The following is a 552,601-nucleotide window of genomic DNA, read 5'->3' as shown; positions in this document are numbered from 1 at the left end:
CCGCCCTGGCAGGGCCCGAGACAAGAGGCAGCAGGCGAAGCCGCGCTCCTGCCGGGCAGTTTTGGGGACAGCAGCCTGCCCCCCCCCGGGGGGGGTTCGTAGCCGATGAATGAACGGTGATTTCCGGCTGAACATCAGGAAAAACTTCCTGTGAGAGCAATACGGCAATGGAACCCATTACCCAGGGAGGCGGTGGGCTCTCCCACACTGGAGGCGTGCAAGACGGGGCTGGACAGCCGCCTGTCGGGGATGCTCTGACTCGGACCCCTGCATTGAGCAGGGGGCTGGACTCGATGGCCTTGTAGGCCCCTTCCAGCCCTAAGATTCTAATGAAGGCACAGCGACAGCTGGCGCACCCCCCATCCGGGTGCGTTGGCCCTTCCGGGTGTGCTAAGCCTTTGGGGGATCTCTGGGGGGCCCTGCAGCCTCACAAAACAATGTCAAGACCCAGGCGCTTAATGTAGCTGCGTTTGGGCAGTGGTGGGTTTACCAAAAGCAAAAGGCAGCAGCAGAGATGGGAGGTCATGATCTTTCTGACTCAAGGCTTGTTAATATTTTTTTTCTGAGTTCATAAACATTTAACCCTGATAGCGCATGCAAATAAAGTGCCTTTCTGTTTTGGCACGCCCACTGAGGATGTGCGTGGGCCCACAACACATAGCTGGCTAGGGCTGCAATGTCCAGCATATATGTGGGTGGGTGGATGGGTGTATAAAAGCAATGTTGGCCACCTGTTAATTTTACACTTACAGGTGCAGTTCCTCACAAGGTGGTCAAGGTTATCCACCCCACTTTTGGCGGCGTGGTAATGTGCAACTATATCTGGCTTTTTGGACTCCCCACGCACCATGTCCTGATGCATTGAGGAGAGGGGAATGACAGCTTTCTGTTTTTGGAGAACATAGGGTACCAAAGTAGAGTTATGGTCAAAACCAAACAGTGATGACAGTGGTTCCCTGCATGGATGTGGCTGCATCTTTGGTGGGATGTAGGCTTTATTCCTTCTCACTGTGCTTACATAAGTTAAGTCTTTGATGATCAGTGCTTCAGCGAGTTCAATACTTGTGAAGAAATTGTCCCCCACCATATTTCTCCCGGTGTGGAAATACAGTTCCACAAGTTTTGTCACCACATTGAACCCAAGCTGGGTTTCCTGTGGTACTCCTGGCTGCCTGCCCAGGTACACATCTCTTCTGAGAGGATAGGATGTCCCAGCATTGCAGCAGCACCACCACAGCTTTATACCATATTTCCCTGGTTTGCTTTGCATGCATTGTTTGAATGGACATTGCTCCCTGAACACCAGCTGCTTGTCAACAGTGAGGTCTGTCCCTGGTATGTACCACTTGAGTAGCTGCTCCACAAACGTGGTCCAAATATCCTGAAAGGCAGCAAGCTTGTCAGTAGCTCTACAAGTCTGTCTTGTTGCCTTATTATCAAACCTCATGAACTTTCTGATGTTACAAAATGTTCTAAGGGTCATAGTTGCTCTGAAGAAGGTACCTCCCAAAGTTCAATCCCAAAGTTCTTCCAAGGCTTCATGATGTCCACAGTACACCCCTGCCAGAAGCAATAGTCCAGTGTACACCTTCATCTTGGTGCTTCCACTGATGCATTTTGGCAGGGTTTCTCTCATTTCATTCTCTAGTGACACACTCCACCTCTCTGTTTGTGTCACAGATTAAGAGGCTAAGAATGGGCTATGTGCAAAGTAGCTCAAAGGTTTCTGAAGCAGTGTCTTTTCTGGCACTCCTCTTTGGCCCTGGATGTTCATATACAATGTCTCTGGCTTCTCTTCAGTGAACTGGCTGTGGAGTTGAGTGCCAGGCCCTCCCATTCCTGCCTTACAAGGTGCCTGCATCACCATCTGGTTCACCTTGGACAGGATCCGGTGACCATGATGCCAATCCACTTCGTCCACTTCTTCTTAGTGCATCTGTTTTGTTCTCTGTTGCTAGTCATGGTCACTGACCTTCTCCACTGGAGACTGATCTTTCCTGCAGCAGATTACAATCAGCATAACAATGGATTTTAAATTACAGTTTCTCAGTGTCTGGGTGAGGGAGGGGTTTGCTCCTCTTCCTGGCACCCAAAACAGTCTAAGAACACATGTAGTTTAATCAAAAGGGCACGGGACATTTTGTGTCCCTATACATTACATTGTGTGGGGTGCCAAAAGCACCCCAATGGCAAAAATGCATAGATTTTGTGGGATGTTTTATGTCCCAGGCATGTTTTGGTTTAAAGAAATAAAACTGTAAAAGGCAGGTGGCTGAAATTTGGGGAGATTGTTTACTACCATGCAAGTGACAGAAGGACTAGATTGTAGGTCTATGTGTGTATAAATTAAACAACACAATGTGAGCTGGGGGGAAGGAAAGTCTTCCATTATACAGGATGAGGGTTAAGAGCTAGAGTGGGTTGTTGTGATGTATATAGCTTTAAAAGATCCTGCCATTTTTAGCTCTTGCAGGAAGCCCGGGTGGAACCTCTCCCCATCTCTCTTAGTGTAGGCCTTGGAGCTGAGACAGTGTGCCACGCAGCTCCTGGTATTTTCTTATGTGTTGTAATAATAAATAACCCTGTTGTGTACGTACCTGCATCTATTGTGCATTGCCTGCAGAGCACAGCCTAGGCGTGGACCACAGGCTGAGCAGGTTCTCCCCACACCCCAATATTAATCATAACTTTCACTGTGGTTAAGGGGTGAAGAGAGTCAGGGAAAGAGCTGAGGGTTTCAGCTGCAGGTGGAAAGATACTTGCCAGGCACAAGGTGTACCCATTGAGAAACAACAGAGGGATAGACCTGGAATACAAATTTCTCAGAGTCTGGTCTATCTATCTTAGTAAACCTGGTACCGAGGCATGGTCAGTGCTCAGTCACCAGATGTACCAGAAATGGTAGGCCTGTTCTCTGACACTATCAGGGCTTTTTTTAAAAGTTGCAACCATACACAAAATACGCAGTTCCAGGAAAAATGCAATTCCAAAAGTACATTGCTGCAGTTTAAAAACTCAAGCCATGCAGAAGTTCTGTTGTTAGCTGATGTAAAAGGGGGCTGATAAAAATGTGAGAGTAGTCCAGGCTCCTTTAGAACCCTAAACTCTGATCAAGCATACTCACTTCTCCTGTCACTGCTAAAGACATTCCCACAGACTCCACTACTACTCTCTGCAGCTGCCTTCCCCAACCTGGTGCCCTTCAGATGTTTGGACTTCAGTTTCCATCAGCCCCAGCCAACATGGCCAATGGTCATGAATGCTGGGAGCTGCAGTCCAAAACATCTGGAAGCTGCTACATTGGGGAAGACTGCTCTAGAGTGTTCACCAGTGTTTCCAAGATGAAGGAAATAATTCTAAGACAAGTCATGTGAAGTTGTCAGTAAGGGAAAATATCCAACATGACATTTTTAAGGCTGTGTTTGTGCATTTCATTTTTTGGTTTTATTCTCTCTCTCACTCCAAATAAAGTTTTGTTGGAGTTCATGAGGCTTCTTAAATATAACACTCTTCTACATTAGTGCTGCTCAGTTCTCAAGATCTACTACTCTGTGTAGGCTTCTAAATGCCATGGAATGTGATGCTAAGCAACAAGGTGCACACACAAGAGAAATGCACAGGTGTGTTGTAGCGACTTGTAGCATGCATGTGAATTATAACCACAAATTGCTGTGTAGCTTTGCCCCCCTGAAATAATTCCTGCGGACACCCATGCCCCCTTTCCCCACACTCAGCTTTCTTTAGAGCAAAAAGCCCACCCCCTTGAGAGACAGAAGCACATGTGGATGGGAAATAAGCAAAGATTAGTATAAGAAGCGTTGGTGCAAACCCTTCCCTGGAATTCATTCTTGTACCAGCTGCATCAGTACAGCTTTCTCCTTTTTCTTTCTTCTCCTCTTTGTGGTCTGCCTCTACTAGATTTTGAGCTTGGGGACAAGCTTGGCCTCCTTTTAACTTTTGTACAGCACCTTGTATTTAAGTGTGATAGAGATAAAACATCTGTGTGGATCGACGTGTCTTCCAGCATGGGGTTGGGACAGATATCCTTTTGTCTGGGCCTTGACCATGGTTATAGCACCAGGCTGCTTCACAACTGATGTGATGCCAATTTCTCAGTGTATGGAGAAACAAAATGTGAGGTGTGAGTGCTCAGACCGTGGGGCAATGTGGGTTGGCACTAAACGCTCATCGGGTTGTTCCACTGTCTACAAGTCAAGGCAGCCCATTATTTTATGCTTTTAATTGTTGTGAACTGCCCAGAGAGCTTCAGCTATTAGTCAGTATAGAAATGTAATAAAATAAATACATTTCACAGTAAACTAAGGCCAGGCATGCTCTAGAGAGAGGGGAGGACCATGGCTCAGTGGTAGACCACATGCTTTGTATGCAGGAAGTCCCAGGGTTCAATCCTTGGCCTCTCCAGGTAGGGCTGGAAAAACTCCGCCGCAGGAGATTGATGGAATCCAATGGGTTTCTGAATGCTTTGGGGAATTTTCCAGTGGAGAGAGCTGGTGATCCAGCCGAGGCCCTAGCCTCACTGTGGAACAATAAGATGCAGAGGGCCATCTACTTGATTGCACCTGAGTAGGGATGTCAGAGAATTTCGCCACGAATCTCGGGGAGGCCGAATGCCAGCGCATTCAGCCCCCCAAAATCGGTGGTGAAACGGTCTGCCGCCCCCCCCCCCCCCGGGACAGGACTTACCTTGGGCGAATCTCCCTGGCGGCGGTGGCTCCGGTGGCGGTTCAGCGGCGGTTCAGCAGTGGTGGCCGGTCTTCCGACCGGCTGCCGCCGCCACCATTTCCAGTAAAAAAAAAAACGTGATAGGCTACGTAAAGATTTACGTAGCCTATCATGGCTAGATTTTTAAAAAATGCCATGATAGGCTATGTAAATGTTTACGTAGCCTATCACGGCTGAGTAAAACAAACCGCGCATACGCAAATGGCGGCCATAGCCCATGGGCGCCGCCATTTGCATACATGTGGTTTTTTGTTTTTACTCCGCCGTGATAGGCTACGTAAACATTTACGTAGCCTATCACGGCTTACTGCAGGGACGCAAACGGCGGCGGCTACGGCTGCCGCCATTTGCAGACCCGGCCGGCCAGGATTCGCGGCAGGAGGGGCGCCTCCCCCCCAGCCAGAATTTCGGGGGGGAGGGACAGGGCACCTCCCCCCCAGCCAGAATTACGGGGGGAGAGGGACGGGACGCCTCCCCCACACCTCGAATCACATTTCGTCAAAAGGTAAGTGACTTTCGTACATCCCTACACCTGAGTGCCCTCCAGGCACTGTGGAGCCTGTTCTGCCCCCTGGTATACTGGGGAGCTGCGATCAATGGAACAGACGACGTCGGCTAGAGCACAAAGGATGCAAAAATTGAAGTGAAGATGACAAAGCACACTCTAGAGCACATAATCGTGCCTATTGCATGGCAGTGCGGGCACCAAAGAAGGCTTATTTTGCTGCCTCCATTGTGTCCTCGAGTAGCCATCCAGCGGAGCTCTTCTGGGTGGTCTGGGGGCTGTTAACACCTAACCCAGTAAATGGGCCCTTGCCCCGTCGAGGACCCACTGTGACATCTTTGCATTGCACTTCGAGGACAAAATCACTTGTCTCTGCAGTGAACTTCATGCTGCGATTAGTGCAGTTCCAGTTGAGGTGTCTGATGCCACCATCTGCCTGATTTTGTGGGATCAGTTCCAGTTGTGGCCTAATGATGTGGACATAGTGCTTACCGCAGTGCGACAGGCCATGGGCCCTCTTGATCCCTGCCCTTTCTGGCTAATAAAAGCTAGCTGAGGAGGTATGACTGGGTGGGTCCAGGGAGTGATAAATGCTTCTTCACAGGATGGGGTGGTCCCTGCTGCCCTTAAGGAGGCAGTAATGTGACCACTCCTGAAGAAGCCCACTCTGGACCCAACAGTATTAGACAACTACCACCCAGCCACAAATAGCCCTTTTTTAGGGAAGGTACTTGAGAGGAGCAATTGTAGGCACTCTTGGAGAATACTGATTATCTATTACCCATTCCAGTCTGGGTTTTGATCTGGTTATCGGACTGAATCAGCCTTGGTCACCCTAGTGGATGACCTTTATCAAGAGAGGGATAGGGGGAGCGCAACCATGTTCTGCTCCATCTCTCATCGGCTTGTGATACCATCACCTCCTGGATCAACTCCATGGGATGGGTAGCAGAGGCATTGTGCCAGGTCTGATTTCAGAGAGTAATATTGGGTGACTTTTTCTTGGTCCCTTGGCAATTGAGCTATGGGGTTCCGCAGGGTACCATCTTGTCCCCAGTGTTATTTAACACCTATATGAAGCCGCTGGGAGCAGTCATCAAGGGATTTGGAGGTAAATGCCATCAGTGTCCTGATGATATGCTGCTCTATCTCCCTGTGACATCTGAATCAGGAGAAGCTGTGCAAGTCCTGGACCAATGCCTGAACTCAGTAATGGGCTGGATGAAGACCAATAAACTGAAACTGAATCCTGGCAAGACAGAAGCCCTGTGGGTGAGTGGTTCCCGAGTCCAGGATAGGCTCATTGCCTGTTCTGGAAGGGGTTGCACACCCCCTGAAAGATGAGGTTCATAGTCTGGGGGTACTCCTAGATCCATCATTGTCGCTGGAGGCCCAAGTGGCCATAGCAGCTTGGCGTGCCTTTTCAGAGTACAACTCCTTTGCTGAGGGAACTGCACTGGCTGCCTATTCGCTACCGGGCCAGGTTTAGTGTATTAGTACCAGTGCACAAAGCCATATACAACTTGGGACCAGGATACCTGAGAGAGTGCCTCCTTCCTTACCAACCTGCCCAGTCACTGACATCTTCAGAGGGCATGTTCCTGGTGGTTCGACATGGACCCATGGCCTGGTTGGAGTCTACCTGGAAAAGAGCCTTCAGTGTGGTGGCCCTCTTCCTTTGAAACTCTCTGCCTTTGGAGGTCACACAAGTGCCAACGTTGTTTCCTTCTGGTGCCTCCTGAAGACACTGTTATTTCAAGAGGCTTTTCTTGAGTGACCAAGTGCAGTTTATTAAATTCGGCCTTATTGGATCTTGTCTTTTAAAAAATGTTGTAACGGTTTTAACATGGTGTTTTATTCTTTTATCTGTTGTTCACTGCTCCAATTTTTTTTAATGTGGAGTATATAAATATTGTAAATAAATAAAAATATTAGAGTGCAAATTTTGTTTTTTTCTTTTCACATGAAAATCCGTGCATAATTTCTTGCGTATTTTTCAAATGCACGCATCAATTGTGCGCATCTTTGAAATGTATGCATTCTTCTCCCCTTGATTAAAGCATATTTGTGCACATTTTTCAAAAGTACACATTTTTTCATGTGCAAAGTATGAATGGTGTTGAATGCATTTTGTTTGGTCCATGAATCACATTGCAAGCTCAGAAATGTACAGACTTCGACCCCAGATTGCATCCAAGTCCATGTTCAGTCTGGAAGGTGTGAACTGAACTGATCAAAACTGAACTGAAATGAATTTCTCATTCATCCCTAACCGCTGCTAGTCAGTGTGGGCAAAAGTGGGTTCAATGGGCCAGTGGTGTGACTCGGTGTAAGGCAGCTTCCTATGTTCATATGAATATCCTTCAAACTCAATCTGATTGGGGAGGAAGATTGGTTTTTAAACACAACAAATCTGCGGGAATCTCAGGTGAGGTTGATATGTGGTATATTTCTTTCTTGGAGCTGCAGTGGTTACTCCTGCCTGAGACACACCAATGACAAAGATATACAGTATTCAAAGATGGAACACTTTGTTCAAAGACGGTTGATGAGACCAAGCAAGTAAATGGAGATTCAACAGCAGAAGGGAGAGCACGGGATGATTAGTACAACGGTAGCGGGTGGGGAGTGCTTCCTCCTCTTCCTCCTCCCCAGGCTCTTCAGCGACCTTCAGATACAAAAAATGTCTTCTGCAGAGCAAATCATCCTACTTCAGAACAGAACAACATGTTGCCTGTTGACGGTTAGCTTGTAATTGATCCCTAAAAGGTAACACATGAGTATTACCCTGCTTGGCTTGCTGAGTGTATCAGATGGCGACACTAGGGGCTAATCTAGAATTACTGAATTCTGGATGATCACTGAATTGCATACATAAATTTCCTTATTTAAACCTCAGCATCTCCAGTTAAAAGACTCTCAGCAGGATATCTGCCTGACCCAGAGAGCAGCTGCCAGCTAGGGCGAGCAGTAGAGAACTTGGTGGGCCAACAGTCTGGCTTACTATTAGGCGGCAGCTTCATCTGCTCCCTCCTCCTCCTCCTTACTTATTTTATTTATTTATTTATTTATTTATTTCTATACCGCCCAATAGCCGAAGCTCTCTGGGCGGTTCACAAAAACTAAAACCAAACAACACACAATAAAACAATTTAAAATATATAGAACATTAAAACCACTTTCAGTTTTTTTAAGGAAATAATGAGTCTGGGTTCATCACTAGAACCCTTCACAGAAGTGGCTTGCAGATACTTACAGTATATTCTGGAGAAGAAATAGAATCCATTGGTTCGGGAGAAGAAATAGAATCCATTGGTTCGGGAGAAGAAATAGAATCCATTGGTTCGGGAGATACTTTCCCCCCAATCAGTCTTCCAAGCCAGTTCCTACAAAACAGAGAGGTCAGTGGGCCTTCTGTCTGCATTCAGGCAAGAGACGGACATTGGAGGAATCTTCTTGCCTTGGTTTTATATTAAAAGGCTAGAAGATGTTAAATGTCTGGAAATAATGAAGCCATGGGGGGGAAATGTTTTTTTATTCCTCTCTGTAAGATACTCAGCATAGTTATTTCTTTCATTACTTATTAAAATTATTGATCTAAAGTATATTTTACTAATAGACATTTATGCTCAATTTCCCGACGTGTGTGTGAGTAAAGTCACCAGTGTGCATTCTTGACAGTAAATGTGCATTGACAGTTTGGTTTTTGTTCTATAGAGTCCAGTGTTTCTAATGCTGTAGCAGTAATTTAATGTGGTTCTAGTCTATTCAGACAATAATCACACATTTACTAACTGAGTTTACTTTTAAAAGTTTTAAACTACAATGATAATTTCATGAGCAAACTAGGTCACACACATAATAACCTTAGGAACAGCAAGGCTGCTCTATGTTTCTAAAGCAGCCCTCCCTATCCTGGTGCCTTTCTGATATTTTGGGCTACAGTGCCCAGCATTCCTGACCATTGGCCATGCTGCCTGAGGCTGATGGGATCTGAAGTCCAAAACATCTGGAGGGTACCTGGTTGGGGAGGGCTGTCTTAAATCAACAAAACATCTTTAGATCTGTAAAGAGCACTAAAAAATAAGTATTGCTTCTTTTTCAATTTTTCCCAAAATTTCTGTTTTTTCCCGGGGGGAGGGTCTTTTCCTTGACCTCAAAATTTCCGGAAATTTTACTTCTCTAGTTAAGGAGCACAGCAAACTTCACTTGCTCATGTTTGACCTCTAGGTCGCTTGAGGAAAAGAACAGTGGCAGGCAGATGAGCTTCAGAATAAGCAGCAAGGAAACAGCTTTATCACATGGAGTGAGAATGAAGGAGAGTTTACTTACCAAGTAGGTAGATACTTCTTAAGCACTATAGTAAGAGTCAGTAAAAGCAAAGCTACCCCAATAATAGAACCTAGCATTAAGGTTTTTTTATATTCTGGAAGAAAAAAGAAAGGACAGATTGCTTGACATGTTCAGGACCCCATGTGAAGTACACCCAGTCACTAGCTCACATGCAAGTTCCAGACTGGAGGCCCCTCACGTTAGCTCAGAACCCCATACTACATACAGCAGTGGCCTTGGGTCAGCTATGAGCTGCTTCACACTGCATTGTGTTTACTCCAAGTACACTAGTGTTGACTGCATGAGACAGACAGACAGAGCCTGAAGGCCACCCATACATTCCCCACACACTCAAGACATTTTGAAACGTGTACAGGCTGAACAGATGGCAGGGGAAGCAGAGTCATGACCACTGCTGCTGACCCAGGGTGGGCATGATCCTATTCCTCTCCCACATGTTCAGCCTACACATGTTTCAAACATGTTTAAAGGGCTTCAGTGGACAGCAAGCATCAGAAAGCTCCCTGATGCATGTCACTTTGTGTTTAGGAATCAGCACCTGCATTTCATTATTTACACATTTCCCATGGGGAAGCAGGAAACTTTGGAGATACCTGTGACTTCCTCTTCTCCTCAGAGGTAGTCAGGCTGGGGAAGATCCCTGTGTAAAGCCAGGAAGGCCGCCTCTTGCTGTCCCAGTACAGCAGTGTCCAAGCCTCCAGTCCCTGCAGGAATCTGCATTGCAAGGATCAGAGCCCTCTTGGCTGGTCCTCCATCCCTTCTTTTAGTGAATAACTCAAGAAAAGATGTATGCTCAGGTGGCAGGGAGGGCCCTATCCCTGCTAACGTGTGCTGCAGTAATGACCAAGGCCTCCTCAGTCATTACTGGGCCTGCAGGCTTCGGTGAGATAGGTAGGGTTTATTTTGGACTGGGTCTGGACCTTTAGAGTCTACAGTTTGATCCAAAATGAGTCAGCAGGTGGTGGACTCAAGTCCAGGAGTCTTGATCTTAAGACCAACTGCATAACTGCTAACTTCCCAGTGGTGAGAAATAATAGACTATTTGATACGAAGAGCCTCCAAAGCACATGGCCACGGAAGTGGAATGAGAAACAAAACATAGAACAATCTGAGATTTTCTGATAACTCACTCATTTTTTCCGGAGGGGGGCCACTGTCAATACTTCCTCCAAATCCCCTGCTACTGCAGGAGGGAGGGGCCCATCCATAAGTGCAATGGCAGTTTTTGTTACTATTACACACCTGAAATAAATCAAGTGTATGAGCAGTAAATAAATGCATGAATTTATCCCCTAGATTTTTTCCATGATACAATCACTTTATTATCTTCCTTTCATAAGTTCTGCCTGATCTGGGTTAATATAATGTTATTTAGTCTTTGTGTTAAGATCCTAGCTAGTATCTTATAATCCTGATTTGATGTATTTCAAGAAGCTGTCTGTGTATAGCCCCTTTCTTTTAGTTCTGGAAGGGCAGCATTTGGCCAATATCTAGATCCTGCCTACGCACTCATCTGTGGATTAAACTCACTGGGCCCTTGAGTTTTCCTGAGTCGGTGAATCATAGACACTGCAGACCAATGTGGGTATACAGGCAGAGGGGTGAAGTATTAAAATGCTGGGCTATGACAACAGGGAAATGGTTAGGGCCATTTGTCAGAAGGAGCATTCCTGATCCTACCAATATTAGTGTAGCTCAGGAAATCAAAACCCTGTGACTAATTTCAAGAACCACATCGGAGATGCCAGAATAAGGCCTAAGAGGGAACATAGCCTGGTCTTTACAGGTAGAGCACTCACTCTCTGGAACTCCATGCTTAGGGAGCTCCAGGTGGCCACATCTTCCTCCCTCCATGCATTTCACCACCAGCTAATACTCAATTTGATTACTCAGAGTTTGTTGAGCTCTGTTAACTTTTAAAACAAACAAATGAATAACAATCCCACTGTGGTCAACAGAGTTTACTCCCAAGTAAGTGGGAATATGATTGCAGCCTTAGGCTGTTAATTGGTCTTAGCTGCTTAGAATCACTTGAATTTTTTAAATTTTATTTACCATATTTTATAGTACTTTTCTATTAAAATATCTTAAGTGGTTTATAAGTTCAACATGCAACAACAGTCAGACATGGGAAAACAATTTAAAAGCCAGCATCAGCAAAAAGCAGTCTAAAATAATATGTTTTAGTGTGTTTAACCCCAGTTTTTACTTTTCTGTTAGTATTTATGCATGTGTTTTTTTTTCATAGCTTTGAGCAGAGCATCTGCAGAAACTGGTAGGCAACTGAGAAATGCCACACACAAACAAAGAAACCTTCCATTAACCCATACTGGCCTGGAAAGTTAACATCTTTACTACTTACCCCCTGGTTGTTACATTTTGAGAAATCACAATCATAATTCAGAATGTTCAGGTCAACACATGTTCTATTTACGCATATCTAGAAATAGGATGCATAAATATGTTAATTAAGTAATACACGGACAACAGGAAAGCTTGAATTCTGATAACTTATTTTATCTATTTACAGTTCAATCCTATGCTTGTCTAAAGTGAGTTCCATTGAGTTTAATGGGACTTACTCCCAGGCAAATGTGTATAGGATTGCGGCCTTAAAGTATTTATATACCACCTTTATTAAATCACAGGGCAGTGTACAAAATGCATTAAAATAATTAAAATAAAAGATAAAAAGAACAACAAAGAAAATCTACCAAACTAGGTATTAAAATGAAAGAAGTTTTCAACAGGTGTCTAAACATTGCCTAAACTTATAAGACACACAGACATCCAGAAAATACTCCTAGCCAAGCAGGTGCTTGCTGAAACAGATCCACAGAATGACTCTTTGTTGTACTCTTTCTCTTTTTAAATTTCTAACTTTTAAATTATCTTTAACCAGTTTACAAATCATGAACTATCTTTATAATATAGGATAGCAGGAAAAGACAACATACACAAACATCTGTTTAACAAACCATAACTAAGTGCAGTGGTCACTGCAATCTCAAAAAGTTATAAATAAAAGTGGGTCTAGGCAATTTTAAGGCAATGGCTATATCAGACATATCGAAGAGGCCTAGCTTAAAAGGCTGTCTGAACCAAAGTTTGCTTTTGACGCATTACTGGCAGGAAGCTTGACCAAAGGAAAACAACATTATGAGAAAATGTCTTGCTCAGTAAGGTTCATGTCCCAGAGTAGTCAAAACCACATAGAAATTTCTATAGAACTGTAAAAGTAAAAGTAAAACGTCATCGAGGGGGTTGGACTCTATGGTCTTGTAGTAGGCCCCTTCCAACTCTACTATTCTATGATTCTCCAATCAAATATGAAGAGGTGGGATTAAAAGAGTACAATCAAAGCAATCACACCACATAACATCTTCAAGTGTCACATTATAAAAGTAAAAGAAAGATACTGGGTGGGGTTGCTCCCCAATTGTTAGAAAAAGAGACTCCACAACCAGTTGGTGCCTCAGTCACGTAAGAGCCCAAGTGGCGGGAAAAATGTAGGCGGAGCAAAAAGGGAACCATACTGACGCGCTCATGACTAACGGCTTGGTAAACTGATGTACTGACTGTTTATTGGCTATTGGATTGGTAAGCTGATGTACTGACTGTTTCATTGGTTACTGGCAAGAACAATAGAAGTGATAAGGTATAAAAGGCTCTTGCACACGTGCCTCGGGGTCCAGACTGCTCTGCACCCGTTTTGCAAAACGATCAATAAAATAGTGTTGGATCCACTGCTGCCTGCCTGGCATCCTTTTCTTCCAACCGAAAGCAAGAACTTTTTATCTAACAATTTGGTGCCGTGACTCGGATCCTGCTTCGGGGTGCGTCCCCTTCGCGCTGAGCCGAGGGGCCGCGGAGGAGGAGTGGCCACAGGCCGTTGTTTTACACTGCCTTCTCCTCACGTCGGCGGCAGCGAAGGCGCTTGGGGACCAACGCCAGAGGGAGAGGGAGACGTGATCACTCCTTTTTGGCACTGGCAGTGGATCAATAGGCAGCTGGACGCAGCTGCGGGCGGGACAGAGGAGGCCTTGGGGTAAGTGAAACAGCTTACTTTAGGGGATACATGCGGGACGGTGGTACATTTGTGATTGTGTGAGACGCCTATGGGCGAAGCGAGTGAGGAGCCCCGATCTGCATTTCCCTATCCCGGCGACGGGCTGGGTCAGAGGAGGGCGAAGCGCAAGATTTGTTGAGTGAAATCCCACCATCATGGGCGGGTCCCAATCCAGGCCCACGGAAGAGTCCCATACGCCCTTGGAGTGTTGTTTGCACAACTGGTCACATTTTAAGCAAGATTATGGAACTAAGATGACGAAGGATCGACTTGTCCTTCTTTGTGCCCGGGAATGGCCGGTATTAGAACCCAAATGGCCACCCGAGGGGTCTTTTGACCCATCCCTGGTATCTGCTGTGCATATAATAGTAACACAGAGGGGAAGTTGAGATCAGTTCCCCTATATTGATTCATGGGCAACTTGCGTACCCCTCGGCGGCAGGCCAGCCCCGTGGGTAGTTAAATGTATGTCCTTGGCCCTCCCTGTGATAACTGAGAAAAAATTGATGAGGAAGGGAACACCTAGGGTGGTAGCTACGGCCCCCAAGGATCCATTGCTTCCTCCTCCCTACGGGACGGCTGTCGCGGGGGGACCATGCCCGCCCCAGCCTCCATTTCCTCCAAGGGAGCCTGCCCAAGAGTTGCAACTGTTAAAAATTCCCGAGATTGGGGCTATGACTGAGTTCAAGGACACTCTCCAAGATCGTTTGGACGCCCTCGAGAAAAATTTCAAAGAGATGAAGGGTGCTTGGGGGCCTCAAACCCAGGAAAAGCTGCCTGATAAAGAAGGGGAAACCAAAGGAGGGCCTAATTACAATTTATGAAAGGACTCTCAACCATCAGTAAAATTGACCTTCCTTATTAGAGTGGTCCCCGATCCTACTGCCCAACACCCTCAGGGGACAATGTTTGTTTACGTCCCCTTTACGACGTCTGATCTGTACAACTGGAAACAGTTCAATCCTCCCTTTGAGGAGGACCCTGGTCCACTGTTGTCCTTAATGGAAAATGTGAGGCTTACACACAATCCTACCTGGGATGACACACAGACGTTGTTAAACACTTGCTTCCTTAGTCAGAAACCGACTATTCTTGCGGGGGCGCGAACTAGATTTAGAGAGGAGAACCCCCAGGCGACTGAAGAGCGGATGGCAGAGGTTTTGCCCATTGGGAGGCCTGACTGGGGAGTGGCCACGGCAGCGCAAAGGCAATTACATGCTGAATACTTTCAGCTTGTTTTGGCGAGCATGAAACAGGCCGCTCGAAGGGCCCCCAATCTGCAAAAGGTCTTGACGTTAAAACAGGACAAAAGCGAACCCCCCGCCGTCTTCCTCCAAAGGCTGAGAGAAGCCTTTGCTAAATATACTGACATTGACCTGAATAACCCAAATAACCTACGAATTCTCACAACGCAGTTTGTAGGAAATAGCTGCCAAGATATCAGAAAGAAGTTACAAAAAGTCGAAGGAGGACTGGCGGCTGATTTGGGAGTCATGGTTGAGGTAGCCCAGAAGGTCTATGAAAGACGAGAGGAGGAGGAAGAAAAAGAAAAAGATAAGAGGCAGGCAAAACTCCTTGCTGCTATTCTCAAGCCAGAGCAAGGAGGGACTAAGAAGGGTGGAAAGGGGAACAGAAAAGGACCTCCCTTAGGAAAGGATCAGTGCGCTTTTTGTAAAAAGACTGGGCACTGGAAGCAAGACTGTGAAGCCCTAAAACAGAAAGAGAAAGAAAGCAGGGGGGAAGAACAAAGAGTGTTGTATGAACAAGAAAGAGATTAGGACAGACCGGGGCCCGGCCCCCTCTTGGCTGTCTCCGAGGCAAGACGGGACCCCATGGTCAAAATTAAAGTTGGGGGCCGCTCCTATGATGCCCTTGTGGACACAGGGGTTGCCTTGTCCATACTCCCCCTTAACAAGCCACCAACGGGAAGTGGGGGAACTACCACCATAATGGGGGTCGAGGGAAGGGCAACGCGAGTGCCCCTTTCTCGTCCTTTGTTTACCAAAATTGGAAAAACACACCTAGAACACGCGTTTGTCTGTACCCCCTCCTGTCCGGTGGCATTGTTAGGGAGGGACTTATTGACTAAGCTCCAAATTGAGATCACTTTCACCCCGATGGAAGAATGGAAGTACGACTCCCCAAGCAACAGAGCAGCAACTATCAAATGGCCCTTTTTAAAGCCATAGAGGAACCCACCTCAGAGGCAAATGAAGACTGGTGCTTAATAGAAAACAGAGTCAACCCACTGGTTTGGGCCGGGGTTGGAGGGGCCTCTCGTGCCAAATCGGCAGCACCGTACAAAATTCCTCTCAAGGAAGGGGCGAAACCAGTTCATATGAAACAATATCCCCTTTCCCGCCAAGGGAAGCTGGGTCTACAACCAGTGATAACGAAGCTCCGAGAGGAAGGTCGGCTCATTGAGATAATGTCCCCCTACAACATGCCCATTCTTCGCTGTGGCAAAAGGGGGGGGCAAAGGGTTTTGCCTTGTGCAAGACCTCCGTCTCATTAACCAGCAAATCGAGGCCCCCCCACCCTGTGGTCCCTAACCCACACACCCTTCTCGTAAGAATTCCAGAAGATCATGCATGGTTCACTGTCATAGACCTAAAAGACGCTTTCTTTAGTATCCCACTCCACCCTGATTCGAGGCCTTTGTTCGCCTTTGAGTGGGAAAGCCTAGAGAGTGAGTTGAAGGTTCAATTAACATGGACAGTGATCCCTCAGGGGCTCAATCTTTTACCAGTCGTTTTTGGCCAGCAACTTCAAAGGGACCTCGAGCCTTGGGTCCATCAGCACCTTGAGGTGCATCTCCTCCAGTATTGTGACGACCTTCTGATCTCAGCCAAGGCTAAGGATATGTGCCTAAATGGAACAATTTCCCTCCTTAATCATCTAGCAGAGGGGGGCTATAAAGTGTCAAGGGAGAAGGTGCAGCTAGTCCGACCAACTGTAAAATTCCTAGGTTACCACTTAGCCAAGGGGACCCGAAGCTTGGGATCAGAAAGAGTCAAAGTCATTCGTGACACCCCTGTCCGTACGTCCCCCCATGAGCTAAGGGCCTACCTGGGATTGACTGGATTCTGTCGGCTATGGATAGCCGACTATGGGGAAATAGCATGGCCACTATATGAGGCTCTGCAGAAGGATAAATTAGACAAATGGAAATGGACTAAAGAAATGAATAAGTCTTTCCTCAGCCTTAAAGCTGCCCTTGTGTCACCACCGGCCCTCGCCATGCCAAATCCCAGTCGACCGTTTAGACTCTACGTGCATGAGAATAAGGGCGTAGCCTCGGGAGTACTCTGCCAACGGATGGGCCATTCCTGGAGGCCAGTGGGCTACTACTTCAAAGTCCTTGTTGTTGTAGCACGAGGATGGCCGAGCTGCTTGAGAGCGGTAGCAGCGACAGCCTTGATCTGCACTGAAGCTGAAAAAATGACAATGGGAGGGATCATCGAGGTCTGGGTGCCATATGGGGTGCCGCAAATCCTAGGGTCAGGGGGAGGAAGCAAATTCCTCAACCCACCTCAGCACTCCCGATATGAAATAGGCTTGCTAACGAACGAAAGCCTCACTTTCAAAGCCTGCTCTAGCTTCAACATCGCCACCCTGTTACCGGCAATACAGGCCACACATAGGCCGGGGCTCCCAGATCATGATTGTCTTGAAGTACTAGACTTGGACACCAAGGGTCGGCCAGATCTTGAAGATGAACCGTTAGAGGGAGCCGAAGATTTGTTTGTGGACGGGTCCAGTTATATGTTAGACGGGAAGCGTTACACAGGGGCGGCTGTCGTCACCCAAAGCAAGAGTGTCCATGAAGAACGACTGCCTCCTCATTTCTCCGCCCAATCCGCTGAACTGGTGGCCCTGACAAGAGCTTTGCAGGCAGGCAAAGGAAGGCGGGTAAATATTTACACTGACAGTAAGAATGCTTTTGCCGTTGTGCACGCTCACGGACAGTTATGGAAAGAGAGGGGATTCCTTACAGCAAATGGATCCCCAGTTACCAATGGCGGCTTAATCGTGGACCTCTTAGATGCCCTCCAGTTACCCTTACAAGTGGCAGTTATCCACATCCGAGCCCATGGAAAGGAAAAAGAGGAAAAGTGGAAGCAAGGAAATCAAAGAGCTGATGAGGCCGCAAAGAGAGCAGCCAGGGAAGGAATCCAAGGAACATTCCTTGTCTTACCCAGAAGGGGAGAGCGCCCCACATACTCCCCCCCCGAGTTGCAAATGGCACAAGAACACAAAGTGAGTCCCCGCGACGATGGATGGATCCAGATGACGGATGGAAGACTGCTTCTCCCGCAGACCCTGCAGGGAGCTATCCTGGAACAAGTGCATCATTCCCTTGGACACCCTGGGGCATCAGCCATGATTGACTATTGCAAGAGGCTATTTGTCTCTCCTGGCCTAACTGTACGCGCCCATCGACTAGCCGCAACCTGCGAGGTCTGCCAGAAAACTAACTCCCCCAGGGCACCCCCTCCACCAAAAGGAGGTCGACCATGGGCGTACTATCCCTTCCAGAGGGTACAGATTGATTTTGCTGAAATGCCACCGTGTAGGGGTTACAGGTATTTGCTTGTAATAGTGTGTCAAATGATGGGGTGGGTAGAAGCGTTCCCATGCAGAAACTGTCAAGCAAAAACTGTAGTTGCTAAGTTGTTACAGGAGGTGATGCCCTGGTTCTCCTTGCCTGAAGTTATAGAATCCGACCAGGGCTCACATTTCACTTCAGCTGTTACGCAAGGGTTGGCACGAGCTCTGGGGGTAGAGTGGCACTTACACTGCCCCTGGAGACCCCAGGCGAGTGGGCAAGTTGAAAGAACCAATCGGAGTCTCAAGGAGACTCTAATCAAGCTCCAGCAAGGGGTAAGACTCACTTGGGTTGAGGCTCTGCCAATAGCTTTGACAAAGCTTCGAAAAATGCCAAGAAAAGACATAAAGCTGTCCCCCTTTGAGCTAATGTTTGGATTCCCACCTCGGGTACACTGCGGAAGGAGGGAGGAGGTCAAGTGGGAGATGGGAGATCAAATGTTAAGGGGCCAGTTGACTTCTCTACAGTCTGTTCTTTCACAGCTACGAGCCTACTCTGTCCCATTCCAGAGATTGCCACTGGATGCTCCCATCCATCTCTTCCAACCGGGAGATGAAGTACTGCTGAAAAAGTGGAATAAAGAAGCTTTAAAGGAAGGGTGGGAAGGACCCTACCTAGTGGGACCAACCAGCCATTCACGTATAAAGCTTGTAGGTTCTAGCAAATGGACACACTGCAGCCGGTTGAAGCCATTTAGACGACCCCTGCCTCCTCCTGTCACCCGGAGAGAACAGGAGGACACCCCACCGGAAGCTGCCAGGGACACAGGCGAAGAAGCCATCCAGGAGCCACAATCGCCTCTTGTTTATAAATCTCAGCACCTAGGAAAGGCCAGGATCTGACTCAATCGGGCTTGATAACATAACCACTATTGTTAAAATGAAGTGGCTGTGGATCCTGGTGTTGCTCTCCTGTATAACAGCCGGGGCACCAGAACCAGGGAGTGTGAGGACTATTCCTCAATGGGGGCTAGGTGAGTGGAGTCCATCGCGGGTTCACCAAACCGTCAATCAGCTAATACGGAAGGCAAAAGAAAAAGAAGGTAATCTAATCCCCATCAAAAGGGACCCTCGACCACCTGCATCTCCCAAACCACCTTTGGTGCAAATTCCTGAGATGGAGAAACGTCCCTGGAAAGCCAGGCTAGGGATCTCAATAACAGAAGAAATTGATAATGTGTGGTTAGAATGGGTAAAGTATACCGCCAAGTCCTTAAATAAGTCTGACTGTTTTGCTTGTGCTGCAGGAAGATCGGTAGCGAGAGTGATGCCTTTTCCTCTGGGATGGGATACTCCCTCCCTCCTCACCTGTGTGATCCGCTTGTTCCAACACCCTGACGCGTGGGGAGAAGAGGAGTGCCAGACTCTCAATAAGCTATACCCTCCTCTCAAATTAAAAAATTGCGTTAGACCCTCCATAGTTTTTTTGCAACAAAGAAACCATACTGGATACATACACCGGGACCTTACAGGGATGGGGGAGCAGTTGGGGAACCTGACAAGCAAAATAAAATGTGTTAATTCCACCCGCTTTAGGAATAACTCCCTTCCAATCCCACGGGCTGATCTCTGGTGGTACTGTGGGGGTCTAGAGTTATATGAAGTGTTGCCCTCCAATTGGTCCGGGGCTTGTGGATTAGTCCAATTGGCGGTCCCCTTTTCAATTGCATATCATCCAGTAGAAGGAACTAGCCAACCCCGACGGAAGCGGTCGGTAACCCCTTTTGATGATCAAATATACATTGACTCTATAGGGGTGCCACGGGGAGTACCAGATGAATTCAAAGGGAGGAATCAAATCGCTGCAGGATTTGAATCTACCTTGTTTTGGTGGGTAACAATTAACAAAAATGTAGATTGGATCAATTACATTTATTATAATCAACAAAGGTTTATAAACTACACCCGTGATGCTGTAAAGGGATTGGCTGAGCAGCTAGATGCCACTAGCCAGATGGCCTGGGAAAATCGGCGTGTCCTTGATATGATGTTAGCAGAAAAAGGAGGGGTATGTGTTATGCTAGGTGGGCGATGTTGCACCTTCATCCCTAACAACACTGCTCCAGACAGCACAGTAACAAGGGCCTTGTGGGGCCTCACCGCCTTATCCGAGGAGTTAGCCGAGAATTCAGGAATTAACAACCCCGTGACCGCCTGGTTAGAAAGATGGTTTGGAAAATGGAAACACCTAGTGGCCTCGATCCTTATCTCGCTTGCAATAATGGCCGGAGTCTTAGTATTATTTGGTTGTTGCATTATCCCCTGTGTCAGAGGCTTATCCCAGCGATTAATTGAAACCGCTCTGTCAAAACAGATGCTCTTGCTTTATTGTACCAATAAAGAGACTCCGTTTTAAACGCTTTAAGACATGAGTAAAGACTTAAAGGGGGGAATTGTTAGAAAAAGAGACTCCATAACCGGTTGGTGCCTCAGTCACATAAGAGCCCAAGTGGCGGGAAAAATGTAGGCGGAGCAAAAAGGGAACCATACTGACGCGCTCATGACTAATGGCTTGGTAAACTGATGTACTGACTGTTTATTGGCTATTGGATTGGTAAGCTGATATACTGACTGTTTCATTGGTTACTGGCAAGAACAATAGAAGTGATAAGGTATAAAAGGCTCTTGCACATGTGCCTCGGGGTCCAGACTGCTCTGCACCCATTTTGCAAAACGATCAATAAAATAGTGTTGGATCCACTGCTGCCTGCCTGGCATCCTTTTCTTCCAACCGAAAGCAAGAACTTTTTATCTAACACCCTGTTAGCAGAAAGCTGTGTTGGCACTTTGTCTTGTTCTCTTTTCCTATTTTTCCACAGGATAAGTGGTGTGTACATGTAAGTGATAAATTGTCTTTCTCATTAATAAGAAAGAAAATTGTGCTCCATCTATCCAGTTGTTACTTGTGGTTCACTACTTTCCAATGCCAAAAGCAAGCCTTATCCTAAGACCTTAAGCTAGATATATCAGATGGGATGTACAAACCCTAGGATAGCTTCTTAAGTGGACAAGAATAATCTAATTACATTTTAAATTGTTGACTAACTGGGCAAGGGATCCATCTAGACAGTTATTTTGATTTTATTAGGCCTTGGATTCAGCTTAATCCTATCCCTGAACATTCCTGTTAGACATTCATGTAGCATTTTTCAAAATCAACAAATCTGGATTTTTGACAGCCCAAAAGTGCTAAGGAGTTCCAACTACATGGGACACCCACTTCAGGATCATCAGCAGGAGAACTCCAGTTGACCATAATTCCAGTCACTGGGATCTCTAAAATTATCAGATCCAAAATGGCTCAGGACTTGTTCCTTCTGTCTACATTGGAGGTTTTCTCTGAAGTTGCTGTGGCTTAAAGTCATTAGGGACACATGTTGTTGTTGTTGTTGTTCAGTCGTTAAGTCGTGTCTGACTCTTTGTAACCCCTTGGACCATAGCACGCCAGGCCTTCCTGTCCTGCGCTCTCTCCCGGAGTTTGCTCAGGTTCATATTCATTGCATCAGTGATGCTATCCAGCCATCTCATCCTCTACCGTCCCCTTCTCCTTTTGCCTTCAATCTTTCCCAGCATCAGGGTCTTTTCCAGGGAGTCTTCCCTTTGCATTGGGTGGCCAAAATATTTGAGCTTCAGCGTCAGTCTCTGTCCTTCCAATGAGCACTCAGGGTTGATTTCCTTTAGGATTGACTGATTTGACCTCCTTGCAGTCCAGGGGACTCGTCAGAGTCTTCTCCAGCACCACAGTTCGAAAGCATCAATTCTTCGGCGCTCAGCATTCCTTATAGTCCAGCTCTCACAGCCATACGTTGCTACTGGGAAAACCATAGCTTTGATTAGACGGACCTTTGTCGGCAAGGTGATGTCTCTGCTTCTTACTATGCTGTCTAGGTTGGCCATAGCTTTCCTTCCAAGGAGCAAGCGTCTTTTAATTGCATGGCTACAGTCACCGTCTGCGGTGATCTTGGAGCCCAAGAAAGTAAAATCTGTCACTGCTTCCATTTCTTCCCCTTCTATATGCCAGGAAGTGATGGGGCCAGATGCCATGATCTTCGTTTTTTTTAATGTTGAGCTTCAAACCAGCTTTTGCACTCTCCACTTTCACCCTCAACAAGAGGCTCTTTAGATCCTCTTCACTTTCTGCCATTAGGGTGGTATTGTCTGCGTATCTGAGGTTGTTGATAATTCTCCCGGCAATCTTAATTCCAATCTGTGATTCATCCAACCTGGTGTTTCTCATGATGTACTCTGCATATAAGTTAAATAAGCAGGGCGACAATATACAGCCTTGTCATACTCCTTTCCCAATTTTGAACCACTCGGTTGTTCCATGTCCGGTTCTTACTGTTGCTTCTTGACCCTCGTACAGGTTTCTCAGGAGACAGAAACTCCTGAGAAACTCCTGAGAAAGGTGGTCTGGTACTCCCATCTCTTTAAGAATTTGCCACAGTTTGTTGTGATCTACACAATCAAAGGCTTTAGAGTAGTCAATGAAGCAGAAATTGACGTTTTTCTGGAATTCTCTTGCTTTCTCCATGATCCAGCAAATGTTGGCGATTTGATCTCTAGTTCCTCTGCCTCTTCGAAACCCAGCTTGTACTTCCGGTAGTTCTCAGTTCACATGCTGCTGAAGCCTAGCTTGTAGGATTTTGAGCATCACCTTGCTGGCATGTGAAATGAGCGCAATTCTGCGGTAGTTTGAACACTCTTTGGCATTGCCCTTCTTTGGAACTGGAATATAAACTGACCTTTTCCAGTCTTGTGGCCACTGTTGAATGTTCCAAATTTGTTGGCATATTGAGTGCAGCACTTTAACAGCATCACCTTTTAGGATTTTCAATAGCTCAGCTGGAAGACTGTCATCTCTGCTAGCTTTGTTGTTACTAATGCTTCCTAAGGCCCACTTCACTCTCTAGGATGTCCAGCTCAAGTTCAGTGACCGCACTGTCATGGCTATCAGGGACATTAAGATCATTCCTGTACAGTTCTTCTGTGTATTTTTTCCACCTCTTCTTAATCTCATCTGCTTCTGTTAGGTCCCTGCCTTCTTTGTCCTTTATCATGCCCGTCTTTGCACAAAACGTTCCCTTGAGATCTCCAATTTTCTTGAAGAGATTTCTATTGTTTTCCTCCATTTCTTTGCATTGTTGATTTAAGAAGGCCTTATAGAATCATAGAATCATAGAATAGTAGGGTTGGAAGGGGCCTACAAGGCCATCGAGTCCAACCCCCTGCTCAATGCAGGAATCCAAGTCAGAGCATCCCTGACAAATGGCTGTCCAGCCTCGTCTTGAAGGCCTCCAGTGTGGGAGAGCCCACCACCTCCCCAGGTAATTGGTTCCATTGCCGTATTGCTCTGACACTCAGGAAGTTTTTCCTGATGTTCAGTCGGAATCTGGCTTCCTGTAACTTGAGCCCATTATTCCGTGTCCTGCACTCTGGGATGATCAAGAAGAGATCCTGGCCTTCTTCTCTGTGACAACCTTTCAAGTACTTGAAGAGTGCTATCATATCTCCCCTCAGTCTTCTCTTCTCAAGGCTAAACATGCCCAGTTCTTTCAGTCTCTCTTCATAGGGCTTTGTTTCCAGTCCCCTGATCATCTTTGTTGCCCTCCTTTGAACCCTCTCCAGCTTGTCTGCATCCTTCTTAAAGTGTGGTGCCCAGAACTGGACACAGTACTCCAGATGAGGCCTAACCAGTGCTGAGTAGAGGGGAACTAGTACTTCCCGGGATTTGGAAGTGATGCTTCTATGAATGCAGCCCAAAATAGCATTTGCCTTTTTTGCAGCCACATCACATTGTTGGCTCATATTCAGCTTGTGATCGACAACAATTCCAAGATCCTTCTCGCTCGTAGTGTGGTTGAGCCACGTATCCCCCATCTTGTAACTGTGCATTTGGTTTCTTTTTCCTAGGTGCAGAACTTGGCATTTGTCCCTATTAAATGCCATTCTGTTGTTTTCTGCCCAGCACTCCAGTCTATCCAGATCACTTTGAATTTTGTTTCTGTCTTCCAAAGTATTAGCTATCCCTCCCAATTTTGTGTCATCTGCAAATTTGATCAGCATTCCCTGCACCTCCTCCTCCAAGTCATTAATAAAAATATTGAAGAGTACTGGGCCCAGGACTGAGCCCTGCGGTACCCCACTCGTTACCTCTCCCCAGCTTGAGAAGGTCCCATTGATAAGCACTCTTTGAGTCCGATTCTGTAGCCAACTGTGGATCCACATGATCGTTGTTTCATCTAGCCCACTTCGAGCTAGTTTGCTCATCAGGATATCATGGGGCACTTTGTCGAAAGCTTTGCTGAAGTCGAGGTATATGATGTCTACAGCATTCCCACGGTCTACAAGGGAGGTGACTTGATCAAAAAATGAGATCAGATTTGTCTGGCAGGACTTGTTTTTGACAAATCCATGTTGGCTTCGAGTAATCACGGCATTGTTGTCAAGGTGCTTCCAGATGGATTGCTTTATGATCTGCTCCAGAATTTTCCCAGGGATTGATGTCAGACTGACTGGTCTGTAGTTCCCAGGTTCCTCCTTTTTACCCTTTTTGAAGATAGGGACAATGTTAGCCCTCCTCCAGTCATCTGGCACTTCCCCGGTCCTCCATGATTTCTCAAAGAGAATAGACAGCGGTTCTGAGAGTTCTTCTGCCAGTTCCTTTATGACTCTAGGATGCAGTTCATCTGGCCCTGGAGATTTGAACTCATTCAAAGTAATGAGGTGTTCCTTGACCATATGCCTGTCGATCTCAAGCTGCAATCCTGCCCCTTCAGCCTGTACTTCGCCTTTGCCAGGGGGGTCATAGACCCTCTTTTGGGAGAAGACTGAGCCAAAGTAGGAATTGAGCACCTCTGCCTTTTCTTTGTCCTCTGTTATCATTTTGCCATCCTTATTTAATAGCTGAACAACCATTTCTTTCCTCTGCCTTTTACTATGCACGTAGCTGAAGAAAGCCTTTTTGTTGTTTTTAGCATCCCTCGCTAACCTCACCTCGTTCTCCGTTTTAGCCTTCCTGACGCCATCCCTGCAATTCTGTGCTACCTGCCTGTACTCTTCCTTTGTTACTTGGCCTTCTTTCCACTTCCTATATGTGTCCTTTTTTGTTTTCAGGTCATCCCTAAGCTTTTTGTGAAGCCACATTGGCTTCTTCTGTTGTCTTCCACCTTTTCTTCTTGTTGGAATTGCTTGTGATTGTGCCTTGAGAATTTCCTTTTTTCAAAGTTCCCACCCATCTTGGACTCCTTTTCTCGCTAGCATTGCTTGCCATGGGACCTTACTGATCATTGTTCTGAGTTTATTAAAATCAGCTTTCCTAAAATCCAGGGTACGCGTTTGAGTACACTCGGCTTTTGCTTCCCTTAGAACCAAGAACTCAAGTACAACATGGTCGCTTTCCCCCAGAGTTCCTGTAACTGCTACTTTCTCCACTAAGTCATCTCTGTTGGTTAGGATCAAGTCAAGGATAGCCGATCCTCTAGTTCCTTCCTCTACTTTCTGTAGGAGGAAGTTATCCGCCACACAAGTCAGGAATTTCCTGGAGGGGCCATGTTTTGCAGAATTTGTCTCCCAACAAATATCGGGGAAATTGAAGTCCCCCATTACTACTACATCATGCTTCCTTAAAACATTGGCTATTTGCTTTTCAAAAGTTTCATCCTTGTCTTCTCCTTGATTGGGTGGCCGGTAGTAGACTCCGACCACCAGGTTCCTTTTATTCTTTGCTCCATTTATTTCAACCCAGATGCTCTCGATGGGGCTACCAAGCTCCTCCTCCTGTATTTCTGTGCAGAGATATGTATTTTTCACATACAGTGCAACCCCGCCTCCCTTTCTGTTCCTCCTGTTCTTTTTGAACAAGTTATATCCTTCAACTGCTGTATTCCAGTCATGAGAGTCATCCCACCAAGTCTCAGTTATACCTATCAAGTCATAATTTCCCTCCTGTATTAAGAGTTCAAGTTCGTTCTGTTTGTTTCCCATACTCTGGGCATTAGTATATAGACATCGAAGACCATGTGCTTCATAGTCTGGCTTTCTTCCTACCTGTGTCTGAAGACTATTATTGGACGCTATCAGAGCTGTTCTCTCCATTGCAGTGCATGCGCCTACGTCCATTGTTACCCCCAACATTACATCTCCCTTCCCCGTAGGATTCAGTTTAAAGCCCTCCTGATGAAGTTCTTCATGCTGTGGCCAAACACATTCTTCCCATCCTTTGTGAGGTGCAACCCATCCCTAGCCAACAGCCCATCTTCCAGGAAGTATAGCCCGTGGTCCCAGAATCCAAATCTCTCTCGTCGGCACCACCTTTGTAGCCAGTCATTCACCCGGAGTATTTTTCGTTCCCTTTCTATCCCTCTTCTAACTACTGGAAGGATGGATGAGAAAACTATCTGGGCCCCAAAGTTCTTGAGTTTCCTTCCCAAAGCTTCAAAGTCTGACGTGATCTCTTCGTAGCTCCGCTTGGCGGTATCATTTGTTCCCACATGGATGAGAAGAAAGGGATACCTGTCAGTGGGCTTTATGAGTGCAGGCAACCTTTCAGTCACGTCTCTAATCTGTCCTCCCGGCAGACAACATACCTGGCGAGTCCACGTGTCCTCGCGACATACTTGGGTCTCGATCCCACGCAGCAAGGAGTCTCCCACTACTACCACTCTTCTCTTCTTCTTCTTGTAGGCCTGGGTTTCATCGCCTCTGTTTGACTGACCTTCAGCCTCTTGCTCACTCTCATGCAGGTTCCCCTGTGATTCTTCCTCTGCAGGCTGTCCTCCAGTCTCATCTGCAAGTACCTGGAATCGGTTCCACAGCTCCACCGCTTCCACTGGTGCAGAGTGTCGTCTAGTTCTTCTTCTCCTAACTGTCACCGTTTTCCAAGGAGTATCCTCTACTCCATTTTTCTTCACCTCAGCATTTCCCACTGCCTCATCTTGCTGTTGCTCTTCAAGCTTCTGGTCTGCCCTTTGCTGCTGTAGTTCCCCCATTCTGTCCAAGAACTCTTCGTGTTCTCTTATTCCCCGGAGGGTTGACAGTCGCCGCTCCAGTCCACTTACTTTTTCCTCCAGCAGCGTGATCAACTTGCACTTGTTGCAGGTGTAGGCCATGTTGTTCTCAGGCAAGAAAACAAACATTGCACACACCTTGCAGGTCACCACCACTGGAGAGTCTTGTCCTTCCATAGCCTCTTTTCCCTTTTTGTGTCTAGCTTTGTGATTGTTCTAGACTAGCCTGTGCCTGCTCCTCTACTCAGTAGAGGTTAAAAGCAGAGTCCCACTGGTGTGGAAGTGTGTGTTACAAGACAAATAAATGAAAAAAAGTTAGTAAAAAAAATAAAAAATAAAAAATAAAAAAAATAAAAAAAAATGTAAAAAAAAATGTTAAAAAAAAATGCCTTCTTGTCTCTCCTTGCTATTCTCTGGAAATCTGCATTCAGTTGGGTATATCTTCCCCTTTCTCCCTTGCTTTTCGCTTCCCTTCTTTCCTCAGCTACTTGGAAAGCCTCAACAGACAGCCACTTGGCTTTCTTGCATTTCTTTTTCTTTGGGATGGATTGAGTTGCTGCCTCCTGAACACTGTTACGGACCTCCGTCCATAGTTCCTCAGGTACTCTGTCTATCAGGTCTAATCCCTTAAATCTATTCCTCGCCTCCACTGTATATTCATAAGGGATATGATTTAGGTCATACCTGAATGGTTTAGTGGTTTTCCCGACGTTCTTCAATTTAAGCTGAAATTTTGCGATAAGCAGCTCATGATCTGAGCCACAGTCAGCTCCAGGTCTTGTTTTTACTGACTGTATAGAGCTTCTCCATCTTTGGCTGCAAAGGACATAATCAATCTGATTTCGATATTGACCATCTGGTGATGTCCATGTGTAGAGTCGCCTCTTGTGCTGTTGGAAAAGAGTGTTTGCTATGATCAGCGTGTTCTCTTGGCAAAACTCTATTAGCCTTTGTTCTGCTTCATTTTGTACACCAAGGCCATGCTTGCCTGTTATCCCAGTGATTTCTTGACTTCCTACTTTAGCATTCCAATCCCCTATACTGAAAAGGACATCTTTGTTTAGTGTTAGTTCTAGAAGGTGTTGTAGGTCTTCATAGAACCGCTCAACCTCAGCTTCTTCGGCCTCAGTGGTTGGGGCATAGACTTGAATTACTGTGATGTTGAATGGTTTGCCTTGGATTCGTATTGAGATCATTCTATCGTTTTTGAGATTGTACTCCAGTACTGCTGTGCCCACCCTTTTGTTGACTATGAGTGCTACTCCATTTCTTCTAAGGGATTCTTGCTCACAGTAGTAGATATAATGGTCACCTGAATTAAATTCGCCCATGCTTGTCCATTTTAGTTCGCTGATTCCCAAGATGTCGATGTTCAATCTTGCCATCTCATGTTTGACCACCTCTAGCTTGCCTTGATTCATTGATCTTACATTCCAGGTTCCTAAACAATATTGTTCTTTATAGCATTGGACTTTCTTTTCACCACCAGAGACATCCACAGCTGAGTGTCCTTTCGGCTCTGGCCCAGCCGCTTCACTCTTTCTGGTGCTACTTGGAAATTCCCTCTGCTCTTCCCCAGTACAGTAGTATATTGTCCACCTTCTGACCTGAGGGGCTCATCTTCCGGCATCATCTCTTTTAGCCTTGTGATACGTTCCATGGGGTTTTCTTGGCAAGAATACTGGAGTGGGTTGCCATTTCCTTTTCCAGTTGACCACATTTTGTCAGAACTCTCCGCCTTGACCCATCCGTCTTGGGTGGCCCTGCACGGCATAGCTTATGGCTTCACTGAGTTACGCAAGCCCCTTCGCCACAACAAGGTAGTGATCCATGAAGGGGAGGGACACATGACTTCATGGCTAATCCACAGCCAACCAGCTGCATCCCTCTTGAAAAGCTGCATTTTCTGAAAATCCTTTTACTCTGTATTTTTTACTTAAAGTGGCTCCCAGGCAGTTCCCCTGCAGTATGCCCTGTTCCGCCACATTAAATCCTGGGTGTGCCTCTGTGATGTGGCTGTGACCTGTCAGTGAGGTGGTCAAGGAGTGGGGCCGCTCCTTCCCACCCACACACACATTCCCTCTTTTCCCCCATTTGCAGTAAGGCTGCTTTCACAATTGGTAGCCTCCTTTTCCCATTCATAATATCAGGAGCCCTGTTTCATTCACAATATCGGAGTAGCCAGTTTATATATAATGCACAATAAAGAAAACACAGCAGAAGGAGAAAGGGCAGCCAGCCACTATTTCGCAGTGGCGATACATCTGCAACTTTGCAGTCGCACCTACAACTAAGGAATACAGAGAGGGGGGAGGAGAAAGGGCAGCCAGCACAGCAAGGGAGCATGGACAGGGCTGGAAACAAGCCTCCCTAATGACAGGATGGTGCTGGGTCGCCCCTTCAGAGTAACGCAGCAGTTTGCTTTTTCCATTCACAGATATCAGCCTCTGATTCATTCATGTCTCCCCTTCAGTACAGTCCCCTCTGTGTGTGATTTTCCTGTGTGTTTGTGGGGAGAAGGAGGAGGTGGCTTGGTCCATCGGGAACTAAATTGGGGAAGTGGAAGCAGCACCAGCAGTAGCCCCCACTGCTGACTCCAGCGCACTAGCACAGGGAGGCAATTCCAGCCCTTTCCCTCCATGAAGGATCTAGGTACCTCCTGTCTGCCCACCTGCCAGTCTGTCACTGGGCTTCCATACTGCTGGTTCAGTCAGTGGATGCGAGGGGGTGAGGTGTAGGGAAAACCATCCGACATTACTCCTCTCTTCCATTAAACTTCCCTGAGCAGCGGAGCATGGAGGGGACGGTAGCAGGCCGCTCTCACTGGCTAAGCAGCATCTATTGGGTGGATGACACTCACTTCTACTAGTGGGACTCAGCCCATTCAACTGCAAAGTAAGGTGGATTAAAGTGCAGTTTAACCTGTGAAAAGCAGGTTCTGTTTACTCCACATTTTTGGCTTTGTGTGCTCTTGATGAACCAAAGCTGATTTCATGAAAATTTGCATTAAACATGAAAGCGCTTCACATTTGTTCCCATATAGATCTGGCCCAGTTCACAGATCTATTCTTTATTTATTAATTACATTTCTATACTGCCCATTCGCTGAAGCTTTCTGGGTAGTTTACAAGAAAATGCTTAAAACCATAAAATACAATAACATCATAAAACAGAATATAAAAACAGAATAAAACCAAAATAGTAACCAAGATAAAAGCCAGCAGCAGTGCAAAGATCTAAAAGTGCACTAACAGAATTTTTTTAAACTGAAGGGATAAAAAGCCTTGGAAAATAAAAAGGTCTTCATCTGGTGCCGAAAAGACCACAATGTAGGGACCAGGCAAGCCCCTCTGGGGCTCATTCCAGAACTGGGGTGCCACCATTGAAAAGGCCCTCTCCTTAGTAGCCACCCACCTCATGTCATTCAGGTGGAGCACTTGGAGAAGGGCCTTTGAGGATGATCTAAGCATCCTTATGATGTTACCTTGTCAACACCACATGGCGATCCATCTTTTACTGCTCCAACATCATATACATCATTCTCTTTCTGAAATTCTGTACCCCAACAAAAGTCATCATCCATAGGAGTCTGAAGTATGGCTTGTCCAGTTGAAATTCTTGGTACTCTTTTAACATCAATGCACTGGATCCTTCCACAAAAGACATCTCTGAAAGAAAAGCAAGATGGAAAAAGAAAAACATACAGCTCCTTCTTCAGTTGAAGATCACCACTGGATGCCTCAAGGTTTCCCTCACAGCCAGCTTCCATATAATTTGTTAATCACATTATGGGCAGAGAATGGTAGCCAGTGACTGTGTGGACCTTTATCCGAAGCTCTTTTGTACCACACTGGTTCTGTAGTAGTAGGTTGGGGTTCTGTGAATTTGAAGTCTGTTCTACAAGGACAGTAGATGAGAGAAAGGAGAAGCATAATATGCTGTATATCAGGGGTGGGCAACTGGTGGCCCTCCAGATGTTTCGGCCTACAACTCCCATCATCCCTCACCATTGGCTATGCTGGCTAGGGCTGATGGGAACTGTTGGTCAAAACATTTGGAGGGCCACAAGTTCCTGACCCCTGTGTATGTGAAAGAAGCATCACACTTGCACCTGAGTCCAGTATGAAAGAGGGAGCAGATCCTGAGAAAGTAGATGGAATAAACCCCATCATTAAAATCTGCTATAGAAGACTTAATCATACCATTTAAGTGAGAGTGTGGTGTAGTGGCAGGCAAGCATATTGAATATGGAGTGGGGAGAACTGTGTTCAAATCCCCATCCAGCCCGGAAGCTCACTGGGTAATGCTGGCTGAGACTACTGATGCTCCTAAAGTGGCTGTCCCATGTAGCTGGATCTCCTTACCAGACCTGAGTTAAAATGGGAAAAGGCCATTTATCTGGCCCTGAGCCCTTTGGAGGAAAAATGGGTTACAAATGGGAATGGGAATAACAACACTAAAAAGGGAACCAGTGAGGATCTGGGGTGTGTGAAGGGTTGAAAACCCAAAGGAAAACAAACAAGAAGGGAGAGAAAGGGTTGTTGTTAGAATGCACTTAGCTTGTCCACCCAAATGATGTGTTTCAACATGGATTCTTCTTGAACGCCGCAATTTAAGTATCACTCCCAGTGTGTACAGTTTTGGCCACTGCACCTCAAAAAGGATAGTGTAGAGCTGGACAAAGTGCAGAAAATGATACAGGAAATTGGACACCTTCCCACAGACATAACTTACTCTTCTTTGCATTTCTTGTATCCAAGCTGATTCTTTCCACAGTTGCCAGTCCGATCTCCACGCATGTTCACTTCCTTGTAGCAACTCAGTGGAGCAGGGTTTGCACCTGCAAATTGAAGAGAAAGATGGGGGCGGGTGGGGGGAGAATAGGAAGGAGGGAAACATGGCATCTGTCAAGAACACAGAAGGTATGTTTACAAAAAAGATAAGAAGGAAGGGCCCACCATGTGAAGCACAGTTGAAGTTAGTCAAACAGCAAACTTCAATATTGGCCTTGTTCCTTTCACATCTTGACTACGAGATAAAATGCAGTTAGTTCTCATTTGCACAGCTAGAGTTCTTAGCCTGTGTCTTGCAACTTGGAGAGGAGACCATCAGCAGGCGGTGGCACTATCAACGGTAAGAGCAGGAGTGGTGGCAGCAGGTGGAAGCCACAGGTACGACTGGTTTTTTTTACATCAATCCCTGGTGCTTGTCCACTATGGGAATTTACCAGCCAGTTACCAACCAGCACATCAGGACCATCAAGAGGAACGTTTAGAACATCTAACATCGAGCTTAATAATGAATACCTCTGGAGAGTTTATGGACTTAATTATATATGGATGGTGATTATGAGCTGGCTGGTTGTGATTATTCGAGTGGCTGGTTGGCTGAGAGATTCTGGGGGAGGTTTTTAGTCATGTTTGAATTCTCAACAAATTAGGAATATTTTGGGGGACTGGGTTAGAAATTTTTACTGGGCCCAGTATGTGTAGGAGAAAGAGGGGTCTGGATGGGTGCAGGGAGGCAGAGGTGCCACCATACATGTGGTCATGAGTAGAGGGTATAATGGGGGCAGGGGGGGGAAGAGAACGTGGCAACTGAAGGGAAGGCAATTTTGACATCTACGTGCTATTTCCCCTTCCAGTTTGTCCTCCAGCCTAAATAGCACTGGTGACTTTACTGCAGTCCCCTTAAGTCTCACAGGGCTGCTACTGAATTCCAGTTCTGCTAGGGACAGGTAGATGTCATTTCCAATCTGATTCTGGAGTGGGCCAACCTGATGCGTATAACAGAAACCTGGCTGGATCAAGAGGGAGATGTGAGCCTCTCCCAGTTATGTCCACCAGAGTATAAGGTGCACCATCAAGGGGTAGCCATAGTCCATAAGGACTCCCATCTCCCTGGTGGGATACCCTTTCCAACAGTTAGCCAGTTTGAGTGTCTGGTGATGGGTAACAGAGACAGGAGTGGGACTCCACTAGTGAATGGTCCATCATGCCGCCTATCAGCTTCCCTGCCTGAGCTGGTGGAAGTGGTCTTGGGGGCTTCAACATTCACATTGAAGTTACCTGGACTCAGGATTTCATGGCTGCCATGGCAACCATAGGCCTGTCTTAAATTATATCTCGCCCAAGAAAGGTGGCAGATCACTTAGAGGATCTGGTTTTCTGTAGTGGAGATGGGGAAGGGGATCTGTGAGTGGGGGAGCCAAGTAAGACTCTGTTGTCATGGACTTATCACTGTCTGATCAGATTTGGACTGCAGGCTTAAAGGACTGGCAGATTCACATGGGAAGAGACACCTCTCTGCAGGGGTGGGGGACCAGTTTCAATGGCCCACTGCCAGACTTATGGTTCTGGAAGGTTTACAGATGTCTCTGGGGGATTTTTCAGTAGATTTGGCCAGTGGTCCTATCAGACCCTAGTCAACCGCTGGAATCAGGAGATGGTTTGGGCTGTTGATATGATCACTTCCAATTTTTTTTTCCTTTAAAAACAATCTGCTTGTGGCTGCTTTGGCTGGTAATGATTTTTTTTTTCATATTTAAAAATCTGCTTGTGTTTTACTTTTTAATGTTTTTTTTTTCCTTTTAAAAATCTGCGTGTTATTTGCCTGGTTAATTCAAACCATTATGTAAAATTTACCTATAAGCCCTTGCTACCATGTATGCAGTTGTCTCTGTCTTCCCTTGTCCAAACTTTCCCAGCCCCTAAATTCTGTCCTAAGCTTGGGACTTAACTACCTGAAGAACTTCCTTAGATGTGAACCTGCCAGTCCTTTAGAATCAGCTGGTCCACTGCTGTGTGTGCAATTCCCTTCAGAGCCACCATTGGTCGAAGTATGCGAGAGGGCTTCCTCGGTGGCATGTCGAGCTCCTTGCCCCAATAGGTTAGGTCCTCTTCCTCTTTATCTGTGTTCTGCCAGCAAGTGAAGACGTTTCTCTTTAAACAAGCATTGGACTCTGTGGTTGCTTAAATTTACTGATTGATAATGCTGTTTTTGTGGTTTTGTTGCTGCTTTAAGCTTGTTAATATGTTTTAATAATTACATTGTTTTTATATATTGTAAGCCACTTTGAATGGCTCCTTGTTTGGAGGGGGAAAGTCGGGTGAAAATTTCTTAAATAAATAAATAATCCACTCCCTTCCTGCCAGTGGTACATGGCCCCTTCTGTCCCTAGACTCTTGTCATGATGCTCATTTTGTCTACTCCTTCCTTCTGCTCAGGCCTCTGCTTCACCCTCTCATTGCTTTCTCTCAGGTCCTCGATTTCATCCTACTGCTTAATCTTTCCCACTTCTTTCAGTCTCCCTGATATCTGCCGTTTTTGAACTGAGCTTTCCAGACAACAACCTTACTGCCCACTAAACATACTCTTTCCTTTTCCTGCCTTTAGTACACAACTCCCATCTCATGGCCTTGTGTGAAGGGCCTCTCCTACCTAAAATAATTTTCAACTTCCTCACAGAAATTGTACCATTTGCCAAAGTCCTACTGGGGCAATTTCCTCCATGCAGTTAGAATAATTTGTGAACATGCTATAACATCACGGCATCTCAGCCAATAGCTGAAAGAGGAAGGGAAGTATCAGACATTTATTGATTTGCACATGAAAAGGCAAGATTAGTAAGAAGCATTTTTGCTAATGGGAAGCGCTTGAAATGGAGTATAAGTTTGCTAAAGAGATCCTAATTGATATGGCCTTCCTCCTCCCTAGGAAAAGTCCCAAATCCTTGGTCTCAGGAGACACATCTAGGAACTGGCCAGTTTCTGAAGGATCTGGCAAGCTACCAAGTACTTTTTTTTGTCATAAATAATGTCAGTCTTGCCTTTGCCAAAGAGATCTCTGCAGTGTTGGTGAAGGTCAAGGCATTTCCCTAAATAACAGTTGTTCCTGGTACCACATGGCATCCCATCTTGTTTATACACATTTGGTGGGCAATCGGCAGAACCTCCAGTACAGTACTCAGGGAGATCACACTCAGTAGCAGCTTCCCTGCATACAGTTCCTTCATTTGCTATCTGTTGGAAACAATAACACAAGCCTCTAGTTGTGGTCGTTTTCATGAACTTTAGCACAGTGGGTGGAGGGGTATATCTTTTATTTAAATTATTAATCTGCCTACATGCAAATGGCTGTGGCTGAGTAACACCACATGGAAATATTCATATAACAATCAATGAAATAAAGAAAATATATAACAAAGGTTAATGTTGCCAACAGCTTTAGCTGGCCATGAAAAGCCCATCAAGGGGAGAATATTTAGCTTCCTTCACACATTATTTGTGTGAAGGGGCAACACAGATAGAAAAGGGCTAGGGGGCCATACCTCTGGCCTTGTCCCAGCTGATGTGTTGTTCCAGGACCTAAGCATTTTTTTTTTTTTGAGGCCCATTACACACTTGTAATACAGAACCTCTCCCAGACACATACCCATCCCAGACATACAATCTCATGAGTCATGAAAGAAAATTTTCTATTTTAATTCTGAAATTACATCTACATTTCTGACATTACACTGGGGCTTTTCTACAATCCCCCCAAATACACCCACTGTCTTCATCTTCTTTCCTATTTTTGTTTAACATAATATCCAGCCTGATGTCAACTCCTAGAATGCTTGCTGATCATTTTGTAACTTTTTGGGTGGTCCAAATCAAGGTGTTATCCTGTTGATGTTTTGGGGTTTTAAAAAATTCTAATGGACCATGAGAAGAAAGTTAGAAAAATTACACCCACCAACAAAATCTGGCATTGTTTTTGCTACCTTCCACATTTCTTCGAAAGTCAGGATGCCAGACAGAACATATTTTTGATGGATAGAATCTGTTGTATTTTTAGGCCACAAGCCTGGATCTTTGCAAAAACAGAAAAAAGATAGTGTAGCTCTACTCTCTCCTGCTTTTTGTAAACCTTCTGAATGTGGTGGTACTAATGGTGATATTACCCAGCTATCTTTTGAAAGCATTAGACTTGAGTTGCATAATGCATCTCGCAGCTTTTTCCATCATCGGTTACCACAAACACAGTATACTGAAATCATTTTCATCTTGTTTTTGTTCATTTTCTTCCCTGTTTAGTGCATTGCCTGAGCAAGACTACAGAAAGGCCTTGTCTGTTTTGAAAAACTAAGGGATGGATTGGTGTCCCGTAGCTTCTTTTGGTTCTTTTTGTTTAACCTCCTTACATTTCTGGATGCCTGATTTGTATTTATAGCCATATATAGCATATCTCTGTGTGAACCCACAAATCCTGCCAGGAACACAGGCTTTTGCTGTCAGTGGAATCAGTGACCCTAATTATTCTGCTGCTTTGTCCCTCCCACTAACTGTTCTTCCCTCCTCTATGCACAAGGAACTTTGGGACTGGTAGTTCTTGGGAAAATATGTCACAAAGGGAAGCGCAAATCTCGCTGTCTCTCAGACTACAAGTCTCAGTTTAACTACACAAGCAGACTCCTTCTGTTCTAGATAAAGGTCAGCAACTTCCTGCTCAGAATGTTACTGTTCTGGTCTTGCACTACTTCTCATTGGCTCCAACAAATTGCACAAGATCTGGATAACAGGTGCATAGATACAGGGAAATATCATTCCATAAGGTATGGTGAGGATTTCATCATCTACTTTTCATTTTTTTAAATGTCTGCTTTTCATAAAAGCACCAAATCTACATCATTTCAAGACATTGGTGTATGCTCAATTGGCTGCATGTGCCTCAATAACTAAAAAAGTTCACTATGCATTAATCCACAATTTCTGTAAGTTTGGTGCTTCTATGAAAAAGTGCGTGAATGTTATAAAAAGCTGAGCTATGCCACTGAACTAAAAAGAGCTCTGGTACACATACAAAATAACACATACAAAATAACTATCTATTCACCTCCATCAAACGTTTTGGTGCCTGAAGCAGAAAAGCCAGTGTCCCTGTCCCCTCCCGCCCCATTATAAAAAAATGACAAATTAATTGGTCATTGACTGCCCTTTAATGGTACCTCAGAATTGTGCATCAGGAAATTGGGTCCCTTTCACACATTTTTCTTTTGTGTATTTTTGAGAATTTAATATCTTATATTTTCCCTTGTTTCACTCAGTTTGGGGAGGAAGGAGCATTTGGAAGGTGTGCAGACATAAGAGGCTAGGGACAGTGGATAGGCAGAACACGGGGTCAACCTGGGGTTAGAGTTTTGATCACCACCACTTGCTGGGGGGTAAGGGGGTCACCAACTAACTCTCACTGGGATGAAGTTGCAATCTGCCAGTATCAGTTTCCCATCTGTACAATGGGAACAATAATGTCCTATATGTAAAGATACCTGGACACAAAATGTTAATTATGCCATATGAAAAACGCTACATGAATGTTTAATACAAATAATCTAGGTGGAGATCAAAGGCATCATGACATTAAAATAACTGTATCTATACGAGGAGTTTGCCTTGATTCCACTTGATTCATTTAGGTAGTAACTGTCTGAACTTCAAGCACAAAGCATAAGACAGAACAATGGCACCTGCAATTATCTTACCTTACAATTTTTACAGCAGAGTCCATAAAGACAGTCAGTGCCTGGTTTCAATGTACAATCCTTTTGGCAACAGCCATTACTTTGGCACACCTGTCAGTGAAGATCAAAGTCTGATTAACAGCCGTTAGGGCCTTGGGTCTAAAGCACTCTTAGATGGCACCACCCTAACCCTACACCACTCCCCAGTGCTGTTCCCAAACTCCATCAGGTCAATGACCTCTTCACTGAATGGGCCTCTGTGGGCTTGCACAGAAGGAACAACAACAAAAACAGTTTGCCCTTTACATAGTCATACATCTACCCTCTTCCTTCTCAGCACCATCTCTGTGTGTGTGTGTGTGTGTGTGTGTGTGTGTCTAGTTAAAGTAATTTATTGAAATCTGCTGTAGCTGAGCCACAAAAAATGCTTTTCCATTATCTTCGAAGAACAACATTCTGCCTGATGATGAATTCTGTGTTAACTAAAAAACATGTATAGCATCATTCCCAGGGGCATTCGTAGATACATTTTCAAAACATGTGGCACCCATGCTGCCAAGTGCACAGCTAAGCCATAGCATGGCTTTTTATTTTAAAGTGTTAAAAAATTAACCCCTTGGTTCACCTCATCTTTACTGTAAGTGCACTAGGTACCCACCCACCCAAACTTCCCTTCCAAATGGCTGCCCCTCCCTCCCAATCTTCAAGACAGCTTTCACCCCTCATGACCCCCACTCCTCAAATGGAGCAAAAAAAGAGTGCTGGTCCCTTTAAGTGGAGATACTGGTAACCGAATCTGAGTCTTTGCTCTATTGCTGAACCACAGTCCCTCCCAGAAGGCAGGACCCACCTTAATTAAATCCACAGTCCTCACCCCCTGCCTCACAGGAAAGAACATAGGACATGCAAGGAAACATAAGATTTTTCTTTTATTCCAGACATGCAAAAGTAGCATCCATGTTCCTTGGGGGGGAAATCATTTTCCTCTCTCCTTTCTATCTAATCATATGCATTAATTTGATCAAGGTATTCTACATTCTTCTGATCCAGTTTTCAATTGCTCTATCACTTGATTTCCATTTAAATGTTAGCTCTAGTAGAAAGAATTATATTAGTTATTAATTCTTGAATCTGTTTATTTAGAAGTTTTTTTATACATACGCTAAAAGTATGATCAGAAAGTCTTTTGGAAAACCACAACCTATCAAATCTTTAATTATTCTAACAACTTCTTTCCAATAAAGTCCTTAACTTTATTGCAACTCCACCACAAATGTAAATCAGTTGGGTGTGGCTGTCACACTTCTAGAAATCATTTTGAGCTGTGTGCATTTTCTTTAATTTTGAAACTCATTGGACCACTTTGCCCATACAGTCCCAGCTTGCTAAACTGTTAGCAGATGGAATGGGCAACAGGACCACACACTCCCTCCTCTCCTCCCTTGGTGCTTATGTCCAGATTGAATTAAACCATAGTTGTCTGTTTCATCTGAAATAAGGAACTGTGGATTAATGTTATAAGAACATAGGAAGAGCTATGCTGAATTAGACCAAAGGTCTACCTAGTCCAGCATTCTGCTCACACAGTGGCCAAACCAATGCCTGTGAGAAGCCCACAAGTGGGACATGAGTGCAACAGCCTTTTTCTGCTTGTGTTCCCCAGCAACTGGGATACCAAGGTATATTGCCTCCAGCAGTGGAGGTAATATGTAGTCATTATGACTAGTAGCCATTAATAGCTTTATCCTTCATGAATTTGTCTGATCCTCCTTTAAAGCTGTCCAAGTTGGCAGCTATCGCTACATCTTGTGATAGTGAATTCCATCATGTTAACTATGCACTGTGTGAAGAATAATCTATCCTGAATCTCCCATGATTCAGATTCATGGGATGAGCCCAGGTTCTAGTATCATGGGAGAGGCCTATCTACCCTCTCCACACTGATGTCAGTTTTTAAACCAACAATTTGAAGTTGATTTAAGATCCTGATTAGTAAACTGACATTAAACCACAGCCTCTTATTTTGGATGTAATGACCAACTGTGGTTTCATTAAATCAGGATATACGTTCCAAGAAAGGGAGGAGGTGAGGTGAGGGCCAAGGAGGGAGCATGTGATCCTATCACTTATTCTTGGATGCTAAATTTTTGATTAGCAAGCTGAAAATTATATTTTGTTTCATTTTCATTTTATGTATTGAGTTTTTATACCACTCAATAGCTGTAGCTCTCTGGGCAGTTTACAGACATTAAAAACCTTAAAAATACAGTATTATACATAGTATAAAAACTGTTTACATACAAACATATAAACAGACAACACACACACAAACACATATATAAGCAATTTTAAACGATCAACAATAACAAAATCCAGGACCTGTATGTTCAAACCAGGCCATTGAGACTGAGAACTTGAGATCTGGAGTAGATAAATAAGAATGTAAGCACAGCCAAAGGCCCTTTTTTCTTTATCAAAATGCCCCAAATGCTTTAGTCTTCTTTTCTGGTTAAAGGGAGGAGCACAGGCATGCCAGCTGAGGGTAAATTTACACAATTCAGGACTCACGTGTGCTGTTTATATTCCACTCAGGCCTTTTGCAGTTTGTAGGGTGCCTGAGACAACCCTGGAGAGTTGCTGCCAGTCAGAGTAGACAATACTGGGCTAGATGAACAGTCTGACCTGAGATAAGGGAGCTTCTTATGTCCCCTTCTTGGAGTGTATTCCCAGGATTTGGGAATTTAAAATGAGAATTAAACTGGAGAAATGCAGCAGGACGTCAACATGTAATTCAAGTTTAATCTAGGAGAGTGATTAAGTTGCTAACCAAACAGGACATAAGAAGAGTGTCAGGACAGACTAAAATGTGAGGAAACCTCCTGGTCCTCAAGGCAATAAACAGTAGTACCCTCGTATAAAATGAGTTGGCCTGAACACACAAGCTCTAACCTCATCCCTACCGCAGTCACACTCTTCACTGCCTTCCAGCACACCATTTCCACAGGTCTTCATCTCAAATACATCCTTAGGTAAATTCAGAAAACAGTTTTTCCCTTGGTTGGCTAAGAATTCGTAATAAGCATTTTTGCTGCAATTACTCAATCTGTGACACTCTCTGCAACACAATAAATAGAAGAAACCATTAAAGAGGACATCTTTTTATATTGACCTGGTTTCCAGGACATGACAACCCACAGTGGGTTGGCAGTTTTGAGTGGCTTGTCATGATGTTCTAACTTGGCCCAGTGGCTTCTGCATAGTTTGTTAACCATGCACAAGCCACCCTGAGAACCCATAGCTTGTTGCTGGGTTGTTTGGGGTGGCTTGTTTTCAGTGTGGTTTGTTGTGACGTATAAACCCGGCACGATGGCTTGTGCATGGCTTGTGCCAAAAAGCTGCAGAGTCACTTCGCAAGAGCAGCAGAAAACCCGACCGCTCTACTGGCTACCTCACGATCTTGCTAGCCCCACATCAGGCTGACAACACGTGTTTCTGTTTGCTGCTCAATCTATGTGAACGGGAGAATTGTGCAAATCGTGCATGACTGGCCATGACATTTGTGCAAATTTCCTAAATTGCAGACTGTTTTTTAAAAACTAAGCATTAGTTAATGCGAATTTGCACAAATCTCTCCAAAAGTGAAAAAAAGGTTTAAAAGGGCAAATCCTGCTGCCCCCCAACAGCATTTTCACACTTTAGCCTACATACAACTAAATTTGCATATAATTCCAGAGAGTTTTTTAAAAAAAAGACACCTGACATTTGGTGAAACCCAGACGGAATGGATTTAACAAAATTTTACTGTTCTAAAAAAAATTGTGCTGCAAAGGACACTGGGATATGTGCCGGGAGTAGGCAGGAGGACCAAAAGGGAAACAAACCATAGGAAACTGAGGAGCGCCTGTTCGTCTGACAGCAGCAGCATGGTTTAGTGATAAATTAAACAAGCTACCATGTTTCAGGGTGGCTTTTTATGATGTGAAAACTCCCCCTTTGTGTGTGCATGCATGATAACTACCAACTGGTTTGCAGCACACACTGACTGCAGTCAGTGTTTGCCAAAGACAATGATCATTTTCTGAGTTTTGTTATGGGATGAAATATAGAAATAATTATGAGAAAAATCCACCAGTAACATCCCCCATATAGGGTATCCCCTTCTTTCCGCCCCACCCCATATTTAAATATTAATCAAATTAATAGTTAAGAAATCAAGCCTAGACTATCAACACCATGTTTACTCAGGAGTACAGTTTACAATGTTTAATGGAGCTTAGTCCTAGGTGATAAATGAGTATGCAGAGAACTGCAGCCTAACCAAAATGGAGGGGGGGAATCATCCCCAAAACAAGCAATGATTAGTTTTCTACTAAAGAACTGTATGGAAGAACTAATTGTTATATTAACCAAGCTGATAATAATTCAGCTTCTCCACATCGACGATTAATAAGAACAAAATCACAGCTACAATAACCAAAACACACATACAAAGGAGGAGGTTGAATATATGCAGATAACTTTGTCTAATAAAAAGCAAAATTCTAATGACATCAACAGATGGTTAGATGCACACCATCTCCTGTGAACCAAGGATCTCAGTGAGGCTTTCCACATGGCCTACAACAGCCTTTTAAATCCTTGGTCCTGAAGGAAAAACAAATGTTCTCCTGAACACCAAAGTCAGAGTGGAACTGCACATTATGAGGGAAACACAAGAAGTTCCTGTTCCCCTGATAATGGCAACAGGTCTGGGGCAGGGGATTTGTGGGAGAGAACCAGCAGGTGGGAAGGCATGCGTAACCATTACCCTGCGTGCTGCCTGCTTATTCTCCCTGAACCCAGAATATGCCCACCTGTGGGGAGAAATAATCTGGGCAGATTTGCAGAGGATAATTGGTGGGTGTGGGAAGAGTTTAGCATGCTCTGCTGATCCTCCCCCATAAGTGCCCCCCACACCTTTTCCCATTTACCAACAGGACTGTGTTCACAAAACATATTTGTCAATATCGTGTGTAGTTCCACACATACTGCACCTTCTGAAAGCCATCAACGATATGCTCTGAGGAACAGTTTTACAACCCTGGGGACACAGGAGAGAGCAGTTTGGAAGAGGAAGACAGAGAGTTCTTGAGTTAGCTGAAGGCTAGGAGCCTGTTAGGGGTGTCAGCCCTCTTTCTGAGAATCTCCTCTGGGGTGGCAGATCTGATGCCTTGTAGGAGTTCCTGCTGTTTGCCTTCACTTATGTTGTACTTGTATATAATCACAAATCAAGCCGATATTAAAACACACCCTAAGTCTCTAGTACCCTTGCATCCAAAAGAAATCAAACCTGGGTACTACTGCCACAGAACTTTTCAGCAGTCGGGAAATGGAAAGTGTTCAATAGCATGTAGGTCAGGTTGGGCACACTGAATTGATCTAGTAATTTAAAAAAAACAGGCCTAGTGATTTTGCAGCAAAATAAATTTTCCTACTAGTCCTTCTCCATCTTCAGCCCTACATTTTAAAGAACTGGCATGACAAAACAAAAGGTAAGTTTGGCTCTAGTCCCATACACACTTATTCAGAAGTAAGCTCAACTGAAATCAATGGGTCTTATTTCCAGTAAACATGTTTATGGTTCAGGCTGACCAGAGCTGTAAGCAAAAACTTTATCAATATTTATCTCTTCCTTAAAGAGTCAAAACACCAATGGTTAAAAATACATTTGCACTACTCACACAACAGCTGAATACATGATGCAATGGCCAGGCTTTGAGGTGCAGTTGCAATCGCACATCCTGCCTCTTTGTCCCAGAGGGTCATCATGGGCAAATCCAATGACATGGCCCAGCTGATGTGCAGCAGATACACCATCATTTGTTAAAGAGGCTGAAGCCTGTGAAGAAGAGACAGAAAGGGAGTTAAGGCCAAAAGAAATGAAAGCATTCTTAGAATATAGCAATTGTGATTGTGTGAGGCAGGGGGAGAGATGGGGCACGGACTCCCCCCGCCTCACACCTCGAGCATCCAATGATTCCATAAGCAAAAAGCCAATTTTTGCTTAAGGAATCAACATTTTATTCGTTCATTCATTTAATTTCTATACCGCCCAATAGCCGAAGCTCTCTGAGAAACTCACAAAATCAGCCAGATTTTCCTAACACCATACTTTGAGAGGTTTGTTCCACTTTCCAATCTGCTCTATCCTATTGCTGAGGCTCAGTGGTTTCCAACACTAAGAAGCGTAACAAAAAAATCTGAAATAATATTGTTATATCATTTCACATCAAAAACAGTCATTGGGAAAAATATTTTGCTAGTGGACCAAACTAAATATTACATGGAGATGAATGAATGGATGGATGGATGGATGGGTGAAATAGTAAGGCTGTTATAGTGAGGCTGCCTTGATAACCTATGCCAGGAACTAGAAGGGGGAAGTTGTCCCTGTTGGTGTTTGAGGTCAGTAATTGGCTGGATGTGAACTAACAAATTTGGTCCAGACAAAATGGAAGTGGTTTTGGTCACTAGGAAAGCCTGTATGGGATGGGGTAATATTCCCTCCCCCTTCATGGATCACTGTCTTCTTGTGGCAAAGGGGCTTGCGTAACTCAGTGAAGCCATAAGCTATGCCGTGCAGGGCCACCCAAGAAAGACAGGTCATGGCAGAGAGTTCTGACAAAATGTGGTCCCCTAGAGAAGGAAATGGCAACGCACTCCAGTATCCTTGCCAAGAAAACCCCATGGAACGTATCACAAGGCTAAAAGAGATGACGCCGGAAGACGAGACCCTCAGGTCGGAAGGTGTCCAATATACTACTGAGGAAGAGCAGAGGGTATTTCCAAGTAGTGCCAGAAAGAGTGAAGCGGCTGGGCCAAAGCCGAAAGGACACTCAGCTGTGGATGTGTCTGGTGGTGAAAAGAAAATCCGATGCTGTAAAGAACAATATTGTTTAGGAACCTGGAATGTCAGATCAATGAATCAAGGTAAGCTAGAGGTGGTCAAACATGAGATGGCAAGATTGAACATTGACATCTTGGGAATCAGCGAACTCAAATGGACAGGCATGGGCGAATTTAATTCAGGTGACCATCATATCTACTACTGTGGGCAAGAATCCCTTAGAAGAAATGGAGTAGCACTCATAGTCAACAAAAGGGTGGGAAAAGCAGTACTGGGGTACAATCTTAAAAACGATAGAATGATCTCAGTACGAATCCAAGGCAAACCATTCAACATCACAGTAATTCAAGTCTATGCCCCAACCACTGAGGCCGAAGAAGCTGAGGTTGAGCGGTTCTATGAAGACCTACAACACCTTCTAGAACTAACACTAAACAAAGATGTCCTCTTCATCATAGGGGATTGGAATGTTAAAGTAGGAAGTCAAGAAATCACCGGGATAACAGGCAGGCATGGCCTTGGTGCACAAAATGAAGCAGGACAAAGGCTAATAGAGTTTTGCCAGGAGAACACGCTGATCATAGCAAACACTCATTTCCAACAGCACAAGAGGCGACTCTACACATGGACATCACCAGATGGTCAATATCGAAATCAGATTTATTATGTCCTTTGCAGTCAAAGATGGAGAAGCTCCATACAGTCAGTAAAAACAAGACCTGGAGCTGACTGTGGCTCGGATCATGAGCTTCTTATCGCGAAATTTTGGCTTAAATTGAAGAACGTAGGGAAAACCACTAAACCATTCAGGTATGACCTAAATCATATCCCTTATGAATATACAGTGGAGGTGAGGAATAGATTTCAGGGATTAGACCTGATAGACAGAGTGCCTGAGGAACTATGGATGGAGGTCCATAACATTGTTCAGCAGGCAGCAACTCAATCCATCCCAAAGAAAAAGAAATGCAAGAAAGCCAAGTGGCTGTCTGATGAGGCTTTACAAGTAGCTGAAGAAAGAAGGGAAGTGAAAAGCAAGGGAGAAAGGGGAAGATATATCCAACTGAATGGAGAGTTCCAGAGAATAGCAAGGAGAGACAAGAAGGCCTTCTTAAATCAACAATGCAAAGAAATCGAGGAAAACAACAGAATGGGAAAGACTAGAGATCTCTTCAAGAAAATTGGAGATCTCAAGGGAACGTTTTGTGCAAAAACGGGGCATGATAAAGGACAAAGAAGGCAGGGACCTAATAGAAGCAGATGAGATTAAGAAGAGGTGGAAAGAATACACAGAAGAACTATACAGAAGAAAGATCTGAATGTCCCTGATAGCCATGATAGTGCGGTCACTGAACTTGAGCCGGACATCCTCGAGAGTGAAGTCAAGTGGGCCTTAGGAAGCATTAGTAACAACAAAGCTAGCAGAGATGACAGTCTTCCAGCTGAGCTACTGAAAATCCTAAAAGATGATGCTGTTAAAGTGCTGCACTCAATATGCCAACAAATTTGGAACACTCAACAGTGGCCACAAGACTGGAAAAGGTCAGTTTACTTTCCAGTTCCAAAGAAGGGCATTGCCAAAGCGTGTTCAAACTACCGCACAATTGCGCTCATTTCACATGCTAGCAAGGTGATGCTCAAAATCCTACAAGCTAGGCTTCAGCAGTATGCGAACCGAGAACTACCGGAAGTACAAGCTGGGTTTCGAAGAGGCAGAGGAACTAGAGATCAAATCGCCAACGTTTGCTGGATCATGGAGAAAGCAAGAGAATTCCAGAAAAACGTCTATTTCTGCTTCATTGACTACGCTAAAGCCTTTGATTGTGTGGATCACAACAAACTGTGGCAAATTCTTAAAGAGATGGGAGTACCAGACCACCTTACCTGTCTCCTGAGAAACCTGTACGAGGGTCAAGAAGCAACAGTAAGAACCAGACATGGAACAACCGAGTGGTTCAAAACTGGGAAAGGAGTACAAGGCTGCATATTGTCACCCTGCTTATTTAACTTATATGCAGAGTACATCATGAGAAACGCCGGGTTGGATGAATCACAGGTCGGAATTAAGATTGCTGGGAGAATTATCAACAACCTCCGATATGCAGATGATACCACCCTAATGGCAGAAAGCGAAGAGGATCTCAAGAGCCTCTTGTTGAGGGTGAAAGAGGAGAGTGCAAAAGCTGGTTTGAAACTCAACATTAAAAAAACAAAGATCATGGAATCTGGCCCCATCACTTCCTGGCATATAGAAGGGGAAGAAATGGAAGCAGTGACAGATTTTACTTTCTTGGGCTCCAAGATCACTGCAGATGGTGACTGTAGCCATGAAATTAAAAGACACTTGCTCCTTGGGAGGAAAGCTATGGCCAACCTAGACAGCATAGTAAGAAGCAGAGACATCACCTTGCCGACAAAGGTCCGTCTAATCAAAGCTATGGTTTTCCCAGTAGTAATGTATGGCTGTGAGAGCTGGACTCTAAGGAAGGCTGAGCGCCGAAGAATTGATGCTTTCGAACTGTGGTGCTGGAGAAGACTCTTACGAGTCCCCTGGACTGCAAGGAGGTCAAATCAGTCAATCCTAAAGGAAATCAACCCTGAGTGCTCATTGGAAGGACAGATACTGAAGCTGAAGCTCCAATATTTTGGCCACCTAATGCGAAGAGAAAACTCTCTGGAAAAGACCCTGATGCTGGGAAAGACTGAAGGCAAAAGGAGAAGGGGACGACAGAGGATGAGATGGCTAGATAGCATCACCGATGCAATGAATATGAACCTGAGCACACTCCGGGAGAGAGCGCAGGACAGGAAGGCCTGGCGTGCTATGGTCCATGGGGTCACGAAGAGTCGGACACGACTGAACGACTGAACAACAACAACAAATATTCCCTCTGAAGAATCTGGTCACAGCTGGACAGTCCTCCTGGACCTGACATTACTCATGGATGGACAGGTATTGGATGTGGCCTAGGGCACCCTTCCACAGCTTTAGCTAGTGTTGTCATGGTTTTGGGATTCTGAAAAATAGTTGGCGTAGTGTTCCCAAAATGGCTGAGAATAGCTACTGAAAGTAGTGCTAACCCACCTTCAACCAAGGGAGAAAGAATATCTGGTTTTAAAATGATAAGCAGCAGGCAATTGGAAATAGTTCATGAAAATCTAAAGACCTGGATAAAAATATTAATTCTGTTAGGGAAGACACAAAGCCATTTATGTTCATGAGGTGTTCTGGGTAACATGTATAACCAGCTGGAGCCATTACAAAGAATGTTGGGTTGTAAAACTCTATTGTGCAATGTCGAAAGGTTTACTTAAAGTTCTGTTTATCAGTTAATTATAAATACACTGTGTAAAGAAAAGGTTAATAAACTAAAAAATGTATATATTGTATTTTTGTATATTTTAACAATATTTTGTATATTTTGTATAGTTTGTATTTTTAATGTTTTAACCTTTGTAAAACCACCCAGAGAGCTTCAGCTATGGGGCAGTATAGAAATGTAATTGATGATGATGGTGATGATAATAATCCTTTAAAGATGGCAGTTAAGACCTGTCCTGTCTTATCTAGAAAAATAAATGCATAAATTTATGTAGGAGATATCTATGTACAAGCCTCCTTCCTTTTATTTTAATCTCATGGGAAAGTTTCTGAATCATGAAATAGTTTTCAAATGGGAGCCCTCATATATGGGACAGTTAAATTATGTTAAAGATGACTTCAACATGATGTAATTTTAAGGAGTTATATAAAAATGTGATGACCAGTGAAAGATACCGCTCTACTATCTGAAATCTCTTGTGATGTGAACCTGTCATCTGGAACAGCCTTATATAGTTTAGTTGGGGTAAGGTGTAGAAAAGCTCGCCTATTAAACTATTGACATTTGTAACACGAAATGTTAAAGAAATATTATTTCTTATCTTGAGCTATTTCATATTTTGATGTTTGTTTTATTGGAAAAAGTTTATAATAAAAGTGAGAAATGGATTCAGAGATTTATTCATACTAATTCTTTGTAACAAAACCTGAACAGAACCTTCTAAAAGCGATCTAGGCATACACTTTTGAGTGTTTTCATCAGCTTAGGTGACCAATCAACTGGCTTTCTAAATACTGGAACTATAAACTGGTAACACTAACAACGATGCATTCATACCAGTGTACTAGCGGTGCCCTTTCCTGGAAAAGCCAGATCAGGCCACTCACCCATTCCTCCGACACATCCTATTTAGTGTACTGCAATGCACTTGTATGTAGGGCACCTTTAAAAAATGTTTGGAAGCAGCAGCTGCTGCAGAATGTTGCTACCAGGCTGCTGGTGAGGGCCTGCTATTTAGAGCATGTGACTCTGTTTTGTGATCTCCATTGGCTCCTGGTTTGTTTCCAAGCCCAATTCAAGGTGGTGGTTATCACCTTTAATGGTTTGGGTCTCGGATACTAAAGGGCCCACTTGCTCTTGCATGATCCTGCCCGCCCTTGGAGATCTGCTGGGAGGCTTTGCTCCATGTCCCATGTCTATCTGAAGTGCAACTGGTAAGTATGTGGGTGGGGTAGAGCCTTTTGTATTGTGCTGCCAGAATCTGAAGCTCCTTTCCCCCACATCCTGGAGGCAGCTTGTCTTGCCCGGTCTCTTCCAATCTTTCGTGGATAGGTGAAGAATGCCTTGTTTAGGCAGGACTTCCGTTTGAATTGATGTTTTGGTACCTGGTGAATGGTTAGTTGGCTTAATGCTCGCCTATAAAATATGTGAATTAAGGAGCCACTGAGTGGCATAGCCACGCTGTGGGTGCTTAGTGCTATGCTACTTACTTTGATGGAAGAAACTGAGACATTATTGTAAATGCAAAAATGGCCTCCCTGTGACTTTGTAAAGGAATCATCCTCACCCGTGATCCTACAATACAGAAGATGACAAACATTAATGGCACAACTCTGTCCTTAAAATTATACTGGTGTGGTGGGGGAGAATCCCATTGGCTTCCTTTCAAGGTCTAGACAGGACAAGAGTAGATGGAGATATGTTCTAGTCCTGTATGCTCTACTGGAAAGGTGCATACAATTCCTGACACCATTTTATCTTTCAACAGATGAACCCTCCTGTGAAAGAATCAAAAGGAATATCATACAGGCATAATGGGGTGGGGTGGGGTGGGGTGGAGGTGTTGTGCTGAACACAAACTATGCAGTCGAGTTTCCCGCATTTGGGGAAATCACAGGGGTCAGCACACCCGGAGTGCAATGGATTAGCCTCACCCTGGGTAATTGAGAAATGGGCATTATCCATTGAAACCTTAATGATCATCCAGTTACAGGCTGTTCCATCTAGAAACCATTGGGCAAGGTCACTGCTGTGCCTCTTAATATCTTGCCACAGGCATCCAGATATTGCTCATAAAGGTGACTGTGGTTTCCCACCTAGACTACAGCAGCAGCAGTGGCACTGGCCAGTGGAAAAACAGCTGTTCCCCAATAGGCATAGATTGATTGATTGTGTAACCCACTTTTCTACCAAATAATAGTCAAGGTGGTTGATCCATGAGGATGGACAGCCCCCACCCCCGAGTCCCTTTTTCTTATGAAGGTTATTTATTTACAAAGATGCTTTAGTTACAATTTCTGCTTCCTACAGTAGAGACCAGACTTACTGAAATCCCTTCCAACACTATTATGCTATAAAGGCCAGGTTTTGGATACATGAAACACCTTGGATTGCTCCAGTGTGAACACACCAAGATCACACAGAGGAACAGAAGGGGCCCAGCATTTCATCATTTTAGAAAAGGTATGATGTTAATAGCAGCAGTAGGTGAGAACAGAGAAATCAAACACTTTCAGCAAAAAAATGAAAGAGTCACACGTGAATAAAGAGGCATGGTCAAAATGGGTCTGATGCTGAAGCTCAGAAGTAGCATAGTTGTGAAATGCTTCCAAACTATTATCAAGCATATAATTAATTATTAGGTTATCTTGCTGTGTCCACAACTCCATTCCTGTCAAAACAACGTGAAGGCCTATGTCGTCATATATCTGAAAACAAAAACAAAAAAATCTACTTATAAAATATAGCAATTAGTGTTTATAATATTATATATTTATTAATATAATACTTGTACACACGCTGATCTTACAGGGTGAGGACTGCAAATAGATATTGCTCATGAAGGTGATGGTGGTTTTCCACCTAGTCTACAGTAGCAGCAGTGGCACTGGCCAGAGGAGAAGCAGCTGTTCCCCAGTGGGCATAAAGTGACTGTACGTGCTTTGACTATTGGGCAATACAGAAATGTAATAAATGAGAAGTGAATGAAATAATACATGCATGAAGCACTTTGAACACTTGAAAGTGTGATAAAATTGTTAATTATTAATGATTCCCATCATTATCATTATTACACATACTCATTTGCGGGCAGGGCATTGAAAGTTCTTCATATTTTTGCTCTCTCTTTCAAGGGGCTACATGAATACACACGCAATACAGCAGACAGGTTCTTCTCCTGGGAAGTAAAGCTACGCCCATCTGCACCCCAGTTCTCTGAGTGGCTGAAAACTCCAGGGATGCAGGCGTTCTTTACCCACATTTGGTTTCCTTAGAATAAGATAACCTTTTAAAAAATAAAAAGCAAACCTTCTTTTGAAAAAGGGCAAAATTCGGTGGGCATGGACTTTGTGTGTGATTGCTAGTGACCAATAGGTACCTGGAATGCAATCTTGTAGTGATAATTAACCACCTGCACTTCAGATTTGAAGGACTGAAGTAACAATTTACTTGAGTGAGGTGACAAGTCAGAACACAAGTCATGGTGTTCATTGCCATGGGACTGGCAATGAACACCATGAAGAATAGAGATTGCTCTTAGGTCGGGGATTAGGAACCTTCGGCCCATGAGCCATATGCAGCCTGTGGGAGGTCCCCGCAAAGCCTTGCCCTTCTCTTTTGGGGGAGGGTATCACTGCTGGGGAGGGGAGGGTATCACTGCTGGGGAGGGAAGGGTTTCCCTCCCCAACCCTGCAACACCCCCCTGAAAACACCTATCTCCCACTGCATTTAGGCTTTTAAAAAGTTTTTTTTAAGAGATCAGAGGTAAGGGATTCCCCTCCTCTGTTCCATGCTGCAAGTGAGGCTTTCAAAAAGCCTCCATGACAAATGAGGCTTTTTAAAGCCTAGTTGCATCATAGGAGGCACTGATGGGGAGGGAAAGGCTAACCCTCCCCCACCCCGTGACATCCCCATCACCCCTCCCATTGTATTTAGGCTTTTTTAGAAGCCTCAGTTTCCACCAATGGAGGCTTTAAAAAACTTGATTGCAGTGGGAGAGGGGTGGTGTGTGTGCATGTGTGTATGAGGTGTGTGTGTGTGTGTGTGTGTGTGTGAGTGAGAGAGAGAGAGAGAGAGAGAGAGAGAGAGAGAGAGAATATGGGGTCTGGGCAATCATGTTGGAGCCAAATGCCAGCAGTGGGGTGGCCTCACCCACTCTGGTGGGACAATGTGACCCAGAAAGGTTGTTTGGGGAGCTGCAGAAGGAAGAAGGTGAGAAACAGTCAACTGGCTGGGAAAAGAGGAATGGAAAGCTCCTGAAGCTGGTAGGGCCCTGTCAGTTGCTACATCCCTATTGCCATTGTTGTTACATCCTTGTTACTATTGCTGTGCTATGTAAGTGATCACTATTTAGGAATCGAGGAAGCTGCCTTATTCCAGGTCAGACCATGGGCCCGTCCATTGGCTTCTCTGACTGCAGCAAGTCTCCAGGCTTTGAGTCTTTCCCAGACCTACTTGGAGATGCTGGGGATTGAACCGGGGACCTTCTCCATGCAAAGCCTGTGCTCTGCCACTGAGTAGTGCTCTCTCTTCAGACCAAACTGGCTTGGTCTGCCACTGGCAGACAACTCTCCAAAATCCTTTCCTTAGGTGCTGTTAAGTACTTCCATAATTTGTGGACCTAATATAAGTTGGAGCTTAGGAAAATGAACTTTGGCAACCATAGCCAAAGTGGAAATTGGGTAACATAACCTAACTCTAAACATGCATTTCCGTCTATTTCCTGTTTATGCCTTTGTGAAGAACCTAAGCTGCATCTTTTAAAAGTTTGGTCAAAAGACTCTGTTTTGACCCGAGCTTCATTTCAAAACAGCCACTCACTCAGACTTGTGTGCTTGTAGTCACAGCTCTCCCCTGCATAAATTGGTAGTCTGTCTCCTGGCAGACCAGCGAATCATGGAGAAAGCAAGAGAATTCCAGAAAAGCGTCTATTTCTGCTTCATTGACTATGCTAAAGCCTTTGATTGTGTGAATCACAACAAACTCTGGCAAATTCCCAAAACCATGACAACACTAGCTAAAGCTGTGCAAGGGTGCCCTAGGCCACATCCAATACCTGTCCATCCATGAGTAATGTCAGGTCCAGGAGGACTGTCCAGCTGTGACCAGATTCTTCAGAGGGAATATTTGTTGTTGTTGTTGTTGTTCAGGATTCTGAAAAATAGTTGGCGTAGTGTTCCCAAAATGGCTGAGAATTTTGAACCACTCGGTTGTTCCATGTCTGGTTCTTACTGTTGCTTCTTGACCCTCGTACAGGTTTCTCAGGAGACAGGTAAGGTGGTCTGGTACTCCCATCTCTTTAAGAGTTGGGAAAGGAGTATGACAAGGCTGCATATTGTCACCCTGCTTATTTAACTTATATGCAGAGTACATCATGAGAAACGCCGGGTTGGATGAATCACAGGTCGGAATTAAGATTGCTGGGAGAATTATCAACAACCTCCGATATGCAGATGATACCACCCTAATGGCAGAAAGCGAAGAGGATCTAAAGAGCCTCTTGTTGAGGGTGAAAGTGGAGAGTGCAAAAGCTGGTTTGAAACTCCACATTAAAAAAACGAAGATCATGGCATCTGGCCCCATCACTTCCTGGCATATAGAAGGGGAAGAAATGGAAGCAGTGACAGATTTTACTTTCTTGGGCTCCAAGATCACCGCAGACCGTGACTGTAGCCATGAAATTAAAAGACACTTGCTCCTTGGGAGGAAAACTATGGCAAATCTAGACAGCATAGGAAGAAGCAGAGACATCACCTTGCCGACAAATGTCCGTCTAATCAAAGCTATGGTTTTCCCAGTAGTAATGTATGGTTGTGAGAGCTGGACTCTAAGGAAGGCTGAGCACCGAAGAATTGATGCTTTCGAACTGTGGTGCTGGAGAAGACTCTTACGAGTCCCCTGGACTGCAAGGAGGTCAAATCAATCCATCCTAAAGGAAATCAACCCTGAGTGCTCATTGGAAGGACAGATACTGAAGCTGAAGCTCAAATATTTTGGCCAGCTAATGCAAAGAGAAAACTCTCTGGAAAAGACCCTGATGCTGGGAAAGACTGAAGGCAAAAGGAGAAGGGGACGGCAGAGGATGAGATGGCTAGATAGTATCACCGATGCAATGAATATGAACTTGAGCACACTCCGGGAGAGAGCGCAGGACAGGAAGGCCTGGCGTGCTATGGTCCATGGGGTCACGAAGAGTTGGACACAACTGAACGACTGAACAACAAATGCGAAGAGAAAAGTCACTGGAAAAGACCCTGATGCTGGGAAAGACTGAAGGCAAAAGGAGAAGGGGGCGGCAGAGGATGAGATGGCTAGATAGCATCACCGATGCAATGAATATGAACTTGAGCACACTCCAGGAGGGAGTGGAGGACAGGAAGGCCTGGCGTGCTATGGTCCATGGGGTCATGAAGATTCGGACACGACTTAACGACTGAACAACAACAACTTCTGGCAGACACCTCTCCAAATCCTGCTCTTTGTTCTCCTATGGGCTGACCAGTTCATAATGGCTGAGGAAGTTTTGCCTCTTTCCCTTGATTGCCCAGTGCCATTGTCTGCATTCCTGGAGCTTCCAAGTATAATGCTCCGATGCTTCATAATAAAATAAGCCTATTCCCGATCTCCATTCTTTCAAGGATATCTGGTTTTGGTATAACAGCAATGGGACTTGTTCTGTTAGTGAGTTTTCTCCTTAGAGAGAAACCTCAAGGGTGACTTATGGCCAGGTAAGTTCTTTTGTTCCTCTGGAATAGGGATGCCTCAGAAGACTATAGGAAGATGAAGCCCTCACTTTCCTTTCTCCTCTATATGCCAGGTATGTCTGAACCCCCTTTTTGCCATTTAAGGATGGGTTGATCTTCTTTTTCAACTAAGAACGGAGGCTTCCTACTAGCCACACCAACACCAGGGCCCAATCTACATGGGAACAGAATGAGAAGCGCTTTCTGGCTATATCCAGATTTTAATGAAATTGCTTTGGTTCATCAGTGGCATATGAAGCAAGAAAAGCAGAGTATACACTACCTAAAACCCACTCTCCCAGATGAACTGGAGGAGGAGGACTATGTACGCCGCCTTGGGTTCCTTAAGGTGGAAAAAAGGCGGGATAGAAATGTAATAAATAAATAAATAAATAAACTTCATCCACCATTGGGATGTTGTGAATTGAAACAGGCTACAATCTGTGCATGAGTGAAGCGGCTACTGTGCTATTGTGGATGCTTGAAACAATACTGTTTCAATACTTCGATACTGTGACTGGGAAGAAGAGGCAAGATATTGTGAGAGGGAAAGCAGCCCTACTGTGAACGGGGAAAAACAGGGAATGGGCGAGGGGAAGGGGGGCTGCCCCACCCCTTGGCCAGGTCACAGCCAGGTCACAGAATCAGGCATGCTGAGGATTTAATGCAGGGAGACAGGGTACACTGCAGCAGAACTGCGCTGGAGCTGCGTTTAAGAAAAAAGACTCACGAAAAGGACTTTCCGAAAATGCACCTTTTCCAGAGGGAAGCTGCGGGGCTGCTGCAAATTGGTGACAGCGTCATCTGTTGTGAACGGCCCTGATGTGCTGTTGCCCTGCACTAAATCGGCTGTGTAGATTGGGCCCAGACAGTATTAAGCTAGAAACGTGTAGATATCTTTTAAAAGCCTGTAATCCCTGCCTTGTTGTGGCGAAAGGGCTTGCGTAACTCAGTGAAGCTATGCCGTGCAGGGCCACCCAATACAGACAGGTCATGGCAGAGAGTTCTGACAAAATGTGGTCCACTGGAGAAGGAAATGGCAACCTACTCCAGTATTCTTGCCAAGAAAACCCCATGGAACGTATCACAAGGCTAAAAGAGATGACGCCGGAAGATGAGCCCCTCAGGTTGGAAGGTGGCCAATATACTACTGGGGAAGAGCAGAGGGTATTTCCAAGTAGTGCCAGAAAGAATGAAGCGGCTTGGCCAAAGCTGAAAGGACACTCAGCTGTGGATGTGTCTGGTGGTGAAAAGAAAGTCCGATGCTGTAAAGAACAATATTGCTTAGGAACCTGGAATGTAAGATCAGTGAATCAAGGTAAGCTGGAGGTGGTCAAACATGAAATGGCAAGATTGAACATCGACATCTTGGGAATCAGCAAACTAAAATGGACAAGCATGGGCGAATTTAATTCAGGTGACCATCATATCTACTACTGTGGGCAAGAATCCCTTAGAAGAAATGGAGTAGCACTCATAGTCAACAAAAGGGTGGGAAAAGCAGTACTGGGGTACAATGTCAAAAATGACAGAATGATCTCAGTACGAATCCAAGGCAAACCATTCAACATCACAGTAATTCAAGTCTATGCCCCAACCACTGAGGCTGAAGAAGCTGAGGTTGAGCGGTTCTATGAAGACCTACAACACCTTCTAGAACTAACACCAAAAAAAGATGTCCTTTTCATCATAGGGGACAGGAATGCTAAAGTAGGAAGTCAAGAAATCACCGGGATAACAGGCAAGCATGGCCTTGGTGTACAAATGAAGCAGGACAAAGGCTAATAGAGTTTTGCTAAGAGAACACGCTGATCATAGCAAACACTCTTTTCCAACAGCACAAGAGGCGACTCTACACATGGACATCACCAGATGGTCAATATTGAAATCAGATTGATTATGTACTTCACAGCCAAAGATGGAGAAGCTCCATACAGTCAGTAAAAACAAGACCTGGAGCTGACTGTGGCTCAGATCATGAGCTTCCTATTGCAAAATTTCGGCTTAAATTGAAGAATGTAGGGAAAACCACTAAACCATTCAGGTATGACCTAAATCATATCCCTTATGAATATACAGTGGAGGTGAGGAATAGATTTCAGGGATTAGACCTGATAGACAGGGTGCCTCAGGAACTATGGACAGAGGTCCGTAACATTGTTCAGGAGGCAGCAACTCAATCCATCCCAAAGAAAAAGAAATGCAAGAAAGCCAAGTGGCTGTCTGATGAGGCTTTACAAGTAGCTGAGGAAAGAAGGGAAGCGAAAAGCAAGGGAGATAGGGGAAGATATATCCAACTGAATGCAGAGTTCCAGAGAATAGCAAGGAGAGACAAGAAGGCCTTCTTAAATGACCAATGCAAAGAAATCGAGGAAAACAATAGAATGGGAAAGACTAGAGAGCTTTTCAAGGAAATCGGAGATCTCAAGGGAATGTTTTGTGCAAAGACGGGCATGAATGATAAAGGACAAAGAAGGCAGGGACCTAACAGAAGCAGATGAGATTAAGAAGAGGTGGAAAGAATACACAGAAGAACTATACAGGAAAGATCTGAATGTCCTTGACAGCCATGATAGTGCGGTCACTGAACTTGAGCCGGACATCCTAGAGAGTGAAGTCAAGTGGGCCTTAGGAAATATTACTAACAACAAAGCTAGTGGAGATGACAGTATTCCAGCTGAGCTATTGAAAATCCTAAAAGATGATGCTGTTAAAGTGCTGCACTCAATATGCCAACAAATTTGGAACACTCAACAATGGCCACAAGACTGGAAAAGGTCAGTTTACTTTCCAGTTCCAAAGAAGGGCAATGCCAAAGAGTGTTCAAACTACCACACAATTGCGCTCATTTCACATGATAGCAAGGTGATGCTCAAAATCCTACAAGCTAGGCTCCAGCAGCATGTGAACCGAGAACTACCGGAAGTACAAGCTGGGTTTCGAAGAGGCAGAGGAACTAGAGATCAAATCGCCAAGATTCGCTGGATCATGGAGAAAGCAAGAGAATTCCTGAAAAACGTCTATTTCTGCTTCATTGACTACGCTAAAGCCTTTGATTGTATGGATCACAACAAACTGTGGCAAATTCTTAAACAGATGGGAGTACCAGACCACCTTACCTGTCTCCTGAGAAACCTGTACAAGGGTCAAGAAGCAACAGTAAGAAACCGGACATGAAACAACCAATTGGTTCAAAATTGGGAAAGGAGTACGACAAGGCTGTATATTGTCGCCCTGCTTATTTAATTTATATGCAGAGTACATCATGAGAAATGCCGGGTTGGATAAACCACAAGTTGGAATTAAGATTGCCGGGAGAATTATCAACAACCTCAAGATACGCAGATGATACCACCCTAATGGCAGAAAGCGAAGAGGATCTAAAGAGCCTCTTGTTGAGGGTGAAAGTGGAGAGTGCAAAAGCTGGTTTGAAACTCCACATTAAAAAAACGAAGATCATGGCATCTGGCCCCATCACTTCCTGGCATATAGAAGGGAAAGAAATGGAAGCAGTGACAGATTTTTTTTTCTTGGGCTCCAAGATCACCGCAGACCGTGACTGTAGCCATGAAATTAAAAGACACTTGCTCCTTGGGACAAAGGCTATGGCATACCTAGACAGCATAGGAAGAAGCAGAGACATCACCTTGCCGACAAAGGTCCGTCTAATCAAAGCTATGGCTTTCCCAGTAGTAACGTATGGCTGTGAGAGCTGGACTCTAAGGAATGCTGAGCGCCGAAGAATTGATGCTTTCGAACTGTGGTGCTGGAGAAGACTCTTACGACTCCCCTGGACTGCAAGGAGGTCAAATCAGTCCATCCTAAAGGAAATCAACCCTGACTGCTCACTGGAAGGACAGATACTGAAGCTGAAGCTCAAATATTTTGGCCACCTAATGTGAAGAGAAAATTCTCTGGAAAAGACCCTGATGCTGGGAAAGACTGAAGGCAAAAGGAGGAGGGGACGGCAGAGGATGAGATGGCTAGATAGCATCACCGATGCAATGAACATGAACTTCAGCACGCTCCGGGAGGGAGCGGAGGACAGGAAGGCCTGGCGTGCTATGGTCCATGGGGTCACAAAGTCGGACACGACTAAACGACTGAACAACAACAACAACAATCCCCAATTCCCTTTAATACATGTTTTACTTCTGCTATTTCTGTCTGTGCTTTGAGCTCATTATGCAGTCAAATTTTATTAATGATACCACAAGGTGACATTATCAGGAGGTTTCAACTAGGGCTGTGCACAGACCCCCTGCTTCACTTCGGATGCCACTCCAGACCTTCCGAAGCGGCCTGGCTTCGCTTCAGACTGATTCGGACCCCATCTGCTTTGACTTGGATCCAAATCCAAAGTGAAATTTGGACATCCGAATCACTCATTGTGGGTGTTTTCCCAGAGACTTGCATGGGAAAAAACAAACAGCCATAACTTTTTCAGTTTTCATGATAAATGCATGAAATTTGAGGAACTCTGAGCCCCCTGGAGGGCATCCAACCTGCCAAATCTCAGACAATTTGGCCCTGTAGTTTTTGTGCTAAGCACCAGTGAAATTTAATTTTTTCAAGGAAATCTCTCAAAGCAGAGAACTATAACTTTTCACTGGTTGCACAGAAGTGAATGAAAGCTGGGGAGAATATTTATTTATTTATTTATTAAATTTATTAATCACTCATCTGGCTGGTCACCCAGCCACTCTGGGCGATGTACAAGCATATAATAAAACAGTTTAAAACAATAATATTCTACAATAAACACATTTTCTAAAATACCCTAACCCACCCCAAATGCCTGCCTGAACAACCACGTTTTTAATGCACAGCGGAAGCCGACCAGGCTCTGGACCACTTGGAACAGCTCCCCTGGAGGGCATCCCATCTGCCAAATTTCAGACAGTTTAGCCCACAGTGATTTTTGTGCTAGGCACAGAAAAAGTGTGATGTTCTCAGGAACTCCAACCAGAATTTATAAAGGGATAATCAAGTTAGGTGTTGAAGCAGTGAGGAGGTCATTATCCCTAAACTGTGCTGTAGTTTTCTTTGAAGTGCAAACAGTACTACTTTCCTATTCACAGTCAATAATCTCAGGGTCTCTTTGGCTTAGGGATGTGAGAGCCCACCCCCATCTGGGTTCTCCGGATGCCCACCCAGCCCCCGCTTGCCAGTCCCTGAACTGTGCTTGACCCCCTCCCCTGCCTGGAGAGTGGCCCGCAACTTGCCCAGGCCCATCCGCTGGGTATCCTCTTCCGCCGCGATCACCATGTTTTTAAAAAACATGGCAGTCACAAGTCTATGTGCACATGGACTTATACATGAAAAGCACTTTGAATCGCCCAGGCAGGAGGAGGAGGAGGTGTGATGCACACCCCAGCGCTAGCCATCTCCTCCTTGCAAGCAGGGGACGGCTAGCGGCCAGGGTGCCAGCCAAGGCCAAGTCTGTACTGTTCCCAGCCGCTTGCAGAGGCGCCAAGCAAGGACTCCAGTCAAGCCCTTATTCTTTATGCACACAAGGGCTTGACTGCCGAGTCCTCAGCGCAGCCAGCCCCCAGCGCTCTTGTCCTGGCTTACTCTAGAGGAGGCCAGGGCAAGAGTGCTGAGGGGCCGTCATCACCCTACTTCCTCACACTGGCAGTCAAAGGCTCAGCCCTGGGAAGAGGGGCCTCAGCAACCAGCCCCCAGCACTCTCGCCCTGGCCTACACTAGAGGTGGCCAGGGTGAGAGCTCTGGGGTGCAGCCAAGGCCCTTCTTCCTCACACTGGTTGTCAAGGGCAAGGCACGGGAAAGAAAGGCCTCGGCACAGCCAGGGCTAGCGTAGCTGGGATGAGGGAAGGAGAGAGGTGAGTTCCTGTCTCCTCCTCCAATCCTGGTCCAGCTACATGTGTGGGCAGCAGTTTGTCAGGAGGAGGAAAGTGAGAGGGGCTTCCCTCTTGTCTCCCTCCTCCCATCAAGCCGCTAGCTTCACAGGAGCTGGGATGGGAGGGGAGAAAGGATCACCCCCCCACACCCCAAGCCATGCTCCCGCAGCAACTTTTTTAAAAAATTGAATCTTGCGCACAATGGCCAGCTGGAAATTGCTGGCCATTGTGCGTAAGATTTATGAAAAATAGGACGTTGCCATTTGCGACTTGGCTGGGGGCACTCACGGGTGGCACTGTAATCCTCAACAGCTCAATGGGTGGGGGCTTGGTGAGCTGAGTCCAGGGAGCCAAGAAGGGGGGAGTTCGTCGGACTACACCCCCTGGATGGATGCTGGTGACACCCCTACTTTGGCTGAATTGCCTGGGAAAACACTGGCTGGTAAGCAGGAAGCATACAAAGACAGCAACTCTGCCAGGTGGACACATTGACCTGAACGAAGAGCAATGACAGTTGTCTGCTGGACTGACAGAGGCAGGAAGCAATACAGCAACCCTGCCAGGAGGGCACAGTAGCACCTCGCCCACCTCTGCCCCTGCCAAGACCCTGAAGATGCCTCATAGTGGGCTTGTTTGCTTTGCAACATACAGTGTAGTATTATATTATTTAAATAATAGCTGTTAATGTGTGTAGTGGTTTGCCCACTGTTTTTGGAAATGTGGACTGTGTGTAGCCGTTTGACACACACTGCTTGCTCACACAGCACAAACACGCGCACGCACGCATGTGCACACACACATACACATGAGCAAAAGAAAAGCAAACACTGAACTACAAGCAAGGTGGTGGTGGTGGTGGGGAACTAATGATAATCCTAACAGAAGAGAAAGGGTTTTTTAAATTAAAAAAAAATTAGGGAAAAGAGATAAAAAATGGGAAGGGAAGGAAGGAATACAGGAATTGAGAAGGGTGGTGGTGGAGGGGAGCCAAGAACAAGGAAAGGAAAGTTCTATCTATCTATCTATCAATCAAAAATCTAGACAGAATCAAAGGAAGGGCAAACTCATGGTTGAAAGAGAACTGAAAAAGGTGGGGGGAGATAAGCAACTACAGTGAAAATTTCTGGATTGTTAAATGAACAAGCAAGAATGAACAGTAAACCTATTACAGAAGGGTGAGGTGGGGAGACACTAACACAGCTGTCATAGCACGCGCTTTCTTCTCAGCTTTATTCTGCCAAATGAGAGTGGGAAGGGTTAATTTCCTTCCTGTTGTCCTTCCGCAGAATAGGACTGGAGCTGAGAGAGAAATGCCATGGAGCTTCCCTCTCAGCTCCCATCCCATCCTGCCACCACCACCGCCACCACCATCACTGCACACAATGGCAGCTTGTCAGGGCAGTGGGAGGCTGCTCAATTATCAGGCAGCTCACGCAATGGATCGTGCACCCCACTTTGGAGACCACTGATCTAGCTTCTAGTCCTGCTGGAGGAAAATTCTGAGAGTGCCTTGGACTGCAAGAAGAACAAACCAGTCCATACTCCAGGAAATAAAGCCAGACTGCTCACTTGAGGGAAGGATATTAAAGGCAAAACTGAAGTACTGTGGCCACATAATGAGAAGACAGGATACCCTGGCAAAGATGCTGACGCTAGGGAAAGTGGAAGACCAAAGGAAGAGGGGCCGACCAAGGGCAAGATGGATGGATGATATTCTGGAGGTGACAGATTCGACCTTGGGGGAGCTGGGGGTGGTGACGGCCGACAGGAAGCTCTGGCGTGGGCTGGTCCATGAAGTCACGAAGAGTCGGAAGCGACTGACCGAATAAACAACAATAACACCACCTCTCTCACAAGGAGCAAACAGAGGCTGACTCACAGCAAAGCTCACTCCCTCTTTCTCCTCCTCCTCCTCCTCCTCTGCCTTCTCTCCCCTCTCCCCCTTCGTCTTCTGCCCCTCCCACCAGCCAGCTCTCTCAAACTGATACATTTAGTGTCTCTGCCTCCTCTCCCCTTCCCCCCTCCTCCCCCTCCACCTGATCTTTCACAAGTTGATACAGTTTGGAGACAGCCTGTTTGGGCTGCTCAGAAAGCATAAGAATAGCTCCGAATACATGAGGCAGACCGTGGCGCCTCGTAGGTGACCTATGTCGCTTCGGGGCACCTCAGTGCTGTTCTGATCTGCCTCATATCACGCCGAAGCACCTCTGAATCAGCCCGCTTCAACTCATTATTTGGGCTTTGGACCGAAGCAGTGCACAGCCCTAGTTTCAACCCCTTGCTTTAAAGAGGGCTCCTTTTTAAGTGTCTGAAGATGGGGCTTATGTTGGAGTCCTTTCTTAATGGGGTCCTGATACCCTGAATTATCAGGTGGCGACAGTGGCTGAAATGTAGAGAGATGGGGGGGTGCTTTCGTGGGTCCCTGAACCCTTCTTTTGACCTAGGATCTCCATACCCCTCTTTCCCTCTTTCCTCATGAACAAAATTTAACATGTGAGGCAGGCAGTCCACATAGAGGCCCATATGCCCAGATATCTGATGTGTGAGATTCTTCCGCTTCAAAAAAAGCAGACAGGAACAAAATGTGCCAAGTCTGAGTTATAAATCTACAGCCCTCCATACGGAGCATCCATCTCATCTTACATTATGTGTACAGAGAAGGCGGCAGAGGGATGCATGCCCAGTCATCTGCCATGTGAGTCAGAACATTACTAGTTAAGTGTATGTAGTATCAGGTCATAGTCTTTATCTCTGCTGCAGAAGGAAGCAGGCCTTTACCCAATCTTGCTCCTGTGCCTAGGGCAGCATATTTCTACAAGCCTACAACGACAACCATAATAATGGCTTGGATCCAAAGATCTTCTTTGGCTGAGGGAAGAGACTTGTGCTAGCCCAATGGAATTTTTGGATGACCCCATTGCATCTGGAATTCCCCCTCAGTTTCAAAAGCAGCTTGCTAGGTGACCCTGCAGAGAGAGGGTGTGTTGCTGTTGCAGAAAACAAGGCTAAATTGTTCCTGCCTAATGTCAGTTAGCTGTGTCAGGTGGTGAATTTAATGTGGCACCGGACTGCATGCTAACTCTCCACTGCCCTTACTAGCACCCTTCCAAAAGGAAGGACGGAAAGAGCAGGAAGCCTCAGAAGAATGCTCTTGCATATCTAGGACCAGCCTAAATGTTACATGTACATGCCTGGGATTTGTTATTTATTCATGTGTATAAAAGATGCATATACTGCCTTTTGATCAAATGACCCTCAAGATGGTTTACATCCATTTCAATAATAAGCTCACAACCAATCTCCAAACACACACAACTCACCAGCAGCCTTTTGCCCACTTGCCAATGGACAGGGCCAGAGGGGACTCTGCAGACCCAGGACAAATAGCAGTTGGCGAGAGAGGGGGAAGGAGCAAGCGCCCTGTAGCTGCTTCTTCTCTGGCCAATGGATGGGGCCACGTTGGTCTTCCCCTTGCTGTGATGTCCTTCAGGAAGGGGGGCAACCTCCTTCCCAATGGCCCTTGGTCCCCTAGCCAATGAATGGGGCCAGAGTGATCTTCCCTTCAGCACTGACAGGGTGTGTGTTTTTTAAAGGAAAAACAGCCTTGGGAGGCTAAAATTCAAAGTGGAGGACGGTGGGGCTGTGCAACCCTTCCCCACCACCCATCTTTCCTACTCAAAACCCCTCTTCTAAGCTGCTTTTGCCCCTGTAGGGTACCAGGTATTTACAAGAATAAATATGCATCTGGAACCTTGTGGAGGAGGGAAGCTGCTGGAGGAATTGAAGCCAAAATACACCCAGTGAGGTAAGGATTAAGAACTCTGATCCCCACCCTCCACATGTCCTCTCAAATTGCAGGTTCCTAAGATTGCCTGCCTGCCTGCCTGCCTGCCTGCCTGCCTGCCTTTCTTTCTTTCTTTCTTTCTTTCTTTCTTTCTTTCTTTCTTTCTTTCTTTCAAAGCCCCACACATCAGGCTTAATGACATGAATTTGCATGTACTATGTACTTCGTCCTGTAGACTGTTAACTAAGAAGGTAGTTTCCACCCCAGGGCACAGAATACTAGTCAAAATAGTTCCTATAACATACTTACGTGGTGAAGGACAGATAGAATTTGAAGCACTGCCAGTATCACTCGAGTTACATTACGCCTTTCCCGCTGATACTAAAAGAAACAAAGGAGGACCAGTTTATGCAGCAGCTGTAAAGAGTATTAGGTAGTTTCATAGCACACATATCCACCTTTCCAGACAAGATATTATTGGCACAAAGTACCAACTTGTTGAATGTGCCCCAGACATCTTTCCAGGGCATACTTCTGTTGTGGGTATGGCACTTTTTCCTGACATGGGATGTACTATATTTGTATCAGGGAAATGTCAGTTCTTCTCTAAGAAATGGCATCTGTTGCTTTTTGCAACTGACAGAGTGGAAAGCAGTTGCACAAATCTCAGAAACAGCTCCTGAATACTCTCTGTGATGTGAATGGTGATAAGCAACACTCTCATGTCTCACAGGAGTTACACATCATTTGTATGAATGGGTCCATTTTATGTACTGTCCACACTTAGCTGAATTGGCTAAGTTCTCTTGCACTGGCATGGCTAGTGACTTGGGCAGGGAGTGGAGAGAGCACAGAGAGAATCCAGCCAGGAGAGACTGATGCCCCCCGACTCAATCGTCTTAAATACTGTTGAAACAATTGGTACAGCAAACATTCCAGGGAGCAGCTGTTTCTCCATAAAGTGTGGCTATCAAGACAAGTAATCAGATTCTCTCCACACAATATATTAACTTTTGTAACCAACAACTCAATGAGGAGAATTATTTGTACTCCAACCTGAAGATTTCTCCTTCTTAAGCAAACTACTAAATAGTTGAGCATACAAGCATATACATATGTAACTATTAGAACTAGCACAAAGAGTGCAGGCGTCATAACTTACCATAGAGTTGTCGCAAACAGCAAAATACTCTAGGTATCTGGATGGTGCATTAGTTCCAGGAAACTCTGTCTAAAATAAAATGTAGACAACTCAGGTCTTGAAAAAAACACACCCAAAGGAAGTAATGTAGAGCTGCAGACATTTTACCACTGTGCAGGTACAGCATGGGGCTGACATATAGGAAATGGAAGATGCAATTAGCAAATATGATAGACCTAATGTTGGTTCCAACCAAGTTATGTTCACCAGGAAAGCAGCAGAACTGGCAGGTTTGAAATCATACCATAGCATTGGCTGTGTGTATCTCACAGATGTGTCATCTGGCATCTATCACAGAACTGAGCAAACACAACTTTTATTTGGGGTAGGGAAGTCTCTAGTTTTCATGGTGACATGTGTATGAAACCCTGGGATTATGCTGGATGTATTTGTGAAGGCTTCACAGAAAAGCAGAGCACTGGCCAGGATCTAGGGATTCAGATTCTAGGCAGGGACCATACCTTGGTGGTAGAGCACCTGCTTTGAAGGCAGAATGTCCCTGGCATCTCTAGGTAGGGCTGGAAGAAACTCCTGTTTGAAACCCTGGAGAGCCAGTGCCAGTCAGTGTAGACAGTGTTGAGCTAGATGGAACAATGGTGTGATAAGGCAGCTTCCTACATTCCTGTCCCAACTGCTAATATTCACCTGGGCCTTGCACAGATGATTGCAAATCTATCTATCTATCTATCTATCTATCTATCTATCTATCTATCTATCTATCTATCTATCATCTATCATCTATCTATCATCTCCCAATTTCCATACCCCTTTCTCCCTCTGTAATTCCTGGCCCTTGTTCAAAATAAATATATGCAGATATATGCCTAATCTGTATTTGTATCAACAGTGCTATATAAATAACCATTTTTGGACAGAATAGAGCATCTGAGATTGTAGTGCTTCATCATTTGGGCTCCTTGCCCATAGGATTGGAGTTTAGTCAGGCTGCCAGTTGAGGCTTCCTTGCTATAGAAACTGGTTTTCTTGGTACAAAGGACACACAAACCCTGCTCACACACCCACCAGGAAAATATATACAGTAGGGCCCTGAGGATTACAGCCTTGTTGACGCACGCCTTCTGGAAGGAATCTTGGTCTATAAAATAGTCTGGGTCTGCACCTCTTGTGGCTGCATCAAGAGCAAGAGGGAAGCTATGGTGTGCAACTGAAAAGAGAAATGGGCAAGTGCTTTGGCATGTCAACACAGAACTTAAGCTCTTGCAGCCTCTCACACTGTGGTCACTGGTGGATCCCCTGGCTCAGAACTAGGGATGCAATAATTAGCCATCATTTACAGTTCTCAGGGCAGAAGCTGCATATTCACAGCTACACCGGTGTCTTGAATAAAGCAGCAAGTTTCTAATCAGTTATCACAGATCTAGGGAGAAAATAAACAGCCAGTCATTTGTTGTGCAATAAAGCCAATCGCAAAGAACAGTGGCTGATGAGCAGTAGACCGCCCAGGACCATATGAAATAACCAGTTAGGCATTACTATAGTGGAGACAACAATAAGCAATAGCAAGGGAGTTAGCATTTGGAACGGAGAACAATGTTGCATAAAGCCTGGCTATGATGTAGGGATGGACAGATCTGTCAGTTTTGCTTTCTCATACATTCAATTTTTAAAAAAATCTCAAGTACTTTCCATCCCAAACATTTGTCAGTTTTGGTTAATTCTTATCAAAAACTGAATAAAACAGAATTGTCATTCATCTACACTGGCCAAATTCAACAGGTACAGCTATTCCCATGGAAAGAACCATGATGTACCTGCCTGCCATACAGCTGCTAAAGATGATGAGCCCGACAGAAAAAAGAGATGGCATCCCTCATTCAGCACCAAAACATAGCTGAACACACAGGGACTCAAGCCCAGACTTTTAAGAGCTAGGCACACACAGCCCTGGGCCTGGATGAACAGATTTGTCGATTTTGGTTTCTCCCACAGTCAGTTTTTTAAAATCTAAAGTTCTTTCCATCCAGATATGATGAAATACACAATTTTTGGCAATATCTTAGCAAAAACGAGCTGAAACAAATTCTCACCCATTCCTACTATGATACACTCGTACTAAGGTGTAAATTAACAAACAACCACCCAGAAACTCCTGTCTTTGCGAAAATTACATAGCGCTTTTGCTGATAAACATCTCACTTAAGTAATGTTCCTATTCAGTAGGGCAGAAAAACAGACAGAAATAATACAGATGATTTCACACATCCCCATTCAGCATCTCAGTGCATGCTCCGGATCACATTGGCCAGAAAAAGGGGCACAATGTACCCATGGTGTGTTATGGATAAGTCTTCTCCCTCATGGATGTCTAAATGTTGGTGAATGGCTCTTAGGCTTGACACCCCACACTCCCAGTGTGTATAGACTATCCATAGAATCCTCAGGTTTAGTGAACAAATGTTGATTTTAAGAGAAAATAGGAAATTATGAATTGAAATAACTCTGATTCCCTTTGATTCTAGCAGATGCATTCACTCTGATATATGCTGTAGCTTTTCACCTAGTGCCTCATTCACTTCTTTCCTCTTAGCTATCCCTTTATTTTTTAACATAGGATTGTGCTCTACAGTTCCTGGACAGCATCCCAGGAACCACAGGATTGATTGGAAAACCCCTATGAGATCTTGGTCAGAGGTCTGACCTCAGAGGGATGTTCCCCAATACTAGAGCATCCCTTCTGGCTCTGCCCAGCCAATGCAGAGGTTTTAATGGTGGCTCCCTCTACAAGCCCCTTCATGGATCACTGCCTTGTTGTGGTGAAGGGGCTTGCGTAATTCAGTGAAGCCATAAGCTATGCCGTGCAGGGCCACCCAAGACGGACAGGTCATGGCAGAGAGTTCTGACAAAATGTGGTCCACTGGAGAAGGAAATGGCAACCCACTCCAGTATTCTTGCCAAGAAAACCCCATGGAATGTATCACAAGGCTAAAAGAGATGACGCCGGAAGATGAGCCCCTCAGGTCGGAAGGTGGCCAATATACTACTGAGGAAGAGCAGAGGGAATTTCCAAGTAGTGCCAGAAAGAGTGAAGCGGCTGGGCCAAAGCCGAAAGGACACTCAGCTGTGGATGTGTTTGGTGGTGAAAAGGAGATCCGATGCTGTAAAGAACAATATTGTTTAGGAACCTGGAATGTAAGATCAGTGAATCAAGGTAAGCTGGAGGTGGTCAAACATGAAATGGCATGATTGAACATCAATATCTTGGGAATCGGCGAACTAAGATGGACAAGCATGGGCGAATTTAATTCAGGTGACCATTATATCTACTACTGTGGGCAAGAATCCCTTAGAAGAAATGGAGTAGCACTCATAGTCAACAAAAGGGTGGGAAAAGCAGTACTGGGGTACAATGTCAAAAACGGCAGAATGATCTCAGTACGAATCCAAGGCAAACCATTCAACATCACAGTAATTCAAGTCTATGCCCCAACCACTGAGGCCGAAGAAGCTGAGGTTGAGCGGTTCTATGAAGACCTACAACACCTTCTAGAACTAACTAACACCAAAAAAAGATGTCCTCTTCATCATAGGGGACTGGAATGCTAAAGTAGGAAATCAAGAAATCACCGGGATAACAGGCAAGCATGGCCTTGGTGTACAAATGAAGCAGGACAAAGGCTAATAGAGTTTTGCCAAGAGAACACGCTGATCATAGCAAACACTCTTTTCCAACAGCACAAGAGGCGACTCTACACATGGACATCACCAGATGGTCAATAGTGAAATCAGATTGATTATGTACTTCACAGCCAAAGATGGAGAAGCTCCATACAGTCAGTCAAAACAAGACCTGGAGCTGACTGTGGCTCAGATCATGAGCTTCCTATTGCAAAATTTCGGCTTAAATTGAAGAATGTAGGGAAAACCACTAAACCATTCAGGTATGACCTAAATCATATCCCTTATGAATATACAGTGGAGGTGATGAATAGATTTAAGGGATTAGACCTGATAGACAGGGTGCCTCAGGAACTATGGACAGAGGTCCGTAACATTGTTCAGGAGGCAGCAACTCAATCCATCCCAAAGAAAAAGAAATGCAAGAAAGCCATGTGGCTGTCTGATGAGGCTTTACAAGTAGCTGAGGAAAGAAGGGAAGCGAAAAGCAAGGGAGAAAGGGGAAGATATATCCAACTGAATGCAGAGTTCCAGAGAATAGCAAGGAGAGACAAGAAGGCCTTCTTAAATGACCAATGCAAAGAAATCGAGGAAAACAATAGAATGGGAAAGACTAGAGATCTTTTCAAGGAAATCGGAGATCTCAAGAGAATGTTTTGTGCAAAGACGAGCATGAATGATAAAGGACAAAGAAGGCAGGGACCTCACAGAAGCAGATGAGATTAAGAAGAGGTGGAAAGAATACACAGAAGAACTATACAGGAAAGATCTGAATGTCCTTGACAGCCATGATAGTGCGGTCACTGAACTTGAGCCGGACATCCTAGAGAGTGAAGTCAAGTGGGCCTTAGGAAGTATTACTAACAACAAAGCTAGTGGAGATGACCGTATTCCAGCTGAGCTATTTAAAATCCTAAAAGATGATGCTGTTAAAGTGCTGCACTCAATATGCCAACAAATTTGGAACACTCAACAGTGGCCACAAGACTGGAAAAGGTCAGTTTACTTTCCAGTTCCAAAGAAGGGCGATGCCAAAGAGTGTTCAAACTACCACACAATTGCGCTTATTTCACATGCCAGCAAGGTGATGCTCAAAATCCTACAAGCTAGGCAGCATGTGAACTGAGAACTACCGGAAGTACAAGCTGGGTTTCGAAGAGGCAGAGGAACTAGAGATCAAATCGCCAAGATTCGCTGGATCATGGAGAAAGCAAGAGAATTCCAGAAAAACGTCTATTTCTGCTTCATTGACTACGCTAAAGCCTTTGATTGTGTGGATCACAACAAACTGTGGCAAATTCTTAAAGAGATGGGAGTACCAGACCACCTTACCTGTCTCCTGAGAAACCTGTACAAGGGTCAAGAAGCAACAGTAAGAAACCGGACATGAAACAACCAATTAGTTCAAAATAGTCCTGGGAGGACTATTGGGCAACTCAGGGGGTCGGGGAGGTGCCACCATAACTGTGGTCACAGGCAGGGGGAGGTATGGCGTTGGGGGATTAACAGGCCAGCTGAGGAGAAGAGGGGCTAGACACCTTACAGCTGTCCCCTCTTCTGGTTCTTCCCCCAACCTGATGGTTCCTGGCAGCCTTACCAGTCTGCCCTCGGGTCTGGTGGTGCTGCTGCTGAATGCCAGGTCAGCCCAAAATAAAATCTCCCTCATCCATGATTTGATTGTGGATGAGGGGGCTGACCTGGCATGTATTACTGAGACCTGGGTGGGGGAACTGGGAGGGGTCACTCTCTCCCAGCTGTGCCCTCCTGGGTACTCGGTGCAGCACCAACACCGACTTGAGGGTCGGGGAGGGGGGGTTACCATGGTCTATAGGAATTCAATCTCCCTCTCCAGGCTTCCTGCTCATTCGAGTGCAGATCTTGAGTGTTTGTACCTTGTGTTGGGTACCCAGGACAGATTAGGGATTCTGTTGGTGTACCGCCCACCCCGCTGCCCATCAGACTCCCTGCCTGAGCTGACGGAGGTGGTCTCAGACTTGGTGTTGAGGACCCCTAGGATGATGGTCCTGGGGGAGCTCAACTTCCATGCCGAGGCCGCTGTATCCGGGGCGGCTCAGGACTTCATGGCCGCCATGACAACCATGGGGCTGTCCCAACATGTCATCGGCCCAACGCATGTAAAAGGACACACGCTTGATCTGGTTTTCTCGACTGGGCAGGAGGATGGTGATCTGAAAGTGGAGGAATTAACATCTGTCCCTTTGTCATGGTCAGATCACTTCCTGCTGAGGTTTAGACTCCTGGCGGCCTTTCCCCTCTGCAAGGGTGGGGGACTTATTAAAATGGTCCGCCCCCGGAGATTAATGGATTCCGATGGATTCCAGAGGGCTCTGGGGGATTTTCCTGCTGGTATGGCTGGTGCTCCTGTCGAAGCCCAGGTCGCTCTGTGGAATGCAGAGATGACTCGGGCGGTTGACACGATCGCGCCCAAGTGCCCTCTCCCTCTGAGCAGAGCCCGGCCAGCTCCTTGGTATACACCTGAGCTGAGGGCAATGAAGCAAGAGGGGAGATGGCTAGAACGCAGGTGGAGGAAAACTCGTGCTGAGTCTGACTGAACACAGGTAAGAGCCCACTATCGAGCCTACTCTGTGGCGATGAGGGTGGCAAAGAGACAGTTCTTTTCCACCAGCATTGCATCTTCTCAGTGTTGTCCAGCGGAGCTTTTCCGAGTGGTGCGCGGCCTGTTACATTCTGGGCCAGGGAGAGAGACGGTGGTACCCTCGGTAGCACGCTGTGACAAGTTTGCACAGCACTTTGAGGATAAAGTCGCTCAGATTCGTCATGAATTGGACACCGCCATTAATGCAGTTCCATTGGTAGAGGCGTTCAGAGCACCGTCTGGCCCAATTTTATTGGATGAGCTTCAGTTACTGAGGCCTGAGGATGCGGACAAGGCGCTTGGCCAAGTCCGATCGACCACTTGTGTGCTTGACCCTTGCCCTTCATGGCTTATTAAATCAAACAAGGAGGGGTTGTCCGGCTGGGTCCAGGAGGTTGTAAATTCCTCCTTGAGAGAGGGAGTGGTGCCTGCCGCTTTAAAAGAGGCAGTAATTAGACCACTCCTGAAAAAGCCCAACCTGGACCCAGAGGATGTTAACAATTATAGGCCAGTGGCCAACATCCCCTTCCTGGGCAAGGTGCTTGAGCGGGTGGTTGTAGGACAGCTCCAGGCACTGTTGAATGAAACGGATTATCTAGATCCATTTCAATTGGGCTTCAGGCCTGGTTTTGGAATGGAAACTGCCTTGGTCGCCCTGTGGGATGACCTCTGCCGAGAGAGGGACAGGGGGAATGCGACCCTGTTGATTCTCCTGGACCTCTCAGCGGCTTTCGATACTATCGACCATGGTATCCTTCTAGATAGGTTGTCTGGGTTAGGAGTTGGAGGCACTGCACTACAGTGGTTTCGCTCCTACTTGGATGGCCGATTCCAGAAGGTGGTGCTGGGGGATTATTGCTCTGTGCCATGGCAATTGTGCCATGGGGTTCCACAGGGCTCTATTTTATCCCCCATGCTGTTTAACATCTACATGAAACCGCTGGGGGAGGTTATCCGGAGGTGTGGGCTGAGGTGCCATCAATATGCAGATGACACCCAGCTCTACCTCTCTTTCTCATCAAAACCAGGTGAGGCAGTGGCTGTTCTGAATCAGTGCCTGGGCACGGTAATGGACTGGATGAGGGCCAATAAACTGAAACTCAATCCAGACAAGATGGAGGTACTGTTAGTGGGTGGTTCGTCTGCCTGGCTAGGTGATATTCAACCTGTTCTGGAGGGGATTGCACTCCCCCTAAAGGATCAGGTTCGTAGTTTGGGGGTGCTCTTGGATCCAGAACTGTCACTTGAGGCACAGGTGAACTCAGTGGCACGGAGCACTTTTTATCAGCTTGGGCTGGTATACCAGCTACACCCATATCTGGACAGACAGAGCCTAGCTACAGTGATCCATGCTCTGATAACTTCTCGTCTGGATTACTGCAATGCGTTATACTTGGGGCTGCCTTCGAAAACGGTCCGGAAACTTCAGCTGGTCCAAAATAGGGCAGCAAGATTGTTAACAGGGACTGGCCTGCGAGCTCATATTACGCCAGTACTTTTCCAGCTGCACTGGCTGCCAGTCCATTTCCGGGCCCGATTCAAAGTGCTGGTGTTAACATTCAAAGCCCTTAATGGCTTGGGGCCAGGCTACCTGAAGGATCGCCTCCTCCCATATGTGCCTGCCCGGACCGTAAGATCATCATCAGCGGCCCTTCTCCGTGAGCCCCTGCCAAAGGAAGTGAGGTGGGTGGCTACTAGGAGGAGGGCTTTTTCTGCTGTGGCACCCCAGCTCTGGAATGAGCTCCCTGGTGAGGTTTGCCTGGCGCCTACATTGTATTCCTTTTGGCGCCAGGTGAAGACCTTTTTATTTTCCCAGGCATTTTAGCATTTTAGCTTTCTAAATTTTTATCTTTGCTGTTTTAAATCTGTATTTTAAATTCCTGCACTGCTGCTAGGTTTTATTGTAGTTGTATTGTTATATTGTGGTTTTAATGTTCTATATATTTTAAATTGTTTTATTGTGTGTTGTTTGGTTTTAATTTCTGTGAACCGCCCAGAGAGCTTCGGCTATTGGGCGGTATAGAAATGAAATAAATAAATAAATAAATTTGGGAAAGGAGTACGACAAGGCTGTATATTGTCACCCTGCTTATTTAACTTATATGCATCATGAGAAACGTCGGGTTGGATGAATCACAGGTCAGAATTAAGATTGCTGGGAGAATTATCAACAACCTCAGATACGCAGACGATACCACCCTAATGACAGAAAGCGAAGAGGAGCTAAAGAGCCTCTTGTTGAGGGTGAAAGTGGAGAGTGCAAAAGCTGGTTTGAAACTCAACGTTAAAAAAAACTAAGATCAAGGCATCTGGCCCCATCACTTCCTGGCATATAGAAGGGGAAGAAATGGAAGCAGTGACAGATTTTACTTTCTTGGGCTCCAAGATCACCACAGACGGTGACTGTAGCCATGAAATTAAAAGACACTTGCTCCTTGGGAGGAAAGCTATGGCAAACCTAGACAGCATAGTAAGAAGCAGAGACATCACCTTGCCGACAAAGATCCATATAGTCAAAGCTATGGTTTTCCCAGTAGTAACGTATGGCTGTGAGAGCTGGACTATAAGGAAGGCTGAGCGCAGAAGAATCGATGCTTTCGAACTGTGGTGCTGGAGAAGACTCTGACGAGTCCCCTGGACTGCAAGGAGGTCAAATCAATCAATCCTAAAGGAAATCAACCCTGACTGCTCATTGGAAGGACAGAGACTGAAACTCAAATATTTTGGTCACCTAATGCGAAGAGAAAACTCACTGGAAAAGACCCTGATGCTGGGAAAGATTGAAGGCAAAAGGAGAAGGGGATGGCAGAGGATGAGATGGCTAGATAGCATCACCGATGCAATGAATATGAAGTTGAGCACGCTCCTGGAGGGAGCGGAGGACAAGAAGGCCTGGCGTGCTATGGTCCATGGGGTCACAAAGAGTCGGACACGACTTAACGACTGAACAACAACAACACAACCCTCTACGAGGTTGTAACATGCAGAATGGGGGAAACTCGCATATTGGGGGTGTGGCCATGGGTCTGAAGGATCCACAGTCCTCTCAGCCCCTGAGCATGACCCCAGCACAGATGGCTCATCTAACTGATTTTCCCTTTTGGAGGGAAAAAGAGGCAAAATAATGCCTTCCGCTGTTCTGGCAGGTCTTTGGACAAAATGGAGCCTCTCTGAGATTGGCGCGCCCTGTCTTTTGGGCACTGTTAGTGTTTTTAAAGTCAAGAAGAAGCACGACTAAAAGTGCTCAGCTGCGTAACTATTTTTATTCCTCTCTTGAAAGGATTAAGACAGAACAATATCTTAAATTACTAAATTAACAATAAGCAAGAAACATATTTTTGTAGCTCAAAGAGACTCATGAAGTTAAAGTAAGTTAAGCTGAAACTAAGAACTGGTGCCTTTGCTTTTTTCCTCCTCCCTTCCCAATCCCTTTGCATGTTGTATTGTGTCTTTTAAATTGTAAATCTGAGGGCATCTCATTACTAATCTTTGTCAGCCATTCTGGGAGCCTGTTTTGGCTTAAGAGTGTGGTAAAAATGCTGTAAATAAATAAATAGCATGAGAAGTAAAACTAAATAGCGAAAGAAGTAAACTAAAGAAAAAAGAAAAAGATTATAACCCCAAATTTAAATAATCCAAACAGCAAAGTTAGCCTTCTTGGCCCAAAGAAAAATGCCAAAATCCATATCATAATGGGTGACCAGCCAGATGGGCGATTAATAAATTTAATAAATAAAAAAAAAATCATAATGCCTTTATCAGGCCAACGCAAAGGTCACAAAATACTATGCAAGTTTGGGATTCTACACTGGAGGAAGATGACCTTATGCAACCCTCCTTGAAATAACGTTTTAATTTGTAGTGTGCATTGACTTGTCTCTGTAGGGAACTATGAACTACGTTTTGTGTTTGCTGCACTTTTATACTTTGCTCAAATCATTCTAAGTAAATTAGTTCTTAAGGAAACCGTTAAAATTTTAATGCCCACAGGAAATACAGATGTACTTTATTTACAGGTAATTCTCACATATCCTGGTTAACATAAGGAACAATTTGCTTAGCTACTGGGGTGTGAAAACTGATCTATAAGAAGGAACTATGATGTAAAACTTACACTATGGTCTGTGGATGGCATGCTGGCATTTACAGTTGTTCTCAGTTCTGTCTCATCACTTGCCAGCTGATCGTGATTTTCAACAATTCCCTTACATGGTTCATGTTGTTCTGGATCCTTGCGATAAATAAGGTGTTGAAATGTAGGGGAATTCTCCACAGGTTGTATTTCATACTTTAAACTTCCAATCTGTACATATCCCCTGAAAATTTTCAACAGGATTTAGGTGCAGTTATATAAGCTATAGAAGGGATTACTATGTGAACAGAATCTATTTAAGAAAGTTTCCTAAATAAACAACATAGTGTTGTTCCCAGGGGCATTCTTGGGGGGAAAATGGTCATTCCTATGAGCCATTCTTTTCCCCCCAAAAGTGCCCCCTGGGAACACCACTAGGTCATGACATAGCATTGTTCCCAGGGGCATAAAGAATGTGGCATTGCTGGGAGCTGCCAGAGCCCCACTTGAAGCAGTGGCAAGGCTTTTTGAGGTGGGGTTAGAAAAAGAAGAACCTTGTGTCACCTGAACTTTAATGACATCCTGACCCCATGTTTAAAATTTGTATTAATCGAAATATTAATACAATCTTGAGAGAAATGTTTGTTCCAGCACTAATTAGTACATGGTACCAGGGATGCTGTTGGAAAGTTGTGCCATTGGTGTTATCTTTGCTCATGTTTTGTTTTTTTGGTTTTGTCTGGTGCTTTTGTGCTCTGCCGTAGCGGTGGCTACCATGTCAGGACCACCAAAACATCCTGCCTGTACATCTACATGTATTTTCAAACATGCTTTATATATATATCATATGGTGTAGCATAGCGGCTAAGAGATTAAGGGTGCGAACCTATGCATGTCTAAGACAGAAATAAGTCCTACAACTCCCAGCATTCATAGAATAGTAGGGTTGGAAGGGGCCTACAAGACCATTGAGTCCAACCCCCTGCTCAATGCAGAAATCCAAGTCAGAGCATTCCCGACAGATGGCTGTCCAGCCTCGTCTTGAACGCCTCCAGTGTGGGAGAGCCCACAACCTCCCTAGGGAATTGGTGCCATTGTCATATTGCTCTAACAGTTGGGAATTTATTTATTTATTTTATTGGTCACCCAGCCACTCTGGGCAATGTACAGCATATAATAAAACAGTTTAAGACAATAAAATTCTACAATAAAAACGTTTTCTAAAATACCCTAACCCACTCCAAATGCCTGCCTGAACAGCCATGTTTTTAATGCACAGCGGAAGCTCATTAAAAAGGGGGCATGGCGGAGTTCCCTAGGGAGGGAGTTCCACAGAGTGGGGGCCACCACAGAAAAGGCCCTCTCCCTCGTCCCCACCAGTCTAGCTGTCCTGGCTGATGGGACAGAGAGAAGGAAGTTTTTCCTGATGTTCAGCCGGAATCTGGCTTCCTGTAACTTGAGCCCATGATTCCATGCCCTGCACTCTGGGATGATTGAGAAGAGATCCTGGCCTTCCTCTCTGTGACAACCTTTCAAGTCCTTGAAGAGCGCTATCCTATCTCCATGCTACCTGGAGGATACTGGGAGCTGTAGAACTTATTTCTGTCTAAACATTCATAGGATTGCACCCCAAGTTGCAAATCAGGAAGTCCCTGGTTCAAACATCACCCCTGCTATGAACTCACTAGGTGGCCTTAGACAAGCCGCTGTCTCACTGCAATATGGGGGATAATAATGTCGACTGATTCATCTTACAGGGTTGTTTAGGCATTACAACTAGATAATACATGTGAAGCACTTTTAACATTTGAAAGCACTTTTCAATTAGGAAATATTACTTATTGTTATTCAGGGTGGTGATGATGGTAATACAGTTCAGTGAGCATTCTGTAAAAGTGGCAAAAGATAAGCAAAGCAAGCACAGAACAGCACACGCCTATTCCTAGCTGGAGAGTAAATTGTGTGTGACTGTGATCCTCATCACAGCATTAATGAGGAAAGCACTTGTAGCCTTTATTAATTTTCAGTTGCCCATGATTTCTTAATTACTCATTTATGTGTGTTAAGGTTGTACACATCAATTCTTGGTCGGAATCCGAGCACAAATAGACCTTGAGGGGAGGGGGAAACTCAAAGCGCGTCTGCCAATCTTGCGATCTCTTTCCCAAGCTGAACACAGCTCACCTATCAGCCCATCAGAGTATGATTTACCCTTGTTTTCTACTGCCTGCCCAGCACTGAAAAATACCTAGTGGATGAGCAGTGCATTACAAGATGTACAGGCTTGACATTAAGAAGAGCTGAAGGGGCAGAACCCTTCCGTTATCTTAAGACCCAGATCAGCAGCCTCTTTTCAAACCATCGATCATAGCACATAGCCATTACCAAAGCCCAATGCAGGTAGAGAGGACAACGTCAGAGTCTGGGGCCTCTTCCACATATCCAGTATAATAGCAATCGACCTGCAAGGTTCAAAAACGCTGCATCATAATAGATTAGAACAAAACCAATTAGGACATAGCAGATACAACCAAACTAGCCATAAGTAGGTCAAGGTTAGGAATGTTTGCTAACCTGCACAAATCAAGGTTCGTAATTGAGAAGTTGATCAAGGATAAGAGTGATGCAGGTGGAGTGGAACTTATTATGAAGGAAATGCCTGACAAGGCTACAGAGAGATGACAGAGAAGTAAAGGACTCTGATGGGCTGTGCCACAAGAGCTTGCTGCTCTTTTAAATGAACACAAGGAGGACCCAGTTTAGCATCAGATGGGGGGGGGTAAGGCATTTTCTTCATGGGGCAGTTAACAAGAGGCTGATGCAGCGTATACATGTGCAGCAGGGGGCTGCCTGCCACATCCATGGCTCTTGAAGTTACAAAGTCCCACTGAGCAGTTGAGGTTACACTGTGTAGACCCACACAGAAAACTGGGTGTTACTCTCGTAATTCCTTTAGGAGGAGTGAGAGTGGCCTGAATCAGTCTCCCTCCCTCTCCCTCCCTCTCATCTGATAATAAGCAGATTAACAGGAGTGCGGGCAATGATCCAACTGGGGCTATAACTGCACAACCCTTAGCTGCAGGATGGTGTCTTGTAGAGTCAGGAGGAACTAGGCTTGCAGGGAGCCCTTCTAGCTAGGAACATCATCACACAAAGTCCTGCTGTCTCTGATGTGGTACCCTTTATTGGATGCAGGCATTATGTTTAAATATTGGCTAAGACAAATGAGTATGAGACTGCTTCATCCTTTAACCATCCTCACTTAAACAGGCCAAGGAGACATGAAAATATTTAAGGGACATTAACTAAAATGATTGGTACCAGGTCAGAATTGCTAATTCTAACCTGGGAAAGATTGAAGGCAAAAGGAGAAGGGGACGGCAGAGGATGAGATGGCTAGATAGCATCACGGATGCAATGAATATGAACTTGAGCACGCTCCGGGAGAGAGCGCAGGACAGGAAGGCCTGGCGTGCTATGGTCCATGGGGTCACGAAGAGTCGGACACGACTGAACAACAACAACAAAGCCTGATAGCAGGGCCTGTGTCTTATACTGATTGATTATTTATTTAAAACATTTGTATCTCACCCTATATCATTAAGATCTTGGGGCGGAGTGCAGATACAATCAATGTAAACAGTATAAACTAATGAATAATTTAAACAGCTAAAAGCATATTAAACCATTAAACAAGCTTATACCAATTAGAAAATCTAAACATTTATGTTCAGTACCCAATCTAGCTCTGCCAGCAGCATTGGTCATTGCATTTTAAATTAATTGCTGCAAACTGCTTTGGGAGACAACTTTTGTCTAAAAAAGAAAGAATGGACAAACAGGGCATCAGGAAAAGCAGTTAATTTACATTTGATCAACAAGAAGTTCATTTACATGCATCAAACCCTCACAAAGTCCTCAGTCTCTTACTGAGCACAGAAGATTTTTTTTTAAATGGCTGCTTAGCTCATCTTTGTACTGTATTATGACAGCTATCAGTTAAACATTATACAGGTAGATTTAAAACCAGCATTAACCATACGTTCAGCCAGGTCCTGAGTATTCAACTCCAGTTTTCAAAAACACAAGGCCAGACAATAAAGCTGTCAATTTTTATAAACTATATCCTTCTGAAGATATGACTAAAATGTACCTTAATATATGGATGATCTTCTTGCCGGTTTCCTTTAAAATCAAAAGTGTAAATAGGCATATTCCGAAATAGAAAGGATCTGCATGTAAAAATTCATCATTAGAAATGCGGGACGTACTTGCTATCTAAGTGCTGCCTTTTGAATCGACAGCTGATTACTAACCATGCTCCGCTTCTATTTATAATTTGAATGAAAATGTCTATGTTGACATTTTACTTTCACCTGCTGGAGAATTAACTCTGCTACTGCTGCATGTGCATGAAGTTGAAAGGACACAAACCACAAGATCATAGGATCATAGAATAGTAGGGTTGGAGGGGGCCTATAAGACCATCGAGTCCAACCCCCTGCTCAATGCAGGAATCCAAGTCAAAGTATCCCTGACAGATGGCTGTCCAGCTTCATCTGGAATGCCTCTGGTGTGGGAGAGCCCACTACCTCTCTAGGTAGTTGGTTCCATTGGTTCCATTGTCATATTGCTCTAATTAGATTATACAGCTAATGTATAATCCAATCCTAAAATAATTAATTTGGAAGCAATCCTAACCTATTCTAAAGAACTCATTTTCAAGATAATCATGCTTACAATTGTAGCCATCTGTAAATTCATTAATTATGGAGGCACACTAAATTGTGCCACCATACAATTCCAATAATCACCCTAAAACAAAATACCAGTATATTGTAATAGACATCTAAATTGGAGGCTTCTTAATTCATTGTGTATGTGTGTGTATTCCTTTTATTCACACTTAAAGAATAGGACTCCTCCCCTTGCCTGATCAAAGCCAGAACTGCTTGGGAAAAAGCAACCACTTACTTCTGATGAAGGTGAACAATCCTGTTTACTCCTTCAATTCTCATGAGATAAGACACCTCTCTCTAAACAAGTAAAGTGAAAAATATAATTACTTAAAATGTGGACCAATTCATCCCTTTGATTTCACATAACAAGTCTGTACTTGTCTACTCCATATGTGTTCACAGTATTTCTTCTGTTCTTTTGCTTCCTCTCTCTGTTTTTTTTTTTAAGAAGTCCATTTCCACTTTGGGTTTGTTCGTTTTTAAAGCAGGTTAAGGCTGCAATCCTATGCCAACTTACCTGGGAGTAACTGAACTCAATGAAACTTACTTCTGAGTAAACACATATCGGATTGCACTGTTATCCGCAGATTTCAGGAATGTACTGGTTGCCCCATCCACCAATCAACCCAACCACTCCTCCTCCTCCTCCTTCTCATTGTTTTCCAGGTGGTCCATGTGTATTATTTATTTAGGCAATTTATAGCCCACTTTTCAGTCAAAAAGTTTCACAAAGCAGGGTACAATTACAAAATTAATAACATAAATAAAACCATAAAACTGCCAGGGGATAGGATGAAACCTGGAGCTGGTGCTAAAATAATAAAACAAAACGAATAATAAAAAGCCTGCCTGAAATAGAAGGCCAACTGCCTGTTTAAAAGGAGCTACCTCTTGGACCTGTTAAAGGGCCACCACCAGAATTGAATCCTCTCTATGCCACCTGTCTTGCCCCCTACCCCGCCCAAACTGGTGGTTGGGTGAGCAACTTTGTACCTATCCTCCTGCAGAAAGATGTTGTGTAGGATATTCTGCTTGTGAAATGTTTTGGGGCTGGATAGGAATTTCCCTCTCACTTCCATCTTGGCCTATGGCAGCCTTCCCCAACTTCAGTTCTTCCAGATATTTTGGACTACAACTCCCATCAGCCCCACCAGCATGACCAATGGTCAGGATTCAGAGGAGTTGCAGTCCAGCACATCTGAAGGGATCTATATTGAGGAAGGCTGGCCTAGGGTCCAAGAGTTTTTTTTCCTCACCCATGCCACACTGGCCAGGGTAGGAGGAATTACATTATTAATAGAATATTAATTAATGCATGTAGGCAGGTGCAGTGCAAGCAAAATTACCTTAGTCTGGAAACCATCTTGCAGTCCAAACATTTTTGGTACAATAACTTCAGAGTAATGGTATTCTGAAGCTCCCATAAAGCCTAGAAAGAAAAGGATTTTTTAAAAAAATGTAAAATGTGTGCCCAGACACATGCAATAAATGAGAGCCAGAGAGCGGCATGGCAGATGGTGCTTTAGCGGTCACCCTAAGCATTCCTGTCCCTATGTAGTCAGGATCTCTGGGCTACCTAGTTGCCACTTCTCAGTCTTAGCCCAGCCCATGCTTAATTGGAAATAAGCACCACTGAGGTCAGTAGGGCTTACTGTCAGGTAAATGTGCCCAGCGCTAAGCATATCTACTTAGCAGTAGGCCCAACTAGTTTTGACCGGATTAGTCCCAAGTAAGCATGTATAAGAGTGCAGCCCAATCCACTGCATGTTTACTCAGAAGAAACACCCACTGTTTCCAATGGAGCTTCCTCCCAGTTACGAATGCATAGGCTTGTCACCTTACTCCCAGTTTGGTGTCAACTGCTCATCTGTAAAATGGGCAGAGAATCTATGTTGGAGATTTGCTGAGAGACAGAATAAGAAAGAAGTGGATCACTATATATTAAGCATACGATAACAATGATTCATTGCTTCAAGACCTGAGTTCGCAAATTTCAGACACGCAAACCCCAAGGATGATCATAGAATAGTAGAGTTGAAGTGGAGTAATTTTGCTGGCAAGTGCTCTATGTCTCCCTTGTGCCATTTGTTCAAGCTGTTTTTCTCCCCTGGGTATGTTTGAACCACAACATGCTCCTGTGTGGACAGAAAGTAGACCTGGGCCGCCAGGTAGTCTAGTGCATTTGTATCTTGAGACACAAGGGAAGGCGCCGAGGCTCAAACCCTGTCAGGAGGCTCTCCTTCTTGACCCCAGAAGGTTATTTGGGCGTGAGGGAAAGGCACTCTGCAGATGCTCGGGGCATTTTCTGGTTTGTTACCGCACATGCCCCAGGGCTGAGTGCTGGCATGAAATCCGATTCTAGAAACAAGCACCAACCCTGAAGCTCTTTACCCGCTCCCTGCATCCGGCACAACCCCAAGCGCTTGGGGGACCTCTGTCCCCCCTTTTTACACACCCAGGCTGAGGAGGAGGAGAAGCAGGGCCCCAGAGCCAGACATCCCCCACTCGCAGCATGGAAAAGGGTAGCAAGGCCCCGACAGACGGCCCCCCTCAGCCATTTCCCGCCAACAGGGCCGGCCCCACCTCAGAGCTCCAACTGCCACTTCCTTCTAATTCTACCAGCTCCACTGCCACTCAAGCCACAGCCGGGACTTGAATGGTTCCCTCAGCCTTGAGCCCCGCCTCTTTGTAAGGGTTTCTCCTATTGTACTTTTAGGGCGCAGTCCTATGCATGTTTAGACAGAAAAAGAGTCCTACAATTCCCAGCATGCCCCAGTCAGCCATGCTGGGTGGAGAATGCTGGGAGTTGTAGGACTCGTTTCTGTCCAAACATGCATAGGATTGCGTCCTTAGTAGCATAACTCCATTAAGCAAGTGACTGGCTGGGGAATGCTGGAAGTTGTAGGACGTTTTTTCTGTCAAACCATGTGTGGGATTGTGCCCTTAAAGATTCAAATGCCCAAAAATGCTCTTTGGGGTGATTACCACATCCTTGGAGCGCAACCCTGCTGCCCTCTCCTGCCGTGTGTAGACAGGACGGACTGCCTTTGTTTTGCACCGATTCATTAAAATGACCGAAAAGGGGTTTGCTAAAGGAAATCTACCACGTGTAGATTCCCAAATGATAGCATCATTCTCTGCTGGCAGTGAAGATTACATAGGGGTGGAGATGAGGGGAGTGAAGACTGCAAGAACTGGTTCTATAACTCAAATGTACCTCTGTCCCAAATGGCCCTCTTATATGGCATGCCAATTTAGGAGGAAAATATTATTTTATTTCTCTCCCCTTTAAAAAAAGGAGTGACTGTGTGGCGAAGGGAAGGGGAGCGAACAGTGGCAGGTCAATGGCAACCATTTTCTCTGTAGCTCTGGAAACTGCTGAGAAGGGCTTCTGTCAGGGCTGGTTACATCCCCCCCCCCCCAAAAAAAAAAAAAAAGTCTTGGAAAATAAAAGAAAATGTCTTGGAAAATAAAACCATTATACCTGAACGGTGTAACTCATGCTTCTGAGGTAGATTAGGCCTGTTCCCCACATAGGCCTCGTCTCTCAGCAGAGGCCTAATCTACCTCATGTATTTTCAACGCATTTCTCCTCCCCTTGGGGTGGGGGGTGGATTTCACCCTTGTGTCTTTGGCCCTGGAAATGGCTGAGGAGGTTCTTCTGCCAGGCCTGGTGAAATCTGCCCCCACCCCGCCCCAGAAAGGAAAATGTCTTGAAAATAAAGGGCCACCATTATACTTGAACGGTGTAACTCATGTGTCTGAGGTAGACTAGGCCTGTTCCCCGATAGGCCTTGTCTCTTAGCAGTAGTAGTGGACTTCAGCTGTATGACAGCCAGAACTTCAGCAGGTGCAGTTCCGACCTCCAAATGCTGGGGCAGGGGTGGACTCTGCCTACTGAGTTGCTGCCTGTCCCTCAGGGTTTCTACCAGTTCTACCAGCTGAGTCGGCCACTCAAAATACAATCCCCTTCCGTGCTGTAAAGCACCTATTGCTATACTCTTCACCCCTTCATACTTTAAACCGCATCTCCAGATCTTAGCCTCACCCGCTCTAAACGCGCGCGCTCTCGCGCTCTCATTTCATTTTTAAAAGCTTGCTTTGCTCTAGGAGAGAGGAGCAACAGCAGAGCCTGCAGAGCCTCAGGAAGACCTGGAGCCTGGCCAGGGGAAGGATGTGTCCACCCCACCGCATCCCAGGCAGCAGGGCGGGGAGAGACCCTGAAGAGAGCCACAGGTGGTGCTCTGGAGAGACAGCAGTGGGGTGGGAGGATGGACCGAGGGTCCGACTCCATCTGTACAGGACCGGCGGCTTCACGCAGTCCCTTAAATTCACTCCCCCCCCCCCGGTTCACTCACGGGGCTGCAGTGCCTTTGGGTGGCCAGGTTGGGGTACTACAGAACAGCATGCGAACATTCTCTGTGCGTACAGGTGCTTCATCCTTCGGGCATTCGTGGGGTCAGGTTTTTGTTTCTGTTTTCAAACGGGGCTGATTCACCCACTACCGTCCTAATGAGGGAACGTGTGTATTTAAAATCCCACTTTCGTGTGTGTGTGTTTGAATAGTGGAGCTGGTTGTGTTGTTCAGTTCTGTTCTGCTGTTATCTGTTGTATTTTATAAATACTGCAAGCCACTTTGAGAACTCTAGTAGAACAGTGGGATAAATAAATAATAAATAAATGGAGCAGACAACCGTCCACCACTGCATAAGAAGCTGCCTTATTGTACTGAGACAGACCATTGGTCTATCTATCCCAGTATCGGGTTGGATCCAGATTTTGGCGCATGCAGCTGGGCTGGCAGAAGCAGACTTCCCTGACCCTCCTCCCCATCACAGCAGCTCCAGCTCCCTGAAAATGCTACATAGAGGGACAGGGGATGCCGCCAAATGGGGTGAGCTGTGGTGCGTGTGTGTGTGAGAATCCCCCCAAATTTGGTGAAGGCACCTTTCATGAAAGCAGCCCCTCCATCAACGGGACACAGAGCCTGCATCCCACGCACTGTCTACACTGGCTGGCAATCGCTCCCCACGATTTCAGTCAGGAGATGCCGGGGACTGAACCTGGGACTTTCTGCATCAAAGCAGGGGCTCCACCGCCGAACACTTAAGACACAGGAAGATACAAAGCTGCCTTCTCCCGAGTGAGACCACTGGTCTATCTAGCCCAGTATTGTCAGCGTCAGCTCTGACTGGCGGTGGCTCTCTAGGGCTTCGGACAGGGGCTTTTCTAGCTTTTTTCAGTTTTTCCATGAGTTTTTGCCCGAAGAGACCAGAGGTCGAGCCTGGGACCTTCTCTGCATACAATACAAAGAGGTGCTTGACCATTGAGCTATGGCCCCTCCCCTGAGGCAGACCAGACTGGGGAGGCTTTTGAAAGTGGCTTACCTTTCCTTGCCCTATGCTCGCAGGTAGGGTTGTCAACTTTTGAACAGCTTCCGTAGCTGTCCCTTTAACACCAGTTTCATCTGAAATATTGAGCAGCTTCTCCGGCTGAGCTCTTCATACCAGACACAGTAGCAGGGAAAGGTATTTCTGTCCCCACCCCCCACCCCAGTTGCAACACTACTTCTGGAGGAGAAGGCCCAGTCCTCCGCGGAAGTAGCAGCAGAGCAGGTCCTGGTATTGTTTAAAACTTTGGCCCTGAGAAATGCTCCAAACGCATGTGACACAGTTTTGCTACTAAAGCTCAGGAGGTCTGCCTGTGTAAACTGCCTGGGAACCAGATGCCCACTGCGTTGAGATTTCTGGAGGAAGCCTGGCACACAAGCAGGGTTACCCGTCTCTAGATTTGATCTGGAGTGTCAGGGGCTGCTGTGACAAGGAATACCTTTGCCTAGTTTTGCCACCGGCACCCGGTTCCTGGAAAGGGCAGGTCAGACCATAGTGATACATGCCTTGGTTACATGTGGCTTAAATTTCTGCAGCACCCTCACAGCATAGGCTGGCCCTTGAAAAGTGTTTTGTTGGTGCAGAATTCAGCAGCCAGGCTGCTCTGAGGAGTGCGCTCTGTAGCTCACATTATGCCAGCCATATGTCAACTGCGCTGGCTTCCAGTTGGTTCCTAGGCTCACTTTAAGATGCTGGTACTTCCCTATAAAGCCCTAAATGGCTTAGGGCCAAGATATCCGAAAGGCTGCCACCTCCTGTACAAAATGAGTGCTTTGAATGGGGCCTGTTTATTTTATTCATTGCTGGTAAAGAAATGAGTCGCAGATGAGTTCCAAATGCTACACATTCATTTGTTGTGCATTTGTTAATAATTTCAAACCATTTAGTTTCCCCCAGTAGCCTGAATAGATTAGACTTAGATTGCCAGGCCAGGTGGGGTGAGAGAGACCAGGGAGAGGGAAATATAGGTTATCAGTTGTCCAACCCAAACACATCTTAGCAAAAGTGACCAACGTTCTGATAGGTCTTTCCACATAGTACCTTCTAATCACAGTGGCAAGGAAAAGGACTTGTGGAAGTCAGGAAGCTGTAAAGGAGCTATTACGTTCTGGGCCTCAGAGTAGTAAGGGGACATTTTTAGCAACCTGTTGAGTCAAGTTTGCAAAACATTTTGCTGAGAAAATCGCTTGTATCCATTCTGACCTGGGTTCCACACTGAGAGCAGGCTCTGGCGTGGTGACTGAGGCAGCAACTTGTCCAGTTTTGATGCATGAGCGTTATCCTGCTCAGCCTGAGGATCTGAACAAGTAGCTTGGAGAAGTGAGACCAAACACTTCTTTGCTGGGCCCTTGTTCATCCTGGTTAGTAAAAGCTGCCAGAGGGGGACTGGACAGTTGGGTGGTTAAGGAGGGAAATGCTTTCTTGGGGGAGGGCTGTGTCCTAATTCTATTAAAGAAAGTTGTGGTAAGGGCATTTTTAAAAAAAGAATAAATAATTGAATCCCACCATCCTAGATAATTATTGGCTAGTCTCCAAGATTCCTTTTCTGGGCAAGGTCCTAGAGTGAGTGGGGGCAATTCAACTCCAGGCTTCCTTGAATGAAACTGATTATTTAGATCCTTTCCAATCTGAGTTCAGAATGGGTTTGGGGACTGAAACAGCCCTTGGCCACTTTGGTGGATGACCTACACCAGGAACTAGACAGGGGGAGTGTGTCCCTGTTGTTTCTTCTGGACCTCTCAGTAGAATTCAATACCATTGATCATGGTATCCTTCTGGGGTGGTGGGACTCGGAGGCACTGTGTTGCAGTGGTTCTGATCTTACCTGGCTGAGCACTCTCAGAAGGTGGTACTGGGGGACTGCCCCATGGCCCCTAGCTTATGGGGTCCCTCGGGGCTGTATCTTATCCCGTATGCTGTTTAACACCACATGAAGTTGCTGGGAGAGGTCATCCAGAGTTTTGGGGTTGGGTCTCCTCACTATGCTTATGATACCCGGCTGTCTTTATCAACTGATGCCAAGGAGGAAGTCCTGAATCATTGTGTGGATGCAGTGATAGATTGGATGTAGGCTAGCAAGCTGAGGTTCAGTCCATACAAGAAGACAGAGGTACCGTTGGTCAATAGGAAAGCTAAACTATAACTGGAGGTGCAGCCTGTTCGGGGAGGCGCTCCCGGTGAAGGAGCGAGTTCACAGCTTGGGGTGCGGCTGGATCTGGCATTGCTTTAGGAGGGTCAGGTAGCTGCAGTGGCCTGGAGCGCCTCTGCCCAGGTCCGACTGGCCAGTTATGTCCCTTCCTGGAGAAGGCAGATCTGGCCACAGAGAGCCATGCCTGAGTCGCCTCCTGCTTATATTACTGTAATGCGCTGTACATAGGGCTGTCCTTGAAGAGGGTTCGGAAGCTGCAGTTAGTGCAAAATGCAATGGCCAGATTGCTTCTGGCATGCATTTTATTCACCATATTACACTGGTCTTGTATCAACAGCACTGGCTGCCAATCAGTTTCTGGGCACAATTCAAGATGCCAGTACTTACCTATAAAGCCCTTAATGGCTTGGGGTCAGGATATCTGAAAGAATGCCTCGTCTCATATGAACTTGCCTGTAGTTTAAGATATTCTTGGATGCCCTTCTGCATGTCCTACCACCAAGAGACATTAGGTTGGCGGGAACATGGGATAGGGCCTGTAAGTCACCCTGCGGACCCTGTTTGGGCTGAAATGCAACTCATAAATTTACAAATAAAAATAATAAATGAAAGTCTATGAAAAGGGAGGCAAAGGCCTGCAACAGTTCTTTCTCTTGCGCTTGCATGTTCCTCCTTTGGCCTGTTCTCTGTGCAAAAACCAGTTCTCAATCAGTCATCTCTTACAGTTCCATTAGATATTTTCAGTCTGGTCCACATTGGGTTTAATTGCCTTAGCCTCTCCCTTGTGCTAGGTTAGTTGTAGTTTGTAGATATATTAATTGGTAGTCTGATCTCTACTAAGCTGTGTGCCTTTTTACATTGCCCATAAGGTGGGGAATTTCCTCTCCCATCTTTCTGGCATGTGGCAGGTCCAATCCCTAAAATGGGTGGCAGAATACCTGAAACCTTCATGCCAGTTAGGTGGAAAACACAAAAGTTAAAGCAACAGAAGGGCAGCTAGGTCTCCCATTAAAATAATGTGACATTAAAAGGAACAGGAATTCCAAAAATGATTGAAAATAACAAAAATAAAATGTGTGTCAGGATTGGGCCCAGGCGCCCTGATTTGGTTTCTGACTCAGATTCGGAGTTGGAGGCAGAGCTAGAAGAAGCCCAGCTGGGACAGGGAGCGGGGGAGGAAACCCCCTAAGACCATCCAGGAGTCAGTGAAGAACTTTCCCAGGGGCTTATCGACCCGCGGGGACCTGGTCTCTGTCGGAGGGGGAGGAAGGTCCGGCATGGACAGATGCCAGAGCCTGGCGCCGAGTTAAGCGGGCGGAGCGGTGAGGAGGTGGCAGGCGTTCCGCCAGAGTGGCGTCCCATCAGAAGGTGAGCCGAGACCCGAGAGGCAACAGCCGAAAGGCAACAGCCCATCTCTTCTCACCTAAAGCGACTACAAAGGCTGGGCGCTGCCCTCTGGGCCTAATTCATAGAACAGAGCTTTCGTTAAGAGAACGTAGTTCTCTTAACGAAAGCTCTGTTCTATGAATTAGGCCCAGAGGGCAGTGCCCAGCCTTTGTAGTCGCTTTGGGTGAGAAGAGATGCTGTTAATTGAATAGAGACCTTGTGGACTGTAAAGCGAGTCTCTGTTCCTTCTCTACTCTGTGGGAGGGCTTGGGATCCCTGACAATGTGGTTTTCACCAGGGCCAGCGCTGACGTTACACGGAGCGAGGCAGCCACTTCAGGCCACAGGTACAGGCGGTAGAGAGCAGAGCCACAGTATTGCAGGACAGAGCGGTGTGCGCCAAGCAGCCCCCCCCCCCCCCGGCTGCCGCCCTCAGCTGCGGTGGAGGACGCTGTCCTGTGGACGGTGTTGAAGTGAGATTGAGCTGCAAGGCCTGTTCGCTTCTGTTCGTGAAGCAGGGGTGGGGCGTCGGGGAACCATCTTGTCCTTTGCCTCTGGCAGAAAAATGACTTGGCTGAGCCCTGGTTTTAACAGAATGAATAATTAAATACATGAAGTTTTAATTATGAAAATGAATGGGATAATTAAACAAAAACACATTCTTGCATGCACCTATTCAATTGGATTGTCAGCTTGTAATGTGGGCTACCCAGGCCCCCAGGCCCAACACTGTTAAAACCAGAGACTTTGAAGGTCTTCATATGAAATTTATTAGGAAAAGAAAATCCTCATTTTGCCCCTTTACAGCTATTCAAGGGAGGAAAAGGGGGCACCAAAACCCCCAAACCAGAAGGAATCAACTATCATAAGAAAAGTCAGGAAAGTTTGAAAAGTGTTTTTCACACGCACACAGAGTGTATATCCCTACTGACCAGACTCTCTCAAACAGTATCTACACGGGGGGCGGGGGGGGGGGATGTGTGTGTGTGTGTGTGTGTGTGTGTGACACACTCACAGAAACACACACAGACGAAAGGGTGACAACATACACACCCACATTAAAACCAGTAAGGACATGGCCACAGCAGGGGGAACATCTGTGTTGCAGGATAGCGCATTGTTCCCCCTAAATATTTTTTTACAGGGTAGCTATGCAGCAAGATTTGGCTGTTAGCATAGACGTTCCTGTCCCTTGGGGGAATGACGGGGGTGGTTGTTCTATTAGACGTGTGACTCTTGTGTGGTTTTTGGGAGCCCTTGCTTTGTTGAGTGAGAGAGAAGTGATACTGAATAGACCCGTTTTCCTAAATATAGAAACTGGCAGTGATGAAGGGAAACCATCAATGCAAACGCCATCCTAGGCCAAGCAATGACATCTCAGCAATTTTTTTACGAAGTGGGAGTTGCCCATGGGGGATGCAGGTGGGAAATGTGAGTGGAAACAAATTTGAATCCAAATCCAAATTTGTGCCTGACATTGCAAATGTAAAATTCATGAGGTACAAACTGAAATTGAAACTTTGAATTTCCCAGGTTCAGCGAGAAGACTGTGGTCCTCCAGCAAATGTTAATTCATTTATTTAAAAGTATTTCTTGGCTGCCTTTAAGGGTGGAACCCTCCCATACCAAGCTTAGTCAGGGGATATAAATGGGCAGAGCTCAAATATTAGATGAAGGATGCGGATTTTGAAATTCAAAATGTCCAGAGTTTCAAACATGATGAACTTGAATTGGACAATTTGGCAAAGGTGGAGGAGACCCCACTATTTCATACTGCAAAAATTAGGGCTGGGCCCCCAAATTCTCCAGTTTTGATATACATTTTGAAAGTAGCTCATTGATACAACCTTACAAATTATCAGGAAAAAAGTTCTTCTTGCCCAGTAGTTGCACCAGGTTGCATCTAGACTGAAGTCATAGCTAGACTAGACCCACTGAAATCAGTGGGGCTTAAGTTAGTAGTGAGTAAGGGAGCAATCCTATGCATGTTTAGACAGAAAAAGTCATTTCACACACAGCATTCCCCAGCCAGCATGGCTGGCTGGAGAATGCTGGGAGCTGTAGGATTCTTTTCTGTGTAAACATGCATAAAATTGCATCCTAAGTTGGATGTGGGTCTATTTCATGACTACATCTGGATCCAACCCAATGTTTCTATGCTATTTAGCACCTTTTTATTCCCCTGACAGCTTCTCGTCCTTTGCTACATGATTTGCCACCTCATCTGCTAACACCACTGCTTAATCTTATTGGCCAAGGTGACCCACTTGATTTTGTTTGCAAGCATCCATTACATCATCAGATTGGATGCAGCATCACGCTGTGATCAGCTAAAATCATGTGGATTGCCACAGTCTATAGGTAGTGTGGGCAAATGAGAAGAAGGGAAAAGGCCCAGAGAAATACAGCCTCTTCGAAACAATGTGAATACATTCACGGCACATGCAAAAAAAGAAAAAAAAAGAAAACTAATCAGAAAATATGGGGAAGTGCTGTTCAATGCCTACAAAAACTATCATGAAGCGAGGTAAGTTTCAGCTGAGCCCTAGTCAAAGCAGATGTTTAAAAAATATGTCACATATAGTTTGAAAAACTCACTTTTGGCGCGCGCGCACACACACAAATAACCAAATTGGTTTTCAGGCACAACATCAGCACAGTTAATGTTTCCAACTATTAATTTTTCTGTTCTTGTGATCTGGTCCAGAAATGGAGACCTGAGCAAGAAAGCAACAACCCTCCAACACATTTAAGAGGGAAGAAAAAAAATGGAATTGCCCTTCTCTAGTTTTGCTGTTTGACAGAATATACTTCTGGATTTGCTCCCCATCTTTAGAAGTTCAGCCCAGTCTCCCATGTGGCTTCCCAAATGGCCATTGCATGAGTACACCTTCAGCAGCACCAGGAATACAAATGACCCCCACTTTTTTACCCTAGTGTCCTGATCCCAGACCTCCCAGATACACATAGGGGTTGGGATATGTGCAGAGATTGTCACATAAGCAAGAGTACCGCAGTCACTCCAATGCTGAAAGATGCCTTCCCCACTATGGAGACATCCCTTCTCACGCCCCGCACCGGGGCACACTGGGGCTGCCCCACAGTCTCTCAACAAGTGGCTTTGGAGCTCATCTCCTCCATAAGCCTTGTTAAAGCGTTTGGCAGGTTGTTCCTCTCCATTAGAATCATCAAGTCCCATGAAATCACTATCGTGTGTGGATCAGCCCAAGTTTACAGAGACAGTGAACCACATTCTTGAGCCGCCGTTCAGCAAAGAGTTGAGGAATAATATATCACTAAGAAGTATTTCTGGGAGCTATCGCACATCTTGGGATCAGAAAGCTTTTCCAGATAAAACAAAGTGGCAGCAATCAGAGAAAAGTTTTCCTTAGCCCTCATTTGTTGGCTTCTTTCTCTTTCCCAGTTCATGGCTTTTGCTCCGCTCCTGTCTCACCACCAGCGCCTCTTTGAGGGCTTTCAGAAGAAGGAAAGAAGTTTGTGTCTCTGTTACAGAGCTGCCATCAGCTAACATGCTCTTGGCAAGTAGATTTGCAGACTTATTCAAAGGGTTGCAGGGCATGCAACTCTCAGAAGGCAACTCCAAAAAGGTAAGGCAAACGCAGGCAGGGTTCCATCTGATGAAGTGGACTATAGTCCACAACTGCTTCTGCCATTCATCGGACTTTAATGTGCCACAAGAATCTTTGTTGTTTTCGCTTCAACAGACTAACATAGCTGCCCCTCTGGAAATGGTTTCCATTAGCAGAATGATTTTCAGAATCTCCTGTTTTGCCTTGTAGATACACTGTAATGACTGAGAAAAAAGTATTTATATATAAAAAAACCTCAGCAGCCCAGTGATTAAAATAAAAAAGTAACTGCTCCAGTGCTCATATCCCTAAGGATACAATGCTAAAAACCAGGAATAAATACTGCTTCAGTGCCCAAATCCATTAAGTTACAATGTTAAAAACAAGGAGTAAATACAGAACAGATTATAAATCAGATTTCGATTACAGACTAAGAGCCTACACATTATATCGATCATGTCAATTGAAACCACATGTAACCAGCGCTGACTGCTGAAAATTCTGAAGGCTTCCCTGGAGAAAGGTAGTGAAAACTGTAGAGCCTCTGGCCACCTTTCTCAGTTTCTCAGCCCATTGGTTATCTCAGCTTATCTTTCTTTCTGCACTAATTGCCTTGCTCATCTTCCAAACTCCAAGGGAAATGAGCTGCTAAGAGAGAAGGATAAGATAAGCTGATATAAAGAATGGATGGAGAAAGGTGGCTAGAGTCTCTCCTGTACTTTACAGCCTTCTGTGCCTGTCTCCGGGAAAGCCTTCAAAATTTTCGGAGTCAAGGACTGGTGGCTATGTGGCGACTTTTGTTTTGGCAAGATGGGTTGGAGGACATGTGAGTTGGATCAAACTGAAGATGGGAAGGTTCCTATATTAGCTCAGTTCTGCACCAACTCATGTCTATGTACAGAGGCCTCATTTATTTATTTATTTATTTCATTTCTATACCGCCCAATAGCCGAAGCTCTCTGGGCAGTTTTTTTACCAGTCTCATCTTTTTATCCTTACCCCTGTTTTTCAAGAACCTTAAAAGCACCTGTTCAATTTTCAATAGCCACATAAATATACTTTTGCGTTATCCAGGTCTGCATGATGATACTTTGTGCATTTAGAAATGTGCACAATTTTTCTACTCATGCAAAAAACCATACCCACAATTTCCTAGTGTGAGTGATATCACACCCGGAGGGAAAAAAAAACTATTGTTTCTCTGTGGTGAAGATGGCCCTCTGTGGCTTCTACTGTGTGATTTTACATCACAGAAATGGGACAGCATCTGCCTACCTTACTGTTCTTACAAATTAAAAAGTAGAGTAAAAAAATCCAGCTTTGGGGTGGCTGGGGTGTTCTTAGTATTACTCGTAATGTAGTATTCCATCACACAGCAGCTAAGACTTCTTGTGCACTACCCATAATCCGTAAAAGTGATCTGTATTGGATATGTGACCGAGCCACAGAACTGCCACAGCAGATGGGTTATGGTGCCTACATTGTTCCTTTTTATGTAGGTACATTCTGTCTGACAACAGCTCCTCCCATGACTCACATAGCTGCTGGTGCAAAGACGACCTAGAACCCACAGAGAAGCTATCCAACCATGTTCTTGCTCCTGGTTGTAGTAAAAATGTAACCTAAAAGCCATTGTATGTGTCTTAAGCAGCACATAGTACTGTAAGAGCTGCGCATGCCTGGAATGAGCAGACAGTAACCCTAAGATAAGGTTGCTAAGCAAACCGCTGGCAACCAATCAAAAGTAACACGCTGGCTGAGGAATGCAAGCTAAGTGATAAAACTGTAGCGCGGAGGTTGCCCAGGGTCGACTCTGCTTTGAGCGTGAGCTCCTTTGTCGAACTGTTTGCAAACAATAAAATCGAGTTGGACCCAGCCTGAAGTTGACTCTCCTCTTTGGGGCAAATTGGACTAGCCTCCAGGGGGCGAAACTAGCATTTTGTGCAACATGGTCATCTTGGAAAGGGTGTTGAACTTCCCTTAAGCTTGGCTGCTATAACATTTTCCAATGGATGGCCTTCATTTGCAGAGCACCCACTTTGGTTGGAGGCAACCGACAACCCCAATGGCTTGGCTGGGCTGAGCTTGCGCCTGAGCCGGTAGGATGAAAGCTGGAGGTGGAGGTTCCAATGGCAGCTTCAAAAAGGCATGGGAAATGCTCAGAACTGGAAGTGACCTGTTAAGTAATCTTATCCAATTTCTGGCCCTAGGTAAGGAAAGTCCGTGCGGTGCAGCGGCTCACAGAGCTTAAGATTCGGATCAGGGAGTCAGTGCTGAACGCCAAGTGCCTAAACATCAAATGCCTGGGAGCCGTTTTGAATTATGCCATTAGAAATGGCAAGGAGATGCATTCTACAAGGGCTAGCCATTTCAGGTGGGAATTTCACTTCTATCTCATTCCCATTCTTTCCTCTTAATTTGTTGTTGTTCAGTCGTTCAGTCGTGTCCGACTCTTCGTGACCCCATGGACCATAGCACGCCAGGCCTTCCTGTCCTGCGCTCTCTCCCGGAGCGTGCTCAAGTTCATATTCATTGCATCCGTGATGCTATCTAGCCATCTCATCCTCTGCCGTCCCCTTCTCCTTTTGCCTTCAGTCTTTCCCAGCATCAGGGTCTTTTCCAGGGAGTTTTCTCTTCGCATTAGGTGGCCAAAATATTGGAGCTTCAGCTTCATTATCTGTCCTTCCAATGAGCAGTCAAGGTTGATTTCCTTTAGGATGGACTGATTTGACCTCCTTGCAGTCCAGGGGACTCGTAAGAGTCTTCTCCAGCACCACAGTTCGAAAGCATCAATTCTTCGGCGCTCAGCCTTCCTTACAGTCCAGCTCTCACAGCCATACATTACTACTGGGAAAACCATAGCTTTGATTAGACGGACCTTTGTCGGCAAGGTGATGTCTCTGCTTCTTACTATGCTGTCTAGGTTGGCCATAGCTTTCCTCCCAAGGAGCAAGCGTCTTTTAATTTCATGGCTACAGTCACCGTCTGCGGTGATCTTGGAGCCCAAGAAAGTAAAATCTGTCACTGCTTCCATTTCTTCCCCTTCTATATGCCAGGAAGTGATAGGGCCAGATGACATGATCTTAGTTTTTTTAATGTTGAGTTTCAAACCAGCTTTTGCACTCTCCTCTTTCACCCTCAACAAGAGGCTCTTGAGATCCTCTTCGCTTTCTGCCATTAGGGTAGTATCGTCTGCATATCGGAGGTTGTTGATAATTCTCCCAGCAATCTTAATTCCGACCTCTGATTCATCCAACCCGGCATTTCTCATGATGTACTCTGCATATAAGTTAAATAAGCAGGGTGACAATATGCAGCCTTGTCGTACTCCTTTCCCAATTTTGAACCAATCGGTTGTTCCATGTCTGGTTCTTACTGTTGCTTCTTGACCCTCGTACAGGTTTCTCAGGAGACAGGTAAGGTGGTCTGGTACTCCCATCACTTTAAGAATTTGCCACAGTTTGTTGTGATCCACACAATCAAAGGCTTTAGCGTAGTCAATGAAGCAGAAATAGACGTTTTTCTGGAATTCTCTTGCTTTCTCCATGATGCAGCGAATCTTGGCGATTTGATCTCTAGTTCCTCTGCCTCTTCGAAACCCAGCTTGTACTTCCGGTGGTTCTCGGTTCGCATACTGCTGAAGCCTTGCTTGTAGGATTTTGAGCATCACCTTGCTGGCATGTGAAATGAGCGCAATTGTGCGGTAGTTTGAACACTCTTTGGCGTTGCCCTTCTTTGGAATTGGAATGTAAACTGACCTTTTCCAGTCTTGTGGCCACTGTTGAGTGTTCCAGATTTGTTGGCATATTGAATGCAGCACTTTAACAGCATCATCTTTTAGGATTTTAAATAGCTCGGCTGGAATACTGTCATCTCCGCTAGCTTTGTTGTTACTAATGCTTCCTAAGGCCCACTTGACTTCACTCTCTAGGATGTCTGGCTCAAGTTCAGTGACCGCACTATCATGGCTACCAGGGACATTCAGATCTTTCCTGTATAGTTCTTCTGTGTATTCTTGCCACCTCTTCTTAATCTCATCTGCTTCTGTTAGGTCCCTGCCTTCTTTGTCCTTTATCATGCCCGTCTTTGCACAAAACGTTCCCTTGAGATCTCCAATTTTCTTGAAGAGATCTCTAGTCTTTCCCATTCTGTTGTTTTCCTCGATTTCTTTGCATTGTTCATTTAAGAAGGCCTTCTTGTCTCTCCTTGCTATTCTCTGAAACTCTGCATTCAGTTGGATATATCTTCCCCTTTCTCCTTTGCTTTTCGCTTCCCTTCTTTCCTCAGCTACTTGTAAAGCCTCATCAGACAGCCACTTGGCTTTCTTGCATTTCTTTTTCTTTGGGATGGATTTCGTTGCTGCCTCCTGAACAATGTTACGGACCTCCGTCCATAGTTCCTCAGGCACTCTGTCTATCAGGTCTAATCCCTGAAATCTATTCCTCACCTCCACTGTATATTCATCAGGGATATGATTTAGGTCATACCTGAAAGGTTTAGTGGTTTAATACACAATCTCTATTTTAAAGTCAAGTCTTCTAAAATCCTTGCAAGGAAACAATTTGTCAAAGTTTGCTGACGTTTGTGCCAGCTTTGGCTTTAGTCCTCTTCTTCCTCTCAATTTAGAACATCAAACTTGGGCTTACTTTAACATGTAGAACATAGCCTGGGTGAAAACTGTTCGACTTGGGCTGTAGGTCTCCCAGTGTCTGGAGTTTGGGTGCTGCATTATTGGCAGTCGAGATCATGAACTTTCCTGAGGAACAAGAGAATCCAGGGATGTTGCCCCATACAATAGTCAGAGAAACCCCCTATATTAGATAGCCAAGTCTAGTGTCTTACAAAGGCATTGTATAGTCTCCACAAGGAAGTATCATCTTGAATTCTCAGCTGATAACTGTTCAAAAGGAGAAAAAAGTGAGACCAAACTCAGTTAATAAGCCTGCACCACCCACAAAATCACAGCACCAGAGGCAGTGAAAAAAAATCATCCTTCCTCAACCTGGCGCTCGCCAGATGTATTGGCATCCCCCCAGCAAGCATGTAGTCCAACACATCTGGAGGGCACCAGGTTGGAGAAGGCTGGAATAAGTAGTCATTCCTTATGCTTCTCAGTGGCAGAGCAGGGAGCTAAGCTCACATGGAAATACTGCTGAGAAATGAAAATCCTGAACCCCAGCAACAGACTAAAGAGAACACAAGCTAATCTGCACAGGAGGATGACATTCAATGGAAAGACAACTGAGACTAAAGAGGTGACTTTGTGCATCAGTGACAGAGCTGAACTAAAGAGGTCTTTGATTCTGTGGAAAGCATCAAGAAGTCATAGGAAAAGCCACGGAGATCCACAATATATCAGCCCTCAAGTTGTTCTGTCATTTGGTCATTGTCTCACTGGGGCTGTAAGAATAGTCCTCATCCAAAGACTAAACAGTCTCTTCCTTCTGTTTCTTCTGGACAGCCCAACCCCATCCCCAAAACTGAGTATAAGTGAGTGAGAAACGATTAAAGACTGTGTGTGGCACACCAGTGACTCTGTTGGGGCGCACTGTCAGGCCTGTCCCCAAGTGCCCATTGGCTTACTGACCATATAACACCTTGTGAAAAGACCCAAGGGTGATGAAGCAAATCGCCAAAGGACGATCTAAAGAGGAACTATGGGGATAATGGTATTGGGACAGTGTCCAAGGTAGGATCAACGCTGAGATAAGCTACGCTATTACAAAACATCACCACATAATCACATATGGAGAGCTTTGAAAGGGGTACAACAAATTCATGGAGGACAAGGCTATCAATGGCTATTAGTCACGATGAGTATATATTATCTCCAGTATCAGGGGCAGTAATGCCTCTCTATGTCAACTGCTGGGGAACATGGGCAGGAGGGGGCTGTTGTGCTCATGTCCTGCTTGTGAGCTTCTCATTTGGGCATCTGGCTGGCCACTGTGTGAACAGAATGCTGGACTAGGGAGGCCTTTGGGCTGATCCAGCACAGTTCTGTTCTTACAATAGAAAAATATCTATGAAGCCACTGGAGCAAAGCAAGTTTTGCCCAAGCAAAGGAGTCATCCCCAGAAAGGCCCCCGGCCTTAATTCAGCCTCTGCGCAAGAGGGAGAGGATGCTGCGCTTGCTTCATGTGCATCACCTTGAACGTCGCTGGCTCTGTGCAGCAGCTAATGGACGTGTGGTCCCCAGCAGCCAAGATGGCGGCCAACGGTACGAGCACTACGCTCCTCTCTGGCAAAGTGCTCTCACCCCTTGTGTCATCATTTTATGGTGCTGCAACCATGAAAGGGTGGCAGTTGGGATTACAAATCACAGAATCGCACACTGTCCTCTCAGCCAAGGCATGCTGGGACCTGTAGTCTCAAGGGTTGCTGTAATGAACAGCATACTTCTCTGCATGGCTTCAGCCCACCTGTGGCTGACCTGATATAATTTTTTTGGTGTGATTTTTAAAGGACAGTTACATCTAGGACCTTTCAAGAGGCTCCTGTGTTCAATCCCTCTTAATTTTAGTGTGGCTTGTAGAGGAGGCAACCTCCCAGGGTTTGTTCCCAGTACTGGATATTGGTCAGATGAATCAACAACGCATTTTAAAATTAATAATTGTCCTACTTGTCTCAGGTTTGCTTACTCCATCCTAGTAAATTTTTTACTTTCACCACAACCTGTTGGCTGATGTTTCCTGCCCGTAAGGACTGAAGCCACCCTGATGAAGGATGTTAATTCTGACTATACATACCATACTCGCAGTGGAGCTTGTGATATCGGGAAACTCTGAAATGTCTGGGGTGGGTTTTTCAGACACCAGATCCACTCTGGATTAGATCCCAACCATTCACAATATGGTACAAAAAGGCGTTGGAACATCAGACTTTGTGTAACTCACTGGGACTAGAATTAAGCTTGATTAAGGCCCAATCCAAAATACCTTTCCAGAGATCAAGAATTTGCCCAGGACATTAATCTATTAACTCCAAATTTGTAGAATGGACTAGGGAGGAGGGGAATTCTGCCCATCAGTGGTCAATAGTTTGGGCATCGTACATTCCCCACATAAAAGACTCCTAGGCCGACTCCAACCAGTGGCTCAACAAGCCCAAAGTCTGTGTCAGGGACCAGAGCAAGGTGTTTCAGTGGGAGAGTGGGAAGGAACTGAAAGCTGCAGTACAGTGAACTGTGTTTTCGCTGGAAGTGGGACCACTTCTTCTCTGCTTACAGTTAGCCAGTGACCACCTGGCTGGTTTGGTTCAGACTGGAGAAGGAAAACTGTAAGAGAAGATCCTTCAGTTCTGACCCCCACCCATGCAGAGCGCATTCTCTAAGCATCCATTTTTCTTAACATGAAAACAGAGGCCCGGACCTTGTGTCAGCTAATGCACATCTCACCTGGCTATCAAAGATGGCTTTGTCTGACCAGATGTGAAGGCTGGCGGTGCAGTGTGTGGGCCAAAAGGTGCCGGGGGCAATGAGTGGAGGGCTGTGCATTCATTAAACTCAACAGCGCAAGGAAGCAATGAAAGACTGCAAGCTGGCAGAGTTCTGGTGTTAATTGGCAAAGCCTGTCCATGAAATGGTGACAGGGGCAGCGTGGAGGGTGGGTTGGGTTGTGGGGCGGGGGAGTGGGCTGCGGGGATGGAAGAAACTGCTGCAGCGGGTAGAGCTCATTGTATAAATAAGAACCATTTGTTTGTTTGTTTGTTTCCAAAATCAGCCCCATCCTTTCCCTGGAGGGAAAGGTTACAAAGTTGCACTTGTGTGTGTCCGGTCCATGCCAAGCGGGGAGGCGGGATGTCATTCCAGCTCCGCCTCCATGTGCCCCTCTTCTAAGTCCAGGCACCCATTCATTCTGACACCATTGTTGTCGCCCATTGTCTGCAGGTCGTATTCCTCGTCCAGGAAGTCCAGGGAGTTGTTGCTGGGGAGGCCCCTGATGGTGAACTTGTGCGACACTTTGGTCCAATGTTCCCGGTTGCTGGCCACCCTCTCGTACAGCTCAGACGACTTGGGGAAGAGGTCCTGGAGCAACCTGTAGGGCAAGGAAGACAGAGAAGGGAGGTCCAGCACCAGCCAATGAAGTTGGCTGTGCCAATGAAGAATCAAACATCTCCCTGCCCTAAAGCACTGAGATAGCTGCTCGCTTTAGATGGCTTTCAGAGGAGATGAAGTGAAGTCTGTCAAGGGCTACTAGTCCTGGTGGCTCAACGTAGCCTCCTATTTAAGAGGCAACATACCCCTAAACATCAGTTGCTGGAGAACAAGAAGAGAGGGGTATTGCCCTCACACCCTGCTCATGGCCTTCTCGTGGCCATCCCACCCCCTGCCCCCAAGGGGATCCAGATCTGGCGTGAAGCTCAGAACTTACTTGTAGATAGGCATAGCAATGTGCTCCATGAAGCTGATCTGCAGCTCAGGGATGTAGGCTTTCTCCCGGTCCATCATCTCCATTGGCCGGTTGCCCATGGCTTTCTCCTGCAGAGATTGGGCAACTGGATTGTGCAAGTCTATAAATACCCAGCTGAGCTCCCTTGCCTCCCCTTCAGTGCAACAAGCTGGGGAATATCACCCCCCCCACTCAATTCTGTATGCTGGGAAACAGCATCCTCCCAAATTCAACCCAGGGCCAGGGATGACTCTCAATTGTCTTTATTATTGCAGTGTTTCCACGTGATGTTGGAATACAGAAGGGCTCTTGAGAACACATCTCCACTTGTTGAGACTGTAACTCAGCGTACTTTCTACTCTACCTGGGATCGTTAAACTGGTGACATCAGGGATTGCTGAACCCAGGAACGTCTGCCACTGAGCCCCCCCCCCCCAATGCTTCTTCTATGCCTTTGCATTTCTCCTTGGGGTTCCCTCTGAGTCCCAAATCCCACCCATTTAATTCACATACTGAAATGTGAAGTTTGTATTCATTTATTAGATGTATGTGGTGCCTTTCTGCCACCAAAGGGCCCTCAAAGGGGCTCACATAAATGTTGAGGTAAAAAACACTATAAAATGATGGTAAGAATCCAGGATAAAATAGCAGGTAGCAAAACATAGAGCCTCAAACCCGCTGGAGTCAGTAGTGGTTAGGATTCATACCATATGCACGCTTACCTGGGAGAAAGTCCCACTGAAGGCCATGGGACTTACTTCTGAGTTGACATGCATAGGATTGTGCTGCAAATCCCATTGAAATCCTGTGGAATGTTGGCTACAAGGGAACTTAATCTTGATTAATTTTAGCTGGATTGGGGCCAGTGCTTTTCAATTCTTTCTAACAGTGCACATCCATACATGCCTACTCAGAAGTAAGTCTTAGTGGGTTCAATGGGGCTTACTCCCAGACAAATGGGTATCGCTGCCTGAAATTAATCATCTACCTACCTATTAAATAGTACTCAAGGCAAGATCCAAAACTAATTTAAAAGTCATATCTGCAACCAGATGAAAAAGGACTTCATCCCAAACTTGAAGGAGGGAGTTGGATGGAAAAAAAAGTTATCCCAGCACAACTGTGCTCCCACTAGCTATCTTTTTAAATTTAATTTATTAAAAGTTTACATGTTGCTCTCTAACCAAAGTTCTCTGAGCAGTTGACACAATCCCAAATTCTGAAAATAACTTCACAGAAGATGACAAACTCTTGCTCACACCAGAGACAACCTGGTGTTGTCCAGGGTTAATTCAAGAGAGTTTGCTTCCCCAAGCTGTTGCAAGGCAAAATGAGAAAGGTGTGCCCAAGTGGAGAAGTCACTGAGGTTAGTAATTCCCTGTTTTGGAATACAAATCTCAGAAACTCAACAAGCCTCCAGTTGCAAGCATTAGGACCAAGAGGCCTTCCCTGGCTCAGATTGTAATCCAAGCCAGAGAAGAAATCTTCCTTCCTTCCTATCCACCCCCCACCCACCTGGTGCCTGCTGGAGCAAAAGAGATAGTAGCAAGGAAGGAAGTTTTTTAAGCACTCTCCATCCCACCTTGATACCTTGAATAATGTCTTGCAGCATCCCACGTACTATGGAATCTGGGAAATGCAGTTTGCTGAGGGCATCTGATACCCTTTGAATGTGAAGCACTCTAGAAACAGCCTCTGCCAGGGAGGACTCCCAGCCACTGCTACCCATGGGAATGGGCAACAGTGGCTTGGGGCAAGGAGATCAAGGGGGTGGGGAGGTGCATGGGCACTACTGTGCCACTACCACAGGAGTGCTGTCTTGTCTTCTTACATACCAGATCTCCCTGGGAGAAGAACTCCTTGTAGATCAACTCCTGCAAAGCAAAGGTCATTGATTAGACATGTTTCATGGAATTGTCGTCTCTCCAACCTGTGGTTGGGGACCACATTTCTGACTACTCAGGCAACTCAACATCACTGAGCTATGGCTAAATCTCCCAAAATATGAGCCTGTCTTACACGGAGTCAGATTTTTGCCTATCTAATCCATAAACTGTCAACTCCAGAGGCAGGCAACCTGATGCCCTCCAGATGTTTTAGGCTACAACAGCCATAAACACCAACCAGCGTGGCCAGTGGTTGGGGATTACGGGAGTTGTCCAAAACACCAAAGTCTCAGGCAGAGGTCTTTCCTAGCCCTGCCACCCAAGATCCTTCTGAAGAGGAGATGTCAGGAATTGAACTCAGAATCTTCTTCATGCAACGCATGTGCTTACACAATTAATTCCAATTTCAGTGTTTTAAACTATCATAAACTATCATGCCATCCCATTCAGGTTGTGTAAGGAATAGTTCTGAGCGTGTGGAGATAGTTAGCAGCTCAGACTCAGATCGGGAACAGCCAGAACTGGGGGAGGTCTCCCTAGTGAGTGCAGATATGGATAGGCATTCTTCTCGGGAGCTTGGCTCGCAGATGGCTCGACCTGAAGCCCCCCTTCCTCCCCCATGAGAACCCAGGTCTCGGAGGAGGAGGAGAGTGCGGGCTGTGACCCGAAGGATGCTAGAGTCCGGCGCAGAGCAAGGCGGGGAAAGTTGGAGGTGGAGCTCAGACGTTCTGCCTGGTTGGCTATGCATGAGGGCCTACGTAGGGGGACACAGCTGTGAGGGAGGGGCACTCTCCGCTAAGTGATTCTGGCCGGCAAGTTCTTGTCCAAACTGCCGGCAACGTCTCTGATTCCCACTTGGCTCCTCTGTGATATTCGTAACTGTGCGGAGTGGCTGTTTCCCTTTGTAGCCTGAGAGGCTCCGAGGATTTGCATTTGTAAGGAACCTGGTAGCTAACTAATAAAGTAGCCTGAAGCCTGGTGCCTTGGAGTGTGTGACTGCGGAGAGGACCAAGGGACTTGACAGCTTGCTACTTTCCCCCTCCTGGCAGCGATTCAATGGGTGAAGAGATTCTCGGCACAGAGGTGCAGGGAAGGGAAGAGCTTCTCCCATTTAACGTCTGCTGCCCATGCAGCAATTAAGGGCCCATGCAGCTGTAAGTGGGATTTGTTTTGGGTTGTGCTCTCTTTCCTTCTCTCTTTAAAAAGTCTGGAATCATGACTTGCAGCATAATCACAGCTGAGGTGCACTCTAAGCCAGGCTACCCCCATAATCACGAGGACAGGCCAGCAAGCACAATCTGTGGAAGTGCCTTATCTCAGCACAGGTCTGGAATTTTACTGGTGGCCAAGCAACAGGGGTCTCTCAAGGGAGAACACGCTACCCACAGGGACTGGAAATGAACAGCCTCCAGTTATCTGGCAAACTGGGCAAAGGCGTCATCTGCACACAAACACCTGGCAGGCCAAGGGGCAAGGGAGCTTCCAAGGGGACGTGTTGGCCCTTGACAGCGGAGAAGAGGAATGGGCTCTCCAGAAGGCCTTACTCTTCCAAGGAGGGAATGGTCTGGAAGAGTCCTCTAGAACAGACCCACTGCATGAGCTGCACAGGCGATTTTGGGCAGGCGAGAAGGGTCTGCCTGCCTCAGCCCCTCTTTACTCACCGCGATCTTGCGGGTGGTTTTCCAGCCTTTTGTCTGGTCTGAGAGGTCACACGAGGTCATGAGAAGGCACAGCAGGAGGCTGTGGTGATGCTTGTTCTTGGGGTCGTAGCCAACTTGGAAGAAGAGGGACAGAAGGGGGAGGAGGAGGTTTCACTTGGGGCTAAGCTTTGATTGCAGGGCAGCTGCAGGGGCACAACTGTAACACTACAAAGAACACTACAAGAACCCCCCCCCCCCAACACACACACACACACACACACACACACCAAGACGTGAGGTATGGAAAAGTGAGAAGTTCATTCAGGCCCTTCCATTCTGGCCAGGGTGCATGACTGCATGTGGCAGGTTCCCCACATTTGTTATGGGGAATCTATATAAATGCTGTCAATAAATAAGTAAACATTTATTTTTTAAAGTGTGTGCACTTATAGCTTTTGTACAGAGTGGAGACTCTCATCCACAGCACTGGGGAATTGGCAATGCCCTTCACATCTGACTGCCCTGCAAGAGCTGACCAGGACACAGATGGATAGACGGATGTCCCGTCCGTTACCTTCCGCCATTTTCTGGAGGTCTTTGAAGATCCTTAAATGGTGAGCGAGATCAGTGGCCAGGATAACGTCCCGCATCAAATCCAGCATCCTTTGGTAATCCTACATTGGGCCAATAAAGATCCGCTTTACTATCCTACACCTTGAGGATATCAGCTGGCCTGGAGAAATGACATGACTCACTGGTCTGCCAAAGAGCCATGGAGAAGACCACCGCCAGCCTTTCTGAGATCCCTCCATCCGATTGGCCAGTTATCCAGCCATCATAATGAGTTGCCAAAAACAGCTGGCTTGAACCACCAACGCTTCTCACTAAGAATCCTTGGGCACTGCTGCCCTTCTCAGACGCACCTTCCGGGAGAAATGATCGAAGATATTGCAGCCATGGGTGTTCAGGATGGCGATCGCCTGAGCAAAATGGTGTCTCTAGGCGGAGAAAACAAGAACAGCAATGAGGGGAGGAGAGTGTGTGTGTTAGCTCCAGCGATCTGCAACAGGAGTTATGGGCACTGGAAAACCATCACGCTACATGTGTTTCCTGCATAGGACACCTATCAAGCTTGCAAGTGCTACTGATGTTGCACAAGCGTTGGTTTCCACTAGTGCAAGGTAAATAGTGCTAGCAGCCAGACACCTTTGGATCCTTCCCCTTGCGTTTTTTTAATCCTTCTCAGCTGACAGGACACGCAGCTCTGGTCATAATCCTTTGGTTCCAGATGTAAACATAGGTAAACATAGGCCTTGCCCTGACACCAGAAATTAGCACGTGTCAGTGACTGGGGGAAGGGATTGTGGGGAGAAAGGGAGCCAGGGAAAACAGAGGCTTGGAATCACAGAATCATAGAGCTGGGAGGGGCCATTCAGGTCACCAAGTCCAACCCCCGGTCAGTGCAGGAATCCAGCCCCGAGCCTCCCTGCCAGATGGCTGCCCAGTCTCTGCTTGAAGACCTCCAGCGACGGACAGCCACCCCTCCCAAGGTGGTGACTTCCACTCTCTGGCTGCTCTGACTCCTGTTCTGGTAGGATATTTTCCCTGATATTCAACTGAAATCTGCCTTCCTGTAACTTAAGCCCGTTATTTCATGTCTGACAGTCTTGGATGACAGAGAACAGGTTGCGTCCCTCTTCTGAGTGACAACCCTGTAGGTACTTGAAGAGTGACATCATATCCCACCCCTCTGCTCAAGGCTAAGCATGCTGAGTTCCTTCAATCTGTCCTTGTAGGACTTAGTTGCTAGTCCCCTGATCATCTTTGTTCATAGAATCATAGAAGAGTAGGGTTGGAAGGGGCCAGAAGACCATCTAGTCCAACCCACTGCTCAATGCAGGTATCCAAGTCAGAGCATCCACGACAGATGGCTGTCCAGCTTCATCTTGAATGCCTCCAATGTGGGAGAGCCCACCACCTTCTCTGAACTCATTCCAATTTATCTGAATCCTTCTTAAAGTGTGGTGCCCCAAACTGGACACAGTGTTCGAGCTGAGGTCTGACTGGTGCAGAGCAGAGTGGAACTATTACTTCCCATGCTTTAGAAATGACTTTCAACTACATTTGCCTTTTTTGCAGCCACATTACATTTGCCACATTTTGCAGCCGACTCATATTCATAGAATCATAGACTAATAGGGTTGGAAGGGGCCTACAAGACCATCGAGTCCAACCCCCATTGACTACAACTGCAAGATTCTTTTCACACATACTAGTATTGCCTAACCAGGCTAGGGATGGCAGAGAATTCCGCCACGGACTCCAATGAGGCCAGATTCTAAAGAATCCAGACCCCTGGAGTCCACTGAGGAACGGACCACTCACCTCTGCCACCCCACAAAGTTTGCACCGGCCAGATCCTACCTGCCGCCCGCCAGGTCCAGGTCTGTCCACTCACTTGGCTGATGGCTGGTGCCAGTGTGCAGATGCAAATGGCGTCCGGCGTAGCAGACGCCATCTGCGTCCCTGCTCCTTACCATGATAGGCTACGTAAATCTTTATGTAGCCTATCATGGCAAAGAGCAGGGACGCAAATAGCATCCGCTATGCCATTTGCATCCCTGCTATTTCCCGTGATAGGCTATGTAAATCTTTACGTAGCCTATTGTGCGAAGGGACAGGGATGCAAATGGCATAGCGGACGCTATTTGCGTCCCTGTTCTTTGCCGTGATAGGCTACATAAAGATTTATGTAGCCTATCATGGTAAGGAGCAGGGACGCAGATGGCGTCCGCTACGCCAGACGCCATTTGCGTCCGCAGACTGGCAGCAGACGGAGCTGGCTGGCAGCTCCGCGGACTTGCTGCAGAGTGAAGCCGGCCAGGGAGGATTCCGGGGACGGGAATGGATTGCCTCCCCCCCCCGCAGACGCCTCAGCAGACTCGGTGAGTGGGGTTCGTACACCCCTAACCCAGGCTATGGAAAAATGACATCCATACTCCCCCGGCCATAAACCCACAGCTTTCCTCCTCCTCTGCACTGCAAATGGAGGTGGGTGGACAGACTCTTGGGATCTGCAGAGCACTGTGTCCTCTCTAAACTCTCACCTCAGTTATACTCTGCCCCCTTTATTCCTTCCCTTCCTCCCACCTCCATGTGAAGGGCCAATGAACCTGCTCAGCTGTTGGTTTTTTACCTCCATAACGGAGCCTTCTGAGCTGTATAGGGCAGCCAGGACTGATTTCTGAAAGACAGAATTAAGAGACATTATGACTGCAAGGCACAGAAGCCACATGAAGGGCCGGGGTGTGGCAAGGATGAAGACGGACTGGGCTTCAACATGTGCTGGCTAAGGAGAGGCCCTGGGGGCTGGGAGGAAGGGGACGGGGGAGAGGATTTTTGGTGTTGGAGCAAGGTTGGCCTGGATAGCAGATGACCTCCACTTCCTCCTCTTGGCAAGCGCCCCTTCCCTGCCTGCTTTGCAAGGATGGGGAAAGCCATCTCAGAAGTGACTTGGTCTGTGCAGTGCTTAGTTTGTGAAATAAGCTGTTCAAAAGCTCAAGTGACACCTTCTTGCCATGGAAGGTCCACCCCCTAATCCCAGATGCCATCTAAGGGCTGGTTCTTGTGTCACCCACACAGTTTGGCCTCATGGCACATGAGCAACACTGGAAATGCTGAGACCACGTGGGACAAGAGAGTGATGCCATTCCATCCCACATCAGCACCACCTCCCCACCTCTCCTGAGGAGCAAGGATGCTGGTGAGGGAAGAAACCCGGTGCAAGAAAAGATTTTCCAAGACATGCAGGAAATGGTAACACAAAACAGCTCTTAACCAATAACCACATAAGCAGCAGCAAGCTTGTTGCATGGGGAAGATAGGAATCAGCCCTCAGCAATAACAACAACAACAACAACAGCAACAACAACACACTGCACAGCCTCAGATGTGCCGCTTATGATTAAAACTGAAATATAGTTTCCTTGTGATAAGTCCCTTGGTGTGGGGATTTGCTCCTGCCAGATCTTGCTCCCTGCTCCCCTTAAAAAACTCCTAATATACACTTTTAAACATTCTTCATGTGCTTTTAGACCGCTTTCCCTCAACCTGGTGCCCTTCAGATGTGCCAGAGTTCAACTCCCATAATCCCCAGCCAGTGTGGCCATTGTCTGGGGATTATGGGAATTGTAGTCTAACACATCTAGAGGTCACTAGGTTGGCGAAGGCTGTTTTAGAAGATCCACATTTGGAGTCCTTCTGTAGAGTATTTGCCTCCTTCTTAAATGGGTCTATTGTAGCTTGCAAAGCAAATGGAGAAGCAGCTGGCAAAAGGGTGCTATAGAAATATGTGATGGTCTGCTACAACATGAGACCCCAACCCCTCCCTCCCTCCCTCCCTCCCTCCCTCGCTTTGTCGAGGATGGGTTCCTTCAAGCCATACCGAAGCCACCTGGAAAGAGTTATTGGTGCCCCGGTGGTCCAGGTCGTGGCACATGCAGGAGATGAACAGGGCAAAGATTTCGATGTCTCTGTTAAGAGAAAAACACACACAACCACATATGAATGCAGAAGTATCTGATGTGCCGGGAATGCCTCCATGTGACCAGGGATGTGTGTGTGTGTGGGGGGGCACATTCCTTGTGCGCATGAGCTTACCAATGGGGGGGGAAGTGCTTGCTAACTAGGGGGAGAGGGATTGGTCAAGGTGGCTGTTCAGTCGCTTTCCGATCTGTGCTCTGTATGATTCAGTCTTGGAGGCTCATCACGGATGAACACCACTTGAAATTCAGGACAGAAGCCAATTCTCAGTGCTGTCTCCCTGACATGTGACTTCTCTATGTGTATGATGTCCCCCGCTCCCCGGGAAGCATGAAAGGACTGCTTCCCCCCACCCCGCATCGCAAGTACTAAACACTGTGGTTTGACTCATTGTTGGGAAAATGCAACTGAAGCTAGAATCTGGATTCTCAATTTATTGTCCAGAAAAGCCAACAGTAAGGAAAGGTGGTTTTTGCTGTGATAAGTGACATGGCCACATAAAGCCAGCCGGAGGGAGGAGCGGGGCTTCTTGGGGCAGAGGCCAAGCTCAGTCTGTAGGAGTGAGGCTGCATCTGGAATGTGCTGAATTGGTCTTATGGGCCCACTGGGGAAGGAGGGATGTCAGAGAATTTCTCCACGAATCTCAGGGAGGCTGAATGCCAGCGCATTTGGCCCCCCGAAATTGGTGGAGAAACGGTCTGCCCCCCCCCCCCCCCGGGATGGGACTTACCTTGCTCGAATGTTCCTGGCGGCGGCGGCGGCAGCAGCGGTTGCTGCCGCCATCATTTCCAAGTAAAAAAAAACCAAAAACCAACAAACATGATAGGCTATGTAAAGATTTACGTAGCCTATCATGGCTAGATTTTTAAAAAACACCATGATAGGCTACGTACATCCTTACTTAGCCTATCACGGCTGACTTTGGGGGAAAAAAAAAAGCGCGTACTAAAAGCGCGTACTAAAAGCCCATGGGCGCTGCCATTTGCGTTCCTTATTTTGGCACGTGTAGTCTGCGTAAACATTTACGTAGACTACGGCGAAAATAAGGGGAACGCAAATAGCGTTGCCTTATTTTCACTGTAGTCTACGTAAATGTTTACGTAGACTACATGTGCCAAAATAAGGAACACAAATGGTGGCGCCCATGGGCACCGCCATTTGCGTACGCGCTTTTTTTTCTTTTTCTTTTAAGTCAGCCGTGATAGGCTACGTAAACATTTACGTAGGCTATCACGGCTGACTGCAGGGACACAAATGGCGGCAGCTACGGCCGCCACCATTTGTGTCCCGGCAGGAGATGAGGTTTCGCGGCCGAAGGGACGGGGCGCCTCCTCCCCGGCCAGAATTTCGGTGGGGAGGGACGGGGCGCCTCCCCCCCAGGCCAGAATTTTGGGGGGAGGGACGGAGCGCCTCCCCCCCACCGCAAAGCAAGCTTTGGGATCAAGTAAGGGACTTTCTAGACTTTTGGCTTTCTAGACTTTTAGCTTTGCTGTTTTAAATCTGTATTTTAAATTCCTGCAGTGCTGCTAGGTTTTATTGTGGTTGTATTGTTATATTGTGCTTTTAATGTTCTATATATTTTATATTGTTTTATTGTGTGCCGTTTGGTTTTAATTTTTGTGAACTGTCCAGGGAGCTTCGGCTATTGGGCAATATAGAAATGAAATGACTGAATAAATAAATGAATAACATTTGTAACCCTCCTATATTTTCCCACCACCATCTTTTTTCTTACCAGATGGAATCCATTAAGGTGGAAAAGACGGAGTAGCTGTCCAAGGCCTTCTCGTTCATAGCACGAGGGGTGCTTCTAGATTAGGCTTTTATGGCGTCACCGCCCTGCCTCATTCATGGAATTTTATGGGGGTGTCCAGATGATGCCCTCTTCCACTCATAACCCTCTCCTGTTTTTCCACTGCTTCTTCTGCCATTTCTCTCACCACAGAAAACCCATTAAGGAAGAAGATATGGAACAGATGCACAAGGCCTTCCAATGGTCTAGGACCCCTCCATCTAGAAGCACCACTAGGAGCTCTTTGTTTGGAGGCACCCACAGTGGAAAGCTGGTCTTCCTATTTGTAACTGAAGTGGCTGTGCACAGCACTGATTGGCCAGCACTTGTGACAATCAGCCACAAAGCCACCTCCTGCCACACACCCCAGCAGTTGTTCAAGGTTTTGTTTTGTTTTGAAAAAGCACTGAACAATGTTGTATCAGATAAACATACAAGAAGCTTTTTTGTGTGTGTAAAGGGTAGACATCCTACCAAAAGCATGGGGGCATATGTCAAAGAGGAAGTGGGCCACTGAAGGAATGAAGTTGGAAGGAAACCATGCCGAACTATGGATGGCAATGGATGGATTCAGAGTAAACAATATGTGTGTCATTGGAGGAGCTAAGATGGAGGGAAACTGAAATCACACTGACCTCTGATTGTAGAAAAGTAGGTGTATTTCTATGCAGAGATTTGGGGCATCTCTACACCTGCAATTTATCGCACCTTCACGATTGGCCAATCACGGAAGTTTGCAGGTCCATTACACGACGTCGTAATCCTCCATTATTTTCCCGCCATTTCCCCCTGCCTATCCTGTGTTATCCCCTGTTGGAAAAACGCTCTGTGTGTGCGGCTGTGGGCAATTGCTTTGGTTTGTTGGGGCGTGGTCATGATGATGATGGCAGAGACATGGGGTGGTGGGCGTGTCGCCTGCCGGATTGCTGCCACACCGGCTTGAACCGCGTTGGCTTGCCGCCATGCGGCAACGCATTGACGTTTGCTCCCGACTTCGGCTGCTCGCTCCACAACACAGAATGGCTGGCATGCCAGCAGTTTGCTGGGAAGCCGGTGCCTGTGGTGGCGGGGTTTGGGCAGTTTGCCGGAGGTTGATGACCCTAGGGATGTACGGAAGTCACTTACCTTGAACAAAATTTGATTTGTGGTGGGGGGGAGCTGCTCCGTCCCTCCCCCCGAAATTCTGGCAGGGGGGGAGGTGCTCCATCCCTCCCCCCCGAACTTCTGGCCGGGGGGAGGTGCTCCGTCCCTCCACCCCCAAATCCTGGCCAGCCGGGCTGCAAATGGCGGCGGCGGCCGCCATTTACATCCCTGCAGTCAGCCGTGATAGGCTACGTAAATGTTTACGTAGCCTATCACGGCTGAGTTAAAAAAAACACAAAAAACCGCGCGTACACAAATGGCGGTGCCCAGGGGCGCCGCCATTTGCGTTCCTTATTTTGGCACGTCTAGTGTATGTAGACTATGTAGACTATGGCGAAAATAAGGGGAACGCAAATAGCGTAGACGCTACGCTATTTGCGTTCCCCTTATTTTCACTGTAGTCTACGTAAATCTTTATGTAGACTACCCGTGCCCAAATAAGGAACGCAAATGGCGGCGCCCATGGGCGCCGCCATTTGCATACGCGCTTTTTTTTTTTCTTTCAAAGTCAGCCGTGATAGGCTATGTAAAGATTTACGTAGCCTATCATGGCTGACTTTGAAAATCTAGCCATGATAGGCTACGCAAATCGTTACGTAGCCTATCACTTTTTTTTTTTAACAATTTACTTTTTTATTTCGTGGCTGGGGAGTCAGGGTGCCTCCCCCCCACCAAGAATTTCAGGGGAAGAAACGGAGTGTCTCCCCCCCCCCACCAAAAACAGCTGCGGGACCAGGTAAGGGACTTTCGTCCATTCTTAGAATTTCGCAATGCCCTCAGTGTGTGTAATGGCTTTTTCTGGAAAAGTAGCCACACCACGAAAAGGTAAGGAACAGAATATAATGAGATTAAAATAACTGTGTAAAGGAGCCAGATCTAATCCCGCGATGAAACCAGATGGAGAAAGCCCCAGTATTAATGCGGATTTCTCCACCCATGTGATGAAGCCCTTAGGCAGACATTTTGTTTTGCTTTCCAACAGATCCCCGCACAGCAGGATAAACAATGTCTGCCAAAGAGAGAGAATCTCCTTTGCCAGCCTGATCCCCCAAGTGATGCAAATATACTGCCAGAACCCCCCTTCTTGTGTTCTGGGCCTGATCTCTGGCATGAACTGAGCCCCAGAGGAGAGCAAAGCAATATCCACCTACTCCAGGTAATTGACCAGCTCCAGATTTTTGTAGAGCAGGTAGCAGAAGTGGGAGACAGAGAAGGCGTGCGTCCAGTTGTGGTAGGGAGGGTCCCTGTATCCCTTTTTCACCATCAGGCAGAACCTAGGAGAAAAACAAAACAATAACAGCGACCCCTTGGTTAGGATGATGCTGGTTAACTCTCTGTACCCAAAACCTGAAAGGGGTGAGGAGCAAAACCATCCATGAATCATTTCTTTACAAATTAATATTTAACAGTGTTTAATGTTTTTAATGTTTAATATTGTAGTATTTTGATACTTGTAATGTTGTATTATATTATTTATTGGTTATTTTGTTGTTGTTTGGTTTTATGATTGTAAAGTCCCCTAAGGGCATTTGCTGGTTGGGCGGTACCCAAATCTAATAAATAAATAAATAAATAATACATATATGCATTTTAAATTGCTCTTTCTGAATAACTGAGTTGGTGCTTGGCAAATAAAAGGGTCAACTTTAAAAAAGGTCCAGATAGCCAACATGGTGACAGGAATCTTATTATGGCAAGATGTGGTTGGGGTTCAACTATCATGAGCCCCAGCCAATGGTCAGGGATGATGGGAGTTGTAGTCCATCAACATCTGGAGGACCACAGGTTTCCCAGCACTGCCCTAGCCCCAATCCAAGACTCTAACCACTACACCAGACTGCCTCTGCCACCCATGTAACAAACACATCGTAAATGCAGAGACAATGTCCTGTTTCAGGATATATCAGAGAGATCTGTGGCTCCTCCTTCTTTGGGCCTGGGGCTCAGTTCTTCTGCTGAGGGCTTGCTGATGTTAAGCCTGCTGTGTGTCAGGGAGAGGACAACCCAACCCACAATTTTGTATGTGTGTCTGTGGAAGGGAGGGAGAAAGAGGCTGTCTTGGAATCATACCTGACAAGCGTTTGGCGGTCAATTTTGTAGCTGCTGATGAAGTTCATGTCTTGCAACATGCTCAGAATGGCCTGCAGGGTGGGGGGGGAAAGAGAGAGAGAGAGAGGTTTTATCAACAGCTGCCACTAGACATGATGGCTGCATGGACCCTCCACATTCAGAGGCAGTGGGCCAACGAATTGGCTTCCTAGAGGCATCTGGTTGGCTGCTGTGGGAAGCAAGATGCTGGTATTCGTGGGCCTTTGGTTAGATCTGGCAAGACACTTCTTACATTCTTATCATCATGCTCAATGTCTGTTGCAAGCCTGAGGTGGGGTTTCCACTACTGGGATCATCCCTGGCTTAACAGATGGGCCTGGACATCCTTTCTGAATGATAGAAAGCAGAAGGGGATATGAATGAGCTCATGTGGCAGGGAAGCTTGCCACCTGCTGCAGACTGGAGGACGGGGAGGAGGCTCACCATAGATGTGTCATCCTCAGGAAGAGAACGCGGCGTGTATGTGAATTTGGCAAAGTCGGAGTCGATGGCTGAAACTGGCGTGATTCCTTCATCGAGAAGCTTGGTGTATTCATCGTCAGACACCTGGAAGAAAAAGCGGCGCTCAAGTTCTAAAAGGAGAAATGGTTAAGGGCTCTTGGGTGTGGCCTGAGTACTCCCAGCAGCTGAGTGGGCGGGAAGCTTCAGTCTGTTTCCCACCTCCCAGCTGAGCAGAGCAGAGCAGAGCAAGCTGCTCCAGCTGGTCCAGGGACTACAGAAGCAGGCAAGCTCCCAGAGAGCGAGCGAGCAGAGCGAGCAAACAGAGCGAGCGCACAGGGGGAGCAAACAGGAGTTGGCCAGGGGAGTTGCAGTGGTTGAAGAGACAAAGGAGACAAAGGAGACAGAGGCTAAGAGGTAAGTGGGCTGCAGGAAGCCCAGGGCGCTGCCCTTTATCCTTCTGACTGGCTGTGAGCTCACCAGGTGCTTCTGAGAGCTCCAACTGAATTGGGGGTGTGTGGCCTGAGTACTCCCAGCAGCTGAGTGGGCGGGAAGTAAGGGAGCACGAAAGTCACTTACCTGGTCTCGCAGCTTGCTTCGCGGTGGGGGGGAGGCGCTTCGCTGCTCCCCCCGAAGTTCAGGCCAGCAGGGGGAAGCTTCCCTCCTCGCCCGGATGAAATTCAGGCCGGGGGGGGAGGCTTCCCGCCTCGCCCGGCTGAAATTCAGGCCGGGGAGAAGCGCCCTGTCTCCCCGGCCGCAAACTTCAAAAGAAAAAAACAACAACAAAACGCCCCTGTGATAGGCTACGTAACGATTAACGTAGCCTATCACGGCTAGATTTGCAAAGTCAGCCGTGATAGGCTACGTTAATCGTCACGTAGCCTATCACGGGTGACTTTGGGAAAAAAAAAAAGCGCGTATGCAAATGGCAGCCCCCATAGGGAGCCGCCATTCGCGTTCCTTATTTGGTCCCTGTAGTCTACGTAAAGATTTACGTAGACTACAGCGAAAATAAGGGCAACGCTATTTGCGTTGTCCTTATTTTCGCCATAGTCTACGTAAATCTTTACGTAGACTACAGGGACCAAATAAGGAACACAAATGGCGGCTCCCTATGGGGGCTGCCATTAGCCGTACGCGCTTTTTTTTTTTTTTTAAAGTCACCCGTGATAGGCTACGTGACGATTAACGTAGCCTATCACGGCTGACTTTGCAAATCTAGCCGTGATAGGCTACGTTAATCGTTACGCAGCCTATCACAGGGGCGTTTTTTTTTTTTTAAACTTTGCTTGTAATGGCGGTGGCGGCAGCCGGTCAAAAGACCGGCTGCCGCCCCCGCCCCTGACGAAGACCTGCCGAACCGCCGCCGGGACCCGCTGCCGGGAGGGACATTCGTGAAAGGTAAGTCCCATCCTGGGGGGGGGGGCGGGGGGACGGAGAATTTCTCACCGAACAACCTTCGGAGGATCGAATGCGTTGGCGCTCGGCCCCCCAAAGTTTCGGGGAGAAATTCTCCCCCATCCCTAGCGGGAAGCTTCGGTCTATTCCCTGCCTCCCAGCTGAGCAGAGCAGAGCAGAGCAAGCTGCTCCAGCTGGTCCAGGGACTACAGAAGCAGGCAAGCTCCCAGAGAGTGAGCGAACAGAGCGAGTGGACAGGGGGAGCAAACAGGAGTTGGCCAGGGGAGTTCAGCAGGGGAGGTCAAGGGGGAGGCCCCTAACATTTTTTTTCATTTTTTCATTTTATTTTTAACTAACTTTTTTCCATTTATTTGTCTTGTAACACACACTTTCACACCAGTGGGACTCTGCTTTTAACCTCTACTGAGTAGAGGAGCAGGCACAGGCTAGTCTAGAACCATCACAAAGCTAGACACAAAAAGGGAAAAGAGGCTATGGAAGGACAGGACTCTCCAGTGGTAGTGACCTGCAAGGTGTGTGCAATGTTTGTTTTCTTGCCTGAGAACAACATGGCCTCCACCTGCAACAACTGCAAGTTGATCACGCTGCTGGAAGAAAAAGTAAGTGGACTGGAGCGGCGACTGTCAACCCTCCAGGGAATAAGAGAACACGAAGAGTTCTTGGACAGAATGGGGGAACTACAGCAGCAAAGGGAAGACCAGACGCTTGAAGAGCAACAGCAAGATGAGGCAGTGGGAAATCCTGAGGTAAAGAAAAATGGAGTAGAGGATACTCCTTGGAAAAGGGTGTCAGTTAGGAGAAGAAGAACTAGACGCCACTCTGCACCAGTGGAAGCAGTGGAGCTGTGGAACCGATTCCAGGTACTTGCGGATGAGACTGGAGGACAGTGTGCACAGGAAGAATTACAGGGGAACCTGCATGAGAGTGAGCAAGAGGCTGAAGGTCAGTCAAACAGAGGCGATGAAATCCAGGCCTACAACAACAAGAAGAGAAGAGTGGTAGTAGTGGGAGACTCCTTGCTGCGTGGGATCGAGACCCAAGTATGTCGCGAAGACCCGTGGACTCGCCAGGTATGTTGTCTCCCAGGGGGACGAATTAGAGACGTGACTGAAAGGTTGCCTGCACTCATAAAGCCCACGGACAGGTATCCCTTTCTTCTCATCCATGTGGGAACAAATGATACCGCCAAGCGGAGCTACGAAGAAATCACATCTGAAGCTCTGGGAAGGAAACTCCAGAACTTTGGGGCCCAGATAATTTTCTCATCCATCCTTTCAGTAGTTAGAAGAGGGATAGAAAGGGAACGAAAAGTACTCCGGGTGAATGACTGGCTATGAAGGTGGTGCCAACGAGAGAGATTTGGATTCTGGGACCACAGCCTATACTTCCTGGAAAATGGGCTGTTGGCTAGGGAGAGGTTGCACCTCACGATGGGAAGAATGTGTTTGGCCACAGCACGAAGAACTTCATCAGGAGAGCTTTAAACTGAATCCTATGGGGAAGGGAGATGTAATGTTGGGGGTAACAATGGATGTAGGCGCATGCACTGCAACGGAGAGAACAGCTCTGATAGCACCCAATAATAGTCTTCAGACACATGTAGGAAGAAAGCCAGACTATGAAGCACATGGTCTTCGATGTCTATATACTAATGCCCAGAGTATGGGAAACAAACAGAATGAACTTGAACTCTTAATACAGGAGGGAAATTATTGATTGATTGATTGATTGATTGCATTTATACCCCGCCTTTTTTCCTCTTGCAAGGAACCCAAGGTGGCTTACATTATCCTCCTCCTCTCCATTTTATCCTCACAACAACAACCCTGTGAGGTGGGTTGGGCTGAGAGTCTGTGACTGGCCCAAAGTCACCCAGTGAGCTTCCATGGCCGAGTGGGGACTAGAACCCGGATCTCCCAGCTCCTAGTCCAACACTCTTGCCACTACACCACACTGGCTCTTATGACTTATTATGACTTGATAGGTGTAACTGAGACTTGGTGGGATGACTCTCATGACTGGAATACAGCAATTGAAGGATATAACTTGTTCAAAAAGAACAGGAGGAACAGAAAGGGAGGTGGGTTGCACTGTATGTGAAAAATACATATCTCTGCACAGAAATACAGGAGGAGGAGCTTGGTAGCCCCATCGAGAGCATCTGGATCAAAATAAATGGAGCAAAGAATAAAAGGAACCTGGTGGTCGGAGTCTACTACAGGCCACCCAACCAAGGAGAAGACGAGGATGAAACTTTTGGAAAGCAAATAGCCAATGTTTTAAGGAAGCATGATGTAGTAGTAATGGGGGACTTCAATTTCCCCGATATTTGTTGGGAGACAAATGCTGCAAAACATGGCCCCTCCAGGAAATTCCTGACTTGTGTGGCGGATAACTTCCTCCTACAGAAAGTAGAGGAAGGATCTAGAGGATCGGCTACCCTTGACTTGATCCTAACCAACAGAGATGACTTAGTGGATAAAGTAGCAGTTACAGGAACTCTGGGGGAAAGCGACCATGTTGTACTTGAGTTCTTGGTTCTAAGGGAAGCAAAAGCCGAATGTAGTCAAATGCATACCCTGGATTTTAGGAAAGCTGATTTTAATAAACTCAGAACAATGATCAGTAAGGTCCCATGGCAAGCGACGCTAACGAGAAAAGGAGTCCAAGATGGGTGGGAGCTTTTAAAAAAGGAAATTCTCAAGGCACAATCACAAACAATTCCAACAAGAAGAAAAGGTGGAAGACAACAGAAGAAGCCAATGTGGCTTCACAAAAAGCTTAGGGATGACCTGAAAACAAAAAAGGACACATATAGAAAGTGGAAAGAAGGCCAAGGAACAAAGGAAGAGTACAGGCAGATAGCACAGAATTGCAGAGATGGCGTCAGGAAGTCTAAAGCTGAGAACGAGCTGAGGTTAGCGAGGGATGCTAAAAACAACAAAAAAGCTTTCTTCAGCTACATGCATAGTAAAAGGCAGAGGAAAGAAATGGTGGTTCAGCTATTAAATAAGGATGGCAAAACGATAACAGATGACAAAGAAAAGGCAGAGGTGCTCAATTCCTACTTTGGCTCAGTCTTCTCCCAACAGAGGGTCTATGACCCCCCTGGCAAAGGCAAAGTACAGGCTGAAGGGGCAGGATTGCAGCCTGAGATCGATAGGCATATGGTCAAGGAACACCTAATTACTTTGAATGAGTTCAAATCTCCAGGGCCAGATGAACTGCATCCTAGAGTCATAAAGGAACTGGCAGAAGAACTCTCAGCACTGCTGTCTATTCTCTTTGAGCAGTCATGGAGGATGGGGGAAGTGCCAGATGACTGGAGGAGGGCTAATGTTGTCCCTATCTTCAAAAAGGGTAAAAAGGAGGAACCTGGGAACTACAGATCAGTCAGTCTGACATCAATCCCTGGGAAAATTCTGGAGCAGATGATAAAGGAAGCACCTTGACAACAAAGCCGTGATTACTCAAAGCCAACATGGATTTGTCAAAAACAAAATGGATTTGTAAATAAGATTTGCCAGACGAATCTGATCTCATTTTTTGATCAAATAACCTCCCCTGTACACCGTGGGAATGCTGTAGACATCATATACCTCGACTTCAGCAAAGCTTTCGACAAAGTGCCCCATGATATCCTGATGAGCAAACTAGCTCAAAGTGGGCTAGAGGAAACAACGATCCGGTGGATCCATAGTTGGTTACAGAATCAGACTCAAAGACTGCTTATCAGTGGGACCTTCTCCAACTGGGGAGAGGTAACAAGTGGGGTACTGCAGGGCTCAGGCCTGGGCCCAGTGCTGTTCCACATTTTATTAATGACTTGGAGGAGGAGGTGCAGGGAATGCTGATCAAATTTGCAGATGACACAAAATTGGGCGGGATAGCTAATACTTTGGAAGACAGAAACAAAATTCAAAGTGATCCGGATAGACTGGAGCGCTGGGCAGAAAACAAGAGAATGACATTTAATAGGGATAAATGCCAAGTTCTGCACCTAGGAAAAAGAAACCAAATGCACAGTTACAAGATGGGGGATACGTGGCTTAACAACACTAGAAGCGAGAAAGATCTTGGAATTGTTGTCGATCACAAGCTGAATATGAGCCAACCATGTGATGTGGCTGCAAAAAAGGCAAATGCTATTTTGGGTTGCATTAATAGAAGCATAGCTTCCAAATCCCGGGAAGTACTAGTTCCCCTCCACTCAGCACTGGTTAGGCCTCATCTGGAGTACTGTGTCCAGTTCTGGGCACCACACTTTAAGAAGGATGCAGACAAACTGGAGAGGGTTCAGAGGAGGGCAACAAAGATGATCAGAGGACTGAAAACAAAGCCCTATGAAGAGAGACTGAAAGAACTGGGCATGTTTAGCCTTGAGAAGAGAAGACTGAGGGGAGATGTGATAGCGCTCTTCAAGTACTTGAAAGGTTGTCACAGAGAAGAAGGCCAGGATCTCTTCTTGATCATCCCAGAGTGCAGGACACGGAATAATGGGCTCAAGTTACAGGAAGCCAGATTCCGGCTGAACATCAGGAAAAACCTCCTGACTGTTAGAGCAATACGACAATGGGATCAATTCCCTAGGGAGGCGGTGGGCTCTCCCACACTGGAGGCGTTCAAGACGAGGCTGGACAGCCATCTGTCAGGGATGCTCGGACTTGGATTCCTGCATTGAGCAGGGGGTTGGACTCAATGGCCTTGTGAGCGCCTTCCAATCCTACTATTCTATGATTCTATGATTCTTCTTGACTAAGTTGGCCAGTTAGTTGGGACATGGGAAGCACCAGCCGTCCAGACCGACCCGCAAATGGGCCTTTTCCCAGCTTTAAAACTGAACTGTCAGTACTGTCCGTGTCACTGCAGTTAGTACGTTGATTGCTTATCCACACATAAACAGAGATGTACTTATTAGCATACAAGTGATGCAGGCACCTCATATCTATCCTTCCATGCCCAAACATGGAGTGCGGCACATCAGGATGCACAGAAGGGGGACACAGTTAGCATTCATCTTTCTGGAATGGCCCACACCCTCCTTACCTTCATATGGTACATCATCATCTCATTGGCCAGGTGGCTCCGGTACTGGGCCTCACGGACCTTCTTATAGAGCAGAGACTGGAGCAAAGAAAACCAGGACTTAGTCACCCTAGGGCATGGACAAGTTTCTGAATCAAATTTCATGTAGCATTGGCTACATGACCTCTTCCCCCATCCCTGGAAAGGATCTGGACTGATACGATATATGCATGGCCCTGGGAAGCTGCTCAGCTCTACCCAAAGAAGATGCAACAGCCAGGAAAAAAGGAAAAAAGAAAGATGCTTACATGGGCAATGCTGATGCCGCAGTAGATGGAGAATGCGGTGGCCAGGTCCTCATCAAACTTGCTGAACCAAGGCCCATTGATTTTGTTGACCAACTCAGCCACTCCAATGACCTCTAGAAGAAGCAGAGAGAAGGACAATGACTGGGGCGCTGTGTTGGTTTGGAGGAGGAAGGAGCACACTCAACTGCTGACAAGAGCCAGTTCCATTGCACCAGAAATATCCCCTCTACAGAGGACAGGAGGCTGGGACTGCACGATCTCTTTCCGCTTCCAATGATATGATTCTCATAAGCCATAACCTGTTGGCTCTATGTGAGCTGCCCCCCCACCCCCAAATCATCAGGGCCCACACATGACTGGTTGGCCAAATACTTCTGGCACCTCTTATTTTTATTTATTATTTATTACATTTTTATATTTTTTATATCTTGTGCATCCTGGAAAACTGAACTGGGATGCTGAGAGGTGTGACTAAAGCACAATGTGGAACCATACCCTCCCTCCCTCCCTCCCTCCCCTCCGCCACTCTGCCATGCCTCCTTGTGACCAAATTTACTTGCAGTTTGGTGAGACAGTAGCCCTCTTCAAATGTTACTCGCATGAAGGGGCAAAGCGTGTTGCAAGGGGTTGCCGGTTGTGTGTGTGTCGTACCTTGGCCTCTGCCCCCAACATTGCACAGCTCCTCCCAGCCCCAGCCCCAAGCTGACCACATGTTGGGGGAAGTTCTGAACAGGTTTCCTCACTGGGGGGAGTCACAGACTGTCAAGGTCTGCAGACAGCTGCCCCATGTGGTGAGCCACTGAACTGTGGGCGGCAGCTTCTCAGTGGAGACCCTTCCAGCCTTGGACTGACTCCGTCCACCCTGGCAGGTCGCTGGACTCTCCTGAAGAGGAAGGAGTATAAGAGGGCAGAGCCCCGATTGAGCAACAAGGTCTTCCTGAGGTTGGGGTACCCCTGTATCCCTGGCCCTGAGCGCTGGCTTGCTCCTCAATCCTGCCTCCTGGTTTGTCCTTACCGACTTACTCTTTGGTCCTAACTGCTGGATTGTCTCCTGGTTACTGGCTCCTGGCTCACTTCAGACTTTGGCCAAGATCTGACTGGGGGCTGGGAAGGTATTCCCACAGCAAGAAAGCCCTGGGTGGCAGGCAAGGGTCCAAGCCAGAAGAAGAGGATGCAAGGGATGGGTTCAGGTTCAAGCAGCAAATGACAGAGGCGGCAGCAGCATCTGCCTCCTCAAGGGGGCAGCAGGGGCCACACATTCCCAGCAGCTGACCTGGGAGGCTGGGAGCACCAGCACAGCACTCAAAACCCCCTCCCAACCAGGAGCGGAGGAGACCACGGCCGGCTCAAGAAAAAAGGAAGAACCGTGAGCGAGGGCCTGCTCACGAGTGTGAGATGGAAGAGGACACGGCTGTGGCTTGGAGAGGGCAGGAGTGAAGCATCTTCTGAGCTTCCCTTGGAGGCCACGTGGTGGCGACTAGGAGGGGGAGGAGCACAGATGATAGCCAATTGCCTCTTCTTTTGTGCCCTCCCCTCGGGCAACACGTAGGGACAGTTTGGAAGGGTCCCATGCATCCCTGCATGGGGAGGGGCATGATGTAGCAGCCCCCTCCCCCTGCCCCTCACCCTGGTTCTCGTCCTTGATGGGGAAGCAGAGGATGTTTCTGGTGTGGAACCCAGTGCTGTCATCCACCCCGCGGTAGAAGAGCGGGTGGGAATAGGCATCCTTGATGTTGAGGATTTTCCCCGTCGTTGCCACATGACCCGCTATGCCCTGGTCTGCTGGAATCCGGATTTCGTAGCTCTGCGTCCAAGGGAGGAGCACACACAAGTACATCAGTCACTCCACATGTCTAGGGATGGCTGCATCTGTCAGTTTGGGCTTTGCTCAGTTTCCCATCTTTCCATTCTCATGTTTGGTCTATCCCAAACAATGAAATTATTTATTAATGTAATTATAATACTTGTATACCACTAGATATAATAAAATTTCCAAGCAGGTGACATGCTAAAATATTAACACCAGTATTAAAATATTCAATAAACCATTTCAGGTACAATAAAAATAAGTAAATAAATGCTTAACAATGAAAATAACAACAGCAACAGAAATGGAGCAGCATCACGCTATCAATTACAAGCCAGGGAAAGCTTGTGTAAACAGTACGTTAAAAAGTTTGCATTAAAATTTGTATGCATTTTTGTGGACATTTCTCCTAATACATGCATTTTTATGCAATTTTGAATAATATGCTCATTTTTTGCAAGACATTTTCCTGATGCATGCAAACACACATTTTTGTGTGGATTTTCTCCTAATATACACATTTTTTGTATACAATTTTTAAATGGAAAACTGCATTGCAAAATTCGGAGAAGTGGGCATTTGTGAAGGATAACTGAGTTTCAGTTTGCATATTGGTTCAATAGTGTGAAATTCGGTAAGTTCACATTAAAATGAGAGCTCAGCAAATTTCTCCCCATATGGTCTATCCTGCTGCCAGCCATATTGAACGTGGATGATGGATATATAGGAAGCTGCTTCCTTCCTGCCAAGTAAGTCTGTCTACTGGTCCATCTAGAGCAGTATTGCCCGTGATGACTGGCAGCAGAAGCTCTCCAGAGCCTCAGAGGGCAGAGAAGGATTTTCCCATCAACTGGTCACCATATCTCTGTTTGAACTGGAGACGCCAGACACGGAGCATGCGGGGCACGTGCCCTACCACTGGGTGATGGCATCTTCCATAAGAGTAGAAGAGAGAGACTGTATCTGGTATTCCCCACCGCATCCCTTCAGTGTTTCCAGTCTCTTTCCTGTGGCTCTTACCTCATCATCCACCACACCCCCATCAAAAACTTTGGCCACCAGTTCATGGCTGATTCTATCCAGGAGGAACACTGAGCATCTGCAAGAGAATGCCCCCCCCAAAAAAGGATGAGAAGGGCTTCTTCAGTAAGCCAAACAGAGAACAATGGGCAGCCATGCATCTCTTAACCAGGGAAGCAGCACCCCTCCCCACAGCCCTTTGCACGATGCCTGATTTCTAAAGTGAGAGGTGCCACGGCTAAAGTCTGCCGATAAAACCACACCTTCCAACCCAGAAGCCAGTCCTGAGATAGATGCACGGAAAGGTATGTTGTGGCTTCTCAGAAGTAAGGGACGTGCACTCTGCACATGCTCAAAAGCACTCTTCTTCACTAGCATTAGGCTTATGAAGAACTATGGACAACAGGCATGAAGGGACGCCTAGGAGACGGCGACCTGACCCCTCCTGGCCTCGGTGCGCCAGCTCAGCGGCTTCACTGAGAGGCTGCAGCACAGCAGGGCTCTCCCTCCAGTCCTAACGTTCTGCGCTGGTGCCATTGTCCTGATACGAGCAAGCGCTGACTGGACTCGGGTCAAGCCTCAGCTCACAGCAGGCGCAGCGCCAACAGCAGCATGGCATGGACAAATGGAGGCAGGGCAGGGAGGAATCTCTCCCCCACTTCCCCTCGTCCGACCATCCATTCCAGGGGTGCTGTCCAAACCACACATTCCCACTCGCCCTGGGCTGGGCCTCCGGCAACCTCTCTCGGCTGTCAGGAGTGAGGGACGGAGGGCCCAGGAGCAGAGGGGATGCTGCTCAGAGGACCCGATGGAAGCCACATGGCAGGGCTGCTGCAAGGACGTGGTGCTGCCACCGCTGCGGCCCAGCAGTGAAGGCTGAGGCCAGGCTTTCCCCTCCTGGTGCCCTCTGGATGTGCTGGACTACCGCTCCCAGAATCTCCCAGCCAGCACAGCCTGGCAGTAGAGGAAGACGGAGTCAGACCCTTGGTCCATCTTGCTAGGAACTGTCGACACTGGCTGGCAGCAAGGGCTCCCCGGGTTTCAGGCAGGAGTCTTTCCCTGTCTCATTCAGAGATGCTGCTGGGGATGGAACCTGGGCCCCCTGCATGCCAAGCATGTGCTCTGCCCCCTTGCCCATGTGGCGCATGCACTTTGACCCTGCACCTGTGAGGAGGCCAACAGTGGAGCCCAGTGGACCAACTACGGCTTTGATTTGCGCCGCCCCCCCACATGATTCTGCGGGGGTGCCGTTTCACAGCGCCTGAACTGCGGAAACCAGACTTCCCACCACCACCACAGCTGTAGCTCTGGGTACCTTGGGGGGCCTTGGTGATGGGGACAAGGCCCACAGAGCCACGGAATGGGAGAAACCTCTGCTTCCAAATGGTGGCTCAACTGTTTCCCATTGGGAGGGCTGAGATTTCTTGGCATGTAATAAGTGGCATCTAATCAGTGTAATTAATACCATTCATTAGAAAGTCATCTAATAAATGCATGTATCATCAATAAACAAATATTCATTAGAAAGGAATTCTTTCTTTCTCTCTAGGCATCTCATGCCTCTGGATTCTGAAGTCAGGGAAAAGACAGGCAGATGGGTGCTGTGGTGAGCAGACCTCGGCCAAGGATGCTGGATCTGGTCCTTCCTAATCTCTGGGCCCAGAGTGTACCCTGAGGTGACCCTGGGGTGACCCTGGCTGCCTCAAGACTTCCTACAGATTTTGGGGTGTTGGACAACAGAGAGAAGCGTCACTGTTTCTATGGACGACTCCATCTCAGATCCAGCTCTTCGGGTTTTGCTTGTGTTCTGGTTTTCCCCCTGATGCCCTTTTCTGTGCTGCAACGTATCTGTTCTCTCAAACACCAAGGGATGAGAACTTTGCTTTTTCATGGGATTCTTTTTGCTTGCAGCGCTTTTACAATGGGTTCACTTTTTCTACACCGAATTCCCCACAGACGCTTCGGACAGCTCGTATTAATCTTTGTTACTTCTTTGTTACTTCTCCCTTATCAGAACTGTTCCTTCCTATGGATTTTTACACAGAGCTACTTTTCCTGGGCTGGATGTTTGGATAGCTTTGGGTAGATTTAGTTTCCCTTCATTTCTCCTTTTATTTCCTTTTAGTTTATTCCTCAGTGAGGCTCAGACTTCATCATTTTTATTTTTAAACATTCTCCTCAATTTTCACTTGGAGTAATTTTCCTGAATCCCACATGCTGGGTCACACAAGCATCTTCCCAGATGCTTTGCTGTGGAATAGGTAGGCATCATTTACTCCTTTCCCTTCCTTAACCTTTCGGCTTATCTGAAGATTGACAAACTATACATGGGGAGCACAGCCAGCTATGTTATGAGCATCAGTTATGGCCTTGAGTGTCTCTACCGCTGAATATGTGGCACCAGTATGGAACGCATCAGCACATGTAAAGCAAGTAGATATTGATGTGAATGAGGCAATGCGCATAGTGATGGGATGCCTCAAATTGACGCCCGTCAATAAACTATATTCTCTTGTTGGCATTGCCGCACCTAAGATGAGAAGGGAAGCAGAAGCAGATACCGAAAGAACTAAACAAGAGATTGATTCTTGTCACCCTTTGAGCGGATATATTCCCCAAATTCGTCAACTTAGATCTAGAAAGAGTTTTATGTCAAGAATATCCTAGAGGGGGCCAAAGAACAGAATCGAATAAGTAAATGGAGGAATGAGATTACCAACTTGAGTATTTTAATGAAGGAAGAAATGGCCGCTGGAAATACTCTCCCTTATATAGTTTGGGGGACAATGAACAGGAAGAGGGTAGGGGTACCAAGGTGTAAAACAAATTTATTTAAGTGGGGGCTGTTGGCTGACGACAATATATTATGTGAATGTGGAGAAATCCGAGACCCAGCGCATCTGATGGTGTGTCGATTACTGCCGGAGTCTTGTACTGTTGACGATCTGCAGCAAGCTAATGACAAAGCTGTGGTGGTGGCTACATTTTGGCAGAGCAAAGTTTGATCTGGATACAAAATATATAAAAATACCTTTCGGCTACACTGCTATAAAGCTGGGAACACAGCAAGCCATCCGTAGCTAGTGGGATTTAGGTGGAGCTCAAGTAAACAATAGTTCAATTACTGCTAATTTTGTTTGCTGTAATTATTGCATGCAATAACTATTTCACCTTTTGCTTTAATACGGCTCATTTCATACCATGTTCCCCTCCCCAGCAGAGTTCAGAAAGAATTTCACTGCCATTAATTTCGCAAGTTGTAGTCTTTGCATGCAACAGAGCTACTCCACCTTGTGAAGCAAGTTCCCATTTTATTTCCCTCTGTAATTACTGTCTGTTTTTTCACATTCTGCTTAAGCCTTGTATGCATGCAATATTTCCTTTATGTTCCATTTATGTAAAATGTGCTTCTATTTTTCTTTGGATATGCCTAGTGTATAACGTTTCCATCTCTCATAAGTGGGAATGAACTGACTGCTTTTTTATTGAGAATTTGAATAATTTTTTAGAAAGTTGATTTACTTTAAAACTGGCTGTGGCCCTTCCCGGCCCACCACCTACTGGGCACTGGGTTTTCCAGCAGCCAGGAGGCATGGGGCCTGCTCCTCCAGCCACTACTCCACAGTTGCAGCTGGGGGAGCCGTGGCATGTACAGCCAAACCCAAGCCACTGGGTGTCCTTGATGGCAGGAACTCCAGCTGGGTCTCCTCCTCTCAGTCAGATCGCTGTTTGGATGTTTCCTGAGCTGCGAACCTCTTCCTCTGCTTCCCCTCTGTCCGTTGGGTTCCCTCAGGGACCTGATCTTGGGTCTCTGCTCCTCTCCTTCCACACACTGTCCCTGGGCGACCTCATCCAACCCCATGCGCACACACGCTGCCTAGCTCCCCCCTTCTCCCTAGACCAAAATGTCCCTTTCAGTGTGATCCCACAGCTCCAACTGCCTCTCTGGCATTTCTGCGGAGGTTCTCACTTTCCCACCCAAGCCCTCCTCTCCCCATGTGCTTTCCTTACCCTTTAATAATGTGTTAGCACCTTCCTTGTTTGATCTTTGGCGCCTCTCTCCTTTGTTCCCCATTTACCAGGGATGTGGGACCTCTGCAGCCTCCTTTGGGTCCTCCTGGGGGTGGGGCTTGGTTTTCCAGCCCCGCCCCCTGGAGGGATCCATGCTGCTACCTTAGATCAGAGACAGCAATGACGGGACGTCCCGGTGACGGGAGACACGGCTGCTGCTGGGAGGGGCGGGTGCTCTTCCCAGCCTGGCCGAATTCCCTCCTGCAGAGGACCCAGCGGGGTGTAATTTGATGCCATCAAAGGGTGATCCTGGGAGTCCTGCACCCCTGCCATATAGTGATTATGGGAGCTGTAGTCCAACACACCTGGAGGGCACCAGGTTTGGGAAGTGTGCCTAGCTGGTTTCTACAAACTCTCCCCACATTCTGAGTAGCTTTTTGACCATGGCAGGGAATTCCGTGCTGTGGTGGGACAAGGGAAGTCCTACGTCAGCCTGAGTCTGCATGTTTAAATTAAGAGGCTATTTCTCCCCACCCTTGGTGTGGCCTTTCTTTGCTCTAAATATTCTGGCCCATCGAAAGAACCACCCGGGAGACGTTTTTTGGCCGGAGGGTTCGGCGTCCTGAGCTTGCGTGCTGTGGGAGCAGGTGGCACCCAAGAGACCCGCGCCTTTGGTAATGTGCTCGGCAGGAGACTCACATTTCGGCATTGCTGAGATTCCGCGCTTCCGTGATGATCTCTTGCAGCAGCACCGACACATCGTCTGCGCGGGTGAGAAGCAGCCAGGTAGAAAACCCAAAGGACAAAGTTGTGGTGATGTTATTTTATTTTAAAATAAGTCGAAAGAGGGGCTTAGGGTGGCGTACACAGAAATAAAATACTCGACACCTTAAAGACAGCATCACATGGAAAGGCATAAAAACTATTTCAGCCAGCTTAAAATAAAAGATATAAACTAAAACTGTCTGGGCAAATAAAAAGGGTATAACCTCCTCTGAAGATCTTAGCGCAGGGGCTGGTTGCTAAGAGAGGAGGCGTTCCTGCAGGTATCACATCTGGCTGAATATTTACATTAAATTTCTCACCCATCCTCTTCCTTAGGCTCAGCAAAGGATAGTATTGTTTATTATTATCATTTATATGGTCTTATTTGCTAAAAAGCCACCAAGGAGGTGTACAACAATTTCAACAATAAAACCATAACAATAACGAACAAGAACCTAAAAAAACAGCAAAGCATTAAAACACGAAAACTGTATAATTTAAAGGGATAAATTAGAAAGTTGTGTCTTTGCACCCCTTCTAAATTCCAAGCAAGTGGGGGCCAATTGTAGTTCTTGAGGGAGCGCACTCCACAGTTTGGCACAGGAGACAGCCTTTTCAGGCGTGCTCTGCGAACGGGCCTCTCCGAGCTGTGGTGGTCTCAAATGGGCCTTCCCTGCAGACGTTATCTGCAGATAACATGTCAGACTCTGGCAAATCTTCAGGTGAAGAGAGTTCTAGAGCTGAGGGGGCAAAGGCAGCAAATTTCTGCACCACCATCCCGGTCTTGATAGGACATGTTCCTGGTCAATCATAAAAGATGGTGGTGGAACTCTCAGGCATTCTGGCCTCAGGCCCTTTCGGATTTAGTCATGGAAACTATTTTGCCATTATTCCCATTTTACAGATGGGGCTTGAGGCAGAGAGCGAGTGGCTTGCCCAGGTGACACAACCTTTCAGATTCAAGTCCAACTTTCTGCCTGCCAGATCACAGTGGCTCTCAGGAGGGGCCTTGAGCCAAAAATAACCCTGTGCCCACATTGCGTCACATAAAGGCCTGTGCAATCCCTCTCCACCCCTCACCACCGCACCAACGTGGCCACAAATGAATTCAGGACACTTACCCAGGTGTGTGAAGAGATTCTTGGCCACTTGCAAAAGAGCCTATTTGGTGGGGGGGGGGGTGTAGTGGAAGGAAATGAAATTAATCTCTCTATTTAATACTGAATTTAATTGAATGCAATCCCCCCTCCCTACCACACCAGGAATGACCCTAGGATGTCAGTGTGCAGCTAGGAAGCACAAATATTAGAGCGTTTAAAAAACATTGCAGAAAAACGTTTTCTTCTCCCTCCTGGGCAAAAATATATAAATTCAGAAATGCAGAAACTAACAGAAATAAATGCAGCCTAGGCTCAAGTAACACTTCATCTGGGAGTTATATAACTCCCAAGCAGTGATGTGGGGCACCAAGTTTTCCCAGTGCTTTATTTTTTCGTGGAAATTTTTCTATTTCGTAAGTTCATTCATTACAATGGATGGATGCCAATTGCAAATACAGCATTAGGCAGGCTTGGCCATTTCAGAGTTGTAATTAATGCTTTTCAGGTGATTATCGCTAGCAAGTACGGGGGAGAGAAGTCATCTGTGTCACCGCAATACATCCCTGTCTCGGTGTGCAATGGAACTAATAAGTCGCGACAGTGGATGGGAAGGTGCCCCAGCGCCCTCCGTGGAAGGGAGCTGAGCTCTGCTGAAAGAGACGGGCGGTTGTCAGCATGTCCGGCACACATCTTTGGCTTGCTAAAATTAAGGAGTGCAGCCTTCCTCGAGCTGGCTCCCTCCAGATGTGTTGGGCTACAAGTTCCAGCATGCCCAGCCAGCCACGCAGACTGAAGGAGGCTGGGAATTGGAGTCCAACATCTCTGGAAGGCACCAGGTTGGGGAAAACTGAGTTAGTGTGTTAAGAGTTTTCAGTACCTTTATTTCTTTCTTACATTTAAACAATGCAGGGGCAGTACACACTATTGTTTCTACATTTTTACAAGTATTCTGAAAAAAAGTCTACATAATACAGCCTTTAAATCACATTAAGTGGGCTTTAATTGTTCTCTTCAAATATTTCAGGTTGAATACCTATGGTGCATTGGGACAAAAAATCAACACAGGGTACCTTTTTAGCTTTGTTATTTATTTTACTTGTATTTGGTAAGCATGCTATATTAGATCACTCTCTAGTGATTTTCTGATGCAAACTGAAAATTTTCTGATGCATATAACCCTATGCAAATTAGCCAATTCAAAATTTTGTAGAAAACCCAGTTCACTGCTCCCAAGTGAGTAAGTATATAGATATACATGTAGAAAAGGACAACCAAAATGATCAAGGGGCTGGAGCAATTCCCCTATGATGAAGAAAGGTTACAACGTCTGGGGCTCTTGAACTTAGAAAAAGGTGATGAGAAGGGATATGGTAGAGGCGTATACAATTATGCAAGGTGGAGAAAGCATATAGGGAGACATTTTTCTTCCTCGCTCATAATCCTAGAACCCAGTGGGGTCCTCCCATGAAGCTGACTGGTGGGAGATTCAGGACAGATAAAAGGGAGGGCTTCTACACACAGCACAATCAAAATTATGGCAATCGCTACTGCAAGATGTAGTGATGGCCACCAATTTGGATGGCTTTCAAAGGGGACTGGACAAATTCACGCAGGAGAAGGCTATCGACAGCTACTAGTCCTGATGGCAATATGCTACCTCCAGTGTCAGAGCCAATATGCCTACGTGCACCATTTGCTGGGGAACATGGGCAGCCGAGTGCTGTTGCATTCATGCCCCGCTTGAGTTTCCCGTGGGCAGCTGTGTGAACAGAATGCTGGACCGGATGGACCATCCGGCATGGTTCGTCTTATCTTATACCTACACCTTCACTTAAGATATACATTCACGCTGGATGTCCTGCATCGAGCAGGGGGCTGGACTAGGTGCTCTATGGCAAGGCCTCCTCCAGAACTATAATTCCATATCTAATCTGATCATCTGATCATCAGGAGCACTGCAGCTTCTCCTGATGGAACACCACAGTGGTGGGAGAAGCTGCACTTTCTGGGATTCTCCCTTTAAAGACACAAGCAAAGGCACGGGGCCGTGGGGAGCTCCAGCCTTACACTAGGTCAGGCCACTGGTCTGTCTAGCCCAGGCATCATCTGGAGGGAAGGGCTGGAGCTCCGTGGCAGAGCCCCTGCTTTGCATGCAGAAGGCCCCAGGTTTAACCCCCGGCATCTCCAGGTAGGGCAAACCTGCCCGGAGAGCCGTTGCTACCAATCAGTGCAGACAATACTGGGGTAGACGGACCAATGCTCTGACCCAGGGTAGGCAGCTTCCTTTGTTCCCAGGTTCCTCTGTGCCACCCTGGCAACAGCTCTCCTAGTAGCCTCCAAGCGGGCGCAGGCGCTGCACCACAGAGCTTCCCAGAAGCAGAACGCTTCCCTTTCCACGCCACATCAGTCTCCATGTGCATTGGCCATAAACTGGCCCCAGGGAGTCGCTTTGCTGCTTTGATCAGGAACCCGGGTGCCACAAGAGGGCGCCCCATGCACGCAGCTGGCACAGAAGCACTCTCCACGCTAGCAGAGTGCGGGAGCCGTGGTGGAGAGCACCAGCAGGCTGTCCGCGGCCCGGGTGCAGCTGCCCCCAAACCGGAACCCCCAAACAGCAGAGCTCAGCACGCATCCCTGTTAAGTCCAGGGAAGATCCCCAAGCCTCTCCAGGCCAGGTTTACTGCAAAGGGGTCCAAAGGAACGGTGACCTTTGGGCACCCAGGTGCTCTGCTTCTCCCAGGACCCCTGTTTTTTTTTGGGGGGGGGTCTGCTCTGCTCTTCCGCATGCATTCAGCTGCCTCCACCACACCCTGTCTGTCTGCTTAAGAACACAAGAGCAGATACTGGCGGATGCCCGCGTCCTTTTAAATTACACCCGAGATGTGGGGATTAACCATGGACAGCAAGAGTGGATACCAAGAGTCCGTACAGTTGCAAAGATACTCATGCCTCAGCCTTGGAAGGATGAGCACCCCCCGCCCCACCACCACTCAGTGGACTGAGGATCTTGCTGCTCTTGCATGTCGGAACGTGTCTCCTAGAGCCACCCATCTCGTACGGAAGCTTACTAGACAGATGGTCTCCTTATATTAACGTATATATTTGAAATATATACGGAGGCTGGGGGATGTTGACCTGGTGTTGAATGGGGTACAGCTACCCTTGAAAGACCAGGTCCGCAGCCTGGGGGTCATTTTGGACTCCCAGCTGTCCATGGAGGCTCAGGTGTCAGCTGTGAGCCGGACAGCGCTGTATCAACTCCATCTGATACGGCGGCTGCGCCCCTTCCTTCCCGACCATCTGCTCCCATCGGTAGTACATGCCCTGGTCTCCTCTCGTTTAGACTACTGTAATGCGCTCCACGTGGGGTTACCCTTGAAGACGGTTCGGAAACTGCAGCTGGTACAGAACGCGGCGGCTCGCCTGATTAAAGGCAGCCGCCGGCGAGATCACATCACTCCAGTGCTGAAGGAGTTGCACTGGTTACCAGTTGTTTTCCGGGCCAAATTCAAGGTGTTGGTTTTGACCTTTAAAACCCTATATGGTTCCGGCCCAGCCTATCTTAAGGAGCGCCTCCAGCAACACCAGACAGGCCGCTTAACAAGATCAGCCTCGGATGGCCTTCTCTCTGTCCCATCAGCCAGGACAGCTAGACTGGTGGGGACGAGGGAGAGGGCCTTCTCTGTGGTGGCCCCCACTCTGTGGAACTCCCTCCCTAGGGAACTCCGTCATGCCCCCTCTTTAATGAGCTTCCGTCGTGCATTAAAAACATGGTTGTTCAGGCAGGCATTTGGGGTGGGTTAGGGTATTTTTTTTAAAAAAATTTTATGGTAAAATTTTATTGTTTTAAATTGTTTATGGTGGGTTGTACATCGCCCAGAGTGGCTGGGTGACCAGTCAGATGGGCGATTAATAAATGTAATAAATAAATAAATAAATAAATGGAATTGTTAAATCCTTCCCCCCTTTTTCTTTTCTTTTTCAATTTCTCCCTTTTCTGCATTGTTGTTGCTGTAATTGCCGTGTTTGCAAATAAAAAAATTAAAAAGAAAAGAAAGGAGAACACAAGGACAGCCCTGCTGAATCAGGGCAGAGATCCAGCCTGTCCAGCAAACTGTTTCCCACTCGTGGTCAGACAGCCACTCGTATTTAGAGGTAGACTACATCTACACTTGGAGGTTCTATTTAGCTATTGTGGCTAGTAGCCATCGATAAACCTCCCCTCCTCCACAGATTTCTTTAGGGCACAATCCTGTGCATATTGCGGCATAAAGAAATCCTACAGGTCCCAGTATTCCCCAGCCAGTATGGGGGGGGGGGCGGTGGTTAGGGCGCCCAGGGCAGGGAGCCTTGCATGACAATCCAACATGGCAAAATCCTAAACAGAGAACCATGGTTACCATTGGCTGGCAGCCAAATAATGGAGATAAATAGGATTAAAGTTCTTAAGGGCACAATCCTATGCATGCTGAGACAGAAAAAGGTCCCACAACTCCCAGCACTTAGAATCATAAAATAGTAGGGTTGGAAGGGGCCTACAAGTCCATCGAGTCCAACCCCCTGCTCAGTGCAGGAATCCAAGTCAGAGCATCCCTGACAGATGGCTGTCCAGCCTCGTCTTGAACGCCTCCAGTGTGGGAGAGCCCACTGCCTCCCTAGGGAATTGGTTCCATTGTCGTATTGCTCTAACAGTCAGGAGGTTTTTCCTGATGTTCAGCCAGAATCTGGCTTCCTGTCACTTGAGCCCATGATTCCGTGTCCTGCACTCTGGGATGATCGAGAAGAGAGCCTGGCCTTCCTCCCTGTGACAACCTTTCAAGTACTTGAAGAGCGCTATCCTATCTCCCCTCAGTCTTCTCTTCTCAAGGCTAAACATGCCCAGTTCTTTCAGTCTCTCCTCATAGGGCTTTGTTTGCAGTCCCCTGATCATCCTTGTTGCCCTCCTCTGAACCCTCTCCAGTTTGTCTGCATCCTTCTGAAAGTGTGGCGCCCAGAACTGGACACAGTACTCCAGATGAGGCTTAACCAGTGCTGAGTAGAGGGGAACTAGAACTTCCTGGGATTTGGAAGCTATGCTTCTATTAATGCAACACAAAATGGCATTTGCCTTTTTTGCAGCCACATCACATTGTTGGCTCATATTCAGCTTGTGATTGACAACAATACCAAGATCCTTCTCGCTTGTAGTGTTGTTGAGCCACGTATCCCCCATCTTGTAACCGTGCATTTGGTTTCTTTTTCCTAGGTGCAGAACTTGGCATTTATCCCTATTAAACTGCATTCTGTTGTTTTCTGCCCAGCACTCCAGCCTATCAAGATCACTTTGAATGTTGTTTCTGTCTTCCAGGGTATTAGCTATCCCACCCAATTTGGTGTCATCTGCAAATTGGATCAGCATTCCCTGCACCTCCTCCTCCAAGTCATTCATAAAAATGTGGAAGAGCCCTGGGCCCGGGACTGAGCCCTGCGGTACCGCGCTCGTTACCTCTCCCCAGGTTGAGAAGGTCCCATTGATAAGCACTCTTTGAGTCCGATTCTGCAGCCAACTTGACAGTGCCATCCCACACATGTCTTCTCAGAAATAAGTCCCAATGAGTTCAGTGGGCTTACCTGAGGGAAGTGGGTATCGGAGTGCAGCCCCAGAGGATTGTGTCTTTCTGACAACATGAAAAGGGTACTGAGGGAAGTGCCTGGAATACGTTAGCAGAGGCAGAGCCCCGCAGCGCCCTCCAGCCTCCTGCATTGGCCGTGCTGCGGCTTCCGTGGCAGAGGCCTCTGGGCTCTTCCCTTCCAGGCGCCAGGCCGCTTCCCCGGCTTGCAATGCCAGCGGGCTGCCTGGCTCCAGCTCCTGCACTTTCCTTTCATGGTGTCACCTGGCTGGTGCTGATAGGCTACAGCTCTCTTTGACGGTGCCGTCCCGCTGGGTCAGCGGAGGGACCGCTCTGACCCTGCGCTGCTTCTTTTCAGAGCCTCACAAAACCCAGTGAAAACTGGAGCTGAGCCGAACATTCATGCGTTCCGCTCGAAATTTGCACATTTGGTGAGGGAGCTTCTGGCAGCTTATGCACGTCTCCCTCTGAGCTGACAGGAGTGTCCGGGTTAGACCAAAAATGGATGAACTTTCAGGGGGGCAGTTGAAGCACATCCCGAAAAGAAAACAGTGGCTTTTTATGAACAACAAGACTAAGACCGGGTTTGCACGATCACGGCAGGGGAAATAAGCCACGGTGGCTCATTTCCCCTGCCACACGAGCTGGTCGCGTGCCGGTGGAATTTGCTTAATTGCCCTCATCAGCGTGGGTTGCCTTGTCCTGCGAACCTGGGTGGCGTGGCTCATTGCAGCGGGCAGAACCCCGCAAAGGGGCCATGGGCTTTTGTTGGGTTGCGGCCCACTCCCAGCAAGCCATGCCACCCAGGTGGACATGGCACACCACGCCACAGTAAGTTGGGCACCCACAGGCACCATGCAAAACTGGCCTCTGAGGGTGCCTGGCACAGCACCACAGCCCCTGTGGCTAAATTACGTCATGGTGAGCTGTCATATCATGCGGACCGGCCCCATGACTACTGTTTCAGGTAGTACGGGGATGAAATCCCTCCCCCACAAGACAGCCCAATTCACAGGCAGTGGAAGGGAGGATTTTAGTTATTTTGGGCGACTAGTGAATATAGCACCATTCTAAGTGGCATCCTCAGAAAAACAAAATGGGGGCCACCAGCGGAAGAGCACTGGCGAATATGGCCCCCGCCGCCAGAAATCACCACCTGCACCTTGATAATGCAAAAGAGGAAGACAGTTTCACCTCCTCTTTCACTCCCCCCGCCCCACATTACAGCTAAAAGTTTGGGGTTTTGAACTTATGGCCCAGGTTCAATTTTAGCCCAGCTCTTTCCCTCTCTCTTGAAAAAGTACTCTCTCACTCAAGAAGCCACATGTCTGAGCCCTGTCTTTCCAAAAAATATATATTGGTTTTATGCCACTTTACAAATCTTGGCTGTCCCCAAAGAATGCTGGGAATTACAGTATAAGGAAGTGTTGAAGTGTATAAAATAAATGCTGAAGTGAAAGAAAAGGACTCAGACATATTTTTGAAGTCTGTGCAATTCCCTTTGCGTAAAGGTTGTTCATTCTGACAGAGAATCTAACAATCCTGGATTATGGAGGGTTTTATCCCCTCCAGAGTTGTGTCATTGAGCTTGCAGATACATCTCTGTTCAGAAGTGGTCCCAAGTCATGGCCACGTCAGGGCCAGAGATGGCTAGATTACTGCCCCCCGCGGAACTACACCTCCATTAAACCGGCTGAAGCGTGCTGTGTGGTCGGCTGCGGGATGTATGGCTTCTGCTCCCCCCTTCCAGGGCTCCCACAGAGAGGCGAGAGGCAAGGGGCTGTGCAGGTGCGTGTGCGGGCGTGTCCCTTACCTGGCACTCGCACTTGAGCTTCTGCTCCTTCTGAAAGGCGAGAGTGCTGGTCAGCACCGTGGAGGTGTAGCAGAAGCAGTGCTGGATCTTGTGCTCGTCCGCTTCTGTGTAGCTGCAGGAGGCAGAGAAGACAGGCGGAGCAACCCATCAATCCTGGCCCGTGCCACTGGAGGTTCCTTTGGCCCCCGCTTTCGCGACCTCCCACAGTCCACTGAAGACTTTTTTTTTAATCCCAGCAGACTTTTGGCCCGCCAGGTGGGGTGTTTTAAAGGCGCTTGAGTGGACTGATCTGTATGGCGCAGCCTCTCCCAACCTGGCAGCCTATTTATTTATTTAATTGCATTTATATCCCGCCTTTTTTCCTGTTGCAAGGAACCAAGGCGGCTTACATGATCCTCCTCCTCTCCATTTTATCCTGACAACAACCCTGTGCGGTAGGTCGGGCTGAGAGTCTGCGACTGGCCCAAAGTCACCCAGTGAGCTTCCATGGCTGAGTGGGGACTAGAACCCGGATCGCTGGGCTCCCAGTCCAACACTCTCGCCACTACACCACACTGGCTCTCTCAAGCCTACATCCCAATGCTTGTCCCGCAGTTGAATTCAGTCAAATACTACATAATGCTGCATTTCATTGATCAAATACAGTCAAATGCCACACCCCGCTGTTGGTCAGCCATTGAATATAGTCAAAAACTAAGAACTATGCTACGTCAGCTCTCTAGTTGGGCCAAGTATGGAAATAAATACCCTAGAACGACAAATGTAGGTTTCAGGTATTCAGCAGCAATATTCACATATTACTTGTGCATAGGCCACTGACATGGTGAATCAGGACCATGCTGCTGGCCTCACCCCCAGTGCCACATCCCTACGCTACTGGCCCCGCTGCCTGGAATATCGCGTCCCATGCAAGACCCACCCTCCCATATCTGCACGCTGAGTGGGCTTGTCTGCAAAGGAGCCCCTCCATGGGTGCAGCTGCTTGTGTGTACGGCAGGGGTGCCAGAATTGATTCCTGCGGGTCAAATCCTGCCCACTGTCTGGTGTTTTCCCACCTTTTGCAGGGTTTCCCCTAATCCAAAAGGTTGAAATGCCTCTCCCGAGGCTCAGTTGCTGGCAGTTAGAGCTTGAAGCGGAAATGCGCTGGTGTTTTGGGGACTTTGGCCTCTCCTCTTTTGCCTTGAGCCCTGCCCACTGCTGGCATGTGGCCCCTGAGAGCTTCTCTGAAATGGAATGCGGCCCGTGGGTGGGTAGAAACATGGCGCTCCTGGCGTGGGGGCTCCACATGAACGGGATGCCTGCGCCATAGCCTGTCCCAGTCATGTGGCGCTTCTGCGCATGGCAGATCCTCACAGCAGGAGCGTCTTTGCAGATGTCCATGCCCAGCACAGCGCAGGCGCCGGGATGAGCTGGGGACACGACACTGGGGAAGGGGGAGGGGTGTGGCTCCACTCCTGCTTCACCTCGGACTGCCCTGCATGGCAGCAACATCTGAAAGTGGCTAGCGGACACCCAGCAGGTGCTCAGATGCCCAGAGGCTGCCCAGAGGATGCCCAAAAGGGTGGGGAGGAGAAATCTCACGAGAGTTTTGGGGCAACACATTTGTTCCAGCTCCCCTCTGGCCAGAAGCAGGCCTCCAACTCACCTCTCTCCCCCGAGCTTGTTGAAGGCGCAGGCCAAAGCCACCACCTGGGAAGTGGCCCTGCTGACGACGGGGACGCAAAGCATGGCCGTCACCTCAAAGCCCAGCATGCTGTTCAGCTGCTTGTGCTCTTCCTGGCGGGGAAAAGGACAGAGTGCTTGAGTGAGAGGAGCATTGCAAGACACCCTCTTGGGTCGAGGCTGTACCATGCAGGACTGCAGGTGGGGGTTGGTTTACCTGACAGAATGCTCTGCAGTACAAAACATTTTTTGCATACAGAAATCTAGACTGTCAGGGCAAAGGATTCTTGACCAGCCTTCTCCCTGACACACTACTATTCTACATTCAGGATTTTTTTCCCCCCTCACAGTGGAGCATTTTATTTATCCATTTAGGAAATTTCTACTCCGGTCCTTCAGTGCTCTCAGGGAACCTAACATGAGGCATTTAAAAATACAATTTTAAAAAAAGTTACAATAAAACAGACTAAGCAACAGGATGAAAAAAGAGAGAGGCAGACGAAAAATACATTAACTGATTTTTAAATGTTTTATTTGCTCAAATATTTTGGCCATCTAATGCGAAGAGAAAACTCTCTGGAAAAGACCCTGATGCTGGGAAAGACTGAAGGCAAAAGGAGAAGGGGACGGCAGAGGATGAGATGGCTAGATAGCATCACCGACGCAATGAACATGGACTTGAGCATGCTCTGGGAGAGAGTGGAGGACAGGAAGGCCTGGCGTGCTATGGTCCACGGGGTCACGAAGAGTCGGACACGACTGAACAACTGAACAACAACAACAAATGTTTTATTTAAACTACTTATATGCCACTTGATATCGTAAGATCTCTAGGTGGTTTACATAAGAAATACATAAAATACGATATAAAGGCCAATATAAAAATGATATAAAATAATAAATTAACTCGTGTCTTAAAGGCCTGGGGAAACTAAAAGGTATTTTCTCTGGTGCTGAAAAGATAACAAAGTGGTCGGAGCCTCCCTACAGGAGAGTACTCCAAAGGGACCATGGCCAAGAAGGCCCAGCTGCCAGTCTCCACTTGTTCAGGAAGTATCTGTTGGAAGAGACGGTCCTTCAGGTCTTATGCTGTACAGGGCTCTGAAGGTAAAGGTATGCCATCATGTGAGCCCACATCTACAGTCTAAAATCTTACAGCCCAAGCACAGGTTTTCTGCCTCCGCAACAGCTAGGCGTGTCCCGTGGGGTAGCTGGAGGACTGTGCAACCCACCCACTTCGCATGTGGGCTTTGCCGCTCTGAAGGCTGGTTTGGGGCCAGTGCACTTGACCGGCCCACGCATGGTGCCCCCTTTATCTTTTTGGTACTTCGGTCAGCCATTCCCTCCCATGCAACAAACGTGTCATCTCAGGCATCACAATTCATCCAGGCTAAATAGATTGCTTGGATGGGGGAAAAAACATCTAACCAAAAGCACCCTGGAGAAACTCGTATCCAGCTTCTTTTTCTTTTTTTAAGTCTCCAAGAAAAGGGAAGCTTGCTCTTTGGAGTTGCTGAATTGCTCTGAGGAAATTCTTTCCAGTTAGGGCTACAAACTTTCCTCAGAGCATTAATCAGCTAAAGCCTGGGATGATTACAATGTGCCTTCCTGCCAATCAGTTGGTGAAGCTGCGGGGTAAGGAATCACTTGCTGCTTTACTGAGGCTATCAGGGTTCAGGAATGTTCCTGCAATATGAGGAGGGACAAAGAAAATACTAAAAGGCTTCCTTCTAAGAGCAAGTAATAGCTTTTGTGTGTTAAATTCTAAGAGCATTTCTACACATGGCTTTTATTGCACGCTCATGATTGGCCACTCATGGAAGTTTGCGAGTCCTTTACATGACGTTGTCAACCTCCAGAGCATCTCTTGCACTTTTTAAGCTTAATCCCCCTTTAAAAAAGATCAGAGATAAGATGAAATAAAATTTAGCCTGAAATATCGGCAGCCACTAGATGGTGCTGTTTCATTGAACACTATAGAGCACTGCGGAGAAAGGAAGTTTTCAGTCCCCAAGCACACGCTCGCTGTCTAATGAGCCCATCCTGATCCCAGGGAGAAAACAGAAGCAAACGCCGCGGTAAGGCTGTGGGATTTTTCCTCAATGTAGAGACACCCTAAGTGATCTCATGTTTTCTCCAGTATCTCAACAGGATATCCCTACTGAGGTTTTGGTAACACGCACATTTATTTGGATGTTATCAATTAATTAATGGAACAGTTTAAAAGTGACGAATCAACTAAAATGTCTCCCATCAGGGAGCATCCCTACTCATCATGTTCCAAATTTCCTTCTCCAGAGCTTAGAGTTGGGCTGAAGCATCTGACTTAAAACATTCTTGTGGGATGGGGATAAAGCAGTTCTCAGAAAGTTGTAAAAATTCAAAATTTTTTATAGTTTTCCTCCCCATTATTCAAGACAAAGGCACCAAAGGGTTTTGTCTTCCTGCCTTTCTTAAACACACACACACAGGCCCCTTTGCCATGAAGCTGCAGTCAAAGCAGCCCAGTGGCATTCCTGTTTGCTGAAGGATGGTCCAGTGGGAACAAAACTACGTTATGACATAGCACAGACCTTGGGGCATTCTTGCACAGGGATGGGGTGGGCACGCAGTGTCTCCCCACTGGCCCCAAGGAAAATCAATTTCTGATAACCTTACCAGATGTCACTAGAATGTGAAGATGCCCCCACCCCCAAGCTGAAGAACTGCTTCTGCTCCCCTTTCTGTCAACTTTTATTATTTATTTATCATAGAATGTATAAACTGCTCCACATTGAGAGATATCAGAGAGATGAACAACAAATGAAAAGATAATTTTTTAAAAAATGAGATAAAAGCAAGTACATCAGTAAAACAGTGGCTGTAATTTAATCACCAATCAGGAAATGTGTGCCTGATAAGAAAAGAATCTTAGCGGCGCAATACATGTCTACTCAGAAGTAAGACCCCTTGACTTCAATGGGGCTTACTCCTGGGTAAGTGGGTCTAGGACTGCAGCCTCGAAGTATCTGAGCATGGTCAGCACCTCTGTATTCGGTCCTCTTGTCTCTAGGCCAAAGATGCTCAGCTCCATCAAGATTTGCCTTCTAGATCCTCCTCTGGATCCTTTCCAGCTCCTTCCCTCCTCTCCTTCACGTCCAGACCTGTCTGCAGTGCTCCAGAGGTGGCCAGAGTTATCCTGAGACCCAAGGTTATCCAATGGCAGAGCTTCATGCTCACAAAGAAACTTGACTGGCCACCTGGGAGTGCTTAAGAAGGCCACATTGCCTTAAAATCCTCTCCCACTGGCTGAGTGTGGGACAAAACCGCACCGCTTCCCTAACAGGGATTCGCCCAGCATAAGCATCATATCTTATGATGGCCTACAGGGCCATCGAGTCCTTGAGACTCGATGGCCTTGTAGGCCCCTTCCAACCCTACTATCCTATGATTCTTGTTCAGCCTTTTCTGCCCGAATGAAGAGCCCTTAGCGCCCAGCATGTCCTCCATGGGCTCCATCGCACGGGTGGAGAATTCCACATCGATGCTGGTTCTTTCCCCACCCAGCATCGTTGCCGGACTGGGTCGTTCTCTTCAGATGGCTCTCCCCATCGTGTTATTTTCGTCTCTGTCCTTCTCACGGGGGTGGCGATGCCGCTTGGGGGGTAGCGATAATTCCTCCCTGGTTCCTGCCCCTTCCCCTCCCCTTGCACATTACTGGTGGATGGGGACTGACACGCTGTACGGCTGCAACCCTCAGCACACTTGCTTGGGAGCAAGCCCCACTGAACTTAATGGGGTGCTCTGAATCAACAGAGGACGCTGGCTCTGAGCTTGGTGGGGTGGCGGATCAGATCTGTCTCCCTTCGTTGCAGGCAGGCATTTTACCCTCTTCTCCCTCCAATCAAGAAATGTGCTCAAGCATTTACATGGCAGGCACATGGTTTGAGAGCAATGCCCTTCTTTGGCACCGTCTGGTGCTGCTGTTGCTGAGCAAGTGGCGCACTGCACTGCAGCCAGGAATTGGGCAGTTTGGCAGGGGGCCACCTTGAAGCAAAGGGGGAAATCGCGGGTGGGTTGGGCGCAAATCTTTCCTTCCTCAGCAAGATTGAGTGGAGGCAGAAGTCGCCCTCAAACCGTGCGCCTTCCCCTCCTTGCAAGGAAGGGAGAGAGCACGAGCCCTCGCGCCTGTCAAATCTGCTCCGTCCCCTTCTCAGTGCCTTCGTCATCCTGCCGCTCCCCCAACAACTGAAAACAAAGGCCCACAGCCGGTTTCTTCCACTATTGGAGAATTTCACAGGGAGGTCATGGCGCTCCTGTTCCATGGGCTGGAAAAAATACCACATTTTTTGCATTTGGGGAAAACACGGGATAGGCTGGAGGAAATGGCGGGAGACAACCTGGAGGGTAACGGCGTCATCTAAAGAGCCCGCAAACATCCGTGACAGAGCCATCTTAACAGCAGGACAAAAGCTCCACGTGAAGAAGCCCCATGTCTACTCCCTTTGTCATGTTCTTTGCTGGATTAACCCGGAGACTTGGTTATGCTGTTGCTTGGCTAAACGCACAGAGGCATGGCAGGTCTGGGCAAGGCCGGATGCCTTTAGGCAAGGGGAGCAAGGTCTCAAATGCTTCGCCTCCCTGTGACTCTGGAGCGTGGACCTCAACCTCTAACGTGAAACTGCCCCACCCAACTCTCCGGGACAAGAAAGCGTGCTCTTAACCCCCTCCTTCCCGCTGTGCTTATGGTCAGGCACTCCCACTCTAGGCATTAGAGCAGGAGTGCCTGACAATACAAAACCAGTTGGTATCCATGGCTGCTAGTCATGAGGGCTGTATATAAGAGGCAATGTGCCTCTGGACACCCGTTGCTGGGGAACACGGGTAGGAGGGTGCTGCTGTGCTCCTGCCCTGCTTGTGGGCTTCCCACTGGGGCAGCCGCCTGGCCCCTGAGTGAACTGGACGTGGGCCTTGTGGTTGATCCAGCAGGCAGGCTCTGCAGTCAGCCACAGAGGGAGACGCCGGTGCATCAAGCGACTCGCTGCCCCCGCGACGGAATGCTCTCATTTCCCATTACTTGGACAGCCAGAAACGTATTTAGCTTCCCTTCCCTTCTGCTCTCCCTCCTGGCCTGTTTGCAGATTCAAGCACGGATGACGGATTACCCCAGAGCCCTGGAAAAATAGCGTGGCGAGGCTCCTCGGCACACTGGGTTTCTAGGCCAGCTCTGTGGGCTGGGGCCAGATGGGGCGCGACTGAAGCACAGAGGAACCAAGGCTCTGCCCTGCCCTGCCCTGCCCTGCCCTGCCCTGCCCACCCAGCCCAGCCAGTGTTCTTTATCACTGGTGGCTGCTGGTGCCCCAAGCCCAGCTACCGTATTGCTTGATGGCACCGTCATCAGTTGAAGCATCTCTCGGCCACCGTGAGCACTAGATTTCACTAGGCAGGAAAGAAAGGATGCCAGGATGCTCAGAGGGCCGTGCATGCCACTTGGGCACCAAAGTCCACGTGAAATGCCATTACAGCAACTAGCTGCACCTGGAGGGAGAAAAAAGGACCACAGAGTGCTGGGCTGGGGGGGGGGGGGGTTCTCCTAAACTATCAGCCTAAGAGTGCTGTGGCAGGAAGGTAACTAATGCTCTCCTGCCCTGCTTTTTCTTCTTCTTGGCAACACGACCAAGGGCGAATCTAGGTGACTACTGATAGGTGAAATTCACCCAGGTTCACAATCTAATAGGCAAAGGAAGACTTAATTCAGCTTTTCGATACTGAAAATATCCATTACTGGGCTAATTTCTTGCCTTCATAAGCAAATACCTATAACTGACAAAGCTTTATCCAAAGGCCTTTACAGGTGTACCTTTTGTTTCTGTTGTTCAGGCATGCACAGTTTTGCAAATGGAATCTCATAGGTAAAATAATATTTCTCTGTCTAATTGGGGCAACTCATTTTATCTCCTTTTCCATCCATTTGCATTTACGTCACTTTCAAATTGCCATCGTAATGCAGACTAATTTGCCCAATAAAAGTATTCCGGAAGGATCTGCCTTCCTTTCCAGACAAAGAGGCCAATATAAGAGTGCCCGCTCTAAGTGCTGCTGTGTAAACAGTCCGAGGCCAAAGACTAACGCAAACTTCGCTGCCTTTCCAGCTCCTTCCAAGAGGAGGCAGCAATGGTGACCCTGTGGATACGCTGCTCGTTCCTGTGACATGCGGGACACATGCAGGGACACATGGAGTCAGAGTCCACTCCACTGATGGACCTACCAGGCTGATGTCTTGCAGCGTGATTGATTTCTTCTCCTCTACAACCTTTCCCAGATGCCCAACTGTTAACTGTGGGAAGAAAAGAGAGAGGCATTGGGAAGGATGGCCAAGCAAAGGGGGAAAGATTTCAGCACTTGGAAATAAGCTCTGTTGACATCTGTTACACACCACATGAGCAGAAACACCACTATGCAGCTGTGTTAAGCAGCCCAGAAGAATCACTGCTCCCTGGCCATGTATTTGCAGCCAGCAAAGTTGATTAAAATCCCAACTGCACGTAGTAGCATAAACTCAGAGGGTGTGGGAAGTCCATAGCTGACGCATGCTGATGGCGTCAACTACCAGGTGGCGAGAGGGTGCCAAGTGGCAACTAACCCATGACCTTGGGCAAAAGCTCCTAGCCTTAATTCTGAGGAATCCCATGTAGAATTATAGAAGTCCTAGTTGTCCAATGATTACACTGTCCGCAAGAGATTGTGGAGCAGAGACGGTCTTCACTTCACCTATCTAGGGCCAAATGAGACATTACTCTCAACATACAGTGGCCCCTGAACACAGCAGACACATATCTGGCTCGCCCTCCCCGGCCTCGAGGAGATCTCCCCTCATGCCACGATGTCACAGTGCTTGGCAGGGAAATGAGGAAAGTGAAGACCTCACCATTAGCAGTGTGGTGGAGCCGGGGCTACCAGGGATGCAGCACCGGCACTTTTTTCTCAGCAGGGCCGCTGACCTCCTGGGCCACCCCACTCAGAACTTCCTGTTCCCTCTGAGATTAGCGGTAATCCTTGCTGCAGCTGAGGGTGCAATGAATTTTCCGAGCAACGATAAATTGTTCCCTGCTGTAGTGCAAAGTATTTTGGCAAAGTGTTTTGCACAGCACTCCTTCATTTCAGTGGGGCTTGCGCGCAGTGTTTTGCGGACATTTGACCTTGAATGGGCATTTAAGACCCATTAGCATAACAAAAGACCATTTCCTGGGGGGAGGTGAAAACGAGGACAACTGGTTTGCCAATACGGATAAACACAGCTTCCAGCATTTTTGGACTCCCCTTGGGGACGTGGCATCTTTGGGGATTGGTGTGATGAGCGCCTGCGTTTCAAAATGTACCACTATACCACTGACCATCATATGAGTAAGCTCCACTAGACATTTCAGAGGAAAGGCCAAACACATGGCTGCCATTTGCAGTGGCAACTGCACATACAGGGGGGCTGCCTGTTTGGCCTGTCGTGTTCTGGGGAGTGGGGCTCTCTCACTGGCCCTTCATTGCTAATAAGGTTCAGGAAGGATAGCTGGCCAGTGCTGTTTTGCGCCTGAAGTGTAGCGGCCGCTGATGCATCTCCTCCCCGAGGGGTCCCTGCTGCAATGGGGCCGGCCGCCCAAAAGGATGCGGCATCGAGGTTAACGACTCCATGGCTGGATGGACACGGTGGCGTTCCGCCCGAGCGCAGCTGCAGTTGGCATTCACTCAGCATCCCGCAACATCCTTATCGTCGTGCTGTGCGGAACCACACTGCAGCCTTCTGAGCACGGCTGCATATTTCAGCCAGAGGAGATAATGTACTGTACATAAATCAAGGAGACAGACACTCGGGAGCTCTCGACAAAGTCTTGTGCACAAACATCACTTAACCTTCTCGCCTTCGCCGATTTGCATGCCATTATCTACTCGTGCGATCTGCAGGTGTGAATTGATCGCTCTCTCTATTAAGCCATCCAGAAGAAGCTTCGCAATGGCTGTGTACTGGGATGGGAGATGATCCAGCCCCACTGTGTGCTCTTGTGCAGTGCCCACTCATTTCAGTGGGGCTTGCGCAAGCGGGCCTCCTGCTGGATGATTCCCCCAGAGCCTGTGTCTAATGATGCCTCCAGAGCCTTCGGGTATCTCTTTCTGGTTTTTGTCCTGGATTCCTCTTGTTCTGTAGCTTCTGTACTGTTAGATAGCAGCGGTATCGGAAAAGCAGCCCAGAGAGAGACCTCAGAAAGTTGCTATCCAGCCATCACACCCACGGGCTTCTTGTGCCTGGGATGGTCTCCATTTCCAGGTCCAAAGTGAATCTGCTGCCCTCTTTTAAAGGGAATAGAGGAAAGGGGGCTTTGGAGATGGCTGGTGGGAGGGAAGGTAAGCTGGGAATTTTTCTCCAGGTTGGAACAGGAAAAGTATTTTTTGAAACCTTTCAAATTGCTATTAGGTAAAAAATAGCATCCAAATGTTCCATCTGAGTCATCTGAAATAATGTATTTATTTAATATATTTCTAAATCGCCTCTCCACTCAGTGCGTGAGGTGATTTATAATAAAACTGTAAAAACAAAAAAATGCAACAATTCCAAATAAAACAAAATGCAAACAATCCTGATAAAGCACATGCATGGCAACAAAGCTGCTTTTGGAAGGGCAAACTTCTGAAGTCGAAGAGCAGCATGAATCAGTAAAAGCTTGATGGAAGAGTGGAGTTTTGACTGGCCATCTAAAGGCCAACAAGGGGGAAGCCACACTAACCTTCTTGGGAAGGGAATTCCACAACCAGGCCACTGCCAAACAAGCCCTAAACACCCCCCTCCCCCCCTCTCCAACTGACTGCAGCCTTAGCCAAAGTCTAAACCATCCTTCCTCAACCTGGTGCCCTTCAGATGTGTTCTAGTCCAACCCCTTGGTCCACTGGTCCCTCTAGCCCAGTATTGTCGACACTGACTGGCAGCAGTGGCTCTCCAGGGTTTCAGGCAGGAGTTTTTCCAGCCTTACCTGGAGATGCTGCCGGGGACTGAACCTGGGATCTTGTGCATGCAAAGCAGGGGCTGTACCACTGAGCAATGGCCCCTCTCATCGTGAGAGTCCCCATAGCTACGCTTCCAAGGAGAGTCCGGAAATGCAGGCAGCTGTGCTGATCCATCTTTCTCTCTCTCTTTTAAGCTCTATGTCTTTTGTAAAGCAAATAATTCATAATTACCCATCAAGACCAAGCCACCCCCAAATACTCTGCACTCAAGAGAGCTGGCTCGCAACAATATATTGCTGCTGGGAAAATCCATTTCCTCCCAGCTACAGTGAGAGATACAGCTACACTCAGAAGGAAGAGGGAAGTCTGAGTGGGGTGGCAGATGACATCAACATCCCGCTAATCAAAAAGTCCGGGCACTTCAACCCTGCCAGTCCTGGCTCCACTGTGCCACTGCTTGCATTGGGGTAGTGCCATTTTGGCTACATTAATGATGTTACTCACACCCGAACATCAGAAACGGACGGAATGATTTGACAACTCACAGGGAAGCTGATCTCCTCCTCCAGCACTTTATCTCCAACAACCTGCAAGAAACAAGAACTGGGCAAGTAATGGAAAGAAACAGAAGGCATCAAGGGATGTCCATCTTCACAGAAGCAGAGGCATGGCGGCATTTGAAACCCTTGCCTTGATGCAAAAGCATCCACTGGTTGTTTATTAAAGCTTGCTTGCAGCCTGTCACATCACTGAAAGCTTGGCTGGGAGTTGCAATAATTTAAAACAATCTATGTAAAATAGGTAGACTAAATACAGATTGTATACCCAGGAATAATGCTCGAAGTAAACCTCTCCCCAGGGAGTTTGACCCAGCCATCGAATGCAGTTTGACAGCACGTTCCTCGGCATTTTACTCTGCAGAAAGTCCCACTGAGTTCTGGGGGTCACTACCAAGTAAACATGCGTGGGATTGCAGCCCAAAGCCTATGAATCATTGAACAATATTATCTGTAGGCTTCAACCCTATGCACAATTACCACTGAACTCAATAGGTAAGGAGCTGGGGTGTATGTGACAAGTAGGATTACACAATAATTACAATAAAGGGTTACTTGGCTTTTCACTAGGGCCACTCACATGGCAGAGGGACCACGCTTATTATGGCAGCAAAGGAGTGTTGAAAATGTTGACAAGTGATTTCCCCATTCGGTTGTTAGGTCTTGTTGGTCTTTGTAAAAATAAAAAAACATTTATTTTAACAGGGCAGCCAAAGAACAACAAAGCTCTTTCGATGAAGCTTTACAATTCTACACTTGTGGGGCAGCCACTGAGAATTTATCTCCATTTGCAAAAATAGGCCACCCTTGGATATGCTTAAAAGTTATGATTGATCACAGGGCCGAAGGCACAATGTCCCTAATGCCACATCAAGAAGACCGCCCTCCTGTTTTCCTCCAAGTTGGTTACTGCAAGGAACTATCACTCCTGACAGCTGATTTACAATCTAACATAGATCAGGATTCCCAGTTCTCCCCAAAGCATCCAGTGAAGGTGTGGGCAAAAATCTATCCTGTGTCATACTTTAACTACTCTGATGGCAAGTATGTTGGGGTGATAAATGGGAAAGCAATTGTGTGTTAACTAGCGATCCTGGAAACACAGCGCCTGGAAGACTGATTGCATGAATAAAGCCTGGCGACAGAGATAGAGGTGACTGCTCAGAAATTAGGAATTCATTTACAATTTCTTGATAGGATGGACATACCACCTTTCCACAAATGTCACCAAGGTGGAGTGCGACAATTTAAATAAAAACAGTAATTCCTAAAAACATAAACACAATAAAACCATATTAAAACATTAAAGCCACTATTTACACTTTAAAAGACCAAATTAAAGAGATGTGTCAAAGCTCCTTTCCGAAAAGCCAAGACAGGTAGACTTGTAAACTTTATGCACAGGGAAAATAATAGAGAATAGAGACTCCTTTTGAGCTGAAAGCATTCAGATTTGTGCGTGTGTGCATATGTGTGGGGGAACTCACCTGACAGAAAAGCTGGTGGTTATCCTCTGACACCAACAGAAGGCAGCAACATGGCGACTGGGTCTCCTGTTTCAGCTGCAAGAGAGAAATACAGGTAAATATGCAAACGGAGAGAGTTGAACGGTTTCCAGCGTGAAGAGTGCAGAGGCCAATAGAATGTCACCAGACAGCCTCACATAAGCAGGCCTTCTCGGTAGCGGCAACCTAACCCTCTGGAGCACCATTCCACTCATTGTTTGAGAGGCAGAAACTGTGGGGAGCTTTAAATGCCTCTTGAAGAAGTATCTGCTTACACAGCAGATACTTTTCCTGACTTGTAAACGGACTGTTTTGGACAGCTCTGTTTTATGACTGCCTTTGTTGTAGTGTTTTCAATAATTTATTATTTTATATTGTTTTTACACTGTTTTTATGTAGTTTTTTATACTGTGAAGTGCTTAGAGATCTCAGGATATTAAGCAGTATAAAAGTAGTATGAATAAATTAATAACAAAAAAAAAGGAGGCAAAGGGTGGGACAGGCAAGTTTGGGAATATTACTCCTCCTTTGGAGTAATATTACTGTTCTTTCACACACCTTTATAGGACCAGGTGAAATCCTATTGGCCCCTCGTGTCCCCTGTCCCCTGCTGAGATTGCAAGCTGAGCACAGAAAAAGCAAGTAAGTAAATAAGGTTTTTTTTCGGGGTGGTGGTGGTGGTGGTTGCAGGCACTATCAGAGAATTTTTAGTTGTCTCAAAGGCCTTAAATCAAGGATTCTTCCAGAACTATAAAAACAACTGCCTGAAGATTTATCTGATTTTAATTGCTGGCTTATTTCGATCTCTTATGCAATGAATGTAGGAACTCTGTACCCCCCCCCCCCCAAGCTGGCTGAGTCAGTGCTGCTCAGGAAAGTGTAAAGGGCTGCAACATTTTATGATACTTTTTAAAAGGAAGATGTGAACACTTTACATCGGCAGATGGCAGGGATGTGTTCCTGAACGCAGGGCGCTCCTGTCCTGCTTGTTGCTTTTACAGCATCTTATTTCCTAAACTTGGAAGACAACCAAGACCAGCTGTTGACAAACACTCTCTTGTCAACATTATTGCAGCAGATTTTAAGAAGTATTTTAAAAAAATGATTGGTCACATTAGAGAAATAAAAGGAAGTCGAGCTTTGAAGCTGGAGATGCTGAGACTGAATCCTCTCTAACAAGTACTTCATTTCTTAAGCCAGGTTTCACATACGCCCCTTAAAGCGCCTTTTAGCCTCTCCCGCACTGCTGGTGCACAAGCCTGAAAGACTGAAATGCAGTTTGAAATGCACCGCGTGCCAGGCGTTAAATTAGGCCTGAGAGGAAAGTGGACTTTGGCTTGAAGGGGTGTGTGTGCGTGAAGCGGGGTGGGATGTGCTTATTTGTTTTGCTTTCAGGTCTTAAACCCCCCCCCCCATCTCCACCAGCTTTGCGGCAGCAGCAGGGGTCCTCTCAGGCTAACAGACCACTATCTCCCTCTTGCCTCCCTCTTGAGATGTAACATTCCAAGGAGAATTGTGGGTTAAAAAGATGGCAGCTGCCACAGAATACAAGCCCCTACCACCCCCCTCCTGAAAATATTACAAATGGTTTTATATAAAAATATGGCTTCATGTTGTATGTTATTCTTTTTGTTTTTGCAATCTGCTCAGCGAATGGCTGTTACTGGGTGGATTAAAAATATAATAAACAAAACAATAAAGAAACAGGCTTGGGCGGGGGGCTTGGAGGAAGGTGCATCAACAATCGCAGTTCAACCTTCCTGGGCCTTTTCGGGTCAGATTCCACCTGAAGCCCATTTTTAGTCCTCCACCTTCCATGTCTTGTACAGTCTTGGGAGACACTTTTAACTTCTCCTCCCTGGAAATAGGGTGTCTTTAGTCCCTATTAATGGTCACGGTTCCCTTACCTCAGCCTTCACCAGGTTGGGGAAGGCTGCCTTACCTGATTCCTCCTCATTTTCTATTGCCGTGGGCATCTGGCTGTGGCACAGCCATTCCAATCGCTATTCCTTGCTCCCTGGTCTCCAGTAAAACTGACTTGGTCAGGTGAAAGTCTTGGCTGTTTTGCCAGTGGTCCCCTCCCACCCCCGCCATCCCCTGAAAACAGGCATGGATGCACACTCCAATCTTAGACAAAAACTGGGCAGACACCTGTGCAATTGACAAGGTTTTCCTCCAGACCGTATACATTTTTACCAGATTCCAGGGGCACTTTTTATCCTATTGCTTCATGTCTGTTTCTTTAGTTTTTTCAAAGAAGAGGCCAACGGTGAGAAGGAGAGATCTAAAGGGGTATGGATGAAGGAAGACAGATGGGGCTACAAGATGAACACGTCTCTGCAAGGCTTTTCCTAAATGCACCACTGCCAACTGTTCATCCGCCCCCTCATCTGCCAGAGGAACAAGGGCATTTGCACTGCCCCATAGCAGGTGGGGGTGGAGGGTGGACAATGGCTATGCGGGAGCTGTTGGGTATGTCCTCCTTTGCAACTGTGGGGTTGTGGAAGAGGCAGGATTCTTCTCTGGGCTGCAGTTTGGCTGAAACGAAGAACTGGTGCCTGACTTTTGTTTTTTTCCTCTTCCCTCCCAATCCCTTTTCCTTTTGTGCTGCGTCTTTTTTATTGTAAGCCTGAGGGCAGGGACTGGCTTAGTCTTAAACTCTGTAACCACTTTAGGAGCCTTTTTCAGCTGAAGAGTGAGGTGAAAACGTTGTTTCCCCCAGTTCCCTGCCTTGTCTATCCAACAAGCCAAAGGTTGACTAAGTCCCTCCTCTTCCTCTGTCGGTGTTGTTTTCTAGAATGTAAGCCCTGTCTACTCTGGGGGCCAGAAGAATGCTTGTCTCTGTTGCACTTTGTAGTGATGGCTTTCTGTTTCATTGCAACTTCTCTGGATGTTATCTTTGTTGCATGTAAGCCTTCTTGGAATGAAGCTGCAGTAGCATAAAAAAACAGAAGGCACGCCCCTTGGGGCAAGGACTTGCCATTCTTTCTAAAGTACCATGTGCGTGTTTAGCGCTACATAAAGGGACACCATCATCTCCATGCCTCATGTACAGCCTATCAACAACTCAATTGCACCACAGCTAATGTTGTGGGTGACTCATCCCGCAGTTTTGTTCCCTCGCAGGTTTGTAGCTGACCAAGCCAGAACATTCAGGGCTGCCCCCCGCCTGGCTGGCCGCTGCAGGTATTCACTGGGGTGAGCATCACACATCTCCGAATCCGGCAGTGAGCCAGGACTCATGCAGGGACGGAGGAGGGGGCGCGTGGGGAGAAGGGAGGAATGGATTTCCAGCCACAGGGCGCACAGCTTACGCACAGCCATGATCTGCCCCACTGATGTCAGCGGAGGCAGGAAAGGCGGTGAGGGCAGAGCAGAAAAGACACGCAGGTGCGGAGAGCAGTGGCGCTCAGGATACTCACGTAATTAATGACTTTGAGCTGGAGCGAGGCGGCATCCGCGTCATACAGCTCCCCTGCAAAGTGACAGATGAGAAGGTGGGAGTTGCTGCCGTCCCAGGTGGGAACGGTTGCCAGCTTAGGCAGGTTTGAAAGGGTGGTTGACAAACCCACGGAGGAAAAGGCTATGGAGGGCTATTAGCCCCAGCAGCTAGGCAGAAACCCCATCTTCAGCTAGCCATGGTGAAGATCCAGGCCTGAAGGGCCATGGACGGGACGGGATGGGCCTTTGGTCTAAGCAGGCAGCGCTCCGCTTTGTGCTCCTAATCTAGGGATCTCCGAGACTTCAGGACACCCTCACAAAACTACTCTTCCCAAGATTCCTTGGGGCAAGCGACATTGTGTGTATCCATCCATGCCCTGCTCCTCAGCCTAGCAGCTTCCCAGAGCAGCAGTACAACTTTTCAAACGATAGCAAATAAAAAAAATAATTGCAATATTTCAGATCTGGAGAATCTCCTTCTCCTCTGTTTCTTTCCCCACAATGGCCCCAATCTAGAGAAGCTTGAGGAATTGCACCGGTCGTTGATTTCCTTCCAAAACAATCAGCGCTCCCGTTCAAAATCGCTAGTTTGTGCCGTGTTCGTGGGGGGAAACTGTGGGATGCGAATAAGGCTGCTTGTCCCAGCATATCCGAGAGGGAAGGGGTCCCCCGCCCTCCTTACGGCAGGAGTGCTGCTGCTGCTCTCCCCTGGTGAGTGATTAAGTGTGCAACCCCATGCATGTTTAAGCAGAAAACGCCCTACATGCATGCCCAGCATGCCCCAGCCAGCATGTTGGCTGGGGCATGCTGGGCCTTGTAGGACCTTTTTCTGTCTAAACATGTAAAGGGTTGCACCTTGTAAGGATGTGGGAGGGGGAGGGGTGGTGGTTAGTGAAGTCAGAGGGGCTTGGAAACGAGCTTCATTTTTTTTTTTAATGCCTTGGTTCATTTCTGAGCCAATTTGATGTGTGTGTGTGGGGGAGCCTGTTCACCCCTAGTGTGGACACTCATCCCATGTTTACCTCCACTAAACAGGGTTGGCAGGTTCTTGTACTGTTTCAAAAACTTCGACAACTCATTTGATTAGCGATGACAGTGGGACGAAAGTAATACACATCTACACTCGGGATGGGCAACCTTTTCTCTGTCGAGGACTGCATTCCTTCGTGGGTAATCTGCCGGGGGCTGCAGGTCAGTAGTGGGTGAGCCCATAGACAAAAGTGAGGGGGCCGCCCCCCTCTCTCTCTCTTTGTGCCACCCCCTTTCCTCTCTCTCCCTCTTCCTTCCCACACAGCAGGCTGCCGGGGAAGGGGCAGATCACTCTTGCCAGAGGTCTACACTGGTCGCACGCGGAGCCCTTTTGACATCGTGCGGAGGACGTGACGTTAGGCCGAGGGGCGCAGGTTCTCCGCCTCTGGTCTACAATGCCTGGGTCTGGGTGACTGTCTCTCCATCCTGCAGAGCGTCCTGCTGCCCAGCCCCAGCCTTACCACACAGCCGGAGGATCTTGCCGTCCAAGTCGCTGTAGCTGCTCTTGGGAGCCCGGTCTGTTCTGGCCGGGGAGTTCTGCGATGAGCTGGTGGGCAGGCTGACCCGTGGCTGCAGCTTCTGCAGAGTCTGGATGCGCTTGTAGGACACCAGGATCTGCAAGAGTCACGTTTGCGAACAGGCGAGGGACACAGATTCAGCGAAGAGCCCTGACAGGTCCGTGGGGGTGAAGAGGGTTCATGACCCCGTGGCAGGCTCATCGCGTGCATGGAGGAGGTCGGGGGGGGGGCAAATGCCATCACTTAACTCTGCACTGTGTGAAGAAAAGCTTCCTTTGATCTCTCCTGAATTTCCCAACATGAAGCTTCACTGGATGAGCCCACTGGGCACAAGCAGTACAAGAGAAGGAGAAAAAGTTCTCTCTTCCAATTTCTCCACACCATGCACAACTTTGTAGATCTCTCTCATGTCCCTCCCTCCCGCCCCATCTTACTTGCCTTTTTTTCTAAGCTAAACAGCTCCAAACATTGTAACCTTTTCCTATAGGAGAGTTGCTCCAGCCCCTTGATCATTTTGGTTGCTCTTTTCTAGACCTTTTTCAGCTCTATTATTGATTGATTGATTTCTTTCATTTATATCCTGCCTTTTTTCCTCTTGCAAGGAACTCAAGGCGGCTTACATTATCCTCCTCCTCTCCATTTTATTCTCACAACAACAACATTTGCAGATGACACCAAATTGGGCAGGATAGCTAATACTTTGGAAGACAGAAACAAAATTCAAAGTGATCTGGATAGACTGGAGCGCTGGGCAGAAAATAACAGAATGACATTTAATAGGGATAAATGCCAAGTTCTGCACCTAGGAAAAAGAAACCAAATGCACACTTACAAGATGGGGGATACGTGGCTCAGCAACACTACAAGCGAGAAGGATCTTGGAATTGTTGTCCATCACAAGCTGAAGATGAGCCAACAACATGATGTGGTTGCAAAAAAGGCAAATGCTATTTTGGGATGCATTAATAGAAGCATAGCTTCCAAATCCCGGGAAGTACTCGTTCCCCTCTACTCAGCACTGGTTAGGCCTCATCTGGAGTACTGTGTCCAGTTCTGGGCACCACACTTTCAGAAGGATGCAGACAAACTGGAGAGGGTTCAGAGGAGGGCAACAAGGATGATCAGGGGACTGAAAACAAAGCCCTATGAGGAGAGACAGAAAGAACTGGGCATGTTTAGCCTTGAGAAGAGAAGACTGAGGGGAGATATGATAGCATGGGCTCAAGTGACAGGAAGCCAGATTCTCGCTAAACATCAGAAAAAACCTCCTGACTGTTAGAGCAAGACGACAGTGGAGCCAATCCCCTAGGAAGGCGGTGGGCTCTCTCACACTGGAGGCATTCAAGATGAGGCTGGACAGCCATCTGTCAGGGATGCTCTGACTTGGATTCCTGCATTGAGCAGGGGGTTGGACTCGATGGCCTTGTAGGCCCCTTCCAACCCTACTATTCTATGATTCTATGATTCTAACCCTGTGAGGTGGGTTGGGCTGAGAGTCTGCAACTGGCCCAAAGTCACCCAGTGAGCTTCCATGGCTAAGTGGAGACTAGAACCCGGATCTCCCGACTCCCAGTCCAGCACTCTCGCCACTACACCACACTGGCTCTCTACAATACCCTTTTTGAGGTGTCCGACTCCGTACGAAGCAGCTCCTTATACTGACTTTGCACATGCTCAGATACAGCCTTTCCTTTCTTATTTATTCTTATCTTCATTGTTGCTTCGCATATTCTGGGCTAAGATCCCAGGGCTTAGCTTTGGTGAGCCTCTGGCCAAGTGAAGCCCTCCGCCTCTGCCATAAATGAACGTGGTACCAGGGGGCAGCAAAGCGGCTATCGGATCCTCACTTCCATAAAACAGTCACGAGAGTGAATTTCACTGCAGGGCTGATGCAAGGGAGAACAGGATATGATGGGAAGGCGGTTTTCATATGCAGGTATTACACACACATACACACACACACACCAAATGGTTAATTCACCATCGGTTATGATGACGACCTTGAGGGCTCAGTTCTTTTCAAAATCCTGCTCAGCAGCAAGGCCAGTGGAGAAGGCCACAAAATCATCGCCCAGAGTGGCTGGGTGACCAGCCAGGTGGGCAATTAATAAATTTAATAAAATAAATAAATAAAATGGGGTGCTGGTGTGCTGAGAGCAGGGATCCACACTTCTGCTCAAAAGATCTTCTGCTGACCCAGACTGAGAGCGAATGTCCGGCAGTTCAGCTTGTGCGAAATGCAGCAGCTAGACTGCTGACCGGAACATCTCGCCAATATCATATAACACCCATCTTAAAGGAATTGCACTGGCTGCCAGTAGGGTTCTGGTCAGAATTCAAGGTCCTGGAGATGACATTTAAAGCCCTAAGCAGCTTGGGACCTCGATATTTGAGGGAACGCCTCTCCCTATAGATGCCTGCCTGAGGACTGAGATCTGTTGGAGGGGCCCTCCTCTGTGTCCCACCAGTGCGAGACATATACTATGGTGGGATGTGGGAGAGGGCCTTCTCTGCTGTGGCACCCTGGTTGTGGAATGCCCTCCCCTTGGAGGCCCAATTGGCGCAGACACTGGTTTCATTTTGGCACCAAGTTAAAAAATGGCTTTTTACCAAAGCCTTTGAGGGCTAAATGCATTCCCCCAAAGTTGCACACTGTTTTAACAGTTTCATTGTTTTAGATTTAAATTGGTATTACCTTGTTTAATGGTTTAATACGTTTTTAGCTGTTTAAATTATTTATTGTTTTATACTGTTATTGGATTTTATCTGTACTTCGCCCTGAGATCTTAGTGATATAGGGCAGGATAAAAATGTTTTAAATAAATAATAATAAATAAATAAATGACTTCTTTGGACAATGGATCTTTAACCTGTGGAACTCTTGGCCACAGTAAATCATGAGAGCCAGTGGCACCAATGGCTTCTGCGGGGAGGAGTGAGAATTAAAGTACACAGGAGATGTACATTCATGGCTACAAAGCATGAAGTCAGAAGCACAGCCCCCACTTTTGGGGACAGAATAGATCTGGCTGCCTGGTGCTGCTGACTAGGGGGGACATATCTAGCATGTGGCATTTTCTGGCTGCTGTCAAAAGACGGGAAGCTGAACTAGACAGATAATTGGACAGAGCCCTTTTGTATTCAAGTTGAACAGGAGGCACTTTAGAAATCAGAGAAAGTCAACTGTGCTGTAATGGAAGGAGCATGGTATGCCTGAGGGGAAAGAGGAAGGGGAAAGTGAAGAAAAGCACAAACACGTAGGCTGAAGACGGGCTGCCACGCTTCGTCCGACTTTTTATGGGGCATCCACACAACGCCATCATCCAGTCTTTGCCATCCTGCATTTTCCCTGTGGTTCTTCTGCCTTTTCCCAGACCGCAGAAAGTCCAATGATTTTCATGAAAATGGAGGAGTTGAGCAATCTCTGCAGGGGTAGATGCCTTTAGCGCGGATTTTCCAACTTTTACAAAGGGTGGCGTTTTGACGTGGACGGCGATGCCTTGGAAAAGTGAACTCAGCACACATTCATGGTAACTTTGGGGTAGCTGCCATTTTATGACCTGTTTGGGTCCTTTCAAAATCTATCCTTTAATATCACTAAACCATTTTCTAGCTAGAATTAAAAAATAAAAATAAACAGAGGTATAGTGCCATAGCACCCTCATGCTATAACGCTACCCTTTTAAAAACTGGGGCTCTTTCAGTGGAGACCGATGGCTCCAATGTCAGTGGGGCGGTGAATCCGCTCCGGGTTTCAGTCCGAACCAGTCAGAACTCACCTTGGAGAGCTCCTTTAGAATTCTGACTGGTTCAGACTGAAATCTGGAGCGGATTCACCGCCCCACTGACATCAGAGTCACCTGCCTCCACTCAGCTATTTGTTTCCAGACCTGAAGCGGTCAGTGACTCAAACAGCCCAAACAGAGCTTCTTCCCAGCATCCCTGAGTAGCACATCCATGTGGCTGAGGTCAGGAGGCAGAGTCGAGCTTTCCAGCATATGGCGATTTAGGCGGGCTTGAGTCCTGGCCTCTCTGATGCCATAAATGGAGCGCTGGTGCCTTTCTGTGCGGCACGTTCGTCTGTAGCGATGAGCAGCAAGGAAAGCAAACGGCCCGTGGCTGCGTGGCAGGTGGCTTCCTAATGGCTACAGTACCCGCAACACACATGCAGAGGAAGAGCAAGTGCAGCTTCAGAAGCTTCCAGCTTCTTGCCAGCGTCCCACTGGCTCCGCCTGGCTGTGTTGGTGTTGGCTTGCAACACTCCTGCACGGGTCTCTCTGTGTCAGGCACACAGCTGTTTTGGTGTCCCGCTCTTGGCTGATTAAACCAGAAAGGAGTTCTCAGATCCAAAAGGCAATTTGGGGTATGGAGGTTGGAGAAAGGCAGGCAGGGAGGCAGGCAGGAAGAAACCAGGGACGGGAGAATGGAAGGGTTTTACTGTTTCAAAGCATCAATTATTGCATTGGGCAGGCTGATGCTCTATATATTAGTTGCAGGGCAGAGCAAGGAAGAGGATATCAGAATTTTGGAATATGAAATCAATATGGATTTTCATGGGGGCTCTTTAAACTAGGGATGTATGTTTCATACATTTGTTTCAGCCCATTTTTGATCAGGATTTATCCAGACTGAACATGGATTTGGACTCAATCTACAGTCAAAGTCCATACATTTCTGAGACTGCAATGTGATTCGTGGACAAAAGAAATAAAGAAAAGTGTTTGACAGCATGCGTACATTTGAAAAATGTACCATGTTTTTCATGGTAACCAAAAGTTACCATGAAAGAATGGGAGAACTATGTGTACATTTCAAAGATGTAAACAATGGATCCATATGTTTGGAAAAATATGCACAAAAAGACACACAAATTTTCATGCAAAAAGTCCCCCCCCCCCGATTGCTGATATGGACATGAGATGATGGAATGAGCCCAATGTGGAAGTGGAGAGCTTCAGTGAACTCAAGTTTTGCTTGTATGCACATCCCTACTTTAAATCAGGTGCCCATGGAAGATAGGAAGATCAACAGCTACTGGTTATGATGGAGAGGCGGCTGGTCTGATCTAGCTTCAGGGCTCTTTTTCTGTTCGAAGGGTGATGATCTCCTGCACTCCTCTGTTCATCAATGGGGGAACTGCTTTGAGGAGAGGGTGGTGTGTGTGGGTAAAGCTGATAGTCTTGTGGCCACACACCCTTGCTAGCTGATAGTCTTGTGGCCGCACACACGCCATATATGGGCTCTGTCATTGGAATGCTCTCCCCCAGGGAGGCTTCCCTGATACCTCCCCTTATGTCCTGTTCTCAAAGGCAAAGACGTTTCAAAATTTTCTAGGCAAAGACTTTTAAAAATTTTCACAGGCCTTTTAAAACCTCAGCTGGGCCCAGTTTCATTCTATGGTTTTAATGGTCTGCATTTCAACATTTTGTCATTCTGTGCTGATACATATTCATTGTACTGATTGGTACTGATTGTGTCTTATGCTGATTGTTTATTATACAGATGCGAATTTAACTGTTTGTAAGTAGCCCTGAAAGCAATTGCTGATAAGGTGGGGTATAATTTTTAGAGTAAAATAAATATACATATATCCTCTTACCTCTAGACTAGCAACTGGGGGCTGAAGAGTAACCCCCAGGAGGTGTTGTTTCTGGCTGAACCTACAGTACTCTTTAACAGACAAGGCATTCACACACACACACGCACACACACGGATGTATGAGAAATTTATTTCAGTTGTTTTTGACCAGGATTTACTTCATTCGCACCTCTCAGGCCGAACATGGACTCGAATACGAGCTGTGGCCAAAGTCCATACACTTCCGAGCTGGCAGTGTGATTCGCAGCCCCTCCCCCCTTGTGTTCAATAGCATGCGTGCATTTGAAAACTGTACATGAAAAAATGTCTAGTTTTGAAAAGTGTGCACAGATGTGCTTTAATCAAGGAGAGAAGAATATGTACATTTGAAATATGCACACAATTGATGCGTACATTTGGAAAAATGCGCACAAAAATATGCAAGGATTTTCATGCGAGGAGAAACGAAAATCACAATCTGGTATGGACATTAGATGGAACAAGCTTCAAAACAGAATATGGAGAACTTTGTCCAGCTTGGGTTTTGCTTGTATGCACATACCTACACACACACGCACGCAGGCGCGCATCTCAGTCCCCAATCTAAATCCAGGAGGATTCAGTTGCAGGTAAGGATCTTGAGTAAACCCATGGGCTTGCAAACAGTTGTTGAAGATCCAATAGAAACAAGAAAGAAAAGGCAGCAACGCCTTGCATGAAATGTGGGCAGTGAAGCCAGTTGCACGGAACGGGGAAGTCAGACCAGCTGGAAGTGCGATTGCTAGCTGGTCTTTGCTTGGAACGAGGACCACGAGGAGCGCTGGGGAGACCGGATGCATGTGCAGGGGCAGGGCCGGCAGCAGCAGAGCAAGAACCATATGCGCTGCTATGTGAGCAGCTAAGAGCAATACTGCTAGGAACCAAACTACCCTGTGAATGAACATTTCTGCAAATCCAGCCCTCACAAAAGGGCCACATTGTATGCGAACACAGAGATCTCTCTTCATACTCCCACACACGGGGGGAGGGAGATGGGATGCGACACAGTCATCAGAGATGGGGTAAGAGCCCCGCCGTACCCACAGGCGGTCTACGTGTCAAAAAGAACCAAGCCGTGCGTGCCTGTACTCACGTGCTTCTCCAGTGTGCGCAAGTGGAGCTCATCGGATTCACAGAGCTGGCTGCAGTGCACCTGAGGGGGGCAAGGAGATCTGCTCAGAGGGGCCCTCCACACAGCGCTCCCCAGGCTCCAGAGGACTGCGGCGAAATTCCAAAGCCCCTTCCAAGTGGAGGGAATTCTTCCCCATGGTGAACAACAACAGTAATGAAATAGGGGCTGCTGCCAGGAGTGCCACGGCACACACTGTCTTCTGTTCCACGACCGAAGAAAGGCAGGATATAAAATGCACTTATACTATTATCATACTATATTTATTTTATATTCTTCTACCAAAAGGACCAGAGTGACATATGGCATAATAATTAATAATGGGGTTAAGTTATAGGAAGTCAGATTTTGGTTGAACATTAGGAAAAACTTCCAAAGCATCAGAGCAGTCAGACTATGAACCCCACTGCCTAGGGAGGTGGTGGGCTCTCTGTCGCCGGACGTCTTCAAGCAGAGACTGGACAGCTGTCTGTCAGGGATGCTTTAAACTAGATTCTGCACTGAGCAGGGGGGTGGGCTCCATGGCCTCAATAGCCCCTTCCAACTCTAGGATTCTATGAAACCATATAACCTAAACACTAAAGATGCAAATACAACAAACAATTTCTAAAAGCAATAGCAAAACACAACAAACACTGAAAACAAAGTAGAACACACGTCTAGAGTAAAAGATGTTGGCTTGGATCCAGAATTGTTGTCCTGACAGCAGAAGGCTGCTGCTGGGGGCACGGGACTTTCCTGTCCTTTCCTCTCCACTGCAGTCTCCCCCCCCCACCACCATGCACCCTCCAAAGTTGTTCCAGAGGGTTGGGGGACCCTCTGGAGGTGATCTGGAGGGCACACGGGGGGCTGCAGTGGCAGTGGTGTGGGGGGGTAGGTGGAGAGGCAAGGATGCAGAAGCCCAGTGGTATCCTTCCGCTGGTGGAACAATGATTTTGGATCCAACCCATTATATATTAAAAGCAGCAAAAGCAAAGCTAGGTGTTGCACATTAAACGCTTGTCAAAATAAACGCGTCTTCAATTTCTGGGTAAAGATACTCAAAGAAGGAGACGGGCTAATTTCAACCAGGAGGGCACTCTGGAGTTGTGGCACCACCACGCTGAGGGGCCTGCCTCTTGTGCTTGCTGGCCCCAGGAGCAAGGCCTCTGGCATGGAGTGTAATCCCCGGGCTGGGCGGACCTGCCGGGCAGCATGCTGTGCTGGGGGTCACCTGGCCCTCAGCCATTTGGGACTTTAAAGGCCAGAGGTGAACATATCCGGACTTTGCTGCACAGACACTGAATCTGGTGTTCCGCACAAGTCAGGATGGCATCGATCTGTGGGTGGGGGGACCTTCACTGGTTTCATTGTCATGGACAGATCTTTACCTGCTCAGGTTTGGGCTGCTGGTGACACACCTGATATTCTACACGTGAGTGGGGGAACCGTTCAGTTGGCCTGCCCCTGAGGGCTTATGGATCCAAATGGATTCCTCACGCCTCTTGGAAATTTCCCTACTGACATATCTAGCAGATCTGACACAGATCTGACTTCTGGAATAGTGAGGAGCTCTGTTGGCCTCCGGACTCAATTGCAAGCGCTGGCCTGAATGGATGGACAACTCTGTCAAGTTGGATTTTGCTCATTTTCTTATTTTTCCAAAGCTACGTTCCTTCTGTCCTATTTCCACATCAGTCTGCAATATTTTTTCAAGCACACAGAAATATTCATATGTATTTTCCTGTGCATTCCTCAAAATGTACACATTTTTCGAATGGCATGCCTTTTTTGCCCCTGCTTTTCCCTAAGATAAAGTGCACACTTCTCTGTAACACACACACATTTTTGTACACATTTTTTTGATGCATGAGCTTTGGCTGCAATCTTCAGAAAAGTGTGGATATCTAACTGTGTTCTGGTTCATGTGTGCAGGTTTGGGTAGTATGAATTTGGTAAATTCGCATAAAAATGTGAACTGGGCGAATTTCGCCCTTATCCATGGAGGCCATGAAGTCCTGAGCTGTTCCCAACAAGGGGACCTCAGTATGGCTGTTAAAATCCCACTAGACTAGAAGTTGTGGGGTTCCCTTCATGCCTGCAACATTGCGTAACTGGGCCCTTTACGGCCGCCAGTTATGCAACATTTCTTACCCAGGAGCGCCTAGCTGCCATAGTTGCACAGAACGGCGGTTTGCTAGGAGGACAGGGCTGGTGCTGGGCATGCACCGAGCAGGTCCATGAGTCCCCGCAGTTCGGCGAGTAGGGTCCGGGAGGGCAGGCAAGTGGGAGTCTGTCAGACTCCACCCACCCTGCCTCCCGTGGTCCCTCGCAACATCCCTAATCACAAGGAGATCAGCTCACAACCTCACTCACCTTTGCTATGCCACAACTCAGTCCACCCTGGCAGCTTGCCACTGCCGACTCTCGTGGCAGGATGGAGGTCTCTGTATGAACCCAGAAACAGGATGCAATGACATCACTCTGTTGCCTGATGCCCCAAAGGCCTCTGTGGGTGGAATGAGGCTTGGAGCAGCCCCGAAACCTTCTGAAACGTTCTGGGCGTGTCAATGAATAACCATTGAGCCCCGGTTCCATTCTGGAGCTAATTCTGCCCAGCTGGAACCATAAATCTGGTTAGAAATTCAGCTGGGGCTGAACTCTGCGTTATCGCTTGGTGGTTCTGGCCCACATGCTGACTTTTATTTAACCTTCCGTCTTTTCAGCTCTCTTTCCCCCATTTTAAACACACTGGTCTGTAATGTTTCTGTCAGCAGGTGCCGCTGTTCAGCAGCGCCTTGTGTCAAAGCACACCGCATTTCATTTTTGAGAAAACAGTGGGAACTAGCTGGTCTCCTATTCGTTCCCTGTGGTTAGGAGGGAGAAAATATAATTACATTTTTCTTGGTCCAGATTACCCACATCTTGCACCAATGTGCAGCCACAAGGAGAAGTCGGAAATGAACAGCCTGGCGAGAGACCTGATGGGGGGAAGGGGTCTATTTCTGAGCGTGAAAGTTAGGAGGCATTTTTCTTTGCCCCCATGTGAGTTTCACAGACCCACATGGGCTGATATAGGTAAGGGAAACAAAGCCACATATTGTGCTAACTAAACAGTCACTTTGCAATACCCTCCTTCACTTGATTCTGAAGAACCCTGCTCGTTCTTCACAGACCTCTCACTCTGATACGAGGCAGGCCGCCACCGCAGCGTTTACTGGTTCATATGCTTACACCCTCCTCTCTTCTCCAGGCATTGGGAAGCTTTTAGGCTCCTTCGGATGAGACAGCCACAGAGATGTACATGTCTGCAGCATCTAGTGCTGGTCCAAACGGGCAACAGGGCAAAATTCTGGCCTGGATTTGGAAGAGAGGGTGATGGAAATGGCCCTCCTCTCTTGCTTTTGTGGGGTTGTTGTTGTTGTTGTTCAGTCGTTCAGTCGTGTCCGACTCTTCGTGACCCCATGGACCATAGCACGCCAGGCCTTCCTGTCCTGCGCTCTCTCCCGGAGCTTTTGTGGGGTGGGGGCTGCCAAATACCCCCCCCCCTAATGATCGGTGGAGGCTGGTGGCTCTGGTGACAGTGGGGCAGTGAATCCCCTCCATGTTTCAGTCAGAACCAGTCAGAACTCTAAAGGAGCTAGCCAAGGTGTGGACTGGCTAGCTCCTTCAGAGTTCTGACTGGTTTGGACTGAAACCCAGAGGGGATTCACTGCCCCACTGACACCAGAGCCACCCAGCCTCCACTGCCCATGATACTATGTCATGACTGAGTGTTGTTCCGCAGCAGTCTGGTGAGTTTAAAATTGCAAATGGCAGCAGCAGGGAGACAGGAGGAGTGCGAGAGGGTTTTGCACTCCTTGCCCTCAACCTTCCCCCAGACAGCCAAAATGCCCCCTGCTTTGTGGCCTGGGAAAGGGGCATGAAAGGGGCAGGGGATGTTTTTGCTCAGCAGTAGTAATATTAACTGCAGTAGTCATTTACCCATCAGCAAGCAGTGTGCAAGTGGAGGCAAACATTAGGCAGGGCTGCAGCAAGCCTCAGGCGCCAAAGCGACATCTTGTGCACAGCGCTGCGAGGTACATTTGGAAGTGCTGGCACTCATCCTGACAGTCCCCGGAGCCCCGCCCCCAAGGAGAGAGTTCAAACATGCGGGCAGCGGTGCTGGATCCGTATCAACAAACCCGTTCTCCCAGTTTTCATCTCCACTGGGAGCAGGTCTTTTGTAAAGTGAATCGTTCTGAATGGCCCATTCCAGACCAAGCCACCTCAAAATACTTTGCATGAAAACAGGGAACAATATATGGTTGCTGGGAAAATCCCCCCCCCCCGCCCGCTAGTGTGAGGATAGCAGCTAACCTCAGAGGGAAGAGGAAAGCCCGTATATGTGTGTGTGTGTGTGTTTATTTAAATTTATTTATTGCATTTATATCCCACCTTTCATTCATCATGGAACTCAAGGTGGCTACATGCGGCTCCCAGGTAGTCTCCCCTCCAAGCACCAACCAGACCCAGATCTGCTGAGCTTCAGCAAGGTGGCTCCTCACCTGCCTTCAGACCACGCCTGGGACCTGATGTTGCAGATGACATCAGTGCCCTTGCTAATCGGAAAGTCCTGGTGCGGCCTCCCTGCGGGCCCTGGTTCCACTACACCAGCTGTTTGTGCTGCTCCCTAAGGGTGTCCCCAAGTTCTGTCTAAGTCTAGAGAGAAACTCTCCACTCAGTGTGTTCTCTCTCTCTCTCTCTCTCTCTCACACACACACACACACACTCTGTCTACAGAGTGTTGGTGCTGCAGATGACTTGCCCATTGAAGAACCACCCCCATGGTGCTTCCTTGGTCAAATCCCTGACTACTGTGAGGTGGCAATTTAGGCAAAACCAGAGTGACAGGCCCATTCACAGGGATCAGATGCCACAATCTGGGGGGATCTTCATGACAATGGAAGGAGAAGCGCACTAGAGTATTACCCGGATTTTCATGGAATTGGCTTTGCTCTGTCAGGGAGACACGAAGCAAGATAAGCCGCACCTTTAATATCTGGTTTTCAGAGGTCACACAGTGCTTGAAAGGAACATACTTCTGGGTGGGGTGCAGGGAGTAGAACTAAATGTCATCAAACTGGCAGGGGCTGCTCAACCAATGAGAGAGGCTTGTTCCCCCCCCCCCATCCAGGCTCCCCCTTGCTACTACATTATTATGAATGGAGAGCAACTACATGTGCAGATTTCCCTGAAGAAACCAAAATCCCTGGTTCTCGAGAGCAGCATCTGATGGCTCCCCTTCAGAGCTTCCCCCCACCCCAATTTTGCCCCATTCCAGCACTCTGCCCTGGAGTTACTGCTTCCAACCTCCTTTTCTCCCTTTCTCCTTCTCCCTGCTCACAATGAGAAGCTCCTGTAAACCTGAAAAATCATTACTGCGATAAAGCAGAAAAGGGACTTTACATAACAACAGAGAAATGACTTGAAACTACAGAACATCAAAGAAGCACAGCATCACAACAGTGATTTAAGAGAGCATCAGAAAAGCAAAAGAGCGCTTTAGGGTGAGTTACTAAAGTTACCCCTTTAACCCTTTCACTGCAGGGGAGCGAGATTTATTTCTTATTTCTGAGTAAACATGCACAGAAGGGGGGATATGTTAAATATTACAAGCAGGCTTCCTAAGGTGAATTAGTTTCCCTCAACTGCGGTAATGTGAGGGGTCCCTGCTCCTGGGGATTTTCTCAGTGGGAAAACTATTTCCACTGGGAAAACAAGAGGGAATGGGGCATCCCCCACCCCTGCCCACATCACTGCCAGGTCACAGAGGCACACCCAGGATTTAATGTGTGTGTGTGTGGGGGGGGGACATGGCACACCGTGGTAAAACCACCAGGGAACTGCTTCCAGTAAAAAAGTTGGAATAAAAGGAGTTTCAAAAAATGCGGCTTTTCAAGGGGGAAGCGGCTGGTTGGCAGTGGACTGGTGACGACGCCATCTGTCGTGAAGAATTCAGACGGCTCTGACTTCACACCACATTGCTCATGAAGACAGTTTCCAGGTCAATGTGCATCCTCAATGTGATGGGAAAGCATGGATGTCTCTCCTCTGAACTGAGTGCAAGTTCATTTGCTCTTGGCACAGCCCCAGAATGCTCTCAGACACCTTAGTAGCCTGTCGTGGCCAATTAGCCGATAAGTCTGCATCTCCTTGGCTAGTCTATAGAGGACCTCACTTTGCAGCATCTCTGTCAGGGTTGGATCGGAGCCCAGAGAGCCACAAAGCAGTTCTGATTCTGAGGAAGAGATAGAAACTGCGGGAGAGGAACCCGTGCGCTGTTCAGAGGAGCAGCCAGGGGGAAAGCCCCTCCCGGTACACATTCCTGAGAGTGACAGTGACCCTGCCAGGGAGAGGGAGGTGCAACAGCAGTTTCGGGACGCTAGGTGCCGGCGCACCGTCAAGCGCAAGATGGCGGGCGCTGAGAAGAGGCGCTTTGCCCACTTGGCGTGACGGCAACAGCGGCACCCCGATGCCCCACGGGAAAAGGGTGGACTCTCTCCTCCTAACCCATAAGTACAGAGGTTTCCTGCCTTCCCCTCCAAACGGAGATTAACTGATTCCTAAGGTTAGAAGCCCCAAGTAGGCAGCTCTCTTAAGTCTCACTCGTAGGATCAAGCAATTAGCATCTGTAAGCATCATTAGGTTGAATGGGAATAATGCCTTGGAAAAGAGCCCTATTGTCTGTGTGTTGATTCTGGCTACCTGAGGATTTCAGAAGGCAGCAGGGCGACCTCTCAACAGCCTCCAGGCCAAATCCCCCAGAACACTCAGCCATTTGGTGTTGTGGGGCCCTGAAATGAGCGACTTCTCTCTCTTCCTCTCTCTCTCCCTCTCTCTCAATGCTAACTTCTTGCTTAGTTCTACTTAGTGAGTGACCTCTGCCTCCTGTGTGAGACAAGCATCCATCAGCAAAGACACAGACACACACATACATACACACACACAGAGAGAGAGAGAGAGAGAGAGAGAGAGAGAGAGAGAGAGAGAGATGAGCGGGAGAAAGCTGGAATGATAACTACTGCCAACAGGAGATAAGGTTAATGAGATCTGGTGCAGAGCAGGGAGGGAGGACTCACCAGGATCCCAAAGCCCTTGTCTCAAGGTCTCTCTATGCCCAGGAAAAGCTCCCAGCAGCCACTGCACCAAGTCGGTTCTGGCTGATGACGGAGAGCCCAAACAACATGGCAGGCCAGACAGCGGCTGTGGTGCGTTGGCCAACAGCAGCGCAGTGTGGTGGCTCAAATCTCACTTTGGCCCCAAACTGACTGGGCAGACAGGCGCCTCCCTCAGCCTCTTACGCTCTGCTCTGTAACGTGCGCATCACAACATGGCGCTACTTTACTGGGCTGAAGTAAGTAGGGATTTTGTGTCGTCATCATCAAAAATAATAATTTTATCCAACTTTTCTGTTAACCAAAATCATGTATTAAAAGGACAAAATACAACTCAATATAAAATCAACAACATTAAAAACAGTATGAAATACTGGAACGGCAGCCCTGAAATACAGACAAAGCAATAATTTAAAAGCAGCAGACCATGAAAGATATCTTACAGCAGTAGATCAATTAAAGGTTCAGTGCTTGTTGGAATAAAAAAAGAAAGAAAAAGTCTTCAGAAGTTGCCTGACTCCGGATCTCCACTGGGAGAGTATTTCACAATGTTGGCATCACCACCAAAAAGGCCTTGACTCCTGATTTCATGTACTGACAGGATGCTGAGCAAAAGAATGTTGTGACCTTTTCACATGCAAAGGATGTGGTTTACCACTGAGTGAGGGGCTCCCTTGCCTCCCATACTCCGCATATTGGACTGCAACTCCCATCGTCCCAGCAGGCCAATTACTGGGGATGATGGGAGTTGTAGTCAGACACACCTGCAGGGCATCAGGTTGGGGGAACACTGCAGTAAACCACTGTGCAGGCGGACAGCATAGCCATTAGACTAATAAGCATTTGATACTGGGGATACAGTGGTCCAAAACGAATGGCTCTGGAACAAGGCAGCTCATTTTCCCATTCATCCCCACGTGCGTGCATGCACAGCTACCCACACATGAAGAAATTCCTGTACGGATCTCCACCCACCCCCAGGCCTGAGTGCGAGAGGCTGGATCGCTCTCTTAATCGAGCGCTTTTCAGATCAAGAGGAGCTGGATGTGCGCTAGAAATAAGTGAAAGCATATCTGAATTAGGTTTATTACCATTCTTATCTTTGTTTTCCTACAAACATGTACATTGTATCCAGGGAAGGCTGCGTGTACTTTGCACACATTGTATTATTTGCATTTATTTTTAAAATTTCTGTCCTGGCACGTTCCCTAGGCTGAAGCATAGAAAGCATTTTAAAATATGTAAATTAAAACATTAAAAACCACACAGATTACAATAAAAATGCTCCCCGAGTGATCCTGGCGACCAGAAGTGCCGGGTTCTGTTTCTCCGCTGCTTTCCGATCGCACTGCTTCGCTTAAAAGGGCCCCCTGTCATCAATCTGCAATTAATTAGCACTCTCTTCTCACCGGCCGCGCTGAGGCAGCCCCAGCGTCTGGCTGAGCCAGCCCGCCCAGGCGAGAATGAGCGGCGCACAGGAGCCAGCCGAGGCCTCTAGCCTGCGGTTCTGACAGAGAAGCCGGCACAGGGTTGCCCAGTCCAAGAACGGGAAGGAGGCAGCAAGCAGCTCGGGAGAAAATGAGTCCGACTTTTCCCTAGATCTCCCACAGACGACAGCAACCAACTGCTGGAAAAAGATGCCCCCCATTCTGACCCACAACAAGCCCCCCGTCTCTAGGCCCCCAGCAGTTTCCTGCCTGCCCCACCATAAGGTGCCAAAGAGGGTCTGACCCAGCCCTTCAGCAGCCACCAGACCCCAGTGGCCCTCCGCCTGTGCCACCAGCACTGGGGCCTCAGAAGGCCAGGCTGACTAGGCCGTGGGAAAAGGATACCCTCTAAGCCAGGGGTGGGCAGAAGGGAGATCTCCAGATGTTTTGGACCTCAACTCCCAGAAGCCCCTGCCAGTATTGGCAATGGTCAGGAATGCTGGGAGCTGAAGTCCAAAACATCTGGAGATCTACATTCTGCCCACCCCTGCAATTGCTGCCTGAAGAGGGTCAGCTGACCTCCCAGCTTAAAGACTGTCAGCTGACCCTCCTAGCCAATCAGGACACACCAGCCCCTATAAAGATCTTGCAGCCAGGCTAGCTTATCAGTCTGAGGAAGTTGGCCTGTGAGGACTCTGCCTGCTCTCCTAGTGCCTGCCTGCAGCCACACATCTGCTTCTGGCCCCCCAAGGCCTCTCTTGCTGCCTTGGAGTTCAGCCTTCTGCCTGGCTCTGCACTTGCCTCAGCCCTTTGCTCCTTGTCTGCCTGACCTCTAGTATGCCTGTGACCATGTCTGTCAAACTGGACCCCGACTGCAGCCCAACTCTGGGCCCCTGTTTCCCTCAGACTCACCCACCTTTCCCCTCAGGTCCCACTTCTGAGACCATTGCTTCCTCCCATGTTCTTCCTTCAGCTCCGCGGCCTCCTGAAGCACCTACCCCTCGGCTCTCTTGCCTCTCCGGCCCTCTTTGCCAGTCAGGTGCATAGCTCCCAGAGTCCCTGGCACAAGCACAGCATCCGTCCTGGTCCTATCCAAAGCCTTGCCCAGGGATGCCAACATTATGTGACTGACTCTCACCCCCCATCAGCTAGAATATTCACAAACAATCCATGACTATGGATGGGCCCATCAGTAACGTCCATTTCTGCAGACTTCCTCCTTTTCCCACCTCCATGCCAGTGCCATGAGGATGATGTGGGTTTTTTTACGGGGAAAAATCTGTACGATTTCCCCCCAGCGTATTTTAAAACATTGCTATGCATCGTTCTGCATGTCCCCCATTGACTAAAGCCCTCTTCAGGCGTTGGTCTGAACGTATGAGGGCTTGAGGGTCGAGGCTGTGCACTCTGGCCTGACCCCTACGTCCCTGGGTGCATCTGCCCTACACCCCTCATTTCAGCCCCTGCCATGTTGGATCGGCAAGGTCTGAAAGCGAGTTCCACTCAGTGGAGGCCGGTGCCTCCGATGTCAGTGGGGTGGTAAATCTGCTCTGGGTTTAGTTAGAACTCTAAGGGAGCTACCCAAGGTGTGGACTGGCTAGCTCCTTCGGAGTTCTGACTGCTTCGGGCTGAAACCCGGAGGGGATTCGCTACCCCACTGACATTGGAGCCACCAGCCTCCACTGGTTGTGCACTCGCTCACTGGAACACAAGTCGTACTCTCAGCACGGCTGGCGACGCTGTGCAAGCTGGCTCCTCCATCGCCACCGCGTTCCGCCCTGGCCACCAACGCAGGCTTGCGGAGCGCCTGACAGCAGCGGGCAGGGACGATGCATGTGCACGTGTGTGCATACGAGGGCGCAGGGTCTGGGCGGTCAAGCTGGAGCTGCATGCCTGCAGTGAGGTGGCCAGGGTGGAACGAGGTGGCGATGGAGGAGCCGGCCTGCACAGCGTCGCCAGCCGCGCTGAGAGTACGACTTGCGTTCCAGTGAGCGAGAGCACTTTGGGCAGGACCCCCCCCCCCCGCTGCTCTCAGGCAGCCCTGCTGCTGGGCTTGCCCAGAAACAATTCAAACAAGGTCATCTGTCAGGGATGCTCTGACCTGGACTCCTGCATTGAGCAGGGGGTTGGACTCGATGGCCTTGTAGGCCCCTTCCAAGCCTGTGATTCTATGACTCTATGATTCTATGATTATAAGGTCTGAGCCAACCCGGAAACCTGTCTGAACAACCCGACCCCGATGGCGTTGGGCTCTCCTTGCCAGAGATCTTCAGACAGAGGCTGGATTGGCTTCGTCTCTTGGTGATGCTCCAGCCCTGGATGTCCTGCATCAAGCCGGGAGTTGGATGGCTTGCAAGACCGCCATGTGTACCCGTTGTTGGAAAGTCGGGATAGAAATTTAGAAATACATAAGACAACAAACTAAAAGTAAAGCACCCCCCCCACACACACACACACACAACTCTGTGACTCTGTGATCTATGGCAGCCTCCGTAACTGGGACCTCTGGTTGTCTTTGAGATGCACAGAGCACATCATGTCTCCAACTGCGGAGCAACAGCATCGTTCCATTGACTTAACAGGCACAGAAAGCCGCCTATCCCAAGTCAGCCCATTGGTCCATCTAGCGCCCAATTGGCAGCCGCTCCCCAGGGTTCCAATCCCTGAGGGGTCTTTCCCTGCTGCCGGATCCTTTCTGGTGCTGGGGATTGAACCAGGGCCCTTCTGTGCACAGACCAAATGCTCTGCCAGGGAGCCAGGGCCCCTCCCCTAAAGCATGTGCTCCTTTGCTGTTGAACACCTCCTGGGATGTCACATCTGCGATCTTTACGTGCCACATAGAAGCAGGCAAACATGGGGACGGGTAAGCAACAGACATGGCACGCAGGTATGCGCTGTGCACAGGGCCCCATCTCCAGGTGGCTGGCAGGAAAGGTCAGCGCCATTTAATCATCTTAATACCATTTTAATAAGCACTGGTGTGGATCTTGCAGCCCTTGCACGATAGCGTCACTCGCTAATCCACTTAAGCACTTATCTTCCTCGCTGCTTAGACGGCGCCGTGCTCCCCCCAGCACCATCACTATGACCTTTCCGGGCCATGCTGAAATTAGCTGCGCAGCTGCCGGGCTTCGTTAACCTTGCCTTTCACCTCACTGTGTCTGGGAAGAGGTTGTGCTAGCAAAAGTTTCGAAGAAATCCCATGCCAACTTGGCCTCTGTCTCCCACAAGCTTAATGAGGCAGCTTAATTGGCACACTGATACTTGCCATGTCAGAGTAACAGGGAGCACGTGTGGCAACCCCTTGGCCTTGTCCGACACACACTGCCGAGTCAGCGCACCACCACCAAACCATCAAGCGACACATTCATTCATGAACTTGTGCGTTTGACTGTTCCCAGCATTTATATGCTGCCTTTCAGAGAAAAGCCCTCCCACGGCTCACGTAATGAAGCTGTTGTTGTTGTTGTTGTTGTTAATAATAATAATAATACTGATTAGACACCTTTCTCAGAAAAAAGACTTAAGGCAACATACAACAGCAATTATAACAAACAAAGACTTTAAAACCATTTTAAACAGCTAAAACAATTAACAGTAACATAACAAATCCTGATAAATTGACTGAATTAAGAAGCCCAGCGTATGTCATCAAATGCCCAGGAGTAGAGGCAAGTCTTAAGGTGGTGCCAAAAAGATGACAATGTGGCCACCAGTGGAGGCTGGTGGCTCCGATGTCAGTGGGGCGGTGCATCTGCTCCGGGCTTCATACCTTGGGTAACTCCTTTAGAGTTCTGACTGGTTCTGACTGAAACCCAGAGCACATTCACTGCCTCACTGACATTGGAGCCACCAGCCTCCACTGGTTGGCACCAGGCAAACTTTACGTCTTAATGAAAGACATAAAACACAACTAAAACAAATTCAGTACAATTAAAAAAACAAAAAGTGGCAGTCTAAAAACACTACATAGCACTGCAATTCAGCAAAAAACACAGAGATTAAAACTCTAAATCAGCAATAGTTTTTTCAGACAATCTAGTGCTCTACCCAGCACCTTCATTAAAAGCAGATGGAAACACAAGGGTTTAAAGGCTAAGAAAGATGGGACCAGGCAGAAGTCCCTTGGGAGGGATTTCCACCAATAGGGGGCCACCACCAAAAAGGCTCCATCACCAGGACTCAGCACTCTGATGTACCTTGATAGCAGGCCTATTCTCTTACGGCATGGGCAGTTTAGTGTAGGCGTAGGCATTCCTTCAGATAACCTGGTCCCATACTGTTGGGGCTTTAAATGGCAATACCAGCATTTTAAATTGGGCCGAGAAACAAACTGGCAGCCAATGCAACTGATACAACATATGAAGAATATGTTCGAAATGCCTGGCCCGACCAGCATCCACGCAGCCGCATTCTGTTCTGTACCAGTTAATGTTTCTGAACCATCTCTGAAGGAACGCCCACACAGCGTGTCATCGCAATAGTCGGGGCTGGATGTCACCAGAGCATGCACAGTAGAGACACGCTCTGCGGTCTCTAGGCAGTGTCCCAGCTGGCAAAACAGCCCAAGCTGGCCAAAGGGCCCCTGCTCCAGAGACAGCACCGCCTCTGGCAGGACTCCCAAGGGCAAGGGCAGCCCCGTTCAAAGCCACTCGCTCGCAACCCTCCCTGATGATCAGCTGAATCCCCAGCGCGCAGCACCTCGGTCGCACCTGGATGGAGCTTCAGCTTATTTGCCCTCCTCCGTTCCTGCATTCCCTATTGTCTGTGGTGCCCAGTACCCAGGATGCTGCCATGCACCTGGCACAGAATGAAGCTCCGCTAGGAGGCCTCCCTGTTGCGCCAGGGGCTTTGGGGCTGGAAAGGGAAGGAAGCGTGGCTGTGCTGCGGAGGCCTCGGTGGGAAGAGCCAGGCGCAAGCTTCTAAGCCAGGGGTGCACAGCCTTTTTGGCCCGAGGGGCCACACTGGGTGTTGCTGGGGTGGCAGGGGTTGCACAGGAGTGCACACATGCATGCACACCCATTTGTGTACATACATGCCTACTCATGTGTGCACATACATGATACACACATATGTATCTAGATGTACATGTAGATGTATATGTACATACATATACATGTATGTATACATATATATGCATACTCCTGTATGTGTACTGATTTGCACACTCATGTATGCAAACTCACTTATGCATACATGTATACATATGTACTGTATATGTATACGTACATATGTATACATATATATGCACATTCCTGTATCCACACTCCTGTATGCACATTCATTTGCACACATACATGCACACTCATTCATGCACACATGGACTCATTCACACACGCTCATTCACACACATACACACTTGGGTCACCGGGGGGGGGGAGGTTGCAGCCCTCTCCCTACCCTAACCACCTTGACTGGGTCGTTGCTTTACCGCTGCTATTAGCAGGGATTGCGCCAGCACCCTGCACTGCCAGTCTGCTGCGGGGGGGTGGGGGGTTTGCCAGCGGTGGAAGCTGGGGGTCTTGGGCAGCTGCCAGACAGGGCTTGGGGGGTGCTTATGACACCCCTGCTCTAAGACATCCAGGCTACGAAGGAGAACTTTTACTAAGCATCCACGTTATGAGTCTGTGAGAAATCAGTAGGTTCATCTCATCTTTTTCGGCACAATGGTTTTATCCCCTCCGCTTCAGCTCCTGTTCACAGCCTTCTATTCCCAACTACTCACTTACCAGGATGACACAAACCACGGTCCCAGCATCCTGGTCCGCCAGCGGGATTATTAATACTGCAAAACAAAGAGAACTCCATGAGGCTGCGGGCTTAGCAATGGGGGGAATGGGGATGGCGCACAGCAGCGGAAACTGAAGGACCTGGCTCATGGTAGTAGAAATGGTGAGGCTGGAGCGCCCTGGAGATCGGGGCTGAGCACTGAGCAATTCATGAGCCGAGCCTGGTGGGCGCATGGACTTGCTCGGTTCCGATGGTCAACTACTTTGATTCTCGCCCTCCTCTTCACATTTCCCAAGGACAGCTTGGAGAACTGGGGGGAGGCAGCTGGAGACAGGAACACACCGCTGGGGCAGGACCAGGGCTGGCGCTGGCCCTCCCGTGAAGCAGAGTTAATCACCTGCCTCAGGCAGCAGAGTGGGAGGAGCGGCAAATGGTGCAGGTGATCTCCTAGGACACCCCTCCCACAATAACTGGCTGTGAAGAAGGTGCCCCTCAGAGCCAGGCATTTAGGCCTGGCCAGCCCTCTGACAAGACTCTCCTTCTCTGGCTCACCTTTCCCTCCCCGTGCCCCTCCCTTGATGTCTCTAGAATGGCTTTAAGACAGGAGAAACGAGGCGCTGACGAGTAAAAGGAGAGGGGGGACTTCTCTGGCATGCGCACACTTCTCTCTCCCTCTCCATTGCCACACCCTTCGCCACAAACATACGCAGTCATTTCGGGTAGTGTGGATGGGGGAGGGAAAGCTAGAGGTGGGGATCTCATCGTGATGGGGTACATTGCATTATTATGGCCTGCAGCAAAACTCCCAGCCATAGATACTTCTTTTCAGTTCCTTTTCAGTTTCTGTCCAATGTTTCTCTAGCAATAAACAGCCTGTTCGTCTGCAAATAGAAGTGTGTGTGTGTGTGTGTGTGTGTGTGTGTACAAAAATAGAGGTGCAGGTAACAGTGGTTACACAAGGAACTTTGTGAGGCAAAGAGGGGGGGATTGCCTGATTGCACCCCCCCACACACACAAACACACAGTCAAAGTAACCTGGTGGAAAAGACAGTTGCTGACCAGAGATGCAGGCTTGGATCCTAAGATATGTTAACTTAAGGAAGGTCATGGAAGGGACGTGACCCCTCCTCTCCCCCTGCCCCCGGCAGTCACCTACACTCCCTCTGAAAAGGCCTCTCCAGAGGGTTGGGGGGGACCTGATCAAAGTGGGGTGGGGTGTGTGGGAGGGGCCTGCCGGTAGAGAGAAAAAATTCAGTCAAAGTTGTGCACACCCCTTGCGGTGATGCCTCCCACTCCCAGCAGCCCCCCCTCACATTGTTCAGGAGGGCCCTCCAACCCACTGAGGAGGCTTTCTGGGGCTGCAGATGGCACAGGAAGCTTCCATAAAATGAACGTCCTTCTTGAGTCCTTTGAGAACCAAGCCGCTGCCTTGATGGAGGGGTCTGCAGAGAGGAGCAGCGGGGCAGGCAGCTCCCTGCCCGCCCCGCCCCGCCCCCCGCCCCGCCCGTCGTCTCCTCCCCAGGCTGCTTTTACCTTGCTTATCTGGGGCCAGCGGTGCGGCCAGGCCGGCCATGGGCTTGCCCTGCAGCTCAGCCAGCAGCAGCCCGCTGCAGTCCACCCGTCTCTGCTTGAGGATGGCATCTCTGAAAGGACAAAAAGAGAGAGCTGAGGTGGAGGGTGAAGGAGAGCCAGCCTGAGAGTAAGCTGAAAATCCAGTGTGTGCAGAATGCGGAGGGACATTTGTGGGTTTCTGCTTATTAGGAGAAACATTCAAGGAATTCTGAAGAAAGAAAGAAAGAAAGAAAGAAAGGAAGGAAGGAAGGAAGGAAGGAAGGAAGAAAGAAAGAAAGAAAGAAAGAAAGAAAGAAAGAAAGAAAGAAAGAAAGAAAAGAGTTTTGATGGGATGAGTGGAATGTCTCGGGGGGCTCCTCCAGTGGCCAGGTGTCTTCTTTGGCAGAGTACAGTCCCCTCTTTGAAGGGCTGCCCTGTCCAACTCCAGCATGGAGATGATGAACCCGAAGGGCGGTTGCCCCTCCACGGTTCGCCCCCGGGCAGCAGGCACGCCGCTGGCCCCCTGCTCACACTCTTCCGCACCAGACTGAGACTGACGGCTTTTCTGTTTAGATGGTCATAGGTGTTTCCAAATTTGCATCTATACACATCAAATCAGATATGCAAATACTAAGCACAGGAGGGCTACAAACGGAAGATGCCGGCATCTGCCCAGCCCCCAGGAAGTTGGAACATCTGGTGAGCGAGGCGGGGATGGCAGGAGAAAAGCCTCATCTGGAAGCACCTTTTGTCTGCTTGGTGTCCATAGAACATCAGAAAGAGCCTTGTATGCCAGGTTAGACTATCAGTCCATTCAGCCCAGTGCTGTCGACTCAAGCTTCGCGGCAAGATTTTAATTTATCTACTGCATAATTTTGTCTCTTGGCTCTTCTCAGGTTTTTTTTTTCTGCTTGTATTTTAATTTTTTTATGCACTCATTTTATTGCTTTTTTTCTAAAACAGTATTGTTTATTGTCCTTTTATTATGTTTTTTTATAAGCTGCCTTGATCCTCTCCTTTGCTGGAGGTGGAAATAAAGGATAAATAAACAAACCTGAATAAATACATAAACACTCCGTCTGTCAGCAGCTCTTGAGGGTCTCAGTCAGGAAGAGGCCTTCAGCATCACCTCCTATTTGTGTTTATGTTTTTGGCTGTGATAGAAATATTTACGTAGCCTATCACGGCAAAAGACAGGGGCACAAATGGAGGCCATGTGCACCCGTTTTTTTGCCGTGATAGGCTACGTAAATATTTATATAGCCTATCACGGCAAAAAAACAGGAACGCAAATGGCGGCGGCTATGGAGTAGCCGTATTTACATAGCCTATCACGGCCTCCACAGGGACGCAAATGGCATCCCTGCGTTAGCCACAATAGGCTACATAAGTATTTACGTAGCCTATCACGGCCTAAATGGGGAAGCAAATGGTGGCCACAGACGTGGCCGCCATTTGCAAAGCCGCGCAAACGGCACCAGGTAAGTGCTCCGTTTCGCGCGCCTTTTGCGGGGTGGTGGGGCGGGGGGCTTCGTTCCGCCACGGATTTCGGGGGGCCGAATGCACTGGCATTTGGCCTCACTGAGATCCATTGCAGAATTCTCTGACATCCCTAGCTCTGAACTGGAAAGATGCAGGGCCCTGATAGCATAAGGCTTTTGGATAACACTGAGTTTGTGGTTATATCCTTGACATTCCTTCTCAACATCTGTAGTTTTCCAGAGATACCAGCAGCCTCCTGGTTGTCTCTTAAAGACTTGCAGAATTTCACATTATTTGTTTATTTAAAATTATTTTTATATTGCCTTTTGAGTTTAGAGGAGGTCACACACACATACAGGCACACGCACAGGCACATTTACTTTGCTGTTCAACAAAAAAGAAAGACTCCCAGAGTGGCTTAGAAAGAACAGTAATAAGGCAATCCCTGTCCTCAGGCTGGCTTACAATATAAAAGCCATAAGAAGATAAGAGCCCTGCTTCATCAGACCAAGAGTCCATCTAGTCCAGTACTCTGTTCACACACTCGCCAACCAGCTGTCGGCCAGGAACCCACAAGCAGGACTCGAGTGCATCAGCACCCTCCCACCCATGTTCCCCAGCAACTGATGTACATCGGCTCACCGCCTCTGGTACGGGAGGTAGCACATAGCCATCAGGACTAGTAGCCATTGATTGTCTTCTCCTCCAGGAATTTGTCTAACCCCCTTTTAGGAAAGGGAAATGTATTGGGCCAGAGGAGGAAAAAAGCAATCTCAAGCACTCAGAAAACAAGACAGCAAAGCTCAGGAGTGATCTAACCAACAAAAATTGCCAACATGAATGTGACACAGTGACACTGTGATTTATCCTGACCTTTAGGGACCAAACTGGGCATAAAGCCAGGAAAGAAATGACAGAAAGGATAGCTGTATGCCTTTACACCTGTGTACATACTTGGACATGCATCCACATACAGTAAGAAACACATATGTGGTGTCAGAACACACGCAAGAGGGTCAAGGAAGGAGCCATTCCTTAGAGCTTCGGCTGTTGTGTAGTATAGAAATGTAAAAAATAAGAGCTGCAGCTTTGGGGCGGTATAGAAATGTAATAAATCACTCAGGATCAGGATCCCCGGTGAACGAGGCAGGAAGCCGTCCTGTGGTTTTGGCCCAGTAACAGTTTATTATCTGTGCTCTGGGCAAGACAGAGGGCCTGTTCACAAGTCACACTAACCCATAGTGGGGGATAAGCCATACAGAGTAGGTTGTTTTGCAAGCAACCTACTGTGCTCTTAGCAGATGATCAGGCAAACAAGTGATACGGTGTGGTTTATCCGCCCCACGCAGCCCTCCTCCTCCTGTGGTCCTCCTGCTCACCCAGCCAGGTATCCCAGCTTCCTTTGCTGTGGAAACCATATCCTGCTGTCCCTTGTGCTGCCTTTCCAAGCCTTTGCTGGGTCCCATATCTCCACCCGTGTGCAAAAAAAAGGGGTGGGGGCCGCCAGCTCCTTGAAACTTTGCAGGATGGCGACAAAATTTAACATACAGGTTCCCCTTGTGTGGAGCCACCACCACAGACAGTACAGGACAGACGTGTGCCTTTGCTTTTCCAAGGGAAAGTGAGGATTTAACCACAGGTGAAACAATCTGTTTGCTCCCCTTCCCTTCTCATTCCTACCCCCTCGTCCCCAATTCTTATTCCTTACCTGCCATCCCAATTTCCAAGCCTTTGCTGGCTCCTCCCTCACCAGCAGCACACCAACAACACGAAATAAAAAAGAAACTTCTTATTAGTATATGAAGCAGCTTATTTGGCTTGCTTAATACTGCCTAGAATCTACCCATGGGAACATTCTACCAAAGCACGCACGGGGTGCATGTGTGTGTGTCAGCTCCTTGAAACTTTGCAAAAATTGGACAGAATTTAACGTACAGGTTCCCCTTATGGGGAGTCACCACATCTACTACTGGATAATTGCACGACTTTGCTTTTTCAAGGAAAAGTGAGGATTTAACCACAAGTGAAACCGTTTGGGAACCATGCTTGGGCGGGGAGATGATTTGGAGTCGGAGACAGAACTGAATGTGGCAGGAAAACAATTCTGTTCAAAGTCGCTATGCCGATTAGACATGCGTGCAAGAAAAAGCAACGTTGCAGCTTTGAAGAACGCATCACCAAAGGTGGGGATAAGGGAGAGGCGGGCGGCAAAGAGGATGATGTGCCGGCAGTAGCACAATCCGTTGCTAGGCGGATCTTGGGAACAGAGATGGCTCAGGGGATCTGTGCGGTGGCAGCGTTTTCGCCTGCTCTTGCCGAGCAGCTCTGTAGGTGATCTCTGTAACCCATGCTGGCGCAACAGATGACACGCTAACCCAATAGAGGTAAAATAACCCTTATTGCAGACTGTAGGTTCCCAGGGTGGCTTATTTGGGGAAACAACCCACTGTAGGTGGGAAAAGAGCTCACAGACAATACGGTAAGCCATCGTGGGTTGTTCCAGAAAACAACCCATCGTGGGTCAGCGTGTCATGCGAACCCAGTGAAGGTGTCCTGACCAGATACCTGTGCTTTGTGGCACAGAAAAGTAGCTCCAGTTTTCCAGGAGCTAAAAGCAAAAACTTAAAATACAGCTTTGAGGAATGAAGCCTTACAGAAAGCCAACCCTCGTTTTGCTTGCTCGTCATACGCATGTGCTGACTTATCCTCAGGCGAGCTATGGGGCTGGGTGTCCCAAGAGCACTGGAGAAGGCCCTGAATCTAGGGGTGCTTCCAGGGGTACTGGGGCTCCGAGTGCTATCAGTGACAAGACCTGTGCAGCGATCCCATCTTCTCTTTCTTAATGGATTTTCTGCAATAAGAGAAAGGATGGAAGAAGTGGGAGTGTTGCAAGGGAAAGATGACAGAATCTGCCCCCCCCCCCCGACTGAGCCAGGGCAGTGGTGCCACAAAAGCCTAGCCTGGAACCTTTCCAGGACAAACCAGTCAGTGTCATTTTTGCATGTCTTCTTCAAAAGACCATTCCATCCCATTTTGACAATAAGCCGCAATTTTGTAAAAAAAAAAGGCAATCTGCATAAATATGTGTATTTAAACAGGTATTTCTAAAGATATTTGCTCTCAAAATGTGCATTTAAGAATGCATTTTGATACTTCTTTGTGCCAAGAACTGTGCCAGAAGAACATTTGGGATGAAATGTGTGAAAACTCGTGGGTAACTGAAATTCTGAGCCACACGTTAGCCTGCGATGTGCAGGTGAGATTAGTTTGTATCGGAATCTGCAGAGATCAGATTCCTCTCGTATTCAAAGAGGTCGGCCAGGGAGGTCCCACTGGAGTGGCCTCACTCAGCTCTGGCTGTTGTCAGCTCCCTCTCAGGAGGTGTGGCACTCAGAGCACAGGAAGCTCCTTGATACTTAAAGCAACTGAAGCCCTAAATGTTCGGGGACCTGGACATCCGTAAACCATTCCCTGTGTTCTTTCGCTAGGTGACGTGCGGAGGGTGGGGATGCGAGACCAGGCTTTTTCTGACCCAGTGGTACCCAGGCTGTGGAATCCTTTGGCCTGTGAGAGTCAGATGATTCCTATTTTGTGTGCAATGGAGTGAGCAGCTTCAAGACACTCTGGTTCAGGAAAATGTCTGTTGAGTCGATCTAACTGAGGTTAAGCTTTGGCTGCTGGACATTGTTCTGCTCTTGTCGCTATGCTGCCTGTTTCTATAGTGCTTTATTATTTTATGATATCCCATATCCATGGGATATGGATGCTTTGATAAATAAATACATCAGGGTGGATGAGCCACAACTGGACTGTCAGGTCAGGCAATGGATCCTTACGCACTCCAAGAGTGCAAAATAGAATTTGCGATAGGGCCGAGGTAAAACCCTTCCCCGTCGCCTCCCCATTCAAAGGGAGAAAAATGGGAGGGGAGTTCAGTGATTTTTCAGGGATGGGGGCTGAACTTAACTCCCAAGTACGTTTGTGCCTCTCATATGAACGTAAAGGGAGCCCCGCTGGATCAGAACAAGGGTCCCTCTAGTCCAGGTTCCTGTTCACACAGTGGCCAGCCAGCTGTCGACCAGGAAACCACAAGCAGGACATGAGCACAGCAGCACCCTCCCACCCATGCTCCCCAGCAACTGGTGTAGATAGGCTCACTGCCTCCGATACTGGAGCTACCTTATAGCCACCAGGACCACTAGCCACTGATAGCCTTCTCCTCCATGAATTTGTCCAATCCCCTTTTAAAGCCACCCAAACTGGTGGCCATCACAACATCTTGGGGTAGCGAATTCCATAGTTTAACTCTGCGCTGTGTGAAGTAGCACCACCAGCCACCATTTCCACCAATTGGGGCACTTCCCGTAGGCTTCTCCTGCGGGTGAGTTATGCGGTGAGGCAGCATTGCTCATGGTGGCATGGACCAGGGGTGGGGGAGGGGAACATTGGCTGCCCAAAAGAGCCCCACTGTCCTTGCTGCTGTGCGAAAAAGGCAGTAATAAGGGGAACGTGATGGGTAGATTTTTAGAACTGGTTTGTTGATGTGGATCAGCACAGCTGCCTGCAGTTTTGGACTCTCCTGGGGTGGGTGTGGCTATGGGGACTGTCAGGATGAGTGCCTGCACTTCCAAATGGGCCACTATGTCACTGCTTACAACCCCCCCCACAATTCCTCATCGCTGGGCATCCCAAATTCTGCTTAGACTCCCCCCCACTACTCTCTGGCTCCCTGCATTTGCAAATGACCCCCCTTCCCTTTCTTGGAACCCCTTCATGGCCGACACGAGCCAGTGCCACCACACTGTTGCTTTTCAACGTATTTGTTTTAATAACTGGAACTTTTCATCTGTTTTAACCTACAAATTTTAATTTTAACCCTACAAATGTGTGTTGTTAACACTTTTGGATACATGCCTTAATCAAAGTCTCTGAATGTATGTTTTGATTCTTCTCAACGCAGTAATCCTTGGTTAAGAAACGGTGACTTTAATCTTCAACTCCCCTTAATCCTTGAGGTGCCAATTTCCAGGCACTCAGCACTCTGTCTTAAAGATGCCTACATGTGTCAGGGTTGTGTGTGAGAACAGCACACTCTTGCATGTAACCTGGACACTTGGTAAAAATACCCACCGGCCCCTCCTGCAGCCCCCACCAGCCCTGCTCCTAAAATAAAATAAAAAACAAATGGAAAACAAAAATTTCCAATGCTCTGTAGTAGGGATGTCAGAGAGATCCGCAATGGAAACAAATGAGTTCAGATTTCTATGAATCCAACCCATGGATTCCACAGCAAACCACCTTTTCCTGAGTCACTTGGATTCGGTGGACTTGCAGACCAGAATTTTGTACTTTACAGATTTTACCCATAGAAAACTTTAGTTGCAGAAAAATACGTAAAATAAAAAAAAATTGGCTGTAAATGTACATTTCCCCCATAGGCGAAAGCATGAAAATGTGTATTTTGGGGGGAAACTGCACCGGGGGGGGGGGGTACTCATTTTGCAAGCACAAATTTGTGCAAATGCGAATTTGTGCAAATTCAGGACATTGGAAAAGTCTGATTCTGTCAAAGAGTAGACAATGGAACAAAAGGCACCTGACAATCTGCGAAATGCAGATGGCATAGACTTTATGGAATCCATACATCCATACTCTGTACATACATATATAAATTTTGGGCTCGTGCAGCAGACTGTGCCCACAGGGTAGGAAGTCCAGAGAAGGGGACAAATTGACCTCTTGAAGTTGCCTACCTCTGATCTCACCTGTCCCGGATCTCTTTTGAAATAAATTCACTGTTAGCTGCTGCCTCTTCTCCTGCGTGCTCTCCCTCCCTCCAGCGAGCAGAACAGCTTGTGATGTGTTTTTTTCCTTCCTGCCTTGTCAGGATTACTGCCAAAGCCTCCTTGGCATTTTGAGGGATTTGATATTAAGCCAGTAAAGCTACCAGCAAAATCCAGCTCCCCCCGCCCCATTCTCCTTTTGGGAAATGAGATTTCCAGATGAGTCACAACAAGTCCCCTAAAAGAAGAACTGGAAAGCTGGAAAAGAAGCCCAGACTCATCTAGTCCAAGCGGTGTGGCACAAAGGTGGGAAAATGCAATGCATCTCTTCCTACTGGGCAGCCAACACAATCCAGACCACAGGATGTGTTATGAGCAGGGAGCAGGTGCAGAAAGGGAGCTCCTACATGGTGAGTAGCTCCAGCGAGCTCTAGCAAGCAAGCCAAGCCACATCCCACAGGGGAGGCCAAACATGAGACAGGAAGAAAGAAAGGGCTGAAGGAGTCGGCAGAGGAAGGGGGCTGTGAGAGGCACAGAGATAAGAGCAGAATGACTCAGTGTTACTGCTGCATGAGGAGGCAAAGAGTGGCGGCTGGGAGAGCCTGGGAGTTGTAGTCCAATCCATCTGGACGTCACCAGGCCGAGGAAGGTTGGAATAGGGCAAGACAGGTAGAGAAGAGATGCCGTGGGCCCGACTTGCAGTCTATAAAGGGCCAGGTACAATGATGGCACCATATAAGGAAATGAATGCTGCTTCCGTGCCAGCTCTTCCCTTTGGAATGGCCCTCCTCCGCCCATTCCCTCTTTACAGAGCACCCACAGGACACCATTGTTAGCTTCCTACATTCCAGTGTCTTCCAGTGTTTTTTTCAGACATGACTTGCAGTGGTTTAGGGGCGATAAAATCACAATGGTGGCAGTAGCCTTCCCAAGGCGGACTTCAACGTGCAATGAAGGCATTTCAGGACTCCTTGAAATTGAACAGTGCTGGAATGAAGTATTTGGCCCAGACTTTGGGGGGTATTTTAGTGGGGGTGGGGCAAAAACACCCCTCCCCCAGTTGGATTAATCTTCGGTGTGTGTGTGTGTGTGTGTGTGTGTGTGAAATCTCAGGACGTTCAGGTGGGAATGGACTATCCTTTAAAGGCAAGGGGTTGCATCCAATGTGAGTCTAATTTGCATCCCATTCATTTCACTGGGTCTGCTCTAAGTAGGACTAACATTGGATAAACCCAGGCTTGCTGAGGGTTGTTTTTTTTAACAGAAAAGAGGCTTTGCCACTGCTTTCAGCCCTCAGCAGCCCAGCGGTACTGTTTATGTGATTTAGGACTATGGATATTCAAGCAAGCAAACCTCGAGCTTGCCAGTGTTCTCCAAATTCCATCTTGACGCTCGTTCTGTCTCGTGTCTGTATCAGGTTGTGCTCTTACCTGGAAATTTGTGGATATTTTCCCAAACATTCACATCAGTTGTGCACATCTGTGAAATGTACGCATTCTTCTCTCATTGATGAAAGCATGTTTGTGCACATTTCTCCAATGTATGCGTGCTGCCGAACACACGTGTACGTTTGCAGAGGGCAGACCACGAATCACACTGCAGGCTCGGAAATGTACGGACTTTGAACGCAGATTGTGTCTGAGTCCGTGTTCAGTCCGGAAGGTGTGAACTGGATAAATCATGATCAAAAACAAATGGAAACTATTTCCTAACACATCCCTGTTTAGCAGTGGAGGCTTGGATAGGACCTATCCGAGGTGTGAAGCTCCTTTAGAGTCCTGACCAAAACTGGAGTGAATCCACCTCCCCACTGACATCAGGGCCACCAGCCTCTGCTGCTTTTTAGGACAGAAGGCACCATGGGAAGAGCACTGCCTTGTCATTCAACATCATTCTGCAGAATGAGTCTCTTCTGAGGGACCATTTTCCTCTTCCTCCCTCTCTGAGACCCCCCTTCTCCATGACGGCTGAGGAGACGTCTCCCTGGGAGTGGAGACAGCTCCTCCGTCACATCCTTGACGGCCTTGTACAGACCTCTCTTCCACTCTCAGCTTTTCCAGGTCAGCTACTTTGGCCTCAAGGGAAGAGACGTGTTCCCTGAGAGCCAGGAGCTCACAGCATCGGGCACACGCCCAAGCACATGCCACACTCTGTGCAATACACTGGAGAGCCCCCACACCCTTGCTGGTGTTCTACCTCCATAGCTACCTTGTTGTTTGTTGGTGTTCACTCAGTGAGGTAGGAATTGGGATTTCTGAAGATGTAAAAGGAGAGAGGGTAGACTCCCAGGCCTCCTCCCCCGATGCTCAAGATCGCACTTTCCCTTAACGTTTCAGCAGCTGTGGGCTCTCCCTCATGCTCACCAAACTGGGCTCAGATAATGACTGGGGATTAAAGGGAGGATGCAGTTACAATCCCTCTGCAAATACAGCGCTCCGACCCACTATAAGCCTGGCTCAGTCTGTACTTTTCTAGGCTTACACTATAGTTTTCAAAATTGAACAGAAAACTGAAGTTGAACTGAGATCTACACCTAAACTTTAGCTTATATGTGGCACTGAAAGCCGAAAAATGAGTTGACAGTGAGCTTGAACTGGAAACTACCCTTTTTTGTTTACAAGCAGACTTTCCCACTTGCTAGGTCTTTGTCTGTGTAGAAGAGGGGTGGGCACCTTCGGAGGGTCTGGGGACTAATTGTTGTCCCCTGGGCCCCATGGGGGCCACAGCTCCGCCACTGAATTGCCACCAGAAAATTGTGATTTGCCATTAAAAGAAGACACGGCTCCCTGCATGCCTTGTTTCAAAGGGGAAGTACGGCAGTCGTTGTGCCACCAAAGTCTAGTGGTAATGGCAGCAGCAGCTCTTTGGGGGTAGCAGGGGATGCAAAGCAGGCTGGGGGGCTCACATGCAGCCTGCATGTTGCCCACCCCGCTGGTGAATTATACATTTACCACACGTACAGTTGCCATTAGTATAGTTTTCTGGTTGATGCTGAATTCAGCCACTCAAGGTTTCATTGCTAGAGCAGAGCTGAAAACCTGATTTTCGTACAGGATTTCCCCGCCTCAGGGTCAGCTTCTGAGCTGTAAGTTTCTACAGTATTACTGCCTGGGATTTAGCTCTTTCTTGTGCCCTTGCTTCAGCTGATGCTTAACAAATTAAATGATGGGTGGTACTTCCCCCCTGCTGGAAAAGGTGCTTAACTCGCCAGGCTACTTGTTTCCCTTGACACTTTGTCTCTAGGGCTGCGATGCTGCCTCAGCTGTGGCCTTCCCCCTTGTGCGCCAAGAGCAACGCCAGGTCCAGGAGGCCTTCCCGACTGTGCCCTTGTGCTCCTTTGAAAGCCATTTAAGTGAGTGGCCGTCACCGCATCCTGTGGCAGGAGGTTCCATAAATCAGTTGCACAGGCTGTGTGAAGAGGGACTTCCTTTTAGAATCATAGAATCATAGAATAGTAGGGTTGGAAGGGGCCTACAAGGCCATCGAGTCCAACCCCCTGCTCAATGCAGGAATCCAAGTCAGAGCATCCCTGACAAATGGCTGTCCAGCCTCGTCTTGAAGGCCTCCAGTGTGGGAGAGCCCACCACCTCCCCAGGTAATTGGTTCCATTGCCGTATTGCTCTGACACTCAGGAAGTTTTTCCTGATGTTCAGTCGGAATCTGGCTTCCTGTAACTTGAGCCCATTATTCCGTGTCCTGCACTCTGGGATAATCAAGAAGAGATCCTGGCCTTCTTCTCTGTGACAACCTTTCAAGTACTTGAAGAGCGCTATCATATCTCCCCTCAGTCTTCTCTTCTCAAGGCTAAACATGCCCAGTTCTTTCAGTCTCTCTTCATAGGGCTTTGTTTCCAGTCCCCTGATCATCTTTGTTGCCCTCCTTTGAACCCTCTCCAGCTTGTCTGCATCCTTCTTAAAGTGTGGTGCCCAGAACTGGACACAGTACTCCAGATGAGGCCTAACCAGTGCTGAGTAGAGGGGAACTAGTACTTCCCGGGATTTGGAAGCGATGCTTCTATGAATGCAGCCCAAAATAGCATTTGCCTTTTTTGCAGCCACATCACATTGTTGGCTCATATTCAGCTTGTGATCGACGACCATTCCAAGATCCTTCTCGCTCGTAGTGTGGTTGAGCCACGTATCCCCCATCTTGTAACTGTGCATTTGGTTTCTTTTTCCTAGGTGCAGAACTTGGCATTTGTCCCTATTAAATGCCATTCTGTTGTTTTCTGCCCAGCACTCCAGTCTATCCAGATCACTTTGAATTTTGTTTCTGTCTTCCAAAGTATTAGCTATCCCTCCCAATTTTGTGTCATCTGCAAATTTGATCAGCATTCCCTGCACCTCCTCCTCCAAGTCATTAATAAAAATATTGAAGAGCACTGGGCCCAGGACTGAGCCCTGCGGTACCCCACTCGTTACCTCTCCCCAGCTTGAGAAGGTCCCATTGATAAGCACTCTTTGAGTCCGATTCTGTAGCCAACTGTGGATCCACATGATCGTTGTTTCATCTAGCCCACTTCGAGCTAGTTTGCTCATCAGGATATCATGGGGCACTTTGTCGAAAGCTTTGCTGAAGTCGAGGTATATGATGTCTACAGCATTCCCACGGTCTACAAGGGAGGTGACTTGATCAAAAAATGAGATCAGATTTGTCTGGCAGGACTTGTTTTTGACAAATCCATGTTGGCTTCGAGTAATCACTGCATTGTTGTCAAGGTGCTTCCAGATGGATTGCTTTATGATCTGCTCCAGAATTTTCCCAGGGATTGATGTCAGACTGACTGGTCTGTAGTTCCCAGGTTCCTCCTTTTTACCCTTTTTGAAGATAGGGACAACGTTAGCCCTCCTCCAGTCATCTGGCACTTCCCCGGTCCTCCATGATTTCTCAAAGAGAATAGACAGCGGTTCTGAGAGCTCTTCTGCCAGTTCCTTTATGACTCTAGGATGCAGTTCATCTGGCCCTGGAGATTTGAACTCATTCAAAGTAATGAGGTGTTCCTTGACCATATGCCTGTCGATCTCAAGCTGCAATCCTGCCCCTTCAGCCTGTACTTCGCCTTTGCCAGGGGGGTCATAGACCCTCTTTTGGGAGAAGACTGAGCCAAAGTAGGAATTGAGCACCTCTGCCTTTTCTTTGTCATCTGTTATCATTTTGCCATCCTTATTTAATAGCTGAACAACCATTTCTTTCCTCTGCCTTTTACTATGCACGTAGCTGAAGAAAGCCTTTTTGTTGTTTTTAGCATCCCTCGCTAACCTCACCTCGTTCTCCGCTTTAGCCTTCCTGACGCCATCCCTGCAATTCTGTGCTACCTGCCTGTACTCTTCCTTTGTTACTTGGCCTTCTTTCCACTTCCTATATGTGTCCTTTTTTGTTTTCAGGTCATCCCTAAGCTTTTTGTGAAGCCACATTGGCTTCTTCTGTTGTCTTCCACCTTTTCTTCTTGTTGGAATTGTTTGTGATTGTGCCTTGAGAATTTCCTTTTTTAAAAGTTCCCACCCATCTTGGACTCCTTTTCTCGCTAGCATTGCTTGCCATGGGACCTTACTGATCATTGTTCTGAGTTTATTAAAATCAGCTTTCCTAAAATCCAGGGTACGCGTTTGAGTACACTCGGCTTTTGCTTCCCTTAGAACCAAGAACTCAAGTACAACATGGTCGCTTTCCCCCAGAGTTCCTGTAACTGCTACTTTATCCACTAAGTCATCTCTGTTGGTTAGGATCAAGTCAAGGATAGCCGATCCTCTAGTTCCTTCCTCTACTTTCTGTAGGAGGAAGTTATCCGCCACACAAGTCAGGAATTTCCTGGAGGGGCCATGTTTTGCAGAATTTGTCTCCCAACAAATATCGGGGAAATTGAAGTCCCCCATTACTACTACATCATGCTTCCTTAAAACATTGGCTATTTGCTTTTCAAAAGTTTCATCCTTGGCTTCTCCTTGATTGGGTGGCCGGTAGTAGACTCCGACCACCAGGTTCCTTTTATTCTTTGCTCCATTTATTTCAACCCAGATGCTCTCGATGGGGCTACCAAGCTCCTCCTCCTGTATTTCTGTGCAGAGATATGTATTTTTCACATACAGTGCAACCCCGCCTCCCTTTCTGTTCCTCCTGTTCTTTTTGAACAAGTTATATCCTTCAACTGCTGTATTCCAGTCATGAGAGTCATCCCACCAAGTCTCAGTTATACCTATCAAGTCATAATTTCCCTCCTGTATTAAGAGTTCAAGTTCGTTCTGTTTGTTTCCCATACTCTGGGCATTAGTATATAGACATCGAAGACCATGTGCTTCATAGTCTGGCTTTCTTCCTACATGTGTCTGAAGACTATTATTGGGCGCTATCAGCGCTGTTCTCTCCATTGCAGTGCATGCGCCTACGTCCATTGTTACCCCCAACATTACATCTCCCTTCCCCGTAGGATTCAGTTTAAAGCCCTCCTGATGAAGTTCTTCATGCTGTGGCCAAACACATTCTTCCCAGCCTTTGTGAGGTGCAACCCATCCCTAGCCAACAGCCCATCTTCCAGGAAGTATAGCCCGTGGTCCCAGAATCCAAATCTCTCTCGTCGGCACCACCTTCGTAGCCAGTCATTCACCCGGAGTATTTTTCGTTCCCTTTCTATCCCTCTTCTAACTACTGGAAGGATGGATGAGAAAACTATCTGGGCCCCAAAGTTCTTGAGTTTCCTTCCCAAAGCTTCAAAGTCTGACGTGATCTCTTCGTAGCTCCGCTTGGCGGTATCATTTGTTCCCACATGGATGAGAAGAAAGGGATACCTGTCAGTGGGCTTTATGAGTGCAGGCAACCTTTCAGTCACGTCTCTAATCTGTCCTCCCGGGAGACAACATACCTGGCGAGTCCACGGGTCTTCGCGACATACTTGGGTCTCGATCCCACGCAGCAAGGAGTCTCCCACTACTACCACTCTTCTCTTCTTCTTCTTGTAGGCCTGGGTTTCATCGCCTCTGTTTGACTGACCTTCAGCCTCTTGCTCACTCTCATGCAGGTTCCCCTGTGATTCTTCCTCTGCAGGCTGTCCTCCAGTCTCATCTGCAAGTACCTGGAATCGGTTCCACAGCTCCACCGCTTCCACTGGTGCAGAGTGGCGTCTAGTTCTTCTTCTCCTAACTGTCACCGTTTTCCAAGGAGTATCCTCTACTCCATTTTTCTTCACCTCAGCATTTCCCACTGCCTCATCTTGCTGTTGCTCTTCAAGCTTCTGGTCTGCCCTTTGCTGCTGTAGTTCCCCCATTCTGTCCAAGAACTCTTCGTGTTCTCTTATTCCCCGGAGGGTTGACAGTCGCCGCTCCAGTCCACTTACTTTTTCCTCCAGCAGCGTGATCAACTTGCACTTGTTGCAGGTGTAGGCCATGTTGTTCTCAGGCAAGAAAACAAACATTGCACACACCTTGCAGGTCACCACCACTGGAGAGTCTTGTCCTTCCATAGCCTCTTCTCCCTTTTTGTGTCTAGCTTTGTGATTGTTCTAGACTAGCCTGTGCCTGCTCCTCTACTCAGTAGAGGTTAAAAGCAGAGTCCCACTGGTGTGGAAGTGTGTGTTACAAGACAAATAAATGAAAAAAAGTTAGTAAAAAAAAATAAAAAAAAATGTTAGGGGCCTCCCCCTTGACCTCCCCTGCCGAACTCCCCTGGCCAACTCCTGTTTGCTCCCCCTGTTCGCTCGCTCTCTGGGAGCTTGCCTGCTTCTGTAGTCCCTGGACCAGCTGGAGCAGCTTGCTCTGCTCTGCTCTGCTCAGCTGGGAGGCGGGAAACAGACTGAAGCTTCCCGCCCAGTCAGCTGCTGGGAGTACTCAGGCCACACCCCTCCAATTCAGTTGGAGCTCTCAGAAGCTCCTGGTGAGCTCACAGCCAGTCAGAAGGATAAAGGGCAGCGCCCTGGGCTTCCTGCAACCCACTTACCTCTTAGCCTCTGTCTCCTTTGTCTCCTTTGTCTCTTCAACCACTGCAACTCCCCTGGCCAACTCCTGTTTGCTCCCCCTGTTCGCTCGCTCTGTTCGCTCGCTCTCTGGGAGCTTGCCTGCTTCTGTAGTCCCTGGACCAGCTGGAGCAGCTTGCTCTGCTCTGCTCTGCTCAGCTGGGAGGCGGGAAACAGACTGAAGCTTCCCGCCCAGTCAGCTGCTGGGAGTACTCAGGCCACACCCCTCCAATTCAGTTGGAGCTCTCAGAAGCTCCTGGTGAGCTCACAGCCAGTCAGAAGGATAAAGGGCAGCGCCCTGGGCTTCCTGCAACCCACTTACCTCTTATCCTCTGTCTCCTTTGTCTCCTTTGTCTCTTCAACCACTGCAACTCCCCTGGCCAACTCCTGTTTGCTCCCCCTGTTCGCTCGCTCTGTTCGCTCGCTCTCTGGGAGCTTGCCTGCTTCTGTAGTCCCTGGACCAGCTGGAGCAGCTTGCTCTGCTCTGCTCTGCTCAGCTGGGAGGCGGGAAACAGACTGAAGCTTCCTGCCCAGTCAGCTGCTGGGAGTACTCAGGCCACACCCCTCCAATTCAGTTGGAGCTCTCAGAAGCTCCTGGTGAGCTCACAGCCAGTCAGAAGGATAAAGGGCAGCGCCCTGGGCTTCCTGCAACCCACTTACCTCTTAGCCTCTGTCTCCTTTGTCTCCTTTGTCTCTTCAACCACTGCAACTCCCCTGGCCAACTCCTGTTTGCTCCCCCTGTTCGCTCGCTCTGTTCGCTCGCTCTCTGGGAGCTTGCCTGCTTCTGTAGTCCCTGGACCAGCTGGAGCAGCTTGTCTGTCCTGAGTCTCCTACCAATAACCAGTTTAACTAGATGTCCCTGGTTTCTAGTATTATGAGAGAGGGAGAAAAACGGCTCTCTGTCCTCTTCCTCCACACCATGCATCCTTTTATAAACCTGTCATGGTGACCCCAAAGTCACCTTTTTTTCTTGTGCCAATCGAGTTCTCTTATTCATTGGATGACTCAAAGCTCCATTTCCCATCCTTGTGGTGCTTTAAATTACAAGCGCTACTACCACGTGCTAGACGGAAGAGGGACAGACCATGTCCAAAGATACAGCCCCAATGGGCCCAAGGGGTTGGCCAAAGGATTGGGGTGTCAGGTGTGTTTCTGGGAGAGAGAGTCCTAAGGCACCACAGCCTTAAATAGTGCGAAGGTTGAGGGCCAGGGGGGCTATGAAAAGAAGGGAGGAAAGACCTCTTCTTAGGGTAAACAGAGGACACTGGCATCAGGGGTGTCAAACCAGCCTCTTGCCATTCGTCAGCGATGGAGAACGGTAGCAAGGCTGGAGAAAAGATGAGTTTACAGCTCTCTAGGTCATTAAGCAGGAACCCAGAGGCCCTGGCAGTGATGGATATCGCTGCCTGACATCTATTCAAACATCATTATTCACAATTGCTGTGAGAGGAAGCCCATTAGTGATGGCGCATCTTGAGGTGCACCGCACCTAAGGCACCATTAGTCACAGGGCTGCTTTGCAAGATGGAAACATATTCTGATCTGAAGAGGTTGCTAGGCTGGCCGGCTGGCCTTCTTCCTTGCAGCTCTTGCTTACCAACAAGTTTTCTGCCCAGATGGGCAACATCCCCTTATTCTGCTTGCCACAGAGAGCAGACCAGCCCACCACTTGATCTGCCTCTTCATGTAGTTACTTTGCCTGTTCATCTGCTGCTCAATGGCATTGGCAACACATGAGGCTGATGTCCTCCTAACCCTGTACACCTGGCTGGTGGGGTTGAGGAGGCCAACAGCAGCGTGTTTCTTCATTGTTGTTGTTGTTCAGTCGTTCAGTCGTGTCCGACTCTTCGTGACCCCATGGACCATAGCACGCCAGGCCTTCCTGTCCTGCGCTCTCTCCCAGAGTGTGCTGAAGTTCACATTCATTGCACTGGTGATGCTATCTAGCTATCTCATCCTCTGCTGCCCCCTTCTCCCTTTGCCTTCAATCTTTCCCAGCATCAGGGTCTTTTCCAGGGAGTTTTCTCTTCGCATTAGGTGGCCAAAATATTTGAGCTTCAGCTTCAGTATCTGTCCTTCCAGTGAGCAGTCAGGGTTGATTTCCTTTAGGACTGACTGATTTGACCTCCTTGCAGTCCAGGGGACTCATAAGAGTCTTCTCCAGCACCACAGTTCGAAAGCATCAATTCTTCAGCGCTCAGCCTTCCTTATAGTCCAGCTCTCACAGCCATACATTACTACTGGGAAAACCATAGCTTTGATTAGACGGACCTTTGTCGGCAAGGTGATGTCTCTGCTTCTTACTGTGCTGTCTAGGTTTGCCATAGCTTTCCTCCCAAGGAGCAAGCGTCTTTTAATTTCATGGCTACAGTCACTGTCTGTGGTGATCTTGGAGCCCAAGAAAGTAAAATCTGTCACCGCTTCCATTTCTTCCCCTTCTATATGCCAGGAAGTGATGGGGCCAGATGCCATGATCTCAGTTTTTTTTAATGTTGAGCTTCAAACCAGCTTTTGCACTCTCCACTTTCACACTCAACAAGGGGCTCTTTAGATCTTCTTCGCTTTCTGCCATTAGGGTGGTATCGTCTGTGTATCTGAGGTTGTTGATAATTCTCCCGGCAATCTTAATTCCGACCTCTGATTCATCCAACCCGGCGTTTCTCATGATGTACTCTGAATATAAGTTAAATAAGCAGGGTGACAATATACAGCCTTGTCGTACTCCTTTCCCAATTTTGAACCAATCGGTTGTTCCATGTCCGGTTCTTACTGTTGCTTCTTGACCCTCGTACAGGTTTCTCAGGAGACAGGTAAGGTGGTCTGGTACTCCCATCACTTTAAGAATTTGCCACAGTTTGTTGTGATCCACACAATCAAAGGCTTTAGTGTAGTCAACGAAGCAGAAATAGACGTTTTTCTGGAATTCTCTTGCTTTCTCCATGATCCAGCGAATGTTGGCGATTTGATCCCTAGTTCCTCTGCCTCTTTGGAACCCAGCTTGTACTTCCGGTAGTTCTCGGTTCACATACTGCTGAAGCCTAGCTTGTAGGATTTTGAGCATCACCTTGCTGGCATGTGAACTCAGCGCAATTGTATGGCAGTTTGAACACTCTTTGGCATTGCCCTTCTTTGGAATTGGAATGTAAACTGACCTTTTCCAGTCTTGTGGCCACTGTTGAGTGTTCCAAATTTGTTGGCATATTGAGTGCAGCACTTTAACAGCATCATCTTTTAGGATCTTAAATAGCTCAGCTGAAATACTGTCATCTTCGCTAGCTTTGTTCTTAGTCATGCTTCCTAAGGCCCACTTGACTTCACTCTCGAGGATGTCTGGCTCAAGTTCAGTGACCGCACTATCATGGCTATCAGGGACATTCAGATCTTTCCTGTATAGTACTTCTGTGTATTCTTTCCACCTCTTCTTAATCTCATCTGCTTCTGTTAGGTCCCTGCCTTCTTTGTCCTTTATCATGCCCGTCTTTGCACAAAATGTTCCCTTGAGATCTCCAATTTTCTTGAAGAGATCTCTAGTCTTTCCCATTCTGTTGTTTTCCTCGATTTCTTTGCATTGTTCATTTAAGAAGGCCTTCTTGTCTCTCCTTGCTATTCTCTGGAAATCTGCATTCAGTTGGATATATCTTCCCCTTACTCCTTTCCTTTTTGCTTCCCTTCCTTCCTCAGCTACTTGTAAAGCCTCCTCAGACAGCCACTTTGCTTTCTTGCATGTCTTTTTCTTTGGGATGGATTGAGTTGCTGCCTCCTGAACAATGTTACGGACCTCCGTCCATAGTTCCTCAGGCACTCTGTCTATCAGGTCTAATCCCTGAAATCTATTCCTCACCTCCACTGTATATTCATAAGGGATATGATTGAGGTCATACCTGAATGGTTTAGTGGTTTTCCCTACGTTCTTCAATTTAAGCCGAAATTTTGCAATAAGAAGCTCATGATCTGAGCCACAGTCAGCTCCAGGTCTTGTTTTTACTGACTGTATGGAGCTTCTCCATCTTTGGCTGCAAAGGACATAATCAATCTGATTTCAGTATTGACCATCTGGTGATGTCCATGTGTAGAGTCGCCTCTTGTGCTGTTGGAAAAGTGTGTTTGCTATGATTAGCGTGTTCTCTTGGCAAAACTCTATTAGCCTTTGTCCTGCTTCATTTTGTACACCAAGGCCATGTTTGCCTGTTATCCTGGTGATTTCTTGACTTCCTACTTTAGCATTCCAATCCCCTATGATGAAAAGGACATCTTTTTTTGGTGTTAGTTCTAGAAGGTGTTGTAAGTCTTCATAGAACCGCTCAACCTCAGCTTCTTCGGCCTCAGTGGTTGGGGCGTAGACTTGAATTACTGTGATGTTGAATGGTTTGCCTTGGATTCGTACTGAGATCATTCTATCATTTTTGAGATTGTACCCCAGTACCGCTTTTCCCACCCTTTTGTTGACTATGAATGCTACTCCATTTCTTCTAAGGGATTCTTGCCCACAGTAGTAGATATAATGGTCACCTGAATTAAATTCGCCCATGCTTGTCCATTTTAGTTCGCTGATTCCCAAGATGTCGATGTTCAATCTTGCCATCTCATGTTTGACCACCTCCAGCTTACCTTGATTCATTGATCTTACATTCCAGGTTCCTAAACAATATTGTTCTTTACAGCATCAGACTTTCTTTTCACCACCAGACACATCCACAGCTGAGTGTCGTTTCGGCTTTGGCCCAGCCACTTCACTCTTTCTGGTGCTACTTGGAAATTCCCTCTGCTCTTCCCCAGTACAGTAGTATATTGGACACCTTCCGACCTGAGGGGCTCATCTTCCGGCGTCATCTCTTTTAGCCTTGTGATACATTCCATGGGGTTTTCTTGGCAAGAATACTGGAGTGGGTTGCCATTTCCTTCTCCAGTGGACCACATTTTGTCAGAACTCTCCGCCATGACCTGTCCGTCTTGGGTGGCCCTGCGCGGCATAGCTTATGGCTCCACTGAGTTACGCAAGCCCCTTCGCCACAACAAGGCAGTGATCCATGAAGGGGGTGTTTCTTCATTGATGGGTCTCAAACAGTGGGTGGTTTGGGGAATGGGGGGCGGCGGCATTCAGATCAGCAAAATAAGCTTTGCAAAGCAAAATGCTGCTAGATCCAGCAGAGCTTGTTATGAGAGCTCCTGTGCAGGTTAACTGCAGGACATTCGATAGTGCACAGGTAAGAGCTCCAAGTCAAAGCCAGAACTCTCCACAAGTTCACACAGATCAGTATAGTAAGCTGTGGGTAAGAGGCAAATTTCAGGTCAGGTTAATGTCAGAGTGGTGCACAGTGTGACATGGGAAAAGGCATAGATCTACATCTCAAACTTTTGAAATGGCAATGTCAACTGCTGGGGCTTTGGAGGTACATTTAGGAATTTAATCTAAATCAGTGTGCCAAATGGAAGAACATTTAGAGTGTAATATGCATTTCTACCCAGAAGTAAGTCCCTTTGAGTTCAACTGGGCTTACTCCCAGGACGTGGCCTTACTCTAGCATTTCCCACCCTCACATGCAAGACTTAGACTAGTCCAACCTTTCCCAACCTCTAGGTGCCCTCCAGATGTGCTGGAACTGCAGCTGGAAGTGATGGGAGTTGCAATCAAGCTCACCTGTAGTGCACCAGGGTGGGGAAAGCTGCACGAGAATAAGGGTGTTCTCAGCAGAGAGGCGGCATGCTTTGTCCTTCCCGAACCAAAGAACTCGCCTCCTAACAGTCTCATCTCAGGCATATGGAAGGGGGAAGAAGAAAGGTCTATCAGCTTTCCTTGACATGGTGCAGGTAAGCCAGTGTGGCAACTGAGAGATGTTTTATGAAGGGAAATAGCACTGGCCATAAATCAAAGTGTAGCTGGAGATCAAAAGCACGGCATGTCTTGGGTTTGGAGAAAATATCACGCTTCATGCAGATACGGTCCGCCAGAGGAGATGTCTATTTCTGTGCCCAGCTGCTATCGGCATGCCCTTGCTGGGTTTCCATTCTGCATTCCCTTTCTGCATCTTGGAGGCACAGCAGGCACTGGTCTCCGCATTTACTCACTCCGAAACACAATTTCCAGCTCCCATGACCAGTTGTCATCAGGGACAGGGGCCTTGAAAACCTCCACCAAAACAAAACTCTGAGTAGATCTAGCTACCACTGGGAAGGCACACAACCCCAGTGTGCGCGCCTCAGAGCCTTGACTCAGCTGCAATCCCCCAACACGTGAGCACAGGTATTTTAGGGACATGCGTCTGTCATGCACACTTTACGCGTTTGCTACTAGCAACATTTGCAGGACACAGTGGCACTTGGATCAGATTAGGGGCGCAATCCTATGCATGTTTAGACAGAAAAAAACATGCTGGGAGTTGTAGGATTTTTTTCTGTCTAAACATGCACTGTTGTTGTTCAGTCGTTCAGTCGTGTCCGACTCTTGGTGACCCCATGGACCATAGCACGCCAGGCCTTCCTGTCCTGCGCTCTCTCCCGGAGCGTGCTCATGTTCATATTCATTGCATCGGTGATGCTATCTAGCCATCTCATCCTCTGCCGTCCCCCTCTCCTTTTGCCTTCAGTCTTTCCCAGCATCAGGGTCTTTTCCAGGGAGTTTTCTCTTCGCATTAGGTGGCCAAAATATTTGAGCTTCAGCTTCACTGCTACTATAAAACAACATTTCTATACCACCCAATAGCCAAAGCTCTCTGGGTGATTTACAAAAATTAAAAACATTAAAAATACAATATACAGAGATTAAAAATCATCTACATACAAACACATGGACAGACAACATACACAAAAGAAAAATATATCTAAAACAACTTCAAACAAACAATCTCAAAAGCAAACAACCATAACCATAAGACATTCCAGGATCGATTAAAACTTATCATATGTTGCCGAATGCCTGGGAGAAAAGAAAGGTCTTAACCTGGCACCGAAAAGATAACAATTTTGGCAACCAGGAGGGCCTTGTCAGGGAGATCATTCCATAATTTGGGGGCCACCACTGAGATGGCCCTCTCCCTTGTCACCATCTTCCAAGCTTCCCTCAATGTAGGCAGCCGGAGGAGGGCCTTAGATGTTGAGCGTAGTGTAAGGGTAGGTTTGTGTCAGGAGAGGTGCTCTGTCAGGTATTGTGGTCCCGAGCTTTGTAAGGCTTTATAGGCTAAAAACAGCACCTTGAATCAGGCTCGGAAGCATACAGGCAGCCAGGCAAGCAGGCCACAGTCGGTCTTATATGTTTGGACCTTCTGGTCCCTGTTATCAGTCTGGCCGCTGCATTTTGCACAAGCTGCAGCTTCTGAACCATCTTCAAAGGCAGCTCTATGTAGAGTGCATTGCAGTAATCTAACTTGGAGGTTACCAGAGCATAGACAACTGAAGCCTGGCTATCCCTGTCCAGACAGGGGCATAGTTGGGCCACCAACCCAAGTTGGTAGAAGGCACTCCATGCCACTGAGGCCACCTGAGCCTCAAGTGACAAAGATGGCGCCAGGACCCCCAAGCTACGAACCTGCTCCTTCTGGAGGAGTGCAACCCCATCCAGAACAGGCTGAGCACCTGTTCTGGATATTTAGCCTCCGAGTGCATGGTGTATTGCACAGTCTCTCAACTGATGCGGAATCTGGAGAGCCCCAGCTTTCGTCTTTTCCTTTAAAATCAAAGTATGCCTCCAGCCCTCATGGATGCCGGGATGGACTTACAAACCTACAGTCCCTGTCTGTCAAAGATCCCGCTGCCAAGAGGACAGAGTGTTGGTGCTGTGCATCCTTGGTCTACACCTTGAGGAGGGAGCCTCCCCACATCCCAAATGGGTTTTGCTTCAACCTGACATCTGCTGGCAACAAAGTTGGAATGACAAATTATGGGGCCCCCTACTAGAGAACTGATGGATCAATGGGCAATCTTGTGGCCGCCAATTCAAGGAAACAGCCAATTCAAGGGCCAGGAGTTAAGAAGTAGAGAACCCTGTAACAGAAAAGGAAGGGGCAGTATAATTGGCTAATTGTAAGGGTGCTAGCAAGAGAAACAGGTGCTCTACCCAAAGAGATGTGCTTCTGAATGAATATATATTGGGATCAGGCCCCTGGGCATGAGCTTTGTGGGCTCAGTATGGGAGATTGTGTGTGTGTGTATTTATTTCATTTCTATACCGCCCAATAGCTGAAGCTCTCTTTTTTTTCCACAAAAATTAAAACCACAAAGTACAACATAAAACAGGCTATAGGGCTGTATTAGGTGCCATGTCAAACCATTGTTTCAGTTCTGCTTGCACCTGATTGTGAAAGAACAACACCTCAAGTGGCATGCAAGGGCCATAGTGTGGAAAGCAGCCTGAGAACAAGAAACTATTGTGTCCCCTTCCGACTGGTTTATGGGCAAGGAAATTGGGCGTCATATCATTGCCTATGACAAATCTTGATAAAATAGTTAAGAGCAGACATCACACTGACAACAAAGTTCGCATAGTTAAAGCAATGGTATTCCCCATAGTAACCTATGGCTGTGAGAGCTGGACCATAAGGAAGGCTGAGCGAAGGAAGATAGATGCTTTTGAACTGTGGTGCTGGATCTGGAGGAAAATTCTGAGAGTGCCTTGGACTGCAAGAAGATCAAACCAGTCCATACTCCAGGAAATCAAGCCAGTCTGCTCACTTGAGGGAATGATATTAAAGGCAAAACTGAAGTACTTTGGCCACATATTGAGAAGACAGGACACCCTGGAGAAGATGCTGATGCTAGGGAAAGTGTAAGGCCAAAGGAAGAGGGGCCGACCAAGGGTAAGGTGGATGGATGATATTCTGGAGGTAACGGACTCGACCTTGGGGGAGCCGGGGGTGGCGACGGCCGACAGGAAGCTCTGGCACGGGCTGTCCATGAAGTCACGAAGAGTCGGAAGCAACTGACCGAATAAACAGTTGGCTAATAAGAATTTATGCTTTCGAACTGTGGTGCTGGAGAAGACTCTTACGAGTCCCCTGGACTGCAAGGAGGTCAAATCAGTCCATACTAAAGGAAATCAACCCTGAGTGCTCATTGGAAGGACAGAGACTGAAGCTGAAGCTCCAATATTTTGGCCACCTAATGCGAAGAGAAAACTCTCTGGAAAAGACCCTGATGCTGGGAAAGACTGAAGGCAAAAGGAGAAGGGGACGGCAGAGGATGAGATGGCTAGATAGCATCACCGATGCAATGAATATGAACTTGAGCACACTCCAGGAGAGAGCGCAGGACAGGAAGGCCTGGCGTGCTATGGTCCATGGGGTCACGAAGAGTTGGACACGACTGAACGACTGAACAACAACAAATGTGTGGCAACTCCTCTGTCCTAAAATTCCTTTGAGTGGTAGGGCATGGACAGCTACACAAAAGCAATGTCCAATCTCTGAACGTCAGAAGCAGCCCTCAGTCTCCGGGACCCAGTGCTGGGATTCACTCCAGATCCAGAATCAGGGATGCCGGGGTATGTGCTGGTGCTGAACACTGATGGGCGCATCCAGGTGTGCATAGTTTGAGTGGCAACTCTCCTGTGGAAGCATGCTCACCGGGGTTAGGTGAGACGGCCCATCTCCAATTAAAAGAATGGGGGCAACCCATTTTTTTCACTGCGTGCAGCTGAAGAGGGCTATGCGCAGCACCGATTGGCTGGCTCCCTGTGAAGTCACAAGGCCGCTTCCTCCTCCTTCTGTGGATCAGGTTTTTCAGAGTTTTAAAAAACGGTTGTCCCCCCCGCGCCACTGAAAAAGTTAAATGGAGTGAAGTCCACCCACTGTGCTTTCTGATGCTTGTTTTGTAATGATTGAAAAGGAGGAGACAATACACTGAATTAGTGTCTGATTAGTACACCTGTCATTGGCATTCCAATCATGGGCGAAAGCCTTCTCATCCCGCTGGGGAAATAGGCACTGCGACTTTGGGGAGCTCGGGTACATACTTTAGATGAGCGTTTCTATGAAAGGGAAACAAAAGCCCCAGTTGCCAGCCACAAATGCTCAGATCTCATTCATCAACTCTCAACATGTTCAGACAATGGGCCGCAAAGTCATGGAGTTCCTGTTCCTCAAAAGCGAATACATTTTGTGTTTCTTTTATTTACATTTCAAATGCTTGATCCTCTAGAGCATGCCATGAGCTTGTTGTTTTTTTAAAGAAAGTTTTTTATTATTCAGAACTGGAAGCTGAGGTTTTCATTACTTCAGCAGGTGGGCGTTTTTTGTTTTTTTTCCAAAACTCCTCTAACAAAACCATGTTGGCAATTAAATAATCACAAAAAATTGGCAATAGGAAGCTGTTTGTATCTAGTTCCCTCAAGGACAGATTTTTCAATTGACAGGAGGGACAGTTGCCCAGTATGTTGACCACTGGAGGATAGCGAACAGGTATGATATCCCTCTACTTCCCTATCAGGACCAGCCAAACATGAGAATTTATATTTTATTTATTACTCTCGCCTTTTCCTCCATGGAGCCCAAGGTGGCATACATGATCCTCCTCTTCTCCATGATCTTCACAACAACCCTGTGCGGTGGGTTAGGCTGAGAGTCAGTGACTGGCCCAAAGTTACCCAGTGAGCTTCATGGCCAAGTGGGGACTTGAACCCGGGTCTCCCCAACCCAGTCCAACACTCTAACCCTGGGTTAGGCAACCTTTGGGGCACGGGCCCATTTGGCAATTGGAGAAACTGTCCTGGCCACCACCAGAAAATGTCTGCCAGGGGAGGCATGGCAAAGGACCAGTATGCTGCCCAAAAGACTGGGGTGGGGTCTGAGCTCTGGCACAGTAAAAACTCCTTTGAGCCCACATTTTTGAGCACCAACGGAAACTTATCTCGCAGCTGCTGGTGAGAAAATGTGTTATTTAAAAAATGTGGGAGGGTCAGGACACCCTGACAGGTGCGAAGAAAGGTGTCCATGGACACCATGTTGCCTACCCCTGCTCTAACCACTACACCACACAGACATGACCTCCCGCTCCATCTCAGTGGATCATGCGGTCAGCCCCGAGGGTACTGGCCACTATCATGGATGACACCAACCTCAGCAGTCTGCAAAGGGACCTGCTCCCCCACCTCCAGAGCCTCCCCCACCAGGGGCCCAGGAGCAGTGACAGCAGTGAGTGTGAGCCCAAGCCCTCCAAACCAGGGCCCAACGGATACCGTGGGATCCAGAGGTGGGGCGGCACAACGAGACCAGCCAGAAAAGCCTTCGATGGCTGGCGCTGGCGCAGCACCTCACCCTGCTCAGCCCCTGTTCCTGGTGGTTCCACATGGACCCATGGCCCAGCTGGAGTCCACCAGCAAAAGAGCCTTCATGTGGTGGCCCCCTTCCTGCGGAACTCCCTGTCTTTGGAGGTCAGGCAGGCGCCAGCACTGTGCTGCTTCCGGCGCCTCCTGAAGTCATTGTTATTTCGGGAAGCCTTCCTTAAGTGACCAGCCACGGTTTATGAAATTCGGCCTTATCGGAACTTGTTTCTTTTAAAAATCTTTTAATTGTTTTAACATGGTGTTTTATTCTTTTATCCTTGCTGTTCACCACTCTGAAATCTTCTGATGTGGAGCGGTATATAAATATTGTAAACAAACAAACACCCCATTATCCGGGCCTTCTGGGCTGGACGCTGGGGGCTGGACAGCTCCTCCACTGCTTCGGCAGCCTCTCCCTGCTGGACAGCTCCCTGGCCTTCCGGGCACCATGAGACCCTAGATCAGGCCGCAGTGCTGGTGGGCGCAGGGCAGCAGCTCGGTTTCCCTCAAGAGCACCTTGCTATGCTGGGATGAAAGGGGCGGGGAAGGAAGTTTGGCTTGGCAGCCTTGGGGGGGGGGGTCCCAATTCCCTAAGGCAAATCCACACCTTGCCAGCTTAGAGAGAGACTCTGCCATCTGTACTGGCCTTGGAGAGGGAAGGACTGAAGGCCTCCCCTGAGAGCCAAAACCAGCGCCAGGGCCTGGGGAGTCTTTCCAATTACACTCGCCATCTTCTAGGGATGGCCAGATCGATTCATTTTCTTTTCTCTCAGTTAGTCATTTTTTCTAATCTTAAAACTGATTCATCTTGAACTTTGAGAATTTATCCTGTCTTAAGTGGATCATGAACTTTGAGAGTTTTTGCACATTTTTCCTAAGACATACAGTTTCATATGCATTTTTGCTCAACTTATCCCCCCCCCCCAATTGCAAGTAATTTTCCTTAAATAATGCATTATTTTCCCTAATTGATGCATTCTTGTACGCATTTTTTGATTGGAAGATTCCACTGCAAAACTCGGAGAAGTGCAGGTTTTGAAGGAGAACTGGGTTTCGGTTCGCACAGCGGTTCAAAAACACAACATGTGGCACGTTTGCATTACAATGGGAAAGGAACTCATTCCTCCTGCAACATCTCCTCTCTTCCCTCCTTGCTCCTACTAGGAGCAGCTTTTCTTACTGCTGTTGCCTCACCCTCTTCTCCAGCTCCAGCCTCTCCCTGTTTGCTGTGGTGGTGGCTGCTTCCCCTGAGCAGATCGGTGGGCTCTCCTGTTCAGGATGGCATGAGAAAACTGCCATGGGCGTGGCGGAGGGAAGCACCTGTACCCTCAGAGGGAAGGCCCTGCCTGAGCACATGGGAAAGGGCCCTGAGCCCACACAGTACTGTAGCCCACTAGAAGAGAGTGTCCGTGGAGGCTGGTGACTCCGATGTCAGTGGGGTGGTGCATCGGCTCGGGATTTCAGTCAGAGCTACCTTGGAGAGCTCCTTTAGAGTTCTGACTGAAACCCAGAGAGGATGTACCGCCCCACTGACATCGGAGCCCCAGCCTCCACTGCTAGCGACCAGTCTCAACTTTCCTATTCTTAGGCAAGTTTTCTGCATGTATCATGGCTTCTCCATTCTAGGGGGTTCTTGGATGAAATATATTACCTAGACGCATTTCATTCTGGCTTCAGGTATGATCTGGGGGCTGAGACACCTTTGGTGTCCTTGCTGAGAACAGGACAGCGGGTGTACATTCCTATGGGTTCCTCTGGACCGCTCAGCAGCTTTCAGTACCACTGAAAATGGTTTCCTTTGAGATCTCCTGGTGGGCATGGGATTAGGGGGAACAGCCTTGTGATGGTTCTTGTCCTATAAGGGGGCCCCTGGGATCATGCTACCCAGTCATGTGAGACCTCTACTGACTAGCAATCTGCTTCTGGGCACAACTCAAAGTGTTGGTGATTACCTTAAAAGCCCTAAATGGCTTTTGCCCAGGACACTGGAGGGACTGCCTCCTCCCATACTATCCTGCGCACTCCCAAAGATCAGGAGGAGAAAACTTCTCTGTCCACTGAGGTGGAGTGTATGGGCCCCAGGAGCATAGCCAAGTCATTTATAGTGTTAGCAGGGCCTAGAGATCCATAATGCTTGCTTAAGTTCATTATTGGTGCAATTCCCATGCTTTTTGTTGTTTATTTGGTCAGTCGCTTCCGACTCTTCGTGACTTCATGGACCAGCCCACACCAGAGCTTCCTGTCAGCCGTCGCCACCCCCAGCTCCCCCAAGGTCGAGTCCATCACCTCCAGAATATCATCCATCCATCTTGCCCTTGGTCAACCCCTCTTCCTTTTGCCTTCCACTTTCCCTAGCATCAGCATCTTCTCCAGGGTATCCTGTCTTCTCAATATGTGGCCAAAGTACTTCAGTTTTGCCTTTAATATCCTTCCCTCAAGTGAGCAGTCTGGCTTTATTTCCTGGAGTATGAACTGGTTTGATCTTCTTGCAGTCCCAGGCACTCTCAGAATTTTCCTCCAGCACCACAGTTCAAAAGCATCTATCTTCCTTCGCTCAGCCTTCTTTATGGTCCAGCTCTCGCAGGCATAGGTTACTACGGGGAATACCATTGCTTTCACTATGCGGACCTTTGTTGTCAGTGTGATGTCTCTGCTCTTCACTATTTTAACAAGATTTGCCATTGCTGTCCTCCCAAGAAATAAACGTCTTCTGATTTCTTGGCTGCAGTCAGCATGTGCAGTAATCTTTGCGCCTAGAAAGACAAAGTCTGTCATTCCCTCTATTTGCCAGTTATCAATCAAGCTGGTTGCCATAATCTTGGGTTTTTTGAGGTTGAACTGCAACCCAGCTTTTGCACTTTCTTCTTTCACCTTCGTCATGAGGTTCCTCAGCTCCTCCTCGCTTTCAGCCATCCAAGTGGTATCATCTGCATATCGGAGATGGTTAATGTTTCTTCCAGCGATTTTAACTCCAGCCTTGGCTTCATCAAGCCCAGCACGTCGCATGATGTGTTCTGTGTACAGGTTAAATAAGTAGGGTGAGAGTATACAACCCTGCCGTACTCCTTTCCCAATCTTAAACCAGTCCGTTGTTCTGCGGTCTGTTCTTACCGTTGCTACTTGGTTGTTATATAGATTCCTCAGGAGGCAGACAAGATGACTTGGTATCCCCATACCACCAAGAACTTGCCACAATTTGCGATGATCCACACAGTCAAAGGCTTTAGAATAGTCAATAAAACAGAAATAGATGTTTTTCTGAAACTCCCTGGCTTTCTCCATTATCCAGTGGATATTGGCAATATTTGGTCTCTAGTTCCTCTGCCTTTTCGAAACCCAGCTTGTACATGTGGCAATTCTTGTTCCATTAATTGCTGGAGTCTACCCTGCAAGATCTTGAGCATTACCTTACTGGCATGTGAAATAAGTGCCACTGTTCAATAGTTTGAACATTCTTTGGTGCTTCCCTTTTTTGGTATGGGGATATAAGTTGATTCTTTCCAATCTGGTGGCCATTCTTGTGTTTTCCAAATTCGCTGGCATATGGCATGCATCACCTTGACAGCATCATCTTGCAAGATTTTAAACAGTTCAGCTGGGATACCATCATCTCCTGCTGCCTTGTTATTAGCAATGCTTCTTAAGGCCCATTCAACCTCACTCTTCAGGATGTCTGGCTCTAGCTCACTGACCACACCGTCAAATCTATCCCCGATATGATTATCCTTCCTGTACAGATCTTCCGTATATTCTTGCCACCTTTTCTTGATCTCTTCTGCTTCTGTTAGGTCCTTGCCATCTTTGTTTTTGATCATACCCATTTTTGCCTGGAATTTACCTCCGATGTTTCTAATTTTCTGGAAGAGGTCTCTTGTCCTTCCTATTCTATTATCTTCTTCCACTTCTGCGCATTGCTTGTTTAAAAATAATTCCTTATCTCTTCTGGCTAACCTCTGGAATGTTGCATTTAATTGGGCATATCTCCCCCGATCACTGTTGCCTTTTGCTTTCCTTCTTTCTTGGGCTGCTTCCAGCGTCTCAGAAGACAGCCATCTTGCCTTCTTGATTTTCTTTTTCTTGGGGACGTTTTTTGTTGCCGCCTCCTGAACAATGTTGCGAACTTCTGTCCATAGTTCTTCCGGGACCCTATCTACTAAATCTAGTCCCTTAAATCTATTCTTCACCTCCACTGCATATTCATGAGGAATATTCGTGAGCTCATATCTAACTGATCTGTGGGTCTTCCCTATTCTCTTTAGTCTGATTCTAAATTGTGCAATAAGAAGTTCGTGATCTGAACTACAATCAGCTCCAGGTCTTGTTTTCACCGACTGCATAGATGTCCGCCACCTTTGGCTACAAAGGATGTAGTCAATCTGATTTCGGTGTCGACCGTCTGGTGAAGTCCATATATAAAGTCGTCTCTTAGGTTGTTGGAAGAGCGTGTTTGTTATGCACAGTGAGTTGTCTTGGCAAAATTCTATCAGCCTATGTCCTGCGTCATTTTGTTCTCCCAGACCATGCTTGCCTGTAATTCCAGGTGTCGTTTGACTACCCACCTTAGCATTCCAGTCTCCTGTAATGAAAATAACATCTTTTTTGGGTGTACTATCCAGCAGCAGGTGCTGCAGATCCTCATAGAACTGATCTACTTCTGCTTCTTCAGCATCTGTGGTTGGGGCATATATTTGGATCACTGTGATGTTAAATGGCTTACCCTGAATTTGAATTGAGATCATTCTGTCATTTTTTGGATTGTATCCAAGCACTGCTTTAGCCACTTTATTATTAATTATGAAGGCTACTCCATTTCTTCTGTGGTCCTCTTGTCCACAGTAGTAGATCTGGTGGCCATTTGATGTGAAGTGGCCCATTCCAGTCCATTTCAGTTCACTGACACCCAAAATGTCTATATTTAATCTTGACATCTCCCCAATAACCACATCCAATTTGCCCTGGCTCATAGATCTTACATTCCAGGTTCCTATGGTGTGTTGATCTTTAGAACAACGGATTCGTCGTTCACCACCAGCACCATCGGTTGCTAGCCGTCCTTTTGGCTTTGAGCTAGCTGCGTGATCACATCCGGGGCTAGTTGAACTTATCCTCTGTTCCTCCCCAGTAGCATTTTGACCATCTTCTGACCTGGGAGTCCCATCTTCCGATGGTATACCGACATATCTCTGGTTGTCCTGATCCATTTAGTTTTCATGGCAAGAATACTGGGGTGGGTTGCCGTTTCCTTCCCCAGGGATCGTATTTAGTCTGACCTCTCTGCCATGACCTTCCCGTCTTGGGTGTCCCTTCACGGTTTAGCTCATGACGTCATTGAGGTGCTCAAGCTCCAGCACCACGACAAGGTAACGATCTCCTTTGCTGGAGATTCCCATGCTAGTAAGCCTCTGAGCATGTGCAGATGAGTCAAAAGGCCGACAACAGCCTTCTCAGAACATTCCTTGCTAATGAGGAGAAGGTCTTATCACTGATGAGCCTGAGAAGCAGACTTTGTTTACCTTAAAGCTGCAGGTGGCTGTGCTGAGAACCAGGTGCTGTTGGTTGATGCTGAGAATGAACGCTCGGGGCACGTGCTGTTGAAACACTGCTTATTGCTAACCTGCAGAGTATAAAACCCATTGTACCCACTGGCTCGGGGTTCAGAGAAGCTGTCTGATCCATCCACTGGGTACGCCTGTGTGCTGTAAGTTACCCAATAAAGTACTCATTGTAAGTAAACCTTTGAGTCTGATATCTCACTATCTTGGCACCTCTAAATTAAGAGTGTGAAGCCTACGGCCGGGGCAACACATGGAGGCACAGTCAATGACAACCAGAGACAGGGCCTTTTCAGTGGCTGCACCAATGTTTTGGAACACCTTGGCCCATGAAGCATGGATGACCCTCTCTGTGGCTGTCTTTCAGTGATTGGCAAATAGCTTTGGCCACAAGCTATTCTCTGTCATGCAAGTCTGTAAGACATGAAATAAAGGGCTTAAGTTACAGGAAGGTAGATTTCGGTTGAACATCTGGAAAAGCTTCCTAATGGTCAGAGCAGTCAGACAAGGGAACCAACTGCCTAGGGAGGTGGAGGGGTCTCTGTTGCTGGAGGAATTCAAGCAGACATGGTTTAAACTGGATTGCTGCACTGAGCAAGGGGTTGGACATGATGGCCTAATGGCTCCTTCCAACTCTAGGATTCTATGATTGGAGAAATGCAATCAGTCAATACATATTCTTCTTCCTCCAGGTTTTTGTCTGCTAAGTTTTTGTTGTTTAATGTAAAGGTCATGTTTTATCTGTGGTTTCTGCTTCTGTTGTATTTTCAGTGTATTTTGATTATACTTTATTGCAGGAGTGCATAATTAAAACTAATTATCATTTCACAATTTGTTTCACTTCACAAATCATCCAAACTAGCCCTCTTTGCAACCCTGAACATGAATGCATTTTTTTCTAAAAACGTTTGCACATCCCCGAACTTGCAGTCACCTTGGAAAAATTTCTCTTTTTTGAAAAATGTGCACTTTAAAATGGGCATCCCCCCCCACTCTGAAAATACATATTTCCACACTTTAGCCAATGGGGGAGAAGTGTGCACTTTTGAAAAATGTGCACAGAAATGTGCCGTTGTCCCATTCAAAATGCACACTTTTCCTAGTTGAATGAACTGAAAAAGAAGTCACATATGCGAACAGGAGTGAGCCAAGCTGACCTCTGAAGTGAAGTTTGAGGAATTTCGGTGCATTTGAACACATTTATTTATTTATTTATTTATTTATTTCATTTCTATACCGCCCAATAGCCGAAGCTCTCTTCCGGTTCTCACGCCCCTCTGCACATTCTATGGCCCATGGGGCACATTTGGCCCCCAGACATGTATTATGGATCCTCCATGCTTGCCCACACCACTGCTACTGAATCCCCCCTGCTCCTGCTCCTGACTGGCCTTGCTGCTTCCATGCTGCTAGAGGGGATGGACAAGCAGCTCAGCTGGCCAGGTCACCAGGCAGAGGGGGAAGAGCCCAAGGCCCCCCTCCTTCGCCTGGCGACCTCAGCGACAGCTGGTATGGCTGCTTCTGGAAGCAGCACCGCCTGCCGGGGTTGTCGGGAGGGGAGGGCGCCCCTGCATGACCTTGCAGTAGCCAGAATGGCTGCTTCCCCATCACCGCTTCCCCATCAACGTGTCTACCTGGATACTGGGAAGGTACCTGGGGGAGGCATGGTGTCAGGAGTGCCCTAGCTGCCTCTTGCAGTCCCCACCAATAGCCAACTCAGGACACAGACGACGAGGATTCTTTCCGATACTTTATTCCTTTATGACTCTTTCAGATACTAATCACTAGCGACAAAGCAAGGAACAGCACTGGGGAAAGATAGCAGAGTAGCTTAAGCTTCAGGTAAGGCAGTTGGTCCCCATTTGAAGGAGAACCACGGGAAGACCCTGAACTTATGGGCTAGGGAGAGATCCTCCCTCTTTCCCTTGGGTCCTCGGGATGTGACTGTTGTTTGCGCGCCAAATGAGCGCTATGCCTCCTTTCCGCGCCCTCCAGCTGTTGTCGCTCCCTGTGCCTGCGCCAAGCGTCCAGCAAGTCCCCCTCCAGCGCTCTCTCACTGCCAGGGTCACTATCTATCTCAGGAATGCTGGCAGGAGGAATCTTTGCAGCTGCTGTGCCTGTGAGGGATGAGCTGGCTCCTCTCCCACGGATTGCTGTTCCTCCTCAGAATCAGAACTGCTCTGGGGCTCTATTGGCTCAGTTTCCACTCTGACACACGGGGAGCACTGAGCACAGGTGCAGGGTAAGAATGGGAAGCCCACGGAGACATGTGGAAAGCCTTGCCTCCCTTTGTCGACTCCCTGTGCCGCTTCTGAGCTTTTGTCTTCCTCCCGGAGCCAGTTTCACAGGCACGCGCCGCATTTCCCACCCCAGCCAATTAATCCTCCAAGATGCTTCACCTGCCAAGCAGCGTCTGCTGTGAGTTCCAGGCACACAGTCATCCAAAGCGGGACACACTGGGCCCACTGAGAGATCCAGACCAACTGCTGTTGTTCTGTAGTGCCACTTGCGGCCCGTTGTAATAAATGGACTCAGTCTGCCGGCACAGATGGTGGTGTACTGAGAAACGAAGTTTTGTGGTTTTCAACAAAGTTTACATTTCTGCCTCAATTCAAAGAAGTTTTGTTTTTTTTTTAAATCCCCCTTCACATTTCTGAGTGATGCAGATCTGAGAGACGCAGCAAACAAGCCACAGCCCAGCCCACGCCTTTCGGGGGATGGAGAGCTCTACAACTACCATTTTGAGCAACAACCAGAGAGGAGGAAATTGATTCTTTGAGGCATGAAACAGCTGTGTCAGCACCTGGCTGGCACACGAGCCACCTCTGGGGAGGAGGGAGCCCTTCACATTTGTCCAGTGACCAGAGGATGCCATCCCAACTGGCCATGCCGGGCCTGTGAACGTCAGAGGAGCCTGGCTGCTGGATCAGACCAAAGGTCCATTCCCACAGTGACTCACCAGATGCTTGCCCTGTGGTTTATCTACAGCAGAGGTTTTGAACCTCTCTCAGAATGCTGGGACCCAAAGGGGTCACCCCATGAAGCTGATTGGTGGAAGGTTCAGGACAGATCAAAGGACTTCACATAGCACAGAGTCAAACTATGGAACTCACTACCACAGGATGTAGTGATGGCCAGCCATTTGGAATTTGGCCCCGTGCAGGAATTTGGCCTTTGCCCGAGAGGGTTTAATGTGGGGAGGGGCACACACACAAGCCCCACCCCCAGTGTCCCCACCCCCTTGGTGCTTGGCCTTCCCGTGTTGAGGGGGAAGGTCTGAAGGGGGCCTCAGGAGAAGCTCCCTATCAGGGCTGCCTATCTCATGGAGGATCCTACACACAGTCTAGCATGCGGAAGCCGCTTAAGTCTCCCTGCTCAGTGCCAGAAGCTCAAGGACAGAGGGGGTGGGACAAAGGGGGCTTGTGTGTTGGCCCAGGTCTCCTCCCCCTCTTTTACCCCACATGTGAGCAGGCTCAGTGCCTGCAACCCAGGGCTCCTCCTCCGAAGTGGTCTCCCCTGAACTCAAGATCGACCAGAGTCTGTTGTTGCAACAGGCCACATAACGAGGATGCAACACACGGACCAGACACTACAACAAACCCAAACGCCAGCTGTGTCCCCACACCTGCTCTGGAAACACCTAACAATGACCCCCCCCATAACATTAGGGGCTCATCTTCCAATGTGGCATATTCCACCTTCTGCCAGCAATGCCCCCCTGCATTCTACACAGGGCAAACAGGACAGTCTTTACAGAAAAGAATAAATGGGTGCAAATCTGACATCAGAAATGGTAATATCCAGAAATCAGTAGGAGCGCATTTTAGGCTTGCAGGGCACGCTGTCACAGATCTTACAGTGGCCATTGTGGAGCAAAGTAACTTCGAAGGGAGGTCAGAGAAAGAGAGACTGAGCTGAGAGGAGAATTCATCAACACTGAGAGGAGAATCACCAGAGGCTTGAATCAGGATAAAGGATTTTTATCACAATACATGTTTTAATTAGCTTACTGAGTGGCCGCTTGTTTGTGGTAACAGCAACAACTGCACTGCGAATAACCTCTGTTAATAATTTGATGGTCGTTTCTTGCATTTAATTTCCTTCTGACTTCACTATTTATAATTCTTTCCCACCCTCACCACATGTAAACCTGACACTCTCCATAATACTCCATGCATCAGATGAAGTGGGCTGTAGTCCTTGAAAGCATCTGCCTAAGTAGTTGGTCTTTAAGGGGCCACAAGACTTTTCAATGTTTTTGCTGCAACAGATGCCTCTGGAATTTGTTACAAATTTATAAGGTGGTGTTGGCCAAGCTACTCTCTCTCAGGGAAGGGGGAAATTATTTGTAGAGCAGTACTGGGGGATCAGTACACCTCAGGGCCTGATGCCTTGCTCAAAAAGGAGCAGAGTTAACAAACTCCCAAATCTCATTTGGCTTCTTTAGCTTTTAATGAATTTGCAGTAAGACAGCAGCAGGCAAGGAGCTGAGGTTTCCCACTGCTATGGAGGATCGGCTGCTCCTAAAGTATCTTTTGTTCAGAGATCTGTAACTTTTCAAGCCATAATTGCAAACTACTGGAGTCCCAGGGAGCAACGTTAAATGCAAAAGACACTGCGCTAATGAAACATTAACAGGAATGGCGGTGACTTGAAAATAGCACCTTCCAAAGAGAAAGAGGGCAAAGTAGCAAACTTAAAAGGATTGCAATTAAGAGATTAGAGAAAGTAGCTCACTTGATTTTTCTTCCCCAACAGGGAAGCTCCATAGCTAGTCTTTTCGGGACTGGCGTTTCACAGCAATGGTCTTAGCTTGGCAGCGAATAAACATTGTGCATAGTCTTTGAATGCATGCTGTCAGGGCACCTTTCACCAGATTTTGATTTGGAGAAATTAAAAAAGAAACAAAAAAAGAAATTAGGTCACGACTCCATTTTTCTGCAATTCTAGTGTGTCCTGTCTAGCTCAGGGGAGCCGATCAGAAGCAGTTGTACTTACAAGAAGAGTGGGGCAGAGTCAAGTCTGATAAAGCAGAGTCGAGTCTTGCTATGTAGGATGACCAGCAAGGTCAGACCAGGCAGGGTCTGACTCACTCAGACTCACTCAGTTCACTCAGGAAGAGGTGTTGTCTCAGCAACATGCCGATGTCTTCTGAGACTTTATGAAGGCTTACCGACCTGGGCCTGCTATTAACCTTAGCCCTGCTTAAAGGGCCATTGCTTGATTCTGCAGCTGCTGGCTCCTCCAGGATGGGGTGGTGAGGTCTCCATTGGGGGTGGGGAGGCCCTCATAGTTTGATAAAGCCATGCCCCCTGGCCTGGACGGTCCCGGGGTAAAAGACAGTGGCTCACCGGATGATGTCTTCTCCAGCTTGGAGTCATCCTCTGAGCCAAAGAGGGGTCAAGGCCAGACAACATGACATTATGGATGATAGTGAAAAGCAGTGGACTGGTAAACAAAACTAATCTGTTGCCACTTCCCCCATTTTTAACTTCATGGTGGTTTAATATAAATAATAATTGCCTATATCATGCCCCATTCTTTCCCTTTCTTGAGAAATGCTACTGTGATGGATTGTATCAAGTAGTTGTGAGAGTGGAAGGCAGCTCAATCTCTCTCTTCATCTCCTCCTCCTGCACCCCCAAACCCTATCCAGTGGGTCAGGGCCCCCTCTAAACAGTGGGGATAATGTAATATGGAGCAGCAGTGCAGGGGGGGGAAGGCACCCCAAACCAGGAATAGGGATGTTGCTCCAGTAGGAGTTCCACTGGTACAAGATTCCTCTGACAGATTTCAGATGATTCCTCCCACTGCACAATACAACCCATCAGTAATTCACTCACTCACTCACTCACTCACTCCTCACTCACTCACTATATTTCTATACCACCCCATAGCTGAAGCTCACTGGGCAGTTCACAAAAATTAAAAATAATTGAAAAACATTAAGTGTTTAAAAAACCATTCACACAAGGACACAAAACAGATAGCACACACAACAACATATATCCAAATCAATTTAAAACAGATAGAAACAATCAAAGAGACTCCTTATATGCTGCCAAATGCCTGCGAGAAGAGGGCAGTTTTAACTTGGCGACGACAAGATGACAATGTTGGTGCCAGGTTGGCCTCTGTGGGGAGATCATTCCATAAATGTGGGGCCACCACTGAGAGGGTCATCTCCCTTGTTGTCACCCTCCAAGCCTCCCTCTGAGGAGGCACCCGGATGACGGCCTTGCAGGCAGAGCATGGTGAATGGGTTGGTTCATGCTGGAAGAGGAGCTCCATCAGGCACTGTGGTCTTGAGCCATGGAAGGCTTTATAGGTCAAAACCAGTACCTTGAATCGATCTGTAAAATGTACAGGTAGCCAGTGCAATCAGGCCAGAATCAGAATATTATATGTTCAGACTGTCTCGTCCCTGTTATCAGTCTGGCCGCTGCATTTTGCACAAGCTGCAGCTTCTGAACCATCTTCAAAGGCAGCTCTATGTAGAGTGCATTGCAGGAATCTAACTTGGAGGTTACCACAGCATAGACAGCTGAAGCCAGGCTATCCCTGTCCAGACAGGGGCATAGCTGGGCTGCCAACTGAAGTTGGTAGAAGACATTCCGTGCCACTGAGGCTACTTAAGCCTCAAATGACAAAGATGGCTCCAGGAGGACCCCCAAGCTACGAACCTGCTCCTTCTGGAGGAGTGCAACCCCATCCAGAACAGGTTGAGCACCCTCCATCTGGTCGGGAGAACCGCCCACTAACAGCATCTCAGTCTTGTCTGGATTGAGCTTCAGTTTATTAGCCCTCATCCAGTCCATTGTTACAGGCAGGCACCGATTCAGCACATCCACAGCCTCACCTGAAGAAGATGAAAAGGAGAAATAGAGCTGCGTGTCATCAGCATACTGATGACAATGCACCCCAAAACTCCGGATAACCGCACTCAGCGGTTTCATGTAGATGTTGAGCAGCATGGGGGACAGAACTGACCCCTGTGGGACCCCATCCTGGAGAATCCACGAGGACGAGCAGTGTTCCCCAAGCACCACCTTCTGGAGCCGGCCCTCCAAGTAGGAGCGAAACCACTGCAATGCAGTGCCTCCTACTCCCAGCTCAGACAATTGTCCCACAAGGACACCGTGGTCGATGGTATCGAAAGCCGCCGAGAGATCAAGGAGAACCAACAAGGTCACGCTCCCCCTGTCTCTCTCCCAACATAGGTCATCATACAGGGCGACCAAGACTGTTTCCATGCCCAAACCTGTTCTGAACCCCATCCGAAATGGATCCAGACAATCGGTCTCACCCAAGAGCGTCTGGAACTGGTTGGCAACCACCCACTCAAGAACCTTGCCCAGGAAAGGAACATTTGCCCCTGGCCTAAAATTAAGATTTTCTGGGTCCAGGGGAAGTTTCTTCAGGAGGGGTCTCAGCACCGCCTCTTGAGGCAGCATGGGACCACTCCCTCTCATAAGGAGGCATTAATCACCTCCCAGGCCAGCCAGCTGTTCCCTCTGCACCAGTTTTTATAAGCCAGGAGGAGCAAGGATCCAGTATGGAAGTGGCTGCACAAATCTCAGGAATACTGCTAGCTTGAGTTGCTGACATCAAAATGATATATTCAGTCAGGGTATCCTAATTCAAGGATTCTGACAAAGTTTTCAGGACCTTGTTTGATGCTACTCAGCTTAAAAACTACATTTCCAAATATGCCCGGTTCTTTCTTCTGTGATTTCAAGCTTAGGACTACCAAGGTAGCAAAAAAGAAAACTAAGTCAACAAAGACTGGAGGAAATTTAACAAATATGTTATTTAAAAATTGGTAACACCCTGCAGTCCATTGCACACTTATTGGGAGTAAACCCCATTGAACACAGCAGGACTTACTTTTGAGTAAATGTGCTTAAGGCTGCACTGTTAGTAAGAACAGTTCCCACAAAGTCTCACTCAAGCCAGTGATGATGACTCAGTTTCTCTTGTTAGAGATGAACATGACAGGGCGGGGGGGGGGGGGGAGAATAATAAAATGAAGCTAGGAGGCTGCTCCCACATACACCAGTGGCCAGGATAAGGCCAGCTGGTAAATGTCAGAAGCTGTCGGCTTCAAATGGCAGGTCACCCCACCCCTTCAATAAATATTACATTCTCGGCCTTGGTCATAATATCCTGCAGCAGAGACCTTTGCAGGAGAGTTCCCTCCTGCAAGGAGCGGCAGCAAAGGGGAGGTGAGCTTTAAAATGCCCCTGCAGGATAAGTTTAGTAACAGATCAAATAGACCAGAGGATCAGCAAATCTGAGCCTTTGGGAAGGATGGCAGCCGCCCCGCCCCAAACTGACAACCCTGAGGGGGAAGCGATGGGTGAAGATGGAGTGACAACAAGACCAGCCCAGTGGAGACTGGTGGCTCCGATGTCAGTGGGGCAGTGATTCCAGTTCAGGTTTCAGTCAGAACCAGTGAGAACTCTAAAGGAGCTTCACACCTTGGAGAGCTCCTTTAGAGTTCTGACTGAAACCCAGAGTGGGTTCATTGCCCCACTGACTTCGGAGCCACCAGCCTCCACTGGACGAACTAGCAGACCACAGAGAGGTGGGTTCCCTGGTCTTTGGCGCCCCCCCCCCTTACTCCAGCCTTCCCCAACCCCAGGCCATGCTGGCTGGGGAGTTGTCGCCTAACACATCTGGAGGACACCAGGTTGGAGGAAGCTGCCTTACTTCCTCCTCAAAGTCTCTCTCTCTCAAACTCAGCGCTGCGACCAGATAAGTGTCCTGCTTGGCCCCTTCTGCCCCGTGAGAAGGAGCCCCCGCTCTGCCAGGCGGGATTCTCAAAACACAGAGATTACAGTGAAGCCACCGCTTTGGTAGCCCCACAGTGTGGCTTTGTTTTTGATGAAAGCAGGAAAAGAACAAGCACCCCCAGGGTACGAAGGGAAGCGTGTGACGCAAACCGCCGAGTCACTGGTCTGGGCTGCCTTGTTTTTTCATGACAGTCTCCGTTTCCAATTTGTCTCCAGTTCCGTTTGATGTGTTTTGTGGATGCAATTAACAGCGGCTCACCATGCGGCTAAATGAGATGAAATACGCCTTGGTGGACCACGGTCATGGGTGGGGATGTGGGCGGGGGGAAGAGTTGGAAGGAATGAAACGAATCACCCCAGTTGATTTTTAAAGAAAAAAAACCCAAACCTTTGAAGTTGACCCAAACCGCTATTTATTACATTTGCATTCCCTTGCCTCCTCACGCAGCAGCCTCATCCCACATGCTAAAAAACAGACCGCATTGGAACACCAGCCTATTGTATGCTCCTGCCCACATGCCGGGCCCCGGCTTGTGCATATCTGAAGTTCCTCTGACAGTAATTCAGAGACAGCCTTGCCTTCTCCTCCCCCTTTCTGCTCAAGTGACAGAAACAAATTGAATCTTGCTCTCTTTTTAATTTGTTGCCATTATTCCCAACATGTGCTTATTGTTAATGTGGCACCGAACTGGGGCTGCCGCGTTGCCGAGGAAGTAATTAGCTGCTTTCCTGATCACCCACAGCAAGCAGCAATTACCCCAGGGTGAGTAACCGAGCGGCAGAGCCTCCTCCCACCTCCTGCGGCTACCGCAACACTCTTCGCACCTTGGCTAGCTCCTTTAGAGTTCTGCCTGGTTCAGGCTGAAACCCGGAGCAGATCACCACCCCACTGACATCACAGCCACCAGCCTCCAATGATTGAGAGTCAGAACCCCCTGCCGATACACCGCAAATCACCAGTGGATCCCATTCTGCCCAGCCCTGCTCTCATGCGCTTCATGGCTGCTGTGCGCAACTGACAGTTTGCCCACAGGAAAAATGTGACGTCAATTCAGCAGCTCCTCCTCTGGCAAAACATCCGCGGAATTGCGAGGGGAGCCAAGGGAGCTTCAGCGGGACTGCCAAAGCGTCTCAGGAGGCTTCCCACTTCTGCACTATGTGCTTTATTAGGTTTTAGTTAAGGATGAAAGAGGCAGAGGCGGAGGCACCCGCTGCTGCGATGCTGACACGGCGCTCTTTCGGGGTCACAGGGGAAAGCACGGCCTTGGCCGGAAAGAAGGTGTCAGGAGCTGTGTGATGGGCTGCTGAATGGCCGTGGGATTGATTTGCCCCCCTCTGCTGCTGTCTCCGCTTCCCCCTTCTACTCGTGCTTTAATGAGGAACATACAGTGGAATTATCTTTCCACTTGCGAAAGTGCTGACTGCCCCGCTCCCTGGATCAGATAGCTTTATCCCCCATGAACTTGTCCAATCTCCTTTTAACGCCATATGAATTGCCATCATGCTGCTAGGGTTTACCATACAATTAAAAAACACAAGGCAGATGCTGCTTAAACTTGGACCCAGCTCTAAGTTTAAGGAGCATCTTGCCTTTTTCAGCCATAAGAACGTAAGAAGAACCCTGCTGGATTGGACCAAGGACTTGTGGGAAGCCCCATGACACAGGCCAATATCCCTGTCTCCTGCTGTCGACCCCCAGCAACTGGAATTTGGGAGCTGCCTCTGATCCTGGAGATGCTGTAGCATATAGCCACCCTGGGTAGTAGTCACTGATTGTCCACCATGAATAGCCTATTTTACCCCAGTTGGGGGCCACTGTGACATCTTGCGGCTGTGAATTCTGCCGTTTCAACTCTGCGCTGTGGGCAGAAGCCCTCCCTTTGATCTATCCTGAATCTCCCACCATTCAGCTTCATGGGGCGACTCCACCAGATTATGAGAAAGGGAGAAATACGTCCCCCGATCCATCTTTTCTGCATGACCTTTGGCTTATCCCCTTAATCTAACCTTGCTCAACCTGACGCCTTCCAGATGTGTCGGACTGCAACTCCCATCATTCCCAGGCAGCATGACACATCTGTAGGGCACGAGGTTGAGCAAGGCTGACGTAATTATTCTTCCCAGCTGCAGCCGAGCATTAAGCCTGATGGTTCCATTAGCATCACCAACACCCCTGCGCCACTTTCTCTCCCAGGTACTCAAGCACGCCTGCAGAACTCCGCAGGCTTCCTTCCCTCCGCACCCTGGCCTCTCCTGCTGCTGTCTGTTTGAGATGGGCAGTGCCTTTGGGGCAGGGCCCGGCCTCTGTTTACCTCTGGAAGCCTGCCCACTGATGTGCTGCATGAATCCATCCTCCTAATAACCGGAGTGCCTCATCTGTCCCCCGAAGCGCAGGCCCGTTCTCTGGGTTTGCGGCTACTCAGCTTTAACCTGCCAGCAAGTCTGGGAGAGGTGCCAGTTGCCAGCAGCAGATGAATGCCCTCACCAGGCTGTTTACGGCCCCTGGCTGTTATCTACTGCAAACAAGTCAGCGGCAGGCAGACAAATGGCTCTGTGGAGTCTGCGCTGCCTCAGCGGCAGAGAGGAAGGCCTCCGAGGCTGGCCAGGGCTTCCCTCGTGCCTCAGGGGGCCGCTCTTCAGCTCCTTGGGCATATCCCTTCCGCGCGCTACTCACTCAGGGAATGTGCTGCCCCAGGGCAGGCAAGAGGCTGAGTGGAGAGGAGAGAGTGCAGGAAGCCAGGCGGTGTGGGCCTGACATCGTGGAACTCCCTTGCAGTTGACATTTGCCTGGCCCCGCCAGTCCTGGCATTCAAGAGGGCCTTAAGCCCAGAAGGCCGCCCCCCCCACTGCATTCCCTCGAGTGGATGGGGTGACCTAAAGGCATTTTTTCTTGCCCACCTTATGGAGACACAGCCTGCTCCTCCTGTTGTAGAGCATACATCGCTTTGCGAGGGCTTAGCACTGGTAACAGACGGACAAACCGTTGAAATAAACACACACCGGCGGGGGAGGGGCCTCTTTGGGTCCAGGGGCCAAATGGCCACAGCAGGCCAGAGGATGCAAGGGACGGTGACCCCTCCCCCTCCCATGATGTCATCTGGCCCCACCCACTCCCCCCCTTTTCTCCATGCCTCTCTCTGCATGGAGGAAGGGACTGGCCGGACTTGCAGGACCCTGTTCTGCAAGGGCCGGCTGAGTCCAGGGGAGCCATGGGAAGGCCCACGGGAAGGGCCAGCGGTGCCCCGAGGGAGGGTGAGGGGCACACAGGGGAATCCCCTTCTTATCTGCAGTCAGAGTGAATAGGGCCCATTTACAGCGCCAGGCCACAGCTGCAGGCAGCTGGCGTGCTCCACAGCCCGGGCACGTGTGGGTTTTTTAAACAGCCACGTGGCCTTCGCTTGCACAGCCACCACCACTCCCATGGCAAATGTTTGTTCACAGCACGCTTCTTGTGCCCAAGTGCCTTTTATAGCTTGGCACACACTGGAGCAGGATGCAGTTTTATAGCCCCCTTTTCATTTTAAGGTCTGTTTGCTCACAGGCCATTTAGCATTTTTCTGGTGTCAATAGCCCAGGCTGTGGGGCAGGGCGGGGGAGAGCGAGCTGCCTGGGGAGGCGCTCATCGAGGAGCTTCCGTCTCAACGGGGGAGGAGGTTAAGGCAAGGCTGTTTTCCCTACTCTTTCTTCCACGTCAACCCTCCCCAAACTGGTGCTTGCCAGATGTGTTGCGCTACAACTCCCACCATCCCCAGCCAGCATGGCCAATAATTACGGGAGCTGGAGTCCAACACATCTGGAGATCACCAAGTTGGGGAAGACTAGGTTGTTCCCTGGCTTTCACCATTCCTGTCTATGAAGCAGGGTCCATGTTGAAGCCACTTCCCCCATTTCATGGTTTCCCCCCCACAAATATCAAAGCTGGTCTCCCATTTGGGCAGGTTTGGGCCCTCTTCTAAACACCTTAGGGTTGCCCCTTCAGTGCTATCATTCTAGGTGACATTTGTCCTGATTCTTCCTTGTCTTCACTTGCCCACACTGCCTTGGAGTGCTGTTGGCTGGGGTGACCCGCATGATCTTTGTTGATCCTACATGTGAGGTGGTAATGTCATAGATGTAAAAAAAGATCAAATGTTTTGCCTCAGCCAATAGGATTAAGTTAGGGATGGGAAAACATGCGAAGTTAGGGCGTGTTGGCATTCTCCATATTCTTCCTTGAATTCAGTTCACCGCGTTTGCATTTGGCTCGTTTATATATATTCTTTAAAGTAGCAAAATGCACATTTTCAACTCCCATTTTGAGAAATGCATCCCCCTCCCAGCCGCAGCTAAAAAGGGAAAATGAGGGTTTTGGTGGGAAATGCTCATGTGTGCATTGTCAGAAGTGTGCACTCGTCTAAGTGTGCACTTCTGAACACAGATGCATTGGGAAAATGCGAACACTTCCTGTGAATTGCCTTCCTGCTTGCATTCGCATTTGGCGTTGCAAATGGGACATGTTTGCATGATTCGCGGATAGGAATGAAATCCTCATATAGGCTACAGCTTTAGAGTCAGCAGCAACGGAGGCAGAAGAGGCCATGAAGGCTGACAGTTGAGATGGAGAAAGAAACAGCACAGAGAATAAGGTAGCGGCCAGGTGAACAAGGTGGGTATCAAATGGCAATGAAACAACAGAAACACCTGGAAAAATGCCTGTTTTTGGGGGGTCACTTCTTCAGCTAATATCACATGCGCTACTCTTGAAGTGAATATCAAAACCAGAGAACATCTGGCATAGCCCCATACAATGAAGGTCGGGGTTTAACCCTTTTCTAGATTAAAGATATAATAGAGAGCGTTGGCTTTTGGGTGGTATAGAAACATAATAAATGAAATAAAATAATATATCTCCTTCCGATTCCACCTGTCGTGACTGAGCAGGGCATCTTAACAGACTTCATCTTGTCCCAGGGCAATCGGGGTGAAAAACCTGCTCCGTGCCAGTCTTGGGTTTGACAAATGGTTTTGTGCACGTCACATGCACGTCCGGCCACTGGCTGGTTCTGGCAAGCTGATGCAAAGGGCAGTAAAAGCTCATACTGAATATTTAAACAGAGAACAAGTGCTTTTTTATAGGGGAAATCATTGAAGTGAAAACACTCTATAGGGCCAGATGGGACCCAGTGGTGAGGCAGTGAACGTACCGGCGTTCCTCAAATCATAACTTAGATAGGAAGTTATTATGCAGAGTGGGCAAGGATGCAACCCAGGGTGAAAGAGGGAAAATTCATCCCGGAGATCTACCTCAGGCTAAATTCCTATTGTAATGACTGTTAAGTGACCATCTGTAGATTACTCTATTGTTTCCTAATCATCTTTGCCCTCTGCTGTTTTGGGTTTTAAATTGTGGTTCCTGATATGACAGCCAAAGAGATGCCCCCGCATTTGCCCCTTGAGAAGGGGGTGGTGAATTGGAGGCCGCTGTTTTGGCTCACCCCTGTGAAGGTTGGAAGATGTTTGTTCAATGGCCCATGATGCTGGTGGCTACTAGCAGCCACACCCCACATGCAAGTTCCAGAAGAGGTGGAGAGAGGCAAGGCAGCCCACAGGGGAGACACAGATCTGAGTTTGGCAACAGGCTGAAGCGAGAGGCCTTCAGGGTCTCCCAGTGAATGCTGTCCACTCCTGGGGGAAATGGCTAGTTCTGACTGCCTGGGGGCCTGTCTGCTCCTCCCCAGCTGGCATCAGGGCTGGCATCATCAGGCACTCATTAACATGGGACACAACTAAGGGGGACGTTCTCCTGCACCAGCCTCAGTGAAAGGCCTGGATCTGAAATTAATTTCAAAGGCTCCTGCACAACAGAACAGCCTGCTGGACTGTGTCCTCATCCCCGCAAGGCATGATTATTATTTTAGTGCTGAGCTGGAAGGTCTCAGCAAAGAACCTTTGGCGTCAATTTGGAGGGGAGAAATGGGCCCCAAAACTGGGGGTGATTTTTTGGGGGGTGGGGCTTGGGAGAATATTATCAGGCAGCTTTCTCCGTCCTGGTGCCCTCCAGGTGTGTTGGGCTACAACTCCCAGCAGCCCCCAGTCAGCCAAGCTGGCTGGAGAGCCACCGGAGTGCCTTGGAAGCATCGAGCAAATGAACGGAGATTATACCATTAGGCAGGGTCAATGGCGTTTCAGCAGTGTTATCATGTGCCCAGCCTTTTGCTTCCGCCCCAGTGCAGAAAGCCAAAAGAGTGTGAAAACCCCACAGGCAGAGCTGCTGCAGGAACCAGGCCCACCATGGGATCTGCAATGACACTTGTGGAGCGGTCGTTGGTTTTCCCCATAATTGGCCTGTTAACATCGGCAAGTTAATTTGCAACCTGGAGACTGGCAGCCAAAAATACAGCAGGCAGATTTGGAATTCATCCAGTTCCTTCGCATCCCCCCACCTCCTCCTCCTCCCCCCCCCCCAACAACAGTACAAAGTCATACACTCCCTCACCCTCATGGCAATACGCTTCAATGAAGAACGTTGGAAGGTTCTCTGCTGAGACCTTCCAGCTCAGCACTAAAATAACTGAAATATGTGACGGAAAGGTTGCATGTGACTGAAAGGTTGCCTGCACTCATAAAGCCCACTGACAGGTATCCCTTTCTTTTCATCCATGTGGGAACAAATGATACCACCAAGCAGAGCTACGAGGTAGTCACGCCAGACTTTGAAGCTTTGGGAAGGAAACTCAAGAACTTTGGGGCCCAGATAGTTTTCTCATCCATCCTTCCAGTAGCTAGAAGAGGGAAAGAAAGGGAACGAAAAATACTCCGGGTGAATGACTGGCTATGAAGGTGGTGCCGACGAGAGAGATTTGGATTCTGGGACCACAGCCTATACTTCCTGGGAGATGGGCTGTTGGCAAGGGACGGGTTGCACCTCACAAAGGCTGGGAAGAATGCATTTGGCCACAGCATGAAGAACTTCATCAGAAGGGATTTAAACTGAATCCTACGGGGAAGGGAGATGTGATGTTGGGGGTAACAATGGACGTAGGCACATGCACTGCAACGGAGAGAACAGCTCTGATAGCGCCCAATAATAGTATTCAGACACATGTAGGAAGAAAGCCAGACTATGAAGCACATGGTCTTCGATGTCTATATACTAATGCCCAGAGTATGGGAAACAAACAGAACAAACTTGAACTCTTGATACAAGAGGGAAATTATGACCTGATAGGTATAACTGAGACTTCGTGGGATGACTCTCATGACTGGAATACAGCAATTGAAGGATTAAGGATGGCGGAGAATTTCACCACAGATTTCAGTGAGGCCGAATGCACTGGCATTAGGCCCCCCGAAATCCGTGGTGGAACGGCCTGCCCCCCCGCCCCCCAGGGGATCCCCCGCAGAACGAGACTTACCTGGGGCGGATGTTCCGGATGGTGGCGGCTCCAGTGGCCATTTGTGTACGCGCGTTTTGTTTTTTTTTTAATCAGCCGTGATAGGCTAGGTAAACATTTACGTAGCCTATCACGGCTGACTGCAGGGACGCAAAGGGCGGCGGCTACAGCCACCGCCCTTTGCGTCCCTGCTAGCCAGCGGCCGGATGTCCGGCTGCTGGCAGAGCCAGCCGGCGGCTCCGCAGAATCCCTGCGGAGCGGAGCCGGCCAGCCAGGATTCGGAGGGGGGGAGGGACGGAGCGCCACCCCCCAGCATCAGCATAATCTGCGAACAGGTAAGTGACTTTTGTACATCCCTAACTATAAGGAAGGCTGAGCGCTGAAGAATTGATGCTTTCCAACTGTGGTGCTGGAGAAGACTCTTACGAGTCCCCTGGACTTCAAGGAGGTCAAATCAGTCCATCCTAAAGGAAAGCAACCCTGAGTGCTCCTTGGAAGGACAGATACTGAAGCTGAAGTTCAAATATTTTGGCCACCTAATGCAAAGAGAAAACTCCCTGGAAAAGACCCTGACTTTGGGAAAGACTGAAGGCAAAAGGAGAAGGGGACAGCAGAGGATGAGATGGCTAGATAGCATCACTGACGCAATGAATATGGACTCGAGCACGCTCCGGGAGACAGCGCAGGACAGGAAGGCCTGGCGTGCTATGGTCCATGGGGTCATGAAGAGTCGGACATGACTGAACAACAACAACAAAATATTTACGTAGGCTAAAACAGCAAATCAAAAAGGAACGCTAATAGCGCCCACTACGCTATTTGCATTCCCCTTTTTTTCCCGCCCTTTTATCTTACGTAAATATTTACGTAAGATAAGTTGGTGAAAAATAGGCCATGCAAATGGCGGCCACCGTAGCCGCTGCCATTTGCGTACGCCGGGATTTTTTTTTATACATTAGCTGTGATAGGCTACGTAAATTCTTACGTAGCCTATCATGGCTGACTAGCTGGATGCAAATGGCAGCGGCTACGGTGGCCGCCATTTGCGTCCGCACCAGGCTGTCCGTAGACAGAAATCCGACTGCGGACGGCCCTGGCCGGCTGCTCTGCAGCCTGGCCGCGGAGCGGAGCCAGCCATTGAGGATTCCGGATGGGAGGCATCAGGAAGGCTGAAGCTGAGAACGAGCTGAGGTTAGTGAGGGAGGCTAAAAACAACAAAAAGGCTTTCTTCAGCTACGTGCATAGTAAAAGGCAGAGGAAAGAAATGGTGGTTCAGCTATTAAATAAAGATGGAAAAATGATAACAGATGACAAAGAAAAGGCAGAGGTGCTCAATTCCTACATTGGCTCAGTCTTCTCCCAAAAGACGGTCTATGACCCCCCTGGCAAAGGTGAAGTACAGGCTGAAGGGGCAGGATTGCAGCTTGAGATCGACAGGCATATGGGCAAGGAACACCTAATTACTTTGAATGAGTTCAAATCTCCAGGGCCAGATGAACTGCAGCCTAAAGTCATAAAGGAACTGGCAGAAGAACTCTCAGAACCGCTGTCTATTCTCTCTGAGAAATCATGGAGGACGGGGGAAGTGCCAGATGACTGGAGGAGGGCTAATGTCCCTATCTTCAAAAAGGGCAAAAAGGAGGAACCTGGGAACTACAGACCAGTCAGTCTGACATCAATCCCTGGGAAAATTCTGGAGCAGATCATAAAGCAATCCATCTGGAAGCACCTTGAAAACAATGCCGTGATTACTCGAAGCCAACATGGATTTGTCAAGAACAAGTCCTGCCAGATAAATCTGATCTCATTTTTGGATCAAGTAACCTCCCTTGTGGACCGTGGGAATGCTGTAGACATCATATACCTCGACTTCAGCAAAGCTTTCTACAAAGTGCCCCATGATATCCTGATGAGCAAACTAGCTCAAAGGGGGCTAGATGAAACAATGATCCGGTGGATCCACAGTTGGCTACAGAATCGGACTCAAAGAGTGCTTATCAATGGGACCTTCTCCAACTGGGGAGAGGTAACGAGTGGGGTACCGCAGGGCTCAGTTCTGGGCCCAGTGCTCTTCCACATTTTTATGAATGACTTGGAGGAGGAGGTGCAGGGAATGCTGATCAAATTTGCAGATGACACAAAATTGGGCGGGATAGCTAATACCCTGGAAGACAGAAACAGAATTCAAAGTGATCTGGATAGACTGGAGCGCTGGGCAGAAAACAACAGAATGACATTTAATAGGGATAAATGCCAAGTTCTGCACCTAGGAAAAAGGAACGAAAGGCACAGTTACAAGATGGGCGATATGTGGTTCAACAACACTACAAGTGAGAAGGATCTTGGAATTGTTGTAGATCACAAGCTGAATATGAGCCAACAATGTGATGTGGCTGCAAAAAAGTAGTGATGTCAGAGAATTCCACGACAGATCTCAGTGAGGCTGAATGCCAGTGCATTCGGCCCCCTGAAATCCTTCGTGGAGCGAAGCCCCCGCCCCCCCACCCCACGAAAGGCACGCGAGATGAAGTCCCCCGCCGCCCCCACCCTACGAAAGGGACGCAAAACGGAGCACTTACCTGCTCCCATCCGCACTGCTTTGTGAATGGCGGCCGTCCTGCGGCCGCCATTTGCTTCCTCCTCTTCAAGCCGTGATAGGCTACGTAAATTCTTACGTAGCCTATCACGGCTAACGCACGGACGCCATTTGCGTTCCCCTTATTTTCGCCGTATTCTACGTAAATGATTACGTAGACTAGACGTGCCAAAATAAGGAACGCAAATGGCGGCGCCCATGGGCGCCGCCATTTGTGTACACGCGTTTGTTTGTTTGTTTTTAACTCAGCCGTCACAGGCTACATAAACATTTACATAGCTTATCACGGTATTTTTTAAAAATCTAGCCATGATAGGCTACGTAAATCTTTATGTAGCCTATCATGTTTTGTTGTTGTTGTTGTTGTTTTTTTACTGGAAATGGCAGTGGCGGCAGCCGGTCGGAAGACCGGCCGCCACAGCTGCTGCCGCCGAACCGCCGCTGAACCGCCGCCAGAGCCGCTGCCACCAGGAGGAGTCGCCCAAGGTAAGTCCCGTCCCGGGGGGGGAGGCGTGGGGGGGAAGACCGTTTTGCCACCAATTTCGGGGGGCCGAATGCGCTGGCATTCGGTCTCCCCAAGATTCGTGGCGAAATTCTCTGACATCCCTAGGCTCAATACAGGGACGCAAATGGCAGCGGCTACGACAGCCTCCATTTGCATCGCTGGAGGGCTCCCCAGCGGTCGGATGTCCGGCTGCGGGCAGATGGAGCCGGCCGGCGGCTCCGCAGCTTGGCCGGGCAGGATTCCAGGGGGAGGGACAGAGCGCCTCCCCCCCTGTCGAGGATTCCGGGGGGAGGGACTGAGCGCCTCTCCCCCACCGCGGATGCCCCTCAGCGGAGCAAGGTACGGGATTTGTACATCCCTACAAAAAAGGCAAATGCTATTTTGGGCTGCATTAATAGAAGCATAGCTTCCAAACCCCAGGAAGTACTCGTTCCCCTCTACTCAGCTCTGGTTAGGCCTCATCTGGAGTACTGTGTCCAGTTCTGGGCACCACACTTTAAGAAGGATGCAGAGAAACTGGAGAGGGTTCAGAGGAGGGCAACGAAGATGATCAGGGGACTGAAAACAAAGCTCTCTGAAGAGAGACTGAAAGAACTGGGCATGTTTAGCCTTGAGAAGAGAAGACCGAGGGGAGACATGATAGCGCTCTTCAAGTCCTTGAAAGGTTGTCCCAAACAGAAAGGCCAGGATCTCTTCTCAATCATCCCAGAGTGCAGGACATGGAATAATGGGCTCAAGTGACAGGAAGCCAGATTCCGGCTGAACATCAGGAAAAATTTCCTGACTGTTAGAGCAATACGACAATGGAACCAATTACCTGGGGAGGTGGTGGGCTCTCCCACACTGGAGGCGTTCAAGAGGAGGCTGGACAGCCATCTATCGGGGATGCTCTGACTTGGATTCCTGCATTGAGCAGGGGGTTGGACTCGATGGCCTTGTAGGCCCCTTCCAACCCTACTATTCTATGATTCTTTTCTAAGACAGATGTCCTGTTTTTAGGGTAAGGGAGCTGGCTTGGAAACACACCAGCACATTCAATGCACATGTATGTCTCCTCACGAGGAGGATCCAAACGGGTTCTGCAAGCTGGCTGCAAAACCTTGACTGTGAAGGACTAGTGAAGGCCTGTGAGCTGGCAGGTACCCATGATGTCACCAAGACACCTTCTACACAGCAGTGTTGTAGCATACACATTAAAAAGTGCAGGGTCCCTTCATGACAGCCACAGCCACGCCCCCTTCTAAGATTACGCAACCTAGTAAGATAAACAACCTTCAACCTGGATCCAAAAACAGTGCAGCTGAGAGTAAGGCAGAGGTATTTGAACTGGACATCTGAGAAAAAATGCAGGGGTGTTAAAATCTTTTTCACCCACTCACTCACTCACTCACTCACTCACTCACTCACTCACAAACATTTTAGGTTTTCAAAATATGATAGTCTATGGAAGCTTCGCCCTCACTCGGGGGCAGGGAAGGGGAGGAGACGGCCCCAAGAGCCTGGCCCACAGCGGTGGGCTGAGAGTGGGAGGAACCTGGCTCTTAGAAAAGCCCCAGGTCTTCGTCCCTCTGAGACCCCCACCACTACACCCCTGCTTCTACATGCCAATCCCTGCAGCCGTTCTGCAATCATTTTTCAATGTTTCCATTTTTTAAATTGTGAAGGATAGGAATGGTTAGACAGACATGAGGTACTATATTTTTTTTTAAATCACAGGCAGTCACCATAAAGGCTGTGTGCGTGTGTACAACCTCCTGCTTTCTTGGTTGAAGAGAGAATTGGCTGCTTTGGAAGTTATCACAACTGAGAAAAATCAGCTCCAATTTCTCTGGGAGAAAATAAGCGCTCACTGTGGATGGCTTGGCTTGCTTATTCAAGTCTTCTGGAGAAATTTGCAGCAGGGCACAATTTTACAGACACACTGTGATCCAGTTTGTTTGTGCTAGCTGATTTTGGAGATGGGGATGGGGCTCAGTTGGGCTGGATGCCGTGGGTTCCTTTTAATCCTAACCTGTGATTCTGCATAAATCTATGCAGGTTGCTGGCTCGCTGAAGCCAACTGGGGAACAAACAAACCTATGATTCTGAGAGGGAATAAGCCAGCAAGAGGAGGACCAGGTGGAAAGGAGGACAGGGTCCCTGCATGGCAAGCAGCACCAGCTGAAACGGATAGGAACATGGGAAGCTGCCTTACACTGGCTCAGGCCCTTGGTCCATCTAAACCAGTAGCATTGACAGCGACTGGCAGCAAGGGCTCTTCAGGATTTCAGGCAGTTTTTCCTGCTCTACCTGGAGAAGCTGGGGATCGAACTTGGGACCTTGTGCACGCAAAGCAGGGGCTCCACCACTCAGCTATCGTCCCTCCTCCACATCCCCTCGTCTACACAGCTATTAAAGCTGCGGGAGCCTGGCTGCCCTCTTTTGCATCTGGCCATCCTAGACCGCCGCAAACAGGTTGAAATTATTTGTATTGGCGTGGCAACCTTTTTGTACTATATTAAAAGACAGGGCATAATTGGAACGTTCCAGCTGAAGCGCTCTCTTTTTCGGTCAATAAAGCAATACTGCACCCTTCCTTAAAGTGCAATTATTTCAACACTGGTATGAAGTAGTAATACTGCTGTTATATGTTTGTAACCAGATCTCCCTCCCTCCCTCCCTCCCTCCACAATGAATGATGCTTACCTGAGCCTTCCCTCCTGCGGCAACTCATGGGGTGGGTCATTGCATGTCAGCCGAGCTTCCCCATCGAGGAGGTAGACATACACTCTTTCCTGTGGGGTAAAGAGTACAAATTTAAGTGATCCCCTGAAACTGCCACGGCAAGCACCAGGTATAAGCATTTGAGCATTCATTTGTTTTTAAAATTAGTATTAGTTTTAACACTATTTCTAGCTTTCAGTGTTATGGTGTTCCATTTTGATTTTTTGTCAGCTTTGGTTGTGGGGAAGTTGGAGAAGGAATCCAAAGTATTTTCATATGGGAGGCAAAAATTATACAATTTTCAGAAGCCGGTGCCACTTACATGAGAAGTGGCAGCAACATGCCTTTTTAAAAAAGGTTTTGCAGCTGCTTCAAGCGGCTGTACTTGGTGGTCAGCCAGGCAGCCACATTCTCCCGTAATGCTGCCTTTTGAATAACCACTTAGTCATTCCAAATCTGGCCTTATGGGAGAACATGGCGGCCTAGCTCACCACCACATACAGCTGCTCCTAATCATTGGAAGGATCCATGAAAATATCCATGTAAAAGACAGACAAGTTTTTTCTTTAAAGACACTGCTGCCACCGCCTTCAGATGTCTGTGTGGATGTCTCATCCCTAACACACATCCATGTAAATGCATGCAAAGAAACCCTAAGGCTGCAATCGTGCACACACTTAAGACCAAACAGGTGTTATTTTACATCTGCGTCTAGCAGCAACATCGTTTTCATTTTTACTCTAGAGTAGGGGCAGGGCCCCAAATTCAGATTGGGACTTCAGCATAGGGAACGGGGGGCTTTTAAGGACCAGACTGGACCCCTTGTCCCTACTTTAGCATGGAAATGAACAAGAGATGTGGCGGCTAGACACAGATTTAAAATAATGTCTGTTTAGGCCCTTACCTGGGAGTAAGTTCCACTGAATTCAATGGGTCTTACTTCTGAGTAGATATTATAGGATTACATTGTAAGCTACCATGCAGCTTAGGCTGCATTCCTAGGCTGGCCAGTGCAAACCAGTGAAACTTGAGTTCGCTGAAGTTCTCTGAATTCCATCATGAACATCGTTCCAATTCAAGTCTGTATCAGATTGCAAGCTTTGTTTTTTCTTTTCGCATGAAAATCCGTGTGCATTTTCATGCATATTTTTCCAAATGCACGCATCAGCTGTGCACATCTTTGAAATATACACATTCTTCACCCATTGAGTAAAGTGTATTTGTGCTCATTTTTCAAAGTATGCATATTTCATGTACATTTTTCAGATGGACACCTGCTGTGGAATGCATTTCTTTCATCTGTGAATCACACTGCAAACTCAGAAAAGTATGGATTTCAACCGCAGATTGCATCCAAGTCTGTGTTGTGTCTGAAAGGTGCAAACTAGGTAAATCCTGATCAAAAACAAACTGAAATGAAATTCTCATACATCCCTAGGCCAGATGCAAAAGAGTACAGTGTCTTCTGAACCATTAATAGGCATGTAGAAGAGAGAATTTCAGCAGCTGTAGCTTGTTATGCAATATTCCCTTCAACACAACTATTAAAAGTGCATGAGTCTTGCTATATTTTTCACTGCTACTCTAATGACTTCACACATGCAGATACACATGCTGCAACTGCGGAACTAGGTTTTGACCTGTTGATTGCATAATGTAGCACAACTACATTTTCCAAGTAGGTCTTTGACTAAAAGAAGACAAAAACAGCTTCTTTTAATCCATAGAAGGCAAGCCACAGCCGGGGAAACCAATACAGCAGAATACAGATGGAACTGCATATAATAGCAAAGCTGTGATATCGAAATCACAGCCTCGATTTTGCCCAACCAAGAAGGAACAGCTGTGTCAAAGTTCGCAAGTTGGGAGTTAATCAGCAGACACCTGCTCCAGGTGCCTCCAGTTGGTGAGAAATAATAAAAACTTTCCCTATGAGACATTCCAGGGAATGAGCAAAATGGAGCAAGTGAAATTACCTATATCTAAAAAAGAAGATAGATGCTTTTGAACTGTGGTGCTGGAGGAAAATTCTGAGAGTGCCTGGGACTGCAAGAAGATCAAACCAGTCCATACTCCAGGAAATAAAGCCAGACTGCTCACTTGAGGGAATAATATTACAGGCAAAACTGAAGTACTTCGGCCACATAATGAGAAGACAGGATACCCTGGAGAAGATGCTGATGCTAGGGAAAGAGGAGGGCAAAAGGAAGAGGGGCCGACCAAGGGCAAGATGGATGGATGAGATTCTGGAGGTGATGGGCTCGACCTTGGGGGAGCTGGGGGTGGTGACGGCTCTGGCATGGGCTGGTCCATGAAGTCACGAAGAGTTGGAAGCGACTGACCGAATAAACAACAACAACAACAAAAGAAGATCTTAAACATTCAGTTATATTTAGCCATGTAAATTCCCCAAGGGGAAAAAGGGAATGTGCCCACAACATTCCAGAAGGTCAGTATTTCAATGGATAGATTTTAGTTATACATTATCATATATAGCAGCCCCTTTCCCCAACCCGGTGCTCACCAGATGTGTTGGACTACCACTCCCATCACCACAGTCAGCATGACCATTAGCAGTGACAGCTAGTGTAGCTCAACACCTCTGGAGGATGCAGGTGGGGGAAGGCTGGGATGTACTCAAACTAATTTGCACCCCTCCCTGCTTGCACAGCTGGAGCCAAACCCCCAGCAGAGCTGGCAGGGGCATTATGGGAGTTGTAGTCCAACACATCTGGAGGGCACCAGGTTGGGGAAGGCTGGCTTAGAATGTTGCGAGACTGAATGGAGGAAATTCATAGAATCGCACAATAGTAGGGTTGGAAGGGGCCTACAAGGCCATCGAGTCCAACCCCCTGCTCAATGCAGGAATCCAAGTCAGAGCATCCCTGACAGATGGCTGTCTAGCCTCGTCTTGAACGCCTCCAGGGTGGGAGACCCACCACCTCCCTAGGGGATTGGTTCCACTGTCGTATTGCTCTAACAGTCAGGAGGTTTCTCCTGATATTCATCTGGAATCTGGCTTCCTGTCACTTGAGCCCATTCTTCTGTGTCCTGCACTCTGGGAAGAGAAGAGATCCTGGCCTTCCTCTCTGGGACAACCTTTCAAGGACTTGAAGAGCGCTATCAGATCTCCCCTCAGTCTTCTCTTCTCAAGGCTAAACATGCCCAGTTCTTTCTGTCTCTCCTCATAGGACTTTGTTTCCAGTCCCCTGATCATCCTTGTTGCCCTCCTCTGAACCCTCTCCAGCTGGTCTGCTTCCTTCTGAACGTGTGGTGCCCAGAACTGGACACAGTACTCCAGATGAGGCCTAACCAGTGCTCAGCGGAGGGGGACTAGTACTTCCTGGGATTTGGAAGCTATGCTTCTATCAATGCAGCCCAAAATTGTCAGGCTGGTGTGTGGGGAGGGGTGTGTGTGTGGGGAAAGTTTGGAGTAGTTTGAAATGGAAGGAGGAGGGAGGAGAGATGCAAATAGATCCATAAAAAGTATAGAATGTACCTTCTTATTGTCTGGGTAGACCTTTTCCAGGTTTACACTGAAAATTTGTTTGAAAATACCTCCAGGGACAGAAATGAGAGCTGCCCATAGAAATCAATGGAGAAAGCCAAGTGTGTCCAACTCAAAACTCTCCCTCAAAAACAACAATCCCAAATGGATGGAAAGAACCCAAACAGCCCAATGTAGACTGATCAGTGGGCATGAAATGCTGATTGTCTTCGGGAGGGAAAGGGGGTGGGGAAGGAAAGTGTGTGTGTGTGTGTGAGAGAGAGAGAGAGTGAGAGAGAGAGAGAGAGAGAGAGAGAAAATGGGCCCCCACTTCTATTCTAATGTACAAATAATTATTAATGGAAGCTAAACATTTTTAGCAGCCTCCTTCCCTTCCCTAAATCTTTGTTGTTGTTGTTCAGTCGTTCAGTCGTGTCCGACTCTTCGTGACCCCATGGACCATAGCACGCCAGGCCTTCCTGTCCTGCACTCTCTCCCGGAGCGTGCTCAAGTTCATATTCATTGCATCCGTGATGCTATCTAGCCATCTCATCCTCTGCCGTCCCCTTCTCCTTTTGCCTTCAGTCTTTCCCAGCATCAGGGTCTTTTCCAGGGAGTTTTCTCTTCGCATTAGGTGGCCAAAATATTGGAGCTTCAGCTTCATTATCTGTCCTTCCAATGAGCACTCAGGGTTGATTTCCTTTAGGATGGACTGATTTGACCTCCTTGCAGTCCAGGGGACTCGTAAGAGTCTTCTCCAGCACCACAGTTCGAAAGCATCAATTCTTCGGCGCTCAGCCTTCCTTATAGTCCAGCTCTCGCAGCCATACATTACTACTGGGAAAAACATAGCTTTGATTAGACGGACCTTTGTCGGCAAGGTGATGTCTCTGCTTCTTACTATGCTGTCTAGGTTGGCCATAGCTTTCCTCCCAAGGAGCAAGCGTCTTTTAATTTCATGGCTACAGTCACCATCTGCGGTGACCTTGGAGCCCAAGAAAGTAAAATCTGTCACTGCTTCCATTTCTTCCCCTTCTATATGCCAGGAAGTGATAGGGCCAGATGACATGATCTTAGTTTTTTTAATGTTGAGTTTCAAACCAGCTTTTGCACTCTCCTCTTTCACCCTCAACAAGAGGCTCTTGAGATCCTCTTCGCTTTCTGCCATTAGGGTGGTATCGTCTGCATATCGGAGGTTGTTGATAATTCTCCCGGCAATCTTAATTCCGACCTCTGATTCATCCAACCCGGCATTTCTCATGATGTACTCTGCATATAAGTTAAATAAGCAGGGTGACAATATGCAGCCTTGTCGTACTCCTTTCCCAATTTTGAACCAATCGGTTGTTCCATCTCTGGTTCTTACTGTTGCTTCTTGACCCTCGTACAGGTTTCTCAGGAGACAGGTAAGGTGGTCTGGTACTCCCATCACTTTAAGAATTTGCCACAGTTTGTTGTAATCCACACAATCAAAGGCTTTAGCGTAGTCAATGAAGCAGAAATAGACGTTTTTCTGGAATTCTCTTGCTTTCTCCATGATCCAGCGAATGTTGGCGATTTGATCTCTAGTTCCTCTGCCTCTTCGAAACCCAGCTTGTACTTCCGGTAGTTCTCGGTTCGCATACTGCTGAAGCCTAGCTTGTAGGATTTTGAGCATCACCTTGCTGGCATGTGAAATGAGCGCAATTGTGCGGTAGTTTGAACACTCTTTGGTGTTGCCCTTCTTTGGAATTGGAATGTAAACTGACCTTTTCCAGTCTTGTGGCCACTGTTGAGTGTTCCAGATTTGTTGGCATATTGAATGCAGCACTTTAACAGCATCATCTTTTAGGATTTTAAATAGCTCGGCTGGAATACTGTCATCTCCGCTAGCTTTGTTGTTGCTAATGCTTCCTAAGGCTCACTTGACTTCACTCTCGAGGATGTCCGGCTCAAGTTCAGTGACCGCACTATCATGGCTATCAGGGACATTCAGATCTTTCCTGTATAGTTCTTCTGTGTATTCGTGCCACCTCTTCTTAATCTCATCTGCTTCTGTTAGGTCCCTGCCTTCTTTGTCCTTGATCATGCCCGTCTTTGCACAAAACGTTCCCTTGAGATCTCCAATTTTCTTGAAGAGATCTCTAGTCTTTCCCATTCTGTTGTTTTCCTCGATTTCTTTGCATTGTTCATTTAAGAAGGCCTTCTTGTCTCTCCTTGCTATTCTCTGGAACTCTGCATTCAGTTGGGTATATCTTCCCCTTTCTCCCTTGCTTTTCGCTTCCCTTCTTTCGTGAGCTACTTGTAAAGCCTCATCAGACAGCCACTTGGCTTTCTTGCATTTCTTTTTCTTTGGGACGGATTTTGTTGCTGCCTCCTGAACAATGTTACGGACCTCCGTCCATAGTTCCTCAGGCACTCTGTCTATCAGGTCTAATCCCTGAAATCTATTCCTCACCTCCACTGTATATTCATCAGGGATATGATTTAGGTCATACCTGAACGGTTTAATGGTTTTCCCGACGTTCTTCAATTTAAGCCGAAATTTTGCAAGAAGCAGCTCATGATCTGAGCCACAGTCAGCTCCAGGTCTTGTTTTTACTGACTGTATGGAGCTTCTCCATCTTTGGCTGCAAAGGACATAATCAATCTGATTTCGATATTGACCATCTGGTGATGTCCATGTGTAGAGTCGCCTCTTGTGCTGTTGGAAAAGAGTGTTTGCTATGATCAGCATGTTCTCTTGGCAAAACTCTATTAGCTTTTGTCCTGCTTCATTTTGTACACCAAGGCCATGCCTGCCTGTTATCCCGGTGATTTCTTGACTTCCTACTTTAGCATTCCAATCCCCTATGATGAAGAGGACATCTTTTTTTGGTGTTAGTTCTAGAAGGTGTTGTAGGTCTTCATCGAACCGATGAACCTCAGCTTCTTCGGCCTCAGTGGTTGGGGCATAGACTTGAATTACTGTGATGTTGAATGGTTTGCCTTGGATTCGTACTGAGATCATTCTATCATTTTTAAGATTGTACCCCAATACTGCTTTTCCCACCCTTTTGTTGACTATGAGTGCTACTCCATTTCTTCTAAGGGATTCTTGCCCACAGTAGTAGATATGATGGTCACCTGAATTAAATTCGCCCATGCCTGTCCATTTGAGTTCGCTGATTCCCAAGATGTCGATGTTCAATCTTGCCATCTCATGTTTGACCACCTCCAGCTTACCTTGATTCATTGATCTGACATTCCAGGTTCCTAAACAATATTGTTCTTTACAGCATCGGATTTTCTTTTCACCGCCAGACACATCCACAGCTGAGTGTCCTTTCGGCTTTGGCCCAGCCGCTTCACTCTTTCTGGTGCTACTTGGAAATACCCTCTGCTCTTCCCCAGTAGCATATTGGACACCTTCCGACCTGAGGGGCTCATCTTCCGGCGTCATATCTTTTAGCCTTGTGGTACGTTCCATGGGGTTTTCTTGGCAAGAATACTGGAGTGGGTTGCCATTTCCTTCTCCAGTGGACCACATTTTGTCAGAACTCTCTGCCATGACCTGTCCGTCTTGGGTGGCCCTGCACGGCATAGCTTATGTCTTCACTGAGTTACGCAAGCCCCTTCGCCACAACAAGGCAGTGATCCATGAAGGGGAGTGATCCATGAAGGGGCCCTAAATCTTACCAAAGGTTGCAGCCTTAGTCTTCACATCTGTTGGCTGGCTCTCTCATGGCGGGGGGGGGGGGATCTCTGCACATATACAGAAGCCCTATGGTTGTTTATTAAGTCACATGCTCAGCAGGTGACAGAAGCTGGAGGCCAGTCTGAGTATTAGAGCTAGGATTGGAATCAGCTCAGAAACAGCAAAAAGTCAAGAAAAACCTCTGATTGAGGATTGGCAAAGGCAAATCGGGAATACTCAGTGATTATACTTCTTAGGCATTTGGTAAGATTTAGGGCCCCTTCATGGATCGCTAAATCTTACCAAATGCCTAAGAAGTATAATCACTGAGTATTCCCGATTTGCCTTTGCCAATCCTCAATCAGAGGTTTTTCTTGACTTTTTGCTGTTTCTGAGCTGAAACTCAGTGATTATACTTCTGATAGTGATCCATGATAGTGATCCATGAAGGGGCCCTAAATCTTACCAAATGCCTAAGAAGTATAATCACTGAGTATTCCCGGTTTGCCTTTGCCAATCCTCAATCAGAGGTTTTTCTTGACTTTTTGATGTTTCTGAGCTGATTCCAATCCTAGCTCTAATACTCAGACTGGCCTCCAGCTTCTGTCACCTGCTGAGCATGTGACTTAATAAACAACCATAGGGCTTCTGTATATGTGCAGAGATTCCCCCCCCCCCGCCATGAGAGAGCCAGCCAACAGATGTGAACACTAAGGCTGCAACCTTATAAACACGCTTGGCCTACACACACCTGGAACGACTGCCTGGTAGGGCAGGCCTTTCTGGCTGACTTGGGGACCTGGCAGGCATCATTTTGGAAATTCAGCTCTGCTGGGTGTCGCATAAAGATTTTGCATGGGCCGAGGGCTTCACTGATAGACCCTGCAGCTCAGAGCCTAGCTGGAGGAGCTGGCTGCAGTTCCTGGGATGAGCGGCACACACGCATGGCTTCCAGGTTCAATTAACTCCAATTCAGACATTCACTCGAGCCTATTACGTGTGTTGGCGATGCTGGCAAAGCAGCTCAGAACACTCCAGGCCATTCCCTCTGCTGCACAGCTAGGAGAGGCGGCAGACTCTGGTGGACCATGGACACGGCAGCGCCCAGCCGCCCCCACACCCAGCCATCCGGAATGAACTCTAAGCTTCCTGTGTGCCTTCCCGGTCAGCTGACATCTTAACCTCCCAGAATGGCTTAATGTTATCTGGCAGCTAATTATCTCCTAGCGTCTCCAGCACTAACGAGATTCACAATTAAACCTCCTCCACCGTGGCTTAGCTGGATGGGCGGCTGCTACTGCTTCCTTGGGTGGCTGCTATGCAGGCCAATTTATTATTGTTATTATTTTAAAAAGCTCATGTGATCTGATTCTTTTCTTCCGAGAAACAGCATTCTCCCAGAAATAGCTGTGGGTGTGGCCAGAGGATGTCAGGTACCGAAGAAGCGAGCCCTGCCATCTCTCTCACATATTATCAGAAGCACGCCGCGGCCACCAAAGAGACATTTCATTCTCCCTCTCCTTCCACAACATTTAGGACATAGGTAACTGGGGCCAGGCTCTCTCTGTCTAGACAAAGGGGTAGCTGGTGTCTGAGCTGAAGCTGATCAAAGGTGCTTCAAGCCACAGAGAGCATTTGAGCCTCTGCTAACAACGCTGGATCAATCAGTACCCTCACATTGCAAACCTGATCCTTTAGTGAATGTTAAACAGCATGGGGGACAGGGTAGGACCCCAAAAGTATAATGGCCAAGGAGTATAAAGTGTAACTGCCCCAGCACTGTCTTCTGGAAGTGGTCATCTAAGTAGGAACAGAACCACAATGCAAGCAGCGCCTCTCACACCGAGTTCAGATAGCCTGTCCAAGGAGATGCCATGGTGGATGGTATCAAAAGCCACCGAGAGGTCCAACAGAATCAGCACATTAACACTCCCCACCTCTCTCTTGGCAAATATCATCTGTTTACCAATTGGTAGTTTGCCACAGTGGAGATGTAACCATTCGGTAAGCTGACTGCCCATACTGTCCTGCGACAAGGTCAGCAGAATCTCAACCCTCCCCTACAGCTGATGAGAGATGGAAAGGCCAATGCCCACTCCCGCACATCTCACCATGCTTCTTGCTCAGGTAAAACTACTTAAGAATTTGAACAGAGAGAAGGGGGTGGGGGGAGAGAGTTCTGACTCATGGTATTTCTGTGGAGGATTCTAGTCTGTCATTTACCTCTCACCAGCACTGGAGGCTCTCTTGGGAAAATAACCCCCAAACTAGCCACATAGGGGCAAAGCTGGCAAGACCTCAGCTAGAGCTGCCCTCTAATTTCACCTGAAGTGAAGTTTTGAGGCAAATCTGGAGATTCCATATGCACCAGATATCTCACCCAAGCAAGATGTGAAAAATGTGTGGAATTTCAAAGTGTGTGTGTAGCGGCCTTCTCCAACCTGGCACCCTCCAGATGTGTTGGACTACAGCTCCCATCATCCTCCAGCCAGCTATAATCCACCCCCCTGGAGGGTGCCAAGTTGGGTGGGGCTAGTGTAGAGCGTTCATAATACCACCAAATTTCTTCGCTGCATTCCACATTTCCCTAGCAATGTTCACCATGAGACCAAAGATCTCTGGAAACAGTAGGACGGGCTGGGTCAGTTCATGCCTTCACTATCCATGAAGACTCAATCCATGGGGCAGAACTGAACCTTCAGATCAACAAATGGAGAACAGAGGTGTGGACAAGTGGTCTGATGGACTTTGGTTCGATCCAGCATGGCTCTGCTTCTTACAATTAAAACAACCCCACTTCCACACTGCACACATTGAGCCTATATGGATATTGAAGGTGTGAACGAGGCTTGTGCGTGTAGATGACTGTTTACCCATTAGTGGTTCAACACGGTGTGCATGTAACCACTGGCTATCCATATTGTCCTGCCATGAGATGAACAGAAGCATGCACCTGTTGTGAAATCTGGAGAAGCAGACAAGGGGTGCTGAGGGCCAAAAGGAGGGTCAAAAGAAGGGGAGAGAGAGAAAAAATTAACGCATAAGATTCTCCTTGTCATGTCCTCCAGCATCTGTTCCCCCTCTAAGTCAGAGAAGACTCAGAGTGGGAGGAGGCTTCATCGAGTACCACATCATCTGCTACTGTGGGGCCAGAGGACATGGCTTTACCAGACTCTTCACTCAGAGGACATCCTTCTGAAGGAGGCCTCACTGTCTCCACATTGCAGGAGCCAGTGGCCCTTTAAGAAGTGCACAGCTCCTCAAAGTGGGCAGAGTTAACAGCAAGCTCAGGCCTGCCAGCCTTCAGAATGTTTCAGAAGTCCTCTGCATGTTGCTGAGACAACAGGTCTTCTTGAGTAAGTTCCAGCCTGTACCTGCCACAGTGCCTTGCTATCCTGCATAGCAGGACTTGACTCTGCCTTGTCCTTCTAGTACTTGCTTCAGATTGGCTCCCCTGGAAGCTTTGAGCTGAGCAGGACAGGGTACTTTTCACCACATGGTGGTACCAGAGAGATGAACAGTTGACCAAGTGGTAATGTGTCCACCATGACAACATCTTGCTTCATAAATGGCTTCACTCAAATTTGACAAACCTTCGGAATCGGATACTGGCTGACGTTTACACTTATCCTGACAGCAGCACAGTTGCCCCTCTCCCCACCCACAATGATGCCTCTCCTCCCCGAAGGTCTTCTTTTCTAAGCTTAAGAAAGAAGGCCCTTTTTAAATCAAAGGAATGGCTGAAGATGGTGTTAAAAATCCCACTCAAGGCAAAAGAGAAGCAGAGCGGGGACAGCCCATGTCAGGCCCAGAATCCTCATGTGGAGAGACACAGATAATGAGGAGCTCCGATCTCGCTGAAAAGGTGAAGATGATCTTGTCCTCATCTCAGGAGGTGGCGGTGTAGCACCTGATTGCCTGAAGTGTCTGGGGGAGGCTAATAACGAGGGAGTGCTCCACTCGATGTCCTTCGGAGACTTGACACCAAACTCATCTCCCAAATTCTGCTCCAACGACATTCTGCCACAAATGACAGGGAAAACATGCCACCAAGGCGTGCCAGAGGGAGCAGCTGCTACCGTCGCTTTTGCTTTTTCATTCCTGCTCTGAGCTACATTAGCCACTGATGCTGAGGAAACCAGACACTGAGATGGCCGACCGATATGGAGTTGATGCGATGGCATTATGTGCACAAGCCTGTGTGTGTGTGTGATAGTGTGTCTTGAGTTTCTGTTAGACCCATTGCTAATAGCTTTTACTCAAGGTCTGGTGGTAAATCCTGCAGGCGCTCGTCATGGAAGTCCTGACAGCCATGCCCCAAAAGAGAGTCTAAAATTGCAGGCAGCTTGTTGGTCCACATCAACAAACCAGTTCTCCCAGTTTTCATCTCCACCAGGATCAAGTCTTCTATAAAGCTCTTTCGTCTTAACTGACCATTCAAGAGCAGCCCATCCCCAAATACTTTGCATTACAACAGGGATAGCTCACAAGTATATAGGGTTGCTGAGAGAATTCTTTCATTTCAAAAGTAGCACATTTGATGCAGCTGAACAAATTACCAAAATGCAAAATAATTCACCTCCCCGAACGTCTGCATTGCTTCTATGATGGTTGGCTCCCTGGCTACTTCTTCTTGGCAGCGTTTCCCACTGAATCCAATTGATGGTGGCGACTGCGCAATTTTGTCGATGATGTCAGGACGCTAGCTACGTCTGATATGACGTACATGAAGTCATGGTGGGTCACCACAGCCAATAGGGTTTGATACCCATGTGGGCAAGAAAAGCAGAGGACAGCACTAGAGGCTGGTGCCAACTTTGGCTGGTAGGGCAGAGGGTAGACCACCAGAGCCAAGGGGTCACCAGACGCGGATCCACCTCCTTCTGCTTGGCTGCACAACCCCCTCCCTTGCAAGGTCTGAGCACACTCAGGGCTGGGTGCATGTGGCCTCTTGAATTTCTCCACTCTGTTTGCAGGAACAGAAATTTCTCCGAATTTCTCCAGGGTGAGAGACGTTCTCAGAGGCTTCTCCCAGGCAGGGCTCGACCATTGGCAGGGGTTGTGATGCAGTGTCTTTGTTTTTTCCGTGAGGGTTGGGTGGGGGGTGGGGGGTGGGGTTGCCGCCACCGCCGCAAGTGGCAACAGCATCAACTGTGCTGGCAAGCTGGCCCCCACCTTGCATCCACCACAATGCAGGCATGGGGGGGCCGTGTTGCGTGCGTCTACGTCCAGGGAAGAGGTGGAGCTGGTGCTGAGCCAAAATCTGTCCTCCAATTTCCTGAAAGTGTTCTTCCGCCAAGAAAGAGGTTTCCATTGTTCTGCCTCGTTCTCAGAGTGCTTTACAATTCATTTCAGTGGTGCTTTTGCTTACCTAACCTCTTCGAGGTGGCTGAGGGTTCTGTGTGCATGATTTCTTTCTACTACACGCCTCTCCGTTGCTCTGCAGCCCCCAGCCCTCCCTGGCTGCCTGAGCTTCCTGAGCTGAAAAAGCCCTATGGGAGGAATTATCTCATGGCGTCATGATGTAAGCCTTATTCCATAATGTCAAAAGACGCACGTCAGCACATCAGCTATGGTCTTATTGCAACCCTCCAAATTCTTCCATGATGCAAACCCTACCAAATGCAACTTTTGCTCAGATTTTGCTCATGACCCAACATCAGATTTCCCAATAAAAGTAAAGTACTGGATACTTCAGTTTCAGCTGCAAATTCACATACAGGCAGCATATTTTCACAGGTGAGGCTTATTGATGATTTGGTACTTCAATCGATCTATACATGAACGTAAACCACATATTAACTGGATTTCCCTCTTAGGCAGCCAGGGTGGGAGATGCCTGTTTAAATCCCAAAGGAAATGCCTGATCCTTGCAGACTGCAAGGAGTGCTTCATGACTTGTTGGAAGACAGGCAGGGATCCTTCCATCTCCTTCATAACACGAACAGTTCATCCCACATTTGGAAGAGCCACTTGACCCCCTCCCCCCCATAATGTCACTGCAAGTGATCATTAAAAAGAACTCTTTGTGGAATAGGCTTCAACCTCCAGTGGAGAAGCAAAGAACAAATGCAAACAGAAACATGCTACAGTGTTTGTTTTATTCACTGGTCCGCTTCATCAGAGACAAAATAAATTGCAGAGCTTTCCCAGCTCTTTGCTTGGGGGAGAGGGGAGGAAGCAAAGGAGATGCTCGCTATTTCAAAAGGGAAGCGGCTGGTTAGTTCAAGAAGGGAAAATAGCCCACTTGTGTCACTGTCTTTCTGCTGCCACCAATACACTTGCTTCCCTTTCTAACCCTTTTCTTGCGGGAGGGGCGTAGCGGGAGGCAGGACATCTCCCATCCAACCTACCCTGCACTACCTAGGCAGCCGACAACAGAGAGGAAAATCCAGTCTGGAGTCCAAACCCCCCAGGGCTGAAACCCACCTCTGCGGCTCCGTGGTGCTGAGCCACACCTGGGCGGAGGGAAGAAGCCACCACTGAGCAAGCAAAGCAGACGCCCACACAGAGGAAGACACTGCTGCGGAGCTCAGCTGCCCGCCTCCGTGCCTGCTGCCCCTGCCAGACAGGCTCCCCCGGGAGCTGTGGGGTGAGCTGGGCTCGTGTGGCTGCTGTGTGGCTCGCTCAACCTCCACAGCACCCCTTCAGCGCAACAGAGGAGGGCGGGCGGGCGGGAGGCCCTCCCAGGGGCTCCTCTTGCTTCCAGCCAGGGAGCATGAGCAAACAGATTGGGGCTTGAGAGGACTGCTGGATGGGACACCCCCAGTGGGGGAACGCTCTGAACATGCCCAGGAATCCCGCAGGAATCCCCGCAGCTGGCTATCAGCAACATGAGAGGGAGGGAGCAGAAAACCAGGTGTGCTGCCACTCGGCTTTAATCCCCTCCCCCCACTCAACGGATCAAGGTCTGGACGGGAGCTAGGGAGGTGGTTTGCTGCCCCCCTCACCCCCACCGCTTGGCCACGCCTGGGGGAAAGTGAGGGCGAAGAAGAACCAGGGAAATGGCACAGAGAAGGACAGCACGGAAGCAAGGTAGATGAGGTTGGGGAAAGGGACAACAACTGTCGAAAACTGGCGACCCTTTTTGAGCACCAAACACAAAAAGTCATTTACATCTTTGGGTTGTCCATCGCAGGGAAAACCAGCCCTGTGGGGCTCACGGATCCCCGTGATGGACTCACCTCTGCCTGCACAGGTGGGCTGAGTTGTGGAAAGTTCCCGAAACTTGGGAACTTTACCAAGTTTTTTTGCACAAAATGTTGGCCGGCAGCAGTGGCAAGAGACTCTGCGGACTTTACCCACCACCATTTTTGCGCAAAAAAGCCTTGCCACTGTGCACAACTGGCTCCTTCTCCCCCTCCCAGGACCTGGGAAGGGGAGAAGGAGCCAGTTGCATATGGCGGCAGGGTCGCTGTGCGCAAATTGGAGGAGGAGAGGGGAGCAACGTTGCCCTCTCATCCTCCATTTTGCATGCAGCGGTGTGGCTAGGGGCCCAACTCTTTTGTTCGCCCTCCCTCCCGCTCCTGGGAGGGAGAACAAAGGACTTGTGCACAGCGCCCCCACTGTGTGTGCCATGGAGGCCAACTGGGGAGCAGCACTTCCCTCTTCGCCTCCTCCTGTCCCACTTCTGCCACCACGGTAGCTGGGAGGTAGAAGGAGGGGGAGCGCCACTTTCCTCTCCTCCTCCTGTGCTGCTACCATGGCAGCGGAAGCATGACAGCAGGGGCAGGAGGAGGCATGTGAGGGGCTCCCCGCTCGCCCCCACCCTGCTGTCGTGCCACCGGAAAATCCACCAGCTGGCCTGACTTGGCAAGGGCTGAGTTGAGCCAGCTGGCGGATGGTTGGGTTGGAGCCCGGGGGCTGAGCCAGCGTAAGCTCGCTGAGATCCACCCCCCAACAGATTCCTCTGCCATTCCTATGTCACCCAGCTCTACATTCCACTGCTCCCCCCGCCTATCATTCCAGCCTGGTCTAGTTACCACTAGAAAAGCGCTAAAAGGCCTATGCACAAATGGACCTTAACACAAAGAGGGCTGCAGATGCAACAATTGCAGAATACTGCAGGGAACGCGTGCTGTGCTTTGCAAGACTCACAAAAATGGACAGAGTACAAGGCAAAATGTTTTGACTCAGCTAGAAAGAAATGCCATGTGTTTCAATTGGATTTACTTTGGAGCAAGCACGCGCTGGATGGCGGCCCTATGACGTTTACAGGTAAGGCTGGATTTTTATTTGGCGAATCATCCGGCTGTCGATCAATTATGTTTGAATACACTTCCGTATAGGTAGATGATTTTTTAAAAGGCTACTGACAGAAGTACAGCTGAGTCCAAAAAACAAATGCTACCAAACATAGTTTGAAGGGAAGCCCCTCTTTTATTTTCTCACTCTGTGTTATTAGAGCCAATCACCAGAGCCAAAGTGTCTCAAGCACGGGCCTCCTACTCTCAGCCCAACAATTAAAATTGGCCCCATCAACCTCCCATTGATTAATGTGCCAGATAAATTAATCAAAGCTGGCAGCCAGCGTTACAATTTGGGATGGGAGAGAAAGTCTAAGTCATTCAGTTCACATTTTCATGCAAGTTTACCTAATTTTGCACCACTCCGTGAACCAAAACTTTGTTATCCTTTACAAAATTTGCACTTCTCTGAATTGCGCAGTGGAGTTCTCCAATCAAAAATGCTTACAAAAATGCCGATATTAGTGAAAATTATAATAAAAAATACATTCCCAAATGCATTATATAAAAAACAGTCTTTGCAAAAAATGTGAAAATCAGGCAAAAATGCATGTACTAGGAAAAATGTGCACAAAAATGGCTATGAATTTTCATGCAACCGTTTTCTTTTTAATTCTCAAAGCTTGGGGTAAAGTTTTAAAAATTGCAAACCGGTGCAGAAATGGGAAGAAATGAACTTAAGGTTGGAAAAATGAGAAACTGAGAGGAACCGAAACTGACAGATTCATCGACCTCTAGTTAAAATGCAACTCTAGTTAAAATGCAACTCAGTCTACAGTCAAAGGAACAAGAGCAGTCATCTGGCTACCGGCAACTGTTCAGATCATTCAAATGGTGCAGAATGCCATGCCGCCCTCTGCTCAGGAGCAGGCTGCTGGGCACACAGCAACCAGCGTTCCAGCATCTACACTGGTTTGGCCCAGTCCATGGTGCTGCTTTTGACTTGTTGAGCTCTATAAGATTTAGGTATGACATACTGGCTTAGAGACAGCTTGTATTCAGTATGATTAACTGTGTGTTTGGCAGTGACTCAACTAGCTTTCCACTGCAAACATTGGCCCTGGTAGACATTTTCTTCTTTCCGCCCCTCTGATTTTACACCCATGGGCAATGGCCATCATTGCACGCTTCCCTACCCACTTCTCTTGGGGCGGATGACGTCGCTGTTCCAGACACAGGGCCTGCTGGAAGTGGCAAAATGTAGAGGCACTGAATCCGGAGAGGACAAGTCATGGCAGTCAAGTGAGAGGCAGACCCATTACCTCCAGATAATGTCGGAAATAATGCACAGTGTCGCCGCTGAGTGATTTGATGTTATGGTGCCACGGAAACATGCCCGTTTTGTTCCGCATCAGCTGCTCCTGATATTCCAGGCCATGATTTGTCTAAATCATCCCTGCCAGACAAATGATGGGTTCCGTAGTCTCTTCCCAGGCAGAGCAGTTCCTGCAAATTGCTTGCTCACCACCCATGAGTAACATCAATTATAAAGCCGCATTTAATTTGGCCGGGGAAACATTCTCTTTGCTGGAGAGGAGCAGCGAAGCTGAGAGAGGAGCTGTTTAGGCAGGGTCAGAGGAGCGCAGCAAAGCTGATGCCACGTTTTAGGGGTAGGCAGGGGGCGGTGGATGCTGCTTGAACATCGGCAGTCTAAGGAAGGCAGCACAGGGGGCGAGGAGTCCAGCCGATGGCTCAGGAGATATTGTGCTGGGGGCCCATGAGCCCGACCCCAAGCAACCGGCCAGTTTCAGACACAGGGCGGGAGAAGCCAGGGGGAACAGAAGGCCAGTGGCGCCAGGCCCTCCCTCCTGCAGCTCTCTGCTTGTGTCCTGGCTTGATCTGGCTGGTCTGCTCAGTAGCCGCCTTTCTGATGAACCCTTTAATCTGTTTATCATTTTAGCTGGTGTTTATCTCATTCCTTCTAAAACAATTGTCTCTCCCAACCAGTCACAAATGGCTCTCCTGGCAGTTAACGATCGATACCTTCTAACGTTCTAAACAAGAAAGAAAACATGCAAACAGACTTCACAGTCGTGGAAAAGACCAACGGGGAACCAGACCATGGCATCCTTGAAGCACCAAGTGCCACCTATAGCATTCAACGCCTTTCAGAACAAGAGCCCTGGTGCCATTCCTTTCCTTGCTACGATCGACAGGAGACCCTGGTGAGCACCACAGAAATGCTACAGGAAGGGCGAATAACAGTGGGTTACACAAATGGTGGGATGAACATTTGAACCAGCCTAGAGCCACAGTAGGCAAATCAGTGGGCTCCAGATGGTTTGGACTGCAGCTCCCAGAATCCCTGAACTTTGGCAGTGCTGTCTGGGGCTGATGGGAGTTGCAGTCCAAACCATCCAAAGGACACCAGGTTGCCTGCTCCAGAGACCAGAAGATCTGTGTTCTTCTGTCAGTCCGTGTTCAGCCACTGGCTCCTTGGGCAGCATTAAGAAAGCTGTTTTCCGACGGCCTCCATTCCCTATCTATAAAATGAGGACTGTTACCCACTTGGAGGAAAGAACAAGGGGAGGGTTGTGCACCTTTACGCACCCAGAGAGCTTTATAAATCATCACATTTTCTAGCAAAATAATAAAACAACAGCATACCTGTGTGTGTGTCTGGGTCTGTGTGTGCTCCTCTGTTTGGAATGCCTTCTTGGCACACCTGTGTAGTGCCAACTCCCTTCCTTCAAATGACCTCCTCAAACTCCAGGTTAAGAACAGAAGAAGAGCCATGCTGGAGCAGACAAAAGATCCATCTCATCCAGCAAGATGCTCACACACTGGCCAGCCAGCTGCCCACGGTAAACCCTCAAGCAGGACATGAGTGCAAAAGCACCCTCCCGCCCAGGTTCCCCAGCAACTGGTGTACATAGGCTCAATGGGTCTGAGACTGGAGGTAGCACAGAGCCATCAGGACTAGTCACCATTGATAGCCTTCTCCTCCTCCAGGAGTTTGTCCAGTCCCCTTTTAAAGCCATCCAAATGGTGGCCATCACTATTTCTCATGGAAGTGAATTCCATTGCTGAACTCTGTGCTGTGCGAAGAAGCCCTTCCTTTGATCTGTCCTGAATTTCCCACCCGTCAGCTTCATGGGAGGGCCCCTTTGGGCACTGGTATTGTGGGACAGGGAGAGAAATGCCTCCATATCCACTTGCTCCACACCAGGCATAATTTTGTGCATCTTTCCTGCAAATAGGGCTGTATGGCAAGTTCGGTTCTGTTTGTTTTTGATCAGGATTTATCCAGTTCGCACCTTCTGAACCGAACACGGACCTGGACATAATCTGTGGTCGACGTCCGTACATTTCTGAGCTTGCAGTGTGATCCGCGGATCAAAAAACAACATGCATTCAACAACATGCGTTCCTTTAAAAGATGTGCATGAAAAAATGTGTCCTTTTGAAAAATGCGCACAAATACACTTAATGGGTGAAGAACGTGTACACTTCAAAGATGCCCACAATTGATGTGTACATTTGGAAAAAAAATGCACATATGGATGGATCTTCCCAAAAAGAAAAAAACAAAGCTCAGTTGGAACAAGCTTTGAGATGGAATTAAAAGAACTTCTGTGAGCTCAGGTTTTGCTGGTTCATACATTCCTGGCTGCAAAGCCTTTAACACAGCCCCGTATCCCTTATTTTGGCAAACTAGCTCAAAGTGGACTAGATGAAACAACTCTCAGTTGGATCCACAGTTGGCTGCAGAATTGGACTCAAAGAGTGCTTATCAATGGGATCTTCTCAAGATCCTGGGAAGAGGTAATGAGTGGGGTACCGCAGGGCTCAGTCCTGGGCCCAGTACTCTTCCACATTTTTATGAATGACTTGGAGGAGGAGGTACAGGGAATCCTTATCAAATTTGCAGAGGACACAAACTTGGGTGGGATAGCTAATACCCTGGAAGACAGAAACAAAATTCAAAGGGATCTTGATAGGCTGGAGTGCTGGGCAGAAAACAACAGAATGACATTTAATAGGGATAAATGCCACGTTCTGCACCTAGGAAAAAGAAACCAAATGCACACTTACAAGATGGGGGATACTTGGCTCAACAACACTACAAGCGAGAAGGATCTTGGAATTGTTGTCGATCACAAGCTGAATAGGAGCCCACAATGTGATGTAGCTGCAAAAAGGCAAATGCTATTTTGAGCTGCATTCATAGATGCATAGCTTCCAAATCCCGGGAAGTACTAGTTCCCCTCTACTCAGCACTGGTTAGGCCTCATCTGGATTACTGTGTCCAGTTCTGGGCACCACACTTTAAGAAGGATGCAGACAAACTGGAGAGGGTTCAGAGGAGGGCAACAAAGATGATCAGGGGACTGGAAACAAAGCCCTATGAGGAGAGACTGAAGGAACTGGGCATGTTTAGCTTGGAAAAGAGAAGACTGAGGGGAGACATGATAGCGCTCTTCAAGTACTTGAAAGGTTATGACCCAACTATAATAAGCCAGAGTATACGTAACCGCATTAGGTCCCATTCATTCACCTTGTTTCCCCTGCTTTTCCATACCCTTTGTTCTCCCGCCACTGCCAGACTTTAGACTGTAAGCTCTTTGGGTGCAGGGATCCATTATTCTGTGATGCATCATTTACAATGATGGTGCTGTATTAACAGTAACAGAACATGAAATACACACAGACACTGCCTTCCCCAACCAACCTCTTGTGGCGAGGTATAATTATCAAAACCTGCACTCTTCTTGCCAGAAGCTTTATCCAGCCTGTTCATAAAACCCAGTAATTAACAAGACTGAGAGGCACGATCGTGCTCTTGGAAGAGAACAGATTGTACCCTGAGTGTCCTTTATTTTTCTTTGCTTGGCCTTGGAGACAGTTTTATTTCTCCGGCTGAGCTGGTGATAGCGGCAGCCCGCTTCCCAAGAACCTGAGGATGGCAGCGGCAACATCCACCAGGAACTACTCTGGTACAGCATCAGTCGTAGCTAAAGGCTGCGCTATAAATCAGGTCCAGATCTCCCCGCACCTGCGAACCCACCCTAGGACCCTAGGTGGCTTCAGACGTGCCATTACTATTAGCTTGGCCTCCATCCCCCATCTGCAATGCGGAGATAACAGCGGCCTACCGCAAGGGATCTCCAAGATAATATAGGTGAAGAGTTCCGAACACTCAAAATTGCTGTACATAAATACCAAGTATTATTATTTCATAGGTGTTCTCGACCAACCTCCGTGCATTTCCGGGCCTGCGCATGAATTTCTGGTGGAGATTCCCCCCGCCCCGAAGATGGAAAAGCCTTAACGACGCTCATCAGCAGGAGGGGGAGGAGAGGGTTTGTGGACGGAAGCAACCTGTCGTGACCAGGCCGGCAACAGGGCTGTGCACCGCTTCGGCCTGAACCCAGAAGCCAACTGGGGTGACGTGAGCTGAAGCAGTCTGGTTCCGGAGCAGGTTGGGAGAGGCCTGAAGCGGCCCAAAGCGCTTTGGAGCAGTCCAACCCGCCCAGCCGTGTGAGGCCCCTGCTCCTTACCTAGTCCTGTGGGGAATGTCCGGCACTGTTGCCGCCTTGGAGGGAGTCACCATGGCAACTCTTCTTCTTCTGGTAAATATTGCGGCCGTCAGGGGCCCATCTACACAGTATTACAGGCAGAAATGGGCCGTGTACAACTGTAACATTACGTAGATGGGCCCTTTTATGGCTGCAATCTACACACCATTTACTTACCACAAGAAGAAGAGTTGCCATTCTAAAAGAAAATGGTTACCCCCTCCAAGATGGCCATGGCTGTGGGTGCTCCCCACGGGCCCAGGCAAGGAGGAGCGGGGGACCTGTGCGGCTGGGTGACGGTGGGGCTCGCGCGGCTGGACAGGGGATGGGCGTGAGCACAGGGCTCACACAACTGCGTGGGGTGTGTGAGTGTGTGCATTGGCGGGGGTGTGTGTGTTCCTGCACAGCCCTACTGGCAACACCCAGAAGTTCACCGGAAGCCATGCTTTGGAAACCTGGAGTCCACAGTTTGGGCCCTGTCCCTGCCCTGGGCAATCCCACCCTCTCTCAGCCTAAGCTCATCCTGCATCTGCAGCTTAGGGATGATAATACCGCTCCCACCTTACAGGGTCATTGTAAGGATTACAGGAAGATAATGCTTTGAAGACCCTGACATGCTACATTAAGCACTGCAATTCTTATTAAGGACTTCTGGACTGCGATGGTTCAATGAGGGCAATGACTCCCAATCCATTGGAGGTGTAGCTGCTTCCTCTGAGCTATTGATTTATTTGGAAGCTGACACGGACTGTTGCTCAATTTCACGCTCAATGAGGCTCATGGCGGAGGAGGATCTTGTTCTCCTCCCAGATGAGGGATGGACAGAGTGGTGCAGCACGAATGTCCCAGTTGGGACAGGGACATCCCAGGGAAGATGTTATGCATGCAGGAAACGGGCAATCTGGGGTGACACGCATGACCAGATGTGCTTGGTTGGAATGGAGTCCATTCGGTGTAATTGAAGCAAAATTCCCCATTGCTTGGGCCTAGTTCTCCTTAGTGAGGGGCAAGGATGTATCCGTCTGCATTTCATGGATTGTCAGGTGCCTTTCGTTCCGTCGTCCACTCATTAACACAATCGGATTTTTTCCAATTTCCTGAACTCGTGCAAATTTGCACTTGCGAAGATGTGCAAATCCCTCCACGTGAAAATCCCTCCAAAAACGTGCATGGTCATGCTATGGGCCTATGGGGGAAATGCACATTTTTGGCCAGTGGGTTTTTTTTATTTTACATATTTTTCTACGACTACATTTGCATAAAATTCAGAAAGTTAAAGAAAAACAGGCCGTTAAGTCCACAGAATCTGTATGACTTGGGAAAAGCGGGTCCGTTGCAGCGTTCACGGGTTGGGTTCATGGAAATCCAAACTCGTTTGGTTCCACTGTGGATTTCTCTGGCATCCCTAGGCAGGGTCCACCTGGTCTGTGTTCTTTTACTTTGGACCTCAGGAGGAGCTCACAACAATGCCCGCTCTTCCAAACAAAATGTTCCCTGCACTTCGGACGCCTGGGCACCAGGGAGACGGCAGAGCTGGAACCCTCCACGCTGAACACCTCAGTGAGAACTGAGGCCTCGGCATGTGACATCAGTTCTGTTGGTTGCGCAAACTGCCATGCTAGATCAGAGCCATGATCCATTCAAGCAGAAATGTCAAGTTCCAGATGGGGCAGAACCATTTTTGGAACAGACCTCAGAACCTGCATGCACTCCCGGGTCTTTGAGATCTCTTCAGAAGACTGTGGATGCAAGGCAAGGGCCATCACATTGGAGGTGTTCTTGGCCTGTGGAAAGTGGCCATTCCTGGCAACACAACATCCCTGGGTCATGCATTTTGCAGGCTAATCCTTGTGCAGGGAGGGGCCGTGGCTCAGCGGCAGAGCCCCTGTGTGGCATACGGAAGGTCCCCAGTTCAGCACCCCCACCAGCATCTCCAGGTAGGGCTGGGAAAACTCTTGCCTGAAACCTTGGAGAGCGCTTGCTGCCAGTCAGTGTCGACAATACTGGGCTAGAGGGACCAAGGGTCTAACTCGGTCCCAACTGAGCAGAGCAGAGAGGAGGAAGCTGCTCCAGCTGGTCCAGGGACTACAGAAGCAAGCAAGCTCCCAGAGAGCGAGTGACCAGAGTGAGCGAACAGGAGTTGGCCAGGGGAGTTGCAGTGGTAGAAGAGACAAAGAGACAGAGGCAAAGAGGTAAGTGGGCTGCAGGAAGCCCAGGGGGCTGCCCTTTATCCTTCTGAGTGGCTGTGAGCTCACCAGGTGCTCCTGAGAGCTCCAATTGAATTGGGGGGGGGCTGAGTACTCCCAGCAGCTGACTGGGCGGGAAGGTTCAGTCTGTTTCCTGCCTCCCAGCTGAGCAGAGCAGAGGAAGCTGCTCCAGCTGGCCCAGGGACTACAGAAGCAAGCAAGCGACCAGAGAGCGAGCGATTGGAGCGAGCAAACAGGGGGAGTAAACAGGAGTTCACCAGAGGAGTTTGGCAGGGGAGGTCAAGGGGGAGGCCCCTAACATTTAATGTTTATATATATATATATTTGTTTTAATTTATTTTTCTTGTAACACACACTTCCATACCAGTGGGGCTCTGCTTTTAACCTCTAGTGAGTAGAGGACAGGCAAAGGCTAGTCTAGAACAATCAGAAAGCTAGACACAAAAAGGGAAAAGAGGCTATGGAAGGACAAGACTCTCCAGTGGTGGTGACCTGCAAGGTGTGTGCAATGTTTGTTTTCTTGCCTGAGAGCAACATGGCCTACACCTCCAACAAATGCAAGTTGATCACGCTGCTGGAAGAAAAAGTAAGAGGAGTGGAGTGGTGGCTCTCAACCCTCCAAGGAGTAAGAGAACATGAAGAGTTCTTGGACAGGATGGGGGAACTACAGCAGCAAAGGGAAGACCAGAAGCTTGAAGAGCAACAGCAAGCTGAGGCAGAAGTGGGAAATGCTGAGGTGAGGAAAAATGCAGTAGAGGATACTCCTTGGAAAAGGGTGACAGTTAAGAGAAGAACTAGATGCCACTCTGCACCAGTGGATAGGGATGTATGAAACGACTTACTTCTTTCATTTTGTGACATCTGTGGTGGCGGGGAAGCGCTCCGTCTCTCCCCCTGAAATCCTCTCTGGCCAGCTCCGCTCTGCGGCAACTCTGCGGAGCCGCCGGCCGGGGCCACCCGCAGCAACATCCGGCCGCTGCTGGGCTGCGCAGGGACGCAAATGACGGCCGCCGTAGCCGCCGCCATTTGCGTCCCTTTTTTCGCTCTGATAGGCTACGTAAATATTTACGTAGCCTATCACAGCGAAAAAAGGGGAACACAAATGGCGGTGGTATGGTGGCCGCCATTTGCGTTCTTTTCTCTTTTTTTTGCCGTGATAGGCTACATAAATATTTACATAGCCTATCATGGCCTCCGCAGGGACGCAAATGGCATAAGTATTTATTTAAATACATAAGTATTTACATAGCCTATCACAGAAAAATCGTGAAGCGTTTGCAAAGCAGCGTGAACAGCACCAGATAGGTGCTCCGTTTCGCGCGCCTTTCGCAGGGTGGTGGTGGGGGGCTATGTTCTGCCACGGATTTCGGGGGGCCGAATGCACTGGCATTCGGCCTCACTGAGATTTCTGGTGGAATTCTCTGCCATCCCTACCAGTGGAAGCAGCGGAGTTATGGAACTGATTCCAGGTACTTGAGGATGAGGACAGCCTGCAGAGGAAGAATTACAGGGGACCCCACAGGAGAACGAGCAAGAGGCTGAAGGTCAGTCACGCAGAGGCAATGAAACCAAGGCCTACAACAACAAGAAGAGAAGAGTGGTAGTAGTGGGAGACTCCTTGCTGCGTGGGACTGAAACCCAAGTATGTCGCGAAGACCCGTGGACTCGCCAGGTATGTTGTCTCCCAGGAGGACGGATTAGAGATGAGACTGAAAGGTTGCCTGCACTCATAAAGCCCACTGACAGGTATCCCTTTCTTCTCATCCATGTGGGAACAAATGATACTGCCAAGCGGAGCTACGAAGAGATCATGTCAGACTTTGAAGCTCTGGGAAGGAAACTCCAGAACTTTGGGGCCCAGATAGTTTTCTCATCCATCCTTCCAGTAGTTAGAAGAGGGATAGAAACGGAACGAAAAATACTCCGGGTGAATGACTGGCTACGAAGGTGGTGCCGACGAGAGAGATTTGGATTCTGGGACCACGACCTATACTTCCTGGGAGATGGGCTGTTGGCAAGGGATGGGTTGCACCTCACAAAGGATGGGAAGAATGTGTTTGGCCACAGCATGAAGAACTTCATCAGAAGGGCTTTAAACTGAATCCTACGGGGAAGGGAGATGTAAAGTTGGGGGTAACAATGGACGAAGGCTCAAGCACCACAACAGAGAGAACAGCCCTAATAGTGCCCAATAATAGTCTTCAGACACATGTAGGAAGAAAGCCAGACTATGAAGCACATGGTCTTCGATGTCCATATACTAATGCCCAGAGTATGGGAAACAAACAGAACGAAATTGAGCTCTTAATACAGGAAGGTAATTATGACTTGATAGGTGTAACTGAGACTTGGTGGGATGACTCTCATGACTGGAATACAGCAATTGATAACTTGTTCAAAAAGAACAGGGGGAACAGAAAGGGAGGTGGGGTTGCACTATATGTAAAAAATACATACCTCGGCACAGAAATACAGGAGGATGAGCTTGGTAGCTCCATCGAGAGTATCTGGGTTAAAATAAATGGAGAATTAAAGGAACATGGTGGCCGGAGTCTACTACTGGCCACCCAATCAAGGAGAAGACAAGGATGAAACTTTTGAAAAGCAAATAGCCAATGTTTCAAGGAAGCATGATGTAGTAGTAATGGGGGGCTTCAATTTCCCCAATATTTGTTGGGAGACAAATGCTGCAAAACATGGCCCCTCCAGGAAATTTCTGACTTGTGTGGTGGATAACTTCCTCCTACAGAAAGTAGAGGAAGGAACAAGAGGACTGGATATCCTTGACTTGATCCTAACCAACAGAGATGACTTAGTGGGTAAAGTAGCAGTTACAGGAACTCTGGGGGAAAGCGACCATGTTGTACTTGAGTTCTTGGTTCTAAGGGAAGCAAAAGCTGAGTGTAGTCAAACGTGTACAGTGGATTTTAGGAAAGCTGATTTTAATAAACTCAGAACAATGATCAGTAAGGTCCCATGGCAAGCGACGCTAACGAGAAAAGGAGTCCAAGATGGGTGGGAGCTTTTAAAAAAGGAAATTCTCAGGGCACAATTACAAACCATTCCAACAAGAAAAGAAAGGTGGAAGACAACAGAAGAAGCCAATGTGGCTTCACAAAAAGCTTAGAGATTACCTGAAAACAAAAAAGGACACACATAGGAAGTGGAAAGAAGGCCAAGCAACAAAGGAAGAGTACAGGCAGGTAGCACAGAATTGCAGGGATGGTGTCAGGAAGGCTAAAGCTGAGAACGAGCTGAGGCTAGCGAGGGATGCTAAAAGCAACAAAAAGGCTTTCTTCAGCTACGTGCATAGTAAAAGACGGAGGAAAGAAAGGGTGGTTCAGCTATTAAATAAGGATGGCAAAACGATAACAGATGACAAAGACAAGGCAGAAGTGCTCAATTCCTACTTTGGCTCAGTCTTCTCCCCAAAGAGGGTCTATGACCCCCTCTGGCAAAGGCGAAGCACAGGCTGAAGGGGCAGGATTGCAGCTTGAGATCAATAGGCATATGGGCAAGGAACACCTAATTACTTTGAATGAGTTCAAATCTCATTGAATGAGTTCAAATCAGATGAACTGCATCCTAGAGTAATAAAGGAACTGGCAGAAGAACTCTCAGAGCCACTGTCTATTCTCTTTGAGAAATCTTGGAGGACGGGTGAAGTGCCAAATGACTGGAGGAGGGCTAATGTTGCCCCTATATTCAAAAAGGGCAAAAAGGAGGAACCTGGGAACTACAGACCAGTCAGTCTGACATCAATCCCTGGGAAAATTCTGGAGCAGATGATAAAGCAATCCATCTGGAAGCACCTTGAAAACAATGCAGTGATTACTTGAAGCCAACATGGATTTGTGAAGAACAAATCCTGCCAGACGAATCTGATCTCATTTTTGGATCAGGTAACCTCCCTTGTGGACTGTGGGAATGCTGTGGACATAATATAACTCGACTTCAGCAAAGCTTTCAACCAAGTGCCCCATGATACCCTGAGGAGCAAACTAGCTGAAAGTGGGCTAGATGAAACAACGCTCCCATGCATCCACAGTTGGCTACAGAATTGGACTCAAAGAGTGCTTATCAATGGGATCTTCTCAAAATGGGGCGAGGTAACAAGCGGGGTACCGCAGGGCTCAGTCCTGGATCCAGCACTCTTCAACATTTTTATGAATGACTTGGAGGAGGAGGTGCAGGGAATGCTGATCAAATTTGCAGAGGACACAAAATTGGGCGGGATAGCTAATACCCTGGAAGACAGAAACAAAATTCAAAGTGATCTTGATAGACTGGAGCGCTGGGCAGAAAACAACAGAATGCAGTTTAATAGGGATAAATGCCAAGTTCTGCACCTCGGAAAAAGAAACCAAATGCACAGTTACAAGATGGGGGATACCTGGCTCAACAACACTACAAGCAAAAAGGATCTTGGAAATGTGGTAGATCACAAGCTGAACATGAGCCAACAATGTGATGTGGCTGCAAAAAAGGCAAATGCTAGTTTGGGCTGCATTAAGAGAAGCATAGCTTCCAAATCCCGGGAAGTACTAGTTCCCCTTTACTCAGCACTGGTTAGGCCTCGTGTGGAGTACTGTGTCCAGTTCTGGGCACCACACTTTAAGAAGGATGCAGACAAACTGGAGAGGGTTCAGAGGAGGGCAACAAAGCTGATCAGAGGACTGGAAACAAAGCCCTATGAAGAGAGACTGAAAGAACTGGGCATGTTTAGCCTTGAGAAGAGAGGACTGAGGGGAGATAGGATAGCGCTCCTCAAGGACTTGAAAGGTTGTCACAGAGAGGAAGACCAGGATCTCTTCTCGATCATCCCAGAGTGCAGGACACGGAATAATGGGCTCAAGTTACAGGAAGCCAGATTCCGACTGAACATCAGGAAAAACTTCCTGAGTGTCAGAGCAATACGGCAATGGAACCAATTACCTGGGGAGGTGGTGGGCTCTCCCACACTGGAGGTGTTCAAGACGAGGCTGGACAGCCATCTGTCAGGGATGCTCTGACCTGGATTCCTGCATTGAGCAGGGGGTTGGACGCGATGGCCTTGTAGGCCCCTTCCAACCCTACTATTCTATGACTGTATGATTCTATGACCTATATTCAAAACCATAAGGACTGGAATCTTACTTTATTTTTAGGAGAATAACTGTAGCTCAGGGGTAGAGCACATGTCTTCACAGAATCATAGAATCATAGAATAGTAGGATTGGAAGGGGCCTACAAGGCCATCGAGTCCAACCCCCTGCTCAATGCAGGAATCCAAGTCAGAGCATCCCTGACAGATGGCTGTCTAGCCTCGTCTTGAATGCCTCCAGTGTGGGAGAGCCCACCTCCCCCCCCAGGTCTTGCGTGCTGAAGGTCCCAGGTAAGGATGGACGGACACACATCTGTCCGGGGACACCAGTCGGTCACCAAGCCACTGCCACTGCTGCCCATGCCCACCCGCTCACTGCATCACACAAGCACCCAGACAGCTTGGTGAGCGGCCGGCAAGTGCTGCGGGGCCACCCACTCCTTCCCCAAGCTGCCATGGTTATACAGAATTACACCTGCAATGTTGGCAGACGGCCCCGTTACAGACACAATCTATGCAGCATTAGTTTTCCTCAAAGACCCAAGACGCCATTTTGCGTAACAATGGCAGCTCAGGGAAAGAGTGGGTGGCCAATCCCTGTTCGCACACCACATGTCAGGCGATGAACTGCTCTGATAAGTGCTCCATGGTCCACAAATGGGAGTCCGGGGGGGCCGAGTGTGTGTGTGGGGGGTCCACTGGACTCCACCCCCGTATCAGGCAGTCACGACATCCCTAGTCCCAGTTTCAGTCACCAGCTTCTCCAGGTAGGGCTGGAAAAACTTCTGCTTGAAACCCTGGAGAGCTGCTAGTCAGTATCAACAGTACTGGGGTAGATGGACCTAGGGTCGGACTCAGTCTAAGGCAGGTTCCAATGTATTTCTTTGTGTCATTTTTACACTGTGCTCTAAATAATGAGCATTAGGGATGGGAGAACAAGCAATGTCTGAACTCCATTTTCCACCGTGGTGCTCGTCTCGCCTTGTTCCCGCTCCCAAACGTATCTTCTTTTGTCTGAACAGGAAAAGTTTACACTTTCAAACACCAAGAACACACAGTTTTGCAAGAACACACCCCAAATGCACATCCCCCCCCTTAGGCTAAAGCATGAAAATGCAGGTTTTGGGGGGTAATGCACATTTTCGGTAGTGTGCACATGCTCAAATGCGCACTTTCTAGTACAAACACAAGCTTGGGAAATTACAAAAATTTCTGAGGATTACCCTCCTTATGTTTGGGGTTGTGAACATAGGGATGGCTGGACGCCCCCCAGCTCGGGACCTCCGGGCATCCACCCAGCTGCTGATGCAGCTTGCATGCCCCCAGGCCCATGCCCAAGGCCCCCCCCCCCCGCTCACTGGGCTGCCCATTCATGTAGGGATGGTGTGTGCACCCACTAGAGTCCGGGAATCCGGTGGGAATCCGGAGGCCCGCAATCCCAAGCCATACCCGCCAAGCCCCCTGCCCTACTCAAGCTCCCCCCACGCTCGCTGAGCCACCCACACTCACCTATGCTAGATTACAGAAGTAAAGGGGTCATTTACACCTGTACTCTTACATATATTGGCCATTCCCAGCATCATTTTGCATAAGATCAGATGTGCACATTTTCACGATGGCCATTTTCTTTTGCAAAATGGCGATCGCAGAGCTCGCTGGATGGGCCCGGGGTGAGTGTGGCTGGCTCAGCGAGCATGGGGGGAGCTTGAGCGGGGCAGGGCACTTGGCGGGCACGGCTCGTGGCTGTGGGTGGGGTGTCCACTGGATTCCCAGACTCTAGTGGGTGCCCACACCATCCCTATGTGAATGGGACATGTTTGCATGATTTATGAGCAGGAACAAAATTCTTGTACATCCCTAATTAGGATGAGAAGTGAATAGATATTCTGTCTCCCTTTCAAACAGCATCAACTGTCTGTGAATTTTACTTATTTATTCATGTATTTATATTTATAGAATGCCTTCCAACAGATGCTCTCTAGGCATTTTACAAAATGACATTTAATTTCACACACACACACACACACATTACAATAAAAAAATTCATATAGAGCAAGAGCAATGCAAGCACAATCAGCAGCAGAAGACATTTCTAAAGAGCTCTGCTACCAAGATTTTGGTGGAACCAAAACATCTTTACCTGTCTCTGGAAAGACAAAAATGAAGAGGAAGAATGGGCCTCCCAGGGGAAAGCACTCCAAAGTTCTGGGGCTATCACAGAAAAGGCCCTGCTTCATGTGGATGCTAATTTAGCTTCCAGAAGAGATGATGCTCTTTCCAGGGCTCTCTTGCTTATCTCAAAGCCTGGAGTGGTTGTGGAATCACAGAGGAGTAGACCCTACCTAAGATAAAATCATCGTCATGATCTGATTGACTCTTTTGTCCTCCTCCTTCTCCAACATACCTGTTTGCAGTTGTTTGAAAAAATGCCCACTTTCCACTTGTTTGCATGGATTTGGATTTCATAGTTGCTCTTTTGGATTAGCTGGTACAGACTGGACAGATCAGTTGGGCCCAGATGGTGCCAAGGAAAGCTGGCAAGAGGAGGCCAGTGTCTATGTCAGCACTGACCACTTTGGTAGGATTTTGATGGGGGTGAGACAAACCCCTATTATTTTTGGCAAGGCTAGGGAGTCTCTAACATCTGCCCACTGTCACCTTGCTTTGTGTACCCCCTTTCTCCCAATTTTCATGGCAATCCACATGCTGTGGGGAGGGGAATTTGCAAAACTGGGCATAACCAGATGCACTTCCTTGGAGGTTTATTACATGCTTTTAAACCATTCCATTTCCCCCTCTCCACATCAGTGCTATGCTCCATCTTCTCTCTTATTCCTTTCCAAATCCTCTCTAATGAAGAGTTCTGCAGTCATGTATACTGGAGGAGGTGCGATGGATGGACACTTAGGTTGATGATACAGGTCCTTGTTCCAGCACCACCTCAGCCTCTGCAAGCTGGAGCCTTCCAGAGGGTTTGGACTACAAGTCCCACCACCCCCAACCATTCCCCATGCTGGCTGGGGATGATGGGAGTTGTTGTCCACCCATCTGAAGGGCACCAGGTTGGGAGAGGCTGAAACAGAGGGCCAGAAGAGTCGTCAGGAGGCTGTTAACCTTGTTAACCCACAGGGGCAGGGTCAATTCAAGCGCAGCTGTGTGCAGTAGAGAAAAGATGTCCGCTTTATCATTTGCCTTTCTCCAGCACTGAAAACATGCACACACCAGCCAGTTCCCACCAAAAGGACGCTGCAGTCAAAGACGTTGTGTGGGTGTTTGCAGCGCCTGCTGTTTCGCAGCCCCAAACTCTCTTGCGTCCAGCTCCCATGGCGGGGTTTGGGCAGACCTCCCCCCTCCTGCTCGCAGGTATGTGGGGACCTGTCGAGCTTCCTTAGTGGTGAGGGGAATTGTTCCCATATGCCTGCACACACACCCCTGGCTGCCTGCGTGGCTTCAACTGCAGTTGCGGGACTGCTTTGATCACATCTGCTCTGGATTTGGGCAGTGGGGGCTTCCCAACTGACCACCACTTTACTTGCAGCCTGCCTCTGGGCCTGATCCATACCGCTGCTCAGAAAGGAGGGCAAGGCACTCAGAGGCTGCTGCTACTGCTTTTCCTTGCTCCAGTCACAGGTTGCGTAGTGGGAGAGGGCAAGTGAAGAGAGGCAGCAAGAGTGAGGAGGAGGGGGGGGCAGCAGGCTCTGGGAGTCAGCAGTGGGCCCCCTCGCTGGGGCACGGGCCTCAGCAGTGCCCAGCAATGCCAGCCCCTCAGGCTGGCGCCGGCTATGACAGACAGCCAGCTTGTGTGTGCGGTAGCTGATAAGGATGCTGTTAACGTTGCCAGCCACACAGCTTTGCCTTTCAATGGATCCTCAAGAACGTAAGAACAGCCCTGAGGCTGGATCAGACCAAGGGTCCTTCTAGTCCAGCAATTCTGTTCACACAGTAGCCCACCAGTTGTCGACCGGGGACCCACAAGCAGGGCATGAGTGCAACAGCACCCTCCCACCCAGGTTCCCCCGCAACTGGTGTGCATAGGCTCACTGCCTCTGGTGCTGGAGGTAGCACATAGTTATCAGGACTAGTAGCTACTGTTCTTTGGAATCAGTCCTTCTTATTTATGTATTTAGGTATGTATTTGCTTACTTGCCACCTTTCAGGGCCACAACCTCACAAAGTGCCATACACAAAAGAAAGATGCATAGCGATGCATTAGAGGCATATCAAATTGGTATGACTTCTATTTCTGTTTTCATCTCTTTGTCCATACTTGAGTGACCAGGTCCGTGACCTGGTCCTGGCGGTGCTGGAGCAGAGGCCTGGCGGGTCATCTTGCATCACTGCTGGCACCTGGGGCTCGTTCACACATGGCAGCGCAAATCACATGATTTCTCATCCCTTAGTGGCTCACAGATGAACATGTGAGCTGACTTCAAGTTCAAACACAGCATGTCTCCTTGAGGAGGTAATCAAGTGATAAGGGGGGCATTCATAACCAAGTGGTAAGGATCTGTTATTCAGTCTGCAGTGATGGACCCCTGACACTTAAAAATCACCATCTGATGCAGCAGCCATCAAGTGATGAATGGCTGTAACCATCATGTGGCAAGTGCAAGCCAGCCCTGTGATACTGTAGCATGTGCAGCCATCCTTTTGTCAGCGCCATGAGCATTTTCGTTTCAGCACCAAGTCTATACAAAGCAGCAGATGTTACATCTTGAGTCGTCATGTGGTGCACTGGCAGATTAATAGGCAGGCCAGTCTGGCTGCCTTTGCACAGATGCTTGCTGTACCTGAGTTGAGTACCTCTCCTTTTCATTTCTGGCGCACAGATGCTGCTCAACAAGCAATAACTACTGAGCACAGCTGCTAGACCAAAAGACAGGAAGGAGGCAAGCCATTCACATCATTGCCACAGACCTTGCTGCTCAAGTAATGGACAACGCGCTGAAAGCAGAAAACAGTCCTAGGCTCCCCTCACTGAACTCTGGCCTCGAGGCCTTTCATGATTAGAGTTGCAAGCTGGAATTGAATGACAGGTGTAATTAACTGTACTAAACTTTCATTGTGATTTCTTAAAAGCAAGGGCAACAACAACAACACATCAGACTGGAGACAGACGACGGTAGTTTCAGGGAGTTCAAAGTGGGCTTGAAAGAGGGATCGCTGCCTATGGGGCATACTTGCACCCCACTTTTGCCTTGTGGTCACAGAGGTTTGGCACAGAGGACCGCAGAAGCCATCAAGTTACACAAATAAACACAAGATGGCTGGCCTGCCGCAGCTTCCAGATTTGACGAAAATCCTACAGTGACATTTCCTGTATGTAAACCAAGACCGAGAGAACAGGTGGTTTTTGAAAACAAAAGACAATACACACATCTTGGAGAGAAACCATCAGCATCCTCGGAAGGGAGGCTGCAATGTGTGCATTTTTGAAAATGGAGTTACTAACATGAATTAATTGGTTAAGGGCCAGACTGAAAGATCCTTAATTATTAGCTGGCAAAGCCCTAGTACAGAGTCATTATTATTAATTATTTCTACATCAAGTTCCCGGAAAGTGAGCTGGAGCATTAAAGCGACGTCTGTCAAATAGAGGGATGGACTCTGCAAAGATTTACCATGGAGATGGGAAGGGGAACTTAATAATATTAACAACAACAACAACATTTACATAGTGCTTTCAGGTTTTCAAAGCACTTCACATGCAATATCTGGTTGTAATCCTTACAATAGCCTGCGAAGTAAGCCAGTATTATTATCCTCTGTAATGCAGCTGGAAAGACTGCGGCTGAGAGCAGCTTGCCTAAGGCCACATAGTGAATTAGCAGCCAAGGTTAGATTCGAACTGGGGACTTCTGGATTCATAGTTTGGTCTCTTATAGGACTGTACGAGGGAAGTTGGCCATGGAAGGAGGGAGTCAGGAGCAGCTGCAGGACACAAGGCTTGGGTTTACCCAATGTTCTCTAACTAGGAATGGGGGGGGGATTTTTTTCAGTTCACATTTTAATGCGACCTTACCTAATTTCACGATTTTGAAACACCATATGAACCAAACCTCAGTTATTCTTTAAAATTCACACTTCTCCGAATTTCACAGTGGAGTCCTCCAATCAAAACCATACATACAGGAATGCATATACTAGAGGAAATAATGTATAAAAAATGGTATCAGGAAAACTGCTTGCAAAAAATGTGTATATTATCCAAAAATGCATACAAAATGCATGCATAAGGAGGAGAAGTGCGGACACGAATGCTTATGAATTTTCCTGTAAACTTTTAAAATAAAAATTCTCCAGGTTCAGGATAAACCGAACTTAAGACTGGAAAAATGAGAAACTGAGAGAAGCCGAAACTGACAAATTCCTCCATCCCTCTCTGTAACATGCTGCAGTCTGGATTGCGCAGGCTGACCTGCAGAGGTGTGTGGTTGGTGTAGGAACACCAGGGCTTTAACACACAACCTTTGTCCGGTCCCCAATTAACAGGGCAAGGTTCTGTGAAGAACTGGCAAGTGCAGTCCTGTCTGGCAGGAATGCTCCCAGAACTAGGACTCCCCGGGCTGAAGACTGCAGTGGGCTGCTCCTGGGAAGAGGAGGCCTTGTTTAATTCTGGCCCTGAAGATGGGCAGGCCCTGACAAGTTGTGGCATGAGGCCAGCCTTGAGCTCTGTGTGCTCTCTGGAAATGTGTATACTCAGCAGTGGCATAGTGGTGAATTTTGAAGAGCAGGCACCCATCATGACAGTCCTCGTAGCCACACCCCAAGAAAAATCCCCAAATACAGGCACCTGGGTTGATCCAGATCAACAGACCAGTGTTTGCAGTTTTCATCTCCACCAGCAGCAGGTCTTTTGTAAAGTCGGGCCTTAATCACCCGTTCAAAACCAAGCCAGCCCAGTACTTTGCATTACAACAAGGAGAGTTTGCTGCATTGTTGCTGGGAAGATCTATATCCCCACCCAAGCTATAGCGAAGATTGCAGAGAAGCTCAGCGGGAACAGGGAAGGCCAGCAGGGGCTTGCAGATGATGTCATCATCCCCGCTAACCAGAAAGTCCTGGCTCTTCAACCCGGCGAGCCCTGGCTCCGCTATGCCACTGATGCCCAGGCAGCCACTGAGCCCTCTCAAGCCACAGCAGGGGGGTGTGAGGCAGCATGAGACCTCTGTCCTGGCCCACTGGCCTTCTGCCCTTGCCCACTCAGCGGAGCAGAATCTCTTGCCCGCTGCCCTTCACAACCCAGTGTCCAGCTTCCAACGCCATGCTCTGGTCTCCGGGAGCTGTGCCAGAGAGCGCACCTTCCAGGTCTAGACGGAGCAGGCACAGGCACTCACAGCTTCCCATCCACATCAGGCCTTGGCAGGGGCTTGGCCTTGCGAATCTGTCAGCCCCTCCCTGCTCTGTGCACCTCCTCTATAAACCCAGCACAATGGCAGAGAGAGCAGCCACCGCCGTTACCTTTTCGGAAGCCACCAGAGTGGTTCTGCTTCCTTCCCAGTGCGGCAAACAAGACTCTCTCAAAGATGCAGTTTGGGGACAAAAGACGACGGATCTTTCTGATCGCGGCTTGTCGAAAAGAATTTAATTAAAATACATGCGCCCCCTCCCCTCACAAAGCTCCCTTGTCTGTGGATGCTCAGCAAAAATTGCAGTGCATAAAAAAAGATTCCCGTGCTTTGCCTGGCTGTGGAACTAGGGAAAGAACAAAGCCCTCCTTACAGCCGTGTGCGTGTGTGCGTGTGCGGGGCACGTGCACACATGTGACATGAGAGAGAATTCGTCCTTTCCATTATGCTGATAAGCAACACATAAAACAGCAATAGGACAGAATATGGCTTGCCTCGGGCCTATGAATAGATCCAAAGATAGAATGTAAGTTCGTCTTCATACTCGGGGTCTGTGGGCCCTTCCACGCATTACACAGATACACAGGAACATGCGAAGTCAGAGCACGGGTCCATCTAGCTCTGCATTTCCTATGCTTGGCGGCCACACCTCTTCAGGGCTGCAGAGAGGAGCCTTTCCTAGCCCTCCCTGGAGATGCCAGGGATGGAACCTGGGATGTGGGATCTAGGTTTGCCACTGACTGTATTCCCTGCCGGGAGCTGCGGCCAAACACAGTCCCAATGCACCATCCCTATTAGGTAAAACGTGAGCTTGTCCATGTTCTCCAAATTCCAGCTCGAACCTTGTTCTGACTCGCATTGATATCGGCTTGTGAGTTTGTTTGCTTTCCTTTTGCATGAACATTTGTGCATATTTTCCTGCACAATTTTTTTTTCAAATGTACACATCGGTTGTGCACATTTTTGGAATGTATGCATTTCTTCCTCACTGCGTAAAGTATGTTTGTGCACATTGTTTTAAAGTATGCATTTTTCAAACACATTTTTCGTCGTTGTTCCGAGAATTGCATCACAAGCTTGACAAAGTACGGAGTTAGACTGCAGATTGCATTTGGGTCCATGTTCATTCCGGAAGTTGCAAAACCAGTAAAATCTGGTCAAAAACAAACTGAAACAAAGGTCTCGTATATCCCTAGTAGCTGCCTGATACGTACATTTGCTGCATAGTACCTTTCATTTTTAGGTATATATCTTGGGGTCCAATGAGATGTGAAATGGTATCTTGTTTCTCTTTCCCCCAATGCTGGTGTTCTTGTTCTTGTATTTAAATGAAAAGCAGCCTTGCAAGTCTTGATTAGGAAGGTGCTCTTTAACCCTTCCTGCTTGTCTGCTAAAAAGGCTCCAGGAAAAGGGGTGGTGGTGGAATTACTTCCACTGTATCGCTTGGGTTGAGTCAGGTAAATCTATTTGCTTTGCAGGGGCAAATGGAGTGAGAAAGATTGCAAATGGGGCTTTGATTTGGAAAACTTCGGTTGAAGTCTCACCTATTTATTCTCAGGGAAGGATAATAGTTTAGTGACTGAGCATATCCTTTATACTAGGCAAAAGCTCCCAGCTCCAATCCCTGACTTCTTATATACGTTAGTCATCATCATTCAGACTCAGTTTCCCATCTATAAAACAAGAATGACAACAGCCTACCTTAGAAGCTTGCTGTAAGATAATAAAATAAACATGGTACAGTAAGGACCGCAGCTGAGAGCATACCCTTGGTAGGCAGCCATTCCAGTGGTCTGACTTGGGATGGCAGGTTCCGATTTTCCTAGGACCTTGCAAATCTGTGTTGCTGTCAAAGTCTTCGCTGCAGATATCACACTCCGTAGAACACTGATTAGCAATTGGGGGCCCTTGGACCAAACCTGGACCCACGAGAGGTCGCGACTCGTTGCTGAACTAGAGGCAAGTCATTGCCACGAGGCACGGTGATGACCGACTTAGAGGGCTTAAGAAAACGGTTTAGCACCTGGTGCCTCCAGATATGTCGGACTAGAACTCCCATTGGCATTACCCCCAGCCAGCATGGCCTATGGTCATGCTGGCTGGGGATGATGGGCGTTGTAGTACAACACATTTGGAGGGCATCAGATTGGGGGGGGCTGCTTTAGGCAAATTCACAGGGGCAGAGAGGCCTATCAACAGCTATTAGCTGTGACAGCTAAATGGAACCTTCAGTTTTAGTGGCAGGATACCTGTGAAGACTAGAGGCAAGACTGGAGGAGTGTTCCCTGAGGACATTGCCCTGGCCACTACTGGAAACAGGATGCTGGGTAAGAGTGTGCTAAAGTTTTGAACAACATGGCTGGCAGCTATGTTCAGTCCCTGAACGTCCTGATCCCCCTCTGGGCCACACGAGTTCACTCCCTTCCCTACTGCTATGGCATGACTCACACAACAGCTTGGGCTGCCCTCCTCTCCAAGAAGGGCACTGCAGGGGACAACATTTTGTGCAGGTAAGTCCCCAACCAGTGCGGGTAACAGACCAAGTTCTGCCTGCCCGCGCTTGCTTCTGCAGGAGCGCATGACTGAGATTAAGCACTGACAGACTCTCTGAAGGGGCGGGGGGGCGTGCAGGAGGTGTTATTATTACCCCACGGCATTAATGCTGTAATGCTGGGAGATTAGGAACACAATAGCGCAGAAAAAAAGGTGTGGATTTAGCATTGTTAGTTGCCACACTGTGGGGGGGGGGGGGAAGGGAGGGAGTGCGAAGGCGATTAGCAAATGTCAGAAAGAATGATTTCATGTTCTTAAACGGCTAACAGCGCATCAAAGCACCATGCCCACCAGGCAGAGAGGGACAGGAAGGGATTTAAATGGTACAACACACACACACACACACACACACCAGCTCTCCTGGAAGCTTTCAAGGTGACCTTTGTTTTTCTGTTATCTGAACCCAGTGGAGGCTGGTGGCGCCGATTTCGATGGGGCTGTGAATCCATTCTGGGTTTCAGTCAGAACCATCCAGAGCACTAAAGGGGTTATCCAAAGTGCTGAACCCTATCCCCAAATGGTTTTAGTACCTTGGATAGTTCCTTTAGAGTTCTGGCTGGTTCTGATTAAAATCCAGAATGGATTCACAGCCCCACTGAAATTGGAGCCACCAGCCTCCACTGTCTGGGTCTATGAGGAGAGAATATGGATGAGGGAAACTGCCTTAAGCTGGGGTCAGACTATCAGCCCAACAAGCCTCGTGTTTTCTACTCTGCAAGGTCTTGGGTGGAGGATCTTTCCCTTGTCTGCTACCTAAGACACTTACCAGAGATGTTGGGGCTTGAACCAGGAATCTTCTGAATATAGAGCATGTGCCCACCCCTGAGCTATGTGTCTCCCTGCTGCCCCCCCCCCGCCGCATGTACTCAGATCCATCAGAAGATGGCATCTATGTCTTGCTGCGATATATGTCTTTATCCATAGCCCAGCTCTTTCCCCATTCATTCAGGGTGAACAATACAACCAGAAGATGATAAAATGCCCCATTACAATTCTAATTCATTACGTTAATGGTAGAGTGACTATTATAACCCAGCCCGACTGGCTCAAATGTGGCTCTTAAAATGCACCTCATATAGAAGTGGAAACCCATTGGCTTCATGATTACACACCGATTGCTAGATGAATGCCACACTTCAGAAGGGAACGGATGCAGTTCATTTGCAGAGCCCCGCTTTGCATGCATAAGGTCCCATGTTCGATCCCCAGCATCTCCAGGTAGGGCTAGGAAGGGCTCCTGCCTGAACTTGGACAGCCATGGCTGCCAGTCAGTGCTGACAGTACTGCACTAAGTGAACCAATGGTTTGAATCAGTACAAGGCAGCTTATTATGTTCCAGAAGCGACCATCTACACACTTTTGCTTACACACAGATTATATCTGTGTGCAAAAATGTCATCCATGAAGTGGCCCTTACAATGCATTTCAAAGAGACTCAGATCTCTAGTGAACTTCGAAGTGGACTGAATTTCACAACCAGGAGCAGTTTTTCCTGTACGGGGTGGGGTGGGGTCAGAGTGTCCAAACGCAGTATTACCCACAACTCCTGCTCATAGCAGCCAGTGCTGTGCCGAAAATTTCTCCCACATTTTTTTTTACCATTCTCGTTCAATTTGATAGAAGAGAAATTGCTTACGAAAAGAAATTCAAAGGAAAAGAAATGTCAGAGAAATTCTCATGGATTGGATTTGGGGTTCTTGTCCTTACTTTACTTATGAGATGGTCATGGAGTGTGTGTGACTGTCCTGTCTGTCATGGTACAGTCATCTCTGTGGCAGCCTGGAGCCTCCTCGGCTTCCCGTACTTCAATCAAAGCCATCTTGAGGAAGACATCATGAGGCAATTCCTCCCATGGGTTTTTTTCAGTCCAGGAAGGGCAGGTGGCCTGGGAGGCATTGTAGAGCAATGGAAAGACGTGTGACAGAGAGAGAAAAACACACTCAGCAACCTCGGCCACCTCGCAGTGATTAGACAAGCTCAAAAATACCAGCAAAAGAAATTAAAAATTCTGCCTCAGAAAAGTGGAAGCCTCCACACAGTTGAAGCTGTTGCCACTTGCAGGAGCACTGCAATAAACCAAAAACCCTTAGGAAAAAAGAAAGAAGCTGTGCAAAACCCCCTGCCAACAGTGAGCCCTATCTCTGAGAAACCGTTGGAGAATTTCTCCTTCCCTGGGAGAAATTTGGTGAAATTGTCCCCCCAATTTCTCTGCCCACAAATATGCTGGAGAACGTTGAGAGGCCCTTTGCACACAGCTCTAGTAGCAGCGGCTGGTGCACCGTGCACCAGCTCCCACACTCACTTTCCCCTCTCTGTGCAGGCAGCCCAGCAACTCTGCGTTGGCTGGCTGGGCTAAGTGCACACACACACATGTCCACTGCACATGTGCTGAACATTTCCCTGAGAAGGCCAGGGGAAGGACATTCAGGAAAGGCTTTCTGGCAGGGTGTCCTGGCCTACCACTCTGTCAGAAACCCATTTGGGGGCATTAGGGGAGAGGCTGACCCAATCAGGCCCCTGACCTAATCAGGATCACCCGCCTTTTCACGCGAGAGCAGAGGCATCCATAGCCAATGCATTTTAAAACGAAAAGAAAAGCTCCACAACGTGGCTGCGCAGAGAGCCTAATGAATGGCCTCCTCTTCCACTTACTTCCAGTTTCTTGGAGTCGGCCAGCGTAACCTGGGAGAGAGCAGCGCGAAAGCACCTGAGAGCATCAAGCTTTCTTCCTCTGCTTGTTTACATTTAATGTGAGGACAGAGGGTGCGAATAAGAGGAGAACAGTGTGTGTTTCTGCGTGTGTGTTTCTGCGGATGTCTTGACTGACGGACTGCTCCGTGGGCACCCAGAGCGGCCACAGCAGCTGGCACAATAATGCAGCGTGTTGCTTTGCTCTTGGTTCTGCGGTGGGGTGCGAGGGATCCTTGCTATTTTTTTACATGTTTACATTTTTGTAGAAATCATTAAAGAACTTCTTTTTTTGTAACTGGCAGCACAGCCTGAGTGGGAGCAATCATGAGCTGGGATCTGTCCTTGCCTTATTTTCAATTTATATTCATTTTCCCCAAAACATTTTCTTCATTCCCCCCCCTAAATTGCCTTTTCTTTGTCGAGTAGAAAAACCTTGTTTAAAAGGACTGATTTTCTCCCCCACCAACCTCAAGTTTTCCACTTTCTGTGGTGTTGGTTGCCTCTTGATTTGAAAGAAAAAAGAAGACCGCTTTTCTTTATTTCCATGTTGTTGTCATCGTTGCTGTTGCCTTTGCTGTTGTCATCAATATCATCATCATGGAATCATAGAATCACAGAATAGTAGGGTTGGAAGGGTCCCACAAGGCCATCTAGTCCAACCCCCTGCTCAATGCAGGAATCCAAGTCAGAGCATCCCCGACAGATGGCTGTCCAGCCTCGTCTTGAAGGCCTCCAGTGTGGGAGAGCCCACCGCCTCCCTGGGTCATTGGTTCCATTGTCGTATTGCTGTAACAGGCAGGAGGTTTTTCCTGATGTTCAGCCGGAATCCGGCTTCCTGTAATCATCATCTTGGATAAACGAGCACTGCAGTGCGCTCAACAGTGCAGGTACTGTGGTGATACAAACCCTAACACAGAAATCAGCCTGGGGCGGGGGGGGTGGATTCCTGCCTGGAGCTGGTGGATCCTTGCCCACACTGTTCTGCAGTCATGAGCTTGAAGTGGATTGATTTAGTTTCCATCACTATGCACTGTGGGCTGGTCTTGGAACAGAATCATGTTGCTCCAAAGGACTGCTTTTTTGGGGTTGTGTGAATCGCCAACATCATCATCAGTACACTCAGAAGGGTGGGTTTGGGATTCTGCCAGAACTTGCTGCCCATGCTAACTCCTGAGTAATCCAGTCCTTCTTCAAAGTAGACACACACAAGCTGAATTTTTGTACCGTGCTGCTTCTCACTGTTACTCCTGAGTAGACACGCAGAAGGCTGGTTTCAGGAAAGTGTTGTGGTGGTGGGCATGCAAAGGAGCAGAGTGTGAATGCTCTCTGAACTTGCCGCTAGGTTCCAAAGTCTGCTTTTCTGTGGAGCTCTGAGAATATCATTATGCTTATGAATCAACCAATATGCAGGTGATGCAATGCGCATGATACAGCGGCTCCAAAACAAAACAAAACAACAACCAGTAGCACATCCAGTTTATAAATGTATAGATTTTTTTAAAAACTATTATTATGGTTATTATCCCACCCTCTGCACTCTCAGCTTTGCAAGCATGCTGTCTCAGTATCCCCTTTTACAATGGACCTTAAAGTCACTTGAGTCTATGTGCAATGGGAGTTCTTGGTGGAACAGGAGAATGTGGCTGTGTGGATTCACCACCACCACCACCACCACTTTGCACTCATGATCTTAACATTCATATGCCCCAGTTTTCCTTTTTGTGCTATGGGCTGCTGGGGATTCAAAAGGCTATTCTGCCTCTGGTGGTCAAAAGTGCTGTTACAAAAGTGCTCTCAGCTCAGGGTATTAGAGCAGCTGGATCCAACCTAAGGCCCCTCTATGCCGGCACTCTGGCCTCTCCAGGGTTTTTGCTGTCAAACCTGGTGAACTCAGCTGTGCCTCAGCAGTCAGGATGCAGCTCAGATGCTGAGCCAGCAGTGGAAGAGACTTCTGTGGTCGGATTGCTACCCGCTTTATAAACAAAAGCCCTGTGCAGATATTCACCTGGGCATACAGCTGAATGTGGCAGGGGGAAGTCAACTTCATGACTGCTGAACCCCCAGCCACCACACCTTCAACATCTCATTCCACAGGGGCTTACATGTGTACACCCATTCTTTTCCAGGATATGGATGGAACATATGGAGACTGTGCACATTCTGGTGTGTGCACGTAAGGCCCCTGTGCAAATCAGACTGTAAACATGTGAAGGTCAAAGGCCAGAGGGTGCAATCCAATCCAGTCCCAATCCCCTGCCCCTGGTCCCACATGTTTATCTGTATGCTTAGCCACATGTCTGAATCTGGCCAGCGCTTTTAAAAGCTGCATAGCAGGCAGGAATCAACAGGTGAAACTTGACATACCAGGAAAAGCTGCACACACTGAATTGCTAGGTGTTTTCCAGAATGGTGGTGTTATGTAACACTTGTTAAATTCAAACTGGCTTTTGGTGGCCGGGGATAAGTTGGTGATGTGTTGTTTCGACCCCCTGCAGCTCCATAACTTGGAGTTTTACAACCCGCCTGTTGCTACCCATCATGAGTCTTCGGGATAAATCAGTTCGGTAACCCCAGGATCAGAGTTTTTCTGCTTTGTTCCCATGCTAGGCTTAGTGCAAACTGCATTACAGACTAGAGCCCCCATGAATTTGGGGTTACTTGCTGAAGCAAGATCATGGAAAGCAGCCATGGTCTGGAGTGTAAGACTGCTTAATGTTTTGCCTGGGCTCCCCCCAAATCTATTCAGAGTGCAACCCCACGTGTGGTTAGGCAGAAGAAAGTCCTGCAACTCCCATGCAAACGCACCCTTTTTATTTAATTTATATCCTGCCTTTCCAGGGGGGTGGCAGGAATGGCACTCAAGGCAACTAACAATAAAATCCAAATTAAAAACAACATTTTAATTAAAACATAACTTTAAAGGAAATACATTAAAACACAATTAAAAACACAACCGTAAAAGAAATAAACAGCACCAACCAATTAAACCCCCCTTCAGCAGTAGACCAGCTAATATGCCAAAGTCCTGCCTAGATACAAATGCCTTTGCCCGCCAGCAAAAGGACAGCCGAGTTCTTCTCATTCCAGACTGTCATCGTTTTAGAATTGTAAAGTCCTGAGCCTGAAAGGGCAGGATCGAAGTCTCGGCGAGTGGCCCTGCTGTGTAGCACCATGCCCAGCTGTCCACCGCCCCTAATTTGGGTGTACCTGTGGTCCCTCCTCTCAGAGTTTTTTACTGTACTGCCAGCCCTGAGCCACGTGGAGAGAGGTGCTCATAAATCTTACTGAATACATGGGGGGGGGGGCCTTTCACTGAGGACCCTTTGGCGCATCTTGCTCCTGCTTTGGGAGTGCTCGGGGTGGGGGTGGGGGGGTGAGGAGAAGAGCCTGAAGAACTCCACAGTGGTTTTTCCACGGCCAAGTAATGCACTTTCACAGTTGACTGTGTCATCGTGACCAGACAGACTTAGTAGTACATTTTCAAGTATGGTTGTGCCATGAAAAGTCAGGGTACAAAACTGACAGGAAGGAGGGAAGGCAGACCATCTGTGTGCAATGGAGGGCAGGACTGCAGGTGCCCGCCCCCCGCCTGCGGGTGGGAAACGTGCTTCCTGCCACCCGGGGTGTCAAGTCCCTTGGTCCTCTCCGTTCGCAGTCACACGCTCCAAGGCACCAGGCTTCAGGCTACTTTACTAGCTAGCTACCAGGTTCCTTGCAAATGCAAATCCTCGGAGACTCTCAGGCTACAAAGGGAAACAGCCACTCCGCACAGTTACGCATATCACAGAGGAGCCAAGCGGGAATCGGAGACGTTGCCGGCAGTTTGGACAAGAACTTGCCGGCCAGAATCGCTTAGCGGGGAGTGCCCCTCCCTCACAGCTGTGTCCCCCTACGTAGGCCCTCACGCATAGCCAACCGGGCAGAACGTCTGAGCTCCGCCTCCAATTTTCCCCGCCTCGCTCTGCGCCGGACTCTAGCATCCTTCAGGTCACAGCCCGCACTCTCCTCCTCCTCCTCCTCCGAGACCTGGGTTCTCATGGGGGAGGAAGGGGGGCTTCAGGTCGAGCCATCTGCAAGCCAAGCTCCTGAGAAGAACGCCTATCCATATCTGCACTCACTAGGGAGGAGACCTCCCCCGGTTCTGGCTGTTCCCGATCTGAATCTGAGCTGCTAACTATCTCCACACGCTCAGAACCATTCCTGTCACCTGGGGGCTCTGGTGCAGCTTCGGTTCCTTTCCGAGGGGACGGTTGCATGCTTTCTCTTGGTCTCTTCCGCCCTGGCCAAAACAATCCAAATGATCTCCAAGGCAGCAATTTTGAGAGGGAGTAAGGGTTAGTGGGAAGGTGGAAATCACTGGTGTTGCCACCTAGGCCAAGAGTGGACAACCTCTTTCAGCCCGAGGGCCACATGCGGCTTTGGAGGAGCTCTCAATTCCAGTGGTGGGTGGGGCCAAAGGCAGAAGGAGCAGGGCCAGAACCACAAAACATTTCCAGTCTGTTCTAGCTTCAGGATCTGACACCAATCGCTCAGCCTGAGCAGGGGCGTTTCCACCTTTTAGAATGGGGGGAAAAAAGGCAAAAGCTAGGAAACCACCAACCACTCCATGGACCACTGGCAGTCAGGGGAAAGACGGTGGGGCCAGGGGAAGGGAGCACAGATGCCCGGGGTGCCCCACAGGGCCGACCGCAACTCCTGGCCTGAGGCTCCCCTTCCTTGATCCTCGCAGCAGGCTGGCATGCGGAGGATTTGCCCCTCGGCGCTGGGTGGGCTCACTGCACGGCGCATCCCTTTGCCAGCTCTTAGCAGACATGTCTTTACAATGTGCTAATTAGCTCAGAAAGGGCCAGAGCTGCCACGCCAAAGTGTTTTGTTTTGATCTAGCGAGCGGGACCCTTGGACCTGAAGTCTCCCTGAAGAGTTGCTGGATCAAAGCTGAAGGATATTTACAGTGCTGTGGCAGCTTTGTGAATAACTTATGCACCGTTCAATAGGTCAGATCTACGGCTGGGCCATCAGGCCTTGCAGGAGATGTCAAGCTCAGAAACAACAAAGAACAGCATTTTGCTGTTTGGCCTCACAGCACGGCCATAAGAAGCATGTAATGACTTGAGGAATGCCAGTATTAAAATGCATGACTTAGCTTTACTTTCATTGTGGCTGAAGAGCCAGGCTGTCAATCAATCAAGGTATGCTAGTCCATTCATCATCTGACTTTTAATATACTTATCACCAAGACTTCAACAGAAGTATCTTTTTGAGATATCGAAGGAAACATAATTACTTACAATTTCATAAACAAAAGCTAGCACTCATTGTTTGAAGGAAAAGCAATCTTTCATATTTCCCTTTTTGTTACCTACTGCAGAAACACACCAGCACCAAAATACTCTCCCAAAACATGCACACCCTTAACTAGCAGCCCACCTGAATAAAACTGGCCCCACTAGTTAATCAAGACACATTTTTAGTTGATTAAGTTGCAACTCTTGAGGAGAGGAGGGAGAGGGGGGAGGAGGGGCAGAGGAACAGGAGGAGTAGCTGGGGAGCGCATGCTTGGTTTCAGGGAAGTTCTCTCCCAGTTTCAGTTCTGCACATTCTCATCTAGAAGGGTCTGAGGTAGCAAGGCTCAAAGGAAGGTTCCCTGTCTGAATCCTAGAAGAGCTGCTGCCCATCACCACAGACAACACTGGACTAGGTAGACTAGGGGTGAGGAAACTCAGCTCCTTCAGCTGTGGTTGGACTCTTAGTCCCCCATCAGTCCCAGCCGCATGGCCAGTGGTCATGGCGGATGGGAGTTGTAGGCCAGCAACATCCAGACAGCCACAGGTTCCCCACCCCTAAACCAACAATTTGACTCGGTATAAGGCAGCCTTCAGTGCTCTCGCCAAACTTCAGGGTTCAATTTTCCAAAGTCGGGGTTATGAGTATCTTTCGCGTTGGGTCCTTCCCACCTTCACCCTCCCCACCCAAACAAATCATCTGGAAGGGAGAGGAAACTACCTGTCCTCTCTAACTACACCCCCCGCCGCCCCGCTAAAGAAATGGCCATTACTTACCACTTTGGGGAGCACGGAAGCAATGGCATCTTTGATGACTTCCCGGAGGCTGGAGGTGTCAATTACGGAGCCCAGGCTCAGCAAGGCATCCTGGGAGGGAAAGGAGCAAGAACATAAGAACATGGGAACAGCCTTGCAGAAGTAAAGATCCATCCAGTCCAGTATCCTGTTAAACAAGGTGTGCGGGTGTGTGTGTTCGGTGTGTGTGTATGTGTTTGTGTTTGTGCTTCAGCAATAGTCCTTTTCCCCTTGAATTGCCAACCGTTGTTCGTACGTTTTTCTCAGAGTTTCCAGATAACATCAATATGTCTCTATTAATGTTTTTTTTTTTTTTAACAATTTAAAATGTTCAGTATTTTTAGGGCCCCTGCAGCTTTCAATGAATCGCTGCCTCTTTGGGGGGCCACTTACAAAACAACAAAAAAGAGGAAATGGATCACCAGAAAGGAGGACAAAAGAAGATACCAATTTGCGTAACATTTGCATATGCTACTGTATATGTATAGATGCAGATTTAGAAATAATGATTATAATTTAAATGGAAGTATTGTACATCTCACCATAGTGTGGAAGGCTGTGACAAGGTGACCTCTGTGCCTGCCTGCCTCAGGGGCTAACTGGTAACGGGCAACAGTTCTTATGGTTCATTATCTTTAAACTGGGCTTGGAGTGGACAGCCCATCAAATAGAGGATGCCTTCAAACAGATATGAGACAATTCTACTATGGCAGGGCAAAAAATGTTTTATATATTTTATATTGATTTATCGTGTGCTCTTTGGTTTTCATTTTTGTGAACCGCCCAGAGAGCTTTGGCTATTGGGTAGTACAGAAATGAAATGAAATGAAATTGAATGAATGAATGAATGAAAACAGAGGACAGTCCTCTAGCAGCCCTTCAAATAAAGGGCTACCCATGGTGAAAAAGACGGCACCTGGTAAAAAGAAGCCATCCTCCTGCCACTGTGAAAGATCAGTCTGTTTTATTGCTTCCTGTATTTAAAAAATGTGTGTGTGCGGTTTGTTTATATGCTTGTATGCAAACTGTTTTTATATTATGTAGAATGTTAAGAACATCAGAACAGCCCTGAAGCTGGATCACACCAAGGGTCCATGTAATCCAGCATTCTGTTCACACAGTCACCAACCAGCTGTCGACCAAGAACCCACAAGCAGGACATGAGTGCAACAGTACCCTCCCGCCCATGTTCCCCACCAACTGTGTACATAGGCTCAGTGCCTCTAGAGCCATCAGGACTAGTAGCCATCGATAGCCTCCTCCTCCAGGAATTTGTCCAATCCCCTTTCAAAGCCATCCAATTTGGTGGCCGTCACTACATCCTGTGGAAGTGAATTCCATAGTTTAACTCTGCGCTGTGTGAAGGACTTCCTATTTGTATTTTTAAGGTTTTTACCCTTGAACAGTCTCTTCACGGATTGTTCTGGGTCAGTCATTCACAGCCCCTGACTTTAATTACTCATTTATTCTCATTATTTTAATTTGTTGGCTTTATTTTTATTTTTTCTATTTTAGCTATTTAAATCATAATCATAATCCGTAAAGAATACCCTACCACCACTGCTGCAGGAACAGAGACTGACACAGGCCAATCCTTAGAGATAAAGGGCAGTATCCAACAGTGCTATTCTGCAAACTTGCATAGTGCTAGAGGAGCTCCACCAAATCTTCCCATTGCACAAGCAGTTGTGCAAGCAGAACGCGCAAAAATAACTTTAGTTGGATCCTCCTCTTGTGCATCGTTCAGAACGTACTTTCTATTACTGCAACTTAATTTGCACTAGTGGAATGACACCGTTGGATACTGCCCAAAGAATATAAGAAGTGCCATGCTGGATTGGACCAAAGTGCCAGTAAGCCCAGCATTCTGTTTTCCATAATGGCCAGCTAGAAACTTCTGGGAGCTCCAAAGCAGGGAGTAATGGTGGTCCGCCCAAATCGGAGGTACACTGTCTCTGAAGATGGAGGCTTGATTTAGCTGTCACGTCCAAGCCTTTACAAAGTGGGTAACATGTGGCCCACCAAGGTGTTGTTGGATTCCAACTCTCATCACACCAGTAAGCACAACCCATGGTCAGGGATGATGGGAGTTGTAGTCCAACATTTGGAGGTCTCCCAGGTTCCCCAACCCCCAGGTTCCCCAGGTTCCCCAACAGTTAGGAGCAGAAGAACTAGACGCCACTCTGCACCAGTGGAAGCAGTGGAGCTATGGAACTGTTTCCAGGTACTTGAGGATGAGACTGGAGGACAGCCTGCAGAGGAAGAATTACAGGGGACCCCGCAGGAGAGCAAGCAAGAGGCTGAAGGTCAGTCAAGCAGAGGCGATGAAACCCAGACCAACAACAACAAGAAGAGAAGAGTAGTAGTTGTGGAAGACTCCTTGCTGCATGGGATTGAAGCCCAAGAATGTCGCAAAAACCCATGGACTCGCCAGGTATGCTGTCTCCCGGGACGGTGGATTAGAGACGTGACTGAAGGGTTGCCTACACCCATAAAACCCACTGACAGATATCCCTTTCTTCTCATCCATGTGGGAACAAATGATACCACCAAGCAGAGCTACAAAGAAATCCCATCAGACTTTGAAGCTTCGGGAAGGAAACTCAAGAACTTTGGGGCTCAGATAGTTTTCTCATCCATCCTTCCAGTAGTTAGAAGCGGGATAGAAAGCGAAAGGAAAATACTCCAGGTGAATGACTGGCTACGAAGGTGGTGCCAGCGTGAGAGATTTGGATTCTGGGACCACGGGGTATACTTCCTGGAAGATGGGCTGTTGGCAAGGGATGAGTTGCACCTCACAAGGGCTGGGAAGAATGCATTTGGTCACAGCATGAAGAACTTTATCAGGAGGGCTTTAAACTGAATCCTACGAGGAGGGAGACCTAAAGTGGGGGTAACAATGGACGAAGGCTCATGCACCGCAACAGAGAGAACAGCTCTGATAGCGCCCAATAATAGACTTCAGAAACATGTAGGAAGAAAGCCAGACCATGAAGCACATGGTCTTCGATGTCTATATAGTAATGCCCAGAGTATGGGAAACAAACAGAACGAACTTGAACTCTTAATACAAGAGGGAAATTATGACTTGATAGGTGTAACTGAGACTTGGTGGAATGACTCGCATGACTGAAATAGAGCAATTGAAGGATATAACTTGTTCAAAAAGAACAGGAGGAATAGAAAGGGAGGTGGCGTTGCACTGTATGTGAAAAATACATATCTCTGCACAGAAATACAGGAGGAGGAGCTTGGTAGCCCCATCGAGAGCATCTGGGTTGAAATAAATGGAGCAAAGAATAAAAGGAACCTGGTGGTCGGAGTCTACTACCGGCCACCCAATCAAGGAGAAGACGAGGATGAAACTTTTGAAAAGCAAATAGCCAGTGTTTCAAGGAAGCATGATGTAGTAGTAATGGGGGGCTTCAATTTCCCCAATATTTGTTGGGAGACAAATTCTGCAAAACATGGTCCATCCCGGAAATTCCTGACTTGTGTGGAGGATAACTTCCTCCTACAGAAAGTAGAGGAAGGAACTAGAGGATTGGATATCCTTGACTTGATACTAACCAACAGGGATGACTTAGTGGGTATAATAGCAGTTACAGGAATTCTGGGGGAAAGCGTCCATGTTATACTTGAGTTCATGGTTCTAAGGGAAGCAAAAGCTGAGTGTAGCCAAACCCGTACCCTGGATATTAGGAAAGCTGATTATAATAAACTCAGAACAACGATAAGTAAGGTCCCATGGCAAGCACACCTCGACTTCAGCAAAGCTTTCGACAAAGTGCCCCATGAGAATCTGATGAGCAAACTAGCTCAAAGTGGGCTAGATGAAAAAAACGATCTGGTGGATCCACAGTTGGGTACAGAATTGGACTCAAAGAATGCTTATAAATGGGACCTTCTCAACCTGGGGAGAAGCAATGAGTGGGGTACCACAGGGCTCACTCCTGGGCCCAGTGTGCTTCCACATTTTTATGAATGACTTGGAGGAGGAGGTGCAGGGAATGCTGATCAAATTTGCAGATGACACGAAATTGGGTGGGATAGCTAATACCCTGGAAGACAGAAACAAAATTCAAAGTGATCTTGATAGACTGGAGCGCGCTGGGCAAAATGACATTTAATAGGGATAAATGCCAAGTTTTGCACCTAGGAAAAAGAAACCAAAGGCACAGTTACAAGATGGGGGATACCTGGCTCAACAAGACTACAAGTGAGAAGGATCTTGAAATTGTGGTAGATCACAAGCTGAAGATGAGCCAACAATGTGATGTGGCTGCAAAAAAGGCAACTGCTCTTTTGGGCTGCATTAATAGAAGCACAGCTTCCAAATCCCGGGAAGTACTAGTTCCCCTCTACTCAGCACTGGTTAGGCCTCATCTGGAGTACTGTGTCCAGTTCTGGGCACTGCACTAAGAAGGATGCAGAGCAGCTGGAGAGGGTTCAGAGGAGGGCAACAAAGCTGATCAGGGGACTGGAAACAAAGCCCTATGAAGAGAGACTGAAAGAAGTGGGCATGTTTAGCCCAGAGAAGAGAAGACTGAGGGGAGATAGGATAGTGCTCTTCAAGGACTTGAAAGGTTGTCAAAGAGAGGAAGGCCAGGATCATCCCAGAGTGCAGAACATGGAATAATGGGAGGTGGTGGGCTCTCCCACACTGGAGGCATTCAAGAAGAGGCTGGACAGCCATCTGTCAGGGATGCTCTGACTTAGATTCCTGCATTGAGCAGGGGTTTGGACTCGATGGTCTTATAGGCCCCTTCCAAGCCTACTATTCTATGATTCTGTGGACCCTGCTTTAAATAAACCAAGCCAGCCCATCAACAATATCTTGCAGGGGTGAATTTCAGAAATTGTATGAAGTATTTTGGGGTGTGCCCAAATTTATTTATTTGAAATTTTTCTGGGCCACCTGTAAGGACAAACGCTCCCTCCTCCCCAACAAGGCAACTTAGATAATAAAATCTCACACCATAATAAAACTGCAAACATTAATACCATCAATAAACACCAGCAACAATAACAAACATCCAGCTCAGGAAGTACAATAATCCAACTCACAATTGCAGCTAAAAACCAAGAATAGTTCAATAAACACCATCAAGGAAAGGCTAAGAAAAGAGACGGGTCTTCCATGTTTTCCTACAAGCTTGTAGTGATGTGGCTGGATGGGTCCCAGATGGCAACCCATTCGAGAGGTGTGGGGGCCACTGCACAGAAAAGGCCCTCTCCCTTGCACTTGCGAAACTAATGGCCCTCGAGGCAGACAAGTCAGAGGGGCCTCCGTTGCTGACCTTAAAGTGTTGGCAGACTGACATGGGTGGAGGTGGTTCTTCAAGTAACTTGCTCTCCCATCATTTAAGGATGCAACTTATGTTCTTACGGTGGCCACCCAATGCCCCTGGGAAGCCCACAAGTTGGGCCAGGGGCCAGTTGCCCGCTTTTGCTCTGGCTCCTGGAAGCTGCTCTTCAGAGACATCGCTCCGCATTTTAATGCTATCAGAATACTTGACCAGCATTTGACTGGTCGGTTGACTAAGGGCGCCATTCTATGCATGTTTGGACAGAAAAAAGTCCTACAGCTCCCAGCATTCCCCAGCCAGCAAAGCTGGGAGTTGTGGGTCTTTTTTCTGCCTAAACATGCCCAGAGTTGCACCCTAAGATTTTAAAGCCTTGTAGGTTAAATCCAGAATTTCAACCTGGGCTTGGCAAAGTGCTGGTACCCAGTGCAGCGGGAGCACTAGGTGCTACGTGATCTGAGCACCTCGCCCTACAGCACGCGGCAGGCACGCTCTGCACCAGCGGAACTTTCTGGACAGTCTTTAAAGGCAGCGCCATGCAGCTTTAAAGGATTCCTGCACTGAGCAGGGGCTGGGACTCGACAGTCCTGTGGGCCCCTTCCAGCCCTACTATGCCATGATTCTACGCATGTACCACAGTCCAGCCTGTATGGCACCAGTGCATGGATAACTGAGGCAATGGGTGACCCTGAGTTCGGAGAATTATAGGAGAGGGAGACAATTTTGACCCTTCTGACTGCAACCGCCTTCCAAAGGCACTGCAAGTATTTTCTTTGGGGAAGGATAATCTTTCCTAAAGCTCTGATGGATTACCCACTCAAGCCAGAATAACAGCTGAAATTTGTTCTTGGATTGTGGGGAAGGTGGATTTCTCTAGCAAGCCTCCCTTGTGAGTATCCCAGAGGTGTGCAGACCCAGGAAACATAGGATCTGAAATTTCTGGAACCTCAAATAATTTGTCTTGGAACATCCCCCCCCGCACCCCCCCCCCCAATGTTCAGGACCTGAAAATGTCAGTGGTTTTGAATTGTGAATCCCAATGCAGAAACAAAACAAAACAAAAAACACCCAGTTGCACATGATATTTATTAAGTTTCATTTCTTCTCTATTTCCCCTGCTCCTTTCTGGTTTAAGTTTCATTTCTTCTCTATTTCCCCTGCTCCTTTCTGGTTTCCTTCTCTATTTCCCCTGCTCCTTTCTGGTTTATTAGTGGCATCTGCAGGGAGATAGGACGCTGCCTTATACTGAATCACACCCTTGGTCCATCTAGCCCAGTATCATCGACACTGACCAGCAGCAGCTCTCCGGGGTTTCAGGCAGGGTTCTTTCCCAGCCTTAACTGGAGATGTTGGAATTTGAACCTGGGACCTTCTGCATGCAAAGCGTGTGCTTTTGTTTTATTATCTCTCCCCCTCTGCAGCATCTTGGATGTTAGTAGAGGCTATTGGCATTTCAGCGATAGCAAGCGTGATTGATGTTGCTGCAGCTTTTCTGGGTCTTTCCCAATGATCATTTAAAGGTCTGCGAGTCCATAATTCTTGCTGTCCTGATTAGCATCTGTCAGAGATGAACAGGCAGACAGGTGGGTTCACAGACGCTCGGGCAAGGCTGTGATGCCAGCCCAGAAATGCCAGTGTTAGAAATCATAAGGAAGAGACAGAGTACTGAACCCTTACTTCCTGGCTTTTGTTCGTTTGCCATTTTAAACAACAAAGAGTCTTGTGGCACGTTAAAACCTAACAAATGTATTATGGCATAATGTTTTTGTGGACTAGAGTCCACTTCAACAGATGCTCTTGTCAGAATACACCTGTTAGGCTTCAAGTGCCACAAGAACTTGATATTTTTGCTGCAACAGACTAACATGGCTGTTGTTCTGGAAATGGCTTTTAAAAGCTTCAACGTTTACTCAGAGGCAAGGCCCCTGAACTCACTGAGCCTTGCTCTCCATTCAGCAGGCCTAGGATCACAACAGCCACTCTCTGGGCAAACCCAGTGTGACATTGCGCAACCAGCCTGCTTAAATTGGCCGCTTTTATTTTGAAGAAAAATATTGGGTCCCCCAACCTGGGATGTGCTCTAGATCTGGGCTGGAGCCCTGTGGGAGTTCTCTACTGAAATTTGCCCTCTCCCTCCCTGGCTGCTGATTGCCCCCAGAGGTGCTGTTTGCAGCTGCAGAGCCCAACCCTACGTACATTTACGCAGAAACCACCCCACCACAGTTGCTAACCTGGCTTCTCAGGCACTCTCTGAACATCAGATCCGCAAATCACCAGGCTTGCCCACCACAAGAACTTTGGTGCGTGGTAAACTTGGACAGGGCCAAACTCTTGCAGAGCTTCTCTTACGCTGCAGAGCCCAGTCTTATGCCTGTTTTCACCCAAGTAAAGCCAGCCAACACAGTTACTATTTCAGGGCATTCCTGGGATACCCAGGGGCAGGTCTGCGTTTCCTGTGCATATTGGCTTGCTCACCTCCACCTCCTCACCTACTTATCTTTCACTCTCTTTGCTGCTGCTGCTAGGAGTCACTGTTTAGCTAGTGAGAGACTGGAAGAGGCTGACCCAGAGAATGCATTGCAGGCTTTCTTACCAGGGGACTGTACCTACTTCAATAGCCTTCTCATGATGCCTGTACCTATAGAATGGGTTTTTTAAGGGTTGGGACAAATTAATGGCAGACAGGGTTATCAATGGCTGTTAAGTCATGGTAGCTAAATGGAGCCCCCATAATCAGAAGAAGCCTAGCTCTATACCAGATGCTGAAGACAAAGAACAAGTGAGGGCTGTTGCTCGCATGCCCTGCTCGTGGGCTTCATGCAAGCTAAAGGGTAAAGGGTTATAAAATCATTTACTGGGTGTGTGACATAAATACCTTTCAAGAGGCTTTCAGTAAAAATGGCAGTATGGCAGTCACGATGGGCATGGATGCGCTGTGTGTGCGCTTGTGTTTGGGTGTGGGAGCTGGACTGGATTCAGCCCAGGACATGTGAAGTTATATTAGCTACCTTTCAGCACATGTAAAATGCATGTTTCTCATGAGCAAGAAACCTCACAATTCTGGGATTAGGGGAAATAGCTTCCATGGCTGTTTGCACAATTTTGAGACCCAGGACCTCCCCTTTTGGAAATGAGGCATTTTGGAAATGGGGGCTGAGCACCAGCAGTTAAAGGGATAGATGTTGGTGCTCTCTGGAACAAGCCTGCTGCATTCAGCATTGGATGAGTGCATCACCAGGCTGACACAGGGCTACTCTGGATTATAGGGGTGTAATGTGTAGCCAAGCTCTAAATGTCACATCCCCAGCAGCCCCCGTGGCACACATTCCTTGACAGCCCCATGCTTTGTTCACAAGCACACACCCCTCAAATTTTCTCCAACTACTTGGGTTCAGGAGTGGGCGAGCTGGGTGGCTGCCCGGGTAATGAGCAGAGGGGGCCGCCAAGCCAGGCTCAGTGGCTGCGTGGAATGTACCATCTGCAGTGAGCGCGGGTGGCAAAAAGGAAGTGTCTGTGACCTTTCTTTCCAGGTTCTGCAGGTTGTTTGGGTGCTAACTACAAAAATGACCTTCCTTCACTTAGCTTTAAAGTCTTTTCTTTTTCAATGTCCACTTTGCCGTCATTTGCACTAGGTAAAAATCAGTGGAACGCAGCTTCACTTTGAGGCGACACTACAGTGCTACACTAGAAGCACTATATAAATAATAACAACATAGAGCTGTAAGCCATAAGACGTCAGCTGGATACCTTTTTTAGTTATAACTTTCCTCTATTATTTTAAAGATAAAAAGAATGGATATTCTAAAATAAAGCACGCTTACCAAAAGATAAAGACTGCTACAAAGCCAAACCAAATGTTAAGTAAAACCTGTGGCAGTTCTGCTGTGTGGCACCATGCGCTGCCTGCCGCTGCTCAGGATGCGGCTGTTGGGACTCTGGCTTGTGCAAATTGTAGCACAGTGGCTGAGAGGTCAGGGTTCTGAGCCATGTCATTCTTGATGGACATCACACCTGCGCCAGGCCCCATAAATCCTCTGGGTGTCCCTCCAAAACTCACTACCGGGTGGTGTGGGGGCACCAAAGGCCCTCCTCGCCCAGGGTGCTATTTATCTTGGGGCCGGCCCTGCTTGGGTTGCTTCTGCAGGGGGTCTGGCTCAGACCCTGTGCTAGAACTGTCTGCACCATCATTCTCAACTACTGCAGGGGAAAGTGCAGTGAACCAATGCATCTTCCAGCAGGAATTTATCACCAGGATACCCCTGGTTAGCAAAGCCCCCAGGGGTAAGAGGCACATCCAGCAACAGTTCTCACAGTAAACCCGTGTGAACAAACCCCTTTTGTGTTGCAAATTGCACCTGGTTTCAGCTCTACACACTTCTGATTTTATGATGAAACTGAGAATTCAGAATATTTTTGAAGCATCCAAATTGTCAGGGAGGAAAAACACAAGAGCACAAAATTCTGGGCTTTCATCACAAAAGCAACCCAGAGGTCTCCGTTCCCAGACTCCCTGGTTTGCATGAAAAGAAGGAAAAAGAAAGACCTCCTTGATAACAAGTCCACGGGGGATCATGAGATGGGTGTGCTCTCCGGCACAGCTCATTTTATTTATGAAAGCCCTGGCAACAAAGCAAGTCATCCTGTGTGAGAGCAGCAGAGATAGGTCAAAGCGCCAGCGGCCCTGGCAAGGCTCACACACCTAACGTTGCTTCAGCCCGACTGCTCGAGCCACAAACCAGAAATCACATGCTATCGGACACGACTTATCCGGGTTTCTAAGAGCAAAGCGGGTGTGGCTGTGGCCATCAACACAGTGCAAAGGCATCAGCGAGCCTGCCACAGCCCCTGAAGCTCACCCACACCCTGCAGGCATCAGGGGTCTTTGAAGCTGGGACTCTGGGAGCGGGGCCCCAGTGTCGTACCCTCTGTGCCACTGAGGTAGGTTGCTAGAAGACAGAGCTGTTGGGCTGCTCTCTGTCCTGCCACAGCGCCGTCACCGCAGATGGCCACAGCAGCTGCTGCAGCAGAGGTCAAGTGACACACAGAGCCAATCGGGCCCCGCTGGGACATACAAACGCTGCCACTGCTGGGCTCGCTCCGCAGTTTGTTGCTCCGGTACAGACCAAGCTTCTCTTGGATTCCCAAGCCTGCTTGACTCCAGGCAACCTGCCCTGCCACTGGAACAAGGGTGCTGTCCCTCTTTCAGCCAGAGGGCCACATTCCATTTTAGAGAAGCTCTCAGGGGCTGAAGGTGAAAGATGTGGGGGCTAACACAGAAGAAACCTGGAATATTTCAGCGTGAAGCCCTTCCTGGCAGTAACTCTGCCTCAGGGGGGAGGCATTTCACCCACGGAACACTTTACCAATTGACCTGAGACAGGCCCCCCCAGTTCTGAAGCTCAGATGTCTTCTTAAAGCTCATCTCTTCACACAGGCTAAGAATACAAGAACCTAAGAGGAGCCCTGCTGGATCAGACCAAGGGTCCATCTAGTCCAGCATTCTGTTCACACAGAGGCCAACCAGCTGTTGACCCACAAGCAGGGCCTGAGCACAACAGCACCCTGCCGTCCACGTTCTCCAGCAACTGGTGTACAGAGGCTCACTGCCTCTGGTACTGGAGGCTTTCCCTGAAGTGTGACTCAGCCAGGAATATGTTGCACACAGCTAGGTGCAGTTTTATTCCTGATTAATTTGTATCATGTTGTGTTTATTGTTATATTTATTTATTTTTATGTCATTGTATTTTATGGTCACTGCTTTGATACCTTTGTAGAAAGCAGTGTATAAATTTGAATGATAAATAAATAAATAAATAATAAAATTTCAGCCGTTCAGAATGGGAGAAAAACCGCCACAAATCAGGAAATCACTGGGGGTATGGGGAAAGGAGGTGGAGCCAGAGAAGGGGTGTGGCCAATGCCATGTGGCCAGTACCAGAGGATTGGACCGGAACCCCAGGTAAGCTGGATTTGGTTCACGAACCTGAGCTGCGACAGCCATGCACTAGACTATCAAAAGAGCTTTCCAGATCAGACCAAAACCCTATAGCTCAGCTCTCCTCCATGTACATTTCAGGTAGACATGGGGTGAGGGTGAAAGCAGGACACCTTTGAGACAAGCAGGGGACAGATTTTGCCAACGCAACCGGCAAAGGGTGCAAACTGCTTTCAGTTCCCTGAAACCTGATCGTTGCCGTCTCTTTATGTCAGAAAGTGAAAATGCTAACTGCCATCAGAGAGAGAGAGAGAGAGAGAGAGATTGAGAGAGTATACCAACTGGAACATGTTCCATACACAAAGTAGAGGGCATGGGCCGGGGGCGGGGCTCCCACTGCTGCTGGAGAGGGCACTCTGTTACGTCTGTCCTTGTGCCCCGACCTTTTGTCTCGGCGTAGAGCGGTTGTTTGTTTGTTCCCCAGCTGTGATTGATGTGCTATTGTGCCCTCCAAAAATGTCACCGCGGGAGCACGGCTAGATCTGCTCTGCCGGCAGATTAAAGCCATCGCCTGCAGCCAACGTGCCCATCACTGCTGGGGATTGGTACAGATTGTTAAGAAACAGCGATACGCAGCACCAACACCTGCATCAGGTTGCCTTGCATCAGGGTGGCTGTTTGCATCAGAGTACCCTTACCCAGGCCTGAGCGAGCCCAGCACAGATTGTGTAAACAGCAACATCAGTTATCCTGGGATAACAACCACTGCTCTCAATTCCATCTAATTACATGAGACTCAAAAGAAGATATAAGTAAATACCCTATAAATACCCAGCCTTCCCCAACCTGGCACAATTAATGTGTTGGACTACAACTGCCATCATCCCACCATGGGATGATGGGAGTTGTAGTCCAACACATCTGGAGGGTGTCAGGTTGAGGAAGGCTGCCTTATACTGAGGTTGCTTCTATACTAGCCCTTCTCTCCAGAATCGCTATCCTTTGTGCTACTGAGGCTTTAAAGGGCTACTGTGCCTTTAGTTAAAAGTATCCTGCCATGCCATTTAACTGTAACCACATAGGACGTGCAGCACAATTGTTGCAGTGTATCCTCACCTCCTAACAAAAGTGCTCCAGTTCAAGGTTCCAGCCAGCCAGGGTTGCCCTCCTTCAGGGTACTACATTTCACCACACCCTCCCCTGCTTTTCCACTTTTTCCCTCAACATTTTGTGGCTGCTGAGCATGTACAGTCTTCATTGGGTTGGGGTTTTTTTTGGGGGGGTGCTTAGTTGTTAAAAAAAGGTTTGTTGTATTTTTGCAGACCTTTGGGCTCCACAAAGAATGCCAATATCTCGCTTTTGCTTTTCAGTGGCCTCATTTTGGCTCCAATCCTGTGGGTGTTTACCACCTGGGTTTACTATTAGATGGAGTGATGAAAGATAAAAATGTGAAGAAACCCGTAATTAAAGCCCCCCACCACCACCCTCCCCATATCAGAAGCAGACCAATACAATACAAAATGCCCATTAAATAGATCTGTGTATTATTTTGACTTGACAATGAACTGTTTTTCTCCTGCTCTCGCAATACTACAACTCAATGGGGTCATCCAATAAAGCTGAACGGTGGGAGATTCAGGATGGATAAAAGGAAGTCCTTTTTCACATGGTGCATAATTATACCATGGAATTGGCTACCACAAGATGTGGGGATGGCCCCAACTTGGTTGGCTTTAACTAAAGGGGGATTGGACATATTCATGGAAAATAAGAAGACTATCTATGGCTACCAGTAGGGGTGGACAGATTTTGTTAAATCCATCCCATCTGTGCTTCATGGATTGTCAGGCATGTTTCGTTCTGTTGTCCACCCATTGACGGAATCGGGTTGTTTTTTACCAGCATTTTGTTCTTCTTGTAATAACTCACATTAGGGATGTTGGAGAAGTCTGTCCAGGGGGTGGAGTTTGCCAAGCTTTCAGCAGCTCAGCCCCCCAGACTTTGGCTTGTCTCCCACAAGCTGGCCCAACTCGATTGCATTGAATTGGCCTAACTTGCGGGTTTTCCGTTTCTTTTTCCATAAATAGCAACTAATTATGCAAGTTACAGCCAAAACTTGGGCAAATGACGCAAATTGCCCCTGCAATTTGTGCAATTTGCTATGTACGGGGAGGGGGCTGAGAAAAGTTCCTGGATTTTGGAAAAAACCCATATCTCAGCTCGCAAATGCAAGCTGAACAGGGGGGAATGGGGAAATCCGGCAAGCCCCCAAAGGGCCGGATTTCCCTGTGATGGCCGTCCTTAATTCACATTAGTGCTAATGCACACTCATGCTAATTCACATTAACTGCTGTGCATTAGTGCATTTGCACAAGTTTGCACTGACACGAATTAGTGCAAATCTAAAAAAATGAAAAACTAGTCTGCAAGTCCAAGAGATCCGCCTGCAGAAAAGCTGGTCCACGCCTGCAGGTTGGATTCAAAGAAATCTGAACTCATTTGAATCCATTGTGGATTTCTCTGACATCCCTAGTTACTAGTCATGATGGCTACATGTTACCTCCTGTACTATCTGAGGCAGTTTCTGGGGAACACGAGCAGGAGGGTGCTATGGCATTCTTGTCCTGCCTGTGGGCTTCCCATTGGGTGTGTGGCTGACCACTGTGGGGAACAGGATGCTGTACTAGACAGGCCTTTGGTCAGATCCACCAGAGGTCTTCTGATCTTCAAGCCAGGGGCCTTAATGCACAGTTTGACTGTGGGGGGGCAGAGCTCACACAAACAGCCAGGCTGTTGGAGAAAGGAGTCTGGCTCCGTTTCACTCCCTTACCAACTCTGCCAGCCAGTCTGTTTATCTGATTTTGCTCCCTGCACTGAAATGAACGGGGCTTCCAAAAGATCCTGTCAGTTTTATGAAGATCTCATTATGCACGTGCGGAGGGAGCGGCGGGGCAGGGGAGTTACAATCTGCTGGTAAAATTCAAAATGTGAAGCTGCTTTTTAGATTCAGCCTTACCCAAGGGTCTTAAAAAAATTAACAGTTGCCTTAAGCTGAGTGCGCTGTGAATGCAGCCCCTCAGGCTTTTCTTGAAAAAGTGAATGGTTTCAGATGCAGTCTACCTCAGAAATAGAGGCGCTTCTTCCCACAAGCAAATGGACACCTGTGATATTTGACAGAGCCGTCTCGTACACCCCGATTCTCAGCAGGTAGCCCACAGATCAGTTCTGACTCACTGCAACCCTCTTCGTTGCCCCTGAAGTGTTGGCCACTTCCTTCTCTCAGGGGCTTCACACCACTTGCTCCTGGTTATCATTACTCTTAATGATCTTGCACATGTGTGTGCATGGACAGTTAAAAAGAAAGACTACTGAATGTGTACGAACATGGTGACCACTCTTACAAGATGATGCAGCAGAGAGAAGGAGATGGCTGGGCCACAATCTATGCACCATTTACTTACTGTATGAAGAAGAGTCACCATTTTAAAAGAAAATCACAACGCCCTCCAAGACAGTGATGTCTATGAGTGCTCCCCACGGGTCCAGGAAAGGAGGATCAGGGGGCTCACGTGGCTGGGCGGGAGGGGATGCAGGTGTGGGGCTTGCAGGTCTGGGTAGGTGCGGGGTGGTGGTGTCTCAGCAGCCTGGATCTCACTTTGGATCCGGAGGCTGAAGCGGGTTGGCCTGGATCTGGATCAGCCTGCGGCAGGTCGGGGCCGACTCAGAAGCTTCGAATCTGCCTATGGGGTAGACCAGGGGGTCCCTGAACAGCCCTAATAATGACAACGATAGCATCCCAGGGCTAAGCAAAATATTCTTGGGCATGGGTGGGGGGCAGGGGGAGCAGAATTCTCCAGTGGGGGGCGGGGGCTGAAAAAAGTTCTCAGAAATTATCTTCTGAGAAATTTTGGCTCGGTTAATACTCAATGAAACTATATTTTGAGAAATGGGCCCTTGAGTGCCATTTCCTTGGTGGAGAGGTGGAGGGTATAAATCAAATAAATACATAAATTTTGACTCAGCTCTAAAATATATAAAAGGCTAAAATGAAGACATCTTGATCTAACACGGAACCTATGATTTAAAGTTTGGCACTGGGGATCACCTTTCAGACATCACCTTGCCGACAAAAGTCCGTATAATCAAAGCTATGGTTTTTTCCCAGTAATAATGTATGGCTGTGAGAGCTGGACTATAAGGAAGGCTGAGCTCCAAAGAATTGTTGCCTTCGAACTGTGGTGCTGGAGAAGACTCTTACGAGTCCCCTGGACTGCAAGGAGGTCAAATCAGTCCATCCTAAAGGAAATCAACCCTGAGTGCTCATTGGAAGGACAGATAATGAAGCTGAAGCTCCAATATTTTGGCCACCTAATGCGAAGAGAAAACTCTCTGGAAGAGACCCTGATGCTGGGAAAGACTGAAGGCAAAAGGAGAAGGGGACGGCAGAGGATGAGATGGCTAGATAGCATCACGGATGCAATGAATATGAACTTGAGCACGCTCCGGGAGAGAGCGCAGGACAGGAAGGCCTGGCGTGCTATGGTCCATGGGGTCATACAGGGCCCATTTACGCAACATGACTTAACGACTGAACAACAGGCAGAAATGGGCCATTTACACCTGTATTATTGCGTAGATGGCCCCGTTATGGCTGCAAGCTGCACCATTTACTTACTGTAAGAAGAAGAGTCACCATTTAAAAAGAAAATGGTTACTCCCTCCAAGACAGTGCCGGCTGTAGCAGCTCCCCATGGGTCTAGGTAAGGGGCAGGGGGCTTGCGTGGCTGGGTGGGCAGCTGTCCATATCGGCCCAAACTGGCCTGAAGTGCTTTGGAGCAGTCCAACCCACTTCGGGCCACTCCCAACCCACTCTGGACCCCGACTGCTTTGGCCCAAATCACCCTGATCCAATTCAGGAGTCAGGCCAAAGAGGTGCACAGCCGTAATCATTATCATTATTTACTACTATTTTTACTAAAATGGCCAAACTATTGTTGTTTGTCACCTACCTACCTACCTACCTTTCAGTCTCTCTGGCCATTGGCTGGCTTGCTGTGATGTCACTGGATGTTCATGAGCATTCTAATTGCTCAGGGCAAACTTTTGATAAAAAGAAATCTTACAAACAGTTCAGCTTCTGTGAGACAAGTGAAACACCCAGTGTAGGCTTGGGAGAAGCAGAGGGCTGTGTGGACAGGTATGGAGGCTGAGAGCTAGGAATTCAGAAGGGGGTCCCAGAGGCAGAGTGGGTAAAGGGAATCAGGAAGAACGGGCACTGACCCCAAAGACGGGGAAGATGGACAGTCAGAAGCAGTCAAGGCTTGAAGGGTAAGGGGGCAAAGGGACTACTCTGAGGCCCAGTGTGAAAGTGGGGCTGGGGAAGAAATCTCACACAGTGTCAGGATTCCCTTTTTGCCCTGCTGAGAACTCCAAAAGCCAAATCAACAACACAGACAAGAGGCTTTTATTCCATGGCTTTAATCCATTTACTTTAATGAGGTATACAGATGCAAATTGCTAGTCACTCCCAGACTACAAAGGAAAAGCCTTCAAGGAGTTCAAAGGGAAGCTGTGGAAGTTGGCCACCACCTGGGAAAAAGGCGGCAAACTATCCTAACTTATGGGGTGGGAGGGGAAGATCTCCCTCTCTCCCGTGACACCTCTAGACGTAGCTGTTGATGCCGAGCCAATCGGGCAGACCACCTAAGCTCGGCCCCTGCCATCTCCCTTTTATCTCTGTGTCTGCACCTGGCGTCCAAGAGTGCAGGTTGTCCTTCCTCCTCCTTCCCCTGTTCGTTATCTATCACAGGGGTATGTGAAGGGCCCCCCTCTCCTTCCAGCTGAGCCTCTGAAGCCTGGGAAAGTTCCTCCCTCACGTTCTACAGCTCTTCCTCAGAATCTGAACTGCTCTGCCATTCTATATGCTCAGAGGCAACCGTGACACACAGGGTCCCTGGGTCAGGAAACATGCTGTTGGCAATAATGGTTTAGATGGTGGGGCTGATTGGTGCTACCTTGTATGACGGCCTGTGAGTCTCCAGCATTCCACAAGAAACACTGTACAAACAGGCTTCCAGCCTGGCTAATTACTTCCAATCCAACTTTCAGCATTACTTTAGAATAGGGATGTCGGAGGAAGCTCCAGGGGCAGAGCTTGCCGAGCTTCCATCAGCTCAGCCCCCCGGATGTCGGCTCGCTTACCCGCGAGGTGGCCCACCTTGATCTGGACTGAGTCGGGCCAGCTTGCAGATTATCCATTTTTTCCCTTCTCGTCAACAGAAAGTTGCACAAATTGCATATGCAATTTGCACAAGTTAAGCAAATTATGGCCAGAATTTGCACAAATTACGTAAATTGTGCCTACAATTTGCACAACTTTCTATTGATGAGAACCCCCTCCCCCCGCAAAAAGTTCCTGGATGTGGGAAAATGCAAATGCAAGCCGAGTTGGGTGGGCAGCAGAGATCTGTTGGACCCCAAAAGGATTTTCAAAGGATGGACCTCCCTACTTTACCAGCACAATGCTATCCATGGAAGAACATTAAGATTTCTTCTTCCCCCTGGCCTGTCCTTTGCACTGTATTCTTTCTCCAGTGTAATGTTTGCTGCCCAAGAAGTGTCAGGCAGAACTGAAGTAGGCATCCAGTGGCAAAATGGAAGCACCCTCCCCCCATGCCAATGTTCATCTTTGAAAATGTCTGCCTGGAAGCTACTTTCTCCAATGAGAACAGATGGTTGGAGAAGTGGCTCTGATATGGATTATATAACACAGTCGCTGAGAGTGGTGGTATGGATGCCAGAGGGAGGGGTGGCTCCTAGGTACCAAGGAATGGCCAAGCTGCTCAAAATCAGAGACAGAACTTGCATCGGTGGCCCTGTCCAAAGACACCGGTTCCTCGATCTAAACTTTGAGGGTGACGCGCAGTTAGGCAACTGCAGGAGGCAGCCCAGGATGAAACTTTTCAAAGGCCAGTGTCTCTCAGGGCAACCTTCGCAAACAATTTTCTGTTGTACAGGGAAAACAACGGAACTGAAGGAATGGTGGTATTAGGGAGCAGGAGCCAGAACCCTCCACATCAGAGGGGCCCTAGACACAGAGAAGCCTGACTGGTGACCACCCCCTCCCTGGACAGGAATCAGGAGCCAAGGGACCTCTCCTGCAGATGATGCTGGACAAGAGCAAGGTCCTTCTATTGCAGCATCCTGTTTCTCACAGAGGCCCACCAGGTGCCTCTTGGAAGTCTACAACCAGGGTAACAATGGTCTTCCTCCACTGTTTGTCCCACAGCAATAGGTATTCAGAAGTGTGTCATCTGTGAAAATGGAGATTCTATACGGCCATCGTGACCAGGTCCGACATCAAGGGTAAGCCTGGTTGGGCACCTGCCAAGGGCCCACACCCCAGCAGGGGCCCACTGACAAGAGCCCCCTGGACTTGCTCCTCCTCTTCATCACTGCAACCTGCTTGATCACCTGCCTCTCGCTCTCACCCAGAAGGTGGTGGTGGTGAGAAGGAGGAGCAAGAGATGTCACTGCCTACTTGCTCAATGGCTATTTTTCTGTCAAGTGGGCTAGATGAAACAACGATCCGGTGGATCCACAGTTGGCTACAGAATCGGACTCAAAGAGTGCTTACCAATGGGATCTTATCAAAATGGGGAGAGGTAACGAGCAGGGTACCGCAGGGCTCAGTCCTGGGCCCAGTGCTCTTCAACATTTTTATGAATGACTTGGAGGAGGAGGTGCAGGGAATGCTGATCAAATTTGCAGAGGACACAAAATTGGGCGGGATAGCTAATACTTTATAAAACAGAAACAACATTCAAAGTGATCTGGATAGACTGGAGTGCTGGGCAGAAAACATCAGAATGACATTTAATAGGGATAAATGCCAAGTTCTGCACCTCGGAAAAAGAAACCAAAGGCACAGTTACAGGGGGATACTTGGCTCAACAACACTACAAGCGAGAAGGATCTTGGAATTGTGGTAGATCACAAGCTGAACATGAGCCAACAATGTGATGTGGCTGCAAAAAAGGCAAATGCTATTTTGGGCTGCCTTAATAGAAATATAGCTTCCAAATCCTAGGAAGTACTAGTTCCCCTCTACTCAGCACTTGTTAGGCCTCATCTGGAGTACTGTGTCCAGTTCTGGGCACCATACTTCAAGAAGGATGCAGACAAACTGGAGAAGGTTCAGAGGAGGGCAACAAAGATGATCAGGGGACTGGAAACAAAGCCCTGTGAGGAGAAATTGAAAGAACGGGGCATGTTTAGCCTGGAGAATAGAAGACTGAGGGGAGATAGGATAGCACTCTTCAAGTCCTTGAAAGGTTGCCACAGAGAGGAAGGCCAGGATTTCTTCTTGATCCTCCCAGTGTGCAGGACACAGAATCATGGGCTCAAGTGACAGGAAGCCAGATTCCAGCTGAACATCAGGAAAAACATATTGACTGTTAACGCAGTACGGCAATGGAACCAATTCCCTAGGGAAGTGGTGGGCTCTCCCACACTGGAGGCATTCAAGATGAAGCTGGAGAGCCATCTGTCAGGGATGCTCTGACTTAGATTCCTGCATTGAGCAGGGGGTTGGACTCGATGGTCTTATAGGCCCCTTCCAACCCTACGATTCTATGATTCTAAGCAAGCAAGTGGAAGCACTGATAAGAAAGGGGATGAGGAGCAAGAGCGATGGGTGACAATGGTGATGAGAAGGTGGACTCACTGAGGGGGGGACCCATGGAGGGTATCTTCTCCAAGGGCCTTCAGAAACCTGGAGCTGGCACTGATCATGACTAGTAGCCATCGACAGCCTTCTCCTCCATGAATTTGCCCAACCCCTTTTAAAGCCATCCAAATTGGTGGCTGTCACTACATCTTGTGGAAGTAAATTCTGTAGTTGAACTCAGCGTGGCGTGCAGACGTACATGCTTTTATACAACCTATATCTCCTGCCTATCCATTTCACTGGATGATCCCAAGTTCTGGTACTATGAGAGAGGGGGACAGCTTCTTTTCCTCCCAACCATGCATAATTTTATACACATCTATGGTGTCACCTCTCAGTCACCTTTTTTAAAAACATAAAAGCCCCAAAATACTTTAGCCTTTTTTCACAGAGGAGGTTCTTCTGCACTTTCCCAGCTCCATGAGATCCTTTTTGAAATGCAATGGCTAGACCTGGATGCCGAAGGACAGGAACACCCCTGGGGACTGTGCTTCCTCTACCATCCCTCCCCAAGAACATCTTCCTGCCGTCATCTTTAGATGATACTCATTAGGACATCCTCTTGGCATCTAGCCTTCACATCACATTGAGAGGTAGTGCTGGTTCTGTTAGGAGACCTACTGGAATTGGCAAAACACGTGCCTCCAAATCAGGGTGCCACCCCTTTTACTGGGAGCTGATATTCTCCAGGGAGTTGGAGGCCAGGACCACACCTCTCCCAGCAGCAGCGTTTCAGCTGAGAATAGGCTCAAAACTGGCAACCGGCGCACCACTTGAGGCCAGGGATGAGCTGGCTTCAATCTTGAGCGATCTTGATACTTGGGATATCTGAACAACTAAGGCACGACTGATTTGTGCTACGTGATCTTATATCTGCACTTTGCTTGGACCAGGTTACGCTCCACCTTGTCCAGCATTCTTTGCGAGGATCCTACAATCAGGAGTGTGGGGCCATGACTCAGTGGTGGAGCACCCACTTTGCATGCAGAAGGTCTCAGGTTAGATTCCCTGCAGGGCTAGGAAGAAATTCTGCCTGAAACCCTGGAAGGAGAGCTGCTGCCCGTCAGTGGCAACTATACTCGGCTAGATGGACCAAGTGTCTGACTCAGTATAAGGCAACTTCCTATCTCCCTGGTTGCTAGGAATGGACAAATCTGTCGAATTTGGCTTTGCTCGGTTTCTCATTTGTTCATTTTCTCACCTTAAGTTAATTTTGTCCTGTTTCCACATGAAGTTGCAATTTTAAAAAAAAGTCTGCACAAAAAATCATACACACATTTGTGTGCATGTTCATACATACTTCCCTCACTTTTGCATGCATTTTATTGTTGGAGAACTGCAGTGCAAAATTTCAAAACGTGTGCATATTAAAGTATACCTGTAATTTGGTTCACGTATTGGTTTGGGAAGCGTGTATTAGGTAGGTTCGTGTTCAAAGGTGAACCCAACAAATTCTCCCCCCTCTCCAGCAGGCACTAGGCGGTCCCCCAGAAATGGGCCAGTGGTCCACCCTCGGCCTTTTAGCCATTGCTGCTCAGCTTACTGGCCTTAGCAATACTGTGCTCTGCCGGAGGTCCTGATCCCTTTGTACCACCCCAGCCTTCACCATGTTCACTGCTGTTGCCTGCTATGTCTCTGAACTGACCCTTGCGAAATCTCCCCTTCCAGCCCTCCTCCTCGTCCGGCCGGCCTCGCTGGCAAAAGGGAGTGCCACGGCAGCCAGCTGAACAAGCCTGCGGGGACTGTGCAGCCCTGTTTTAAACCAGAGCTTCTTCCCCTTAGGCTTCGGGTGCCAGCAATCTGAACCAACCAGATGCTGCTTTGGGGGGGTGGCCAATGAGAGCACAGGAGAGGCGAAAGTGGTCTCAGCCAGCTGGCTGTCGCCTGCGATGCTCCCTTTCACCAGTGGAGCCAGGAGATGGAGAGAGGAGGGGAGGGCCAGGGAGTGGGGGTGGGGGTCACCCGCCGCCACAGCAGTAGTCCAGCAGTTGTGGCAGGGCTGGTTCTGGCCCTTTTCAGCCTCTGGACCCTCAGCCACTGCCACCCATGCCGAACCCTGGCGCGGGGCCTGCACCTTTAGGTGCCTGCGGGCCCTGGGGCTCGGTGGCTGCTCTGCATCTGCCCCGGAGTCCAACAGGGGGCTCCGGGCAGCTTGAGGGGAAGGTGCAGCGGCCACCTCCCCCAAGGGCCCAGGAGACACCCGGCCTGCCTCAAGGTCCGCAGCACAGACGGCTCCTCTGTGACGTTGGGCTTGGGGGACCCCGTCCATCCTCTGAAGGGGAGTCCTCCAGACGGGGCATGGCAAGTATGTCATGGCATGGAAGCCAGACATTCTCTGCTAGCAACCCCTTGTCCTCTACACAACCCTGGGGAGAAGGAATGGCTGTTAAGCCCGTCTGCGGTAGATGCACAGACGCTAGCTGCAGGCATGTGCCTGCCGCAGATCGACTCTGAAGCTGCTTCCCCCACATTTTCTCTGCTTTTTCCCCCCAGCCTCCATTCCCTTGTCTTAAATGGGTTGTATGTCCTTGTGTATGCAGACTCCTGTCTGTTGGTTTGTGAAATTTTTATTCCACCTCTTCAGTACAAATCGTGCTCAAGGCAGCAAACAACAATACAAAACAAAATTATAATTAAAACATAAAGGCAAATCAATTAAAAGTACATCAATAAAAAGAGAAATAAGCAGCACCTACCAGTTAAAACCTACTTCAGCAAACAAGTCAGCTTAGAAGCCAGAGGCCTATTTGAATAAAAATGTATTCCAGGGGAAAGGCAATGAAGATGGTGGGATCCTGGCTTCCCTTGGCAGGGAGTTCCAAAGTCAGGGAGCAGCCACCACGAAGACCCTCTCTTCGTGTCTCTACATTGTCAGGTACATGGTGCTTTTTTAAAAAAATGCAAAGCTTTGCAGGAATTTAATGCTTTGGCATCTGGTACCAAACTTCATTGCTTTCTCCTTCAGCCAGTCAGATGGACAAGGCAATCAACAAAGTACACAGTTTCAGGAATGTACTGCCAAATAATGAATGCATCATGACATGGAGACATAACGAAACTACAGAGTAAGTTAACACCTGATTCTTGCAACCCAAGAAAAATGCTCCTTTGCTTGCTGCTTACTTTGAACCCAACATAGCAAATGGAGAGCTGCTGCTCTTTCTTTCTTTCTTTCTTTCTTTCTTTCTTTCTTTTTTTTTTAGAAAAAAATAATTTGTCAGAGTTGTAGCAGCATTGAGGAGGGATGTGAGAAGAGTAATTTAGCAAGGTTTCGAAATGAAGCAGACATTCTCACAGATGCCAGGATTGGAATATTTGATGCAGCCAAAATATCTATCAGAGATATTAAGCCTCATGCATTAAAATGTCATTCATGTTTCTGAGATGAAGTTAATCCATCAAAGCTGGAAGAAGCACAGCTTTACCTCACCAATGCCAAGAAATCCTGTTTTCCCCCCTCCCATGCCTAGCATTTAGCACAAGCGTCTATCCACAAGCCAGCTAAGCTGAAATCCTTGGATGTCCCTTAATTGTCACACAAAATGATGAGAGGGTTTTTAATGAGTCCAGGGGTTTTGCATTGTTGATTGCGTAAAATTGTTTTATATTTTTGTATGTAAATGATTTTATATTATATTACTACATTGTATTTTGAAATGAAATGAATGAAACGTTGCTGCCTCTTGATGGGCCAATTCTGCCGTGACTTTTTGTGCATAGCGGATGTCTTTCTGAAGTGATTTTAGAAGCATATCCATACAAATGAAACCATGACATTGACATGAACTATCTACATTACTTTTCTGGGAAGGGTCAAGTGAACAGTATTACAAATGTCCATCAAGTCACAGGTTCCTTTAGTTGGGGACGGATGGACCTCTTTTGGTCCATGGGCCAAATTGCCCCCCAGACCAAGCTGATGGGCTACCCTGAAACTACACCCTGACATCCTGATGTCACGTATTCCATCTACTGACTCCCCACGCACACACACATACACGCATGTATTGCATGAAGAGCAATTTAGAAATATTTTGAAGAAGTCAAATGAGTTACGTCTCCTGTGCCTTGCCCTGCCTCTATCTTTCCAATTGCCACTTTTTGGAACCTGCCTGCCTGCCGGACTTTGATTGCACATCTGCCTCTGCCCCTTTTCTGTATTGTAAGGCCTCCCCAAACAGGAACAGGGCAAACAACATTTCAGCACTACGGAGACCTCCTCCAATTTCAAGACATGACCATTTGGAAGTGCCACTTGCCTAGGGGATCCAAATTGCAGCTGCGTTCTTTGTGGGATAATAAGAGTCAGCCAGCACAAGGGAGTAAAGGCTGAGGGTGTGATACCACATGGCAGCAAAGGCCAGATTTGTTAAACAGTGGAGACCTAGGCACTTTTCTAGGCCATGCCTCAGTGGCCCCTTCTTTAGGAGAAGGACAGTAGCTCAGTGGTGGAGCCCTGGCTTTGCAAGCAGAAGGTCCCAGGTCCAATCCCCGCCAGCATCTCCAGGTAGGGCAGAAAAAAGTCTCGCCTGAATCTCTGGAGAGCCGTTGCTGCCAGTCAGTGTCATCGACAATACTGGGCAAAATGGACCAAGGTTCTGACTCACTCTCAGGTGGATTCCTATGTTCTTGTGTCCCTACAGTCTGCTGCTGCTGCTGCCGCCATTCTTTTCTGACCCAGATGCACATGAAACTTTTCGGGTTGCAAGGTTAGTGAAGCTCTTCTCTTTTCCTCTCCTCTCCTAGGAATCAGTAAGGGCGCAAACACAACTAAGCGTTGGTGAGTTTATGAATGAGCAAGCCCGTCGGATGCCTGGCCCCAGATCTTTGGCAAGAAAAGAACCGGCGGGGTCTGTGAGCTGCGCACAGAGCGCCCAGCCATCCGACCTGGTCCCACTCCAAGTGGGGAAGCCGGTTTCTATGCCCTTGGAAATGTCATGAGGTCGGAAGACAGGTGCGGAAAGGGTGGGGCCACCCTCAAATCCCCTTCCATGCATTCTTTTCTTTCCAGCCTTGGTAATGGGCCACTGCTTAGAATAAAATAAAGTATCCCAGAAACCCGACTCCTCATCTGGCTCTTCCTGTTCCTTGCTGAGAAAAGTACTTTTTGCACATGCTCAGACACCCTCCCCTTTCTAGTTAGGCAGCAGGGGTGGAGAAAAAGACTCCCAATAACCACACGGTATCAGGGTGGGAGTCCTTATCCCTGTTACCAAACTGGGCTGGGAACCAGTTAAGAAGAGGGAGAACAAGAGCTCGCTGAGGGAAGGAGCCCCTGCACAGCACGGCCCACCACCAGCCAAGCGTCCAGAGGAAATGGAGCCCGTTCATTTTCACTGGAGAGCAGCAAGAGCTACTCTCAATGCAAGAGCAGACGGAGAACAAGCTCCCTGCAGAAACTGGGGCCCTGGCTATCTACAGAGCTGTTTAAAGAGGAAACCAACCAGATGGGCTGACTGGGGATGGCTGCTGTTGCAGGAGAAGAAACAAAGACATGCTGCCCCATGCTAGGCATCTTCACTTAGAAGCAGGATCCACTGTGTTCAATGGAGTTTACTCCCAAGTATGTAAAGACAGGATTTCAGCTGTAAGCAGCCGGGGCTTCGTTTAGACCAAAAGGCGATTAAGGAGGTAAATGATGCAAATGTATTAAGTTCTGACTGGTGTGGAAGAAATGAAGAAGATAACATATTCTCTCTCTCTCTCTCTCTCAGCCCCCCCCCCCCCGCACTAGAGCATCCGAAGAAACCGATTGGCATCTGGGTGAGTGCATACTGAAAGACGCAGTTTGTCAAAGTGTAATTAGCCAATTAACCTATCAATTCCATCACAGGCGCATGATGTGATGACTGCCAGCACAAGAGGCTTGTAAAAGGATTAGCCAAGCGCCTGGAGGAGACGGCCTTGATCAACAGCGATCAGCTGGGGCAGGGCAGAAGCTGCCTCCCTAGCCGGAGCTGGTGCAGCTTGGACTACGTGAGGAGGAGGAAGAGGAGGAGGAGCTTCAGGGGACGGTCCTTGCGGGAGCAGCTGAGCCGGCTGGCCCATGCCAGAGGCACAATGCTGGATGCCGGCCAAGGGTGCTGCCCGCAGGCCCACGGGCACTGTGCTGAGACCCCTGCTGCAAATACATATGCTCTGTGTGCAGACACTCCCAGCTAGCCCCACGCCCTGGCATTTCTAGCTAACAGGGATCTCCGATAGCAGGGCTGGGGAAGAAGGACTTGGAGTAGGGCTACCAGTCAGAGCTCCACTAGAGATGCCAGCAATGGGTGCCACACTCAGGCCCAGAAGTGAGCTTAGGGGCTCAGTGATGCTTGCCAGAAAGGAGGGGCAAGCCTTAGTAACCCCAAAGCATTCTCCAGCTTGAATAAACATCGGAGCTGGGGCAGAATTCCCATCTTACCCCCATGAACTCGGGAGAGTTTCCCTTCTCCCACCAGTCAGCCATTCTGGGAGTTGTAGCTGCTCTGGTTCTTCCTTCGTGGAATCATTGTTTTCCATTCAAGCTGGATCTCAGCTGGTGAGAAAGTGGACAGGATGACATTTTCCTCCCTTTCTCATCATACGAGAACCCAGTGGGGTCCTCCCGTGGAGCTGAGTGGTGGGAGATTCAGGGCAGATCAAAGGAAGTCCTTCTTCACACAGCACAGAGCTAAACTATGGAATTCACTTCCACAAGAGTTAGTGATGGCCACCAATTTGGATGGCTTCAAAAGGGGATTGGGCAAATTCATGGAGGAGAAGGCTATCAATGGTTACTATTCCAGAGGGCTATGTGCTGCCTCCAGGATCAGAGGCAGTGAGCCTATGCACACCAGTTGCTGGGGAACATGGGTGGGAGGGTGCTGTTGCACTCATGCCCTGCTTGTGGGCTTCCCATGGGCAGCTGGTGGCCACTGTGTGAACAGAATGCTGGACTAGATGGACCCTTGGTCTGAAGGCACAGCTCTTCTTATGTTCTTATGGTTGTTTTAAGAACTTCACCACCTTAAGAACTGGTGCCCTGAGTTTGTTTTTTTCCTCTCTTCCCTCACCATCCCTTTTCCCTTTTGGGTCATGTCTTTCAGATAGTAGTCCTGTGGGCAGGGACTGTCTTGCTTGCTATTGATCTCATATGAGCTGCTTTGGGAACCTTTTTTTTTTGCATGGTAAAAATGCTATAAATAAATAAATTCATAATAATAAAAGAGGATCCATCCATCAGTGCCATAGCACCAACACCTAAATACCTGAAACTTGGCATGCCTGCTAAGTGGACCCTGGGGGGGCGGGGCTCAGCTTCGCATCTTGGATAGCTGCTTTAGAATTCTGACTGGTTCTGACTGAAACTCAGAATGGATTTACCAGCCCACTGACGTTGGAGCCTCCAGCCCCCACTGGCAGCTTCACATAGTCATGCTACTTAATATGCAAGTCCTGTGGGTTCAGCACCTCACAGGTTGTGGCCCCTGGTCTTGTTGATATGTAGCAGATTCTCAGTTCTGCCCATCTTTGCGAAAGTTTTGCACAATGCATCCACACCAGGGCTGTTGCGTTCTCCAGCGCATTTGCACAACCACTGGCCCTACTGGTGAGTGGTCCGGGTGCCTTGCAGGGGTTCTTATCCAGAGTGAGCTTTGTGTGGCGTGCTTTGTGTTCACAAGATCACACCCTGCTCTCAATAAATGTCTATAAATCAAATTTTCTCTCACACCCCTCTTCTCTATACAGATGGACCCAGAGGGCTGTGAGAGTGTTTTCGAGGAGGGGTGCCACTGTTCTATTGCATAACCAAAGACATCCGGTGCGGGGGGGGGGGAGCAGCAGGGGGAGGAAATAAAAAGCTTTTATAAATGGCTCTGAGCAATTTTTCTACCTCTGGACGACAATAGGCCTCTATCTATTTTAAGAGCATTATTTTTCTTTTTTTAGGACAAGAGCCTATTTGTGCAAGGGGGAAAAAGCCATTTTCCATGATCACTTGCTCCAGTTTTTCATATGGGACCAGGTAGAGTGGGAAAAAGAATGGATTTTTCTCCATTGTGGAAAAAGATTCTTTTTCATGGGCTGTACAAGCTTGGAGTTCAGTTTGCCACAGAACCCTTCCTCAACCTTCACCCGCCACCCCGATTTACCCCTAATTTTGGAAACTGAGGACTCTCCTGAGAGAAGGGGCCCAGCAGCTCAGTCTTGGCTAGTTGTTGCCATGGCAGTTGCAGGGAATACGAGGTTATCACATAGATGAGATGGGACGTCTTATGCAATCCTATTCTGTTTGCCACCTAGAACATCAGGGACATGCAAATGCCGTATGTGTTGTCTTCAAAGCAGCCATTTCCCGAGAAATTTTGCAATCCAGGTGCAAGCAGAAATGGCCATCGGCTTGTCTCTACTCCTCACCACATTTGTTCCCCTTCTCCCCACAATACAGCTTTGACCAAGCCTGGAATTGCAACTTTTTTCTAGAAACAGTGCAGGTGACTACTCTTGCCAGTTCCAAATGCACAGGTTGAGCAGGTTTTATGGCAGGGGTGTTGAAACTCTGGCCCTGGGGCCACATTTGGCCCCCGTGGGGTTCCAATCTTGCCCTCTCAGGTTCCCCAGATGGCCACGCCGTTCACCTGGCCACACTCCTTTCCCCTGACTACCCATCGTTCGGTGGTTTCCCGGCGCATTGCACAGTTTCCCCCCAATTCTAAAAGGTTGAAACACCTCTGCTAAGGGTTAGTTACTGGCTGTAAGAGCTTTAAGGTAAAAGATGCTGGTATTTTTTGTATCTTTGCTCCTCCCCTTTGCCTTGGCCTTGCCCCCATTTGCCTTTGGCCCCTCCCACTGCTGGAATGTAGCCCCTGAGAGCGTCTCCAAAACTGAATTTGGCCCTTGGGCTGAAAGAGGTCCAATGGCCCTGTTTTACGATGTAGGAGCAAGTGCACAGGCCAGACCAAACTGACCACTCTACTGAAGTGAACAGAGGAGGCTTTGTGGTGCTGGCACTTTATGGGAGCTTTCTAGTCCCCAAACACAGCTGGACTGGCGCACAGAGCCCATTCCTAGGGCCTCCACTGTAAATCATATTTTATTTAGGAGCTTTCATGGGGAACAGCCCTAGTTTGGGCTTTGAGGCCACAACAGGCAGGAGTGTATTGGTGGTGGGCAGTGGGGTGGCGGAGACAATGCCTCCTGTACCAGCTTCCACTTGGGCTGATGGGGTTAGATTTTGGCAGGAAACTCTCAACACCGCTGCCCCGCAGAAGAACGCGCTGTGCTCATTTCCTTCCAATTGCCAGCAGTTGTGGAACATGTACAGGGGACCAAAACACAGGGGGCCAAAGGAGGGAGGGTCTGTGGAAGCCACGCTCCCATCATTGCTGGTGATTTTTCCTTCCTCATCATACAAAGGCAGGAGGGCAGTGAAGGTTCCTACGTTTGCAGCATGCAATCGAGCGTTCTGGTTAAGAGCGCATAATCCTCCCAGGATGAGTTAAGAGCAGTTAACAACATGCTCGTTTTTGGCAGCACATTAAGGTAAGCTGAATCAGGATGTCAAATACATCCTTTCCCAAATGCTGCATTTCCCACTCAATGTCTGGGTACTGAACATTCAAAATTGCAGCTCAGAGCCCCAAAATTCAAGCCAGAAGCTCAGGTCTCGGGATCATAATCTGAAATCCCCCTGTCTACACCCATAAGCTGACAGCCATGCTTAACCCCTCCCCCAAGAAACGTTCACTCGAAACTGAAAGGGCCGGTAAGCACAAATCTGTAACTGGAGGGTGGGCTTTAAAAAAGAAGTGCTAAGCAAATTCATTTCAACCGTTGTATTCACATTTTACTCACTGGAAAAGACCCTGATGCTGGGAAAGATTGAAGGCAAAAGGAGAAGGGGACCGCAGAGGATGAGATGGCTAGATAGCATCACCGATGCAATGAATATGAACTTGAGCACGCTCCGGGAGAGAGCGCAGGACAGGAAGGCCTGGCGTGCTATGGTCCATGGGGTAACGAAGAGTCGGACACGACTGAACGACTGAACAACAACAACAATTCACATTCTGCTCAGTTCAGGATGTGGGTTCCAAACTAAAATCAGCTCTTTCTCCTGGCAAGTTTCTGACACTGAATGTCTGTTCCCTTTCATGTCAATCAGTTCGCCTTGACTTGTTTCAGAATTAGGCTGTGCAAGCGAGGCTTTTCTTTTCTTTAAAAAAAAACAAAGAAAATAGCTCAGTTTTCCCTGGGCCTAATTCTGAAATCTGGACCCCTCTTGCACTATCCATAGCAACAGTATGCTCAGCAGCATGCCAGGTGCAAGGCGGCTCAGGCATAACGTTTCCAGCCACTGGATGTCCATACTAAGGACACCGGTGCCATGGGAACAGAACTTATCCCAGGGTCCCTGGAATGCCACCATTGCAGGTGTTCTAGGCATCAGGGACAGAGGAAGACTAATCCGAGCCAAAGAAGAACTTTTTGAGGAATGGAGCTTGCTTCATAATGGTGGCAAGCAACTCCGACCTGGAGAAATGCACATTCCGAACCAGGTAATGTTAAACTTAGGTGACATCACTGGCCTTAATATTTAATACCACTTCTCCCTTTCTCCAGCCCTCACATGCTCACCCACACTAGCAGCTGCCGTTCCTCTTCTTTGATCTGGATTTTGAGCCCTTGTGCCACAGTTCTTCCAGGAGCTGCTGCGCTGTGATCTAGGGCCTGCCTCCATTCTTCCTCCACGAGTTCATTAGTAGTCCATGCAACTGGCTTTTGAGCTGTATTGAGCTGTCCATAACCATCACAACAGAGCTAAAGTATGTCCTGATGGTCAATGAAACTGGGCCTCAAGGGACAATGATGGAGATATCTAGCGGCTCAAAATGCATGCAGAAGAGCAACGGTTCTCTAAGAAAAAAAAGGGGGGGCTCATTGGAAGCTAAACCCGCTACTTGGAAGCTTTGCTCTCCAATTCCAGATGTTTATGGTGCAATTAATCAATGGTGATGGAAAGGCACTCTGCATAGATTCAAGGGCACTCTTGTTCTGTTATTACAGTGCAGAGACAAGCCCATGGGGTAGAAGCCCACCAAACTCTGGCTCAAATGAAGGGTGAAGATAGAGGTAACATTTTTAGAGCACTGGGCCTGATTTGGAAGTTTCCTTGCTGCATTCAGCTCAAGTGTACCTTTTCCTCTCCAAAGCTGAGCTCTGGCAAAAGATAATGATCAACACCTTCTACCTCTTTTTATAGGGTTTGAATGATTGTTTTATTGTGAGCCAGTGCTAAATGGAAAGGCAGGGTAAAAGAACACAATAAAAAAATTAATACATTAATTCTAGTAATTGGTGTGAATGCATGAAAACATAAATACATCAGGGTCACCATCTACCACAGGGATGGGGAACCTCTTTCAGCCTGCGGGCCATATTAACTTTCAGGGAAGTTCTCTGGGGCCACCTTCCAGTGGTGGTGGGGGCAAAGGAAAATGGGGTGGGGGCAAAGATACCAAGAATTCCAGCATATTTTAGCTTACAGCACTTCCTGCCAGCAACTAAGCCTTAGTAGGGGCCTTTCAACCTTTTGGAATGGGGAAAAGCTGGCATAAGAGCCAGGACACCACCTGGCTGCTGGTTAGGGGACAGGGGAGGAGCCAGCTGGTGAATCCCAGAGGACCAGACTGAGACCCCCAGAGGGCTGCCTGCATGGGGCCATGCCTGAGGTTCCACAGCCTTGATCTGCTGGGCTGTTCCCCTGCACAAGCCTCCCACTGAAATGAAGCTGCATAGACAAGCATGGTCATGCTCAAGGGGACTTAAATGGGGTAAGCGCCCTCTCCCTGTTATTTCTCCCACAGCATCTGGTATTCAGAGGTAGATAGCCTCTGAACATGGATGCTCCATTTAGCTATCATGATTAATAGCTATTGATAGACCCATTCTCATCCTCAGCAGTCCTTCTCTGTGAGCCCCCGCCAAAGGAAGTGAGGCGGGTGGCTACCAGGAAGAGGGCCTTTTCTGCTGTGGCACCCTAGCTGTGGAATGAGCTCCCTAGAGAGGTTCACCTGGCACCTACGTTGTACTCCTTCCGGTGCCAGGTGAAGACCTTTTCATTCTCCCAGTATTCTAGTATTTTAGCTTCCTAGTCTTTTGCTTTGGTGTTTTAAATCTGTATTTTAAATCTCTACATTGCTGCCAGGTTTTATTCTAGTTGTATTTTTATATTATGGTTTTAATGCTTTTATATTTTATATTGTTTTACCCTGCGTTTTTTGGTTTTAATTTTTGGGAACTGCCCAGAGAACTTTGGCTTCTGAGTGGTATAGAAATATAGATGCATGGCCACCTTTCCATCTTGTGGCTGTAAGTCCCCTGCACCCACGGATCTAATCGCCTCCTCTAAGAGACCCCTTTCCCACCTGCTGTTCTTTTCTGTTCCTTTCCTATAACCCTTTTCATTTAACCATCCATAAAGGGAGCCTGCACATGTGACCATGTAAAAATCACGTGCAATTTATTTTAAAGAATCTAACGGAGCCTGCCGGTAAAAGTCAGAAAACGCCGCTCCGCTCCCGGAGGGGGCTGTGGTGGAGTGGTACAGTGTGGCTCCCCAAACAAGCAGTTCTGCGAGTCAACCGTTCGTTATGCGCAAGTGAAAACACCCCCTAAAGACCAGGCTGTCAATGAATTCTTCTGGCTTGAACGGCTGATGTTCTTTAGCAGGAACAAATGCATAAATATGCTTGCTAGCCCAGCAACAGGACTCTGAGCTCGGTGAGGGCTGTGCCTGGTTTCTTGTGCTTTTGAGATATATATCTTAGAGCGTTTCACATCTCAAACATGTTTATGTCTCACCCAAGAGCAGGGAGCTAATCAGCCAGCCGAAGAACATGGCTGCTTTGCTGAGAAGTGTAAAGACAGAACCAGCGCCAGCACATGGCATCTTTGGGCAGCTGCTGGAGGGCAGGGGGCTTTAATTTTTTCCCAGCCACTGCTCGCCATGCCCCCCCCCCACACACACATACAGCGTCACTCTGGGACATCGCGGGAAATGAAAATGGCACCACCACCCCAGCCAACCAACACTGCTCGGAGCAGTGCTGCTGTCTGTTGGGCCCACCAAGGAGCAAGGGGCCACCAGACAGCTGTGATGCCCAGAGCTGCCTCGGACCTGCAGCCCATCTTGGATAGAGTGCCTGGGAATGGAAGGAGCTGCTCCAGCAAAAGGGGGGAAGAGCCAGGAATGGCCCAGGGAATGCCCATGGCAAAGCAGGAGCCATGGCAGGGGTGCACAACCATTTGGCCCCAGGGGCCGCACGCAGCGGGTGTCTGCGGGGTTGGCGGGGGCCACACATGTGCACGTGTGTACGCACACACCGCCACTCTCAAATCAACACACACTGCTCCCCTCCCCCCGACACACACACCCTCACACTCCTCCCTGCCCCAGTAGGAACAGATCTTTACCTTGGAGCCAACGGCATCCGTTCCACAGATTCTATGGAATGGATCCAGTACTTAGCTTCTAAAAATGAGAGGTACAGGGGTGCAAGCCCCCCTCCTCAACACTCTCGCTTACCTGGAAGCCCGGGCCAGTTGTAGTTATCTTGTGGGAGAGAGTGGCATTCTTCCCACGCTCAGAGGCACACTCTTCTGGTCACTTCACCCCTGCCGGAGCCTGCTCCACCTTCCTGTCTCTCCTCAATCCTATCCAGGGAGAAGGCAGGGCGAGGAAAGGCCAGAGCTTAGACAAGCCCACAGGGGGCTCACGACTCTGCAGGAAAACTGGCTGGCTGCGGCTGATCCATCCGCCCCCCCTGAGCCGGAGCCCTTCTGGGGTTTTGAACTCCAGCTTCCAGCAGCCTCAGACAGTGTGGCCAATGGTCGGGAATGCTGGGGGTTGGAGTCCAAAGCATCTGGAAGGCAGCAGGATGGGGAAGGCTGCCACGGATGAACTCCTCAAGCTGCCATCCCCCAAGTCCATCTAGCCCAGGGCAACGGCTCTCCTGGGTCCTCGGTCCAAGGTGCATTTCCCAGCCCAGCTTCTTCTAGGGTGGCCATGGACGACTCGCCCAAAAAGAGGCAAGCGAGGGCAGTGATTTGCATGATGCCTGCACATGCAAATTGATGTGTATAGATGCAAATTTGGAAAAACCAATGACCATCTAAACAGAAGTGCCGTCAGTCCCACCCTGGTGTGGAAGACTGTGAGCAGGGGGCCAGCGGCGTGCCTGCTGCCCGGGGTCGAACCGTGGAGGGGCAACCGCCCTTCGGGTTCATCGTCTTCATGCTGGAGTTGGACAGGGCAGCCCTTCAAAGGGAGGACCGTCCTCCGGAAAAGACAGCCCGGCCACTCTGGCTGCTGACGATCCTTCCCCTGGAGCCCCGGGGGGCTGAACCTGGGAATTTCCGCATCACACGAAGTGCACGCTCTACGACACACGTGTTTTGGGTCCACCTCCCCCAAACCCCACCTTCTCAGAGGCTTCACTCCCACCTCTCTTCTGGTGCAAACTGCCTGGACGTGGAAATCCTGCCCAGGACATGCCGCCAGCTCCCAGCACAGCTACCGTACCGACCCTCTCCTTGGCCCCGGGGATTCTCTCCCCGCCTTGGTTTAAAGGGCCTCCTCCTCCCGGTGCACCGTCCCCTCCTGCCTGACCCTCCCCCTCCCCGCCACCCAGCCCCATTCCCCCCTCCCCCGCGGGTGCCGATACCAGAGAGGTGCTCCTTTGGGGCGGCCACTTTTGACGCTCTTGGCTCTGGCTGTTATTCCAACAGGGCCGTATCTCCAGTCGCGTAGAAACACTGGAGACACATGCACTGTAGAATACAGCCAGGCCGTTCTGGCCGAGGGCTCTGTGGCGCCACCACCTTGGGCAGGGGTTCCTTGGGAGAAGTTGGCCGGCTCCACTCTCCCCAAACCCACCTGTGTATGGGGCCCGGGCACCACAGCCAAGACCAAAGCATCGCTGAGGACCAGCATCGCTCTCTGCCTGCTCCACTTCTTTGACCAGCAAGGAGTCCGGCCGTGGTGCTGCTGCCAGCCCCAGCTTCCTTGGAATGAAAGAGCAGCAGAGCCTTACGTAGGGTAACTCCGAAACGTTTGCTTTGTTTACAAACATACAAGCAGCACATATTGGAAGCAAGTACAGCAAGCGGCAAAATCACTAACCCTGCACCAAACTCCTCAAGACAGCGATGGCACCCCGGGTTCAGCCAACATCAGCTACAAACCTTTAGATCCCTCCCTTAAATTTGAACTGCAAAGGGTCTCCAAACTGTGTCTCTGCCCACTCCCACTAGCCAAAACATGTCACCAAGCCAGAGAGATATTACCTGCTCTCGGGAGACCATCTCCTGTCATTAGCTCCCATGGATGACTCACCCCCTAATTATTCTGCACTATTAGCTAGCTATGGATGCTACAGCTGTACCGTGCAGGGTAGAGCCTACATTGAGCAGGGGGTGGACTAGATGATCTCTGAGGTCCCTTCCAACTCTATGATTCTATGGTATAATACATAAATCAAATACATAGTGCCTTTCAGTGGCATCTGAACTATACTTTTCAACAATATTTTAAATAATGTCATGTTTTAAAGAAGTGCACTGGAGAATATTAATGCAGTACACACCATTCCCAGCGGCGGCACCTCCAGTTCAAAGGGCCGAGTGGCAGGCAGTGGGAGAGACCCTTGTTTGGCTAAGACCTTGGAAAGTTGTTGCCAATCAGAGTGAGTAATACTCGGCTAGATGGAAAAATTGCGTGACCTGGTATAGGCAGCTTCCTAGGTTCCTAAATGCAATGGTGACATCGGAGTCAGCCCTTGCAGTCACCAGGGTGGGTCAAACCCCCACCTTTGCCCTTAGGAACACACTGCTCGGGGTGCACACCACAGCTTTTAAGAGATGTCCATTGGGGTAAAATGAGTGCTCACTGTGCGTGCGCATTATACAAACTGATGCTGGAATACTGTGAAGAGTGCTGGTCAACTCAAACAGGAAATTGTAGAGCTGGGAGAGGTGTGTAAAAAAGGAAACAAAAAATGACCAACGAGCTGGAGCAGCTCCCCCGAGGAACGGTTACAACATCTGGGGCTTTTAGCTTAGGAAAGAAGTGTGAGGGAGCAATCCTATGGCTGCTAGTCGGCAGTTAGGCGGCCATAGGATATGTGGGTTTCCGGGAACCGACCTTCCCCCCTTCCCGCGCTGCCTCGCAGGCAGCTCGGGATGGCCTCGCACTCCACGCTCGGAAGAGGAGTGCGGAGTGGCGAAAAAGTGGTGTTCTGGGGGGGCGTTCTGGGGTGGGGAAGGCAGAAATGCTGGTACGACACATCCTATGTGTTGTCCGGCAGCCTCTTCCCCCACTCCGCCTTTCTGCGGCTAGACAGCCGAAATCGGCTGTCTAGGGGCAAATGCAGGGCGGCTGAAGCGCATAGGGGACGATCCCCTCCGTGCTTCTCCTGTCCTGCATTGGATAGGCGGTTGCCTCCGAGTTCAGAGGCGGCCGCCTATCCCCATAGGATTGCACCCTAAGTGGGGTGGGGAGGACATGACAGGGGTGTATAAAATTATCCATGAATCTCCTAATCCAGAATTCCTAATCTGGTTCTAAATCGGTGCCTGATGTCGGTAATGGACTGGATGAGGGCGAACGAACTGAAGCTTCATCCAGACAGGACAGGGGTGCTTCTGGTCAGCTGAAAGGCAGATCAGGGAATTGGGATGCAGCCTGTGCCGGATGGGGTCACACACACACACCCTGACTCAGGCACGCAGTCTGAGTGTGCTCTTGGGCTCGGCCCTGAACCTGGATACCAGGCCTTTGCCCAGCTGAGCCTTGTGCACCCACTGCGCCCATCCCTAGAGAGGTTACGCATGCCTAACTTACATCCCATTTGGACTACTGTAGCATGTTTCATGAGGGGCTGCTTTTGAAAACTGAATCATAGAATAGTAGAATAGTAGGGTTGGAAGGGGCCTACAAGGCCATGAAGTCCAACCCCCAATTGTTCAGAGTCTTCACAATGCTGCGACCAGACTGTTGACTGGGGCCGGTTACAGGGAGCATGCAACACCCCTGTTGCAGCAGCTTCACTGGCTACCGGTCTGCTTCCAGGCAGAATTCAAAGTGCTGGTTGTGACCTACAAAGCTCTATATGGCTTGGGGCCAGGCTGCCTGAAAGACCGCCTTCTCATATGAGTCTGCCCGATCCTTAAGGTTTCCTGGAGAGACCTTTATTTTGAGACCCCCGTCATAAGAGATGTGTTTGATGGTGATGTGAGAGAGGGCCTTTTTGGTGGCTGCTCCCAGGCTGTGGAACTCCCTGCTGAGGGAGGCTGGGTTCCCTCCCTCTCTGCTGCCCTTCCGATGGCAGACAAAGACTGCTTTATTCAAGAAGGCCTTTGGACTGGAAGTGGGTTTGTGGGGTTTCGCTACTGTTTTTATTCTGTAATTGTTATGCTTTTACTAGAGATCAAATCACCAACATTCACTGGATCATGGAGAAAGCAAGAGAATTCCAGAAAAACGTCTATTTCTGCTTCATTGACTACGCTAAAGCCTTTGATTGTGTGGATCACAACAAACCCTGGCAAATACTTAAAGAGATGGGAGTACCAGACCACCTTACCTGTCTCCTGAGAAACCTGTACGAGGGTCAAGAAGCAACTGCAACAGTAAGAACCAGACATGGAACAACCGATTGGTTCAAAATTGGGAAAGAAGAACTACAAGGCTGCATATTGTCACCCTGCTTATTTAACTTATATGCAGAGTACATCATGAGAAACGCCGGGTTGGATGAATCACAGGTCGGAATTAAGATTGCTGGGAGAATTATCAACAACCTCAGATACGCAGACGATACCACCCTAATGGCAGAAAGCGAAGAGGATCTAAAGAGCCTCTTGTTGAGGGTGCAAGTGGAGAGTGCAAAAGCTGGTTTGAAGCTCAACATTAAAAAAACGAAGATCATGGCATCTGGCCCCATCACTTCCTGGCATATAGAAGGGGAAGAAATGGAAGCAGTGACAGATTTTATTTTCTTGGGCTCCAAGATCACCGCAGATGGTGACTGTAGCCATGAAATTAAAAGACACTTACTCCTTGGGAGGAAAACTATGGCAAACCTAGACAGCATAGTAAGAAGCAGAGACATCACCTTGCCAACAAAGGTCCACATAATCAAAGCTATGGTTTTCCCAGTAGTAACGTATGGCTGTGAGAGCTGGACTATAAGGAAGGCTGAGCGCCGAAGAATTGATGCTTTCGAACTGTGGTGCTGGAGAAGACTCTTATGAGTCCCCTGGACTGCAAGGAGGTCAAATCAGTCCATCCTAAAGGAAATCAACCCTGACTGCTCATTGGAAGGACAGAGACTGAAGCTGAGACTCAAATATTTTGGCCACCAAATGCGAAGAGAAAACTCCCTGGAAAAGACCCTGATGCTGGGAAGGATGGAAGGCAAAAGGAGAAGGGGACGGCAGAGGATGAGATGGCTAGATAGCGATGCAATGAATATGAACTTGAGCACACTCCGGGAGGGAGCGGAGGACAGGAAGGCCTGGTGTGCTATGGTCCATGGGGTCACGAAGAGTCGGACACGACTTAATGACTGAACAACAACAAAATAACAGAGCTCTTTGGTAGGGAGCAATAATGCTCTGGCTTGGATTCCTGCAATGAGCAGGGGGTTGGACTCGATGGTCTTGTAGGCCCCTTCCAAGCCTGCGAGTCTATGATTCTATGATCATGCCGGACTGGGTTTTAGATCTTCCAGGGTGGCCTTTCTCTTAGTCCCGCCATAATCAGAGGTATGTTCGGTGAAGAGGAGTCCTTCTCGGGGGCCACTCCCAGGCTCTGAGACCCCTTGCCGAGGGAGGCTAGGTGGGCTCCCTCTCTGTTGCCCTTCCACTAGCAAGCAAAGACATTTTATCCAGGCAAGCCTTAGGCATATAAGATGATCTGTTGCTGAAGTGGGTTCTATTGCTTGGGTGCTGATTTTATTTCTTTTACTGTTGTGGTTTTTGAGTGGGTTTTTCTCTATTTGCTTTTTATGATTGTTTTAGCTTCAGTTTAGTTTGATCTTGGTTCTATTATTGCTAGCTGCCTCAGGCACCATTATTTTGGTGGAAAGGTGAGGTATAAGTCAAATACATACATACATTGGACTTTCAGCGTATCCTTGGGGCTGTGCAGAGTGCCTTTCCTCACAACTCCCCCACCCGAGCCCACTGAGCCAGCTCCAACACAACTCAGATTTGGGGAAAGAAGGTAATTCTCTGGGGTTGACTATAAGCAGAGGAGGGTGAAGGCACATCCTGCAAGGAGCGAATTATCAGCAGAGTACGTGGCATTGTCATCAAAGCTGTGCAGAATTTACGTAGCTCCTTTCAGCCAAGGGCATGGATCCTCCTGACCTTGGTAGGAAGGGGAGGAACCTGTTTTTCTTGGACCCCGGAGAGGAGCTGTTGGGCAGGCCAGAATTTCCTCTCCTACCCCCACTTTCTGCCAGAGGCTCCTAAATCACTCCCCCTTCCAGGGACAACCATAAATACAAGGGATTAAAAGGATGTCAGGCTTCCACTGGCCAGCTTTCCTCTTCATCAAACCCATCAGCCAGGGAAAGGTCACGGCTGGCGGGGTGGAACAACCCCAATGCGGCGGATGTCTTCAAAGCTGACAGATGCTTTGAAGAAATCGTCAAGCCGGAGCCCAGCAATGTATTAATAATAATAACACAATACACCCCCCCCCCCCGCTCACTCACAGCAGTTTCACAGCCGTGGAGAGGAATCAGAGAGGAATCGCTGGGGATGACAGCCAGGAAGAGCAGAACACAGGCAAGCAACAGCTGGACCTGTTTCTCTTTCCTGTAGTCAGCTGGGACGTCCACGTCGGGAGGAGGAGGGCAGTGCGGGATAGTGACTACTTCTAACTACCTGGCTCCATCTCGAAGGGCCCAAGAGATCCCTAGCTCAGGTTAAGCCCTCTCTAAATGGAGACAAGAGGGACGGGAGACAAATTTGAACAGGGTGCCTGTGTCTGTAAGGCACGGGTGGTGAAATCCTTTCAGCCTGAGGGACAAATTCAATTTCAGAGAAACTCTGGAGGGCTGAAGTCAGTGGAGTCTGGTGGCTCCAGTGTCAGTGGGGCGGTGCATCCACTCTGGGTTTCAGTCAGATCTCTAACTGAGCTCTCCAAGGCACCTAGGATAGCTGCTTTAGAGTTCTGACTGGTTCAGACTGAAACCCGGAACAGATTCACCGCCCCACTGACATTGAAGCCACCAGCCTCCACTGCCAGGCAGGCCAGATTCGGCCCACAGGCCTGAGATGCAACACCCCTGCTTTAAGGGTTGATTCAAAGCGAGACTCTTGCCAGGCTACACACAATTCCTCCTTTTCCATAATGATGGAAGGTCTGGGAGCCTTCCTGTCTTCCTTCATTCCACTGCAGAAGGCTCAAGTCATAGGACTGAGAGCACATCACCTTTGCTCTCTGTAAGAACAGGGCAAAGTTCCTCCATCTGCAAAAAAATTTTTGCGTAGCCTATCGCGTGAACAGGGACGCAAATGGTGTCCAGTACGCCATTTGTGTCCCTGTTCACACAATAGGCTACGCAAATATTTGTGTAGCCTATCACATCTAAAAACAGGGATGCAAATGGCGTACTGGATGCCATTTGTGGCTGTAAAGCTGGTAGATTAGCCTAAATGCAGCCGTAAATGGCTGCATTTAGGCTAATCTACCAGCTTTATGGCCGCAAATGGCGCCCACTACGCCATCTGCGTCCGGAGCCTGACTTACAGCGATACGGCACAGCAATGGCTGCCAGCTATATCGACATTTGCCAGGGACGTGGAGCAGGCGGCCGGCTCCACAGGATCAAGACAGCGATGGATCCGACCCGGATGGATTCTGCGCAGAGGTGGAGGTGAGTGCTCCGTTCTGCCACGGGCCCCAGTGGGGCCGGATTCTTGGAATCCGGCCTCATTGGAGTCCGTGGCAGATTTCTCCCCCATCCCTATTTGTGGGTTGTAATTTTTGTGAACTGAATAGCTTTGGCGATTGGGTGGTGTAGAGATGGAGCAAATGAACGAACGGCTGAATGATGTCTGGCTCGACAAACCCTGGCTTGCGACGGGCCCCTGCCCTGGTTCTCTGCACGGAGCAACCAGAGCCTTGGCCATGGCTCCGTCTCCAGGGCCTGCAGCGCCACTGAGGCAGAAGTAAAATCACAAAGCCAAGTGAAGAGAGGCTGGCAGCCAGCTCTAGGCCAGGCTTGCTTTGCTTTTCCTGCTGGAGGTTCAGAAGCTCCAGCCTTGGCTTGGGCCTGGACGCTGTGAACAGCACCAGCCAAGGTTGGGTGCGGTGTCCAAATGGAGCTCTAGCGCATGGAGAGGGAAACTGCCTGCCGTTGCTTGTGGCATCAGATTTGATCTTTGCAAATCTCCATGCAAACTGACCTGATCCGGGAGAAAATATATTTAGAGATGTGTATTTAATTATACCTTGAAATACAAATTTTCATGCAATTTTTTAAAAAATAATGTGGAAATGGGGCTGACTGCGGAGTGGACACACATTAAAGAGACACAGACCCCACCTAGATGGATCCGCCTGCCACCACCCAGACATTGGCTGCCGCTCCCTGGCACACATCCACCTTGGGTGTCTCTCCTTCACTCACTGATACACAATGGCATGCATAAGCAAATACCTAAGGGCTGGACAGAGCAGGCAGGAGTTTCTCAGTGTGGGAGGCTTCCACCTCCGAGGTGCGCCTACTCTGGAACCCAACCCGAAATCCATTCCTCATAATATTAATTGTAAGTCACCTTGGGGGCCTGTTTGGGCTGAAAGATGTCTCACACATTTGTTGTTGCTGATGATGATATAATCAGCAGCAGCAGCATCTAGCCAGGGGACATGGAACAGGATCTCTCCCACAGACCTCAGGCAGTGAGGTCACTCATCAGGACATAATGCTTCATGGTTTTATAATGCTTCGGATCTCTTCACAAAGCATTTGCCCTTTAGTCTTCCCAGCAAGGTAAGTCAGGATTATTATGTCCTGTTTGCAGATGGCGGGGAGGCTGAGAGAACCACTGATTCCCTTTGGCTCTTGGCAAGCTCACCGCAGAGAAGTGAGCCAAGGCCTCTTAGCCATTGCAGTATACCAGCAATGCGCGCGCACACACGCACACACACTCCCTTTCCTTCTCTCTGCCCTTCCCCATATGAGAGAGGAAGCAAGCAAGCTCAATTGCAAGCAAATGGGAAGATTCCCATGGCTGACAATTGGCTATGTACAATGCCATGCTGAAAACAGTGGTGTTGAAGCAAAACTCCCAGCAGTTGCAAGGCAAACATTAGAGTCAAGGAAAATGAGCCAGAAATCCACATAGTTACATGGAGTCTCTTGGGACCCTGTCGGGTCAACAGCTCCGCAAATTCCTCAGCACTCCACCCCCGGTCTGCTCTGGCAGTCGAGTGCTCAGGCCATGGCCCATGTACACTAATAAGGGTGCGCCTACATGTCTCATGCGCACGCCTCGAAAGCACCACTGACTGAGCCATTTAGGAGATTAGAAAAGGGAACGGGATGCTCAGTGCCCTGAGCACGTCCCCCGGAGTGGAAGACAAGGCCGTGGGGAGGTGGCGGTTCCGGCAGCAATAGCGATGAGGGCGGGTCTCCCGGCTAGACTGGTTTGGGCGGCAGCGAAAGGGAGGGCGCTTCCTTTCATAAACGTTTATCTGATCTTGTCTCCCAAGGATGGCACTGCCGGCGGCAGGCGAAGTTGATGCCAATAAGAGGACACAATAGCAGCCTTATCAGTGACAAGACGGGGCCCGACTTTCCTCAGAAGGGATGCAATGCAAAACATTAAACATTCTTGGCCCTTTCAGTAGAGAAGGTGCAGTGCTTTCAGATGCTCCTTGCCAAGTAGATGGCAGCAGGCAGAGGAGTGAAAAGAAAACAATTCCTTATTTCAGAGTTCTGGTCCTTACCTTCAGAGCCCTTCACGGCTTGGGACTGGGGTACCTCAAGGGTTGCCTGCCTCCATATGAAAACCTTCCTTGGCTTGGGGGCACTCTTGGGGGCTTTTTAGCAGAGAAGGCAGAATAGAAATGCTAATAATCAACAAACAAATTCTGAGCTGCAGTGGGTGGCAATGAGAGAGGGAGCCTTCTCAGTGGCGGCCCCCCAACTGAGGAAACTCTCCCTCAGGGAAAACCATATTGTTCTCCTTTTAAGCATGTATTCCCTTGTCAAAATCAGTTTTCATATTCCTTTTTATATGCTGTTGTTATCTAGTTTCAATATTGTTATACTTTTATGGATTGCAGTTGTGTGTGTTGAAACGCTACCCTGGGAAGAAAAATTGAAGCAAGGGGTATACATTCTTTAATCAAAGAAATAAAATGAAATAAATCAATAAATCAAGATCAAAATACTGATTTTTATTTCCCCCAGGGCAGCCCACTGGGAGCACAGTAATCCCGAAAATCAAACACACACCAACTGCAGTACATTTACTTCTACCAAATTCGGGCTCCCACAGAACCGGACACAGGGACCCTCCTTGAGACCTAGAGCCTTTGTCAGGCAGCAGCCCGCCTGCAGAACACTGAAGTCGGCCCGTCTAACGTGCCATTTCCAGATCTCTGGATGCACCTCATATCATCAGCTCCACGCCTGGTCTTTGAATGGACTGAGAAGAGAACCATGAAGTGCTTGAATTACCTGGGGCCAGCGCCCCTGCCTTTTGGGATGGGTCCCTTCAGCTACTGTTTTAGAAAGCTCTGCAGAGCGGAGAGTGTTTGTAAAACTTGTACAAAGAACCCTTTTTGGGGGGGTAAAAACGGTACAAGTTTTTAGTGTTATAAAGCCGCCTCGAGTCCCAGTATTGGGGAAAAGGCAGGAAATGATGATGATGGGACATGATCCCCCCCCCATCCAAGGATCCAGCAGGGACCGCCTGCCTGGCCTCCCTGAGGCACTGTGCCTGGCCAAAGAGAGCAGTCTGGGGTCTTCGTTTACTAGGCCAATCTTCCCCAACCCGGGATCCTGCATTCCCCTCCACCAACTACCATGAGGATTGCAGCTATGCTTAGAGAGAACCGGGAAGTCTGAAGGGGGTGCCACGACCCTGCTACCCAAAACGTGCCGGGGCTGTGTCCCCATGAGCCCTGGCCCCACTACGCCGCTGCTGAAGAGCAAAGCATCCAAAGCCCTGGGCTTGGATGGACACATCTTTCCATTTCAATTCTTCTTTCTTTCTTTCTTTCTTTCTTTCATTTATTTATTTATTTATTTATTGCATTTATACCCCGCCTTTCTTCCTCTCGCAAGGAACTCAAGGCGGCTTACATTATCCTCCTCCTCACCGTTGTATCCTCACAACAACAACCCTGTGAGGTAGGTTGGGCTGAGAGTCTGTGACTGGCCCAAAGTCACCCAGTGAGCTTCCATGGCCAAGTGGGGACTAGAACCCGGATCTCCCGGCTCCCAGTCCGTCACTCTCACCACTACACTACACTGGCTCTCTTTCTTTCTTTCCTTCCTTCCTTCCTTCCTTCCTTCCTTCCTTCTTCTCTCTCTCTCTCTCTCTCTCTCTTTCTCTTTTTGTCCTGAATATGGAGAACTTTGCAAATTTTGGTAAATTCTTATCAAAACAGAACTGAAATGAAATTCTCACCCATCCCAGCATCCAGGACCTCTCTCTGCCCTTGGTGCGAGTGGCTGACAATAGAGATATTTGACTAACCAGCCCAGCATCAGTCCCTTCTTTTCATTGCCTCTGATAGTCAGTTTATCACACCTGGCCAATTACATTAGCAACTCCTGGCCTATTGCTATTTCACCCCCCCCCCCGCATGCATGCCGCAAGAGAGGAACGCCCGGCCACATGCCATTTAGATTATGAAGGTTGCTGGCAGTTAACGTGATCAGCCTTTGACATCAGTCAGCCCTCGTCAACCTGTCCTCCCCCCGCCCATCAGCTTCTCAATCAAGAGTAAGAGCAGCGGAGGCCGAGCAGGCGAAGGACAAAGGAATGAGTCAATCACTCCCAAAACTTCAATTGAGATGAGCAGTGCCAGGGCGGTCAGCCAGGGTGGCCGTTGGCAGCCAAGCGCAACCCCCACGCACACACGCACACATCCCTGCACACATGTTGCACAGCAGTACGCCCTGGCATTCCAGTTGAGTTAATCCAGGCCAGGTACCCCTGTTTTCATATTCAAAATAACCAATGTGCATTAGAATCCTCTCTTCTCTCATGAACATAACAGGGGTAGGAAATTTTGGCACATGGGCCTGGAGCAAAAAATTTAAGCCTGATCACACATGGTATGCAGCCGGCGAGGTGTGTGTGTGTTGTTAAATGGGCAGGACACGGGCACTACTGTGGCAGCTGGGTGGAGGAGGGTGCTGCTGGTCCTCCAACAGAGGGTCAGTGGGCAGAGGTCAGGTGACTCATGGGGCCAAAAAGAATCTCCTTGGTCTTATCATAGAACAGTAGGGTTGGAAGGGGCCAACAAGGCCATCGAGTCCAACCCCCTGCTCAATGCAGGAATCTAAGTTAGAGCATCCCTGACAGATGGCTGACCAGTGTTATAAAACTTCTTACTTTGGCCTAGGTCCTAATCCGAGGATCTCATAGTACAGGTCCCAACCAGCCTGTCTTCATGTATCTATGTACCCACTGACCAGCTCCCCTGCCCACCTGGTTCCGAGCCCAGTGTGAATTTGCTCGCTTCGAGGCTGCTGAGCCTGAAGCACAACAATATGCCAAGGTGGATTGATTCCTCCTCCTCCTTGCTGAAGCTGAGGGTGACTACAGCTGACCACCAAGTTGCACATACAATCATTAGGTCAGCCAGACCTCTGCACTGTCCTGCTTAATGGTGGGAAGAATCTTAAAACACCCCTGCTTTCCCAGATTCTGGTCAAGTGCAGAAGTGGGGCAAAATTGTATTGCATCGATACTTTGCAGGACAATAAAGATCACCCGTTCGCTAAGTGCTTGCATGCAAACTATCCCAAGTGACAGTTGTCGCTTTCAGTTAGCAGCAAAGCGGCATGACGAAGTTCTCCATCAAACTGTTTATCTCTTCCGGCCAACAAAGCACTATCTTCTTCAATGAGTCAGCAAGGTGCAAACAAAACGTTTCCATGTCATGTGAGTCAGCAGATCACAAACAAAATATCATCTCCAATGAGTCAGCAAGATTCAAATGAACTCTCTCCATTTTGGGCAACAGTCCCACATATCACAAACCAAGGAATAATACATATGTGAAGCTACCAAGGAAACAAACATACGTTCGTGATGCAATATCAATGATTCTCAGACTGTCTAGAGCACATTTGAATCAATCTGCTACTAATGACAAGGATATTTTATCTCACAGAGTTTCATAAGCAAAAAAAGACAGTCCTTCTGCCCTGGGTGCTTCCAATTTAAATTTTGACAGTGGTGATGGCAGAACAAAAGGAGGGGGAGGAAGGGAGAAGTGAGGGTAAGAAGCCACAGAGGAAGCGGGGGAACAGTAGAGTCAAGGAGAATAAAGGGGAAAATGCAGTTCCACACCATTTAGCTTTATTTCAGGTGGGTGTGAGGAGGACAAAGGGATTTAACCAAAGGCCGTATGGGGAAAAGTGGATTTTGAAGAGGAAAATGGCCCAATCTTTTGTGCACCAAAGCTGACAGGGAGACTAAAAGGTGCTAAGGGATAATTAATGCATGAGAACTCACATATGCATCCCGTGACTGGCCACGGGCCTTGAATGACAGCATCAGGGCGCACGTGGACTACTGGTACTGGCACACTATTTTGGTTCCTCGACATCACGCCTTCCATCACTCCAGACTGAGTCCAGACCCAGCACTGTCACTCACGCCCTTCAACATTTGACGGAGGAAAAACAGATAACATTTTGCAGATAACATTTTGCACCAAGAATTTATAGTACGGCAATGCACAAGTCATTCCTCTGTGAAGTCCAGGGGTATGCCGTTATTTCACCAAAGCCCTGTCAAAACAATCACCGCGAAAGAGATGCAATTTTGTCTTGATGCAGAACGTGCATCTTCAAATGCAAACGGCAACAGCATGCGTATTTTGAATGTTACCACAGTCCATACATTTCCAGGCTTACAATGTGATTTGTGGACCCTCCTCAAAATGTGTTTGACAGCATGCGTAATTTGAACAATGCACATGAAAAAAAATCATACCTTTGAAAAACACATAAATATGCTTTAATCAATGGGAGAAGAATGCATACATTTCAAAGATGCACACAACTGATGCATACATTTGGAAAAATACACACTAAAACATGCACAGATACTAATGCAAAAAGAAAAAAGCTTGCAATCCAATGTGGACTTGAGTCGGAATGAGCTTTGAGATGGAATTCGGAGAACTTTGGCGAGCTCGGGTTTGGCTGATTCGCGCATCCCTAGTGTGTGTGTTGTGTGTCAATTCAGGCAGGAGTGTTAGTCAGCTCTCAAGATGCAGATCCTGAGTGGCTGGGAAAAAAGCTCTTCTAAAATCACTGGTCTCCCTCTAACAGGCAGATTCAAAGGCAGCCTCCGTTCAGTGACATGGCTGGGAGAACTGCATACACCAGACCATTGAGCCACAAACTCGGGGTCATGCAGAGGCCACGGCAGCCCAAACTGCCACTAAAATGCAGCATTCATAATCACCAGAAAGGTTCCATGCTGCCGGCACCTTTATAAAAGGCACTGCCAAGGAGGCGAAACAGCAGGTTACCGTGGGAAATGCTATTTCGCAGTAGGAAGGCTGCAGCAGCAAGCTGTCGACTGACTCATCAAGGTTTCCTATGGCTCTCAAACGCACCACTCTTTTCTGCCATGCGCCAAAGCACATTGATGGACCAAGAGTACCAATATGATGCACTCTAGATAAAATTAGGCAAATCAGTATGCATCGCTGTGGGAAAGGAGGGGAAGACAACAGAGCAATGGGGTGGTGAAGGGAGGAACGCAGGAGAGGGTTTGAAGGAGTTCACAATGAAAACTCGACACCTGCTACCAGCTGTGTAGCTGTGTAAGTAAATGATGGCCTAGACCACTGATGGAGTGGCACAGTGGAGGAGGCAGACAAAAGGAGAGGGGTGATGCATGCAAGCTGAGGGGCTTTCAGCACATTGTCATTACCGCGTGAACCATCCACCATGCAAAATCCTTCCAAGCAGTGTTGTATAGGGACGCCACGGGAGTCTGGGAAGGGGGTGGAGTCTGGCGGTCATTCCCCCACTCAGCCCCCCAGACTCCAGTCTGCAGACCCCCATGCTTGCCCGACTTGGCGTGCACCGAGTCAGGCAAGTGCGTGGCTGCCTGATCCCCTCATCGGGCTGCTATTTTGTGTAAAAATGGCAGCTTGGCTGTTTTTGTAAATGCCCATGTGTGCAAGTGAAGCCACAAAGTGGGCATTTATGCAAAATTACAGGCATAAATGGACCATTTACACCTGTAATTTTGCATAAATGGCCATGTTACGGCTGCCATTTGTGGACACGGGCATTTACGAAGAGGCTGAGCTGTCATTTTTACGCAAAGTGGCAGCTCAGTAAGGGATTGGGTGGCCATGTGCCGCTCACCGGATGCCCACAGACCACCTGTGGCTCACCACATGCAGTGAGCAGGGTCACGCAGGCAGCTGGTAGGGGTCTGTTGAGTGGCGCACAACCTGGACTAGGGTGAGTTCACCCATCCCTAGTGTCGCACACCGAAGCTGTAATGTAATAGTAGGGCCTGGCCTGATGCATGTTTTTAGAGACGCAAAGCATGGGCAAGCTTAGTGACCCAGACTTAAGTTACTACTACTTCAGCAATGCGTCCACTTCTGTAACTTTAGAGGACAGCTGCAATCGAGTGCAGAAGGAGTTGAGTTTGTGTTCAGCATCCATTAATCTCCATTGGCTCTAAAAGATCTTGAGTTTCCAAGCAACCTCCCTGCCCTCCAAGGGACAAGTGGTCTACAGTCACAAAGATAAGCATGACTGGAGTAGATGACCCACTCCAATCATCCCTGTCTCTTGCACAGACGTTGTCTTTTTGCCTTAAAACCTGACCAATATTTAATATTCTGCCTCCCGTTCCTGAAACGTGTGCATTTGTTCTGCCAAGAACTGTAGAGAGGCGGCGGTCAGAGGAGAAGTGGTTGTAGTTGTTGTTTACTAATTTGATCTAGAAGGTGAAATTGTATAGGACAAACGTTGTGAAGGTGCCCTTCAGGTTTGCACACAATTTCACAAGGAGTATGAAATTCTTGAATGCTTTTTTAACCTTTTCTCTTACATTACACCATGGTCCTGGAAAGACAATTTGGCAGCAACTTGATTCTTCCACCTTCTGGGAGATGAAATATAAAATTCCTCGATTTTCTGCTTTCAAACTTCTATAAACCTTTATTTATTTATTTATTTATTTATTTATTTATTTCATTTCTATACCGCCCAATAGCCGAAGCTCTCTGGGAATAATTAATCTTTAATCATTTGTTTTTCCACAGTATTTTCAGGGCGCAAAAAAGCGATTTACAAAACCCATCTCAGACAGCCTCACCACCAGCCTTTGACAAGTATAATTAAGTTTCCTGTAATTAAGGCTCAGATGGGGAACTCCGAATGGGAGAAATACAGGCTTGGAAGGGGCTCAAGATGGCCACACAGTCTGCCCACTTGCTGAAAAGGAACGGGTGGTCAGCCCCACACAGATCCACCCAAGCAAACCATGCCACTGGTTGCCAGAAGCAGTGGCACCTGCAGGGCAAACAATGGCTGAGGTGAGCCAAGGAAATGATCCATCAGTATCACTGGTCATTCTTGATCCAAATATGGTAGTCAGTCAGGCCAGGGAATTATCCCAAGGGAAATGGTAGTGTGATGCAGTGCCAGGGTTCACCCTTTGCAAAGCTGACTTTCCTGCTAACCTCCCCTCACCACAATATTTGCGACCCCCTCCCCCAACTCCAGGCAGACACTGCCTCGCTTCTTCCATGTTCACAGCATGATGAACAATATCGGTCTGATAGAGTTTCTGTTGCCATGATGTGATGCCAGTCACTTAGCAACATCCTGACAAAATTAGTTCTGGGAACTATTTGTGGGATGAACGATATTCCTGGCTGCCTCTGCTTGGGGTGTGTGCGCGGGGGGCGGGGGAGCTTGGCTGCAAGAGTGCAACCTTTGATCATGAATTAGTTGAGAAGGGCTGTAGTACAGTTTTAAAGCCCCTGCTTTGGATGCAAAAGGTCCCACCAGGGTCAGTCCTTGGCATCTGCAGGGAGGGCAAGGAATAAATCCTGCCTGAAGCCATGGAGAAACACAGCCAATCAGTACAGACAATACTGAGCTGGATGGACCAAGGGTTCTGTTCCCTCCCCTCTCCCATTCCACAAAGGTTGAAATAACTCTCCTAAGGCTCAGTTACTGGCAGGGAGAGCTTGAAGCTAAAACAGGCTGGGATTGGGGGTATTTTGGGCCCCTCCCCTCTTGCCTTTTGCCCCACCCACAACTGGAATGCAGCCCCCAAGAGCTCCTCCAAAATGGAATTCGACCCTTGGGCTGAAAGAGGTTCAACACTCCTATTATATTTCCACCTTCCCCTGAGATGTAGGGACGTCCAAATCAACAAAACCCGAGCTTGCCGAAGTTCTCCGAATTCCATCTCAAAGCTCATCCCGACTCAAGTCCATATCAGATTGTGAGCTTGTTTTTCTCTTTTCACATGAAAATCTGTGTGTAATTTCATGCACATTTTTCTAAAGGTATGCATCAATTGTTTGCATCTTTGAAATGGGTGCATTCTTTTCCCATTGATTAACATGTATGCGTGCACATTTTTTCATGCACATTTTTCAAACGTACGCACACTGCCGAAGACATTTTGTTTGGTCTGTAAATCACAAAGCAAGCTCGGCAAAGTACGGACTTCAGCCACAGATTGCATCTGAGCCTGTGTTCAGTCCAGAAGGTGCGAACGTGATAGATCCTGATCAAAATTGAACTGAAACAAATTTCTCGTGCATGCCTACCATGACGTCAGGAAGCAGCACAGCCTCCCTTGGGCTCCTAGCTTCTCCCCACCTTGCTAGATCCAGTTGCCCTGAAGCAGCCTCCCAGCTGATTGCTGGCCAAGACCTCAGCCCTGTTTCGTATACAGAGTGAAAGGAGGCATCTAAATGCAAGTGAAGAAGGGATGGTGCAAATGCCTTGCAGTTCCTGTGATTAAGCTGGCAGAGGCCCCAGAGGCAAACACAAACTCAAGACACACTGGTGCTTCTGCCAGACGTACTGTAAAGGATGGAAGCTCAATAATGGATTACTTGCTTAGCATGCAGGAGGTCCCCGGTAGCATCTCTAATTAAAAAGGATCAGGTAGCAGGTGATAGGAGATACCTTCCTCTACTGGAGACCGTGGAGGGAGAACCAGTGCCAGCCAGAGAAGGAAACACAATACAAGATGGACCAATATTCTCACCTGGAGAGTAGCCACAATCCTAAGGACATCAGAAGAGCCCTGAGGCTGGATCAGACCAAGGGTCCATCTAGTCCAGCATTCTGTTCCTACACGCCAACCAGCTGCTGGTGGGAAACACATGTTCCTACTTTGTTTTATCTCTGGTATTGTATTTTAAATTGCACTGCTAATTTAAATTTAAGTTGCACTGCTGCTAGCTTCTGTTTGGTTATTATTTTTAAATTGTAGTTTTAAACGCTTAAACTTGTATTTTATCATCTGTATTTTATTGTGTTGTATTTTATGGTTTTAATTGTTGTGAACTGCCCAGAGAGCTTCAGCTATCGGGTGGTATAAAAATTATTTAATTAATTAATGTTCCAAGACTTCTCTCCCCAGCATCCAGGACAGCTGGTGCAATGTTCTGAAAACAAAATAAAATGCAAACAATGTTCTTTCACCGGTTTGAAGGGATCCTTGATCCAATTAAGTGGCCAGTTAGTCACTTTCAGTTGCTCCATCCTTCACTAATTAGAGCACCCAGGGTGGGAAACCAGTGCCCGCCTTTGTATCATCAGGGACACATCAAAAGCACCTATTTGCCAGAGACGATGGTGAGATGAGCGTGCGCACAAAACATATGCAGTGATGCCTCTCCAGGTCACTTTTGACCCTCTGAAACAGCCTTCCCAAGCCCAGCTCCGTCCAGATGTGTTGGGACTACAACTCCCAACATCCCCAACCAATGAAGCCAGGGGATAATGCAAGTCGTAGCTAGCAAAATCCAATGAATGGATTTTGCTTAATCTCTTCCATCTGTGTTTTGCAGATTGTCAGATGTCTTTCGTCCTGTCGTTTGCTCATTGACAGAATCAGATTTTCCTCCCCTTCCAGAAAAGTGTGCAAAAAAGTCTGCTGAAATTTACGTGACTTTCGCTGGCACATAACGTTTTGAATATTTTTTTTACCTCAGTGTGCAATCAATGAGCAGAGGACATAAAAAAGAGTGCTGCACAGTGGAGGCTGAAGAGAGGTCAAAGAAACTAGACTTTTTAAAATTATTTCTATAGCATATATATTAGTGTATTTCCAGTAACTTTCATGTTTTTGTACAACTACAGTTGCACACAATTCTGGAAAGGAAAAAATGGTCCCCAAGTCCGAGGAATCCGCATGACTTGGAAGATGCTGCTCTGCTGAGGAATCCACTGGTCAAATTCATAGAAATGTGTAGTCATTTGAAACTGTTTCAGATTTCTCCGACATCAATAGTTGTCGCTCGACACATCTGGAGGGCACCAGATGGGGAAGGCTGCTCCAAGATAAAATAACTATTATGTTGTCTCCATCTTCCCTCACACCAAGCCCAGTTTTGCATCCCATGGCAAATCCTGTGGGGCGTCTGAAGAACTTAGCAGGAGACACCTTTGCGGGGCGGACTGAAACCCCCTTATCTCATCCAATATTGCCCTGCTTCCTAACGCCTCTCCTTGTAAAGCTCTGCCAGGGATGAGGAACTCATCTGTCTCTCACACTCATGTCTTCCCAGCCAGCTGCTGCTTTTCCGGCCACCACCTGACAGAAATTGTTACTGATCTGCCCTGTCAGCTCTTTGAAATGAAGTGTCCCGCACTGCCGTGAACTGAAGGGAAACAAGAAAATTGCAATTCCCACCGGGGAGGACTGAGAAAACAAAGCCCCAAGACATGCCTGTCACCAGCCCACTCTTGCGAGCGAGACGTGTGGCGAGCGCTTGGCTGGGCAGGCCCCAGCCGCCCTCGCCAGAGCTCTCGTCGTCGGTCAAAGCTGGCGCTGGGGAGCCCTGGACACAGAAGCCTCCTGCTGTTCTCCGTGGGGCAAAGGGCTGAGCAGAGGTGCTGGCTATATCAGGCCTGAAGTGGAGAAAGCAAGAAGCTATAAAGAGCCAGGGCAGGGGAGAAGGCGTGGAGGAGAAGGCCTCTGGCCTGCCTCGGCACAGCCCTCCTTGTTCCTGGGTTCCCAAACAGGGCGTAGGGATGAGGCTGAGGCTATTGACAGGGATGGAGCAAAAAAGTACAATAGGGCGGAGGCTGACAGGCTGCATCCCAAGGGGAAGGGGAGCCTACATGCCTAGAGCCCCCCCGAGGATGAAAAGAGGACACCTCCAAAGAGGAGCAGCAGCAGAAAGAACTTACTGCGGCCTCCAACTCAGACTGAGGCCATGGAGAGTTAAGCGCTGTGGGAGTTAATACTAGGCCCAAGGAAGCTGAACTGTGTGTGTGTGTGTGTGTGTGTGTGTGTGTGTAGGTAGGCTTGGGGCAGACAAAAGGAAGTCCTTCTTCATACAGTGCATAGTTAACTTATGGAATTTGCTTATCACAGGATGTAGCAATGGCTGTCAACTTGGATGGCTTTAAAAGGGGGTCAGTCGAATTCATGGAGAAGGAGAAGGATATCCAAGGCTACTAGTCCTGATGGCTCTATGCCACCTCCGGTGTCAGAGGCAGTTTGCCTATGTACACCAGTTGCTGGGGAACATGGGTGGGAGGGTGCTGTTGCGCTCATGTCCCATTTGTGGGTTTCCCATTGGGGCATCTGGTTGGCCACTGTGGGAACAGCACTCTGGGCTGGACAGGTCTATGGTCTGACCCAGCACAGCTCTTCTGAAGTTCACTTCTTAGGGCCAGCCTGAGGCTGCTATTCCAAGGAACCCAGTACTCCCTGATGGGACCCCCCATGTCTGCTCTGGAGCCTTCACTATCACACACACACACAGCGGCAGGAGCAGAGAGAAGGATGGACCTGTGCCAAAGCCCAACCTCTCTCTCCCGTGCCCTGCCTGAGAGGAGGAAGCAAACACCAGTGCATGCTCTGGATCAGGGCTGTAAAAAATTCAGCTATGAAATTTCGCAGTCCGTGCCTGTGAGTTGCGGGAACTACAGCTGCGTGAGGCAGATCCTTGCTTAGGTTTGTCGGCTCAGATCTGGCCTTTGCTGGACTGCTCCCCTGTGATGTAAAGCACTTCCTTCTACCATCTTGGCTGACACCTTGCACGTGGTTATCGGGACCAGCGGGGCGCGCGCTAAGAACTCTCGCCACCACTCCAATCCTTTGGAAAATGGGGGTGCAATCCCGAAACAACCCCAAATCCAGCCTGTCCTTCCAAGGCAGTGGGCCCATCAATTTTCTGAACCCATGTCACTTGCTTGACCCATGGACCATTAAACTGAATGACAGCATGGAGTACCGTCCAAAGCTGCAAAGGGCAGGATTCCTGCCATTAATGGAGAGCACCCCTGCCCCAAAATGGCCAGGAAGGCCGTTGCTGAGCTCCTCCTTCTTGCCCATCACCACACTGCACTTTAAGCCAAAAGTGTATGAAGTGCAAAGAATAACAAGCTCTTAAGGAGAACAGGCCACGCTGCATCAAGACGTCGCCCCACGTGCTGGCTGAAGAGTCTCATGGTAGTTCTTAGAAACAAGGCCCTTTCAAAAAGCATGTTCCCCACCCACCCCACACCTAGGTATCCCAGGGTGGGCATTCTGGATTACAGCTCTCATAAACCTCAGCCAGCATGGCCAATGGTCACGGATTATAGTCCAAAACATCTAGAGGGCACCAGGCCGCCCAGCCCTGCACTAACCAGTGAGAGGGATGGATGCAGCATCCTCTCTCTCTCTTTCTCTTTCTGCTAGGGTTGAGGGGAAAAGCTTGTTTGGTCCACATCTTAAAGTGAACCAAGCTACTTCACATTTCCTGGACTGATATACAAGTCAGAATACATTCACCCTTTGCATTGTACAGTTCTCCAAATTTTGCAATGCCGTTTTTGGCTGAAAGATTGCATACAAAATGTGTAAATTAGAGAAAGTTCCATTAAAAATGTATACATTAGAGAAAAATGCATAAAAATGCAAATGTGTGTGCATGTGTGTCTGTTTTAATTTGCAGACTAATGCAGTGATTGGATGGAATGGACTTTTGATTGAATATCTGTGAAATGGATACATACTCAAATAGGCTGATCTATGACATCGGAGCCTGTCCTCTATCACGTCCGATGCAGCCTATCATTTATTTGTTTAAACCTGAAAGGTCTGCACAAAACTGTAAAAGATTCAGTTGGCCGATACAAAATGCCAGCGAGGGCGAGAGCATGTGCGCAGCGCTGCCACTGAGCGCTGGTCCTTCTCCAGTGAGAAATCTGAAGCTGCCTCCCACAGAGCTTCATGTCCTGAGCAGCTTCTTTGTCACCCACCATCAAGGGCACAGGGCAGGTTGTCTGATGGTGCAATGCTTTGCTTCCTCCCTCTGGGGGGCGTGGGGAGGGGGGGAGAGGGGGAGAGAGAGAGAGAGACTGTACCAAGTGGCGGCTGGTGACTCCATTTCTGGAAGGGCAGTAATTCTATTCAGGATTTTAGTTGTGTCCAGCCCAAACTCTAAACGTGCTATCCAAGGTGCTGAGCCCATTTTGAGGACAAGGTTCAGGACCTTGGCTAGCACCATTAGCATTTCGGCTGGTGGTAACTAAAACCTAGAAGGGAATCATAGCCCCTCCAGAAATGCAGTGACCAGCTGCCGCTGCCTGTACCTGCACCTGGTCCTTGGTCAGCAACTCAGCTCAGACTCCTGCCTCCTCCTTTCTATGAGTGCTTTACCTTCCTGCATCCCTGCCCATCCCCGCTCCAGGCTCCTATTTCTTGGCCACTCTACTGGAGTGTGACGGGATGTCCGTCGAGAGCTTTGAGAGAAAGAAAGAGAGATTCTTAATGTGACAAGTCACACCCAGCCATGGAGGCATCATAGCAACGAAAGGGACAGAGCAACGCCACACCGCGACGCTGCCAAGAAAGAGGGCAGGCTGGGAATTAATCAGCGATGGAAAGACAAGATGGAAAGTGCTCCGTATTACTGCCGCCCCAATAGGCCAAATTGCCACTTTGCCTCCTAGCCAATCCGCCATCCCAAGCGAAGCGGAGAGGCTGATAGCACCGTGTCAGTGGCAGCTCTCTCTGATGCCTCTGCAGGACCGAGACAGGGACCAGCTCAGCTGCTGGCTGCAGGACCTGACGATGCTGCTCAGGAAAGAGCGCATCATCGTTCCCTCTGCCAATCAAAGAGTGAAGGCCCAATAGTACGGGCAGTGCGAACCCCTGCTGGCGGGTGCCCCAAACCTGGATTTTACGTCTGTATTTGAGCCGAGGCTCTCTTGGGGGTTCACAAAACAAAACTTAAAACCATAAAATACAACAACATAGTGAAACATAGTTTTTTTTAAATGATAAGTTTAAAAAAAAGAATAAAACCAAAGTAAAATCAAAATAAAAGCCAGCAGTGGTACAAAGTTCTAAAAACACAGTAACACAATTTTAAAAACTGAAGGATTCCAAAGCCTGAAAAAATGGTGCCAGAAAGACTACCATGTAGGCGCCAGCAAGCCTCTCTGAGGAGGGCATGCCATAAGCAGGTGCCAGCACTGAAAAGGCCCTCTCCTTAGTAGCCACCTCCCTCGCCTCATTTGGTGGTTCCCCCCCCCCCTTCTAAAAGTTTGGAATGCCTCTCCTAAAGTCTAGTTACGGGAAGGAAGTGCTTTAAACTTAAACACAATGCCATTTGCGAGGCTTGGGGCTCTGCCCCTTTTGATTCCAGTCCCACCCATCACTGGTATGTGGCTCCCCGAGAACTTCTCTGGAATGGAATTCTGCCCTCGGTCTGAGAGAGGTTCTGCACCCCTGGTTTAAGCTAAGGACCTGACCTTATGTTAGGCAAAATGCTATATAAAAGATTTTAGCATGGCTGAGACAGAGAGATCTGGGGAGAAGCCTGCTAAACCCGCTTATTTAAGCTCTGCCAACCATACCTGCTACTTAGGTAAATATTAAATGTTGACTTTTTTTTTCTTGAGTGGAACTTCATTATTATTTATAATATGCCAGCCACTATCTCTACTGTATTTCTACTAATTATGACCTTTATGTATTGGGGATTCTAGCAGTATCTTTATGTTATATTAAACATAACATAAATAAAGTATATATTTACTGATATCGGTTTTCTGTTGTCTGGTTTGTGAGATGCTTCTGAAACTACCACCCACAAACTGTTCAAATTCATGAAGCCTAAAGCATTCACTAAGGATTTGGAAATCTGCAAATAGATTGGAGCCTGTCTCTATATAGTGGTAATTTCTCTATAGAGCAGGTGAATCACAGACCCACCTGGTCCAGGTGAGGGAAATTAGCTAGCCAAATGGAAGCAGGTGTGATTGCCTGGCTCTGGCTGCGTAGTCATCTCATGTGTTTAATATGATAACTCTGAATTTCTGCAGGGTATATATCTTTTCCTGGAGTGGAATATTAAAAAAAGAACATATGCAGATAGCTCCTGAGAATGTCCAGAGTATATTTCCCTTTTTAAAAGAATCATCCTGTTTCCTGCCTCCCAGCTGAGCAGAGCAGAGGAAGTTGCTCCAGCTGGTCTAGGGACTATAGAAGCAAGCAAGTTCCCGGAGAGTGAGCGACCAGAGCGAGCGAACAGGGGAGCAAACAGGAGTTGGCCAGGGGAGTTGCAGTGGAAGAGGAGACAAAGGAGACGAAGGCAAAGAAGTAAGTGGGATGCAGGAAGCCCAGGGGTCTCTCCTTTTCCTTCTGCATGGCTGTGAGCTCACCAGGTGCTCCTGAGAGCGCCAACTGAATTGGGGTGTGTGTGGCCTGAGTACTCCCAGCAGCTGTGTGGGCAGGAAGCTTCAGTCTGTTTCCCGCCTCCCAGCTGAGCAGAGCAGAGGAAGCTGCTCCAGCTGGTCTAGGGGCTATGCAAGCAAGCAAGCTCCCAGAGAGTGAGCAAGTAGAGCGAGCAAAAAGGAGTTCGGCAGGGGAGGTCAAGGGGGAGGTCCCTAACTATTTTTTAATTTATTTTTCTTGCAACACACACTTCCATGCCAGTGGGACTCTGTTGTTAACCTCCAGTGAACAGGGAACAAAGCACAGGCTACTGCAGTACAATCAGAAAGCTAGAAACATAAAGGGAACAGAGACTATGGAAGGACAAGACTCTCCAGTGGTGGAGACCTGCATGTTTTTTTCTCGCCTGAGATCAACATGGCCTACACGTGCAACAAGTGCAAGTTGATCATATTGCTGGAAGAAGAAGTAAGAGGACTGGAGCAGCGAGTGTCGACCCTCCAGGGAATAAGAGAACACGAGAGTTCTTGGACAGCAGCAAAGTGAAGAACAGAAGTTAGAAGAGCAATAACAAGCTGAGGCAGAAGAGGAAAATGCTGAGGTGAGGAAAAATGAAGTCAAGGACACTCCTTGGAAAAGGGTGACAGGAGAAGAAGAACTAGAAGCCACCCTGCACCAGTGGAGGCAGTGGAGCTATGGAACTGTTTCCAGGTACTTGAGGATGAGACTGGAGGACACCTGCAGAGGAAGAATCACAGGGGAACCTACATGAGAGTGAGCAAGAGGCTGAAGGTCAGTCAAGCAGAGGCGATGAAACCAAGGCCAACAACAACAAGAAGAGAAGAGTAGTAGTGGGAGACTCCTTGCTGCGTGGGACCGGGTTAAAATAAATGCAGCAAAGAATAAAAGGAACATGGTGGTCGGAGTCTACTACCGGCCACCCAATCAAGGAGAAGAAGACGAGGATGAAACTTTTGAAAAGCAAATAGCCAATGTTTCAAGGATGCATGATGTAGCAGTAATGGGGGACTTCAATTTCCCTGGTATTTGTTGGGAGACAAATTCTGCAAAACATGGCCCCTCCGAGAAATTCCTGACTTATGTTGCGGATAACGTCCTCCTACAGAAAGTAAAGGAAGGAACTAGAGGATCGGCTATCCTTGACTTGATCCTAACCAACAGAGATGACTTGGTGGATTAAGTAGCAGTTACAGGAACTCTAGGGGAAAGAGACCATATTATACTTCAGTTCTTGGTTCTAAGGAAGCAAAAGCCAAGTGTAGCCAAACGCATACCCTGGATTTTAGGAAAGCCAATTTTAATAAACTCAGAACAATGATCAGTAAGGTCCCATGGCAAGCGACTCTAATGAGAAAAGGAGTCCAAGATGGGTGGGAGTTTTTAAAAAAGGAAATTCTTAAGGCACAATTACAAACAATTCCAACAAGAAAAGAAAGGGAAGACAAAACCGATGTGGCTTCACAAAAGCTTAGAGATGACCTGAGAACAAAAAAGGACACATATAGGAAGTGGAGGAAGGCCAAGCTACAAAGGAAGAGTACAGGCAGGTAGCACAGAATTGCAGGGATGGCGTCAGGAAGGCTAAAGCTGAGAATGAGCTGAGGTTAGCGAGAGATGCTAAAAGCAACAAAAAAAGCTTTCTTCAGCTACGTGCATAGTAAAAGACAGAGAAAAGAAAGGGTGGTTCAGCTATTAAATAAGGATGGCAAAATGATAACAGATGACAAAGAAAAGGCAGAGGTGCTCAATTCCTACTTTGGCTCAGTCTTCTCCCCAAAGAAGGTCTATGACCCCCCTGGCAAAGGCAAAGTACAGGCTGATGGGGCAGGACTGCAGCTTGAGATTGGGGCAGGATTGCAGCTTGGTCAAGGAACACCTAATTGCTTTGAATTTCAAATCTCCAGGGCCAGATGAACTGCATCCTAGAATAATAAACCAACTAGCAGAAGAGCTCTCAGAACCACTGTCTATTCTCTTTGAGAAATCATGGAGGACAGGTGAAGTGCCAGATGACTGGAGGAGGGCTAATGTCCCTATCTTCAAAAAGGGTAAAGAAGAGGAACCTGGGAAGTACAGACCAGTCAGTGTGACATCAATCCCTGAGAAAATTCTGGAGCAGATGATAAAGCAATCCATCTGGAAGCACCTTGAAAACAATGAAGTGATTACTCGAAGCCAACGTGGATTTGTCAAGAACAAATCCTGCCAGACAAATCTGATCTCATTTTTGCATCAGGTAACCTCCCTTGTGGACTGTGGGAATGCTGTGGACATAATATACCTTGACTTCAGCAAAGCTATCAACAAAGTGCCCCATGATATCCTGAGGAGCAAAATAGCTCAAAGTGGGTTAGATGAAACAACTCTCAGGTGGAGCCACAGTTGGCTACAGAATCAGACTCAAAGAGTTCTTATCAGTGGGATCTTCTCAAACTGGGGAGAGGTAACGAGCGGGGTACCGCAGGGCTTAGTCCTGGGCCCAGTGCTCTTCCACATTTTTATGATTGACTTGGAGGAGGAGGTGCAGGGAATGCTGATCAAATTTGCAGATGACACAAACTTGGGCAGGATAGCTAATACCCTGGAAGACAGAAACAGAATTCAAAGTGATCTGGATAGACTGGAGCGCTGGGCAGAAAACAACAGAATGACATTTAATAGGGATAAATGCCAAGTTCTGCACCTAGGAAAAAGAATCCAAATGCACAGTTACAAGATGGGCGATACTTGGCTCAACAACACTACAAACAAGAAGGATCTTGGAACTGTGGTAGATCACAAGCTGAACATGAGCCAACAAGGTGATGTGGCTGCAAAAAAGGCCAAGGCTATTTTGGGCTGCATTAATAGAAGCATAGCTTCCAAATCCTGGAAAATTCCCCTCTACTCAGCACTGGTTAGGCCTCATCTGGAGTATTGTGTCCAGTTCTGGGCACTGCACTTTCAGAAGGATGCAGACAAGCTGGAGAGGGATCAGAGGAGGGCAACAAAGGTGATTGGGGACTGGAAACAAAGCCCTATGAAGAGAGACTGAAAGAACTGGGCATGTTTAGCCTTGAGAAGAGAAGACTGAGGGGAGATACGATAGCACTCTTCAAGTACTTGAAAGGTTGTCACAGAGAGGAAGGCCAGGATCTCTTCTCGATCATCCCAGAATGCAGGACATGGAATAACGGGCTCAAGTGACAGGAAGCCAGATTCTGGCTGAATATCAGGAGAAACTTCCTGACTGTTAGAGGAATACATCAATGGAACCAATGACCTAGGGAGGTGGTGGGCTCTCCCACAATGGAGGCATTCAAGTTGAAGCTGGACAGCCATCTGTCAGGGATGCTCTGACTTGGATTCCTGCATTGAGCAGGGGTTGGACTCGATGATCTTGTAGGCCCCTTCCAACCCTACTATTCCATGATTCTGTGATTTATTTATTTTTTAAGTTCTCAATACAAGGGCACATTAAAACAAATGAAGAGTTTCGTGCCTGGACGGGCACTATCTTATGCTTTAAAAAAACAACAGTATCCCACATCTTATAGAAACCAACTGGGACACCAACGCCATTCTGTTTACAGGCTCTGGTTCCAACACTTGGCCAGTTAGCAACCTGACTTCAAATACAGAAGAGGCGCCATGTAACACTGCTGTCATACTTCGATATTGCTCATCCTAGATTGCGGGGGGGGGGGGGCGAGAAAGCATGCATTGTCTTCCCTATGGCTTATTCCCTTCAGTCACTTCCCAAATCCTATTTTAGCCAGTTGCCTTCTTGGTTTCCCCAATGGGGGTGAATAAACCCCCAGCAATTAGGAAAGCATGAGGGTTAATTAACTGCTGCCAAAGCAATTTCAGGTACTTGGCTGAAGGCGGCCACATAAAGCGTCCTGGATACAAATGATGCTTTTCCCAGCTACTTTTGATTCAGCCGTCAAAATGAAACATCGGAACCTTTGAAGGGTAGCTCTGGCTCCCAGAGAATATGCCACGCTGAAGGAAGTGCTTTGCAAAAGGCTGTGAAATAAGTGAAACAACTGCGGTTTTTAGAAAATGAAAATTGGAGAGCTGAGCCCCCCCCCCCCTTGTTCTCATATACATTGTGGTTGTTATCTGCAAAGCCTGAGTGGGAAGCAACTTGACCTCTATTAAGCATCTATTCAAATTCCTTCAGGATGCCAAAAAGGACGGAGAGCACTTTGCTTCCAACAGAAGGCTGAGTAATCTCCCTTCTCCAGCCAGGCCTCTCTCCAGAGATGCTTGCAAAAGCCAGTCCTGTGTGCGAGATGGAACAGAAGGGGACAATGGAGAAAGAAATCAAAGCCCGTCGCTCCTGTGGCTCTCTGGCAGTCTGTTCTGAACCTTACGCTTATGCCAGCTGTTGCAAACCACAGGTCAAAGAAATGGCTAAGTGGAGTGACAAAACTTGTGAAGCTGCTGAAATCAAACGTGGCAACAAGATCGTCTCTCCACTCCTCCTTTCAGGTTCTGCTAGTTAAAAACTGAGATCTTGCTCAACTCTGACCAGTGGTGCCAGGAATACCTGATGGAGTCTGCACAATGACTCTTTGCCACCACCAGGTTTCAGGGAACCAGACCCAAAAACTTTCCAATTTTGTACATTGGAACCAACCACTATGCAAACTGAAATTTCAAAAATTGCGCTGGTCTGAATTTTGCAATTGAGTTTTCCAATTAAAAAATGCATACAGAAATGTGTGTATTAGGGAATATAACATTCAATACTGCACTGTATTAGGAAAATTGCTTTAAAAAATGTGTATATTTGGCGAAAGTGTATGCGTCAGAAGAAATGTGCACAAAAACGCTTATGTACTTCCATGCGAGCTTAAAAAAAACAATGTCAAAGTTTGGGATGAACCAAACTTAAGACTCAATAAATTCTCAAACTTCAGATTGGAACTTAAGACTGAACAAATGAGAAATGGAGAGAAACCAAAATGGACAGATCTGACCATCCCAAGTGACAGCACAAAGCAATCCAGATCCATCTTGGTGAGGGCAAGTTTGTCCGCCAATCAATCAGATTTACTTCTTGTAAACCTTTTAAGAGACCATTATGGTTGAAGTGGTTTAGAAATATTGCAGAATAAACAGATAAATAAAGTTACTGCAGCTGCTGGACCATATGGCTAACTCCATTTCCCAAATGGGCAGAGATGCAGTTTTGTGGTCTCACTCCCTCAAGGGACCGAAAAAGACTTTCTGCCACGGTCAGTAACCACAGACCAGCTCTGTAGTTAAAGCCAAGCTAATGGATAGTTCAGATTCAAGGACTTGCAAAGAATACCCCCCATAAGTTGCACAGCAGGGAAGTGAACCTCCTTTCTCACAACAACACAGCCCAACGCTCATCCCACAGTGGCTCTCATATCAAGGCCAACAATATCAAAGCCAACAATACAGGATTCTTTAAATATATCAGAAGCAGGAAACCAGCTAGGGAGGCAGTTGGACTGTTGGATGACAATGGAATTAAAGGAGGACTAAAGGAGGACAAGGAGATTGCGGAGAAGCTGACTGAATTCTTTTCATCTGTCTTCACTGCAGAAGATATAGGACAAGTATCTGTGCCTGAAAGAGATCTTGGGGTTGTGGTGGACAGCTCAGTGAAGATGTCAACTGAGTGTGCTCTCAGGGCCACATTCCAGTGGTGGGTGGGGCTGAAGGCAGGGCCCACATACCAAAAAATAACAGCCCATTGTAGCTTACAACTCTTCTTGCCAGTCACAAACCCCTGGAAGAGGGCTTTTAGAACCTTTTAGAATGGGGTGGGGGGAAGCTGCATAAAAGCCAGGAAACCACCAAACTAACAATGGTTGAGGGAAAGTGGGCAGGGCCAGGGAAGGGGCGGGGCCACCTGGAGAATCCCAGAGGGCCAAATTAATACGCAGGCAGGCCAGTTTTGGCCCGCAAGCCTGAGGTTCCGCACCCCCTGTTCTACATGGATACATGGTCTGAACAGGGCTATTAATTTCCTCCCCAAATGAAACTAGCTGAGCAGTTTCAGTTCATGCCTGCAGGGGCAGCATGTCCCTTTTGCCTCCAGTGATGCCCCCTGCCACCTATTCCAATATAGACCCCTGGTCCCCCTCTCCAGTGGCCAGACGGTCTAGGCCAACGTTCCCCAACTTGGCACCATCCAGTCGTGTTGGATTAGAGCTCCCATCCTGATGACGGGAGTTGTACTCCAACAAATCTGGAAGGCGCCAGGTTGGCGAAGGCTGGTGTAGGCCTTTTCAGGCTAGGTTCAGCCTGAACGGTGGCAATCGATTGGGATTCATCTCTGTGGAACCATTACAAAAAGGGGAATTGACCAGTAGGGAAAGAATCCCCCCCCACACACACACTCATGCCTCCCACCTCAGACTCCCGCAGCCCATCTCTTCATCTGCAAAACTGGGGGACACATGCTGACTAGATGATAGCAAGGTGAAAAGGTACAGGATGAAATGTTGCAAGGGGAAAAGTGCATTGCGCATCTGATGGATGTCTGCTCCTGCACTCACTGGCGGTGAGTGATCCCTCTGGCCTCCCCCCGCAGGCTGTGTCTTTTGCTCCGTGGCATGAGGGCTGTGATCCTCTCTTTGCAAAACCAAACGGGCAGATGCTGTCCGCTCCTCGGAGCAAGGCTGGCTGCAAAGCAGCCGTTGCCCTACACTTCTTTCCCCTCCAGCCCTGGCTGAATCACATTTTTTTTTCTCCAGCCAGGGATCTCAGGCCTCCTGCTGTGGCCCTAGCTAGAAACCGGATTCATTTTCACTTCTTGCATATCCCTTCTGGCATTTGACAGATGAAAACATGCGCCTTTGTCTTTCATTAACGGAGCTCAGCTCACTGTCGTGGGAAGCAATGATGACATGCCCACAGGGGCCGGGGGCTGGCGGGCCTCGCTAATTAATCCCAGACACCTTAACTCCCAAATGCAGAAAGGGTGTCATGAGCCGGCAGGTCCACCGGGTACTCTTGACTTGTGCACCACACTTCCCCGAGTGTCAGGATGTTCCAGGTGCAGGTATCCCTGTGGAGAGGGAATACTGGAGACATCTCACGGCCTCATGGCATCCGTCTGCCTGCAAATATATGTTCAGCATCGAGGAACAGACTGGCACCCCGCCCATCAGAGCTGCTTTTGTTCTCTCCCACAAGCAAGCAGCATCCACTTGGAACTCCCCTCACCTTGCCAGCGCCAGCTTCTCCCGCCAAACTTAGCTGCAAAACTCGCACCTGAGTCTCCTTTCCTGGCGACGTTGCAACTCCAAAGTCTTTTCCCTAGCTCAGTATCCAGCAGCCAACAGTGCTCACTGGAGTAACATCTTCTAGCCAACTAAAGCCACTGAGCAGGTGTCTTCAGGGACTTCTAGAAAATATTACACTGACCATTAGGATGCAGTCAAGTTAAACAAAAGTTCTGTTTCTCACACTTTAGACACAATAGCATTACCAAGTTTAGGGAAGCACTGACGTCCTGGCTGAATAAGCTTACTGCGTGCGACCCCACACCTCAAAGGAATTCCAGGAAGTGGCGTCTGCACCAGAATCAGTGTGACGACAGCAAAAACACATCCCTTCCCTAAGAACCCAACACACTTCAGTTCAGCCTCCCCGAACCTGGTGCCCTTCAGCATTCTTGACCACTAGCCAGGCTGGGTGGTGGTGATGGGAGCGAAGTCCAAAATATCTGGAGGGCTGAGGAAGGGTGCTTTGTAAGGATTCTCTCAAAACTCATTACACCAACCCTAGGAAGGAGGCCAGGGCTGAGAAACTGTGACCTGTTCAAGTCCACCCACTGATTTTAATGTATCTGCCTTGAGTACCATTTTTTGGTAGAAAGGTGGGGTACAAACCAAATGATGATGATGATGATTAATAATTTATTGATTATTTTATTTATTACATTTCTAAACCACCCAATAACTGAAACTCTTTGGGTGGTTCACAACAATTAAAACCACAAAATGCATCTTAAAATACAATATAACATTTAAACGTTTAAAACTGCAGTATAAAAGTAAAACCAGAAGAAAACCTAGTAGCAATGCAGAGATTTAAAATCCAATAACACATTTAAAACAATGGAACTAAAAGACTAAAATCCTCTTATCCAATCCGCTTTTAAAGCCATCTAAAGCAATGTTCACTGCCTCCACATTTTGCGGCAATTTGAGTGGTATAAGCCGATCTAAGTTTGTATTTCATGAACTTTAGTCAGAATCCAAAGCTGCTTTCACAAGACGCATTCAAATAATGGTTCCGTATCCTCCATTAGCATAACTGTGGTGCCACAGACTGGGGTACACATATTCAAGCCTTTGCTTTGCATGTCCAGGTATCCCGGGCCCTCCATTTCCCAGAGTGAGGAAGGTCTGGCACTGGGAGAGAGCCCGGATGCAGGGAGATATGCCTGTGGCCAAGAGCAGAGATGCAAAAATGCCTTCCTCTTTACCATTCCAAATGGCTGGATAGTGAAAGGGTCGGCCTGGGCCATCAATCTGGGTATGCTCCTTCCAATTCATCAGGGGTTAGGAAATCTGGAGATTAGGGTTTGGTACACTAATGCACTAATATACTAACTGCCTTGTTGTGGCGAAGGGGCTTGCGTAACTCAGTGAAACCATAAGCTATGCCGTGCAGGGCCACCCAAGACGGACAGGTCATGGCAGAGAGTTCTGACAAAATGTGGTCCACTGGAGAAGGAAGCTGCAACCCACTCCAGTATTCTTGCCAAGAAAACCCCATGGAACGTATCACAAGGCTAAAAGAGATGACGCCGGAAGATGAGACCCTCAGGTCGGAAGGTGTCCAATATACTACTGGGGAAGAGCAGAGGGTATTTCCAAGTAGCGCCAGAAAGAGTGAAGCGGCTGGGCCAAAGCCGAAAGGACACTCAGCTGTGGATGTGTCTGGTGGTGAAAAGAAAATCCGATGCTGTAAAGAACAATATTGTTTAGGAACCTGGAATGTCAGATCAATGAATCAAGGTAAGCTGGAGGTGGTCAAACATAAGATGGCAAGATTGAACATCGACATCTTGGGAATCAGTGAACTAAAATGGACAGGCATGGGCGAATTTAATTCAGGTGAGCATCATATCTGCTACTGTGGGCAAGAATCCCTTAGAAGAAATGGAGTAGCACTCATAGGCAACAAAAGGGGGGGGGGAAGCAGTACTGGGGTACAATCTTAAAAATGATAGAATGATCTCAGTACGAATCCAAGGCAAACCATTCAACATCACAGTAATTCAAGTCTATGCCCCAACCACTGATGCCGAAGAAGCTGAGGTTGATGGGTTCTATGAAGACCTACAACACCTTCTAGAACTAACACCAAAAAAAGATGTCCTCTTCATCCTAGGGGATTGGAATGCTAAAGTAGGAAATCAAGAAATCACCGGGATAACAGGCAGGCATGGCCTGGGTGTACAAAATGAAGCAGGACAAAAGCTAATAGAGTTTTGCCAAGAGAACACGCTGATCATAGCAAACACTCTTTTCCAACAGCACAAGAGACGACTCTACACATGGACATCACCAGATGGTCAATATCGAAATCAGATTGATTATGTCCTTTGCAGTCAAAGATGGAGAAGCTCTGTACAGTCAGTAAAAACAAGACCTGGAGCTGACTGTGGCTCAGATCATGAGCTTCTTGTTGCAAACTTTCAGCTTAAATTGAAGAACGTAGGGAAAACCACTAAACCATTCAGGTATGACCTAAATCATATCCCTGATGAATATACAGTGGAGGTGAGGAATAGATTTAAGGGATTAGACCTGATAGACAGAGTGCCTTAGGAACTATGTATGGAGGTCCGTAACATTGTTCAGGAGGCAGCAACCAAATCCATCCCAAAGAACAAGAAATGCAAGAAGGCCAAGTGGCTGTCTGATGAGGCTTTACAAGTAGCTGAAGAAAGAAGGGAAGCGAAAAGCAAGGGAGAAAGGGGAAGATATATCAAACTGAATGCAGAGTTCCAGAGAATAGCAAGGAGTGACAAGAAGGCCTTCTGAAATGAACAATGCAAAGAAATCGAGGAAAACAACAGAATGGGAAAGACTAGAGATCTCTTCAAGAAAACTGAAGATCTCAAGGGAACGTTTTGTGCAAAGACGGGCATGATAAAGGACAAAGAAGGCAGGGACCTAACAGAAGCAGATGAGATTAAGAAGAGTGGCAAGAATACACAGAAGAACTATACAGGAAAGATCTGAATGTCCCTGATAGCCATGATAGTGCGGTCACTGAACTTGAGCCGGACATCCTAGAGAGTGAAGTCAAGTGGGCCTTAGGAAGCATGACTAATAACAAAGCTAGCGGAGATGACAGTATTCCAGCTGAGCTATTTAAAATCCTAAAAGATTATGCTGTTAAAGTGCAGCACTCAATATGCCAACAAATCTGGAACACTCAACAGTGGCCACAAGACTGGAAAAGGTCAGTTTACATTCCAATTCCAAAGAAGGGCAACGCCAAAGAGTGTTCAAACTACCGCACAATTGCGCTCATTTCACATGCCAGCAAGGTGATGCTCAAAATCATACAAGCTAGGCTTCAGCAGTATGTGAACCAAGAATTACCGGAAGTACAAGCTGGGTTTCAAAGAGGCAGGGGAACTAGAGATCAAATCGCCAACGTTCGCTGGATCATGGAGAAAGCAAGAGAATTCCAGAAAAACGTCTATTTATGCTTCATTGACTACGCTAAAGCCTTTGATTGTGTGGATCACAACAAAATGTGGCAAATTCTTAAAATGATGGGAGTACCACACCACCTTACCTGTCTCCTGAGAAACCTGTACGAGGGTCAAGAAGCAACAGTAAGAACCAGACATGGAACAACCGATTGGTTCAAAATTGGGAAAGGAGTACGACAAGGCTGCATATTGTCACCCTGCTTATTTAACTTATATGCAGAGTACATCATGAGAAACGCCGGGTTGGATGAATCACAGGTCGGAATTAAGATTGCCGGGAGAATTATCAACAACCTCCGATATGCAGACGATACCACCCTAATGGCAGAAAGCGAAGAGGATCTAAAGAGCCTCTTGCTGAGGGTGAAAGAGGAGAGTGCAAAAGCTGGTTTGAAACTCAACATTAAAAAAACGAAGATCATGGCATCTGGCCCTATCACTTCCTGGCATATAGAAGGGGAAGAAATGGAAGCAGTGACAGATTTTACTTTCTTGGGCTCCAAGATCACCGCAGACGGTGACTGTAGCCATGAAATTAAAAGACGCTTGCTCCTTGGGAGGAAAGCTATGGCCAACCTAGACAGCATGGTAAGAAGCAGAGACATCACCTTGCCGACAAAGGTCCGTCTAATCAAAGCTATGGTTTTCCCAGTAGTAATGTATGGCTGTGAGAGCTGGACTATAAGGAAGGCTGAGCGCCGAAGAACTGATGCTTTCGAACTGTGGTGCTGGAGAAGACTCTTACGAGTCCCCTGGACTGCAAGGAGGTCAAATCAGTCCATCCTAAAGGAAATCAACCCTGAGTGCTCATTGGAAGGACAGAGACTGAAGCTGAAGCTCCAATATTTTGGCCACCTAATGCGAAGAGAAAACTCTCTGGAAAAGACCCTGATGCTGGGAAAGACTGAAGGGAAAAAGGAGAAGGGGACGGCAGAGGATGAGAAGGCTAGATAGCATCACTGATGCAATGAATATGGACTTGAGCACACTCCGGGAGAGAGCGCAGGACAGGAAGGCCTGGCATGCTATGGTCCATGGGGTCACGAAGAGTCGGACACGACTGAACAACAACAACAACACTAATGCAAATTCTGCAAGAGGAGTAACTTTGGGCCAAAACAGACATTACATTAAATGTGTGTCTAGCTGCGATGTCTTCCCTCCCACTTCATTTTTTACTCTAGAGTAGGTGCCAGGTCCTGATGCTGGCTGGGGGACTCTGGGACTTGTAGTCCAACCATCTGGAGGGCACCAGATTGGAGGGGTCTGTGCTAGACACACACACCTGTTTTGGCCCTCTGTTGTGGGAAACATCAAGGCCTGAGCATTTTCACAGCCTCCATGGCCTACTCAGTGTTCTTTGCTCTTAGTTCTGTCCCCTGGCCCATTCTGTCCCCTGATCAATGGCCACAGGGAGGGGGTCAACTCTCCACCAGTACAGTCATTGACTGTTTTGCCATTCACTTTAAAATGGTGCTGGCGGCGCCCAACACGAAACACTCAGGGATCAAAGCCACGCTCTGGTCATTTTCGACAGTGTCAACGTTGACTCAAGCTTGCAGGGTTGCTTCCATCTCTCGCTCTCCTAGCCCCAACCGTCCTGGCCAGGGGAGGGCTGCTCTCCCTTGGCACAAAGGATAATACGCCTGGCTGGATGGACTGCCAGCTCAGAGAGACGGAATCACTCGGAGATCAAACGTTGCCAGACCAAACCCTGCAGCCGTCCACACGTGCGTCAGTACCTGCACTGGGCCCTCTGTAGCCGCCAGGTCATCCTGGCCTTGAGCCACCTTGTATTAAGGCACTTGTCACTTGGCTGGTCAATCCTAAAGGAAATCAACCCTGAGTGCTCATTGGAAGGACAGAGACTGAAGCTGAAGCTCAAATATTTTGGCCACCTAATGCGAAGAGAAAACTCTCTGGAAAAGACCCTGATGCTGGGAAAGACTGAAGGCAAAAGGAGAAGGGGACGGCAGAGGATGAGATGGCTAGATAGCATCACCGATGCAATGAATATGAACTTGAGCACGCTCCGGGAGAGAGCACAGGACAGGAAGGCCTGGCGTGCTATGGTCCATGGGGTCACGAAGAGTCGGACACGACTGAACGACTGAACAACAACAACACTTGGCTGGCAAAGATAAGGCGGACACACACACGCTGAATCTTGCTGCACAACAGCACAAACAGCAGCTAAAGTGCTTTCTAAAGAGTGTGTGTGTGTGTGTGTTTGTGTATAATTAGCGGAGATAGAAATTTTAACAGAGGCGCTGCCTCCAGTTAATTTCTTTAAAATAGGGGTGGGGGGCTTCCAGTGCTTGGGGAGCCACATGGATCCCGCTGCGGGCCACACACCTGCCCCCTGCCACCATGTTGCTGAACTTGCTGGCGTGATTGGGTAGTGCGGCAGTGGCAAAAGAAAAGCAGTGATCTGTCTTGAAAACAAGGCATGTGGGGAACATGCCCCTTGTTTGGAAACAAAACTGCATTCCCAGCAGGCTTCTGGGGGTGCAATTCTACCTCAAAACAAGCTGCGCACTCCCTGCATGCCTCGTTTTCAAGAAAAACGGGCAAGTTATTTGCTGCTGCCGTGGTGGCAGCAGCAAATGTGGCAGCAGCGGTGGGAGGGTGGTTGGGGCCGCAAAACAAGGCCATGGCCAAAAAAAGGCCACATACGGTCTGCAGGACACCCCTGCTTTAAATAGCATTCCTTCTTGTTGTTTTTATTCAAAACATTTCTGTCCTGCTTCTCCACGTTGCTCAAGAAAGCTTGCGATAAAAGCAGGATAAAAATGATGCATTAATCATTAAAAAAAAACCAAACAAAATCAGCCATTAAAAAAACCCTAAACATCTGTAACAGAAAGCTTGCCTTCTGAAAGCAACCAGTGGGTGATTAATCTAGCATCATCTGGCAAGAAGAGGTCTCAGCTCAGCTCCCAGATGCTTACCCCAAAGGACCCACCCTGGAATCCCTCCTCCTCTGGCAGGCAGCTCATTCCTGATCTGTGGAGCTATTTGAAAGGCACGGCTTTAAATGGCAGGACCAAACTCAGTGGTAGAGCCCCCACTTCGCATGCAGAAGGTCCCAGATTCAATCCCCAGCAGCATCTCCAGGTGGGGCTAGGCAGGACTCCAGCCTGAAACCCTGGAAAGCCGTTGCTGCCCGTCAGTGTCGACAATACTGGGTGAGATGGACCCAGGGTCTGACTCGGGATAAGGCAGCTTCTTATGTTCCTATGATTCTTTGATGGCTTTTTAGCAGATAAGGTATAAAAATGTTAATAATAAAAAGATATATAAGTATCAGTATGTAGCGACCTACAACAGCCCTAAGTGGTCTAGATCTGGAATTTCTGAAGGGATGTTTCCTTCATGTTTCTCCCCCCCCACACACACACACACCTCAAGCTTTTCTAGGGAGTCCTCCCTGTCTGAAGTGCAAAAAGCCACCCAAACACAGGCCTTCTCGGTGGTGGCACTCTCACGATGGAATTCTGCCTAGTAAGGACATCCATCGGGCAAACTTCCATTTATTCTTTAGAACAGGGGTGGCCAACTTGTGGCCTTCCAGGTGTTTTGGCCTACAACTACCACCATCCCTCACCATTGGCTCTGCTGACAAGGGCTGATGGGAGCTGTAGGCCAAAATATCTGGAGGGGCACAAGTTGCCACCCCTGCGTTAGAGAGACAGTACAGCCTTTTATTATCTTTTTCAACTGAGGGAGGCTTTCAACTCCTGAACTGGATATGATTTTAACTGAGTCTCCTTATCTGTGTCCTGCCTTTGCTGTTGTTAGCATTTTATCATTGCTGTTTTAATTTTGATTGTTTTTCTATGTTGGGAAAATTGTATCTCACTTTATTTGCAAGTCACTGCATAAAACCCCTTCAGGATGGTTGGTGGGATTATTGAAATAAATGCAAAACTATAAATAAATGATAAACCAATGTAAGCTCTTTCCATAACCCATCTGGACACAAGTCTCATGCCAGCCCTCTTCCCAGACTGGCTGGGCCAGGCTGTGAGCACCAAGCTGAGGTGAGGTGAGGTAGGAACTAGGAACCAGGCATCATGGGAAGGAGCCAGTTGTCAGGATCAAAGGACAACCAAAGGATGCATCAACACCCTCAGGCCTTGTTGTTCAACTGGGACAGGAAGCCCACTTACTCTTCTTCCTGCCCAGGGGAAGCCAATGGACAGCCTGGATAAGTGAAATCAGCCCGGAGCACGGGGATGCTGAACCCCCACATGCGGCAACTGCACACAACCAAAGGCTCCCGGTTCAAGCTCCAGCAGCTCTGGACATGGGCCCAGTCGTCAGCCTTCCAAGACCACCCACATCCTTCCTGCCAACAGTGTACAGCTGTAGCCAGAACTAGTGTCAAAGGTAGGCATGTCTGGGCACTTGGTGTCAGAAATGGATCGTCCTTCCCCTTCGCAAACAACACCACAAGGAGGCGAAGCTTCATGCTAATACTACTTTATTTTGCTAGAGACTAGCCTCTCTACAAATGCAGATTCCAGGGAACTCTCAGACCCCAAAACAACTAATCTGCGATCCCTAATTAGAGGAGATGAACCGGAGGGTTCAGTGAAGTTGCTGAGAGTTTGGGTGTGAACCTCACAGCCAGACTTGCTTCGCAGTGATGCCCCTCCCTTAGGGTGGTTCCCTCCTACATTGGCTTCCAAGAGTGGCTATACTGGCTGAGCATCTGAGCCCTGCCCCTAGCTTTTCCCATTTTGCTGTGTGATGTGCTGTAGCATGTCTCAAGTCACGCCCCTCTTCCTCCTCCTCCTCCTCCTCCTCGGAAACTTGAGTTCTCGCAGTGGAGGGAGGGGGCAGCGGGACTCAGCCTGGGCCATCCGTTTGTCAAGGCCTTTGGAGGAATCTCTCGCAGCATCTTGGCTCACTAGGGAGGGTCCCTCCCCCAGCCTCTGATCTAGCTGCTCCAACTCTGATTCAGAATCGGAGCTGTCAGACATCCCAAGGCGCTTGGACTCATCTCTGACACTGGGCAAGGGCCACACTGCCAGCACGGCCCACTGACGACAGCCCCCTGGAGTTGCCCCTCCTCTTCACCTTGGCAAGCTGCTTGTCCACCTGCCTCTTGCTCTGGCCCAGACAACGGCGGTGGGGAGGAGGAGGGGCAGGAGACAGCCAACTTGCTCCCGGGCTCTCTGCCTCCCGAGCAAGCAAGAGGGAGCAATGAGGAGGAGGAGCAGGAGTGGCCGGTGCCAGTGGCAGTGAGAAGGCGGACTCACCGAGGGAGGAGGCCCAGGGAGGGGGTCTTGCCCAAACGCCCCCAAAAACCTGGAGCCAGCACTGACTCTGGCACTGTGTTTCAGGGCATGACTCCGAAGGCAAAGGGCCTCGCAGCTTCACTGCAGTTCTCTTTCCTTTGCCTTCACCGAAACAGGGCACTGCCCCACTTGAAGGCTCTGTCTTCCTAGCACACCATGTTGCAGTGGTGCCTTGGACATCTCTGCTAAGTTTCTCAGTGCTCCCCCGGCTCCATTCACCAGATGAAGAAAACAGCTGGACAAAGCGCCTCCGTCGCGAGAGCGCAAAAGGTGGTCTTTTGCCATTGGCGCTGCACGGTCGCGGCCTATGAGGCGGCACCACAATTACCAGGTGGAAATCAAAGGAGGTGCTGCTTAAAGAGCTCAAAGGGCTCCATCCTCGAGCAACGGGGGAGGAATGTCCCTCCCTTTCACTGTGAATACCAATGCATAAAAGCGTAATGACGGCGGAAGGCTCGAAAAGGCCGTGCCACCCTTGCAGCCAGCCAGAACCGCCCTCCCTCCAGAGATCCACCTTCAGAATCCAAGCTGCAGAGCGAGCGGTACACAAAAGGGCTGCCAGAGGTGCCTTCAGAGCCACTGCCCCATGCAAGCGAGCCAAGCTGCACCTGGCAGGCAAAAGCCAGACTGGCATGAGGCAAACTGATCAGGGGACCCCAGAGAGAGCAGCCAGTGATTGGGTGAGCAAAACAGTGAATGTGCGGGATGCATGGTGTAACTCATGGACCCATAACCTCTCTTGTGGCACTGGCTGAAGCCCCAGAGCTTGGCAGGAACCCCACATGCTACCTCAGAAGCCACCTGGAGACCCTGGCAAGTTGAAAAGGACACTGAGACATGTAAAAATATCAATACATACGAGTTGCCACAGGCATAGCCATGTTAGTCTGTTGCAGCAAAAATAGCACTGAGTCTTGTGGCACCTTAAAGACTAACACATATATTCTGTCATGAGCTTTTGTGAACACTTTCCACTTCATCAGAACCAATGAAGTGGACCGTGTCCACAAAAGCTCATGCCAGAATAAATACAGGCATTGGTCTTTCGGATGTCACAAGACTCTTTCTTATGAGCAAGAGTGAATCCCTATTATCTGACCCCAGTGCAGCTTTCCCCAACCTGGTGCCCTCCAGATGGACTACAACTCCCATCCTTCCCAGCCAGCACAGCCATTGCTGGCTGCTGCTGATGGGAGTTGTCATCCAACACATCTGAAGGCCGCTAGGTTGGGCCCAGTGGGTGACATCTGAGCCACTAGAATCCTTCATAAAGACATAAAATCCAGAATTTCCCCAGGGCCAAGCTTTCACGGAAGATGTTAAGCACAAAAGCAAACTCATCACGGTTCCCTGTGATGAACGGCACATCCATCATCCATGGCTCATCACATTTCTGAGCCGTTCCCCCTGCAGCGGGATTAGGGGGGGAATGAGTATAACAGACTGTACCACTTTGGCCTGCAAGTGGGGGGAGAGCCATCTGCATTGTTTTATCCTCGTGGCAGTGAAGCCTTTGACGCTGATTGGCTAAACTGGTGTCAATCGCTTGGAATGATCAGCTGCTTGCAGAATTAAGCAGCACCATTTTTGGCAGAACGGTGGGGGCACAATTTTAATAGATACATATGCAGTTTGCAGCCCAGCTTCTGAAAGGAAAGGGAAAGCTGTCAGTTTGGCTGGGATTAAATCCCCGCACTAGGGATGACGGAGGAAGCTAAGGCAGGGGTGGGCAAAAGGTAGATCTCCAGAGGATTTGGACTTCAACTCCTGGAAGCACCTGCCAGCATGACCAATGGTCAGGAATGCTGGGAAATTGACATCCAAAACATCTGGAGGTCTACTTCCTGCCCACCTTGAGCTAAGGGACAGAAGGCCTAGAGGTGAGGAGGATGAGGAAATAGTGCAAAATAGGTGATCGACTGAGAAATAAGAACCCAAAGGAAGGCTAGAGGGAGGCTGGAGGAAGCACAGGGCTTCTTAGCAAGGAGACCCTCAAGAAAAGTCACAGGTCTTAAGACCAGGGAAGGATGTATGGTTATGGGAGGGGGAGAGCTAGCAAAGGCGGTCAGGAGACAAGATGGCTCAAGGAAGTGGGACAAAGTAGGGACCGCAAGAAACAAAGGGTGGAGGAGAGCAGACCTGGCGTTGAACTCAGTCACCGATTCTCTGGCTAAGTATTTTTGAATGCTCCCCCCTGCCCCAGTTGCGCGCACGCGCGCACACACACAGGGACACACAGGCCTTTCATAAAAAGCTCCCAGCATGTAGCAAGCTACAACATCACCTTTCTCACTGCTCTGCCAGATTTGGGGGGCGGGGGGAAGGCTACTCCAGTGCCTCATTCTATGTGATAGCACAGCTCTGGAGGACAGTTACAGGAAGCCAGATTCCGGCTGAACATCAGGAAAAACGTCCTGTTACAGCAATACGACAATGGAACCAATTCCCTAGGGAGGCGGTCGGCTCTCCCACACTGGAGGCGTTCAAGACGAGGCTGGACAGCCACCTGTCAGGGATGCTCTGACTTGGATTCCTGCACTGCGCAGGGGGTGGGACTCGAGGGTCTTTTATGCTCCTTCCAACCCTACTATTCTATGATTCTATGACAGGATCAGGACCAGCACCAGAAAGCAGGTTCCTGAGATGCAACTGGCTGTGAACCAACCTCAAAATGCTCTCTCTGTGTGTGTGCATGTGCAATTGGGGGTAGGGGGGCAGAGAAATGGAGCTGGGAGTGGTACTGCAAACTTCAAACCATCACGGCCACTTTGGGGCCTATTAAACACTGTGCAGCGAGCGACAGCAGGAGTGAAACGACAGTGCCACAGATTAAATTACCAGGCCCCTATAGAGCCGGAGAACGCTCTTCCTTCCTCATTTGAGATCCAGCGATTTACATGCCTTTTAATGGAGCCTGCTTGCTTTCATTTGTCAGGGCCAACAGTGTCGCGGTTCTTTTCCAGTCAGAGGAAGGAGCAACAGGCTCTGCAATCTCAGTGTACCTTTTCGCGGGATGCTGCTACACCAGCTGCCAAAGGAGCAGCAGGCCAAGAAACCCGGATATGCAAATCACAAAAGATTTAAGAGTGTGTTGGTGTATGAGTCCCATAATCCTCATTGGCCATGCTGGCTGGGGATGATGGGAGTTGCAACCAGGTACATCTGGAGGGTGAGAGGTTGGGGAAGGCTGATCTAGGAGTTCATCGGGTCCAGTGCTTTCCAAATCCCAGCCTTCAGGGAACATTTCCTATCAATATGTCTGCCATGGAACCCCCCCTCGCACACCGTAGGGAATTGCTGGGGTATCTTATAGCAGAGAAGAAAGAAGCTCTCAAGCAGAGATGTATGAGAATTTCATCTTTCCTCACAGAACATGTGAGCGTGCCCTGTTTGAAACCCCAAACGTGATTGTGAGCATGTCTCCCCTGAAAATGTTTGCAAATTGCCAAACATGTGTTCACATTCAATTTGTGCAAGTTTCCCAGTTCTATTTGTGCAAATTTCCCCTTTAGACTGAATTAGCCCCACTTTAGTGTATGGAGGCAAGTTGCACCAATGAGGAAATTTGCACAAAGTTGGTGAAATTTGCACGAATTTCACATTCAGTCGCTGCTCAATTTGCGCAATTTCCCCGTTCACGCAGAGTGAGCAGCAATGGCAAACAGGAACAGGAATCAGGCACAAGACAAGTGGTGAGATAATGTTTGGAGAGTCCAAACAATGTCAAATATTGCTTGTTCACCCATTCCTACTCTCAAGTGTAATTTATTCAGCCCAACATGTTTAGAATACCGTCTTCATCAGGAGTGCTGGGAAAATAAAGCCACATTCTGTATTTTCTATGCCCCGTATCTAGGGATGTTGCAAGCGCCCAGTATGAGGGTGGAGTCCAATGAGTCTCCACTCAGCGCCCTGGACTCCCGTTCATGGACCATTCGGCACTTAATGGATGCTTTCGCTGCACAACGCATGGTCTGTGAATGGAGGTCAGCTACCCGCTCCTTCTCCAAGCCACCATTGTTATGCAAAATGGTGTCTCGGGTCTTTCCGGAAATCTAATGTTGCAGATTGCGGCCATAACAGGGCCATCTACACAACATTGCAGGCATAAATGGCCCATTTATGCCTGCAATGCTATGTAGATGGCCCCTTTACGGCCGTAATCTAAGCAACATTATTTTTTCAGAAAGACCCGAGACGCCATTTTGCGTAACAATGGCAGCTCAGAGAAGGAGCGGAACTCACCAGTTGCTCACCAAACTGCCTAGGGGCTTGTGCAATGAGATGAGCAGGCAGTGGCAGTGCCTCAGCGAGCAACCGGCGTCCCCAGACAAAGGTGAGTCCATCCATCCCTCGCTGTATTGCAAAGTGACTGGGGATTTGGTTGCAGGCGTGGGAAGAGCAGCGGAATTAAAGTTTGCAGGACAGGCTGAGCGAAGGGACGCCAGGCCTCAGCTGGCAATCCACACCGCTGTGACCAAGACAGCATAGCATGGCACCCAGTGGAGGCTGGTGGCACCAATGTCAGTGGGCCACTGAATCCATTTCAGGTTTCAGTCAGAAGTCAGAACCACTCAGAATTCTAAAGGAGCTCTCCAAGGTGTTTCGCTCCTTGGTCTCTCTGGTTTGCACCTTGGAAAGCTCTTTCAGAGCCCCGACTGGTTCTGACCGAAACTCAGAACAGATTCACCGCCCCGCTGACACAGCCAATGGCGTGTCAGGGAATCATAGAGTTAGAAGGAACCCTGGAGGTCTTTGGTCCACCCCCCTGCCCAGTGCAGGAATCTTACAATGACAGCATCCTTGACAGATGGCTGTCCAGGCTCTGCTTAAATCTTTTTTGCCTGGAGATGCTGAGGGTTGAATCCAAGACCTTCAGCATGCAAAGTATGCGCTCCACCACTGAGCCACAGCCTTCAGCACACGTACACACACACCCCAGAAGCACACGCACCACTAGCCTTCTGCACTGTTCATCGGTGATTCACTTTGTAAGCCATCCCAGGGTGCCAACACACCTGTGGCTTCTCATTCTTCAATTATCTGCAAGAGAGACAGGGAACTTACCGTGCGCCAGAAAGAACTGAAATCCTCCCGTTCCACACTCGGCAAAGTTCAACAGGCTGTCACAGCCCAAGTTTGTAAGGATTCATGCTTTTCATTACATGATCTGGAACTTCCAATGATGTACATGACACCAAGAGAGGAGCAACGGTTGCTTGGGGCACTCTCTCTTTCTCTCTAATCGCCAACATTTGCTGCATCATGGCGAAAGCAAGAGAATTCCAGAAAAACGTCGCTTTCTGCTTCATTGACTATGCTAAAGCCTTTGATTGTGTGGATCACAACAAACTCTGGCAAATTCTTAAAGTGATGGGAGTACCACACCACCTTACCTGTCTCCTGAGAAACCTGTACGAGGGTCAAGAAGCAACAGTAAGAACCAGACATGGAACAACCGAGTGGTTCAAAATTGGGAAAGGAGTACGACAAGGCTGCATATTGTCACCCTGCTTATTTAACTTATATGCAGAGTACATCATGAGAAACGCCGGGTTGGATGAATCACACATTGGAATTAAGATTGCCGGGAGAATTATCAACAACCTTCGATATGCAGACGATACCACCCTAATGGCAGAAAGCGAAGAGGATCTCAAGAGCCTCTTGTTGAGGGTGAAAGAGGAGAGTGCAAAAGCTGGTTTGAAACTCAACATTAAAAAAACTAAGATCATGTCATCTGGCCCTATCACTTCCTGGCATATAGAAGGGGAAGAAATGGAAGCAGTGACAGATTTTACTTTCTTGGGCTCCAAGATCACCGCAGATGGTGACTGTAGCCATGAAATTAAAAGACGCTTGCTCCTTGGGAGGAAAGCTATGGCAAACCTAGACAGCATAGTAAGAAGCAGAGACATCACCTTGCCGACAAAGGTCCGTCTAATCAAAGCTATGGTTTTCCCAGTAGTAATGTATGGCTGTGAGAGCTGGACTATAAGGAAGGCTGAGCACCGAAGAATTGATGCTTTCGAGCTGTGGTGCTGGAGAAGACTCTTACGAGTCCCCTGGACTGCAAGGAGGTCAAATCAGTCCATCCTAAAGGAAATCAACCCTGAGTGCTCATTGGAAGGACAGATAATGAAGCTGAAGCTCCAATATTTTGGCCACCTAATGCGAAGAGAAAACTCCCTGGAAAAGACCCTGATGCTGGGAAAGACTGAAGGCAAAAGGAGAAGGGGACGGCAGAGGATGAGATGGCTAGATAGCATCACGGATGCGATGAATATGAACTTGAGCATGCTCCGGGAAAGAGCGCAGGACAGGAAGGCCTGGCGTGCTATGGTCCATGGGGTCACGAAGAGTCGGACACGACTGAACGACTGAACAACAACAACAACAACAATGTATGGCTGTGAGAGCTGGACTATAAGGAAGGCTGAGCGCTGAAGAATTGATGCTTTTGAACTGTGGTGCTGGAGAAGACTCTTACGAGTCCCCTGGACTGCAAGGAGGTCAAATCAGTCCATCCTAAAGGAAATCAACCCTGAGTGCTCATTGGAAGGACAGAGACTGAAGCTGAAGCTCCAATATTTTGGCCACCTAATGCGAAGAGGAAACTCTCTGGAAAAGACCCTGATGCTGGGAAAGACTGAAGGCAAAAGGAGAAGGGGACGGCAGAGGATGAGATGGCTAGATAGCATCACCGATGCGATGAATATGAACTTGAGCACGCTCCGGGAGAGAGCGCAGGACAGGAAGGCCTGGCGTGCTATGGTCCATGGGGTCATGAAGAGTCAGACACGACTGAACGACTGAACAACAACAAACTCAGCTCCTGCTCAAACACCAGAGCCTGACAAGGCGAAAGACACAGCTCTTAATAAGCTGACCTGAATATCCAGCTGGAACAGACAAGCGCTTTCCAGAGAGTAAAAAGGAGTTTAAGAGAGGCATCACTTTCCACTGAGCACACATATATTTCTTTCATCACCTCTGGCCCAACAGGTAATGCAGGCTATTGAAACAATACAAAACCTGAGAAGCGTGTTTGACTAGAGGCAGCAGTGGGATGACTGTGTATAGAAACCACAAATGGAGACCGCTATTTCTCAAGCTACCTTTAACTCTCTCCAAAGACGACTGACCGTCTCTAGAACCAGAAGCCCTAAAAGCCATTTCGCCAAATCAAGCCACTAGCCTCAAGTAGGCAACCTCAGGCTGGTGGCTGCGTTTGGAGAGGGGCTGTGGCTCAGTGGCAGAGCCCCTGCTTTGCGCGCAGAAGGTCCCAGGTTCTACCCCCAGCATCTCAAGATGGGGCGAGGAAAGGCTCCTGCTTGAAACCCAGTGGTGGTCGCCACCAGTCAGGGCTGACAACACTGGACCAAGATGCACCAAGGGTCTGTCTGACTCAGTATAAGGCAGTTTCCTGTGTTCTAGAGCCAGCCACTGTGGGGCAGTGCTTAGGATGGTGGGTTGGGTAGAGCCCTCAATACACTCGGCAAATATGCTGACTGGAAGAGAGTTGTTAAAATGAATAAATGAATGAATGAATGTGCATTTCCGTGTTCAATTTTATTTTCAAATCCTGTGTTTTCCATGGTTTTGCGAGATGCAAAGGGTTTTCTTCGTGGCCTCCCCTGACTATAGACCCCTGGTTTTCTACTGGGAGGGCCAGCGCAGGGTTTAATCCGAGACGTGATTTTTAGGCAAGCACAAGTCCCAGCCTCTGTCAGAACTAACCATCCAAGCGGCGTCTCTGTTGCTGCCCCTCTCCTCCCCCCACCCCCTGGGCAACAGGAGTACCTTCTGCAAGATCGGCCAGCCTCCTCCCAGCGCCACTCCTGGCCTTTGTCCCGGCAGGAAAGAGCCTTCCTTCTGGCATCCTGTGCTTGATGGGAATGGGAAAAGGAAACGATCCATTAACTCAGCCCGTGTGGCTGTCCTAGCCTGGGCTTGGCCCTATGGAGCTTACAAAGCAGACGCATGTGGGCAAAAGGACAGCAGCTGCCACAGAGAGAGGAGGAGGCAAGGGGAGGAGGACCAGGACCCAGACATTCTGCTTCCACAAGTGGCTGTGTCGCACAATGGGAGGTGCATGCTCCTTGTGGCAAGTCTCAAGGAGCACATGCATGCTGTTCCACGTGGAGGACACACAGCGGTCATATTACCAACTTTCAGGGGCATGCACAGCTCCCCAAAGATCAGGGGGGGAGCAAACGTTCAGATGTGGGAGGGAGGGCAATATTAGATGGGAGTATCCCTTCCAAACACGAGGTGGCGGGGCCTCTCCTCCCCATTTTTTTGGACTTTAAGAAAGCCAGCCTGCAGCTTGGCTGCCGTAAATGTCCGCAGGGACACAGCAGCAGCAGTGGCCAAAACACGGGTTGGCTTTTGTAAATTCTAGACATGGGGGCGTGGGGGAGGCCTCCACCACCTTGAAATTGTTAGTACCACCCATGCAGCAGGAAAAACCGCACATTCTCTCCACCGCCATCTTTGCATCGGCAGTGATGGAGGGCTACGACTGACCCCAATTACTGTCCCAAACAAACCACACTGGGGTGCTTCTGCAGTTGGCCCAGCCCTGAAATGAGGGCTAGATGGGAGCAGCAAGACCCCACACTGGTCCCTCGCCAGGAGCCAGGAAATGCAGGCACAATGGAGATGACAACTCTTTCCAAACAAAGCCCCAGCCTTGTCCGAGACCCTTTCTAGTCCCTTCCAGGCCACGGGAAGCCAGTGGGCGGCCCAAGGGGACAGCCCTGCCCTGGAGCCTAAAAGCACACCACAGGCCCAGGGACTCTCCGACCTGCAGCCCACCTTACAAGATGGGGGCAGCAACGGAAAAACCTGAGACTGTATCCTAAGTTCTAGGCCTGGCAGCTTCTGACAGCCAGATCTATCCCTTGCCTTTCCTTTGGGTTTACAAATTGACCAAAGAAGCAAAAAAAACCCCACAAGTGGAGGGGTATGGAAAAGAGGGATATCAGTTTGGTAATACCAGAACTAAACACGAGTCGGCAGTGTGGGGTGGCTGCAAAAAAGGCTAATGTGATTTTGGGCTGCATTAATAGAACGATAGCTCCCAGGTCACAAAAATGATACTTCTGCAGTAGCCTAGCCTCATCTGGCATCCTGTGTCCAGTTCCGGGACAGCACTTTAAGAAGCACAAAGGCAAATTCGAGTGGGTTCAGAGGAGGGTGACAAAGACAGTCATGGATATGGAAAACAAGTCCTAGGAGGAAAGGTTGAAGGAAGAAAGAAGAGAAAAATGAGGGGAGATATGATAGCCCTCTTCAAATTCCTGAAGGGTTGTCACATCTGAGGGCAAAGGCTGGTTCTCTGCTGCCCCAAAGGGCAGGACAAAGGCACTTAAGGGTGCATTTCATACAAACATAGAGTACAAAGGGATCTCAGAGGTCATCTAGTCCAGCCCCCTGTTGATGCAGGACACTGGCTAAAAACCTCTAACAAAGGAAGCTCTGCTCTGCTGAACCCCCACCCCTAGAGGCAGCCTGTTCCACCATCAGATACAGTAGCTTGTACCAGCAGGGAGTTCTTCCTAACGTTGAGCTGAAATCCCCTTTCTTGTAGTTTGAACCCGTTGTTGATTCAGGTCTTCTGGAGCAACAGAAAACAACTTTGCGCCATCATCCATGTGACAACCCTTGCCTGTTTGAAGATGGCTGTCGTCTTGCCTCTCCAGTTGTCCAAGCTAAATGTGCCCAACGGTTTGGGCCTTTCTGCACTGGACTTCTCCATCTCCAGCCCACCTGCCATCACTGCTGTCCTCCTCTGAACACATCTCGGTTTGTCAGTCTCTCCCTTATGCTGTGGTGCCTGGAACATTCAGAGAAGCCTCGGGGGGGTGGGGGGAGAGCAGTTGGCCAAAGAAGCCATGATCTAGCGGGGCAGTGGGCTTTGCCTTGTTGGAGGTCTTCCAGAACAGGCTGGGCAGCCATTAGGGATGGGGGAGACATTAAGTCGGTCTCATTATAATACCAACTTACCAAATTTCACACTTTTGACCCAATACATGAACCAAAACTCATAGGGTGCAACCTATGCATGTTTAGACAGAAAAAAGAGGCAGTATGGTGTAGTGGTTAGAGCGCTAAACTGGGACTCAGGAGATTCAGGTTCTAGTCCCCACTCAGCCATGAAGTTCACTGGGTGACTTTGGGCCAGTCATGGGCTCTCAGCCTAACCTACCTCACAGGGTTGTTGTGAGGATAAAATGGGGAGGAGGAGGACCATAAAAGCCGCTTTGCATTGCTCCCAAGAGGGGAAAAGGTGGGAAATAAATATAAGAATAAAAATAATATTAATCATCGCAACACCCAGCATTCCCCAGCCATCCATGGTTGCTGGGGCATGCTGGGAGTTGTAGGGCATTTTTCAGTCTAAACACTGTGCCCTTATTCTTTTAAATTCATGCTTCCCGAATTTTGCAATGGAGTTCTCCCATCAAGAAATGCATATATTAGGGAAAGGTTCACACACAAGCATGTATGTCAGTTAATATAACATTGAAATGCATTGTATTAGGAAAACTGCTTGTCAAAAGTATGTCTGTTAGGCAAAACTGAATACAAAAGCACATGACTTAGGAGAACTGCACACAAAAATGTATACATATTTTCATGCTGATGTAAAAAAAAAATTCCCGAAGTCTGGGAAGAACCAAACTTAAGATTGTCCATACTTAGAAGAATGAGATACAGACAGAATCCAAAACTGACAGATTCATCCATCCTCAATACATTCCCATTGCGGATGGCATAACAAGATTGGGTACCTCTAGGGGACAGAACTGATAACATTTAGAAGAACTGCTGGAAGCCTCCCTAAGTCCGTGGGGTAGAGTGGGATATAACTCAAGTGGGCCTGGATCTCCTGCTCCAAAGGGGGTTGGACTAAATGGCCTGCACCCCCCCTCCAACTCCATGAGTTTTAAATAGTGGTGATATCAACAGGCATTTACTTCCAGGCGCGGCCAGGCCAGCATTCCTTGGCTGGGATGAAGGTGGTGCAAAGAACCCAGAGAAACCTCCCCCCGGCCCCCAATCAGTTCTGTCTTTCAAATGCTACTCAGTGTGGCCTTACATGGGCTCCAGCCAGGTGGTGGGGTGGAATCTAGGCAGTGAGGAAGTGAATCCATTCCAGGCCCCACAATAATGTATTTGCCGAACTAGCTCAGTTCGCAAATTAGATTCCTGCAATTGAATCAGCCAGCAATAGGCTGCAGCTGGAGGTACCACTCGTAATTATATAATCCTTTATAATGGGATAAGGAGTGCCAGAGCCAAAGAAACTCTGTCCTCCTGGGGCCCATCTGCCTCATGTGCTGTTTCTGTGGGCTCAGCAACTAGCCTGGAGAGGCTGCTGATTCCAGGCAAGGTGGTGAACATCCCGCCTTTATGGATGATGCCTACACTGCCTGGTGCATTATCAGTATCTACTTTATATGGAACTGTCTCCTCTCTGCAGGCTCCTTCTAGTCATCAGCTGAGCTGTTGTGATGAACATCCCAACACCAACAGACAGTGGGTGACTTTGCATGTCACAGCCTGAGAAGCCAGCCTGAGAATCGGCCACCGTCGGTGGGTGGCTCGCTGAACACCCAAGTTACTCCCGAAAGAGCATCGGGCATGTGACGGCTGGCATGGCTTCTTCCCCCCTCAGTCCTCCCGCTTGCTCCCAGCACATATCCCAGCTGCCTTTGTGACACAAACCCTCTCGGATCCCCGTATCCTGATGGCTGAAGGCCCCCACCCCAGAACACTACGTAGCTGTCACGTCTACAAATTGCAAAGCACAAAATCTTGGTGCCTCATATTACCTACAGAGGGAAACTCCCCTTCACCATCGCTGTCAGGGTGGAAACTGAGCCCATAGAACTCCAGAGCAGTTCTGATTCTGAGGAGGATCAGCAATCCTTGGGAGAGGAGCCAGCTCATCCCTCACAGGCACAGCAGCTGGCAGAGATTCCTCCTGTCAGCATTCCTGAGATAGATAGTGACCCTGGCAATGAGCAAGTGCAGGAGGGGGGCTTGCTGGATGCTCAACGCAGATGCAGGGAGTGACAAGCGATGGAGGGTGCGGAAAGGAGGCGTAGCGCCCGTTTGGCGCGCAAGCAACGGCCGCCTCCCGTGGACCCAAGGGAAAGAGGGAGGATCTCTCCCTAGCCCATACGTTCAGGGTCTTCAAATGACTCTCCTTCAAACAGGGATCAACTGCCTACTCGGAGCATAGGCTACTCTGCTGTTCCTTGCTCAGTCGCTGGTGATTAGCATCTGATAGAGTCATTAAGTTGTAAAAGGATTAAAGCCTTGAAAAGAATCCTTTAGTCTGTGTCTTGAGTTGGCTATTGGAGTGTACTGAAAGAGGCTGCTAGAGCACTCCTGACAATCGCTACCCCTTTCCTGACCAATTTTAACATTGGCAAACTCCCCCCGCCCCCAGTGCTTCAAATTTGCACAAATGAAATTGGTAATTTTTTTAAGAAAAAACTTCTGCTGTTGCTGCTGCTGCTGCTGCCATCTCCTATAGGAGGTTAGCTATCATTACAACTATTTTTGTTTTTGATGCCACTGCTGTGAACAGTTGTATAGAAGTACAGCTGAACCACTCCCCTGGATTCTTTAACCATAATGTTCGTCCTCTTCCTATTGATCTTTTTCCTTCCATTTTCCCTTGTATAATGAGTTTGAGTATGGCGTATTTTTAGCCTTGGATAATATGACCAAGGTATTGTAGCTTTCTTCTTTTGATGGTCTTTACCAATTCTGTTTGTTTGTTTACTCTGCATAGTATGTTGTCATGTGTTACACGATCAGTCCACGGTATTTTCAGCACGCATCGGTATATCCACATTTCAAATGATCCGATTTCCCTCAGATTGTTCTTTTTAAGTGTCTAAAAAAAACAATCTGAGGAAAATCGAATCATTCTAATTGTGGATATACCGACACATGCTGACCGTTTTTTAAATGGTCTATCAAATTTTGCAAATGGGTTCAGAGTTTTTTAAATTTTATTTTCTTCGGTCCTTTGCAAATGCACACATTCACGGGAATGGAGTTTACATTCTTTGCCTCAGTATGACAGCTGCCAGTACAGTACCCAAACACATCGATATGTCCTCTGCATGTCTAGAAACGCCACTGCTCAAATTCCTTCTCTCATAACATGTTGAAATGCCAGCTGTCACATTCCTCCTCCACTTCACCCCTTGCCTCAACAGTGAATTCCGAAAGGGGTGGCTGAATGACACAGGAGCTTTTATCCTGCGGGACTACGTGGAGCTTATTTCTGTTTTGCCCATTTAACATATGTGAATGAAATAGGAAAATATGCATTACTGAGGTCCTGCGCATGTCTGCACTTGCGCAGGACTGAAGGGGAGTAAAAAGGTGAACCCATTTGTGCAATTTTTAAAGACTTTTTTTTAAGGGCTGCCAACACGATAGGGACATTGCCAGATGTCAGTGCAGTACTGGTGAAGGGGCGGACACTGGCAGCACTGACAACAGAGGAGAAGGGTGGATGGCGGCGGCACGAGCAAGATCACGAGGAACGGCCAGCAGGGTTTTTCACTGCTCTGGCCAGGTGGCTCGCTTGCTGTTTTAAACAACCCATGCTGAAGGAACTCTGCCAGGTTCAGATGTCACAACAAGCCACCCTGAGAACAAGCCACCCTAAACAACCCTACTACAAGCCATGAGTTCTTAGGGTGGCTTGTTTGCAAAAAACAACCCACATTGGAAAAGCCATGCCAGGTTTGGACATCATGCCAGGTCACCCCGCAACCACCCATGGCAACACCTTGGCTTAGCATGACATGCAAGCCAGTTCGGTGTGTGCAGGGGGAGACAGTCAGCCATGGAATGTTGACAATAACTGCGGCTACTTGGAGGGAAGTGCAAGGTAGTCTTCTTGGCTGGGAGAGGGAATAATTGTGAATTTACACAATTAGGTATGTACAGCTATATTGTTTCTGCAGTTGGTCACCTGAGTTTGGGAACTGCCATCTCTGGAGGTGTGTTTAAATATGCATTCTCCCAGGGATGTATGAGAATTTTGCTCCTGTTCACAAATCATGCAACCATGTCCTATTTGCTACCATGAACACCAATGCAAGCAGCAGCATAATTTCTGAGAATTTTTTGCAGTTTTATGACCTTGCGTTCACGTTCTAACGTGCACGTTCACAAGTGCACCCTTCCAAAAATTTGGGTTTCCCCCCATGTATTTTCATGCTCTAGCATTTGGGGGGAAGAGTGTGCATTTGGGATGCATGCTTAGAAAAATGTGCATTTTTCATGTCCAAAAATGGGCACTTTTCCCATTCAAAAAAAGAAGAGTGAGAATAAGAGTTCTCCCTGTGGGTGTAAGGTGTTTTTTGGGGGGGAGGTCCAGAATAGAGTTCCACAAAACACAGCCTTAGACTACTCTGTTTGGGCAAGGGAGAGAAAGTGCAACACTCCCTGCAGGACACAGCACTGGCCTTCCAAAGACAAGAACCAAGCAATCCCTCAGGCAAACATTTGGCTGCACATCACACCTTCATTCTGAGGTCATAGAAAAGCCAACCCGTGCCCGCCCATTTGAGCCTCAGAGCCGCCGCCGCCGCTCTCCACGAAGCTCCACCTGGAAAGAGCCCGTACGTCATGGACACGGCCAAACAAAAAAGTCGACGGCAGCAATTTAAAAAAGGAGCCCGTATCAAGGTCACTTCCTGTTGATCTCCTGCTGTCGGAGAGGACAAATGGTGTGGTGGACGCCAGCCGTCCCTCTTCAAGGATTTCCCGTTGCCCGGAACATTGCGCTCTCCTTGGAACGGCATAACTGACAAATACAGGGCTGAGAAAAAGGCAGCATGATTCACCACTAATGAGGTGCTGATAAGGAAGAGGTGGGGGGGACCGGCCCCTCCTTGGAGAGGGGTCAGGAAGTCGTTGATTGAAGAGGTAAACAAGTGATCAAGAGTGGACAAATGGTTCTGGATGTGAGATGCGTGCCATACCATCAGCACCCCCAAGGCCTGTTAAAAAGCCCTGTCTGGCCCTGAGAAGCCACTGCCTGCCACTTGGCTTCCAGCTGAAAGCCATGTTGTTTTTGGAAGCATTGAGCAGCAGCCCAAGCCATCGGTACTAAGGCGCAAGCATGCAAGAATGAATGTGCTGCCATGGCGGGCTGGACCAAAGGTTAATCTAGCCCGGCGCTGGGACTCCAACAGTGGCCAGCTGTCAGGGCAAAACTCACAAACAGAAGGCGACAGCAAGAGCCGTCCCTTGACGTTTGTCTCCAACATCCCTGAAGTGTTGGCTAACAGCCACTGACAGATCACAGCAACACTTAGCGCTTCTATGTCTCTTTAGAGTATTCAAAGAACGTCACATTATTTTGCATTATTTTGTCATAGTTTTTACAAATTCCAGAAACAAAAACGAAACTGGAACGAAACCAACTCCTCTGTTTTCTGACATTCCCAATGCTGCTGTGGCAAAAGTTCCAGTAACTCAGAACTCCAAGCTTGGGGGGGGGGGGGATTTGCCAGGGCAGGATTCTGTAAGAATCCCTGTTTTAGCCATTCAGAGGTGTGTGGTCCCTCAAACAAACCCTGCCCTTTCTCCCTTACCACCCCTTATGCTTGAATCTGCCTCCCCCAACACTTGCAGGATGCCACCACCTCTTTTTCTTCCTTCAAGCCCACCCTTCCTGTTAAGGCTGTGCAAGCCACCTTCATCCCCATAAGTATAATGGAACAAAATGCATGTTCTTCCCTTGCTTAGCTCCTCACCCCATATCCCTCCCCTCCCTCTGTTTCCTCCCATGTCCAAGCTCCTGGGGGGGGGGCTCTGTCTTCTTGCCTTTTGGCTTGTTGCTCTGTAAAACAGGGGTGTCGAACTTCAGGCCTGAGGGGCAAATCCAGCCCGAATGTTTCTGAATACCAGAAATAACCAATAATAGAAATGATAACATGCATTATGACCTTAGGTCTTCCTTCAGTGATCTAGTATATAAAAAGGTACATAAAAAACATTAAAAAGGTATATGAAGATAGATATAGAGAGATGATTAGATAGATAGATAGATAGATAGATAGATAGATAGATAGATAGATGATTGATAGATAGATAGATAGATAGATAGATAGACAGACAGACAGACAGATAGACAGATAGACAGAGGCTTATATACACATACATATTATATATATTTTCTGGCATTGAAGGATATTACTGCACAACTCTCTTCCATTGCCAAAGACTGCATGTTCATAGCCTGTACAAAGAGCAACATTATCAGGCTTTTGGGATATTATTTTTCTTCACCAGTTTGCTTATCCCAACTGGTTTATTGCTTTTTGGTTTGGGGTTGGGATATATTTCCTGTTTGGTCATTTTTGGTCCTCACCACCACTGGAATGCAGCCCCTGAGAGCTTCTCTGAAATGGAATTTGGCCCTCCAGATGGAAGAGGTTTGACACCCCTGCCATAAAGCATTGCACATATTAAAGATAGGTAATAGGTAGAGAGCTTGGTGGAGAGAGAGATGTCAAAAACAACGTAACATCGGAAGGCATGCATCTCTTATCAGGCTTCTGCCATTTCTCTTCCTCATGTTTGCCATAGGCTCTTCTGTCACCTTCTCAGAAAAGATGCTCTTTTCTAAACACCGTGGCCTCCCTGCTGCTGCTCCCCAGACCTCCCTCGGCCCTGCCTCTTCCTGGAAGGCTCTCAGAGCCTGGCGTTAGGGTCTGCTCCGAGGGGGGTAGGCAGCTTGCCGACAGGCGTCTCCCTGAGAGTATGTACTGCAGCCCGCAGAAGCCAGCAAGGAGAGCAAGGGCCGACCATCTGTCAGCAGCAGATTATGCAGGGCTTGACGAGTCATTGACGGGGAGGGGAAATGCCTCCATTGTTCTATTGTGCAGCACTCAATGCTTTTCTGAGTGGTGGACAAAAGGGGACGCTTAACAGAGTCCCAGCTAGTTGTTTCGGCCAGCTTTTTTGCCTGAAGCGACAGCTTTGTTTGTGTCCTCTCTGAAGTTTTGCAAATTTTCGAAACACTTCCCAATGCTGCCTACAGGAGATGGAAGTCAGATGGGGACGCACCCAGGACAAGCAGCCATTTCTCCACTCTCAAAAACTGCCTTCTCTCTCCCGTCAGTCCAGGGAATTCTTACTGGCCCCGCTCCCTCCAACACACACCTTCATCAGGCTGTGCAGAGCAGAGATCAGAGAACGCCAGGAGGACACTGCCAAGTGGCAGGCCTGGGCACGGCTTGTTGTGTCACGAGCCACAGTGCAACACTAAATGAATCCGCAGACCTGGCAAAAAGCAAACACATGCTTCTGTCGTGGAATGGTGGAAAGCTCCAGTCCCCACCCCACCCCCCGCACTGGCTCTCCATCCACCATACGAGAGAGTAGACAGGGGCACATGGCGCTCCAGAAGAAGTTGTTTATCAGGTGGCATATTCCCAGGAGAAGGCAAGTCCTTGGCCACATCAAAAGGAGCCCACTGACGTCCGAAGCTAAGGCATCTCAGCTGGAAGTCAGAGCATTGTTCTAGCACAGCTGGCCCATCATACGGCACAGGCTGTGTTCAGAGATCCGGAACTGGAGTCACGCACAATGCAGTGACCACACAATCCACTAGCACAGCCTTCCCCAACCTGGTGCCCTCCAAATGGGCTGGACTACAACTCCCAGCATCCCCCAGCCAGCCATGAGAAGGCTGACCTGAGCACTCTCTTCCTATACAAGCCCCATAGCTCTTCTCCTCACCCTTCCAGTCCCATGTGCCCCTTACTGGGGAGCAGGGGAACTGTGTCCCACTTCATTCCAGCGGACCATTATGGAACGCTCTCCCTGACGAGGCCTGCCTGGCACCAAGATTGCTAGCTTTTCTGGACCAGGTTAAAACTGCCCTCTTCTCCCAGGCATTTGGCAACATACAGTATACGGAGTTTTAATCAGGTCCTGGATTGCCTGTGGCTGATGGCTTAAACTGTTTTTGGATATATGTTGTCTGTGTGTACGGCCGCACGCTATCTGTTTCTATGTTTTTACGTAAATGGTTTTTGTACTTTGTGTAATGTATCTTAATGGTTTTTAATTTTTGTGGACTGCCCAGAGAGCTTCAGCTATGGGGTGATAAAGAAATTAAAAAAAAATGAAATGAGATAGTTTCAATAAATAAATATTTGGTGAGGCAGCATGGGGTGCTCCCGGTCAGGGTTCCAGACACCAGCCATGACCGCTTCCTGGATGCTCCATTCCATTTCCTCCCCCTCCCCACAGGTCTCCCATGCACGCGCAGAGAGAGCGAGAGAGAGCGCAGTAAGCCAGCATTCCCAGTGAGCATGCTCAGTCCTCATTAGGTTGCTTTTGTTCCTCCACAACTCCTTAGGTTTCTTCCCTGCCCCCCCAAAAAACCTGCTGATGCCTCCTCCTTGTGTGCCCTCAGTGCCCTCAGTCTCTGGGCTTTTGAGGCCCCTTGGGCAGACACAACGGTCCCTCTCCCTTTGTGAGCCTCTCTTCTCTGCTGCTTGCTGCCGCTTGCTTGCTTGGTGGCCAGGGAGCCAATGCCAGGGAGCAAGCAGGCAGTAGCATCTGTTGCTCTTCCTCCTCCTCACCACCACCGTTGTGTGGGCCAAAGTGAGAGGCAAGAGGACAAGCAATGGTGAAGAGGAGGAGCAACTCCGGGGGGCTCTTGTCAGTGGGCCCCTGCTGGGCTGTGGGCCCTCGGCAGGTGCCCAGCCATGCCTACCCTTGACGCCGTCCCCGTGTGCCATTTTGACTACAGAAAGATCCACGCTCGGAGAATGAGCTCGCTAATCGCTATTAGCATGTAAGACAAGCTACAGTGTGCTTGAGGCTGCGACCTTACTTGGTTCACTTATTTGGAAGCAAGCCACACCCAGGTCAGTGGGACTCGCTTCAGGTCAGGATAAACCTGCTTAGGGTTGCACTCTTCAGAGTGTTTTTGAAGTTCTTCGTGCGTGTGTGTGTGCAAGTGTTGTGATTCTTACAGCAAGGCCAAGATCTGTGGTGTTCCAGATATTGTTGGACTACAATTCCCATCACCCCCAGTCAGAGTGGCCAAATGATCAGGAATGATGGTAGTTTTTGTCCAACAATATCTGGAGAATCACAGGTTCCCCATCTCTGCCTTACAACAACCCCCATTATTATCCCCATATCACAGATGTGAGGAGGCGGTGAGGGTGAGAATAAGCGGCCTAAAGCCACTAGGGGGTATCGGAGAAATCCACGATGGAATCAAATGAGTTCAGATTCCTATGAACCTGACCAGCGGATGCCGCAGCGGAGCAGCTTTTCCTGACTTGCACAGACTTGCAGACCATTTCTTTCTGCTTTCTGGAATGTTATGCAAATTTAGTCAGAGAAAAGTATGTAAAATTTTAAAAACACCAGCTGAAAATGCACATTTCCCCCATAGGCTGAAGCATGAAAATGCGCATTTTGGGGGGATTTGTGCATTTTTGCAAGTGTGAATTTGTGCAAATGCAAATTTATACAAATTTGGGATATTGGGGGGAAAATGATTCCACCAATGAACAGACGATGGAACAAAAGGCACCTTAAAATCTGTGAAACACAGATGGAACGGGTTTTACAAAATCCATACATCCCTAAAGGCCACACATTGTTCATGGAAGATGTGAGATCTGAATGTGAGACTTCTTGATGGATAGCCCAGTGTCCTAGGATGCAACTAGAAAAGACACAGGAGATGTGATCAGAATCTCCTGAGGATGTTTTTTTTAAAGCCGCCGTGGGGATGAATCAGATCAGGGCCACAGTGCTGGGAGTGGGGGCTGGGGATTAAACACTTTGCTCCTGGTCCATTTGTCTGATCTGAATTGCCCATCACCATTTAGCCAAACATGACTGGTTACATGGCACTGGGACATTATCACAGGCTATGTGATTCCTGATTGGCTGGATCTCATACATGGAGATCTTTTCTTTCAAGGCACTAAAGCAGGGGCCAAGAGGGACAACTAACAGGAATAAACTGGTGCCAAAGCGTAAGGGTTAGGCTGTGTTTGGGAGAACCCTTTGGGGCTCCAAAGCCCCCCTTTTCACGTCCCCCCAAATACAATGCTGCACTAAGCTGAACTCCTTGGGCTTCCCTTCACCAACTGTCAGGCGTCTGAATGCTCCAGCAAGTGCTGAAACAAAAGCCGGCACGAAAGCTGCAGCTCCGGAGGATGGCACCGCTGCGGTTGATACATTAGCCCAACAACGATTGCCGTGCAACCCCCAAGGAGAGTGGGGGAGAGCCCAGCTGCCCCTTTGATAGGAATAGAAACCAAGATGTGGATGCTGCAATAAGCTGGCATGCACAAACACACGGGAGGCCCCGCGCCTCGCTCGTAATCCGAGCAGAGAAGCACGGCAGATATTGCCAGAGAGCAGAGACGGCGGAGAAACGAGCCAGGAGGTGTCAGGCAAAGCAGCCAGTGCAGCTGGCATCCCAAGAGTGTGAACACATGAGCCACAATTGGAAATCAAAGAGCCCGAGGTGGAGAGGGAAGGAAGGAGAGGAGGGGACAAAGCAAGGCCCATAATTAAGGCAAGGTACTCTTCTGTGAAGAGATTTGAACTCACTCCTCTTTCCATCCTTAGCCTAACAAGGAGCTGTCAGTCAAGCTGAGACGTTCCAGAAGGCACCAGCTGCAGCCTTTTGGGGGGGAAGAAGAGAGCCAGGGGTGGAGGGAGGAAAAACCACATGGGCGAACAAAGCTGACTTGGGGGCCTGCAGTGCTTTGATGGCTCCTGCTGGGGGAGTGACTCAGTCCCAAATCATCACTCAGGGTGGCCAGCGGTCCAATATCTGAGTGGCATGCTCCAGAATCGTTGGCAAGGTTTCAGAAGGTGCTGGCACCCAATTCTGCAGCCCAGCACCCTCTGTGTCATGGCTGGGATCCTGGGATGTATAGATAATTCTGCAAGTACAGCACCTCAGGGAGCAAAATCTCTTGCATGTACACCCCACGTGGAACATGATGGTCTGGCATGCTCTGCCCTGTGGCCGTCTGGGCCAGATGAATTAAGGCCCTTTCAGGGTCAGTGGTCAATCATCTCACCCTCCATTTCTATATAACTACCAGACAGGGCTGCATTCTGGGAAAGGTCCCAGAAATGTGCCCAACAGGGGCTAATTCAGTGCATGGAATGCACAATGCTAATGAAATCAATCCACTTGCCTGGTCCCCCTTGAAGGATGGGGGCAAGCTGGGGCGGCCTTAGAGCAGGGGTCCCCAACCTTTTTGGAGTGGTGGGCACACTTGGGAATTTGAGCAACTGCACTGGGCAGCACCACAAAATGGCGCCCGTGGAGGATGTGGCTAGTCACATAATGGCTGCCATGGGGGCCTGGCTGGTCAAAAGTGAGCCAATTTGCGGCAGGAGAGATAAAACAGTGAGGCTTCAGGCTGGGAGGAGGAAATAGCACAGCAGAGGAGTAGAGGGGAGAGAAAGAGCCAGGCCAGAAGGGGAGAGAAAGAAAACTGCCCTAACAATTTCTAAGGTTTTTTATTTATTTTTTGAAGGGGGCAGGGAGGGGAGAGCCTTGTGGGTGCCACTGGAGGTGCCCATGGGTGCCACATTAGGGACCCCTGCCTTAGAGGACATCCTTCTTTTAAGATCAGTTCCCAAGTCACACTTGAAAATTTCACAGGTACCCACTTGTGTTTAATATTTTCTTTTTCATTCCCTATTACAGTAATGTATGAGCACCAAATGGCAGGGAAAAACAAGTGCACCTTTCACTCAAAGCACCCATGAATATTTCCCTATGCTTATTAAAATGATCAGTTGATTAATGTAGATTAAAAACTTGCAGGCCAAGTTTTTATGGCTTCTTTCTCAATGTTCCCCACCTCGAGCCTTTTAAGGAAAAGATGCATGACGCATAAAAATCCATCCACCACCCTTGATTCTACAGAGATATGTAGCTGCAATGGTGGAGAAATATACATAGTTGTTGGTGGAGAAAAACAGACGTCCATCAGAGAGAGGAAGAAAAGGACACAAAGCCATCCAGGCCTCTAAGCTGACCCAGGCACACAGGCTGCTGATGCCACATTCAAATGTAACAGTATCTGCCCTCAAGGCATTTATTTCTGGCAAGAGAGATCGTTGCACAGAAGCAGAGATCCTGAGATAGTAGCTGTGGAATGCAAAGTATCAAGCTCAGCTGTTGAGTTCCTGGAAGTTTGAGGGCGGAGTGGGGCTTGGAGTTTTGTTTTGTTTTTTGGTTTTCGGAAGGGTGGGCAAGAATCTCATGTATTGCACGCTATTTATGGGATGAGGTTATCTTCCTTTCCAGGGCAGAGACGTTATTGTCACAGGAGACAAAGGGATGTTTCTGGCTTGGAGGGAGAGCCCGGCTTCACACAGACGCGCCACGTTTGTCAACCACATGCATGACCCCTTCGATGTCTGTGCAAGATTAGTTTCTCTCACCTTCTCCAAGATCTTGCCCATGAATCACCTGTCTTGGCAGTTCGCCTCAGCAATTCTCATTAAACTTAAGGCAGATGAGTTCACACCTGCTGCTTTTTCAAAGCACAGGAGCTTATGAGCCTAACTTCAGGAGTCAAGTACATTGACTTCTACACCATTCTTACCCTTCAATGGGATCGAGCTCCATCCATCGCTTTCTGCTCTGCCCCACATGCTGGGAATGAAGGGCCTATCATATAATCATTTGTATCAAATAAGGCGAAAGCACGAAGTTCTCCTTTGAAGGGGCAATTATCTCTGCCCTGAAGTTAACTCAATCATCTCAAGATCCTAGTCCCCAAGCTCCCCATTCTTTCTGCATGGCCCTCTTCAGTTCCAGGTCACAATCCTGCCAGAGATTTTGTACACCTTTCAGACTGTACATGGAGCCAGTATCCTCCACCCTAACACCCTGCTTCTCTGGTGACCCTCAAAAGACTGCCATCCCGAATGGGCACACTCTGGGATAGAGAGAACTTTGAAATGTTTTAATGTCACCATCCTCACATTAAGCTAACAAGAACGGTCACTGCATTATTCTAACTCAAATAGGAAAACTGTGGCGGAAAGGTGAGCAACTTGGTTCTAGGCTAACTGGGGAGGTGGAATTTGAACCCAGTTCTCTTTCCCCATCCACATGCACCTGGCTGTAGCACCCTACATCTTCTCTCCTGCAGTAGCCTTTTTCATCTCATGCCAGCAGAGTACGGCAGGGGGACAGGGAGGCAGCTGGAATTAGGTAACCGCCAAGCTAGAAAGCCACCCCCCAAAGGCCACAAGATCTGTAGCACTTGGGAAGAGAGCACTGATTACTCTGTGGGGGTGACATGTAGAAAATTTGGTAGACTATGATTATGTATACACTTACTCAGCAAGTGCAGCAAGCAAGGAATTCTAATTTATGAAAGATATTATGGGCTGGCACCACGGTTTCCATCCATTTATTTCCTATGTGGAAATCTTTCAAACTTTTGATCAAATTCTAACCAAGTACAGTTGCCTATATTTTTCCTGACTAATGCACACACACACACAAGCCCAAAATAACATACACTTGCACACACTCCCGACAAACGCTATATAACATGTATTTTCATTCTTTCATTAGATAGTGATCTCCTACTTAGGGTGTTTTACTCTGGCTGTTCCCCAAGCACAGTGGTTATAATTATATTATAATTAGTGAACGTATTTGTTTCTTTAGTGATCTCTCTATATGTATGTTCTTTTTTGTTGCCATTATTTATTTTCACTTTATTTCAAAGTACAATAACAATTCATGAAGAAGACAAAGGTCTTGAGTTCAGTTCCTGGCCTTTCCATCTTAAAAAGGGTCAGGTAGCAGCTGATAGGGAGGCCTGTGCCAGAGACCCTGGAGAACCACAGCTACCCAGGGCAGATTGCCGGGCTGGACTGACAGACAGACTGAAGTGGTGTGAGGCAGTGTCAGGTGGCCTCTCTGCGAGGCACACGCCTCTCCCAGCCTGCTTAGCTTGGTGTGCCACAGCAGCCTCACCAGCGCGAGCCTTGGCCCACTGCACTGCCAGATGATCCGCTTGGAATCCTTGTCTAAGACCGATCAAGTTTGTGAACTGCCCAGAGAGCTTCGGCTATTAGGCGGTACAGAAATGACATAAATAAAATAAAATAAAGTTACAAACTTGGAGGGCACCTTGTGAGGAATACACAAGGGTACTGTAGAGTTAAAGCACCTAGAGCACGTAACTGTAGAATTAGAAAAGGTCCCCCACGAGGAAGGTTACAACATCTGGGACTGTTCAGCTTAGAGAAAAGGGGAGTAAGACAGGATGACATGATAGAGGCATACAAGGTTGTGCCTGGTATGGAGAAAGTGGATGGGGAGACATTTTTCTCCCTCTCTCAGAATACTAGAACACAAAGGGGTCCTCCCATGAAGCTGGGTGGTGGCAGATTCAGGACGGATGAAAGGAAGGACTTCTTCACACAGTGAAAAGTTAAATTGTGGAATTCACTTCCACAGGATGTAGTGATGGCCACCAACTTGGATGACTTTAAAAGGGGATTGGACAAAGTCCTGCAGGAGAAGGCTATCAATGGCTTCATGATGGCTATATGCCACCTCCAGGATCAGAAGCAGTATGCCTCTGTACACCAGTTGCTGCGAAACATGAGCAGGAAGGAGCTGTTGCACTCATGTCCTGCATGTGGGCTTCCCGTTGGCCACTCTGTGAACAGAATGCTGGTCTGGATGGACCCTTGGTCTGATCCAGCATCAGGGCTCTTCTTATTGGAGGATTGTTACTTTCATGTCTCTTGGGCTAGATCTACGCTAGTACTTTTTACTGGTATTGAAGTGCACTGATAACTGTTGGGGCACATTATGCATTCTGTATATTGCTTTTCTAGCATTATTTCCCAGTTTTTATTCTGTATTATCCGAAAAACTGCAACAGATGTCATTCTGTGCACTACAAGCTATGAACGTGCAAGAGGGATATGGTGTCACCATGATGGGATTGTATCGATATGACATGAGGTATAGAACTTCGTGAGCTTCCCAGAAGTATCTATCTGGCTACTGTTAGTGGCTGTGATCCAGCAGGGCTACTCTTAAGTTCTTAGAAGGTGGGAGTCGGAGAAGGTGGGAGGGAGGGAAAGCAGCAGAAGTTCTGCTGGGGGTGGCCAGATAAGAAAGAAGGAGGTGAAGGAGCAAGAGAGGAGTTTGCCCCCCTTGAAACTTCAGAAATGGCCATCCATTGCTGCTGAACTGTCCCACCAGGAAAGTCATGCCACCACCAGGGGTTCTTAAACCATAAAAAGTGTCTTAGTTCACTCAGTCGCTCTCTCGTACTTCCTTCTGTTGTGAAGAACTCATTTACTGTTGCAAATCAGGATAGGAGCACCCGGTGTTGCGGTGATTCCTGGCTTTGCAGTTGGGGGAAAGCCTCCCTCTCCAGTCCCGGCAATCTCTCCAGCCCCATCCACGGTCTCTTTCACTTCCCTTTTTAACACCGAACAATAAATGTAACCACTCAGGGAAGCAGAACAGCAAGCTGAACATGGAGAAGCATTTGTCTGCAGTCGCTAGCCATCCCAGAATGCTGTGGGGAGATGGACTCTAATTGCAGATTGCACAGCGGTTCCTAAAAACAGGACACACAGCACTGTGGAAGAGTGAGATGGGGTTCCAAGAGACAGATGCTCGGTGCTTCTAGCTGCACAATGCTTGCCTCGGGTTAGAGGATCCAATGGTTGGAAAAGCTCTTGAAGGAAGATACTTTGTCCCTTCAGATTGCTGAACTTTAGTTTATTAAATGTTTGCCCTGCCTTCTCAAGAAAGCCCCAAATGCAGCACACAACATATAAAAATCTTAAAACAGACACACATAGCAAGTCTGCAATGAAATCTACCTTCATGTCAATACCGACACTGGTCAGCATAAGGTTTACCAAGGTTCAACAGACCATGCGCTCAAGAACAAAAATCCAGACCACAAAAGAGGAAGGACACAACTCGATGTTATGGACTGCCAAGGTCGGTATGATGCCAAGCTGCTGCCAAGGCCGGTATGATGCCTTGGCCTACAATGCTACACTACAGTGTTTTTTGCCCTCAGAGCTACCATGCAATATTTTACATTTGCCCACAATGTCTCAACCACAATAGGAGATATAATTACCAAACAGCAATGGCTCTCTTCAACTTAACTTGGTCTCTTGAGCAAAGGGAGATGGTCAGTCCTGTGAACTTCAAGTGGAACCCAGTCCCGAACCTTTCTGGTCAGTTCAGGACAAAGCTTTGATGATGGAAGAGGCAAACCAGGATGCAGTTCATCTGGCCCTGGAGATTTGAACTCATTCAAAGTAATTAGGTGTTCCTTGGCCATCTGCCTATCAATCTCAAGCTGCAATCCTGCCCCTTCAGCCTGTACTTCACCTTTGCCAGGGGGGTCATAGACCCTCTTTTCGGAGAAGACTGACCAAAGTAGGAAATACTTCATACTATTTATGAATAGTATTTTTACATATATGCATTTTTATGTGAACCTTTCCCTAATATAATATATTCCCTAATATATAAGTATGCATTTTTTTGACTGGAGAACTCCATTGCAAAATTCAGAGATGTGCAGATTTAGTGGAATGATTTTCAGTTCGCAAAATTGGGTAAATGCACATTCAAATGCAAAGCAAGCAATTTTCTCCCCTATCCATAGCAGGTGGTACTTTAAACCCTAAAGGTCAAGCACAACTGGAGCTCATTGTGTTAGGTAGATAGTGTTCACCTGCTTGCTTAGCTTCCCCTTTGCCTACCACAATGTTTGTACCACACAGGGTTGTTGTGAACTTAAAATGAGGAGTGGGGAAGAGAGAAAAAGTTGGATACAAATGTGATAAATAAATGAGAAAAGAGTGATATCAGTGTTATAAATAACTCTCTCTCTCTCTCTCTCTCTCTATATATATATATATATATACATACACACACACACACACACACACACAAAATCATTCACTTATCATCACTGATGTGGCTGCAAAAAAAAGGCAAATGCTATTTTGGGCTGCATTAATAGAAGCATAGCTTCCAAATCCCGGGAAGTACTCATTCCCCTCTACTCAGCACTGGTTAGGCCTCATCTGGAGTACTGTGTCCAGTTCTGGGCACCACATTTTAAGAAGGATGCAGACAAACTGGAGAGGGTTCAGAGGAGGGCAACAAGGATGATCAGGGGACTGGAAACAAAGCCCTATGAGGAGAGACTGGAAGAACTGGGCATGTTTAGCCCTGAGAAGAGAAGACTGAGGGGAGATAGGATAGCGCTCTTCAAGTCCTTGAAAGGTTGCCACAGAGAGGAAGGCCAGGATCTCTTCTCACTCATCCCAGAGTGCAGGACACGGAATAATGGGCTCAAGTTACTGGAAGACAGATTCCGGCTGAACATCAGGAGAAACGTCCTGACTGTTAACAGCAATACGACAATGGAACCCATTCCCTAGAGAGGCGGTGGGCTCTCCCACACTGGAGGCGTTCAAGAGGAGGCTGGACAGCTATCTGTCAGGGATCCTTTGACTTGGATTCCTGCACTGAGCAGGGGGTTGGACTCAATGGTCTTACAGGCCCCTTCCAACCCTACTATTCTATGGTTCTATGATGTGTAAATTAATACCAGAACAACACTGGTCGCCAAGGTTGTGTGAACCATCTCTTGCAGAGGCTGGTCTGTCATGCCCCTGCTGGAAGGCTCCTCCTTGGAGGAAGAGCTGGAGGACCAGGAATCACCTGCCACCAGCAATGCACAAGATTTACCAGTAGATCCAGAAGAGCCTGGGCCCTCAGGGGAGACTACCATGAGGTCATCACTTGTGGAGGACAAGGACTCTGCCTCACGAGGTGGGAGGCAGAGAAAACCCCAAGCCCGTGGGAGAGATGTCACCTGGAAGACAGGAACCCCAAAATAGTGCTAGACTGAGCCAGAGGCCTCCTTGTGAGAAAGTTCTACTTGCACATAAGGGGCCTGCTCACAAGGAGGACCTTTTCAGCTGCAGTCACTAACAGCATCCAGCTGAGGCTTTTGTGTGGCTCTAAGAGCCTCTACATAAAAACAGCAGTGTAGAGCTAAGAGAGCTGTTGGAAGCAGTGTTAGGTAGACCTCCCTGAATCCAGCTTCCCTTAACTCCAGACTGCTTCCCAGTGTGAGTGCTTCTGGACTGAACCCTCACCATCCTGCCTGCTCCTTGTCTGCTGGGTTGCCTTGGAACCTTGTTGCTGTGACCTGGACTGTTGAGACCTTGCCCCTTGCCTGATCCCTGTTTGTGCTGACCAGCTTGGAACTCTGGGACCCTTGAACATGCAACTGCTAGGCTCAGGGTCTGGGAATGTGACATGGTCTCTGGAAGCCAACCTTGAAGGGGAAATGTCCCTCTTCCCTGCTTGCATCAGCAATGAACCAGCCTTTGCTTCATGCCCCTTTCTGCCTAGCGAGATAAGAACTCCAGCCATACAAGGTGTGATGGCAGCCACAAAAGAGCTGGGCAGCAAAGCAAAGAATGGAACCTTAGAAAGAAAAAAGACTGAGAGACAGAGATCAGAGCCACGATAGTATCCGCGCTGGACAGCTTCAATTCCGGGAGCAGAAGGGAAGCGGGTCTACGGTTGTAGTTCTGGAGCGTCGCCTGCTCATTCTGCCTTTTGTTTTTGGTAACAAAAGAGCAAAATTAAATAGACTTTGCAGCTTTGCAGCCAGCAAGGAAGGAAAAAGGCTTAAAGGGGATGGGGGCTCCTTTCCCAGACACAGAAGTACCCTGCCTGTCCAGTGGAGATCTAATAAAAGATAACTCTGCAAATCTTTTCCCAAAGCAGATGGAGAGCCTAGCAACCATCACTGACAGCTACTGATAATTACTTTTAATCAAGGCAGATTTATTCTTGCAGGAATTTTTTTTAAATTTGTCTTTCGGTTGCTGCTCTTCATAGCCTTTTCAATCTAGTCATCTGGTGCTCTTGGGTTATGGCTACTCCATGAGGACTAGAACATAATGCCAGCTTGTGCCACCTTTCCTCCCAAATAGGGCTGAAAAACCTAAAGTCACCTTCTCCGCCTCCTTCTCCTTCTCCTTCCGCATTCCTGCTGCTGCTCCCTTTCCAACGCGGTCAGGACCCACCTCACCCCTGTGTAACTACTTGTCCGTAAACATGATCATCCTCTAGTCACCCTCATCTACAGGAGGGGCTGTAGTCCATGGTGCAGCACATGCACGGCATGCAGAAGGCCCCAGCAGGATCAGTCTCTGGTTTCCCCAGGGAGGACTAGGGAAGAATCTTGCCTGAATCCCCAGAGAGCTGCTGCCAGTCAGTGTTGACAGAACTGGGCTAGATGGACCACAGGCCTGACTCAGGATCAGGCAGGCTTTTCAGAAACAGACCCTTTCCAGCCATAAGCAGAGATGCTGGGGACTGAACCTGGGACCTTCGGCGTGCAAGGCAGCCACTGTATTAAGAATTAAGCGCCATTCGTCAAAAGTGGTTCTACTCTGACTCAGAATGCTACCTTCTGCATATTCTGGGCATGCACCTTTCATTGTCATGAAACTAAATGAGCTGCAAGCCAGCTGCTCTGTAAACCCACGGGCAGGACTGCTTTAATTTCAATCTTCTCTCACCTCCGCTAAACTATTGCCATGAACTATGTGACCAGACCAAGCATCCTTTTGCTGGGAAGGATCTTCTCATTTGGGGCAATTATCTCATTGGTTCATTACGAGTCCTCATCCTGACCTAAAATCCTCTATGGTCTGACTAGCTTGTTTCCCAAACTTGAATGGGTATATTGGAGATTCACCAGATCAAGAGAGAATACAACGGCGTGAAGGACAGACTCCACTCGGTGACAGCTTTACAATTCTTTACCGAGTGCTTTGGGCTTCAAGGATTAAAGTATGGATAGTGGTTTCTGGAACTTCCCTCAAGCCAGACAACACAAAGTTGGTATTAAAGAATATATGTATGTATGTATGTATGTATTGCTCGAACAGTCTAAGAAGATAACAAGCTTTAGCCAAGATGAGGCAGGTTACAAACATCCCTAAATACACACAAGTTATGATCATTAAAAGTACAATGAAAATAGACGCCAGCATATTGTTAACATAGTGAACCTGGGTCCCTCTCAATATCAAAGTTTCACAATTACCTAGATAGAAGGCAGAGTGGGTGAAGCCAGCCAAAGCAAGTAGGGCAAGTGCCTTGTTCTCCCAGGATCTCTCTATTAAGCGAATCTAACCCCGGTGTATTATCTAACCCTACGAGATTGACGGCCTCCCCTTAGTTTCAGACCTGGTCATACCATTATTGACATTCGGCTCAGTGTAGCCAGGCCTGCCACTGACACCAGTAACACCTAGGGATGTCAGAGAATTTCGCCACAAATCTCGGGGAGGCCAAATGCCAGCGCATTCGGCCCCCCGAAATCGGTGGCGAAATGGTCTGCCCCCGCCCCCCCCCGGACGGGACTTACCTTGTGCGAATGTCCCTGGCGGCGGCGGCTCCGGTGGCGGTTCGGCGGCAGTTTGGCGGCGGCCGGTCTTCCGACCGGCTGCCGCCGCTGCCATTTCCAGTAAAAAAAAAAAACCAAAAAAAGTGGTCTATCAAGGCTACATTTTAAAAAAATACCGTGATAGGCTACGTAAATGTTTACGTAGCCTATCATGGCTGAGTAAACAAACAAACAAACAAACCGCGCGTGCACAAATGGCGGCACCCATTTGTGTTCCTTATTTTGGCACGTCTAGTCTACATAAACATTTACGTAGACTACGGCGAAAATAAGGGGAACGCAAATAGCGTAGCGTCTACGCTATTTGCGTTCCCCTTATTTTCACCGTAGTCTACGTAAATGTTTACGTAGACTAGACGTGCCAAAATAAGGAACGCAAATGGCGGCGCCCATGGGCGCCGCCATTTGCGTACACGCAGTTGTTGTTGTTTTTTAACTCAGCCGTGATAGGCTACGTAAACATTTACGTAGCCCATCACGGCTGACTGCAGGGACGCAAACGGCGGCGGCTATGGCTGCTGCCATTTGCATTCCTGGCCAGTCAGGATTCGCGGCAGGAGGGACGGGGCGCCTCCCCCCTGGCCAGAATTTCGGGGGGGAGGGACGGGGCACCTCCCCCCCGGCCAGAATTTCAGGGGGGAGGGACGGGGCGCCTCCCACCCCAGGCCAGAATTTCGGGGGGAGGGACGGAGCGCCTCCCCCCCGTGAATCAAATTTCGGGCAAGGTAAGTGACTTCCGGACATCCCTAGTAACACCCAGATGAAGGAATCCCTGCGAAGCTAAGCAGCTTGCTGCGTCCAGTACTTGACCGACCCCCTTGTGGCAGCCTTGTTCCGTTTCCAAGAATGCGTTCCATTACTCACAGTTATCTCACCACACACACACGGAACTAGTCCCATCTACAAAATACAGCAAACGCCCATCACTTCCACGTACCATAACGCATATTTCACCAAGGCGGAGGGGAGCCCCTTTGGTTCTAACTGATACCTAGAGGGAATCCAGGACTGGCCTTCTCACACACAAGACCCTGGTTTCTCTTTTTGCCAGTCTCCTGGCAGAACAGAAATGGAGCACTGCTCCGCCCCAGAGGCTGCTGTGCTGCATCGCAGAACAAGCAGGCCCAATGCTCCCCCCGCCCCAAATCCGCCTGGCTGCACAATCGCGAAAAGTGCTTCTAGTTCTACGTCCCTGTTTTGCCATTCCTCACAACAGCAACAAAAGCACAGCCCCCAGAATTTTTGGTGTTTTGTAGCTAATTTCTGTGTGGACCTAGCTCTCCACGGGGGGTTTAATCATAGTGATTATAAAGGCACAGCAACGGCAGTCCCCCCCCAGCCCCTGAGATGGAAATTCCAAGAATATGAAGAATTGCTCAGCTGCAGCCGTAGACTATTAACCCCTTCCTAACTACATTTGAAGAATACAGCCAACATGAGCATCTAATACAGGACCAGATTATGACACACATCCAGCTCTGGATGAAGGGATGAAAGATAAAGCTAAACATTAAAGAGTTTGAATGGAAGAGTCCAGATTGACCACTGTGTCAAAGAAGGGCTTAAAGAACATAGGAAGCCGCTCCATGTTAAACCAGTCCATCACGCAGGAAGGTGGGAAGCTGCCTTATCCTGCGTCAGACCCTTGGTCCATCTAGCCCAGTCTTGTCGACACTGACTGGTAGCAGTGGCTCCCCAGGGTTTCATTTCATTTTATTTATTATATCTCTATACCGCCCCATAGCTGAAGCTCTCTGGGCAGTTCACAAAAATTAAAAACCATTAAAATACATTATATAAAATATAAAAACTATCCACAATTTAAAACCATCAGCCAGAGACAATCAAGGGACTCATAATACGCTGCCAAATGCCTGAGAGAAGAGGGGCTGAAAAGATGACAATGTTGGTGCCAGGGGGACCTTGTCAGGGAGGTTATTCCATAAATGGGGAGCCACCACTGAAAAGGCCCTCTCCCTTGTTGCCGCCCTCTGAGCCTTCCTCAGAGGAGGCTCTGGGAAGAGGGCCTTAGATGCAGAACGTATTGTATGGGGTCAGATCATGCGGGGAGAGGCGTTCTGTCAAGTACTGTGGTCCTGAGCTGTATAGGACTTTATAGGTAAAAACCGACACTATTGGGCTCAGAAGCATATAGGCAGCCATGCAAGCAGGCCAGAATTGGCCTTATATAATTCAGGCAGGAGATTTTCCAGCCTTACCTGGAGATGCTGGGGATCGAACCTGGGACATTCTTAGGGATGGCGGAGAATTTCTCCACGAATCTTCAGGAGGCCGAGTGCCGACGCATTTGGCCCCCCGAAAGTGTTGGGGAAATTCTCCGCCGGCCCCCCGCCCCCCTCCCGGGATGGGACTTACCTTGGGCGAATGTCCCTCTCGGCGGCGGGTCCTGGCGGCGGTTCGGCAGCGGTTCAGCGGGGGCGGGGGCGGCGGCCGGTCTCCTGACTGGCTGCTGCTGCCGCCATTACAAAATAAAAAGTACAGTAAAAAACACACACACACACACCTGTGATAGGCTACGTGATGATTTACGTAGCCTATCACGGCTAGATTTCCAAAGTCAGCCGTGATAGGCTACGTAAATCGTCACATAGCCTATCACGGGTGACTTTGGGGGGGGGGGAAAGTGCGTACGCAAATGCGTTCCTTATTTTGGCACATCTAGTCTGCGTAAAGATTTACGTAGACTACGGCGAAAATAAGGGAACGCTATTTGCGTTGCCCTTATTTTCGCCGTAGTCTACGTAAATCTTTACGTAGACTAGACGTGCCAAAATAAGGAACACAAATGGCGGCGCCCATGGGGCCCCGCCATTTGCGTACACGCTTTCCCCCCCTCCAAAGTCACCCGTGATAGGCTACGTGACGATTTACATAGCCTATCACGGGTGTGTGTGTGTGTGTGTGTTTTTTACTTTTTTTTTGTGGCCGGGGAGACGGGGCGCTCCTCCCCGGCCTGAATTTCAGCCGGGCGAGGCGGGGCGCCTCCCCCCCTCGCCTGAACTTCGGGGGGAGAACCGAAGTGCCTCCCCCCCACCGCGAAGCAAGCTGCGGGACAAGGTAAGTCCCTTTCATCCATCCCTAGACATTCTGCGTGCAAAGCAGGGGCTCCGCGAAAGAGTGATGGCCCCTCCCATTGATCCTTCTTATCTGGCAGAGGATGAGGTCCTCAGGTCTCAGCCAGAGTGACATCTTTCCAAGTGCAGCTTTGTAACATCCCCGTAACTGAGCCTTCTTCAACTGGGCACCCTCCAGATATGTTTGGACTACAACTCCCACCACCCCCAGATGGGGATGATGGAAGGCTGCTTTCGCTGAACCTGGGATCTTCTGCATGCAAAGCAGGTGCTCTGCCCCCAAGCTGTGGCCCCATCCTCAGAGTCTCACTGGATCAGACCATGCTCCATCCAGTCCTACACCCTGTTCCCCATGGCTGCCAAACCAGATGCCTCCGGGAAGCCCACAAGCAGGGGTATGAAACCAATAGCCCTCTCTGCTTGCCCACCAGCAGCTAGGAACTCAAGGTATACTGCCTCTGAACACGGCAGCTCCATTTAGCTGTCATGGCAAAGTAGCTGCTGAAAGACACCTGGGGATTCTCTGCTGGAGTGACATGATCACTCCTTGGCAGCCAGGAAGTAGAGAACTTCCAGGTAAACGCTCTGCAGAGAGTTTACCTGATTGCCTCACCCAGGGGTGTCAAACCTCTTTCAGCCGAAGGGGCAAATACAATTTTGGAGAAGCACTAGGGGACCACGCTCCAGTAGTGGGCGGGGCCAAAGGCAAAAGGGGTGTGGCCAAAGTGCACTATATAGCAGCATACTTTAGCTTAATGCTCTTCCTCCAGTAACGAAGCCTTAGCAGAGGCATTTCAGTCTTTTGGAATGGGCAAAAAACTGTGCAAGAGCCAGGAAACCACCAAACTATCGGCGGTCGGGGGAAAGGGGGTGGGGCCTAGGGAATGGGACATACCCACCCGAGGAACCCTGGAGGGCCAGATTGGAACCCCAGGTAAGCCAGATTTGGCCTGCGTGTCTAAGGCTCAACACTCCTGCCCTGCTCCAAGAACTTGTTCTCCTCAACCTTTCAGCGGCTTTTGATACCGTATCCTCCTGGACAGCCTGGAGGGGTTGGGCATTGGAGACACTGTATTGCGGTGGTTCCAGTCCTTCCTCTCCGGCAGGTACCAGAGGGTAGCACTGAGAGAGGTTTTGGATCTGTGGCCACTCACTTGTGGGGTGCCACAGGGTTCCATCCTCTCCCCAATGCTATTTAACATCTATGTGAAGCCGCTGGGGGCTATCATCAGGAGGTTTGGGGTGAAGTGTCATCAATATGCAGATGACACGCAGCTCTACCTCTCATTCAAATCTTCACCAAGGTTGGCCGTAGAATCCCTGTCCAAATGTCTGGAGACGGTGAGTGGCTGCATGGGGAGGAATAAGTTGAAGCTGAACCCTGACAAGACTGAGGTTCTTTTGGTGGGAGACAAGAGGAGGCTGGGGGATGCTGACCTGGTGTTGAATGGGGTACGGCTACCCTTGAAAGACCAGGTCCGCAGCCTGGGGGTCATTTTGGACTCCCAGCTGTCCATGGAGGCTCAGGTGTCAGCTGTGAGCTGGACAGCACTGTATCAACTCCATCTGATACGGCAGCTGCGCCCCTTCCTTCCCGACCGTCTGCTCCCATCGGTAGTACATGCCCTGGTCTCCTCTCGTTTAGACTACTGTAATGCGCTCTACGTGGGGTTACCCCTGAAGACGGTTTGGAAGCTGCAGCTGGTACAGAACACGGCGGCTCGCCTGATTAAACGCAGCCGCCGGTGCTGAAGGAGTTGCACTGGTTAGCAGTTGTTTTCCAGGCCAAATTCAAGGTGTTGGTTTTGACCTTTAAAACCCTATATGGTTCTGGCTCAGCCTATCTTAAGGAGCGCCTCCAGCAACACCAGACAGGCTGCTTAACAAGATCAGCCTCGGATGGCCTTCTCTCTGTCCCATCAGCCAGGACAGCTAGACTGGTGGGGACGAGGGAGAGGGCCTTTTCTGTGGTGGCCCCCACTCTGTGGAACTCCCTCCCTAGGGAACTCCGCCATGCCCCCTCTTTAATGAGCTTCCGCTGTGCATTAAAAACATGGTTGTTCAGGCAGGCATTTGGGGTGGGTTAGGGTATTTTAGAAAACATTTTTATTGCAGAATTTTGTTGTTTTAACCTGCTTTATTATATGCTGTACATCGCCCAGAGTGGCTGGGTGACCAGCCAGAAGGGCGATTAATAAATTTAATAAATAAATAAATAAATAAATAAACAAGAGTGTTCCTTCATGCCTTCTCCATGAGCACCCAGGAAATTCATGTCTCCAATCCAGGCACAGATGCTTTGAGTGCAACAAGGCTACAGCCGAGACTGAGCAACGTGTGCGCCACTTCCGCGCCTGTCTCTGGTGATCAGTTTTCTGGCCCAGGTAGTACTGCTGGGGATCGAGAAGCTCCCTGCTGTTGGCCAGGGGAACGCCCTGACTCAGTTTCCAGAGATCTTCCCTGTTCTTCTCTGCTCCTCTCTTAATGGCCACACCTCTTCTCAGCCTCCAATCCAGGTTGATCAGACTCTTCCCGGAAGCTCCTCTTCACTGAGACAGGGACTTCCAACTAGGGATGTCAGAGAATTCCGCCACGGATCTTGGGGAGGCCGAATGCCAGCGCATTCGGCACCCCGAAATCGGTGGCGGAACGGTCTGCCACCCCCCCGCCCTTCCCCCCCAGGACGAGACTTACCTGGGGCGGATTTTCCTGGCGGCGGCAGCTCCGGCGGCGGCTCTTGCGGCGTTTCGGCGGCGGCCGGTCTTCTGACTGGCTGCCGCCACCACCATTTCCAGTTAAAAAAACCCCAAAACCGTGATAGGCTACATAAATGTTTACGTAGCCTATCACGGCTGACTTAAAAAAAAACAAAAAAAACAACGCACATACACAAATGGCGGCGGCCACGGCCGCCGCAATTTGCGTTCCTTATTTTGGCACGTCTTAGTCTACGTCAAGATTTACGTAGACTAAGATGGCAAAAAATTTCGCCGTCTTAGTCTATGTAAATCTTGACGTAGACTAAGACGTGCCCAAATAAGGAACGCAAATGGCGGCGGCCATGGCCGCCGCCATTTGCGTACACGCGTTGTGGTTGTTTTTAAGTCAGCCATGATAGGCTACGTAAACATTTACGTAGCCTATCACGGCTGACTGCAGGGACGCAAATGGCAGCGGCTACGACTGCTGCCGTTTGCATCTTTGCTAGCCAGCAGCCAGATGTCCAGGTGCTGGTGGAGCCAGCCGGCGGCTCCGCAGAATCCCTGCGGAGCGCAGCCGGCCGGCCAGGATTCCAGACGGGGAGGAATGGAGCACCTCCCCCCCCGTCCAGGATTCCGGGGGGAGGGACGGAGTGCCTGCCCCCCCTGGCCAGGATTCCGGGGGGGAGGAACGGAGCACCTTCCCCCCGTCCAGGATTCCAGGGGGAGGGACGGAGCGCCTCCCCCCCCACACCATCAACATAATCCGCGAAAGGTAAGTGCCTTTTATCCATCCCTACTTCCAACCCATCTGGGCTGTTATCTTTTCACTCCTTCTTTTCTGCAGATGTGTATGGCAGGCAGGTAGGCGAGATCCGGGTTGGCTAGGATCCTTCCTTGTTCACCGTCCCCTGCATCTTTGTTCCCTCTCTCCAGCAGATCTGCTGGTATTTGATAAATTTTTTATTGGGGGACAGATCCCCTTACGTCTCTGAAAAGGTAGCCTGATTTGCTTTTACAGCACCAGAGGAAAGGAGGAAAGTTTAAGGAGGAACGTTTGTGATGACAAGTTGAACTGTCTAGATGAGCACTCCTTTATTTCTTAGAATCCTAGGTTTTATTAATTATTTTAATCAGCTAATTTGTTCTTTGATGTGCTCTGTTTTCTAGTGGCTTCGGCTACACAAATGAACTGCGTTTGGTTTGATTTGTTCTCCCTCTTTCCCTTCTTTTCTTAGCAGGGCCCATGTGAGGATTGAAGGATCCACCTGTATGCTGTGGTGGTTGGTTACATGCCAGACAGGAAGCATTACAAGCTACGTCGTACCTCATCATCCAGGACCGCTGTGGAACTCAGCACCTTTGTGCGGATGCTGCTCCTGAAGTGGTAGAGGCCCTGCAGGGAGGGACAGCCACCACACCGCCCCTTGCCCTGCCTGACTAGAATACAGATCAGGACTTTCGTTGCTGGCTGCACACCTGTACATCTCATTTCTTGATTTATTTAAACACATGTCCCCTGCCATTCTTCCTATTAAGGATCTCACAGTGGCTTCCCGCAGTAGAAATCACATATAAAATATCAACCAAATATTTAATGTAAAAACTAACACATCTGAGCAAAGCAGAGGCAACTGCAGTTTCAAACAAAGACCATGAGCAGCAAGACAGATCCATAATTCAGGGTTCGGCTCAACCAAATCCTTGATGGAACAGATGCATCTTTATCAATCTGCAGAAAATCCATCGGGGTTGTGCCTGGCAGGCGTGTGTGCATGCAGGCAACTCAAGTCAGGACCAGGGCAGACTAGGCTGGGAACTTGGCTCTCCACCAGACACATGAAAATCAACTGGAGAGAGGGCACAATTGCAGTTTGGGGGGAAGATGGGCAGGGGAGGAGCTCTGAACCTCCCTCCCTATACTCCTTCACCCTCACGGCAAACACACAGCTAGGAATCCCAGCTGGGCAAATGCAGCAGGAGGGGAATTCCACTTCTTGTCCCGCCTTCTCCTGCCACCTTTGAGGTCAGGGGTGGGGGGCCTTCTTTGGCCCCAGGACCAGATCCCATTTTGGCAGTGGAGGGTGGGGACTCCGATGTCAGTGGGGCAGTGAATCCACTCCGGGTTTCAGTCAGGCCCAGTCAGAACTCTGAATGATGCTTCGCACCTTGGAGAACTCCTTTAGAGATCTGACAGAAACCTGCAGCGGATTCACCACCTCACTAACATCGGAGCCCGCAGCCTCCACTTCCTTTGGGATATTCCATTTAGATATCTGGAGGAGACCCAGATTCACAGGCGCACGTCTTTGCCAAGGCAGGGGTCCACCTTCCCAGCACTGCCTGCTCTTAACTGCCAGCACCCTCCAAGCTCTCAGTCCTTCTATCACAGATCCCTTTATCTGGAGATTTAGGGAACTGAACCTGAGACCCTCAACATGCAAAGCAGCCCCCCCCCCCCGTGCTGAGCCATGAGCCTCCAGAGTACGTCCTCTGCAGACATCGCTCTTACCTCTAGAAGAAGCAACACACGAGGCACGCAGGGCCTTTGGCGTGCTGCCCGTCGTAAACCAGCCCATGCAAAATCAGACCAGCGAAGTGCATTTCAGCCCTCAAAACCCTTGCTAAGCTCAAATTCTGGTTGCTCCAGAACCATCACTTTATGAAATGCCACTTCATTAAGGGCCACTTTTGCCTGAGATCCACTCCAGCAGCCCTGCTCCCTGGTCCATCGCTGGGGGAGGACAAGAGTATTTCAGTGGCGGCCCCCCAGGTGTGCAACACCCTGCGGAGGGCCATCAGGCTCCCTCCCCTCTCCTGCTTTTAGACAGGCTCTGAAAAAGCATTCCAAAGGGTACAGTTTTACTGCTGCTGTAATTGTTCCTCGGCTGGGCTCACTGTTGCTTGTTGTGTTTTTTTCCTCAATGGAAAATGCTTTTTATATTGCTGCGTGTGTCTCTGTGTGTGTGTATTTAGGATATTCCTTTTATTGTATTGACTCAGTTGCTTGGTTGCTGCTTCGTATGTTTAGGGCAGAAAAGTGGATACAAATAAATGGAAATAAATACTGCAGAAAGTTCACTTAAGATTAATTTGGGGAATCAGCGCTGCCCACAGCCAGCTTCTATTTCACACACAGAGGACGAGGGAGGTGGGGCCGGAGCTCAGTCCTGGGAGGAACCGGCGCGTTTGGCTGAGTGCAGTGCAGACGCGTCCGCTGCAGCCCCACGCTCTACGCCACTGCTGCCTCGGCCCTCGATTTCTGCTCTTGAAACCCGAAAAAAATGGCCAGTTGCAGCAGCTTCCCGTTGTCTCTTCAGACAACAGCTCCTGGGGTTCTCCAGTGAAGGAGCAGATCCGGGGGCCCAGGGACCTGCGTTCTCTCCAGGAAACACACTCTCCTGAAATGTGCTCCAGGACAGGCCAGAGGTCAGGAGGCAGAGGCTGCTGGGAGGGCTGGCTCGCCCGTCGTTGCTTCCTCTTGGCAGGCAGAGAGATCATGGGAAAATGGAGAAGCGTGCGGGGAGGAAAAGCCCTTCCCGTGTTCACAGACCTCTCTCCAAAGATCTCTGCCTTTGGTCAGGCAGGCGGGGGGTGGGGGCTGGTCGGTAGGGGTCTGCTGCACTTCAGATGACTGGCGACGTGGCACAACGTGAATGGGGCACATCTCCCCGTGGGGAGGAGGGCGGCAAAAAGATCTTTCACCCCTTTGCCAGTCCTGTCTGATGGAATGAATACACTTTTCCTGGAATTTTCATTACTTACAGAGCACTTCAAGGAAGGGGCCCTGGCACAGTGGGAGAGCGCCTGCTTTGCGAGCAGAAGGCCCCAGGTTGGATCCCCGGCAGCATCTCCAGGTAGGCCTGGGAGAGACCCTGTCTGGCACCCTGGAGAGCCACGGCTGCCAGTCCGCGTAGAGCAGGAATAGGCAACCATGTGTCCTCCAGATGTTTTGGACTACAACTCCCATCTGTCCCAGCCAGCATGGCCAATGGTCAGGGATTAGGGGAGATGTAGACCAAAATGTCTCAACAAAACATCCGATTGCCTACCTCTGGTATAGACAATACTGAGCTAGATGGACCAAGGATGTGACTGAACATAAAGTATAATACAGTGCCAAAGTAGCAAACCATATTTGCTCCAAGGGAGCATCCTCTGCACCTATCGATGTGCAGAGTTCATTACACTGTACGAGAGGACAGGCTTGCACAATCTAGAACTGTGGTAAACAAAAGAAGAAGGTTATATTATTTGGACTTAGGAAAGGCAAGCAGATCTTGGCATTGTCATGCAGAAAGCAAAGGAACATCAGAAAATGAACAGCCAGGTCATGTAACTGACAGCTCACTGTATTAAGGACATTGTAGCCCTTTTCGCTGGTGAGGCACCACGGTGCCGGTGTTTCGTTTCGTTTGGTTTTGTTCTTCAAACGCAACTGCTGCTCTGTGGGCACGCATTAATTAACACAGCACAGCATCCGGTGTGTTTCTAAACTGATCACGTGCCACACGCCAATGCGGGAGAAAGGGGAGGAGTATGAAAGGCCACGTGTGTTTTATCATTTCAGTCCACGGTGTAAGTGCATGCCACACGCCACAGCACAATGCTGTAATTACAGGAGAAGCGGGAGGTCATACTGCCATTTCATGTTGCTCTTTTTTTTAAGTTCAGTAATGGCATGCGCACCTTCACATGCTGGAACGCAGGCTTGAAACTAAATTGGGTGGTTATTCACAGCTGCACAGCTCCGTAGGTGCACAGTGAAAAATAGTCTCAAACCCCACCCCATGGATTTCCTGCTCACAAATCCAAGCAAAATCTATGCGAAGAAAGAGCAGGGGAGGGGAGGGGGACAACTATAAAGATTGGTTACAGAAAGGTGGTATATAAATGCAAATAAATAAATAAAGATGTGATGGGGGAATGGAAAGAAGGGTAGGAAGTTTTGTTTATATACACACATGCACCTGGAACCTACCCATCCATCCGCCGCCCCATCTGCAATCTGAACTGGGCTACAGCTCGGTAGTAATGTTTTGCCTGAAAAGGTGCAAGGCTAAATCCGTGGCTCCTCAAGGATCTTATTTTGCAAGGCTGACAAAGACTGCCTGAAACCCTGGAGAGCCACCACCAAAGCAGCCAATACAGACAGCTCCATAAGCTCCTTTCCACATGATTCTCCTGGTTGTGTAACCTAGCTCCTGTGAGCAATAGCTAATTTGTCACTACCTACAGTATCAGAGGCAGTATGCCTATGTACACCTGTTGCTGAGGAACATGGGCCGGTGGGTGCTATAATTGCACTCATGTCCTGCTTGAGGGTTTCCCGTGGGCAGCTGGTTGGCCACTGTGTGAACAGAATGCTGGACTAGATGGACCCTTGGTCTGATCCAGCAGGGCTCTTCTTACATTCTTATATGGCCTGATGAAGAACTCTGTGCAACTCAAAAGACTGCACATTCTTTAGCCTTGCAGACTTAGCCAGGAAGAATCCAGTGCCTTCCAGTACAGCTGACTCAGGATCATTCAGACAGGTCCTTTGAACTGGTCAAAGTGATCCTGGAGCACCCATTCTCAGCTGGGCCTGCCCAACTGACATGGAAAGGAAGCTTGGAAAACAAACGTAATGAACTGGGTCGCTCGTGTTTTGCATTGGCCCAGAAAAAAAAATCCCTCACTGACAGGAACAGCTCTGCATGAATAGCAACATTCCGTTCATCCACAAAGCCCTCGATGATGCAGAGTGTTGCCGAGGGGTGCAGCTGCAGGCAATTCAAGCAGATATTCCAGAGATGTTTGAGATTTCAGCTCAGGGAGGCAGAGTGAGGGAGGGGGCTGTTCAGTCAGGTGTGTAAGATGTACACTGTTGTGCAGCTGCTGCCACAAAACTTCCTTTGGCTGTCTCCCCTCCTCCTCCAGTTTTGAATGAGGAAGGACATCCCGCCAGTGTGGGATAAAACTCAACACACACTGGGGCTTGCACATCAAACTTGCTAAAGAGGCAAAACTGCAGTGTGCGTAAAGATACCCCCTCCTGCTTTTCAACATTGTGGTCCCACACTCTCTCCCCTTCCCGCATCATGCCCACATGCATCGTCCAACCAGAACACAATTGTTCTGTCCACCCTGGGAGGATAAATAGTCAAGTGCTTATCAGGGCCGAGAAAGGCTCTTCTGCTAATTGCCTCTCGTTGCAGAATGTCTCATCCTGGCTTAGGAAGTTCAGAGGGGAGGAAAGCGGAAATTCTGTCCAAAATGATCCCAGAAGAGATCTTTCCTCATCTATTTTTTCTCATTTGTTTTTATTTTAAAACATTTTTATACCTCTGTTCCTCCAAACAATTAAAAAAAAAAAGATTCTGCAGTGGTTTACAACAGAATAATAATGTTCACCAAAATAGTAGAACAAAATTCAGACACAAAAACGAAAGCCAAAGAAACAGTAAAGCAGAAGCAAATCAAAAGCAGCATAATTAAAGACAAAATGCACAGCAACATAAAAGGGAAAGTGGTAATAATCAGTCAACAGATCTTAAGGGCACAATCCTATGCATGTTAAGACACACAATCCTAAACATGTATAGGGTTTCATCCTAAATCAATAGTTAACAAACATACTCTGAAATAAGATTCTAAACTCTTGCAGGAAGACAATGGGCTGTGTGACTCCCCCTCTCTCTTGGAACAGCATGGTGGCTACCATCAAGAAGGCCTTGCTCCTAATGGAGATCAATTAAGCCTATGCAGAAGATGGAAGTTTGACCAAGACCACATTGGAAGATCTTAATTGGCAGGGAAGGAAGGTGGCCTTTTATGGAAGGTGATGTTCCCTGAGATATACAGGAGCCATCCTATGCAGAACAAATCACTGGCCCAAGGGATTTACTGTCCAAATGTAGACAACCGCGACTGTGATTCAAAGATCCCTCCCACTCCCAAGACATACTGTCAGGGCCAGAAATATTGGAACAAGGATAACTGTTTTGGCAGTTGGTCTCTGTACGCCACCACATTGAAGTTGAAAGGAAACACACTCAGATGGGAGCGAAGTCAGGACTTTCAGCTGTCATTCAAGGGGTTGGACAAAAGTGGGGCACTAACCATTCAGGAAGGACAATGACACACACACCCATCGTTGGTGGCTCATAAGTAATGGAACAAACGAACATCATTTCAAACTTCAGGATCGCCTCTAATACCTGGATGAAAATCCTTTGCAGTCAATGACTGCCTGAAGTCTGGAACCCATGGGCATGACCCAATGCTGAGTTTCCTCCCTCGAGATGCTTTGCCAGGCCTTCACTGCAGCTGCCTTCAGCTGCTGCTTGTTCGTGGGTCTTTTTGCCTTCAGTCTTGTCTTCAGTAAGTGAAAAGCATGCTCTATTGGGCTGAGATCAGGTGACTGACTTGGCCATTGAAGAACAGCCCACTTCTTTGCCTTCAGAAACTCTTGGATAGCCTTTGCTGTATGCATTGGGCCAATATGAAGCAGCGTCCTATCAGTTTGGCATCATTCGGCTGAATCTGAGCAGAAAGTATAGTCCTATAAACTTCAACATTCGTCCTGCCACTTTTATCAGCAGTCAGGTCATCAATAAACACCAGTGACCCCGTTCCATTGGCAGCCAGACATGCCCATGCCATAACACTGCCTCCACCATGTTTGACAGATGATGTGGTATGCGTTGGATCATGAGCTGTTCCTTTCCTTCTCCATACTTTTCTCTTCCCATCATTCGGGTACAAGTTAATCTTGGTTTCATCAGTCCAAAGAATCTTATTCCAGAACTGGGCAGGCTTTTTTAGGTGTTTGCTGGCAAAGGCTAATCTGGCCTGTCTGTTCTTGAGCGTTACCAGTGGTTTGCACCTTGTTGTGAAGCCTCTGTATTTACCTTCATAAAGTCGTCTCTTGACTGCAGATGTTGACAATGACATGCCTACCTCCACAAGAGCATTCTTGACTTGGCTAGATGTTGTGAAAGGGTTCCTCTTCACCATGAGCAAAATTCTGCGGTCATCCACTTTAGTTGTCTTCCGTGGTCTTCCAGGCTTTTTGCTGTTGCTGAGCTTGCCAGTTAAGTCCTTCTTTTTCAGGATGTTCCAAACTGTTGTGTTGGCCACTCCCAATGTTTTTGCTATCTCTCTGATGGGTTTATTTTGTTTCCTCAGCCTAATGATGGCCTCCTTCACTCGCATGGACACCTCTTTGGACCTCATGTAGGGAGTTCCAGTGAACAGCTACCAAATGCAAATGTAACACTCAGAACCACCTCCAGGCCTTTTATCTGCTCAATTGGTCATGGGGTACCCAGGAAACAGGCCACCCCTGGCCATGCAGCTGCTTGTCAGCTATTCGTTCCATTACTTATGAGCCACCGACGATGGGTGTGTGTGTATGCCACTGGCTGTCCTTCCTGAATGGTTAGTGCCCCACGTTTGCCAAACCCCTTGAATTACAGCTGAAAGTCCTGACTTTGCTCCCATCTGGGTGTGTTTCCTTTCAACTTCAATGTGGTGACATACAGAGGCCAACTGCCAAAACAGTTATCCTTGTTCCAATATTTCTGGCCCTGCCTGTAACTATCATCACAGGGTAAATGGGCAAAGAAGCTATGATCTACACACCGTACAAAAAGAAACATTCATGCAAGCGATCAGCAGCAAATATTATAGCCATAACAGGACTTCCATACCAACCAGCAGGAAACCTCTGACTCCAAGATGCCACTGGAAAAAAAACCCAAGGGATAGCAATCTCCATTGTGCTTTGTTTGTGAGATCCCCAGGGAAGCATCTGGCTAATCGCTACTGGGGATAGAATACTGGACTGGATTTTTCTCCCTCTCTCACCATACTAGAACCCAAGGAGGTCCTCCCATGAAGCTGATGAGTGGGAGATTCTGGACAGATAAAAGGAAGGACTTTGTCCCACAGTGCAGAGTCAAACGATGGAATTCACTACCACAAGATGTAGTGATGGCCACCAGCGTGGATGGCATTTAGGGATGTCGCGGGTGTCTGGCTGGGGCTCGAGGCCCAGCGAGAAAGTGCCAGCTTGGCCAGTCTGCTTCTGCTTGGCCAGACTTGGCCAGTCTGCTCCAGTCCCTCCTGCTTGCCCGACTTGGCATGTGCCAAGTTGGGCAAGCACAGGGATCCCCAATCCCTCACCAAGCTGCGAAATGGCAGCTCGGCCTTTTTCGTAAAGGCTGAGTTTGCGCAAATGGCCATGATTACTGGCATAAATGGTAATCTGTGCCTGTAATCTTGCGTCAGTGGCCACTTTACAGCTGCCATTTGCGTAAAATCAGCTTTTATGAAAAAGGCTGAGCCACCACGTTTGTGCAAATGGCAGCTCAGCAAGGGATTGGGCGGCTGTGCACCACTCATTGGGTGCTTGTGGACTGCCTGGCAACTCGCTACATGCTGTAAGCACACCAGCTGCTGGGGAACATGGGCAGGAGGGTGCTGTTGTGCTCGTGTCCTCCTTGTAGGTTTCTCATGGACAGTTGCTTAGCCACTGTATGAACAGAATGCTGGACTAGATGGACCTTTGGTGTGATCCTGCAGCACTGCATTTCTTGTGGATAGGTTTTGGTGGGACCCAAGGATGAACGGAAGCTGCTGTTTACCAAGTTAGACTATTGGCCCACCTACTCCTATTTGGCGTCCTCTCGACTAGAAGTGGCTCTCTGGGGTCTCAGGCAAAGAAGGACCTTTCCTCACCCTGTTACCTGAACTGGCTTTATGTGGTGGCACACGGGAAAGCAGGAACATGGGGATGTAGGACGCTGCCTTATTCCAAGTCAGACCTCTCAGTCCTTCTAGCCCAGTACTGTCGACACTGACTGGCAGCAGTGACTCTCCAAGGTTTCAGGCAGGACTGCTTCCTAGCCCCACCGGGAGATGCTGCCGGGGATCGAACCTGGGACCTTCTGCATGCAAAGCGGGGGCTCTCCCACTGACTTACGGCCCCTCCCCTAAGGCCAGGATGTAAGGCTGGAAAACCACACAGGTGATGCAGTTTGCAGGACTGCAGACCTCTTTTTCCTGTGGCAGTGAGGGAAGAGGACCCCGTTTTCTTCCATCTGTGCATTTCAGCCATACTCCAGGAAGGAGCTGCCATCAAGGGGATGTCTTCAGGTTGTGCTAATGACCTCACCACATCCCCAAAAAGCAGCTGCCCACCGCCAGCAACAGTGCTGGAGACCCACGGCACTTGCCAAGAAGCTCCAGTTGGACAGTGTCCGTCAGATGGCCATGAATGGGGCCGCTGTTCATGCCCCTCAGGCCTGGGCAGATCGGTGGAGCTACCACCTCTGTGAGAAAAGCCACAGCTTGGCAAGAAATACCAGAGCCGCTAGAAGCAGGCAGAGGAATCTCACAGGTCTCCGAAGCTGAAAAGCCTCCCTGTGAGGAAAGGGCCTCCTTTCTATGAGTCATGGGATACGGAGCAGCCTTCTCCAACCGGTGCCTCCCAAGTGCATTGGGCTGTGTCTCCCAGCACCGCCTGCCACCCATCACTGGAGGATTCTGGGAACTGCAGTCCAACACATCTGGAGCGTACTAGTTTGGGGAAGGCTGGCATATAGAAACCACTGTTGTCTCTGATCTGAGAGCAGTGCAGGCTTGGAAAAGGGAAGGTTCCTCCTGTGCAAGCACCGAGTCATTGCTGACTCCTAGAGGGACACTGCTTGTGCTGGCGTTTTCATGGCAGACTATAGCAGGGTGGTTTGCCATTGTCTCCCCCAGTCGTGACTACCTTTCCTCCAACAAGCTGGGTACTCATTTTACCGACCTCGGAAGGATGGAGGGCTGAGTCGACCTGAGCCGGCTACCGGAAAACCAGCTTCCGCTGGGATCGAACTCAGGTCGTGGGGAGAGTTTCAGTTGCAATACTGCCACCTACCACTCTGCACCACACGAGGCTTAACTCACTACAAAATTAGTGATAGAAACCACAGAAATCAGGTTCCTGAGAGTCTCCTCTCTCTCTCTCTCTCTCTCTCTCTTTCTTTCTCTTCCTTCCTTCCTTCCTTCCTTCCTCTTTCTGCCTGCCTGCCTGCCTGCTTTTTCTTTCTTTCTCTACTTAAAAAAACACAACCAAGTTTCTAGCCTTTAAGATTAAGATAACTATTATGAAATTAAGATTATAACAATTAAGATTATAACCATGTGTTTGAAAGTAAGAAGGCAGTGTCTGCTGACATTTCAGAAGCCAGTTTGAGGGCAGAGCTTCAGTGTCACATGATACCTCCTTACACCTCCAAAGGCATAGAATAAATTATACAAAACTAGTAAAATAAACTGCAGGGGAAAATGGCAAAATAAGGAACATTATACACATGTGCTCAATATTCTGTCCCTACTCCAATTATGTAGCTTTTTAGGACCAATTTCTCCCCCCCCACACACACACACACACACACCCTGTCTGGGTAGAAGCACAGGATTTGTTTGCAGGCAGACTGAGAAGGGGGAGTCACACACATGACCATATTCAGCGCCTTTTACTGAGTTATCCCATTGGTCCACCTAGCCAAGCACTGAGTGTTTCTACATGAAGCATTTATTGTACGCTCATCATTCCTTACTCATGGTTGTTTACGGGTTCTTTAGACTATGCTGTGATCCTCCAGGTTCATTTCTGTTTTTAAACAGCACTTTCAGCACAGTTTTTTTAGAGCAGGGAAAATGCGGTATTGTTTGTGAAAGCAAAAGAAAAGTCATTTTCCACTTGTGCAACTGTGCCGTTCCACTATACCACAGTGCCACCTAGAGGTTATGTAGTGGAAAAGCAGGAAAGGAAATGCTCTTCGCTTAGCACGTGCCCCACCGCTGAGCACTGAGCCTACTGAGCTCCCTCCTTGAACTCCTCATTCATTAAGAATACCCCATTACTCCACCCCTTTTCATTACTGTTGTTTCACCCTTAGCTCTGCTGTCATTCTCACAGTCAAAATTTAAACTGTAAGCTCCTTGGGGGCAAGGACCTTTGCAGGGGGCATCTCAGTCCCTTGAGCACCTTGCCCATCATTGGTGATGCAGTATGGACAATTTTAAAAACCAGCAAAACAGCAACAAACTTTCGAGTGCTAACATGGGATAGAATGCCCATTTACTCACAAGCAAGTGTGGACTGGGTGCAGGAAATGATCCCGCCTTTACCATTCTATAACAATCAAGAAGACGACAAAGTGGTTTAAAAGACATTAAGGATATTAAGACTGGAGTAAGTTATCCCCACTGGGTAATCTTGGATCTGTGCCTGGTGCCTGCAGAGTCCCTCTGGGGCTCTTTACTTAGCCAGCCAGAGCAGATTTGGGAAGAGGGGGAGGTATGAACAGGGTGGATCTTAACCCCATGGCTGAATTGGCGCCTGTAGCCTGAGCAGTCCCCATGGCAACTACTTGTAAGGTGGGTGTTCTCTTCCTGTCAGCCAAGTACTTCATCCTGCTGCATTCATCCAAAGCGACTCACGAATTTGTAATTTCCCTAGTGACTGCAAAATACCTTTGGACAATGCTGGCTTTCCCTCCACAACACTGTTTAGGGCTCGGATGGGTGAAGGTGTGATGCCTGGATTCCTCCAGATTCTGAGATCAGAATGAGAATAATGAAGTCTCCTCTTCGCTTCAATGTCCAACACAGATACTGTTGTTTTACTGGTGTCAACCATTATCCCACTTTTTGATTCCTATAATTTCCTTCCGAGTTTGGAGTGGGGCGGGAGACAATTATTGGTGGCTGGCTGGATGTGCAAGCTGCCTGGGATGTTAAGCGACCAACCAGATGCCCCGAAGGCAAGCCTACAAGCAGAACGGGAGCCCAACAGCACCCTCCCGCCCATGTCCCCCAGCAAGTGGTGTACATAGGCATACTGCCTCCAGTACTGGAGGTAGCACATAGCCATCAGGACTAGTAGCCATTGATAGCCTTCTCCAGGAATTTGTCTACCCCGCTTTTAAAGCCATCCAAATTGGTGGCCGTTGCTACATATTTTGGAAGCAAATTCCATAGTCTGACTATGTGCTGTGTGAAGGACTTCCTTTTATCAGTCCGGAATCTCCCACCATTCAGCTCCATGGAATGACCCCGGGATCTATTATTATGAGAGAGGGAGAAAAATGTCTCTCCATCCATTTTCTCTTCACCACGCATCATTTTGTACACCTCTTATCATGTCCCTCTTACTAATCTTAGTAAGCTAAGAAGCCCCATTTTCTAAACCAGCCTCCCCCACTCTACATGGAGATGGAATGAGAACCACTTCTGGTATTATCTGGATGTTGATGAAATTGCTTTTGGTCCATCAAGAGCACCTGAAGCAAGACCTGTGGAGCAAACACAGCCTTGAAACCCCCTTTTCACCGGTCAAACTGCACTTTAATCCGCCGTACTTCGCGGCTGGGTGGGCGGAGTCCTGCTAGTAGAAGCGAGCGTCATCCACCCCATAGATGCTGCTCAGCCGGTGAGAGCGGCCTGCTCCCGCCCCCTCCATGCTCCGCTGCTCAGGGAAGTTTAATGGAAGAGAGGAGTCCTGTCGGGGAGTTTGCCCTGCGCCGCTCCCCCTCGCATCCACCGGCTGCGAACCAGCGATGCTGAAGCCCAGGGACAGACCGACAACTGGGCAGACAGGAGGCGCCTCAGTCCTGCCCGGAGACAGAGACGGAGGGAAAAGGCTGGAACAGCCTCCCTCTGCTGGCACTCTGGCGTCAGCAGCAGCAGCGGCTCGTGCTACTGCCTCTGCGTCCCGACCTGAACTAGGTCTCCCCCTCCCCACAAACACACAGGAAAACGCTGCGCACACACAGGGGACTGTACTGCAGGAGAGACACGAATGAACCCGGGGCCGCTGTCTGTGAATGGAAAAAGCAAACTGCTGCGTTACTCTGAAGGGGCGACCCAGCGCCGGCCTGTGACTGGGGAGGCTTGTTTCCAGCCCTGTCGGTGCTCCCTTGCTGCGCTGGCTGCCCCTTCTCCCCCCCGCCGCTGTGTATTCCTTAGTTGTAGGTGCATCGCACCACGGAGAAGTTGCAGGTGTATTGCAGTAGCGCGACTGCGAAATACGGGGCTGCAGCCTCCTGCTGCTGGCTGCCCCCTCTCCCTCTTCTTTGTGCGTCCCTGACTGTGCACTACACGTAAACTGGCCACTCCACTACTGTGAGTGAAACAGGGCTGCTGATACTATGAATGGGGAAAGGAGGCTGCTTCCTGCGAAAGCTGCCCTGCTGCAGCTGGGGAAAAGGAGGGAAGGGGGGCGGCCCCACCCCTTGACCACTTCACTGCCAGGTCGCAGCCAGGTCCCGGAGGCACGCCCGGGGCTGAATGCGGGGGACGGAGCACACTGCCGCAGAACCGCTCCGGAGCCGCATCGAAGAAAACAACATAGTAAAAGGACTTTCCAAAAATGCGCATTTTGGGGACGGGTGCTGCAGGATGGCAGCCGATTGGTGACAGCGTCATCTGTCTCAAATGACCCCAACGTGCAGTACCACCACGTTAAATTGGCCGCGTAGATTGGCCCCAGGTTGGGGAAGGTTGTAGATACCCTACAGAGTTTCTGTGGATGTCGGAGCTCTCTTGCAGGTGTAATGTGGGCAAACAACAGCTACCACCATGATTGTTTAGTGTTCCAGTGGACTGGCGATAACAGCAGCCCTGTTTTACTTTGATTCATGGGCCAGTCCGTTTGTGGAACTCCTCTACATGAGCTCAAATCACTGCCTGAAACAGGCATATCATTCAAACTGAAACGCCATGGAAATCTGCAAGACACATATGGAAGCTAAACAGATGGTGTATCTGGGGAAGAATACCCGGGAGCTCTGTTATGAATCCCTACTACTGACTTTCCTGGCTGTTAATCATGCCTTCTTTGAAGCAAGAGCAACAAAAGGAACGTAAGAAAATTCGTTCCATCAGGCTGCAGAGAGGGAGGAAGGGAAGCAAGGCCACTCCATCGGCTCCACTGAAAGACCAGCGCTTCGAGCTCCTGCCCTTGGTAAAATGTTTTCCATTCCAGCTGGTCATTAAAAACTTTGTAAATAAGAACTAGTGACTGACTTTGCTTTCCCCCCTCTTTCCTCCCAATCCCTTTTCATTTTGTCTTTTGTCTGTCTTTTTAGACGGGATGAGGGAAGGGACGCTCCCAGTTTTTATTGGTAAGTCACTCTAGAAACCTTTTTTTGGTTGTGGCTGAAGACCAGGTAAACGCTCTTTAAACGAACAAACAAAACCCTACTGAATCAGAACAAAGCCCTCTCTAGTTCAGCACCTTGTTTCTGAATTCCCATGCTGGCTGGGGATGACGGGAGCCGTAGTCCATCACCTCTGGAAGCTAGACTCTCTGCAGAGCTCCTGTGATATCAGAGACCATGGCACAGAAGACACCGAGAACAGTTTTCAGGCATGCTTACATTTGCCCGAGACTTGGCTGCTGTACCCCTGGTGCCCTTGGAAGAGCTCTTACCCTTCTCCTTACCCCAGCACTCTGCTTGATAAGCCAAGTTAGATGGGTGTCCACTTGCTCTTGTTTTACCACTGCATCTAACTTTGCCCTCCCATGGCCAGTCAACAGCTGTGACCACTCAGTGGGTTAAAAATCTGCAGGATTTTTCAGCATTTAAGGTAAAGAGATCTAAATGGGGATCCAATTTATAATAACTCTGCCAGTTTCTCAGTCTTTGGGGGCTAAGACAACCAAGGCATTAAGGCAGGGTGAGTTAAGATTAGCTAGAATCTGCCCAGAATTTTAAATACAAGTTTACTGAACTTAACCAAAAAGTTAGGTTGATTAATAAATACATAGAACACAGAATTGCAGTGAAGGAAATAAACCCAGCAAAATGTTGGTCCAAGCTTCTATTTTGCCATAGTTGACAGTAGACAGGTGGGTGATATCTTACTTTGATAAAGAAGATCTACAACAACAACCAACAGCAGTGACGACGACAACACGGTAGTTTTGAGCCAAGAATCAAAGGGTTTCACCACACCAGCCTTTTCATCCTGCAACTTACTGGGGCTTCTGCTTCCAGATTCTTTGCGGGATTTAAATCGGTTCTTTACACAGCCATTTTTTTCTTTTACTGCATAATGCTGCCTGTCATTTACATTGGTGGGTGGAGCCTGGTGGGATGTTATTGGATGTCAGCAGCGTTGTACGCCCTCTGCCCACCCTGTCTGGGGTAGCCACCCCCCTGGCATGAACTTTTCCATTTCAACTTCTTTGCCCCCCCCTTTTCACTTCTGCTGCCTCTGATCCCTACCTTGGCAACTTCTATATACAATCCGCAGTACGTTCACAACTTCAGAAATCTACTCTCCCCCGCTCTCATGTGCACAAGCCAGTCTCTGCCATGCTGTACGAGTGTATCGCCAGTATGCTGCACTTTGGCAGTACCCCCGCCCCCAGATGCACAAGTCAGCATTGTCCTTGTAAAAGCAAGCAGTAGCACTTTTCTCATTTGAATATACACTGGAAGAGGAGATTGAGTGGAAAGGGGCTGCAATATTATTGCAGGCGTTTGGCGCAGCAGTGGTCTCTGCCATGCTGTACTAGTGAAACGCCGGTATGCTGTACTAGTGAAACGCCAGTGTACTGCACTTCCAAAGTTCCCAGTGTTGTTCCCAGGAGCGGAATGGCGAAGGGACTGGAGGTCAAGGGAGGCGCGGGAAGGTGGCACTCCCACCTGATTGTCGTCACTAGGTGACTTCAACACTTCACCTCTCCACACCTGCCTACACAAAGTGTGTCATAGCGCGATGTCAGCAATATACGGGTGGGCGATACAGATCCATGGCATGGCTGCAAATAATACTGCATTTTTGGCATACAGCAATATCACGGGGGAAACGGGGACGGTGCAGGACAGCTGCTACAGGACAATGATGTCATGTATTGCATGCGGGAAATACGAATGACAGTTGCATCAAAAATCCCTGTATGAAGGAGCCCAAAGTCTGCCTTCTCGGCAGGAAGCGTAGCATGGAATCCTGCTAGCTCTGGACTGAAGACTTTTAACAAAAGGCTTGGCTCTGGATTTATAGGAAACCTGAATGAAAAATTGGGGCAGCGGTGTAACTTGCATTAGGAACAGTTCCTTAGTTTAGAGTCTCAGGGAAGACACATCTGGGCTCTTCACAGACAATCAGTGCACATCCAAAGTATGATGAATGCTGGCTCAGGCCAGCCACAACTTCAGTTAAAGAAGCTGCATGCTTACTCTGTGTCCAGGAGAGCCAGGGGAATGTTTCCAGGGATTTGAGCAATCAACTCCGCAGAGCTGATCGCTCGGATCGGATCTCTGAAAAGAGCACCACTTGGGGGAAGATGACTTGGTGACTCATCCTCCCACGCACATGCACACACACGCACACACATGCACGCACGCACATGCACGCACACGTACACACAAGATTGGATATAAAGGTATGTGTGAAAGAAATGGCTGTTTGGTACAGAGAGACAGAATAAGACAAAAAGGATGAGCAGAGAAAGGCTGACAGCTGAGCATCTTGGGGTCTCTCTCTCTCTGAAGATCTGATGTGGGGAAGTGGATTTGCTCCATGTAGGAGTGGGCACATTTGGGGGCTCTGGGGGCCACTTTCCACTCCCCCTGTAGCTTCCTGAGGGCTGCACTCCTGCAGCTGCACCACTAAAATTTGCCGGCAGGGCAAAAACAGACAGCAAAGCACCGATTTTTTTGCAGCCACCCCAAATTTCAGTGGCATGGCGGTGGTTGCACCAGAGGCCAGGGGGCCCTGCAGGCCATATTTTTCCATCCTTGCTGCATAGGAATGCTATGCCATTTGTCTTCACCGATGCTCCTCTTGAAAATATAACCAACTAATAGTACAACGCCAATGATCTCTCCTGCGGAAAGAAGCCAAATCCCGGTGACAAAGCTTTGCTCCTGGAGCTTCTCGCTGCTTAGGGAAGTGGGAGCGCATACTGAGTCCCTGGGAGTGGAATGCATTTTGATTTCGTGCAGACCAGCCCCTTGACACTGAAGGCGGGTTGGCCCCTTCAGAGGCAGATTTGTGGATTTGATGCCATTTCTACCATTTGAACGCGCGATTCCTCGCCCTCAGGGCCACCGCCCATCCCAGCTCCCTTCCACACATTTAGTCGGGAAGTAGAGAGCCGCAGAAACGGGTGTACTGAGACAGCCCTGCCCTGCCTTGCAGTTGTTGCCTGCCCCGGGGGTGGAGGGGGCATGGGGAGGGGGGGTGGGGAAGGCCGCCAGAGCAGCACACATGATTGCCCCATCAAGAAGCATTTGCAAAGCTGCTGGAAGTGATTTTGTGAATGAGTTTGAAATCTCAGCCTCAAGAGGGTGATAAAAGAAGTCGCATTTGAGATGCGCAGCTGAAGAGCACTGAAGGAAATGCCAGCAGCTATACAATCATGCCGCAATTGAGCTAGTCAAAGGGCTGGAGGAAGGCGGCGGCTTGTGAGTGGCTGTCATCTGCAGAGCTGAGCTGGCAAACTTCAAAAACAAGCTTCTTCTGGGAGACATCCAAAGCTCTCCTCCAAGCCAGGAACGACCACACAAAACATCCTTTCCTGAAGGACTCTGGATCCCTCTTCTCGTTTCATTGCCATCATGCCTGTTGGTCTCAGATTGGAGTTTCTGGCAATATTCCCTACTTAGAGATCTAACAGAAAGCAGTCCGCCAACAGGAGCTCTGGGGGCCTCTTTGTGAAAGAGCACATTAACCTCTCCTGCAGGCCAGCACTGGCCTTCTTGGGAAAACAACAGCTACCACCATGATTGTTTAGTGTTCCAGAGGACTGGCGATAACAGCAGCCCTGTTTTATTTTGATTCATAGGCCAGCCCGTTTGTGGAACTCTTCTACATGAGCTTGAATCACTGTCTGAAACAGGCATATCATTCAAACTGAAACACCATGGAAATCTGCAAGACACATATGGAAGCTAAACAGATGTGTCTGGGGAAAAAATATCCGGGAGCTCTGTTATGAATCCCTGTTAGTGACTTTCCTGGCTATAGATCACTCCTTCTTTGGAGCATGAACAACAAGAGGATTTGCATGCGGTGACCTTGAGAAATGTGGCTGGTGGGGCTACCACAGGTGGCAGGGCCTTTTCGGTGGTGGCACCCTGGCTCTGGAACTCTCTTCTGGTAGAAAGTTGGCTGTCCCCCATGCTGTTATCATTCAAGTACCAATTAAAGACCTATTTGTTCATGAAGAGCTTGGGTGGGGGGGAGGCAAGTGCTCTATTTGGTTTTTTATTGTGTTGATGGCTTTATTATGTTTTATTATATATTTGTGATTTTAGAGTTATTATTTTAGTGTTGTTTGGGGTACTGTGTTTTATACAGACGGTTAGCTGCCCTGGGCTCTTTGTGTAGAAGGCAAGATATGACTCTATTAAACAAATAAAGAGGAACATAGCAAGATCCATTCCATCAGGCTGCAATGAGGGAGGAACAGAAGAGAAACAGGGCCACCATCAGCTCTGCCTTGAAGCCAGCTCCATCAGGTTCCTCCATCTATCGACTCTCGTCAGGCTGCACTGCAGCCATTCCATGAAGCTACAGTAGACGGAAGAAGATCAGGGAAGCAGGGCCACTCCATCAGCTCCATTGGAAGACCAGTACTGTTGGCTACTCCTCTCTTTAAATTGCTTTCCATTCCAGCTGGTGGTCATCAAGAACTTTATAGATAAGAACTTGTGACTGAGGCTGCATTTCTTCCTCTTCCTCCCAATGCTTTTTTCTTTTGTCCTGGCTGAGGGAAGGGACCCTCTTGGTTTTTACTGGTTCACAGGCCACTCTGGGAGCCTATTTTGGCTGAAGAGCGAAGTAAACGTCCTTTAAACCAACAAAGAAAGAGCCCTACTGGTTCAGACCAAAGACCTCTCCGGTTCAACATCCTGTTTCCTAATGGCCATGCTGGCTGGGAGATTCTGGGAGTTGTAGTCCAACACATCTGGAGGGTACCAGGATAGGGAAGGCTGAACTCGTTGAAGTAAATAACTAATAAATAAAATAATGAAATGAATGGCGTATTCAATAAAGGCGTATTCAAGTGATCCATAAAACAATACATATAATGAATGGGTTTTGCATTCTCTTTGAGTGGGTTCCATTGCAAGGCTCATGCATACTCCTGCACGTCCATAGCGAAACTGCAAGAGTTACACAAAGGGATGGTTCCTGGGCCCACCCTGTCCTTTACTTTATTATCCTTCCCCTTGTGCAGCCAGACCTGCACACGCAGCCTGTGGCTTCTGCCCTCTGCTTCTTAGCAACTGCAGAGGCTTTGGCAAAGCTGGGCTCTGGCTGTGGAACTTGCATCTTTAGCACCACAGCATCCTCGAACATCCAGCTGGCCAGGACTGCAGTGACCGGGGCCAGGCAGACAGCTGTCGGTTCCTCCACGGGTCAGCTGTCTCCTCATGGGGATCATTTCCTCTCTGTGGCTCTACAAACACTTTAGGCTGGTAATACATGAGAGGGAGAACGTCACTTCACACAGTGCAGCCCCTGCTTCTTTCCGCAGCACGGGAAAACCCGAACCAGTTCCTCCCAAGCTTCCCAGGAAGTAGGTGTGGGGGCTGCCCCTTCTATTTGTGCAAGGGGTGGGGGTAATGGAGGGCATAGAGAGAGGCCTGACAAATGTGGAAGCTTAACCTGACACGGGGAGGTGTGTGTATACCCAGACAGACTTCCCAAGTAAGGTTTCAGAATGGCTTTCTCCAAAGAAAAGCGGGGGGTGGAGGTAGCTGAGCTCATAGTCTGACCCAAGCAGTGATGTGAGCCCCTGGATGTCATCTGCCTCTACCAAAGACTTCCTTGCCAACATTTTGGTCCAGTCACTTAATACCCAAGTATGCATCTTGTTCTTCTAATGCACCCTCCCACAACCAGGTGCCTTCCAGATGTCTTGGACTCAAACTCCCATCACCCCAATGGCTGTGCTGGCAGGGGATGCTGGCAGCTGTAGTCCAACAAGGCTGGGCACTCAACACTTATTTACACCATTTTAACTACAATGTTCAAACTTACCAATTTATTATGGATACTGTTGGACTGGGGCAGGGAAGGAATTGGGAAAAATGGTGTTACAAGTCCTGACTTCAGCATTTTGATGCCTACAAGACTCTGTGTTTGCCATTGGGGCTTGGCTGTTTCACCTACTTTGCCACACACACACACACACACAGCCTTAGCAGCCTTGCTAAGGGAGCTGCTGCTCCGTGCGTGTGAAGGTGTTTGTGCTGCCTCCAGGACAGCTTAGGGAATCTGCTCAGGACATCTGCCTCTCTTGGTGCTCAGCTGCCAAGACATGGCCAGGAGGGGAGATTCCAGGAGGATGAGGGGGCTGCTTGAAGGCATTCTGCTGCTTGAGGGTGGGCTACTTGAAGTGCCTTGTTAGGTTGTTTTCTTTCCCCTTTTTTGCTGTGAGTTCGATGTGAATGAGCTATCTTATTGTTAAGTCTCTTAACATGCACTGTGCAGTGAATTGTTAAATGTGAGTATATGATGTTGCTGAGAAATCATGGAGGACGGGTGAAGTGCCAGATGACTGGAGGAGGGCTAATGTCGTCCCTGTCTTCAAAAAGGAGAAAACTGGGAACTACAGACCAGCCAGTCCGACATCAAGCCCTGGGAAAATTCTGGGAGAGATTATAAAGCGATCACTCTCTAAACACCTTGAAAACAATGCAGTGATTACTCAAAACCAACATGGATTTGTCAAGAACAAATCCTGCCAGATGAATCTGATCTCATTTTTGGATCAGGTAACCTCCCTTGTGGACTGTGGGACTGCTCACATACCTCACTTCAGCAAAGCTTTCGACAAAGTGCCCCATGATATCTTTATTAGCAAACTAGCTCAAAGTGGGCTAGATGAAGCAACTATCAGGTGGATCCACAGTTGGCTACAGAATTGGACTCAAAGAGTGCTTATCAGTGGGATCTTCTCAAACTGGGGAGAGTTAACGAGTGGGGTACCGCAGGGCTCAGTCCTGGGCCCAGTGCTCTTCAACATTTTTATTAATGGCTTGGATGTGGAAGCGCAAGGAATGCTTATCACATTTGCAGAGGACACAAAATTGGGTGGGATAGCTAATACCCTGGAAGACAGAAACAAAATTCAAAGGGATCTTGATAGGCTGGAGCGCTGGGCAGAAAACAACAGAATGACATTTAATAGGGATAAATGCCAAGTTCTGCACCTAGGAAGAAGAAACCAAAGGCACAGTTACAAGATGGGGGATACCTGGCTCAACAAGACTACAAGCGAGAAGGATCTTGGAATTGTGGTAGATCACAAGCTGAACAATGTGATGTGGCTGTAAAAAAGGCAACTGCTATTTTGGGCTGCATTAATAGAAGCATAGCTTCCAAATCCCGGGAAGTACTAGTTCCCCTCTACTCAGCACTGGTTAGGCCTCATCTGGAGTACTGTGTCCAGTTCTGGGCACTGCACTTTAAGAAGGATGCAGACCAGCTGGAGAGGATTCAGAGGAGGGCAACAAAGATGATCAGGGGACTGGAAACAAAGCCCTGTGAAGAGAGACTGAAAGAACTGGGCATGTTTAACCTTGAGAAGAGAAGACTGAGGGGAGACATGATAGTGCTCTTCAAGGACTTGAAAGGTTGTCCCAGAGAGGAAGGCCAGGACCCCTTTTTGATCATCCCAGAGTGCAGGACACGGAATCATGGGCTCAAGTGACAGGAAGCCAGATTCCGGCTGAACATCAGGAAAACCTTCCTGACTGTTACAGCAATACGGCAATAGAACCAATTGTAAAGGGAGGTGGTGGGCTCTCCCACACTGGAGGCATTCAAGATGAGGCTGGACAGCCATCTGTCAGGGATGCTTTGACTTAGATTCCTGCACTGAGCAGGGGGTTGGACTAGATGATCTCACAGACACCTTCCAACCCTACTATTCTATGATTCTACTGGAGACCATTAACTGGCCTACTGGTATGTCTTGGGCTTATTTAAATTTCTACATGTTTTGAACTGTGAATTGAGTTAATTTTCTAATGTAGTATAATTATGGCAATTGTACTGATTTGTTTTGTGAACCACTTTGAGCACAACGTATTGTGGAAAATGCAGTATACAACTAAATTGACTATTTGTTTATATATTATTACATTTATACCCTTTTTTCCTCCTTAAGGAGCCCATGGCCGCTTACACAGTCCTCCTCCTCTCCATTTTATCCTCACAACAACCCTGTGAGGTAGGTTGGGCTGAGAGTCAGTGACTGGCACAAAGTAGGGATGGACTCATCTGTGCCTGGCTTTGTCAGGTGCTCGCCAAGCTGCTGCCACCGCCGCCCACCCCGGCTTGCAGCACTGCGTGACTTTCGTCGCGGTCAAGTGCAAGCCCGCCGCCGCTGCGGGGCCGCCCACCCTCCTAGCAAGCTGCTATTGTGTGCAATAATGGTGACTTGGGCACTTTTGATAGGTAACTGTAGCATGCTTGGCGGCCATAAAGGGCCCATTTGCACAACCAGTTACGCAACATTACCTACCCAGAAGCACCCAACCCACCAATGGTGAACACAATGGCAACTCACTAGGAGGACAGGGTAGCTGCCGGGTGCTCGCCGAGTGGGTCTGTGAGCGCCCCGCAGTTCGGTGAGTGGGGTCTGGGAAGGCAGACGAGGGGGAGTCTGTCGGACTACATACACCCCCGCGGACTCTCACGACATCCCTAGCCCAAAGTCACCCAGTGAGTTTCACGGCCGAGTGGGGACTAGAACCTGAATCACCCCAGTCCAGCACTCTAACCACTACACCACACTGGCTTTTGTGATTATTATGACTACTATGTGACTAACCATTCTTGCTTTAACATTCATCAACAAGACTTAAGATGGACAGTTCGTTATTTTGAACTCTCTCTCTCACACACACTAATAGGCAGTGTTAAACAATGAGGATTTAGGAAGTGTTTAGTATGCAATTCATTGCATTTAACTGAATCTGTCATCCTGCCCATTGATTTTTATTTTATTTTTGCCATATCCCAGCATTATCTGCCTGGCTGTGAAAGTAGGGAGGGGTTGTCAGCTGGAAATAAAGGCCCACCTGTTTAAGTTAAGAACCCCGAATACTAGGCTCAACATGCCTAGTACAAAAGTAATTGAAATGTTATGACCCTAAAATGTTCATCATGTAATCTAAAAACATGGATTTTTCCATGGCCACCGTGGCCACCTCCTCCTCCTCCTCCTCCTCATTTTTCTTTGATGGGAGAGGGGGAAGTCAAATACACCAAGAAGTCTTTGCTCTCAGCCCTCTGCAGCTCTTCAAACTATCCCCCTCTCCCTAGAAATGGAATTAAACCCAGGAATCCTTCCTTGCTTTCTCCCCTTCCCTTTGCTCCTCTCCCTCCCCACCCCAAATCTGTTGCCACGATCATTGTACCATGCCCACACTCCTCCCCTTTACAGAAAACAGCTCTTCTGCAATATGTGCCATATTGGCAGAATGGCTAATTATCGAGGCAGGAGGCAATTCACTACAAGGAAGCACATTTGTAAAAACTATGGGGGTGGGGAGGGAGGGGGCTGGGAGACGGTTCATGTTTCGTTCCCTTAGTCATTCCACAGTAAGATGTCAAGGGCCTTTTGCAGGGCTTGTGCAAGAGAACTGCCTACCTCATCCCTGCCCCATCCTGGGTTTGGCAGAGCACAGGGTTCCATTTGAGTCTTGGATGTGCCCGTTGAGCCCATTTAATCCACTCAAGCTATATAGTAACCATGTTGATCCCCACTAGCCCACACGGCATGTCCGGGGAAATCACACGGCAAACACTGCTGCAGCGATCCAGGCACGGGAAAGAGACATGACCCACCCACTCCTCCCCTGCTTTGCAGGACTGAAATCTCTCTTTTACTTTAGAACTGCCCCTCTTGCACACCACACTGTGTCCTAGAATGCCAAATCCACTGTGAGAGAAATGCTCTCATGCAGACCTGCCATTGGGGGAGTTCACAGAAGCACACTCATCACCCAGTGGCTGGATGGGGCATCCTGGGACAACCATCCAGCAATCATGCGCCAGAGGCAACGGAGCATTCCTGTCACCTAGCACTGCCTCAAACGTAACACTTCTGACCAAGACCACTGACATCAGACTTCCCCAACCTGGTGCCCCCCAGATGTCTTGGACTGCAACTCCCATCATTCCCAGCCCACTGGGCCACTGGCCATGCAGGCTGGGGATCATGGGGGCTGTAGTCCAAGACATCTGGGGTGCGCCAGGTTAAGGAAGGCTGGTTTACATGGACAGCTAATTCTGAATGCTAACACAGAAGAGAACTTTAGCACACTTTGGCATCTGGAGAAATGTGGAAAAGCAGCCAAGGTGCGGTAAGGTTCTTTGCCCCCCTGGGCAAGGTGATACACATGAACCAGCTCGCCAATTATGCACCATAAAGGTCAACTGTATTCACCCTTAACTGGCACTTTCTTGTTTCTTCTAAGGCAAGCTACAGTCCAAACATATGTACCGGGAAGTAAGACTTGCTGAACTCAAAGGGGCTGAGTAAATCTGGCACTGTGGATAGAGCATTTCCTTTGGGCTGGCCACCACGGCACAGTGACTTGCATGCAGAAGGAGGCAGGATCATTCCCTGGCATCTTCCACGAAAAGCATCCGGGAGCAAGCAGTGGGAAGGACCCTGAACTGCCCCAAACTTTGCAGACCTCTGTCACTTGGAGTAGGCACTACTGGGCTAGATGGGCCAACGGTCTGATCTGGTACAAGTCGTGGGCTCAAAATCCCTGCTTAGCCATGAAGCTGGTCACCATCTCTTAGGCTAACCCACCTCGCAGGGATAACCCCCGGGGTGCCTTGGATGGAGATGTCAGGCGTTGCCTGGTTAAACCTAGGAGCCCTGTGGATCATCCATTAATGTCATTTCATTTCATTTATTCATTTCATTTCTATACCACCCAATACAGCCAGAACTCCCTGGGCAATTCACAAAAATTACAACCCCCAAACACAGTATAATGAAAGCATAATATCACATCCTTAACATACAAAATTTAAAAACAATTTAAAACAGCTGAAAACAATTAACAATAAACTACCAGGACCTGATAAAACAACTGACATAAAAAGCCCCATCACATGCCTGGGAGGAGAGGACAGTCTGAACCTGGTGCCGAAAAGATGACATTGGAGCTAGCTGGACCTCAGTGGGGAGAGCATTCCACAATCGGGGGCTACGACCAAGAAGGCCCTCTTGGTGACAGCCTGGCCCCTAACTGCTGGAGCTGCTGATGGGTGGAGGACATGACAGGAAGTTCCAGGCATTGCATTCACAGCACAGCCCACAATACTCCTTGCCTGGAAAGCCAGGTGACACCAAAGGGCCACTCCGGTGCTACAGGTGGATATCAATGTGTGTGCCTCCAGTCTAGGCAGCTAGCCTATGAAGGGGACTACCAGGTCCTCACCCTGTGCCATAAGACCGCTGGCCTTAAACATGTCTGACGCCCACTTTTGGCCTTCAGCAGGACCATCTCCTGACACAAGGCTGGGGTTATCGATACAATGAGCAATGATATCAATGGTTAGGATCTGGCTGCATTTCAGGAAGGAAGCCACAGCCCTTTGGCTTCCACTAAACGTTTTGGCACGGGCCACCATCTGGCACAGGAAGCCAGGCAGCATGGACCAGCCTATCTGTCCAAGAGATGTCTGCTTCTGTCTGGTGCCAGGTGGACGGGCTTGTGGCTAACCTCAGCAATCGGATGGCCAGCCTATGCTCTCCTCTCCTGTCCTTTCGACATGCTCTTATCCTTCCTTTGGCCAGAGGCTCCCCTGGCTGGCAAGCAAGCAAGCAAGCAAGCAAACAAATTGCAATGGCAGCAGCAGCCCAGCCGTCCAATAAGATTAGTCCCCATTTAGCCCAGCTGCTAACACATATCAATTAGGCCATGATTTATAGGAGTGTCAGCAGATAATTACATTGAGCTGCAAGCAGAGAGATCGAGCCAACAGCCGAGAGGACTGAATGGGCAGGCTACTCAGACAGCAAGGGAGAGAGAAAGGGAATTCTTCCCCTTAACGGGGTGGCTAGCTGAGTTTTCGATGGGAGCTGCCCAAAATGAGGAACTTGAGGCAGGTGGTGATAGCTCCGCCGGGAGTTGTAGGGAGAGCACGATCCCATTTTCAGGCTTCATTCTTAATGCAGAGCTCTTGTCAAGGATATCTCTGCAAGTTGTTAAGGTGGGCTGTTGCTTTGCTTTTCCTTCCCTGAACAATGGGAGGTTCGAGGCAAACATCTTGTGTTACAGATTGGCTCCTCTTGCAGCAAAAAGGGTGCGCTGGAGATTTGCAATGTAGAAGGAATTGTGGCAAAGAAGCTGAACTACAAACCAGGAAACTGCCAGGTAGAATCTCAACCCTGCCATGGACTCACTAGGTGGTCTTGGACAAGCCCTTCTCCGTGAGCCCCTGCCAAAGGAAGTGAGGCGGGTGGCTACTAGGAGGGGGGCTTTTTCTGCTGTGGCACCCCGGGTCTGGAATGAGCTCCCTAGTGAGGTTTGCCTGGCCTCTACATTGTATTCCTTTCAGTGCCAGGTGAAGACCTTTTTATTTTCCCAGGCATTTTAGCATTTAAGCTTTCTAAATTTTTGTCTTTGCTGTTTTAAATCTGTATTTTAAATTCCTGCACTGCTGCTAGGTTTTATTGTGGTTGTATTGTTATATTGTGGTTTTAATGTTCTATATATTTTAAATTGTTTTATTGTGTGTTGTTTGTTTTTAATTTTTGTGAACCGCCCAGAGAGCTTCGGCTATTGGGCGGTATAGAAATGAAATAAATAAATAAGCCCCTCTCTCTCAGCCACAGCTTCCCCCCACCCCAACTCCAATATGGGGCTAATAATAATGACCCACCTTCTAAGAATCTTGACCCTTGCTTGCAGATAATAAAAGCAATATCGGCTTTTCCTCCACATCAATGCGGACTAGAAACTCACTTTTTTAAAAAAGGAGCACAGGGTTCCATATGAACTGCTGGAGCCTGCATCAGCGATTATAGCAGAATCTTCTTGGTGTGATAAATAAGTAAATTAATATTTAGAACTGGGACATAAATGTGCTTAAGACTGGTGTGTGGGATGCCCCAGCCAACTGAAGTGTGAATGTTTGGTCACCATGATCAGACACAAGAAACATGCTGATTCCTAGGCCGCCGGTGTACTTTCCAGGGCAGGAACAAGCAGCATCCAGGCTTCTCTTCAAGTTTTGCTATGGAGCGTCTGCTTCTCCTGTTGGGGTTGAGATACAGAAGTCCCCAACGCCTGGGGACAACTGCCACCTCTCTCCGAAAGGGGAAATGCAGAATTACATCATTAATGCTATGGGGAAGCAGGGAAACAGGAAGCGGGAGATGCTTGCATTTCCTGTTTTCTCCTGCACCTCAGAGTGCCGGAAACCACCCTTGAATTTGTTTGCGCTTCAGCATCCTTTGGTGCAGCCCCCCCACCCCCGGCCTGCAGTCAGCCGTCTTAGCAGGCTGAAACTTGGTGGGCGGCACCCTCTCCAGCCACTTGGAAACACTCACTTCAGAGAGGGCAGCACCGATGGATCAGGGTCAGGGTCTGTTTTGATCGGTCCATCCTCACCAAGGCGTTTGTTTCCCTACTTGTAAATTCGCTTGTCTTAGGCAAAAATCTCTGTTTGGTCAGCGCCTGAGGCAGAGGTGAGGAAGTGCAGGCCCAGGGGGCAAATCTGGCCCTCTGGGGTTCCCCAGAAGGCCACGCCCCTTCCCTGGCCCCACCCCCTTTCCCCTGACCACTGAACGTTGGGTGGTTTCCTGGCTTTTGCACCATTTTCCCCGCACTCTAAAAGGTTGAAATGCCTCTCCTAAGGCTTAGTTCTGGGCAGTAAGAGCTTTAAGCTAAAATATATCTGGTATTTTTGGTATTTTGGCCCTGCCCCTTTTGCATTAGGCCCCACCCACCGGCAGAATGCGGCCCCCGAGAGCTTCTCCGAAATGGAATTTGGCCCTTGGACTGAAAGAGGCTCTGCACCCTTGGCCTCAGGCCTGGTTACATTTTTCCACTGGTGCTTTATCGTCCTTATTGTACGCCACCCTGATTGTTTGGCTGGCCTTCAAAATGGTTTAAACAACTGAATAGTTCTCACTGACTGAGGTGGTAAAACTGTACCAGGGGCTGTAACATGACACGTGAATTAACTCTCCGCTGCACAGCGATACTCTGTCCATAGAAAACTAGCACCTCAGGACGAAGAGGTCGCCATCCAGCCTAGCTTTCTTACCGACAGGCTAGCTCCATGTGGAGGGAGTGTTTTTCCTCAGGGGAGTGCGCCATCTTGCGAGCCCCTCAGCTGCAGCCAGTGAGAGCTGCTCCCTCAGATATTCACTGAGTGACACACGTTAGGAATGAAACCCGCCGTGGGGCTCTTCACACTTTACGAGGCAGCCCAGATACACTGGTGTTCACCACAGTAAAGAGGGACAAATATGAAGAGGAGGTAGCACATGAATCAGGGAGTTGCAGCCAATCACGGTCCCTGACATTGGTTGTTTGGGGACATGTGTCTCCCCTTCACACAGTGGCCATGTTTGGATTATCAGTCCTAGCTTTAAAAGCCAGGATACACACAAGCTTCATGCACCCGGCTGCGGCTCTTTTTTCTGCCAGCTTTGGTCCCCCCTTTGCACAAGCAAGTGAACAAGCCTGAAAGCTGCAGTTAATCATAGCTTCCCATTACTTCTGAAGTGGACACTATAGTTAATGCTTCTGAACAAGCCAGGATTTGGAAGCCAGCTTTAAACTACACCTTCATATCCTGGCTTGTTTGGAAGCGATTAACTATCGTCTCCCAGTTTGGACACAACAGGAAACTACAGCTAACTACTAAACCAGGATTTGATTCTCTGAACATGCTTACTGTGTCAAATACCAGTATACCCTCGGTGCTTCATAAAGCATGAAATGCCTCAATAGAAATCAAGGTATAGTATCATTGACTACTACGTATTATACACAACCATATGTAACAAAATCCGAATGCTTTTTAAAAAATTGAGCAGAGTGGTGATGAGAGATGGGGTGGGGTGAAGTGGGGGTGCTTAATCGGTCCCCCAGCACCACTGCAGGTAAAGCCCCAAAAGACAATTTCTCTCTTCTCCTTTTGTTAGCTGTCTCCCAAAAGCTGGAGACGACAGACAGCCAATAAACACTCATCCCACATTGAATCATGCCTTTTATCACATTCCCTTTCAGCAGGATCCTCGATATAATGATACACCTGTCCACCTAAGCCAGGGCTACGCAACTCGATGCCCTCCAGATGTTTTGTACTGCAACTGCCATAATCCCTGAACATTGGCCATGCTGGCTGGGGGCTAGTGGGAGTTGTAGTCAAAACATCTGGAGTACACACTGGGTAAGGCTTCGCAGGTGACAATTGCCACAGGGCGGCTCCATTAACCTTATCCCATGCATTGACATCTAGTACACGTCACTGATCAAAAGCAGGCAGTACATGAACATCTCTGCTAGAATCACAAAAAAATCCAGGTCTGGGAAGGAGCTTGGTGGGAAAACTCTCACAGAATCATTAGAGGTGGAAGAGATCCACCACACGCCAGCTTTGCTCTGCCTCCAGTCAAATCGACTTAATTCACAGCCTGTTACAAGCAGAGAGACGAACTTAACAAGAAACACTATGCCAACGTGCCCTGCGAACCAGACAACTTAAACAAGGAAGCCAAGTCCCATGATACACGGAAGGTCAACTGCCTCTCTCTAAAGTCACTGGCTAATCTTTGTAAAGTCACCAGCCAATCGGCCCAGAGAGAAATGGGATCCCTAACCCTAAATACGGCCCTCAGACAAACCCTAACCATGAAGCAAAACCCACTCATCCAAGAAAAACACCCTTTCATTATCAGAAACATCATTTTCAAAGAATCTCAGCTGGAACAATAACCATTTTCATCCTATTTTAGGTAGAGGTGGGCAGATGGAGAACAATGCCAGCCTGGCTCCTTGGATCCAGAGCAACAGCAGGATACAGCAGTCACAGCAGCAGCAGCAGCAGGAGAAAGGAGTGCAATTCTGGGGGGACACATAGATGATCAAGCGCTAATGAACATTATTTCTAGCTAGCAAGAGGCGTAAGGGAATGCTATGCCAGTGGTCCTGAGAGAAGAGCTCAGCCTCACAACAAATCAATGCTCCGTTGTCTCTCTCCATACTGCTCAGCAGTACTTGTTCATCTATACCAGTCTCTCCCAACCTGGTTCCCTCCAGATGTTTTGGGCTACAACTCCCATGGCTGGGGATGATGGGAGTTAAAGTCCAAAACAGCTGGAGGGCACCAGATTGAGGGGCAACTGACTGATGCCTTCTCGGCAGAATAAAGCAAGGGGTGGCAAAGCACAGCTGACACAACTATGGGTGTGCGACCTTACACACAGACACACGCCCACACTCCCCTTTAAAAAAAATAAATACGGGAAGCTGTATTTGACTTAGTACACATCTGTCAAAGGGGATGGCAAGCAGGAAAGACAGAGAGCATTTTTTAAAGGATATGCATGAATCAAAACAACGATAACTGTTGAAATAATGCATGAAATAAAACAACCCCCAAGACCAAGGAAAACAGCAAGAACAGAGAGCAAGTTAAGAGGGGCGAGGAATTCCACCGCAGCCCGGAGCCTGCAGTTCAGAACAGTCCTCCGAAGTGCTTCTATGCATTGGCAACAGAAAGACCCTTACACTCTCGGAGAAGGTGTCCATGTCCGGAGCCCATCCCCAGCAATCCGGCCGGTCTGGCGGATTCCCCGAAAGTGCTGAGGCGGTGAAGGAGAGGCAGGCTCAGCCTGCCAGCCACTGCAAGAGGGCTCGTCCTGCCCACTTCCTCCAATCTCCAGCCGGAATCTCTCCTGTCTGCACGGCAGTTCCCACTCAGATAGCGGCCGCCTCGGCTGGCGATGATGCGCGCGCGGAACGAAGGCACTGGGCGAGGGAGGCAGGGCAGGCAGGGGCCAGGGAGCACAGCCAAGGGAGCCCCTCGCCCGCCCGCCCGGACTCCGCGGGGAGCGCCCCTCAGCCTCCCTCTGGCTTTTCCGCTAGGGAGCGTCTCCTCCTCCTGAGGTGGGGCACAATCCCCTCTGAACGGGTTTTCCTGCACAAGCCCCGCTGAAATGCACGAGCACTGCTCCAGAACACGGCTTCCCCTGCCCCTGCCCCCTTCAAGTACGAGCCTGCATTTCGGGGGCCAGCTGGCGACAGGGTTGAAACCTCCTTGCTGCTTCTCCCGCTCTAAATTCACCCCTGAAAACGCTTTTCTTAAAAAAGAGAAAAATAAAACTTCGAAAGTAGCATCAATGCTCTCTCTTACATGAATAAGCACGTCGTGCGCAGGTTGCTCTTCTGACTGAGGCGTGCAGAGTTATGGGCTTGGTACGTCAATATCTGGGCTCCTACGGCGATCGCATAACCTCATGGTGCAACCTTGGAAGTAATTCTACAGAACGTTCTCCTCACCTCTACGGAGCTCTGTTATGCACTTGCAGCACAGAGGCGGGGGCGGGGTTTCCTGTCTGGCCACTTGAAGTCAGTTCATCACCCACTCCTTGCATCCTCCTCCAAGCAGTTATTTGAATTACTTCTTCACACAGTCAACCTATGGAACTCACTGGCACTGGAGCTCATGATGGGCACTAGCGTCAATGGCTTTGCAACAGAAAGACTAGCAATTTCATGGAGCTGAGGCCCCATCAGTCACAAGAAATAAGGATGACCCTGCCCCCACAGAATTACACATGGTCCAGAGAAAGTGGGTAGGGGGAAATATCTGTTGTTCCCCCCACCCCGCCCCCTGATCAGCCAACGAAACAGACTGGCCAAGTGGTGCAGCGAGGGCTGGACCTTGGATGCAGATTCCAGGGCGTCGCAGCCCAGGGGTCTCCCAAAATGGCCACCCCAAGGTGATGCGGACAGCGGAAGCAAACTCCATTTTATTCCTGCACTCATGGCAGTGCTATGATTTAAGCGACTTTAAAATGCAAACCTACACATGCGCAGGAGTTTGTTTGTTTTTCATTTTTAAATCAGGATAGGCAAACAGTTTTGCTTTTATTATTCTAACAGATCAAGGAATGTAGAAGCAATCGTAAAGCATGGGATGGTGGTTGGGTGTGTGTGTGAAGTAAAACGTTAGTTGTGTGCTTCACAGCTGAAGTAATATGCCATCTACAAGGGGCTCCCATGAGATCATTCAGTCCTGGGTCTAAAATGGCCTAGCTGGGTCACTGCGTTGGCAACCAGCTTCTAGACAAACCAAGAAAACCACTTCTTCATTCAATGCCTAGTTAATAACATGCGACATTTATATAGCACTTTAGGGGCACAATCCTATGCATGTTTAGACAGAGAAAAGTCCTACAACTTCCAGTATGCCCCAGCCAGCATATCTGGCTGGGCCATGCTGGGAGCTGTAGGACTTTGTCTAAAGTCTTTGTCTTTGTCTAGGATTGCTCTCTAAATTGTTACGTCCTCGTCACATATGTTCTCTCAGTAATACAACACACTTGCGAGGTGGGCAAGTATTATGCTACAGACGGATGTCAGAGAATCCACAATGGATTCAAATGACTTTGGACTTCTATGAATCCAACCTGTGGATTCCACGGCGGACCAGTATTTTCCGAGTCATGAGGATCCCCATCTCCGGCGAGATAGGCTGGTCTTATTCTCGGTTAAGCAGAACTCTGTTTCTTTTTTAAACTAGTAATTATTTTAACATGGTTTTTATTCTTTTATTCTATCTGCTGTTCACTGCTCCAAAATTTTGGATGTGGAGCGGTATACAAATATTGTAAGTAAGTAAGTAAGTAAGTAAATAAATAAATAAATAAAATATCCTACATCCCAGCCTTCCTCAACCTTGTGCCCCCTGATGCATTGGACTACAACTCCCATCATCCGCAGCCAGCATGGCCAATAGCAAGCTAATTCTCCAATGAGTGTTGATCCTTATGCAGCCAAACAACACCACCCACACAACACAAAGGTTTACCGAAGTGCACAAAATCTTTTCCAGGGAGAGGGAATCCTAAGGGCAGGACAGCCTGAAAACAGCCAGATGTCGACTGACTGAAGAGGGGGAGATGGAGCAGAGTTTCCTGGGAGCGGGGCATGGTTGGCCTGCACACCATACTGGTACCCTTGACTACATAAGAAGCCCCTGATTGTGACATTTTGTTGCAGCTCCCATATCGCTATATTGCAGATGGGGGGGGGGGGCGTTGAGGCTGAGAAGGAGTGGCTTAGTTCCACCAATGCCTACGGATAAATGGAACCTCAGAGGTGGAATATCTCTGAACAGCAGGGCAGGGCCAAGCAACAGCAGAAGGCTTTTGCCTTCATACTCTGCCTCTTAACTTCCAGGCACGACTGGCTGACCCCTGTCAGGGGCAAAGTGCTGGGCAGGAGATGGGCCTTTGCTCTGGCCCAGCCTGGCAAAGTATATGTTCTTAAAAGCCACTTACGTCAACCCCTTTGGCTGTGCTGGATGTTTCTTCCAAGAGAAGACAGCAACAAATCCCAAAGCCATCGAGCGTATGGTGTGGCAAGGCCCACCCCAATCTGCTGCCCTCCAGATATGTTGGACCACAACTCCCATCATCCTCAGCCAGCCTCAGCAAGTGCCAAACTCATCAGGGCTAAATTACATGCCACATTAAATACGTAGCATGCAGCTGAGCCTTGCTCTTTTATTTACTTCTGTGTAAGTGTGCAGGTCTCAGATCTGGATTGGGACTACTGTGCATGGGTAGGAGAGATTTCAACCTTCCTTTCTACCCAGCCACTTTTTTTCTTTAAATTCCCCCTCCCCACACAGGCTAAAAAAAGGTGGGGAGCCCTCCATTGGCATCAATTAACCAAATTCCCCGTTGACAATGCTGCCAGGTTAAAACTTGGGTAACAGGGAGTGGGTCGAAGCTCTTCACGGTCCTGACAGGCACAGAGAAGGGCAAGAAGAGGTGTCAGGCACTGATCCCCACACTACACACACACACACACACACACACACCTTTGATGTCTAAGTTTTTATCAGGCATTATCCCCATTCATGGTCAAATATAACTGTGGTCATGAGGGATAGAAACTTCTTTTTGAAAAACTAAACTACACTAAAGCTGAGATGCGGAGCACGCTGACAGCAGTGCCCTACAGCCATTTGTGTGTGTGCATGCTGCGCAATTCACACGATCGCAGAATAAATTCAGACTGACAAAACCCATAGCGAGGTGTGATCTCTGTATCACACGCAACAGATGGTGGGACACATTTTCCAAGGTGGCTAGGAAACCATTTTTTTTGAAGCGAAGGCCTCCAAAGTTCTCCTGCGAAGCAAGCCAATCAGCAACACACCCCAGGGTAGCAGGAGCACTAGCCCGGTTGTGGACACACACACAGGTTGCTTGGGGCAGGAAAGCAAGCGCAGTCCTATCCGAGACGTTTGCCAGGGCCAGTGTCACCTAGATTCCCCATAGGGGCACACATGATGCCTTTTCATCCTGTAATGTGCCTTTCTGAGGCAGGCGCCTTTTGAATATTGTGGATACGACATGCATAGGGACTAGGAAGCGGCCTTCTCCTGAGTCAGGCCCTTGGTCCATCTAGCCCAGCATTGCCAGCACTGACGGGCAGCAGCAGCAGTCCCGGGTTTCAGGCAGGATTCCTTCCCAGCCCTACTTGGAGATGCTGCCGGGGACTGAAGCGGGGACCTCTTGCATGCAGAGCAGGGGCCCTGCTACTGAGCTATGGTCCTTCCCCAAAGTGGGGTCCAGCGAGTGAAAGATGCCAGCGACATGGCTATGCAATTCAAGTGATCTGAGGGACACGCCTTGTCCTGCCCCAGGAGCCGACAGGGTCTCTGCAGCTGTGCCTTTGTCACCTGCCGAATGCCGTTAGGGGAAACACAGCAGCTGGACTCCGCTCCTAGATATGTATCCGAACGTGTGTGTGTGTGTGTGTGTGTAATAATCAGGAGGCTGAAAGGCAGAACAGCAGGTCAGGACCACGCCATTCCCAGCAGGCCTGTGGGAAACCTGAACAGCGACCTCACCGTTGCCTCACCTTTGCTCCACCTTTCAGAGGCCAGTTCAAGGCTGATGCCTGGACTATTTTCCTCCGTGAGCCAAAGGGTGCCAATGTTCCTTGAGCGAGGCTTTGGTAAGCCTCTCCCAGGCCTCTTTTTGGCCAGCTCATGACTTTCCAGCGGGAGAAGGGATTCCCCCGAGCGAGGCTGGATGGCCCAGCTCAGAGAGCACCTCTGTGCCGCTTTGATTGCCTGCTAAGCAGGAAGCAGTCAGAGCAGCACAGCGACGCCACACGGCCTCCCTGTGTGCGCGACGCCCCTGGACGGCACAGCAGCCTCCCGAGCGACCACAGGAGACTTTGCGTCCTGGCTCGGCAGTGGAGACAGATCCGTCCACAGGCCCCATGCAACACAGCATCCAAAATGGCACCCTGCCATCCTACTTTTCACAAGGCGGTCCTCTCTTCTGGAGACCTGGCAGAGGACAGTCCTCTCTCTGAAGGTGTCCTCTGTGTGATGGCCTGTCCAGCCCAAGCTCTGGTTTAAGGTCAAGGAACTATCAGGATGAGGAGCAGGCAGGGGCCTCGCAGTAGCCCCCGGGTCAGCAGATGGGGCGGGCCCACAGGTCACCCAGTCAGCCTTCCCTACTAGCGGGAGAAGTCTTGCATTTCTATTCGAGTAATAGTTGCCAGTTCTCAGTTTGCACCTATCTATATATATAATCTGCATATGCAAAAGTCATGCAAATTGGTATCCCCTTTTGTCCTCTTACTTAGCAATGTGTAAGTGGCTATGCTACTGCCACCTGAGGTCTTTTAAACAGGAGATGCCAGCATTTGAACCTGGGACCTTCTGCATGTGGAGCAGGGGATCTAGCGTGGAAGAGGCCTTATCGATCACTGATCCCACAGTGGGGAACCACCTCCTCCTAAAAACTCACCAGAGCGGGACCGGCGGATGCCAAACCTTTTTATATGGGCTTGGGGGAAATCAGGATTAAGCCTCTAGAGACTGGGGGTGGGGGGCTTAAAATATTCATTCATTTATTCCATGTATAACCCTCTTTCCCTTAAAAAAATGCCCAACAATAAAATCCACAATAAAATCAATAAACTAATCCCCAAGCAAGTAAGCAATATCACAGTGAAATCGGATAAGAGCAGTTAAAAATGGCAGTCAGTTAAAAACATAATTAAATTAGAAAGACAGATTAAAACACAGAGCAGCAGAGCAAAACAAAAGAAATCACCCCAGAAGGCCAAACACATACTTAAATGATAAAAAAGGAGGGCACTAGACAAGTTTAATGTGAGGATTTTAATAAAGTTTTTAGGACTCTACGCTTTTAAACAGTTAAATCAGTGCAATCAACAAAGGCTTTAACTGCAATTTTATTTTATTTTATTTTAAAAGCATGCCACTTAACGAGAAAGCAGTGAGCTTTTCTGAACAGATTATCCAAAAGGTAGATTTGCTCGAGCAACAACCGTGGCACACAGATATCAGTTGATGCCTTTGAGACGTCTGTCGTTCAACACTGCTGGTCCGGTTAGCGAGCGCTTGCCTCCGTGGCGGCTGTTACCAAAGAGCCAGAGGGTTTGAAATCACCATCCCCTCGAGAGAAGATGACTACAGCGCTACTGCAGCTTCCGTCCCTGCCTAAATCAGCCGCTGTGCTTGTGGTCACAAAACAGACTGCATTCAGGGCCAATACCGGGGGAGGACCAGATGCCTTTGTCCCCAGGCACAGAAATCAGCAATATCTGTGTTGAGGCCAGGGCACATTTTCGCCCTACCCACCTTCTACTGTAACCCAGAATGCAAAATCGGTATATTCTCCCCTAGAATGCTTTGGGGGCCACTCAGGTTCTATGGGACAAAGTGAAAAGCCAGTGTGGTGTAGTGGTTAGAGTGATGGCCTGGGAATGGGGAGACCTGGGTTCTGGCTCCCCCTCTGCCATGAAACTCACAAGGTGGCTTTGGGCCAGTCACTGCCTCTCATCCTGACCTACCTCACAGGGTTGTTGTGAGGATAAAATGGGTAGGAAGATTACGTAAGCCGCCCTGGATTCCTTGCATGAGGAAATACAGTGGGATATAGATGTAATAATAATTTTTTTAAAAAATTCTCTGCTGGAACAGGGAATAACCAGCCCCTGGGAATAACAAACACTGCAATGGGGCAAGGAGAATGTAGTTTTCCTCCCATGGGAATAGGGCTGCCTTTGAAACACTGCTGCAATGAAGCCAAAACCTGTCATCTCACCACCACTACCAGCTCACACACAACGCACCAGTTCCCCTTGGGAGAGACCCCAATAAGAGCCCCCCGCCCGCCTGCCTTGGTCTCCCTGGGCAGAATGCTTCTTGCCAGCAGGAAAGGAGAGATACAACTCTTCTTCCCTACCCCAACTCCCCCACCCAGCTCAGTCATAACTCTGGTTCCCCTTTTCACCTCTCCAAAGTTTGGCTTGAGGAATTTGTCTTCTAGAAAGTTTGAAAAGGAAAAGTTCCTCTTGTACAAGCACCGAGTCATTCATTACTGACCCCTAGAGGGACGCCGTTTTTCCTCGGCATTTTCCTGGCAGACTGTATATAGCGGGGTGGTTTGCCATTGCCTTCCCCAGTCGTGACTACCTTTTCCCCAGCAAGCTGGGTACTCATTTTACCGACCTCGGAAGGATGGAGGGCTGAGTCGACCTGAGCCGGCTACCTGAAAACCAGCTTCTGCTGGGATCGAACTCAGGTCGTGGGGAGAGTTTCGGCTGCAATACTGCCACCTACCACTCTGCGCCACACGAGGCTATTCTAGACAGTTTACATAACAGTTAATTATAATAGTGATCGGTCTGTCCGTCCACACCATGGCTTCAAGACTGTGAACCCTAGATGCCTGAAACTTGGCATGTACACTAAGGGGACCCTAGGGGTGTGCACCTCGGGGTTATTTTGTTTTGAAAATACATTAATTGATTTACATTCATTTAAATGTGTCCTTATACCCGAAGCTTGCAGTAACAACTTCAGCCAGCAGGTGGGACCTCCCCAACTAGTACATCACTTTGCAGACAGTTTGAAGCCGGGGAAGCTCAGCACGCCAAGAGATGGAGTGGTATGCCTCCCCCTGCTTTGGGCCACCCCACCCCCAAGGCGCACAGAAGACAGAGCCTCAAGAGGCTCTCGGGGCAATGTTGGCAGAGGCCAGGATTAGGGGTGCCCGTGGGCAGGGCTTCCCCCAGACATCCTGGGCACAACGTGTCCAACCCTGGCCGCTGTGAAGGCTCAAAGGCTTTGCTGTGTGAATCACAGGGCTACTGCCCTCCGTGCGAAGCCAGGCCTGTCCGCTGGTGACTGATGAGGCAGTGACCAAAATAACACACATGACAGCGGGGTGCCTCCTGACCTGGCCACTCTGGAGCTGGCTTGTCCTGGGTTTGCAGCTTGCCGGGTTCCCTTGGCCTGCCGCCACATCTGTCGAGCGGTGCCCCAGGGGCAATGAAATAGCCGCACGGCCCATTAACGCGAACAAAGCGCCTCCACCCGTTGCCATCGGCGGGATCCCGGCCCTGCCAGCTCCCCAAGGCTCCAGCTCCTTTTCCTGGCATGACTGGTGTGAAGGCCGGTTGCCAGAACAGAACGGATCCCTGACAAGCGACAGCAGGGTGGCCTGACTCCTGGAGCAGCTGTGCCTTCGGGGTCCCGAGCGAACAGGGAGGGTTTTGCCAAAGGCGGCGGGGGGGGGGAGGGAACTGTGTGTGTGCGTGCGGTGGGAGGGAGCTGGATTAGGGAGAGGAGGGGGCCAGCAGGTTGACAAGCCACAGTAGTAACCTTCTCAGTGACCGCACACGATTCTCCCCCATCACACTCCTTTTGTGGAACAGAACATTTGTTCGCCATAAAAGTGGAGGGCGCGAGCCAACGGGACAGCGTAGTCACGACTGCCATTCCTAACTGCAAAGCACTTTACAGTCTTCTGCAACCCCATGAGGAGGACGGTGCCAGTTCTTTTTGCTGGACGGGGAGCGCACTCTGCAGATGCTGATGGAGGTGTGCCAACAGCGCGCCGGGCAGTTTCCAGAGGGTGAGAGGATAGGGGGGAAGAATGCCAGGGCGCACAGGAATGCCGCCCAACACACCTTCATCAGCAGGGATGCTGATGCCATCTGCCACCCCCCTCAGACTTCCCTGTCCCCTCGGAGCTTAGCTGCAATTCTCGCACAGAAGCTGGGGCGGGTGTGTGTGTGTCTGTGTGAATTTTCCCAATAACAATATATTGTTTCCTGTTGGAATGCAAAGTATCATGGGTAGCTTGGTGTTAAATGGACAATTAAGACCCATTAACGTTACAAACCTAATGCTCCTGGTGGAAATTAAAACTGCTAGAACCGGTTTGTTGATATGGAGAGAACAGCTGCCTGCACTTCTGGATTCTCCTTGGGGGCGTGGCTGCAGAGACTGTCATGATGAGTGCCTGCACTTCAGAATTGACCACTGGTAGCACATACTTAGGCTGGACTGGGGACAGCCAGGCTCTAGTTCTCACTAGGCCATGAAGCTCACTGGGGGACTTTGGGCCAGTCACTCACTCTCAGCGTATCTTACCTCGCAGGGTTGCTGTGAGGATAAAATGGAGAGGGTCATGTGCACCACCTTAGGCTCTTTGCATGAGAAGGCAGAGTATCAATGTCACACACACACACACTTATGCTCTGTGTAGACCAGCCAGGTCTAAATCCTGAGAGATAATTGTATGGATGGGAGAATTTTGGTAGGTGCTACTTTTCTCATCTTAGTATGACAGTAATGGGAGAAGCTGCGCCTGGTGAAGTCTTTCATTCTAGACAAAGGAGGGAGCCAAGCTGCCACAGGCCAATAGGGAACCTCTGAGGTCCTTATCAGGCCTGCAGATCGGAGGTTCCCCACCCCTATAGACTTGCTCTTTCAGCGCACACACTGGGTGTCCTTCTGCCCCACACGTCGTGATACCAGGGCTGTTGCTTTTTTAAAAGGAGCCAGGCCCCCTACAACTGACAAGGGATGAAAGGGCTCAGATTCAGTGCAGAAGCGGACCCAAGTGGCTCCCTCTCTTTCCATGTCTCCTGCCAAATACTCCCTTCTCGATTTAAAAAATAAATCAGCAAGGTGGGGGTGGGAGGGAGGGAGATGCTAGGACAGCGGTGGCATTCCACAGGCATGACCACACAAGGCCCTGGACTCGAGAGCTCCTGCAAACAGAGCTTTCGCTGTAACTGCATCCCCATCCACCGTTCCTCCAAGGGCGTGAAGAATTGGCACCCTTCTATGAAACAGACACCGTTCTGCGAAAGTGACACCCGTCAGCAACAGGCTCGGGAAGAGCCGGATATATGTGGCTCCACTATAAACAGCTCTCATGGGCTGTTTTATTTCTTGCCCAGCAGCGCACTGGCACTGTGGCTGCATGATGCTGGCAAATCCAAGCCATGAGCGTCGCAATTTTGCCCCGTGGTTCACTCTGTCTGCACAGCCCAAGCCAAACAGGCTGGTTCACTGTCAGTTGCTGGGGGCAGGGGGGAGGGGGGAGAGTTGGAGAAATGGCATGAGAGCTACATCTGTAACAGCCGTCCACAACCTGGTGCCCTTCAGATCCACTCAACTGCAGCTCGCAGCATTCTCTGTAGGGGCCAGGTTGGGGAAGGATAATCTATTTTTATTTATTTTTATTTATTGTTACATTTATATTATGCCTTTTCCCTCTTGCAAAGAACCGAAGGCAGTGTACATGATCCTCCTCTCCACTTTATCCTCACAACAACCCTGTGAGTTAGGTTACGCTGAGAGTCAGTGACTGGCCCAAAGTCACCCAGTGAGCTTCATGGCCAAGTGGGGACTAGAACTTGGGTCTCCCGCTGCCCCAGTCCAACCTTCAACCCACTATACCACACTGGCTGCTACATGCAGATAGACATCCCCCTTTTTAAAAAAAAATGCTGCATTAAGCAGTCCAAATTTTACCTCCTCAGTTGCACAGGCAAGCACCAGCACAACCACAGGACTAAAAAATTGAAAGCAACAATAGGGAAAATGGTGCAGTAGGTGGGATAAATAGTCAGCAAAGCCAGAACGCACAGGGCTAAAGGAAGCCACACCGCAGTCAATAAGGCCATATATTTATTACGAGTTTATATCCCTTTTGTGCCAGTGTGACTGTGATGGCTTCCCCAAGGAAACCTGGGAATTGTAGTTCAGTGAGGGTGCCGAGGATGCGAAGTTAAGAGATTCCTATAATTCCCCACCCCTGGCACCCACAGAACCATTTCCCAAGATTCCCTGGGGAGAGGGAATTCCAATCAAACCAGTTTAAGCGTGTGGTTGAGATCTACGTGTGAGGGTTGAGAGCTCTTTCTGGGACATGATCATAGTTTTTTGGGTGGTGTTCACAAAAATGCAAGGAACACAAAATGAGTCGGATCCAGACTATGTTAGCTGGACCAAGGTCCCAGTGAAAACAATGGGATAGGTACCCACTTTGGTTGGTGTGCCAACTACACCTGTTGCTAGACAGGGACAGCCTGGCCACGGTGACCCATGCACTGGCAACCTCACAATGAGGCTACTGTAACATGCTCTGTGTGGGGCTGCCCATGTGCCTGGTTCAGAAGCTGCTGTTTGTGCAGAATGCAGCAGCCAGGGTGCTCGCTGGGACACCCAGCCACACTCACATAACACCCGAGTTAAAAGAACTGCGCTGGTGGCCTATGAGCTACCGAGCCACGTTCAAGGTTATGTCGTTGTCATACAAAGCCCTAAATGCCTTGGGACCAGGACATCTCACAGACCCCCTCCCTTTATAAACGCCAAGCCGACTGTTAAGATCTTCAGAGGAGGCCTTGCTGGCTGTTCCACGACCAACTGAATGTCACCATGTAATACCTCGATGGCCTTCTCAGTGGAGGCACCCGCCCTCCGGAAAACCCTCCCCATCCTGTTCGGGAGGCAGAAAATGTGGCATGTTTCAGATGCCTCCTGGAAATGCACTTGTTCACCGAGGCCTCCTCTGGCTTGCAAGTAACTGCAATTGATCATATGCTGCTTACTTGCACTGCTTTTTGTATTGTTTTGTATTGTTGTTGTCGTCTTTAAATTGTCTTTAATAGTGTATTTTAAATATATTGGTTTTGTTGTTGCAGTTGAAATTGCTTTTTAACAGTGTTTTAATAATGTATCTAAATGTGATTTTTAATATTGGTATGTGAACTGCTTGGAGATTTTTAATATTAAGCAGTACATATATGTTGTTGTTGTTGTTGTTGTTGTTGTAGTTACACAAAAGAAGAAGAAGAAGAAGAAGAAATTAGTCATGTGTTTACTCAGTTCCCATTGATTCCAACTAACCTGGTCTAGATCCAACCCAATATGACCGCCACAAAAGTGTGATGGACAGAGAGCTTTCATGAGGACCATGGACTTCAGCCGTCATAGCTACAGGGAACCAAGCCCATTCCAAATGAGCATCCACACACCACCACCCTCTACACTCCTGTTCCTGTCCTGCCCATTTATGCAGGGAGAATGTGAGATCACCAAGCAATCATTTCCATGTCTCTGAAAGGCCTGTCGGAGCATGTGAAGGCCAAGTGCCATGGAGATGTCTTCCTAGACATAGACTGGAGGGGTGGGAGATAAACCACAGCCCCACAGATCCCACTCCGATTCTCTTGCAGAAGCAAGAGCCCCATTGCAACCATGTACTGTGTTCAGACACCAAGGGCAGTATCCAAGCCAGCACTTGCACTAATGCAAGTTACGCTGCGCGAGCATCAGCTATCTCTGGCGCTGGTGCGACGGGTTTCCATTCTGGATGGCTGCCACGTGGCTGTGGAACACCCTGCTGCAGACTGGCTAAAGCTGAAGCTCCAGTCTCGTTGGACGCATCAGAAGAGCGCCAGGCTTCGGCTGCCTTTGGGCTGGCAGGGCAGGGATCAGCCAATAACCAAGGAGGAGGGCAGAAGGGCTCAGCAAAGGAGGGTTCCCAAGCCTACGCTTGTGAAGAAGAACTGGCAGGCTGGAGAGGGGCTGCTTAGCTCTGCAAGTGCCCCCCTCTGGCCATTCCCTCCCCACAAGCTGTATTCCCTTCCCATCTTGGAAGCCCAGCTGGGGGGAAAGGCGCTTAGCAACACTGGAACGCGAGGGGATACGCAGGGCAGAATCAGGAGGTGGCAAAAGGGTTAAGCACCTCCCCACTGCCCATTCCCACCCTCCATCCCCTATAAATGTCCCTCTCCACCAATCCTGCATTGGAGTTTTGAGGCAAACAGAAGATGGGGAATCCCATCTCTGCTTCTTAGTATCACCCGGAAGCCTGCACATATTTTATTCCTCTAATCGGCTGTTTTATTGCATGTTCCTTAGACTGCAAACTATTCCAGGACTCAAGGCAGCGCTCCTGAACCTCCAGCCCAGGGCAAAATCAGGCTTGCTTGGGGTTCCAACCTGACCCCCAGATGGCCACGGCCACTTCCCTCAGCCCCTCCGCCTTTCCCCCAACTGACTGTTTGGTGGTTTTGCACCATCCCCCCTCCCCCTTCTAAAAGGTTGAAATGCCTCTCCTCAGGCTTAGTTATTGGCAGGAAGAACAATGAGCTCAAAGACGGTGGTATTTTGGCCCATCCCTTTTGACCTTGGCCCCCACCTGCCACTGGAATAGGGCCCCTGAGAGCTTCTCGGAAACTAAGTTCAGCCCTCAAGCTGAAAGAGGTTCAACACCCCTGACTGAAGGCACAGGCAGGCAAGTGGTGCAAATAAAGAGCACTCTGCTGAACCCCATTCTGTTTCTGCTGCCGTGCAATCAAGATACAGAAGATCCACAGAATGGAATTGCAAGGCGCGACCCTTTTGGATGAAGGGAGGTTAACTGACAGCCATGGCTGACCGTCAATTCTTTCTGAGATTTCACGCAAACCGACACCTTGCTGCAAACAGCGCTCTTCTATTCCCCTGGAAAATAACTGCCTGCCTGGCGGAACGGAGTGATTTTCCTTCAGAAGCACCTGAACTTTGTTATCTCCTCCTTGGAGAACGGCGACAGCTGAACTTAAGGTTAATGCACAATGTCTCAAACTCTTGCGCCAAATTCTTGTCTCTCAAAATCCACTTTAAGATGAGTTCAGAGCTTTGGCTTGAGTGGGTCTCAAAGCCGCAGAATCAGAGGCCCCGCCAAAGGTGAAAGGGACACAGTGTCTGCCTCTATGCCATCACTCTCCTGGAGAGCAGATCTTCACTATCCCGGAAAGTCCCTTCATGAAAGTACACATTTTTCAAAAGAGCTGGGAAATTTGCAGCACAGGGTCAAGAAATAAGAGGGAAAAAGTTGATCACAAACAAATAGTACAGTGTTCAAGAGTGGCAGCTGTGTTGGTCCTCAGAAATAGGAAGTGTAGAGCCGTAGAAACAAGGGATGCATGCCAGCTTTTTGGATTCACAAGTCTCTCCTCAGGCAGACTGTAGAAGACCCAAGATTCCTGACACCGTTGCATCCTGCCCAGAGAAGAGCTCTGTGAGCTTCATAAGCTTGCATGCCTACTCCGTGCTCAGCTGGTTCTGCCACAGATATCCCTTCCTCCTTTGTGTATCTTGCTTTTAACAAGCAAACAGTTAACCCACAGCACAGCTTTCAAGACCGGTGGAAGTCTCACATCTTGCCACCATTTGCCTATCTCACCGAGCAAACAGTGCTCCCGGCTTCAGAAGGACTGGAGCTGCACCTACAGCTTGGTGCTGGCACTTCAAATAAGATGTCAGAAAGAGAAGCCTCTATGACAGATACTTGCCCCTACTAAGTACAATTCACAGTGGGGGGGGGGGAGGAGAGGGAGAGAAGCAAGTGTTTGGAGAAAGGGAAAGATATGGGAGGGGGAGGGACCTGTATTTTAATTCCCCAAATGAAGAATCCACTTTCAAAACCCAGTCACCCACTGGAGAAAGAGCCCATAAATTCGATGGAAGCTGTTCCCTGGTTCGCAAAAGCCGGCAACTTTCAGAGTCCTCCAGGCCCTCTTTGGTGTCCTCACTGTACAGAAGAAGCCTGCATTGCAGCGAGATGACCAGCCTGCAGCGAGGACGACACATGGCTGGCACTTCCGAACCATCCGGAGTGTGGGATTATTATAAGAAGGCAGCCTCGAGATGCACAGCAAATGCACTCGAACTTGACGGAATGGGAGGCATTGAGAAAGTTAACCATGCAGAGTGCTACCGTGAGCTAAAATCACCAACCATCCCGTAAAAGCACACGATAAGCCATCTGACAGCTGGAACAGACTCTCCTTTTGACAGGCAGAAACATATCCCCTTTCATGTCCCACAAGAGGACAGAAAAAACGGAGTGAGTTAGGAAAAGAATGAAAGAGGAGAAAAGAAAAGGGAGAACGGGAGAGAGGGAAAGACAGAGGGACATGAGTTGCACAGAGTGAGAAATGTGTGATCAAAAGCTATTCCACTTATAGAAATCGGAAAGAAAGAGTGGCATGAATCTTACTGGCATCTTACCAAGTAAAGCAAGACTCGGCTGAAGCATACAGAGCACAAAGAGAGGATGCAGAGGAAAATAAATGTCAAGGAGCAGGCTGATGAAGGAGAAAAAGAGAACACCGCCACCTCCCTCTGGGGCCACACTGAGCCTCCCTCCACCCACCCCGAGGGCAAAAAGAACGGCCTACCTGTAGCGTCTCCGCACACGGGGCCGCATCCCCGGCCTTCAGGAACACTTGCTGGCCCCGTCTGAAAAATTGAACAGCGGCAATGAATATGTGGTGCAGGATCAAGACCATGCTTCTCGCTCTGGCTACGTGGAGCGACGCTCTGAGGTCTAGCGCTGCCGCTCGAGCCGGGAGACTCTCGCCAGCAGGCAGGCTCGCGTCCTGCCTCTCCCCCCGTCTCCCTGCCGCTGTCATACACAGTTGGCTGGTCAGGCGCACCTGCTGCCGAAGGAGCGGCTGGACATCGCTCCCCCGCGGCCGGAGGAAGCGAGGGGGAGAGAGGGGGGGAGCAGAGAGAGAAGGACCGTGTGCCGTGGCTGCGGCCAGGGCTTCCCTGGGTCCTAAGCACCTGGAGAGAAGGACGGATGGGTGCCAGGGTCCTGGGTCAGCAACGCATGTAGGCGGCAAAGACAGTGGAGGTTTTCAGCTGGTTAGGGTTCAGTCCTATGCATGTTTAGACAGACAGAAGTCCTACAACTCCCAGCACACCCCAGCCAGCCTTGGGGCTGGCTGGGGCGTGCTGGGAGTTGTAGGACTTCTGTCTGTCTAAACATGCATAGGATTGTGTCCTTAGAGACGTAGGATCCTGGAACAGGCTCCCCGGAGCCACTGTGGGAGCAAAGAACTTGTGAGCAAACACGGTAGAATAAATCCCATACCGAAAACCAATTCCCTTGTTGCAGCAGGTGTTGCACATCTGGAACAGCCTCCCCCAACCTGGCACTCTCCAGATGTGTTGACCGGCAACTCCCATCGTTCCCAGCCAACATGACACTTCTGGGGTGCTTCCAGACAGAGAGATTCCTATGCCCTACCAATCCAAAGGCCTTGGGAGGCAATTCCACCTTTTCCTCCTTAATGGGTTTTTGTTTTGGTTTTTTGCAGAAAGGAAAAAGTGTCTTCTCAGTGAGAACAAACTAAAGGGACTGGAGCTTTTCAGTTTCAGAAAAACGTAAGAGCCCTGCTGTATCAGACCAAAGGGCCATCACATCCAGCATCCACTTTCAATAAACAGCAATAAACTTTCAATAAACAGCAATAAACAGCCCCAACCTTTTTGGGCTGGTGGCACATTTGGAATTTTGGGAGAGTGTAGTGGATACTCTCACAAAATGTTTGCCATGGGGAGCGGCTTGACCATTGAGAAAATGGCTACCAGGGTGGACATGGCCAGTTACAAACACTAATTTCCCAGAATGCAAAGCAGTGAGCGTAAAAGAAAAGGAACTTGCCCCACAACCTAACTACAAGGAAAAGGTGAAATCTGAGCTCCAAAACGCAAAACCACCCTTTTAAACCCAAATAAAGAGGGCGTTGGAGGGCAGCACTTTGGTTTGGCGTATGCCAGTATCCCAGTTATTTTTTGTAACTGAAAAACCCTTAAGAAATAAAATACAATAAAAATCAGGAGGGGCAGGGAGACCGGTGGGTGCCAAAAGGGGTGTCTGCGGGAACATTGGTGCCTATGGACACCACACTGGGGGGAGGTGTGGGAAAGGTAAGTAAGGAGTGAAATGACGGAGGTGTACAAAATAAGGCCTTATGTGGAGAGTGGATAGCAGGAGTTTTCATCCTTCCTTCATAATATTAGAACTCAATGAAGCTGATCAGTGGGAGATTCAGAACAGCGTTTTTATAGTATTTTATTGTACATTTATTTGTCTATTGGGATACTTTTGTATGTTTTTTCCCCTGTATGCTGCCTTGAGAGGGTTTTACCTTTAAAGGCAACCTAAAAATAACAATCAATCAATCAATGGAAGTTCTTCTTCGCACAGCACAGAGTTAAACTATGGAATTCGCTACCACAGGATGGCCACCAATTCAGATGACTTTAAAAGGGGGTTGGACAAATTACTGGAGGAGGAGAAGGCTATCAATGACTACTAGTCCTGATGGCTCTGTGCTGCCTCCAGGACCAGAGGCAGTGAGCCTATGTACGCCAGTTGCTGGGGAACATGGGCGGGAGGGTGCTGTTGCACTCATGCCCTGCTTGTGGGTTTCTGTGGGCAGCTGGTTGGCCACTGTGTGAACAGAATGCTGGACTAGTACCCTTAGTTTGATCCAGCACAGCTCTTCTCATGTTGGACTGAGACTCGGGAGATCTGAGTTCTAGTTCCCACTCAGCCATGAAGCTCACTGAGTGACTTTGGGCCTAACCTGCCCCACAGGTTTGTTGTGAAGATAAAATGGAGGGGAGGATTCTCATGTACATCACTTTGGGCTGCTTGGAGGAAAGGCGGGATGTAAATGTAATAAATAAATAAAACAATGAACCATCTATATTTTTGATAAAGATTCTATTTCATTCATCACATTAAAATGTCAAGTACTCCAAACCTGAGATACCTCTAACCGTTGTCAACGGTAAGATCCCAGATTTAAGACTGCCATCTCAGTACAGGCTGCACTGAATATATATGCAGCTCCCTTGTCATGAATCCGAGCATCAGTCCATCGAGCCTAGTGTTGTTGACAGTGACTGGCAGCAATGGCTCTCTGGGGTTTTCAGGCAGGATTCCTTCCTGGCCTTACCTGAAGATGCTGAGGACTGAACCTGGGACCTTCTCCATGCAATGCAGGGGCTCTGCTACTGAGCTACGGCCCCTCCCCAAACCCACTCAAACCTATACAACTACATCTTAGGTCGAATGATTGTCAAATATGCTGGAGTTAACAGCCACATGAGAAATCTCTAGCGACTGATGTCTGGTAATTGGAAATATAGCATAAAGCCCAACCTGGTAAAATTAAGAAACCTAATGACAGATGGAGAGGGAAAGTCAGAGATATAATACTTGGGGTGGGGTGGGAGGGTGGCATGTTGTTTTTGGCTCTATACGGCGCTCCTATTCTGGACAGCATGGCCAAACACATCTGTGAGCGCTGTGTGCCTGGGTAGCTTCATTCAGCCACCACAGAAGCCGCCCCGACTCACATCTCCCAGGTAGGGCTGCATTGCCAACGGTCCAGGAAGGGCAACCCACCTGGTCCTGGTCTTGTGCCTTTAACAGCAGCTTGTGCAGTGATCAGCAGGTACAACTTTGCACAGCATGGAGACACACAGTGTCACCTGCTGACGTATTTTTATGTTGAGGTTTTCATTGCTGTGAACCACCCAGAGAGCTTTAGAGAATTTGTTTTTATCATTCAGATTTGTATCTCACCCTTCCTCCAAAGAGCTCAGGTCACTGTAGATGACTGCTTTACCCTCACAACCACCCTGTGAGGCACGTTAGGCCAGGAGGCAAGTGACACACCCGAGTTCACCCAGTGGGGATTTGAACTCGGATCTCCCCAGTCCGAGGGCTACACACTGGTGGCTAGAGGTAGGCAATCTGGTGCCCTCCAAATGTCTGGGACTACAACCCCCATAATCTCCAACTACTGGCCATGCTGGCCTGGGCTTATGAGAGTTGGAGTCCAAACATCTGGAGGGCACCAGGTTACCTGCCACTGCCACTACTCCCTGCTGGCCGTGAGTCCTTGCGGGAGACCCACCTGACAGGCCTGCTCAATATCAGCCTGGGGCTCTGCATGATGCCACTCGAGCTACTAAAGCAGCCTTCTGTGGGAGCTGTAGTCCAACACATCTGGTGGGCACCAGGTTGGGGCAGGCTGTGCTCAAAGAATGCTTTCAGTGATGGTGATGGTGATGGTGATGATTTATATTTCTAGACTGCCCCATAGCCAAAGCTCTCTGGGCAGTTTACTAAAGTTAAAACATTAAAATACAATATACAAAGTTTAAAAACCATTTACATAAAATATATGGACAATATATACAAACATATTAATAAAAACCACTTTGAATTAAAAATGATTTTTTAAAAATCCAATAATAAAACACAGTTTAAAACAACTGCTTAAAACAGTATACAAAAGTCAGCGAAAGTAACAAGAGTTCTAAAACGGGAAGGCCTGCTGGAATAACAGCGTCTTTAATGCCTGCTTAAAAACCTTAAATGAGGTCAGCAGGCGATATATACAAGATGGCGACGGCTGTCCTGGGTGAGAAGCCAATCCAGCACGAACCATGGGGTGCTTTTGTGGCCTGGTTGGAAAGACAATGGCTGGGTTCACACAGCACAACAACCCACACTCAACTAGAGAGTGATCTAATTTGGCATGCTTACTAGATACAAGTAAAATTAACAACAAAGCTATAAAAGGTACCCCATGTTAATTTTTCATCCCAATACACAGGTATTTGACCTGAAATATTTGAGGGGCAAATTCAAGCATACTTAATATGATTTAAATGTTATTTTATGTAAACATTTTTATGAGAATACTGAAATTTAGAGACAATAGCATGTATTTCCCTTGCATTGTTTAAATGTAAGAAAGAAACAAATGGTACTGAAAAACTGTTCACACGCTAATCTAGCTTTCCCCAACCTGGTGCCCTCCACATATGCTGGACTCCCATTCCCAGCCTCCTTCAGTCTGCATGGCTGGCTGGCCATGCTGGAAGTTGTAGTCCAACACATCTGGAGCGAGTCAGCTCAGGGAAGGCTGCACCCCTCAATTTTAGCAAGCCAAAGACATGTGCCAGACATGCTGACAACCGCCCGTCTCTTTCAGCAGAGCTCAGCTCCCTTCCACAGAGGGCGCTGGGGCACCTTCCCGTCCACTGTTTCTACTTATTAGTTCCATTGCACACCAAGACAGGGATGTATTGCGGTGACACAGATGTCTTCTCTCCCCCAAACTTGCTAGCGATAATCACCTGAAAAGCATTCATTACAACTCTGAAACGGCCAAGCCTGCCTAATGCTGTATTTGCAGTTGGCATCCATCCCTTGTTATGAATGAACTTATGAAACGGAAAATTTCCCTAGGAAAAAAAAAGCACTGGGAAATTTTCTGCCCCACATTACTGGCCTGAACAAGTGCAGAGGACCCACGAACATGCTGCATGTAAGCACCTTCCCATCCCTTGCATGCTTTCCAGTGAATGGGTCCCCTCCTGTCAGGCTGATCTGGCACCCACCCTGAAGACGAACATAAAGGCCTTCTGTTCTACATTCGGGCCAGAGCCAGTCCAGCATCCAGTGGAGTGTCTTGTCCAATGGAACTCAACGTTCCAGCCTCCAGTGCTTTTTTTATACATCACTTCATTAGCTTCAGAACACCTGAGCATAGCAAAGGGGCCTAACATTTCACTTGGTTAATATTACACACCAAGGATAAAATCTGATCTTCACCGGTCACCTCATGTTTAATTTTGGGGGACAGGGGATTTGTAAATAAATAATTCCTTTTCAAAAGCAGAGCTGAGACTCTGCATTTTTTAAAATGAGCTAGAAGAAGAATCAACCTCGTCTCTCCATGACAAGATGACAGCTGCCCCCACCAGGAGTCACTAAGGTGGATCGTTCAAAGGGCTGGAAGTGTTTTAATAACACAACTCATGTCCTGGGGAGACGTTTCCGCCCTTTGGGCAGAAGGATGGAAACCCATCAGTAAATCAGTAAATAAGGTTGAAGCAGCAGAACTCTTTGAAAACGCATGCCGTCTGGGACAGGCATCTCATCTTGGGTTCAAATTAACCTTGGGTTTGGTGTGGGCTCCCCCCCCCCCATTTTTGTTCTGTTTTAATTCTACAAAGCAAAATGATATGAAATGAATCATCTTGAGTCTAAAACTTAACCAGGACTAAACACTATAAAAGAGAACAAAGTCAGTTTGTGTTACTTCCCTACACAGCAAATAAATTTATCAAAGTCTTCTGGGGGTCTTGCAGAGCGAGTCTAATAACTGAGGAAGAGTTTCCATTTCATTTCGAAGTTATTGGTTAGATGCTTGCAAATTCTAATCAATTTGTCAATTCTATCGTCTGAGCGAGGTTCCACATTTTCTTTAATAATTCAGTTGAAGTGGGAATGTTGAGCAGGCAACCTCTACCCTAACCAAGGTTAATAAAAGCTCTAAATTAAACCTTACAGATCCAGGGTACAAGAATATAAGAACTGTTCTTTTATTTTTATATAAGAAATATAAAAATAAAAGAACTGGCAGCATACATCATTGTTACACTCAAAGGCCTGATTCAAACATAATGGGAAACCACAGTCTCCTCCATTTGTGTGCCGAGGGGGGGATCGGAAGCTTTTGGTTCCAATTTTAAACCAACCACAGTTCCCCATTACATCCAAAATTCTGGAACTGTGGTTTGTTTAAACGGTCGTTTGTGAAAACCAAACACAACGTCAAATTATGGTTTCTGACTCTGGTTTATTCTCATTAACTAGATTTGAAATATAGTTTGTCTACAACGATTGCAGCCGAACTATCATACCTAGGGATGTACAAGAATTTCATTTCCATATATTTAAGACCCAAACTTGCCCCTGTTCGCACCCCTGAATGTGAACATTTTACATGCAAGCTCATATATTCCCAGACTTTTCATTTTTGTTCACAAAATGTATACTTTAGAAAAATGTGCACTTTCAAAATTTACATTGTTTTCAAAATGCACATTTTCACGCTTCTATCAGTGGGGAAGTATGCATCTGGGTGCACACTCTTAAAAATGCACAGCCAAATGCATACTTCCCCATTCAAACCCGGGGGCGGCGGGGGGGGCTCGCAATCAGGAACGGGAATGAGGCTGACCAGGCGTCATCACTGCCACACTTCAACATCTAATCACATTAAGATACACTGCACTAACTGTTTCAAGTGTTAAAGCACCACCTGGTTTTTTTCACATTAGAAACTACGAATGCCTGGCACCGTTCCTAATATGAGTCCCTTAACAGGACAGGCTGCATATCTGCCTCCCACACTACTGCTGATCTTCCCCTGCAACCCCCTCTGATAAGTACTTTTCTCCTCGCTGGGGTTCCAGACACATTTGCTTGTTGGGGGAAAGTGACTAGGAGTGATTGGCTTTCAGGGCGGAAACAGTGGGTTGAGGAAGGGTTAAGGACTCTTCTTCCACCTGACGCTCACAGCTGCAAACCACACCCTCCCCATGCTGGGTTGCATCTGTTTCCTGGCACGCCAGGTTCACAAGCAAACAGTTAATTTGGCCCATCATATGCAAGAGGGCATCCCAAGGGGAAACTCAGGGCAACGCTGGAACTGACAGAGTTTGGTCTGATGTTGAGCTCTAGTGCTGTGAACACCCAGGGTTGAGCCGGGCTAAGTGCAGAAAGGCAAAGGGACCCCACCTAGGCACTGAGCAACCTGCATGGGGGTGCGGTGGGGAGAGCAAGCCTACAGCTGAGCAGAAGGCTAAAGGGAGCAAAAGAATGGGGAAAGGAGGTCTTGAGTTATTATTTCATTTAGAACTAGTGAACGGACCAGAGTTTGCACAGGATGGAATAGCCCTTAGTTTGATAGTGCAAAGCCTTCAAGCAAACCTACAGCAGCCACACCTGCTGATGTCATCTGGCTGGTGGAGTGGGCAATTCCCCCCCCCCGAAGATTAGTTCTGCACCCATGCTCTAGGTCTGCTCAAGAATACGGTAGGCACCACCAATCTTTGTCCCAAGGAAAGTAAGGTTTTGTGCATTTTTCACACATACAAAGCACACTGGCTGCTGCACCACGCCAAAGGGTCACTCTAGTCCAGCCTTTTTTCCCCCAAGCACAGCAAGCCACAAGTAGGGCTTCAGAACAATAGCCCCTCAGTGTTTGTCCACAGCATTTGATATTCAGAGGTAGACTGAAACTGAACATAGCAGTTCTCATATGCTATCTTGGTTATGGGATTGGGGGCTGGACTGGATGGCCTCCCAGGGTACCCTTCCAGCTTGGCGATTCTATGATATTAAGGATGGGGGTTGGATGGATCCAGGAGAGGATGGATGGATCCAGGGTGACTGCCAATGCTTCTTAAAAGGTCAATTAGCCGGGTTGCCCTGGGAACACAATAGAAGTCTGAACGGCTCTTAATGGCCAGCACCCCCCCCGACACCGCCCAACACAAACCATTCCCCCTAAGGAATGACATAATCTAGAGCTCTGTGAAAGAAACAAAAGCACAAGCCAGTGGAATTGGAGTGAGACTGAACAAGAATTGAGCTGGAACATCCCACAGAACAGCCTCCCCAACCTAGCACCACACCCGTTGGCCTACAGCTCCCATCATCCCCAGTCAACATGGCCAACGGCACTTCTAGGATCAGGTGCTGCTGCGTCATTGGCCAGTGTCCATAAAAATATTGAGTGGGTTGCTCCAAGCCACAGCTTGGGTGCCTGTGGGCCAGCCGGCCGCAGGGTGCCTTGCTCCCATGCCACAAGGGACAGAAGATGGAAGAGCACGGACTGAAAACTGAAATGTAGTTTCTAACCAACGTGGGATTTAGATTCAGTCCCTAGGTGCAGCAAATGCAAAATCACGATCTGTGCACTGCTGTACAACCATGAGGGAGCCAAGGCCAGCCGGAGCCCCTGCCCCTTGATGGGCCAGGAATAGAAAGCGGCACCGCTCACCCCGGACACGCGGGCCCGCGGAAAATAGCGAGGGTTTCCGCTCCAGGCGTTTGGCGGCAAGCAGGAGGGCTTTCAATGTCTGTCCTTTTTTCGGGTCCTGGTATTCTGTCTTAGCCGTTTTACGCTGTTTTAAATTGTTTTGAAAGTTCGTATGTTAAAGATTTTATATTATGTTTTTATGTCGTTGTATTGTGGGTCGTAAATTTTGTGAACCTCCAGAGCGTTTTGACTATTCGGCAGGACAGAAATAGGGATGTACGAAACCACTTACCTGTTTCGTAAGTGGCATCTACGGGGGGGGGGGGAGGCGCTCCATCCCTCCCCCCAGAATCCTCCCTGGCCAGCTCCACTCTGCAGCGACTCCGCGGAGCCGCCGGCCGGGTGCATCCGCAGTCGGACATCCAGCTGTGGCAGGTCTGCGGACGCAAATGGCGGCCAGCATAGCGGCTACCATTTGCGTCCCTTCATTGAGCCATGATAGGCTACGTAAATATTTATGTAGCCTATCACAGCAAAAGCTGGTGCACAAATGGCGCAGCGGATGCCATTTGCATCCCTGCTCTTTGCCATGATAGGCTACGTAAATATTTACATAGCCTATCACGGCTCAGCGAAGGGACACAAATGGCAGCCAGTGTAGCGGCCACCATTTGCATCCACAGCCCGGCAGCGGCCGGAGCCGCCACCACCGCCGGAGCTGCAGCCAGGTAGGCTCCATTTCGCAGGGCTTTCACAGGGTGGTGGGGCAGGTTGTTCTGTTGCGCCACAGATTCTGGGGGGCCGAATTCACTGGAATTCGGCCTCCCTGGGATCCGTGGCAGAATTCTCTGACATCCCTAGGCAGAAACAAAATAAATCAAATTAACTGAAGTGAAAAAGTGCTGAGAGCCCCATGGAAAGGGGCCGCGTCTTGCCTTCGATCCGCCCGGTGCGCTGAGCTGTCCCACAGCCCCCCCTGGTGGCAGAATCCAGCCTTCGTAAAGCTGGAAGCATCAGGAGTCTGCGCAGCCTCCGGGCAGGATGAAAAAGAGATGTCACTGGGGGCAGACCCCGAGGGGATCTCCAAGGCCCAGAGCCACCCCCACCTCCATTTCATAACGATGGGGAGCAGTCACTCTCGTATCAAGCCAACGGGCCCTTTAAGCCCGGAAGGACCTCTCTAGGGGGCAGCAGCTAGCCGCCGCTGGGCCAAAAGGGCCCCCGCCTGGACCTGCAGTTGCCAAGCCATGGCTAGAGGAGGGCACCAAGGGTACAGCAACGGCGGACGTAGAATCTGCCCATCGTCCACCTTGGTAGGAGGGGCGGCCGGCGGCCTACTGGCCCCCAAGCACGCACAGAGGGGTCCTTTGCAAATGCACACGGGGGTCACAGGTGATGCACCTCTGCGGGCGGCTCACTCCGGAGCTTTGGAGCCACGCTAGGAAAGCTGTGCTTCCCCTCAGGCTGGTCTGATTGCCCCGGAAGAGGAAGCTGTACGGCCCTTTTCAAGCAATAATCCGAGGTTCGTGGATGGGGGGGGGGCATTAAGAACATAAGAAGCACGGTACTGCTGGGTCAGACCCAGGGTCCCTCTCGTCCAGCATTCTGTTCACACAGTGGCCCACCAGCTGCCGCAACGGGAAGCCCACAAGCAGGACATGAGTGCAACAGCACCTTCCCACCCATGCTCCCCAGCAACGGGCGCACAGTACATAGGCTCACTGCCTCTGATACCAGAGGTAGCATAGAGCCATCAGGACTGGTCGCCATCCATAGCCTTCGCTTCAGCCTCTCTGTATTCATCCACAGGCTCTATGCCAGCCTTCCCCATGCCGGCTGAGGGATGCTGGGAGCTGCAGTCCGACACATCCGGAGGGCGTCAGGTTGGGGAAGGCTGCTCTACGTACCCAGGGCTGGCTGACCGCGACAACGCTGGGGCAGGCTCAGCAGAAGCAGTCCCACCATCCTCCTCTCCCATGGGCTCATTCGCTCCGGAAGAGCTTCTGATTCCTCCCCATTGGCTGTGCTGGCCAGGGCTGATGGGACTTGCAGTCCAACAACATCCGGAGGGCCCAGTGGCTTTGGAGGCCCATGGCCAGAGAGCAGACCCCTCCGTGGGCCCCTTCCCTCCCCCCTCGGTGCGTCCACCTTCTCGGCGCATCGCCACCCGCTGCTCTTGCCCCCCCTTCTCCTCCCTGCTCCCCTTGGCGGGCGGGGCAGGCAGAGGGCCTGGGAGCAAGCGGGCCGTGGCGTCTCCTGCTCCTCCTCCTCCCCGCCACCGTTGGCTGGGCCAGAGCGGGCCGGGGTTCCCCTCGCTCCTTGGCAAGAGAATACAGACAACCAGCTTAGCAGGGGAAGGGCCCTGGCTCAGTGGCAGAGTGCCGGCTTTGCCTGCAGAAGGGCCTAAGTTCGAGCCTCAGCTTCTCCAGGCCGGGCTGGGAAGGAACCCTGCCTGAAAGCCCAGACAGCCATTGCTGCCAGTCAGTGTTGGCAGCACCGGACCAAATGGTCTGACTCAGTACAAGGCAGCTTCCGACATTCCTGTACAACTGGCTCCATCCACCCCAGAGCGTCTGCCTGCCCACGCTGTGGGCTCCTTGCTCTCCCTTCCAGGCCCTCCAAGCAGACGCTGCTTTTCCCCTCTGGGGGCCAACACTCCTGGGCCCGTCTGGATCACCCTCCGGCTGTCACAGCTCAGGGTGGGGAGAGGGAGGGAGAGGCTTGGCAACCGGGCAGGAGGGCTGGGCGGCAGCCACGTGGCCCACAGAACTTGTTCGGGGATCCACACTGCTATCCTGGGTTCCGGGTGCTTCCAGATGCGGCTCTCACAGTCACACACACAGTGCCATCACCCTGGCTCAAAAGTCAAAGCCAGAATGTTGCCGGGGGGGGGGGTGCGTGCGAGCGAGCGCGCATTTCCAGTCGTCATCTTCTTCCATTTGTCCCCCTCCTGTGTTGTCCACTGTTTCTTCTGCTTTGTCTTTTCCACCCAATATCCCTTAAGTAGGAAAAGACAGAATCGCTGCACAGTGATGAGGGGAGACTGAAAGAACTGGGCATGGTTAGCCTTGAGAAGAGAAGACTGAGGGGAGACAGGATAGTGCTCCTCAAGTACTTGAAAGGCTGTCACAGAGAGGAAGGCCAGGATCTCTCCTCGATCCTCCCAGAGTGCAGGACATGGAATAATGGGCTCAAGTGACAGGAAGCCAGATTCCGGCTGAACATCAGGAAAAACTTCCTGACTGTTAGAGCAATGCGACAATGGAACCCATTCCCTAGGGAGGCATCAAGACGAGGCTGGACAGCCACCTGTCAGGGATGCTCTGACTTGGATTCCTGCACTGAGCAGGGGGTGGGACTCGAGGGTCTCATAGGCCCCTTCCAACCTTACCCTTCTACGATTCTATGATTCTATGATTGTGTACTGGCAGCACTGGGAGCTGCCTGTCTGGAAGACCCCTCAAAGTCATAGATCATCACTATTTTTCAAGCAGGAACCACTTTGGCTCCAAGCACCACAACTGAGGCCACTTGGGGGCCTTTTCAGGACAGGGGGAGCTATCTTTCCCTGCTGGTAAGACAATGAGGCTGTGCCCCAGACTCAGCTGAACCCCCTCACCCAGCCACCTTACAGCTGAGGACGGCAGGGCTCCTGATGCTCCACCCCCGAAGCCTCCACTGGTAGCCCAGATCACAGCAGCCAACCCACCACCCAAGCAATCCAAGTGAAGCTAGGGAGCCCCTGCTGAGGCTGGGCAGCTACCACAAAAAGGGAGAGAGAGAGGATGAACGAGAAGGAGACACTGGGAGCTGTCAGTGGCCCTCGGGCCTTGCAGAGAAGAACGCTGCTCTGATCTAGCGTCTCTAGAAGGAAGTTGGTTAGCAAAAATCAGGGACATAACTATCGGGGCGCACAGCTGCCCTCTAGTGGCTGTTCTATAGAGATTCAGCCAGGCGCTATCATGCCCCGACCCCTGGCGAAGTTCAAGAGCGGCCTCTCTCTGTACTCTGTCTCTTTTGCTGCTACCCGCTTTGGCCAGTGGCATTGGCAAATTGGTTGTTTCTTACATCCAGTCCTTGGAACTAGGGATGTACGAAACTCACCTTTTCGCGGAATCTTTCGCGGTGGGGGTGGAGGCGCTCTGTCCCTCCCCCCGGAATCCTTGACCGGGGGGGAGGCGATCCGGTCCTCCCCCCCGGAATCCTCGATGGCTGGCTCCGCTCTGTGGCCAGGCCGCAGAGCAGCCGGCCAGGGCCGTCCGCAGCCCGATTTCCGGCCGCCATTTGCGTCTAGCCAGGCAGCCGTGATAGGCTACGTAAGAATTTATGTAGCCTATCATGGCTAACCCTCCCCCCAAAAACCCAGCGTACGCAAATGGCGGTGGCTACAGCAGCCATCATTTGCGTTCCCTATTTTTCACCCACTACGCTATTTGCATTCCCCTTTTTTTTGCCATTTTATTTTACGTAAATATTTACGTAAGATAAATTGGTGAAAAATAGGGAATGCAAATGGCGGCAGCCATAGCCGCCGCCATTTGCGTATGCTGGGGGTTTTGGGGTGGGGCGTTAGCCGTGACAGGCTACGTAAATTCTTACGTAGCCTATCACAGCTGCAAGGATGGCAATGGCGGCGGCAGCAGCCCGGCCACGGCCGGCCAGGAGACCAGCCGCCGGAGCCACCACCGCATCCGCCACATCCGCCCCAGGTAAGTGCCGTCCCAGGGGGATTCCGCGGGGGGCCAGAGGGGCAGGAGGCCATTCCGCCATGGATTCCAGGGGACCAGATTCTAAAGAATCCAGCCTCACTGGAATCTGTGGCGGAATTCTCTGCCATCCCTACTTGGAACTGCAGGGCAGGGCAGGGCTGCTTGGCGGAAGCTGGGGCCCCGCAGACTGCCCCGATCTCGAATCAAATGGCTTGTGTGTCTTTGCGCCCCGTGGTGCCTCGGCTCGCCTCAAAGAGTTATGGTCTCTCAGGCGGCTTTCATATTCCCATTAATTTATGCTGCTGCATGCTTTTAAAAAACTGATAATACAAAACCCACAACTCCGGCTCCCCGCACGCGCACTGCCGTTCCACACTGTCACGTCGCATTCGCTGCTCTCACGGTCGCTTTCATCTCCACCAGTGGTAATTTCATCACAGAAGCTCCTTTGTGTCTCCCCCCCCCCACTCCTTTTTCCCCTCCTGTTCTTCGGTGCAGATGGTTGCCAAGGAAAGAAAAAGCCGGGCGAGGGCAAACGTTCAGTCAGCTCTAATTAGCTTTCACGGCTGCTAGTTAGTAGTTCTGTTGTCGAGAACGGACACTGCTGGGGTTAGAGACACAAAGGAACAGGAGGCTTAAAATGTAGCCTTTACCCCCCCCCCCTTCAAATCATTAGCCAGCCTTTTCCCACCCTGGAACCCTCTAGATGTGTTGGACTGCAATGCCCATTATTCCCAGCCAGCATGCTGGGAATGATGGGCATTGCAGTCCAACACATCTGGAGGGTGCCAGGTTGGGGAAAGGCTGTATTAGAGTCTCATTTTTTAAGATGCTCAAGCTGTCTGCAGATTTTGAGATGGAAGATATCAGCAGGAGAACATCAAGGCACTGTTTTTGTCCTAGAATCATAGAATAGTAGGGTTGGAAGGGGCCTACAAGGCCATCGAGTCCAACCCCCTGCTCAATGCAGGAATCCAAGTCAGAGCATCCCTGACAGATGGCTGTCCAGCCTCGTCTTGAATGCCTCCAGTGTGGGAGAGCCCCCCACCTCCCCAGGTATACAACGCCAAGCAGATATGGGGGGGATGGACAAATGCTTATGGGAGTTTACATGCAAAAACAACTGACACAGGATGGATTTATGACTGGCCCAGCTTCTTCTAAAGGGTTCATCTGCAAGACCACTCAGAAGGAGAAGCCATTTCTAAAGAACTGGGGGGGGGGGGTGTCAGCACTGAAGCACCCCTTGGTGCTTGTGTGTGTGCACAAGTAACAGGTTGCAGGGCTATTGCTGGCAGCCAGTGTGATGGCTAATATCAGGCTAGGATGGAGAGTCCCAGGTTCAAATCCCAACTTGGTGCCATGGAGCCAGACCCCAAACCTTCATGCTCAGAGAACCTGCAACCTGTATCCTCACAAGAAAAGGCTGCAGAGTTAATGGTGCTGGGAGAGGACTTCAGGCTTTTCAACATGAGGCTGTTAATTGGCTGTTAATCCACTATCTCTACTTTCGGTTTCATCACAGAATTGAGATTGGAGGACTACATAAGGAGGGTTTCCTTTCCTGCTTTTCTGCTACATAACCTCTAGGTGGCACTGTGGAATAGCAAAATAGTGCAATTACACAGAGGTAATTGCACTCTCTTTCACTTTCGCAATTAAATGATGCATTTTCCCTGCTCTAAAAAAACTCGCCAAAAGAAGCAAAATGGAGGGTCACATCGTCTAAAGAACCCGTAAGGAACCATGAGTACGGAAAGACAAGCACATGATAAATGCTGCTTGTAGAAATGCCCTCGGTCACAGAAAGGCTTCACAAGGTTTCCACCTCCTGCATAACTTGGGGGGGGGGGCAGTATTCTAGGAGTTGTGGCTCAAAACAACAGGACAGGGAAGGCTGATCGAGATGGACCCATGGTCTGACCCAGTAGGGTGGTTCTGACATTCTTTAAATACCGTTTTGTTTTTCCTGCCTTTTAAGGTGCGGAGGAGGCTGCAGGAACAGGTAAAGAGCCCCCCATCACTCCCCCTCCACAGGTATCTAGATTTTCCCAGAGTTGGCAGGTGAGATGACTGGCATTACTCACGCCACAAGAGAAGCGATCCGTTCCACTGTGTAGGAGTGTCATTGTGAGCGGTGAGTCAATCTGCTGGGTGCTAAAATTAGAGTCCCCTGCCAAAAGGACACAAAATTCCCGCAGGGCCTGAGAGATACCACAACCTGGATACAGCTGCACTGCAACGTTGCATTACAGAGATGACAGCAGACTTCTCCAGCTTGATGCCCCCGAGATAGGTTGGACTACAACCCCCATCATCCCCAGCCTGATGGGAGTTGCAATCCAACACATTGGGAGGGCACCTGCCAGGTTCAGGAAGGCTGCATTATATCAACAGGGAATAAGGAAATTATTGGGCTGGGGAACTTCAGATCTTAAAGTTCGGTATTTGACCAGGTTAGAAAAGAAAAAGGTTCAGGGCACAATCCTATGCATGTTTTAGACAGAAAAATGTCTATGGGGCATGCTGGGAGTTGTAGGACTTTTTTCTGTCTAGTCATGCATAGCACTGTGCCCTTAGTTCATTGACCAGCCTAATGCTGGTCAAGTATTTTGATAGCATAAAAACGAGGAGTGATGCCTCTCCGAAGAGCAGCTCCCAGGAGCCAGAGCAACAGTGGGCAATTGGCCCCTGGCCCAGCTTGTGGGCTTCCCAGGGGCATCGGGTGGCCACCACAAGGACCTCAGTGTCCTGCTGGACTGGACCCAAGGCCTACCAAGCTCAGCATCCTGTCTACTCTGGGAAGCTCACAGGTAGGGTATCAAATTGTTGAGTAGGTCAAAGGTGGGGGTCAAAACTCAACCTCCTCTGTCTTTCAGAACCGAAAATGTGGAAACACACGCACACAACCTGCCCCCTGCCTGCCCCCACCCCAAAGTCTGGTAAGTCAATTTGCTCCTGCTCTTTAAGGGTCCTCTTAAAACAGGTTGAAGCAGAAGCTTCAAGCACCTGCCCCACCAGCTGCCTGGAAGGGCCTCCCACCGCTCCCCTTCTTGCTTGCCACCTTGGTGGACTTCCAAGTTGGGAGATTCCTAAGTTTAATTTCCTGGGGGCTGGAGGAGTGCCTTGAAGCAGTCCAGGCATGCGTCGCGCTCCAGACCTTCTCCCCTGAGGCACACATCCTGACTCAGAACACCAGAGCACAGCATTTGAGCAGCAAGCGCACCTTGTGCCAACGAGAGAACATGTGTCCAACAGCCCTTTGCTGGCACACAGAGCCACTGCCTTTTGCCAGCAGCGGGACGCCACTGCTCTGCGAGCGGACGGGAAGCTCTTCTCCTCCAGCTGATTTAGCCGCCAAGGCAGACATGCAACAATCCCGCCGCCCCACCCCCATGGTCCCACACGGACTTCGCTCTTCATCTCCACTTGCCAGTAGCTCTTTTGTGAGCCCAGGAGGCAAATGGGCTTCCTCCAGGCAGCTGTGGCAGGGACTAAAGCAGTGCCAGGCCCAGCTGGCCAAAATGGATCCCGCTCAGCAGCAACACCCCCTGGCCCAGGAGGCCAGCGGCTGGATATTTAGCTCCCTTCCTCCGCAACCCCTCCTACTGCAGCAAAAGCCAATGGAAAGTCTGTTTTTAACCAACATTACTCTGCTCTTTAAAATCAGTTTTGAAAAAAATATACATATATTATCCCAGCTTTAAGATGTTTCCTTTTTAATTCTTCTTTTTATTTTGTCTTCAGTTAGGAGGATATCAATTGGAAATCTGGACGCATGGAAAATCTACTGATGCTGCACTGAAGCTTGATGCGGGTCCCTTCCCCTTTGCTCCGTTTTGAAGTAGTGCCACTTCTCCCTGGCTGGCAGTCCAAGCCTCCGGCTCATCCCTCGCAGAACACACTGAATCGTGTGTCACACGCGAGTCCCACCATCACCTCGACCCAGCACTCCGTTGCCCACATCCTTTCTTGTCACTGCTCAGACCACGGGATGCCCCCTCCTGCAACCCCAGCACTGGCTTCCCATCCCACCCCACATCCAGACAAAGCCCCTTAGACTGACCTCCCAAGCCCCCTTGCGATCTTCTTGATCACCCTGCCCTCTTTCTGCCCATCCCTCCTGATAAGACCATCTTTGCTCTTGCAACTCTGGCAGCTTCTTGCCCCCTTGAAGGGCTCCACCCTTTCTCTCTTGCTCCCTGGTATGTCTGGAACTCGCTCCCTGAACAACACCCACTCAGTGCCCTAAACTGACAGTGGATCCTCCTCGGGGCACAGACCTTTGGCGCACGTTACTCAGCAAAGTGCCCACAAACACCAATGGCGCTGAACCGATAATATTTTAAAATCGTGTATGTGAAGACCTGAATGCTCAGCCGCGTGGAGTCTAGGACACTACAGCTGGCACCTTCGGTGAGTTACTACAACTCCAAGCTGTAGTTATTCACACAAAGGCACCCCGCACCTATTATGATCACGCACAGATGTGGTGGGGAAGTTTCGGGCAGCGATTGCTGGAGCTGCCCTAAAATGCAGGGGAGGCAACAGGGGCCCAGGCGGCCATGGGCTGAGCTTGTCAGACCCTCCAGAGGGGCAGAAAGGCTGTGGAAAGCGGGCCGATGGGAGCCGCAGGCCTAGAAAAGAGAGGATGGGAGAGGGAGGGGCCCAGAAACACGAGGGAGAAGAAGGCCAGGGAGGTGGAAGGCGTGTGCCTCCAAGGGCACCCAAAGGCCTCTTTTCAGTGGAATGGCCTGGAATCCATCTGGATGCAGGACTTGCCACGGCAGCAAACGCCGCTGAGATGACAGGGTGCTGTAATAGCCAAGCTGCAGCGATTTCTCTCTCTCCCCCCTGCGCCTGCTGCTAATGACAGGCCCCTGGCAGGTAAAGTGTAGCATTCCAGCTGCCTAAATGAGTGCTTTTCTGAAACAGCCCAGAGGGGCGGTTGCAGCACAGCAGAGCTGGTGGCGTGCTGAGCACAACTTAAGTGCCGGTTTGGAAAGTGGCTTCTGGCTGTCGCGAGAAGGAGAGCCAATCAAAGGGAAAACACCGGGCACAAAGGCACGGAAGGAAACAGCAGCGGGAGGAGGAGGAGCGCTGGTGTGCCCCTGGCACGTCACCGCTTGACTGCTGCCCACAGTGGCCTGTGGGGCTACTGAAGCAGCACCCGTGGGCCTCCATCTCTCCTCTAACCTGGCCAGGGGCCTCCATCCTGGCTGGGCCCCACCCCAAGCAGGCGCCCTTGGGGATGTGGGGAGCTCTCCGACACCCCTCTCGGTCTGCACTCTGTCTCTCGGGCCTTCACCCCCCCCCCGGGAATTAAGGGGCCCGCCAAGGCAAGGGGCCCGCCAAGGCAAGGGGCCTGGGGCCACCCCAACAGCTGGAGTCCGCCTGTACAGCTGCTCCCTCTAGGGAAAGGGGCCTCCATCCCTGTGGTTCTCCCCCGCACCTCCGCAATTGGTGACATTCACACTGCAAGCCCCTCCAGCCTGGGAGCTGTGGGAGGGAAGCAGACAGAAGAGACAGGAGTTGGGTCCTGTCCTGTCCCTTTAACAGCTGTGCCGAAGGGAGAATGTTGCGTGGTGCGACTTCTCATCCCTCTTTGGATCTGCACCTGCTGAAATTCCGTCCTTTTGGCAGCCACGAGTGGCCAGGGAACTCGGTTCTCCTTTGAGCTGGGTCACCCCAGAGTAGGCACCAGGTCTCTCCCTGGGCAAAGGATGGCCAGGGCTGGCGAAGCAGAGGTCGGCCGCTCTCGGCGGGGCCTCCTGGGCTGTCGCAGGCAAGGCGATTACCAGCTCTGGCAACATTTCTGCATGAATCCTGTCGGGTCAGCAGAGCTCCGTTAAGCCAGGAGTGTGCGATGGCGGCCGCCGCCACTCCTGGCACACAGCTGGCCCTTTTTGCTCCTCTGGCACCACTCCCCAAGCCCTCCTCTCTCCCGACTTGTCTCCCTCAGACCACTTTGAATCCCAACCATGAAATGGAGGGCGGAGTGACCCTGCCAACCGATCAGCCCTGACCAGCAGGAATAATTCTGCTAGGGATGTCAGAGAATTCCGCCACAGATCTCGGGGAGGCTGAATGCCAGCTCATTCGGCCCCCTGAAATCGGTGGCGGAACGGTCTGACCCCCCCACCCCCCCGGGACAAGACTTACCTGGGGCGGATCTTCCTGGCGGCGGCAGCAGCTCCGGAGGCGGTTCGGTGCCGGCGGCTGCAATGGCCGGTCTTCTGACCAGCCGCTGCCGCCATTTCCAGTTAAAAAAAAAAAAAAAAAAGACGTGATAGGTTTCGTAAAGATTTACGTAGCCTATCACGGTTAGGTTTAAAAATAAAATCGTGATAGGCTACGTAAATGTTTACGTAGCCTATCACAGCTGACTTAAAAAAACAACAACAACAACGCGCGTACACAAATGGCGGCGGCCATGGCCGCCACCATTTGCGTTCCTTATTTTGGCACGTCTTAGTCTACGTCAAGATTTACGTAGGCTAAGTCGTGCCAAAATAAGGAACGCAAATGGCGGCGGCCGTGGCCGCCGCCATTTGCGTATGTGCATTGTTGTTGTTGTTGTTGTTTTAAGTCAGCCGTGATAGGCTATGTAAACTTTTACGTAGCCTATCACCGCTGACTGCAGGGACGCAAACGGCGGCAGCTACGGCCGCCGCCATTTGCGTCCCTGCTAGCTAGTGGCCGGATGTCCGGCTGCTGGCAGAGCCAGCCAGCGGCTCTGCAGAATCCCTGCGAAGCACAGCCAGCCGGCCAGGATTCCAGCGGGGGAGGAACGGAGTGCCTCCCCCCCCATCCAGGATTCCGGTGGGAGGGACGGAGCGCCTCCCCCCCCACCATCAACATAATCCGCGAAAGGTAAGTGACTTTCGTACATCCCTAAATTCTGCTCCACTTTGTTCAACAGGTAGGCCAGCTTTCCCCAACCTGGTTGGGCTGGCAGGGGATTGCGGGTATTGTAGTCCAACACAGCTGGTGGGTACAAAGGTGGGGCTGGCTGGGTAAGGTGGCCGGGGGGGAGTGTTCCTAATTGTCCCCCCCCAATGTGAGTACACAAGTGACACATGGCTTCGTTTCTAACAGGATCAGAGTCAGTGCTCAAACCTGCCATGAACTCACGTTAGGGATGGCAGAGAATTCTGCCACGGATCTCAGTGAGGCCGAATGCCAGTGCATTCGGCCCCGCGAACTCCGTGGCGGAACGGCCTGCCACCCCCCCACACAGATTCCCCCCTGGACGAGACTTACCTGGGGCGGATCTTCCGGGTGGCGGCAGCTCCGGCAGCGGCGGCTGGTCTTCCAACTGGCTGCCACTGCCACCATTTCCAGTCTTGTTAAAAAAAAAAAAGACATGATAGGCTATGTAAAGATTTACGTAGCCTTTCATGGCTAGGATTAAAAAAAAAAAAAAACACGACGTGATAGGCTACGTAAATCTTTACGTAGCCTATCATGGATGGGTGGGTTTAAAAAAAACAAACAAAACCGCGTATGCAAATGGCGGCGGCTATGGCCGCCGCCATTTGTGTTCCTTATTTTTGGCCATCTTAGTCTACGTAAAGATTTACATAGACTATGATGGCAAAAATAAAGGGGAACGCAAATAGCGTAGCGGGCTCTATTTGCGTCCCTTTTTGATTCGCCGTTTTAGCCTACGTAAAGATTTACGTAGGCTAAAACGGTGAATCAAAAAGGGACGCAAATAGCGCCCGCTACGCTATTTGCGTTCGCCTTTATTTTCACCGTCATAGTCTACGTAAATCTTTACGTAGATTCAGGCAGCCAAAAATAAGGAACACAAATGGCAGTGGCCGTAGCCACCGCCACTTGCGTATGCGGGTTGTTGTTTTTTTTTCCCCAGAGCCCTCCGCGGCCGGAAATCCGGCTGCAGATGGCTCTGGGCTGGGCTGGGCTGGGCCTGGCCAGCTGCTCCGCGGAGCTGCCGTGGAGCACAGCCGGCCATCGAGGATTCCGGGGGGGAGGAACGGATCGCCTCCCCATCACCACCATCAACATAATCCGCGAAAGGTAAGTCACTTTCGTACATCCCTAACTCACGTCTTCTGATCAGGAGGCCATTATCCCCCATCCAGGTAGTAATGGAAGAGAATCACCCTGAACATGCTCAAAGGCACCCTCTTCATTATCTTCACTTCACTGGAGCCCTGGAATTGGACATAGGTTTTCAGGAATGCTTGGCAGAAATTAAGCCCCATCCCATTATTTCAGGGGCGAAGACTCTCATGCCCAGGGGGGCATACCTGGCCCTCTGGGGTTCCCCAGACAGCCACACACCCTTCCCCAACCATGCCCCTTCACCCCCAACCTCCAATTATTTCCCAGCTTTTGTGCATTTCCCCCTATTTTAAAAGCTAAAATGCTTCTCCAAAGGCTCAGTTCTGGGCAGGAAGGGCTTTACGCTACAAGCTGGTATTTTTTGGATTTTGGCCCCACCCCTTTGCTTCAGCCCCACCCACCCCTGAGAGCTTCTCCAAAATTGAATTTGGCTCTCTGGCTGAAAGAGGCTCAACACCCCTGCAAGATTTCCATAGACGCTGTGTCTTCCTACCTGCACCTTGGCACGGGGTGGCATTATTGAGCAACTGCCGTGGCCCACACCCCAGCAGAGGTCCCCACTAACCACCTGGAGCCCCCAGCCCAGCTCTTCTGCCTCCTTGCCCTTGCAGCACAAGCCATCACAGAAGCAGCGAGAAAGAGCCACAGCCACCTTGGCCAGCCCTTCCAGACGGCTGTGCAGATGCATGCAAAGGGAGAAGGCAGCAGAGGCAGCGCCCTGGGACCATGCAGGGAGGGTGCTGCATTGCCCCTGCAGTGGGCGTTGAACTCTTAGGTGCCAAGACAGTGATAAATCAGACCCAGAGGTTTATGCACAAGGAGACTTTATTGGGTAACTTACAGCACACAGGCGTACCCAATGGTTGGATCAGACAGCTTTTCTGAACCCAGAGCCAAGGGGCACAATGGGTCTCATACTCTACATGTCAGCAATGAGGCAGCACAACACTAGCAAGCGCCCCTCACGTTCATTCCCAGCATAGGTTAGAAGTGTTTGGTTCTCAGCACAGCCACCTGTAAACAAACTTCATTTCCCAGGCAGAGTGCTTGATAAGGCTTTCTACTCATTAGTAAGGAATGCACTGAGAAGGCTGTTATCGGCCTTTTGACTCATCTGCACATGCTCAGAGGCCTACTAGCATGGGAATTGCCCCAATAACCAACTTAAGCAAGCATTATGGATGTCTAGGCCCCGCTAACACTACAAATGACTTGGCTACGCTCCTGGGGCCGATACAGGTGCCCCCAGTCTGCCAGAAGCTGGAGCCGGCACTTATCGGCCAAAGCGCATGAACAATCTTTTCCAGAGAGCACATTAACGGGCATTATCTGCAATGTCCCCCATTCGAAAATAATAATTTATACATTGCTAAGAAAGCTAAGATGGCACTCAAATGTACAGTAAGAATCCTCAGTGTGTGTATGTGTGTATTAGAGACTTCAAAGCACTTCCTGGATGTTAGCTCAATAATCACTATAACAGTCCTGTACAATAAGCTGGCACGGCCCCCACCCTGGGAGGGGTGGGAGAAAATGGTTCCCGTAGGTCCACCTACTCAAGTTGTAGCAGAGGTGAAATTCAGGCCAGAATCACACAGGCGACAGCTCACTGTCTTAGTAGTAGCTCAAAATGACTCACAAAAGGTTTAATTTTTATCTGAATTATCCCCATCACCATTAGTATCAGCAATTGATGTAAGCATGCATCAAGAGCACATCATGTTGCATTTCCCATATCCCCCCCCCTTGCTTTTTTTCTTTGCAGCATTTGCAGCAGGTACAGAAAACCACATATTTTTGCTTCCTGCTCCCCAACTCATCTGAGGTTCCAAATATGGATCCATAAATCTATGGATCACATGAGGACTGCAGGTTTGGCATCTTGACTTTGTGCTTTCCTGACCCAGTCTGTGAACTTCGACCTCCTAGCATAGAGGCTGCCAGAAATTATTATATTGATGATCAAAATTTCTACAGTAGGAAGGAAGGGCTATATTTCACACACACACACACACACACACACACACACCACCATCCCTCACAACCACTTCATGTTCATCATAATTTCCTTGGCGTCCATTATCTTTGCAGCCGGAACTCCATGTGATCTCATTACTTATTGTATTAACTTTAATGGACTTCAGAGGGAAGCATAAAACCCTCAACAGCCAGGACTTCGGGCTCACCTCCGCCCTCTTCCTCCCCTATTCTCACAAAGATTTCCTCCACCCCCAGTGGCTTCCTTGCACAGACACCACCCTCGTGGCTGGGGACGGAGCGAACATCCTCACATCTTGAGAATTTCCAGCCTTCTCATGAAATTGGCATCAGGGGGGAAAACTCAGCCAAGCGCCTTGGCTCTGGTGCTCTCAAGACAGTGGAGGCACCTTGGAGAGCTCCTTTGGAGTTCTGACTGGTTCTGGTTGAAACCCAGAGCAGATTCACCACCCCACTGACCTCGCAGCCACCAGCCTCCACTGTCTGAAGATGCTGCCGCGTATGGGCAGCCCTCGTTATGGGGAACCCAACGCACAAGGCTGCTGCAGGGTCAAGGTGAAGAAACATTCACCACCACCACCCCAGACTCCAGTTTCACCTCTATATCTAATCCGCCAGGACCTTTTCACACACTGTGTGGTGATGGCAAGCCTATTTATTTATTTAATTTATAGCCTGGCTTTCTGCCGATAAAGGCAGATAACAATACAATCCAGATTAAAAGCAAGCTCTTAATTAAAACATAACAGAAAAACAAATAAATTAAAAACACAATTTAAAAACACAACCCTAAAGGAAATAAACCACTGCAGCCAAATAATTGAAACCACCTTCAGCAACAGACAGGTTTATATGCCAAAGGCCTGCCAGAGTGGAAACCGCTCTGCCTGCTGGAGGAAGGGCAAGAAGAACGCCAGGAGCTGCCTTAGACTGAGTCAAACCCTTGGTCCATCTGGCCCCATATTGTTGACACGGACTTGCAGCAGCGGCTGCCCGGCGTTTCAGGCAGGAATATTTCCAGCCCTACCTGGAAATGCCGGCATTGAGCCTGGGACCTCCAGCATCCAAAGCCGGGGGTCTGCTGCTGAGCCATGGTCCCTCTCCAAAGGGGAGGCCAACCTAGCTTGGGTTTACTCCAGAGAAACCCTCAACGGGGAGACAGAACATGCCAATGGGAGCTTTTTGTCCAATGCAGACTGCAGGCAGGTACAGGGGCAAAGTATTAAAGGCCCCCCTTACTCCATCCACACCTGGATCCTGATCTGGATTGGGGCCCCGGCATCTCCTTTTTGCTTTCACACAATTGCTAATTGCATGAATTGTGTCTCCTAGTCTAGTTTGGCCTTGAGGTACATATTTAGAGAACTGGGGGGCGACTACAGGATAATTTTTATGTGGCAGGAAGGGGTGGGTGGAAAGAAAGTTGGGAGATGACATCACTCAGCCTTGGTAAGAAGAGGCAGAGGAAATAAGACACATTACTGAGAGAGGACGACTTCACAGTCCTCTGCCCAGACAGTTCCCGCAAGCAAGCCAAGACACACACGTTGGACCAGTTTGCACATCACGGCAACCCACCATTTTTTTAAATGGTGGGATGCTGTGAACAAGACAGTGTGCTGATGCAGGCCCTGGGCTTTTCTGCATTGTGTCCAAACCCAGGCCTTTGGCTTGTCTCTCCCCTGACAAGCCAGAGAAATAACCTATGCTTTGTTCTAGGGTTGTTTCTCTGGCTTGTTGGAGGAGAGACAAGCCAGAGGTGCAGGTTTGGATGTAACGCTAAACAACCCAGGGACAGAACGACTCTGGGTTCTTTGGCTGCTTACACTTGCACTGGTAGTGACCAGGGAGTGTTCAACAGCACACTTACTGCCTTGTTCACAACAGCCCATAACTTTAAAAAATGGTGGGTTCCTGTGATGTGCGAACCAGGCCGTTCTTTGTTTGTTTGATTGTTTGTTTGTTTGGCATCACCCTCTGGCTCTCCCTCGTGTAACTCAAGGGCAGCTTTCCCTCTCTCCAGTTCAGTGCTGCTGCCCAGAAACACTTCTGCCATTCTAGATGGTCCTGAGCAGTTTTCTCTAATCTCCTCAGTGGCCCCCTGATTAGATCCAGGGCCCTGGCAGTCTCCCCACTGTGCCACTGCCTGGAGGGCTCTCCTCACTTCTTGTTCACACTTCACATTGTCAATTATAATTTTTATTGATTTATATCCTGTCTTTCTATAAAGCATTAGGCATTATGATAATACAATTATCATAATACAAATTTACACTATAAAAGAATAATAATGGTGCCATCTCCCTGCCTCATGCAAAGAAGTTTGGCGGAATGGGGGCAGATGACATCTTCAACTCATCTCTGTGTTTTCCCACTGCTGCTTCTTTTTTTCTTAGGGCAGAAACCCAATCGGAAGAAAAGGTGGAACTGCTGCACAGTGCCTTCTGAGTGGAAGCACTAGGAGCCCTCCGTCTGGAAGCACCCTAAATATCCTGGAATATCTTAGGTATTAGCTTAAAAAAACACACCATGAACTCCCATTTCAGTCTTGCCTGGCTAACAAAGAAGACAAGATCTGTGTGTGGTACAGTGGCTAATTATGAAATGCCAAGAAAGAGGACATGTGGTACCAAAAAAGAGGCCACTGCTTTATGTATAATTTGCATGCACTAATTGATAAAGACAGAGATGTACATTTAGAAATAATTATAATTTAAATGGAAATGCAGTACACCATATTATAGAAGGCTGTGATCAGGTGACCTGTGTGCCTGTTCAATCTGCTGCTCATGTGCTAGCAAACTGCTGAAACCCTAAAACACTCTCCCCTCTTAGAGTTCATTATCTTTAAACTGGAACTGAACCAGACAGCCCTTCAAACTGTGGGCGCCTTCAAACAGAGGACAGTCCTTCAAACAGAGCACTGTCTTCTGTAAACGAGGATGCATGGCCATCCTAGATTTAAGAAAAAATCTATCTGTCTACACACAGACTACTATTTCCCCAGAAACAGGGTCCTAAAAGTATTCCACAGCCAATAAAGCCTGAAACAACCATAGCAGCCAGTTGAAGCAATGTATGTGGGAAAGCCCAGACGGATCACGCCAAATGCCTTGCAAAGCAGGCATGTTTTCCCCTGAGCATGGAGAGCCTTTTCGACTGGGCAAATTCCATCCAGCACCTGCGTGAGAAGGGGAGATGAGGGAGGGGCTTCCAAGAGGCCCTGCACACCGCACAGCATCCCTTTCGAACAAACCCAGGCAGTATCGCAGCCGGGTGTGGAGCTTCCATTCTGCACGGCAAGCCGCTGCTGCCATGCCTTGAGCATCACGGAGATGGCAGTCTCAGCCGTCTCCAGGTGAACCAGCTGTTGCAAATCAATACCCATTTCGCTGCTTCCCAGGAAAGAGAGAGACACATTGATCCCAGCCTGCTCAGTATACGATGCTCTGGGCAGGATCTTGCTAATAAAACGCATTTCAAGATGGCCTTTCTTCCACATGGAGCCAGGCCGGCTCTCTGCAGGCACCATTTTGCCCCTTACTGGCACTGCCAGCTTGAACTGAAAGACACATACTATGCCTGACCTGACCGGCCTTTGCAGAGTTGAAGATCATGTAGAAAAAGCATCTTCCGAGAGACAGACATGAACTCCAGACCTGCAACACAGCGGCTGAGTTTACAAAAACATTTCTGGGTTGTTTTCTGATTCAGTCATTCTCCTGCTTGACTGATCAGATTAACTTGGGAGTGTGTCCAAAGATTCCAGGGTTATGTTCCTTTTCGCTTATTTGTGAAGCAAGGGCAACCTTTGCTAAACCAGAACAGCCAATGCTAAGAGATTAACTGAGACATAAACACACACTTGGCAGCCCCTTGGCTTAACTGCAACTCTCTCAACCAGGATGGTGAGGAGGGAAAGCAGAGAAGAGATTGCCCAAGTATACTGAAAGAGGCAATCGGAGAATTCCCAGGGCGCCATCATCATGCTCTGGCAGTGCATCAAGAAATGGAACCCAGGAATGACATGGTGAGATCCGAACCAGCGACCCCAACTGGCGGCACCCTCCTTATACATTGTCCACTGATATAACAAAGGTACTCTATAAATGCAGAACATTATGCAAAAAGATGAACTAGAAGAACTTTAATGAAAAATGTAAGAACCTTCAGAAGACATTTTTAAAAAAATGTGGAGAGACAGTGTCTACCTTCTACAATGAGAGGTACTGCAGCTCAAACCCACAAGAAACTTGTGACCCCAAACCAGGATGCCTTCTCTCCTAGCCCTGTGTGTACACGGTGTTGCTTGATGTTACTCAGCATTGGGGGCTGTGCTTGCTCCACGAAGGTCAAGAGCACCCTCTGCTCTTCTATTGTTCCTTCGTATCTTGCAGTCCCGGTCCTGGCAAACCCCAGTTTAAATCCAGCCCAATCCTGAGTCAAGGTACGGATGCTTAAACCCCAGAGCCAGCAAGGGAAATACTGTAGCTCAGGGGTGGATCGCCTGGTTGGTATGCAAATACTCCCAGGTCCAGTTTAATTTATTTACTTACTTACTTAGACTCATAGAATCATAGCATAGTAGGGTTGGAAGGGGCCTATAAGCCCATCAAGTCCAACCCCCTGCTCAATGCAGGAATCCAGGTCAAAGTATCCCTGAAAGGTGGCTGTCCAGCCTCGTCTTGAATACCACCTCCCCAGGTAATTTACTTACTTCTTTACCTACTGTACTTGTAAACCACCCAATATATTAAAAACATACAATACAAACAGTAAAACACCAAGTAGAAACAGTGCAGAATGAAACCAAGATAAAACTGGCAGCAAAGAATAAAACCAAATTAAAACCAGCAGCAGTACTAAAAGGACTTTCTTGAAGTGCCTGGCAGGAATCAGCAGGAGGAACTCCAAGATTCCATCTAACCCAGTGTCATGTTTCCAACAGTGGCCAGCCCAGATGCTTCCAGGACAATGATGATCCATCAGCCAGAACACCAGGGGCCACAGGGAGGCTGAAGCCCCCGCCTCCCAGAAAGGGCATCACAGCAAGGGGGAGAACAGCCTGGCCCCATACATCAGCCAGAGAAGGCGCTGCTGCAAGGAGCTTGTTTCACCCTCCCCTGCCAGAAAGGACACTTATAAGAACTTTGAGACTAAGAACTAAGCCTAAGATTTGCTTTCTTCCTCCTCCTCCTCCTCCTCCTCCTCCTCCTCCTGCCTACCAATCCCTTTTCCTTCTGTGCTGTGTCTTTTGGATTGTAAGCCTGAGACAGGGGCTATCTTATTATTAACCCTTGTAAGCCACTCCATGAGCCTTTTTTGGCTGAAGAGCTGGTAAAAATGCTACAAATAAATAAATAAATAAATAAGGTTAGCAGAAGCACAAAAAGACCTGTTTCAGGAACTCCTCTCCACATGCACGCACACACGCATACACACGCGCGTGCACCCCCCCCCCCCCCCCAGTGAGGACTGATCATGCTCCATTGCCACAAAATGCTGCCTGGCCGTCAGGGCAGGGAATGGAGAAATAGATCATGGAAGGGGGCTGGCTAGCTAGAACCCTGAACAGGAGCACTTGATACTGCAACTTTTTGTTGTGCATCCCACTGGGCATATTAAATGACATGTGCATGCACTCTCATTCCTGTGGCTTTCCTACCAAGTTGCCCCTCACGATCTGAGAGATGTCCCCAAGATCCTTTGCAACTCAGACTACTGTGCTGCAGCATCTTCTGTGTGCCAGTTCCACAGGTTCTTGGGGGCACGTTCTCTGGGACTGTGTGGGGCTTCATCAGCACCCCTAGTTCACTACCACGCCCAACAGTCACACTAGCAAGCATCCAACTGGGTTGCGTGGGAAGCTCCGCCCTCCATGATCCTCAGAAAAGTGGTGATGATTGATAGCTTGGGGCATACAACAGAAGGCCTCCATTGACCCAAGTCCTACGAGAGGCCATCAGCATTCGATCACCAGCTCCCCCCACCGCCCACCCCATCAGATTTAAAGTGATATAATGCTGGGACAGCAGGGGAGGTGAATTCTCCTGTTGCTTAGCTACAGGCGGCTAGAAGAAGAGGCTAATCAATAGAGCTGAGGCCAAACACGCATCCATTGCCTGGTTGATATTGTGCATGGATGGGGACGTACGAGAATCTCATGTTTGCAAATCATGTGAACACGTCCTGTTTGCAACCCCAAATGCGAACACCAGCAGGAGCGCAATGCTAGGAAAGGTTTCACAATTTCCTGAGCTTGTGCTTGCGTTCGAAAGTGTGCACTTGCGAAAAATGCATGTTTCCCAGCAAAATCCACATTTTCACGGTTTAGCTGATGGGGGGGAAGAACACAGTTTGGCCGCGCACTTTTAAAAATGCACATTTTCTCAGATCAAAAATATGTGTTTTTCCTGCTAGAAAAAAAAAGACACACTCACATTTGGGAATGCAAATGAGGTGAATCAAGTTTCAAGGAGGAATTAGGAGAACCTCAGCGAAGTCAAATATCACATAACTTTTGTAAACCGCCCAGAGAGCTTCGGCTATGGGGCGGTATAGAAATGCTCATCATCACCACCACCACCACCACCACCACCACCCATGCTACTCATAGAAAGGTGATTTCTAAACACAGAGTCGCTGGGGCTCATGTCGGGCTGGAGTTTACCACATCCTCTGCCCCAAAGCCCATTCCTGCAATCCCAGGCTGACAAATTGATTTAGATGTCCTGCAACATCCGCAGTGGACAAGACACTTTATAGTGCAAGCAAGAAAAGCAGGTCCCTGCCCCAACAACCTACAATCAGAAGCATAACAGTGGTGGTAAGAACAGGATAACAGGGGAGACAAATATGAACTGATGCACGTACATGTAGTAAGCTCTGCAAACATGTAGGGGCAGACTGTGGTCATCCAGCGGGCTGGGGAAAGGGAAAGGCACTCTACACACTCTCACCGGCACTTGCCTCTCTCACTGCGGTACATGTTCTAACATTCACAAGCAAGTTCTGGAGCTGAACCCAGCTGGTCAAATCAAGACCTGGATTCCAAACTGTCCAATTTTGTGGCCAACCTGAAATGAATCCGGATTAGGCTGCATATTCCCTACCTGTACACAACTAGCATCTCAGTCTTTCCCCTGACATGCTATTATTTCATAGAATCATAGAATAGAAGGGTTGGAAGGGGCCTACAAGGCCATCGAGTCCAACCCCTGCTCAGTGCAGGAATCCAAGTCAGTGGATTTGATGTGCAGACAGTTCCACCTGGAGAACAAACAAACACGTGACCACCTACCTGCAGCCAAGTATACAAATGTCTTAAATAAATAAAAGTGCATAAATTCATTCCAGAAAAAGGTTCTCGGCTTGGTTCTGCAAACTGCATAAACTCCCCCAAAGCCTCAGCCTCCCCCATCACCCTGCCTGTCTTTCCCCCCAGTTCCAAATCACTACATGGCCCTCTAAGCAAGGAGCTCTCTTCCTCGCTGCCTCACAGAACACACGCCCCACAACAGGCACACAGTGCAAGGTGTTGCAGTGAATGTGTAATGTCACACACCTTCCTTCGTTAAGGCTTGTAATGGCTTCCTGATTGCCTCGTTAGCAGCTGTGGGGCTGCGCAACAGCCGGCTCCCCTCCGGCTGCACAGATTCCGAACTCTTTGGAGAGGTTCATCAGCCGCCTACTGTCCCCTTGGGGGTGGCCAGCAATTAGCACTTTTCAATGAAACCCTTGAAGAGTGATCTCTTTCAGGAAGTGCGCCAGCCCCAGCGTGAAGCCGTGTGCGTGTCTGCACGTGTGCGGGCAGAACAGGACTGGTGGTACATTCCGTAACTATGCTTCCAGCCTTCCTTGATCTGGGGCAATGGAAGATGCAACTGTTTTAGATTTTAAACTCAGTTCAGAACATACTGAACAGAGTGTAAAATTTGGGAAAGGCCCAAAGGCTGGGTGGTAGAGCACACGAGTTGCCTGCAAAATGTCTCCAGTTCAATCTACAGAAACTCCAGAATATCTTTACCTTGAGACGCCATCAGAGACTGAAACTGGGACCTTTTGCACGCAACTCATGAGCTCTCCCACTGAACTAGGGGGCAGCCCACATCATCCCAGTATGGTGGTAGAGACAAGGGCTATGAAGAACTGGGTTCAAATCCCCACTCAGATCACAAAGCTCACTGGGGGATGTTGTGCCAGCAGTCATTCTCTCTCAGCCTACCCTACCCTACCCCACAGGGTTGTTAGGAGGATAAAAGGTGTGGGGCAGGGAGAAACATGTACATCAGATGCTCCCTGAAGACAGGGCAGGCTTAAAATGCAGTAATAGAATCCCATTGCCTTACGCCATTCTTCTTTACATGCATGACCAGAACAATGCAGCACCAGACCATGCAGAAGGCGCTTCCATTCTGCCCATATGACAGACCCACAGTGTTATGCAAAATGAGGGGGTGAGTAGGCACCTGAGGCAGCCACCTTGCTGAAGCTAAGCAGGTCTGGGTCTGGTCAGTGCTTGGAGGGGAGGCCACCTGGGAACCACATGTAGCCACCTTGAGTTCCATGATGGAAGAAAGGTGGGATATAAATGTAATAAATAAATAAATAAGGACCTGGCACCCTCCAAATGTGTTGGACTACAACTCATATCATTCCCAGCCAGGGAACGGTGGATTAAGCAGTACTTGCTCAAACCAAGGGTGAGAGCAAAGACAGGAGGTTTCATTTGCTCAGCACAGAGATGCCATTTTGTTTGTTTTCTCGGGCTGCCACTCACATGGCACAACACTGACATCTACCTGAGAGAGGAAAGTGTGAAATTCATTTGCTTTGCATAGAGGCGAAGAGATGAAGCCGATGTCACCCGCAAAGCATGAAGAGCAACTGGGCCTCAGCTACACTATCCTCTCCTAACGAAGAATCTCCAACCTTTGCACATGCTTCCCAGGGCTCTTTTATTGATTTATTGATTTATTTACAACATTTATAAGCCACTCTACATCTAAAAAAGATTCCTGAGTGGTGAAGAGTGGGTTGGGAGTCAAAATACAGAATAAAAATATTTAAAATCAAATATTTAAAATCTTTTTAAATATTAAGTTTAAATTTTTAAGTTCCCGCACTAAAGTTTGGCCTGTTCCTGATTGTTTCTGGCTCAGTTTCTGTGGGATTGTAGCATGCTCCTATTTGTGACTGAAGCTGGCGTTTTATGCGAAACGTTTCACATTTTAAAGTCTGTTTAAATTTTTTTTAAGTCTATAAATTTATGAACTGGATGCACTATTGTTGTTTATTTTGTTTTGGGTTGCTGAGCCATGTGCACTGAATCACCTACATATTGCTTTATTCAAATTATACCAATAAAACTGGACTTTTTATTCGGTAGGGTATTCTGAGGGAGATGATACGTGTGCCACCCTAACCACCATCACCAGCGCCTCATCCGATGACCTCAGTGACTTGGCAGGTTGGAGAAAAAGCTGCTCCCGCCAATTTTCCCCTTCCAGAGTAGACTGCAACATTTTGAGCTGGGTTTAGTCCCAGCTTCCTCCTGCCATGCATGGAGTGTGGAGCTATTAGCCCGAGAGTGCATCTGCTGGGATGGGTGTCTCGCAAGCCTTGTAGGTAGGAGGGCAGATAGCGCCCGGTTTGCACACTTCCAGAAAAGGGCAACCAAACAACCGAGTGGCTGGAGGTGCAACCTTCCTACAAGGAAAGGCTAAAGCGCCTGGGACGTTTGAGTTCATAGGGATGATGATGAAGGGGTCACGAAACACGCAACCACTGGATGGTCTTTTGTTTGTTCGTTTAACACTTACAAATACTTACTACTTCCTAACAGACATCTGTCCACCCTAATATTTTTACAGCAAAAAATCCAAAATAAAGGGGTCCCTTTTAAAAATAAATAAAGCCAGACAGGACATTATTTCTTAGCTTGCTTCATTTTCAATTTTAACGTGATATGGATGGATCCAGACTTACTCATACTTCGAGTAGACCCACTGAATTAGTCCAATCTCGTCTGATCTCGGAAGCGAAGTAGGGTCAGCCCTAGTTAGTACTTGAACGGGGAACCGCCTGGGAATCAGACTTCCTGCACTGAGCGGGGGGCTGGACTCGATGATCTTGTAGGCCCCTTCCAACCCTATGATTCTAGTCCATCAGTCCCATTGATCTCAGTTGGTCTACTCTAACTACGACTAAGTCTGGAACCAAGGCATAGGGTGCAGTGCTATTTGACAAGCCCCTAATAAAACAGACTTAAATGCACCCATAAATGTTGCCATACTACCCACAGTCCTGATATTACGAAAATATTGTTTGTAACTTTTTCCTTAACGAAATGGTTATGAACTATAAGAGCTAAATGTCCCTTACTCTGACCTCAATTTACAGAACAGCAGTGCAATAGAAGTGTGATCCGACATAACTGTATTACGAATGTAATCAGAATGATTTTATCTAGGATAAGCAAAGAAACATAATACAATTTATTATAAAGAGTGCCTGTACAAGTAATAAGACCATGACTAAAGGCTTTAAAAATCTCCACGCATTTTTCTATTTTCTCATCTTTTAACCAATATTTTAAAATATTGAATGAGGTCAAGAGATAGTAATTCTAAGAGGGGACCAGTCATCACCAAACACAGATTTCCAACCGGGATTAACGCCGCTCTGTCAATATGGAAATGTCCTTCATGAAAGAATTAATAAAGAAAAAGCAACATACACCAAACCCTCTTATTTATTACGTGTGAGAACCACAAACTTATTGCAATGCGCGCTACAAGGGGCTGCCTTTGAAGACAGTCCATAAACTGCAGTTTGTGCAAAATGCAGCACCCAGAGTGATAATGGGGACCAGATGGTCCAAACACCAATTCTGGCCCACTTGCACCGGCTGCCTGTACAATTCTAAGCCCTATTCAAGACGCTGGTTTTGACCTATGAAGCGCTACACGGTTCGGGACCGCAACAGCTGATGGAGCACCTCTCCCGCCACCAACGTCCCTGCATATTACGTTCGTCCTCTTAGTCCCTCCTCCAAGTGCTCCGGGGGGGGGGGCATTCTGGCAAGCCTGGAATGTTCAAAAAACAGTTGTTGAAAGGGCCACTGTGACATCTAAGACCGGAGGGGGGGGGGGTTTACAAACATAAGAAGAGCCCTGCTGGATCAGACCCACAGCCAGCGTTCTGTTCCCACAGTGACCAGCCAGAACCCCAGCGGGAAGCCCAGAAGCGGAAGAGGAGCACAACAGCATCCTCCCGCTCATGCTCCCCAGGCGTTGGTATTCAGAAGCATGCCGCCTCTGACACTGGAGGGAGCATATAGTCATCATGACTAGGAACCACTGATAACCTTCTCCTCCTCCACGAATTTATCGAATATCTTTGTTTTCCATTCCCAGCCCCCAAGAGCATTCATAAGTCACTGCTGCCTTTAAAAAAGGAGTCTTGTACTTATTGTGTATTAATTTTCAGCTGCCTTGGAGAGCTGATGACAGGATGAAAGGCAGGATATAAATATTTTAAATAAAATAATCGGGCGCTCAAAATTGTACCCCTTCATGGATCACTGCCTTGTTGTGGCGAAGGGGCTTGCGTAACTCAGTGAAGCCATAAGCTATGCCGTGCAGGGCCACCCAAGACGGACAGGTCATGGTGGAGAGTTCTGACAAAAGGTGGTCCACTGGAGAAGGAAATGGCAACCCACTCCAGTATTCTTGCCAAGAAAACCCCATGGAACGTATCACAAGGCTAAAAGAGATGACGCCGGAAGATGAGCCCCTCAGGTCGGAAGGTGTCCAATATACTCCTGGGGAAGAGCAGAGGGTATTTCCAAGTAGCGCCAGAAAGAGTGAAGCGGCTGGGCCAAAGACGAAAGGACACTCAGCTGTGGATGTGTCTGGTGGTGAAAAGAAAATCCGATGCTGTAAAGAACAATATTGTTTAGGAACCTGGAATGTCAGATCAATGAATCAAGGTAAGCTGGAGGTGGTCAAACATGAGATGGCAAGACTGAACATTGACATCTTGGGAATCAGCGAACTCAAATGGACAGGCATGGGCAAATTTAATTCAGGTGACCATCATATCTACTACTGTGGGCAAGAATCCCTTAGAAGAAATGGAGTAGCACTCATAGTCAACAAAAGGGTGGGAAAAGCAGTACTGGGGTACAATCTCAAAAATGGTAGAATGATCTCAGTACGAATCCAAGGCAAACCATTCAACATCACAGTAATTCAAGTCTATGCCCCAACCACTGAGGCCGAAGAAGCTGAGGTTGATCGGTTCTATGAAGACCTACAACAACTTCTAGAACTAACATCAAAAAAAGATGTCCTCTTCATCCTAGGGGATTGGAATGCTAATGTAGGAAGTCAAGAAATCACCGGGATAACAGGCAAACATGGCCTTGGTGTACAAAATGAAGCAGGACAAAGGCTAATAGAGTTTTGCCAAGAGAACACGCTGATCATAGCAAACACTCTTTTCCAACAGCACAAGAGGCGACTTTACACATGGACATCACCAGATGGTCAATATCGAAATCAGATTGATTATGTCCTTTGCAGTCAAAGATGGAGAAGCTCTATACAGTCAGTAAAAACAAGATCTGGAGCTGACTGTGGCTCAGATCATGAGCTGCTTGTTGCAAAATTTCAGCTGAAATTGAAGAACGTAGGGAAAACCACTAAACCATTCAGGTATGACCTCAATCATATCCCTGATGAATATACAGTGGAGGTGAGGAATAGATTTCAGGGATTAGACCTGATAGACAGAGTGCCTGAGGAACTATGGACGGAGGTCCGTAACATTGTTCAGGAGGCAGCAACGAAATCCATCCCAAAGAAAAAGAAATGCAAGAAGGCCAAGTGGCTGTCTGAGGAGGCTTTACAAGTAGCTGAAGAAAGAAGGGAAGCGAAAAGCAAGGGAGAAAGGGGAAGATATATCCAACTGAATGCAGAGTTCCAGAGAATAGCAAGGAGTGACAAGAAGGCCTTCTGAAATGAACAATGCAAAGAAATCAAGGAAAACAACAGAATGGGAAAGACTAGAGATCTCTTCAAGAAAATTGGAGATCTCAAGGGAACGTTTTGTGCAAAGACGGGCATGATAAAGGACAAAGAAGGCAGGAACCTAACAGAAGCAGATGAGATTAAGAAGAGGTGGAAAGAATACACAGAAGAACTATACAGGAAAGATCTGAATGTCCCTGATAGCCAAGATAGTGCGGTCACTGAACTTGAGCCGGACATCCTCGAGAGTGGTCAAGTGGGCCTTAGGAAGCATTAATAACAACAAAGCTAGTGGAGATGACATTCTTCCAGCTGAGCTATTTAAAATCCTAAAAGATGATGCTGTTAAAGTGCTGCACTCAATATGCCAACAAATTTGGAACCACTCAAACAGTGGCCGCAAGACTGGAAAAGGTCAGTTTACATTCCAATTCCAAAGAAGGGCAATGCCAAAGAGTGTTCAAACTACCGCACAATTGCGCTCATTTCACATGCCAGCAAGGTGATGCTCAAAATCCTAAAAGCTAGGCTTCAGAAGTATGTGAACCAAGAACTACCAGAAGTACAAGCTGGGTTTCGAAGAGGCAGAGAGGAACTAGAGATCAAATCGCCAACATTCGCCGGATCATGGAGAAAGCAAGAGAATTCCAGAAAAACGTCTATTTCTGCTTCATTGACTACGCTAAAGCCTTTGATTGTGTGGATCACAACAAACTCTGGCAAATTCTGAAAGTGATGGGAGTACCAGACCACCTTACCTGTCTCCTGAGAAACCTGTACAAGGGTCAAGAAGCAACAGTAAGAACCAGACATGGAACAACCGATTGGTTCAAAATTGGGAAAGGAGTACGACAAGGCTGCATATTGTCACCCTGCTTATTTAACTTATATGCAGAGTACATCATGAGAAACGCTGGGTTGGATGAATCACAGGTCGGAATTAAGATTGCCGGGAGAATTATCAACAACCTCTGATATGCAGACGATACCACCCTAATGGCAGAAAGCGAAGAGGATCTCAAGAGCCTCTTGTTGAGGGTGAAAGAGGAGAGTGCAAAAGCTGGTTTGAAACTCAACATTAAAAAAACGAAGATCATGGCATCTGGCCCCATCACTTCCTGGCATATAGAAGGAGAAGAAATGGAAGCTGTGACAGATTTTACTTTCTTGGGCTCCAAGATCACTGCAGACGGTGCCTGTAGCCATGAAATTAAAAGACGCTTGCTCCTTGGGAGGAAAGCTATGGCAAACCTAGACAGCACAGTAAGAAGCAGAGACATCACCTTGCCGACAAAGGTCCGTCTAATCAAAGCTATGGTTTTCCCAGTAGTAATGTATGGCTGTGAGAGTTGGACTATAAGGAAGGCTGAGCGCCGAAGAATTGATGCCTTCGAACTGTGGTGCTGGAGAAGACTCTTACGAGTCCCCTGGACTGCAAGGAGGTCAAATCAGTCCATCCTAAAGGAAATCAACCCTGAGTGCTCATTGGAAGGACAGAGACTGAAGCTGAAGCTCAAATATTTTGGCCACCTAATGCGAAGAGAAAACTCCCTGGAAAAGACCCTGATACTGGGAAAGACTGAAGGCAAAAGGAGAAGGGGACAGCAGAGGATGAGATGGCTAGATAGCATCACCGACGCAATGAATATGAACTTGAGCATGCTCCGGGAGAGAGCGCAAGACAGGAAGGCCTGGCGTGCTATGGTCCATGGGGTCACGAAGAGTCGGACACGACTCAACAACAACAACAACAACAAAATTGTACCCAGAAGTGGGCTGGCTGCCAGCAAAGGAACAATAGAATTTCACTGACCAAAAAAATGGCACTGGTCAGGAATTTCACTTATTTTGTACCAGGTGATGCTTCCAGGCAGTCTACAAAGGTAGGCACATTACAGTGATCCAATCTCTAGGTAACCAAGGCATGAGTGACTATGGTCAGGTCCATGTTCCCCAGAAACGGTCGCAGTTAGCACACCAGCCAAAGCTGAGCAAAGGCACTCTTGGCTAAAGCTGCCCACCTGGGCCTCCTCTTCTCTTGCACTCAGTTTCCCTAAGCACTTAGGAGCTAATGTTCTCAAGGGTTCTAGGAAAAGTAATTAATTGGGGACTTTGAGACAAACGATACAAACCAGTAAAAAGAACTAAGATAGTTCTTTCCACCAACATACAAAACCCTTATGCTGGCTGGGGGGTGATGGGATTTGTAGTCCAACACATCTGGAGGGTGCCAGGTTAGGGAAAGCTCCTCTGCTATGTACACCTAGGTTAGCACCTCTCTGGGAATGTGGCAGCCTGCTTTGAACAGTTGTGTGTTGGGCAAAGATTCTTGCAATGAAGTGTTTCTCTTCACTGCACCTCCATGCCAGGAAAAATTTCAGCTGTTGATGTTTGGCCCCTTGCAACCATCTTCCTGTTTTTTGCTTTTTAAAGAAGTGTAATTCTACATGCATGCACAAGCTTGTAACGTATGTATAATGAAAAACTATCACAAAGAAGAGAAACAGATTCTCAGGATACGAGATAGAATTTATTATAAGAAGCCCAATGTGTTTTGGCCTTTTTTCTTATTTTAGGCCGAAACGTGTTGGGCTTCTTAGAATAATTCTACCTTGCATCCTGAGAACCTGTTTCTCTTCTTTGTGATCTACTGTGGATGCTCACCTCCTTCCGTTTTCTTATAATGAAAAACAGCCACAATATTTTAAAATGTGGCTTAAAAGCCAAAGGAAATAAGATAAGTGAGCTAAGCTGCAGTGCTAAGATAGAAGCGGAAACACAATGCATTAAATCTATGAACAGCAGCAAGTTAACTGCAGGGTGGTTTCCTCCTGCACTGAATGAGGGTGGGGGTGGGGTGGGGTGACCAGAATGGGATACAGTCCTTATCTGTTCCTCGACTTACTTTACCTTACCTTCTTTTGGCAGGGCTCTTGTGCCTTTGTCAACTCTATGTTGACAGAAATGCAAAAGATGCCGCTCTTCCCATCTCCGGAGTGCCATCTCCGGACCCATTCTTGGACTTGGAGTGCTGTGGTTTACCAGAACGGGTTCCACGATGTAAGCAGACGCTGGCTGGTTCTACAGCTGCAGCACAGAGAGATGAGAATGAGAAGGCAGAGCCATGAGATGGTGGAACTGCCTGTCCCACTTGTCTGCAGGTGGGGGAAATCCATTTTTCTAATGTTCCCCTATATAAAAGCATCCTACAAATAGAAAATGGGGGGGAAACTAGAACAGAGATTCTTTCCCTAATGTGCTAGCAGGTTGTTTTTTTTACGAAAAGGTAGGGGAAGAGACAACATTCCCTCACTTGTAGTCTGAAATGGTACAGTCTACTCTACAATTCAGGACTCTACGACCTCCTTCTGCTGCATCCACTGGCCAGCCTTCTCTCTGAGGCCATTCAACTGGTTCAGTCCAACTACTTTGGCTTAACTGGGCTATGGATCAATTTGTAAGTCTAATTTTAACCCACTGCCCTTGGCACTGACTCAGGGAAATAAATGGGACTTGGCAAGTCATTCCTAAATGGTAATTTGGGATGGAAATTAGAAGCTAATCACTTGCTGAAATCTAAATTGACCCAGTTAGATGTCTGTGGTCCAGCTGTTCCCTGGGAGGAGACGAAACAGAATGGGAAAGCAGGCATGGGTTTCCTGCCTTTGCTCTGCTTATTCTGGACAAGGTCTTGGAGCTATTCCATACGTCAAGGAGAAGGTGAACCTTCAGAAGTGCTTTATTGCCGCCGCCACCCCCTTGGGGAGCCGGTCACTCTGCCCATGAAACTCAAGCAACATGAACATATCACCCCAATATCACTCCCTGAGGGGAGATATGATAGCGCTCTTCATGTCCTCGAAAGGTTGTCCCAGAGAGGAAGGCCAGGATCTCTTCTCAATCATCCCAGAGTGCAGAGTGCAGAGTCCAGACACGGAATAATGGGCTCAAGTGACAGGAAGCCAGATTCCGGCTGAACATCAGGAGAAACTTCCTGACTGTTAGAGCAATGCAACAATGGAACCAATTACCTGGGGAGGTGGTGGGCTCTCCCATGCTGGAGGCGTTCAAGACGAGGCTGGACAGCCATCTGTCAGGGATGCTCTGACTTGGATTCCTGCATTGAGCAGGGGGTTGGACTCAATGGACTTGTAGGCCCCTTCCAACCCCACTATTCTATGATATGGAAAGATCTGCACTGGTTGCCTATGGTTTTCCGGCCCCAGTTCAAGGGCCCCATCTACACGGAGATGCTTTCTAACACAATTCTGTTTAAAACCGCATTTTCATAACATTGGATTTGCTCCTCCCCAGGCACACGTAGCCAATTAAAGTGGAGTATACCAAAAAAAGAACTGCTTTTGCATGGCACACAGCACAAGAAGCGCCATTGGTCCATGCATATGTGGGTGGAGTCTTGCGGCAAGCTATCTTTAACCCTGTCTTTCCCCAACTCCCATGCTAACAGGTCCAGAAAAGGGGGGGGGGGGTGACGCAGAGTTATTTCTGGATCAACTTCCAGGGGGCTGCCAAGAGACCCCCCCCCCAATACATCATCTCTTGCCGCACTTAAGTGCAGTGGATGTCAATGTCCAGAATGTACGTGTGCCTGTGTGCGCCTTCCTCTCTCCCAGCAGCTCCAAGCAGCGCACTCAGCCTGTACTTCGCCTTTGCCGGGGGGGGTCTTTTGGGAGAAGACTGAGCCAAAGTAGGAACTGAGCGCTTCTGCCTTTTCTTTGTCATCTGTTATCATTTTGCCATCCTCACTGAATTGTTGAACCACCATTTCTTTCCTCTGTCTTTTACTATGCACGTATCTGAAGAGAGCGTTTTTGTTGCTTTTAGTGTCCTCACTAACCTCAGCTCATTCTCAGCTTTAGCCTTCCTGATGCCATCCCAGTAATTCTGTGCTACTTGCCTGGACTCTCCCTTTGTAGCTTGGCCTTCCTTCCACTTCCTATATGTCTCCTTTTTTGTTTCCAGGTCATCTCTAAGCTTTTTATGAAGCCACATTGGCTTCTTCTGTTGTCTTCCACAGGGTACGCGTTTGGCTACACTCGGCTTGTGCTTCCTTGAGAACCAAGAACTCAAGTATAACATGGTCACTTCCCCCCAGAGTTCCCAGAACTGCTACTTTATCCACTAGGTCATCTGTGTTGGTTAGGATCAATTTATTATTTATTTATTTATTATTAAATTTATTAATCGCCCATCTGGCTGGTCACCCAGCCACTCTGGGCGATGTACAGCGTACAATAAAAAGTTTAAACCAATAAAATTCTACAGTAAAAACATTTCTAAAATACCCTAACCCACCCCAAATGCCTGCCTGAACAACCACGTTTTTAATGCACGACGGAAGCTCATTAAAGTGAAGTCAAGGATAGCCAATCCTCTAGTTCCTTCCTCTACTTTTTGTAGAAGGACGTTATCAGCAAGTCAGGAATTTCTTGGAGGGGCCATGGTTTGCAGAATTTGTCTCCCAACAAATATCAGGGAAATTGAAGTCCCCCATGACTTCAATGACATCCCCCATCATGCTTCCTTAAAACCTTGGCAATTTGCTTTTCAAAAGTTTCATCCTTGTCTTCTCCTTGATTGGGTGGTTGGTAGTAGACTCCGACCACCAGGCTCCTTTTATTCTTTGCTCCATTTATTTTAATCCAGATGCTCTCGATGGGGCTACCAAGCTCATCCTCCTGTATTTCTGTGCAGAGATAGTGCAACTCCACCTCCCTTTCTGTTCCTCCTGTTCTTTCTGAACAAGTTATATCCTTCAATTGCTGTATTCCAGTCATGGGAGTCATCCCACCAAGTTTCAGTTACACCTATCAAGTCATAATTTCCCTCCTGTATTAAGAGTTCAAGTTCGTTCTGTTTGTTTCCCATACTCTGGGCATTAGTATATAGACATCGAAGACCATGTGCTTCATGGTCTGGCTTTCTTCCTACATGTGTCTGAAGACTATTAGTGGGCACTATTAGAGCTGTTCTCTCCGTTGTGGTGCATGAGCCTTCATCCACTGTTACCCCCAACTTTATGTCTCCCACCCCTGTAGGATTCAGTTTAAAGCCCTCCTGATAAAGTTCTTCACGCTGTGGCCAAACACATTGTTCCTAGCCCTTGTAAGGTGCAAGCCATCCCTTGCCAGAAGCCCATCTTCCAGAAAGTATAGCCCCTGGTCCCAGAATCCAAATCTCTTGCGTCGGCACCACCCTTGTAGCCAGTCATTCACCCGGAGTATTTTTCTTTCCCTTTCTATCCCTTTTCTAACTACTGGAAGGATGGATGAGAAAACTGCCTGGGCCCCAAAGTTCTTGAGTTTCCTTCCCAAAGCTTCAAAGTCTGAAGTGATTTCTTGATAGCTCCACTTGGCGGTACCATTTGTTCCACATGGATGAGAAGAAAGAGATACCTGTCAGTGGGCGTTATGAGTGTAGGCAACCCTTCAGTCACGTCTCTAATCTGTCCTCCTGGGAGACAGCATACCCAACAAGTCCATGGGTCTTTGCAACATACTTGGGTTTCAATCCCATGCAGTAAGGAGTCTCCCACAACTACTACTCTTCTCTTCTTGTTGTTGTTGGCCTTGGTTGTATTGCCTCGGCATGGCTGACCTTCAGCCTCTTGCTCGCTCTCCTGCGGGGTCCCCTGTAATTCTTCCTCTGCAGGCTGTCCTCCAGTCTCATCCTCAAGTACCTGAAATGGTTCCATAGCTCCACTGCCTCCACTGGTACAGAGTGGTGTCTAGTTCTTCTGCTCCTCACTCTTTTCCAAGGAGTGTCCTCGACTTCATTTGTCCTTGCCTCAGCATTTTCCTTTTCTGCCTCAGCTTGCTGTTGCTCTTCTGGCTCCTGTACTTCACTTTGCTGCTGTAGTTCCACCGTTCTAAGAACTCTTCGTCTTCTCTTATTCCCTTGAGGGTCGACACTTGCCGCTCCAGTCCTCTTACTTTTTCTTCCAACAGCGTAATCAACTTGCACTTGTTACACGTCGTGTAGGCCATGTTGATCTCAGGCAAGAAAACAAACATTGCACACACCACCGTTGGAGAGCCTTTTCCTTCCATAGTCTCTATTCCCTTTTTGTTTCTATTTCCTTTTCGTTGATACTGGAGGTAGCACATAGCCACCAAGACTAGTAGCCATTGATAGCCTTTTCCTCCAGGAATTTGTCCAACCCCATTTTAAAGCCATCCAAATTGATGGCCATCACTACATCCTCTGGTAGTGAATTCCATAATTTCACTCCTTGTTGGGTGAGGAAGTCCTTCCTTTTATCTGTCCTGAATCTCCCACCAATCGGCTTCATAGGAGGACCCTGCTGGGTTCTAGTATTATGAGAGAGGGAGAAAAACATCTCCCTATCCACATTCTCCACACCATGCATAATCAACCAGTCCCTTGGTAGGTGCCAGCATTTATAGGGGTGCCACAGAAGCATGAATGCCATCAGAAAGGTGCACCCTAACATGCCTGGTAATGTTGCAAAGAATGCTGGGGGTGTAACTGTGTAACTGTTCTACCCTACCAATAATCATACTCCTTGGACTTGTTAGAATCACGCATGAATTCCCATTCACCTGTTCCCCTCAGTGCATACACCAGACAGGTGAAGGGGAAGCCAGGACCGTGCCCAGTGGCCACATATGCTGGTGTCCAAGCACTAGGCAGAACTCATGGAAGAGGCACTTGCACGCATCACTGTAGAAAATATAAGGGCTTCTTATTTACAGATGGGTGGGAGTGTTGCCTGGAGCTGTTTGATAAAACTTATCAAAAATTCTCAAATTTCTCCATATATGGGATGGAAAGACTTGAGATTCAAAGATCTGAATGTGGGAGAAAGCAAAACGAACAGATTCAGCCATGTAGGGAGAGGGCTTAGAGTGCGGAGCACTTAAAAGTCTGGGCTTGCATCTGTGTATTCAGCTGTGCTTGTGTGCTGAGTTAGGGTTGCCACCTCTTTTTTCTTACAGGCTCATCTTTAACAGCTATATGGCAGGCAGGTGCAACGTGGTTCTCTCGATGCTGGAAATAGCTGTACATGTTGAATTTAGTCCTTGCTTGCATCCAGACCCAAACTGATGGAAGCTTGGGACATGACTGCACTGGGTTCCAGTCATGCAAGGAATTGCCGAGTAGTCAGCTCCGAGATGCTCACCCGTCTCCAAACATGCATTTTTTCACATTCAACTGAAAACATTTCCTTACCTAATCAGCTACAATCTTCTTTTTTTTAAAGAACAACAACCAACAACAACAGAACACATCCAGCAATGAAGACAATCACAACTGATTGCACTCAAGCAAATGCAGGAATTTTAATTCCAAAACTCTGCTAAGGCAGCAGTGAGGTCATGGGGAGCAAGTTCAGGGTCACCTGAATTGCAAGACATAAAAATCTGGGGAAATGCAGGGACTGTGGAAGGATGGGATATATTAGTTCATTAATCTGGTCTCTCCCCCGCTCCCCCAAACACACACACTCTCCACCACTATCCCATCCTGCCTCGCTCACAGCCCAAATTCTCCGCTTTCCAGTGGTCACTTAGAGAACATAAATTAGCATTCAAAACTGCCGGCCAGGCCCTGTTCTTGCAGAAGGCCTTACGCAAATCACTATAGAACATTAGCTATAGCACAAATAATACTAAACTATAATTACACCAGGTACTGGTGCCCAGGGAGACCATACTGGAAACAAGCATTAATGTGGAGGAGAAAAGGAACAGGCATGACTAAAATAAGGCAGGGAAGGTTGTGCCCTGGGAATAACTATGAGCCACTGTGTAAGATGCATGCTAAGGATATATCACTGAGAATTACACACTGCTTCTCTCTGTGGATCAGTAGGGAAAACTCCCACAAGCATTCAGCAAAACAGCACCGAATCCTTGCATAATTCCAGAGCTGTTACTGACCTGAGTGCAAGATCTTGCTGGGTATTTCAGATCAATGCTTCCACAGCTTAGCTCACATCACCCTGCCTCCTTAACATCCCTGACGCCTCAGCGCTCCACCTCACGGGCCCCGCCTCCACTCCCCTTGCCAGAAAATACTACACAGGGTCTTTCCCCTTGCAGCAGTGAATCAATATTTCACAACTGAGCCTCCCAGTGTGAGAGAAGGCACATGAATACTCCACGACATCACAGAAGCTCGGCCAATAGCACAGGAGGGCGATGAGGGGTGAGATGCATCTCAAGGAAGCCACATGCCAGCTAGATGTTAGTATTTTATGTGTACATAGGGATGTTCAGGGAAACGGAGAGTCTGAACGGCAGAAGCACAGTGCCATCAGAATTCTGAGAGCCGGACTTCATTTCAGGGATGCCACATCAGATGGCCAGCGGGGGGACTACAGAGATACATTCAGAGTTACAATGGAAATATAAAGTGCTGCCTCTGGGCCATACTAGCGGGGGGGGGGGGCGGTCTTGTAGTCCAAGACATCTGGAGGGTACCAGGTTAGGGAAGGCTGAAGTAGCGTATTTTAAAACATTGTCATTATATATGCCCTAAACAATATATAAGCCCTAAACAACTTGGGACCAGGATACCTGAGAGAGCACCTCCTTCCCTACCAACCTGCCTGGTCACTGAGATCATCAGAGGGCATGTTCCTGGTGGTTCCACATGGACCTATGGCCCGGTTGGAGTCCACCAGGAGAAGAGCCTTCAGTGTGGTGGCCCCCTTCCTATGGAATTCCCTGCCTTTAGAGGTCAGACAGGCGCCAACGTTGTGTTCTTTCCAGTGCCTCCTGAAGACGTTGTTCTTTCAAGAGGCCTTCCTTGCATGACCAGCCGTGGGTTGTTGAATTCCACTTCATTGGGATTTGTCTTTTTAAAAACGTTTTAACATTTTTAACTCTTTTAACCATTGTTTTATTCTTATGTTGTTCACCGCTCTGAAATCTTCTGATGAGGAGCAGTATATAAATATTGTAAACAAATAATAAATAAAAAATATCACACACACACACACGGGCTGTGCACCGCTTCAGCACAAAGCCCAAGCCCTGAGTCGAAGTAGGGTGCTTTGGGCCGCCTCCAAGGTGAGGCAGAGGGGGCACAAAGTGGCCTGAAGCGAATCGGGTCACTCTGAAGCACTTTGATGCGCTTTGGTGTGATCCGGCAGCCCAGCCGCCATGCCGCCGCCACTGCCTCTGCCCAGCCCCCAGCTCCTTACCTGGGTCCTCTGGACGCGCGCTGGCAGCCGTCTTGTTGTTCCAGACGAGGGAGCCATTTTTAAAATGGTGAGGCCCTGTATTTCCAGAAACATAGGGAGTCATCATCTTAGGCTCCCCCCATCCCCCAAAACAACCAGACAGCTGTTGGCATGGGCCCAGAGAGCCTAGGAGGTGGCAGCAGCGGCTCCCGTGGCAGCATCAACAGAAGCTCCCCCAGCAGTGCCAACACCCCCCCCCCCCGAACAAGCCTAAGGGCCCAGGTAAGGTTCTGGGGGCTGTGAGGCAAGTTGGGGGCTGGGGCAAGCAGGATTCGTATGTCCGAATCCTGCTTCAGCTTCGTAAGTGCCAGCACCCCCCCCCCTTCAGCCCAAACTGAATTGGGCCTGCCTCAGAAGCCCCGAAGCAGCCTCCGAGTTGGATCGGGGGTCCATGCTCAGGCTGAATATATATACACACACGCATACCTATTAGCAACATATGAGTGGCAGATATGCATACTGCATGGAGCCAGATTAAAAAAGAAACCTTTGGCTTAAGAGAAGAGCTAAGGCTCTTAAAATTCATGAACCAAAAAAGCATGGAAATGGAAAGTTTAGGCTCCTGCCTTACCTTCTTACCATGTAGTTGGTAAACCTGTTCTACACTCTTGCATATTGTGCTCTGACATCTTCGCCTCCATGCACCCATGCCCATGAACAAGGGGAATGGGATGGGAAAGAAAGGAAGAACCTTCACCATCATCAGAGTTATTGCAGTTTCCCACTGGCAGCTGAATAGAAAGAATTATGCTCTCGTTCTTGTACCCATCTCTGCTACAGTTGCAGCTCATATGAAATTGATCCAAGCTCGGCTGCAAAGTTATTCTACTGAGGGGAATCAGGAGGCTGAGGAAGAAAATCTATCCATGCAAACAAGGGGGCATTACCCCCTTCTTCCCACAAGACAGGAGCTATTTTATTTATGAGTTTTCCTTACATTTCTGAAAAGTAAGAGCCTCCAATAACCGAGGGGTGAAAGAATGCCCTGCTTAGTCCTGAGATGCAACAGGCACTGGATTGACTCCTCAGGGAGAGAGCTGAAGGGGGGGGGGCTGGGGGTGAGAGGGAACTTCTTTGAGTTCAAGTTCAGATCACACAGATGAATCTGGCTATTTCAGAAGTCAATTAGTTGTAGAACTATTGAGTTGCACAAGTTGATATTTAACGTTATTGCCCTAGCAAAATAACCAAGTGTTAAAGTAAAAAAAGGTAAAGGTGTCCCCAACCAGTCGTGTCCGACTCTAGGGTGTGGTGCTCATCTCCATTTCTAAGCCGAAGAGCCAGCGCTGTCCGAAGACGCTTCCGTGGTCATGTGGCCGGCATGGCTGAACACCGAGGTGCATGGAACGCTGTTACCTTTCCCGCCAAAGCGGGACCTATTTATCTACTTGCAATTTCTTGCTTTCGAACTGCTAGGTTGGCAGGAGCTGGGACTGAAGACAGCAGCTCACTCCGTCACACAGCACTCGGGTCTCGAACTGCTGTCCTGCCGACCTTGCGGTCTGCAGTTCAGCGTCTTAACCACTAAGCCACCACGGCCCCAAGCAAGTGTTAAAAGACTGCCTTAAAGAAAAAACCTGGTGAATAAAGTAGAATTTCAAACATAGAGTTTTACCAAAAAAAATATGAAGAGGTTGGAAACTTCCAAAACATTGCTGGGCTTCCCATTGGGGCATTGGGCTGGCCACTATGTGAACAGAATGCTGGACGGGAGAGGCTTGGGTCAGATCCAGAAGGGCTCTCTTTTTGTAATAGACACGTCAATAGCTTTGCCACCACTTTCCCTTATTCCCTTTCCTACACTCCACTTCCTAAGCGGAACAAAGTTCCAGAGCAGCCTTCAGGCAGATCAGTCAGTGGAGGGGAGGGGAGCAGAGAGGCAGGCCGACAGGCTGACACACACAGCGTTCAGCCTCAGCTGCCTGCCCTTCGAATACTGCTGCCCTTAAGATGACTTCTTGGCAGCTAGTTCCAGAGCTTATTTCTCTCTTTCTCCAGCCAGATTCGACCTACAGGGAGGAAAGCTGTTCCTTTGTGTTACCTTCATTGGGCACACAGGCTGGTGGCTACTTAAAAACCAGTGGCCGCCAGCCATCAAAGGCCAGTCCATTAGTCTCCTAACACCCACCACCAAGTGCCAGGGACTCTAGAGAAAAGTCATCTGTTTGCATAGGGAAAGAGCATGCTTGCACCAAACTCCTGATTTTACCCACAGAACATTCCCTGCTTCCACCATCCCCAGTTAAGCTGATCAAGAAAAGGCGGTTCATTCTTCCTAGGGGAGGTTTTGGCCCTTCTCTGTCCCAGCCTTAGGAGCTGATCTTCACTCCCCAGTATTTTCTCCCCTTCTGTACCTCTGACACTACCTGTTCTCTCCTCCAGTGCCTCTCCCCCCATCTCCCCCCACCCCGTTCCGTCTGTCTGTCTCTGCTAAAGCTTTGCCAAGCAATTCAACCTGGATTAAAAAGGGATCATTTCTCTCCAATTAATTCATTCAATATTTATATTTCCAAATTAATTTGCCAAATTAATTTGTTCCTGCTGAGGGGAACTGTAGAAAGGGGATCATGTTTAATTAGACTGACTGGAAAGCCATTGGAATGAAACTGAGCAACAGAGAATTTAACTGCCATGGGCAGATAACTTTTCTTTAGATGCACACAGCCAGAACGAGAGGGGCTCTGCAGCGCAGATGGTCCCTGGCTCTTCAGAAATGCAGGGTAAATAACAGAGCAAAACTCTTTCAGCTGCTTCTGCTCTTTGTTCAAGACAGCCTTCCCCAACATGACACCCTCCAGATGTGTCGGACTGCAACTCATGCTGGCTGGGAATGATGGGGCTTGCAATCCAACACATCTGGAGGACACCAGGTTGGGGAAGGCTGTTCTAAGGTGTACCCTGCATGGCTAACTCCCCCCGCCCGACATTTAATTTTATTTATTTGTGCCCTGCCTTTCTACCAAAAAATGGCACTCAAGGTGGCTTCAGGCACAACTGAAATTGATTAAAATGATAAAACAGTATATTAAAAAACAATAAAAACATAACAATTACACAATAAAAAGTAGAAAATATATTTTAAAAACAGCACCCAACCCAACAGACCCACTTCCAGGCCAAAGGCCTCCTTGAATAAAATGGTCTTTGCCTGCGTGCCGGTGGAAGGACAACAGAGAGGGAGTGAAGCCAGCCTCCCTTGGGAGGGAGTTCCACTTGAAAGCTTTCAGAATGAAACTGAGTAACGGAGAATTTAACTGCCATGGGCAGATAACTTTTCTTTAGACAAGAAAAGAGAGAGCCTGGGAGCAGCCACCAAAAAGGCCCTATCTTGTGTCATGACTCGCGACCAAATGCAGCTCTTGAAAGTATGGTGTCTCCAGAAGATCTTAAGGACCAGGCAGGCTTGTATGGGAGAAGGCAGTCTTTCAGGCAGCTTGGTCCCAAGCCATATAGAGCTTTATAGGACATAACCAGCACTTTGAATTCTGCCCGGAAACAGACCAGTAGCCAGTGAAGCTGCTGCAACAGCGGTGTTGCGTGCTCCCTGTAACCGGCCCCAGTCAACAGTCTGGCCGCAGCATTGTGAAATCTCTGAACAGTTTTCAAAAGCAGCTCCACGTGGAAGATGCTACAGTAGCCTGAATGTGATGTAAGTAAGGCCTGCGTAGCCGTGGCCAGATCAGACCTCTCTAGGAACAGGCGCAGTTGGCGCACCAGGCTCAGCTGGGCAAAGGCCTGGGCATCCAGGTTCAGGGCCGAGCCCAAGAGCACATCCAGACTGCATGCCTGAGTTGGGGGGGGGGGCGCCCCATCCAGCACAGGCTGCATCCCTATTCCCTGATCTGCCTTTCAGCTGACCAGGAGCACCCCTGTCCTGTCTGGTTCAGTTCAGTTCTTCAGTTCGTTTGCCCTCATCCAGTCCATTACCGACATCAGGCACTGATTGAGAACCAGAACAGCTCCCTTGGATTTAGATGGAAAGGAGGGACAGAGCTGGGTGTCGTCAGCATACTAGTGGCACCGAACCCCAAAACTCCGGACGGTTTCTCCCAGCCATTTCATGTATATGTTAAATTGTGGCTGCAATTTGTGCAAATTAAGCATACTTACAGTCGCAATTTGTGCAAATTACAGCCAAAATTTGCGTAACTTGCACAACTTGCAGCTACAACTTGTGTAAATGCTGATTTTAAGAGAGAGAGAGAGAAAAAACATGAAAGTCCCTGGATTTCAGGACAGATCCTCCAGCTCAGCTTACAAATGCAAGCTGAGCCAAGGATTCTGAGGAAATCCGGCAAGTGCAAAAGGGCTGGATTTCCCCGTGATGGCCATTCCTAAACCAGGTGTGAAGCCAAATCGAAATGGAACTAAATAATCCATCTCATCCAGAAATCCCTGCAGCTGAGAAGCCACCACACACTCCAGCACCTTGCCCAAGAATGGAATATTGGAGACCAGCTAGAAATTACCCAGCGGGGTTCAGGGAGCGTTTTTTTAAACAAAGTCCTCACTACCGTCTCCTTTAAGCAAGATGGAATCACACCTTGCCATAAAGAGGTGTTCACCACTGCTCTTACCCACTCAGCCAGTCACCCCCGGCTGCTTTCACACAGGGGTAAGCCTCACCTCTCCAAGGGTCCGGTCCACATCCTTGGGCTGTACACTGAAATGTGTCCATTGTAACTGAACAAGCAGGAGCCAAATGCATGTCTGGCTGTTGTTCAAGGCACAGGAGCAAGACCAGTGAAAATGCTGGCAGCCTTACTTCCGTGTGGGAGAGCTCGGCCACCCAAACCCCTCATGTCTTTCAGCATTAGGGGAACCAGATGTGCGCCTTCTGGGGACTTGTCACATACATAGCGAATGTGCATTTTCAGATACCTTCCCATGCAAATTTGAACTTCCTTGTAAATGCTATTATGATTATATAGTATACACACGATAAACTAATAAGTACAGCTAGCATTCTGCATCTGACAGCCACTGGAAATCCTTCTTCTCCTGATCCAAGAATGACTGAAATCAATGAAGACGGCGTGGGGGGAGGATGCATGTCCCCCCCCCCCCATTCAGCCTCATCACCTGCACGACTTGCTTTACCTAACTCCTGTACTGGCGGATGCTCAAGCGTGGCTCTGTGGAGACCCATGAAATATGAACTTGAAACTCTGGGGGAAAGCGACCATGTTGTACTTGAGTTCTCGGTTCTAAGGGAAGCAAAAGCTGAGTGTAGTCAAACGCGTACCCTGGATTTTAGGAAAGCTGATTTTCATAAACTCAGAACAATGATCAGTAAGGTCCCACGGCAAGCGACTCTAATGAGAAAAGGAGTCCAAGATGGGTGGGAGCTTTTAAAAAAGGAAATTCTCAAGGCACCATTACAAACCATTCCAACAAGAAGAAAAGGTGGAAGACAACAGAAGAAGCCAATGTGGCTTCACAAAAAGCTTAGAGATAAGCTGACAACAAAAAAGCACACACATAGGAAGTGGAAAGAAGGCCAAGTAACAAAGGAAGAGTACAGGCAGGTAGTAATAGTAAAAGACAGAGGAAAGAAATGGTGGTTCAGCTATTAAATAAGGGTGGCAAAACGATAACAGATGACAAAGAAAAGGCAGAGGGGCTCAATTCCTACTTTGGCTCAGTCTTCTCCCAAAAGACGGTCTATGAACCCCCCGGCAAAGGCAAAGTACAGGCTGAAGGGCCAGGATTGCAGCTTGAGATCGATAGGCATATGGTTGAGGAACACCTAATTACTTTGAATTAGTTCAAATCTCCAGGGCCAGATGAACTGCATCCTAGAGTCATAAAGGAACTGGCAGAAGAACTCTCAGAACCGCTGTCTATTCTCTTTGAGAAATCATGGAGGATGGGAAAAGTGCCAGATGACTGGAGGAGGGCTAATGTTGTCCCTATCTTCAAAAAGGGTAAAAAGGAGGAACCTGGGAACTACAGACTAGTCAGTCTGACATCAATCCCTGGGAAAATTCTGGAGCAGATGATAAAGCAATCAACTTGGAAGCACCTTGAAAACAATGCAGTGATTACTTGAAGCCAACATGCATTTCATAGAATCATAGAATAGTAGGGTTGGAAGGGGCCTACAAGGCCATCGAGTCCAACCCCCTGCTCAATGCAGGAATCCAAGACAGAGCATCCCTGACAAAAGGCTGTCCAGCCTCGTCTTGAAGGCCTCCAGTTTGGGAGAGCCCACCACCTCCCCAGGTAATTGGTTCCATTGTCGTATTGCTCTAACAGTCAGGAAGTTTTTCCTGATGTTCAGCCGGAATCTGGCTTCCTGTCACTTGAGCCCATGATTCCGTGTCCTGCACTCTGGGATGATCAAGAAGAGATCCTGGCCTTCTTCTCTGGGACAACCTTTCAAGTACTTGAAGAGTGCTATCCTGTCTCCCCTCAGCCTTCTCTTCTCAAGGCTAAACATGCCCAGTTCTTTCAGTCTCTCCTCATAGGGCTTTGTTTGCAGTCCCCTGATCATCCTTGTTGCCCTCCTCTGAACCCTCTCCAGTTTGTCTGCATCCTTCTGAAAGTGTGGTGCCCAGAACTGGACACAGTACTCCAGATGAGGCCTAACCAGTGCTGAGTAGAGGGGAACGAGTACTTCCCAGGATTTGGAAGCTATGCTTCTATTAATGCAGCCCAAAAGAGCATTTGCCTTTTTTGCAGCCACATCACATTGTTGGCTCATATTCAGCTTGTGATCGAAAACAATTCCAAGATCCTTTTCGCTTGTAGTGTGGTTGAGCCAGGTATCCCCCATCTTGTAACTGTGCATTTGGTTTCTTTTTCCTAGGTGCAGAACTTGGCATTTATCCCTATTAAATGTCATTCTGTTGTTTTCTGCCCAGCGCTCCAGTCTATCCAGATCACTTTGAATTTTGTTTCTGTCTTCCAAAGTATTAGCTATCCCGCCCAATTTGGTGTCATCTGCAAATTTGATCAGCATTCCCTGCACCTCTTCCTCCAAATCATTCATAAAAATGTTGAAGAGCACTGGGCCCAGGACTGAGCCCTGCGGTACCCCACTCGTTACCTCTCCCCAGTTTGAAAAGGTACCATTGATATCGGACTCTTTGAGTCCGATTCTGTAGCCAACTGTGGATCCACCGGATCGTTGTTTCATCTAGCCCACTTTGAGCTAGTTTGCTCATCAGGAGATCATGGGGCACTTTGTCGAAAGCTTTGCTGAAGTCGAGGTATATTTGTCAAGAACATGTCCTGAGGGGAAATATGATAGCGCTCTTCAAGTACTTGAAGGCTGTCACAGAGAGGAAGGCCAGGATCTCTTCTCGATCATCCTAGAGTTCAGGACACGGAATAATGGGCTGAACTGACAGGAAGCCCAATTCCGGCTGAACATCAGGAAAATCTTCCTGACTGTTAGAGCAACATGACAATGGAACCAATTCCCTAGGGAGGTGGGGGGCTCTCCCACACTGGAGGCCTTCAAGACGAGGCTGGACAGCCATTTGTCAGGGATGCTCTGACTTGGATTCCTGCATTGAGCAGGGTGATGGACCCGATGGCCTTGTAGGCCCCTTCCAACCCTACTCTTCTATGATTCTATGACTTCTGTTCCAAATGTCCGTTTTCTGTCCCTGTTACGGGAGTACACAGTAACACCTAAGGCCTGGGCATGGACTTTTATATCATTTTTCTCACAAAGCCTTCATCATCGCCGGTTCTTTTTAAAAACATGAAACGTCTCGTGTGAAACGAGTGGTCCAGAAACGTTTTCATCCCAAGGGCCAAATCACTGTCAGAGAAACTCTTGCAGAGCTGCATTCCAGTGGTGGGCGCAGCAAAAGGCAAGAGGGGCAGGCCCAAAAAACAAAACATGCCAGCATATTTTAGCTTAAGAGCGGAGTCCTATCAATTGCGCCCTCGATGGTTGGAAGATCCAAAACCTGGAGACTTCCGGTCATCTACTGCAGGGCAGGAGGAGCAGCAGAGCCAATCTGTGCCTCCCCGTCCTCCTGCCTGGCATACAGTCAGGGCCAGAAATACTGGAACAAGGATAACTGTTTTGGCAGTTGGCCTCTTTACGTCACCACATTGAAGTTGAAAGGAGACACACCCAGATGGGAGCAAAGTCAGGACTTTCAGCTGTAATTCAAGGGGTTTGACAAAAGTGGGGCACTAACCATTCAGGAAGGACAGCCAGTGGCATACACACACACCCATCGTCGGTGGCTCATAAGTAATGGAATGAATGGCTGACAAGCAGCTGCATGGCCAGGGGTGGCCTGTTTCCTGGGTACCCCATGACCAATTGAGCAGATAAAAGGCCTGGAGGTGGTTCTGAGTGTTACATTTGCATTTGGTAGCTGTTCACTGGAACTCCCAACATGAGGTCCAAAGAGGTGTCCATGCGAGTGAAGGAGGCCATCAGTAGGCTGAGGAAACAAAATAAACCCATCAGAGAGATAGTAGAAACAATGGGAGTGGCCAATACAGCAGTTTGGAACATCCTGAAAAAGAAGGACTTAACTGGCAAGCTCAGCAATAGCCAAAGGCCTGGAAGACCACGGAAGACAACTAAAGTGGATGACCGCTTAATTCTGTTCATGGTGAAGAGGAACCCTTTCACAACATCTAGCCAGGTCAAGAACGCTCTTGAGGAGGTAGGCATGTCATTGTCAACATCTGCAGTCAAGAGATGACTTTATGAAGGTAAATACAGAGGCTTCACAACAAGGTGCAAACCACTGGTAACGCTCAAGAACTGAAAGGCCAGATTAGCTTTTGCCAGCAAACACCTAAAAAAAGCTTGCCCAGTTCTGGAATAAGATTCTTTGGACTGATGAAACCAAGATTAACTTGTACCAGAATGACAGGAAGAGAAAAATATGGAGAAGGAAAGGAACAGCTCATGATCCAACGCATACCACATCATCTGTCAAACATGGTGGAGGCAGTGTTATGGCATGGGCATGGAACTGGGTCACTGGTGTTTATTGATGACCTGACTGCTGATAAAAGCAGCAGGATGAATTCTGAAGTGTATAGGGCTATACTTTCTGCTCAGATTCAGCCGAATGCTGCCAAACTGATAGGATGCCGCTTCATATTGCAGATGGATAATGACCTAAAACATACAGCAAAAGAGTTTCTCAAGGCAAAGAAGTGGGATGTTCTTCAATGGCCAAGTCAGTCACCTGATCTCAACCCAACAGAGCATGCTTTTCACTTACTGAAGACAAGATTGAAGGCAAAAAGACCCACAAACAAGCAGCAGCTGAAAGCAGCTGCAGTAAAGGCCTGGCAAAGCATCTCGAGGGAGGACACTCAGCATTTGGTCATGCCCATGAGTTCCAGACTTCAGGCAGTCATTGACTGCAAAGGATTTTCATCCAGATATTAAAGGCGATCAAGTTTGAAATGATGTTGGTTTGTTCCATTACTTATGAGCCACCAACGATGGGTGTGTGTGTATGCCACTGGCTGTCCTTCCTGAATGGTTAGTGCCCCACTTTTGTCGAACCCCTTGAATTACAGCTGCAAGTCCTGACTTTGCTCCCATCTGGGTGTGTTTCCTTTCAACTTCAATGTGGTGGTGTACAGAGGCCAACTGCCAAAACAGTTATCCTTGTTCCAATATTTCTGGCCCTGACTGTATTTCTCTAGATGGGCTTTTTGCCCTTCTAGCGAAGGCACTTCAGAGGGGGAAGGAAGGAGGCCAGAAGAGGCTCAGCTTGCTCGTATCCTGGCCTCTCTGGTTTCCCTCCCGCCCCACCCACTGGAATACCCACTTTCCCCCCTCTCCAAGGTCAGTTTTCCAACCTCAGAGGGCAGCCAGTATGGCTCCTTCTGGGCCGGCTGAGGGGGTGGGGGGGGTCCGGATCGCCAACTCCCCCTTCTGGGGTGTCTTTGACCTCGGAGGGGGGAATCCCCAGTATCCTATGGCCCCTCAGACAATGTCCAGGGGCCATAGGATTGTGTGCTAAAGCTCTAAATGCCAGTAACTCGGCCTCAGGAGAGGCGTTTCAACCTTTTAGAATTGGGAAAAAACTGCGCAAAAGCCGGGAAACAACCAAATGATTGGCATTTGGGGGAAAGGGGTGTGGCCTTCTAGGGAACCTGAGAGGGCCAGTTTGGGGCCCCAAGTGGGTCGGATTTGACCCCCAGGCTTGAGGTTCTGCACCGCTGTGTTAAATTGTGCAACATTATGAAGCATTAGTGCCTGAATGTTCTTGTTTTCCTGCACCCCCCACCCCCACTCCACTTTTGTAGGATGTGTATTAGATTGCAAGTATTTTAATTCTGAAAAGCACCTAGAAAACTTCAGATGCTCTATAAATAATCATAATCAACACCGGAATTATTCGAATGAGCCCCATTAATTGTGCAAGTCAGTAAGGCCGGGCATGTCATGTGCCAACGCCTGCAGCAAACCACCCATTTCATAGCATTTGAAGGAGAAGAAAAGGGGGAGCAACAGGATAACAGCAACTTTGCCCCCCAAAAGAAGCAAGCAACACATTTTGTGTTCACAATATACAATACTTCTGCTTACTGATCTAGGGATGTAAAGATTGTGTAAATTCCATCCTGCCTGTATTTTGCGAATTAAGAGGTGCCTGTCATTCCATCATTGCAGAATTGGGGGGGGGGGGGTTCCTTCCAAATTTGTGCAAATGCGCATTTGTGCAAATGCACATTAGTGCAATTTTGCACATGCAAAAATACACAAATTGCCCCCAAATGCACATCTTCATGCTTTAGCCTATGAGGGAAATGTGCATTTTTGGCCAGGTTTTGTTTTATTTTGCATATTTTCTAGGACAAAATTTCCGCAAAATTAGGGAAAATTTGAAAATCAATCTGCAAGTCCACAGAATCCACCCGACAGGGGGAAAGCCGGTCCTCTGCGGAATCCGTGTGTCAGATTCATGAAAATTCGAACTCACTTGGTTCCATTGCTCATTTCTCCAACATCCCTACCAGTGACTCAGAGTCAGTTTCCTGTTATCTGCTGGTCAGACCGACAACCGAAGCTGTGAGAACAGGCAGCTCAGAGCACAATATTACACCTCCGAAGCATGAAAAAGGGAATGACTAGAATGCTGGAGGTGGATTCAGGGATCCCAGGAAGACCAGCTGGAAGGCAGGTGAGAGAGCAGCAGGAAGAGGCTCTTAGTATACCTGTAATGGTCCCTGCAGAACACAGACCAACAGAAGGGGGGCCTGATGAGCAAACAAGGAAGGAAGGAACTACACTGGACCACTGCAGTGGCCCAGGGTGTGGCATGCCCAACTGGTACGTGCATGACAATTCTGAAGATGCTCCCTGGAATGCTGGCTCAGGATGTCAAGTGAGCCCAAGGCCATTCACTACCCCTTAGCCTAACCTACCTCACAGGGCTGTAGTGAGGATAACATGGAGGGGAAGGGAAGAACCACATCTGCTGCCCAGAGCTCCTTGGAGGAAATATGGGTTATAAATGATTATTTGTGTTCTCCACACCTTGGAGGCCTCGGGGGGGGAGGTCCCTATTTCGGGCCTGGCTCAGCTCTGCTTCCCACTGCCACCAAAAGGTTAACTCACACCAAGGGGACCGTCTAAAAATATATCAGTGACTTTTCTGTACTTGCTGTAATGAGTCATCCCTTTTAAGTAATTTATTGCAAGTTACATAATTGCTTTAATATGCAGTGCCACAAAAGGGGGGTGAATTGAAAGGAGGGGGAGAAACATTTTAAAGGCAATTTAGCAACTCCACCATCAAATTAATAATTGCACACTTTACCAACTTTAAAAAAAAATACAGGAAAAATACCTTTAGGAAGAAAGCAAATATTTGCAATTGTAATACAGGGACTGCAGCAGCCTTCCCCAAGGTAGTACTCTGCTGATGTGTTGGGCTAACACTCCCATCATCCCCAGACACCATGTTGATGTGGGAAGCTGCAGCCCAGCACATCTGGAGGGCACCAGGTTGGGGAGGGCTGGACTGGAGCCCAGTTTTCGCCACTGGCGATGTTGCTTTTGCAGTTGTAACTTGTGATAAATTTAATTTGAGGTGGGGATGCCTGGCATGGCGAAATCTGGCCCTCTTGGGGCTTGGCAGATTTCCTTGGAGCCCCAGTTCAGCTTGTATTCGTGAGCCGAGCCACAGGCTCCCTGCCGGAACTCACAGACTCGTGTGCAAGGGCACCTGGCAGGGAGAAGGAGACCCTTGCGCACAATGACTGGCGGTGGCAGGAACAGCAGCTCTGTGGCTCCTTCCCTCCCTGCCGCCACCGCTACCGCCTGCCGGCCAGTCTGCACAACTCTCTCGAGCAAGAGGGTCATGCCAAGCGGCTGGCAAGGGCGGTGGCGGCAGAACTTCATGAGCTGGCCCACCTTGGCCCAGGTCGAGTCAGGCCAGCTTGGGGACAAGTGAGCCAGAGTCTGGGGGGCCAAGCCGCTAAAGACAAATTCCTCCATCAGCCCTAATTTGAGGTGATCCCAATTCAGGATCATGGTCCAGATTTGATGAGATTTGGAAGAAAAGTCGTAATTGGTTTCTTAAATCAGGGGTGCAGAACCTCAGGCTTGCGGTCCCAATCCAGTCCTCCAGGGTTCCCCAGCAGGCAACGCCCTCTTTCTGGCCCCACCCCCTTTCCCCCAACCTCCAATCGTTGGTGGGTTCCTGGCTTTTGTGCAGTTTCCTCCTCATTCTAAAAGGTGGAAATGCCTCTCCTAAGGCTCAGTTACTGGCAGGAAGAAGCTAAAATACACTGGCATTTGGGGTATTTTGGCCCTGCCCCCTTTGCCTCCAGCCCTGCCCACCACTGGAATGCAGCCCCCGAGAGCTTCTCTGAAATTGGATCCAGCCCTCATGCTGAAAGAGGTTCAACATCCCTGCGTTAAATATTTGTTTATTACTTAAGACATTTCTAATCCACCCAATAACTACTGTTCTCTGGGCAGACTGAGGACAAACAGGCCAGGGTTCTGAGGACTTGGAAGGCCATTTCGTCACAACCAGATCGCCGTGGCCAGATGCAGAGGAGGAGAGCAAGGCTGCTGCACCTTGAAGAGTTGTGTGGCAGAAGGAATTTCAGCAAGCGCTGCTTTGTCAAGCAAGCTACACCGACTGGAACGCCTTCTAGTTCTTCCACACAACTATTCACGATGCAGGAGACCTTGTCGCCTGACCCTGTTCCTCGGTCACACTGCAAAGGGACCCTGGCCTGGAGGCGTCCTCGGGTTGCACCATGCAATGTGCAGAAGGTCCTCCAACCATATGATCCTGGACTTGCCGCATCTCCTCCGCCTACCCCTGTCCCCCAGCGGACACCTCATGATTTATATCTTCCCTGGAGTGGGGGAACCTGGTGCCTCGGCCTGAAATGGTTTCCGTCCATCTCCACGGCAACCGTAGAACACCGTTGTGCCCTCTTGGTGCCCCTACCTTTGATGGCTGCCTTCCATCTCTATGGTAACCCCCCAGCTGGCTCTCCGTCATCACCATGGTGACTGTAGATGGATGCTTCCTTCTGGAGAGAAGCCGCGATGTGGCTGCCTCCATGTTCCACAGCTCTTTGGGGCAACCTCGGAGGTTGCCTGCTGTTCTCTTTTGGTCCTAGATTAGCCATCAGCACCTAAAGGCCCTCGGGCCCTCACGCACACACACCCCACCCCTCCAAGCCCAAAACACCAGCCTCAGTTACTAACTGACAGAGGAGAACGCTATGAACAGTGAGTGGTAGTTGTGACAATGAACAGGGCCGCTCTGGGGCCCATCACCCTGTCCTCAGAGTGGCTCTGCCATTGCTAGCCAGGGTCCTAGCTGCCTTGAGTGCCATTATTTATTTGAGTGCCATCAAATAAACAAATGAAATAAATCAAAGTTGACTCTGAACTGATACCTCTTTCCCCAGGGATATTTCCTGCTGGCTTACTTACAAATCTTCGCCAACAGTCACACTACTTTGGGACAACTGTGGGCAGTGGCTTAATAGCATTACATCTTCCCCTGCCCCACGCCATCTCAGCTCCCCCACAAGAGGTGTTCTTCAAGTTTCACTTTGTGATGCATAGGTTTTTTGGATCCCATTGATAACTTATTTACTTACTTACTTACTTACTTCGTTTATATCCTGCCTTTCTACCAGGAAATGTTACTCCAGGCAGCTCACAACAATAAAAGACCACATTTAAAATAAGAACGTAATTAAAACAAATACATTAAAAGCATGATTAGAAAACAACACAATAAAATGATAAAAACAGCACTCAAGCCAACAAATCAACTTACATGCCAAAGGCCAGTCTGGATAAAAACATCTTTGCCAGCTGGCAAACGGTCAGCAGAGAGAGGGAGCTGACCAGCCACCTTTAGCAGGGAGCTCCACAGCATGGGAGCGGCCACCAAGAAGGCCCTCTCTCACTCCCCCACTAAACATGCCTCCCATGGCACTGGGACCGAGAGAAGGGCCTCCTCTAATGACCTTAAAATCCAGGCAGGCTTGAATGGAAGAAGACCTGCCTGGATTTGGGGGAGGGTGCCATTGTGCTCGTGGTGGGTTCCTGGTCAACAGCTGGTCAGCCACTGTGTGAACAGAATGCTGGACTATCATAGAATCATAGAATAGTAGGGTTGGAAGGGGCCTACAAGGCCATCGAGTCTAACCCCCTGCTCAATGCAGGAATCCAAGTCAGAGCATCCCTGACAAATGGCTGTCCAGCCTCGTCTTGAATGCCTCCAGTGTGGGAGAGCCCACCGCCTCCCCAGGTAATATGTTCCATTGACGTATTGCTCTAACAGTCAGGATGTTTTTCCTGATGTTCAGCCGGAATCTGGCTTCCTGTCACTTGAACCCATGATTCCGTGTCCTGCACTCTGGGATGACCGAGAAGAGATCTTGGCCTTCCTCTCTGTGATAACCTTTCAAGTACTTGAAGAGCGCTATCATCTCTCCCCTCAGTCTTCTCTTCTCAAGGCTAAACATGCCCAGTTCTTTCAGTCTCTCCTCATAGGGCTTTGTTTCCAGTCCCCTGATCATCTTCGTTGCCCTCCTCTGAACCCTCCCCAGTTTGTCTGCATCCTTCTTAAAGTGTGGTGCCCAGAACTGGACACAGTACTCCAGATGAGGCCTAACCAGTGCTGAGTAGCGGGGAACTAGTACTTCCTGGGATTTGGAAGCGATGCTTCTATGAATGCAGCCCAAAAGAGCATTTGCCTTTTTTGCAGCCACATCACATTGTTGGCTCATATTCAGCTTGTGATCGACAACAATTCCAAGATCCTTCTCACTTGTAGTGTGGTTGAGCCACGTATCCCCCATCTTGTAACTGTGCATTTGGTTTCTTTTTCCTAGGTGCAGAACTTGGCATTTATCCCTATTAAATGTCATTCTGTTGTTTTCTGCCCAGCGCTCCAGTCTATCCAGATCACTTTGAGTTTTGTTTCTGTCTTCCAAAGTATTAGCTATCCCGCCCAATTTGGTGTCATCTGCAAATTTGATCAGCATTCCCTGCACCTCCTCCTCCAAGTCATTCATAAAAATGTTGAAGAGCACTCGGCCAACTCAGCATTGACTTCAGCTGCCCGCTGCCTCAGTTTTCCAATGTGTGAAATGGGTCCCCCCCTTTCTTCCAGTCATTGATAAGGTGTCTCAGAACACACACTCCTACTAAATTCCTCCTTTTTTCTGCTTGCTGGGCCACACTTTAAGAAAGGCCTGTGGTTATCTACACTAAATACTCAAGGGCAACTTTTCAATCATGTCTTGTGAAGGTCACCCATTATAAGAGAACTTCTGGTCGTAATCCTGACTCCACATTGGGTGGTTATATGGTGTACCTTGTAGGCCTGCTTTCAATCATATGCATTTTCACTCTGAAGTCACAATTAGCATAATGGCTCTTGCACTCTTGACTGGGCATAGCATTACAATGGTACAGGGCATAGTATTTTATTTCTTGTTTTGAGCAGAACTACCAGCTCATGTTGTTTTGTATTAATACTGTGTTCTGTTCCAGGCTTCTGACAAAAACAAGATGAGGAAGTAGCTCAGAACGTGGTTCTGGATTACTTCCTGGCAGTGGTTACTCCACCTCTGAAAGCTCTGTGTGCGTAGCTGTTCCAGAAGTAGTGAATAGAGGATGGGGTGGCTGTAAGGAGAGGAGGAGGCTATACACCTTTTCTCCCAGCAATTTTAACTGAATGAAAAATAGTACATTTTAAACATTTTTTCACCAAAATCTCCTTTAAAAAATGTCAACTTGTAAGAGATAAACAACATGAAAATACTCTGCCCAGTAACGGAGGGGACGCTGCTCTCCAAACCCACTTTAACATTAGGTCTGGAATATTTTTAATTACCTATTGAAGAAAGATTAAACTTACTAATAATTATTTGCTAGGTACAAATATTTTGATATTTACTTTTTAATTATGTAGGTCTTTATATGCATACTATAGTTATCCAAGAAGCTGTGATGTTTTAATGGGATTTATGGTCTTTCAGTTATATATAATTTTAAAACGATGGTAGTGTTTGTGTGTGACAGGGCCCCCATGAAAATTCCATTGCCCCGGGCCCCCAGATTCCTCTGGGTGGCTCTGGGCGCATAGGATATGTCGTAATGGCACTTCCGCACACCCCAGGAATGCTTTCTTTTTGCCCGGTCTGCACTGCTCTTACAAGCACAGAGCTGGGGACGAACAACGCCACCTATGAGGTGGCGAGGGAGGGGAGTCAGGTTTCTGGGAACTGAAAAATCCTGTGGCTGTCTGGACACTGTCTAGTGGCCATAGGATTGCACCCTTAATGTGATTGTATTTCTGACTGGACCATGTGTAGTGTTTTACTTATGTGCTCCTGCATATAAGTAGATCCACTCAAGATACAGCCTTGATACAGCCATATGTACAGTTACATGAAGGTTGGGGGTGGGGGGTGGGGTTTCAGTGTTTTATCAATACACATTTGTATCTTGGAAATGTAGAGGGGAAAAAGATGCAAGGAACTGAGAACTGTGGCAAACTTTGCATGTGTCATCCTCTTGGATCTCATCTTGCCTTGTTTTTCCTTCCCCTTCCGAATCTGCCCTGTATTTTCTGGGTGCTGATCATACCCCAACGCACTTCCCGAGCCTCTCATCCTGCTTTGCTGATTCCACCCCACCCCACTGAGCTCCAACACAAATTTGCTGTCCAATATTGAACTAGGCCATCAACAGATATGTGTCTCTCTCCTGCATACATGATCCGAACGAGGGCAAACATTAAAATTCATGACCTACTTTTTCTGGGTTTGCATTCAGCGTGAGTCAAGGGGAGAATATGAAATCTGCTTTTCTTGGGGCATTGAAATGTTGACAGTTATGTGCTTTGCACACTGAGAAAACTGCACTGCTGCAACTAGTTGAAGGGTGTTACGCCAGTGGGTTACGTGGTGGTTTCCGTCTGTTCTGGGGCAAGGAGAGGATCTGAAGGCCAACGCGCAGAAGACCCATCTGGCACTTCTTGAGTTCGGCACTGAGCCCCCTCCTGTCTTTAGGCCCTGTGTGAGATTCCCCCCCCCCCCGGCCCACTGGCCTCTGCTCATCTTTCACATAGTCCCCTGCTTCTAGTATGAGACCCCGGTTCTTCTTCTGCTTTCTGGGACCTCCTCAACTGTCCATCTTCCTCCACTCCTCCTTAGCAATAGTACACAGTCCCGACTGCTTGGAGGTGGTAAGCTTTTCCTCTCAGCCAAACTATAAACCTTTCATTTCCGTCACAGAAGCTACAGTTTCTCAGCTGTCCCTGACTTTCCCTTGCCCTTCCCCATCAGTAGAGTATGGACATTCTGTGACATCACATCAGTGAGAGGAGGAAGGGAGTAGTGCAAGCAAGAGGTAGCAGCCTATTACTAGCTACTCACATAGATCTGCTCTGTGTGTATGACATGTTTTTCACGAAAATGTAAATTATATATATATTTTTCTATAAAAATGTGTGATGTGAACAAGCAAAACTGCCAGTCGTAGAATAATAGAATAGTAGGGTTGGAAGGGGCCTATAAGACCGTCGAGTCCAACCCCCTGCTCAATGCAGGAATCCAAGTCAGAGCGTCCCTGACAGATGGCTGTCCAGCCTCACCTTGAATGCCTCCAGTGTGGGACAGCCCACTGGAGGCATTCAAGATGAGACTGGACAGCCATCTGTCAGGGATGCTCTCTCAGGGAGAGCCCACCACCTCCCTGGGTTCCATTGTCGTATTGCTGTAACAGTCAGGAAGCTTTTCCTGATGTTCAGCCGGAATCTGGCTTCCTGTCACTTGAGCCCATGATTCCGTGTCCTGCACCCTGGGAGGATCGAGAAGAGATCCTGGCCTTCCTCTCTGTGACAACCTTTCAAGGACTTGAAGAGTGCTATCCTATCTCCCCTCAGTCTTCTCAACGCTAAACAAGGCTAAACATGCCAGTTCTTTCAGTCTCTCTTCATAGGGCTTTGTTTCCAGTCCCCTGATCATCTTTGTTGCCCTCCTCTGAACCCTCTCCAGCTTGTCTGCATCCTTCTGAAAGTGTGGTGCCCAGAACTGGACACAGTACTCCAGATGAGGCCTAACCAGTGCTGAGTAGAGGGGAACGAGTACTTCCCGGGATTTGGAAGCTATGCTTCTCTTGTTGTTGAGTCGTTAAGTCGTGTCTGACTCTTCGTGACCCCATGGACCATAGCATGCCAGGCCCAAAATAGCATTTGCCTTTCTTTCAGCCACATCACATTGCATTTCATAGAATAGTAGGGTTGGAAGGGGCCTACAAGACCATCAAGTCCAACCCCCTGCTCAGTGCAGGAATCCAAGTCAGAGCATCCCTGACAGATGGCTGTCCAGCCTCACCTTGAATGCCTCCAGTGTGGGAGAGCCCACTGGAGGCATTCAAGATGAGACTGGACAGCCATCTGTCAGGGATGCTCTGGAAGTATAGCCCGTGGTCTCAGAATCCAAATCTCTCCTGTCAGCACCACCTTCGTAGCCAGTCATTCACCCAGAGTATTTTTCGTTCCCTTTCTTTCCCTCTTCTAGCTACTGGAAGGATGGATGAGAAAACTATCTGGGCCCCAAAGTTCTTGAGTTTCCTGCCCAAAGCTTCAAAGTCTGACGTGATTTCTTCACAGCTCCGCTTGGCGGTATCATTTGTTCCCACATGGATGAGAAGAAAGGGATACCTGTCCGTGGGCTTTATGAGTGCAGACAACCCTTCAGTCACGTCTCTAATCTGTCTTCTCGGGAGTCAGCATACCTGGCGGGTTCACGGATCTTCATGACATATTTGGTTTTCGACCCCACGCAGCAAGGAGTCTCCCACTACTACTACTCTTCTCTTGTTGTTGTAGGCCTTGGTTTCATCGCCTCTGCTTGGTTGACCTTCAGCCTCTTGCTCGCTCTCATGCAGGTTCCCCGGTAATTCTTCCTCTGCAGGCTGTCCTCCAGTCTCATCCTTGAGTACCTGGAAACGGTTCTCTAGTTCCACTGCCTCCACTGGTGCTGAGTGTCTTCTAGTTCTTCTGCTCCTAACTATCACCCTTTTCCAAGGAGTATCCTCGACTTCATTTTTCCTCACCTCAGCATTTTCCTCTTCTGCCTCAGCTTGCTGTTGCTCTTCTAACTCCCGTACTTCGCTTTGTTGCTGTAGTTCCACCATTCTGTCCAAGAACTCTTTGTCTTCTCTTATTCCCTGGAGGGTTGACACTCGCCACTCCAGTCCTCTTCCAGGCAAGCCCCTGCTTGCCAAAGTTCTCCAAATTCCACCTCGAAGCACGTTCCGACTCAAGTCCATACCAGACTGAGAGCTTTGTTTTTTTCTTTTTGCACGAAAATCCATGCAGATTTTCCCAAGTGAGCACCCATCAGTTGTGCACATCTTTGAAATAGACGCATTTGCACGTCCCTGCCTGCTTGGCATGCAGGAGGCCACAGGTCCAATCCCTGATAGCATTAAGGGATCTTAAAGGATCTCCAGTAGTTTGGCTGGTAAATACTCTCTCAGCCAGAGACCCTGGAGAGCCACTGCCGACCAGAGTAGAGAATGCTAGGTTACATGGACCAAGGTCTCACTCTGCCTAAAGCAGCTTCAGATGCACCCAGATACTTGTTGAGTTTCATTGTAGGCAATTCTATCCTGAGCTTAGGGAGACCCCATCAGAAGGGAGAGGAGCAAGAGCTAAGAATGGGCAAGTAGCACTTTTGAAATCTGAAGAAATGCTCCAATCAGTCCAGAATCCATATAGTGTAATACCTTTATTAGGCCAACTCAAAGATCACCCAAGAAATGTGCAAAGAAATGTCCAATCAGTCTGGCTCTCCTAGTATTGATTGAAGTAGGAACCAAGTCAAAGGCTAGAAGATAAGCAGATATATATCTCAAAGCCTGCCTCTTTCCTTCAAGTAAAATTGACACCCCTCAGCCTCCCCTGGACCCCCTTGTGTGTGTGGGGGGGGAGTGGCAGCAGGAGAGCTCAGAACATCCCATGATGCCTTCTGAATGCAACTTAGTAGTAGAACAGGAACTATCCCGGTGTGTTGATTTTTCTCCCTAGGAGGGAAGCTGTGAGTCTCCTTCTTTTGGTCTGGGGCTTCTTAATCCTTCCAAAGAGCCACGCAGGCCTTGCCAGGACCAGCCTCCGCTTTCGTTTGGTTGGGATGTGGGAGGAGTTCCTTGTTTGCCCTGACAGGCGCCTGATCGCACTGCGCTGGGGGCTCCAAGGCGCCCTGGGAGTGATTCAGCTTCTGGCCCCTGGACTGAGCACCAGTTCACCCTTTACAAGGTGTGTGTTGTGTGTGTGGCGGGGGGGGGGGAGGATAGTTGTACCAGGGCTGGGGTCCCCAATTTGGTGCCCACCAAGCTCCTTGCCCCTCCTGATTTCTACTTAATTTTTTTTAAGAGGGGTTGTTGTAGTTATCTGGGAGGCTGGCCTGCTGCAAAGCAAAGCGCCACCCTCCAGCACCACCCTTATGGGCCCCAGAGGCATTCTGACTGAGAAAACAAAACTGGGAGATGCTGGCTGGGGGATGCTGGGAGTTGTAGTCCAGCCCTTCTGGTGGTCACTAGCTTGTGGAAGGCTGGTTTAACAATAGCCACAACAAAATGACTTCCACCCCACTGTAAATTATACTGCTGAAATGGAGAAAGCTTGCTGGGTGGGTGGGTAAACGGGTGGATTTTTCTATCGAAGGACTGTGAGCTCTGTTCAGTTGTAATACTCAAAACAAATTCCTGGACTCGGAGTTCTTTAATTCCAGCTGCGTGGGTTTTGTACCAGGCTCTGGCTGATGAACCTTGGCGTTCTCGTAAAAAAACGAAAGTAGCTCAGGCTAGTCTGCTTGCTCCTGATACAGCCATTGTCATGGCCCTGGGGTCCTGCTGCCACTGGAGTCATCTTCAGAGGAGGAGCCAGAACCTTCAGAGTCAGTTGGCCCCTCAGAAGACCCTGGCACTACTCACGATAATCCGGGACCCTCAGGGGTGATGCCTTTGAACCTGCCTAGAAAGGCAGAGAGCTCAGCTTCTGAGGCAGAGGATGGGGTGCTGGGCTACCACTTGGCCCCTGAGAACACCAGCATCTTAGGATCCATGACAGGATGGTGGCCAGGTGAAGGAGTGCTCACTTACTAAAGGGGATTACTCATGAGGAGGGTTGTCCTCATGAGGAGGGCTGTCCTCATGAGGAGGGCATCTGACAAGCCTCTAACATAATGCAGCTGAGCTTTAGTAGCTCCAGCTGTATCAGCTCTCACTTGCAACCTGAGAGCTGCTGGGAAACAGCATCTTACCCAGGTCCTGCTGCCTTGGATCCTGTTTTCTCCCTGACCTTGCTGTGTGTCTGGACCCCTGTGCTACTGACCTCTGGTCTTCTGCCTGACTCTGCTTTTGGACTGTGTTTTTACTTGATTGGTCTCCTGGCTTTTGACATTGGCTGTGCCTCAGACCTCGCTCTGAAACACACACACCCCCACTGTGTCTGGAAAAACTGTGCTTGATCCTTTGCCTGCTAAGTTGACTCCTCTGTGGTATACATCCCTGCATTTGCTTAGCAAAGAGCCAGGACTCAGTTTGGAGCAGGACTGCCCCCATGAGTGACTGGTAGCCACTGGTAGCTTTATCCTCCGTGAATGTGTCTAATCTACTGTTAAAGCCATCTAAGTTGGTGGCCATCTCCATATCTGGTGGTAAGGAAGTCCACGGGTCGACTATTTTCTTTGTTTATGTATTTAACATATTTATAAATTGCTTTTCTGCCCACCAGGGCCCACCGGCTGATGTACAATTCAGAACAATTCAATAAAATCGCAACAGAATAACGACGACACCCCTACGTTCTTTTAAACCAGAGAAGTATTAAAATGCATCAAATCCAGCAACACAGTGCAGTTTCTTTCTACCACCCATCTAAATCTTGGTAGGGATGAAGCCAACCTGACCTCCCTTAGAAGGGAGTGCAGACTCACTGCAGAGCTGGAGTGCTGCTATAGGAAAGGGCCCCGTCTCATGTACCCCCATCCTAGCTTCTCTTGGTGGTGGAACATACAACATGGCTTCCAATGAAGGTTGTAGATTACGGGCAGGCTCATTCGGGGCAGCTCAACCATGTGCTGTTTAAAGAAGTACTTCCTTTGCTGGTTTGGAGAAGTACTTCCTTCCATTGGTTTAGACGGCTGGCACTCTAGAAACGCTTAGCTGGATTTCATAACTGTGCTATGCATACATGGTAGCATGCGGCAAGAACATAATTGAAATATGGGATGTTATAGCGTTGTCCGTCTCAGAGTCCCATCCAAACCAAACCTGCTCGGGTGAGGAAGGATGGGCTCTAGGATTGTTTATGTGCCCTTGTATTCTCTCTAGATTCCCACCGCACAGTGGATGCATACTTCCAAGTTCCTCTTCAGCATTGCAAGAGCGTGCAAACGTATGGGCCACTAAATGCTGTAATTGCAGCTGAGCTTTAATTAACATAATTACATTTCTGCACAAATAAAACATTCAGCCTAGTAATTCCTAGCCTGCAAATCCGAACTGGCAGATTTTCGCCTCCGACTTTGGAGCTACCAACGTTAACAGCACAAAGGAAATAGTTTAACTGAGTGTGAGTAAATACAATCAAATTCAAGCGAGGGAAAGGAGCGTGTGTGTGTACCTTGTGGCTGCGAGCCAAATTAATTCAGAAGAACTGCTTAGCTGAATCTCAAGACTTTAAATTGGTAGTCACTCTACCTTAGCTTCAGTGGCTGGAACAAGAGCTGTCCCTAAGTGTGTGGCTGCCTTGGACAGTTGTCCAACGCATGCAGTATGAGGACCTGGTTAGTTCCCTGCTTTCAGTCTCTGCTTTCATGTCAGGAAAGGGCTACAGGACAGATGCGCCTTCTCTGACTGTCTAGGCAGCCTTAGTACTGGCAGTAACATCGGTGTGGGAAGCACACCACCCACCTCGTTGCTCCTGAGCATCCCATCGGCTTTTGTCTCCTCTCCTTCCCTCTCTTTTAGTCCCTGCTCATTTTCCATCACCGTCCTCCTGCCCATGTCTGAGTTTTGTAGCATCCTGTACCCTGAGCCCTGGTGGAGCTCTCTCCATGTCTTTGGGAAGACTCTTGTTGCCTTTTCTCCTCCACACCGATTTGTTCTGCAAAGCCTTTCCTTGGTCAGCCTGGGGCATATCCACACTTCCAGCCTATACCAGTTTAACAGTCAGTCCCTCTCCAGAGGAGCCCGGGGGATTGCAGTTTTACAGGGCAAGGCCAGGGTTTTGGGAGGGCTGGATTTGGGCTGTGTGCCTGAGGTTCCCATCTCTACTCCTTGGGCTGAAAATCTATATAAATAGACCATTGCATGGCTCTTACTAAGCACAAACTAGTGCTTGGTGCTGCTGCAGCAGCGACAGATACTTTCCCAGCTCAGCTCCTGCTTCTCCTAGCCCTTGGCAGCTGCTCTGGGCTCCGTTGAAGACGGCTTAATCTCCTTGCCTGACAGTTGCCCTGAATTCCACCCTGTGCGTTTTTTACTGCCGCTTGTCTGACAGTGAAATGCAGCCGAAGGAAAGGTGTGCGTGTGTGTTGGGGGGACCAGGGCGGAGAGGCATTTGCTGTATCTCATCACGTTTTACAGTAATAACGACATCGCTGCCGAGCCAGCGGCCATGGCTGAGCTGTCAGGCGGGCGTCCCGTCACTGTCTTGCAAGTGACGCTCTGCCTGCCCCGGCAGCAGCCGCTCCACTGCACTGGCTCCCGGGGCTGGAGCCCTGCCTGACGGAGGCAAGTGCACCATGAAAAATGACGCCCCGTGGCAGGCAGGGAGACAGGGATCAGCCCAGCTCATCTTTTTTAACCTCGGGCTGAAGATGGGACAGAAAGATTAGTGTGGGGCTGGGAGAATTTTGCTGCTCTTTTATGTCAACGGGGCCGGGATAGAAACGCGGTCCTGTCAACAAGGGGGAAATGCCTTGGATGCGCGTCACTGGCTTGGGCGCAATGGCAGAGTGGCACGTTCTGAAGGGCAAGCGCTGTTCATGACAGTCACCGTGGTCACACCCCTATTCCTTGGCCTTCCCCAAGTTGGCACCCTCCAGATGTTTTGGACTACAGTTTCCATCACCCCTGGCCATTGGCCCTGTTGACTGGGGCTGATGGGAGTGGTAGCCAGAAACATCTGGGGGACACCAGGCTGGGGAAGGCTGCTAGACGACACACAGGAACTTTTGACTGATGCAGCCTTCATCGCGTCAACACCGAGGCGGCTTTTTTCTCCCTCGCTTGGCCACTGCGTGGTTTGCTGGACTTCTGGCTCAATGAACAGTCCCGGCAAGCCTAAATGCGGGCTCATTATTTTGTGACATTTTAATGGGCCCTAATCAAGGTATGGCCCAGCTGTGGTTTGGAATTTTTCCAAACAGAAGCGGCAGAGCCACCCAGAGCCACACTCTGTACCCCAAGCTGCGAAGGAAGCTTTCGCTCAAGTCATATGTTCACTGGGGATTAAGGAAGAGCAGCAGGATCGGGGGCCAACATGCCTGAAGACCTCCCTCGTTACCTAGTTGTTTGCCCAATTTATGAGGACTTAAGAACAGCCTTGTTTAGCGATCTAGACCTGCCATCAGGCAGACCTGCTGGGTATTTGATAAATTCTTTAATGGGGGACAGGCCCCCTCGTGTTTCTGGAAAGGTGGCCTGCTTTGCTTTTAGAGCAGCAGCGTAAGGGGAGAAGTTTGTGATAAGTCAAACTGTCATGATGAACAATCCTGTATTTCTTAGAATGCTAGGCTTTATTATGATCTTAACTGACGACTGTATTTTTCCTGTTCTTTGTCTTTGAGGTATTCTGTTTTTGTAATGGCTTCTGCTACACAAATAAGCTGTCGTTGATTTGAGCAGCAGGATTGCAGAGGGCAGTGAAGCACGGGGCGGGGGGCTGAGCAGTGCCAGTTGCAGGCTCTTGAGGGCTGTTCGGCAAGGCACCCTCCATGGCAGCCCCCCCAGTGAGCCTGCCTTCTCACCACCATTGTCTGCTGCTCCTGCACCTCATCCTCTTCCTCATTGTTGCTACCACTTGCTTGTAGGGATGGGCAAAATTTGCGCAGTCTGGGTCGTGTGCTGCTTGCTGGACCCCCACAAGCCGCCTGCCCCTGCTCGCTGTGCGTCATGAGTTGCCAGGAGGTCCATGAGTGCCCGGCAAATGGTGTGCAGCCACCCTATTCCTTGCTGAGCCGCCATTTTGCATCTCAGCAAGAGAGTGAGGATCCCCAAGCTTGCCTGACTCAGCGCGCACCAAGTCGGGCAAGCGTGGGGATCCGTGGACTGGCTCTGGGGGGCTGAGCTGGTGATTTCTCACCGGGCCTCAAGTCCCAACCGGACCCAAAACATCCATGCTTGCTTGCCAGGCAGACAGGGCATCAGTGAGCAAATAGGCTGTGGCGTCTCCTGCTCCCCCTCCTCACCACCCCCCTTGTCTGGGCCAGAGCGCGAGCTAGGTGAGCAAGCAGGCTGCAATGAGGAAGAGGAAGGAGGAAGTCCAGGGGACTCTTGTCAGTGGGCCTCTGCTGGGGTGTGGGCCCGACCATGCCTCCTTCATGCCGGTACTCTGCCCCTGAGAACTATAAAGACTCAGTGAATATTTGTAGATTGGAGACTGCCCATCCCTCACCTGAGTGTCTTTGCAAAGTTTCAAACACATGCCTGTGAGCCAATGAGATGAAGGCTTAACCCCTCACCCTGTTTCCTCTCAGGCTCTACAGGTACCCCCCTTTGGGGGATATATTATGAGTAGGTAAGATGGTAAGAGCTAACCTGGTGGGGATGATTATGTTGAGACTTGCTTCAAAGTGCAGCAGTCTTCTGGACCTTGGCAAGCAATTTTCGTCCTAGTTTCGCTGAGCACCAAGCAGGCGCAGTGCACACACAGGCTGTTGTTGTGCCTCTTGCAGCAGCTGCTGTCTCGGTAAGCTTGTCTGGATTCAAAATTCCCACTTTTTTTTAGCAAGGGGAGAGCAGGGGCTTTGCTAGGTACTTAAAAGATTTAAGGGCTAGGCTCATAGGATACAATCTGCATAACATTTGCATATGCTGATTTATATCTATATATGCAAATTTAGAAACAATTACTAAGACGTATTTAAATTTCACAGGCCTGCCAGTTAATTTCTGATCCAAATAACCTCAAAGAAGATAAATTCTTCAATTAATTTGTGCCCTGGCCCAGATCATCCCAAACCAATGGGAAAAGTTTTTTCTAAGCTTAATTGCTGTGCAGCGAGCGATGGGAGGTGTTGTTGTTGCAGTATGAGATAACCCTTCCCTCCCCAGGGAAATCACCCCTTGCCTCGCAATTAAGCTAAGCACCAGCTCTTCCATGGGCACCAATGGACACTCGGGGCTCTGGGAAATAGATCTGGGCCCCTAGGAAATTGGTTTGGCCCAGCGTCCCAAAGCCCAGGTCTAGCAATGCCCCCGGAGGGAGGAGTGTTGAAAAATGTGAGGATTTATTTATTTATTTATTTTATTAAATGTCTTAATCGCCCATCTGGCCGGTCACCCGGCCACTCCGGGCGATGTACAATGGTACAATTTAAAACAGTAAAATCATACATTAAAACATTATTTAAAAATACCCTAACCCACCCCAAATGCCTGCCTGAATAACCAAGTTTTCAGTGCGTGGCAGAAGCTCATTAAAGAGGGGGCATGGCAGAGTTCCCTAGGGACGGAGTTCCACAGAGTGGGGGCCACCACAGAGTAGGCCCTCTCCCTTGTCCTTATCAGCCTAGCTATCCTGGCTGATGGGACAGAGAGAAGGCCATCCAAGGCTGATCTCATTAAGTGGCCTGTCTGGTGTTGCTGGAGGCGCTCCTTGAGATAGACTGGGCCGAAACCGTATAGGGTTTTAAAGGTCAAAACCAACACCTTGAATTTGGCCCGGAAAACAACTAGTAACCAGTGCAACTCCTTCAGCACCAGAGTGATGTGATCATGCCAGTGGCTGCCTTTAATTAGGTGAGGCGCTGCATTCTGCACCAGCTGCAGCTTCCGAACCGTCTTCAAGGGTAGCCCCATGTAGAGCGCATTACAGTAGTCTAGACGAGAGGAGACCAGGGCATGTACTACCGATGGGAGCAGATGGTTGGGAAGGTAGGGGTGCAGCCGCCGTATCAGATGGAGTTGGTACAGTGCTGTCCGGCTCACAGCTGACACCTGAGCCTCCATGGACAGCTGGGAGTCCAAAATGACCCCCAGGCTGCGGACCTGGTCTTTCAAGGGTAGCCGTACCCCATTCAACACCAGGTCAACATCCCCCAGCCTCCTCTTGTCTCCCACCAAAAGTACCTCGGTCTTGTCAGGGTTCAGCTTCAGCCTATTCCTCCCCATCCAGCCACTCACCATCTCCAGACATTTGGACAGGGATTCTACGGCCAACCTTGGTGAGGTTTTGAATGAGAGGTAGAGCTGTGTGTCCTACTGGGGTTCCTACCAGATTTGCATGAGGCGGAAGAGGAGGGCTATTCGAGTTACCCCCAGGCAGTGCCTGGCCCAAAGCCACAGACTATATGACGAAAGAAATGCCTGGCTGTTGGTAGCCCTGCACCATGTTTCCATAGGAACTCATTTCCACCGTTTCTCCCAAGCAGCCCCCCCCCCCCCCCCGCTCAGCTTATCTGGTGCTCCTCTGTCTCCATCATCTAGCATGCAGCAGACTGGCAAATGGCGCTCCGGGGAGATGACGATGTCATTGTCCCTGGGGTTGAAAGAAGCGGCTGTGCTTCGTCCCTGCCAGCCCCTGCTCCACCCAACCGCCACTGCTTAGGGGTCTTTGAAAGGGGATTAGGCAGAGACATGGAGGAAGAAGAGGAGTCTATCGGGGCTAGTAGCCGTGATGGCACCATGCAGCCTTTGGTGTTCAGAGGTTGTGCTCTGCCCCAAATCCCATTTGCTGCAAGACAAACGGTGTTCGTGCCCCGCGCTGCCGGCTTCCCATATGTACCTGGCTGGCTCCTCGGATGTTGGCTCAGGCCAGCCTTTCCCAACCTGTCAGCATCCAGATGTGTTGGGGATTGGATGGGGATGATGAGGATCGTAGCCCAACACATCCGGAGGGCCCCTGGTTGAGGAAGGCTGGCTTAGATGGGCTTGTGGTCTGATCCAGTGGGGCTGCTGCTCTTGCATGAACATTTTGGGAGTGAGTTTCCAGGTCTCATACGTCCACTCATTTGGGCGTAGCTGTTCGGGATGAAGAAAGGTTCAGGGATTCAGCAATGCCATGAGCCAAGTAGTCTTAGAAGCAAAAGGTTCCAAAAGGTCTTTGCAGGGAATTGGATTAACTTCATTATACAGATAGTCACAGGAGCTTGCAATGCATCTGGCAGCAAGATGGTGTGTGTGTGTGTGTGAGAGAGAGAGAGAGAGGGAGAGGGAGAGGGAGAGGGAGAGAAACGAGGCTTACTATACTGATCTTATTGAAAAGACTCTATGCCTTTGCACAGCTGAGATCTGGCCATGGTCACAAATCTATTAGTTACATTCCGTTTGGACTTCTGTACGCAGGGCTGCCTTTGGAAACTATCTGAAAATTTCAGCTTGTCCAGAATTCTGTGGCCAGACCGTTGACTGGAATTGGTTACGGGACCATGTTATTCCCTTGTAACAACAGTTTCATCAGCTACTGGTTTGCTTCTGAAAACAGTTCAGAGTGCTGGTTGTGACTTATAAAGCGGCTGAGGGCCAGGGTACCTGAAAGACCACCTTAACATACGAACACAAGAAGAGCCCTGCTGGATCAGACCAACAGCCCATCTAGTCCAGCGTTCTGTTCACACAGTGGCTGACCAGCTGTTGACCAGGAACCCACCAGCGGGACACGAGCACAATGGCACCCTCCCCCAAATCCAGGCAGGTCTTCTTCCATTCAAGCCTGCCTGGATTTTAAGGTCATTAGAGGAGGCCCTTCTCTCGGTCCCAGTGCCATGGGAGGCATGTTTAGTGGGGGAGTGAGAGAGGGCCTTCTTGGTGGCCGCTCCCATGCTGTGGAGCTCCCTGCTAAAGGTGGCTGGTCAGCTCCCTCTCTCTGCTGACCGTTTGCCAGCTGGCAAAGATGTTTTTATCCAGACTGGCCTCTGGCATGTAAGTTGATTTGTTGGCTTGAGTGCTGTTTTTATCATTTTATTGTGTTGTTTTCTAATCATGCTTTTAATGTATTTGTTTTAATTACGTTCTTATTTTAAATGTGGTCTTTTATTGTTGTGAGCTGCCTGGAGTAACATTTCCTGGTAGAAAGGCAGGATATAAACGAAGTAAGTAAGTAAGTAAGTAAGTAAATAAGTTATCAATGGGATCCAAAAAACCTATGCATCACAAAGTGAAACTTGAAGAACACCTCTTGTGGGGGAGCTGAGATGGCGTGGGGCAGGGGAAGATGTAATGCTATTAAGCCACTGCCCACAGTTGTCCCAAAGTAGTGTGACTGTTGGCGAAGATTTGTAAGTAAGCCAGCAGAAAATATCCCTGGGGAAAGAGGTATCAGTTCAGAGTCAACTTTGATTTATTTCATTTGTTTATTTGATGGCACTCAAATAAATAATGGCACTCAAGGCAGCTAGAACCCTGGCTAGCAATGGCAGAGCCACTCTGAGGACAGGGTGATGGGCCCCAGAGCGGCCCTGTTCATTGTCACAACTACCACTCACTGTTCATAGCGTTCTCCTCTGTCAGTTAGTAACTGAGGCTGGTGTTTTGGGCTTGGAGGGGTGGGGTGTGTGTGCGTGAGGGCCCGAGGGCCTTTAGGTGCTGATGGCTAATCTAGGACCAAAAGAGAACAGCAGGCAACCTCCGAGGTTGCCCCAAAGAGCTGTGGAACATGGAGGCAGCCACATCGCGGCTTCTCTCCAGAAGGAAGCATCCATCTACAGTCACCATGGTGATGACGGAGAGCCAGCTGGGGGGTTACCATAGAGATGGAAGGCAGCCATCAAAGGTAGGGGCACCAAGAGGGCACAACGGTGTTCTACGGTTGCCGTGGAGATGGACGGAAACCATTTCAGGCCGAGGCACCAGGTTCCCCCACTCCAGGGAAGATATAAATCATGAGGTGTCCGCTGGGGGACAGGGGTAGGCGGAGGAGATGCGGCAAGTCCAGGATCATATGGTTGGAGGACCTTCTGCACATTGCATGGTGCAACCCGAGGACGCCTCCAGGCCAGGGTCCCTTTGCAGTGTGACCGAGGAACAGGGTCAGGCGACAAGGTCTCCTGCATCGTGAATAGTTGTGTGGAAGAACTAGAAGGCGTTCCAGTCGGTGTAGCTTGCTTGACAAAGCAGCGCTTGCTGAAATTCCTTCTGCCACACAACTCTTCAAGGTGCAGCAGCCTTGCTCTCCTCCTCTGCATCTGGCCATGGCGATCTGGTTGTGACGAAATGGCCTTCCAAGTCCTCAGAACCCTGGCCTGTTTGTCCTCAGTCTGCCCAGAGAACAGTAGTTATTGGGTGGATTAGAAATGTCTTAAGTAATAAACAAATATTTAACGCAGGGATGTTGAACCTCTTTCAGCATGAGGGCTGGATCCAATTTCAGAGAAGCTCTCGGGGGCTGCATTCCAGTGGTGGGCAGGGCTGGAGGCAAAGGGGGCAGGGCCAAAATACCCCAAATGCCAGCGTATTTTAGCTTCTTCCTGCCAGTAACTGAGCCTTAGGAGAGGCATTTCCACCTTTTAGAATGAGGAGGAAACTGCACAAAAGCCAGGAACCCACCAACGATTGGAGGTTGGGGGAAAGGGGGTGGGGCCAGAAAGAGGGCGTTGCCTGCTGGGGAACCCTGGAGGACTGGATTGGGACCGCAAGCCTGAGGCTCTACACCCCTTGTCAGAAGCCTGGGACAGAACACAGTATTAATACAAAATGAGCTGGTAGTTCTGCTCAAAACAAGAAATAAAATACTATGCCCTGTACCATTGTAATGCTATGCCCAGTCAAGAGTGCAAGAGCCATTACGCTAATTGTGACTTCAGAGTGAAAATGCATATGATTGAAAGCAGGCCTACAAGGTACACCATATAACCACCCAATGTGGAGTCAGGATTACGACCAGAAGTTCTCTTATAATGGGTGACCTTCACAAGACATGATTGAAAAGTTGCCCTTGAGTATTTAGTGTAGATAACCACAGGCCTTTCTTAAAGTGTGGCCCAGCAAGCAGAAAAAAGGAGGAATTTAGTAGGAGTGTGTGTTCTGAGACACCTTATCAATGACTGGAAGAAAGGGGGGGACCCATTTCACACATTGGAAAACTGAGGCAGCGGGCAGCTGAAGTCAATGCTGAGTTGGCCGAGTGCTCTTCAACATTTTTATTAATGACTTGGAGGAGGAGGTGCAGGGAATGCTGATCAAATTTGCAGATGACACCAAATTGGGCGGGATAGCTAATACTTTGGAAGACAGAAACAAAACTCAAAGTGATCTGGATAGACTGGAGCGCTGGGCAGAAAACAACAGAATGACATTTAATAGGGATAAATGCCAAGTTCTGCACCTAGGAAAAAGAAACCAAATGCACAGTTACAAGATGGGGGATACGTGGCTCAACCACACTACAAGTGAGAAGGATCTTGGAATTGTTGTCGATCACAAGCTGAAGATGAGCCAACAATGTGATGTGGCTGCAAAAAAGGCAAATGCTCTTTTGGGCTGCATTCATAGAAGCATCGCTTCCAAATCCCAGGAAGTACTAGTTCCCCGCTACTCAGCACTGGTTAGGCCTCATCTGGAGTACTGTGTCCAGTTCTGGGCACCACACTTTAAGAAGGATGCAGACAAACTGGGGAGGGTTCAGAGGAGGGCAACGAAGATGATCAGGGGACTGGAAACAAAGCCCTATGAGGAGAGACTGAAAGAACTGGGCATGTTTAGCCTTGAGAAGAGAAGACTGAGGGGAGATATGATGGCGCTCTTTAAGTACCTGAAAGGTTGTCCCAGAGAAGAAGGCCAGGATCTCTTCTTGATCATCCCAGAGTGCAGGACACAGAATAATAGGCTCAAGTTACAGGAAGCCAGATTCTGGCTGAACAGCAGGAAAACTTCCTGACTGTTAGAGCAATATGACAATGGAACCAATTCCCTAGGGAGGTATAACTTGTTCAAAAAGAACAGGAGGAACAGAAAGGGAGGTGGGGTGGCACTGTATGTGAACAATAAATATCTCTGCACAGAAATACAGGAGGATGAGCTTGATAGCTCCATCGAGAGCATCTGGATCAAAATAAATGGAGCGAAGAATAAAAGGAACCTGGTGGTCAGAGTCTACTACCGGCCACCCAATCAAGGAGAAGATGAGGATGAAACTTTTGAAAAGCAAATAGCCAATGTTTCAAGGAAGCATGATGTAGTAGAAACTGGGGGACTTCAATTTCCCCGATATTTGTTGGGAGACAAATTCTGCAAAATATGGCCCCTCCAAGAAATTCCTGACTTGTGTGGCGGATAACTTCCTCCTACAGAAAGTAGAAGAAGGAACTAGAGGATCGGCTATCCCTTTGATCCTAACCAACAGGGATGACTTAGTAGATAAAGTAGCAGTTGCAGGAACTCTGGGGGAAAGTGACCATGTTGTACTTGAGTTCTTGGTTCTAAGGGAAGCAAAAGCCGAGTGTAGTCAAACGCGTACCCTGGATTTTAGGAAAGCTGATTTTAATAAACCCAGAACAATGATCAGTAAGGTCTCATGGCAAGCGACTCTAACAAGAAAAGGAGTCCAAGATGGGTGGGAGCTTTTAAAAAGGGAAATTCTCAAGGCACCATTACAAACCATTCCAACAAGAAGAAAAGGTGGAAGACAACAGAAGAAGCCAATGTGGATTCACAAAGAGCTTAGAGATGACCTGAAAACATTAAAGGACACATATAGGAAGTGGAAAGAAGGCCAAGCAACAAAGGAAGAGTACAGGCAGGTAGCACAGAATTGCAGGGATGGCAACAGGAAGGCTAAAGCTGATAACGAACTGAGGTTAGCGAGGACACTAAAAGCAACAAAAAGGCTTTCTTCAGCTACATGCATAGTAAAAGACAGAGGAAAGAAATGGTTGTTCAGCTATTAAGTAAGGATGACAAACGATAACAGATGACAAAGAAAAGGCAGAAGTGCTAAGTTCCTACTTTGGCTCAGTCTTCTCCCAAAAGACCCCCCTGGCAAAGGTGAAGTACAGGCTGAAGGGGCAGGATTGCAGCTTGAGATCCATAGGCATATGGTCAAGGAACACCTAATTACTTTGAAAGAGTTCAAATCTCCAGGGCCAGATGAACTGCATCCTAGAGTCATAAAGGAACTGGCAGAAGAACTCTCAGAACCGCTGTCTATTCTCTTTGAGAAATCATGGAGGACGGGGGAAGTGCCAGATGACTGGAGGAGGGCTAATGTTGTCCCTATCTTCAAAAAGGTTAAAAAGGAGTAACCTGGGAACTACAGACCAGTCAGTCTGACATCAGTCCCTGGGAAAATTCTGGAGCAGATGATAAAGCAATCCATCTGTAAGCACCTTGAGAACAATGCAGTGATTACTCGAAGCCAACATGGATTTGTCAAGAACAAATCCTGCCAGACGAATCTGATCTCGTTTTTTGATCAAGTAACCTCCCTTGTGGACTGTGGGAATGCTGTTGACATCATATACCTCGACTTCAGCAAAGCTTTCAACAAAGTGCCCCATGAGATCCTGATGAGCAAACTAGCTCAAAGTAGGCCAGATGAAACAACGATCTGGTGGATCCACAGTTGGCTACAGAATCATACTCAAAGAGTGCTTATAAATGGGATCATCTCAAACTGGGAGGAGGTAATGAGCGGGGTACTGCAGGGCTCAGTCCTGGGCCCAGTGCTCTTCCACATTTTTATTAATGACTTGGAGGAAGAGGTGCAGGGAATGCTGATCAAATTTGCAGATGACACGAAATTGGGTGGGATAGCTAATACCCTGGAAGACAGAAACAGAATTCAAAGTGATCTGGATAGACTGGAGCGCTAGGTAGAAAACAACAGAATGACATTTAATAGGGATAAATGCCAAGTTCTGCACCTCGGAAAAAGAAACCAAATGCACAGTTACAAGATGAGGGATACGTGGCTCAACAACACTACAAGCGAGAAGGATCTTGGAATTGTTGTAGATCACAGGCTGAATATGAGCCAACAAGGTGATGTGGCTGCAAAAAAGGCAAATGCTAGTTTGGGCTGCATTAATAGAAGCATAGCTTCCAAATCCTGGGAAGTACTCGTTCCCCTCTACTCAGCACTGGTTAGGCCTCATCTGGAGTACTGTGTCCAGTTCTGGGCACCACATTTTAAGAAGGATGCAGACAAACTAGAGAGGGTTCAGAGGAGGGCAACAAAGATGATCAGGGGACTGCAAACAAAGCCCTATGAAGAGAGACTGAAAGAACTGGGCATGTTTAGCCTTGAGAAGAGAAGACTGAGGGGAGATAGAATAGCGCTCTTCAAGACCTTGAAAGGTTGTCGCAGAGAGGAAGGCCAGGACCTCTTCTCAATCATCCCAGAGCATAGGACACGGAATAATGGGCTCACGTGACAGGAAGGCAGATTCCGGCTGAACATCAGGAGAAACGTCCTGACTATTAGAGCAATATGACAATGGAACCAATTCCCTAGGGAGGTAGTGGGCTCTCCCACAGTGGAGGCATTCAAGATGAGGCTGGACAGCCATCTGTCAGAGATGCTCTGACCTGGATTCCTGCATTGAGCAGGGGGTTGGACTCGATGGCCTTGTAGGCCCCTTCCAACCCTACTATTCTATGATTCTATGCTTGTTCAATGTAGTGTATGAAGAGGCTTTCAATTATGGAATGTAATATAACTCAGAGCCTCATCTCCAGTTCACATCCTATTTGCAAAGCTCCCTTGCAATGTTAATTAGATTTTTCCTGCTTGAATGTCCTGCCTGTTTAATTGTGTCCCACTGAGCACAGCTGCAAGATTTAAATAATGAATAGCTTGTCATAATTGCCCCAAACTTGTTCTTTGTTCCCATGGATTCCTTTTATTATTTTTTCCCTTTTCATTTTATAGTGAAATAGAGTCATTATGTTGTAGGAAATTAATGCAAATTACAGGGACACTGACATCATGGTAATTAGGAGAGTAAATTCAGCCACATGTAACAGAAAGCAATAACACAGGCAGGATGTAATAGCAGGAAACAATTAAAAGGCACAGGAGCCTTTAAAGCAGGGGTGGGGGACATGTGGCCCTCCAGATGTTGCTGGACTACAATTGCCATCATCCCTAACCATTGGCCATGCTGGCTGGGGCATGCCAGGAGTTGTAGTCCAACACATCTGGAGGGTACCAGGTTGGTGAAGGCTGGCTTAAGCCATGAGTCCATCTCAAAACACAGCCTAGAGTAAAAGCCAAAATGCCCAGTTTTCACCAAGTCTGGGGGAGGAGGAGCACTGAAAAAGCCGCCTGCTTTGGCAATGTTTCAGCATACCTTAGGAAAACATGCACTTAGTATTAAACACGCACGCACGCATGCACTTACAAGGTTTGAATCCCACCAAAATGGATAGTTGCTCTGTGAAAACGAAACCCGGAGACGATCTGACACCACTCTCGTTTCCTGAAGGGCTTATTTGCAATGCAAACATCTTCCAAACGGAGAGTACATTTAGTCAGAATGTGGTCTTTGTAGCTGCAGATTTCACAAGCTACTATTGGCACTGACAAGCACAAATTATGCTCAAGACCCCAGTATAATAAACATACCTTTAGCTGGTGACTCAAGGCCAGAGAAATGTCACCACAGTCCTGACTCTAAAAGCCAAGTCTGGTGGCTTTAAAGGCTGTTCCATAATCCACCTGAGGCCCCAAGGGGAGTCTGAGCTGTGTCACAAAAGCCAGGGATTTGGGGCCGCAGCCCTCCACGGAGAAGCAAGACCAAAGGGCAGCAGGAATGGAAAGCAAAGGAAGCAGCTGTGACACCGGGGGCCATGCGCGACACTCTGAGGGCAAAGCCATGTCAAAGCCAACATGAGCTGCAACCTGGATAGATTTCCTCCCTCCTGTCTCCCAAGATTGTTCCATTCCCTGTTTCTGCTGCATTCTGGTGGAGCCTTTCTTCTAGAGCAGCAACTTAGTTCACTGGAACTAAGGAGACATGCACAATTGCCAGGTCTCAGATTCCTCCCAGGAGGCTGTCCTGCCAGTGCTAGTGGGGTAGTATGGGAGGAGTGCATGCTGCAGCACCATCCTCTGCAGCACCATCTTGCATTTTCCATAGTTCTGTCATTTGTTTAAATCTTGTCTGCTGCCCTGAGTGGGGCCCACCCTTGAAGGCAGCCTAAAAATAATTTTAAATAAATAAAATCAGGTATCTGAAGTATCAGAAAGGGTGGCCACATGTCCTGTTTTACAAAGGACAGTCTTCTATTTGAACACAGTCCAGACCAAGTCCACTTTAAAGATAAAGGGCGGTAAGGAGGAAGGGCAGCAGGGGCCTTTAGAAATGCAGAAAAAATGGCTCTACTGTAAATAAAAATACCATGGATCTCCACCATGGTGTAGAGGACTGTGGCCATTGGGGCTAATTGACCTGGTGTTCAAGTGCAAAGTGTTGATGGGCAGCCTTGAGCAAGGCCCAGCAATCCCTGGTCACAGCTCCCCACTATAGTGAGATGCATTTTTTAGGGTGGTTAAAGCAAAAGGAACTGTGAGGAGCTCCAAAAAGATCTCTCCAAACTGGGGTAAGTCTAAAATGTCTCATGTTGGGGCAAAAAATTCCCAACTTTATGTGTATGCTGATGGGAGCTGAGCTATTGGTGACTGACCAAGAAAGAGATCTTGGGGTGGTGGTGGACAGTTCAATGAAAATGTCATCCCAGTGTGCAGTTGCTGTGAAAAAGACAAATTCCATGTTAGGCATAATTAGGAAAGGAATTGAAAATAAAACTACCAAGATCATACTCCCCTTATACAAATCTGTGGTGCGACCACACTTGGAATACTGTGCATAGGGGTGTTGGAGAAATCTGCAACAGAATCAAATGAGTTCAGTTTTCTATGACTCTGACCCACAGATTCCTTAGCGGACCAGCATTTCCCGAGTTGCACGGATGCAACGGACCGTTATTTTTTACTTTTTGAAATTTTATGCAAATTTAGTTGTATAAAATATATGGGGGGGGAACACTGCCCAAAAATACACATTTCCCCCATAGGCTAAAGCATGAAAATGCGCATTTGGGGGGATTTGCACATTTTGGGGGGGGATTTGTGCATTTTTGAAAGTGTGAATTTGCACAATTTCAGGAAATCGGGGGGAAATCCAATTCCTCCCATGAGTGGACGATGGAACAAAAGGAACCTGCCAATCTGCGAAACACAGATGGAATGGATTTTACAACATCCGTACATCCCTAACTGTGCACAGTTCTGATCATCACACCTAAAAAATAATATTGTGGACTTGGAAAAAGGGCAGAAAAGGGCAACTAAAATGATCAAGGGGCTGGAGCAACTCCCCTATGAGGAAATGTTACAACAGCTGGGATTGTTTAGCTTAGAAAGAATGATGAGTAAGGGGAGACATGATGGAAGTGTACAGAATTATGCATCGTGCGGAGAATGTGGACAGCGAGAAATTTTTCTCCCTCTCTACTAAGACTAGAACCCAACGGGATCATCCCATGAAGCTGATGGGTGGGAGATTCAGGACAGATGAAAGGACGTCCCTGATAGCCATGATAGTGCGCTCACTGAACTTGAGCCAGACATCCTCGAGAGTGAAGTCAAGTGGGCCTTAGGAAGCATTACTAAGAACAAAGCTAGCGGAGGTGACAGTATTCCAGCTGAGCTATTTAAAATCCGAAAAGATGATGCTGTTAAAGTGCTGCACTCATTATGCCAACAAATTTGGAACACTCAGCAGTGGCCACAAGACTGGAAAAGGTCAGTTTACATTCCAATTCCAAAGAAGGGCAATGCCAAAGAGTGTTCAAACTACCGCACAATTGCGCTCATGTCACATGCCAGCAAGGTGATGCTCAAAATCCTACAAGCTAGGCTTCAGCAGTATGCGAACCGAGAACTACCGGAAGTACAAGCTGGGTTTCGAAGAGGCAGAGGAACTAGAGATCAAATCGCCAACATTCGCTGCATCATGGAGAAAGCAAGAGAATTCCAGAAAAACGTCTATTTCTGCTTCATTGACTACGCTAAAGCCTTTGATTGTGTGGATCACAACAAACTGTGGCAAATTCTTAAAGTGATGAGAGTACCAGACCACCTTACCTGTCTCCTGAGAAACCTGTCGAGGGTCTAGAAGCAACAGTAAGAACCGGACATGGAACAACCGATTAGTTCAAAATTGGGAAAGGAGTACGACAAGGCTGCATATTGTCACCCTGCTTATTTAACTTATATGCAGAGTACATCATGAGAAACGCCGGCTTGGATGAATCACACGTTGGAATTAAGATTGCCGGGAGAATTATCAACAACCTCCGATATGCAGATGATACCACCCTAATGGCAGAAAGCAAAGAGGATCTAAAGAGCCTCTTGTTGAGGGTGAAAGAGGAGAGTGCAAAAGCTGGTTTGACACTCAACATTAAAAAAACGAAGATCATGGCATCTGGCCCATTCACTTCCTGGCATATAGAAGGGGAAGAAATGGAAGCTGTGACAGATTTTATTTTCTTGGGCTCCAAGATCACTGCAGACGGTGACTGTAGCCATGAAATCAAAAGACGCTTGCTCCTTGGGAGGAAAGCTATGGCAAGCCTAGACAGCATAGTAAGCAGAGACATCACCTTGCCGACAAAGGTCCGCATAATCGAAGCTATGGTTTTCCCAGTAGTAATGTATGGCTGTGAGAGCTGGACTATAAGGAAGGCTGAGCACCGAAGAATTGATGCTTTCGAACTGTGGTGCTGGAGAAGACTCTTACGAGTCCCCTGGACTGCAAGGAGGTCAAATCAGTCAATCCTAAAGGAAATCAACCCTGAGGGTTCATTGGAAGGACAGAGACTGAAGCTGAAGCTCAAATATTTTGGCCACCAAATGCGAAGAGAAAAGTCACTGGAAAAGACCCTGATGCTGGGAAAGACTGAAGGCAAAAGGAGAAGGGGACGGCAGAGGATGGGATGGCTAGATAGCATCACCAATGCAATGAATATGGACTTGAGCATGCTCCGGGAGAGAGCGGAGGACAGGAAGGCCTGGTGTGCTATGGTCCATGGGGTCACGAAGAGTCGGACACGACTGAACGACTGAACAGCAACAACAATGGATAGGGAATGTGTTACCCTCCAGATGTTGTTGAACTGCAACACCCATCAGCCCTAGCCAGTGCGGCCAAAGGTTAGGGATGATAGGGGTTGTAGTCCAAAAACATTATCCAAACTCGAAAGAAACAAAATACGTGTTCTGCTGTGCACAGGAGAAACCTGTTTCAACCTCCAATGTCTCCAGTTAAAAACAAGTGGCAGGACTATGAAACACCCCCCACCTGGGTGGGACCCTGGAAACCGCCCAATACCCAGAGGAGACGCTCTTAGGATCAATGGACCAACAGTCTGACTTAGGGCACAACCAGACGTACAGAGGAAGACCCCTGTTCACAAATCCTCTTCCACAGTGGTGCATATTTCTTCCTTTTACAAAGTTCACAGCAGCTTTGATGGGGGAGGAGGGAGGGGAGGGGGGGAGGAGAGTTAGCCCCTTTCCCCGGCTATTTTCCCAATTAAAATTGCCCTCCAAAGGCGCTACTTGTCCTGCCCGGCGTAAACACAGAGATAACACACATCCAAGGGCATCCTTCCCCAACGTGGTGCTCTCCAGATGTGTTGAACTACATCTCCCAGCATCCTCCAGCCAACACATCCCCCAGCACAAGGTTAAGGAAGGCTGCCCAAGGGGGTTGAGACACTCCTCCTCTAGCGCCAGGGACTCCCAATCCAGGTGTGGGAGGAATGGGGGGAGGTCCCCTGTGGCTGCCATTAGTTTTGTTTAAAAGAATAAAACACAGAAGATCCATCTGTATTTCAAAATTAACAGAGCAATTAAATTAATATATTAGAAGCCAGATAGTTAATTCAAAAACTCTTTAACTGGCTGATAGCTTCAATAAATCTATTGCACTAATCTGGAGAAGTCAGTTGCACTCAAGTCTCCCTGAACTTAACAGGTCTTCATGTCAGTTTCGACCAACTTCCCCTATGGAGAACTAACTGCCTCTGGACTGGGGCCTCAGTGCTTATTTAGAAGGTCAACATAGCTACGAAGAAGAGCTGTACATGCCAATCCCCACAAACTGCTTAGAGATGACCTGAAAACAAAAAAGCACATATCTAAGAAGTGGAGAGAAGGCCAGCTACAAAGGAAGAGTACAGGCAGGTAGCACAGAATTGCAGGGACGGCGTCAGGAAGGCTAAAGCTGAGAACGAGCTCAGGTTAGCGAGGGATGCTAAAAACAACAAAAAGGCTTTCTTCAGCTACGTGCATAGTAAAAGACAGAGGAAAGAAATGGTCGTTCAGCTATTAAATAAGGATGGCAAAATGATAACAGATGACCAAAAAAAAGGCAGAGGTGCTCAATTCCTACTTTGGCTCAGTCTTCTCCCAAAAGACGGTCTATGACCCCCCTGGCAAAGTACAGGCTGAAGGGGCAGGATTGCAGCTTGAGATCGATAGGCATATGGTCAAGGAACACCTCATTACTTTGAATGAGTTCAAATTTCCAGGGCCAGATGAACTGCATCCTAGAGTAATGACAGTAGAGTGAACTGGCAGAAGAACTCTCAGAACCACTGTGTATTCTCTTTGAGAAATCATGGAGGGTAGGTGAAGTGCCAGATGACTGGAGGGCTAATGTTGTCCCTATCTGCAAAAGGGGCAAAAAGGAGGAACCTAGGAACTACAGACCAGTCAGTCTGACATCAATCCCAGGGAAAATTCTGGAGCAGATGATAAAGCAATCCATCTGTAAGCACCTTGAGAACAATGCAGTGATTACTCGAAGCCAACATGGATTTGTCAAGAACAAATTCTGCCAGATGAATCTGATCTCATTTTTGGATCAGGTAACCTCTTTTGTGGACTGTGGGGATGCTGTGGACATAATATACCTCAACTTCAGCAAAGCTTTCGACAAAGTGCCCCATGATATCCTGATGAGCAAACTAGCTCAAAGCAGGCCAGATGAAACAACGACCGGGTGGATCCAACGATCGGGTGGTGGGCTCTCCCACACTGGAGGCGTTCAAGAAGGGGCTGGACAGCCATCTGTCAGGGATGTTCTGACTTGGATTCCTGCACTGAGGAGGGGGTTGGACTCGATGATCTTATAGGTCTCTTCCAACCCTACTATTCTATGATTCTATGAGGAGCACTTTTGGTATCCAAAGAAGCAGTTGTTAGGTTGATCATAGAATCATAGAAAGGTAGGGTTGGAAGGGGCCTACAAGGCCATCGAGTCCAAGCCCCTGCTCAATGCAGGAATCCAAGTCAGAGCATCCCTGACAGATGGCTGTCCAGCCTCGTCTTGAATGCCTCCAGTGTGGGAGAGCCCACCGCCTTCCTAGGGGATTGGCTCCACTGTCGTCTTGCTCTAACAGTCAGGAAGTTTTTCCTGATGTTCAGCCGGAATCTGGCTTCCTGTCACTTGAGCCCATGATTCCGTGTCCTGCACTCTGGGATGATCAAGAAGAGATCCTGGCCTTCTTCTCTGGGACAACCTTTCAGGTACTTAAAGAGCGCCATCATATCTCCCCTCAGTCTTCTCTTCTCAAGGCTAAACATGCCCAGTTCTTTCAGTCTCTCTTCAGAGGGCTTTGTTTCCAGTCCCCTGATCAGCTTTGTTGCCCTCCTCTGAACCCTCTCCAGTTTGTCTGCATACTTCTTAAAAGTGTGGTGCCCAGAACTGGACACTGTACTCCAGATGAGGCCTAACCAGTGCTGAGTAGAGGGGAACTAGTACTTCCCAGGATTTGGAAGCTATGCTTCTATTAATGCAGCCCAAAAGAGCATTTGCCTTTTTTGCAGCCACATCACATTGTTGGCTCATATTCAGCTTGTGATCGACAACAATTCCAAGATCCTTCTCGCTTGTAGTGTTGTTGAGCCTGGTATCCCCCATCTTGTAACTGTGCATTTGGTTTCTTTTTCCTAGGTGCAGAACTTGGCATTTATCCCTATTAAATGTCATTCTGTTGTTTTCTCCCAGCGCTCCAGTCTGTCCAGATCACTTTGAGTTTTGTTTCTGTCTTCCAAAGTATTAGCTATCCCGCCCAATTTTGTGTCATCTGCAAATTTGATCAGCATTCCCTGCACCTCCTCCTCCAAGTCATTAATAAAAATGTTGAAGAGCACTGGGCCCAGGACTGAGCCCTGTGGTACCCCACTCATTACCTCTCCCCAGTGATGAGGAACGGTTGCTAATTAATGGCTTGACTGCCTCACGGCAGGTGTCAAAACTTAATTAAGTGTGCTGAGCAGGCTGCAGGTTATCTAGGAGGCTGCTATGTTTCACTAACAATCCCACAGGATGTCTTGTAGCCCCTACATTTTTGGCAAACATTGTGATTGACAGTTGCCAGCTCAGCAAAGGAAGCTGTGCCGAAAGGGTCAATTTGAGTCATCCCAGCTCTCCTGTTTCTGCAGACATTTTGGCACTCTATGTAAAAAAGTGTTCACTTATTTGTCTCTTTTGCCTTCACTTGCCCTCACTGACCCGCGGTTGCCAGAGTGGAATTCTTATCCCAGAACCTCAAAGTTCTCTGTTTTGGCTCAGAGCCAAAATGAATGGGAGAAACAAAGCAAGCTGGAGCTCTTTCTGCTGCCTCTTCTCTCCCTTTGTCACTGAAAACCAAGTCACCTCAAAGTGTCATGGGCAAGCGAAAGCTGCCATTTGCCCCAGCTGATGCTCACTTCACATGCCTGTCATCCCAGGCATACTGAGAGGTTATCTCCTGACCTAATTTAAAGAGGTGCAGGATCACTGCTCTTGCAAAACACACACGCACACACAGATACAGCCTCAGCTGGGGGCGGGGGGCTTACTTGGAGGTGTAGAACCAGTGGAAAGGAAAAAGAGTTTAGATGCCCCCTTCACACACACAGACCCAGACACACACAGGTCTCCCACTGGAGAATGCACCCTGCATTCAAATAATGAAAAGAAGATGTTGGGGGCTGGGACTGTATCTAGTTAGCAGCGTGTGTACTTTGAGCCTTAAACTGCAAAGACAGGAATGATATTTGGCAGAGAAGCTAGTTCTGGGGAGTGGAAGGTACAAATTTATTTTCATTTTCAAGATTTTTTAACTAAACTTCCAAAAGAAGAGCTTCTTCTTGCGTTGAGTAAAACAGTAACCATTTCATTTGCTTAGGGCCAGGTTACCTGCCTAGACACTAAGATCACCCTCAGAAGTCCTCCTCCAGGTCCCCCTGCCTAACGAAGTAAGGCAGGTAGCTACTAAGGCGAGGGCCTTTTCAATGGTGGCACCCCAGTTGTTGAACATTTCCCCAGAAAAGCTCGCCTGGCACCTACATTGGGATCTTTTCAGTGCCAGGTGAAGCCCTTATTGTCCCAGGCTTTCTTGTCCTTCAGTTTTAAAAATACACCAAATTACTAAAAGAAAACAAATTCCAATTAATAGGGGGGAAATTTCTTAAATTAAATGCAGAATAATCTATGATCCATCATAAAACCAGTGCAGGCCCACAAACAGATGTGCATTTTTGCATTTTATTTCATTTTCTATGTTACTATTTATTTATCCATTTTTTGCTTAAAGCATTTACTTAGTAGACATGAAAGTGTTACTCTCTGAATACAGGACAATATGAAGAAGGGAGAGGGAAACCTAAAGGGCAGGGAATAGGCAGTGGGAGAGGGATTACTGCTTGTATGGTATTAGAAAATGGGGAAAAATTCTAATAAACTGTTAATAACGAAAACAAATAGTATTTGTGCGTTTTTAGACATCTTCACTGTTGCTGGCTTTTTCTCTGGTTTTACTTTGGTTTTATTCTGTTTTAAACGCAAGGATTTTATGTTTACTATGTTACTGTACTTTATGGTTTTCACTTTTCTCTTGTGAACCGCACACAGAGCTTTGGCTATTGGGTGGTATAGAAATGTAATAAATAAATACATTTTTAAAAATTATTTAGTATGCTCCCACTTCCTTAGCAGCAGGGAGTGGGAGGCACGCCACTTGTTCCAGCTTCCCTTGTTAAGAGAATTTGGGAAAAAATGCTGCAAGGTTAATGTACATGTAGTGGATAATTTTTATTAAAAAATGAACAGGTAAATCCTACCTGAAAAAGAGAATATACATATATTATACCACTTGCCTTCCCACGCCTCACTTCTTCCACAGAAGGAATCCGTTAATTGAAAGATGAACAGACAGATTTTAAAATGTTGTATTTATTAAACCCTCAACACACACAGCAGGGAGTGAGAGGAATTAAAGATAATCAGCCACCTCCATTATCCCCTCAAAGAACCTTTCATGAGGCCCGCCTGTGAAACAGAATCCCCCCCCCTCAGCCCATCACAGCAGAAAGTCATCTCTCTCTCTCTCATGTTTTTTAATTCTGTTTATTTATTTATTGATCCGAGTGTCCTCATTAGAATTAATCTAAGGTGGTGAGATGGATGGTATTTGAATTCCATTATTTATCTGGGGCTCTGTTTCCTTCCTTCCTTCCTTCCTTCCTTCCTTCCCTCCTTCCTTCCATGCTGGTGCTGTCCTCCTTTTTGGTGCTTCTGAAAAAAAATATTTATCATATAAGCATTTATGAACAGTAACACAGCAGGAATCAACAGCAGTCTTGGCTACAAGATTGTGGGGTACCATGCCCTGTTAAAGCCAAGTAGCCAGGAATTCAGCCTTTTGGGCTGGGGCTTCTGCAGAACTCAAGGCAACCCAGGTTTCAGTTCCAGGAACAAAAACAGAAAGGCTTTGTTTAGAGAGGTACCTTAAAGGAGCAGTGAAGCAAAATGTGAGAAATTTTAAATCTCAAGTTAATTGAAGTCATTTGCTAAATTTCATCCGAAGATGCCAAACCATGGACCAAAGACGAGTGGCAGAGGAAGTGTGTTCCAAACCGAGCCCGAGGAAGCTCACCTAGCAATAATTGCATGTAGAAGGCCTCCATTCCAAGTCCTCACCTCTCCAGTAACTGGGACCCAGGCAGCGAGAGCAGGGACTTGCTACACTGCTGAAAATGGAAAAATAAAGGACCTCGGAGGAGACATCCCACAGCTTAACCAAGGGTTGACGTCTAGAGCAGAGTTCGTTAGTTGGCATCCGACATTCCTTACTGCATCACAGAGTCCATTCTATGCTCCTCAGCCCTGCGGAAGAAGGTGGGATCCCACACCTGAAGCACACACTCATTTAGAAGCAGGCACCACCTGCCCGACAACTCTCTCCAGAGAGCTTCTGCCTGCTCCTCTTCCAATTACGCCTCATGGCCCAACCTCTCCTACCAACAGGGGCCTGGGAGGAAGCGCAAAGCACCACATCACAGACAAGCGCACACTCCATCCCACTGCAGCATGGACTCTGCCTCCCACCTGCTGCCCTGGCAGATCAGCATGGCATCAGGCGCAGCTGCGCAGCACCAAGTTTCTTGCCGTTCAGTTCCATGTCTTCTGGGATCACGTCTCCTTTAACCTTAACCTACAAGGCAAGCAGAGAAGGTGGGACTGACCCATTTTTGAAAGGGAAAAAAAAGACTCTAAATGTCCATCTCTCCAGGAGAGCCAGCTGGAGGAAGAGGCTTTTTATTCAGTTGGCATGAACAGGGCTTGAAGGATTCCACACATCAAGGTTTCTATTGAGCATGGAATTCAGCAGCATAAAAACCTCAGCATTCAAATGGCCACCACAGCATCCTGCATCCAGGAGTTCCACAGGTTAGAATTCTACGTGGTGTAAAGGAATGCTCATTTCTCCAGCCTCGAACCGTTCTGCCTGGCAGTTTCAAAATGCAGACATTTGGGTTCACCTACCAAGAGAGTTTGTTTTCATCTTCTTTGCTCTCTGGACCACCTGACACTTGTCTCAAGCACCCTCACTGCTTTGGTCATCTTGGCCAAACTAGAGATCAAATAGATGAATCTTTTGGTGGAAGCAAACTTGCAGTTGTTGCACCAGTGAAGACACTGGTTGAAAGACACTGGGCAATTCAACCGTATCAATCAGTTCTCCTTGAGATTCACCTCTCTTACTTTTCTGACCGTTTTGGGATGCTAAATAAGTGGCATGTGAATCAAAGAAGTGCACCCCCAAACCCCTTGCAGTGTTACGAAGTTATGTTGGGATGTGTCCTGCTGGGGCTAGGGCAGACTCAGCATTAGGGCAAATTGAGAGGCAAATCCAACAGGCAAATGGTCAGCCATAGAGGTGTCAGTCCAGCGCGAGAGCAGTCCAAGGCAGGAGCAGTCAGGAAACAGATAATGGCCAAAGGCACAGATTACCAAGCAAGAGGATGAGTTCCAAAAGCCACACATAAATGCCGTCCAAGAAGCAGAGTCAAGTAGGAGTCACAAGGCCAGCAGCAGAGAGGTTCAGTCACAGAGCAAGATCAGAGAAACAAGGGTACAAGGCACTGCAGCCGGTAGCAGGACATCGTTCCAACTGCAGCTAGACTGGAACTAGGGATGTATGGCTTTTGTAAAATGCGTTCCATCCTTGTTTCATGGATTGTCAGGTGCCTTTTGTTCCTTCTGCTCGTTGATGGAATCAATGCGCAAATGCACAAATTTGCATTTGCAAAACTGTGCCAATCCCCCCACCCCCCATTCATATCTTCATGATTTACCCTATGCGGGAAATGTGCATTTTGGGCTGTTTTTATACGTTATGTATTCTTCTACAACTAAATTTGCATAAAATTCTGGAAAGTAAAAAAAAAAGAAAAAAAAGTCCACAAGTCCATGAGCCTGAGCGACTTGGAGAAAGACGGTTGGCTGCAGAATCCGCAAGCTTGATTAATAAAAATCCAAACTCATTTGATTCCGTTGTGGATTTCTCTGACAACCCTAACTGGAACTGAAAGCTTACGAAGCCTGAGCTCCCAGAATCCCACCCAGAGCTACAGTTCACCACAGGCCCTCTGGCAAAAGCCAGAAGAGGGCCTTGCTCACAATAGGGCCTTTAGCCCTGAGGAGCCCTTTTCTGCAAGCAGGCACCGCTTTGTCTGGCCACGATCTTAGCCTGCACCTTCAGGTGTTGGCATTCTCGGGGGCTGGCTGGTAGCTCAGCATCCCCCTCTGACTCTGAAGGACAGCTTCCCACCTTCGAGGGGGAAAGTCTAACGCCCGCTCTCCTGAGAACCCAGGTCTTCTTGGTCAGCCCCAGGACCCTCTGAAGTGGCTTATTCCCCAAGGAACCTGGGCCCAAAGTGTTCCAGTTCATCTTCTGAAGAGGTTTCCTCCAGGGGTGGGGGAGCATAACGGAATGTGACTCTCGCAGCACAGGATCCAATTGCTGCATCTCGGCACACCCCAGCCCAGGCCGTGCAGAATGTCTCAAGCCACTTCGACACGCCACACGCCCTCCTGGAAACGAGCCGCTGCCAATAATCGGCCGGGCACACCCTCCCCTTCTCCAGCAGCCTCGCTCCAAATCGAACGGCAGAGGAACATCTCCTCCAAAGGCTCCTTCAGCAGCTTAGTCTTCTCAAGATGGGAGCGGAGGTTTCCTTTCATGCAGATCTGCCTCCGAAGCACTGTGCTGAACTCGGGCGCCAAGCAGCCCCCGCACGGTGAGAAGGAACAGCAGCAAAGAAATGTTTTGCAATTAGCACCAACCTCTATGTTTGTCCCTTGCCTTTTCACTGAATAAATCAGGCCAGGAATCCTGTGCCGGTAATTAAAAGGAAGAAAGTAAACAGGTGGGGGTTTTGACACAGCTCGAAGGGGAGCAGAATGCAGCACGGCTCCCCAGAATCAACTCCAGGCTTATGCTTCTTTATCCTACTGCACACTCCTACAGCTGCTGGTTAATAAGAATCTGAAAGAAACTTCCCCTCCGTCGCAGTGGCAAATCCCAGCACACCTCACAGTTTTTGCTCCAGCAAGAATGGCCCAGGGCTGCAGCCCCAAGATCAAGAGCTTGTGGACACAGTTGGGGATAGCCAGGTTTCGTGGGAGAAGCCACCCTTCCAGGTGCAGGGCGAGAGGAGCCCCTCTTCCAACACAGGCCCACTGGACAGGCCTGGCGCCAGGACACAGTATAGTCGGGCAAATGCCGGGGCCCTGCAGGCTCCCCACAGCTGATGTCCCTTTAAAGAAAAATAGGGGGGCGGTGCTAAGAGAAGCACTGGGCCAGGTGGTTGCACCCACCAGCTTCACTATCCACAATACCTCTGGCCCCCAGCCGGTGTGGTGTCTCTCTGCAATGCTACGGTGGGGCCGCACTGCATTCTGGGGGAAGAGGGTGGCATGGCTGCGGCCCTGACCCCAGCTCTGCTGGTGGGGAGGGGGGGAGGGAGGGCTGATCTGGCCATGAGGCACCTGCACAGAGCGCTCCATATGGTGAAAGCAAACACACAGACAGCTCACAGCCATGGGGCGAGCCCAGCTTCGCAACTAAAAACTGACAGACAGGCGTACCAGTGTCAGGCAGCCAGTTATGAATCGCCCAGAAACATCTCGCCAAAAAGGGGAAAATAAAAGAGGGCACAGATTTGCAGAAAGGTGGCACAGACTGGCTGGGATGCAACATTTAGAAATAATGAAAATACTTAAAATGAAAATACAATCCATCTCACCCTAGCAGGGAACATGGTGGCCAGGCGGGCTGTGTGCTTCCTGTCCAGGTGCTGCTGGCTGCAGGTGGGCACCTTCAGGGCCTCTGCGGCGCTCCCTTTTCTTAGGCTCTTTATCTCTAAACTGAACTCGGGCTGGACAGTCCTTCAAACACAGGACCGTGAAGGAAGACACAGGGCTACCCTCCCAGCAAATCAAACACCAGCTCGGCCATCAGTCATGTCTAAATGCCTTTTTTTAAAAAAATGATGAACAGCATGAATACTGATCTGTTTATCCATTCATTTTTTACCATGTTCGTTTTAAAAATTAAAAGGGAGCTTTGGTGCAAATTTCTCCAGAGAGTTTGGCAGAGAAGGGAGAAGAATCCTAGAATCCTAGAATAGTAGGGTTGGAAGGGGCCTACAAGGCCCTCGAGTCCAACCCCCTGCTCAGTGCAGGAATCCAAGTCAGAGCATCCCTGACAGGTGGCTGTCCAGCCTCGTCTTGAACGCCTCCAGGGTGGGAGAGCCCACCGCCTCCCCAGGTAATTGGTTCCATTGTCGTAAGAGAGGGAGGCTTCTTGGTGACAACTCATGGGGGCAGCCCGTTGGCACTGTGCATAGCCAATTTCTGCTGAAAACATGCATAACTTTAAAAAAAAATAGAAAGATTCTGACTCTGGAGAGGAACCTGTACATTTGGACTGAGTGCAGTGAGAGTGCTTCCAAATAAGAATATAAAAACATCAGAAGAGCCCTGAGGCTGGATCAGACCAAGAGTCCAGCATTCTGTTCACACAGAGGCCAAACAGTTGCCCACGGGAAGCTCACAAGCAGGACATGAGCACAACAGCACCCTCTTGCCCATGTTCCCCAGCAACTGGTGTACATAGGCTCACTGCCTCTGGTACGGGAGGCAGCACATAGCATCACGACTAGTAGCCACTGATAATCTCCTCCTCCTCCTCCTCCTCCAGGAATTTGTCTAAGCCCCTTCTGAAGCCATCCAAGTTGGTGGCCATAACTATGACTCGTGGTGTTGATATGACCCTAGGCCTTATCAGGATACAGGGGGACACTCCAGGCTGTTACCCACAAACAAGTAACAAACCCTGTAGCCTCTTCTCATGCTGTTCTGTTGCTCCAAGGCCTCAGCTCTGTCAGCGTGACTATCTTTCCCTGCCTCTCAGACTCCGGGCAGCAAGAACTTTCAGCCCCCAAGGAAAGACCGGACTGCTTAGGAACCAACATTTTACCCCACCCCATTCCCTTTTAAGCTCTCTGTCCCCAATCCCCCAAAATGTGACCTGAAAAACAGTCCACACTCTTTTGGGGCCTTCCACAACCAATTTGTTGCAGTGGTTAAGAGCATTGAACATGGACTGGGTAGACTTGTGGTTCAAATCCACCCCTAAAAGTTCCCTGGGGACAGTGAGCCAGCTGCCACTGCCACTCAGTGTTGCAACAAGGATGAAGGGGGATCACCACCCCAATCTCTTCGATGTACCGTGCAATGCTGGAACCCACACAGCCCTATTCTGAACATAGCAAGTGGCTGCTACTAGGCTTTTCATTAAGATGCATGCAGCCTTACAGAAGATCATTTGCTGCTCAGAAAAGAATACAGAACAGACTAGAACATGTGGACAGCTTGAACTCTCCCTGGCCTTTTGAGTTCTCTAGCTATGGGCCATTGAATTATAAATGTCTGGAGGAGTTTCACATCTCCTTGCCCCAGGCTGTATACTGGCACTTTGATTGAAACATCTCCTTTGGGCAAAAAAATGTGCTGCTTGTTAGATGTGGAGGCTTCCTCTGATATATCAGACAAGGTTTCCGGCAGACGGGATGCAGGATTGGAGGGATCATCCCATCCACACTGTCATTCCATACTTGGTACATATAACTGGTTACAGGGAGCACGTGACTCCCTTGTTACAGGCTTACAGCAGCTTCACCGGCTGCCGGTCTGTTGCCGGGATCAATTCAAAGTGCTGGTTGTGATTTATACAGCCCTATATGGTTTGGGATCAGGCTGCCTGAAAGACTGTCTTTTTCCATACATTTTGACACAAAATTAGGCAGGATAGCTAATACTTTGGAAGACAGAAACAAAATTCAAAGTGATCTTGATAGACTGGAGCGCTGGGCAGGAAACAACAGAATGACATTTAATACGGATAAATGCCAAGTTCTGCACCTAGGAAAAAGAAACCAAATGCACAGTTACAAGATGGGGGATACGTGGCTCAACAACACTACAAGCGAGAAGGATCTTGGAATTGTTGTCGATCACAAGCTGAATATGAGCCAGCAATGTGATGTGGCTGCAAAAAAGGCAAATGCTCTTTTGGGCTGCATTAAGAGAAGCATAGCTTCGAAATCCTGGAAAGTACTAGTTCCCCTCTACCCAGCACTGGTTAGGCCTCATCTGGAGTATTGTGTCCAGTTCTGGGCACCACATTTTAAGAAGGATGCAGACAAATAGGAGAGGGTTCAGAGGAGGGTAACAAAGATGATCAGGAGACTGCAAACAAAGCCCCATGAAGAGAGACTGAAAGAACTGGGCATGTTTAGCCTCGAGAAGAGAAGACTGAGGGGAGACATGATGGTGCTCTTCAAGTCCTTGAAAGGTTGTCCCAGAGAGGAAGGCCAGGATCTCTTCTCGATCATCCCAGAATGCAGGACACGGAATAATGGGCTCAAGTGACAGGAAGCCAGATTCCGGCTGAACATCAGGAAAAACTTCCTGACTGTTAGAGCAATACGACAATGGAACCAATTGCCTAGGGAGGCGGTGGGCTCTCCCACACTGGAGGCATTCAAGATGAGGCTGGACAGCCAACTGCCAGGGATGCTCTGACTTGGATTCCTGCATTGAGCAGGGGGTTGGACTTGATGGCCTTGTAGGCCCCTTCCAACCCTACTATTCTATGATTCTATGAAGTCTGCCTGGTCCTTAAGATCTGGAGAGGCCCTTCAAGGCAGGGTGCAAATCAAATCAATCAGTCCATCACACTTGGTACACAAAACATGCAGGTGCCACCCACCCACCCCGCCAGATCTCAAAACTGAGGACAGGCGCCCCCTGAAAGAAGATGCAATGAGAAACAGAACAACCAAAGATTAAACAATACTTTGTCTGGAAACCTGTGGGGCTTTATGTAAAATGGTGGTGGGATCTTGGTCTGAAAAGGCAGTCAATGGTCCCCCCCCCCCCCGCATGCAGGGAATTGAATGTGGTTCTGATTGAGCCCTTATTGCTCATGATGCAAACATACATGTTTAGTGCCACAGGTCAAACAGGTGTTGCTGGTTTTTGAGGTGCTGCAGAAGTCTGTATGACCAGAGATGATGTACTGTATAAAAGAAGTGAAGTTATAGTGGTTTATTAACATGTGTATAAACAAAAGAAGCATAACTTATTATGCACACCACATTACGGAAGAAGTAAATATTTGTAATACATATTCATCATATCAAACATATCAATCTCGTATCAAACCTCTCAATCAGTTCCAATGCAATTGCATCATATCAAACCTATCAGCCCAGGGGAACCCCGGTGTATAAACATTTCGACTAGGAATAGTCTCTCTTGGGACCTGTATAGACCATTCCTTTATATATATCACATACTATGAAAACTGGTATCATAAGAAAAAAATTCCATTTCCTATGCACACTCCGGGAGAGAGCGCAGGGCAGGAAGGCCTGGCGTGCTATGGTCCATGGGGTCACGAAGAGTCGGACACGATTGAACAACAACAACATATTATATCACGTATATGCACTATAAATATTTATTTCCTCTGTAATTTGGGGTGCATAATCAATTGTGCTTTATTTGTTTATACACATGTTTATAAACCACTATCAATACACTTCTTGTATACAACACATTGATTACGTGCAGTTCTGTATGCTCCCTGGCACCTCGTTTTTGCTGAGCTGTCCTTGGGGATCCTGCCTTTTCTGTCTTGTTGACCAGAGATGACAGCACAGGCACTATGTGCAATGATGAGACTATTGTACCACTTTCAACTTTGGCTTTCTCCACATCCCCGAGTCCATCACATAGGATTTGAATGGTACCTAGCATATTAAACCATGCACTTCCTAGGAATACAGAGTGAGGGGTCTACGGGGGGCGGGGGTTACTATTTGGTGAGCACAGCAAGACTCCAGGACTATTAACAGAGTGTGGGGGGTTAGCTAGAGTATTGCAAGGTTCATGAGCAGCAGCTTAACTCAGATTCAAGTACATCCCTAAAATACAAGGGAAATGTGTGCACGCACACCCATATGTGCATATGGTTTTAACAGGAAACAGGAAGGGGGGAAAAAACAGAGATTGAGATGCTTTGGAAGAATTAAGAGTTCTACACAATCAGAACAAGGCAAAACTTATTCTGCAGAAACTGACAAGCTTCGATATAATTAGCAGCATTTAGAGTTGTTACCAGTAAATTTACAAGCAAAGGCTAGGTATGCTGACCCTTGCAATCTCATCAGCCATTGCTGCTGGAGAAAGAAATAGGGAGGGTGGGGAGAGACAGGATTGTACATACCAGGAAGGAGCAAGCCATTTGGAGAGGGCTCATGCTCAGATCGTGCAGTACAATGGGAGGTAGCGATGCTGCGTTCCAAAGGTATCGCTTTAATTAACGCACTGTAATGCCCTGCCAGAGTTGAGAGATTAACACGATGAAAAGAACAAAAGGAAAAATAGGGGCATGTGAAAATACCTAATAAAGATTTTATTAACAAAACTAATTTGCACTGTTGTGAATTGATAATGGTGCCTGATGACTCACATCCCAGAAATGGAGTAGTTGCTCACTTGGCTGCCATTGGCCTTACTGGGGATCTGTGTCCAAGAGCTGAGTCACACTGTACACGCCAGTGGTGATTACTACAGCTAGGCTGGTGTGACACTGGTGTACATGCCCTGACAGGGGGCGGGGGGTGGCTCAATATATCCCAGTGTGCATCAAAGGCATATCCACACACTACAGTCAACCTGATTTAAACACTCATTTGCATTTTCCAAAGAATCCTGGAAATTGGAGGGGGGGGGGAATACAAGGTATTCTGAGGCCCTCACTAAATCACAATTCCCAGGATTCTTTGGGAAAGCCATGACAGTCAGACTGGTCCCAAGCTGATATTAAGTTGATAAGAATATTCCTAGTGTTTGGTTCCACTTTTCACCATAAATCTCATGAGATATGAGGTGCAAAGTTGTTGTTGTTCAGTCATTTAGTCGTGTCCGACTCTTTGTGACCCCATGGACCATAGCACGCCAGGCCTTTCTGTCCTCCGCTCTCTCCCGGAGTGTGCTCAAGTCCATATCCATTGCATCAGTGATGCTATCTAGCCATCTCATCCTCTGCTGTCCCCTTCTCCTTTTGCCTTCAGTCTTTCCCAGCATCAGGGTCTTTTCCAGAGAGTTTTCTCTTCGCATTAGATGGCCAAAATATTTGAGCTTCAGCTTCAGTCTCTGTCCTTCCAATGAGCACTCAGGGTTGATTTCCTTTAGGATTGACTGATCTGACCTCCTTGCAGTCCAAGGGCCTCGTAAGAGTCTTCTCCAGCACCACAGTTCAAAAGCATCAATTCTTCGGTGCTCAGCCTTCCTTATAGTCCAGCTCTCACAGTCATACATTACTACTGGGAAAACCATAGCTTTGATTATACGGACCTTGTCGGCAAGGTGATGTCTCTGCTTCTTACTATGCTGTCTAGCTTTGCCATAGCTTTCCTCCCAAGGAGCAAGCGTCTTTTAATTTCATGGCTACAGTCACCATCTGCGGTGATCTTGCAGCCCAAGAAAATAAAATCTGTCACTGCTTCCATTTCTTCCCATTCTATATGCCAGGAAGTGATGGGGCCAGATGCCATGATCTTCATTTTTTTAATGTTGCGTTTCAAACCAGCTTTTGCACTCTCCACTTTCACCCTCAACAACAGGCTCTTTAGATCCTCTTCGCTTTCTGCCATTAGGGTGGTATCATCTGCGTATCTGAGGTTGTTGATAATTCTCCCGGCAATCTTAATTCCGACGTGGGTTTCATCCAACCCGGCGTTTCTCATGATGTACTCTGCATATAAGTTAAATAAGCAGGGCGACAATATGCAGCCTTGTCGTACTCCTTTCCCAATTTTGAACCAATCGGTTTTTCCATGTCTGGTTCTTACTGTTGCTTCTTGACCCTCGTACAGGTTTCTCAGGAGACAGGTAAGGTGGTCTGGTACTCCCATCTCTTTCAGAATTTGCCACAGTTTGTTGTGATCCACACAATCAAACGCTTTAGCGTAGTCAATGAAGCAAAAATAGACGTTCTTCTGGAATTCTCTTGCTTTCTCCATGATCCAGCGAATTTTGGCGATTTGATCTCTAGTTCCTCTGCCTCTTCGAAACCCAGCTTGTACTTCCGGTAGTTCTCGGTTCGCATACTGCTGAAGCCTAGCTTGTAGAATTTTGAGCATCACTTTGCTGGCATGTGAAATGAGTGCAATTGTACGGTAGTTTGAACACTCTTTGGCATTGCCCTTCTTTGGAATTGGAATGTAAACTGACCTTTTCCATTGTTGAGTGTTCCAAATTTGTTGGCATATTGAGTGCAGCACTTTAACAGCATCATCTTTTAGGATTTTAAATAGCTCAGCTGGAATACTGTCATCTCCGCTAGCTTTGTTGTTACTAATGCTTCCTAAGGCCCACTTGACTTCACTCTCGAGGATGTCCGGCTCAAGTTCAGTGACCGCACTATCATGGCTATCAGGGACATTCAGATCTTTCCTGTTTAGTTCTTCTGTGTATTCTTTCCACCTCTTCTTAGTATCATCTGCTTCTGTTAGGTCCCTGCCTTCTTTGTCCTTTATCATGCCCGTCTTTGCACAAAACGTTCCCTTGAGATCTCCGATTTTCTTGAAGAGATTTCTATTGTTTTCCTCCATTTCTTTGCATTGTTGATTTAAGAAGGCCTTCTTGTCTCTCCTTGCTATTCTCTGGAAATCTGCATTCAGTTGGGTATATCTTCCCCTTTCTCCCTTGCTTTTCGCTTCCCTTCTTTCCTCAGCTACTTGTAAAGCCTCATCAGACAGCCACTTGGCTTTCTTGCATTTCTTTTTCTTTGGGATGGATTGAGTTGCTGCCTCCTGAACAATGTTACGGACCTCCGTCCATAGTTCCTCAGGCACACTGTCTATCAGGTCTAATCCCTGAAATCTATTCCTCACCTCCACTGTATATTCATCAGGGATATGATTGAGGTCATAGCTGAATGGTTTAGTGGTTTTCCCTACGTTCTTCAATTTAAGCTGAAATTTTGCAAGAAGCAGCTCATGATCTGAGCCACAGTCAGCTCCAGTCTTGTTTTTACTCACTGTATGGAGCTTCTCCGTCTTTGGCTGCAAAGGACATAATCAATCTGATTTCGATATTGACCATCTGGTGATGTCCATGTGTAGAGTTGCCTCTTGTGCTGTTGGAAAGGAGTGTTTGCTATGATCAGCGTGTTCTCTTGGCAAAACTATATTAGCCTTTGTCCTGCTTCATTTTGTACACCAAGGCCATGCTTGCCTGTTATCACAGTTATTTCTTGACTTCCTACTTTAGCATTCCAATCCCCTATGATGAAGAGGACATCTTTTTTTGGTGTTCGTTCTAGGAGGTGTTGTAGGTCTTCATAGAACCGATCAACCTCAGCTTCTTCGGCCTCAGTGGTTGGGGCATAGACTTGAACTACTCTGATGTTGAATCGTTTGCCTTGGATTCGTACTGAAATCATTCTATCGTTTTTGAGATTGTACCCCAGTACTGCTTTTCCCACCCTTTTGTTGACTATGAGTGCTACTCCATTTCTTCTACGGGATTCTTGCCCACAGTAGTAGATATCATGGTCACCTGAATTAAATTCGCCCATGCCTGTCCATTTTAGTTCGCTGATTCCCAAGATGTCGATGTTCAATCTTGCCATCTCATGTTTGACCACCTCCAGCTTACCTTGATTCATTGATCTGACATTCCAGGTTCCTAAACAATATTGTTCTTTACAGCATCGGACTTTCTTTTCACCACCAGACACATCCACAGCTGAGTGTCCTTTCGGCTTTGGCCCAGCCGCTTCACTCTTTCTGGCGCTACTTGGAAATACCCCCTGCTCTTCCCCAGTAGTATATTGGACACCTTCCGACCTGAGGATCTCATCTTCCGGCGTCATCTCTTTTAGCCTTGTGATAAGTTCCATGGGGTTTTCTTGGCAAGAATACTGGAGTGGGTTGCCATTTCCTTGTGGACCACATTTTGTCAGAACTCTCTGCCATGACCTGTCCGTCTTGGGTGGCCCTGCACAGCATAGCTTATGGCTTCACTGAGTTACGCAAGCCCCTTCGCCACAAGGCAGTGATCCATGAAGGGGAGGTGCAAATTACACACTTGCATATGCTGGAAATGTTATTTGCCTAGCCGGACCTAAGACTAGCTTGGCAACCACGTATCTTAGTCTAAGAGGATGGACTGGAAATATCAAGGGAACAACAATCTGTCCTTTGAATCTCAGGTGTTCTCATTTTTCCTGAATGTGAACAGGCACCAATGAAACTTGCTTCACCTCATTATAAAATAACCAACCCTGTGCTGTTACAATGGGGGTTTCCAAAGCGGTGTCCATGGGTACTAGAGATGTATGGATTGTGTGTAATCCATTCAGTCTGTGTTTCACAGATTGTTAGGTGCCTTTCGTTCCACTGTCCTCCGATGGACGGAATTGGATTTTTGTTTGTTTGAAAGTCAGAAAACTGGTCTCTGAAATCTGCCCGACAGGGGAAAAGCCAGCCTGCTGCAGAATCTGTGGGCTGGATTCATGAAAATCCAAACTCAGCTGGCTCCATTGCAGATTTCTCCAACATCCCTAAGTGCCGGGGGACACCCCTCTTTGTGCCCAACAGGCTCTCTGCACCTCCTGATTTTTATTTTATTCCTTAAGATTTAAAAAAAAGAATCAATTCCTTTTTAATTAAAAAAAGTTTTTGTTTTTAACTGGGAGGCTGCAAAGTAAAGTGCTGCCCTCCAGCACCATCTTCATTTGGGTTGAAAAGGGTGTTCTTGTGTTGTGGAGCTCAGACCCTCCTCTGCCTTGTTTTTTAGGTTCTTGGAGAAGTTACTTTTCTTTTAGTCTCACCAGTTTGGTTTCTGGGAAATGAGTGTTCTATGACTGGCCATACCCACCATGGCAGCCATTTTATGAATGGGCAAGCCCTTTCCCCAATGGCAACCATTTCGTGACAGCACTCTCTGTCAACATTCTGAGTCTGCTCACTGAGAGAACAAGGCTGGGGACTCCTGCATGGTGTGGTGACCACAAGTCTCTTCTCGCTGCTCTTTGTGGGCCATGAGATGAAGAAAACAAAAGAAAGGCTTTGGGACACACACACCATCTTCCCCCAAATCCCAATATAGTTAGTCCCCTAAAACTAAACAACGGTGCTGATCCTGGGGACACAATTCATGCTGTTGTGGGGCAGTAACCTGCGTCTACACACATTCCACTGCAATTTGCCCTCTTTGCGCTGCTGGTAAGGCGAGATCTTGTCTGTATAATGACTTCTACTTTCTCAATACTTAAGTATTTTGGGAATGATGCATAACTAAAAATTGCTAAAAACAACAGCTCACAAGTAAAAAGTGAGTCTTGTGTTGCAGTAGCTGGTATACTTTGAATCTGAGCTTTCAAAATGCTTTGATGAGGGATGCCACCACACCACTGTACGTAGGGATGTGTGAATCAGCAAAAACCAAGCTCACAGAAGTTCTCCAAATTCCATCTCAAAGCTTGTTCTGACTCAAGTCCATCTCCGGGTGTACGTTTTTTGTTTTTCTTTTCACATGAAAATCCATCTGTATTTCCATGCGTATTTTTCTAAACATCCACATCAACTGTACACATCTTTGAAATGTACATAGTCTTCTCCCATCAATTAAAACTTATCTGTGTGCATATTTCCAAAGTCTTCATTTTTTCATGTGCATTCTTCAATTATACGCATGCCGTCAAATGCATTTAGGGGGGCCCATGAATGACACTGCAAGCTCAGAAATGTATGGGCTCCAGCTGCAGACTGTGTCTGAGTCTGTGTTTGATCTGGTGTGAACTGGGCAAATCCTGGCCCAAAATTAACTAAAACAAATTCCTCGTACATCCCTTAGTGTACATTCCTCATCGCTGCATCCTGACTTTTGTGTTGCGTCACCCTGTAAAACGCCACCTATTAATACAGAAACAAGTAAATAATTTTACTTGCTCAATGCCAAGCTAAGGACTGATCTCACTGCGAACCTACATTGGTTTTATACCAGTGTAGCTATCATAGCTTCCCACAGAGAATTCTGGGGCTTGGCACTTGAGGGCGCTGGGAATTCTTATGATCCCTTGCCAGGCACAGAACGACAGCGTCCAGGATTCCTTGTGGACAGGGAATGACTGTGAAGTCAGCCGGTCCGTAGTGTAGTTACGCTCCTTAAGAATCCCTGTCCCCCTACATAGCAAGCGTGCCTACACTTCCCCGCATCCAGTGTTAAGAGGGCATGGTGAAACAGCATTTAACAACCCACCCCTGGGCTTGTGGACAGCCACATCCTAAAAGCGATCTTGAAATGTGCAACATGAGTTTCTGTAGATGCGAGAGCATGGATTATGTGTGCAGAAGGTCCAGGAGCACCGTGAGGTCACGAGACAAAAGGCTGTTTTCCAAGGGAAAATGTCTCTCCAGTTAACATGCCCCTCCCAGGACTCTTTGCCCCCTCTCCTTGTTTCAAGACAAAACTGAGCTGGCAAGTGGTGCTAACCACCCATTCACCTATGAGAACCTTCTGCCTGAGGCTACAGAGCACAGCTTGTGAAATGCACACGCTTTCCGCACGGAGCCCGCCGTGTTAACCCTGACTGTCTGCCTGCGAGATGCTCGCAAACCCTCCCATGAGCCAATGTGCAGTGATATTTACATGGCTCTGCCTGGGATGCTGGCGGGGGGGGGGGGGAGATGCCATCGTCCTCCACACACAGTGCATAGCACGGGCTGTGACTTCGTGGCTCCTCACCGCCTCTCACATCAGGTTAAGCTTCCTGTCTCTGCTTCCAAGACTTGGGACTGATTCACACGACCCCCGGGGCTTGTTTCTCGACATTATGGTTAAGTCTACACAGACTGACTTGATTTCTCTTTGCATTTCTAACCTGCCTTATTGGGAGCGGAGACCCCAAGATATGCACTGCTCATCAGCAGTAGGTTTTGTGATACCAAACCCTATTACCCTACCAGGCAGCCTCAACTAGGCCTGCCCTCCCCAAAGCAGCCATCATAAGAAATACACAGCCAACAAAGAAAACATGCATTTAACATGCCATATTAAAACCATATGAAGTTGTTTAAGGCCACTAATGCAGCAGCTGGCAAAGCTCACATTCATTCAACCTCAACTGACCCAACCCTCGAAGCTTCCAAACGACCGTCGGGAATGTCTTTGTACATTTCTACTTGGATAGAACTCACCTGGCTGGCAGGCAGGACTCTTGGGGAAAGCGATTTCCAAAGGGAGGATGCCACCACAGAGAAGGTCCTGCTCCTAGTCAAGATCTATCTAAGTTCCATACATGGAGCGTCCAAACCAGGTCTGCACCAGAGGATCTCTGCACCCAGGAGGGGAAAGGTCAGTCCCTAAGATATCCTAAGATGTCCCCTGCTCCGGGCCTGTCCAGAGCCAAAGGATGGTTGGGGGAGGCGTGACCCCATCTTCTGGCCTTCGTTTGCTGCTCTGCAATGCCAGGTCTGTTACCCAGAAAACCTCCCTCATCCATGACATGATCCTGGATGAGGGTGCAGACCTGGCATGTATTACGGAGACCTGGCTGGCCGAGGCTGCTGCTCCAACCCTTGCAGCCATGTGTCCAGCTGGATTTTCGTATGCACAGCAGCCGAGGGCTGGGGATCGGGGAGGGGGAGTGGCTGTTATCTACCGAGAGTCCTTGGTCTTCACCAGACCCCCTCTCCGGGAGACCAAGGTTGTTGAGTGCATGTACTGGAGGTTGGGCCCGAAGGACAGTCTGGGGATTCTGCTCGTGTACCGTCCACCCCGCTGCACGACTGACTCCCTGGCCGAGGTGCTTGAGGTGGTCTCTGATGTGCGTGTACAGTCCCCTAACTTACTGGTGTTGGGGGACTTCAACGTACATTCAGAGGCCATCCTCACAGGAGCACCTCGGGACTTCATGGAGACCATGGCCTCCTGGGAGCTGCACCATATTCTAACTGGGCCCACCCATGTAGCCAGTCATGCACTAGACCTTGTGTTTGTTTCTGGAGAAGCGGGGAGTGATCTGGAAGTCGGGGGTATATCCACCACCCCCTTGTCATGGTCAGATCACTATCTGGTGATGTTGGACTTCTCGGTTCCACAACCCCTCCGCAGGGGTGGAGGACACATTAAAATGGTCCGCCCCAGGCGTCTTATGGATCCAAATGGATTCCTGAACGCGCTTGGGGATTCTCTGGGGCATGCCAACGGCCACTCGGTCGAGACCCTGGTGGGTGGCTGGAATGCCGCAATCACTGGGGCATTAGATCGGGTGGCTCCGAAACGCCCTCTCCCCCTGAACAGGGCTCGGACTGCACCATGGTTCAATCCGCGGTTACGAGCTCTGAAACAGGAGGTGAGACGGCTAGAGCGCCGGTGGCAGAAGTCTCGCTCCAAAGACGATCAGACACGGGCTAGAGCTATATCTTCAGCCTATCACGTGGCGGTGAAGGCAGCAAAAAAGGAATATTATGCTGCCTCCATCGCATCTGCAGAGTGCTGCCCCAGGAGGCTGTTCCAAGTGGTCCGGAGCCTGGTCGGTCCTGTGGCTCCGGAACCACTGGAGCATTCTAAGGCCTCCTGTGAGGCTTTGGCAAGGCACTTTGCAGATAAAATTGATCAGATTAGGTGTGTTACTCTGCACACTGTGGATACAGTTAGTGAGCAAGAGGCGGCCTGTGGCAAACCGGTTTTGTGGGATCGGTTCCAGCTTCTTCCTCCTGATGAAGTGGACAAGGTGCTTTCATCTGTAAGGCCGACCACCTGCTTACCTGATCCTTGCCCATCTTGGCTCATTATGGGCTGCAGAGAGAGATAGGGTGAGGGGATCAGGGCGGTGGTGAATGCCTCCCTTGAGGAGGGAGTGATGCCATCAGCCCTCAAGGAGGCAGTGATAAGACCGCTCTTAAAGAAGCCCTCCTTGGATCCTCAAGTTCTGAACAACTTTCGCCCAGTCTCAAATCTGCCATTTTTGGGCAAGGTGATTGAGCGGGTGGTGGCGGTGCAGCTGAAGACACACTTGGAAGAAACTGATTATCTAGACCCATTTCAGTCAGGCTTCAGGCCTGGGCATGGGACAGAAACGGCCTTGGTCGCCTTGGTGGATGATATGAGGGGGGCTCTGGATAGGGGTGAATGCTCCTTCCTTGTTCTCCTCGACCTCTCAGCGGCTTTTGATACCGTTGACCACGGTATCCTCCTGGACCGCCTGGAGGGGTTGGGCATTGGAAACACTGTATTGCGGTGGTTCCAGTCCTTCCTCTCTGGCAGGTACCAGAGGGTAGCACTGGGAGAGGAGGTTTCGGACCCGTGGCCACTTACTTGTGGGGTGCCACAGGGTTCCATCCTCTCCCCGATGCTATTTAACATCTATGTGAAGCCACTGGGGGCTATCATCAGGAGGTTTGGGGTGCAGTGTCATCAATATGCGGATGACACTCAGCTCTACCTCTCATTCAAATCTTCACCAAGGTTGGCTGTAGAATCCCTGTCCAAATGTCTGGAGACGGTGAGTGGCTGGATGGGGAGGAATAAGCTGAAGCTCAACCCTGACAAGACCGAGGTACTTTTGGTGGGAGACAAGAGGAGGCTGGGGGATGTTGACCTGGTGTTGAATGGGGTACAGCTACCCTTGAAAGACCAGGTCCGCAGCCTGGGGGTCATTTTGGACTCCCAGCTGTCCATGGAGGCTCAGGTGTCAGCTGTGAGCCGGACAGCGCTGTATCAACTCCATCTGATACGGCGGCTGCGCCCCTACCTTCCCGACCATCTGCTCCCATCGGTAGTACATGCCCTGGTCTCCTCTCGTTTAGACTACTGTAATGCGCTCTACGTGGGGTTACCCTTGAAGACGGTTCGGAAACTGCAGCTGGTACAGAACGCGGCGGCTCGCCTGATTAAAGGCAGCTGCCGGCGAGATCACATCACTCCGGTGCTGAAGGAGTTGCACTGGTTACCAGTTGTTTTCCGGGCCAAATTCAAGGTGTTGGTTTTGACCTTTAAAACCCTATATGGTTCTGGCCCAGCCTATCTTAAGGAGTGCCTCCAGCAACACCAGACAGGCCACTTAACAAGATCAGCCTCGGATGGCCTTCTCTCTGTCCCATCAGCCAGGACAGCTAGACTGGTGGGGACGAGGGAGAGGGCCTTCTCTGTGGTGGCCCCCACTCTGTGGAACTCCCTCCCTAGGGAACTCCGTCATGCCCCCTCTTTAATGAGCTTCCGTCGTGCATTAAAAACGTGGTTGTTCAGGCAGGCATTTGGGGTGGGTTAGGGTATTTTTTTAAAAAAAAATTTATGGTAAAATTTTATTGTTTTAAATTGTTTATGGTGGGTTGTACATCGCCCAGAGTGGCTGGGTGACCAGTCCGATGGGCGATTAATAAATTTAATAAATAAATAAATAAATAAATAAATATCCTGGGCCCAGGCTCTCAAGGGTCCTGCAGAGTGGAAGCTCAAAGTTTTGCGTGATTGTTCAGCCACATGCTCAGGTTCCAACCATTTTGAGCGAGCCCATTGCACATGTTATCACAAACTGCATGGGTATTCGCCATCTGCTCTCAGAAATTGCTGAAGCGTGCTGGTCCTGGAGCCCTGGCTCCTTAAGGGTGCCATCCTCCGCATGTTTCGATAGAAAAAAGCCCTACAACTCCCAGCATACCCCAGCCAGCATGGCTGGCTGGGGCATGCTGAGCATTGTAAGATTTTTTCCTGCCTAAACATGCAGAGGATGGCACCCTAAGCCACTGCATCTCTTGAGAAACCCCACGCTTGTTGAGCCCAAGAAGTGTTATGGGAACTTGTCTTGCTCAGCTCCTCATGACTGTAGCACATCATCCACCGTTTTGTCCTGCATCCCTCAGATCGAAGTTTGCTTTTATTGTCTCCTTCACTATAGCAAAAATCTCTCCCCAGCCTTTTTGAATCTTCTGACTCAGTATAAGGTTCCTGTGAATTGCTTTCCACTGCCATTACATACGTAGAAAGTTTGTCTCTGTTGCATGCCATATCCCAACATTTCCCAAGCATTTTGCTCAACTTAAAGAAAAAAAAACTTTGCCAGCATATGGCATAATTGAAATATAAATATATGTGGTAATGCCTTTTGATGAATATAATGGACCCCTTTACTAATATAAATCCTGCATTCTTCTGAGAAGAATGTGCAAATATTTTTCCCACTCTATCATTGTAGGACCAGGCATGACACTGGGACCTGCAACTGATGTCTTGACTTCCCCTTGATTGTAGCAACCATGCTGGGGTGGGATGGGGTGAAACCTTTTCCCATGGACCATTTTCTCATCAAAATCAACATCCACCCCTGAAGCTGCTATGCATGCTGCAGGAGATAAAGGCACGGGCCCCAACATTATTTCTGTATTCCCCCCCCCCACAGTGTGGCAATATGGGGGAAAGGCTTAGATTGGGGAAATGGTAAGAAGAGAAAGGGTTAATATGCACAGTCTGCATTGTCACTGCTTCAAAACTCTGTGGCTGCTTAGAGGTGGAAATCTACACTCACTCGGCTGGGAATAAGCCCTACTGAACTCAATGGCACCTACCTGCAAGTAAAAATCTATATGATTGTGCTGTTAAAGTAGGGGGGAAACCCTATGGTGAGATCCGATCACAGGTCTCCCATGAAAACATCTGTTTAAGCAGATTCTCATTCCCATCAGAATGTGGTATGTTTTTCAAAGAAGCACTTTTCCTGAAACCACAGCTGATACTAATTTGTTCAGATTTATTCAAGTCCCTTCTTATTTCAAAGTTCATTTCTACTTTGGCCAAGTTCCTAATTTGAGGATTTTGGAGAAAGAAGGATTTTTTTTCACGTAATGTCCATTATTTCTGTCTTCTGCCCAGCACCTCTGCACTCTGTTGGGGCAAAATCACTGTTACATCGAGTTAGTAAACTCCAGTGGTCACAACAGAATATTGAAAAGACACCACCATAAGAACCAGGTTACCCTAATGGTATTGTTTTCTGTCCCTCTTTGCCCAAACAGTGTTCAATCCATTCCACCAGCCTTCCCCAACCTAGTGCCCTCCAGACATGTTGGACTACAACACCCACCAACCCCAGCCGGCATGCCTTTATAATAATCTCTTTATTTAAAATATGCCAGTTGAGAATATGCAGGGATCCTAAAACAAGCACGCAAACCACACCACAGTAGTTCACGATGTGATGACAGCTTAAGCCCATACCTTGACACACACACACCCAAGCCAAATCCAGACATTGAGGCTCCTCGGGGTCTTTTTCACACACACAGACAAAGCTGGCTCCAGCATACACACACTCATCCAAACGTATACTCAGAGTCCCCTTTGTGCAAGGCCCACGCGGCACAGTGGTCAGGGGCATGCTTTGCATGCAAAAGGTCCCAGATTCGAAGATCCCCAACTTCTCCAGCCAGGGCTGGGAAAAACCCATGTCTGAAACCCTGAAGAATCATTACTTCTGTGACCTGGTGCTCTCCATATGTTTTGTATTACAACTCCCACCATTCCTGGCTGGTGCTGACAGAAGTTGAAATCCAGAACATCTCAAGGGCACCAGGTTGGTGAAGGCTGGGGTGGACGATGAGCCAAGCACCCGTCTCTGCGTAACACAGCTTTCCATGCTCTGAAACAAAGTTGTTCATAGATAGGAGACATATAATATAGTCCAAGGTGGCTTTACATGGGAGCAGCCAAATTGCTCACTGAGCCAATGACCATCCATCATTAACTTCTACCTTATATGTACAAAAAACAAAACAAAAAAACACACATGAAAGAGATGGGCCATGTCTTTGCCCTGCCCAACAGAACAGCATCGTACTTCTAGTAGGAACCCAAGAACTGTATGAAGGGGGTGCCTGGAGAGCTGCTGGCTATGATGGGACTTGCATTCCAACTTGCCTGGAGGGTACCAGATTGGGTAAGGCTGCCCTACACCCAAGCTTAAAAAGAAACACTTCCGAGAGCAGAACGTAGTCTTAGGGGCCTTCGCACCCCTTACTTTAAATTCACACAATGCTCTTAGACCCGTCTGCGGGAACAGAAACTCCACAAGCCCTGTTCGTTTTAAAACTGAGTTGGAAAACGCTTCACGTACCAGCCTGCAGAAGGTCATTCTCAGTTGCTGGAGGAACATCATGGTGGCCAAGGAAAGTCAAGCTTCAGCCCAAAGTCCTCCAACCCACAGATCTGGCACCTCGCCTCGCCTGGTCAGGCACTAGAGCCGTGGGAGGGTCCCTGGGCCCAGCGAGGCACCTGATTTCCTGCTTTGGCTCCAACTCCAGGAGCCGGATTGGTTCTGCTCTACCCACTACAAAATTTCTTATTTTTCCTTTCAGGAACACACACACCTTTGTCATTTGGGAATCGCGTGAGCTTTCTCCGGCCTTAAACTTCATTGAGACTTCAGTTGTCAAAGCATGAAGTTAACCCTTGTTTTTATCAGCATCATTATGTTGTTGTCGTTAGCAAGCCTCTTGTACCTTTAACAAGAGCAAGGCAGCAAAAATTCAACCGATGAAACTTTCCCTCACTAGTATCACATGCAGAGGACGGCATCACCAGTTGACCTTCTGCCTGAAAAAGGGGCAGAGAAATAAAACTGCAAAAAGATCCTGCTCTCTGGAGTATTCCCCCATTCAGGATTTCCCAGCTACTGAAGAGGACACACGCTGACACAAACACAGAAAGAAATCCTATATTTTGCCCCAGGGCTTTACAGTACTATTTGCTGGTGAAATTGAACTGCCCCCTTCCTGCCACCACCAGCGCCACCCCGTGCAGTTCTGGAGGCAGGAAGGATGCACACTGCTTCTCTCTTAGCAGCACTGATGGGAAAGGAAGACATCAGGTACCCACACACCCCTTGCTGAGTGCAAAGGAGGAGATGCAGAGCAGCTGTCCCCTTAAACATGGCACCGAATTTTGGCAGCTGCAGCCTGCCGTACAGAGCAATGCCAGCTGTAGCTGCTAAGAAGGGGAGGCAGTGTGGTGTACTGGTAAGAGCAGCCATCTCCAGCCTGATCCCATCCAACTGTTTTGGACTCCAGTTCCATCAGCCCTAGCCAGCATGGCCAATGGTCAAGAATGCTGGGAGTTGTAGCCCAAAAGATCTGGAGGGCACCAAGTTGGGGAAGGCTGGGTTAGAGGGCCAGACAGCAGAGAGACCAAGGTCCAAATCCCCAGTCAATCATGATCCAAACACACAGCCTAATTATATAAATAATAATAATTAATAATAATAATCCCTTTCCTACCGCATTGTTAAAGGCATGAGAGCTTCCCTGTCCTCCTTTGGCCTTGTCAAAAAAAGAAAAAGACAAGAAAGGCATCCTATAGTCTGGTTTTTGCAGGGAAGGGGTTAAAAATGTAATTCCGTACAATGTGGAAGACCAAACCTGTTCCTCTTTAATGTCTATGTAGAGATGTGGCCTGTCCTGCTTTCAAGCCATGGAACTGTTGGTGAGAAGGAAAACATGACCAGCACAGAAAAACAGAAATGGAAAATGCAACCTGAAGGAGGCGGCCACTCCAGAGAGCAAAGATGTCCTGGCTGGAATTTCAGGAAGGCAGGATCTGGGGATTTGCTAAATACAAGAAAATCTTGCAGAGTCCTGAAAGATACCCTGTTTTGCAATACCATTGGGTGTATATCCCACCTGTCTCTCTCCCCTTTTTGGCTGGACAAGTCCTTGGTCATAAACTGCTCTGCCCAATAGAGGTGACTGGATCTGACCCTGGATCTGATTCCCCTGCAAAGTTCAGTCTCCTGCAACACTCTGCAGCTGAGCTCAAAGTCACAATTTTTCATCAAAAGGACTTCAAAAGGGAATCTCTAGCATGAAAGTGCTGAACTACCATTTTACCAGCAAATCTGATTCTAATTCAGTTCGGACATAATCAGGACTGTGAGACTTTCTTCTGCTGTTGTTAAACTGGCATAGCACAGCTAGCATTCTCACTGACCGCAGTTATGAATGGGCCATTCTGTTCTTATCTTGCATGACAAAGAAGACAGACCTACCTCCTGTGCTTTTGTGGCAGTTGTGCTCCACTGTTTACAACTGTTTCTCTCTTCCCTTCAACCCATGTATATACATATCTGTCAGCTGAGGATAACACACAATGCGTCAAATGAGGTGCACAAACGTTTATGCCGCAATAAATCTTATTAGTCTTTAAAGCAGGTATAGACAACCTGGTGCCCTCCAGCTGCTTTGGACTACAGCTCCCATAACCCCCACCCATTGGCCATGCTGGCTGGGGCTTATGGCATTGTAGTCCAAAACATCTGGAGGGCAAGAGCATGCCTACCCCTGCTTTCAGGGATCATAAGTCGTAAGAACATAGAACATAAGAGGAGCCTTTCTGGATCAGGCCCAAAGCCCCTCTATGCCAGCATCTTGTTCCCCCAGTGGCCAGCCAGAGGCCCCAATGGGAAGCCCACAGCACAACAGCATCCTCCCAGTCATGTTCCCCAGCAACTGCTATTCAGAGACATGGAGGCAGCACACAGATTGGAAGTAGCATATACAGCCACCTCCTAGAGGTAGCATATAGCCAACATGACCAGCACTCATTGCTACTGTCACTGAATCGATACTGACTCTACTGGCTGGGCCTTACTGATGTGACTCTGGCCTTGATTCTGAAAGTGCCACCCTCCACCTGGTGGCAAATGACAGCTTTCTCTTTAAAAAATTTTAAAAAACCAGTCCCCAAACAATCTTTAGTTGGGATAAAGCTGCAACAAGACACACAGATGAGATGTTATGATTCTGATTATTTTTCATTATCTATGAAACAGTAGCAATATTGTATATGTCTGTAAGAAAGACACAAAGTCTAACAGAGTATTTTAAGGATGTATTTTATATATTTTTAAAAAGTATTCTGTTGTTAGTCTTTCTATCTTCCTTTCATATTTTACCTTAACACTGGCTGCATCCACAGTGGATCCAGAGCCCCCTGGTTGCTTTGCTGTGGTGCCGCGTTGCATCTAAC

The 552,601-nt window shown here is 48.4% G+C and overlaps 2 protein-coding genes across 6 annotated transcripts; both read right to left on the bottom strand.

Moving 5' to 3' along the window:
• Positions 1-7,677: 7,677 nt before the first annotated feature.
• LOC146349253 (disintegrin and metalloproteinase domain-containing protein 29-like) lies at positions 7,678-84,250 on the bottom strand. Of its 5 annotated transcripts, none has more exons than XM_084841575.1 (21): positions 83,108-83,310; positions 81,999-82,081; positions 80,888-80,949; positions 80,067-80,145; positions 78,299-78,375; positions 75,956-76,157; positions 65,550-65,618; positions 64,697-64,768; positions 50,538-50,707; positions 49,490-49,574; positions 43,511-43,668; positions 40,740-40,905; positions 37,812-37,901; positions 35,115-35,307; positions 32,021-32,126; positions 30,771-30,954; positions 11,964-12,041; positions 10,732-10,843; positions 9,581-9,674; positions 8,505-8,634; positions 7,678-8,010 (listed from the first exon to the last, which is right to left on the bottom strand). In XM_084841575.1, the coding sequence occupies exons 1-21, from the start codon at positions 83,208-83,210 to the stop codon at positions 7,993-7,995; spliced, it is 2,331 nt and encodes a 776-aa protein (XP_084697701.1). In that variant the 5' UTR covers positions 83,211-83,310; the 3' UTR covers positions 7,678-7,992. The 5 variants fall into 5 exon arrangements, 3 of the variants coding, with proteins under 3 accessions (XP_084697701.1, XP_084697702.1, XP_084697703.1); XM_084841576.1 differs by lacking the exon at positions 83,108-83,310 and adding an exon at positions 84,137-84,250 and having other exon boundaries at positions 7,679-8,010; XR_014788790.1 differs by lacking the exon at positions 10,732-10,843 and having other exon boundaries at positions 7,679-8,010; positions 83,108-83,240.
• Positions 84,251-100,707: 16,457 nt separating this feature from the next.
• PDE2A (phosphodiesterase 2A) lies at positions 100,708-421,477 on the bottom strand. Its single transcript, XM_084842325.1, has 30 exons — positions 421,419-421,477; positions 279,087-279,176; positions 232,220-232,308; positions 178,238-178,347; positions 176,704-176,759; positions 162,376-162,435; positions 155,609-155,762; positions 154,100-154,152; positions 150,660-150,734; positions 149,161-149,202; positions 145,893-145,961; positions 139,629-139,759; positions 137,984-138,095; positions 130,583-130,622; positions 129,396-129,459; positions 124,686-124,764; positions 123,485-123,662; positions 121,859-121,971; positions 121,572-121,649; positions 115,092-115,214; positions 114,630-114,700; positions 113,711-113,833; positions 109,527-109,614; positions 108,279-108,326; positions 106,006-106,080; positions 105,657-105,756; positions 105,104-105,216; positions 103,392-103,430; positions 101,539-101,645; positions 100,708-101,202 (listed from the first exon to the last, which is right to left on the bottom strand). The coding sequence occupies exons 1-30, from the start codon at positions 421,437-421,439 to the stop codon at positions 100,968-100,970; spliced, it is 2,736 nt and encodes a 911-aa protein (XP_084698451.1). The 5' UTR covers positions 421,440-421,477; the 3' UTR covers positions 100,708-100,967.
• Positions 421,478-552,601: the final 131,124 nt, after the last annotated feature.

Source organism: Heloderma suspectum, chromosome 3, assembly GCF_057233095.1.
Source record: "Heloderma suspectum isolate Gila_16-S chromosome 3, 16-S_ref, whole genome shotgun sequence".
Taxonomy (NCBI): Eukaryota; Metazoa; Chordata; class Lepidosauria; order Squamata; family Helodermatidae; genus Heloderma; species Heloderma suspectum.
The sequence above is the reverse complement of the archived record's forward strand: the minus strand, read 5'-3'. Positions and strand labels throughout refer to the sequence as shown.

Bases quoted from the DNA above. Each gene is read 5' to 3' on its own strand.
- PDE2A (XM_084842325.1), bottom strand. From the start codon at position 421,439: ATGGACACCTTCTCCGAGAGT. The intron at 139,760-145,892 runs GTAGGTCCATCA...TTTCCCCGCCAG, and splicing joins CGCTGCAAGACATCAGCCTG to GAAGAGCACAAGCAGCTGAA. The intron at 129,460-130,582 runs GTAAGTGTCCTG...TCACCCGCGCAG, and splicing joins GAATCTCTTCACACACCTGG to ACGATGTGTCGGTGCTGCTG.
- LOC146349253 (XM_084841575.1), bottom strand. From the start codon at position 83,210: ATGGCTGAGGGGGGCCGTCTGTCGGGGCCTTGCTACCCTTTTCCATGC. The intron at 80,146-80,887 runs GTAAGTGGTTGC...TTTTACATGCAG, and splicing joins ATTGTTCACCTTCATCAGAA to ATCCTTTCTATTTCGGAATA. The intron at 12,042-30,770 runs GTAACATCATAA...TCCTATTTCTAG, and splicing joins CGCCATGTGGTGTTGACAAG to ATATGCGTAAATAGAACATG.